General features: G+C 35.3%; 11 protein-coding genes across 25 annotated transcripts; 4 read left to right on the top strand and 7 right to left on the bottom strand.

Annotated features, from left to right (window-relative positions):
• Positions 1 to 989: 989 nt before the first annotated feature.
• LOC123555901 (uncharacterized) lies at positions 990 to 1,988 on the bottom strand. The gene has a single exon (XM_045346488.2). It carries the CDS (start codon positions 1,986 to 1,988, stop codon positions 990 to 992), a length of 999 nt encoding a protein of 332 aa, XP_045202423.2.
• A 7,588-nt stretch (positions 1,989 to 9,576) lies between these two features.
• Positions 9,577 to 10,842, bottom strand: LOC123555902 (uncharacterized). Its single transcript, XM_045346489.2, has one exon. It carries the CDS (start codon positions 10,840 to 10,842, stop codon positions 9,577 to 9,579), a length of 1,266 nt encoding a protein of 421 aa, XP_045202424.2.
• A 21,479-nt stretch (positions 10,843 to 32,321) lies between these two features.
• On the bottom strand, positions 32,322 to 35,506 carry LOC123554332 (uncharacterized). The gene is made up of 4 exons (XM_045344409.2): positions 35,234 to 35,506; positions 34,436 to 34,628; positions 34,100 to 34,230; positions 32,322 to 33,849 (listed from the first exon to the last, which is right to left on the bottom strand). The coding sequence occupies exons 1-4, from the start codon at positions 35,372 to 35,374 to the stop codon at positions 33,328 to 33,330; spliced, it is 987 nt and encodes a 328-aa protein (XP_045200344.2). The 5' UTR covers positions 35,375 to 35,506; the 3' UTR covers positions 32,322 to 33,327.
• A 9,980-nt stretch (positions 35,507 to 45,486) lies between these two features.
• On the bottom strand, positions 45,487 to 53,724 carry LOC123554335 (pantetheinase-like). 5 transcript variants are annotated; one of them, XM_053548168.1, is made up of 5 exons: positions 52,042 to 52,333; positions 50,490 to 51,650; positions 48,119 to 48,269; positions 47,331 to 47,543; positions 45,487 to 47,053 (listed from the first exon to the last, which is right to left on the bottom strand). In XM_053548168.1, the coding sequence occupies exons 4-5, from the start codon at positions 47,541 to 47,543 to the stop codon at positions 45,713 to 45,715; spliced, it is 1,554 nt and encodes a 517-aa protein (XP_053404143.1). In that variant the 5' UTR covers positions 48,119 to 48,269; positions 50,490 to 51,650; positions 52,042 to 52,333; the 3' UTR covers positions 45,487 to 45,712. The 5 variants fall into 5 exon arrangements, with proteins under 5 accessions (XP_053404143.1, XP_053404145.1, XP_053404142.1 ...); XM_053548170.1 differs by having other exon boundaries at positions 51,543 to 51,650; XM_053548167.1 differs by lacking the exons at positions 50,490 to 51,650; positions 52,042 to 52,333 and adding an exon at positions 53,279 to 53,724.
• LOC123554333 (uncharacterized) lies at positions 51,687 to 66,907 on the top strand. Of its 3 annotated transcripts, XM_045344410.2 has the most exons (8): positions 51,687 to 51,825; positions 53,731 to 53,980; positions 58,290 to 58,490; positions 61,689 to 61,740; positions 62,873 to 63,016; positions 63,685 to 63,809; positions 64,523 to 64,628; positions 65,036 to 66,907. In XM_045344410.2, exons 3-8 carry the CDS (start codon positions 58,344 to 58,346, stop codon positions 65,425 to 65,427), a joined length of 966 nt encoding a protein of 321 aa, XP_045200345.2. In that variant the 5' UTR covers positions 51,687 to 51,825; positions 53,731 to 53,980; positions 58,290 to 58,343; the 3' UTR covers positions 65,428 to 66,907. The 3 variants fall into 3 exon arrangements, with proteins under 3 accessions (XP_045200345.2, XP_045200346.2, XP_045200347.2); XM_045344411.2 differs by lacking the exon at positions 53,731 to 53,980 and having other exon boundaries at positions 51,690 to 51,825; XM_045344412.2 differs by lacking the exons at positions 51,687 to 51,825; positions 53,731 to 53,980 and adding an exon at positions 55,976 to 56,128.
• A 26,795-nt stretch (positions 66,908 to 93,702) lies between these two features.
• Positions 93,703 to 103,326, top strand: LOC123555457 (perlucin-like protein). The gene is made up of 5 exons (XM_045346074.2): positions 93,703 to 93,747; positions 94,151 to 94,248; positions 95,260 to 95,353; positions 95,565 to 95,778; positions 103,208 to 103,326. The coding sequence occupies exons 1-5, from the start codon at positions 93,711 to 93,713 to the stop codon at positions 103,236 to 103,238; spliced, it is 474 nt and encodes a 157-aa protein (XP_045202009.1). The 5' UTR covers positions 93,703 to 93,710; the 3' UTR covers positions 103,239 to 103,326.
• Positions 103,327 to 165,524: 62,198 nt separating this feature from the next.
• LOC123554340 (acid sphingomyelinase-like phosphodiesterase 3a) lies at positions 165,525 to 177,389 on the top strand. Its single transcript, XM_045344416.2, has 6 exons — positions 165,525 to 165,682; positions 166,083 to 166,281; positions 167,135 to 167,379; positions 173,682 to 173,845; positions 176,083 to 176,257; positions 176,650 to 177,389. The coding sequence occupies exons 1-6, from the start codon at positions 165,601 to 165,603 to the stop codon at positions 177,144 to 177,146; spliced, it is 1,362 nt and encodes a 453-aa protein (XP_045200351.1). The 5' UTR covers positions 165,525 to 165,600; the 3' UTR covers positions 177,147 to 177,389.
• Positions 177,390 to 227,664: 50,275 nt separating this feature from the next.
• Positions 227,665 to 270,102, top strand: LOC123554339 (uncharacterized). The gene is made up of 6 exons (XM_053547123.1): positions 227,665 to 227,771; positions 230,211 to 230,422; positions 236,782 to 237,329; positions 241,569 to 241,727; positions 252,788 to 252,983; positions 267,997 to 270,102. The coding sequence occupies exons 2-6, from the start codon at positions 230,218 to 230,220 to the stop codon at positions 269,106 to 269,108; spliced, it is 2,220 nt and encodes a 739-aa protein (XP_053403098.1). The 5' UTR covers positions 227,665 to 227,771; positions 230,211 to 230,217; the 3' UTR covers positions 269,109 to 270,102.
• Positions 270,103 to 289,531: 19,429 nt separating this feature from the next.
• LOC123554341 (disks large homolog 2-like) lies at positions 289,532 to 469,528 on the bottom strand. Of its 7 annotated transcripts, XM_053548156.1 has the most exons (28): positions 469,290 to 469,528; positions 456,942 to 457,073; positions 447,167 to 447,300; positions 442,097 to 442,273; positions 402,362 to 402,394; positions 388,777 to 388,824; positions 388,340 to 388,464; positions 356,182 to 356,284; positions 355,560 to 355,626; positions 348,086 to 348,222; positions 342,906 to 343,056; positions 341,659 to 341,794; positions 339,342 to 339,386; positions 334,819 to 334,875; positions 315,914 to 316,070; positions 312,168 to 312,270; positions 308,486 to 308,588; positions 307,409 to 307,585; positions 306,602 to 306,677; positions 305,593 to 305,698; positions 304,019 to 304,123; positions 301,280 to 301,303; positions 296,561 to 296,608; positions 295,787 to 295,888; positions 294,966 to 295,138; positions 292,707 to 292,816; positions 290,800 to 290,891; positions 289,532 to 289,711 (listed from the first exon to the last, which is right to left on the bottom strand). In XM_053548156.1, the coding sequence occupies exons 1-28, from the start codon at positions 469,333 to 469,335 to the stop codon at positions 289,605 to 289,607; spliced, it is 2,874 nt and encodes a 957-aa protein (XP_053404131.1). In that variant the 5' UTR covers positions 469,336 to 469,528; the 3' UTR covers positions 289,532 to 289,604. The 7 variants fall into 7 exon arrangements, with proteins under 7 accessions (XP_053404131.1, XP_053404134.1, XP_053404132.1 ...); XM_053548159.1 differs by lacking the exon at positions 304,019 to 304,123; XM_053548157.1 differs by lacking the exon at positions 334,819 to 334,875.
• An 8,381-nt stretch (positions 469,529 to 477,909) lies between these two features.
• Positions 477,910 to 515,521, bottom strand: LOC123554343 (trichohyalin-like). The gene is made up of 8 exons (XM_045344424.2): positions 515,161 to 515,521; positions 503,937 to 503,995; positions 502,705 to 502,785; positions 498,677 to 498,750; positions 498,057 to 498,140; positions 497,007 to 497,080; positions 488,640 to 488,695; positions 477,910 to 480,486 (listed from the first exon to the last, which is right to left on the bottom strand). Exons 1-8 carry the CDS (start codon positions 515,442 to 515,444, stop codon positions 480,212 to 480,214), a joined length of 987 nt encoding a protein of 328 aa, XP_045200359.1. The 5' UTR covers positions 515,445 to 515,521; the 3' UTR covers positions 477,910 to 480,211.
• A 9,794-nt stretch (positions 515,522 to 525,315) lies between these two features.
• On the bottom strand, positions 525,316 to 569,123 carry LOC128558540 (uncharacterized). Of its 3 annotated transcripts, none has more exons than XM_053548153.1 (13): positions 568,898 to 569,123; positions 559,302 to 560,681; positions 558,742 to 558,993; positions 548,053 to 548,283; positions 545,636 to 545,740; positions 544,968 to 545,204; positions 543,230 to 543,481; positions 541,877 to 542,104; positions 540,021 to 540,641; positions 539,101 to 539,457; positions 538,775 to 538,888; positions 535,472 to 535,554; positions 525,316 to 534,527 (listed from the first exon to the last, which is right to left on the bottom strand). In XM_053548153.1, exons 2-13 carry the CDS (start codon positions 560,644 to 560,646, stop codon positions 534,204 to 534,206), a joined length of 4,149 nt encoding a protein of 1,382 aa, XP_053404128.1. In that variant the 5' UTR covers positions 560,647 to 560,681; positions 568,898 to 569,123; the 3' UTR covers positions 525,316 to 534,203. The 3 variants fall into 3 exon arrangements, with proteins under 3 accessions (XP_053404128.1, XP_053404130.1, XP_053404129.1); XM_053548155.1 differs by having other exon boundaries at positions 543,230 to 543,478; XM_053548154.1 differs by having other exon boundaries at positions 558,742 to 558,990.
• Positions 569,124 to 576,716: the final 7,593 nt, after the last annotated feature.

The following is a 576,716-nucleotide window of genomic DNA, read 5'->3' as shown; positions in this document are numbered from 1 at the left end:
TGCTGATTTCTGTTATAACTTTATATGAAAGCGCGTACATATTTATGTTAGTTCTAGAACTATGTACAACCTTTCAGTGTAAAAATTACGTATAAATAATCATTATGAAAACATGTATTAAATCCCGGTCTATTTTCATTATTACAAACTCCTCAAAAAAAGATGACAGGCCGCGCATCCTATTGTAGTGTGTAATTTTCCGCCGGGGAGCCGGTGCTACTGGGATTTCTTTTGTCATAAATCTTAAATATTGAATCCATCTTTTTCTTAAGATGACTCATCCAATTCTAAACTATAGAAATTTAGAACTATTAGAAAGCAATCAATGCAAAAAAAAAAAAAAAAAAAAAAAAAAAAAATTCCGCTTGAAACTAAGTACTGTCACGTGACGTTTTTCTTGTTTTGATTATTTTTCATATTCAACATCTGGTGCCAACTTTTTAAAGTCTTTTATTTTTTACCAGTAGTTACCATTTGGTATTTTTATATTTTGTCATACCTTCATCTGAAATAAGGGACACACTTGAAGGTTTAATAAATAACAGTGACGACATAAATTTGAATGAGTGCTGTCATATCCTTTATGTCCTTGGTATTTATTCAAAATTGAAAGATAATGCGATATTCTATAATGAACATTCAACTTTTTTTAGCCATAAACATTTTACAATGTCATTCAGTTGGAAAAGAATAACGAAATAACGAGAAAACATTAAACTTGTTGACGAAATAATATTTCGCTTCTAATGACGTTCATTTGGAAAATGCATTGGTTCATAAACATAATAATTTAAAATCCTGAAACAATCCAATTCAATTATTTCAGACCGTCGTTTCATAAAATATTCCCAAATTCATTTATTTTTTTTACTCTAACTTGAAACATTTGCTGTTATTATTTTTTTTCGAATGGGACGTCGAAATAAAACATAAAACCAACAACAAAAAATATGTGAAACTGAATTAATTTGATATAATCAAATCCTTCTCTAATTAGAATTATGATGAAAAACTTCAACAAAAGGAAGACCGACAACACTATATCCCATATCAAGGGCCATTTTAGCCAGTCCCTCTGTTTCAATATGGCGCTTGTAGACCACTTCAGGAAATAGAAGACCACTTCGGAAACAATCGGCTTTTACCATTAGCGCACATCCACCAACGCCATCTAGTTTGACTACACGACCATCACTTTTAAGATATGGTAGTAATATTCTTTCGCTTCCACCGTAACACTTTGAAACAGGCGCATCTGCTGGCATTTTAGACTGATGTTTTAATGAACGTCTAGTTTCTTTCCAAGAATTACAGTCATTAATAACTTTATATTCATGATTCTTCCTTAGACATGAAGCGACAACGACATCTGATTTCGCAAACAACATTTGCTGCACCAAGTCAACTGGAAACTGCTCAACGTCACTGTCAATCCATAAAACGTGATCGAAAACAGAATGCTGAAGAGCATAGCGTACAAGGCGATTTCTGACCGCTGCTAAATGAAAGCGTTTGTATTTTTGATAGTCTACCTTATACCTGAAGTCATCTGACCCATGAATTCTACCCGACAATTTTAAATGTATAACTCTAGAATCCCTAAAACTACCAAATAATTTCAAATCTTGTGATATATTTAGTGCTTTTTCAAATGTTTTGTCATTGCTACCAGATTCTCCGAAAAACGCAGACATCAGATTGTGTGGATAACTCAAATTCATAATCTGGGTTTGAAATATTTCCAAAGACTTTTCAGCATTTCTTATTGGCGTTAAAATCATAACACTCTGAGTGTAGTTTGTTTCAGGTAGCGCTAGGTACTGCTTGTTTATATCATCATTTAAATACGGTACCATATGTGTATCAACATGCGGAATATCTGGTATAAAATTTAACGGGTTATTAATTGACCCCCTGCTATCACTATTTCTTCTTTTCGCGCCTCCATTTGACACAAGTTCTTGAATGTGTTTACGCGGAGAGTCCATTTTTACGTTGTTCGTACCTTTTAGAGCTATTTGTGGTAATAGTAAATCCAAAATTATATCACTGTTTTGCAAACGTTTGACTATTTGTAAACTTAATGTAGTATATATTAAACTTAAACAACAAGTTATAAGCACTATCATCTTGAAGGTAATTCTTCGCCTCATCATTTAAATCCAAAAACGAATACATATAGTACGTTTCAACTAATATATTGTACATAAGTGAGTATATATGAGCCATGCCATGGAAAAACCAACATAGTGGGAATGCGACCAGCATGGATCCAGACCAGCCTGCGTATCCGCGCAGTCTGGTCAGGATCCATGCTGTTCGCTAATAGTTTCTCCAATTCCAATAGGCTTTAAAAGCGAACAGCATGGAGCCTGACCAGACTGCGCGGATGCGCAGGCTGGTCTGGATCCATGCTGGTCGCATACCCACTATGTTGGTTTTCTCATGGCACGGCTCATATAACTTCGTTTTTGAAGTATATGCGTACTAGTATTTGACAAATTGGGTTCAATATTTTGTAGAGATCGATATACTTCTGTGTATATGCAGTGGTAATTATTTCAAAATAGCTTGTTCTCAAATTACCATACTTTTAAAGCTTTGTAGTTAACTTAAATGTTAAAAACTAAATTACTTTTAAAACCGATTTTCTTGTCGGTTAATAACAGTTTTACAGTATACTAGCAATTTATAAAATTTTAGTGTACTACGAAAGACCCGTGGTGACATTTCAACTTCATTATTTCACGATTTCTGCTTCCTGATTTCACGATTTCCACTTCATGAATTCACGATTTCACGATTTCCACTTCATGAATTCACGATTTCACGAAAAAACTTCACGATTTCATGATTTCACGATTTCTTGATTTCACGATTTCCACTTCATGAATTCACGATTTCACGATTTCTGCTTCCTGAATTCACGATTTCCACTTCTTGAATTCACGATTTCACGATTTCCACTTCATGAATTCACGATTTCACGAAAAAACTTCACGATTTCTTGATTTCACGATTTCCACTTCATGAATTCACGATTTCTGCTTCCTGAATTCACGATTTCCACTTCACGAATTCACAGTTTCACGATTTCCGATTCATGAATTCACGATTTCACGATTTCCACTTCACGAATTCACGATTTCACAATTTCAACTTCACGAATTCACGATTTCATCACTGTGAATTCGTGAAGTGGAAATCGTGAAATCGTGAATTCATGAAGTGGAAATTGTGAAATCGAGAATTCGTGAAGTGGAAATCGTGAATTCATGAAGTGGAAATCGTGAAATCGTGAATTCATGAAGTGGAAATAGTGAAATCGTGAATTCATGAAGTGGAAATCGTGAATTCAGGAAGCAGAAATCGTGAATTCGTGAAGTGGAAATCGTGAATTCATGAAGTAGAAATCGTGAAATCGTGAATTCATGAAGTGGAAATCGTGAATTCAGGAAGCAGAAATTGTAAAATCGTGAATTTATGAAGTGGAAATCGTGAATTCAGGAAGCAGAAATCGTGAATTCGTGAAGTGGAAATCGTGAATTCATGAAGTGGAAATCGTGAAATCATGAATTCTAGAAGTGGAAATCGTGAATTCAGGAAGTAGAAATCGTGAAATCGTGAATTCGTGAAGTGGGAATCGTGAATTCAGGAAGTGGAAATCGTGAAATCGTGAATTCATGAAGTGGAAATCGTGAAATCATGGAAGCAGAAATCGTGAAATCGTGAATTCGTGAAGTGGGAATCGTGAATTCAGGAAGTGGAAATCGTGAAATCGTGAATTCATGAAGTGGAAATCGTAAATTCAGGAAGAAGAAATCGTGAATTCGTGAAGTGGAAATTGTGAATTCATGAAGTGGAAATCGGGAAATCGTGAATTCAGGTAGCAGAAATCGTGAATTCATGAAGTGGAAATCGTGAATTCATGAAGTGGAAATCGTGAAATCGTGAAGTGGAAATCGTGAATTCATGAAGTGGAAATCGTGAAATCGTGAATTCATGAAGTGGAAATCGTGAATTCAGGAAGCAGAAATCGTGAAATCGTGAATTCATGAAGTGGAAATCGTGAAATCGTGAAGTGGAAATCGTGAATTCATGAAGTGGAAATAGTGAAATCGTGAATTCATGAAGGGGAAATCGTGAATTCAGGAAGCAGAAATCGTGAAATCGTGAATTCATGAAGTGGAAATCGTGAAATCAAGAAATCGTGAAATCATGAAATCGTGAAGTTTTTTCGTGAAATCGTGAATTCGTGAAATCGTGAATTCATGAAGTGGAAATCGTGAAATCGTGAATTCATGAAGTGGAAATCGTGAAATCAAGAAATCGTGAAATCATGAAATCGTGAAATCAAGAAATCGTGAAGTTTTTTTCGTGAATTCGTAAAATCGTGCATTCATGAAGTGGAAATCGTGAAATCGTGAATTCATGAAGTGGAAATCGTGAAATCAGGAAGCAGAAATCGTGAATTCGTGAATTCATGAAGTGGAAATCGTGAAATCAGGAAGCAGAAATCGTGAAGTAATGAAGTTGAAATGTCACCACGGGTCTTTCGTACCCACCCGATAGCTGTCCCGTTTTATCGGTTTAGAGATGTTACTAAAAATTGGTCATGATAAAGTTTTCTACCAATTTCAATTATTATTTTACAGATGATATATATATTTTTTTTTGGTGAATCATTTTAACTTTTACTGCTTCACCTTCTATTGTAAATACCAGTCCTTCGAAATGAATATTTCATTATTTGGTAATCAATTTAAGATAATAATGGTTAAGGTCTCGGACATCAAATCACTGGCGACTCATCGATGTGGGTTTGAGCCTCACTTGTGGCGAATAATTCTTTAAGTATAAAAGTCACCAATCTGGCTTACGGAAGGTCTGTGGCTCTACCCAGGGACCCACCCGTAGGAGGGGTACCTTGGGTCTTCCTCCACCATGAAAAGCTAGCAAGTCGCCATACGACACGTGACGTTTAACCCATCAAAAATATAAATAATTGAAAGTAAAAGATGTGTGATCCATTTCGTTCGTTAGTTTCTTATTCAATTTACCTATTCAAAAATATTCAGTGAAGAGAAATTGAAGTTTAAACCCAACAGCATTGTTAAAGGACGCTTAGCTTATCTTACATATCAGTTAATTTTGATATTATTTTGACTGAAAAAAATATCTAGATAGTTATCCCTTTTACCAAATGCATCAAGTGTACCATATTTAGAAAGCACAAAATGTACAGTATTGTGAACGAATTCCCCAAGCACAATATTAGAGCTAGCTCTCATATAAATCCTTGTTCAAGTAATATTTATATCGAAAAAATGAAGATATTCATGTGTTATATGTATAGATATTTATAATGTTAAAAGTGGACTAGTTAAAAATGTCAAGCCATATATGATCAGTCTAAAACGGCATACAAGTGAATTCCTTACGTGTACACGATATGGTAACAGATGACACCATATGTTAAAACAGGGAAAATTAAAAAAAGCAACAAAAAGAAATGGCCACGTTCTAAGAACATAATGCCTTCATACCGAAGACTGGGGGTATACAGTATTATACTAAACGGAACATGCATACATGTAGACAAAGTGAAACATGCGGACAAAAAGATAACAAAAATGGTATCACAAACTTTCATCAGCAGATCTGCCTTTAACCCATTCTGCTCTAAATTTCCAAGAAAGTGTAAATAAAAGTAATCTCCTTTCAGATGAATCAATTACACTAGCGTAATATGTAAACAACAATGCTCGGGTAAATTTCTATGAAAATGAACACGAAGCTGGTAGAGACTTACCCGTTTACAGTTGGACACTCTTTGATTGCGTCTGACGGAAGAGGGGGAGGACTCTATGATGAGCAGTTTTTAAATCCTACCAGGACTGAACTGTTTTCATATTTGTCTTCTGGCCTGTTTCGTCGGGCCCTTAAGGGTGTTTCTCTTGTTGCTCTGTCTTCTGAAAAGGCATTGAGTACATACGTTTTTGGTTCTTAAGGTTTGCTTTTTATATATTTATACACGAGCATTTTTGTGTTTTACATGCCATGCCTTTTTGTTTCCATTACGTGTGTTAGAGATTCACCTGGAGGGGATTACTTTTATTTACACTGTCCCGTGTCTTTGGAACATGGTGGGGGTAAGAGTGAGGTTGGGTGCGCACCATAAACCGGTTTAAGCTCCCCAGTGGTGTTTTTGCCACTGACCGTTCCAAGGCGGTGCCCCACTGTGTTCCTTTGTTTGTTCGTTTTGTCCTTGTGTGTTGACTTTGTGTGCGCGCGTGTGTGTATGCTTATTCTCGTCTTGTCCTTATGTGTTAGCTTTGGGTGTGTGTGTGTGTGTGTTGTTCGATTCGTCCTGATGTGTAAGCTTTGAGTGTGTGTGTGGTGCACGCGTTTGCGTGCTGTGGGGTTCGATTTGAGGAGGCTGCGCTTTTGGTGCGTGGCACTCCCTGTTTGATATTTTTCTTTGTTTTTTTTTTTACCATAAACCCTCAAGGGCGATCACCCGGGTAAAACACAAACGTTCCGCTTGCTAGCTAGATGAAAGAATTAGGATTCGAATCAACAGCGATGAGGTGAAAATTTGCGGATACAAGTTACTTTATGTCAATGCAGTTATCAGGTGACGATATATTTGCCTATCCTACAATTTATACGTTTATTTATTACATTAACATTGTCAGCTGGTGGGAATAAAATCGTATTAAATAATTATGAGATAGTGTGCTAGTTTTTGCATTGTTCTTCAAGTTGTTCTACTGATATAATATAACAATTAAATTTTGGGTAATTAGGGCCTTGATAGGTTGAGTCCTTCACAGATTTGTGAAATTTGCTTGTTTCATTGTAAGACTGAAATATCTTTCACGAGTGAACACCAGTTGCAATAATTTCACGAGTGGTACAGCCAGGAGTGAAAATGTTAGAATTGTGTTCATGAGTGAAAGGTATTTTGATATTACACTGAAACAAACAAATTTTCTTTTTATTTCATGCTTTGACTAAAATTACCTATTTCATAGTTTCTTACCAGCGAAAAATATATTCGATATTTTTCACTTTGAAAATACAAGATATCTATATTTCACTCTTACATTTCGTAATTTCACTAAAAACATGTCATAAATCTTGTTCATACAGAGATGAAATAAAGTCTTCAAAGGTATTGAGCTTGATTGAAAATGGATATAAACTGATAGCATCAGAAACAAACATAAGCAATATTTTTTAGTCGGAAGCACGGCATGTGTCATATTTACCATCAATTGCATCTATCCTATACCTACACAGATGTTGAAGGGGCCTCCGTGGCCGAGTGGTTTAAGTCGTTGACTTTGAATCACTTACCTCTCACCAGCGTAGGTTCGATCCTCACTTTGGGCATTGAATTCTTCGTGTGAGCTGGCTTACGAAAGGTTGGTAGTTCTTCCCAGGTGACCGCCCGGGATGAAATAATGCACGTAGGGGTACCTAGGAATTTCCTTCGTCATCGAAGCTGGGCAGTCGCCACATGACCTAAATTGTGTCGTTGCGACGATAAACCCAACAAACAGATGTTTATCTATTTTGTTGGGGTTAGCGTCGTACCAACACAACTATAGGTCGGAGTCATGTGGCGACTTTCCAGCTTTGATGGTGGAGGAAGAACCCGTGTGTCATTCCGTGTATTATTTCACTAAGAGCGGGCACCCGGGTAGAACCATCGATGGATGACTAGATGGCTTCCTCACATGTAAAATTCAACGCCCCGAGTGAGGTTTGAATTCACATCAATGAGGGGCAATTGACTTGAAGCCTGGGACCTTAACCACCCGGCCAAATAGTAGGAGAGATTGGCGCGTTAGATTGGACAAATAGCTACGTTTAAAAAGACGAAAAAATGACGTCATTTTATACGTCGTATTGTACGCTGGGGGTAACACTTTATGTTAAGTTATCAAAATTTCATAAAGATGATTTAAAATTATCCTTAAAATCTCTTTATAATTGATAAGGTTTCGTAAGTATTTAGAAAAAAGAGGTAAGTTTCAGCCTAGGATCGAAATATTTTCAGTCGAGTGAACTTAAGAAGCAAAAGGCATATTTTCACAAATGATGTAGCCATAAAAGTTCATGTAAAATCTGATGTTCAAAAGTGAAAGAGTCCGCCCGCTTAGCTCAGTAGGGAGAGCATTGGTCTACGGATCGCGGGGTCGCGAGTTCGATCCCCGGGCGGGGCAAATGTTCTTCGTGACGATTTGATCAAAGACATTGTGTCTGAAAATATTCGTCCTCCACCTCTGATAATTCATGTGGGGAAGTTGACAGTTACTTGCGGAGAACAAATTTGTACTGATACAGAATCTAGATACACTGGTTAGGTTAACTGCCCGCGGTGACATGACTGAAAAACTGTTGAAAAACGGCGTTAAACTCAAACAGACAAAAAGAATGAAAGACTATTGAATCGTACATGTGATACAAACACATCCTTTCATTTCATGTCTGTCTAATTGTTTTAATTAATTGTATCAATGTCGCATACAAAACCGTCAGTGCAATATTATGATGTCACAATGTTAATGTAAGGAAATGATGATTTCAATTATAAATTTATATGCCAAAAACGCATGCAGTTTTTTGTTAGTCCTGGAACAATGTACGATCTTTTCAGTGTAAAAATGTCGTATAAATATTCACTGTAAACATGACTTGTATTGAATCCTCTATTTTCGTTATTACAGATGACTGGCATCCTGTTCGCTGGAGCCGGTCCTAGCAGGATTTTTGAATAGATTTTATGCATTTCAAATTAGGTTACCGTTATCAGTTGCAGAAAGGCAAGTTACCATAAACCTTAAATATTGAATCCATATTTTTTTGGCCCATCCAATTCTAGAACACAGAAAGTTAGAACCTATACAAATAAATAGCTTGAAACATGAAACTGTACAACAGTCGGTAGAAATTGTAGTACTTATATGATAAGTGTTACGTCACATTTTTCTTGTTTTGATTTCTTTCTATATTCAATATCTGGTGTTGACTTTGTAAAGTATTTTGTTTTGTACCAATAGTTACTAGCTGATATTTTTATGTTTTGTCATACCCTCGTTCCAAATAAAGGACACCTTTGAAGGTTTAATAAATAACAATGACGACATACATTTGAATAATAGTGATATCGTATTCTTTATGTCCTCGGTATTTTTTCAATATTGAAAGATATGTGCTATTCTATAATGAACATTTCATTTCATCCATAGATATTTGATAATGTCATTCCGTTGGAAAAGAATAACGAGAAAACATTAAGCTTGTTGACGAAATCATTTTTCGCTTTTTCTGCAAGAATTTATTAAACGTTCATTTGGAAAAGTGCATTGGTGCATACAACAATTATTCAAAATCCTGAAACAATCCATGATTTTAGGCCGTCTTTTCATAAAATATTCCCAAGTTGATTAATGTTTTTACTCTAACTTTAACCATTTGCTGTTATAATTTGAGTATGTGACATCGAAATGAAATGAAACTGTACGTGGAACTGAATTCATTTGATATAATCAAATCCTTCTCTAATTAGAAATGATGAAAAACTTCAACAAAAGGAAGACCGACAACACTATATCCCATATCAAGGGCCATTTTAGCCAGTCCCTCTGTTTCAATATGGCGCTTGTAGACCACTTCAGGAAATAGAAGACCACTTCGGAAACAGTCAGCTTTTACCATTAGCGCACATCCACCAACGCCGTCTAGTTTCACTACACGACCATCTCTTTTAAGATATGGTAGAAATATTCTTTCGCTTCTACCATAACATTCTAAAACAAGCGCGTCTGCTGGCATATTTGACTGATGTTGTAATGAATGTTCTGTTTCTCTCCAAGAATTACAGTCATACATCCCTTTATACATGCGATCCTTCACAAGACATGACGCGGCAACGACATCTGATTTCGCGAACAACATTTGCTGCACCAAGTCTGTTGGAAATTCTTCAACGTCACTGTCTATCCATAAAACATGATCGAAAGCTGTATTCTGAAGAGCATAGCGTACAAGACGATTTCTAACCGCTGCTAAGTGAGAACGTCTGTACCTTTGGTATTCTACCTTATGTCTGAAATCATTTGACCCGTGAATTCCACCTGACATCTTTAAATTTATAACTCTACAATCCATAAAGTTATTAAATCCTTTCAATTTTTTTGAAACATTTAGTGCTTTTTCAAATGTTTTGTCAGTGCTACCAGATTCCCCGAAAAACACAGATATAAGTTTGTGTGGATAGCTTAAATTTATAATCTGGGTTTGAAATATTTCCAAAGACTTTTCAGCATTTCTTATTGGCGATAAAATCACAACTCTCTGAGTGTAGTTTGTTTCAGGTAGCGTCAAATATTTATTGTTAACATCATCGCTTAAATACGGTACTAAATGTGTTTTCTCGTATCGAACATTTGGTATAAAATTAAAAGGGTTATATATTGACCCTAGACTATCTTTCTTCTTTTTTAATTGAATTGTCTTTGTTTCATTGCTCTTTTTCCCAGTATCCATTGATTTAACATTGTCTAGGTTAGTTATATTCTTTCTTATCACGTCTCCATTTGACGTCTCGAGTTTTTGATTATATTTAAGTAATGATTCTTTCGTTGTGTAATTCCGAAAATTGCCAGCAATTATATTTGTAGCATTCCATGCTGATTGTTGTATTAGTAAGTCCAATGCTCTATTACTGTTTTGAAAACGTGTGGCTACTTGTAAACTTAATATAGTGCACATTAAACTTAAACAACAAGTTATCAATGCCATCATCTTTAAGGTAATTCTTCGTCTCATCATTACAGATACATACGTATATCCAAACGAATACCATTTATCTATGTTCCATTTATCTAGTACGTTTCTGTTGAACCATTTACGATTTATAGTTTAGTGTATATACTAAGTATATATATTGGATAAAACTAGCTCCATATTTTCGGTGACATCAAAGGTGAGATCGATATACTTTTATGTGCATTCAGTGGTATTTATTTAAAAATAGCTTCTTCTCAAATTACAATAATTTAAAGTTGACATAGATTATGAATTGAACGTTCAATTCTTTTTTAAGAACTGAAACTAAAGGGTTGACGGCCGTGCCATTCGTAAATTTTTTTTAATTAACCTAAAACTAAACAATTCAAAACTTTATCACATATGAATGTCTAATTCTATAACGTCCTAAGTGTTCATCACCATATATGAATCTAATTCTACAATGTCCTAAGTGGATATATCACGACGTCCCATATTCCGCTTTCTGCTAGTCACAATTAAGAGTATGAAAATAAATTTGAGAAAGGCACGTGTATTAACATGAAAAGTATTATGTAGTTAGCACAAGCATTTCATTGAAAAAAAAACAAACAAAAAAACAAACACACACACAATGAGCACAATCTTTTCTCGAGTGTGTGTTTCAAAATGATGAATTTAAAGTTAGTATTAAAGCTACTCGCCCACAGTTTGGGTGATTTTTTTTCAACATGTTCATTTCCATGAATTTTAGAATAGAATGTACATATGACACAGAAAAATGATAAAGTAGGTGAAAATAAATGTTAGATATTGATTAAAATGCAAGATGAATGTAAATTTTATGCGATATTTCATACGCGTTGCAACTTTTTACTACCTTCTGCACAATATTTTTGGTCATTTATAAGAATATCTTGCAAACATTTTATGTCATTAAGTTTGTACCACTGGTCACTTTCAGAGTACTCACTTTTTATGCATTTTTGAAACAAATTATTTTTTGCCTAAAACATGTGGGTTAGTCCCTTTAAACCGACATTCAAGTGTTCATATTTATAGTGAAGTCGTGTGTAGAGATTAGCCGTTCATGCTTTTGTTTGTTTTGTTACTAAGATGGTATAACAGCATTAATTGAATAAATACTGATCTGTATAATATTACGTACGTTGAAATGCAATATTGTAATTACACCAGAATGGCGCTTGAATGGACCGTAATAATGTTTTAAAATACATATTTAAGTGGAAATCATTATTATAATCTAGATTTGATTTTAACATAACCGGGACAGTCAAATAACGGTCACGAACAAAGTGTTCAGGGTGAGCTATTGTGATTGCTCGCCATCCGTTCGTCCGTCCACGCTTTCCTCAACAACATCTCCACCTAAACCACCAGGCCAATTTTTCAATGAAACTTAAAGATGGTCTTCTATAATTTTTTCCAAAAGAATTGAATTCCATACAGAACTCTGATTGCCATGGCAACTGAAATAAAAAGAAACTTTAAATATTTTCTTGTCCAAAACCACATGTTCTGGTTTGTTTTTTATATTTAGTGTGTAGCATCATCTAGTGGTCCTCTACCAAGATTGTTCAAATTATCACCCCCAGGGTCAAATATGTCAGTACGATCTAAATTTATAGTAAATAAAGGTCGATGAAATGAGTTTTGTTTGTGGTTATAAAGTCTACAATCATGGCGCGACATTGGCAGAACTGAGGAGATTCATATAGATACATCTCCGCCCCTATCCGGACCAGTCAAACCTCCCGACAGAGAAGCTCTATGAGAACAGGCGTATTTTGACACGAACTGACTGGATGTCTCAGCATAATTTTGTAGAAAGACATATTTGTTGACTTTATTATGTCGTTCTTTAACAGAGAGTGCATATGCACATATCTTCCTCGTGGGATATTGAATGTGCCAGAATCATTACACATGTACACATTTTTATTCTCGCGAGCATTTTCAGTGGACATGTGTCATATCACATTGACATCTGTATTATTTTATAAAAATATAATATAACTGCAAGAGTTATCTAATGAACTGATAATTTGGGGAAATAGACGAAAAGTAATAATTCTGATACAGAACATTTGGATCACTGCAATACATATATTTGGTACATGACGGAGCAGCTTCCATTAAATAAATCATGTAATCCAAAGAAAACCTTACTGTTCAATTTGATAGAATTTTTCATGTATTCAAAGTACAGACATTTAATACGAGCATGCTGCTACTCTGCTAGTGATTTTATCTTACCTGTCTGGAAGGCAGAACTCACTTAGACCCCCACTACCCCGGGGAATCAGCCACTTAAAATTGTTTGTTGCCTAGGGTGGGGCAGACAAAAAGACACTGGAAAATCTGAAAGTCGCTTATTTTTCACTTCCAAAAAAACTACCTACACAGGATATTTATTTGTTTTCGTGTAAGATATAAATTAATTTCATCGAGTGAGCTTCAAAACTGTATTCTCACGAATGGCGGAGCAAAAACACAAAAAAAACAACACAAAAACAAACCAACTTTCTTTTTATTTATGCTTTTCTGCGATAAAAGACAAAATTACAGGCACGTTTCGTTTTTTTCCGATTCCCCGCTGAAAGCCCCAAATACCGACCAAAGACCAAGTGATCAAATACCAACGAATATGTTTCAAAATATATCAAAAACAAATATTTGTTACGTATGCGAGTATTTTCTACCAAAACTCATGATTAAAAGTAAGCTCTTCATTGCTCTTGCTGACAAGGGCATAGCGTTTCTGTTCATACAAGGTGCAAAACGAGGCAGACGATAAAATGGCTTCACTTCACACTTGATTTATGCACTTAAATTACTATAAAATCATTAAATTCGCTGAAATTTCGTTCAAATGGCAAAAGAGACTTTTTTCCTGTGGACTTAATATTAGCCCTACATATTGAGAAAAAAATCAAACTACACAAAATCATAGAAAAAAGTTGTTCTACAAGAAATTGAACAGCATACCAACATTTGGTCTAATGGCATAGTAACATAATTCAGAAAAACTGATATAAAGGGCCCGACTGCGATAGTTCATCGCTTTGAAAACACATCATTTTCACAATACTGTCGCATATCTTTACTTTTGATGCTTTTGCAATAACGTCCTGCTGAAATTTCATCTAACTAGGTGGAACGTAGTTTATAGCAATTGTTTATTTAGATTTTATTTACAAATGGCAATACTTTTTAAAAAGGGAGGGGAGGGAGAGGACAACTTTCTGAGAATATTATTTTGAGGATGAGAAGGTATTTCTAAACCCGTTTTTTATGGGGATGTGGTTTACAAACTTCGTAAGATATTGGGTCATGGTAATTTTCCAAATGTATTTGGTAAAATTATAAAACGTTTTATTAAAAGAGGTTACGACGCAACTGTTTTAAGACATACCGCATGTTTAGTGTTCAACCCGTTTACAGTTGGACACTACGCTTCCCTCTTTGATTGTGTCTGACGGAAGAGGGGGGGGGGGGGTGACTGTATGATAAGCAGTTTATAAATCCTACCAGGACTGAACTGTTTTGATATTTGTCTTCTGGCCTGTTTCGTCGGGCCCTTAAGGGTGTTTCTCTTGTTGTTCTGTCTTCTGAAAAGGCATTGAGTACATACGTTTTTGGTTCTTAAGGTTTGCTTTTTATATATTTATACACGAGCATTTTTGTGTTTTACATGCCATGCCTTTTTGTTTCCGTTACGTGTGTAAGAGATTCACCTGGAGGGGATTACTTTTATTTACACTGTCCCGTGTCTTTGGAACATGGTGGGGGTAAGAGTGAGGTTGGGTGCGCGCCATAAACCGGTTTAAGCTCCCCAGTGGTGTTTTTGCCACTGACCGTTCCAAGGCGGTGCCCCACTGTGTTCCTTTGTTTGTTCGTTTTGTCCTGATGTGTCGGCCTTGTGTGTGTGTGTGTGTGTTCCTTTGTTTGTTCGTTTTGTCCTAATGTGTTGGCTGTGTGTGTGTGTGTATGGTGCACGCGTCTGCGTGCTGTGGGTTTCGTTTTGAGGAGGCTGCGTTTTTGGTGCGTGGCATTCCCTGTTTGATATTTTTCTTTGTTTTTTAGGTATCCAATCGTTCTGGACAGTACGGCTGAACATGAAATGGTCAGGTAGATTGTTTGATAAGATATTGTTCGTTTATCAAATATTTCTACGTTTTGATGACATTCTCCTTTACCTGAAATTTACACAATAAGTCATATTCAATTTTCAGAAAATTGAAAGCGCTGGCACAGCATGTATAATAATTATGTACCAATATATTGTGTACCTGTAAGTTACAGCTGTCCTTTGTATGACCCTTTAGAAATAACAGTATGACAGTTTACTGATAATTGATGTTAATTATAATATTGTTGTTACTTGAACTATGGTTACGAGAAGTGAGAAAAAATATCAAGGATCGACTAAAATGAAAGAGGTCATTGAATTCTCTCCAAAAATGACACTTGTTTAGCACTAAATCAACACTCTCATTTACCAACAATCCCTTAACATCATTTATCTATCTCGTAGCACTTGCAACGGAATGGCAACACTATTACACTAGTGTATCTGAAGGATAAGCAAGGTATATCCAGTTAAAGTACTTACTTTAAGAAGTTTACATATTCAACATTTGTAAAATATTCAGTGCCTATAAACTGTCATATTTTAAGAACTAGTGTAAAACAAACATATGCTCAGACAGGAAAAATGTTTGGATAACTAATTCTGCATACAATGGATACATGATACAATGTAGCGTGATTGAACTTCGCGCATCGTTCCTAACTCGAAATACGCGAAAATTCTTCTACGCGAACAAAAAAATGATTTCACACTATTCTTAGTGATGTTTGAGGTATCCTAGTGGGAAGTTATAAAAAGAGGTCCCAGTACAGTGAAAAATATATCATGAACATATCAAATATATTTTTTATTTATATCTCATAAATTCTTCCAAAGGTATACATAAATAAAGTTCCTCGTATGAACTTGATTCCTAAACTCAATATTTGCTTAAACTTTGTTTTTTTATTGTTATCACTGTCAAGTATTAATATATTTGTTGTTTGGATTTTGGACAAATACTTACACATTTCAATGGATTTTGTAACTATATCGGATGTACGTTTTAACGCCGCTATATCCATTTAGCGGTTTCACAAACATTATACAAAACTTTCACTATAAAACAGATGTTCCAATACGAAAAGCTATTTTGTAATGATATGATTTACGCCAATTTATCACGTTTGAAGTCTGGTGCAGTCAATAGGGATTTACATTTTACGAATTTTTGTTTGTTTTTAAATTTACCTTATTCTAACTTTTAGACGTCAATGAACTTACGTACAGTTGTGATAATCATTAGACATTGCCCACAACTTCCATTAAAATGTTTCAATATTTAACATGGATAACAATGAAAATGTGAAGTTAAACGTAACCAATGCATAAATATAAGTTAACTCAGTTCCATTCCTCCATTTTAGTTTAAAAATTCTAAGAGGTGTATCTTTTTCTGTAATATGTACTGAAACGTAATATTATCATAAATTTTTTAAGGACACGTGTTATTTCTTCGTTTAACGTCATATTTGTAAATCACATCTTACTTGATGGTGATTTTTCAGCTTTTTATGATGGTAGAAGACCAGGTGCCCATCCTTGCACTATTTAGGCACGGGCATGCACCTGTGTAGAACTACCGACAATAAGTAAGTAGGCTTAATGGCTTTCTCTGTATTGGTTTGTAAAAGGAGATAACACCACCAGTACTAAATATTAACGTTTACTGGTTTGCCTTCCATTGTAAATGAAATCTTTCGAAATGATCATTTGTCAGTTGTTTTTTTTAAGTTAGAAATTATTACATGTGTAAACGTTAAGATCCATGCTGTATGGCACTCGAAGCTTTGCTTACAGTCCTCCGAGACAATGAAACTCTTTTCTTGTCAGGATTAACGAATATGTTGCACTTGCTGCTGAAAATCCATTTTTATAACACTTTGCAAAGTCCTATTACTCTCTTGATATAGAATTGAAAGGTAATGTTTTTCCTAGAAGTCTGTACAGTTTCTTTTATTTGGCTTGATATCTGATCTTGGATGAACAAATCTTCTTTTTCTGGTGATAGTCAAGTAGTGAGTTCTCAGTCTTTTATTTTGTGGTGATCAATATTTTTCTGCAATCATATTTATTTTTACATCAGAATTGTTTTTAAAGTTCAAATATCATTTGAACTTTCACAGTTTGGCGAATATGTACTTACATCAGCAAAATGTATCACAATCAATCCAACGTGTGCGTGCGTGCGTGCGTGTGTTTGTGTATTCCTAAATAAGAATCATTACAAACAACAAAAAAAAAAAAAAAAAAAACGAAAGAATAAATCGATTTGGATCAATTTGACACAAAATTTGCTCACATTCACAATTATGTCAATCCTGCGTATGTATAATACTGGAACGTATTTTCAATTGCTGGTACCCTGTATCAGGTGTTTAAATTGTATCTCGTCCCTGTTATTCAGATCAACCCTAGGGTCTATAAACTTTTATTTGCCTATAATTTGACCTTTAATGTGTTTATGCGAATAGCGTTTGCAGACAAACTGGGAAACAATAATAGCAGCTGAAAAATTAAGCCATCTGAAGCGAATGAAAGACATGAAAAATAAGTAAAACGCAAATTTTCAACAAGTACTAGTATGTTAGATTTCAAACAAAATCTAGTTCCTTTTAAAACGGCTGTTATTTAAAGTAAATAGGTCATACTACAGTCGTTTTAGTGTACAGCAAGCTTCTTCTTTTTAGCTAAAGATATATCTTGTAATATTTACGTACTTGTTTGGAACTTTATAAATTTTTATAAATGTGGAGGCTTAAGAGCAATATTAACATTTCAAGACTGAAATTTTAACTATAAGATTCAACATTTTCTTTTTCGTCAGTTGATCATAAATTAGCACAGCTTTGTAGGAATATGAATTCTGTACCTTTAGATAGCTCATCTATATCAATTTGTTGTAAACAATCTTATGGTGCTGCTCGTCAATCTAAGGTTACTATTTGAAGCAATGTTGAATACGCACTCTGTAAAAACATTTTATTCAGCGGTTGATAAACAAGAACCCTCAAGACTGGTATTCTTGCAGAACATATATGAGCCGTGCCATTAAAAACACCAATATAGTGGCGTTGCGACCAGCATGGATCCAGACCAGCCTGTGCATCCGCGCAGTCTGGTCAGGATCCATGCTGTTCGCTTTCAAAGCAATTACAGCAACCGTTAGCGAACAGCATGGATCCTGATCAGCCTGTGCATCCGCGCAGTCTGGTCAGGATCCATGCTGTTCGCTTTCAAAGCAATTAGAGCAACCGTTAGCGAACAGCATGGATCCTGATCAGTCTGTGCGGATGCGCAGGCTGGCCTAGATCCATGCTGGTCGCAAAACCATTATGTTGGTTTTCTCATGGCGCTGCTCATATGTTTGTTTCCATGTAAGAAGGAGAATTATTCCTTACCATGTGAACATCAGTTACAATATTTTCAGGAGAAGCGCTACCGAGGGTGAATATGAAAAAACAGTTATTACATTATTGGATTTTACATATAAAACAAAGACATTTTATTTTTTGGTTGCGGGTTTATCCCGCTACCAACGTTAAAGTGTATTTCTGACAATCATAGCATCTTTATTTGATTCCAAATCACATCCAAAGGATGATCATGTGCTACACTAAATAGTCCCATTCATGAACAATGCGGATGAATTATCAATGAACAAGCAGTTCTTATTCAACCTGTATCCACCCGCATTGACCATTTAGATTATATAAGATCTATCAATTTTATGTATTCCAGCCCATGGTTACATCACAAGATGGGTCAGACAGAGTTCATCTTATCTTAGATATGAGGCACATTAAATTTGTATTTGTTTCTCATTCATGTATATTCCTAGACTGGCATTTAAACAGAAAATAAATTTACCAAAAGTCCGCAACCATCAGACATTTCAAGGCTTTGATTATTTCATGTTATTTCAATTGTTTTAACGTATATATGTCCATTTTTTCTGCTAAGTTGACGCGCTTGTGCAACAGAAAGTACAATGTCGTGGCTGTGTTTGTGGTGCTCTGTGCTTCCTTCTTTTATCTTTTACAATATTCATGCTGGTGAAAGTTAATAGATTTACGACATTTATTTACTTATTGTACGTTTTGATATGGTTATGAATTTATTCTATAAAAACGCTTATATTTGTATTTAAATATATGTGTGTATTTCCTGCTATCTATAACAAGTATTAAATCCTATTCAAATATAGTTCAATATCAGTGAAAATCTGAATTTCTTGCTGTTTTAAACAGTGGACTTATCAAGTAATAACCTACCTTTCAGTTATTTTCTGACGAGAAAGAAAAAGCAATGCGTACTAAAAGGTCAAATGCAGATGGTTTCATTGCCTAAGCTAATAAGCTTTAAAGCCAAATGTTACTCGTTCAAGTTAAAACAATACTATGATCAGAATAAGAAATAGCATTCGGTATTCAATAATGTAGATAGCATTCCGTTGCTTTGAAAAAACCTCAATTTTATGAACAGGCGTTATTATAATATTATATCACACAGTGGATTAGAATTGTTGTCATAATTCTAGTCTTTAGTTCTACATGCCAATCAAAGAAAGCTCCTATAAAATGTAATTTGAAATATGAAGGGATTTCGATAGTGTTTGACAGAAAATAACTGATGCAACCTGAGGTTTGGATTAAACTAAGCTCTAGTGCAAGCAACTTTATTAAATAAGGTATATCGATATAGTATTTATCATCCACACTATGCAAATACGGGTATACCAATGCATGCCTGTATAAAATGTCCTACAGGAGCCGGTAATTGACGTGTTGACACATACCTTGCTCTTGTTTAATACTTTTCGCACCGTGACAGCTTGCAGGAGATACGTCTCTGACAGCTATGCTAGTATAATGTAATCCGACTAACTTTATCAAATTCTTTTTACACACGATTAGGTCACACACAATTCAGATTCTATGTAGGGTATAATACTAACACTTTATCTATCATAAATTCTTTCACTGTCCAGGAGGCATCAATATTAAATCCGAAATTATTAGATTTTGACAATGTGATTGTTATAGACCGCCGGATTTAAACATCTTTCAGGTCACGTTGTAATTTTGTACTATTTAAAATAGATCACCATTCATACGGTGAATAGATTTCATAGATAAGTTCCGTACGGTAGACATTCATATCATCATAGAATATAATACAGCAGTGAACTGACTTAAATGTATATCATTTATGAACAGTCTTAGAATAAACTTACCTTTCTGTAACACGAAAACCATTAGGCACTTAATTTTCAGGAAATTCATGCGCCTTGCACAAATGCACAAAGCTGTTCACACTTTTTTTTCGGGGAAGGGGTGGGGGTGATTATGCTAACATAAAAAATTTAATCGATAACCTCTTAAATTCAAATATCCGGCTTTATTTTCACAAGTAATATGTTTCGTCTATCTGGTCGAGTCCAAGGCACAATTGGGTGGTAACTTAATTGAAAGTAATTACAAATTGAAAACATAATCTTTATTTTCACAAATAAGATATTTTATCTGACGTATTGCTAAGATGTTCCTGCACATTATTCAACCTGGATCACTGAAGTTGACTTTGTGGCCGTCATAGACAGCACTGTTTTACACAAAGAGTTGCGTACGGAAAGCTTGAAAAATATTCTTCTCCAAACCTAAACACTTGAACACATGATTACTTTAAATTAAGAGAATATGCATGGGCTAAAGAATCCTTTCGAAGCAAAGGACGCAACTGACTCTCCTTAAGAGGTAATGCCACACATGATACACCCCCCCATCCCTCACCACACACACACACTTTAACACCTGCTGTAAAGGTGGAACCGACAATAACAAACTTGAAAAAAATTCATGATTCAAAAGGCCCTGTAGAATATCAGCTAATTTGTAGGACCGCCGTCTGTCTCTTCAAAACTGTTGTTTAGTTTATCAATACACTCTGTAAAAAGATCATTTAGAACGCGACTTAGCAAAACAAAATTAGGCCTTGTGTTCACAAAATGTTTTACGGTCTCAGCTAAGTTTGAGTTTGAAATTTTAATATAAATTTTACTAAGTCTTCAAGGGTAAATACCACCTGACACTGACCAGCAATACTAGATAGGAATTTGAAAACAGTAATTAACTTAACATTTAGTTTCAAACATGCTATTTAGATATAAATGACATAGAAAATCAGCTAAGACTGAAAACGTTTTGTGAACACGGGCCAGGCTCAGTTTGAATGAGCCTATTCATGAGAGGTAAACAAAGGTGCAATTCCCTTCCCATATAACGCCCCTAGGACAAAAACATCAAAGCACAGTCTAGTTTGTTCAATATAAATCCCAGGGATCATACCTTGGACAGCCACAGTAGTGACTGTTTCAACTGGAGTTGCATATCGAAAAAGTAAAACAATGCTGCGAAGTATGTTATACATGATGTGTTGCTTACCAGAGCTTATGGAACTTAACTTGGGGCCACCAAGTAGGTGGTTAGTGATCTTATACAAAGTGAGACAAAGACAAAGACAAATGTTCTTCTTCAAAAGTGCAAGAGAGTAATTTCTTTAAGCAGTATCTTTTTATGTACTCTCAATGTTCAACAAACAATTTACCAAGAAGGTGTCCTTATATAACACGGTAAAGCTTTGTGGCCCTTCTGATCCCAGAGGATTGTTAAAATGATTTCTAGATGATAGTTCAATAAACTAAGTTTGAAGTAGATCTATTCTTGTGCGAATTTATATTTTTTTTATTGAAATGGTTCCATATCCAACATGTTAATATCTACAATCAAACACAATGTGATTAGGATATTCGGCAATATATGTCAGTGAAAATAATTGTCCGTCTGTTTTTCCTAATAACCCAAGCTCAATGTTTTGCATATCAAACTAACTGTCTGTTCTATATTAGCCCCACATTTTGAGGAAACGTTTCAAACTACACCAAATCATAGAAAAAGGGTTGTTTTACATGGAAACTGAACAGCATATAAAACATGTATATTACGCTACAAAACAATTGTCAATTTATTTATATATACATTGAATTCAGGAAAAGGACTGTATGAAGGGGCCACACTTGTGGATAGTTCAACGCCTTTGAAAACTCGCCATTTTCACAGAACGGTCACAAATATTTGTTTTGATGCACTTGCAATAATGTACCTGTGCTGAAAATTCATATAAGTATGTGGAACGTAGTTTATAGCAATTGTTTAGTTCTATTATTTACAAATGACATTACTCTCAAATGGGAGAGAGAGAGAGAGAGAGAGAGAGAGAGAGAGAGAGAGAGAGAGAGAGAGAGAGAGAGAGAGAGAGGGGGGGGGGGGGGGGGGGGTGCGGTGTGGGGCTTTTTGAGAATAATATCCAGTTGTTCCGGACAGTACGGCAGAACATGTGATGGCCAGGTAGATTGTTGTAAAAGGTTATTCGTTTATTTCTGTGTTTTTGTGACATAATCCTTAATCTTAAATTCGCACATTTTCAATTTTCAGAAAATTGAAAGCTCTAGCATCGCATGTGTCTTAATCATGTACCAATATATTGTGTACCTGTAAGTTACAGCTGTCATTTGTATGACCCTGTTGAAATAACAGTATTGCTGTTTACTGATACATTTGTAATACTGTTGTTGGTTATAATATTGTTGTTACTTGAACTATGGTAAACGTTACGGAAAGTGTGATAAAATATCACGGATCGATTAAAATGAAAGAGGTCATTGAAGTCTCTTAATAAAAGAAGCATTTTAAAAATAATAACTACTTATGAATTTCGAGTAAATATTGATGTTATCAAATACCCCACTAATTTGCATTAACATTATGAATTCATTTTTGTTTTACGAATCTTCTATGAATGTTTTTAACTTAGTGTTATTGCCCTTAAATTGTTTTAGATTCATAAGTACCCACTAAACAAAGTAACCCACTAATAGATCTTGATGATCACTGGATCCGCCCATATATTAACGGGAGAAAAATCTTGTGCAAACATGGCAATACACGTGCTGTTAATTTTTATTTTTGAAATGCTTTACCAGGGCCGTATATGTATTTCTGCGCAGATTAACATCTGGTATCTGTGTCTTGTTTCTTTCATAAAAACCTCTTCTTGAAGCATAAAAGATGCAATCTAAACCATAGAATGTTTTGCTGTATCAGTAACTAACGTCAATTTCGCTGCCCCCAACAATGTTCGGTACTCGTTTCTTCCCTTGTGTACTCCCCTTTTAGAACTCGGCGTCGATTCAGATTTTGTAGACAACCGTGAATGTTAAAGAATTGTGTATAACCTGTGCGATTCTTTGTTTTTAGGAATCATATTTATGATTTTGGTAAGTATCAGTCGGTATCTAATTATCTAATTTCTCGAAGAATTTAATATAAACAGCTTGGAAGTTTGACACTACGTTCGTACTCATCCGTACTCCAACTGTGTCCGTACTCAATATAACTCGAATGTAAAGTTATAATGCTCGAGTCCACCAAATCGTGAAGTGATATGAACAATAATTGGTAATTTTATGTTTGTAATAACGAGAGATAAAAAAATCGTTAAAAACCATCAGGATGTGCTTTTGACAGTGTTGTTTATTTGCGGGCCCTGGATACGGATATTTAAAACATGTTTACCGTTTCCAAGAACAACAGAATGGTAAATAAAAAATGTACCGGAATCGTCAAGTCATCACATATGAAAGCACTACATGAATTCGTCGTGTAATGTTTTTTTATGCAAGAATAGCGACAATATTCGGTCTCGGTCACAAACAATCCCGCGGGCTTCTGCAAACGTTAATACACACACACTAAAACGTGTATTATCCCTACAACGTTCAGATTTTGAGCTAGCTAAGTGTGTGTGTTCGGGTTTAACGGCTTTTTCGACGATTTTTTTCAGGCATATAAACGACGGTGGGCTAGCTTAGAGTACAGACAATAAGCAAGTTAAATATTGGGATATACCTTGATACTTTAAAAGCCTTGAAAAAGAAACTAGATTTAAACGCGTTTCGATATTTTGACGAACTGTGTAGGTATTTTTTCCCGCTGAGCTAAGCTCTAAATCAGGTGGTGAGACAAAATGTGACATAAAATCATATTTCACACTTTATTATTATGAATAGTAACACAATTGCATAGGATAAAATCCTATTCATTATTTTTATTATTATGATTACTAAGCAAAAAAAAATCTCAGAGAAGGACCCTACATACAGCACGAGCTATAACATATGAGCAGATGGTTTGATAATGTCAAAAGTTTTTCGTGTGAGGTGTGTTTGACAGGAAGTGATGACATGGACTGGATGTGATAATTGTGAAAGGTAGGTGCATTAAGAATGTGTTGGGAGAAAACAATGCTTGTTCAGCATTTGAAAGACCTTAGTGTGCAATACAAGGCTAAATGGTTATGCAACTCTTGTTTGCTGGAAGAGTGAGTTTGGTTGTGTCCTTTTGGTGATGTTTTCTGTTCTTCGTGGTAAAAATACAGTGGACATGTTTATTAATGTATAGTTATGTAATTAGCAGTTAGGTTAATAATCAAATTTGTTTTGATTAAAAATGTTTAAAATATTACATTATAGTCAGAAATAATGCTTGTTTCTGGTATACATTATAATGTGTACTGCATACTATGTCCACTTCCTATTGTAGTACTTTTACTGTATTTAATTTTGTTGAGGATCCTGTTAAAAGGCGTTTTAAGTTGTTTTATTATGTTTTCTGAGAAGTATTGCATATATTTGACACATTCTTTAAAAATTTGTAGGATGTGCGAAACCGGATATGTACAGTGAATAATTCAACTTATCAAATAATACAGTCGACTAATCAAGCAGGCCAAAATGGCTGACGTCATTGCAGGTGAAGTCGTAGTTTTACCTACATCTAAATGTAAGTTTATTTCTCTTACATTTATTTGCAACCTTCTTTATTATACGGAGAAATGTGTGCGAAACCGGGTACACTGACTCTACGCACATTTTTTTTCTTCTTTTCTTCAGTTGTTGAACACTGGATGAGTTGAACGTGCGTGTGTGCGTGTGCGTGCGTGCGTGTGTGTGAGCTTATTAAAAGTCGCCGCCGGTAACTCATATGGGCGGCTCAGCGTGCCAGGTGTAAAGCACCCATACACGGGACTCTTATCTCAAAATTAGTAAGTTTTAGTTGAAGGAGCGGGGGCTCGAACTCACAACCCCTGGTTTTGTAGTCAAACAGTGTTATCACTGGACCACTGCGTCCGTTCTTATGTGTTGTGGTGGAGATTTGTTTGAATGAATATGTTTCCAAGCTCTACAAAAACGTCCAACATCCGTTCGTCAGGCTTGTCGATGGCGGTGAGAAAGAATTACAATGATACAGGTCACAGACTAGATGACTATTACTTACAATGTGATCATGTACATTGGGTTTGTTATTTCCTCTGTTCAATTCAATGAGTTTATTGATGAAATATTTTGCATGAGGTTACCTACATATTCGGTAGTATTTATATTCTGCATTTTTACACAATGAAACACATTTTGTTTTCATAAAAGCGCACGTTTTACTAATAAACTTTGATAATGTGGCAGTTGACCTGAATACAATCGACATTGTTTATTGTTCAGTACAGGTAAATCCAATAATTGCTTTGCAATAGATCTATGACGGATTATCTTTGAACACCCCTGGACTTATTAGACTCAACTGCCACATTATCAAAGTTTATTAGTAGGCCCGGTGTATTGACGCTGTTATGTAAACATTTTGTTAGCAGTAAAGAGGTAGGACAACCGTTTCTACAGGACCGTTTTGCTTCCATCGTTTTTAAGACCTGCTTGTGAAATATTTGAAATAATCTTAAAACATTATTATATTGATATATCAATATTGCATCATTCACATTTCGATATTTTTACTTATTAGAATCAAATTTATTTGTTGTTTGAAATATACCTGGAAAGATAGAATTTAAGATATTTTATCGTTCAATATATTCCATAAAGACATATTGTTTATTTAATTGAAGTCATTTCATGTTTGATTAATGCGTTTTTTCTTCAGTTAAATTATTGCGTGTATTCACTTAATTACTAAAAATTAAATACGTCACTGGTCAAGAAATATTATGGAGTACATTCAATAGATGTTAGATGTTTAATAGAGTTTCATTTAAGCCGGTGCTAAGTGGCGTAAGAGGTGGTGCACATTTCATTACCTCTCATGAACAGACTCGGCGAAACCGAGTTTGCTATTGTTCTGCTTGATTGCGTTCTTTGCTTCCAAATAAAAAAAAAATTCACAAAGATCAAAATTAAATGTAGGAAAATTGTTCCGCTGAGAGACACAGAGTGACACCTTTAGATATGGTGGCTGGTGTCGAAATTCTAGAAATGACCAACTTTCGTGTTCTTTGGAACGTTTGATTGGAATCGGAATGCACAATTTTCCTGTTCGATCTGGAACGTACCAACTGATCAAAAGTATGAACTTTGGCTGTACGTATCAGGTATGGCTTGTTATTAGTTTGAACAGAAAAGAAGGTCGGAATACGGCATGAACATTGACGGATAAACATGAGTCAGAAACATGACACAAAGGATTTTTTTTTTTTTTAGGATCGACCAAATATTTTCATTTCAGCTTGTGAAGTATTCTGTCTGTGTATTATATGTAAAGCATTAAAAGATGTTTTTGGTGAGGGAGGGACTTTGAAGTTGAATAAAAGGTCAAAAAAGCGGACAGCATGTTATTATCTCTTAGTTAATGTTATTCGCTTTAATTGAAATTTGATCAATATATATCTTTTAGTGATAAAGCATTCGATTTTACACATGACATTGAAATCAAAATAAAACAGATGAAAACAGAGAATCAACAGAAAAAGGTGTGCTTGTTGCATGTATGAAATTAACATACTCGAACGATAGACTCGACGCAACACTATGCAGAATTGTAAAGTTTTATCAGTTACGGTCTAAATGGTTTTTGAAAAATCGTTATTATAAATCGACCGATAACAGAATAGTCCTAGTAATACAGTGTGTCGGCAAAGAAAGGTAACAATTTAACATATTCATAACTTTGCTTAATTCATGCAGGGCTATCTTTATCAAATTTATATCAATTTAAAGGTCTTAAATGGAAGTTTTTACTGCTTGTTAAAATGACGTGCCAAACTTTATGACGTTTCGACGCCATGACGTCATTCAAAAATATACATTTTTTCCAAGATGGCGCTATTGACGTCAGATCAACGCATTTTTATCGTCCAGCATTATTTAGAAACAAAATTTGTAACGGACGTTTAGCGAAAGTTTACATGTCATTTTAAGAATACAAATGTAAGCAGGAAACATGTCTACAAGATCGTACATAAATTTGAGCAACATGGACGACCAAGGTCCAGTATGAGCGACGACAACGTGAGTTTGCTTCGGGAAATGCTCTTGAATAGCCCAGAAAAGTCGGCGGGACGTTCTTCCTCAAAGACCGGAATTCCTAAAACTTGTATTCATGACATAATAAGGTTGGACCTTAAACTTTGTCCGTATAAAGTTTAGATTATGCTGAGTTTAAATATTACAGATCAGATTCAAATACTTGATTTTTGTCGCTGGGCAGTTGCCGTTGCCGGCAATTACGCTGACGCATGATGTTTGGTTTACATACTAGTCGCATTTCCTGCAGTCTGGCCATGTATGCAAACAAAACGTGAGATTCTAGCTGGGCAAATGAACAATCTCATTGTTTTACAGAGAGACCATTGCAGAGTGAGAAGTTAACGGTTTGGTGTGCTATGTCGTCGCAAGTAGTGATCGGTACTTAAGTGTTTAAGGACACTGTAAATTCACAACGGTACCTGTCGCTTTTGAAAAACAAGCTTGTTCCCGCGCTTCGAAAGCGAACGAAAAATATGCAAAATGTCTGGTTCATGCAGGATAGTATGACGTCACATACATCTATTATTGTATTAAATTATCTTCATGAAACCTTCATTTCCCGACGATACCCTTAAGTGAAGGATTGTGGACAATTTTGACACGCACACAGTCTTGATTTGAACCCGTGCGATAACTTTCTCTGGGGCTACCTGAAGTCGACTGTTTACAGACCAAAGCCAGTGAACACGGATATCCTGTTGAAAAACATCAAACGGGAAGTGAAGATGATCAACGAAGAAATGTGTGGAAATGTTATTAACAATATCATAGTGCGAGTTAAACAGGAAAAGCTAGTGTTGAGAACGTCATTAATAATTGAAATGACGCATTTGATACAAAAGGTACTTTGTACTAAAAAATATGAAATGGTATTGTTTGACATATTTATTCCACTGTTTAACCTAAAAAGACATACATCTTTGTTTTATATGTGTGCGTATTTTGATGCAAATTCTACGACGTTATATCCATGTTCTGAAAGTATGAAAGTGCTACCTTTCTTTTCGGACACCATGTAGTTTACAACAGAAATAACTACAGAAACTGTCAAACCAAGAAATTCAACAAAATCATATTTGAAACGCTTAAATTTATTCATAATTTACATAAGTTATGTCTACGACGCCTGGAAGAATACATTTTCTGTTAACTTTGTACGATAGATGCGCCTAGCAGAATATATACTTTCTTATGAAATTTCATAACTCCAATTTGTGTACATTGTACACACGGATTTATTTAATAACTATAAAACACCCGCTTTTATGCTTGCACATGGTATCATAAAATATTTTCAATAGAATCTTTTAAAATGGGGAAATATGTACGTATATCAGCTACTTATATCATACATGTGGAGTGTGTTATGTTAGATATAAGCATGGATCAATGATCAAGGGACTCTTTTTAAACTTAAACTATATCTAATAATGTAGAAATATGTTGTATTACGTGCTCTCCCGCAATATTTATATTTATATATATGCACTGTAATGATTGTTTTCTTCGGCCTCGTATATCATTTATAATTGTGTTATTACCTCATGTTGTCATGTTTATTTGCATGATCTGAGTGAAATAAAGAAATTGAAATAAAGCTGACAAATTATATAAAATGAACTTCTGTGGTTCAGAAAGCTCCATGACATTTGATTTTCATTGAGATATGTAAAAATACATACACGTTTTAGTAATGTCGACAAGCGGACTTAACTTGTCATATCTTGTGCGTATTAACAGATGTTCTCTCCCTTTGAGGGATTTGCATTTTTTTCCTTATACCAAAGATCATACTTCTTTGCTTATACTTAATAAAGAAAAGTCAATAACAATACAAACATCAACAAAAATTGATGATTATTTCGTTTTGCTGTCTTTCCCTTAATAACTATCAAATAAATAGTGTGCTTTTAAATCATTACCAAAAGGCGCCAAATAGATTTTGAATGCGGCTGTTTTGCCGGTTTAATCAGTTTAGTTTTATTTTCAAGTAGGACAGAAAATGAAAACAGTGATCTGGAATAGAGTCTCTGTAAAATTATCAGAGGATTGTTTTCAAACAATCAACACTATTTCCCATCAGGCACAAAACAGAACATAAACATGAACTTGCAACTTTATACATTCGTTTGTTAAATCTTCTCAAGATTAACCCTTAGCCTGCTGACGGCAATTGGTTTTGCCTTTGCGACCAGTGTAGACCAAGATCAGCCTGCACATCCGTGCAGGCTGATCATGGTCTGCACTGTTCGCTATTCAGTTAGTAAATTTTCAGTGAACACCCCTTCGAATAATAAATGGTATTGCCCAAACTGAATGATGGAACAGTCCATTTTAGAAATTTAGCAGGCTAAGGGTTAATCAGAAGTAGCTGTTGTTTGTTGCATCGTAATATTTTGAATCGACTAACAGACATTTTTTAAACGAATTTTGTAACTTATCCTTCAAACAAATTGATATTTTCTATAACGTATGTGAATTACACTTTATTGGCCAGAGTTAATGTTGCTCTTAAATACATTTTAAACATATTTAGACTTTTTAAACCTTTTTTTCAAGCAAGTACCATGATAAATATACCCTAAAATGTTAACTTTAAACTAAATAATATTCTGATTGTAATTATAAAATACCCGGGTTTGGTTTACTAAAGAAGAAATAGCCAGAACTTTACTTAACTGCTATTTATATGTGAAATTCTGAAATTATGTTCACTGTTTTATATTTTTTCTTTATATATTTTTTTCAATTATTGTTCGTTATTGAATCAAGTGATCAAATAAGGTTTTTATTTGGATGAAAGATCGGTCTTTTTCCAAAGATTATGTTTTATGGCGCAACAACCCAGAAATGACCGAACGTGAAGGTTCTCCCACTTCAATCTTTTTATATAATTATTTGTTCATAGAAGATAATTCAAAAGGCTTTTCAAATCATGCGTATAATTATTCTCCTTTTCTTGTTAATCAAAGCTAAATGGTACTTTGTTGAGATCTTAAAATTGAAAAAGGTAGAGTTTAGAAAAATATATTTAAAAATAAAAAACGATTATGTAATCGGTATCTAAGCTCTATATTTAAGGTTATAACACACTTTTAGTGATTAAATATATGAGCCGCGCCATGGGAAAACCAACATAGTGGGTTTGCGACCAGCATGGATCCAGACCAGCCTGCGCATCCGCGCAGTCTGGTCAGGATCCATGCTGTTCGCTAATGGTTTCTCTAATTGCAATAGGCTTTGAAAGCGAACAGCATGGATCCTGACCAGTCTGGTCTGTATCCATGCTGGTCGCGAACCCACTATGTTGGTTTTCTCATAGCGCGGCTCATATATTAATTTTTGCTGAAATTCTGATATTTGTCTGTCAGACTTTCAAATTTGCCAACGTTTGTTTGGTTTAAGGTCTCACCGACACAATTATCGATTATAGGTCATACGGACTTGACTGAGACTTTCCAGCTTTGATGGCGGGGGTGAGGGGGGGGGGGGGGGGACCCAGGCGCCCCTCCGTGCATTATTTCATCACGAGCGGGCACCTGGGTAGAACTGTCAATGTGTATCAGTAACAATAAATAACCTATAAAATAAAAAAATGACACTTATAGTCATGAAAACAGCATTAATATCTGTTGGTATACTATTGCTTATCGGAATATAGTATTTACCTCTGTGTCCTACTATGACATAATATTTACGCCGCGCCTAAACGGCAGCTGTCGGGAAATTTAATGTTTTCCAAATAGACACAGCTTGCGGAATATCGAAGTCTGAGTCAAGATTTCAAATTCCAAACAACAATCCTTTGATGTGATTAACATCCACGTTCAATAGCAAAGATGAATAATTCCTAGTAATTTGTAAACAACTAGAACATAAATCATACAAATAAATTGATAATTTAGTCTATCTCCGAGCATTGAATGCTAGACCTGCCCTGTTTCGACAATCGGTTGATTCCGTTCGATTACGTTTTCGCCATCTGTGCTTTCGGCATTATTCGGCTGTTACAGAAACCAGTCTTCTTATGGAATATCTAACGCCGAAATAACATTGGCGAGTGTTATTACGGGTTCTTAAAATGAGCCACGCCATGAGAAAACAAACATAGTGGGTTTGCGACCAGCATGGAACCACGCAGTCTGGTTAGGATCCATGTTGTTTGCTTTCAAAACCTATTGCCAATTAGAGAAACCGTTAGCGAACAGCAGGGATCATGACCAGACTGCGCGGATGCGCAGGCTGGTCTGGATCCATGCTGGTCGCAAAGCCACTATGTTGGTTTTCTCATGGCGTGGCTCAAATGTTGTTTATTCCATACCGTTATTATAAATATTTCCTTGTATACTTCTATAAAATAGTGTGTGCAATGTATACCATTGTAACTCTGACAAAAAGCCCAGATCTTGAGACTGATATGTGACATTGCTTTATTTATGTTTTTGGTGTAACTTTTATTTTGCTAGCAAATATAAAGACACATTCTGAACTGAATATTTGGACTTAGAAGGTGTCAGGTGTTTTACACATCCATCTGTTGTAGATCCTTTCCAAGTTCATGTTAGGAAGGGGGTTTTGCCGAGGAGAGTTGTCCGTCATTATACATAATTAGCAAGAAATAGGAACTGAAATCTTCTATTCATTATTGATTCACAGCAATAGGGCCGTAACCTCAGTGCAACTACGCCACTGGCAGGTGTCAGAACCTCTGTTTCATTTCAGTATGTGGTATAAACTAAAGAGCGCTTACTCAACTTTTCAGGTAGAAACGATGCATCAGTGTATTTTATCTGTAAGAAATAGGGACTGTCTATGAAAAGTTCTTCTGATGACAAATTGTTTGATGACTGTCTGTTTCTCACCAGGAATAAGGTGTTTATTGTTATTGATGGCACAGCAAAAACAGGTTACATAAAGACCAAGGCAAACACGTACTTACATGATTTACAATTTTATTTCCATCAGTTGACAAAACAATAAATTAATGAAATAAATACAAATGACTAGACTTTGGGAGATCAAAATATAATACATATACATGTTTTTATTACCCAACACACGCAAACACCAGTTTCTTCAGGTGATAAGACAATACCCTTTAATTTAAGTGTGTTGTAACAAAATTTGTAATCTTGTGAACAGTACAAAACTTCAAAATTTCCTTCGCATAGTATTTTCCGTAGCTCTTGGTGAAAACACAATTTTCTATATCCTGCAAATAGATTTCTAATTTGGTAAAAGTAGTACAAGATATGTGAGTTTGCAACATGTTTCTCTTGTTTCAGCGATTTACATTGCTGGCCCGGACCGTATGGCCCCGGAGAAGCAGTATACATCGCATATCCTGAGTTACATGTTACAGTGGTATACTCTTTGTTTAGGATAATCTAAACCCTATGCAATCTACAAAGGCAGTATGCGTTCAGAACTAGGTGATATGACATCTTATATAAATCGTCACTTCAGCCAAAAAAGAGTATAAATGCTTTTAAGTTATCCTCCTTTTGCGCTGATGTGACGAAAAGAGTTATTGCACTATTGAACATTTAAACATATTTTAATCTTTAAGTACATCTGATAAATAAATGACACATTTTATGCATATATACTGCGAGAAAAGTCAAATTGTCTTTTTACGTTACAATACCTTTTTCCAACATTGATTCACTATGTATCATTACATAATCATACTGTATTTCATTTATACATCACTTACAACTCGTTAAACAATTCATTTTTATACAGATGTTTGCCATAGAGTGTTATGTACACACAATAATAAATATAGTTACTCATATGATATTGTCATGAACATAAGTTACACTGTTAGCTCATTTCATGATTTAGCACCGTGTCCGCTCAGAAACGTACCTTGGACGGAAATTAGTTAATGTTCTGCTACTTATTGCACATGTTCTTAAAACTTCAGACTACGAAGTCATCACGCTACAATTCTGTGACTTTTTGCGCTGAAGCATCCAAGGAATAAATTGGAAAATCCTAGTTTACTTTTCCTTTGCTTTCTTGTAGGCAGTTCTATTGCATATTTATCCAGAGCGCGTTTAATCAGATCTGAATCAGTGTTTTTTCCGTATTCACCAAGCCTTTCTGTGAAAGTCTTTTCAGGCTGACTGCTACTTTCACTTGAACACACTTCAGTGCCATTGGTAACTTTATTTGGGACGGACAGACTCTTTTTTACGTCTTTATGATGTGTACACACTTTCTTATCCTCTGTTTTCTTTTGCGAAACGCTCTCTGGTACAGCGTTAAAGTGGAAGAAATATTCTTCCGGGCATCGCCAGTTAAGGTCCAACTGCTGAATGCTCAAGAAGTTGTCCAAATGATGAAGGTAAGTGTTGTGGTGAAGCTTTGGCTGAATTAATACCTGTCCAAGATTTGTAAAGAAGACGTCAAACATCCGTTCATCAGGCTCATTCGTTCTTGGAATAGACGGGTTGTACTAAAATAAGAGGAAGAAACAATTAAATGAGAAATAAAAACAACTAAATGAGAGAAAGAAACTATTGTTTAACCGACATATATAAACATGCACTTTTGCGTAATACTTTTAAAATATATTTTTCTAATTGTGTTATTAATTTGGTTAATGTCTAATTAGGGATTCTAGCTTAAGTTATATCACATCTCCACACATTCTATTACAGTTTTACATAGAAACGTACGAGACTATAATAATACAAAGTACTCACATTTAACTCCAAGTCTCCATTCATTGACGTTGTTATGTAAAAGTCCTGATCGCAGTCCAGTGCGAAGACAACAGTTTCCACACGGCCGTTAGGTACTGTCTTTGTTTCCAAGACCTTCTTGCGAAATACACCTGAAAGAATAAATAGTACTCATCTTGAGCATGTGTATTCTATTTCGAATTATTCAACTTATTTGTTGATATAGTATATTTTTAAATACTAACTTTGTTTTGGCTTACTTAATTAATTTTCATTATTTTCATTGTAAAGAAATCTTAAAACTTATTTCAGTATGAAAAGTAAAGTCACTAGATTTGGTTTTTAATGACAACTTACAAGTCAGATCGGCCTTTGACTCTTCACGTAGAGCAATAGTGTAGTAAAATCGTTCCACGGAGAGGCATAGGGCGTCACCAGTAACTATGGTAACCCGTTCTCCTGGATAGTCGGTGAAATTCCGTCGCTGTCCCGTGCTTTCGTTGCTTGGAACTGGGGATGGGAACTGGAATACAAACTTGTCCTCCTCAATCTAGAAAGAACGAATAAACAAATTAAATTTACAAGTTCGTATGAGAGAAATTATAGAAACGAAACAGCTAATAAGCGAAAAGTCATCCAAAATCAACCATCTATGACTTGTTGTTAGAGTGTGTAAGCATAAACATTTTGTTTCTCTATTATCTTTATCTTCTTTAATTATCTTTTCTTGTAGAAGATAAAGCTAGCATTTAAACGTTTGTTGATTTACCTATGTTGTATACTATATCATAACAATAAAGAAGTGTCGTTTGAAAATGGGAAACCTTTTACAAGTCATATCAGTAACATTGAATACGATATGAGTATAATACGGTCGTAAATTGCATGTACCTAGTAACAGGGATTCCAAGTTATTAGACGGCCGTACACATGTAAGTAGACGGAAACCGATTAAATATGGAATTTTAACTGCAGTAGATAATTAACCAATTAGCCTTGAGATCTTTGAATTAACATGCAAAAAAATGTAAACAGAAATAACATTTGTTCCCCAAGTGCGTTTGCCCAATCTTAAACAAGTCAAACTTTGCTGCATTTACATAGTAATTTACGTTATATGTTTAAACACCTACATAAATCTTAATAAACACCTACCTCTTTCTTACACTCTGCACAAGTCACTTCAGATCCCTCCTGAGGGTCATTTATCCATCTCTTTTCTGCTCTCTTCTCTGCTAATTCCTTATTCTTTCCATTCTTCGGCTTCGACACAAGTGCAACTGAGCTCAAAAGCATTGTTATTTTTGCTTAAGATAAATCAATTTACCGTTATATTTACTTATTTTATTATTTATTAGTATTATTATTCCAATACTATAGAAATATTTCCTCTTCGCATGAAAACATCAAACGAGGTATATAATAAACGTGAGGGTTTAAATGGTTATATACTACCAGTCCTTAGTATATGCCCACATTTCTTATGATTGACGTATTGATTCAGTTGTATTTCTTTTGCTAAGCCCCTCCCACATTTGTACAACATTTTACATACCTGTATATGGATTTACCCACACTATTTCCATAACTGTTAAATGGTAGATAGTACTTCATTTTAACATTGTTGAAAGATAGCGAAGATATTTATATATTGACTAAACTGTTGATCTCCTTAAAACGCATATTATGTTATGTAAAACGGTTACAAAAGCAAGCGCTTTTTGTCATTAAGGAGACATATGTTTTTAAATATTATTGTTGGATATTAAACTGCGATAACTTAATCCTTGCTTTTAAAACCTACCTAGTCATGGTGATATCTCATATCAGACGTTTAACGTCAATTTCTACATTAAAATAGACTGTAAACATATTCTTTGAGACAGATAATTAAGCAATATATACTGCACTGAGCTATGCTCTAATCAAGATTTACCATTTCATAATCTACAAATGAGCCGTGGCATGAGAAAACCAACATAGTGGGTATGCGACCAGCATGGGTCCAGACCAGCCTGCGCATCCGCGCAGTCTGGTCAGGATCCATGCTGTTCGCTAATAGTTTCTCCAATTCCAATAGGCTTTAAAAGCGAACAGCATGGAGCCTGACCAGACTGCGCGGATGCGCAGGCTGGTCTGGATCCATGCTGGTCGCACACCCACTATGTTGGTTTTCCCATGGCACGGCTCAAATGAATTCCCGCAATGAACGGTGCTCCCTTCAGACAATTGTTCAACTTTTGTGGTTCCAAAAGGCAGTAAGTCCGCCAGTTTTAATAACAGAAATACATAGGTTTTAACTGCATCTTACGATTGGAATTTACTTAATAAAACAAGCACATATTATATAAACTTGTTATTAAGATTGTATTTATAATGATATGCTGAGCATGAAGAAATTGAACTATTGCACTCGTAGAGACACAAACAGATGAATTTATTAACAAGTTTAGCCAATCTCATCAGTAAAATGGCCAGTTTAGTTAAGTTTAAAACTTTAAATGAGCCGTGCCATGAGAAAACCAACATAGTGGCTTTGCGACCAGCATGGATCCAGACCAGCCTGCGCATCCGCGCAGTCTGGTCAGGATCCATGCTGTTCGCTTTCAAAGCCTATTGCAATTAGAGAAACTGTTAGCGAACAGCATAGATCCTGACCAGACTGCGCGGATGCGCAGGCTGGTCTGGATCCATGCTGGTCGCAAAGCCACTATGTTGGTTTTCCCATGGCACGGCTCAAATGTATCTTTATACAATGGTGAAACGAAGTATGACTACCTTTATCTAAAAAAGTTTTTTTTTTCTGTCCCTTTAATAAAGGTTATTGTATGTGTGTTAAAAACAATCCACTTCTATTCTAACACTGGGGTAATATCTAAGCGTTCCATCTATAATTAGTATCACCGGATTAACCGTTAAAAACACACACTGTTAAAATATTTGGATTGCAATGTCATATTAGACGGATGAACTTTGGCGGTAATTTTCACTGATCCTTCCCCTATGTATTAAAAGCAGGAATGAAATTCCTAGAGAATTAAAATGCCGCCTTTAATGTTAATTCCTTGTTATAAAGCATTTAATCTGCGCAAGAATCACGTACTTTTATCTAATTAAAGAATGTGCCAACGCTGAAGAAGTTGACTTTGGGATCATTGAGTCCATGAAGCTGGTGCCACGGGCTTGGTGCTATCACACATTCCATTACCGCTATTGAACAGGCTTAATCAAACCGAGTTCACACTAGTTCTACCATATTTTATTGCTAATTCAGAATTTGCATACCTGCAATTATACAGATATATGAGCAAAAGGGTCAAGACAGTACGGGATCCTATTAAACTGATGTTGATCGTCCGTCGGGAGCAAGTTCTTACAACATCAGATGACGGCCCTTCCGAACAGCCCGCTATAATTTTGCTTCATTTCGTTCTTAGCATGCATTCAAATGATTTATAGGTAATTTGGATTGTTTTGAGAATATCTAGGCTGCCGCAAAAGTTCACCTTGTACTTGGATTCAGTTTTGTCATAGATTCTCGTCCTTTAGGATCATGAAGTAGTATGACAGAATACCACTTAAGCCTTGAAAGCATCATTCATGACATCTGATTGTTAGACTTAGTCAAAGCTGGCTGGTGTTAAGTTCTAAGCGTCATAGCCACTTTCTTTTAGATTTTATTTATAAAGCACCGGGGACTACTGCGCTGTCTTTATTTGAGCCGCACCATGAGAAAACCAACATAGTGCATTTGCGACTAACATGGATCCAGCACCCGCGCAGTCTGTTCAGGATCCATGCTGTTCGCTTTGGTCTGGATCCGTGCAGGTCGCAAATGCACTTTGTTGGTTTTCTCATGGTGCGGCTTATTTGTAGACTGCTTAGTAGAATTTTTTTAATGAAAATTTATTTTATGTGGTCAGTTAAATTTTCCCGTTATTCTTATCAATATTTTTAATGCCATGAGTTGATTTTAAGCAAATTACAAATATATTGCCCATAAAGTGTGTACCCATTTTCTATAAATTCATTGATATTTTCTGAACAAAGGTCTTCATCTCATGCAGCTACATCTCTTTCAAATAAATAGGAGTGGATTCATGAAACTCACGTTCTTAAATAACACGATCTGAAAATTGCTTTAGTAATTGTCGACTATTTTAAAATATACAATGTGAAAATGTTTAATTTTCAATTTTATAATATACACTTGAATGCTTAACACCTAGGATTTTTAAGTTATTCAAATTTCGCTATTTCATTATGTTATTATACCCCGCAATTGACCTTATAACAAAAAGCACTGGGTGTTAACTGGATTAAAATATTTTTAAGGATAAAAACCTGTCTGTAAAACCGATTAAATGCGCGTGTATGCACGGAATTTAGGTAAGTGTACATGTTAGTATAGTAACATTATAAACAAGACTATTAGCTGAACCGGGTGACATTAGCACTTTCTGTACTGTTGTCCGACACTGCCCCATGGGATGTTACAGAATTATTACGAAACCAGTGGTTTAAGCTCGTTCTCGTGCAACATTATAATATGAGCCGCGCCATGAGAAAACCAACATAGTGGCTTTGCGACCAGCATGGATCCAGACCAGCCTCAGGATCCATGCTGTTCGCTTTCAAAGACTATTGTAATTAGAGAAACCATTAGCGAACAGCATGGATCCTGACCAGACTGCGCGGATGCGCAGGCTGGTCTTGATCCATGCTGGTCGCAAACCCACTATGTTGGTTTTCCCATGGCACGGCTCAGTTATTCTTTTTTTAAGGTTTTGAACCGAAATCCCGTGGCCGTTTTATAGGAGTTTTTTTTATATCATTCTGTTCTTTTTTGTAACTTTTCTAGTTAGTCACATTAACATTTTCAAGTCGTAGTAGAGAGGGCGATCAATTCAAGCTACTTTACACTATAAGCAATACAATTTTTAATTACATGTACATTTGTATATGATTTGAAATCTATTATATCAGACTATTGTAAAGATTGCTGCAGTATTAGCTTTACTCTCTGTTTGTATGTTCTTTCACTATAAATAAAATGAAACGCACTTCAGAATGTTAATAAGGGGATCTGAGTCATGCAACAATTGTACCATTTAAACTGGCATGTAGCACTTTACAAAAAATTTATTCGCTTAAAATCTTTTTGTGTGTCCATCACCTCATTTTTAAATAGTATGTAGGGGCAATTGGAATTGCCCTTGTCAGTCCGTCCGTCCGTCCGTCCGACCAAAAGTATGCAAAAAGGACTTACAAGTTTATGTCGCACGTATCTCAAAAGTATTAAACTGTATTGTTAGGGAAATGTTATACAGTATGTGCGCCTGGTGGTCTGTTTGGACTTTCACTGGACAAGACCAGAGGTTGGTTCTACACTTGGTGAAAAATACACATAAAGTGCTTAAAAATATTGTAAATATCTTAAATACTTCACCTAAAGTCATAAGACAAGAAGTGTAGAACTGGAGAGGCGACACCTGTGTCCTATGGACATAAATTTAGTCCGTTATTCCGACCGCAGGCCGGTATTGATTCCATCTTTACTTCCTGTTTATATCTGAGGTGAAGGCCATTGAATAGCTGGTTAAAACCGTATATTTTGATTGGTGGATGAAAAAAATCGACAGGTTTCCGAATGGAATAGATAATATTTTCTTAAGGGACGTGCAGGTGCTTTGAGCCGTATTTTTAGACAGTTTCCCCTGCGGTAGAGTTCGACTCTGCCACTCTGATACGATTTACACTCAACTCGTTCCTTAGTCAACTCGTCCCCCAGTCAACTCATCCCCATCTTGGTCATTTCGTACCCTGCGACGATTTCAAAAATTGTCATTTCGCCCCCCCCCCCCCTACCCCTAAACTTACACTTTTCTGAAAATGTTTTTTTTTTAATTTCTAAACACTATTATACAACTAAAAACGTCATAGAACTTATGACTATAACAGTTATTAAAACTTCTTTTAGAACTGAAGGAGTTTCGTCTTTTGTTTGGACATTATACCTGTACATTTGTATATGAAATCACGTTGAATCTGTTACAGATCAAGATAGGTGAACTGGTAGGCTTGCTAACAATATTTTTTTTAAATGTAGCTGTTAATTGCTATTCGAAACTGCTAATTTGCTATAAAGGAATTTGCGTATGTGGGAATTAGCCGAAACATGACTCGATAATAGTCTTAGAATAGTTAGAACAAGTTTTAAAAAAAATAAATTCTTAGTACAAAATTTAAGCCTTTTTGAAGCCTCAAAGAACTGTGTGTTCACATGTATATCAATAACTTCAAAACAAGATATCAGTATGTATAAGCTTGAAAATCATTAATATGAAGTCGAAATCCGGACTCGATTCCGTACATATCTATGGTCAAAAGGACTCGGTTCCGTACATATTTTGTGAAACCTATCATTGACGCGGTCAGACCGAGCCTACTATAAGTTTGCTCAGTTTCAGACTATGCTCTAAACAATCTTTCATACAGATTCGATGAACCTTCAAACCTGTCTTAAACTGCTATGCGGCGCACTTAAAAAGTTACGACGTACTGACTGTTGTTTCTTGTCCTTAGGTATCAGGGAGTTCTTACAGCCTCGTTACCGCCTGAACAGTAACCCTGAGACAAACATTTCATTCCACACCTTCAACCAGTAAAAGATTGTTAAACGTACTGCACACTTATCTAATGACATTGTGGGTAGTGGTGGACAAAAAAATGGAATGCGCAAATGATCAAATATGGAAACAAATATTGAATTAATATGCACGTTCTTTGCAATCAGTGCTTAAAGGGTAACATAGAACTATTTTATAAAGGTCATAATGTATTCGTTTTTGCTACAAGAGACCTAATGGATCCTGATATACTGAACAAAGTAAGCTAACCCGCCATATGTTATTTTGACATTATCTTAAAAACATTTCAAAGTATTTTATTGAAATTTAGCATACTTTAAGAACATTTTGTCGCTGGTAACATTTCAAATTTACAGCAAGATCAGACAATGACATATAAATTTATTGTATTTATGACTACATTTCCATTTTAGGAAAGTCACAAAAATACATTATTTTAAAAATTTACAAACATGCGGTAGACGTTATGAGGGAAGAAAATAACACAAAACAAGAGGGTCATGATGACCCTGGATCGCTCACCAGAGTAATATGTTTCAAATGTCAAACTGATGATTTTCAGAAATTTTTTGGAAAATTTTCCAATGTACAATCAAGTAACCCCTGGGGCGGGGCCAATTTTACCCCGGGGGTCATGATTTGAATAAAGTTTGTAGAAGTCGACTAGGCAATATTACACATCGAATATCTAAGATCTAGGCCTTCTGGTTTATTTTAAGCAAATTTATGAAGATTTCCCAATGTACAATAAAGTAAACCCTGGGGCTGGGTCAATTTGACCCTGGGGGGTCAAGATTTGAACAAATTTTGTAGAGGTCCACTAGGCAATGCTACATGTCGAATATCTAAGCTCTAGGCCTTCTGGTTTATTTTTAGAAAATATTGAAGATTTTGTTATGTACAATCAAGTAACCCCATGGGGCGGGGCCAATTTGACCCTGGGGGTCATGATTTGAAGAAATTTTGTAGAGATCCACTAGGCAATGCTACATGTCAAATATCTAAGACCTAGGCCTTTTGGTTTATTTTTAGAAATTTTTTGAAGATTTTCCTATGTAAAATCAAGTGACCCCTGGGGCGGGGTCAATTTTGACCCTGGGGTCATGATTTGAATAAATGTTGTAGAGGTCCACTAGGCAATGCTACATGTGAAATATCTAAGCTCTAGGCCTTCTGGTTTATTTTAAGAAAATTTTTGAAGATTTTCATATGTAAAATCAAGCGACCCCTAGGGCGGGGTCAATTTTGACCCCGGGGGTCATGATTTGAACAACTTTAGTAGAGGTCCACTAGGCAATGCTACATGTCAAATATCTAAGCTCTTGGGCTTCTGCTTTTTGAGAAGAAGATTTTTTAAGGTTTTCCTATGTAAAATCAAGTGACCCTGGGGCGGGGTCAATTTTGACCCCGGGGGTCTGATCTGAACAAATTTTGTAGAGGTCCACTAGGCAATGCTACATGTGAAATATCTAAGACCTAGGCCTTCTGCTTTATTTTTAGAAATTTTTTGAAGATTTTCCTATGTAAAATCAAGTGACCCCTGGGGCGGGGTCAATTTTGACCCCGGGGTCATGATTTGAACAACTTTAGTAGAGGTCCATTAGGCAATGCTACATGTCAAATATCTAAGGTCTAGGGCTTCTGGTTTTCGAGAAGAAGATTTTTTAAGATTTTTCTATGTAAAATCAAGTGACCCCTGGGGCGGAGTCAATTTTGACCCCGGGGTCATGATTTGAACAAACTTGGTAGAGGTCCACTAGGCAATGCTTCACACCAAATATCTAAGCTCTAGGACTTCTGGTTTTTGAGAAGAAGATTTTTAAAGTTTTTTCTTTCGGTTGCCATGGCAACCAGAGTTCTGCATGGAATTCAATTCTTTGAACAATTTTTAGAGAAGACCATCCAAGGAACATCCCTGTGAAGTTTCATCAAAATTGGCCTGTTGGTTTAGGAGGAGATGTTGTTTAAAGGAAAGTGTGGACGGACGGACGGACGACGGACGGACGGACGGACAGACGGACGGACGCCGGACGGTGAGCGATCACAATAGCTCACCCTGAGCACTTTGTGCTCTGGTGAGCTAAAAACAAACTATAACGTTTTTGTCATACACTTTCGACAAAGAGCATCTAATATATGTGTGCTATTTTACCATTTTCTTGTAAAAATCAAAATCTAAGGTTCTGCATTATTATTTGTAAATGGTATTTAACCGTTTTCTAAAAACACACACACACACACACACACTTGATTAGTATTTCTTTTTACTTTAAAAAATGGTGCGTATAAGTGAAATAAATAGTATTATATCTATATTTGGTATTTAGAAATTTTATTAACAATATATGATTTAAATGTACGTTTACTTTCAAAAGGATATGGACAAAAGTGCAAACGGTTGGTTAGCTGTCTTTATGAAAGCAACCGATACGAAAGCCCTGAAATATTACTTGGTTTATACTTTCTCTTAAATTGTATAGTAACCATGTTTCTTCCATAGTTACCAGGAAGCGAGATATTACTTATTTATTGACATATCACCTTTTAATTACTATTAACTGCACTGAAAGTGTTAATGTTCGGACAAAGGTAAGTTGAAATAATAGGTAGGACAAAGTGATAACAGGGGATGGATACCTATTCCATTTCGGACTTTCTTCCCTGCACGTTGACAAAAGTCCAAATGGCATAATGTTTTATAAGAGGTATTCTCTCCAAATAACTACACAATCTTTCCAACACAATTGTTCTACAATGTCTTGCTTCCAGACTTAAAACGTCAAGTAAAACGAACACAGTTACATGATTCAATACATGTGCATAGATTCTTGTTTTGGTTTACCCGGCTGAAAGACGATCTGACATACAGGAGAGCTGATATCATGAAATCTTTCTAATTAAAAAGATCGCCTATTAATTCTCTGGGTGGGATTAACAAGATTACTGAAATAGTTGAATACAATTAAAGCAGGTGGCCCAAATAAATACATTTTATTTCTTAATACCATATGTAAGAACTTAAAAGATGACCCTAGTATCAGCGTATTCAACCCTTGGCAAGTATTTATCAACATTGTTCGTGTAAAGCAATCAGAATTTAGTTTCATCCAATTAAAAGTGACAATAACTAAAATATCTTCGTTAGGATGGGTAATATAATAACTAAAAGTGTATTTCGAGAAAGATAATGACTATAGAGTATTCAAGAACTGAGAAACGTTCATAGCTCTTGTTGTAAAGACGAAACAGTGTTTTTAACGATTCGAGATAGTCTCTGGGCGCATTTTATTTGAGCTATTTAACGCTGTAATTCCACACAACCAGTCGATGATATAGTATCGAAAGAAAGCATACAATTCAAACTCACTGATTGGCAATTAAAGGAGTTTAAAATATTGATATAATAAAGAATGTTATTCTGATGTTTTCAGCGAACATAATTATGTACATGTATTTTACTTTAATATTCAATAAATTACATATACAGTAAATTAGTTCGATCGGACGTGTATTTTTATAACAGCAGCATGCATGTATGCATTCTTTCATCGTGATGTTCTCGTACAACAAACGCTGTCTGCGGGCAAACCGTCTTGTATAGATGTACATAACATTTTTTTAAAAAAATCGCAAAAAATCCACGAAGAATAATACAAATGAAAGGAAATAAAACAATCAGTGATGAACGCAAGTCAGTTGTTTTCATTCGAGTTTGAAAGAAACTGGGTGCGTTAATGTACTGAATATACCCAATGCAATTTATAGTCGTACCAAAACTATCAAAATGTACAAAATTGCTTGTCATTACATAAATGTCGATATCCAATAAACATACTTCTTTATTTGGTTTATGAATTTATATTCATTTTCGAGCTTGTAGCCTTAAACATCCGAATAATTTACAAGAGATTAATTGAACGATCATCTTTCTACATTTTTTAATAAATGGCATTCTCATCAAAATTAAACGGCATTGCGACGATATGATTTAACAGTCGAAATGACAACCATAGATAACGTCGATGATTTTGACATTTGCTCTCCAAATATGTTTGGGGGTGTTTATTTTGTCGCATTCCAACCGAGCTACCAAAATGTTCACTGTGCACGCGAATGCAAGGTTAAATGGTATAAATGTTTGAATAGTTAAAAATATTATTTCAAAACAAGACGTTATGCTTTGAAAGCGTGAAGGTATGCAGACGAGATGATATGATCGGAAATTAAAGGCATTTTATTGTCAATGGCAGTTATTCAATGGGAAGATTTTATAGGAGATGATATCTGATTATGATTGTTTTACCGCAAATCTAGACAATTAAATGATATAAAAGCGCTCTAAAATGCACTATAACATGTCCTTTAGATTTGTTTCCAAATACTTGTATAGGTGACATATTTTCAGGCATATTAGAATATAATTGGCACCGTTCTATAATTGCGAAGATAAAGGGGAGAATTACAAGAATGTTTTTACATTTATATGTCCTTGCTTTTTCTTTGTATACAAATCATGTAAAAATGGATCGAACGAAAGATAAAGAAAGAATGTCAACCGATACTATCTTCCTTTAGTACACGTGCCGTGTATTACTTGGGAAACCTAATGACTGATATGCTATTTCGGAGGGTGCTATCATTATGTTGAATTATGCCAAAACTGGAATTAAATTTTAGACTTGAATGCTATTTTAGGAGGATGTCATGAGTTTAGTTAATACCACACAATATATATAAAAACATAAAAAGACATGTATGTATAAAGCTAATAGTATCGAAACTTTTATGTAAAATTTGTCCGTCTATAATCTGCTAAATGCCAGATTTAGAGAAGGAAGATAAGACGAGGACATACAGACAAATACCAACATATTTCATATCTAGTGTAAATAAAAAAGTGAAAGAGCGAATATTTGACATTTGAATATTTGAACATTCTAAGAGATATATCTCAAACTTATAACACTAAAATCGTACTGTAACCTTAGGGATCGCGTGAATAGTGCCTCGCTATCATAGATACCGAGAGAGGTCCACCATATATCCCAGTGTCTATAATTATCGATCCTTGATACATCCAAACTGTTGTAACCAGCCCTGGTACATCACCCTGGTCGGTAAGTACTTCTGGATACACATAATCCGTGGTAAAATTACCAGAAAATGACATCTTGGATATATAGCTGGACGAAGAAGTTGAAGGCTTTCCACAACTATCCTTTGATTTAGTAGCACATTTGATAAAAACACAAGCTTGAAGGTAATAAGAACCATCAACAGTATGTATGCCGTCAAACGCTCCAATAGCGTAAAGTTCATCTTTGTTAAACATACCTTCATATCCTGCAGAACAACATAGTTTGCCTTGACAAACTGTAGGTTCACCATATGACCCTCTAAGCAACATAGCTGTGTAGTTGTCATTGTTAATTGTTATTTGAACAGTTTCGAACTCTGTGACAGTATCAACGATATCACCGGTAGGACGTTTATTGTTTCCTACTAACAGTCTTCCATTTTCATTCATCAGAAGAATATCACCCTTTTGAAAATTAGAACTTTCTTTAACATATGATCGTACATTTAGTGGAGGAATGACAAAAGGTGTCATGTCTTCCACGACTAAGAAACCTTTACTGTTATTTTCGGCATTATAGTAGTATGAAGCATTCACTGAAGTACCTGTCGGCCAATATAAACCACTACCATGATAGTTATGTTGGGGAATGTGCAAGTTAGCTGCGAGCAAGTTGATTTGCATTCCTTCAGCAAATGCGGAATGAAATTCTATTGCTGCCATTAGAGGTAGTTCGTCTTGCCAAGCAGTTGGATAAGCTATATTTGTGATGTTCATCAATTTTATAAGTTGAACTGCAGGGTCATGGAATAATATGTCTGCCGAGGTAAAGGTTCCAAATCGACCGAATGGTGTGTCAAATGTTGTTATATCAGGTTTGCTCGGCTTGTCGAAATGCTTTTCCATCGAGTAGAGGTTATATTTGAAGTATCTTGCAATGAAGTCGCCATTTGGTCCATAAACAACATTTGCGCTGAACTGGTAATGCATGTCAGGCGGGCAGTTGGGTTCAGAAATTTTACAAGGTTGTCGAGCTCCAATATTAGCGACAATGTAAATTGATACATTCTTTGCCATGCAGCTGAGATTTCGCTGAACTTCAGTATCAGAAATGTTCAGTGGAGTATCACATGGGTTCCATTTTAAATTACTTATGTTTGGAATATATTCAAGGTAGGGTTTGATGCTCTCGCGTGTCCAATGCAGGCCATACAATCCATACTCGGGAAATACAATGATCTTAGCATTCTGCAACGAAATATGTGTATAAATGATATTGTAACAGATATACCTTCAATTTGCACTTTCAGAGCTTGTTCTATATGAAATAAGATATCAAAATTTCAAGATAAATTTCAATTTTACCTTTAGCTGGGAATTCTTTATTCTAGATTACAATGTCCTATGGAAAAAAGGAAACAGGTGGTTTTCTCTTTTCAAATGTATCAACTAAATATTGATACATACATCAGTTACAGTAGGATATTTTAAATTCCATTTTGACAGTAAAGGAAATACAGCATACCATGTTTGCGGCTTTCGTGGTTTGTTCCTTGTATATTTGTAGATTTTTCTCCATGAGACTGAGCGCTTGTTGTCGTGTCGTGACTTTTGACCTGTCGCTAGGATATAAAACATCATGCTCGTATACGGCTGCACGAAATTGGTCTATGGCACTGGCTGGTGATTTCAGAACACATGCCAGCAGAATACACACTAGGGACTGGGAGATATCCATCTTTCGTCATGGAATAGAAACATTAAATCAGAACAGAACAGATACTTTATTAAGACTTGTACATAGTACATCATCTATAATACATATTCTTTACATATATAATATCAACGTGACAATAAACATGACATAATGAATCTTTTATATTTAGTATTTTAGACTTGAATATAATTACATATACAGTAGTAAGTATGTGGAGAATGAACATAAGATATCAACGTTCGACAGTTAGAATTGCACTTCTGATGGTTAGAGCTTCTTTTACATATCTTTTACATATCTAGAATAAGTTCGGTTTTGATGCTGTATGAACTTATACACCGACGGACGAATAAAATATTCTACTTTTAAGTATTTCTAAAGCAAAGTATTCAATACTGCATCCATGTTATATAAAAATGAAATGAATACGTATATGCACTTCTTTTGCTTAAGCTTTCTTTTACTGTTGAGTCAGTGTACTTTATAATCGTGCAGTTACGAATTAATTTGTATGAAGGTATATATTAATTAATTAATCAATCTGTGCCTCTATAAGCCGGATGTAGAAACTAAAAATCAAATTGTATCTATGTTACCAAAGACGTGGTACCAGTAGCTCCCTTTCTTGACGCTCAGCATTAAAAGGCAACTGGCTTTTCTTCGCTCATACCCTCGTGGCGATGGATTCTATCAGGAATGAGTTGTCCAGTGATTAATTTAAGTTGTAGAACTTGCTTCTTAATCGACCTAGAATAAATTATGTATAAACTAACTTGAAACATATTTAAATGCAATACACTTACCTTAATTCATACGGTCCAATGTTGAAAGTATCTACATTTACAGTATCAAAGATAACTGTTGTGATAATGTTTTCTTATTAAATAGTGTTATCAAGGGAGTTGATAGTATTTATAAAATAAAATTAACAGTACAATATTTGTGGTTCTGTAATCGACATGTTTTATCAAAAATACATAAAACTTTTTTTTTTCAAATCTCGTAGAAACTGAGGAGATACCCTTACTCGAATCTTGGTTGCTTTCTCTGCGGTCGAGAATTTTATATGATCTGAAGACAATGAGGAGCCTTCTTAAAGTGTCACATGATGAAATAACACGTGCGATGTTATTTGCGGCTTTTTTGTTTTATCGGTTGGGTGTAGTACAAGAATCGTTGCATATTATTCATGCACTGTTATTGTTTATTCGATATAATTATGCGTGTACAGATCCGCTGTAGTTGAAAGTCCTAGAAAAATAGTTTTTAATTCCACTTATTTTGAAAGCACGGTTGACAGAAGTAAAAAAAATCTTCCGGTTTACAGACGTGTAATTTGTTAACTTGTTTCATTTGCACAAACTATTAAACAGAGATGCTCGTCCTCGTCATTTATTGTGAAAACGTTCTTGTTCTTGGAATGATTTATGAGTTAATGTTTATCCGGGGTGGTGGTATGATAAAAGTAGTTCCTTTTTAACCCTTATCCTGCTAAATGTCTATAATGAACTTGTCCATCTTTCAGTTTGGGCAGTACCATTAACTGTTAAAAGGGGTGCTTACCAAAAAGATACTGACTGAATGGCGAACAGTGCAGACCATGATCAGACTGCACGGATGTTTGCAGACTGATTTTGGTCTGCACTGGTAGCAAAGGCCGAATCACTTGCCGCCAGCAGGCTAAGGGTTAAGGAAAATGTAATTTCTCGTTTTATAAAGATTACATTCAAATATTGTCTTCATGATAATCAACAATATTTATATTTTGGCCGTAACAAGTTTCTGTCTAGCTCTATTAATTACCGCTGAGGAAGCAAACTCATCAGCTTGTCGCGGATAATGTTGGGTATTTTTTAAAACAATCATTGGTGTTTCATTATTATGCATTAAAATGATGAATTTGGGGTTGGTAGGTGCGAGAAGTAACGGGATATCGGTCAAATGAATAAGTGCTATGAAAAGAGCTAGTCTTTCGATAGTCCATGACTTTGAGGTGCCATTTATAATTAGTCGTATCCTGGGATCAAAGCCCACATCGATGGTTGTGGTTCTTTTTCTAAGCTTAAGATTCATTTAACAGGTTCATCCGGGTCGACATTTAAAAAAAATAATATTAGTTTACACTGCTTATTGTTTAGGAATTGTGTACAATGTGTGTTAAATTAATAAACAAAACTTAAACGAAAGTATAGCTAAATGAATAGCTTTCGAGTGTCTTCAGATTTCAATTCTCGTTATTTTTTTTGAAGTTACACTCATCGGTCCAAAATTGTGCGTAGCGTCTGCCCCCGTACTTATTAGCCTCATGTTTTTGGGATCATGGAGCCCATTTTACGACTTAAGCAGGAGCTAGAGACGGTTCAAGTGCTGTTGTACATTTCCTTCTAATGAACAGATTTACTCAAACCAAGATAATTTTGACTGGTAGCATTCTATGCTCCGAAATGATCTGATTATTTTATATTGCAATGTGTATTCATATAGCAATCCAATTTATTTCCATTAACGGTCTATCCTGTATGAATTTCTTTCTGTTTGACGGGATAAAGAAACAATTTATACAGTTGTTGACCATGTCATAAGTATAGTGAGACAACTGCTAGTACATATGAATTAATAGAGAAGAATGTTCTTTGGAATTGTTTGGTCGACTTAAAAATGAGATAATTGATACATATTACAAAAAAAAGAATGTGTCGTCTCCATTGAGCTTACTTTGTTAATGATTTCAGAGAATGACTTAGAATGTTCCATCCCATTTAAAGCCTATTAGGATTCGTTATCTCAGGGCAAATCGACTATATTCTTAGCGGCTATGTGCATACCGGTGTATTCATTCATAATTCCTACCGGTGTGATTAGCCGTTATGGTTTAACATTCAGTAATTCCCACAATTATTTGCTTAACAAATATGTATTATGTAGATTAAGGCAAAGTTAATGGTATCCCCCGCATTCCATTCATACCAATGTCGTCAGGTACTAAAATATAACCAAGGTGTCCTGACTGAGTTTTCTGTAAATGGCCTTGTAATTTATATTAATGTTCAGGTTAAGTGCTGAAACTCGGATTTGCAGCAGTTGCATCCGTAGGGTCGTGTATTGGTGCTGTCGAATAGTGTGGGTTCTTAGCCGCTGCACCCCGGTGCGGCCGCTCCAAGACCATGCTGGGGATCCAGACAATCGCATTATTTCCATCTCTTCCGGCACATGACTGGTCGCTCCGTAGTAGAATAGTCTGTAGAGAATAATGATAACTCTGTGACAGTCCATTTTCTGTCTGTGATAATAATGATCTCAAGCTTAATAGTGCCATTTCATTTTTCCCTTCCATTTAATAAAACAGTATCTGTTGTTGTTTCTTGTGTCAGCTACATTTTGATAAAGGACCACAATGGAAATAAGGGTTAGTTTCCTTTTTTGTGGCATCCTTATATTTTGATGTTGTGACATGTTTAATATTTCTAATTATATACACATATTTTTAATCAAAGCTATTTATTTGAATGATATATTTTTTATTGTAAATCTCTTATTAAAGCAACCCTTTATAAAATCTTATTTACAGAACTTACAGCTTAATACCATTTATCATTTAATGCAGTTTAACTTCCATCTTTTTTCTTCTGTTGCCAAACCTGCTTTATTTTGTTTTATATATGTATATTATGTATCATGTTATAAAATGTTGAAATATGAAATAAATGAATGAATGAATGAAAAAGAACTAGGACTTTGAGAGAAGCATTAAAAAATGAAGCACAGGCCCCGGTTTCACAAAAAAAAAAAAACTTAACCGGGGCCTGGCTTCTAAAATATAATCATATTGAAACATTCATTGTCAGGGCGGCTTGTAGTCTTGCGGTTGAAAAAATATTAACAATTAAGACTAAACTGAAAAGATTAACAAACACTACAAATTGTGCTATGCAAATGTTATTACACAAGGCGTATTAATATTTATATATCATCACGAGGTATTTAATCTATTTTCATTCATGTTCCATATTTAAATTTTACCTGGTTCCCGGCACAGATACTGATGTATGCAGTACAGCTACAGGTAAGACCAAGATAAAACCACGAAAATCTTGTCTTAACTTGTTTCTTCTTTACTGTAAACATCGTCTATAAATAAATCAACGTAATTTGGTCGTTGACTGTGGTGAAATGAATGAATTTATCATGTAATATATGAATGAATTACAATATTAACTAGTGTGAGGTTTCACAAGAGTGTTACATCTGGATTACTATATAGATAGTGATTCATTCCCCAAGCGTTCGGATTTTAATTCTTTTGGTAAGTTTTATGAAATTTATCGTAATAAAACACATGACATGTGTACTTAATGGTGAATCAGGCTTGGTTGGTTAAGCGACCCAGTTTTCTTTTTACAATTTCCTTCTTCAGTAGTCATAGTGACTTTATCTATGTCAAAGGGTTTTAGTCCATGTTTAATATCCGTGAAATTTTTATATATCAATATTAGATAACCATAACTACCAGTATTATTACTTGTTTTATGTTCGAATATTTCTTCTATCACAACTTCACACGTTGATATTAGCAAGTGAATAACCATGCAGGTATAAATCATCCTTTGATTTAACATCTGGAGTATCAAATTTCTCATCGATGACTTGTGTTTTATTGTAATTTGCTAACGGCGGGAAGTCTTTTGTGGAACAAGAAACAATCAATACCAGCATTCATGAGTATGTTATGTCAAGTCATCGTGGGAAATGATGCATGCTGTTTAGTTGTCTTTAGTCATTTCAGGTTCATTTGTATGTTTATCTTTTTTGAAATCATCTGAATCTTCATAATGTGAAAGTAGATCTGTGTATCTTAATCATTTCAAGTCAACTGTTAAGTTATCAGTTTGTTCATAATACATTTTCTACACAATAAGGGTTGCTATGTAATAAAATGGTATACGTGTCCGTTGTTTCATCGTAAATATTAGCTAGATTGATTGATATGGTCATAAGTGTGTCAATTTGTAATTTATTTGTTGCTCATTTATTTTTGGCTTCGTTTATATATTTATTTATCATATTAAAATGTTATCCATCCTCATACACACAAAGTTATGTTAACAGCACATTCACAAACATTTTTACATAATATATTGAAATAGTGTTTATAATCTCACGTGAGACACGATTGTATATTGGTTTGATTTAAATTTAAATGATATATCTGAGCTGTAGAATGTTGTTCATGGTCTTTGTTGTATCTGGCCAAACTATGGACCAGGGTTGGTCTTTGTTGTATCTGGCCAAACTGTGGACCAGGGTAGGGCCCAATCCCTCAAGTATCTGTGAAAAATAAATAACGTAGAGGCAAATGGGAGTTTCTGTTTCGTATATAATTCCACGCTTCAGTTATAATACATGAATGCAACATGTTTGCCTAGTTCGTGACTTTTAAAATAAATAGTCACTGAACGGTTATTGATATACACAAAGGTTGCAACGTAACTCTTTTTATGCAAAAATACACATTTATAATTGAAGTAAAGAAAAACAACACGGACCAGGTTCTAAAATACTTCATGCTTTGAATAGAACAACTAAAGGTTTATCAATGATATATCTTCAAGGGGATGTGATATTATTTGCTTCTTTTTCCAAGTAATTACAATTTTGGAGAGCAAACACAATTGATAATTCATCATACAAGTATGATCATACTAATCTTATGACACTATGATTCTTCTTGGTGGAAATTTTAGAAATTTATTACTCACCATGCGTTGAAACAATGTAAATAATTATAATTAAAACAGTGTTACTTGGCTCGTATACTTATTACAAAGCATTTTTTATTAGAAACTATTTCTTCTGCTGCCAAATGATTTTAACAATAAGCAGAACATAAAAAAATATTGCTGTTAAAAGTTGGACGTCTGACAACTATAAACATGCAAATAGATATATATATATATATAATATTTCATTTCGTTGGTATTAAATATACGAATTTCATCAGTCTTGCCTGATGAAACGGAGAATTTTTCAAGGAAAATGTTGACTTTTCCACAGTGACTCATGGCATATAAATAAACTGCTTTATACTTTTTCGGGAAAAAGTAACCATTGTTTTCGTTTTCTAGATACTTAACATAATACTGTGACAAGAGTATCAGCTGACTGCTAATTAGAATATAAATTAAGTGAGTTGTTAATTGTTTATGTTTAGAACAGCTCGGAAAAACCTGTCACGTCATTTTAAAGCAATTGTCTTCACAGGAAACGAATCAAGTGGCCATTAATTGAGTTTATATATGCGAGTGTGATTGTTTATTCATCTAAATACAAGCGGCAGATGCAACTCAAGTTTCACCAGTTAACGACTATACATATTGAGGTTTTATAGGATTTTCCTTAATTTCGAAAAGGACTACGACAGATAGAAAGCGGAAAATTTAGTTCGAGAGACAAGAAATAATGTAAGCAAGTTTAATATATTTATGTTATAACATCTGTTAGGTACGGTGTATTTTTTTTTCTATTTTGAAGAAGCATTTCTTTCAGCAGTATTTACAGACGTGTGTTTGTTTCATGTTTTCTTGCAAAAGAAATATCTAGCATTTTCAGGTGTTTTTTTTCCGTTTCTGTGGAAACCGTTTTCTGTGGGAGTTTCTGTAATTAGGTAACTTTGATGTTAAAATTTGTATATATACTGTATATAAACACTTATTTGTTCCACGCACTGCCATGCAATATTTAAATTGCTGATAAGAAAAAAACATTTTCATGAAATATAATGTAAAGTGAGATGATGTTGTCATTTATATGACCTGAGTGAAATAAATATAAAGTTGAAAGTTGAAAGAAAGTTGTTAAGCAGAACGATAATGTCTGTATGTTAAGAAAACAGTAGAGCGGTTGTGATATACTAAGAACAATGTTTATAATGGACAGAATGTGTATTTATTTGATAAATGAATTAAGAACAAACAACAACAACAATAAGTCCGTTCCCAACCGGAACTTAATATCACACCCACGCATCAACAGTTTCATATACACTGACTTGATAAATATTAAAAACAGCTGAAAATGATCTTGTTGTCTTTAAAGTAAGTGTGCCTAGTCTTATTATGATAATTTATATAAATAGTAATATTACAGGAAGACATATTATTTTGAATCCCATGCGTACGTAGAAGGCTTATCAGTCAGTATATATGTATGAAACAGTAGTTTTTTTTTTATTAATTTAATGCTGTTTTTTTTAAATTAATGTTACGGTAGTGCAGTAAGCCAATCTAGTCTTCACGAATTAAACTTTATGGAACTTTGAAAAGAATCGTAAAGTCACGAAGTGCTATTTTCACGTTTTATGAAAAAATCTTGAACTTGTGAAATGCGAAATCTTGAAACTTGTGATATAGTGGTTCACAGTTTATAGATTTAAGTTGTGAAGTTGTGAAGGCACCTTCTGTCTTTCGTATAGTTATAATGTATTCCGTACATCAACATACAAGCTGGGGTTATACGGAAAACATGAACTTTAATAACATAGCATGCGTATCATAAAACTCGGGCTTTAAACAATCTTCAACAACTTTCATTAATCATTAACACACTTTGCGTATCCTTTATGAACCTGCGTAAAATATTTATTATTTATATGTGAACATGGTATCAAATGTCTGTATCCTTGAAATTCCACCCTCAAACGGATATAAAAAGATCAAAGATACATTAATATCTAAAGGTGAGTCGGGGTGTGTTTTTTAATGTTAAACTAGTTTGAAAGATACTCGTTTCACGGTGTAAATATTGCTGATTTGAAAAAAAAAACTATACAGGGGGTATTTCAGAAATAAGAAATAGTGCACCGTAAGTCATCTGAAACATAACTGAAATGAAATTTATCATTGGTACAATTTTTATTATCATGCACTGTAAAATTCACGTTTGTACCAAAATTCTTTTTGAAAGTATTACTAGTAACTTGAGAATGCAGTAATAAAATAGTCTTTTATTTTCGAAAACGTGAAAGAGATCAAATACAGTTTCTTATTCCAAAAACATATTGAAATGTTAATGTCTTTCCGGCGGAAATACTAATTAATAATTAACTAATTAATATCTCTAGTATTGAACGGCGTGTAACATAATATATGGCAGTACAATCCCTGTGCCGCATGTGCCATAAAGTTAAATATGCACTGACTTTCCTTGGAATAAATCTTTCTAGATTGATTGGCTAATTAGGAATTTGCATGCTGGAATCGACTGGTTTGGTCTGGTGCAATTAAAGGCACGCTTTAAAACGTGTAGGAGTGGTTTTTCGGATAAGTGAAATAGTTTGCATTTCATAAATTATTTACAGAAGGTTTTAGAGTATTGGTCTGATAACGATCTTTTTTGTGGTTTTTCTAATGCGGTCTACTGTGGGATGAGATAAACTAATATAGTAAAAAAGGTTTACAGTTTGCTTTTTAAAGAGTGTAGAATGTGGTACCAATGTCATTAGTTGGGAGGCAGGAGTTTGAATTCATTTTTTAAAAAAGTGAATGAAACAATTTTCTGTTTGAAATTCAAATACATTGGAGTGAAAGCGTTTGGAATAAACTTCAAAAGAGGTGATGTTAAAAGCTGTTATTAAGGCAATGATATATCTGTGTGTATTTAGTAGAAGATGAAGTAATTTATTTCGGGCTTATTGTATCCGCTGATCCCGTCTTCATTATATGCACGACCTAGGTGGTACCTCTCGTTATAGAACCATTCTCTTATTAAGATTCGCGTTATCCAAATAGCTTCTTTATCATGTAACGTATTATTTACACACAATCTCTTACAATGTGTTGAATTCCTGATCTGTCAACATTTTTCTACAGTAACATCATTGCATGCGAGGAAGCATTTGTATAAATTAAAGCAGGAACTATTCGCTAACAATTGTATTAACGTAACATTTTTTGTGAGTAAAGACTGTAATAATCCGTATCATTAACTAATGCCTTAACCCCCGGTCGGCATTCTTTGATGTTTCATTGCGTAAAAATTTCATTTATTTAAGCACTTGCAATTAATCTAGGATGTTCAGTCATCATCCAAACGTTTTCGCCGCTTCATCATTTGATTTGTTATTTGTGTCTTCATTTCTTAAATAAAACAAACGGTTATGTCTCTAAACAACGAAAATATTTCATCTTGAACTAATCTACGGACATTTTTCAAGCTTTTTTCAACATAGCGGAATCCAAGCGATTGTTTTCTTCTCTATAGTCGTAAGTTAATATGGCGATGTTGTTTGCACAAACTGCCAGGTCATAATACAAATGTATATGCTTTCTATGCTCATATGCGACATAATATTTTATGTAGGTATTAATAAAATCAAGTGTATTTTTCTGTTCCCAACTAACGAATTTATTTTTCATTTGATTCACAAACGTATTGTTGTTGTTGTTTATTATACAGCAAGCTAAAAACTTCAAGGAACCCAGATATATTTGTACAACCTAGATTCTTACTTTGTACTGATTTTAATTACTGTAACAAACAAAAACATTTAAACAACGTAATGAATTTATCATGCGATGCCAACAAAAAATCCCCATATCATTTTCGATACACAGTCTGTATAGTTTATTGACTGCCGGGGTTGATTTTATTTACATCAGCTTAAGAAAACGGAAAAGTGAATCACGACTAATTAAAGATACTTAAACAGTTTCAGATTGTTACCAAATACGGAGATCATGTTAACTGATGAAAGGATAAAGGGGTCATAAGTTTCTTCCGCGTACTCTAATAGTTCGAACATCCAATTCCTGAGTGTTATTTAGTTCATAATAATTTTATCCAAAAAAAAAAAAAAATGCACGAGAGAACGAATAATGTGATTATAGTATGTAATTACAGACTGATGAACCAGTTATCTTTAACAAGTCAAGGTCATATCCTTCAGATATCTGATTGTTATATATTTATATATGACATATCATCATACATTGTATATATTAAGTAAGTGACGTTATGGAATTCCATATCGTTCACATTACAGGATGTAAAAACTTAAGTATATAGATATCATTTACATACAAGGAATTTTGTCATTTTTTTGCCATAATTTATACCCGGATGTTCAGATTTGTATTCTTTTACGTTGTTCATAATGTTTAAATGGTTCATTCAAGGCATGGCCCCTCATCGATGTGGGTTCGAGCCTCACTTGGGGCATTGAATTCTTCATGTGAGGAAGCCATCTAGCTGGTTTACGGAAGGTCGTTGGTTCTACCCAGGTGCCCGCTCGTGATGAAATAATGCACGGAGGGGCACCTGGGGTCTTCCTCCACCATTAAAGCTGGAAAGTCGCCATATGACCTATCATGTGTTGGTGCGACGTTAAATCCAACAAAAAAAAAAAAAAAAATTAAGGCATGCAGATTTCTAAGTGTGCCTCTGGTATAATAAGACGTTTTCCTTATTTATATCATGTCCCGTTGCCCGTGTGAATTGTTTTATGGGAGAGTCGCGTATTACATACCAAATGATACGTTATGTCACCGTTTAAGGCTAATGTTCCACCCAAGTCCATTTGTCTTCCACGTCTATAATTTCCACACCAAAAATTCAACGTGGAAACTTTTTCAGTTTCATAATGCTTTTAAGACATCTACAATTGAAACGGAAGAAGATACACTTAACTAAAGTACAGTACTACTTTTAGCACAACATCATGCTTCGCAGTTTTCATTGAATTTTTATTAATGAGTAAGTTTTTCCTACTTTCAGTGCCTGGAACAATAGAGAGAGCTAAATGAGACACAAGACTAATTAACAAGCAAGATGATTATAAGCACAGTGAACTTTGTGAACAATTACAAATTCAGTGACTTTATTCTTGACAAAATCTCAGAGGAACAGAAGATCTTGGATGAAGAAGTTAAGAAAGCCAACAAAAGACATTCATTATGCTTGACAACATCTCCAAAGGTAAGAAAGTTTGGCCTTACAGGTATAAGGCTGTAGTTGCAAAGTTCTGTCAGTACGGCTGATCTTATGTCTTTAAGGCTTAGAGGAATTTGTTTGAATTCTATTGATGAGGAACTGCTTAAGTTATGTTATGAGTAAACTGCTTAAGTTATGTTATGAGTAAATAAAAAAAATCTGTGAAAATATCCTTTGGAAGCATAGAACGCAACCAAGCAACATAATAGCAGACCCGGTTTGATTGAGTCTGTTCATGGGAGGTAATGAAATGTGCAGCACCCCTGACGCCCCCTAGCGCCGGCTTGAGCGGAATTCTGTTACAGTAAAACTGAATCCAAAAGGACCAGAAAATATAACAACACTGAGTCCAAGTAGGGGCAGACTTTTTACAGCCGCTACACGACACTTAAAGATTGCTGTTGTGATAATGAAAAATTCTGTGAAAAGATCCTTTGCAAGAAAGCAACATAATACTCGCAGACTCGATTTGACTGAGTCTGTTTATAAGTATGGTATTACATATTCACTGAGAACAAACCTGGTCAGGTTACTCAAGTTGGGATTTTGTCATTATTCTCAGCAATGAATTGAGAATTTGGCCCAAAGTCATTCGTCCTTGGCCTTGTCCTGGCATGAAGTCTAGCTTAAATATTTCTGAAAAAAATGGTATAAGTATAAAAACATAACTAGCATGCGGACTACTGGAGGTGACCTATTATTTTATTATTTAGTATCAAAAGTATGATAAAATATATAATATATATATAAATATATTGGCTTCATATAGTAATTTTTCTGTTACATATTTTACCTATATTTCATGGAAGGCAAAAGCATGAAATAACTTTCTTCACCGGTATGAACTGCTGAAATTTCCTTAAATCTAAAGAATATTAAAAATAGACATAGACATTTATCTAAAATATACAGTGTATCCAACACCATCACTCTGTCCTCATCATTATATATAAAACCGAAAGATAACCTAGTAATTTATATATATAGTGATATATAAATACCCATGAATCACTGGCCTGGATTTTCCCATGTTGGACTCGGCTTTAGACACAATATATAGGTCACCAGACTGGTAGTTGCTATGTACAATAATAAACAAATAAACGCAACAATTATCTGGCTCTTTATCGCCTCAAACGATAAATATTTATAAAAGGGAAATTTTAAATAGGTCTAAGGCGTGGTCAATGTAACAGTTGATAGATTGGCTCCATACTTTTCACTATTTGATGTTAAAACGGGTATAGATTAAGGTGCGGTTTTAAGTGAGACGTGTAATTAACCTTATCGGGTGTTCCGAAAGGTTTATAGTTAGATAAAAGTCTTTCAATGGCAGTTGTGTTATATATACAAATACGATATAGATGTTTATATTTGTTTGTTTGTTTAACATGCGTTGGATATGTATTGGTGGCATATTAACCGGCATATTAACCTACTGACCTGTTCTCCCATAATGTTCAGATGCACTGTGTCACTAGGGGGAACATACGCTCGCCCGTGTTCCCGGTTCAGGCTCTTGACATTCCTGAGGTGCGCTTGTGTGTCTCCCACCCATCTGCGTATTGATGTACCGGGCGCGTTCGAGAACCAGGCTGTCTATACGTAAACAGCTAGGCTTGCGGTCTGGCAATGTATAGTCTAGTGCCCTATTGAACTACCGGGGTTGTCATGATATAGACATTTTATTACATGAAAAAATATTTATATGTATAGTAATACAATTGTTAAATATATCCTCGTTCAAAACTATTTCAGGCATTTAAAGTAGTCTGGATTTATATAAAGGGCCTACTTCATTTTGGTCATTATTAGCACCCTCTTCATTCAAAAAATCTCCAAATATTTGCATAAAACATTGAAATCTTTGTATAGTTCCCTAAATATTGCGAAAATGTTGTAATGCAAATATCAAAGTAAATATAAGGAAAAGTCAATTGCCTGTTTCACTGTGAGTTTAAAAATGAAGTAGGTGGTGTAAAAGTGAACGCCCAATTTAATTTAAATACTGTGAGGAAAAGTGCATTTCATCGTATTCAAGTAAGCCATCAATAACGTTAATTAGAATATGAAAGGGTGTGCACATTTTCGTATATTCGCAAATTAGTATAAAATAGGAGAAAATTATTTAAATGTGTCGTAAGCCAACAGTGTTGCTCACCAAGACAGTTGTCTAAATGCATCATTTTCTTTGAAGACATATAAAGTCGGATCGCATCCTTTCGCGGACTTGTCTTGATATTTTTCTAGTAAAGATCTGAAGCCAACTTAGAAAGAGCCAGAGATACATAGTTTAAAGGAGATGAGAAGTAAATAGTCACATATTTTAAAGCCTAAAGTAAAGTTTTAGCGGAGTTGTCTCCTTATGCGCATTTCCCCCAAAATTTTACCCAGGATCGTTTTTTTCGACTCAAGTTACTCTTTTTAGAAAATGATCGAAACATTACTTTTTTCAGATTGTGAACTTTAATGTAGTTAACTTTATATATATTTGAAATAAGAAGTGCTTGGTGTTAGTATTTTTAGCTCCAGCGCCTAGTACAAGTATTTTCTTCCGTGACAACCTACACAAAATAATAACAGAAGGAAAATAAATCACTATTGTTTGTGTTAACCACAAAAACTTAATCCCTCTCGGCATGTTTGATTTAACAGTATAAAACCTTAGATTACCGCATTATTTTATGTGCAAATTTACTTTTTCGCCCTAATCCGCCATGATCCGGAAGTAGCGCCTATATGACCTAGAGCAGACTTACTCAGACGCTTGATGTGCCTTGCCTAAAGTCTACACCGCAACAATGCGATTACAGTATCGTTTTAGGCTCATTATGAAATGTTACGAAGATCTATATCATACGTTTTCAAATGGACTCCCGGAGTTACTATAATTGACAAAATTGACAAAAGAATTGAATAGATAATTGATGTGTACCATCTGTGTCTATCCTAACAAAGCTACTATATCTCGTTTTATGGATTATATACAAAGTATTGTAGAGGATTTTTGTATTTAACAAGGAGTGGCGAACCATTGTTGTGCATCGATTTTACAAAATACATGTTACTTCGGACAAAAATGTTAACCAGTTTGAACGATCTGATCAACATTCTTTTGAAACTGTAAAAAGGCTGTTTATGAATGCGATAAAGATATTTGAAAACGAAATGGTTCTTTTACAGGAAGTGGACTTTGACAGTAGAAAGAGATCGTCGCTGAAGGCAAGGTTCTCAGGTAAGTTCCGTCGTTATTTTTCTGTAGAATAAAAGATAAATAATAGTTTAATAAAATCCTTTGTGGAAAGTAGGCGGTCGAAATGACGGTTAAAACAACAACAGTTAATGAAGTAAATTGATAGAGGTACGTCACTGACCAGGTGAAGAATGTACAATTGATGATAAGGAAGTAATTTCAGATTTTAAGGAAAAAGTGTCATGTCAACTATATTTTACGTACTTCGTCACTTTATCTTATACATGACACGACTAGAAACAAGAATTAATGCGCTGTACAGGATGAAAATAAGTTTGTATACATGGTTTAATTATGCATCATTCTCAAGTCGGCTTTACCAGTGGTAGTTTCCTACGGTTTTGATCCAACCTATAATTGTGTAGGTGCAGCGTTTAACCCAACAAAATAAAATAAATAAATTGGTTCAACCTAACCGTGACCCAACCTGACCTAGCCTGGCTCCCTGGCTGTATGGTTATTTGTTTTAAATACTGCCAACCGTTTTAAAGTAAATTTTAAGCCTCTAAAATAGCACATTTTATCTGAAACTAAACCATTCATACCTATGTTTGGAGCCAGGGGAAATAAAAAATGTTAATACAGAAACAACCTGCTGGAGTAACTTCCACTGTTCATGAAGAAAATTTATATATGAGAAATATGACAGAACAAACATAGGGACCAGAGCCAGTCTAAACCTGACCGAGACCCTTAAATTTTACTGTTGTCCGACGAGATTAGATGAGCTAAAGACATTGAAGCGGTGCTTGAAAAACATTAAATGAGCCGTGCCATGAGAAAACCAACATAGTGGCTTTGTGACCAGCATGGGCAGTCTGATCAGGATCCATGCTGTTCACTAAAGGTTTCTCTAATTGCAGTAAGCTATAAAAGCGAACAGCATGGATCCTGACCAGACTGCGCGGATGCTTGGATCCATGCTGGTCGCAAAGCCACTATGTTGGTTTTCCCATGGCGCAGCTCAAATATGAAGTACATTTACTATTTTAATAAACTTAATTCAAACTAGAAAGAAAAGGAAGTCTTGTATGCAGTTTCGGCACGGTGAAATACATGTAATCTTTTATTACTTTAAATAAAAATCTGAAATATATTTGTAATTTCTAAATAGGAGATATATCGAGAACACCGAAACAAAGTGATGCGAGCCAACATCCAACCATCACCATAGAAACAACGGACGAGTTCCGGCTTGCGGCAGATACAACTAGTCTTCACGTGGCTCTGAAAAAATCAGCAGAGTTAACAGAAAATAGTAAGAACATTCAATATTTCAATTTGTGTGTATCTTAACTTTTGTGGTATCATGGTAGTATAAAACCACTGTATGTGCCTCCGTATATAGTGTAACTTTCCCACTTGGTAAAGGCAATTTTCATACCAGCTATAAACGGTATTGATACTTCGCTGTAAGGATGATTTTAAGTAACATTATACGCTTCCAAGGCTGGGTAAATTGAAAGTGAAAGTAGGTGTTTCCTGTTGTCATCTTACGCAATGTTTACGCAATGTTAGCGTGTTTCATTCACGTGATTATGGATAGACCTTCAGCATAAAGTTAGTCTTGCAAATAATGAAAGAATGGAAATGCTGATAAAATGTTATATATCTATATAAAATAAATGCAGGAGCTTTACATGTAGTGCCATCTAATCTTGAAGTCTACATACATGCTTTTAATAGTTTCAAGGCCCCAAATATGATAAAGAAACATATGGACATTAGAAAGAAAAGGGAATTAAGTTTTGAGTTGTCTATTACACTTATAGATAAGTATCCAAGTATATGATTTTTCTCAGATCAAATTTGCCCTTATATGATTGTGTCTAAATAACATTTTATAGGAATGAGCAAATTAAAAAAAAAAAATACGAAGAAAAAGTGAAGTTTTTATTACTTTACTGTATTATATCTGTTTTCCAGATGTGTTCAGAAGAATAGATTGTGGTCAAGACCCCGAGGGCCACGGACGTTTGAATGTGTTCCAGTTGCATAGCAACCCATCGTATTACCTAGCAACAACAAATTTACGACATTTAGAATTACAGGTACACCTACATAGCTTGCTTATTATTCAACAACATTGACAACAACTCAAAATAGCATGCTTGTTATTAAGTAGGACTGGTCATATTTAATTTATGTTCTCTTAATTAATTAACTACGAATATCTTTAATATCACATTTAAGATGCATCTACAACGCTATCCCTGTATTGGTCAGCGCTGTAAACATGTCCGAGGGAACACCTTAATGTACACAATGTGCTAATATAGGCCCGACAGCACGTGGCAGGGAGGAGACGTGATTTACGTTGAATTTCATACTATTGTTATATAAACCTCGAATCCTTTCGTAACGGTTAAAGTTCAATAAATGGCAAGCAGTTATGTAAAATGTTGATTGAACCGATAATTTTAATATCCTTCGTTTAAAATTGACCATTAATGGCATACATTTGTCACCTTTTGTTACAAAACCATATAAATAACTTTATAGATAAATATCACGTATGTCTCAACCCCTTCCAAAAACTCGTACATGATGCAATGCATTTTTTCCCTTTGGTTCAATCAGAATCAGAGAATCAGAATTAAAGAGTATATAGCCTGATGTCTATGATAAAATCAGAGTAAAAAAGCAACTCGGATTAGTTAAATGTTATTTTTGTATGTTTAATATGCTTACACAAGACAGAAAACAATACTTCGTACACTGTTTCTCTTGAAGCATTTCTCACATAGTATATATTTTTTATTAGAGCTACTGTGATGACACTCTGGATCCTGAATGCCCAGATGAAAGATTTTTCCGCTGTTTTCATTCAATTTATGGAGCAGAACTGGTGCAACCCTACGCACACAAAGGTAAGATTCACTTCTCGCCTTTAATCAGGCATTATCCACTTTTAGCCTCAAAACCAAAACATGGATACCGGTTAGTCTGAATCATATTAGATAAGCCATCATTTGATTTGTAATAGTTCGTACATGTAGGAATATACGTTAGAGTATGTCTTACTTGACGTGTCATCATTTGTTCCTTTATTACAAGAAATCGTTAACTGTAATGTGAACACTGAATGAAGCATGATCCAGTTACAGCAATTTCAGTTTAAAAATGATAAATTATCTTAGTGTAAAGTAAAATACGATCCAGTTCTCAAGGAATCTATTAAAGAATTTCCCTGTCCCGTATTATAAAGAAATCTGTCGACTTTTGTGATGTCTCTATGTTGTGTTTACTTGCCTAATTGTGTCGAATTTTTTTTCAGGGTACTATATTCACCACATAGACAATTTTATCAATGTAAGGAAGTTTGAACTGAACTTCAGGCCGCCAGAGGAGTTCTTTTTCAACTTTGAAATTAGAACTACACAAGAAATCCGCAAAATAGAATCCACCAAAACTGTTCCAATGAATACTTCATCGAATAATTTACTCACAGTTAAAGACGTCACATCCGGTACAAATGGAAGTGACAGCCAATCAAATTCGTTAACGAGAACTGTTGTTCCTGACATTTCCAAGTCAAGCTTGAAGAGAAAAGACTCTAAAAAAGGAAAAAATAAAACCAAAGACAGTCCAATCACTCCAAAGAGCGGAATGTTGAGTTGCTTTGGTCTATCTGGCCTGAAGAAAAAGAAAGATAAAAGCAAGCGGTGACTTATTTCTTATCAAAACCAGTATTTTTGTAAATAGTCTGTGTTTCTTTTGTTTGTTTGTATTTATTTATTTATTTATTTATTTTCAAACTGGACCCCAGATACATTATGATCTGTTTTGGTTTAATCCTCTTTACCTGTTATTACTTATAAAAGTAGAAAAAAATCTAGAATAAACTCTGTTTTTAAATACTTGATTTTATGCTGAAAACTCCTTGAAATGAAAGAATGAGGTTTTTAGCTAAAATGATTGAAAAATTGGAAGCTGCACACTATTTCTGTCCACAATGACAGCTAAACATGAGAAAATAAATGTTTCGAATATTCATCACTTAAAGAAAAAAACTTTAAATTGATATCTTAGTTTTGAATTAAGGTAGCATGTTTCAGAACATTCTGTAGATGACAGTTTATTACAAGGTAGTAAAACAATCTCCATACCTATTCACAGCTTTTCTTAAATTTGTTAGCAACTTTATGACCACTTAGTTCTTCATGACAATTGCTTAAATACGGGTTGGACTATTTTCTCAGTTTTCCCATATAGCTATGTTCCCAATCCCGCTTCTATGGAAAACAAATTAATGAAGTTGAGGAGATTGACATTTTAAATTATCATTCATTCTCTAGGCAGTTTATTTTGTCTCAGGGGTCCTATTTTCACGTGCCATGCACGTTCTGTACCTGCGCATGGTATTACATTTAGTGTTGCCGAAGCAGACGAGATGAATAGTTCAATTCTGTATGATTTTTGATATTGTATAGATGTTGTTGTTACATGACTCATTATATAAATCACCAGTCCATAGTTTGTGCTATTGACCAGTCTATAGTTCGGCACAATTGACATTATTATATGACATCAGTATGTACATACATGCATCGGTTTTATTTTGGAATTTTAACTGAATAATGTTAGCTGCAAAATCATTAACACCTATGTGTACATGTATATATCAATTTTTAACAAAACTATGTATATAAGATGCAAAACAAATAGCTATATCTTACAAGAAAATGTTAAAACATAGGACATATTTCATATTTTCGCGGGAATACATTCTTGCGGAAACACATTAACAAGATAGTAAATTTATTTCCGGGATGATTTTGTTTCCTACTGATGCCTGTATATAAATATTTACTCTTTTTAACATGTTATGTTGTTGAGAACGGGACGTGCGTATTTGAAGAACAACAAATAAATATATCGAGTAAAATTAATAAAATCTTTCATCCCAGGCATTTAAATAATGGTATTTATTTCACGTTTGTATGACATCTAACTTGAAAAAAATCTGAAATTACAAATGCATTTACAGACAACATTCATTATATAAGTCAATGTTTATTTTGGCCAAAAGAAAGAACTTTCTCAAAAGGAAAAATTCACAGCATTGACAATTTTTACAGTTAAGTGCCATATTATTTACAAAAGAATACAAGTGGTGCTAACCGAAAATAAAAAAGTAAAAGATCAACAGAGTTTGTTTTAATATACATGTATACAACCAAATCTGTATGTAACGACCACCGTTGTAATAGTGGTCTATACGCTCGTCAGAGTTTTGAAAAAAATCTGGTATTGTCCCTTGATTTATTGGTGTTGGTAAGTATTTGTGTTAATGTCCACTCTAAAGAACTATACCTTTTAAACTTTGTACACTACTTGTGTACCATCATAAGATGAGTATGTTAAGAACCGTAAATATATCTTGCTCTCTTGCATCTTTTTCATGATTATGTCCCTTTTTATACGCTCGTCTGAAACGTCCGGAGCATTTCTTCTTCATGCAAGGAGGGATTTTGATGTAACTTGGCACAAATGTTCACCATCCTGAGTCGGAGTGCCATGCGTACGGACCAGGTCCCTAGGTCTAAGGTCAGGGTCACATATAGAGGTCAAATAGATATCAGATACAAGAATGACAACTTTGTCCGGATCATTTATTCTTCATGCATAGAGGGATTTTGATGTAACTTGGAACAAATTTTCATCACCATTTGACGGAGTGTCCTGCGCAAGAACCGGGTCCCTAGATCTAAGGTCAAGGTCACAGAGGCCAAATGTCATATAAAAGAATGACTTTGTCCGGAGCATTTCTTCATCATGCATGGAGGGATTTTGTTGTAACTTGGCACAATTGTTCACAACAATGAGACGGAGTGTCATGTACAAGAACCAGGTCCCTAGGTCTAAGGTCAAAGGTCAAATTAAAGAACAACTTTGTCCGGAGCATTCCTTCTTCATGCATGGCGGGATTTTAATGTAGCTGGGCACAAATGTTCATCATCATAAGACGGAATGTCAGGCACAAGAACCAGGTCTCTAAGTCTAAGGTCAAAGTCACACTCAGAGGCCAAAGGTCAAATACAAGAATGAGTTTGTCCGGAGCATTTCTTCTTCATGCATGGAGGGATTTTCATGTAACTTGTCAAAAATGTCTGCCACAAAGAGACGGAGTGTCATGCACAAGAGCCGGGTCCCTAGGTCTAAGGTCAAGGTCACACATAGAGGCCAATTGTCAGACACAAGAATGACACTGTCCGGAGCATTTCTTCTTCATGCATGTTGGGATTTTGATGTAACTTGGTACAAATGTTCACCGCTATTAGACGGAGTGTCTTGCGCAAGAATCAGGTCTCTAGGTCTAAGGACAAGGTCACACTCAGAGGCCAAATGTCAGATACAAGAATGACATTGTCCGGAGGATTTTTTCTTCATGCATGGAGGGATTTTGGTGTAACTTGGTACAAATGTTCAACACTATTAGACGGATAGTCTTGCGCAAGAACCAGGTCTCTAGGTCTAAGGACAAGGTCACACTCAGAGGCCAAATGTCAGATACAAGAATGACATTGTCCGGAGGATTTCTTCTTCATGCATGGAGGGATTTAAATGTAGCTTGGTACAAATGATCACCACCATGAGACAGAGTGTCATGGGCAAGAACCAGGTCCCTAGACCTAAGGTCAAGGTCACACTTAGAGGTCAAATAAATATCAGATACAAGAATGACAACTTTGTCCGGATCATTTCTTCTTCATGCATAAAGGGATTTTGATGTAACCTGGAACAAATGTTTATCACCATTTGACGGAGTGTCCTGCGCAAAAACCGGGTCCCTAGATCTAAGGTCAAGGTCACAGAGGCCAAATGTCAGATAAAAGAATGACTTTGTCTGGAGCATTTCTTCTTCATGCATGGAGGGATTTTGTTGTAACTTGGCACAATTGTTCATCACAATGAGACGGAGTGTCATGTACAAGAACCAGGTCCCTAGGTCTAAGGTCAAGGTTACACTTAGAGGTCAAAGGTCAGATACAAACATGACAACTTTTTCCGAGGCATTTCTTCTTCATGTATAGAGGGATTTTGATGTAGCTTGGCACGGGACGTATTATCGGAACACCCTTGGCGGAAGGGCTGGCAGGCGGGTGGCGTCCAAAACTATGTCCGGAGCATTTCTTCTTTATGCATGGAGGGATTTTGATGTAACTTGGCACAAATGTTTACCATCATGAGACAGAGTGTCATGCGCAAGGACCAGGTCCATAGGCCTAAAGTCAAGGTCACACTTAGAGGTCAAAGGTCAGATACAAGAATGACAACTTTATTCGGAGCATTTCATCTTCATGCATGGAGGGATTCTTAGCTATACATCCACTGACAAATATGCAATTGGGACAGCATCCATCATTTTATAACAATAGCCCTTGTTTTCGTTTTTTCTAGCTACTGTCATGATATTTGAATCATATGTACAGTTCTGTAACAAACTTTTCTTCTAACAAGCTCACGACGGGCGTGTTTTGTGACTATGGCACCCTTGTTTTCTTTGAAAATCAGAACTTCTCGGTGATTTCATTGTTTAAGTCCACTTTTTTTTTAATACTGCTGCCTTTAGGCTACACATTTTTCCTCACCAGTAGGGGAGGAAGAAGGCCAAACACTATAACTATAATGTCCTTGCGTATAGAGTTATTTCAAGTACTTACAGACGAGCATTGTCATACACAGGTGGCGCTCTTGTTAATTTTACAATTGGTCCTTATTCAGATTTTAAAATGAATGCCTATGTTTATATTCCTTTCGCGCAAACAAGGTCTCATTGACCTCCATGATTTGGCTATCAGGACATTTGTTTGTCTTCCTTAGAAGCTGGGCGCATCGCCGGACGTATTTATCATTCAGCTTTGTATGTCATTCACAGATTCACAGATTCGGTACTCGTTGATCTCCCTGATTCAACTATCATGCGTTTTGTACGCCTTGCATGCCACGTTGATCATTAGTATTGTTCAGCGACCGCACTATCCCTATAGTGTTCAGTGCTATGTTTATGTTCCAGGGTGTGCCTTTAATGTCTGTGCTAATATAGATGATTCCCTACAGAGAATGCCATGTTAATCATCGTAATAATTTTATTACCTGCGGCCTCTAGGTATATTGGATGCAAGGGAATGACAGTCTCTAATGTTGTCAGAACTTGTTGTCCGACCCTTTTGCCCTTTGATTATGTATGTTTGAATTGTTATTGAAATAACTTCATATCAAAGAGTAATAAAATATGATTAAATCAAAGGTATATTGGAAAGCAACAAGCAGTGTAGCACATGGGTGTTTTCACGTGATTTCTTACCGATATGCGATTGGTTTATCGCATTTATGGAATGTCGTTTTTGCAATATAGCTGGCATAGATAATTTTCAGGCAACAATTTATTAATGATTGTAAAAAAACTCAGGTTTGGATTTTGTTTTAGATATTGTTTATGAAAAGCAATAAACTATTGTTTTTATTTTAAAAATTAATTTCATTTTCGTCAGTGCCCGTAATTTTCTGGAAAGCAATCCGGAAAACAATCGTGAATATTTTAAATCGCAATACCTAACCATTTCTGGTCTGTTTAACTTCTGAACACAGGAATTCTTTTCATGTAATAAATAGCAGACAGATATGTTTATTGTTGATTGAATTTCATTCGTTTAAAATCGGCATACATTTACTTTCTATTTAAGAATATCCCTATCTAGTGTTATAAAGAAATCTTTCGAGTTTTTTTATATTTCTGTGTTGTGTTTACTTGCCTAATGTGTATATAATTTAAATGTCGAATTTAATTTTCATGGAACTATATTTACCACAAAGACAATTTTATCAATGTAAGGCTGTAGGCCGCCAGAGGAGATCGTTTTCAACTTTGAAATTAGAACTACACAAGAAATCTGCACATCAGAATCAACCAAAACTGTTCCAATGAAAACTTCGTCGAATAACTTACTCACAACTGATGACGTCACATTCGGCGCAATCGGAAGTGACAGCAATCAAATTCGTTAACGAGAACTGTTGTTCCTGACATTTCAAACTTGAAGGGAAAAGACTCTTTAAACACAGGCTGCTTTTTTGACAGATATCTCCTGAATTCTGCTAGAGAAGGTAAAAGTACAGCCTATTAGCACATCAGCCTAATATCTCATTGTTATAAGGACTTGACCACTAGTTCCTTCGTAGTTTGTTATTTCTGATGTTAGTCCAGATGTTGGCTATAGATTATTAAGGAAGATTAAACATTTGTAACTTGAAATAAGAATTTTAAATCAAATCAGGAAAATGAAAACAAGAAAAAGTTTTTTTAGGTAAATATTAAATATAAAAAAGTCATATAATAAGACACATAATAATATTTGATAAATAAAGCTTAGGGAAGAAAATTGTCTATTATGCTTATGTTTATAAAAAACAATAGTACAATTTAGAAAACAAAATACATTTGTACTCTTATTTTCTTATTATAAAAATGCCTATTGACATATAAATAAAACACTAGGAATTTAATGCACAGTCAAACCTGTGGTAAAATCCATCTGCAAACAGAGACCACTATTTCAAAACCTGTCTGCAAAGACCATGATTTATCTCCCATCAGACCATTTTCAAAGATATTTGTCTTTTTGCTGTTCCTATGGATAGTCTTTTAAGAAACATTTGACTGTAAATTCCCAATTTTTTCAATGAAAAAGTACTACAAAGAGTCCAGTTTACAGAAATTTGCTATTATTTTTTTTTACACCCAGAAAAAGTTTGTAATGACCGTTTTAGATTTGATTTAATAAGCTTTTCTCTTTGCAATAAAACACTGTACGAGGGATGTTCAAATATGAATGCAATTAGGCCAATTTCCAAAAGTGCTTAACAAACAATGCCAAAATAATTATCTCAATCTTTCAAAATACTCACCACCATGTGATATCCAAAGTTTCAGTCTTTAATCCTATCTTTAAAGGCGTTTTCATAATCTTTTCGAGATATACTGTTCAAACACCGAAAATAGCCGAACCGAGAGTTTTGCTCGTTTGATATTTTCTTCCAGCAAGGTGGTTTTTTTAGTCTCGCAAATTGGAAAAAGTCACAAGGGGCAAGATCTGGCAAATAAGGAGGGTGGGGAAGCTCGACAACCTTTTCCTGTTTCAGATATTCGCGTACAATGGCCGCTTTGTGTGACGAAGCGTTGTCATGCAACAACCTGACACCACGGAGACCAGTTGCTTGCTGGTCGACGGTTTGCGAAATGTTTCTTTAATTTATGAAGGACCTCGCCTTTGTAAAACTTGACATTTACAGATTTACCCTTTCGTACGGCAATTTGAATAGCAGGACTTTGATTTGTAAAAAAAAAATACATACATTACTTTTTTAACGCTCATGGTGCGTTTTGCTATTCAATGCTTTTGGCTTCATTTGGTTGCCCATATTTTATTCTGTATCTTTCGCTTGGACTCATAAAAGTGAACCCACGTCTCATCCCCAGTGATGATATTTGTGAAAGATCGATTGTTGTATTTAGGCAACTGTTTCAACAATTGTTTGGCGATTCTTACCCGAGCAAGTTTTTGTTCTTTTGTAAGGAGATGGCGTATCCATCTGGCACTTATCCTTCTAATTTTTAAATCACGTCTGAGAATTGTATGAGCGGCTCCTACTGAGATACCAACGCATTTAGCTATATGCCTAGTTGTAAATCTTGCATCGGTGGCAATCAAATCTTCTTCTTTTTCAACTATTTTTAGCAAAGTTGCAATTTTCGGACGGCGTGCATGAGGCGCATCTTTTACTGAATCTACGCAACTTTTAAATTTCTTACACCACCCTGTGACAGATGAAAACGAAAGTTCACTGTTCCCATAAACACGACATATTTCATTAAATATGTCTTTCGCCTGTATACCAAGAATACAGCGGTTCTTGATATAGGACCGTATTTTGTCAGTGAAAGGAGACCTTTTCCCAACCATTTTAGCTTTAGTGTACACGAGTAGGTAGTGTTAATCGAGCTATTGTCAAAGCTAGACAGAACGGATTAAACATGTATTGTATCAATGGAGAGCTTACACAACCCTCTATGCGATGCATGTACCTGTTTCGTGCAAGTCGTGGCTAAAAGCGAGATATTGGCCTAGTTGCATTCATATTTGAACACCCCTCGTACACATCTTCTATAAAACGCTTAGTTTTTATCTGTACTGTCTTCTTTGAAGATTTTAAATAATTTTGTAAACTTACTCCAATATTGAAATCAGTCTGAAATAAAATGTGTTGTGTTTTAATAGTGTATATGTGGCATTTCTGTAGAAAAATATCATAGTTGCACTGTATATTGTTTTCAAATCTGTTCATTCACTATTTCTTGTCTATTTCTTAAGAATTTTGCATGTTCCACTGGGGTAGCTTTATCGCAGCTTTGATATCGCAATCAGATAGTGGACTGGCTAAAGAGTACCAAATAAGGCAAAATAACATTTTAGGACCTTGTGACATGATTGAAAGATAAACTGATCCACATTTTCATTTTTGCTTAAAATTCCATAATTGTGTGTCTGTGATAACCATTTGCAACAAGTTATACATAAAGCTTTGTCCACTTAATATCTATAAAAACAGAGTGTAGGAAAACAAACATATAGTAGAAATTTTCAAAATTATAGTTTGCAACATTTTTAAGGCGCCACTTAATTCAGCAAAATAATTAAATGAATAATTTTGCCGCACCATCAGAAAACCATCATACTGCATTTGCGACTAGTCTGGATCCAGATCAGCCTGCGCATTCCATACTATTCGCTTTCAAACCTTATTCGAGTAAGAGAAACAGTTAGCGAAACGAATGGATCTTGATCAACTGCATGCATGTTGTTCGTTCCATGCTGGTCGCAAATGCAGTATGTTTTATCTGAGGGTGCGGTGTTTGTGAAAATAAGGCTGTTATTATTGTTATTGTCCTTATTAATGTTGTTGTTGTTATTATTATTATTATGTACGACGCCATTGAAATATCATTGTATAAAAATAGGCGTTTAATCAAATTATTCAGTTTTAGTTTTTTTCTAAATAGTTTATTCTATTATGCTGAATTTAAGCAAACATATTGAAAAGTAGAGCTTTCACACAGTTTCTGACAGCTTACTATGAGAAAATGAATATTTTGAACAATTTTCACATAAACAAGTTTTAAATGAATATCTAAGTTTTAAATCAAGGTAGCATGTAACAAAACATTGTGTATGAGACAGTTTATCACAAAGTAGTGAAACAATCTCCACGCCTTTAACAGCTTTTCTTAAATTTGTTAGCAGTTTTATGACAACTTAATTGTTTATGACAATATCTTAATTACGGATTAGGCTATTTTCTCAGTTTTAGAGGATTAAATTCCAATTTTGGCATATGTTCATGTTCTCAATCTCGTTTCCATGGCTACAATTAATATAGCTGAGGAGAGGGACATTAAAAATTATCAGTCATTTTTAGATCACCTGAGCAATGCTTAGGTGAGTTTTTGTGATCACTCGATGTCCGGCGTCTGTCGTCTGTTTGTCAACATTTAGCTTGTGTATGCGATAGAGGCTGTATTTTTCAACTGATTTTCGTGAAATTTTGTCAGAATGATCATCTTGATGAATTCTAGGCCGAGTTCAAAAATGGGTCATCTGGGATCAGAAACTAGGACACTAGGTCAAATCAAAGAAAAACCTTTTGTACGCGATAGAAGCTGTGTTTTTCAATTAATCTTCATGAATATTGGTCAGAATGATTACCTTTATAGAATCTAGGCCAAGTTCGAAAATGGGTCATCTCGAGTCAAAAACTAGGTCACTAGGTCAAATCAAAGAAAAACCTTGTGTATGCGGTAGAAGCTGTATTTTTCAATTGATCTTCATGAATATTGGTCAGAATGATTGCCTTGATAAAATCTAGGCCGAGTTCGAAAATGGGTCATCTCGGGTCAAAAAGTAGGTCAATAGGTCAAATCAAATAAAAAAATTTGTGTATGCGATAGAGGCTATATTTTTCAATTGATCTTCATGAAATTAAGTCAGAATGATTGTCAATGATTGTCTTAATAAAAAAATCTAGGTCAAGTTCGAATATGTTTATCTTGGGTCAAAAAGTTGGTCACTAGGTCAAATCAAAGGAAAACCTTTTGTATGTGATAGAGGCTGTATTTTTCAATTGATCTTCATGCAATTTGGTCAGAATGATTGTCTTTATGAAATCTAGGTTGAGTTTGATTATGTTTTATCTGGGGTCAAAAAGTAGGTTACTAGGTTAAATCAAAGAAAAACCTCGTGTATGTGATAGAGGCTGTATTTTTCAACTGATCTTCATGAAATTTTGTCAGAATGATTGCCTTGATAAAATCTAGGTCAAGTTCGAGTATTGGTCATCTGGATTCAAAAACTAGGTCACTAGGTAAAACCAAGGCAAAGCCTTGTGTATGCAATAGGGGCTGCATTTTACACTGGATTTTCATGAAATTTAGTCAGAATGGTTGCCTTGATGAAATCTAGGTCAAGTTTGAATATGGGTTGTCTAGGGTCAAAAACTAGGTCACTAGGTCAAATAAAAAACAACCTTGTGTATGCGATAGAGGCTGTATTTTTCAATTGATCTTAATGAAATTTGTTCAGAATGATAGCCTTGATGAAATATAGGTCAAGTTCGAATATTATTATCTTAGGTCAAAAACTAGGTCACTAGGTCAAATCAAAGAAAATACGTGTTTATACTCAAGGTTTATGCTCCAATTTTAATGATAATTGGTCAGAATATTTTTTTCCATGAAATCACTAGGTCAAACGTGTTTTCACTGTTATGGTGTGTTATGGTGTGGTTTTCAGGTGAGCGACCTAGGGCCATCTTGGCCCTCTTGTTATGTTTGTTATGTATGTTTTGTATCAGGGGTCATATTGTCACGCACAGCTTCTCAACGTGGGCATGGTATTGCCTTTAGTGATATCGGTACAGAAGACATTTTTATGTCTACGTGTTTTGTATATTTAGTATTTTTGTTCTATACAAACGAAATATCGACGCTTTTACCTCGTGTGGCTATTTTTGATATTCTCCGAAAACTATTTGAAATATGGTAATTCGAAATATTAGATTTATGCTTTTGTGATGCACGTGGCTGTGAGATATTTGATATAGAAAAGATGTTGTAATTCTTTTCAAATTGCCAGTCTTTAGTTTGTTCTATTAGCCGGCCTATAATTTTGACACTGAATTTTGTTGAGTTTAAGTTCAAACTTAAGGGAAACAATATGAAAATTGATTTCTTATGTCATACAATAAAACACTTATTGAACGGCTTGCCGGTGAATACGTGTATACTATATGATTTTGTTATGTTTTTGTAGCCTGATAAATCGTACTGAGAGACATGTAAAACTTCTATATCACTGTAAGCGCTGAAAATTATGAACTGTGGTTGGTATTTTGCTGAAATACTAATAATGTACAAGTCATAGTTCAAACATGTTTTTTTTTCAAATATGGCATTATCATATGACATCATTTTGTAAATGCATGTACTGTTTCTTGTTATTTAGACTGAATTGCGTTAAATGTAAAATGATTATCATTAATTTGTACAAAAATACTTACATTCTGAACAAAATTATATATATAAGAAGTAAAGAAATAGCTTTATCATACAAATAATTAGAAAGTCTCAAAACAGAGGACATGATTTTTATTTTCATAGAAATACGTTAGAGTATAAATACATTAACATCTTAGAAAGTTTATTTCCGGGACTTCCGGGATTATATGTCCGGTTGATGTCCGTATTCAAAAGTTTACTCCTGTTTACTTGCTACCTTGATGAAAACGTACACGCGTATGTGAAAAACAACAATAAACAAAGCGAAAAGATCTCAAGCATTTAAATACTGACATTTTAAGTTTACATGATATCTGAACTTAAAAAATCATGAATTTAAAAATATAGTATTGAATCTTGGTTTACTTGTTTATTTTCATCAGATTATTAAGTAGGTCAAGAGTCATAAATCTGGTGAATCTGCTATAAATATGTCCCTTTTAATCTTTGGAAATCAGTACTTCTTGGTTATATCTTTGTTTACATCCACTTTTCTTAAATACTACTGCCTTTAAACTACACATTTTTCCATCACTAGTAGGGGTGTAAGAAGGCCAAGCATTATAACTCTGGTATTGCGTATAGACATATTTCAAGTACTTACATACGAGCGTTGACATACACAGGCGGCGCACTTGTTAATTTTACAAGTGGTCTTTGCTTAGAGTTTGAAATGGATAGCAAATGTCTCTGTTCACATTCATTTTGCACAAACAAGAGCTCGTTGACCTGCATGAAACAGTTCAGGACTTTGGCATGTCATGCGTAGAAGCGTCTGTCATTCAGCTATCCGAATCGTTACATATGCCTTGCTTTGTATGTCATTCACAGATTCGGTACTCGTTGATCTCCGTGATTTAGCTGTCATAAGGTTTGTACGTCTTGCATATCACATTCATCCGATGCTCGTTGACTTCCGTTTGACAGTATCCGATGTAGTGTATTTCTTGCTTAGAACCAGGGCTCGTTGTTCCGTTTACCTCTTTGATTTTGGTATCCAATGCTTTGTATATCTTGCGCAGAACCGGTTTCGTTGCCCTCGGTAATCCAACTATCTGGAGTATTTCGCTTGCAGACATCCGGGACTAGTTGATCTCCATTGTTTTCTATCCGAAAAAAGTCTTTTACAGATCCTAGGCCCGTTGGCCTCGTGATTCAGCTTTCTGGCGTTTTGTATGATTTGCGTGCTCGTAGACTTCCATTATAGAGATAATCTCATGTTTTGTAGGTCATGCACAGAACAAGGCTCTGAAACATTTTTGCCTGCACATATCCGGGATTGATTGATCTTCATTAATCACCTGTATGAAACATGTCTTACTCAGAACCGGGGCTCGTTGTCCTCCGTGATTCAGCTATATAATGCTTTGTGTGTATTTTGCAGAACCGTAGCTTGTTGTCCTTCGCGAATCAGCTATTCGACGCTTTATATGTCCCACGTCCATCTAGTGCTCGTTGACCTCCGTTATAGAACTATTCGTTGCCTTTTCTTTCTTGCACAGAGCCAGGGCTCTTTTCCCATTCTACTATTTAGCTATCTGAATCTTTCTGTGTCTTGTGCAGTTGGCCGTGATTCATCTATTCGAGGCATTTTCGCTTGCGCTTATTCCGGGTTCATTGACCTCCATGATTGAGCTATCTGAAACATTTTATGTCTTTTGCAGACGCGGAACCCGTTGACCTGCGTGATTCTCTCTTGTTTATCTCCATGATTTTGAAGTACAATTTAAAGGCATATGCTAGAATTCCACCATTTTTTTCCCAATAACAGATTTTGTTCATATTTCATATATTGTTAGTTCATTCTATAAGTAACTTAAAAATAAAAAGAAATATGGGGGTCACCGACTTCGTTTTCATTTTATTTCAGATTATAATGCATGACCATGGTACAAGTGTATGTTGAAATCTAGAGCGTGTCTGCCATAACATATAAGATCAAGGAATCAAATAAATGATTCATGAAGTATAACTGCTAGTTAAATCTCATAAGACATGATTATTTCCCTTCAAAACAAAAAGAAATTTTAATGAAATTCAAGAAATAGTTGCATGGCACTTGTGTGTTGTTGTTGTTTTCTAAGTCAAAAAAGCATCGTAATTATGAAATATTGTATATTTCATTAGCAGTTAATATTTCCAAATCTACATAAAGGAATTTGATTAAACTTGCAAGAATAGCAGAATATAATGTTTACTTTTGAAATATAAAAAGAAAAAGGGTGGTCACCGAATTAGATTTTTCACATTTTCATTTTCAATTATTGCCCCTTTATGATACTGGTTTGTGATCTTCATGCAGAGAAATAAAAAAAAAACATTATAAACCCAAAGTAGTCATAAATACTGGTCAGACTACAAACGATTACAAATAAATATTCATAAAGAAACGTCAAATGGGTCAAATGTAACTCATAATTTTAAATTAGAGACTAAAATCTTTGGAAATATGTGAAAAAGTGCGAGGAGATATCCACCTCGACACCGGTTTCAGCCGATGACACTGAAATGACAGAAACAAAAACACAAAACTTACGTTCAAAAGTATCAGCGAGACAATTGTATGCTTTAATGTCAACATTAATTCATTATCAGACCTGTTATCTTTACAAATACATTCATATGTACATGTACCAGAAAACGTTCCCAACAAACTTAAACTCGGACGTGACGGGACTGTGACAGTCAAACGTTATTACGCTGTCCCGAAACATACATCCTATTATTTGGTTTTGTTTTAATCACGCATTAGAAATAAACATAGCGATTGACCGAATATCCAAAACCATGCAACTTTACCGGAAACGGTGAGCCATACGATTTCTGCCTCGTGAAAATTTTATCTTGCGTACGTTTTGATTGCGGATTTCCTTACAGAAATACTCAGAATAAGCATGGACGTAACGGGACAGTGATAGTCAAAAGTTATCATGCCATCCTGAAACGTACATACTATCATTTCGACTAGTTTTGACCAAGCGTTGAAAATAAACTTTACCGGAAACGGTGTCGTAATCGGTGCGTCATGCGATTTCTGTCTCGTGAAAATTTTATCTAGCATACGCCTTTAAAAAAATTAGTATAAGTAAAACGATTATATCACTAACATCGATTTGACTACTATTACTAATTAAAGTTAAATAAAATTTTAAGATCAACGAAGTAATTTCCACTAGCAATCATATCCATTTACATAGATTTTGAGTGTATGTTATGTTCTCCATTCTACAGTACAAACTTAGTTACACGCAGAATCATCATCTTTTTTTCTTCTTCTTCTTTTCGTTCGCGATCATCTTTTTATCGGGTCAAGTGGTTTTATGCCATATCACCGTCTGAATTGCGGACCTTTACACTGGATATTCCCAAAGCCGATGTCACAAATTATTAAAGATAAGGATTTTCACCATGTTTTATTAATTCTATTATGTTACTACCGTTCGTAAAAGAAAATAGACACTTATGTTCAGTCGTCTGTAATAATCAATGTATAGTAACGGTCTGTCTGTCCAATATGGCCAAATAAAGAAGTTATATATTATTACACCACATTTATATAGCGCCCTTTTCATGATAAACACGTTCAAAGGCGCTTTACATATACTGCAGCCACACAGGGCGCGAAATCATCCTCTACTAGTACAGACACAGAGCGATCAGACCAGAGGGACAGAGTGAGATACAGGCCCCAGAACAGACAGAGAGAACTTTTCAGATACAGACGTGTCCAGCTAACTTAGCCTAGCTCTTTTCGTATAGACAGTCTGGTTCTTTAACGTGCCCGGTGTATAGCACCGATACACGCGAAGCCGTCTTTTCTGGAAAGAACCAGTACAGGCCTCTAGTTAGGTTGGAGACACTAAAGAGCATCTCAGAAATTTCCAGTGCCCGGACCGGAATTCGAACCCCGGACCTCTGGATTGACAGTCAAGCGTGTTACCACTAGAGCACCTGCCCATTTCTTCAAAGTTTAATAGAAAAAAAATGATTATGACAGGCATCACGAGAGGGTGATGCATTTGCACCTGAAAATATTTTTAGAAAAAGTTTTCTTATTTTAACCGTAAACTACCTTAACTGATACATAATTATACAGTGGAACTACTGAAAGAATATTGGTGATCTTCTGCAAGTAACATGCAACAGCTCAAAAGAAATGGATGATGCACATCGGACAATAGTTGTCGGAGGACCAACCAATAACATTATCTCGGTGTCTTATTAGTTAAATTAGTGCTATAATGTGTACTAGAGCTGCGGATCAGCACTGGACGAAGAAGGAACAGGAATGTGTTTAAAAGTATACTCAAAAAGTGTGTAAATTATGTAAAAACGCTCTAAAATGCTTATGTCGCGCATTCCAGCTATACTTCACAGCTGCTTCTTAAATATTTTATTTGAAAAATATTTAAGTTTGAATTTATTTAGGAATGGTAATTTAGAGAAAATATACCAGAAATGTTACAACGTATTGATAAGTATCCCAGTATATGTTTTTGCTAAGATCAAAATTTACCCTTATTTGATTGTGCCTAAATAATTTTACATTTTAAAGCAATGAGCAAACAGTTAATTTTTCATTAATTAACTGTACTATTTCTGTTTTCCAGATAGATTTTGATTAAGACCCCGAGGGTCACAGACGTTGCTGCATAGCCGCACATCGTATCACCTAGCAAGAATAAACGTACGACATTTAGAATCACAGGTAAACCTATATAGCCACTTGCTCGTTACGTCAAAAGACATTAAGGATTGTTATGAAGCGCATTCAGTTACTTTCATCATGGAGTTGATTTAGAAGCCATTCGCAAGGATATACTATTAAAGGGACATGCCTTTAGATTTTTTGTTTATAGAAAAATGAGAAGATATATATTCAATAGTTGAAAAAAATGAAAAATAAAACCAAAGCACATGGATAGGCTGTAGTTACGACTTTGTTATAAAAATAAGTAAAATATCTAGAGAATGACGCCCTAACAAATGCCATATTCACGCATTTACATGTAGTTAACTAATATACCCTACATCATACTCTAAAAATAATGACTTCCAAAATATTTACAAATTTCTTTATTATATTTCTCCTTTGATGTTTTAAGCAAGCGTGTCATACATATACTGACATATTGTAGTGTCAACAAATTTACTTATAGAGAGACGGGACTGTCTAAGTCTAAGGAATTTCTTGATCTGGTAAGATTCTCCAAATAGTGTGCTAGTTATTGGGTAGGGCTGGTTATATACTGTAAATAATCAATAATCATTAATATATTCAATATTAAATTAAAGATGGGAATACAAAACTATCCCTATATTGTTCAGTTCTATGTACATGTTCGAGGGTACACCTTAGTGTCCACAATGTGATAATATAGGCCCTACGACATGTGACACGTAAACGTGATTTACGTTTAATTTCACACTATTATTTTATTTACCTCGAATAAACTAAACATGATACCATCCGAATTCATTTGAAACGAATAAAGTTTAATAAATGGCAGGCAGTTTTATAAAATATTGATTGCACTGATAATTTTACTATCATTTGTTTGAAATCGACAACTAAAGGCATACATTTTTCTCCTTTTGTAACAAAATCATATAAATAAATCCCGCATGTTGTTAATCTATTGTCTTGATTTACTCCTTTCAAAAACTCGTACATGATGCAATGCATTTTTTCCTTTTGGTCTAATAGTCAGTTTAATGTATTCAGCCTAATATCTATGAAAAAAATCGAGGTTAAAAAACAACTCGGGTTGTTACAAGTTATTTTGTAAGTTTTACATGCTTACACAAGACAGAAAAAGTCTCGGAATATGTCCTGGACGAGTATGTGCTGGCATGGAATAGAATCGTACTTCTAACTAACTAACTAACACAATACTAACGTCTCTCCTGATTCATATCTCGCTTAACTGTATAGTTTTAAGAAAAGCTACTGTGATGACACTCTGGATCCTGAATGCCCGGGTGAAAGAATTTTCCGCTGTTTTTATTCAGATTATGGGGCAGAACTGGTGCAACCCTATGCACGCAAAGGTAAGATTCAGTTCTCGCCTTTGAACAGGCATCATCCGAACCAAAGCAACCGACCGGTTACTTTGAACCATATTAAATAGGACATCATTTGACTTGTAACGTTGGCAAATCCTTTGAATACTTAAATCAAAGCACTGAAGTACTGAAGTGGCGATTTTCTTGTCGGTTCAAACCCCGCTACCAACCGGACTATTAATGATTATGGTCTAGTCCTGTTCCTTCCCTAATACGATGGTTAGGAAAACTGACGGACCCGCAGTAGTGTACCTCCTTTTTTGAAGACTATTCAATTCCTTCCATAAATCTACCTTAACTAAGTTTTCAGGAGGACGTAGGTTCAAGCCCCACTAGGACCGAACGTTTTTTTTTTATCATTATTTCGTTTATCTAGTAAGATAAACTGTTTTTTCAAGACTTATTATTGATTTCTTGTACAAAAGCGGAAATTTTTCATTTGATTAGTCATTTCCTGCTGTTTAAAGTGAATTTAACCCCTAGTACAAAATGGTGACATCTTTGAAAATACCGAGTTACATGTGGTAAATGTTCTTTATTTTGCATTTATTCTTTAGTTTACATACTGTGAAAGAAATGTAGGTAGGTTTTACTTCTGTCCTATGGTTATTTTTGATATATTTGTATCCCGTTTCCATTTAAACAACATAATCATTATCTAATGAAGTGTTTCGATAAAATTTTAATTCGATGTGTTGTATTTTTTTGTTAAATAAGTCTTACATTTGCATGATTTATTAGCTTAATCTCTGCATATTACACAGTGTGTGTATTATGTCATTGAGTTTAACTTACCAAAGACGAACAAGTTCCATTCATACGGATATTTCATTCATAGGGGGCGAATTAATTTACCTTCATTATGTAATATTTTCTAATGTTATCTGAAGGGATAACAGAGAGCTGCATGACATAATCATTTACAGAATCACGTAGAAATTATAGTATTCTATGTACTTTGGACAGCTATACGTATTTATATGCCATACATGTTATTACTGTTCTGCGGAAATTTTAGTACTATTTCGGGGGCGATTGTTTACTGGTTGCTTGTAGGCATATGGTATTAAGAGAATCTGAACCGTATTGTTCACTCTGGGGCTCTAAAATCGCCCTAAAATGATCGATTATTTAAGTGTAAAGTAAATACGATCAAATTCTCTGCGACTCTATTTAAGAATTATGTCCCTGTCCGTATTACAAAGAAATCTTTCGACTTTTGTAATATTTCTGTGTTGTGTTTACTTGCCTAATTGTGTACATGTTTTACATGTCGAATTTATTTTTCAGGGTAGTATATTCACCACATGCACAATTCTATCAATGTAAGGAAGTTTGAAATGAACTTCAGGCCGCAAGAAGTGTTCTTTTTCAACTTTGAAATTAGAACTACAAAAGAAATCTGCAAATTAGAATCCACCAAAACTGTTCCAATGAATACTTCGTCGAATGATTTTCTCACATCTGATGACGTTACGTCTGGTGCAATTGTAAGTGACAGCCAATCAAATTCGTTAAAGAGAACTGTCGTTCCTGACATTTCTAAGTCAAGCTTGACTCTTAAAAATGAAAAAAATAAAACCAGACAGTCCAGTTACTTCAAAAAATGTTATGTTGCTTTGGTCTATCTGACCTGAAGAAAAAGATTAAAAGCAATCGGTGACTGTACTAATTCTTATCAAAAACAGTATTTTTGTAAATAGTCTGTGTTTTTTTGTTTTTTATTTATGTATTTTTTGTTTATTTATTTGTATTTAAAGTGGATCCCAGATACATTACGATCTTTTTGGTTTAATCTTCTTTACCTACTATAAATTTTGAAAGCAAAAATATATACAACAAACTCTGTTTCTAAATAGTTTATGTTATTATGCTGAAAACGCCTGGAAATAAATTGATTAAGCAATAATATTGAAAAAGTGGAGCTTTCGCACAGTTTCTGACAGCTTACTATGAGAAAATGAATATTTTGAACATTTTTCACCTAAAAAAGTTTTAAATAAATATCTAAGTTTTAAATTAAGGTAGCATGTTACAAAACATTGTGTAGGAGACAGTTTACCACAAAGTAGTGAAACAATCTCCACACACCTTTCACAGTTTTTCTTAAATGTGAACAACTGCATGACAACTTAATTGTCATAGCAATTTCCTAATCACAGGTTTGGCTATTTTCTCAGTTTCAGAAGATTACATTTTAATTTTGGCACATATTCATTTTCACAATATTGTTTCCATGGCAACAATTAATATAAAATCTTAACCGATCCTACAATCAAGTGACGTCAATATCTCATAGATATTTTTATCCAATAATCAGACGAGCCGATACTAACCCTTTTTACAACGATGGTCATTAGATATAGGTGTTTTGTATATTTGCGTATTAAAACAACTCTGCTGATCTTTTACTAAGCACCACTTTTTTTACAATAATAAAATCTGTAAGAAGATCCTGTGGAAGCATAGAATGCAACCAAGCAAAATTATAGCAGACTCGGTTTGATTGGGTTTGTTCATGAGATGTACACCCCTCACGCCACCTAGCACCAGCTCAACACATGTATTGAATAGACTCCATGATCCCAAAGGACCAGAAAATATAACAACACTAAAGACACGATGAGGGTCAGATTAAAAAACGAAAAATGTAAACAAATGAGGAATAACCGAAAGGCCTTGGTAAATCGAGCTGCAGAATTAAAAATTATCATGGATTCAATAGAAATAGCTAGGAAATATTTATCTTGGAGCTGCATAGCATAACAAATTATGTCGCGAAATTGGGATGGAACACAACTGACAACTGGCTGAGACTACTTCGTCGAAAATGCTGGCATATTACGTAAGTTTGAGTTGATGTCTTGCCATAATTAACTAAGACAACCACCAACTAAATGTGCTGCCGCCAGTGTAAACAACCAAACGATAGTAAACAGATGAAAAGTGGAGGAAGCACACATGAATGGCAAGTTCAAACAACCAAGTTAACATTTCTAGAGCATTACTATTATTTCTTTTGAAAATTTAATATAGCTAGCTTGTTCTAAACAGGATTGTCTAGGTGTACATGACTCGTGTATGGCTTGAAAATTAGGACAACCATTAGGAAATACCAGGACTTCTAAGGCAGCAAAGGAAGGTAATTAAAGAATATAATTCAAGGGAGAATTCTTTTCTGAAAACGTAATTATAAATAATAATAATTTTCAGTATTTTACCAGGTAGCATAAAATAAACACCAAAATTTATCTTTATACTTTGCCCGATATATTTGTTGTTGTTTTTCTTAGACTTAATCATACAGCTTATTAGAAAATGTCAAAACATAGGACATACATGTAATTCATATATTTATAGAAATATGTTGTAGTGCAAATACATTAACATCTTAATAAGTTTATTTCCGGGATTTTGCTTCCGGTTGATGCCCGTATATAAATGTTTACTTGCTACCTTGTTGAAAACGGACATGCGTGTTTTGCTTGTTTTATAAATAATTCTGTTTGCTTAGAAGTTATATTTATTTGTACAAACAAACAATAATCATTTTTCATTGTCATATGATAATGCCATATTTGAAAAAAAAACATGTTTGATATACGACGTGTGCATTATTAGTATTTCAGCAAAATAATGATGTCATATGATGATGCCATATCTGAAAAACATGTTTGAATATATGGCTTGTACATTATTAGTATTTCAGCAAAATATCAACAACGGTTCAAAATTGTCAGCGCTTACAGTGATATAGAAGTTTTACATGTCTCTCAGTACAATCAATAAGGCTACAAAAAGCACATGTGCTTTCTAGTGTACATTGAATGCATATAAACGTTATACCATAATGTCTTGCTTCGGATGTACATCACAAAATCATATAGTATACACTCATTCACCGGCCGTTCAATAAGTGTTTTATTATATGACATAAGAAATAATTTTGTCCTCTTATTCTCGAAACCCAGTGAAGTTGTAGCGTTGAAATTTGGAACACTTTGCACACTTGTTTATTGTCAATATATGAGTTAATGGGTAAAGAACCATAACTCTCACATGCATTTTTGTACATATGTTTATTTGATTTGGGTTTAACGCCGTTTTTCAACAGTATTTCAGTCATATAACGGCGGACAGTTAACCTAACCAGTGTTCCTGGATTCATTACCAGTACAAACCCGTTCTCCGCAAGTAACTGCCAACCTCCCCACATGAATCAGAGGTGGAGGACTAATGATTTCAGACACAATGTCGTTTATCAGATAGTCACGGAGAACATACGCCCCCAAGGATTGAACTCGCGACCCCGCGATCCGTAGACCAACGCTCTACCTACTGAGCTAAGCGGGCGGGCTTCATTTTGTTATGCAGTTACGGTCCTTTTTGTAATTAAAAATTCGAATTTCTTGGTTGAAACAATTGTTTTTAGCTTCACTTTCCTGATATACGTTAAGAGCTATAGCTTTGAAACTTTGCACAGATGTTTATCATCATTAATTAAGTACGTTGACTAAAAGACACAGCTTTAATATGAAGTTTGTCAGATGTATGGTCCTTGTAGTACACAGAACAGTGGATTTTTTTTCATAACGCTTTTGTATATGTCCACTTTACTTGAATACTCTTTGAGTTTATGATAGCCTCAAACCTTTTCTTATCATGACAAGGCGTGTACGTACGTACAGAAGCATAACTCTGACATGCATTTCCTCAGAATTATGACCCTTTTTGTACTTAGAAAATTAGAATTTCGTGGTTAGTTTTAGTTTAAGTCTAATTTTTTAAAATAAAATTGTCACAGTACGTACTTGGTCACGTTAGAGGAGAATCGTGTCAGGTAGTTGGTAGAGGACTTGCCCGGTAACCAAGGGGTCCCAGATTGACTGCACATTTTTCTCACTTTGTAACATTTTGAAACTAAATCTATTTTTTCATCATCTATAGGTGAGTAAGAAGACCAAGAACTATAACTATTTTTTACATATTGACTTACGTAAAGCACTGAAAACAAACTTTACACGGTGTAATTTTACATAAGCATTGTACATATTGCTACATCAATAAAATGTTAAGACATTAAACACATTGTCTTGGCCTTACATTTGTCACTGTCACTTTGTAACTAGATACTTATATTTCTCATTTTTATGCAAATCATGTATAATTACCATCATGGAAACACAAAAAATACAATTATTTAGTGGTGGGTCTTTAATAATGTTATCTTGTGGAAAATAAAGTCAGTGCTGAAAAGTATTAAAGACTTGCTTTTTCATTTACGCAAGTTTGTTTTATAAACTTATAATATTAAAAATAAAATGTCAGCGTTGGCACACTGTGATATAGTTAAAATGCTCTCCTAACGTATTCCATGTACTTGTATGGAGCAAAATAATGACGGCATTGTCGCTGTTGTAAGGTGCAAATTAGCTCGTATGCTTTTAGCATTTAAACCAGACTCCTCGACAAAAAAAATCATTTTGTACATGATAGAGCACAAAGGTCGCGACGAGGTGAAAGTTTTTCTTGAAGATTTGACAGAGGGTATACGCACACGGAGTTATTTGACACCTATCCTGATTTCTCACTTTCTTGATTAAAGGCGCAACTGACAGTTTTATTGTAGTAGACAGTTCTGCTCCTTTGACGAATGAAAGAAAATAACCATTAAAGTAAGGGTTACGGCGTTCATTTTGCATGTTGTAATTTTTCAAATACAAACTACCAACATTTGCAAAAATGTCCAATCTTTTTCCATCTTAAAATTTATTCTTAACTTTCTATATCTTAGTAAATGAATTGGTCTCATAACTAAATCAGATTTGACAAGAGTTAGAAATGTTAAGTGGTAAAAAAATCTGCAGAAATCTGAAAGTTAATTTCAGAGGAAGCCATCCAGCTGGCTTACGAAAGGTCGGTGGTTCTACCCAGGTGCCCGCTCGTGATAAAATAATGCACGGATGGGCACCTGGGTCTTCCTCCACCATTAAAGCTGGAAAGTCGCCATATGACCTATCATGTGTCGGTGCGACGTTAAATCCAAACAAAAACAAAATTTTCAATATCAAGAACAGTGCAATCTTGTTTAAAAAAAAACAACTAGAAAAGTGATTAATTTAGAAACAAAAGAAAAATAATGGTTTTCGTCCTTCGAAATTTAACAAATTAAAACCACTTTAAAATGCCGTTTTAATATAAACCATAAATTTTATCGGATATACGAAACATCTTGTGAAAACATCAAAAAGTAACGGGTGAGAACTGTCTTCCATGAACCACCTTTGTTAGCCTTGAGAAGAGATAAAAACATTGGTGATGTACCGGTACATGGCAAAACTAACAGAGCTTTTATATCTTCTCCTGATATTTGTTCCTGCCACATTTGCCCACTGATATTTAAAGTGGAGGTATAAGACGCACATACAAGACAGTAAAACATACTAGTTGTAGTGATACCAATCTGGTGTATGGATTACTATGCAAACCATGCAACAAAACAGTATATGTTAGGGAAACCGAGATGAGTCTGAAAGAAAGAATAAATGAATATTTATGTGACTGGCAAGCCTATCAATTGCCATTTTGTAGGTCATACAGAAAGGAACTTGCAGGTGGTAGTACTGCAAAAGTTATATCATGTAGAGATAGACCCTAAAATTTTCAATGATAGTATTACATTAAATAAAGTCTAGAAATTGATTTACAAGTCCTTGAAATAACCATTAATGATTTCACAAATGTGAAGTTTATGATAGTTTTGTTAATATCAATAACAGAAGTTTTAATTTTTAATTTAAAGTTGTGATCCACAAAGAATGACAACTCTTGCCTTGGGCTAGTACTTACAAGTAAAGATCTATTAGTTTACTTCCCTTGCAATTATACAATTGAGTGGAAAATGAAAACTGTTTTAAACACAATATCATACTTTTTTGCACAACAAAATCATTTAGGATTTATTCATTTGTGTTTGATTTACCCCTCAAGACATGGTTCCTATGATTCTGTCAACTTACATATGGTAAAAAATCAACTTTTAACAAGCCAATAATAAAATGAAGTACCAGTAGGTAAATAATAGTGCAGATAATACAGTTTTGCTTGCATCAAAATGTCACAATAGAACCACTTTTGTAATACAGAACACCTGGTAGGATTAGTAAAGGTGCAATTATATTGATCTCTATTTCCTATGCCTATATCATGAAGGCCGTCTTTACAGACAGATAGTAGAGGGGAAATGGATAATGAAGCTTGCAACAAAATTTCCACATGGCTGCAATGTTAAATATAACACATAAATTGACTGTCATAAACATGTGAAATAATACGGGAAGTGACTTCGTTTGACGTCGTGTTTACAGAAATGACGTCACGTCATTAAGACAATGACTTTTCATAATTTGATATATACCAGATGGCCGAAAATTCAATAAAGAGTGACAAGTATTATCATATCTACTTCCCTGTGGAAGATGTTTGAACGAATATATAAACCATAAGGTTTAAAATACAATAGCAATTTAAAATAGAAAAAGTGGAAACTCCACAGGTCGCTCAACACTCGGTTTGATTGAGCCTGTTCATGGACGGTAGTGGAAATGCATGCTACCGTCCAGGCCCTCTAGCCCCGGAATGAGCAGAACTCAACATTTGCACATGTTAAAAGTACAAAAAAAAAACAAAAAAAACAATTTAGATGTGTTCATACGGCGGTGCACATGCAACCTTCAATGCTACACTAGTGTGTAATTCCATGAAAAGCGGTGTACGGTCCCTAGTTAAAATAATGGGTTTGCCCTAAACGAGACAACAATGGGCATAACTAAACAAACTGGAGTTTAGAAAGGGGATCTGGGGTTATGGACACTTCTGCGAGAAGGTATATCAAAAACCTGTTTTTTTATGGGGATGTGGTTAACAAACTTTGTAAGATTTTGGGTCATGGCAATTAGTAAAGTCATTACTTTTATTAAAAGAGGTTATGACCCAACTGTTTTGAGATACACCGCATGCTTGGTGTTCAGCCCTTTTACAGTTGGACGCTACGCTTTCCTCTTTGATGTGTCTGGCGGAACAGATGGAGGACTCTATGATGGGTAGTTCTTAAATCCCACTAGGACTGAGCTATTTTGATTTCCGTCTTCTGGCCTGTTTCATCGGGCCCTTAAGGCAGTTTCCCTTGTTGCTCTGCTCTCTGCAAAAGCATTGCGTACATGCGTTTTAGGTTCTTAAGGATTGCATTTATATACATATATACAAGAGCATTTTTGTGTTTTATATTACATGCCTTTTGTTGCCTTTGCGTATGTTAGGGTTTCATCTGGCGGGGATAACTTTTATTTACACTGTCCTGTGACTTTGAAACATGGCGGGGGTAAAAGTGAGGTTAGGTGCACCATAAACCGGTTTAAGCTCCCCAGTGGTGGTTTTGCCACTGATCGTTCCAAGGCGGTGCCCCACTGTGTTCCTTTATTTGTTTGTCTTGTCCTTGTGTGTTTTCTTTGTTTGTGTGTGTGCGTGTGTTGGTCGTGTGCGCGTCCGCGTGCTGGGTTTACGTTTGGGAAGGCTGCGTTTTTTAGAACGTGGCTTTCTCTATTGGATATAATTCATACTTGTTTTTTTATCCATTGTAAAGCATTTCATCAAATATTTTAATCAATCAATCAATCAATCGATTGATTCAGTTAACAACAAACTGACCAAACACTTAACAACGAGCAAAACATAAGCGGATATATGTTGAATTTAACAAACATTGATTAAACTTAATTTGTTTTATCATAATAATATTAACAATATGAAATCTATGTTATTGTCTTAACAAATCTGTAACACTTTGCTTAAATATATAATATGCACATTTCCAAAAGATAACAAAGATGATGCCAACCATACAGATGGTTAGTGACTGTTATTACTAGAAGGACAAGATAATGCACTGACAATATGGTATATGTACGATGGTGGCATTTCTGCCAAGAGATAGCTTGATAGCTACCAAGTTACTTAAATGAATTATTTTGAAAAGCGAGGTTTTTTGTAAAGATTATTTTAGTAGTCGAAAGCTTCTAGGAAATATTATTGCGATAAACTATAGTTTATCTCGTCACCTTTCTTAAACTGGCTGCCGTCCGTTTGTTTGTTTGTTCTGACATTAACAATGGAAGTAACTACAGCAAGTTGTTTCTATATTGCCACTTTTATTGCCCCTGGCTTTAAACACACGGTTTAGCCATAAGATAAAAATGTGCTGTTTTAGAGGCTTAACAATTTCTTATAAAAGGTTTGCAGTATTTGAAAATAGATAGTCATGCAGTCAAAGAGCCAAGCTACAGTTTTCTCGTTAGTACGGAATCCTCAAATTCCTTCAGTTTCGGGAAGCGAGAATTTCAACGTGACATACCCATTATAAGTAAGGCCTTTCGCCTTAACTTTCTATACTTGTGAAATCATTTTCTGGAAGCCTATGACCATTTAAGGCTTACAGACACGACACCTATTCTCGCATTCATAGACTAATCACTATCAAATCAAATGTAAGCCTACGCTGGTCTATCATAAGTAGGCCAAATATAAATAGTCATTATCTTTCGTCGTTTCCCCATGCCCTTTCTCAATTGCATCATATAGTATTTTACTCTGCAGCGTTTCAGTTTATTTTGTTGCGTTCTTTCGAAATTGGCATGTTCCTATCGCATGCTAAATAATGAAGGTAGCGTAATAACTCTATGTTTTGAAAAGCGACATTAACAGCAACGAAAAGGAGTTTATTCAGAGAATATAATTCAATGAAATGTAGCTTTCATATATATCCTTTCCGCTCGCCTGTAACGTAATAAAACGTATTAGCATCTGATTGCCCTTTCACGCTTCCGTAGAATCAACATTTAGTAAAAGAAATTCATTTTGAAACTATTTCTGAAATGTCTAGGTCTGCAGCTCTCAAATACAGAAATATCTAACATCCGAGGCAATGTACTGACACTTTTAGACAACATCAAAAAAGACCTTTTGAAAAATTTGACGAAGTTCCAAAAATCTCCATATACCCTTGCTTCGTTACGGACCCCTGTGGGATTTGTGTTCATTTTGAGTTCAAATACTCTTTTGTAGATGAAAAACTGACATGTCGTGCTTAAAGCCCAGGTATTTTCAAATCGTTAGAAAATACTGAAAATTGACTCCCCATTGGCAAAAAGAAAAAGAAGTCCACGCGCATACATTTAGACGATGTGACCCCTGCGCTTGACCCCTGACTAAAGAACAATGCAAATGTGACTTTCGTTTTCAAGTTTAGCCTGTTTACTTTCATTTCCTTTACTTCCGGTAAAAGCTAAAGCTCATTTGACATCACTTATTGTGTTATCAAAAACATACGTATGCCTGGCGAGATTGTAGAAAAATGTGCCCGGTGTACTAAGGATATAAAAGTTAATGTTCTTTTTTACTTTCCTTTTCTTCTATAGTAGCGATATAATTCTTTACGGGAATAAAAGTCTCTTAGAATCTGATATTCTAGAAAATGTAAACAACGTTATTAAGTACGTTGATTTTGTATGAAACAGAGAACAGCCGGTCTTAGTGGTGTTCAACCTTGAACTCATAATGCGTTTTATGTCACATTCTGAAGAGTACAAAATGAAAGAAAAACCTGACTGAGCCCCAGTTAACTCTATAACCTGATACACCCGTCTATACCTACAATCACTGAAATATTTTGATTTTCGGTTGAATGCTCTCAACGCATAAATTAATATAAATGTTCTAAATAGAGTGACAATGTTAAGAGAGAATGTTTTCACATTTATGTTATTTTTTCCGAAATTTAAAAAACAGTTTCTTTTGTAACTGAAAAGTATTTGTAAAACAACAAAGATGCAATGTTGAGTTCTAGTCAGTAAATATGAAACTATACTCAAAACAATGTCATTAACTAGGATCATTCTTATTTGTAATAAATGCAGTAAGTTCCTTTCAAGTTTATTTATAAATGCATCTCTTATCTTAGGCGACCTAAATATATAAAAGAGCCGCGCCATGAGAAAATCAACATAGTGGGTTTGCGACCAGCATGGATCCAGACCAGCCTGCGCATTCGCGCAGTCTGGTCAGGATCCATGCTGTTCGCTTTTAAAGCCTATTGGAATTGGAGAAACTGTTAGCGAACAGCATGGATCCTGACCAGACTGCGCGGATGCGCAGGCTGGTCTGGATCCATGCTGGTCGCATACCCACTATGTTGGTTTTCTCATGACGCGGCTCAAAGATGGATGTCTTTGTATTTGTTCTGTTTCAACTAATCGGTAAGTAACTATTTCATCACTAAATTCAACAGCAAAACAATGCCAAAGTGAAATGCAGGCTTTTGTTGATGCTCAGAAAATAGCTGAAAAACTATGTATAGAAATTAATATTGTAATTACGATGAACATTTCCACGAAAACGCTTTAATCACAACCCTATTTTTCATTATGTCAAATAACGTGCGAATAACTGATGTAATATTTTGCTAACAAAATACATTTAAGCTAAAGTAAATCTGAATTCATTCCTGTTGAAGTACCATCTATTAACGCTTAATTGTTACATGTACCTGCAATGGTACTGTGACATACAATGGGCAGGTCAGAAACCATTTCACAATACTGAGGGGTCTCTCACAGAAATGTCTTAAGTAAACATCTTACGTCCTAAAAACTTTTTCAGGTTTTGCGTTTTGCACAGACTGCCCGGATGGCTGGCTAGCGTTTGAAGGATCTTGTTATTTACTCGAGTTTGATAGTGTCCACTTTACAGAAGCTGAGGTACATAATGTATAATAGTCAACAGTCGTGTCCATCATGATTGATACATATCAACAATGTTATTTTGTAATCAGTCCGCTTATAGCTGTACAGAAGATCTGCAAAATCGATAAATTATTGCTTAGCCCTTAAGGTAATGGGCCCGAAATAGAGTACCTCCTTCTTGAAGAGTATTCAATTCCTATCATAAACCTACCTTAACTGCAATTTCCAGGAGGCCGTAGGTTCAAGCCCCACTGGGACCGAAAATATTTTTCTCCATATTTTCCTTTTTCCTAGTAAGTTTTTACTTCTTTTAAAACTAATTATGGATGTATTGTATAAAAGTGGAAAATTTTCATTTTATAAGCGATTTTTTGCTGTTTAAAGTGAAAGTACTTCTGAATCAGGAGAGGTAGAGTTAGACATCTTTAAAAATACTGAGTTACTTGCGGTAAAAGTTCTCTATTTTGCCTTCATTCTTTAGATTATATATTGTGGAAGAAATGCAGGTAGGTTTTACTTCTGTCCCAAGGTTATTTTAGAATGAAGTGAGCAAAATTCGAAACAGACCCACAGGATTCGACCTTAATTTTTCAATGTTGGAGTTAGAATTCTGTCTCATTAAATCTGTTTACTTGAGGCACCCTAGAAAAAATGATATTTACAGTTATATTTTGTGTTTTATTATTGTTCAACAATAGTTTGATGTTTCTTTTATCAAAATTAATGCTGTAATGAATTCTCTGCAAACGTTTTACATAGTGGCCATCACATTGAAATTTGTTTCTACTTTAGCTTGAGGAAATACCATAAATTATACAAAATTTACAAAAAACGGCACGGTAAAAGTTGTTTAAAATTTGCAACACAGTGCGAAACATGATCAACTTTAAGAATATACCGAGCAAATGCCATTTTTTAAACATTACTATTAGGGGTCCAATACCTTAAATTTATTTCTACACACGTTTTGCTACTACAATGTATATACTTTTATAATTTGTACATCGAATCTCCATATTGTTTCAGGAATATTGTAAACAACATGGTGCAAATTTAGTTCACGTTGAAACAAACGAAGAAAACATGTTTCTTAAGGGATTCATTCAAAGCTACCTTAAAGGTATTATACACCACTTTATAGTTCTTGGCAAATTAACGTTGTCGAATATGCAACGTATCATAAGTAAACGCTTGGCATCTATACTGGTTCCTTTTATTTGGTTTGTTTCGTCAAACTATCTTTGAGTAAAATGGGTTTCTTTTAACCCGAATTACGTTGCAGTCAATGTCAATAGTCACGTCTGTACTTTTACACTACTTTTTACATACAGAAGCTGATTACTGGATAGGAATGACTGATGAGATCATTGAAGGAGTTTGGAAATGGTATGGTAGCAATACACCCATAGAGTTTTCGGACTGGGGACCAACAGAACCCCAGGACGCTAACATGGCCGAAGATTGTGCTGTATTCCATCATTCGTTGAAATACCAATGGGCTGATGTCGGTTGTGCTACAAACAGGAAAGCCCTTTGCGAGAAAAGGTCCACATCATTAAAATTTTATATAACTAGTCCATTTTAGCACAAACTGGTTAACTGTCTAAACACAAGCTATGTCAAAGAAATGTTACCTGTCACCGATTACAACAATGCTAAAAGTTTCAATTTAATGCTCAAGACAGTTTGACCCTTATCGGAGTCTTATATTTAAACGAGTCACAGTTTAAGTATATATTAGAATTCCACTTAAGCCGGTGCTATGGGGCGTGAGGGATGTTGCACATTTCGGAACGGAATCTGCTATTATATTGCCTGGTTGCATTCTATGCTTCAAAAGATCTTTTCACAGATTCTATAAAAATGCCCACTGTTCTAGGTGCTTCAGTTCTGTTTAATGTAGGGATTGACAGCTTTTCTTAGACTACAACCAATCGCAACATTTTGTTAGTTATGGGCCCAGTTGTTCAAAACTTTCGTTAAATATTTAACAATGATATTTTCGTTAAATAGCTGAAGGCTCGTTAATTATTTCGTTAAATTTTGCTGTTAAACTGTTCGGTTGTTCAGAATTTTTAACAATAAAAATTTTGTTAAATGAGCGCAGCTTCGTTAAATATTTCGTTAAATTTTTTCGTTAAAAAAATCTGTTGTTGGTGAAACGTTAGTACAATTATTCTGTTAAACTATGCAGTTTAACGATAAATTTAACGCAAATTTTAATTCACCTCAGGAGGTACTTTAAAATGTTCGTTAAGACTTAACGAAGAAATTCAAGATGGCTACCATGTCAAGATATTTCCCAGTTATTTTCAAAACTTGTGTATTTCACAACATTTCTTTGAAACACAGGCCTAAAACTTGTTTTGAGAGATTTTATCAACAGTTCTGATGATTTCATGTCATTTCATTTAGTTTTGAAGGACTGACAACACCAGACTCTTCAAGCATGCTATGTATAGCTAGTACAGTATAATAGGACTGTGTAAATTAAAACTGATATAATATAAGAGAAATTTTACTACGGGTATAGCATTTATAAAACAATATTCAATAAATATTTCATCGTTATACTTCCTGACCTCGCTGAATATGGTTGAAATGCCAGATATTGTTTATTGGAAAAGCCAAAAATGCAGTATAAGAGAAAAGCAGGAGATACCCCTTCTCATTAGTTCAGAAATACATGTTGATCTCCACTTCCTTTGCATTTATTTGCAATCGTAAACACAACCTCAAAAAATAACAACGAATTTTGAAGTTGCTTACAACAATGAGAATATGACAAAGGAAAATCGATAGGTAAATACACAGTGCCTAACAATCAACTGTCCTAAATTTTTTTATAGAAATCTCTACTAAAATTCAAGTTCATACTTTTCTTTATTTACTAAATTATTTCGATTTCTTCTGCTTACAACATATCAAAATGAAAAAAAGTGAATGAGGCCCTGACAAGAGTAACGAAAAACACTTGATCCTGTGCAATTTTCCACCATCTAAAATTTCTTTATTCTGTATAAAACTACTATGTACCTTTATTTCTCTTGCATAAGCTGTTAATACTAATGAAAAACATATATCTAAGTAAGAAACATGCTGTATTTAAAAAAGGGAGGTAATAAAAATTGTTAGTTATTTCAATTAAATACCAACATTTAGAAGTATTAAAATATTTAAAGTGCCAATAAGTTTGGTAAAGTTTGGTAAAGGATATATTTTGAACATGTACCTATAGTATTTATTTAGATTTGTATTAAAAACTCTATGAATTGCCAAAATAGATACAGTATATTAAAAAAAATTGGAGAGGTACAATATATGATTGACATTTATGATACTATGCAAAATAAATAAATTTATAATTATTAGAAGTAGCATGATTATGATAAACTATAACATGAGTATGACCAAAAGCTTATAAAATCATCTGAAATATTTTAATTTAAACCCCTCAAGTTAAATGTTGAGTGTCAAGCAACGGAGTTACCAGTACTTTCCCAACATCTTTGGTATAACACAACAGAGACACACAAAACCATGGTGTTCCATTAGGGCCAGCGCCTACTCCCAATGAGCATGAAGCGAGAAGGTATGACGGAAAGATAGCCAAGCGTGACAGTACAATGGCAATGCGCAACTGTACAATTGTGATAACACGACAGTATGAAGGCGAAGCGCAAACAGTATGCTGGCAAAGTACGATGGTGACAGCCCGTCATATTTTTGTGCTTTGCCATCGTACTATCACACTTCATCATCAGTGTCATGCTTCGCCATCGCACTGTCGCACTTCACCATTGCAGTATCACCATTGTACTGTCGCGCTTCACCATCGTACTGTTGCACTTCACCATTGTACTGTCATGCATAGCCATTGTATTGCCGTGCTTCACCATCGTAATACTGCACTTTGCCATTGTACTGTCACACTTATCAATCGTACTGTTACGCTTCACCATCATACTGTCATACTTCGCCATCGTACAATTTTGTCTTAAAGTGCACTCACAGGGAGCAGGCGCTTGCCCTAATGGAACACCTTACATAACCATTGAGCCATTGAGGCAGTATATCTGTGACTGTTTATTTAATATTCTTTATTTTGATGCCAATTTGGAAGTATTAAGTGGTTGTTTAAAGCAGGTGACTGCTTCAGACAAGTTGAAATAAGAATGTGAAGTCAGTTTGGGAAGTTAGCTGATTGGCTGCTTAAGAAAAGTGGCTGCTTAAAAGGTGGCAATTTAGGCCGGTTCAACTGTAGTCACTTTCAAAATAAATGTTTAGTATCTGTACCTACTTGGTGGTAAGTGTTATGAAGAGGGTTAGAGGTTATAACACACTAAATAGTTTTTGTTCTTTATTCTATATAAAATTGACCTATTTCCAATGTCCGCAGCACACATCAGGACCCATTTTAAATGTCTGTAAACTATATTTTCTTGAAGAATATTGTCAGTGCTAAATAAAAATCAAAAGAAAAGTGGGGGTCATGTTTGATGCAAGAAAAATATTTACAAACTGCAAAATCAGCTAAAGAATAACACCCCAAATTGGTGGTGTATGATCTAAGTTTCCATGAAATATTTTGTCATGTTGTTATTTCATTATGAAAATGCTAACTACATGTCCAGCATAGATCTGTCATGTGATTTTAGCAAAAACAATTGCAAAGAAAATCAGGAAAATGGCTTTACAGAGCAAAAGAACTGAGGACTATTTGAATCTGCTATTATGAGACTACCATTTTTCCCCCGAATTTTTTCTATTTAGTGTCTATATGCCTAGAGGTAGGCTAGCCACTAGACTGATAGTAAAGAATTTGCTGAATTTTTGTGATTTTCGTTTTGTTTTCCATAATAGTGACAAAATTAGTGCAAGTCTATTTTACAGAATCTGATATTGTCTCAGAGAAGTGATGGTAATGTTGGACCTAGGATAATATAGACTTGCTATATTCACAACTTCAAAAACAAAAATTAAATGAAAAATATCATAGTCAGGAGCTAGTAAATGTTAGATGTTGCAGGAAATTTTAAGAGAGGACCATGGATATGCATGACCTTAAGATGTTAATAATATGGTTACTTTATTCATTCAGAATATTTATTAACTCAAAATGCTGCCTCCAGAAATACTGCATAAGCATCATCATAATAATTATGGTTATTATTACATTTTAAACACCAACTCCCCACAACTGCAAATCAAAGCTTGTGTTCATGATGTGAAATTAAAATTGCTGTTATATGTCTGCTTAAAGATATATATAAAATAGTACTTTTTAATGAATGCCATGTAAATTAAATTATAGTATCACACCTAATATCTCAGATAATCATTCTAACAAATGGTTACTTTTTTCAGTCTAAATGTCTGATGATTTAGATTTACCCAGACATCTATGTTACAGCTATAAGTTGAACTTGGAAATGAATTTAGGCTGCTAATATACATGCATTCTAACAACATATTTTTGAATATACAGAATTTAAGTAGTTTGATAATACAGAATTTAAGTAGATTGTTAAACACATTTTATTAAATACATTGTGTTAAACACATTTTAAGTAGTTTGTCAAACACATTTTATGCAGTCAAGGGCCTTTTACATATATATTATTGTTATTTTATAAATCATAAATAGAAAAGCTATGAAATCTTACACTCACACAGATCATGACATGCAAAATAATGGGGGACAGAATAGTTGAAAAGGAGAAAGCAGATAAAGGATTTCTACAGCTAGAAATTAGTTAGTTAGTGGAGTTTAAAAGTTGTTTAAATTTAACTATAAAATATAGAGAAGTCTTTAACTTTGTTTAATCACAGCTGCTGTTTCCTGGACATGTCACTGCAGGCTAGTCCACTGGCAAAGTATCTAGTACCTGCCTGGATTTGAAGTTAAATTCCACAAACATTACAGTGACTGTTGATATTAATTTAACCTTAAGTAACTTCATCATAGTTTGAGAAATCTAAATACATCAAAAACTAAATGTCATAGTCACTGAAAACATACAGTTTTACTGCATTTGGGAATTGAAGTTCCTATTTTCATGTTATTGAGGCACTTAAATTGTTTTTTAATGTAGCTGAAGTTTTGGGTAATGTTAAAAATATATTTTGCTGGAAATACTAGTTAAAACAAGATACTAGATACCATCTAATAAATTGGAAAATACTCATATTAAGTTTTGGATTATGTGAATGGTGGTAATGTTTTGTTGTGGCATATATAGCAGCAAAAGGTCAAATTCTTATTAATGGAATAAATACAAAATAACACATTTTGAGTCATTTCTGTCTACAAAAGGGTACTTGATGTAGCTTAATCTGCAACATTTTTTCTTTTAAAAAAAGTGTAAAAATTATACTTTTTATTGTTGGGATAAGAATTCAATCTTATAATCTGGCTTCAGAGTATTTAGATATGTCTGTAATTTAAATGTTTGACATAATCATACTGGTCACTTACATACTGAGGCAAAGTACATTTATTTTTTTTCTTTGTAGACTATACATTTGTATTTTTATCAAATTTCCAAAATAGCTGTTTAATGTAGTATGGAACAAGCTTTATTACTTTTTGGTATAAATGTATAGCCTCAAACCTCTGGTAACACTTAGGGGGTCAAGTCTCACGTAAGATCTAAAGTGTTCTGATGCAGGACAAATTTGATATGAATATTTCTAAGCATTCTTATTTTTATTTAGCATAAAACTCTGCCTGAAAATGAGACAGAGTTTCACATGTAAATCCCAGGCACCTATCTTAAGGGTCAGTGCTACACTTTTGGACCATGCACATTTAATCAATTGTACCAAGAGCTTTAAATAGATATACATTGTACTTCTTTGATTGTATCTAATGACATTTTTCACTTTTAATATATTCTGTTCAAAGACCTTTAAATTATTAATTTAGGGAAGTAATTCTGGTTTAAATTGCTAGACTAAAGTATATCTTCTAAAGTGAGTGATTATTAAAGATGACAATAATTCAAACACTAAAATGTACACAATTAGAAATAAAAAAAAGCCAAATTTCTATGTACAAATTGTAAAATGCATGTTTTATTTATTTTTACATCTTTTTGTGATTATTGTCTCTGTTTAAAACTTGGTTTTAAAGCTGTATATTTCTACTAATTTCAATGAAAGTCTTTTTAAAACAGTCTTTATCAATCATTTCATGATCAACAAAAGGGAGATAGTTATATGGGCCGCACCATGATAAAACCAACATAGTGCGTTTGCATCCAGCATTGATCCAGACATAGTCCAAATAATTGTACTCGAGAGTTGAATATCGTTATATTTTTTTGACTGGTCGATATCCGCCTCTAGGTAGACAACGTAAAATATCAAAATGTAAAATCGGTCTACCCGAGGTCTCATTATTTAGACTAATCCAGACCAGACTGCGCGGATGCTGCTCGCTTTCAAAGCCTATTGCATTAGAGAAAATGTTAGCGAACAGCAAAAACTCTAAGTCGCCATATTACCTAAAATTGTGTCAGTGCAACGTTAAACCCAACCAAAAAATAAAAAAATGTTGGTTTTCACATGGCGTGGCTCATATATTTAGGAACATAAACTGCTGCTTTACTTTTAATTTTAAAAGCAAATCTGTGTCATTCTTAAAAATAATTGTTTCTATATTCTTAAATAATATTTGAGAAGTACAAGTGGTCAGAGATAACAGCTTCCACACGACACAAATCAAATTGACTGTCTAAATAAAAGAAAATAACAAAAGATATATCCCGAGGTGGGGCCTCAAAATCGAAGGTTGTTAATCCAGTCAGTACTTCCTTTGACATTTCTTGGAAGATGTAATATAGTTTTACATGAAATTGGAAGAATAACAAAAGTGCTTGGAAAATAAACTTGATATAACTTGCAGAATTATACCTGAATGTGGATGTATTGCAAATAACTAGGAAATATTGGGATATGAAGTGGATAAACTTTGGAGAATTATAACAAAAGAGAAGGTAGCGAAAACGTGTGACAAAATATGAAAGATTACTGGCACTTTACATGGTGTTGACTTGTTGTTTTGTATTTTGAACTAGAACAACAATCAACTAAATGTGCTGTCGTCAGTAAAGTCTACAAAAACAAGTGTCAGTGACATAACTAGTTAAAAGAAAGAGGGACTGCATACAAATTATATGCAAGAAAAAAACAGGAATATGGACAACATGAAAAGCTATTAGCTACACAAAAGGTAACACAACTTTTGGTATTGAAGCATTTTTTCAATGTTATAAGAGGAAGTGTAAAAAGTGGTGTATTATGGGATATGATGTCCTTGTTAAATTTTTAATGATTCGTTAAAATTTTTAACGTTTCGTTAAATGATTTAACGCTTCGTTAGCTAACAAAAATTTTAACAGCACTTTCAACAACTGAAAATTTAACATTTCGTTAGCTAACGTAATAATCAAAATTTAACGACCGTTAACTTAACGATTCGTTAAATTTAACGAAAGTTTTGAACAACTGGGTCAATGTCTTCTGTTTACATAACTGAGATATAATTCCCCGAAAATCCTCCAATGGGAAATTCTTGTAATCTAACAATATTATGTCTTTTCGACCTTATTGCTCTACCGAGATTGGGATTACTGTACATACAATTATGTTTTTAATCCATGTACGAGCACATGGTACTGTAAATGACGTTACGTCATGGCAGTGAAAAGGGTATATTATATATAGGTAACATACCTTTACACTTTATAAGGACACGATGTCGAAAATTCGACTAGCAAAGGTATTATTTATTGTAAATAAAGATAAATTTGATATTTTGACTTCTTATGAATCCAGTGCTAAATTTGATGCTCAGATCGTTTGTGATTAAGGGCTCCATATTAAGATATTGATATTAAATTAGTGAAACTATCTTGTAATAGAAAAACAAAAATTTGTTAAGTAATTTTACTTTTTATATTCTTTTCAGGATTGATGATCAGACAAGCATAGTTGGATAACATATGGAACCATCTTTCTGTTCTAGTCTCAACATGCTTGAACATTCTTGTACCCTAGATTAGTGAAACAAAATGAAACTTTCTTGTCTATATGTATTCATAAAATTCATGCATTCAACGCCATTCAATATATTCTTCATAGGTACAATAGTACTAAATAGGTAACCAAACAGCACTTCCGGGCTAATGGCGGAAAGAAAAAATCCCCAATGTTTTCCCAGTTAAAGTGGCGTTTTCATGTTTTATGTAAGCCATTTCCTATTTTTATTTCATTGTGGATCAATACTTGACATTTTGGTAGCATTTTCAAGGAGATATTTAGCTTTGATAGAAATTTAAACAAACCTTAGTACTCATGTGTTCCAAAAAAAAAAAAAAAAACAAAGACAAATATCAAACAGGGAATGCCACGTACCAAAATCGCAGCCTCCCCAAAACGAAACCTACAGCACGCAGACGTGCACACCACAAACACACATACATACACGTGCACACACACAAAGCCACCACACGAGGACAAAACGAACAAAGGAACACACAAACATACACGCGCACACATACAAAGCCTACACACGAGGACAAAACGAACAAACAAAGGAACACAGTGGGGCACCGCCTTGGAACGGTCAGTGGCAAAAACACCACTGGGGAGCTTAAACCGGTTTATGGTGCGCACCCAACCTCACTCTTACCCCCACCATGTTCCAAAGACACGGGACAGTGTAAATAAAAACAGATAAACCCACATTTTAGCTGTCAGTTTGGAAGATATTCTTTAGTGTTGACCTGTCAAACAAAAAATCTCTCTCAGAAAATACATGACCTCTACTTTTCCTGGTGTTTTTTTGGTGGTTTATATGTCATTTAAGACTAGTAATTAATTTTTTGAAATGGGCCTCGCTATGTATTACAGCTCTCAGAAGATTGTTAATTTTTTATATAACATATAGCAAATTTATTTACTAATGTATACCCTCATATTGATAGTATGTATAATCATATTTAAAGAAGTAAATCAGATTGGTGTTCAAAACTTTAACATCTGAATATTTACACTTATTTGTGTTTACTTGGCATTCGATACAAGTTATATTTTCACTGGGTGTATTTTCAAAATTTGGTACATTACGGAGTAATTTTTAATATTCCATGAACCGCTGTCGCTGAAGAATGTATTGTTTTCTTCAATACCAAAGTTCGCATGTAATCAAGCACTTTATATACAATTTCATTCTTTTCGGGTACCGTTCATAGATATAACTTTCGAATATGATTCTTTCAGACATATGATTAAGTCTACTATCTGAAAAAAAGTAATTACATTTTCTAAAAAAAAAAAAACATTCGAGTCGAAAAAAAAAATGGATAAAATATTTTGGGAAAATTGAGACAAAATATTTTTGATAATTCACAAGGACAGAACTTCCTTACCATATTCCGTAGCTGGAAGATGGCGTCTGATAAAGTTGTCTCTTCGGTACTAGACATGATATTTAAAAACTAAAGTACATTTATGAAAGATATCTAGAAATGATATATCCTGGGTATTAACTCATGTAATATTTTAGTGACTCCTATCAACTGAAAAGCTGCCATATAGTGGCTCTTACTTGGATTCGGTGTCATTGTTCTCTCTGGTCGCTTTGGAACTTGGAGTTCATTCTGCATAATTTTATAACAGAGTTCTCCTTAAGCTTTGCTAGCGGACGTGATGGCTTTTCGTGATGTAAACAAACCAATTCTACTGTTTTGCTAGGTACTTGCTTCCAAATGATTACAAATCATTTTTTATATATTGATGTGACATGATGTTTTTTAAAGGTACATGTATATTTCTGGTAAGTATTATAAAACTTCTTATGTGGATATATTTATGTAACTTTTATTTAAGAGACGAAAGTAATTTGACCGTCCGTTAACTCATTACATTGTGGAGTGGTTGTAAAAGCTGTGTTGATATTTATTATGCCTGCTTTGCATAAAAGCTGCAAATGGTCTGCATATAATTACAAAAATGTCAGAGAGGTTGTTAAAAAGTAAGAAATAACTATTCGATCTGCGCAAAAAAATCTTATGAAATGTTTTTTTTTTTCATTTTTGTAATCAAAACCTCATTCAAAGTAAATGAAGAAAACCCAACTTGAAGAGATAAAGTTTCAACCGTTTGACTCAATTCAAAATAAGATTTGTAACAGGTAAGACATTTACCAATTACAGAAAGAATAAGGGCTTCGTACCAGTCTTATAGAATCAGTACAAATAGTCTATATTTCAAAATACTCCGGCACAATTAGTGCTACATGTTTAGTAAATACAAGAAATATCAAATCAGTTTATTCATTCAACAGGAGCTGAATGAAATACTTTCATGCAACTTCATGGTGAAATAATATTTCAGCGAGTTCATCTACTACATTAAACAACAGACTCGACACCATCAAACATTGGAACATACTTCATTATGTCCTTTGTCCGGTTAGAAGATACATGACCCCTACTTTTCTTGGTGGTTTGTGGTTTATAGGTCATTTAAAGGCGCTGGTGGTAGTTTTTTCGGACGGGTCGATATTTACCCCAACACCATGCCAATATTTGGTTGCTCCTAATCCCCGTACCGTACCCGTACCGTACATCCGTATTCGTGAACTATCGGTTTTGTTCGGAGAATGGCGGAAACCTACATCTGTGACATCAAAATACTTCAGAAACACGTAAAAAAATCCGCTTATTAAGAAGTCTGCCATTTGATGATTTGATTTATCTCTAGGTCATATGTTGAAATCATTGACGTCTAAACACCGCAAAGAGTTTCCGTAGAATTTGTTGAGAAACCTCTAACCCGCACCCTTCAAACTTAGTGGGGTGATTGGCCAAATGGAGTAGATAACCCCTATTGCCTTTAAGAACAATATGTTAAAGGGTAAGGATGCAGCAGCCGGAATGCTTCCTCTCTGTTTCTTCCTTTAAAAATACAATAAAAAACAACAGATTTTTCAGTCACACTTTCAGTGAGTTTATTCCAGATGTTACTCAGGCGAGCGACCAAGGGCCATTTGATCATCTTGTTAACTATCTTTGCCTTAAGCTGTGGACAAAAACAGAATACTGTCAAAAAATTTGGCTGAATATATGCCCTTGTTTGAAATAAAAATTGATTACGTATTTCGTACCAACCTGCGTTCTATAAATGCCCGCCACACCCACCTCGTTGTAATTTAATTTAAGCCAAATCTAATATCGTGACCTACAAATTTTCTGTTTGTTTTAGATTAGGTAGACATAAGCAAATACATGTGCAGGGTTTGATTTAGTTCTATTATGTGAAACTCGATAAAATAGCAAAAATACCAACTTAAGATTGACAAAAATATAAAAAAACAAAACAAAAAGAAACAACAACAACAAAAAAAACAAACGACAAAACATCGGTTTGCTAAACAACTTTTGTTCTGTTTTTACGAAATCAATTTCTTTTGATTTCTCTGAGCTTGTCTCCGCTAGAAATATTGTTTTCTGTTATAAAAATGCTTAGATTTCAAATTTATGCTAGTTATTGTACTTTACTGAAATACATGGTAGGAGTATGGAAATTAAAAAAAAAAGATGTTCAAAATAGCATCATAGCTGAGGACAAATAAAACTGAAACAGTGCTGGTGACATAATATTTTTATTTTATTGTTCAATACATCATTACATGATCTTGTAATACAGAACATATCATCAAAATCTATTATTGCGAAAAAAAATGAAACTGCCGCGAGCGTCTTTAAGAACATAAGGCTAGTAATTCTTTTTTTTATTTAAATCGGCCTTGCTAAGTGTTACAGCTCTCAGAGGATTGTTGATTTTATATAGAACATGTAGCAAATTTATTTACTACTGTGCACCCTCTTACAGTATTTATTATTATATTTAAGTTAGTTGAACAGATTGGTGTTCAAAACTTTAACATCTCAATATTTACACTTATTTGTGTTCGCTTAGCAGTTGATGCAAATTACATCTTCACTGGATGTTTTTTTTTGTTTTTAAATTTGATACGTTACGGGGTATTCTTTAATATGTAACAGACTGACCAAGGTATCAACTTGAACAGGATTTAATTGGACGGACAGACGGACGAAGAGTGGTCACAATTCCTGATTTAAATTAACCCAGGTTCATTATTGTATTAAATCTATTTTGTTTGGCAACTACAAGAAAAACCAGTTCAGAGTACACAAATACTTTATTTTACTTATAAGGTTTTACTGCATTTTATCAATGTTAATTATCTAAAATACACTCGAAAATAAAATCTGAGTTATAAATTTAGTGAGAGGAAAGAAGGATAAAGAACCAGCCTGGCGACAATATGTAAACGTTACCTTGAGCGTCTGTAGATCTGGCAAAAGTACATGCAGAAAATTCAGTATATATAGCAAAATATTCCCGCCAAAATTAGAAAAATCATACTTTGCATGAAATACAACCTACTGATAAAATTATCTGAAAAAGGGATGATACAAATATATCTTTATACTGTATAAAATGAAATAAGTTTCAAAATGCCAAAGAATAAAATAGCTGCTTGAGAGCTTATTGAACTGCCCTTCTTGTATTTACTAATTCAAATAAAATGAAGAAAATGATAAAAGCATGAAATGCATGCGCTTTTCACTGTAAAGATACAAATTAGGTAGAAAAGTCTCAGTTGACCGAACAAGAATTAGGCCAGACTTAAAATATCTATGTTTTAGGCCTTAAAACTGCCTAATATGATTGTTTAATAAATGGTAACAATAAATAGTAAGTAATTGTTTCTAAGAGAGGGGCGAGGCGTTATCTTACTGAAACCAAATAATATTTTCGTAGAGGGTCATTAACAAACCCTACATTTGATTTGTTTGATCGACCACTTATATATAGCCTTGATCAACATGAAAATCTGCTGACATTCCATTAAATATAGGGGTAACAAAATTTTATATCACAAGGAAATGGGTTGCTCAATAAAATTATAAATGTCCGTTGTAATGTGGTGCGATACCACTTAAAAACACACTAGTCCATATGTGAATTAGATAAAGTATCATATTGTGAAGTTTCGCTTATTTTAAATCTTAATTAGATATTTTAGAAGACCTATTACGGCGGATTTTGGTCATTTTAGCGCCCTACGTTGCGACGTTCGTGACGTCATCACTGATAAATTTTTGTTGCCAAGACGACTGAAAAATAAAAAAGGAACCATAGCGCTATAGTCGGACCAAGTTTCATCAAAATCGGAAGGAATGTCATATTTGACGAATAAGGTATCGACCCACCTTAAGAGATATGAAATAAAAGTTCTGAACAGAGAGGGTGAAAACCTTATTGACATAGGAATTTGCAAGCTATCCTGATAAGTTTCTAAAACATATATTTAGAAGGGAGGAGCCATTGTAACGCTTAAGATTTTTCTTGTTTTCTTCACCGATACCTTAAACATTTCTACCCAAGTTATCATTTTTCAGACTCATATATAAACTCTATGCCAAACCACTGGTGCACATGAAAATTTCAACCCCAACTGTGGGCAAGTAGTTTTAACTTTTGTTTGTTTTGGTACTTATAACGGCGAGCTGTTCACCTAAATAATGTTCCTGGATTCTGTACCAGTAATTACCAATTTCCACAAGTAGCTGTCAACTTCGACACATGAGTCAGAGGTAGAAGACGAACTGACTTCTGACACAATGTCCTTTATCAAATCGTCACGGAGAACATACGCCACGCCCGGGGTTCGGACTCAAGACCCGGCGTTCCGCAGATCTGTGCTGTCCCTCCTGAGCTAAGTGGGTGGGCTAATTAGCATTAAAAGAAGTTCTACTGTACTAGAAATGGTTGGTGGTAGGCAAATAGGTATTCAATTTGATAATAATAATCACAAGTGGTTCTTTATTAGTGTTTTAGTACAATTTATACAATTACCTGTTTTTCATAAGTACGTCTGTGCTGATTTTGAAATAAAATGTAAAAGAAGTACCAGCAAAATGTATAAAGGAGCTGATCTGTCAAGTACGTATGCATTTTCTATCATTAAGCAAAATAGTTCACAAATTCATAACAAAAACTGTTTTATTAGATAAGACTGAACACATCTGGGTGGGCAACCTACGTTACTTTATTGTATCAAACAAATGTAAAAATCACTCGATTCAGATAACATTTTTGCATGATAATTTCTTTAGTATTTTACAGGGTTTTTTTTATAAATTAAAGCGCATCGAAGACAGGAAATGGGTGCTTTCCTCGCCACAAAGCGTCTGTCAGAAATTCTTCATTCTTTTCAAAACACTTCACCCAAATGTGTATATAGCGTACACGCTGGAATTTGGGCGAAGTGTTTAGAGACAGTATTGATTAAGAGTGTTCGGTGCTTTTATTTTTAAAATCCATTAATTAAGTTACAAGGAAATTACAAACGAAAACGTTACATAAATCGAGCAATTTCTCACAAAAGTCATGTGCATTGGCCACTCTGATATCGTAAAAGCTAAACGCTCCCTCTTAGGTGCAAATTTGATGTGTTCTAAGTCAGGTGTAAATTATAGCGCTAAATTTCTATGGTATTAACGCACGTAGTGGTTATTAACTTAAGGTTGATGACTCTCTAAAACTTTATGTCCGTTCCTTATAAAATTATATGAAAGGTCATTTAGTGCTGACAGTACAAAAGCATTATGTATTAACTTGTATTAAGATAAAATTGTTAAATACTAAACCTAGTGCACTCAACAATGTTTTACTCCACAGCTGGATCTTGTCTTTATCTTTGCAAAATTGATCAGTTTTGAATTGAAATTGGATACTACTTTTAATGACTATTTTATATGAATAAAACATAACAACGGTTACGATCGTACATAAATTTAAATAGTCGTACCGGCAAAGCAAAATAGCAGCTCATGCTCCGTTTCGTGGAGTCTGTTCACTTGAGAGGCAATGGAAAGTGCAACACCCCTTCCGCCCCTTAGCAAAGCACACTTGCAGAAAAGTATCCAGTGTCAGGATAAAAGCATCTTCTAGGCCCTGAAAAGTGTAAGTTTTTGCCGCAGAATTGCTTTATGCCGCAGATGGGTCTACTTGTCGCATGATGTCAAGCACCAACTTCGACTCACTTTGTGACTTGTTATTTTTAATAATCTTATTGCAACTGGCACGGTAGACTAGCTCCTAGACTATGATATATCTTTTTACATTTTTATGATTAAATGTAGTGAACTGAGCCAGTCTATATTCTACAATGTATGTCCAATATCATAATTTCAACACCATTCCCCTGTGAAAATCTCTAAAATAGACTGGCTTTTGTCTCTTATGAAATTGAAATCGTTAAAAAAAGGGAAAAATGTAGAAATATATTTATTATCAGTCTAGTGGCTAGTCTTCTGGAAACGCTCAATGAATTTATGTCCAAGTAATAACGTTGTCATGTTTTATACAACTTAACTGATCATTTAAATGTGTATCCAATATTCATTGAAATATATCAGTATTTGACAGAGTTACCAACAGAAAAGAAAGTATGGAGTTTGCATATGTTAATATGATACTATTTTATTGCACATCTATGCAATATTCACGAGTACGGACATGGAAGAGATTATTACAGAAACTGTTACAATAGATTTAAACCCATCCACGAAACAACTGACAGAGTAAACCACCAAACTTTAGATTACACCGTGATGGGGGAGAAGGGGGCACTATGTCTGTTTCGACATACCTGTGTGTTGGAGGTTTTTAACAAAGTGATCAACAAATAATACCAACGATAAGAATAGACCTGCGCTTATATCATGAAACTTTCAAATGATCATATATGATCGTATGGTCGATAAGTTGAAAACAAACCTGTTTATATGAAACACAGTCAATCCTAAGAACTAAAGAATAGCCGACCACACGGTCAAAGTCTCCATCTTTCGGTTAAAAGGCACAAACCTGTTGATACTAATAATAAAGATGACCACTTTAGCGCGAGGTTGCTACAAGAAGGCCATCCTAGAAAAAAATGATCATTTTAGATACTGCCGTATCATCGTTAAGTCTTTCAAAAACATATCAAATAAGTTGTGGATCATCATAAAACAATTTCTCACAAAACAATGTATATACCAAACCAATAAGACAAAATAAGACTTTCAGCACTATGCTTTGGACAAGGCCTATAACTAAATTATCATGAAATAAAAGTCACGCCAACAAAATTATCCACTATACTATTAATAAATTGACTTTATCACTTAGACGATACATGTATTTCCAAAGTTGAAAACACAATATTAAATTGACGCACACAAGTCCCTTCGTATATTTAACATTCTGTATTGAACAGTTTATATCAAGCATATGTAGTTCATTGTCACTTAATATTCTGAATTGAACAGTTTATATCCAGTCCATATCTCCAGCCGATATAGTTCTTCATGATCTAATTTTCTATCCTTAACAGTTTATTTTCATCATCAATTTTGTATAACGTAGATTTTCAAGGCTGCGTGAGATGTTGTTGCTTCAGTAAATTTGGAAGCAGCATATGCTTATTCAAGGATCCAGCGGCATGGTGTAACATTGTGTAGCTGAACTATATTACACTTAACGACAGAAATATGTTAAAACAACATAGTTACAATAATATGATTCAGGGTATGGTGGGAAACCCCGCGGGATTAAAACTTGTCAAACTAGTATTAGTATTAATATATACTAGTATACATATGCTAGTAAGTAGGAAGACGTAGTCACAGTAGGTAGGACAAACACCCAGTTAAAAGTTAAAGTTAAATGAATTTGAGCCACACCATGAGAAAAACAACAAAGTGCATTTTCGAACAGCATGGATCCAGACCAGCTTGCGCATCTGCTGGTCTGGATCCATGCTGGTCGCAAATATGCACTAAATTTGATTTCTCATGGTGCGGCTCATTTATTTTTCAACAGAGCATAATGTAGTGTGATGTGAGAAATCACTAACTATTGATCAGTCGTTAGTAATGTAGTCAATTTTACAATCTAAACAGAACTAAATTTACTGCTGCAATAACATATCAAACTCCTTTACTATATTTGCTAATTTTTAGGATATTACGAACAAGGCAGTTTCTGAAAACAATGTGCCCATTCTCTGTGTTCAGTTTGGCATTATAACTATTGCGACGACATTTCTCGAACATGTTGATTATATATAATATTTAGTGGTTAAAGTTTATTTACTTCCAAAATGTCATGTCAGTTGTGGAAATTAGTTACCTTTCGCTTTTTGATATACCTGATATCATTTCAGTTATTTGCTTGTAGTATTTAGAATACTGTTGGAAGACATAATTGAGAAAACCATGAGAAAACCAACATAGTGCATTTGCGATCAGCATGGATCCAGACGAGCCTGCGCGTCCGCGCAGTCTCGTCAGGATCCATGTTGTTCGCTAACGGTTTCTCTAATTGCAATAGGCTTTGAAAGCGAACAGCATGGATCCTGACCAGACTGCGCGGGTGCGCAGGCTCGTCTGGATCCATGCTGGTCGCAAATGCACTGTGTTGGTTTTCTGATGGTTCGGCTCATATACCACTTTGATTCAGACATTGTAAAATGTCGAGCATAGAATGTCTGCTGAACACGACTGTTGGCGAAAGAATTATTCTCGACTGCTTATATACGGTATTTAAATAACACTAATGAATTCATGAGCAAATTTTAGTATTTAAATGATACAACATTTCTGCTGGCACTATTTTCAATATTGTTAGCAGGCATATCGTATTATTATCCAGACATTGTAAAAATTGAAAATTGCATCAGATGGTTGTGCACCTCATGAATGCTGGCTATAGATTTATTCTTGACTGCTTAAATACAGAATTTCAGTGATACCGTTTTAATGAATTAATCAGCTAAAATAAGTATTTTTCTTGTCAACAGAAAAGCAGCCTCGTAGTGACTTTGTAAAATCGCCCGCTTAATTAGATTCAGTGTCAGAAATATTGCAAAAGACACTTGCTATAAATACCCGCTTCCTCCGCTCTGATAAACTTTTAGCCAATATCCTTTAGCATTTTAACACGATTGGTAAGGGAACATGTTTTGTTACAATTTCTGCATGTTTTAAAATGCATATTTCACCATCTGCACTCTTTACAAGGCGAGAGAAAAATTGACATTTGGAAATTATTTTTGATTTAACTTTTAAAATTAGCACATATCTATTAATCCCCGGCATCAGTCGATTGGTATTTAATCATTTCGTCAAATGACACCGGTCCTGGCAACTGGCATTCTGGTTTCGACGAGAAGTCAATTACTTTCATAAATCAATCAATGTTTCATCTGTTGAATACTGATTGTATCTGCTTTATATATACCACCCAGGCTGGCGTAGCTGCGTATCAAAATTGATATGCTTTCAACTTCATTGAACACGAGATCTGTGAATGCGCGATACAGAGCAAATATCCAGGGCAAAGAAGTGTTTGTCTGTCTAGTAATAAAAGGAGCATTGAATTTTAAACGATGCTGAAAGTTTAATACAATATGTTCTAAGATCGCCACCTATGCTCAGTTCTTATTAAAATACTAAAAGATATTGACTAACAGTTGGCAGTAGAAGGAAGGGGAGAAAAGATCCTGAGCACCATAGTCTGTAATTATTGTTGGGCCATGGGAAAAATAAAGTTCAATCAATTTATTCTATAACAATGTTCAGCGTATCCCGGTGATAGGGATATGGTGGGTGTTGCACGTTTACCCCTTACCCTGCTAAATTTCTAAAATGAACTAGTCCATCATTCAATTTGGGCAATACCATGTATTATTCAAAGGGGTGTTTACTGAAAAATTACTGACTGAATAGTGAACAGTGCAGACCTGCAGGCTGATCTTGGTCTGTACTGGTCGCAAAGGCAGAATCACTTGCCGCCAGCAGGCTAAAGGTTAAATACCTCTCATTCAAAGTTTGAATAAACCGAATTTGCTATTATGTTGCTCGGCTGTGTTTAGACTTAGACTGTGTTCTGTCTTGCTTCTCTCGAAATGTAATTATCTTGCTATGTGTCATTACTTTGTTGGCATGTCATGCGGTGTAGCATCTTTGCAAAAAAGTGTTAATATTAATCCTCATATTTCAATTTGCTGTAAAGGGTGCAAATAGTCAGCATGTAATAACTTAATCATAGGAGAGGTTGTGTTAATATATAACTACGTTGTGCTTTCTTTTCTCTTTTTTTGTCCTTAACCTTTAACCTGCTGGCGGCAAGTGCTTCTGCCTTTGCGGCCGACAGGTGCAGTCCAAGATCACTGTTCGCTATTCAGTCAGTAAATTTTCAGTGAACGTCCCTTTGAATAAGAAGTGGTGCTGCCTAAATTGAATGATGGACCAGTATATTTAAAAACCATTTCAATGTGAAGAAACATCAGACCTGAACAGGTATAATACAATATCTTCATTCTTGGTGCTATGTTTTAATAATAATAACGACACATAATGGTGCCATTGCGATTGAGGACTCTGACACTGTATGTACATGTAGTGTCCTGTAATGATCTAAAATAGTGAAGAAACATGTACATGATGTATATCTATATACTTGTATTAAGATTATTAAGTTCAACACCAAACCAAATAAGCTCTGAAACGTGTCTACTTCCACAAAACTGGATTGTTTTATTTGCCAAATTTTACAGATTTTGATTAAAATTGGATTCAATGTTTACTGACTATTTTATTTAAATAGAAATATTATTAAAAGAATAACGATAACAATCGTACGCAAATTTAGATAGCCGGGACGCTAAGAGTAAGGAAATCTTAAATAAAAAGAAAGTAAACAGAAATGAGCCGTGCCATGAGAAAACCAACATAGTGGGTATGCGACCAGCATGGATCCAGACCAGCCTGCGCATCCGCGCAGTCTGGTCAGGATCCATGCTGTTCGCTAACAGTTTCTCCAATTCCAATAGGCTTTAAAAGCGAACAGCATGGAGCCTGACCAGACTGCGCGGATGCGCAGGCTGGTCTGGATCCATGCTGGTCGCAAACCCACTATGTTGGTTTTCTCATGGCACAGCTCAAATATATGCAGTGAACCCCAAATGACTGCGCATTAATTTCAACGTATCGAATTGATAAAACAGTTACGCTCTTATTCACCAACTACATTTTTTTGAAATGGAACATCCGTCAATGTTTCCATAACAACGGTCGGATGAGTAACGTCGCCAATGACACATCAATGGATGACATGGTGTCAATAAGTGTACTAAATTGTATAATTTTCAATTTGACCAAGCCAACAAATTTTGTATGATTTTATAAGTACAGAGGAATATGCAGCAAAAACATTAATTTCTTTGCATCAAAAAATTTGCCGCCTCGCACCCTCTTTTTCACGAATTAATATAGAGCTGTTGACATCTTGCAAAATCTCCATCTACTAAAGTACATTAATCTTGCATTCCCGATAATAGCGTCTTCTAGACCCTGAGAAGCGAAAGGTTGGCCGAAAAATTATTTATTCCCGCAGATGGCGACATTACTTGCCACATAGCGCAAACACCAAGTTGTACTCATTTTGTGACTTTTTTTCTGAGTAATCTTATTGCATCTGTCACGGGTAAATGAATTTAAGTATCAAACTCAGTTGAGCAAATACGAGAAAATCGGGGCCATTAACAGGAAACAGATTCAAAAGGGGATACAAGACATTTTTCACTGACCTTCTTATCTGTCTTCGGGCAGTCGTATTGGATCTTGGGTTACGGTCTTGTTCTAAAACCACCAATTTTGGACAAATCACAAAGCCAATATGAAACATTCCAGTATTGATAAATGCTTTAGTTGAATTCAAAATGATCTTTCAGAATCTCTTAAGATGATTTTAAGTGCAAACATTAGTACTGAAAGGTACTGGATATGTATGAACATTGTATACTGAAAGGTACTGGATATGTACGAACATTGTGTACTGAAAGGTACTGGATATGTACGAACATTGTGTACTGGAAGGTACTGGATATGTACGAACATTGTGTACTGGAAGGTACTGGATATGTACGAACATTGTGTACTGGAAGGTACTGGATATGTACGAACATTGTGTACTGGAAGGTACTGGATATGTACGAACATTGTATACTGGAAGGTACTGGATATGTACGAACATTGTATACTGAAAGGTACTGGATATGTACGAACATTGTATACTGAAAGGTACTGGATATGTATGAACATTGTATACTGCAAGGTCAGTGACAAATGGGATATATACGAAACATAGGTGAGGAGTAATCATATTATGTTAACGGAAATACAATGTGTACCGAAGGTTAGGATATGTACAACATGTTGGAAGGTATGGACAGTACTGAAACATTGTAATACTCGAAGGTACTGGATTTACAACATTGATACTGTAAGGTATGGATATTACGAACAATGTATACGAAGGTAGGGATTGTAAACAATGTATACTGCAAGGTGCAGTGGATGCACAATAAGGTGGTGGGGATATATAAAGAATGTATACTATAAGGTGAAGGAGTGAATCAATATATTATGTTAAGGGATAGATAACACATGTATACCGTAAGGTTAAGGATATGTACAACAAGTTGGAGCATATGTACAGTAACATGGAGGGGATTTACAAGTAATACATACTTCAAGGTGGACGGGGTTTACAAACACTGCATACTGTAAGGTGAAGTGGATATACAAACAATGTATACCGTAGGGTTGAGGGGTTGTAAAACCAATGTATACTGTAATGTTAAGTTCCAGAATTGTATACTTTAGAGAATACAAAAATGTATGTACAAACAATGCATACTATAGAGTGAAGAGCTTGTACAGTGTACAGTGTATAATGTAGCGTTAAGGGGACATACAGGTAATGTATACTTTAAAGTGTAGTGGATGTAAAAACAATGTATATTGTAAGATGAAGGGTAATTACAAAAGATAAACGGTAAGGGTAGATTTCTCGGAAGTACAAACAATTTGTACTATAAGGTGAAAGGATGTTCAAACAATGTCTACTGTAAACTGAATGGAATGCAAAACAAGATGGAGATATACAGAAAATATACAGAAACATTGTGGAATTTACAAACAATATATTCTGTAGGCTGAAGGTGATGTACAACAAGGTGTAGAGTGCTCAAACAATTTGCATTTTAAGGTATAAGTGATGTGTAAACAATGCACATTGTAATGTAAAAGAGATATCCAAAATATATAATGTAACGAAACCGACAATCTTTTCACAATATGTTTGGACTTGCAATTCTAATATACCCAATTTTTCAAAGATATTGCCCCGCAAACAATTTTCCATAACATTTTTAAAGTTCCGATGACAATTATTTTGAGTGACAGTTATAAACGTGCTTGAAAAATGACACGTTTGCCATTATCTTGGTATAGTTTCTTAGAATTTCGATTATCAAACGTGCATAATTTCCGTTCCATGTTGAGATATGTCAAGACTTATGCAGACAAGATACACTTATGTTATTTATTGCGGCACGTCCTACCGCATAGGCCATTATTGCTAGAAGGTCTCCCAAAAGGACCGCCGTTCTCTTGATTATGTGCATTGTTTGACCCAAAAGCGTACAATAACTAGGTCTAACACTGTAGCATTTTACTGACGAAACTATTTGTTGCACATTATGTAATACAAATCTTATCTATTTAAAACAGCTTGCAAAAGAAAATTGTAAACATTCTGTATTCTTTATACATTCAAAAATATCAATTTTTGAAGGAGTTGTGTCATTGTTCTTCACAGAAGCTATAACTTTTTTATAGAAAGCAAAGTATATGAAGACAGCGGAGGAATATATATACACAAATAGTAATGGAAAAATCTAAAACATACCAAAATATCCTGAACTGTTATCAAATGAAAACACTTTGTCAGTGATAAACATGTCCCACCTATGTATTAAATCTTTTGAGATGGTTAAAAACTATGTAACACTTTTCTAATACTACTTACCTAGATTGTTACACGATTATTGTAGTCTCCTACCTAATATGTGTCCGATATATTGAATGCGACAGAACTGCGTCCTATGATGATTATTGTTTATAATGTCAAATTTAATATTGAGTTTATGTGTGTAAAGATATTTTATAGACTATTCAAATATTGCACGATTGTGCACTGTGTTAACAAATGAGTTTGTAACCTTGTGTTTATAAAATATCTTTCTTTCATGTATAAGTGTAATTATACTTTTAATGTATATCGTCGTTATAAATACATAATATACGGTGATACGAACGTATGAAAATAGAAATGGGTCTATGTTTATATCTATGACATAATTGTTGTTTTTTCTTCTGATATATTATTATTCCCTTAACCCACCCGCCTAGCTCAATAGGGAGAGCGCAGATCTACGGATGGCGGGGTCGTGAGTTCGATCCCCGGGCGGGCCGTATGTTCTCCATGACGATTTGACAAAAGACATTTTGTCTGAAATCCTGCATCCTCCACCTCTGATTCATGTGGAGAAGTTGGCAGTTACTTGCGGAAAATAGGCCTGTACTGGTACAGAATCCAGGAACACTGGTTAGGTTAACTGTCCGCCGTTACATAACTGAAAATATTGTTTAAAATCCGCGTTAAACCAAAAACAAACAAAATTATTCCCTAAATGGAGACCGCATTACTGCATACCAGTTCTAATATCTCTAAATGTAATTATATCTACAGTGAAGATGAATAACCATGAATTGCCATAGCATACAATTTCAATTTCATGGACCAAAACACCAGACCATATAACAGTAAAGTATGTTCTGAGTTTTGTATTTTATGCTGGTTAACTTATGGTTGTCTCGCGGATGTCCATTGATTCAATACGAATTGACATGCTGCAGGTGTTTTGACATCAAAATATATGTTGATTGTCTTTAATTCTAATATTGGCCCGGTTGTCTACCTGTGCGACAAAAATAATGTCCGCTTCTTTCCAGTATAGTGCGACAATGTCAGAAGTCGAATAAATATTGTGTTCGCTCAACATCTCTAGTTTCCTTAAATATTTTTTAGATTTTTGGATATATTTGAACCTGGAGTCAAATAGGTCAAAAGTAAAGGTTACTCTGTGATTTTACGGTTGTCGTTACAACTTCTTCTATTTTAACAATCTGAAGGTTATGAAGAAGTCCAGTAGTCAGATGAATTGCATAGGCAAAATTTCGTGAAAGAGTTTTTGTAGGAATAATAATATCATAGCTCTTATATTTACAGGAAAACTTTATCGGTCAAATACAAATAAATTTCATGATTTGTTGTTTTCATAAATTCAATCAGCGTTTGATAAATTTCTTTGGATACAGCAATTCTTATCTACATTTCAGAAAAAAAGTTCATATCCAAATAAACTCGTTATAATAAAGAATATGGCTATGCGTCACTTTACCAGATGGTGTTAACTAATTTGTAACAAGTCAGAATGTGCGAACCTAAAAGCAGGTTTGCGAACCTAAAAGCAGGTTAATACGTTTGAAACTATGACTCATTGATGTTTCTGCGGATATATTAAAATTTCATACTGTCTTATTACACAGGATAAGATAACTAAATGTAGCCAACAGATGAAACAGGTAAGTTATTTGATGGAGCGGACAAAAATATCACTTTTTCGAGTAAGCATTCAATCAAACATGTGCTCGATTTGTTCTTACGGGAACTAGTCAATATTCAACAGAGAATATATAAGGGCAGAATGGGCCCATCTCTGGTCTCTCGTCCGATATTTTTCGGCGACGCCGTCTTAATTCGTTCTCGTTACCTATGCCACGTGACTTCAGTTTGCAAATCAAACTAATTGATAATTTATGAAAATGGAAGATTTATGCAACACTCTGCCTGATTGGACGAGAGTGTCAGTTCCTTTCACTCTGTTGATTGGGCTACGCTGAGTGAAATGTAGACAAAGCGTTTATCCTAAACGACGCTGTTCACAGTCTTAAAGCTAACTTTGGCTCAGTATATTTAGCAAGAATATTGATATATCTCAAAATGAAAAGTAAGTTTAATAAATATGATAAAAACCTGTTCAAATACCAACATATATCAAATTAAAGAAAGAGCTGAATACGGTCTGCGTATCACATGAATAAGGGTGTGATAAGAGTCTTTTATGTAGAGAAGTGCTTTTTAAAAGATTTTCCTTGTTACAATTGTCGTCTGTATATGAAAAGGTGTCTTGCTTTTGTGACTTATTCAGACTGCATATTAAAATGGGTACTTGTTTGCTTTGATATATTTGTTATAAATTATTTAACTGATTTATTATATATGAATATTTTTCTTTAGTATGGTATGCAAATATTGAACTCATTTGAAATCTGTTTCATTATATATATGCTATATAATGACTGAATCTCATTACATTGAAATGTAGGTACGCTGCAAACAGTTTATCAATGTGATATGACTACGGTCAAGCTTTGCTTTTGAAACAGAAATATTGAAATAATTACAATTGTATGATTTGCTTGACCTTCACTTTTTTATAGGTGTGACGTCATTGTCCAAAGATTCATGAATAGCGAATATGCATTTGTTAAATCGGGATCAGTTGGCCCATTTTAGAAATAAATAAAAATAATAAATAAAACAATCCTTTAATTGATTTTTTCTCATGTATTCTAATCAAACTTGATTTGTAGCATCTTTATTAGGCCCGCAGCCAACTTTGTTCAGCTGGGACATTTGACCCCTTTTAGGGGCTGCTAGAGCTAAAACTAGAAATGCCTTTATACAGCGTCTCATGAACAGCTTGGTGGATATTTGTCATACTTGGTCTGGAGCATCATTATAAGGTCCTCTTCCAAATTTATTTATATAAGAACTTGGGTCCTATTAGGGACCACTATAGCTAAAGTAGATATGCCTTTCTTCGCATTAACCACTAAAATGTAATGGATTTTTATCAAACTCGATGTGTAACAATATCGTAAGGTCTCCTGCTATTTTGTTATAAATGGGGATAGGGACCAATTTAGCTAAAAATATAAACACGTTTAATGACCTCTTCTCATGAACCGCTTCATGAATCTTCATCAAACTACTGCTGTAATTATTCGTCTAAGGATAAACGAAACAAAATTGCAACCCTACGAAACCTTTGCGAAAAATTAAAAGAGAACCATTTAAATTGTTAAAGTGCGGTGTTTAGTTTTGCAATTTGAAAAATGTTAGATGAAAGATGAATGTTAGATGAAAAATTCATAAACTTCTTTCCTTATTACAATTCGCCGACCATCATTTTTAAAGATATTTCTTGTTTGTATTAAATTTATTCCCTAACAAATTCAGACTTCGACAATAAAATCAACATAAATTAACTGTAATATGTGTTTAGCTCCCCATGTAAGAAACTAAAAAGGATATATTTTTTTACAAACAATGCAATCTGTATTGATACAGACAATGAAATCTTTATTTATTACTGTTGTAATCATTTTCCTCTCATTTATTATTATTTTATTTTGCAATAAATCATATTAGGATTTATATTTTTAATGTCAAACTTCGTAAAGACTAAAATGACTATCAATCAACGAAGGAATCATATGTACTTCACATAACATTTAAAATGTCTGTACTCATGCTCTTAAACTAGAGCACTATATGTAACGAACTCTAGAGATACCTTTGGTAAGGTGTGAATAAAATCACACAAAGTTATACCTCACAAATTATGTTAGTAGCCGGTTAAATTAATTTTCTGCTAACAGAAAGCAGTGGTGTGGTTGCCGTAAAAGCCACCTCTTACTTTGGAACAGTGTCATTACTACATGTAGGTATCCTTTGGGAAAATTCAATCAATTCAGTGTTATTCTACACAAGGGTTAGCGCGTCTGACTACTAAACAGGAGATCTCCTGTCCCCAGCCCCAGTCTCGGCCGATCCTGATATGACTTTTCGGGTTAAAAGGAACGTTTAACCAAGTTCACTCACTCCATAACATGTTAGGCATCATGGGGATTGCATGCCTCATAACATCTCACGAACAGTTTTAACAAACCGATTCTCTACTGTTTACTTAGTTGCCTTTAGATTAGGTAGAGATCTCTGCTTGTTGCCAGTCAGTTACAAATCATCGTTTGGAATAAATATGTCTGGGTCATGTCTTTCTTAGACAAAACCAAGTTGACAGTCAAGTAATTCATTACATTTTGGAGTAGATCTGGTACTTGAAAGATGTGTGTTGATATTAAAAGCTGGAAAAGGTCAGCGAGTACTAACTAAATGACAAGATAGGTTGTTAATATGTGGGCCGTTTGGACTAATTATACCACTATATTCATTATATTGCGGAGTGGCATCTTTGAAAAGGTATTGATATTAATTCACATATTTCAGTTTGCCTGATTTACGTAAAAGCCGCAATTAGTCAGCAGTTAATAACTAAATCGCAGGAAAGATTGTGATAATATTGCTCTATGTCTTTTTTTTTTCTTGGAAAAAACCATGTTGAAATTAATGTATTCAGTATATTACGGAGTGGCATTTTTAAAAAGGTGTTGATATTAATTCACATATTTCAGTTGCCTGATTTACATAAAAGCCGCACTTAGTCAGCAAACAAAAACTAAATCGCAGAGATTGTGATAATATGCAACAAAATTATTTGATCTACGTTAAGTTTTCCATGAAAGGTCTTTTCCTGTATTGTCATCAAAAACTCTTTCAGTGTGAAAAAGCATAAAATTGGAACAGGCATAATACCTTAACCTTACTAAAACATTTAATATCTTCATTCATTACTTAATCTGTTTAATTGATTTCTTAATTAGGTAGAACATTTGATATCAGTTTTAAGAAAGCACGGAAAGCACAGTTGTTTCATTCTCTGAGGTATCAGTAGAATCGGTTAATATTTCAACACACTGGAAAAATTTGAGATAGGGAAAATCAAACGAGTGTATTCATTTAAGAGTTGAATAAAACAATATCGTGCAACCCTTTGGTGAGAATAGTATTTCAACGAGTTCAGTAATTACATTACAATCTCGACTCAGCGTACATATTTCATTAAACCCAGATTTGACAAAAATATAAACATTATCGCTATTTGTTTTAAATTATTTTTAGAATATGTAATGATACATGTATAAAAAAAATGCCCAAACATTTGTTACAGTTTTTAATGCACTGGCACTGCATGTTTTCACTAGAATTTGTTTGGTTATTGTGCCCGTTTCTTGAATAAGGAAAATCCTAGCACTTTAGTTAACATAAACATTGTATCCTCTCGGGAACAAGGGAAGAGTACACTTTGTTTTATTGCTATTCGGTTCTGAGTCTGCTCTTTGTGGTAGTTTTAACAGACGCTATGTTGTACCAGTACATCTATACATATATCGAATTGATAATAACTGCCGGAAGTAGTTTTATCAGTTTTATTTATTATTTAGTATAACTTTAATGCGATCATGCCGCGAATAGTTATCATTTTCATCACTTATTTAGACGTATAGCTTTAATGCGAGCAATTTGTGCAAGTGTCCCATTTTCAATTGTGGATCAGTCTTAACTAAGGGAAACATGTAGAAATCTTCATAATGAGGTCAGTTAACAATCTAGACGTCACCCGTTTTGAATATAATGGTCAATGATTGCCTTAATTAAGTATTAAGATTGTGCTTCTAAAATTTCGCGAACTCTCCATCTACTTAAGCACAATAATCTAGCATAATAGGTTTTGGAGTCAGTTGTCCGAAACTTTAACAGTTGATTAAGCTAACAGTTGATTAACATTTAGAGTAATATTTTGACATTTTAGAAAACTTAGAAAAACAAATGTATGGCTTAAGGATTAAGAACACTGAAGCGTCTTTACAGTAAAATTAAAACATCATACTAGTGTTTCCCACCAAGACTAGTATTTTGAATCAAAATTTAACAGGCGATTCGTTTAACAGTCTGTTACAGTTTCGAACAACTGGGGCCAGATGTCCTAACAAGAACGTTTTCTAGATCGTATGGCCGTAAAATTGTTACATTCTGCACTTGGCGGCCCAACTTGCCGCAAAGTGCACTCATTTTGTGATTTTTCATTAATCTTATTGCAACTTTCACAGCTGAGTGAATTTAAGTAGCATCGTTGTTATGTAGGAAAGGTTGGTGAATATAGTGCTGTACATTTTTAATTATTCAATTATGCCATATTGGACATGATATATATTGTGCATATCATGAGGAAAACACTTATCTTATACAAAATTCAATTGAGCAAATATGAGAAAAATCAGAGCAACTATGAAGAGAAACAAAGCCAGTAGGAGTAAACAGAATCAGTAGGGATTCAAAACATTTTCTAAGTGGCCATATTATTTGTCTTCTGGCAGTCGTATTGGACATTGGTCTTTTGCTTAAACAACTCAGTTTGGACAAATTACAAGACCGATATCAAAGTGTTGATAACAAATAACAACATGTACTGTAAGGTGAAAGGTAATTACAAACAATGTATACTGTAAGGTGAAAGGTAATTACAAACAATCTGTATTGTAAGCTGGAAGGATGTACAAACAACGTGTTCTGTGACGTAGAGGGGATGTACAAAAATGTATGCTATGCATAGGAAGCAATTGTATTATATTGTACAAGCAATGGCTACTGTAAAATACAGGGGATGTAAAATACAAGAGAGATGTACAATAACGTTGGAGTATTTACAAGTAATGCATTCTGTAGGGTGAATGTGATGTGCCAATAAGGTGGCGGATGTCCAAACAATATGTATTATAAGGTATAAGTGATGTATAATTATGCTGTAAGGTAGAGGGGATGTTCAAAATGTATAATGTAACAGTAACAGATGCGTGTGGACCTGCGATACTTATATACTCTTTTGTCCAATTATATTGCTCCACAATTCATTTGCCATAACAATTTTTCTTAGAGTTCCGATGACATTTATTTAAAATGATTGTTGTACAATTTAAAACTAACCTGAAAAATAATGTGTCTGTGTACCGGATTTGTTCATTTTTTCAATGCTTCTACTTATTCTTTTAATTATTCACAGATTAAAATAAAAATGTAGTCAGGTTATCATATTTTAGTCAGTGTAATTCTAAACTAGGAATACACGTTAACATAAAAATGATGTTCACTGTTTAACTATCGCTATACTTACTGGTGATACAATGAGGTCCAGTTTTATTTATATAATAAATCATTGAGGTGTATCTATTTTTTGTATAATATATATGTAGAGGTACACTGGTTCCAACGGTTCAGTACGCTATTATTATGTACTTGTAGCATTTAAGTCATGACTCCTCGAATGATCTTAGCTCTGCATAAAAATAAAGCAGTGCTTTTAATTTGGTAATGTCCGTGATTCCTAACATATTTGCTATTATTATTGTACAGCTTCTTACTCACACCAAAGGCGGGAATGCTGTAAATACCAAAAGTTGAATTTCTAGTATCAAACATACATAACATCCGTTCCATGTTTAGAAATGTCCTAAATTACACTGAAAGGATAAAATAATGCTATTGATGGGGGCAAGTTCGCCCGTAAGGCCATTATTAATAGCAAGTCTGCCAAAAAAGTCCATTATTCTCTTATGAAAATTTCTCTTTGAAAATTGTAACCATTCTGTATTATTTAAAAATTCAGAAATATCAAAAATTCAAAAAGAGCTGTGTCATATTGGTCTCCAGAAGTGTGTTTTACATTTTTTTTTCATGGGAAAAAGTATGCGAATTCAACGCATCGTCATTACAGCGATATTTTTTATTTTCCACACATCTTGTATGATAATAATAGATTTGGGAGGCGTTCTATATTAACGAATTATCAGAAACATGTGATTTATGTAAAGCATTTTTTGTGGTAAAATACTGTTACAGAACATTGTATAAAAGTATATTCTGTTATATATTGCCTATTAACATAGCATTCATTATTCAATGATTCTATGTATAATATGTGCTCTCTTAAGATCAAAGGTCAAGTGTTATGTTTGTTAATTATAATATAGCTAGTACTACAGTCTAAGAAGACGTAGTTCACAGTTACGAAACCTTCTGCTATATTAACAAATATTCCGGAAATTACGAGTAATTCTTTTGCCAACAGTCACATTCACAGCAATATTCAAAATACTACTGGCCAAAATTATATCAGACAATTCATAGCACCGAAGGTAACTGATTTTATCAACAGACATTGAAATTCATGTGAATAGTTCTACCTTTTCCTTCTTACAATCAGTATTCTTTTAGAAACTCTTCTTTTACACACTGTTCTATAAGAGTATTTTTCTATAAAAATAAAAACATTACATATTTTACATGTTTCTGTTGTTTCATTGCAAGAACAGAAATTCTCTCAAATCTTCAACGTTGCACCTTGTGAATAATCTTTACCATTACTATTCCAAAAGTCTAATGAATAATGACTGGTGAAGGAATGAAGTCACTAGTGTGGCAACAAAGTGAAATACACATTTTCGTTGATGAATGGTACAATTCTAGCATATCTACCTTATTAATAAACTTGACTGAGATTTGACGTGTATAAACACAATAATCCATAGAACAATGATTATATTAATCTTTAAAGTAAAGATTAACTTCTTGTTAAGATTCTGTTATGAGGAACGTTTACTACATAATATGCCTCACTGTGGCATGGTGTTCAAGCCTGTTACAAATTATCTGCAATAATTTACAACTTCTAGCACCACTGTTGAACTGTACTTAGTTATTGTAAGAATTTCATGTGTTCATTAGAATCAAGCTTTTGAATCATAGACATTTATTGTATGCAATGTCTATTTGAAAGTAGGTTTTGTTTAGATCCTGGTTACTCAAGTATCAAATTCTTTAGTCTTTACCATTATCAAGAGAATAATTCTTCCCACAATCATGTCTGGCAAAATCAACGTGTATGAAATGAAACTTTAAGTGTGCTCAGCTACAAACAAAGAATTAGAGATAATTTGATGCAACACTGGAATGTATCTTTTGAAACGGCATCTTCTTGTTAATTGTGTTCAGTAACTTTTTGTCCTATTAAGACTTTTTTAATATAACATAACAGCAGAGTGAAGCATGTACATAAATATTACTGTAAAAATTCAAATATACCAAAATATCTGGAACTGTTATCAAATGAAAACTCTTTGACATTGAAAAAAATCTTTCCACCTAATAGTATGTATAACAGCTCTTGAGCTATTTAGACCTATGTAACATTATTCTCCTCGTATTTATCTAGATTGTTACACGATTATTGTAGTGTCCTACCAAATATGTATTTAATATATTAAATGCGACAGAACTGCGTCTTATGATGATAATTTTCACACTTTAAGTTTGACTTTATGTGTAAATGTATTTTACAGCGCCATTGACTGCATTCTTCAAATATTGCACGATTGTGCACTAAGTTAATAAATGGGTTTGTACCTTTTGTTTGTAAAATATCTTTCTTTCTATGTTTAAGTGTAACTCTATTTTGATTGCATATCGAGATAATAAATACGTGATATATGGTGATATACATTACAACGTATGAAAACCTACCTATGACATACTTGTTGCAAATAGGTAATCAGACATGGCGATTTTTTTTGATATACTAGAATTCCCTTAATAGAGGCCGTATTTCTGCCTATCAGTTCTGATACCTGTAATTACTTCTTCGAGGAAAATGGATTTCCCTGAATTGCCATATTAAACATACAGTTTTAGTTTCATAGACCAAAGCACTTGCCCATATAACAGTAAAGTATATTTAGATTTTTTTTCTGTATTTTATGATGGTTAACTGACGGTTGTCTTGTGGTCATTGATTCAATACGGATTTTAAACGAATCTGTTTAGAAAACGAGATAGGCTAACTACCGAATTATAACACTAGAAAACATATGGGAAGTTTGCAACTCTATAATACCTTATCTAAAACAGTTTGCTGGAAAACAAATATATTGGTTTAGCGGTGTATGTATGCTACAGTTATTTTAACATCGAAATGTATGTTGATTGAATTCTAATATTTGATCCGGTTACCTGCTGTCCGACAAAAATGATGTCTGCCTTTCCAGTATAGTGTGAAAAGGTCAATTTTGAACAAATATTGTGTTCGCTCAATATCTCCAGATACCTAAAATATTTTTGAAATATTTTGGATAAATTTGCAGTTGGAGTCAAATGGGTCAAAGGTAAAGGTCTCTCGGTGGTTTAAAAGGTTATCGTTACAACTTCTTCTGTTTTAATAACTTGAGTGTAGTGCAATAGTTAGATGAATTGCATAGGTAAAGTTTTGTGACATTGTATTTGTGACAACCCTTATTTTTACAGGAAAACATTATCTGCCAAATACAAATAAATTTCAAAATTATTTTTTTCGTTAATTAAAACAGCAGGGCTCGACAAATCCTTAATACGAAAAAAAATCGGCTTCAAAACTTTGGTAATTGCTGCAGTATTTGTCATGCAGGACGAGTACGAGTTTTAACAAAAACTATTATAAATCAAAATGAAGCAGAGTCGTGCAGAAAGAGCTAAAACAGCAGTTGAATCGTAAATCGCAACTCTTAAATCCGTATTACGACCGCATTAACTAGGTCCTTAATATTTTAGAATAAGACTACGGCATGTACTATTTCTAACGTACTTTAAAAAGATCCTGTCTGTAAAAATAGTTTCTTCTTTGTGAATTGCAGAACGGACAAACATTGGTGCAGGACGAGTGGACATTCTAGGCAGCTCGTACGACAGGGTGAGTTGCTTTCAAAGAATTAGTGCATCAGAGTTTGATTTATTGCTTTGGATACAGTGATTCCTGTCTACATTTCAGTATAACGTGCTGTTCATATTGTAATAAGGAATATGGTTTTGTGTCACTTTAGCAAATTAATTTGTAACAAGTCAGAATGTTCGAACGGATGAACAGGTAAATAAATTTGAAACTATGACTCATTGATGTTTCTGTGGATATATTAAAATTTCATACTGTCTTATTACACAGGATAAGATAACCAAATGTAGCCAACAGATGGAACAGGTAAGTTTTTTGATGGAGCGGACAAAATATCACGTTTTCGACTAAGCATTCAATCAAACATGTGCTCGATTTGTTCTTACGGGAACTAGCCAATATTCAACAGAGAATATATATGGGCAGAATGGGTCCATCTCTGGTCTCTTCTCCGATATTTTTTTGTGTTAAATTTATTCCCTAACAAATTCAGATTTTGACAATAAAATCAACATAAATTTACTGTAATATGTGCCTAGCTCCCCATGTAAGAAGCTAAAATGGATATATTTTTACAAACAATTTAATCTGTATTGATACAGACAATGCAATCTGTATTGATTACTATTGTAATCATTTTCCTCTCAATTTAGGGATTTATTATTTTTATTTTGCAATAAATTATATTAGGATTTATATTTTTAATGTCAAACTTCGTAAAGACTAAAACGACTATCAATCAATGAAGGAATCATATGTACTTCACATAACATTTAAAATGTCTGTACTCCTGCTCTTAAACTAGAGCACTATATATAACGAACTCTAGAGATACCTTTGGTAAGGCGTGAATAAAGTCACACGAAGTTACACCTCACAAATTATGTTAGTAGCCGGTTAGATTAATTTTCTGCTAACAGAAAGCAGTGGTGTGGTTGCCGTAAAAGCCACCTCTTACTTTGGAACAGTGTCATTACTACATGTATAGCATATCCTTTGGGAAAACTCAATCAATACAGAGCTATTCCATACCAGGGTTAGCGCGTCTGACTACTAAACAGGAGATCGCCTGTCCCCAGCCCCAGTCTCGGCCGATCCTGATATGACCTTTTGGGTTAAAAGGGACGTTTAACCAAGTTCACTCACTCCACGAAATATTAGGCATCATGGGGGTTGCATGTTTCATAACATCTCACGAACAGTTTTAACAAACCGATTCTCTACTTTTTACTTAGTTGCCTTTAGATTAGGTGGAGATCTCTGCTTGTTGCCAGCCAGTTACAAATCATCGTTTGGATTAAATATGTCTGGGTCATGTCTTTCTTAGACAAAACCAAGTTGACAGTCAAGTAATTCATTACATTTTGGAGTAGATCTGGTACTTGAAAGATGTGTGTTGATATTAAAAGCTGGAAAAAGGTCAGCGAGTACTAACTAAATGACAAGATAGGTTGTTAATATGTGGGCCGTTTGGACTAATTATTCCACTATATTCATTATATTGCGGAGTGTCATCTGTGAAAAGGTATTGATATTAATTCACATATTTCAGTTTGCCTGATTTACGTAAAAGCCGCAATTAGTCAGCAGTTAATAACTAAATCGCAGGAAAGATTGTGATAATATTGCTGTATGTCTTTTTATTTTCTTGGAAAAAAACCATGTTGAAATTAATGTATTCAGTATATTACGGAGTGGCATTTTTAAAAAGGTGTTGATATTAATTCACATATTTCAGTTACCTGATTTACATAAAAGCCGCACTTAGTCAGCAAACAAAAACTAAATCGCAGAGATTGTGATAATATGCAACAAAATTATTTGATCTACGTTAAGTTTTACATGAAAGGTCTTTTCCTGTATTGTCATTAAAAACTCTTTCAGTGTGAAAAAGCATAAAACTGGAACAGGCATAATACCTTAACCTTACTTAAACATTTAATATCTTCATTCAGTACTTAATCTGGTTAATTGATTTCTTAATTAGGTCGAACATTTGATATCAGTTTTAAGAAAGCACGGAAAGCACAGTTGTTTCATTCTCTGAGGTATCAGTAGAATCGGTTAATATTTCAACACACTGGAAAAATTTGAGATAGGGAAAATCAAACGAGTGTATTCATTTAAGAGTTGAATAAAACAATATCATGCAACCCTTTGGTGAGAATAGTATTTCAACGAGTTCAGTAATTACATTACAATCTCGACTCAGCATACATATTTCATTAAATCCTTTGCCCAGATTTGACAAAAATATAAACATTATCGCTATTTGTTTTTAATTATTTTTAGAATATGTAATAATACATGTATAAAAAAATGCCCAAACATTTGTTACAGTTTTTAATACACTGGCACTGCATGTTTTCACTAGAATTTGTTTTGGTTATTGTGCCCGTTTCTTGAATAAGGAAAAGTCCTAGCACTTTAGTTAACATGAACATTGTATCCCGTCAGGAACAAGGGAAGGGTACACTTTGTTTTATTGCTATTCGGTTCTGAGTCTGCTCTTTGTGGTAGTTTTAACAGACGCTATGTTGTACCAGTACATCTATATATATATCGAATTTGATAATAACTACCGGAAGTAGTTTTATCAGTTTTATTTATTATTTAGTATAACTTTAATGCGATCATGCCGCGAATAGTTATCATTTTCATCACTTATTTAGACGTATAGCTTTAATGCGAGAAATTTGTGCAAGTGTCCCATTTTCAATTGTGGATCAGTCTTAAGTAAGAGAAACGTGTAAAAATCTTTATAATGAGGTCAGTTAACAATCTAGACGAAACCCATTTTGAATATATTGGTCAATGATTGCCTTAATTAAGTATTAAGATTGTGCTTCTAAAATTTCGCAAACTCTCCATCTACTTAAGCACAATAATCTAGCATAATAGGTTCTGGAGTCAGTTGTCCGAAACTTTAACAGTTGATTAAGCTAACAGTTGATTAACATTTAGAGTAATATTTTGACATTTTAGAAAACTTGGAAAAACAAATGTATGGCTTAAGGATTAAGAACATTAAAACGTCTTTACAGTAAAATTAAAACATCATACTAGTGTTTCCCACCAAGACTAGTATTTTGAATCGAAATTTAACAGGCGATTCGTTTAACAGTTTGTTAAAGTTTCTAACAACTCGGTCCAGATGTCCTAACAAGAACGTTTTCTAGACCGTATGGCCGTAAATTGTTAAATTCTGCACTAATTGTCGCATAGTGCACTCATTTTGTGATTTTTTTTATTAATCTTATAGCAACTTTCACGGCTGAGTGAATTTAAGTAGCATCGTTGTGATGTTTTATTAAACTTAACTGATGAAATATTACTAACAGAAAACAAAGCAATGAGTAGGAAAGGTTGGTGAATATAGTGCTGTACATTTTTTATTATTCAATTATGCCATATTGGACATGATATATATTGTGCATATCATGAGGAAAACACTTATCTTATACAAAATTCAGTTGAGCAAATATGAGAAAAATCAGAGCAACTATGAAGAGAAACAAAGCCAGTAGGAGTAAACAGAATCAGTAGGGATTCAAAACATTTTCTAAGTGGCCATATTATTTGTCTTCTGGCAGTCGTATTGGACATTGGTCTTTTGCTTAAACAATTCACTTTGGACAAATTACAAGACCGATATCAAAGTGTTGATAACAAATAACAACATGTAATGTATGTTGAAGTGTAATTACATATAATGTTTACTGTAAGGTGAACGGTAATTACAAACCATCTGTACTGTAAGCTGGAAGGGTGTACAAACAACGTGTTCTGTGACGTAGAGGGGATGTACAAGAATGTATACTATGCATAGGAAGCGATTGTATTATATTGTACAAGCAATGGTGAATGTGATGTACAGTAAGGTGGCGGATGTCCAAACAATATATATTATAAGGTATAAATAATGTACTATGCATGCTGTAAGGTAGAGGGGATGTTCAAACTGTATAATGCAACAGTAACAGATGCGTGTGGACCTGCAATACTTATATACCCATTTTTCCAAATATATTGTTCCACAATTCATTTGCCATAACAGTTTTTCTTAGAGTTCCGATGACATTTATTTAAAATGATTGTTGTACAATTTAAAACTGACCTGAAAAATAAGTATATAGAAGGTGTCTATGTACCGGATCTGTTCAATTCTGCAATGGTTGTACTTATTCTTTTAATTATTGACAGATTAAAATAAAAATATAGTCAAGTTATCATACTTTAGTCAGTGTAATTGTTAACTAGGAATACACGTTCACACAAAAATGATGTTCGTTGTTTAACTATCAGGTCCAGTTTTATTTACATAATAAATCATTGAGGTATATCTATTTTTTTTTATAAAATATATGTAGAGGTACACTGGTTTCAAAGGTTCAGTATTCTATTTCCATATACTTGTAGCATTTAAGTCATGACGCCTCGAATGATCTTAGCTTTGCATAAAATAAAGCAGTGTTTTAATTTGGTAATGTCCATGATTTCTAACATATTTGCTATGATTATTGTACAGTTTCTTGCTCACACCAAAGGCGGGGATGCTGTAAATACCAAAAGTAGAATTTCGAGAATCAAACGTACATGTTTAGAAATGTCCTAAATTACACTGAAAAGATAAAATAATGCTATTGATTGGGGGAAAGTTCGCCCGTAAGGCCATTATTAATAGCAAGTCTGCCAAAAAAGTCCATTATTCTCTTATGAAAATTTCTCTTTGAAAATTGTAACCATTCTGTATTATTTAAAATTTCAGAAATATCAAAAATTCAAAAAGAGCTGTGACATATTGGTCTCCAGAAGTGTGTTTTACATATTTTTTTCATGGGAAAAAGTATGCGAATTCAACGCATTGTCATTACAGCGATATTTTTGATTTTCCACACATCTTGTATGATAATAGTAGATTTGGGAGGCGTTCTATATTAACGAATTATCAGAAACATGTGATTTATGTAAAGCATTTTTATGGTACAAACCTTTGTATAAAAGTATATCCTCTTATATATAGCCGAGTAGCATCCCCAGAAAGCGGACTAACATGTATTTTTAAATCTTTAAGGGAGAACGTAAGGAAAGTTAGACTTGTTATATTTTTGTTAACATGTCTCACATGTTGTTCGTAGTTCAGTGTGGGGGAAACATCACTAATATATCAAAAATATAATATGAATACATGTAAAATTACTGCACATAGATTCTAAAACACTGTATAATAATCTTTTTCTTATGTTTATCTTGTTAACATAAGAAATTATTTATCTTAAATATATGTAGAGCATAACTGTTAGCTTAGTATCTGATGGATCGAATGGTATAAAGTAAAAACTGCTTTATGCACTTTTTGACGATATCAAATTACATTTCCCAATGGAAAGTTACGCGGCTAGTCTGATCCCCTATTCACGAACTTTAAGGTCAAAGTCCACAAGTCACACCTTGGAAATAATCTTTACCATTATTATTCCAAAAGTCTAATGAATAATGACTGGTGAAAGAATGAAGGAACTAATGTGGCAACAAAGTGTAATACACATTCTAGAATCTTTAGCATATCTACCTCATTAATAAACTTGACTGAGATGTGACTGGTATAAACAAAAATTGCATAGAACAATGATGATTATTGATATCTTTAAAGTAAAGTTTGACTTCTGGTTAAGATTTTGTTATGAGGAACGTTTACTATATAAAATGCCTCAACGTGGCTCACAACATTTTAAGACGAAATGACATGGTTGACAAGCCTCTTACAAATTATCTGCAATTATTTACAACCCTCTAGCACAACTACTGTACTTAGTTATTGTAAACATTTCATGTGTTCAATATAATTAAACTTTTGAACCAAAACTATATTGTTATTCCAACTCTTAAATCCGCATTATTATAAATTACCGCATTAGCTAGACCCTCGATAGTTTAGAATAAGACTACGGTATGTACTGTTTATAACGGACTTTAAAAAGACACTGTCTGTAAAAATAGTTTCTTCTTTGTGAATTGCAGAACGAACAAACATTGTAGCAGAACGAGTAAACATTCAAGGAAGCTCGTCCAACAGGATGAGTTGCTTTCAAAGAATTTGTGGAGCCCTGATCAGAGTTTGATAAGTTGCTTTGGATACAGTTATTCCTGTCTACATTTCAGAATAATGTGTTGTTCATATTCAAATGAACTCATTGTAATAAGGAATATGGTAATGTGTCACTTTAGCAGATTGTGCAAATCAATTTGTAACAAGTCAGAATGTGAGAACGAAAGAACAGGTAAATAAGTTTGAAACTATGACTCATTGATGTTTCTGCGGGAATATATATTCATTTGTCGTATTACACAGGATGCAGCCAACGGATTGAACATGTTAGTTAATTGATGGATTGCATAAAAAATATCACTTGCCTACTTTTTCGAGTAAACATTTTATCAAACATGTGTACGAAGTTTTTCTTATCTCTTATGAGAACTAGCCAATCTTCGACAGATAATATTTCAGGGCAGAATAGATCCATCTCTTATCTGTTCTTCCGATGTTTGTCTTTGTATTACTTTTATGTCCGCACAAATTCAGATTTTGACATTAAAGTCAACAGAAAATTTAATGTAGAATGAGTTAAGCTCCCCATTTAAGAATATAATAAGGACTTCGACCAGACCACGTCGACCCAGGGCAAAACACCATAGTCGAAGTCGACTGAAGGATGCCAATCAAAATGCATGCTGTCATCATCAAAGGGGATACTTGTTTTTGTCAGTCATTTCATTGTCTGTCTGTCTGTCAGCTTTTTACTGTTGTTGTAACGAATGTGTAAGACATAACACATATATCCTACTAGAGCTCAAGTTTTTACAAAGTGTTGATGTAACCAATATCGTTGTTGTTCATTTAACTCATTTAAGTCGCCAAATAGTTGGTCGTTTGGAATCATGATTCCACTCAATATACTTATAATAGTGTTCCGCTTTAGCTTGGTGGCATGAAAAGCGTTTCACTTTCTTTAATCCTTATAAAAGACTCGATCAAACTGCTTGGGTTTGTTTTATGCTTGCAAATAACCGTGTTATCGAGTTATTTAAATATCACAGAATCAGTATTAAATTGCCGTGTTACTGTTGTTAAAAAGATGTCCAGTATTTTGATTTTGTGTTATTTCTTGATCTTTGGAAATCTTAATTCTGTTCATTAAAGTTATACAAACAAGTTCTGCTAAAGTCAGTCAGTACTAGAAAAGGGCATGCATGTGGGGTGTTGTGGTGGTGGTGGGGTGTGTGTGTGTGGGGGGGGGGGGAGATGAGGGGGACATGGAAGTGTAGACTTTCCATTACCACGAATAGACTCAGTCAAACCAAGTCTGCTAATATTGTTTATGTATGTCTCAAAACGATCTTCTTACAGCTTAATTTAACCAGGCTTTTTCTTGATATATTCACAGATACCACATCAGCGGCGTACATACAGTAATGAGAATTTAGCATTTTAGGAAAGCGGAAAATTTTCGTCATTTGTCATAGAGAAAATTAAGAAAAGAATTTTCTGACAGTATTTGTTTTGTAGTCAACAGAATTTCAACATAATGGTAAGTCTATAAATGGAACTGACCAAAATGTCACTATTTGGATTACTATTCTACGCTAGTTTGATTGACACTACATTCACCAAAATTGATAACATAGGTTGTAAGTGGCAATTTTGGATTTCATGAATCAATCTTTTTTTCTAATATGATATGAGGCTCTCAAAAATGCAAACCGTCGGGCGGGATAAAATGTGATAATATCTAAGAAGCTTCCAGAAAGTAAAAAAGGCAAAGATATCGTGAAGATTAAAAAGTGGAGCACTTAGATATAATTAATTTTATCAAAAGTCATGCAAATATATCACAGACAAGAATAACCTTGCTTTTATCATTATGTTTTCAGAGTAACATAATAATTATCATGTTATTAGTGACGCTTATGTTTTCTTTTTACTTACAGGTTGCATTGCATTAAATACTCGTTATGTTATTCAAATTAAATGTGATTTGGGGCAGCATATATCTAGCAAATACATATATTATTGCACTGTTGTAGATACTGAAAATATTACGTCGAATTAGTTTTTCCTTCTGAAACATTTTTGTTTTGAACAATATAAACAGTGTTAACAAAGCATTTAATGATAGCCATCTTCAGACGATCTGAAGTGCTGGCAACAGTTTTCTCTAAAACTACTCTGTTGTTTAACTTTATCTCAGCATCAACTGCATGAGAAAAGTTTCAGGACGTTCTTGACACATAATCATCCAGCTTACAATAGACTTCTAAAGGGAAAACACATAATAAGTTACGAAATAGATGAGTTAGAGGAAATTGTAGATAGTAAATGGTAACATGTTTCATCATGTCCGGCGAAAATATATTTCAATCAGTCATTTATATATATATTGCTACCGAATAAGTTTTCTTTTTGTAAAAGCAATAATTTCTCTTTATCAATCTTGGCTCTCATTATCCAATGTTTTGAAAAGAAAAGGGAAATAATTATTCAAAATTTGAATAGCCTTAGGAGTTATCTTCTGTGAACAAAACGTAGGGTCTGAACACAGACTACTGTTTTTTATGTAATTGATATGTTTTTCGGCGAACGCCGTCTAAATTCGTTTTCGTTACCTATGCCACGTGACTTCAGTTTGCAAATCAAACTAGTTGATAACGCATTATAGATAATTTATCAAAATGGAAGATTTATGCAACACTCTGCCTGATTGGACGAGTGTCAATTTCTTTCACTCTGTTGATTGTGCTACGCTGAGTTAAATGTAGACAAAGCGTTTATCCTAAACGGCGCTGTTCACAGTTTTAAAGCTAACTTTGGCTCAGTATATTTAGCAAGAATATTGATATATCTCAAAATGAAAAGTAAGTTTAATAAATATGATAAAAACCTGTTCAAATACCAACATATATCAAATTAAAGAAAGAGCTGAATACGGTCTGCGTATCACATGAATAAGGGTGTAATAAGAGTCTTTTATGTAGAGAAGTGCTTTTTAAAAGATTTTCCTTGTTACAATTGTCGTCTGTATATGAAAAGGTTTCTTGCTTTTGTGACTTATTCAGATTGCATATTAAAATGAGTACTTGTTTGCTTTGATATATTTGTTATAAATTATTTAACTGATTTATTATATATGAATATTTTTCTTTAGTATGGTATGCAAATATTGAACTCAGTTGAAATCTGTTTTATTATATATATGCTATATAATGACTGAATCTCATTACACTGAAATGAAGGTACGCTGCATACAGTTTATCTATGTGATATGACTACGGTCAAACTTTGCTTATGAAACAGAAATATTGAAATAATTACAATTGTATGTTTTGCTTGACTTTCACTTTTTTTATAGGTGTGACGTCATTGTCCAAAAATTCATGAATAGCGAATATGCTATTTGTTAAAGCGGGATCAATTAGCCTATTTTAGAAATAAATAAAAATAATAAATAAAAAATCCTTTAATTGATTTTTTCTCATGTATTCTAATCAAACTTGATTTGTAGCATCTTTATTAGGCCCGCAGCCAACTTTGTTCAGCTGGGACATTTGACCCCTTTTAGGGGCTGCTAGAGCTAAAACTAGAAATGCCTTTATACAGCGTCTCATGAACAGCTTGGTGGATCTTTGTCATACTTGGTTTGGAGCATCATTATAAGGTCCTCTTCCAAATTTATTTATATAGAAACTTGGGCCCTATTAGGGACCACTATAGCTAAAAGTAGATATGCCTTTCTTTCCATTAACCACTAAAATGTAATGGATTTTTATCAAACTCGATGTGTAACAATATCGTAAGGTCTCCTGCTATTTTGTTACAAATGGGGATAGGGACCAATTTAGCTAAAAATATAAACACGTTTAATGACCTCTTCTCATGAACCGCTTCATGAATCTTCATCAAACCACTGCTGTAATTATTCGTCTAAGGATAAACGAAACAAAATTGCAACCCTACGAAACCTTTGTGAAAAATTAAAAGAGAACCATTTAAATTGTTAAAGTGCGGTGTTTAGTTTTGCAATTTGAAAAATGTTAGATGAAAGATGAATGTTAGATGAAAAATTCATAAAGTTCTTTCCTTATTACAATTCGCCGACCATCATTTTTAAAGATATTTCTTGTTTCAGTCAGAGACTGAGAAAACATAGGTTTTGTGTAATGTACAGCAATCAGTGAAGTTAAACAGACGAATTTTCTTGGTGTAATATGATTAACACTGATATGTTATTTATTTATTTATTCATTTATTTATTTATTATCAAAAGATAGCCAAGCAGGATTGGTAGAACAAAGAATGAATGAAATATTTGTTGATTACCAAAATCACTTCCATTTAACATGATATCACATGATATCAAAATAGCGGATGTACCAAAAAAAAGTAGATAGTACTCAATTTGTTAACTCATTAGCAAAGTTTATCTGACCTCTATGACCTTGAGCAACATGCTCACTGCAAGTGTTCTAGAAGATAAACAAACTTTACTAATGTTTAAACTTAACATTATGCTCTACATTATCACATTATTTCCCTTCTAATTGTAAGTATATTAAAATTTCGTGCTTTAAACACTTCAAAAGATACACATTGGATACCTGCTGAGCTGTGGATTTTAAATATGAACATCATTAGAATATTCTCACTTTGAATTGGTAACTATTGTTACTGCACAAATTTTGTCCTGGTCTATGAGCAAAATTTCATATTTTCTGTTATCTGGTTAGTGTATATGTGAACAATTTGTCATCAGACCATATAATATATGGAGGAAATTCCCTTGTCTTGAGCTAGCCAGACGACATGTACCGTTCATAACTTGTAAATGGGTAGGCGGGATTGGATCGAGTTTGTGTACATGTAAAAAAGGTGTGTTGTGTTAAGCAATGTTTAAAAACCTTGAACGATTAATTTCACTTTCAACTCAATTATACAGTAACAGTAAATAACATTTTCAGTACGGTAACAATTCCATTGCTTTGAATCTAGAAAACATATATTTGTGCTTTACGTGCTGAGTTTAAGGTAGTTCTGCACGTTTGGATCGAAAATTTTTCTACAATGTAGAATTTGATTAAACACTGATTTTTCAAAACTTCAGAATATACCTAGAAAATTCAGCAAATAAAAAAGATAGGGTCGTGTGCTTGATTTTTTGCTAGACTGATTTGAAAAATTTGGACCTCACGCAATATTTCATAATGGGAGTCTATGGGAAAATCATAACTTTCATAGCATTTTCGCAAATAGAAATTTTTCTACAATGTAGATTTTAATGAAACTTCTTACAGTTGTAAATAAACATATGGCCTATAATTTGGTGAAATAAAATGTGTAGGTCCGTGTGCTTATTTTTGAGATATTTGACCAAGATTAAAGTAAACCGGACATTTCACGCTAATTTTAAGAATTTTTATGAATTTTTTAACGTGTCATATGTTTAAATATCATATTTTGACTTAAGAAATATAGCAATAGTGCCATTGTAATAAATTTACTCACAGGTTTCGATTAAATCATAAAATTATTTTCATTTCCGTACGCCGAATCCAGGCTTTATTCTATGTTTTCCGGATAAATGACGTTACGCCATCACTTCCGGTTTATCAAACGTGCAGAACTACCTTAAAAAGTATTTTTTTCATAACCGCCGCATGATATGTACATGGCAAAATAACTCATCTTAGTAAAATTAGCAAATTGTTTGCATGAATTCGAGTTCTCGTGAATATATTTTTTCTTATCATTTTTTATATTTTCCCTATCTGTTTTCCTTTTTGTTCCCATTCTCGTCTGTCTTTCTTTATTGATGTGTGTTGACATATTTGTCATTTTTTTTAAAAATATACTTTCATTACCCTCTTCCTATTCATATATCTATACGTACATTTATCTTATATCATATTTCATTTGATACTTCAGCAGCCATATCGACATTAGAAATTTCTCAGTCATTGTGTTGAACACATAAGTGGGTGTTCAATAAGATGGAGGGGATATTCAATAAGATAGGGGCAATTTACTTAAGAGGTAAATGCCATTTTTGTGCGTTAATCTTACAAGAAATTCAAATGCGTTTTACAACCGTATAAATGCACAGATAATAGCATTTAATTCTTATATTTACAATATTACGGCTTTCCATTAGTATTAGAAAATCAAAACAATTGTCAGAGTATCGATCTTTTCAAAAGCTGAATAGAACAGCCCAAAAAGACCCGTCCACATTCAATTGTAATTCGCCTTTTCATATAAAAACAGTTCCTGGCTTTAATTTGAAATATCGTTAAATCCAGTGAAAAAGTCATACAGTGGTGTCATTTCAATTTTGATGTTTACCGTCAGAAAAATAAGTTGAAGCAATTATTTAATGTTTTTTTTGTTGAAATTTTGGCGTCAAGTTGTGAAAGAATTTTTCCGACGACGAAATGTTGTTTTTATGTTTTTGTGAATGATGTTAGACTGCGCATGCAAACTCACGGAAAGGGCCGTCCTTAATATTATTTAGGCATGTTGTTTATACGAAAACAAACCTTCTTTTTTCTTTCCATACAAAATGTATATCGGATGTAAATATAATAAGATGGAGGCAATTTACAGTATGAGGGAGGGGGTGCATAATGCATTATGGCGTTATGTAAAGGACATACAATATTGTAAGGTTGACAAACGCTATGTACAATAAAGCGGCTGGGATGTACAAACATATTCATCTGTACTGTAAAATAGAGATATGTACAAGCAATGCATTCTTTTAGGAGGAAGGATGTACAAATATTGTATATTGTAAGGAGGAGAGGATGTACATACGTATACCGTAAGGTAGAGTGGACATATAACTATTATATGATGTACGGCAGAAGGGATGTACAGTAAGATTAAGGAGATGTACAGTAAGATTAAGAAGATGTGCAGTATGGGGGTGTGTTAAAGTAATTATTACTGTACAGAAGAAGGAGTGTGCAAACAATGTATAATGTAAAATGAAAGAGATATTTAAAAGTTGTATGCTGTAACAATAACTGATAATCCTTTTATTATTTGTACGGACCAGCAATACCAATACACCCCCCTTTTTCAATTATAGTAGTCTACAATCTTGCTTTACTCAACAGTTACGTTAAGTGACAGTTGAAAACACGCATGAAGAAAGCATGTAAATAGTAGGTGTTTTTCTTCTATACCATTTTATGGTTCCAATGATTTGTTTTATTATTAACATTATGAAAGTGAAATAGAAAATACAATATACTCATATATCCTTAAATTAGTTAGCGCAAAAGATTTAGCGTTAATTAAACGTTAGTTTAACGGATAGTTTAACGATAAACGTTAATTAACACATTGATGTTCGCTGTTTTACTAATTCAATCTGTTGGAGATATATCACGTAACTATATTTGATAATAATGATAATTATAAGTAGTGGTGCAGTGGTTACAAAAGTTCACTAAGTTCCCACCATCAACTTTTGTCATTTTAGTGGTGACATATTGAAATGTTATATCTATGATTTAAAATAAAGCAGTGCCAATGTTCTGGTCTGTCCGATTGCGGAACCATCGTAGTATAAGTATCTTTCACTGGATGAACGGTTGAATTTAATATCTGGCTCGAGGATAATGTTAAGGTAGTTCTGCACGTTTGGATCGAAATTTTTTCTACAATGTAGAATTTGATTAAACTCTAATTTTTCAAAACTTCAGAGTATACATAGAAAATACATAGAACTTTCATAACATTTTCTCGAATAGAATTTTTTCTACAATGTAGATTTTAATAAAACTTCTCACAGTTGTAAATAATGACATGACCTATAATTTGGTGAAATAAAATTTATAGGTCCATGTGCTTATTTTTGAGATATTTGACCATGATTAAAAGGAACCGGACATTTTACGTTAATTTTAAGACATCATTTTGAATTTGTTAACGTCCAATATGTTTTAATATCATATTTTGACTTTAGAAATGTAGAAACATTGCCATTGTAATAAATTTACTCACAGGTTTCAATTAATTTATAAAATGATTTTCATTTCCGTACGCCGAATCCAGGCTTTATTCAACGTTTTCCGGATAAATGACGTTACGCCATCACTTCCGGTTTTTCAAACGTGCAGAACTACCTTAAGCAACATTTAATTCAAGTACAGTTATTTGAGGCTTGTCTTCAAATAGATGACTTTATCAGGAGTCTTAGATGGGAGACAACTCTTCGGTGCATATTGGTTTGGCCAGCCACGCTACTTTGACATCATCAGCTATACGTCATCAATGATAGCACGCGATAACTTTCTTTTTGAATTGGATTTCAGCGAAACAGGTCACGTTTTGTTATAGCTTTTACAAAACTTTTAAAAGACAAAAGATTTTAAGGATTGATTTGCGCATTTTATTTATTCAGTTATAATTTAAATGAGTTATGCTGTTTAGAATATTTTTTAATTAGCTGAGATACGAAATAAAGGTAGATCTAGAACTATTTCGTATTTTAGAACCTACTAGAATCATGGTCTTTGTCTAATTTTCAGTTTTTCATTTTAAATTTAAATCTTTTGCTATTATAACTTATGTGACTTTGGAATTTGCTCTGCTCTAGATTATATTGTTTTCAATTTATTTCCTGATAGAAATTCCACGTCAGAAGACTCGAGTAAGGAATGCAAATGCCTATACTGCCATTACTGGTGGGAGTGCTACGTCAAATCGACGCAGGCGGAGTGACAGGCGCCAACAAGTTGCCAGCAATCTGGCTACCTTATCACAAGACAGTAACGTTAATGCTACGACAAACAATGCATTAAACATTTCAAATGTCAGTTTGGACCCATTCAATCAGAGTTCTGGATCTAGACTAGATCTGCCATGCTCCGGCGAACACCAACCGGTGAGAGATAGAACGGTCAGTGATAACAGACAAAATGAATTCTATCAGCCTTGTGTACAAACCTCGAATGGACAAAGTGCTAATTGCCAAATCCAAGCAGCGTACTCGAATATGCAAGTCATAGATGGACAAAATCTAGCAGCTCCTTATTGGAATAATCCAGTAGTTACGCAATATTCGGACAATGGAGATAATTCCAGTTATGGCAATACATTCCAGCCGTACCCTACGCAAACTTCTACGCAACAATCTGTGTATCAACAAACTCCTATGCAACAATCGGTGTATCAACAAATTCCTACGCAACTCTCTGTGCACCAGCGAATTCCTACGCAACAATGTGTACACCAGCAAATTCCTACGCAACACTCTGTGCACCAGCAAATTCCTACGCAGCAATCTGTGCATCAGCAAATTCCTACGCAACAATCTGTGCACCAGCAAATTTCTACGCAACAATCTGTGCATCAACAAATTCCAATGGTTCCTAACAGTTATGGCAATGAATTCCAGCCGTACAGTATCGGTACTGGTTCAACCGATGGTAACATACCTGTCAACATAGCCCATAGCGGAACCCAACAGACAGTTCAGGCAACCACAGGCACGAACATTAGTAACGAGCCTCAACTGTCAGGTAATATTTTTATGACTTCTGTTTGTACAGATTTTTCACTACATGTTAGTCAAGGTTTGAGAGAAAAAATTTTGAAAGGGGAATTTATAGAATTAGCTTCATTACTTGATAAACAAGACTCAGATTCTCACTGTATCAAAATTGTTAACGGTCAATTACAAATAACTTCATCTGAGATGAAAAAACGAGAAATATTAACCATTGAAAAATGGACCGATGCTTTTATGATTTATATGAATACACTTGTAGAAAAATCACCGTTGCTGAGAACTGTTACAGTATTGTAATACAATTCGTTCCGCTTCAAAGCAGAACTCGACGGGCTGGGTAAAATACGATAGGCTTTTCCGTCAAAAATTGTCAAAATATTCATGTATGAGATAGTCAATGGTTGACTCCGAGTTGTGGCTTCGAACTATGACTAGCAATCATACTACACCATCACTCGATAAGCAATGTTATGAATTTAATAACAATGGTTATTGTTCAAAATATGGATGCCAGTACTTGCATAAGTGTAAAAACTGTTACGGTCCACATTCTTCTATTGTTTGCAGAAATGGGCACGCAAACGAACCATATAAGCCAAGAGGCGTTCCAACAAATATCACAAGGTTTCCTAGACCCCAACATCGACCTGACTTTACATGCCCAATTAGGGGACCTCGGCAATACGCCAATAGACATATCGCGTTTAGAAACATGGCTCCAAGATTACGACCATAGTGATAAGATATATTTGTTGAAGGGTTTCAGAGAGGGGTTTCGGCTCGAATACAGTGGTCCACGATCACTAATTGATTCAAAAAATCTCAAATCAGAAATACTCAATCCAGACATACTCTTAGCAAAACTAGATAAGGACGTAGAGCTTGGTCGGATGATAGGTCCATTTAAAGACAAACCGTATTCGAACCTTCGTATTAACGCGGTTGGTTTAATACCGAAGAGCTCTGGGGGTCTGCGCCTAATAACACATCTATCGTATCCCTATGGTAACAGTGTAAATGATTACATTGACGAACGCTTGTCGTCTGTTCAGTACTCAAAATTCGAGAATGTGATTCAAATCATTCAGCGATTAGGCCCAGGTGCATTAATGGGCAAACGTGATGTAAAGTCTGCTTTTAATTTGTGTCCAGTTCACCCGGATGATTTTAATATTTTAGGAATCAGTCATAACGACAAGTACTGGATACAGAAAATGCTTCCTCAAGGCTGCTCAATCAGTCCAGCAATTTTTGAAAAATTTTCAACATTTTTACAGTTTACCGTAGAAAATCACGCAAAATCAAATAATATTGATCATTATCTGGATGATTTTTTCTTCGCCGGTTTAGCTGGCACAAACGATTGTGCAGACTTGATGACATCATTTGAATCTATCTGCAATGACATTAAAGTTCCAATAAATCATGAAAAATCAGAATGTCCGACAACAATTTTAATATATTTAGGTTTAGAGATAGACACAATTCGCATGGAAATCCGTGTTCCAGAGGAAAACATTTTTAAAGCAAAAGCGCAAATTTCAGAGGCTCTTTTAAAAAAGAAAATTACTTTAAGTGCATTACAGTCTATACTCGGAAGCCTGAATTTCTTTATTAAAGCTATCCCTACTGGTACAACATTCAGTTGCAGATTATATTAAGCCCAGTCCCAAGCAAAGTTGCCCTATCACTTTATCCGTCTTACATACGAATTAAAAGAAGATTTAAAAACGTGGCTAATGTTTTTAAATTCTTTCAATGGAACTTCCATAATGCCTGAAGGAAATTGGGTATCCGACCGACTTCTCAATATGTACACAGACGCGGCCGGAGGTAGACGTTTAGGTTGTGGTGCATATCTAAATGGGGAGTGGTTTGTTTCTAAATGGCCTGTCTGCTGGCCTGAAGAAATATATAGAGACATCACATTGCTAGAAATGGTTCCAATCATGCTCGCGTTTTTAATGTAGGGTGTCAAATTAAAGGGGAAGAAAATAGTTTTGCACTGTGACAATATGGCTTTAGTTCACATTATCAATAAGAAATCGTCAAAAAATAAGAGAGCTCTGATTTTATTAAGGCACTTGGTGTTAGTTCTGCTGCATAATAATATTCAGCTTAAGGCTGTTCACATTATTTAAAAAAATAACGGCATTTGTGATGCAATAAGCCGTTTACAATTTCATAGAGTGCAGACATTATTACCAAATTTTGCATGTAAAACCCCTCTCATGATTCCTCTTGAATTTCAGCATCTTCTCAACACGAAATTAGCCGGCTAATACACGGTTCTCTAGCTGATAGTACATATAAGACTTACAATTCAGAATTACGTTCTTTCGAAAATTTTAGAGACAATATGAATTATGTTAAGCAATGGCCTCCAACGGTGCAACAGTTACAAGAGTATATTGCGTGTTTGTCCCAAAGAGGATACGCACATAGAACAGTAGGTTGTCACATTGCCGCTATCGCATTTACATGTAATATTAACGGGTTACTCGACACAACCCAACATTTTAAAATAAGAAAAATGTTAGAAGGGATGAAACGATTGCAAAATTGATCAGACGCTCTAAAACCGATCAGTTTCCAATTATTACTAGATCTTTTAAACAGTTTGCGTTTTATTTGTACTTCCTTTTATGAAACTTTACTTTTCAAAACAGCATTTCAGATAGCATTTTTTGGCTTGTTGAGAGTAAGTGAATTGAGATTCACAAATAAGGAAATTATCATACACCCAAACTATGTTCAACTCTATTTAGCCTCCTCAAAAACCGATCAATTTAGAAATGGCACAACCATAAAAATATATTATTCAACAGAATCCGCAATGCTAAAAGCGAATCTTTTACAATATGCAGCTATTAGACCAAACATAGAAGGGCAATATTTATGTCATTCTAATGGCAGTCCTTTGACACAGTACCAATTCAGACAAATTCTGCGTAAAGCATTGGCGTCTCTCGGACATTCGAATGATTACGTTCAAACACATTCCTTTCGGATAGGCGGTGCAACTCATTTATACCGTGCAGGTGTCCCCGAACACGCAATTCAAACTTTTGGACGTTGGAGGTCAAGTGTTTATAAAAATTACATCAGATTATGAGTTTGTTAAATACTTTCAGATAATATTCAAGTATGGATAGTTGGGTCTTCGATTGTCCGGGACGCCTTCTAATGTGTTCACAGTGGGAATTTGCAACTGCCGGGTGTAGACATCTTTTGGGATTTTCAGCCCGGTATGCAAATGCATCATTTAAGTAGTAAAATTTATGAATTGTTAGCTTTATATAAACCACCTCAATATTTAGTCGTTCATTGTGGAGGAAATGATATAGGTCAAAGTCCATTAAACGAAACAGAACTGTTAGCCATCAACACGTTACAAGAAATCCAGTCTGCGACTAATACTAGAATAATTTGGTCTCAGATACTGCCCAGATTAGTATATCGCAACGAGATTAATCATTTTAAATTGAATAAGTGTCGGCGTCGTTTCAATACCACACTGGCAAAACATTGTATACAACGTGGTGGTGCATACATCAGATATCCTCAGATTACTTAGAAAGCATATTTGTTCAGAGACAATGTTCATCTCTCAGAAATAGGGAACGATATTTTTATTAATAATCTTAGGCACGGACTGTACTCGGTCTTATACAATAATGCAACATGTTTTCCTGAAGAGAGAGAGTGTAAAACTCCGTGTTTCACATATAAGTTCATGTGAGTCATAGTACTAAAGATCGTTGAATATTAACATTTAGATAATTATCTATTTGCCAATCACTTTTATTATGTATCTGAAAATCCTTTACTTAGATATTTAAGAATTCTGTACATCAGTATCGATTTTTGCGAAATTACTATAGGATAATAATAAAATTGAATTGAAGTATAATGTGCGGTCTTTCCATTTAACCATCTAAGCAACTTACAGAAGTCCGATATCCGGCCCAGCTCCCGAAATCCGGAGTTACTCTATCCTTTCGAAATCCGAAGTCTTATTTTTTATCTAGTGCTAGTTATCAAATCATTGAATATGAGGCTACAGGTCGGTCGTCTCAATAAATTACAGAGTCCGATATCCGGCCCCGCTCCCGACATCCGGAGTTGCTCAATCCTTTCGAAATCCGGAGTATTTTTTATCTAATTCTAATAAATAAATGATTGAGGATGAGCCTATTGGTTAGCCATCTAAGTGATTTACGGGGTCCGATATCCGGTCCAGCTTTCGAAATCCGGAGTTACGCAGTCTTTCGAAATCCGAAGTTCTTTAAATTTATTTAGTGATATATATGAATGATTGAAGATGAGCCATAACCTGTTGGTCCGCCATCTTAGCGAACCACGGAGTCCGATATCCGGCCCAGCTCCCGAAGTCCGGAGTTAGCTAGCTTTCTGATTTCCAGAGGCTAGGCTTTCTGATATCCAGAGGAAAACTTCCGTTATCCGGAGGCTTAAATATGTTGCATATTCTTTTCTCCACAAGACTTTTGGGAGGGCCCCTTTATGTTTGGGCGCCATCATATACAAAATGTTTAGTAAATTATCGAAAATAAAATTAAAATAAATAAATAAATAAATAAATAAATAAATAAATACACATTAATTAGGGTTGTTTTTGGGGTATTTGATAAAATAGCCCTAGTCCTTTTGGCAGGGCTCGATCCGCGGTGTCTTTCGAACCTCTGCCCGAGCTATGGCATTCTAGTGCTGATTTTATCAAATTGTTTTACATTATATTAACGAATTACGCTATTGTATATAGATATTTGTCATAGTTATAGATATGTCAGTAATTTGCATTTAAAGCATACATCGTATATCTCATATATTCAATTAACAGTCAGTCATGGCCAAACCAAATGCCATCCAAATATAATTAAAACAACATAAATAAATAAAAAGTTTTTATTAATGTGTGATTTTGTTATTAAGGTCTACGGATAATGTTCCACTGTTTGAATTTTCTCTTAGAGGTTTATTTAAGGAAAAAACGACCAAACACACATACAATTTTCTATGAAAAAATATACGACTTTTCATTTGTATTGTAAAAAATAGAGGAATGTACAGGCAAGCAATGCATTGTTTTAGGAGGAGGGATGTATAAATATTGTATATTGTAAGGTGGAAAGGATGTACATACGTTTACCGTAAGGTGTAGTGGACATTTAAATATTATATGATGTACGGCAGAAGGGATGTACAGTAAGATTAAGGAGATGTGCAATATGGGGGTGAGTTAAAGTAATTATAATAATTACTGTATTCAGACAATGTATAATGTTAAATGAATGGGATTTTTAAAATATGTATGCTGTAACAATAACTGATAAGCCTGTTATTACTGTGTACGGACCAGCAATACCAATATAATCCCCTTTACAATTATACTAGTCTACGATCTTGCTTTACTCTCAGAGTTACGCTAAGTGATATGTGTAACAATTGAAAACACGACTGAAGAAAGAATGTATATAGTAGGTGTTTTCTCCTTCTATACCATTTTGTGGTTTCAATGATTCGTTTTATCATTAACATTATGATAGTGAAATAGAAAATAAATATAATGTACTCATATAACCTTACTCTAGGTAGCGCATTGATAATCCCTTTTTACTGGTGTTAAAATAACAGATTCAATCTGCGGGGGATATATCACCTGCTATATTTGTTCTGATGATAATTATAAGCAGAGGTGCAGTGGTAACAAAGGTTAACATGGGCCCAGCCATCAATTTTTGTCATTTCGAAAAGTTATATCTATTATCTGTCCAATAGCGGAACCATCGTAGTGTATACCCGCCCGCTTAGCTCAGTAGGTAGAGCGTCGGTCTACGGATCGAGGGGTCGCGAGTTCAATCCTCGGGCGGGGCGTATGTTCCCCGTGACTATTTGATAAACGACATTGTGTCTGAAATCATTAGTCCTCCACCTCTGATTCATGTGGGGAAGTTGGCAGTTACTTGCGGAGAACAGGTTTGTACTGGTACAGAATCCAGGAACACTGGTTAGGTTAACTACCCGCGGTTACATGACTGAAATACTGTTGAAAAATGGTGTAAAAAACCCCCCAAAACAAACAAATCCATCGTAGTATAAGTATCTTTCACTGGCTGAATGGTTGAATTGAATATCAGGTTCGAGGGTAACGTTTAAGCAACATTTTATGACATTTTCTACTTTTTTGAAGATACTCTTAGAGATTTATTTAAAGAACAAAACGACCAAAAACAAAGTGAAACTTTCGATTAGAAATGTAAACTTTATTACCGCCCCACCCCGACCCCCATCAGCACTCACAAGCCCTCTTTGATATGGAAATCTTTTTATAAAAGGAGAATTTCAGTAGAAAGGCGAGAATAACGTTGTTTTATTACTATGTTTTAGAGTAAGCTATCATGTGGTTAGTGATGCTTATGGTTTCTTTTTTTTTAAAGATTGCATGCATTGAATACTCTGTCTTTATATTATTAAAATTAAATACGATTTGCTGGCATGGGACAGCATATATCTAGCAAACACGTGTTTTAGGATACTGAAAATATTACGCCGAGTAATTTTTATTTTTAACAATATAAAATTTAACTCAGCATCAACTGCATGAGAAAGGTTCCAGGATGCTTTTGACGCTTAATCATGAAGGTAAAACATATGATATGTTACGAAATAGATGATTTAGAGGAAATTGTACATAGTAAATGGTAACACGTTTCATCATGTCCGGCGAAAATTAATTTCAATCAAGGTCTTATATATGAAAAAAATGTAAAAAAAAACTCATGTGCCATTGGATCAGCATATACACAAGAGCCTCTGTTAAAAGACATTTCGGATAAACAAATATAACATGCCGCCCTACCAAGGACTGAACTGTCCTTAGTAAATCAGTCCATAATGACTTCTGTATAACTTTTACATTTTTGTATACCAAAGTTGTGTTCCTGTTACTGGGTTTCAGTGTTGTTTTATTTTCTAGTCCTTTGGGATCATGGAATCTGTTCAACATATGTATAATAGAGATCCGCCTAATCCGGTGCTAAAGGGCGTGAGAGGTGTTGCCCATTTCATTACCTCTCATGAACAGATTCAATCTAACCGAGTCTGCTATTATTCTTCTTGGTTGCATTTTTTGCATCCAAAGGATCTTTTTACTGATTTTTTTTTACTGTTTGTTTAGTCTGGCTACCTACTAGATAATCTTTTTTTAAAGCAATAATTTCTCTTCGTCAGTCTTGACTCTCATTATCCAATGTTTTGAAAAGCAAAGGGACAAAATTATTCAAAATTGAAATAGCCTTAGGAGTGAACAAAAGGGTCTGAACTGTTTTTTGATGTAATTGATACGGTATGTTTCTGTCACAGATAAAGAAAACATAGGTTTTGCTCAATGTAAAACAATCAGTGAAGTTAAACAGACGAATTTTCGTGTTGTAATATGATAAAAGCTTATATGTTATTTATATATTTATTTATTTATTTATTTATTTATTTATTAAAGGTTAACGAACGCAGGATTGGTAGAACGATGCATGAATGAAATATTTGTTAAAATTAAATTACCAAAATCACTTCTATTTAACATGATATCAAAATAGCGGATGGACCAAAGAAGTAAATAGTGCTCAATTTGATGACTCACTAGCAAAGTTTATCTGACGTCTGTGACCTTGAACAACATGCTCACTGCAAGTGTCTTAGTAGATAAACAAACTTTACTAATGTTTATATTAACATTATGCTCTACATTATCAAATTAATTCATTTCTAATTGTAAGTACATTTTTTTGCATATTAAAGTTTCGTGCTTTAAACATTTTAAAAGATACCAGTTGGGTACCTGCTGAGCTGTGGATTTTTATTTTGAACATCTTTAGAATATTCTCACTTTTAATTGTTAACTGTTGTTACTGTAAATATTTTGTTCTGGTTTGTAAGTAAATTAGCATATTTGCTGTTGCCCGCCTGCTTAGCTCAGCAGGGAGAGCGTTGGGGTCGCGAGTTCGATCCTCGGGCGGGGCGTATGTTCTCCGTGACGATTTGATAAAAGACATTGTGTCTGAAATTATTCGTCCTCCACCTCTGATAATTCATGTGGGGAAGTTGGCAGTTACTTGCGGAGAACAGGTTTGTACTGGTAAAGAATCCAGGAACACTGGTAAGGTTAACTGCCCGCCGTTACATAATTGAAATACGGTTGAAAAACGGCGTTAAACCAAAAACAAAGAAAAGAATATTTGCTGTTATCTGGTTAGTGTATATGTGAACAATTTGTCATCAGACCATATAATATATGGAGGAAATTCCATTGTCTTGAGCTAGCCAGACGACATGCACCGTTCATAACTTATAAATGGGTAGGCGGGATTGGATCCAGTTTGTGTACATGTAAGAAGTGTGTGTTGTGTTAAGCAATTAAAAAAAAAAACCCTCGAACAATTAATTTGGTTTTCAACTCGGTTTTACAGTAACTATAACTGGCTCGAAATAATCGTGCATCCAATAATTCAATAACATTTTCAATACTGTAACACCTCCATTGCTTTACTCTAGAATAAATATTAATTGCCTAGTTTAAGAAATAAGTATATGTTTCATATCCGCCGCATTATAGGCACAGGGCAAAATTACTCACTTTAGTGAAATGCAGATACAAGAAGCAAATTGGTTGCATGAATTCGAGTTCTCGTAAATATTTTATTAGATTTTTAGATCTTTTATGGCTTCCCTATCTATTTTTCATTTTGTTCCCATTCTTCTCTAGATCTGTCTCTTTTTAATGATGAACGTTTACCTATATGTCTTTACTTTATATATTTCCATTACTCACTTCCTATTTATATATCTATATATACATTTATCTTATATCATATTTCATTTGATACTTAACATTCTTCAGCTGCCATATCTCTAACATAAAGGGGTGTTCAATAAGATGGGAGGGATATTCAATAAGATAGGGGCGAATTTCTAAATCATAACATGCCTTTTTTCGCGCTAGTGAAATCCCAGATTTGCAGGAAGTTTCAATGTGTTTTACACTCGTATAAATGCACAGAAAATAGCATTTAATTCATATATTTATAATAGGTAGTTTGTTACCAAAGATAAATGGTTTGCTTTTCATGAGTATTAGAAAATAAAAACAAATGTCAGGATATCGATCTTTTCAACAACTAAATAGAAGAGCCAGATCAGACGGGCCCACATTCAATTGTAATTCGCCTCTTGATAAAATAGTTCCTGGCTTTTATCTGGAATATCGTTATTTCCAGTGAAAAAGTCATACAATGATGTCATTTCAGTTTTGATCTTTGCCGTCAGAAAAATAAGTTGAAGCAGTAAGTTAAGGCTTAGAATTACGCAATGAGAAACAAAAATCAAACAACATCAAATCATAGAAAGAAAGAGTTGTTTAACATGAAAATTAAACAGCATGTAAAACATGTATATTACTTTACGAAACAAGTGTCGATATACTGATATAAACATTGAATTCCGCAAAAGGACTGCCTAAAGGGGCCCCACTTTCGGACAGTCAAACGCCTTTAAAAACTCACCATTTTCAAAGAACTGTTACACATGTTCGTTTTGATGTATTTGCAATAGCGTGCGAGTGGTGAAATTCCATATTACAAGGTGGAACACAGTTTTCAGCAATTGTTTATATTTATTTTTTTACAAATGGCATTTATTTTCAAAGGAAGACAACTTTTTCTCAACGGACACTTAAAATATTCGGAAAACGTTGTCTCCCTTTGAAAAAGAAGCACAGTCAATAAAAATATACAGAAAATTATAAGATTGCAACAACGTCCATGTAGGCTCATATTAGGATCAAATTACTCAGACCTCAATCAAGCTCTCAATTTCCTCAATATACAACGGTTTGATCAGCGTCTGTTTTACGAGAAAGGATGTTTTATGTTCAAAATCGCAAAGTCTTTTACCAAACTGCATTGTACCTATGTGAAATGTACAAACAAAAAGAAAGGACAAATGATACATCTTTAACATTACGGTCAAAGACGAAACAAAAATTTTATATAGCTAAAACACAATCAGAATTTTTAAAAAATAGCTTACTTTATTCAGGTCCAATTGTTTGGAAAATTTTATCTATCGATGTAAAATCGTCTAGCTCACTACAGTGTTTTAAATCAAATTGTAGTAACTGGATGATTATGTCATAAAATAAACATGTTAAAGTGATTTCAAAATTAAGATGATTTGTATTTTTGATGTCCGTTTAACTTAATACTTTATTTCATGTCGTATTTATAGTGATATTTGTTGTTGTTTTTCGTTTGAACTATATTTGTATATATCTGTGTTATAAGAGGGCCTCATTGAAGATTAGCGTCAGCTAAATGAGTTACCCTCTATAAATAATGAATTTCCTTACTTTGCTTGCTTACCTTACTTTACCTTACCTTACCTTATCTTACCTTACTTTTATTAGTAACATTATGATAGTGAAAATATAATGTACTCATCATATAACCTTAAACGATAACATTGATATTCGCTGATTTGCTATCCTGTTTTACTGGTATGACAATAACAGATTCAATCTGTGGGAGATATATCACGTAGCTGTATTTGATAATAATGATAATTATAAGTGGAGGTGCAGTGATGGCAAAAGTTCACTAAGTTCCCACTATCAACTTTTGTCATTTTAGTCATGACATATTGAAATGGCATCTCTATGATTAAAAATAAAGCAATATGCCATTGTTATGGTCTGTCCGATTGTGAAACCATCGTAGCATAAGTATCTTTCATTGAAGCCCTCTTTGATATGAATTTTTTTAATAAAAGGCGTATTTCTAGATATGCAAAGGGAAATAATGATTTTTCCGAGTTTATTTCTAATAAATTTAGGCGCATCTTTAACAAATATATAAGAAATAGTTTTTATATTCGTATTATACGCTAGACTAGTCCTTTGGGATTACGGAGTCCATACAAAATCTATGTAATAGGATTCCGCTGAAGCCGGTGCTATGGGGTGTGCTTCTCATGAAAATACTCAATCAAACCGAGTATGCTATTGTTTTGCTTGGTTGCTTGGTGACGTTCTATGCTCCCAAAGGATCTTCTTATAGATTTTATTAATTCAAGATAGGGCACCAAGCAATCCCCTAACACAAGGAAATATACATAAGCACTAGAAACAGATTTTTTTCATTAATGTTTACTCCAAAAGCAGTCACAGTCATAGAAAATCAATAACAGGATCGCGCAAAGCATTGGAAAAAACTAGGCGATATCTTTGTGCTGAAACAAACAGAGCAATATTCACAGGAAACTACAATCCTCGGTTAAATGATTAAAAAACTTTTTTGTTTTAGAAATACCATTGGAAACCATGTAGACAAGTAAGCTGAAACTTTTAGATATTTAGATATACAGGCAAAGAAAGTTATCTATTCGCTCCTTGTCAACTTTTTTTTCACTTCATTGTTTGAAAAGTAAACAAGTCTTAAATTCATTATAAATATCAACATTAGTCCGTCCTTAAAAATTGACAACATTTCAGTCAAACCGATGCCAGACAAAATGCCTGCCTCTTCTTTTGTTATTCTCCTAAATTGCTGATTTGTTTGATTGTTCAAGGACTTGAGTGTTACCAAAGTATCAACAGAAATGATAGTCATGTACTGCTGTCTTCATCATATACCTTTGCAAAATCCCCTAACGCAGCATGATTTGCCAATATCTATAAATGCAACTTTATTTTAAAAGCATTTTATCAAAATTATAGAAAAATCGAGTAATGCCTTCACATAGTTTATCTATATTAATACTTCGAGCCATTTTGTACAAGTAGAGAAATAGGAATTAATTAACGAACTTTGTTTGTTTGTTTTCGGTTTAACGCCGTTTGTAAACAGTATTTCAGTCATGTAACTGCGGGCAGTTAACCTAACCAGTGTTCCTGGATTCTGTACCAGTACAAACCTGTTCTCCACAAGTAACTGCCAACTTCCCCACAAGAATTATCAGAGGTGAAAGGCGAATGATTTCAGACACAATGTATTTTATCAAATCGTCACGGAGAACATACGCCCCGCCCAAGGATCGAACTCGCCAGCCCGCGATCCGTAGACCAGCGCTCTTCCTACTGAGCTAAGCGGGCGGGCTAATTAACGAAATGGAAATATATGGTAACTTCGCGTTAACTAGAACATATGTTTCAAACTGCATTCCAATATGATCTTTCGTAATTTACCACCGTTAAGACCCAATTATTTCGAGATGGATATTTCATCCAAAGACACTTTAAAATGAATATTGTATGTTTGACTTGTATATATTCATACGGGATTTAGCTTCTTTTATGTTTATAAATGTCAGAGTTACTTCATGGACGAAATCTCTAACCGATATAACGGAAATACATGCATATGGTCTGAGATTTTGTGTTTTCCACTGATTAACTTAATTATGGGTGTGATAAATCAGGAGGTTACGTTTTAAGCATTGTTTTTACTAGAGACTTGTCTTAGCCACTGAATAGATACAACACCTGAAAAAAAAATTGTTTGGATGTTTTTACAAAACTTATTTGAAAGGATTACCGCAGTACAAAGGTATTGATGTACTGCTGTGCCGAAAGACAGGTACATTTCTTTTCATTTTATATTGTTAATGTATGTCTGATTAGCACAGAGAAAATCACGTAAAATATATTTTACAGAGCGTTTTCATAAAGAGATATTGCATAGATTTTACTTTTCACATTGTTCTTATATTTTATCATATAATAGTTCTTGCTATTTTTGAGATACTGGACTCCAGTACTTATTAGTCTTTTTCAACGCCTGTTAAAAGTCAGTGATGAGATGTGCAGTATTTTAATTTGACGGCTCTTTGCAACTTACAGTCAATTTTTTTTTTGGTTGGATTTAACGTCGCACCGACACATGATAGGTCATATGGCGACTTTCCAGCTTTAATGGTGGAGGAAGACCCCAGGTGCACCTCCGTGCATTATTTCATCACTACAGTCAATTTTAATATACAATATGTAATGCGGCTTATCTAAACCTTTTGTTTCAGTGTTTCATAAAATATAATACAGCTATTTAACATGAATTATAAAGATTGATTAGGGTACTCATATTGTCTTTGGTCTGACCGTCTGTCTGTTTTTACCACACAAATTATTATCTCCTTTGTGAGTGTTATTTTACATTGTTGAAAGGTCAATATCGTGAGGCAAGATCAAAACGTCGGACAGGAAAATTTCCTCCGCATATCTGTTGACTTTTTTTCTTTGAATAACTGCGCACATATTTCCAACAATATGAGCCAAATGTGTCGAATGTAAAGTGGCTGTGTGATTTCAAAGATTTTCGTTTTCACTTCTGCCAGCTTTAAATGAGATGTTATAGGCAGTGTACAGTGGTTTGACGTATTGCATAGGTAGAATTTTGTAGGGAAAAAAACCTCTTAACACCCTTATACTTACAAGAAAACCTTAACACCCTTATACTAATACCGTGTTCACACTAGCAGGTCGGTTTTATTTTTATCAGGCGCTAATTGGCTATAATTGGTATTTGACATTTAAAAACCCGTCAAAATATAATCTAGTTTGCTTCCACACTAGGCAAAGAAATGTGGTTTAAATATATACCTGCAATGTTACAAGTAAACAAATATTTTGCAATAAGCAAAAAAAGGTTACAAAGAAGGAGGCTGACAGAAACAAGAAGGAGTCATCAATGTTAAAACTTCTGTCTTCATCTAAGAATTTCTGTCCATCCATCTTTAGTCCATTTTGAGCATCAGCATGACTCCATATCGCAATTTAATGTTTTTGTTTCATCAACACTCCAATTACTTTTGCCAGCCATAGCATCAATTGTTTGATACAAAAGAGAAACACATGGTATTCTTCCGCCAAAAGGTAAAATCTGGGAATTTAGGATTGTAAAACCAGTGATAACTCCTATTTGCGTTCACACTTGTAAAATAATGACGTATTACTTTTTAGTATAGTATTAAAACCACCTCCCGAGGTAGTTTAAATGCTATATTACAGAAACCACTTGACCTTTACATAATTCATATTTTACACCACATATAGTGTGGATGCAAACAAGTTTAAAAAATAAACCCAAGTTAATATAGGATTAAAAACGTAGTCTGAACGTGGTATTACAAGAAAACTTTATGTGTTGAATATTGATACCTTACATGATTAACTGCTAAATAAATTCAATTTATTACTGAGTATTCATCTTTTTATACATTTATCTAGAATTTTAGTTTTATACGGTACATAAATCAAAGTTCAGATAAAAACTGGAGTCAGTATTTCTGGTCAACATTTCAGTACCATGTATTGTTCATATTTAAATTAATGAGGAAATTAATGGTTATACGTCACTTGAACAGATGGTGTAAATTGACAACTCCCAAGTGTAAGAACAAGTAAATAGGTTTTAACTTTGACGCAGAATTGTAGCTTGATGTAAGTTTCTGTGGGTACATTAAGATTTTACACTGTTTTATTAAAATGGTTGAAATGTAACTAAACGTGGCCAACAGATGGAAAAATCATACTGACTTATGCTAATTAGTTGACGTACAGTATACATTTCCTAGATAAAAAGAAAGTGCACAAAAATATTGCCTATTGTTTCAAGTAAACAATGAATCAAACATTAATTACGCACGCAATTTGCCATACGTTTCTTATCGATACGAGCTGTTCATAGACCCAGGAATAATGGGCAAAATAATTAAATTGTAAAATTGGTTCGTCTCAAATCTCCTCTTCAAACGTTTTTGTGTATTAAACTTTTGTTTGAATAAATTTAAATTGTGACACTAAATTTAACGGCTTTGAAACTGCCATATGCTTTTTGCTATTATACGTACAATATAAGTCCTACCATTTTGATAGCAGTCCACAGTAAATAGTTTTCGTTGTGAAAGATACTAGTGTAGCGCCGGTTTGTTTTCGTTTTCCGTTCAAAATAACGTTAATGAATTAGTGCTATCAGATCATTAATATTGATTCGTGTAACACTAACACCTATGCATAACTGGTCCCCCTGTTCTGCGTTGCTGGTATCTGTGCATGTCAGCCGGGCGCCACAGACATTCCAACGGAAAGTTGATGTGGCCAGCGCAAAACCACTGGCATGAGATGAAAATAACTAAAAGATTAAATTGTGCTGATATTAGTCCATGACAGGTAATAATATATACGAGGGGCGTTCAATATGTAATGTTACTCCGTATGTAGTTCCGGAACCGCTTATCATTTTTAGATGCATTTTTCGGCACATTATAGAGCAATTTATTGGCAACACAATGCTATATAAATTATAAAAATCGGTAGATTGAAAGTAAAAATATAATCATTTGAGTGAGGTGTACTCGGGTATACTGGACAATTTTATGTCCAAAATATTGAGATTGTAATATGCAATTCCTTGACTCTACTGTTCAACAGCTAGAACTATAGTTCAATTTTCAGTTCAAACAGATAAAACAAACCATGATCTTCACAAAAACGTATGAAAACTAAACTAAAAAGTTTATAACAGTTTTAAATTGAGTGTGTATATTTTTACTCGAAAAATGATAAGGTGAGTACAATAAGCCTCTGCAATTTTGTCAGGCGCGGTAATCATCGTTTAAAACGTTCTTGTATTTTAAGTTGATACTAGTATCTTAATTCTCGATTGCGAAACTAGTTCTTACAACTTTGATTAATCGCTCTCAACACCCATTCCAGATGGAATTAACCTCGAGTTTAGATTTTTTAGTTGTGTTGTAAAATTAAAAATGTATTAAATAGTTTAAAACAAACGCAAACTCATCACAGATTGCTGTACCTCTTAGAAAAATGATAGAATTTTGTGATTTTACAAGTTATTCTATTTTTCTGAGACTCTGGATGCCCAGGACAAACCTAAATTATAATTATGGTCCAGTGTACCTGAGTACACCTCACTAAAATGATTACATTTTTACTTTGAACCTACCGATTTTTATCATTTATATAACATTGTGTTCCCAATAAATTGCTCTATAATGTGCCGAAAATCGCATCTGAAAATAACCAGCGGTTACGGAACTACATACGGAGTAACATTACATATTGAACGCCCCTCGTATATGGATGAAATTTTTAAGGGTTGAATCGATGGATACAATCGATGGACACCAATAGCATATGTATTTGTGTCATATTAAGTTAAATAGAATTGCCCGGAACAAGGTCACTGTATTATTGTAAACAATGAGGAGAATTTTTGAATCTGGAATATATTTAGGCATGATAGTATATGAGGGTATTTTTAAAATGCCACCAGATACTTGGGAAACTTGTTCATGTTCGTCAGATATGTCTGTGTGATGGTAATATGCAGAATATTGCTTACCAGTACTAATATAAGCTTATCAAAGCCCCAAGTGTGTGTGATAGAAACAATCCGTTTATATGTGTTTTCATACATGGGAGTTGGCATTACTTTGACCGGTAAATACGAGTAACTTGACGGAATGGATAGACAAGGGGCGTGGGACCTTGACCGCAACTGATCTTAGTGCAGTCCTTGACAATGTAGACCTTGAATACTTCTTGATGCACTTCAAAGCCAATGTGGTATCTGTGACTTAAGACCAAGCAGCTATCGAATGAGCGTTCTCATTGCCACGTTTGCTAGGCCATACCAAATTGATTTGTCGTTCGTCGGAACTACCGCATCAATGATTTCATTCCCGAGAAAAAGAAAAAACAAGAGGGCCAAGATGGCCCTAGGTCGCTCACCTAAGAAACACACCATAACAGTGTAAAACATGTTTGACCTAGTGATTTCATGGAAACAAATATTCTGACCAATTTTCATTAAGATTGGACCAAAAAATTGGTCTCTTGCGATAAAAAACAAGCATTTTCTTAGATATGACCTAGTTTTTAACCCTAGATGACCCATGTTCAAACTCGACCTAGATTTTATCAAGGCAATCATTCTGACCAAAATTCATAAAGATCAATTGAAAAATACAGCCTCTATCACATACACAAGTTTTTTCTTTGATTTGACCAAGTGACCTAGTTTTTGACCTCAGATGACCCATATTCAAATTCGACCTAGATTTCATTAAGGCAATCATCCTGACCAAATTTCATAAAAAATCAATTGAAAAAAACAGTCTCTATCGCATAAACAAGATTTTTCTTTAATTTGACCTAGTGACCTAGTTTTTGACCTCAGATAACCCATATTCAAATTCGACCTAGATTTCATCAAGGCAATCACTCTGACCAAATTTCATGAAGATCAATTGAAAACTACATCCTCTATTGCATACACAATGTTTTTCTTCGATTTGACCTAGTGACCTAGTTTTTGACCAAGATGACCATTTTCGAACTCGGCCTAGATTTTATCAAGGTAATCATTCTGGCTAAATTTCATGAAGATCAGTTGAAAAATACAGCCTCTATCGCATACACAAGGTTTTTCCTTGATTTGACCTAGTGACCTAGTTTTTGACCCGAGATGACCCATTTTCGAACTCGGCCTAGATTTCATCAAGGTTATCATTCTGACCAAAATTCATGAAGATCAATTGAAAAATACCGCCTCTATCGCATACACAAGGTTTTTCTTTGATTTGACCTAGTGACCTAGTTTTTGACCCGAGATGACCCATTTTCGAACTCGGCCTAGATTTCATCAAGGCAATCATTCTGACCAATATTCATGAAGATCAATTGAAAAGTACAGCCTCTATCGCATACACAAGGTTTTTCTTTGATTTGACCTAGTGACCTAGTTTTTGACCCGAGATGACCCATTTTCGAACTCGGCCTAGATTTCATCAAGATTATCATTCTGACCAATATTCATGAAGAATAATTGAAAAATACAGCCTCTATCGCATACACAAGGTTTTTCTTTGATTTGACCTAGTGACCTAGTTTTTGACCCAAGATGACCCATTTTCGAACTCGGCCTAGATTTCATCAAGGCAATCATTCTGACCAATATTCATGAAGATCAGTTGAAAAATACAGCCTCTATCGCATACACAAGGTTTTTCTTTGATTTGACCTAGTGACCTAGTTTTTGACCCGAGATGACCCATTTTCGAACTCGGCCTAGATTTCATCAAGGTTATCATTCTGACCAAAATTCATGAAGATCAATTGAAAAATACAGCCTCTATCGCATACACAAGGTTTTTCTTTGATTTGACCTAGTGACCTAGTTTTTGACCCGAGATGACCCATTTTCGAACTCGGCCTAGATTTCATCAAGGTTATCATTCTGACCAATATTCATGAAGATTAATTGAAAAATATAGCCTCTATCGCATACACAAGCTAAATGTTGACAGACAGACGACAGACAGACGACAGACGACAGACAGACGACAGACGCCGGACATCGAGCGATCAGAAAAACTCACCTGAGCATTGCTCAGGTGAGCTAAAAATTCACCCGCCCGCACGTACGTAAAAATCTCCGATTTTTTTTTCTGATTACGCGGTCCGGAATGATAACGGCAAAACAGGTTTTATCGCTGTTTTAATGCGTCAAAGTGATATTGATTGGAATTTATGCGTTCGTAATACATGTAGCTGATGACTCAAACTCAAGAAGTCAGGAATTATGATGTTGTTCATCATTTGTTTTAAATCTGGAGTATCTGTGCTAATGCCACACTTGGCCTTCGATGTGCCGGTAGGTGATGAAGTAGGCACGTTCTACGATTGTTCAATACAGAATACAGTGAAAAGAACAGAGCCCGACTTGTAAGACGTGCACGGGGTTTCAGTTAAAACTATTTGGATTAAACAGAGAAATATTGTTCAGATAAAGTTTTCAAACTATTTGTTATCAGTTGTTTAGTTCAATATGTTAGATCTAGAGCCAAAGCAAAGTGCTTTCTTAAAAAAAAAAAGTTTGTTCACAGATCCCGACTGATCCATCACATTAAATTTAATTGTCTCGGGGCCCAAATCATTTTGAACGTAACTTCTTTAGTACGACAGTCAGATATTCTATCAAAATGCATAAATCAATTTAAATTTTTTTTTTTAGCTTTTCAAATAAGTAGAAAGATAATTTCTGTTGTATTGTAACCCCAATTTTCCCTGTTTGTATATTAATTGGCTGTGAATTGATTGAAAGAAAAAAAATGAAAAAACAGACCTTTCCAACTCAAAATTTCTTGGTCAATCAAAGCACAACAAATAAAACTTTTAAGAGTGGCCATATTGGGATCATTTTTTGTCCCGTCTGTTATCATTTTTGACTGAAATGAACCTCTACCACAAAAACTTAAGCTAGCCTGATCTGTTAAGAAATTATTCCAATGGATTCGAGCAATGTCGAAGCATTTGTGTGCACAACTCCGTTTGGTCTCATTGGTCAAGTGATTTATTACTTTCCCCTCACCTCTACCGTTTGGAGTTTCACTAGGGGCACAAAGTTGCTCATGTGTCGAAGCCATCTAACTGGGTTTCAGAAGATATGTTATTCCACTTGGGTGCCCGTTTTGTCTTAAATATTTCTCATCCTCTGCCATTAAATGGGCACGCCTTCAGATTAATGTAGAACAAACAAAATTAAAAATAAGACACTCATCCCTTAGTAATTATAAATACAAAATTAAAACAAACTGATTCAGTGAGTTTTGGCAAGAATTTATTTGCAGAACCATTCAATCATTAAAACATATACAAACGATATCTACTGTGTTAGTCAAACTGTAAATGTTTGGTTTCTGTGTTATTCTTAAAGAAATGTTAACTTCATGTATAATCATAACTGGTTATGCCTCCTTTTAGGGTCCAAGCAGAAAAAAAAATACCCGCTCGCTCCATGTAAAATCTACCCGCCTCTGAAAAAATCAAAATTGAGAAAAACAAAAATTTCGCTCGCTCGCTCCAATTTTTTTTGAAAATTTTCCGAAGAACTATTAATCAATTTGGTATGGCCCTATATACAATGCAGCTGGTTTGGTCCTTGGCTCTATCGTACTTATGAAGGAACATTATTTGATATTAATCCGTTATGCATCCCTGTCTATAACATCGCGGATGACCATATTGCGACCGATATCAGTCAACAGCGAATTACATGAAATTGAAGAACTTGAACACTCTGCTGTGAAGATTAACAGCTGGATGAATGAGAACAAAATTGAAAATGTAGACTTCAAAAACTGAGTTTATTATGCGTGGCGAGACGTTTCTAAGAAGAATCTGAAAACATTCCACTTAGAGATTTTTATGCATTGTTTTGGTACACAATAGTTAAGTTCTGTGGTTTGCGGAGCTAAAAAAAACAAAGACAAATATCAAACAGGGAATGCCACGTACCAAAATCGCAACCTCCCCAAAACGAAACCTACAGCACACAGACGTGCACACCACAAACACACACACACATACACGTGCACACACACAAAGCCAACACACGAGGACAAAACGAACAAAGGAACACACAAACATACACGCGCACACATACAAAGCCTACACAAGAGGACAAAACGAACAAACAAAGGAACACAGTGGGGCACCGCCTTGGAACGGTCAGTGGCAAAAACACCACTGGGGAGCTTAAACCGGTTTATGGTGCGCACCCAACCTCACTCTTACCCCCACCATGTTCCAAAGACACGGGACAGTGTAAATAAAAGTAATCCCCTCCAGGTCAACTATATTTGTGTTCCTTTCCTTTAATGTTAATTTGAATTCATGTACAAAATGTACCCATTTTACATAAAATGCATTTTTTTTGTATATTACGTATTTATGGCATATATTTCTGGAACCAAATGGTTAAATTGTGTTTGCCTTATTCATTTTAGTATCTGTTATGTACCGCTACACACATATTTGGCCGACATAATTCTGTTGCTATAAGTATATGTCTTCATTAAGTTAAATCTCTTGATAAGACAATGATAATTTAAAATTAAATTTGAAAAAGGACATTTAAGCAAGCTATGCATTTATTAGGAATGGAAGGACAATTATTTTCTATTTGTGCTTTACTATTTCTTACGAATTGTGTTACAGGTGATATTGGTAAGCTGAAATTAAAATGATAAAAAAATATTATGATATTACATTTATTAACCTGAGGAATAAAGAATGCTTTAATTTCAAATATGTTTGATCTCATTGCTTTAAAATATAATAAAGACAAAACGCATATTGATTTGTAACTCGTTTACTTGATCATGTTGAAATATATAACTCATCGAAAATATGATCACTTCAACGTACAACTCAAATAAATAAGATTGTTATTTTGTCTTAACATTCAAAGTAACATCATTTTTAAGATACCTGATCCTTTTAATACATATATAATAATATTTATTATAGTTTTATTTACTTTTCTAAAAAGTGACATTATTTATCTACTTTAACTGGAAAACATTATTGTTCATGTTACGATATTTCATTCTCATAACAATTCCAGGCTATTTTTGGCATGTAACAGACTTTCACTATGATCCAACATACAATAGGACATCCTTGTCTTGTCAAGAATCAAATGGTGGGAATCAAATGGGCCGTTTCGGGAACATGTGGTGTGACTCTCCCTGGGTTCTTATAGAAAGTAGCGTTAAAGCTATGTATTCAATAAAAACGGACATAGATTTTCTGTTGTGGACAGGGTATGTTAGCAATTTAAATATTTATGCATTGCTGTAGAATAACATACGTATGTCTTTATTTTTAATAGGATTATCGTTGTTATTTTGCTAGCATTTTAACCTTTAGCCTGCTAAATTTCTAAAATGGACTGGACCATCATTCAATTTTGGCAGCACCATTTATTATTCAAAGGGGTGTTCGATGAAAATTTACTGACTGAATACGAACAGGATGTTCAAGCTGCCCTTTTTCTGCACTGGTCGCAAAGGCAAAATTACTGGCCGTCAGCAGGCTAAAGGTTCATATAGTTATTTTACATATGTGGGGAACCATGACATAAATGCATGTATCGCTTTTTGTGCACGTGACAAGGGCAGGAAGCGTTACTTTTGTGAATTAACGAATGGGGCTCGATTTATTTAACTAAACTTTTACCATGATATGACGACATATTTTCTGCCAATATTTGTGTACACAGCTTTGTCAAACATGTCACATATCCAGTTATTTTTTGGCAAGTGGAAAAGTTTCGTGTTATCCAGATTAATATCTTAAAAGGACAAAACTGTCCGTTACACGACGCAGTAGTGGGCACAAACAGTTAAGATAATCCTGTGGATAACACGAAACGTTTCTACTTGCCGGATAATAACTAAATAAGGGACAATTTAAAGAAAAATAATCGAGATATGTAAGTGGATATGTGCTTGAAAGAAATACCATACCATACCATGTTTAACAAGACCTCTGTCGTGTTAATTCCAAAATGCATTGCCTGTGTTGAAAGTTTCGGTATCAGATGATTTTATCCCAGATAACACAAAGTATTTGTTTGGAGTTTTTTAAAAGAAATTATAATTTCTTTTTTTAAAGGGATACAGTTCTGCATGCATCTGTAAAAGATCTTAACCACCAGTTCAATTCAGTCATTTTGGACAATGTGACAGATCTTTTGAAGACTACATTTCCTAAGAAACCAGTATATGCATCATTCGGAAACCACGATTCATATCCCAGTGACCAGTTTAAACCAAAGAACACAGTCCTGTATAACGAATCACTTGCAAGATGGCGCAGCTGGATAAATGATAGTTCGCAAGATGCTAACTTCAGGAAAGGTAAAAACTTAAGGAAAGGTAAATACATGTGCAATCTATAACCATATACACTTTGAGGTTGGTACCTAGCTTTTGCTTAAATTCATGCAGGAATATACACTTTATTTGCTCTTGTTAGCTTGATTAAAGATTAGTAGTTATTGACCCTTTTAGGCTGATTCCAGTCTTATGTGACTTAAATAAACTCGATCTCAAGATATAGGGGAACTTCACGATATGCATTAGCCAAAATAAGGTAAGATAAGGGAAGATAATATAGGAAATTCATTTATTATTATATAGTGATATGAAAAAAATCATAACGTGTGTAAAATTATCTATAATTATCAGGCCCCTTCGATTTATGTCACTTCCAAGAAAAAAGTACATATACCGCCAATATAACTTACAAACGAATTCAAGTTTTAGAAATAGCGAACTTTTAGCCTCGCAAAAATGTATAATTTTTCAGTTTTATTAACTACATTTAGACGCCCATGGAATGAGCAAAGTTACCGCAATCAGATTTACATCGCGCAAGACCGGTCTACTATAGTTTGATATTGCAAAGGAGAAATAAAACAAATCAACAATGATTTGAAAAAAATGAATAAATGCTTTAAAACGACTAACCCACACATTGTGAATTGTAATTTTTGAAATAAATGCCGCCACTGTTTCATATATTTACATGAAACATAATGGTTGCCCAGTTTATACATGTAGTTTCCAGAATTACGGGAACAACCGATTTTTTGCAGTTTTTCTCATGAACTTTTATAAACCGTTACAACGCTTTATTTTGTAAACATTGATAAATATAAAACGAAACGCGACAGTACTTTTAGACGCTATCATCACGTGGGCAGCAAACCAAAAGTGCGCATGTAGTTTGATGGGTCAATTTATATACTCGTCTACCGATTAGGGAAGTCAGCATGATTTACTTTGCCTTATTTAGGTAAGAAAACCGTACCGAATAACACTACCTAAATAACGGACCGTTCCATTATTAAAAGTACACCGCAAAACCGAACTATAGGTAGCGCACAGTATTATGACGTTTAATAGTGAAAACAAAACAGTAACATAAAATTAAGTCAATACACTAAGTTTACGATTTAGTCAGTCGAGCGGTTATGGTATTTGTATTATACCTTTTCGTCGGGAGTTCGATCCCCATTTTTTTTTCATTTTGCATTACATACTTTGTGTAAGTTTGTTTTTCTCTGGTTTCTAATTCATTGTTTTGTTTCTTATTTTCGTATAAAATTGGTAGTATCTATAAATCAATCAATCCTTAAATTATGGCCGGGCAATGCTTATTAAAGTGAAATGTAAGATTGTTATAAAACTTATAAATCTAAAACCCGTACAGGTTTAAAGATATCACAGGAAAACTTATAAAACATTAGATCATATTAAAGGTGGAGTGTATTAGACATAATTACGTGCCAACTGTAACATATAATTTTAGTGAACATGTTTGAACTGGATTTACTAACTCGTTTTGTCTTCATTCAATTGTAGTGAAGAAAAAATTAAAGACAAAATTTAACGGGTCTGGGAATAGAACTCACAACGAAAAAGTATAATACGAATACCGTAACGAGAAATCACTGATTGCATAAAACATACTAAGTGTACTGACTTCATTTTATGTTATTGTTTTGTTTGTTTTTATTTCAAAACGTCATAATAGTGTGCGATACCTATACGTGTGGACTCTATTGCTAATCACGCGATCTTAATTTATTAGGAAATCAACGATTTTCAACAGAATTTGATGAAAAATACATTGTAAGAACATCGAATATGCAACATAAAAGATAAAAGGTAAGGGTAGATTTATAAATATAGACAGAGGTGGAGGAAGGAGGGTAAGGGCAAGAAAGAGGGGTGGGGGGAGGAGGTTGAAGGGGAAAGTAGAACAAGGATGAATATACAAAGGGAATACTACGTTCCTTAATCACAGTTACATTACAACGTAAACCACAATAGCGCAGACATTCATGTACCAAAGATATACACACACAGCCACACCCAACTAACTAACTAACATAGATAAACAGACAAGTAAGATACAACAACATACAAGCACACCTATAAGCAGGAAAAAACAATCGTGTACCGCCATAGGATTCCGGCAGCCAAAATAAAGGGGGACACGAAAACTTACTCATAGTAAAGGGGGAGGGGATGCCAAAACAAGGGAGCGTAATTGCAAGGGGAAAGGATGGGGGCGATAGTGGGAGTGAGGAGAGAAGGAGGAAAAAACGCTAACAACAATCAAGACAACATACGCAACACAAAATATAAGACAGACAGAAGACCAGTTGAAAATAGGGGCACCGCCTTGGAACGGTCAGTAACCTATATAAAGGTGAATATAGCAAAAGTTGGATTTTTTTAATCTGACACCACGATGTGTGGGTTAGTCGCTTTAAGATATCTATGAAAGATCTTAGGGCCTTATTTTTTCTTCATACGCTTTACGAATGGCAGCCATTTTGAATTATTCTGCTGCCAGTTTTATTTTTTCCGAACTTAGTGTATGATACGTTTTTCTCACTTTCGACCTAGATTTGGCCTTCCAACAAGACTGCATTATAGGCCGAGGTGGTCTTGGTAGATCTACCCGGATAATAGCTATAAACCTGAATAAACGGCAATCGTAAAGCAAAATAGAATCGTTTGCAACTTAAAAAATAATATACCCAAACAGTGATTTGCCATTCATTCTAACACGATCCGCAGCAGCTGCTATATAAACATATAGCGAAATCGCCTATACATGAATCTACGATAAAATATAGCTCTTCCATTCCGCCCTACGATTGTACTTCCATTATATACAGTATAATATTAATACGTACTAAATAGGCTATTCGACTTTTTCAGTGCTAGTAGTAATAAAAAGTACATCAAATTTTCTGAAACAAACTATTTCTAACTGATGAATTTATTTGTTTATATTTTTACCGTAAGAAAATGTTTCAGCCCGGTAAGTTTCAACTTCAACACCAGTGCATCTATGTCTGGTCGTGTGTGTAGTTTACAATTTCTGCGTTGTAGGCACTACAGATGTCAACTAGATTCTACTTTGACAGTAAATAAATCATAATTCATGTTCCAATCTTCAAGACTCAAGTGTTTACGTGTTTATATGCCGCCGCAATGTCCTAGCATGTATGTTTCAGTGCCATCATGTAGGTGACGTGTACTATTTTTAGAAACAGCATATATAAACTCTGAATTAAGTATTTACCTCTGATTTCTATATCCGACCTTAGATGTTATTAAAAATAACATTTTCTCGGCAATAACTACTTAATAATTTAATTAAAACTTATTGAATATCGGAAAATTCAGTTTGATGCACGCTTTCCATTCGTGGGGAGGTTTTTATAATAGCATATGGCCAGCCGAATGACATATCGCGCATAAATGTAGTGCTGTAAAATGCGAAGAATTTGCGTGGTTAGAATCGAAATAATAAATATGTTCCAATAATTTTATCAGTTAATAAAATATGGGCAGTCGTTCGGATGCTACGCACTCGTGATTTAATTATTACGCATCCGAACTCCTGCCCATATTTTATTAACTGATAAAATATAGGCACATATTTATTATTTCTTAAATAAAATCATTGGTTTAGATGCAAAGTAATTATGTCTTGAGGGCGCAGCCCGAGTGACATACTAATACGCATCTAAACAACAATGATTTTATTCAAAAAGGAAATCACTGTTTAAGGTTCTAACACAGTATCTAGGATTATTATATACATCCTTGACGACATCTACCAAATATTTGCCTATTTTCTGTTGGTTTCTTTTTCAGCAAGCCCCAATTATTATTATTATTACATTATTATACCAGATTTATATAGCGCCCTTCAAATACGCTTTACATAGCGCAAACGCAGCCACACAGGGCGAGAAAATCATTCTCTTCTAGTAAGACAGAGAGCGATCTGACCAGAGGGACGTAGAGAGATAAAGCCCCAAGAACGAAGAGAGAGAAATCCTTTTTAGACACAGGCCTGTCCGGCTAACTTAGCCTAGCTCTTTGCAAATAGACGTCACAGGCACCGATACACGCAAAGTCGTCTTTCGCGGAAAGAACCAGTAGAGGCCTCCTAGTTTCTAATCAAGGAAGTTGCTTGTATCTGTTCATGCCTTGGTTTGGTTGCTTTATTTTCTATAAAGATAAAAAACAGTATCTTATATGTGTGCTTTATAATTCTCCTGGAAAAATTCGAGGTAGCATATAGTCAGCGCTTTGTCCGTCCATCTGTCTGTGTCTACAGTCTTGTTAGGATTATTTAACATAAACCATTGGCCGGAATTCAACTAAACTTCACGGGAAACTTCAAAGACAAAAAGAGATGCAAATTTCATCGGCCCTTTCTGGTCGTATTTTTTTTTAAAGAATTATTACCTGATAGTTGTAATTTACGAACAAAATTTGTATGAATTAATACTTTTATTCGACTGGTGAGACTTAATTGAAACTTTATATGAGTGGTCGGTGCGAAGCTTTGTTGCACATATACTGTGGACTTTACGGCAGAACAGCCCTTTGGATTTTAGACATAGAGATCTCGAGTCCGAGCTTTCTAAAAGCTGGAATTCAGCGGGACATCACCGAAAGCTTCACTACCAGTAAGGAATGAGCATATTGTCAGCATATTTATTGCGGAGATATAGCAATCGAAATATTTTTCATTGAGTTATGGCCTTTTGATTTTTAAGAATAAAGTACACATGATTTTTGTACGGACTTTACCTCCAAACTGCCTGTGTGGTTTCAACACATCTTCATGGGAAGCGTCATTACCTGTAAGTGATGAGGATATTACCAGAATGTTCTGGTTTGATGGTTTTTCATGGGGTTACGGCTCTATCATTTTGCTACACATTGTATACTGTAACACCATTCTAGTTTTCCTTGTCCAAAGTAAAACTCCAAGAGTACTGAATGGATTATAATTAAGGCACTGACATCCAGAATTAGACTACTAATGACTTTTCTTAAAATTGAAGTTTGGTCGTATTATGAACATTAGAACATGAGTTTTCGTTTTGGAAATATCTTTAAAATGCCAAATCAAGACAAAAAACATGCTCGAGTCGGGAATCGACCCCAAGCCGTCACGGCATTAAACTGTCTTTCATCAAGGAAGAATTGTAAAAAATGAAGATTTGTAATTAAAGCAGTTTACCTCCGGTAGCCAGTTACAATTCTGAATGGAAAAATTAGTAAAAAATGTCTAATTCACGTGTAATTATATAAGATTTAATCTGTCAGTAACTAAGTTTCAAAGCCGTCTTAAGAAATACAGCAACAATTTCCCGATACCTAAAAATTATATTTTGTTGTTGTCGTACAATCTGGAGGTCAGTGCCTTTAAAACTTGAAATCAATATAAACCGTAAGAAGTGCAGAGCCAAAGGACTATGTTTTTATCATGAGCAGGATAAAATCCCAAATTGGGGCATTGTAAAAAAAAACCTACAGTCACACTCACGCATATGAAACAAATGGGGATGTATCGATCGATTCCACCATTCTCCATGTTTCTATAAAAGATTTAAGAATTGCGCATCCAGAGACAAAAACTGTGAACCGGGCCGTCTACGAATAGGTATAGTAATAGAAAGGTAAGACAGATGGCGTGCTTCATAAAACCTGTAGTTTTATTTCATTCATTTCATCACTTTTCATTGTCAACGTTGTGGCAGGAAACAAATAAGTATCTGCTCCATAAGTATGAATGTCTTCATTAAAATCTCTGATAATTTGTTATTCTACAGGTGGAGTGGCATAAATACCCCTACCGTTATTTATGATAGGAGGTTGCTGCCAATGACCCTACGTGACAGATGACAAACTTTCATGCTAAACAATAGGGGATTATCAAAAATTAACTATAAACAACATGGACATTGACCCTTGTCTGCTGTCATTTTCATCTCACTTGTTAATTTTAAACTGTACTGATTGGAAATTAGGCAGAGAACACCTTGTATTCAATTAGTAAAATACATTAAGAATTGATTTGGAATTCACCTAGTCGTATGTTTTTTCTTTCTGATTCTTAATTAAATGGTTGCTTTTTGATACAGCTGCTTTTAAGCATTGTACATACAATATTATAATATTATATCGTATTTATTGTATATACAATAACTGATTCCACTACTTTTCTAATGTTGTTTAAGTTAATATTACACACTGAATGCTTCTCATAACATATGTGTATATTGACTGTTCTCTGCTAACGTCTCATTACATTCTAGTATTATGTTGTACAGGTGGGTTTTATTCAGTGAAGACTCCCCAGAACATCAGAATAGTGGCTCTTAACACAGTTCTCTACTACATACCAAACAAAGCGGTACAGTCTGATGGTGACCCGGCTGGACAATTTGCCTGGCTAACTCAAATACTTGAGGCTGCTCGAAAACAGAAAGAAAGGGTAAGTTTGATAAAGAAATGAATGAATGTCTACACAAAAGAATTACACCATATGATAATTTTATGTTATAAATGCAGTTGTTCGTTACTATATACGTAATAACGCAATCATTATTATTTCAGTTTGTATAGCTCCTTTTGATAAAAAAGTTTTGTTTCTCCAGAAATTGATAAGCTACAAAACGTTTTAATATGTGCTTTCTAAAACATAAACGAATAATATATTTATATCTGCTTATATAAACTACATAAGAATAACTGTGTTCCTGCCTGTGTCAAAGGCAATTGCTTTTTAGAGTAGGATTCAAACTACGCATCAGTTATGATGCAGATATGTTCGGATATTATGGAACGCCGCAGCTGTCTTATGTCGGGACATTTGATGCTATCATGTCATAGCGTGATGTTAACTTGTCAAAACAGTGTCTTATTATGTTTAAAAGCTATGTTATTATGTCAAGATGTGGTGTTAACTTGTCAAAACAGTGTCTTATTATGTTAAAACACTATGTTATCTTGTTAAAGGTTCGTGTGATTTTGTCTACTGAGCTTGCTATTATGTTAAATTGCTATGTTATCTTGTCAAATTGTGGTGTTAAATTGTCTAAACAGTGTCTTATTATGTTAAAACGCTATGTTATCTTGTTACAGTGTCGTGTTATCTTGTCTACTGAGCGTGCTATTATGTTTAAAAGCTATGTTATTATGTCAAAGTGTGGTGTTAACTTGTCAAAACAGTGTCTTATTATGTCAAAAAGCTATGTTAATATGTCAAAGTGTGGTGTTAACTTGTCGAAACAGTGTCTTATTATGTCAAAAAGCTATGTTATTATGTCAAAGTGTGGTGTTAACTTGTCCAGAAAGTGTCTTATTATGTCAAACAGCTATGTTAATATGTCAAAGTACAGTGCGATCTTGTCTATAGAGCGTATTATTATGTTAAAAAAGCTAGACAAGATTAAATGATACTTTAAGAAGATAACATAGCTTTGTGGCATAATACGACACTGTTTTGACAAGTTAACACCACATTTTGACATAATAACATGACTAATAACATAATACGATACTATTTGGACAAGTTAACATCACTCTTTGACATGATAACATAGCATATTAACATAATAAGACACAGTTTTGACAAGTTTACACAACACTTTGACAAGATAACATGACTAGTTAACATGATAAGATACTATCTGGACAAGTTAACATCACTCTTCGACATGAGAACATAGCATATTAACATAATAAGACACAGTTTTGACAAGTTAACACAACACTTTGGCAAGATAACATAGCTTTTTAACATAATAGCACGCTGGTTAGACAAGATCACATGGTATTTTGACATAATAACATAGCATTTAACATAATAAGACACTGTTTTGACAAGTTAACATCACACTTTGATAAATTAATATAACGTATTAACATAATAAAACACTGTTTTGACAAGTTAACACCACACTTGGACAAGATAACATAGCTTTTTAATATAATAGCACGCTCGGTAGACAAGATCGCACGGTACTTTGACATGATATCATAACGTTTTAACATATTAACACGCTCTGTAGACAAGATCACATGGTACTTTGACATAATAACATAGCACTTAACATAATAAGACACCATTTCGACAAGTTAACACCACATTTTGACATGATAACATCGCACTTTGACATGATAACATAACATTTTAACATAATAAGACACTGTTTTGACAAGTTAACACAACACTTTGACAAGAAAGCATAGCTTTTTTACATAATAGCGAGCTCGGTAAACAAAATCAAACGATACTATAACAAGATATCATAGCTTTTTAACATAGTAACACACTCTGCAAACAAGATCATACTTTGACATGTTAACATAGCTTTTCAACATAATAAGACACTGTTTTGACAGGTTAACACCTCACTTCGACATAATAACATAGCTTTTTGACATAATAAGACACTGTTTCGACAAGTTAACACCGCACCTCGACATAATAACATAGCTTTTTGGCATAATAAGACACTGTTTCGACAAGTTAACACCAAACTTTGACATAATAACATAGCTTTTCGACATAATAAGACACTTTTTCGACAAGTTAAGACCACACTTTGACATGATAACATGAAATGTCCCGACATAAGACAGCTGCGGCGTTCCATAGGATATTGTGCAAATTTATTTTTATTTTTCTATCAAAGTCAAGCTAATGTGGTTCTTTCTGTTTTCTAGGTCATCATTACAGCTCACATTGCGCCTGGTGTTACACCGACTGGGAAGTCTGAATTATACAAACATCAAAACGACAGGCTGGTAGAAATAATGAAAGAGTATTGTGACGTCATCATCGCCATGCATTTCGGACACGAACATGCTGACGCATTTAAAGTGCTGAAAAATAAAGCAGGTAAACTATATTTTAACGCCCACTGTTTGTAATACGCAGTTGGTCGATGATTTCAAACTTACGCCAAACAGCATTGCGACCCTATTGATTCGAGATTGAAAGTCATTTATTTATACGACAAACTCATATGTTTCCGGAAGTAGTGATTGTCCTGATTTTCAAATGTGCATACAATGTCTTTAATGTATTCCTAAAAGCAAGAGGTGTATTCCAGCATAATTCAGGTAAATTTAATTTTGAGCAGCTTCTCATACATTAAAGATAAGAAAATTTTCACAATAGGGTAAACTTTTGTTTAATTTTAGTGTATGATTCATAGATCTTTTTATTTCAGGTTTACATATTGAAATGCAGATGATTTAGTTAATCTGTTTCATAAATACTTTTTAAAGGTGTTCCCGTGTCACCGGTATTTCTGGCTCCTTCGGTGACTCCGATAAGATTTGGTCCTGTGCACAATCCAGGGATTAGGTTGGTCAAGTACGACCGATCCACAGGACAGCATCTTGGCATCTCACAATACTATCTTGACTTATCGAAAGCGAATAATGCGGGAAGGGCTGACTGGAAGCTTGAGTACACAACAGCCAGTACATATGGTTTACAAGATTTATCTGCAGGAAAACTTAGCTCATTAACTGACAAAATGAGGGATCCGGACAGCCTGGAATTCAAGACTTACTGGAAATATTATGTGGTCAGTCCATCAGAAGAGTTAACTGATGCATGTAACTCGACTTGTCATGCATCAGTTGTATGCGGGCTCACTGAATTTATTAAAGCGGACTTTGATAAGTGCGTGGCAGAAATGTTAACATCGTCTGCAATGCAGTTGTCTTACTGGGTACCATTATTTGGTATTTCTGTTATGTTATTGGTGTTTTGCTAAAATCTGGGTTATTTCTAATTTTAATTCAATTTCAAAATTATACATGAAAATTATATATGTATCTTTTCAAGGGAAATTTAAGTTGACCGTGCATACTTTTATCTTTGGACGGATCTATATAAACTGAAACGGTTCGACGATACACCAGCGCTTTCGGTGCTATTATTTCTAGTGAAACAATGAAGACATAATGGTATTTAATGATAAACGTGTCCCAAGTAAAATTCAAGTTGTGTAATTCTGTGTAGCGTTGTGTTATAGATACCGGTACTACCCTGTTGTTCAAGAGTGTTATTTTTAAGGTGAAAATTGCCATATTCGTCGTATTTTAATAGTGTAAGTTGCTTCTTATCTAAAGGCTGCAAAACACCAAGAAGTTAAATATGTATAAGCTAATACCTGAAATGGGTATTTTCTTTTGTCAGGGATTGGCAAATACCGAACCGTTCTCAACCATTAATGTCATTAGTGCTAATAACTGCACATTCTACAGGTGTGGTAAAAAGTCCCCTACCGCTGTTTACGATATATTTGTAAAGCATGTAGGCGTTCGTATAGATCACTATTTAGTGTGGTTAAAATAGATGACAAAATGATGGGTTCATGCCCTAAGTAACCTTACCTTATTTCTGATTTACATAAGCTTATGCTACCTCATCGCTTGTTCATTGGTGTAAAGTGGACTCATTTCATATTAATTTGTAAAAAAACATGCTTTGGAAAATAGAAGGTTGATGTACAGTCATCTTCATTTTTGTATAATTCGTCTTTGTAATTTTAAAAGTTAAAACAGCGACTTACTGTTGATTCTTATATTCTTTTCTTAATTCTATTTTTATGTTTAACTATCATTCAGAGTGTAATATATTCTTATAAATGACAAGAGAAATGTACTTCTATTTTACTTCGATCAGTTAAAAATAGTGAAAGCTGTTTCTCTTTTTGTAAAAAAGGATGATAAATTCATACCATAGTCGGATTTTAAGACAATGTTTTCATATGGTCAGCATTAATTCTCCCGCACTGAGTGTACGCATGCATTGAATGTACACTTTTAAACCTATGTTAAACCTAACCCTAACCTTTGGTCAGTATATTGCCCACTCAATACGTGGGGCGATTTAATGTTGGCGGTTTTGGTCAGAAGAACATTAAAATGCCAGCATTGCTTACACAGAAAAAAGTAAAAAAAATAGTATCCATGGGATTCGAAGGCTTCGGTCATTTTCGTTGTTTTTAAGGAAAAATCCTATCGTAATATCGGCGCCTCGAGACGGGTCGAAATAAAAATGAAGAATAAAATCTACAACAGTGCATATACATCAATTGTCAAGGTAAGATATTACCTCTCATGAAAAGACTCGATCAAAGCGAGTCAGCTATTATTTTGCCTTGTTACGTTCTATGCTTCCGTTGAATCTTCCTATAGAGTTTAACTATGTCAAAAGCAATCTTGAGGGTCACAATGCCTTTGTATCATATAAATGTGGTTTACAAACAAAATGCATAACTTTTCTGTTAAATCCAACATTTCTCATGCATTTGTGATATGTTTGTATATTTGATTGTAAGAGGTATTTCTAATTTCACTATTATCTCCCTTTATGGCTCTCACTTTTTAAGTTCATGTGTTGTGTAAAAAGTTTTGCCTTTCCACCATTTAATTTAATAATTATACATATTATGTAGTTGCATAGCTTTATCTGTTTTAAACATAAACTTAAAATCCTAATGCAACTTTAAGTGCCCTATAGCGGCTGCAAAAGACTTCATGTACTTGGATTCAGTGTTGTTATATTTTCTGGTTCTTTGAGACACGGAGTCCATTCAATTATACTATAATATAAATCCACTGAAGCCTATGTTAGGGGCGTCAGTTCATAACCTCTCATTAACAGACACCGACTCCGCTATTATTCTACTCAATTACGTTCTATGCTTCCAAAGGATCTTAATAGTTCTTATACATTCTGTTGGTATAACATTTTTGTGAAGGTGGTGTTTTAAGATTCGTAGACTACGACGTTATCCCCGTAAAACCGAGATATTTGAAAAAAACAATCGGAATAGCCATTTAATGATGAATTCGACATTTATCGCAGCGCAAATATTTCTAATACATAGAGTTACTATTAATATCATGTGATGATGTAAATTCACAAACCAACATAGTCTTGTCAAAACACATTTCGCTTTAATTAGCTTCTCCAGTTCTATTAATATCACGTGTAACAGGCATAAGCACATCAGCTGTGATGTTGTTGCAAAAATATTAAATGATCTGTATGTTTAACATCAATTAAAGAAAGTTATATTCATATACAGTATATTTGCTACCGAAAGTTTAGCCCAAATCATTTATAATTTCAGAATGTACATTCAGTTCACCAGCACTAAAACGCGATTAACTTTATGCTTTCATAGACACCTGTTAATCAGGCCCCGTGTTCACAAAATATTTTTGGTCTCAGCTGAGTTTGAGTTTGAAATTTTGATATCAATTTTACTAAAAAATGCAAGGTTAAATTCCACCTGAGACTGACCGTCAATACTGAGTATTCACTTGGAAATAGTTATTAACTTCAAATTTAGTTTTAAACATGCTATTAAGATACAAATAACAAATAAAGTTTCATTATCAAGCTCAGATAAGACTGAAAATGTTTTGTGAACACGGGACCAGATTCCTCACAATTAATATCGAGCTCTTAGTTGCTTTGGTCTTGTTAAGGATATCTACTCGGTCTATATAAAACTATCTTTAAGAGATTTGTTGTTATAAATTATATCAAGAATTTATCAGATTTTTATTTTCATTTCAATACAAATTCTTGAGAAATAAGCATGGTTCTTCTTGTGTGGTATACACATCTGCTTTTAATTTCTCCTCACATTTTACTATACATTGCTTGATTTTAATAAGAACCTGTCATTGTTTTCAACTTTCAATGCATGTCCTTGCCAGGAGAATGCTCCAGATACAAACATATGTATAAAATCACTGAACTAAGGGTTTGGTTTTAATCAATATTTTGTAGGACTTCTTCTCTTCCAATTAGTTTAATCATATTTTATTGGATATATTATTATCACATACATACATCGCGAATACATAATTACACCAATGCAAATATACAAACGGGTTGGGCCAGAAGTTATAACAACATTATCATTATCGGTGGACCCTCCTCTGGTCTCTTGCAGTTCATTAGTTAGACCCCTACCGCTGTTTACCTTTGACTATGCACAGGCAGGTATATCAGTTCAAATGTACTAACGACTTGGTTTCTCAGAAAATGCAATCACTCTTCTTAAAAAAAATAAATGAAATTGTGTTTATCTACTTCCTCATCAATGATGGACTACTTATGTGGTATTAACCAAACACGCCCTTTTACAATACAACATGTCTTTAGCTTAAATTAAACGCTAGCAGAAAAATAATATTCGAGTCTTGAAAGGTAGTGCAAAATGAATTTCAGTACTATTATAAATTGAATAAGTATGCCCAACTGTGTTTTTTTTCTTTCGCGAATATTTTGCTATCGATTCACGAGCGAACGATAGCACTGAGAGTAGACAACAATATGTTTTTGTTGATGTTTGTTGGGAGGTTTAACGTCGCACCGACACAATTATAGGTCATATGATGACTTTCCAGCATTGATGGTGGAGGAAGGCCCCAGGTGCCCCTCAGTGCATTATTTCATTACGGGCGGGCACCTCGGTAAAATAACCGACCTTCCGTATGCCAGCTGGATGGCTTCCTCACATGAAGAATTCAATGCCCCGCGTGAGGCTCGAACTCACATCGATGAGGGGCAAGTGATTCGAAGTCAGCGACCTTAACCACTCGCTCAAGGAGGCCCCAACAATATGTATAACGAATCAATAACACCGTAAAGCAATAATATCATATCTTCATATAAAGAAATTTTCTACTAGTAAATAGGTTTATTCTATTAACTGATAACTCATTACTAATACACGAGGACAGAACAAACAAATAAAGGAACACAATGGAACACTGTCGTGACACGGTCAGTGGCAAAATACCAAAGTTTTTCTCTAATCAATAAAATGTCTCGAAATATTTTATTCCAAATTCTGTACAAATCTCGCAACGATAACAGAAAATATGTCACAGTATTTTACATACCGTGTTGCAAATAATCAACTTCCTGGCAGTCATTTAAAATGGAAGAAACTATATCTATGTTCTTTCATTCCTCTTCGTCGCTGGATGACGTTTATGTAATAAACTACAAAATATGTTTTCGTCGTTCACATGTTGAAATTTAAATACAAAGGTGCTATTTAGCTGAGATTTACTTTTTTAATGTGCATAACGCATTTCTATGTTTACATTTTCCATTGTTGTGCGGGTAGAGCACCTGAAACAAACACAAATTAAGGATGTTGTACTTTGAGGTTTGTTTCACAACTACTTTATTGTAATTTGATATTTCGATTTATTTCATATTCAGCGTTGAATACTAAGTCGGTTGACAACTGATAGATTCAGCAAATGTTTCACTGTTGGTATTCATGTTGCAATCATAATATTTATAGTCATGACAGTGGTGGAAATATATTTTTGGTATCACAAAACAGCTAGTGCTTGAGTAAAAACAGCGATTTCAGATAAAGAAGAAATTTTTAAAAAAGAAACTTTCTTAAATCTGTTCTAACTGGTAAACTTATCAAGGTTTATTTCAGTTGACAATCTATGTACATACTGGTCGGATCCCCTCAGAGAAAGGGGATAGGCAACGACACTAAATGTGCAAGCTACATATTATGTCATCGTGACTTGTTTGAAGCAATGCTAATCATTATTGATTCTGAAAGCACGAAATTTAGACCCCTACCGTTGTTTACGATAAGCTTTCATTTTTGAATATGACTCAGTGTGTGTGAGGTTGAAAATGACTCAGTGTGTGTGAGGCTGAAATAGAAGATTTACCCCTAAATTAAATTTACTCTGCTAAATTTCTAATATGGAATGGTACATCATTCAATTTGAGCAGTAGATGTACCACTTGTTTATCAATGGGTTGCTCATTGAAAAATTACAGATTGAAAAGCGAATTTGTCTGCACTGGTCGCAAAGGCAAAATCATTTGTCGCCAGCAGGCTAAATGTCAAAGGTTAAACAAAAAGAATTTAACCTGACCTTGCTTCAGATACACTATAACATGAAAATAGTGACCGTTGCTTTAAGTAAGTGTATATTACCAACAGAATCACTGAACCTGATGTAGTTGGTCATTATTTCTGAAAAGGAGGATAAATAACTTCTGATGTTCTTCTTTGTTAGTACTTGACAGTCATGCCCAATATTCACTTTACGGAAATTAGGAATACTGTAGGGGCTGTCATTTTCTTAATTTTATAATTAGGTCACTGTAAATTAAAAGGTAAAATAAGTTTCATTTAAAAGAAAGGATTTAAGCAATTCTTGGTAATTTATAAAATTCCGCTTGTCGTTGAAAATTAAAATTTAGAGAAGAAACAACAAAATATTTCGTGTAAAGAGTGCAAACCTATGAAGGCTTTTCGTTAAGAAAAAAGTTTGAATTATCATATTCATTGACAGTTTTTTAATTAAAGTTACTTTTTTTAAATGTTCATTTAACGAAAGTAAAACATTATTGAAGACTATTTATCTAGCGTATTCAATATGAAACCCCTGTATGTAGTCTTTATGCTTATTTACAATAAAACTGATGCCGTTAAGTCACACTGTATATAAAACAATCAACTATGTATTATCATTAACGAGAACAAAGGTTAATACCGCCGTCTCTTCTGACAATTACTTGTGATATTATTTATTTTGTATTTGGGCAATTAAGCCGTTACTGGCTGCTGTTGTAGTTGTTGTTATTGTTGGTTATGGGAATATCAGGCTCGAAGATAACTGTAAAGGTAGCGAGTACACTTCGAATTTTGGCCCCCGTCAATATTTGTAATAATTAGAACTAAGGTGACTATGTCTTAGACAAGCTGACAAACGATGTAGGATGTCCTTTGTTAAAACGTAGAGCTGGTGAGACCAAATATCTCATATATAGAATTTTCCTCTGGCTACCTTGCCTAGATGATTCGTATATCAATGATTCGTAAATGATTTTAATTATGAGCTAGACAATTTCAGGGATCAGGCAAATCACTAAACGTTTCAAACTAACAATTTTCAATTAGCTCAAACTCCTATAGGCTAGAGACTCTATGCTTGACTGGTCTTTTTGTTGAAGTTCCCGTCAGACAATGTCTTTGAATCAACAACATACGAGTCCTATCGCATAGATGCTCGGCTTCTGTCCTCTCAAACTCTATATGATTGCCTTGACTCCTGGATGCTCAGCGCCTATATGCTATCATATGTAGCATTCAGCTACCATATAAGTATATCCCCGATGCCTTGGCTGTACTTCGCATATAATGCTGAACCGTCTATAAGCTGGAACTCTCCTACTATCTTAGTAGATTACCAAACTCTGGGTCTCTGTCTCAGCTTTACGATGCTCAGCCTATATTTGCTATCATCTATAGCATTCAACTACCCTTAAGGTAAAACTCCTATGCGCTGGCTCTATAGCTCGAAACCTTGTTGAAATTCTGCAACTCTTCTTTAGTCTATGCACTTCCAAAGTCTTCTTTTTAATAATTTATCCGCCCTGACAGGGTGACTGCAATAGTCTCCTTATCAAGGTACTGGGATAAATTATTAGTTGAATCATTGATGTGTCTTCTTCGACCGCTGGATACCGAATGCCTTTTCCGTCATTCATCTACCTATTTATACCCCAGCAGACGTGCTTTTATTAGAACTTGTTTCTGATTGGTCCAAATTTAAACATAACGTTTTACAACAAGTACTTGCTCTATCAAATATATGGTTCCCTTTAACTTTTCTGTATGACATAATGTGTGATGCTGGGATCCAGCTATTCACATAATGAACCCAAATAAGCCAGCAACAAATGAGCCTAATTCTATTATTTACAGCAATTCAACAATAATAATAGCAATGATTACATGAAAAGGGAGTCTAGCACTATCTGTGTTTATGTGTCACGTTATCAATATATCAAATATACAAATTATTCTGACAAGGAACATTTTTACTATTCTGTGAAAAAAACGAGATGGATGGGCCCCAATTCTATTAATATCCTGTAGTTCAGTAAGGACTATTAAATTGAGAAATACAATAAAATTGGACATTGTTCCTGCAACGGGATCACTGCAGGCTGTTCAAAAAGTGCAAAACTGATGATTTTGGCATGCTATTTTTAATGGATGGTGAAAACTTTCGTTTTGATAACTTTCTGTATTCTTGTATGAGAGTCCTGATCTTGTCATTAATTAAAATCACAAAACATGCACACAATTTATAAAATGGCCATCCTGATTCTGTTCATTAGGGAAGTGCAATATTACGACTCGCTACATGTAAGCCTGGCCGTGCCCAAAATTTTCTGTATTCTTGTATGAGAGTCCTGATCTTGTCATTAATTAAAATCACAAAACATGCACACAATTTATAAAATGGCCATCCTGATTCTGTTCATTAGGGAAGTGCAATATTACGACTCGCTACATGTAAGCCTGGCCGTGCCCAAAATTTTCGAATCTAAGTGTACCCTGCTACCTTAACATGTACCTGATAGTCGGATATAGCTTTTCGCACAAACAGTCTGTAACTGATTTTTTGTTTTCTTACATGTCCCACAAACAGTCTGTAATTGAATTGTTTTTTTTGTTTTTTGTTTGTTTTTTTTTTTTGCATGTCGCACTCTACAAATAATTAAGAAATAATATATTGACGGACTATGTTTTAACATATCGAGACAATACGATGAGGATAACGTTTACGGAGTTACTTCACGCGGGCGTAGCACGAGCGAATTATGCACACGGCGTATAACCGATTCGTTTTGTTGAGATATGTTAAAACATGGTTCTGTTGTACATTATTTCTTTTCTAATATGTATCCAAGTAAATAAGTAGATGAAACAGGGAAGCACTATTTCATGGCCCGTGTATGCCGTCAAATATAGTAGGTCCACGTGACGTCAACGCGTAACACTGTTTTAAAAGTGTTAAAATACGGGAGATTAACACGTCCTGTGGAATAACTTAGGAGTGCGAGTTATTCTATCTCACAACAGATACAGTGTGTGTGAGTGAAGTGTAACACCGGTCTGTTACATCATTTGGATGCTGATTATATATATCATTTCCTACACCCCGGTGGCCGTATATTTAGCTTCGTCCAATATGGCCGCTCAAAAGAAACAACAAAGGAATATCATTTAAGTTGTTGAAGATATTTCCTTTGTCTTTTCAGGTTGGGTTTCCAATCTCTGTCCGTTCACTTAGGCCAATGTCTAAAGAAGTAATCGTCACATTAACATGGCATGGCGATCTGAATTGGCATTTAACAGATATATATATACAGTATCATCTTAACTCATAGAAATGGTTAAATTTGATTTCAGATGAACCAAAATTCGTTAGTAAAATTTTTTTCCCAACTAATTTAAAGTAATTTTACCTGATATAAGCAGTATAAAGTGTGATTTGCTTAAAGCACTTAAACATTCAAAAGGACACGAAAATGGTGTAGTAGAAACAGGAAAGTAAGCGATGTCGGACTGTTTGTTTCTTCTACCTTGTTTGTATGTTATAGTCTGTCTTTGTATTTTGTCTATAGTGTAATAATATACACATCAATGCATACAGTACTTTAAGGTTTCGGTTTGAAGGCAGCATTCATAGGACGTAGATCTTTGCCCATTTTATGATTTTCTTAACTAAAGCTTAACTGTCTCTGCAAGTGAGTGAAATCTTTCTATCTAAACAACAGTAGGAGATCGACCGGCAAAATCAATGGTGAACACCATTTATCGTAGGAATTTAAACACGCAAGCCTAGTAATCAAATATACGTTAGGGTGCAGTTTATTATGCACAGCAGTAAGTTTACCTAAGTAGAGACCATTAAAGTCTTTGTTTTGCAGTCGCCCGATCCTACATTTTAAAACTGGGTAGGTTGCATTGGTAGATAGATGTTTTATAAATAAGTATTTCTTGCTTGTTTAATAATGTGTTGATTTATGTTCCAAATTAGAAACAATTAGAGTTGATTCACAATTGTTTACACTTTAACGTAGAAAATCTGTTTGCTTTTTGGGTTTAACGCCGTTTTTCAACAGTATTTCAGTTATGTAACGGCGGGCAGTTAACCTAACTATTGTTCCTGGATTCTGTACCGGTAGAAACCTGTTCTCCGCAAGTAACTGACAAATTCCCCACATGAATCAGAGGTTTAGGACGAATGGTCTCAGACACAATGTCTTTTATCAACTCGTCACGGAGAACATACGCCCCGCCCGGGGATCGAACTCACCACCCTTCGATCCGTAGATCTGCGCTCTCCCTACAGAACTGAGCTAAGTGGGTGGGCGTCACGTAGAAAAGGAGCAAATAGCAAATTTAAAGATGGTACATGCTGTCAGGTATTTTAAATGAACAAGCGGTGTTGGAGGGCAGAAGAGTTCGAATATTTAAGTGCCTTGCCGCTAAAGAAAGCTAAGTAGACAATAACATAAACAAGTTCTACAGGAAAAACACTTTCGCTTAAACGTAAGTAAGTGTCATAAATCTTTACTCTCTTATGGTGCCAAATGAGATATCTGCTTACCGTTTCCTTATTTCCTGATTTGTGTATTCTGTTTCTCTGACCACCGACATCCACAATATCAGTCATTAGTTTATACTGATCTTTCCTCCCATTCATGAGTTCTAAGACATTTTAAGTTTCGTGAAAAAATCATTCTTATCTTCACATAAAAATATATATCCATTATTTTCTATTGTTTCTTATTAATAATTATTGTAAGAATGTGACGGCCTCACACCATTTACATTTACACTGGTACGAGCCTGATATATCTGAGTTCCAGGGTTTACAAGTGGACTATTCAATATACTCGTTAAGTCTTTTATTGGTACTTCAAACAATATCGTACATCAACAACGGTTATCTAAAATTAACAACAACAATAAAAAGTGAAAAGTTTAAGAAACAATGAGAAAGTGAAAACCGGTTCTAAATTCTAACAAAGTTCTGAACTTGTCAAAAGTAAAAATGTTGTTTGCTCATTGCCGTATTTCTATAAATTATGGAAAAAATCATTCTAAAACTATAAGAAATCAAAAGTTAAACAAAATTCAAACTTACTGAACAATGCCACGTATTTCCCTCGTAAACTCAGAAAAACAAAATCTATTTTAACAGATTTTTTTGTACATGCGCGATGGCCATTGTTTTCAAAAATATATATTTGCCTAATAATTAACCAATGAAAACTTGAAAAATACCGCTTGGGTACGAACCTAAGAATAGTTTTCCCCAAATATGGACAGTGCTTAGTTAACATTTTTGTCATATTCAAAACAACAATGAAAATAGTTTAGTAATTACAACTGCCAGATACAATATATACTAGACATATATTCACCCAACACTATCAACAACTTCTCTCGTAAAAGATAGAGAGAGTCAACAGGTCTCCCTACAATTGTACTTAGTGCAATGCATTCGTTTCATTCTTTTCTTACATATTTAGTTGTGTATAATTCATATGAAAATTCTTTGATAACATTTTTTCCTACTTTCTTGTTTATTTTTTCTTTCTTTCTTTCTGCCTTATTCATTTTTTCTCTCTTCATGTCTTATCACAAATTGTTATAGACTTGCAGCATTCACATTTTATATGATGTGTTTTTGAGTTTTTTTAGTCTATTTCTGTTATAACTTGTGTTTAGCTTCATGCAGACAAAATGATTTTTAAATGTTATCCAACTCTTTCCGTACTTTTCTCACATATGAGTTTTTAGGGATTTAGTGCGCGGATTACAAAAACATTTATAATTTAACCACTTGTACATATTTTATCTTCTGATATTGCCTAGATTTTAAACTGTTTTCATTGTACTACATATTGTTTATACCACTAAGGTCTTGATTAATTTGTTCAAAATACGTTATTTCAATTTACATCTTTCACTTCACTGTCTATGTTACATACTTAGGATGATTTTTACATTATTCTCTTAGAGACCTATATGTTAGACTGGCTATAGCCAACTATAGCGAATATGTTCTTTAAAAAAGTAATTATCATTATTATCACTATTTATCACTTACTTACTTACTTACTTACTTACTTACAAAACCTTAACCAAAAAGTCAAAAGTCAAAATACGGGCCCTACCATTTGAATAAATAAAACACAGTAATGAAACCGGACCATCACAGTGGACATGTATGTGCTTTTTTAATCCATTTTTAGTAGTAGCTACTAAGAAACATGCCTACATATAAAAAGGGACATTACTATGTTGCAAAAACTCTGAGTTATGAAAACTCTAAATCACATTGCAGTGAGTTTCAATTCATTTCATCCAGTAGTTATGGTGAGATGTGTGTAAATATTAAAACGGAACAAAAGATTGATAAGTCCAAAATGGGACATAACTTAGCGAAAAAGCAAGAACAGAGGTCGGCAAATACCGAACAATTCTTCTCCATAAATGTCATTATTGATAATTCGACATAGCAGCATACACTAAACAATATCTCAGTGAAAATTTATGACAGAAAAATCAAAATGTCAATGTTCGGTTGAATCATTTCACGGAATGGTTAGACTCTGGTTCATCAGGTAAACTATAGGTTTCCAGCGTCATCTCTACCACGCATCGGACGTCATCTCTACCACGCATTTAGGTTGCGTACGTGCTGTACTCTCAGTCAGCATTAAAAATGCGAAAATATATCAGAAAGGGTAATTGAGTATGTGTTATATTTAGAATATATATTATCTAAAACCTGACAAAAAGTTTTGATCACTGACGTAAAGACGTTGATTTTATTTGTATCTTAATTAACACTATGTGGTAATGACATCATTTCTGTAGTGAGCGGAGATGAATATTTGTACAATTTTTATGATAATACCTTGTAGAAAGTCAATTCATTACAAAGAGTTTAACAACGACGACATTCCTTGTAGGAGGACAATGACATTTACACGACATAAACCTTGTTAAAAGTTAATATGGTACCAAAATCAGCAGGATTCAATGTATCTTACCAGGCACAACATGCAATATATCCCTTTCGGAATGACGATTATGATATTGCTATTTATATTCCTCCTGAAACACTTAAATTGTGTCACACTCAAAATATATATGGATAGTTAAAATGATCATTCTGCGTATGAGTAAAGATTTAATGACATTCCCGGCAGTTTTTACTGCGCAACATATGGGCCGCAGTCTGTCCGTTAAAAAACGTTTTTACTGTAAATTTTGGAATACATTATAAATTATTGTCTGTTAATTACGTAATATTCTACGTACCGAAGTGAATATATAAGAAAATTAAACCAATTATACATGAAATTTATTCACGAAGCTTCAGTTTTTTTTGTTCTCATATTTAGATACCAATTTCAAATCGGTTTGTTTTCATGTTCATAACACAGAAACGGGCATAGTGGCATACCCATATAATCGCTGGAAATGGAAGCAGATTTATGTTAAGAATTTGAAAATCTGTCCATAGAAAAATATAAGAAATGCCCTTAAATTGGCAGTGAGATATGTGATATTTAAACAATTGGTATATTGTTTGCAAAACTCAGTCATATAAAGTTTGATTCGCAATGACCATTAAGACAAAAGTCCATGATTTGCCCGCGGCGCCGACAGCGTCGCATTACGGTTAAACGTGTGAAAAACAAAATGAATAAAACTGTGTAAAGAATTACTATCGAGTTGAAAATTCGTGGTACTTTTTTGGAATCGGTGTTGTTCGGGTTTCTTCCAGCACACAATGCTCATAGTAATTAATCAGTAAGACGTCAGTAGACGCTTGCTGTTTACGGTTGACAAAAGCGTTTCGCTTACTGCTTTGAACGTTGAATAAAAATGTAAATGAGCGTTTGATAATCAGAATTTAGTGCTAAATACATTTTCTACGAAGAAAAAACAGATAAAATATAATATTTTCAATGCGAAACGATTTTCATCACGCTTCCATAACTGAAATTTATTATATATACTTATATTTGAGTTGATGACGTCATACTTCCACATTGGTGCAGTGGTTAGCGAGTTTCTCTGTGAAAACCAAAGGTCGGGAGTTCGATCCTCAGCAGATGCATTTTTTTTATTTCAGGTTTTATTTTTTATTATGAGTTTTTAAAGCATTGTAAAATATAAAGTCATTCATGGGAAATTTAACAAGTGTTTTGTTAGTGATGTCAGGTTCCAAAGTACTGTCTGTAGATAAAACTTACTTTTAAAAACGTTTTGGGATCAAAATATACAGGCATTGAACTGTGAAAAGCACATAATGCTCTTCTCCCCGTTCACATATATTTCATCCACAAGCTTAAAAATCACTGACCAGAGTTTATTACTAGGAAAAAAACCTATTGCCTATGAATTATCAAACATCAAAAAGGCTCCTACTACCATTCCTATTCTATACCAGTAGTGCTAAAAGATTAACCATAAAAGTGTCATAGACTGTTCACTTAGCAGTTCAGTAAATAAAACAGAAGTTTTCGAGAATTTCGGCAAACAGTGATTTTCTCTGGGTAAAATTCTCATCACTAACTTTTAAAGATGGCTAGTCTTTTGGATTTTAAACAAGCTTTGTACATGTAAATGATGTTCATTCTCCCATACCAGACGTCTATCATAGCAGTATTTTTGCCTTAATTAAAGTTGGACACATTCTTCCTTCTAAAAAGAACCGTAACTTTCTTTAGTTCGTATATAGCATATTTGTAGAGCTTTTGCATGTCAAGATTCAATCTTAATGCATTCTAAGACATTCATTCAGAAATCATGAATTATCATCAATTCTTAAAATTTTAATAGAATCTAGATCTTAATGAACATAAACTTCCTAAAACAGATTCCAGATAATTCCAGCAGCACTCCTTTAATTTTCAAGGGGCACTGGTGACTTTTTCAAGGGAGCTCTGCCTTCTAGGTAGCACCTAAGTTCATATTATTATCTTAATATTGAGCTATAATTCTATAATCTATAATAAGTGGCATGCACTATTTTTCAATAGATTTGCTTGCACAACCTATACCGAACAGGAATTATGCGCCAGATATAAAAATATAAAATACGAGACCGAATTACGGATTTTCAAAATCGGCTCTATAAATAAGTAAACCGCGATAGTTTTTCCCAGAAAAAGTACAATATTTCGAAATTCAAATGATTTCCTTTCCGTTCAATAAAGTGTTCAATACTGTTGTAACAATGTTAAACCATAACTGGGATTGCATTGTTTCATTGCTATCATCACGTATGCTTTCGTATATACCTTGCTGAAGTTTCGGTTATGCGGCATTATTTGAAAGTAAATTGTGTAGCTGATTTATTCGGGTCTATTTGACTTGCACTATTAACGTGTCTGAATGAATAATATCTAAATCTAATTATTGCAATGGATATACATAAAGATTTCACCAAATAAACACATTATGTACGTATAGGTCAGTCGCTTAAGCCTGTGCTAGGGAGCATGAGGGATGTTGCACATTACATTACCTTACCTACATTGTATTATGAACAGACTCCGTCAAAACGTGTCTGCTATTACATTGATTTGTTGCATCCTATGTTTCCAAAAGATCTTCTTATAGATTTTATCAATGGTGCTAACAATGAGTAAATCGATTTAATTTTTCAAACACATTTTGGCGCATGCGAATTATAATATATAAAATTGCTGACACTCACTATTGTCAATCAGTACACTAAACAAAGACAACGAAGATATATAAAAGATAAATATGAATTAACACAATTTAGCAATATCTTGTGACCGTCAGTCGAAAAACACCGTCGGGAATTGAAACCTGTAATTGTCCACAAACCCTTACTATAAACCCCCGTAATATTCCAACCTCAGAGGCCCGTGTAATTAAAAGGCTATGCCCGCTAGACAAATGTCAAATACACATGTACATGTAATGATAATAAACTGCACGCGCAAATGCTAGTGTATATAAAAAGACAACCTAACGGATCATATACGCTCGTCAATAATGCTTTTGCAAAGGGCACATTAACAAGAGAAACAACATTAAGGGCCAAAACAAGACAATACAGAAGACAACTCTCAAAGCAGCTCAATCAAAGTGTGCTTTGAGAACTGTCTATCTTGAAGTATACCACTTGTTTTGTCATACTCAGTCAAAAAACACCAACCGAACAGGGTTAAGCTTGATAAAGTCAATTTTCAATGTTTTATGGCATTGTTATTAACGCGTTGTTCGGCATGAATATTCGTCAAACTTAAATTGTAGCTGTCGCGGCATAACTTTTAACTAGTTCTCCTAGCTTGAGCTTATTTTTGCCCTATTCAATCAACACTTCTAAATATACAAAATCTTAATATCTAGTGTGAAACATGTTATAAATATGCATTTCAAGAAATAGATTATGAACAAAAGAAACAACGGAAGCCTCAATAATGTACCTTGGGGCACATCAGACGTTACCTCATGTCCTCGGAAACTACCTTCTTTTGACACTCTCTTAGTTAGTTAGTAAGTACTTTTTTAGTTAAACGCACATTTCAACAGTATTTTAGTTATTATAAAAGGTAATGACATGCAGTTAACCTAACCAGTGTTTCTGCGTTCTGTGCCAGTTCTCCGAAAGTAACTGCAAACTTGAATCAGAGGTGGAGAAAAGACCACTTTTATCGTGATCTTTTAGGTTTTGATATCTGTCTTCTGACCTGTTTCGTCGGGCCCTTAAGGGTATTTCTCTTGTTGCTCTGTCTTCTGAAAAGGCATTGAGTACATACGTTTTTGGTTCTAAAGGTTTGTTTTTTATATATTTATACACGAGCATTTTTGTGTTTTACATGCCATGCCTTTTTGTTTCCATTACGTGTGTTAGAGATTCACCTTGAGGGGATTACTTTTATTTACATTGTCCCGTGTCTTTGGAACATGGCGGGGGTAAGAGTGAGGTTGGGTGCGCACCATAAACCGGTTTAAGCTCCCTGTGGTGTTTTTGCCACTTACCGTTCAAAGGCGGTGCCCCACTGTGTTCCTTTGTTTGTTCGTTTTGCCCTAATGTGTTGGCTTTTTGTGTGTGTATGTGTGTTTGTGTGCGCGCGCGCGCGTGTGTGTGTGTGCGTGCGTGCGTGTGTGTGTGTGTGTGTTTGTGGTGTGCGCGTCTGCGTGCTGTGGGTTTCGTTTTGGGGAGGCTGCGTTTTTGGTACGTGGCATTCCCTGTTTGATATTTGTCTTTGTTTTTTAAGCTTTATTCATTGAGAAAATGTCTACATTCTCGTAATTGCTAAACGACCGACTTCACGGGAGCATTTTGCTGACGACCAGAATATTTTTCTTATATGTAACATAACATCTCAATGTTTTTATTTTTATTTTTGGTAAGAAGACATGATATACTAAAAAGCTATATATGGTTTTCATATCATTGAATGCTCTAAAGTACTGAAAATGAGGTCTCAAAATTTAATTGTTGGGTAAAAATTGTTTAGATGAGGCTATAAATGGGCTAGTTTGGTCAGATTATGATAGAAAATGACAATTCAAGTATAATTTTGAAGATAAAGTATAAATAAAGTTTTAAAAGTTCAATTTCACTGTTCAGGGTGTGTGTCAGCATTAAGGGGATAGTGTTAGGACTGGTCAGCCCGGTGTCAGTATAATGTGACTGGGTGGGGTATCATGCCACATGTCTACGGCGTGATATTCCAGTGAGGCAGCACTATAACGTTGGACATTGTGCTCACTGCTACAAGTAAGTAAGTAAGTAGACACCGTCGTTTATATGACTGAAAAATTGTTGAAAAAGACGTTAAACCTGAACACACACACACACACACACACACACACACACACACACACAAACAGGGTGTGTGTTATCTTTTTATGCATATTTACGGAATAATATTGCTATTTTCTATGTGTCAGGGGTGAGATTGTGTATATTTAACAATAAAAGGGTATGATTTGTGTGCAGTTTAGAGTAAAACATGATAAAACATGGCAACAATAAGCCCAAGCCAAGAAAAGTTGTATAATTTATGTCGCCACAGCTATTTTTGAGGAAAGTTGATATCTATCTATCTATCTGCCGTTGACGTCAAACCCCTTGCGGGAACGTAGACGTTTTGCGCGTCAAAATCAAGAAGAGAAAGAATATAGTGATAAAAAATTTAGAGTTGAAGAAACTGAAGATAAATTTGGTGATATAAAAAGATTAAGAACTTGAGTTAGCAGGATAACTAGGGCGAGACATGTTCTAGGCTGCAAACTGCAGCACTGAACTGCTCTAGGGTAGGGAGGTGGGCGACACTGGAGGGAAGTTGGTTCCAATGGTACACTGTTCTCGGAAAGTAAGAAAACTTGTAAACGTCAGTGGTTGCAGTAATTAACCTAAAACTTAGGTAATGGCCATAGCGAACATAGCGGGTCATTGGGGTCAGGTAATCTACAATTGGGATAGCAACCAGATCATGATGAATCTTATAGAAGAGTGATAACCTAAAATCAATACGCCTTAAATCCAGTCGACGAAGGTTTAGAGAGTGTAGCATATCTGTAACCCTGGAAGTACGGCCGTAGTTGGTCTTGATCCAACGGGCGGCTGTCCTTTGGACGCTTTCATTTTGAGTTTGGGTGTGGGGTGACCATACCTCGGAGGCATAATCGAGCTGGGGTCGGACTAGAGTCTGGTAAGCAATGGTCTTAATAGGTTAGGATTTGACCTTAATGTTTCTTCGTAGAAACCTTAGGGTTTGGTTTGCTTTCTTGGTTGACCTGTTTATGTGATTGACCCATGATAGATCATTTGAGATATCCACGCCAAGATATTTAGCTGAGCTGACCGATTCAAGTTGGACTCCGTGTAAATAATACTGGGTAGGGATGGGATGTTTCCTTCTAGTGGCGTGGATCACTTAACACTTGGAGGGGTTGAAGTCCATATTCCACTCCAACTCCCACTTTTCTGGAAGTTTGAGGTCATTTTAGAGAGTGAAAGATTGGTCTGCAGATGTCAGAGCTAGATACATTGCCCTGTCATCTGCAAACAGACGGACATGCTAACATATGTTAATGAAAAAGCCGTAAAAAAATTGAAAACTGATTTTATCAAGATGAAATTGGTATGTTTTGCATGCATTTAGGTTACTGGTACACTTTAAGTGGAAATAATATTTTCAAAGTATAGAAAATTTTCCTGATGTAACGGATGGATATGGTTTAAATTACTTGCAATAAATCACCATCATCATCATCATTGTAATCAAGATGTTTGTCATAATCTAATATATCAGGTAAATCTGATGACCCTAAAATCATGTCGCCGTACCCAAAAGTTTTACCTAATTTATTCTTTTTTCTGCGCCCTTTTCAATTCCTTCAAAAAATCTAAATCCCTATCGTTTAAGACTTTGGAATCCTGTGGCGAAATGTATATATTACATAAAATCCAATTCAATTCAATTTCAAGTTATAGCATAAAGCGTGTAAATTCAATGTCTATAACAAGTACAAACATAATATGATATGGAACACATAAAGTACATTATTATTTACAGAAGAGACAATAAACTAATAAGTCAATAAACGACAATATTTTACAGTGTTGTTAAAAGTCGGTAAGAAATATTCTCAAAACTTATGTAATAGTAATTTCACTCTAAGGCGAATATTTACATGTGTTCTATGTATTTATACTTTACAATTAAACCTGTATACAGGGTATCTATACTGTAAATCAAATATGTTACGAATTTCTCATTTACGTTGCCAGATAAATGAATTTTGCTAAATCATTCAAGACTTCCAAATTTGCTAGTGTTTGACCAATGACAAAAATATGTTTTTTTCTTAGTTCACAATAACATGGACAGACAAGTAGGAAATGGTATTCACTTTTGACTTTACTCATATTACAAAAGGTGCATATTCTATGGTCTCCTTCATACCTTCCTGTTTCAATACAGAGTTTATTTGATGAAGTTCGAAATTTGCACAGTGCGTATCTATATTTACCTTCAGGAACGTCCCGTAAATATTTCTCTAATTCAATGTCTTGTTTAAAGAGTGCATACGACCGCATTCTACCCGAGTTATTTATTTCAGAATACCAGTTTTGTTTATAAGTATCAAACACTCTTTGCTTAATTATTTCACATGGGATATCTACAGAATCTTGATAAATCCACACTTGAGAGAATCCATGAGAATCTAAGAACTGTTAAAGTTAATGTGTTCAATTATTGTTACTAAAATTTCTGTTTAAATCCGCATCAAGTCTAAGTGAAACAAAATAGCTGTTTTACTAGCGAAGTGTTATTTTGGCTTAATATTTTCATCCAATATCTCAACATTATCATCTTTCTTTGTATTTCAAATTGAAATCTATCCGTTTCACCATACAGTTCCGACAAATTGGTTGACTTCTTAACGCCATGTATACTTCTGATAAATTTTGTGTGTATAAATTCTATATCTTTTGCAATATGAAAACCCCATATTACAGCTCCAAAATTTAAAATAGTTGCAACTATATAGGGTGTCAAATAGCTTAAATTTCTGTGGCACAGGCAATTCTATATTTTGGATTACTTTCAATTAGTTATAGAACGCAAATGATGCATGCTGAGCAATACTTTTTGCGGGTTCAAGACCAGTAACCATTTTTAACCAGGGTAATCCCAGGTATCTCTTTTTTGTATTATATATCGAGGGCTTGGCGCAAAACTATTGTATCTTGTTCTTTATTTATATACACTTACAATAGTTTTGCACCAATCCCTCGATATGTAGATGTCAAATGTTTTCTCCAATATCATTGCTTTACTTTGCGTTGTATTTATATTTAGACCACAAACATTACAAAAAATTACAACATCTGTAAGCATGAGTTGTAACGTTTCTGGTGAAATGCGTTTCTGATGACTTCTCAAAAAGTGCTTTGTCATCAGCATATAGCAAAAGAAAAAACTTTATTTCGTTATAAGTGAATATATCATCTAGATCAGAATTAATCTTATCAGAGATATCGTTCACGAAGCGAAGAGCATGAATGAAGAGTAAAGTAGAACTCAGATCTCCCTGCTTCAAGTCTATTTCGGACGCGAAGAATTCGGAAGATTCTGAAATATGCCGCACAGAGAGGATTTAACTATGGCATACATTGATTTAATTGCTTGAACTAGTTTGCCGCTAATACTTTCATTTATGAGCTTCTGCCAAAGAAAAGCTGTACCAACTCTTACCAAAACATTGCTGGTAGTCAATAAATATGCAGTATAACTTTTGATAAGAGGCGAGCACTTTTGAAATAACAGGATGAAGAATAGAAATACAATCGACAATAGATTTACCCTTTTGGAAACCAAACTGGTCATTAGATATTTTTTTCATATTCAGGTGACCATTTCGTTAATTTGTTTAATAAAAGTTGCGAATACATTTTGGCAAGAAAATTGATTAATGTGACTCCTCTGTAGTTACTTGTATGGTTTGGATCTCCCTTTTTGAAGATCGGTGATATGGTACCTTCATCCCATGAACGAGGATAATTTCCAGTTGAAAATATACGATTGTATGAATTCAGTAATATTGGGCATATAATTTCAAAAGAACTTTTAATCATTTTTGCTGAGATGTCATCAATACCTGAACTTGAATTGTTTTTTTCTGTAAAAACACTGCGGCTCTAACCTCTTGTTCTAAAGAAATCCTCGTCTAAATATATGTTTGTAATATTTGGCGTATCCTCATATGCATGAGTGTCCCATCATTTTGCGACTCCCCAGATAAAGTTTTAAAATGCTGCAATAGAACACATTTATTAAGAGTGAATCAGGTCTACTACCTGTTTTTTAAATTATTTTTCAATATTTTTTCCATTTGATGCCGCCATTCCATTAAGACGTTTCCCTTCTTCCCTTTTACATTTTCTTTTCGCATTTCTCTTCATTCTGTTCTAATGTGTACGAGATGAAATAATGTTTTGTCGCGAAATTTCGTCCTTATTTCTATTATAACTATTAACGCGCGTTTAGATTGGCGTTTAGCTAAATAGCAGTTTCGTCAAATCATTTTTTTTATTCTGCCTTTTATGTCCGCCGCTTTGGCTATTTTTACTATAACTGGTTTTACCAAAAATCTCAGTAGCAACCAAATACAATAGCTTCGAAAATCCGTTAACCACGTGATCAATCGGTTCGTTGACTCTATCGGTAGTCAACTGTTGTAGTTGCTCATTATAGAGTAAGATATGTCAGAATGAGAAATATTCCCTTTTCTTGCCAAACTAAACAATATTGGGACATGGTCTGAAAATACATTAAACTCTAAAATCTCGAAATTACTAAGTACTTCTAAAAGTTCATAGTTACCAATCAAGTAATCTAATGTTCTCTGACCTCTTGCAGAACAGTATGTAAAATCACCTATTTCGCGGCCACGTGAAACGCGTCCATTGGCTATAGCCAACCCAGCAGCTATACGTGTAACCAATAGGCGAGGCCCATTATTGTCGACCACGTGGTCTTTGTTTACACGATCTGGAATTTGAACTTGATGGTTTTGATCAACATATTTGTGAAGTTATCTGTTAAATCAAGTTAAAGCATAGCAAAAGTTCCTTCTAGGGCACATATATATAAATATATAATGATCATCTTGTAAAATTTTGGTTGCAATGTCTGTTTTAAATAATTGTCATCAGTGTGTGGAACCCCAGGATCGGACACAAGGACAAGACCATTCTACCCTATTGACATTCCGTATCCCCACTTTTAAGCGCCCCCGTGGACGTTACATTTTGCACCAAGGGTGCCTTCATTTCTGTAACAAATACAAAAAAAACCATAAAATTTTGAAAAAGAACTGTGTTGTTTTCTACTACCGAAAATGTCAAGTCTGCTATTTCCAAAGTATTTACGCTAACATACATGTAAGTTGTTATATCCTACAACAAAGTAAATCCGTTACCACTTTCAGTTGAGTAAATACGGCAATTAAGAGTAAATACGGCAGTTAAGAAACACTGGCTATAAACATTGATCCGGTCAGTCCACATGTAGAGTACCGTTCGATGCGTGAATTTGTTGCGCACAATTAGACGGTCGCAATCACTGGCGCCAGATCAGAAAGAAAATGCCTCTGTACATGTTATACCCTACCCCTAGGTATTCTATAAGAACCATGGTCGTGAACGGGAAAATAAACTAACCCATTTCAATCGCGTATTTCATACCTAAAACACGCAGTTCAGTAAATGTGTACTACTGATATTAAACAAGCGATAATTTATCTTTCATCGTGCACCAGTCACATTGTCTCAATATTCCATATTGCAGATATGCTCCATATATTTTATGCTTTAGTCAACGTTACAGAAAAAACTTGCGTGAACTCCCCTAATGAACATCCGGTCTAGAGGTCACGGCAGTGTGCACATGTTAAACGAAATGTAAACAAACAAAAACAGAATGCAATATATTCACAGTTTTACGATAAGACTCGAAATGATGAATGAAATTCATCTTGTATATGATTTTGAATTTGAAATCATACATTGGTATACATCTATTCTGTTTATTTAATTCATTTTGCACATTTATGCTGCATATAAACATTTTAGCATACACGTGTAGTAAAACGACGACTGACATACATTTTCACGTCAGCCAATCAGAGTGTGTCTCTAATCTAGACCGGAACTTCACCAGGGAAGTTCAAGCAAGTTTTTTGTGTACCTATGAAAAAACTATTAACTACACTAGTAATTTTAACGTTAGAGGTTATTTCTAAGGCCACGGAGTTTGATTGGCCAGCTTGTAATTACAACAGCTTTCTAGGTCAGTTGCTCAGTCAAGTGTGACTTACCAATTCAAAGTGTTCTTTCTCAAGAGAAGGAACAATTAGACGTGCAGCTATTTAAAGTCACCAGTTACATACACCTTACCCAAATCATTGTATTTAATAATATCAAGCTCTAGGTAATAAAACAAATCCTGAGTTTGCAATACATTTAAATTGTAAGCAGGTATATATATGTGACAGATATAATCGTCTTCATCAAAAAAGAATAACTGCTGATCAGATTTTACCTAAATGATACAAAACTGGTTTGTCTGTACAATTTGTAAGTATTGTTTAATTTTTTTTTTGTAATAAAATGAATTTCAACCGCTAGTTCTACCTTTAACGGTGTTCACTGATTTATTACCTAGAATTTGGACACATATGTAATTCTCAATTATATCAAATTCATGTCAAATGTTCATTTCTTCATATTCCCTTTTCATTAAAGAAAATAAGACCGAATTCAGATATATACTGTAAAATGTCAAAATTAACAATGTTTCGTTTTAATCAAAAATACACGTTTTCATTAAATTCAAATACATCATGATTGGTTTTTAACCACATGCTAGATATTTAACTCCGGAATTTGTTACAAAAATAAACTGAAATTCCTCCACTGTAGCGACCTCCCTTTGTTCCAAACATATGAAAACCTTTGTTACCTTCAATTTCTAGATTTGTCCTATGTTTTTTACATATCCAAGTTTAATTCAAAACCACTATTAGATCTATATATGATATAATATTAAACAAATTTATGTACAGTATTCATTACAAGGCATTAACGGCATAATAAATTGTGCGATATTTGTCACATGCCAATTGTTGGTACTTACAAATATACTACTTCAATTAAAAATCGAGTTGATATTTTTTATAATTAATTTTCTTTTTGCTTGCTAAATAAATACGACGAAATAATTAAATAATTTTCAATAATAAACATATGACAGAACCTTTCCGATTAAGTTAGGCCCTTTCCGATAAGCGCGCTTATGCATTCGTACGTATTTTGCCTATAGTTAATTTAAAAGCAAAAATTGATATTTTCTTCATAATTTACTTTCTTTTTCAAATGCAAAATGAAATATGAAAAAATAATTAAATAAATTCTAGCAGGCCCAAGCTCTTATCTGTTATCTTAGCTGTTATCTAGTCATACCGAGGCGGAAGCGGAAGTGGAAGATCTGGGAAAACCGAAAGAAAACGAAACCGAAAATAGTGATTTTGGGTTAAATAGGTAATAAGGTACAGTTACCTGCCCTTCGTTACCCTACTAAAGGAAGTGTATCCGAGAGAAAAGAGGTCCCTCATTTCATGATGGATTTGATTGAAAATAGATATCCTGAGCTTCTGAAAGTGGTCAAATTTAATAGATCTGATGTAAATGAAGAGAAAGTGGTAAAACATTGCTGGAAAATCATGTTTTTTTGGCAAATGACTGTCTGCGGATTTGTACAAAAAGTAGGCTGAACCGCTTCACTTTGTAAAAATGCAATACACTATTCATTCTGACAGATGTGGGGAGAAAAGTAGCAGGTCAACAGGTCACTTAAAAGTGATTTTTGTGTTTCTCTCGGATAGATTTCTAAAGAGAAGGTATTTGCATTTGTCTTCAGAACATTGTGTCAAAGCCTTGCATTGATATATTTGTATGTAACCCTATGGGAAATTAATTGTACTTTTGGGCCTGATATCAAATAATCTTGTCTGTCGTTAAAGGACCATAAGGTAATATGAAATACGAATACTGCGCAGCCTATCCGATGGCAAAAAACACTCATATATGATAAAGTTGGTTATTTCATCATAATTTAAATTTTACCTAATTTTAGATAGGCAGTGGCTACGATAATTTTACGGTACCGTAATCCTAGCATCCGGTTCTAGGATTACGGAAGTTCCGTATTCCTAGACAACCCTACGAGGATAGGATAGGATTACGGAAATAAGTAAGGACATGCATAAATGATGTTTTAAACTTACATATTTCACTGAAAATAGCGATTTTTTCATGCCTACCATGTTACGTGTATTTCGTGTTATCGATCCGCCATTTTGGGTTAGTATAAACTTAAACGATATATTAATGGCGGCGCGGAAATATTATAGAAATATGAGGGTTAATGTTAAATTAAACAGTCAGGGGTGTAACTGTTTTAAGTTATGTAACCTATTTCAGTTACTTTTTCAAGCATTTTATAACCTGTATCAGTTATGAAATATAGTTAACCCAGGTAAGTTATTCAAAAAACGTTTTTTTGCTGTTCTCACAAAGTGACCTTTAAAGTGAAATTAGTAACAAACTGTGGTTAATCAAATTCTCTTTTAGTCTCAGCATGACTTGAAAAGCCTAATGGGATATTGAGAGTTTTATAGCTTTAGAATGCTTGCGTAAAACTTTCACTGCGGGGAATCGCATGATCAAAATAATCTCTAAACCAAAATAAAAATATGAATAATATGGGATAATATTGAAGAATCTTTTGCTGTTAATTTAAAATATAGCCTATCATATGCCAACATACATGTACCCTAAAACTACATAGATTTCAATCAAAATCACCTTTTGATTATCTGGAACACTTCAAGAAACTGATACTTATTATTTTCCTTAGTGTTTGTAATTGCAGGATATCTATCATTATTGTCAACTACATGATAATTTAACAATTTTTATTAGTCACATGATAGGCTATGCTTAAATTTCATATCTTATCATGACAGGAAATTTACTCATGTTCTTCAAAATATAACTTTAGTTTAGAGATTATTTTGATCATGTGATTCCCCACAGTGACTTTATCAGCCTTGCGGAAAAAAAATTACTGCATAGCTGGAAAGATAAAAGGTCAAGGATTCAGGAAATAATTGAATTAGTTTCATTCATAATGAGGAATTGGCACAGGAGGGCTTTGTAATCATTTTACGATAACTGAAACAAGTTATGAAAGTTCAAGCAATAACTCAAATGGGTTATAAACTGAGATAACTTGAAACAGTTACACCCCTGACTGTTAAAAAAAAAAATTCTATACTTAAAATTTTATGAGATTAGTTTGTTTGTCACTCGATTTTTCCTCGAAAAAAAGGCGAAATCAACACCCGCATTTATAAGTTTTTCTTTCCAAAACCATACTAAATGTTTTTCCTTCTTTTTTTTTTTTTTAATTGACAGACAAACGTGGATTATATTCTTAATGATAGCTCAAAAGGATTTCAAAAAAATATTTCATACTTTAAATTTTATGATTTGATTTTGCCTGTCACTTTAGATTTCCGTGCAAATATAACCGGGCGAAATCAACACCCGTATGTACGTCAGGCATGAAAAATCGCTGTTTTATAAAAGTGAAATAAGTAAGATTACAACATCATTTATGCATGTTCTAACATATACTTGATGTCTATTACATACTTCGTAATCCTAGCCTAACCTCATAGGATTGTCTAGGAATACGGAACTTCCGTAATCCTAGAATCGGAGGGTAGGATTACGGTACCGTAATCGTAGCCACTGCCTTTTAGATATTCCGTGGTTTCTCGTTCATTCCGTGGCTCTCAAAATTATGCTTGTGCAGCTACCGCGCATGTCCTAAGTTCATGCAAGTTCCTCAGAAAAGTAAACAAAGATTTGTGAGCATCCAAAATTGCACAAAAACAGGTTAGTATAGCTTATTTACTTAAAAATATGGAAATGTTGAAAAAAAAACTTTTCAGTGCTAAGGAAAAAGATGGTGGCATACAAAAACTTTTATTAAAATACAAACATGCAAACCGATTGTGACAAAATTGTAGCAACACATTAAGCAGCCCCCTAACTAAATTCTAAGCAGTGTAATTTGTCAAGGTACCCTTCACCATAGCGACCATCAATTAGCCAATCAGAGCCACGGATTCAACGAGAAGCTGCCAGCTGATCCAGACCAATGTAGGTCAACATACATTAGGTGAGATTTTTCATTTTTTTCGTATCTTGTTGATTTTTTGACATAGCATGGTTATATTGAAAGGTTGCAGCTACTTTTGGTTAAAAAACATGTGAATACCTAACATCAAATGCGCATGTGCAGTTTTGGCAATTAAGAGCCACGGAATTACGAGAACACAGCATACAGTGAACTCGCCAATAGAGAATCACTGCCAATAGCGGGTCACTTGAAAATAAAATGTGAATCTCTCTTAAACATATTAGAGTATACAATGTTTAAGTATCCATTTATATAAACTTATCCTTTAGCAATTATTAGACAAAAGAAGATGGATCTAATCTACTGAGTTTGAGTTCCATGAGTAGATAACTCTTGCAACCATGTTTCCTGACTTGGATTTTATAGCACTCTTGAATTTTTCAAAGTAGAATATTTTTGAACATACCTCACAATTTCTTAGATAAAATCACACAAATTTGGTACCATTTTGAAGAGTGAAACGCACACTTTCATAGGAATAATATGATTATGAATTTTAGATTGACTTCGATAAAAAAAAGTGCCATCAAGCAGGGGCGGCCATTCAGCCAATAGAGAATCACCCTTTTACAGGGATAATCAAAAGGTTGTTTATTTTGCTTAAAAATACAAATCAAAGGTTGATTTGATGTTGTACTGGTTTGAACTGGCAAATTTAGATAAATGTATAAGGTTCTGTGAATCAATATTTTGATTTTAGTTTTAGATATAGATGGTGCTAATTATGCGTAGAAATACAAATGTGAAAATTAGTGCTATATTCTTTGACTTAATATCTCCTGTTTGAAATGTAAACATGCTGTCTCTCATTATATTCTGTGTGGAAATGTTTATTTCTAATAACACAGTCATGCTTTGTCAGAAAAAGACAAATTTTAAATGGATAAAAAAAATGATAAACTAGGTGACCCCCTATTGGCAAAAGTGACCCCCCTATTGGTAAATCAGACAGGTATTTCATCATAACTTCAGACATTAAAGAATGATTCAAATTAATCAAATATTGATATGAATGTGAGCAACAGTTTTAAGTGTTAGTAAGTTTAGATATCATGAAAGTCTAAACACTCTTCACTATATGCTAAAAGTTTAGATAGTGTCCCGCTATTGGCGAGTTATCTGTACTTTCCTACCTGACATTTTTGCTCTTGCAATGATTATTCAAAATTAAAATTAAAGGCAAATCTTTCAAAATGTATCATTTACCTTGCCTTGACTTACCTTGATGTTGATAGCCGTCTTCTGAGTTGAAACTCGTGTTGGCCCAATTTAAATCATACATTCACAATAAAAGTTTATGTTACACATGTACGCACACATTAAGGCTGGTGAAATATTTTCATAGTCTACTGAAGGGTGAATTTATTATCTTTATTTTTCCATTCTGTGTTTAGTGCACTCTTAAAGGCATTCACGTTTTCTGCTACTACTGTCTGTTGGGACATATTGTTCCAATTATTTACGACTCTTTTGGAAAACCTTGTATGCTGACTCACTAGACTGTTTACGTGATTTTTAGATAGTTTGTAACAGTGACCTCTTGTAGACGTAGATATTGAAAACTTTATGTTAGGAATATAGGCTTTGTCATATCCATGCATTATCTTAAAAAGTTGTATAATATCAGCTCGTTCACGTCGATAATACAAAGTGGGCAGGCCTAATTTCTAAAGTCTCTCTTCATATGTAAAATCCTTCATTCCGCTCACAAGCTTTGTAGCACGCCTCTGGACATTTTCAATTGAAATAATGTCTTTTTTAAATGTTGGGGTCCACACTACACTTGCGTATTCAAGATGAGGTCTGACAAAACTCTTGTACTGAGGAAGAAAAATATCAGCATCCAATGAAGTAAAGGTGTTACGGATCATCCCCAAAGACTGGTTGGCTTTTTTCACTTTTTGTGCAATATGTTCATTAAAACTGAGTTCGTCATCGAAGATTACTCCTAAATTCTTTTCTTTTTTGATATTTTCAATAGGGGTATTTCCAGAGCTATCAGACATATAATACTGTGCGCCACCACACCGGCCATAGCTTTCGCAGAAGCGGTGGTTCCAACGCCGCGGCGGTGGAGGATTCGTCGCAGAAGCGGTGGAGAAATATGGCCGACTGACTACATTTATGCTGTCATCAGTACGTTTTCTAATGACCTTTTCACATTTGACTGAAAACAACCAGTGAAACAGGAGCCCACATGTGTACTCTTCCAACCAGAAACACTTGTTCAGTGCAATTCTTTGTCATTAATGTAAACACTTCTGTACAGTTTGACGAGGGACTGCCGTTTTTGTAGAATTCCCATTAAAAATGGTAAAATCTTGTACAAAACGACCCCTGAGCACGTTTGCAGCAAATCGTAAGTACGGCCCTGTCAAGCAATAACTATTTCTCCGTAATAGGTGAACTTTCATTACAGGCATGTGAAAAAATCGACCAAAAATGATTCCAACGCAGTATGCGGTGGATACAGTTGCAACGCATTACGGTGGATCTTATTTCTTTAATGTTCGTTATGGACTTTTCACTTAAGTAAACAGCATTTTCCTGGGATTTTGAGTGGGGTAGGTCCATGAAATCACTTTGACATCAGACAGCAACAGAAACTTAATGTTTAGTAATAATATACTATTGATTTGCACTTCCGTTCTGTTGAATGCACACACGAAAAGCTTTGTTTTAAACCATAATTATTTTACTAAATCTACTGTCAAATAATAACGCCATGTTCTTTCGTACTAAATACATTCCAATTATGATTACTGATATTAAAGCATAAAGGTTTTCTTCATTTTCCTTTTCCCTTATTACATACAAAATATCAGCTGACAATATCGATTGTTTGATTAAGGATGATTACCCGTAACATGCCTCAATTTCACCAAAAGCGTACATACAACTTGATAATGTAAGCTTTGAAAATGTCAAACGATAGAAATAAGGTGCATATTAACAAGTTATATTATAGTGACAGGAGTTCTCACAAATTTCCTATAGATTACCTCATCCGATTTTTTTTTCATGAGTTATCTCCCCTGAAAACTAGAAAAAAAATTCTCCTTTTCCATATGGGTAATATTAGATGTCTTTTTGATGTTTGTATCAGAATCATATAAAGCAGCTTTCTACCGCAAAATTTTCTCGAAACTCCAGCTCAGATTCTCATAATCAAAGAAATTATATATTCCCATAGGCATCAATGTTAACTTCAATACCGGTTATCTCCCCAAAACATGATAGATTTCAAAAAATCTCTCGGTGAAACGTTTTTAATTTTGAATGTCTTTAAAGTGAAAAAATTTCATTTAAATATTACCATCAAGTTACAAGATATGAAATATGGCTATACACCATGTTATCCTTAAATGGTTACCACATGCGACTTTTACATCATAGAACAGACCAACTTATCTAATATGCAAACTGACAGGGTTTCAGCTTTCCCCCTTTTTTTATGGCCATATAATATCGTGTCGGGTTCGCATTAGGGTGGGGGCGGGGGAGTATTCTCCAACACACGTTTTCATGTTTTAGCATATTTAAGTATGTTCCAAGCTGTAATTTCTCTTCAGTTGTTATAATAAGAATAACTGAAATGAATTGATTCCTTGTCGTCCTCTTGGCACTAGAACAAGGAGTTAAAGGTCTCTTAATATGTTTGATTGGCGCTGTGACAGTTTTCAGAGGGGAATGAAGTTTTTTTCTTTCATTTATTGTAACACTTCTTTCTGCTTGTCTGTTGTTAGTTGTTTGTACTCTGTTTCTCCGTTTATCTTTCAATGTTAAACTTAGCCTTAAAATCACCTAGGTAAACATTACTGAAGATAATTTTTTTGGTTGGATTTAACGTCGCACCGACACATGATGGGTCATATGGCGACTTTCTAGCTTTGATGGTGGAGGAAAACCCCAGGTGCCCCTCCGTGCATTATTTCATCAAGAGCGGGCGCCTGGGTAGAACCACCGACCTTCCGTAAGCCAGCTGGATGGCTTCCTCACATGAAGAATTCAACGCCCCGAGTGAGGCTCGAACCCACATCGATGAGGGGCAAGCGATTTAAAGTCAGCGACCTTAACCACTCGGCCACTGAAGATAAGGCCATGAATGTGGCGTATGATGTTAACAGGCTTTTATTCTGATTTGACCTGGTGGCCTAGTTTTTGACCCTACATGACAAAGTTCCGAATTTGACCTATATAGAGATAATGAAGATAAAAATTCCATGCACAGTGTGTCTAATCACGTGATCGAGCTACGTCATTTTGAGCTCAAAAGTGAAAGTAGAAAGGTAAACAAAAATTGAAAATCAGGGCATAAGGTTTTTAATCTATATATTGTGTTTATATCATGCATATGATTCGAAACCTATTTGAAAGTGCTATCCCTGCGATTTCCCCACCAAAAGCTTTTCGTTTTAATGCTATTCCTGTTGAATTGACTTGCACATTGAGCGCATACTGTCGAAAGTGGTTGAACAGGAATAGCGTTAAAACGAGAAGGTTTTGGCGGGACAATTGTAGTACCGGTGGTAGCACTTATAAATAGGTTTCGAATGATGTACATGATATTAACACAATATATTGAATAATAAACTTACGCCCTGATTTATAATTTTTCTTTACGTTTCCACTATCACCCTCGGGCTCAAAATGACTAGCGCGATCATGTGATTGGGCACACATATGCAAGTTTGTATCAAATCCAAGCATAAATGAAACCTTATATGGCTGAGAGGGCCAGAATAGAAAAATTTCAGGGGTAGTATCTCTTGAACATATGATGGAATCTAGCTGGTTTTCAATAGGAACCGAGATCTTATTGTGACTTAATTTGTGTGTAAGTGTGGTTAAAGTCGAAAGTAAAATGTCACTGCTATCATGTTCATAAGGTGAACATTTTGGCTCCTTCAGGGATTAAAATCTGTTGAAAAATGAGGTCTCTATCGTGTTCAAAAGAAATTGTAAACGGACGAGGGACAAACAGACGACTGTCGGACGACGGACGAAGGGCAATCAAATAATCTCAAATTGTCACTAAGAAAAAATCTAAACTTTTTCCTTGACACTTTGAGATTCTGTGGTAATTAAACGTCTAAAAATAAAAGGATATTTTTGAAGAAGAGGTAAATTAGCCTACATGTAAAAAAGTCTTAACTCCAGTAACACAACTGCTCAATGGCATTTTGTTAATTAAGGTATGCTACATATTAGTAATTGTGTCACAGGGTGAGAAAAATGTGCAGCCAGACCGGGACTCGAACCCGGGGCCTCGGAATACCGTTCCGATGCTCTACCGACTAAGCTACCCGGCCACCTACACAGTTTCTCCCCGTTTTAATATTCAAGTCCTGTACCGTGACATACTTCACCGCTAAATGAAATTCGTCCTCGAATTTCTAATGGGATAGAGAACAAGGTAAACATGATCTCGGAGTATATTCTGTCACGGTCCCTTGTTGGGCGCCAAATGTCACAGGGTGAGAAAAATGTGCAGCCAGACCGGGACTCGGACCCGGGGCCTCGGAATACCGTTCCGATGCTCTACCGACTGAGCTACCCGGCCACCTACATATTTTCTTCCCGTTTTAATATTCAAGTCCTGTACCGTGACAATTGTATTGTACTTAAGTCAAGTTAGTTTATCATACGATACAGACGTCGCATGTGATCAAATCAGAAAATTAATATTGTCACTTGATATTATGTATTTACAGATGTGCAGATCAATGTCATATTTATTCTTAACTTTCAGTTTCTGTTGCTATCTAATGTCAAAGTGATTTCATGGCCCTACCCAATCAAAATTCTGGGAAAATGCTGTTTACTCCAATATATCAATAGCGAACATTAATGAAACAAGATCCTACGTAATGCGTTGCAAATAAACCCACCGCACACTGCGTTGGAATGATTTCTGGTTGATCATTTTGTTTGTTTGCAATGAAAAATCGCCGATTACGGAGAAAAAGTTTTTGCTTGACAGTCTTAGACTTACATTTTGATGCAAACGTGCTCAAGGGTCGTTTTGTACAAGATTTTACCATTTCTGATAGAAATTCTACAAAAACGGCAGTCCCTCGTCAAACTGTACAGAAGTGTTTACATTAATGACAAAGAATTGCACTGATTAAGTGATTGTGGCTGGAAGAATACACATGTGGGCTCTTGTCTCACTGGTTGTTTTCAGTCAAACGTGAAACACTCGTTAGAAAAAGTACCGATTAGAGCGTAAATATAGTCAGTCGGCCATATTTCTCCACCGCTTCTGTGACGAATCCTCCACCGCCGCGGCGTTGGAACCAACGCTTCTGCGAAAGCTATGGCCAGTGTGGCCACTGTTGTTCTTCCCTAGATGCATACACTTGCATTCCCGACATTAAATTTTAGTTGCCATTTATCTGACCAAGTTGATAAAGCTGATAAATCCGACTGTATACTCTGTCTATCCATGTCAGTTGATATTTCACGATACAACTTAGTGTCGTCAGCAAATAATTTTACAATATTTTCAACAACCTCAGGCAAATCATTAATGTAAATCAGAAATAATGTTGGGCCTAAAACACTGCCCTGAGGGATACCACTTTTATCTGCAGCCCTGTTAGAGTGCATATTACCGACGTGGACTTGCTGTTGACGATTGTTTAAAAAAATTTCAATCCACCTTAACACATTACATTTTTTTTAGGCTGTTGAGAACACATGATGCCAGGATAGTGTATGTTACTAACGACCCATTGTGGTAAGTTTTAGAAATATCTACTGGAGAAAAAGGTCGTATCTGCCACTTACAACCATTTTAGATTGCATATTATTTTATTTTGGATCCAACAATTACATGGTAAATAGTTCGTAAGTAGCAGATACGACCTTTCATTACAGGGGACTGTAAAACGGCGTATACAACTTTTTAAATATTTTTTTTCTCGATAAATACATGACCATTGATGCTGTAAGAATTTAAAAGCTCTAGCTTTGAGGTTGAAAAACAAATATGAATAATTTTGGTGAGAGAAATCTATAAAACTAAATATTTAGTTTTTTTAAGTTTTCTCAAAAGTATCGTTTTTCACTTACAACATTTATTTCTGGGGCGTCGATTTTTGAATCCAGGCCCGCAAAGTTTTTTTTTTTCATTTCATGTTTTTTTCAGTGGTTTTAACAAAAAATTACACCTTAAATTCATGCCATCAGCGCCGCACAGCCACAAGACGTGGCATTGTTAATTCATAATAGCAGACTTGGAATTTTCTTTGAAAACAAAAATCTTTTTTAAAGAGAATATGAAATATGGAAGTTATAATATGTCTTGCGGAATAGTTCCATGAGGGCGCAGATGATGGCGCATTATACCACAGCTTATAATCAACTCTGTGTGTGTGTGTGTGTGTGCGTGCGTGCGTGCGTGCGTGCGTGTGTGTGTGTGTCGTTTGTGAATTATTTAAGACAGTTATGCTATATTTCGTTTTAAACATGTTTTAAGTCAAATATTTGATCAAATTTAAAAGTGCTATTTCTCGCTGTGTACATGTCCCTAAATATCACGTTGAGGTAACATTTCGTGTTGATTTAAGCGCTGTCAGTCATATTAGGATGTTGGTTTAAACATACTTTATTGTATTTACTTATTTTACCAGTGTTCACAAGAGTCCGTACATACGCTGACTAATTTCCGAGGTAACCTCTTCAGTATTATGTTTCATTTATGGAACAAATGTATATTTTCTACAGAATCAAATAATACACTTCTTTGGAAAATTTATATGGTACACCGTACAGAAAACCTGCTAGAAAGAAATAAAAGATCCAACTTTTTATGTGGAGCAAAATTTCTGGGACTTATTGACAAAGTCATAACCAGACCATTGTGGAATTTTAACGTACTTGGCATGCATTTACACGGTTACAATTGGTATGTTAATGTTACAAAATATTTTCAAAGATCTTGAAGTTTTTTTTCAAAATTTCTTGCAGATGAGATACAATTAAGGAGGTAAAAAAATTTCTTTTAAGTAAAACAATTGTCTCAGACTCTGCCCTTAAACATAACAAGAAGCAGTGTTTCTTAGAGCAACTTAATCAAAACATGAGACAGAACCTTAGTGCAACATTACTCCCACAAATAAGATATGTTATCTCGAAATAAAAAAAAATGTAAGTTGGCTAACTGGAAAGGTCATCGTCATAGTTGAATTTAAATTGCAAGGAAAAAAGGAAGAAAAATCCAACTGGTATTCTGAAAAAGAAAGCAAGAAATTCTTAAAGAGAAAAACATTCTTAAAAAAAGGAAGGATAGCATAGAGGAAACATGAAAGAATGAAAAAAACAAACAACGTAACAGGGGTCACACTGGGAATTTTTTTCTCTGAGCCACTGCTTTTTCCGAAGATAAAATTATGAGGCCAACAACGGCGAAGCGCATAGCATTGACGTTCTTGTAGGACTATATTATATGTACTAAAGTACTCATACTACTCAAGAAATTAATGTAGTTATTACATATTTCTTAGTAACCCTTTAAAAAGCTATTTCGAAAATCAATTTGTGTTAATTTCTAAAATTATAATTTTTATAAACATCTGCCGTTTAATAAAAAAAATTCTGAAAATCACATTTAAAATAAAGATGTCAAAAAAACAAATGTTTAAAAAAAACAGTGTCTTATTTTGCACGTTGCCTATAAGTGGGTGGGGTTCGATGCCTTCGCGTGTTTTATTCTCGAAAAATACTTCAAAATAAGAGCTCCTTTTGCAACAGTTGTCATAATTTTCTTAAATGTAGACTTTTTATTGGCTTTTTAGTAAGTTTGCACTAAAAAATCTCGTCAGAAATGACAGAAATATCCGAAAATCACGGTCGCGAAAACGGGTGACAAATTCGGAAACTGACGTAAGTTGATATTTGATAAAATACCTATGTTTTATTGCTTTTCTATCATCATAGCTATTCAATACTTACAATTTCTGCTTGTCTAAAGCATTATTATTTGTTTTTGCCCAAACTAACCCTCGGCAATACTAGAAAAATTGTCTAACGGCCGACTGCTCATAAAATCGTATCAAGTGCACAAAATGACGTTTGCATAATGGATATTAGGATGATCAGGATTTAGCTTACAGATTTGGAACAAGTGCTGCAAACGTTTCTCAGATAATTCTGACTTGGATTCAGTTTTTACACAAGCAGATGTTACCGTTAAAACAGTTCACGTTTGCGGATCGTGGAAGAATCAGGGAATTAATTTTTTTCTCAGAGACCAAGAAATTTCCAACGACAAGGAAACCTTTTCTCATCTTACAAATCTCATACAACGTACAAAGTACTCGTTGCCATTGCGCCTAATGGTTCTATAATGTATATAAGTGATGTTTATGAGGGATCCATATTAGACAGGGAAATTGTTGCGAAGTCAAGGTTTTTAGATTTTTTGCACCCTGGTGATACAGTTATGGCTGACCGGGGGTTTAACATTAAAGACCAGCTGAATGATCGGAAAGTAGACTTAATAATACCTCCATTTTTAATGGGTAGGAAACACTTAACACCACAAGAGGAGGCACTGACTAAAGATATTGCGAAGCATAGAATTCATGCCGAAAGGTCTATTGAAAGAGTGAAGAAATTTAAGTTATTACAGAAAACATTACCATTGGCTCTAGGGCCAGTTTTAACACAAATTGTATTTATTGTAGCTTGTCTAGTCAATTTTCAGGAACCTCTTGTCAGATAATGTGAATACATTTATTAGGTGCAGTTACTAAGAACTGTAACTCTGATTTCAGTGATAAATGAAACAGAATGTATGGAATTTGTAAAATAATCTCGATTACAGTTGGAAAGGAAATACAATGTAAATTTAAAGGCAAAGAAAATCTCCTATATAAGTGACCCCCCCCCCCCCCCCCCCCCAAATACCAGACTTTTTAATCCCCAGTATACAAGATCCTGTCTGGTCCAATCTGATAAGGGTCCATAAAACCCCTGTAGACTTGACATGTAGCCTAATTAGTGTTAGAGAATCATAAATTTTATTGCCTACAGATAAATTGGTTATTTCCTGTGTTTTGCATTTTATTGATTGAAATGCTGTTTTTTTTTTTTTTTTTTTTGTTTTTTTTTTTTAGAATGTACACAAAATTATTTTAATTGATGTTGAGTAATGACCAAGCCAATTAAATAATAACTCTTATAGCACAAAGCAATTCTCACTCTTTAACCATTAAAGAATTACTTAAAACTTAATAAAAGAAATTAAAAGTTTGTTTATTCAATGATTATGATCTTTTTATCAAAAGTAACAAAATAAAACCAGAAAAAATGATAATTGCTGGATTTTATTAGAAATTAAAGAAGTGTTCAGTTGCATTTTTAGTAGATAAAATGAAATATGGACAGAAGGATTTTATATATTAAAAATGCATAATTCCCCTTGTGTTGTCTAAATAACGATTTTTTTATGTATAATAAAATCCAGCAATAAAGAGATATCATTGTTCAAAATACACATAATTTATTATTTATGTGCCTGAATGCATTTTTTATATTTTTGATTAAAAAAAAAAAAAAAAAGAAAAAAGAAAAAAAAAACAGCAATGATGAAATTTAATTATTAAAAAACTTGATTATTGAAAATATGAAAAAAAAATCACTGTTGTATCTTATCACTTTGTTTATTTAGCCCTAATTCAATCAAGCTTTCTAAACTCCTTATAAAGGTGAGAACTGATTTGCTATAAAGGTGAGAAATATCACCTGTAATTTATGTACTGCACAGTAGCTATACAGTAGCTTATTATGATAAACAGAAGCATGTCTATCAATGGTCCAGTCTTGTGTATTAGCCCTTACCGCCAATACGCAGACCTATGGGAATGATAAGGTCTGCGTATTGGCGGTAAGGTGCTGTTTCATAATCATGAACATATTTCCCACGCAGAACACTAGAGCATTTGATTTCAAGTAACCCGTCCTTTTCAGTTTTGGATGGGTCATGTACAAGGCCATCTGGGCTCGCGCCTAATTCTGGACATTCTGACTGACCCAGAAACCAGTTTTTCTTACAATGTAACCATCAGCGGACATAACTGTCTCGTAGTTCATGAAAGCTTTGTCCTCCATTTCTTTACCGTACTGCATACACTTTGTCGTTGCTGATTCACACCAAAGTTTAGTTTTTAGAATATTATACACACCTTGTGGTGTTTTTGAAGTTGACACAGATTTGCTCTCGGAAGCAGTAACTCTAACTCGTCTTTCTGAAAACCAGTTTGCTGTGTTCTGCTCGGGTACCTTTTCACATGCACTTTGTCCTTGAATACAAAGGTTTTCCCTTAACATTGTTATGTTGTCATGGAGCAAATTTAATCCATCTTCCCCTAATTCATAATTCTCGTAATGCCTTACTAACAGTGTCTCCCACATGGACTTACTTTCGCCACTTTCAACACAATTTAGAAAGTCGTTTAATGTCTCTGCTTCTGTGCGACTTGAAAATGAAGGGGTAGGGTCATATGTTTTGATGTCATCTGCGCGTTTCTTTTTTGCACTTGGATATGATGCATCTGCTATATTTTGAGGATTTCTCTTTCTTTTGCGTCCAGTATTCCACTCACATAGTTTCGAAGTACATGTAGCTGGTTCCGGTCCGTACTTAGTTAAATAGTCCTCTAATGCATATAACAGACCAGTTACATGTGAACATCTGTTCAATGCACTTGCCTTGCAGTCACACGAGGCGTCCTTCATGAAACCACTCTCTCTACTGATCTGGGCCATAACATATACGTTGTGTCGACAGTGTAAGAGGCCATCACTTTTGCTTTAATAAAATATGATCCAAGATGTGGCCACTTGTAAAATAATCCATGCCCCTTAGCAATGGCTTAGCTGTACGGGGATCGTTTATATGAGCTTGGCTGTCACTGTCACTGTCACTGTCACTGTCACAACATTCTGACTGTCCTGTTAATTGCACAGACTCAATAATATAATGATGAATATGGCCGCGATTAAAGTGTTTTGGTAATGTCACTGAAGGGAAATGGGCCCATCCGGTTATAGGTGCCAGTGCTGCCTTGGGAATGTCAGCTGTTTGTTTTCTCTCCTGCACGAGCTTGATGTCGTACCATTTGCCATTGTCAATAGAGACTGGAATGTGCTTATCATTGCCCGATTCTATGCAACTTCTCACTCTGAAGAATATAAAAGAAAAGCGTATAAATTAAAGCACACACACTTGTTTTAATTTTTATGATTATTTCATAAAATATTTAGACAACAGATAAGATCTAGAAATTCATCATAGATAACGAGTTCCTGGTCAAACATCCTTAATTAAGAGTAGCCTAAAACAAATGTGTAACTTTGTGTAAAGCACTGGGTCGTGGTCGTGGTAGCACTACGGGGGTCAAATATTGTATATATCCAACATTAAAACAATATTTTTTTGGCGTTTTTATCCCTTTTTATTCTATATTTAAATGACTCTGACGACAAATGTTTACATGCCCTTGATGTATCAAACTGGCACTTACACAAATATAAACTTCTTCGCGAACTTGTTATAATCATGGAGGTAATATATAGAGACTCTATATTACCTCCATGTTATAACTATAGTTTATAATGTTGTTTAAATTCATTACTGAAATAATTCGATCATTGAAAATACGGTACATGCATTTCGTGAACTTTTATGAATGTTATTTCCGCATTTGTTACATTTCTTTTAGTTCTTTTTCGTAACGTTTGCTCAGTTGTCTAAAATTTGAAAACAAACAAGACGATGCCGATTGCTTACCTTTCTACTAGTTCCTTCTTGTTTCCACCGGTTTTTAATCCACGACAATACAACCACCTTTTCAACTGTGTGTTTGAATGTTTTTCTATTAAAGAATACTGAAGCTTAGCTCCAGGAACATCATTTTGATTTAATGCGACGTATAAGAATTCACTGTTCGACGCCATTGTTTATAATGAATGGTGGTCAAATGTTTGTCCGCAAATCTGCACCGGTGCTATTTTAAGATCACAGACTCTTATCGCTGACGTAGCAGATTCTTATCGGCAAACAAGCGCTATTGATAATTATACTGGTACTGATGATAAACCCGGACAGATGATAAAGTCGACCACCTTGGAAATATTTGATTGCAAGCAGTTATTTATAAAATTGAACACACCATCGTATAGTCTCCATTTACAACACCAACTGGTGTAAATAAAAACAAAATTGGTAAATATTCTGTATAAATAAATGACTTAAATTTATCTGTATAAAAAATATTTACCCAAAATTACTGGGGAAGAGGATGTTTTTTGCGCATGCTCACTGTCGCCACATGGAAGAAAAATTTTGTAAATGACAAAGTGTTCGAATTTATCATCAGTCAACCTACTTACAGCCCCCATTTTACTAACCCCTTTCAGGGCCTCACTTCGTGTGAGTTTGCTAACTAAATATAAATTTGAATTATGTAAAGTTTTCAGCAAATGTTAAGCTTTATTTTGATACCAACCATTGATTACAAATTGCTGAAATAAAAAAGTTACAGGTAAAAAACCTCATTTTCTGTTCGGGTTTATCATCAGTACCAGTAATTATCCAGTTTGTTATTCAATAATCTAATTATCGCCAATTAACTGCCTGATCAAATAAAAAATTTGCAAATTGGCTCCCTCCCTTTCAATAACGGATGTTGTGTCTAGACAAATCATCGATTTTTCACACCTTTTGGTTCGTAAAACTGGCAATATTCGTAGTTTTGCAGACAGACAATAGCTTTGGGCCATTTTCGCCAATTAGAAAATTTCGGAGCCACATTTAATTTTTTGTCGCAAATGGCTCAAGTGGCCATCGACAACGTGACCCCTGACGTAAGATATCATTCGTTACGGTTTACGGCAGTCTACTGCAGAAATTACAAAACAACTTTCATTGTACAATTCAGAAACTGCATAAAAGAGATTTTCAACTTACTTTGACGCGGACTGCGGACAGCGGACTGCGTACTTACAGTAGGGGTTTTCTCAAAATATTTAAAGGTTCGCAAAAAAGAAACTATACTTAGAGTATATATGATTTTTTTACCTATATGTGTAGTAACTTTTGCCTTCACTGTACAAATTAGTGTATTGTGATATAATTATCTACTATTATGTAATACCTACGTTTGAAAATATATGGACAGTGAACAGGCTACATTTAAAACACGTAATCGCAATATTCAGATGTCATCTAAATACTCTGTCGCATTTTTACTTGCGTTAAGCAGGATCTTCAATTATCTGTATGCTTTAACATTTCGTTTCTGGCGTTACTTAACCTCCGAGCGAATCAAACGACATGACATGCGAAGTTTCGAACCCACTTTACTATAATACCTTACGTTAATTAATATGTTCATGCATTAAAAATATAACTTGAAACATGGATTTGAAGATAACGGCGATTCCTGGTTTTAATATGTGTCCGTCAATACAATTCCGAGACTAGTTTTTCCTAACAACAATATAAGAAAAAATGCGGTACAAAATATTGTAAAAAAAACAAACATTCTGAATGAAATGAAAGTCCATTGAATTTTTGTTGCACAGTATAAATACCGTGTTCTCGTAGACTTCTGTACGAAAAAGTTAATTGTTTTTCATTAATTTTGATAATTGTATCTACTGTTCGATAAAATAGAAGTTTTATTGAAATATCTTGAATGATTTAGTTCAACACTTTGTCTAAACATACAGGAAGTTCTCGCATGTTTGGAAATAAACAAAGGAAATAGCCTCTTTCTGTTTACATAATCTGATATCAGAATTGCATGTTAAAAGCTGTTTTAAATTTACTATCTTAAAGTGACTACCCAGTATGGATTATCAGTTTCAACAGCAATTTAATCTTTAAGTACTATTAAAACTGGCTGTCAAAATGTCGATCTAAAAACCCAGCGGAGACTGAAAATTATTTTGTGAACATTAGGCATGGGACGTGTCCAAGGTCAAATTCAGATCATATTCAAAAACTGTTTTATGGCCAGTGCATGCATAGAATTATGAACGAAATTATATTTTTGACACCATTTGAGCAATTCTTTGTGGTCCAACCACTTAGTAGTCGAGACTAGCCTTTATCATTATTGACAAAGCCTTTTTAGTCGGGTACCTTTTCGAACACATGCATACATATGGTATGTGTAGATACTCGGCTTTGGGGAACTTGGACAAAGATTTAAACTTATGGAAACTCACGGTATATATTGGTTTAAAAAAATACAATGTAGCCATCTTTTATATCCTGATAACGTGACCGGGAAAACTCAATTAATTCAGTGCCGTATTGGAATGAATTTGTAGGGTTTAAAATAGTTCAGAATATACATGTATAATACCAAATAAGACACTTTTCACCGCGGTGCATTAAACTGTCACGCTTTGTATCGTGCATATTCAAAATTGCGCGCTGTACAATAGCATTTCAGCGACCCGAGTGCAATAATACGAAACTATGTTTCCAAAATCACTATATACATTCTTTGATACCAAATATTCAACTAACTTGTAATATATGTTGTTTTGATTCCCTGATTTATAACAGGCGAACCTCTTGCGGCACAAGGGAAGAGAGTCTGTCTCCTTACCAGGTAGTCATTGGTTTAAATCCTTGAATAAAAGGTATGTTGATCGTTGAATAATCAGCCGTTTTCATTGCTAGCGAATACTGGCTAGAACCTCACGAAATTGACTATAAAAGATAAAAGGATATTTTTTTTTAAATGCGCCCACGCTGTTAAGAATGCTTGTAAAACAAAATACATGTAAATCGGTAATTCAAATATACATTACAAAGGATATTAATAAATCTTATAACTGTCTTTCTCGGATAGTATGACATGCTAAATATGCCGCTGTTCAGTTTTGCATAAAAAATGTATATACAGTTTGAGAAAACCCCTATAGTAAGTTCGCAGTCCGTGGTCCGCAGTCCGCGTCGAAGTAAACTGAAAATCTCTAAAAGGATGTTATAAAACCACGGCTTGAGGTTCAGGATGAATGTTTTGGGACATTAGAGTGGAATTATGCGCATTTTTCAAGTAAAACTCCGGCTGAAATAGATGTGTGTGTAAAAAGAGGGGGTGGGGGTGGGGGGGGGGGGGGGAAATTACAGCTTATAACCCAATATACCAAACTTTTTCTGTTACCAGTACGAAATAAAAACTTTCCAAATGGGGCAGTCTTTTTAAGAAAAGTCAAACTGCATACAGGAGTTGCTTCCCTTCAACTTCAGAAATCTCTACCTATAGGTAAGGGAGATCATTGCGTAAAGGATTGAAGAAAAAGAAACTATTAATTTATTAGCCCAATTTCTTTATCTCTAAAGCATTAACTTTATATACTTATGTGGTATTATCGTTAATTTAAGGGATTTAAATGCACACCAACCGAAAAGTGTTCACCAAAAACACACTAAGTGCTGCAAGATGCGCATAATGCCACTTCAAGTAAGCTAGTAAAAGAAGCCAGTGAAACAAAATTAGTATTCAATAAGATATTCCAACAGAAATAATAGAAAACTATTAATCACAAGTTTGAAAAAGACAAGAAACTGGTCACCTACAGAGGAAAGTATCTTGCTTCATATCATGGTTCAATATTGAATATGAAAAGTAACCATTTGTTGTTCGCATGGAGGACTTTAGGTATAGAATAGATATTATCTGACAGTGAAAAGAAAATGGATATTTAGTAGCTTATCTGATTTTGGAGAAAGGTCTATGAGGTATTATCATTTGATCGTTGGCGTTGGTTAAAATTATGTCTTATCCTGCTACCCCCTCCTCCTAGCGGAAGACGTATTGTTTTGCCCTGTCCATCCATCCGCACACTTCAATTTCTATCAATCTGGAGAACCGTTTGACCTAGAACCTTCAAACTTAAAAGGATGGTAGGGCTTATGGAGTAGATGACCCCCACTGTTTTTGGGGTCACTCCATCAAAGGTCAAGGTCACAGGGGCATGAACATGGAAAACCATTTCCGAACAATAACTTGAGAACCACTTCACCAAGAATGTTGAAACTTCATAGGATGATTGGACATGTAGCATAGATGATTCCTATTGATTTTGGGGCCACTCTCTTCAAGGTCAAAGTCACAGGGGCCTAAACATGGAATACAATTTCCGATCAATAACTTGAGAACCACTAGAGCCAGAATGTTGAAACTTCACTGGATGATTGTGCATACAGAATAGATGACCCTTACAGTTTTTTTTTTTTTTTTTTTTTGGTTTTCACTCAAGCAAAGGTCAAAGGGGCATCTGACTGTCACACTTCATTTTTCGTGAAATAAAAGGAGAACCATTTGGCCTAGAACCTTCAAATTTCATAGGGTGATAGAGTTTACAGGGTAAATGACTCCTATCAGTTTCGGGGGTTACTCAATTAAAGGTCAAGGTCACAGGGACTTTAACATGGAAAACTGTTTCCGATCAACAACTTGAGTACCGCTTAACCCAGTATGTTGAAACTTCATGGAATGATTGGACATGCAGAGGAAATGACCCCTATTTATTTTTGGATCAAAGGTCAAGGTCACAGTGACCAGAACATGGAAAACGGTTTCTGATCAATAACTTGAGAACCATTTGATTCAGAACCTTCAAACATTGGTTGATAGTACTTACAGAGTAGATGACTCCTTTAGTGTCTTGGGTCACTCATGCAAAGGTCAAGGTCAAAGGGACATCTGACCTTCACACTTCATTTTCGACCAATAAGCGGACAATCATTTGACCTAGAACCTTCAAATATCATATGGTGATAGAGTTTACAGAGTCAATGACCCTTATTGTTTTCGGTGTTTCCGAATCAAAGGTCAAGGTCACAGGGGCCTGAACATGGAAAACTGTTTCCGATTAATAATTGAGTACCACTTGACCCAGTATGTCGAAACTTCATAGGATGATTGGACATGCAGAGTAAATGACCCTTATTTATTTTGGAGTCATTCGATCAAAGGTCAAGGTCACAGTAGCCAGAACATGGAAAACGGTTTCTGATCAATAATTTGAGAACCATTTGTCCCAGAACCTTCAAACTAAATAGGGTGGTAAGACTTACAGATTAGATGAGTCTTAATGTCTTTTGGGCTTACTCGAGCAAAGCTCAAGGTCACAGGGGCCTGACCATGGCAAACATTTCTGATCAATAACTTGAGAACCACTTGACCCAGAATGTTGAAACTTCATATGATGATTGACATTGAGGAGTAGATGACCCCTATTTATTTTGGGGTCATTCAATCAATGGGCACAGGGCCATTAACATTGAATACCATTAAATTTCCAATCTGTAACTTGAGAACCACTTGGCCCAGAATGTTGTAACTTAATGGGATGATTGGACTTGCTTAGTAGATGATCCCTATTGCAGTCAACCATCAATGTCTCTTTGACTTTCGCTCCTATTCCCTATTACTATGCTATGTGGGAGGCATGCGCTTTTCTATAAAAGTATCTTCTACTTTTTGTTTAAGTCCACATTTTCTCAAAACCATAAGAGCTACAGCTTTGGAACTTCGCACACGTATTTGTCATCATTAGATAATTTGGTATACGAAGAACCATAACTCTGATGCGCATTTTGTGAAAATTATGGCCCTTTTAGTACTTAGAAAATTTGAGTTTCTTGGTTAAATTTTTTGTTTAGGTCCACCTTTTCTCAAAACCTATTAGAGCTACAGCTTTGAAACTTTGCACACTTGTAAATCCTTATTAGGTGACTATGTAGGCCAAGAATAATTTCTCTAACCTGTATTCTGTTAGACAAATGGCCCTTTTTGTACTCAGGAATTCTGAACACTTTCCTTACATACTCAGTACTGACCAGCAATTGCAGATGAAAGATGGCACCCGTAGGCAGTGCTCTTGTTTTCTAATTTGCTATACTCAAACAAAAATAAATATTTTTTCCACGTATCAAGTAATTCAGAAACAAATAACAACAACAGTGATAATAGGAATTGGCAATTGCATTGCTATTTGACAATTTTTGTACATTTCATTTCATTATTTGTAACACTTTCAGCGTGTTTTAAAATTGCATTTTTACCCTCAATGCTCTTAAAATAAGAAGACATGCAACTGTGAAACTGACACTGGGAACACTTGCTTGCGCATGAACCCCGGCTTTGTACAGTGCGTATCATAAACCGGGTAATACGCTTAAGACTATATTATACAGGGGCCACTATCTCGAAAACTTATCCGTATCGTAAGTTAATGTATAGTTTACAATAAACCTAAGGTAAGAATAAGGTAACATTATATCTCCAAACACCTCTTAACACCCTCATAAAGCCCTCGTAACTTAAGGTATTGTTAGTTAGTTACGATATCGTAAGTCATGGATAATCCATTTAATGACGTCATTTTCGAACAACTGCGCGTGTACCTAATAGCCCACTAGCTGTTTATTGCTTAACAACATGGAAAAATATATTCACATTAAGTGAATTTTTACGGTGGTATGTTAAGGACATGCATTTCTTTTTTTTTTAAAGATTAAATTATCTCGAGCACATGACATATTATCTCGTGAACTGGACATCTTATCGCGTGCTAACGACATTTTGTCTCGTGCGAACGACATCTTATTTCGTATGCACGAAATGTTATCTCGTGTGCACGACATCTTATTTCGTGTGATCGACATCTTATCTCAAGCCTACGACATCTTTTTTTTTAATTGATCTTTTTTTCTATGATATACACAATATACATTTACATACCTCATGAATACAAAACTTGAATTATAATACATGAATATGACATTTATCTTCAGGAAATAATACAAATAATACCAAGTTATGAAAAAAAAAATAAAAAAAGTGCAATTAATATTTGTTTATTTATTTGTTGTCGTTGTGCGTGTGTGCATGCGTGCATTTGTATGTGGATTTATTGGTCATGGTTGTGTGTACTGTGTGTTTGTGTGTGCGTACGTGGGTGCGTGCTTGCACAATGTCATGCGTGCTTGCGTATGTGCGCGTGCATATGCGTGTTGTTTGTGTGTTTACAATTATTGTTAATGGCTGTGGTGCTGAGGTCGAAGTGAGACTACCAGTTATAGAATGTTGATGTTTTGAAAAAAATGTCTTCAAATTAGGAACTGACCACATTTTCCATTGTGAACAATTACTTTATTTTTCGTTATAGTAATAAATATTAAATTGATAAAAAAAATGCAGCGAAAATTCAGCGATGACAAAAAGAAATAGATTTAAGCCCCTGACAAAATAAAGATTAAGTATGTAGGCTTCGCCCATATATCAAGAATTTCTCTGTTTCCCCATTATTCATGCATCCAATTTTATAACTTTTCTGACAATGTGCGAATCAGTCAAACTGCATTTTGTTGCTATTCTAACATGCAGTAAGCACAATTATGTTTTAATTCTGACGATAGGATGACCAATTATGTGCACTGCTCCCCCAACTGATGTGATAAACTTGTACTTGAGTTCAAGTTTATACTAATTTGTTTTAGCTCGATTGTAATGAAAGCTTCAAGCATATTGGAACCACTCTCGAGTCCGCTTCCTGGAAAACCCAGTACTGGTGTCATACAAGAAGTCATGGTCGTGACACTAGTGGGGCTAGAACCCACGATCCCTGGATTGAGCAGCCGACACCTTATCCACTAGACCACCGCTCCCCTTGTATTTGAGGAAAGTTTAGATAAAATCTGAATAGGCGGAACACTATAATTATCTACTCATCCATTTTTTTCACTCAGATGACCTGAATACATAAAAGGTCTTAATAAAATATAGATAAGATGTTGTGTGAACAAGATAAAGATGTCATGCACTCGAAATAAGATGTCATGCGTTCGAGATAATATGCATTAGTATTCCTGGATTCCTTACAGATACTCCCCACATAATGCAGAGGTGGAAAATGAATGAACTTAGATGTATTGTCTTTAGCAAATCATCACGGAAACCATGAACGCCTCACTCGGTATTCGAACCTACTTTGAGGTCTTGTGTATTCTACCTATTAAGCCAGTATAGCCGGGGATGAGCGTGTAGCGTTCAGTATGAAAATCAGTATATAGTCTTGTACAATGCAATTCCTTTCGTTGTTAGAATTCTACTGCTGGCAGTCCGAAACATTATTCAGTCTCACAAGTTATTACAGTCCACAGGTAAATGTCCATGATACAATAATTCCGTTATAGGATATTTCAACCATATTTGTGATATACGTACCTCAAAGGATACAAAATATGTATGTAACATGTATCGTACCACACTAAAGTTTTCAATGTTAATTTAAGAAAATTGACTGTAACGTTTGTGTTTTTTCCAACACCATTTGACGAATAGCATCCGCCAATAAATATATACCGCAGTAACTGTCACAGTGGTAAAAGTCAACATTTAGTTGTACATTTTAAACTCTTATCTTATCAAAATACCACCGGTGCCAATTCCCAAAGATTATTGTTACAGATTGATTCCAATGTGGCCGTTTGATCAAAAGCACAGTCCTAACAATTCAAATGCCATGCAAATCTGACAAACCGTTAAAACGATAGCCGGGATGAACAAATGGATAAACGTTAATGTATTTCCTTCTCTTTGAAATAAAAAAAACCCTGTGCGTTCTATCTATACAAACGGACTAAAAGCACTAAATTTATTAATCTATATGAAATATATTCATGTTTGTTGACACAAACGAATGGAATGACAACTTAAATAAATATTTTCACGACAGTTTCAGCGTGGTCCAATAAGAAAGAAACATATTCACCTTCAGACAGGCAGACATACAAATGTACATAAGTTTATATACACTATGAGAACGCTAAGGGATGGATTTTTTAGCCTTAACTTACGAGTACATTTACGAAGTGTCATAAATTACGACGCTTTCGAGATAGAGGAAATATCCGCTACGAATACCTTACGTACCCTTTACGAACATCTTAGGACATAAGGTACGTTCGAGATAGTGGCCCCTGAATCCTAACTTCCTATGATAAAAATCCAATTTTAGTACCTGCCTACGATATGCGCAGAACAAAGTAGGGATCAATTCACAGGGAAGTGTTCCATACAAGTAAGATTGATAAATGATTTGATATTTATTGATTTCTTGTCGAAACCCGAATGTCAGTTGTCAGGACTGGTGTCATTTGACAGAATGGTTACAGAATTATCGTAAAAGCTAAATCGCTATTGTTTTCTAGTGTCAGTTTTACAGAGGTACTTCTTTTTTAAGAGCATTGATGGTAAAAATGCATAAATTAAAGCACGCTGATCTTCACCTATGCTCATTACATGTTAAAATGCTGAAAAATATTCGCTAAACTTAGGCAGAAACAGAGGAGTGTGGATTGGGTGGGGGTCTTGGCCCCATGTGTCTGTGGACTGAAGTATGGAATGCCTGAATTACCTAAATTTTGGATAAATATATGGAACTTCACACATACTAATAGAAAGGTGGAGTTAAATAATGAAAAATGCAAAAGCACAACATGAAAAACCCAACACTAAAAGATGTTCAAAATGGCAGTTAACTTGTCATGATAAATGTTTATATTGCATTTTTCTAAACATCACAACAATTCTGCATTGTCAGTTATTTTGCAATAACAGAGAGACTTGTCATGATAGTTTAACATTTTTGTTCATTTTTAACAAGCACAAATCGGTATCATTTGGTACACATTCTTTATTACTATCTACAAAGGGAAGCTTATCTTACATACAATAATATAACAACTGATCTCATATGGTAACACTGTTTACCTCCCTTGATCATTTGTATTTTCAGTTCATTTGTTGGCATTAGGGGAATCAAAGACTTTTATCCGTAAACAATATTGTACAGATAAAGTAACTTTAATCTTTTATTTTTTCAAAAGCTACTTGTAAGTATAATTTTAAATTATCATAAATATTTTTTTGAAATAGCTACTGAAATACTAGAATCTGTCTACGGATTGTCCTTTATCAATTCCAGAGAGCAAAAAAAAGAATCTATCTATTAGACTTCAGAAGTCTATCTTTAAAATAAAATCATTAGTGGGCACCAATTTAGAATGAAGCGGCACCAACAATGCGTATGGTCCCAAGTGGGTGTAGACTTTGGCGAGGGCCCTTAGTAACACTTTTGTTAGTGGGGTCAGGGGGTCTCCCCTGGAAATGTTTGAAATACAGATATTAAAATGGTGGCCTTTGATGCATTTTTTTTTTGTCTAAATTTTAAGGTATGGGATGGGTGCCCCCTCATTTTAAGGGGTCAGAGGGATTCCCTTGTAAAAGTTTGAAATAGGTATAAAATGGTTGCCTCTGGTGCAATTATGAGTCTAAATTTTGCATCAATTGTTAACAACATCAAGGTGACATGCAGAGCATACAACCCAGGTAAGAAGGACCAATGTCCGGGTCACACTTGCAGGTCAAAAGTCAAATTCTTTTTCTACTGACAACTGTTGTTATAAATTATTTGAATACAACAGAATCCACAATAATTGAGTTTTTAATTTCAGTAAACAAAGCTGCCATGATGAATCTATTCATTCAGAGCATTTTACAGTGACATCATACAGAAATCAAGATTTGGATTTCACATCTACTTTTAAAAAGTAAAAAAGGTAAAGGCTTTCAATGCTTGATTTTACTTAGAAAGATGGATAAATATCGTTTCTGAAGATCTATGGACATTATAATAATGGCCATTTTGTAAAAAAAGGAGGTAATATGGAATGGCATTGTCAATCTGTCTGTTCGTCCATCAACATTTTTCGTTTCTGGACTCGAATAGGATTCCTATTGGTATTGGGGTCAATAGGTCAAAGGTGAAGGTCACAGTTACCTGGAAACAGAAAATGGCTAATTTCTGGTGTGGGTGTTATTTGTGACCTTTTATTCACCAAGTGATTTAGATACAGCTTTCAGTAATTACTCAATGACTAAATACCAGTTGTGGAAGGTCCCTGTTTACTTTGAGGTGAGAGGCTCAAATGTCAAAATCACCTGGATTCCCGCACTCCTACTGTGCCAACTCTAAAGAATTTAACTCAGGGTGAACTATTGTGATCACTTACCATCTGGCGTCCGTCTGGCATCCATCTGTCCGTTGTATAAAATATGACATGTTATTTCTTGTTTTTACATAATCAGAATTGTTCTGCTTTGGTTCAGCAGCAAAATAAACCAGAAAATATTGTGCTATGTTCATTCTGTGAGACAAAAAATTTATAAAAATTATTGAGGGGAATTTATTGAATTTTCATGATCCATTTTTGTGGTGTTCATAGGTCATTATTGCAAATTTCAATGAAAGGGAAGTAATAATTAATATGATACAATAATTACTGCTGTTTGCAGATCAAATTGCCCCTTCAACGTTTTTTCAAATCGATAGAGTTGCATGTTTGCGTCACAAAAACTGTGAAGCTGAAGCTATTTTTGGAATACTCCTGACAGGTTAACCCCGCCTCATCCACAATATATTATTCATTCGCATTGTCGTGAAACTTTTTCTTTATCTTGACGTCACATAAAGCGCGCGCTCTGACTCTATCTTTGAAGTATCGATCGCCGTACTTGCATACATTGTAAAGTGCAATATGGTGATAATCATTGAATATGTTTTAAAAGTAGAATAGAATATTTCAACTATGTTCAAATGAAAACAGCGTTTTTTGTTTGTTATGACAATTATTATCGACGAAATTTCCAATCACGCAAGGTACACAAGGTTTTATAGAAAGGTATCATTGAACCTTCAAGCTACGTAACACTTGTAGATGTAATTGTGATATCCATAAAAACTGTCACTCTAAAAGGACGGATAAATAACAGTACACCGTCATTTCAAGTTAGCTTGCATATTATGTGTAACATTAATCGTGTTAAGGGGAATTATGATAACTTACATAAATTAATGAGGAATTGAATCCCCCTATTGATTAGTCTAAATAATGAGGCCTCGGGAAGACCGATTTTACATTTTGATATTTTACGTTGTCTACGTAAAGGGGATATCGATTAGTAAAAAAATAAACGATATTAAACTATTGAGTACAATTATTTGGACTTCATTTTGATACATATAAGTTTTATTTGAATTTATCTTATATTCGCAACCAAATCAGCATTTAAAGCCAATTTCTTTCGAGTGGAGAAAATAACTTGTAACTGTTTCCTAGGATCGCGTAAAATTAGACTAAGACTCACATATTTCGTAAGAAATTGCCGACTTTCTTCAACAAAAGAGGCATGGTCGGTTCCGGGATTCGAACTTATGCCCTTCAATCAATGATGAGCCAGTCAGGCACGTTTTATAATTATAGTGAAAACTTAATACGAGATACATTATTTAAAAGAAAACTCTGCAGCAAAAGGTACTGAAATTTAGGCAGAAAAAGGCCTGTAATGTATTAGAGGGTGTCCTTTTTTCACATCCACGCTACCTAAATGTAGTGTGCATTGTGGCAAGACTCATTTAAATTCTAAATGAAGATTAGATCTGATACATCTGTTACAATCCAGTTAAACGCCCGCTCCAACAGTATTTATGAGTATTATTTAAATCATCATTTCTCGGTGATACAGCCGATGTAAACAAGTTCATTCAATATTTTTACTTGTATCGGAAAGGCGGAGTTACCTGTATAGACGAGATCCAAAAATAGCTTCAGCATCGCTGCTTTTGTGACGTAAAGGTACAAGTCTGTCGATTTAAGAAAAGACGAAAGGGCAATTTGATCTGCAAACAGTAGTATCAGTCAACTGCACCATACTAAAAGCAAGACTTTCTATTGCCTTTGTTGGAAAACTGGAATGATCCTTACCATGTTGTTCATTGCATTGGCTAGTAAAACTTTTTGAAAGGTGAATAACATGTAGAAGATCAAATAAATGTAAAATGAGTATGATCTGACCAAGATGTATAGAATTTTAAGATTGAAAATAGATAACAATCTTATAAATCTGATGGCTTTGTATTAATTATTGTGTGTTAGATACTTTGCTAGTTTTCAGTTGGTAATTTTTAATCTTAAAACAGTTTTTCATATGCATTATAGGTCTACCATGGGGGTTGATATAGAAACTTATCGAGGAAGAATTGGCACTTTCAAGTTTGCTTCTGGAGTAGACGTCATTATTCTGCAATGTACACTGAACTTCAGTGGGTGCTTGAAAGCGGTCGGAAGTCTTGTATTTATTGGCATTCTCCTATTTATGGCAGGAATAGAACAGAATCCTGGACCTACTGAACAAGGTAACAGTTCTGCTGGTAATTATACAGGGAGCTATATGAGTAGCAACTGCTTTGTCTGATCCAATCTCTTTCGATTTGTTTTTCTTGAATATCTCAGGAACTGATACAGGTATTATTTTGAAACTTACATCTGGCTTTTCGGATCATAAGACAAGTTACCGTAGTATACAGTGTCCCAAAACTCTGACTTGACTAAATTATTTCCCTTTTTACAGTTGGAAAAATGTCCAGTTCCGAATAGATTTCCTTGAGTATCTCTAGAAGTCTTATAGATAAAATGTCCCAAAATGACATTTTCCTGCATATTTTTGAAACCAGGTAGAATGCATTAGATTGACATTTTACACAAACCTTTTTGGATGAGAAAGCATCAGGAACTGCTGGATGCATCTTCATCAGACTAAGTCTGTAACATTCTTACACTGTCCTGTATAACTTTGTTCAAATAGCCACTTGGCCCTTTTAAGGGGCCACTAGAGCAAAAATTAGAAAGGTATTTAAATAACTTTTCTCCCTTTAAATGATATTAGCTAATCTTCATTTAACTTGTCCATAGCTTCTCTCAAATTTGTTCAAATGGAGGCACTTGACCTGTTTTATGTTTTTAGCTTACCTAAGCAATGCTCTAGTGAGTTATTGTGATCGCTTGATGTCTGGTGTCCGTCTTCTGTCTGTCTGTCATCTGTCAACATTTCGCTTGTGGATGCGATAGAGGCTGTATTTTTCAACTGATCTTCGTGAAATTTTGTCAGAATGATAACCTTGATGAAATCTAGGCCGAGTTTGAAAATGGTCATCTTGGATTAAAAACTAGGTCACTTAGTCAAATCAAAGAAAAACCATGTGTATGCTATAGAGGCTGTTTTTTTCAATTGATCTTCATGAAATTAAGTTAGAATGTTTGCCTTGATGAAATCTAGGCAGAGTTTGAATATCGGTCATCTTGGGTCAAAAAGTAGGTCACTAGGTCAAATCAAAGAAAAACATTGTGTATGTGATAGAGGCTGTATTTTTCAATTGTCTTCATGAAATTTGGTCAGAATGATTACCTTGATGAAATCTAGGTCGCGTTCGAAATGGTTTATCTGGGGTCAAAAAAGGGTCACTAGGTCAAATCAAAGGAAAACCTTATGTATGCTGTAAAGGCTGTATTTTTAAATTGATTTTCATGAAATTTAGAAAATATGTTTGCCTCAAGGAAATCTAGGTTGAGTTTGAATATGGGTAATCTGGGGTCAGAAAATATGTCACTAGGTCAAATATAAGAAAAACCTTGTGTATGCAATAGATGCTGTATTTTTCAATGGATCTTCATGAAATTTAGTCAGAATGATTGCTTTGATGTAATTTAGGTTAAGTTTGAATATGGGTTATCTGGAGTTAAAAAGTAGGTCACTAGGTCAAATCAAAGAAAAACATTGTGTATGCGATAGAGGCTGTTTTTTTCATTTGATCTTCATGAAATTTGGTCAGATTGATTGCCTTGAAGAAATCCTGGTAAAGTTTGAATATGTTTCATCTGGGATCAAAAAGTAGATCACTAGGTCAAATCAATGAAAAACATTGTGTATGCGATAGAGGCAGTATTTTTCATTTGATCTTCATGAAATTTTGTCAGATTGATTGCCTTGAAAAAATCCTGGTCGAGTTCAAATATGGGTGATCTGGGATCTAGGTCAAATCAAGGAAAAACCTTGTGGATGCGAAAGAGGCTGTATTTTTCAACTGATCTTTATGAAATTAAGTCAGAATGATTGCCTTCACGAAATCTAGGTCGAATTTGAATGTGGGTCATCTGGGATCTTAAAGTAGGTCACTAGGTCAAATCAAAGAAAAACCTTGTGTAGATCTATGCGATAGAAGCTGTAAATTTCAATTGATCTTCATGAAATTTGGCCAGAATGATTGCCTTGAAGAAATCCAGGTCGAATTGGAATATGGGTCATCTGGGGTTAAAAATAGGTCACTAGGTCATATCAAAGAAAATACTTGTTTAAACTCGAAAGACCACATTTTGGTCCAATCCTAATGAAAATTGGCCAAAATATTTGTTTCCATTAAATCACTAGGTCAAACATGTTTAAAATGTTATGGTGTGTTTCTCAGGTGAGCGACCTAGGGCCATCTTGGCCCTTTTGTTTATACTAAACACAAGTTTTATCATTCCTGATTTAGTGTGTCATAGAAATATTCAGAGCAATTGAAAGTTTTAATATCCATTAATACTTTCTCAGAAGATAGTTTATTTACGTAACACCATGCTACTAACCTGTATTGTTTATTGATAATATTACAAAACGTTTTAACAGTTCTTATTTTATCTATCTGACTAGGCAGTTTGTGGGGGTATAAATGACTTGTAGCGATAGCGCTAGGTTTCTTTTCCAAATAGCTTTCTACATTTGCACCATGTGACTGTACATCTGTAATAGATATAACATACTCCTATATTGGATGTTGCAACTTTGCTACTAGTTCTCGTGTTAACAAAACAACAAAACTCTGGACAAATAAAAGTATACTCAGCGTCACTGAAAAGTTACCACCTAATATATACCTCTTTACTATTTTATACAATATCAACATCACTTTTTCATAGCCTGTGCGCGGTCTATTACTCATAGACCCTGTCTGATCATGTCTCCTAACCCATTTCATGACTGTCAGGTGAGAACAGCACATACGACGTGCAGTTTCGCGACATGAAAGTTCGGCGTCAACCATGCCAATGGCCTGATGGCGTTGATCGTGCCTTAAACGTGGCATTCTTAGCAAGGATATTCTGGGTTTTTTAATGTATTCCTTTTAGTCTGTTGACTAACTTTCAAGTGCGATGAATGATTTGCAATAGAAAATTCGTACATGTCGACATTGCTGGAAAAGTCATTTTGCACGTGCAGCCCGTGCCTCAAATGGAGTTAATTGAATTTGACAAATCTTTACACCAGTGACGTCTCAGCTGTGTCAAAAATGTAGTCGTGTTATGCTTTTAACACATTTCAATGCGATTTTTAAAATATAAGGGCCATTAGGCTGGTAACTTTTCAGTGACGCTGAGTATATCAGCAGGAAATTCAACATCAACAAAACTGCTTGACATAATTATTATTGTAAATCTTTCTGTTTTCTATGACATTTTTAACTCACTCAGGTGAGTTATTGTGATCGCTCGATGTCAGTCGTCTGTCTGTCGTCTGTCTGTCAACATTTGGATGTGTATGGGTGTCACAAATTGACATACGGGCCTTATTTTATATGTATTGTAAATGCAGGTATTGCATCATCTGTTTGTAAATTTTTGAGTTATTGAGGTAAATGTCAGATTTCACGCATGAAATACCTCTCATGTTTTTCTGTATTTCATAACTTAAATTTCCATGTAAATTTCATTAAATTCTGTTCAGTAATAAGAAAGTTGATATTTTATAAACTTCAGTAATTTATGTTTTTATCCCCAAAACCACTATAATGGGCCTCAAATTGTCAATTTAAATTCGCGCCAAAGTAGTTAGATTTCCCGGCTATATCGTGAATCCCGTGAAAATGACAATAGTCATAGCTCACGGCTTAGCCGTGAATCCCATGAAATTTAGTATTTGGCGGGACATTATCCTTTAAATAGACTGGACTAGATATGCCTTGCGCACACCACCTTCCGACATTATAGACGAATCTATGTCTGAATTATTTTCTTGCTAGAAATTTATGCTCGATCGAGGTAAGAAATTTATTTGTTAGATTTTTGTAGGATTTTTGCATTACGATTTTTATTTGGTAAATTTTTGTTCATTCTACAGAATTCTGTAACATTTACTTTTCGGCATATGATTTTAGCTAGTTTCGGTATGTCAGGATAATTTATTAAATTTTTCAGACTTTTGTAAATTATTTCGAAAGAGGAATCTAAAATGTTTCATTTATATAAGATGTAAAATTTGTACTGAAATTTGTAACATGATATTTATAAAGTACTTTGTTTCAAAAACTTATGTCAAACATTTCGTTATTATGGAACGCCATTACTGCATTGTATTGTTATGTATAAATTTATATGGCAAGTCTAGTACCATGTATATATTATTGTAATATGAAATTGTGTGACAGTCTATTGCATACACATACAATGTCCGTTTTAGTGTATGGCATTAGATATTATATGGATGCCAACTCTCATATAACGTTTGATTTACATTGAATTTTGTTAATTTGTAGTTGTAAATAATGGCTGCAGTTTATCATTTCCATTACTATAATGTTTCATCATATACTTTTCATATCTTTTTCATACTTTAACTTTAGTCTTTTAAGTAAGGAATCTTTGTAATAATGGAAGTAATTAGTGACGTATTTTTAATCATGTGACGTCTGAACTTAGTAGCACATATGTTTTGTATAAGTAGCACGTATTATTTATGGGAGCCTACGGAGGTATGGTGTACCCAAAGGAGCAGTTTTATGCCCTGACTTATTTGTTTTGCTATGGTGCTTACCATATGTTATATATTTTAGCTTCTTCCGCCAGACGATTTTCCTGGTGATGTCATAACCCGGAAGTACAATGCCCGAGGTTCACTTGTCTTCACTCGCCTGGATGTGATATTCCCAGCGCAGAGCTTTCGTCCCATGGTTGTGCCGTAAACCGCAAAGACGATGATTTTTGTTATCCTCTGAAGTCAGCTCAGGGATGCAATCACCTACCACCATAGGGAGCCAACACGGAATCAACGTATTCACGGTTTAAAGGGACTGTATTTTGAATTTAGAAGCTACGTTTTGTTTGTGCTACTTAAAATTCACAATTGAATTAAAGAACTGTGTCACGTCCGATTAGAATGGAATTTAAGAACTTTTGTATCTAGAGATACTGAACTTTCTTTTTTTTTTCTTTCTTATAATCAGTTTTTTTTTCTTTTCATATCTATTCATTGTTAATAATCATCTTTTGTAAATAAATTTGTAAATATTGTAAAGGGTGTTGATTTGTTCTGATGGTTACTGTCGCCGGTACGGCCTTTCCTGTCACAATGGGATAGGGGCTGTATTTTTCAATTGATCTTCATGAAATTTTGTCAGAATGATTACCATGATTAAATCTAGGCCAAGTTTGAAAATGGGTCATTTGGGGTCAAAAACTAGGTCACTAGGTCAAATCAAAAAAAACATTGTCTATGCGATAGAGGCTGTTTTTTTCAATTGACCATCATGAATTTTAATCAGAATGATTATCTTGATGAAATCTAGGCCAAGTTTGGAAATGGGTTATCTAGAGTTAAAAACTAGGTCACTGGGTTAAATCAAACAAAAACATTGTGTATGTGTTAGGGGCTGTATTTTCCAACTGATCTGCATGGAATTTTGTCAGAATGATAACCTGGATAAAATCTAGGCCAAGTTCAAAAATGGGTCATCTGGAGTCAAAAACTAGGTCACTGGGTCAAATCAAAGAAATACTTTGTGTATGCGATAGAGGCTGTATTTTTCAATGATCTTCATGATTTTGGGTCAGAATGATTGCCTTAATAAAATCTAGATCAAGTTTCAATATGGGTTATCTGGGGTAAAAAACTATGTCACTTGGTCAAATCAAAGAAAAACCTTATGTATGCAATAGGGGCTGCATTTTACACCGGATCTTCTTGTAACTATCTGGATAGGTCGATTTTGAATATGGGTCATCTAGGATTAAAAACTAGATCACCCGGTCAAATTAAAGAAAGATCTTGTGTACACAATAGGGGCTGCATTTTACACTGGATGTTTATAAAATTTAGTTAGAATAATTGCCTTGATGAAATCTAGGTCAAGTTAGAATATGGGTCATCTTGGGTCAAAAACTAGGTCGCTAGGACATCAAAGAAAAACGTTTTGTATGCGGTAGAGACTGTATTTTTCAATTGAGGTTCATAAAATTTGGTTAGAATGATTGCCTTGATCAATTGTAAGTCAAGTTCGAATGTAGGTCATCTCGGCTCAAAAACTAGGGTCACTTTCTCAAATTGAAGAAAATATTTGTTTACACTTAAGACACTACATGTTTTGTCCAATCTTAATGAAAATTGGTCAGAATATTTGTTTCCATGAAATCACTAATTTCTGGAGTATTCTGTCTGTAAGTCCATATTTATTTATTTTTTACAGAAATCAAAAAGCATAGAATAAAAATATTATTAGTCATTGTACTGCACAATATGATATTGTGGTATATTTTTGAACAAAATAATGTTACCTAATGATATATATTTTGTTACCATAATCATTTGTACTGTACAATGTGCAACTTAATAACTATCTTCGTTATTTTGAGAGAATTTGTACATTGTTCATCAATTAACAAGTGTTATGTCTTTGTTAATAAATATTAATGCTTATTCTAGAAAATAACAGCATGGTTAGCTACAGTAGAAAAGATTTGAATCAACCGCCATACAAGAATTGGGTACGAGCTGCAACAGGATTTAGATATTTGAAATCAGGTCTTCAGACATTTATCAGTAGGCAACTTCAAGAGCAACACAGCAATATTTTAAGGAAAATTGGACCTGCAGCTGTCAGGTGTACATCTTGTACGACTGACAACTTACTGCCAGACCATCCTTCACGTACATGTAGATGTCTTCAGAAATTCAGAAATAAGTGTTTTTGCAAAGATCACCATTCACGCAGAAAGTGTCCTAATAACTTCTGCAGCAAGTTTTATGATGAAATTATATTCAGTCATGCAGAAGCCAACCCGCTTTGGTTTAATGTTGACACAACAAGGTGGTATGACAACTTCTTTGAGTTTGCAAAATGCTTTGTGAGTACAACTGGGTATAGAGAACAGCATTCGGTGACAGAAATGGATGCTTTAGGCCTACTTTCTATTGCTATCAATGACCTGCATATACATGATGCAATAGACAAGTTGGATCTCTTCGAAACGGTAGGTTTTAAACCGGAACTGGAATGAGAGATTTATAATTACTGTTTGATCCAGCTTTTTTTTTTTGTGAATTGCAACTTAAGTTTTCAAGATCCAGATATAAATTATATGTCAGTGTAAAGGTCTCAAATAGTGGAAGTAGGATCTTTTAAGACAAAACTCTAAATTTTGCCTGGTAATGTTTGTTTGTGTTACGCAAAGTAAGATACCCTTTAAGTTTTTTTATATGCCCGTTTTTGAGAGACGGGATGTATTATGAAACAGCTCTGTAGGTCAAAGGTCAAGGTTACAGACTTGGCTAAAAGGTCAAAATTGTCCTTCATATTTTGTGACTGGAGCATAACTAAATAACCATTCAAGGTTCAAATTTTAGATGCAGGTAGGTGGTGATGAGGCGATTTGCAAAGTGCATGAACAAGGGTGATAAGTGAAAGGTGAAGGTTAGATCTGCCCATCATATTTCCTGTTCAGAGCATAACTTAAAAACAAATGTATGGACTTGAAACATGGAAAACACATTTTCAGCGCACCTGAGCTTTTGTGACCGGTTATTGCCTGGCGTCCGTGGCTGTCCGTTGTGGGTCTACAGTCGTTCGTCAACATTTCCCTTGTAAACACTCTAGAGGCCGCAGTTGTGACCCAATTTTTATGAATAGCCCGCCTGCTTAGCTCAGTAGGTAAGAGCGTTGGTCTACGGATCGCGGGGTCATGAGTTCGATCCTCGGGCTGGGTGTATGTTCTCCGTGACTATTTAATAAACGACATTGTGTCTGAAATCATTAGTCCTCCACCTCTGATTCATGTGGGGAAGTTGGCAGTTACTTGCGGAGAATAGGTTTGTACTGGTACAGAATCCAGGAACACTGGTTAGGTTAACTGCCCGCAGTTACATGACTGAAATACTGTTGAAAAATGGCTTTAAACCCAAAACAAACAAACAAACAATTCTTATGAAACTTGGTCAGAATGTTTGTCTTAATGATTTTAAGGTCATGTTTGAAATTTGGTCATGTGGGATTAAAAACTAGATCAGTAGGCCAGATCAAAAGAAAATCTTGTTAACATATGCTAGAGTCCACATTTAAGTTTGAAATTCATGAGAATTGGTCAAAATGTTTGTCTTGATGAATTCTAGGTCAAGTTTGAATCTGGGTTATGTGGTGTCAATATCTAGGTCACCCACTCAAATCAAAGGGAAAGAGGCTACTTTTATGAACCTATCTTTATGAAACTTGGTCAGAATGTTTGTCTTAGGAAAATCTAGGTAGAGTTAGATTTCATCTGGGGTCAGAAACTAGATCACCCGGTCAAATCAAAGAAAATGCTTGTTTACACACCAGGGGACATATTTTTGATTCAATCTCCATAAAACGTGTGTTATCATAAAATCTTGGATGATTTTAAATCTTGATCACGTGAGGTCAAAAGCTAAGTCAAATCAAAAGAAAAGCTTGTCTACACTCTAGAGGCAACTTTTTTCCTCCAATCTTCACAAAACTTTGCTAGAATGTTTGTTTTTGTTAACCCTTATACGAGTTTTGATCTGGGTCATGTGGGGTCAAAAACTACCGGTAGGTCACTAGGTCAAATAAAAAAATATGCTTGTTTACACTCGACTTTTCTTGCCCAATCTCAGAATATTTGTCTCCATGAAATCTGGGACTGATTAAAAATTGGTTCAGGTTAGGTCAAGAACTAGGTTAGGCCAAATTTGAAACTGGGTTATGTGGTAACTAAAACTCGGTCACTAGGTCACACAAGTTTACACTGTTATGATATGTTACTCAGGTGAGTGGTCTAGGGCCAACTTGACCCTCTTGTTACATTATTTAGTTACTTGCCTTTCAGTATCCTGTCATCACCACTACACGCACATCCTGCTTCCACCCCCGATGTCTCCCATAAAAAAAATCAAGAAATTTTGCTTTCATCCTCAGATATAACCCACCGGCTGTATATTGTCCCACTTGTTGGAGCTCTTGTTTAAATATCTGTTTCTAAACAAAGTCAAAATAGAACTTAAACACAAATGGTTTCAAAACTAATCAAGATATTTTGAACATTTAAAAAGTGCCTATTACTACCCTCACACTTCTTTAGAATGATGTATAGTATTAATTGTATGGTCTTATATTTAAAAAGAAATCATAGGATATTGTTCTTACAGAAATGGTGGATCGAACAGTAAATGTTTCATTAGTTCACCTGAGCCAAAGGCTCAAGGTGAGCTTGTGCGACCACTCAATGTCTGTCGTGTGTCGTGTTTCTGTCAACAATTTCTAAAAACATCTTCTTCTTCAAAACCGCTGGGCAGAGTTACACCAAACTTCACAGGAATGATCCTTGGGTGGCCACCTTTGAATTGAATTCCAAGCAGAACTGTGGTTGTCATGGCAATCGAAAGGAAAATCTCAAAAAATCTTCCTGTCCAAATCCAAAGTTCATAGGGCTTTTATATTTGATATGTAGCATCATTTTGTGGTCCGCTACCAAGATTGTTTAAATAATCCTCCTGGGGTCAAATATAGCCCCACCCTGGGGGTCACATGGTTTACATAGACTTATATAGGGAAAAACATTGAAATCTCCAGGTCAAAAACCACAGGGCCTAGGGCTTTTATATTTGTTATGTGACATCATCTACTGGTCCTCTACCAAGGTTGTTCAAATTATGCCCCTGGGGTGAAAAGAGGTCCCGCCTAGGGGCTCCCAAGTTTTACATAGACTTGTTTAGGAGAAAACTTTAAAAATATTCTTTTCAAAACCACAGGTCCTAGGGCTTTGATATTTTATTGTGTAGCATTCCTAGTGGTCCTTTACTAAGATTGTTCAAATTATCCCCCTAGGGTCAAATGTGACCTTGCCCTGGGGATCACATGGTTTACATAGACTTATATAGGGAAAAACTTTGAAAATCTTCAGGTCAAAAACCACAGGGCCTAGGGCTTTGATATTTGGTATGCTTCATTGCCTTGTGGTCCTCTACCAAAATTGTTCAAATTATGCCCCTGGTTTGAAAAGAGGCCCCGCCTAGGGGGTCCCAAGTTTTACATAGACTTGTATAGGAGAAAACTTTAAAAATCTTCTTGTCTTAAACCACAAGACCTAGGCCTTTGATATTTGGTATGTAGCATTGCCTTGTTGTCCTCTACCAAGATTGAATCGCCTCAGTAGCCTAGCGGTAGAGCGTCCGCTTTGAGTGCGGGAGGTCGTGGGTTCGAACCCCAGCCGCGTCATACCAAAGACGTAAAAAATGGTACTAGCAGCTTCCTCGCTTGGCACTCAGCATTAAGGGGATAGTGCTAGGACTGGCCAGCCTGGTGTCAGTATAATGTGACTGGGGGGGGGGGGGGGGAGGGTATCATGCCATGTGTCTACAGCGTGATATTCCAGTGAGGCAGCACTATAAAGTTGGGCATTGTGCTCACTGCTACAAGTAGACACCGTCGTTTATATGACTGAAAAATTGTTGAAAAAGACGTTAAACCTGAACACAAACACACACACACTCTACCAAGATTGTTCAAATTATAACTCTGGGGTGAAAAGTGGCCCCACCCCCTGGGTTCCAAGTTTTACATAGACCATTTAGGAAATTTTTTTGGAAAAATCTTCTTGTCTGAAAGTTCACGGCCTAGGCCTTTGATACTTGGTATTTAGCATTGCCTAGTGGTTCTCTAACAAGATTCTTCAAATTTTGCCCCAGGGGTGAAAAGAGGCCCTGCCCTAGGGGTCACTTGTTATATGAGTTATATAGGAAAAAATACTTTAAAAAGTTTCTGATCTTATTTCCTAGACTGTTTTATTATAATAACCTGACGACCCCAAGTAATTAGGGGTCACTTGACTTTGACCTTGACCTACTGACCTACTTTCTTGTTTTTTAAGATAGGGCTTTGAGATTTGGATGACAAGTACAGTATTGCACACCGACCCTAAAACTGACTTTCATTGACCATGAATGTGACCTACTGACCTTCTTTCTTAATATTTTAGCATCAGTTTGACATTCAACATATGTAGCTCATATTACTCAAGTGAGCGATCCAGGGTCATCATGACCCTCTTGTTTTATTCATACATGATTAGAAATTTTAGTTTACTTCACCTTTAGAATGTTGATGCTGAAAAAGAAATCACTTTTTTTTCCGGAGGTGTTAATAGTTCTGTTTTATTGATTAGACATAACATAAAAAGTTGTTACGATACATTTAGTACCATGTGCTTGTTTATTTATAGGCACGTGAATCACGGCATGAAATATTTCACACTAAAAGCTATGAAGTTACAGATGACCAACTGAACACATACATTGAGGAGATGATAGATGTGCTTCAAGACACAAAATGTCTAGCAAGTTATCCAGATGCACAACAAGCTGTAGAGGAACTTAAAAGGGTACTGACTATTACCGTATCATTGCTTTAAACTAAAATTGTAATTGAGAGATTTATGCATTTTAGTGTAAAAAGAGTGAATATGGTAGCATGTTTGCCTCAGTGAATATGTGATTGTGCATTGTTTTTACTATTTTTAATTCTATGGCATGGAAAAATGGAACATGAATGTGATATCCCTGTTTTTAGCTCACCTGAGCCAAAGGCTCATGGTGAGCTTTTGTGACCACTCAATGTCCGTCGTGTGTCGTCAGTCCGTCAACATTTTCCAAAAAATCTTCTTCTTGAAAACCACGGGGCAGAATTACACCAAACTTAACAGGAATGGTCCTTTGGTGGCCCCCTTTCAAAATTGTTGAAAAAATTGAATTCAATGCAGAACTCTGGTTGCCATGGCAACCGAAAGGAATATCTTCTTGTCCAAAACTGCAAGATGTAGAGCCATGATATTTAGCATGTGACATCATCTAATGGTCCTCTATGAAGATTGTTCAAAGTGTGCCCAAGGGGTGAAAAGAGGCCCCGTCCCGGGGGACACAAGTTTTACATATTTTCTTGCCTGAAAGTTCAAGGCCTAGGCCTTTCATATTTGGTATGTAGCATTGCCTAGTGGATCTCTAACAAGATTTTCAAATTACATCCCTGGAGTGAAAAGAGGCCCCGCCCAGGGGGTCACTTATTATATGAGTTATATAGGAATATGTAGTTAAAAAATTATCAGATCATATTTCCTATACTGTTTAATTATAATTACCTGATGACCCCAAGTGATTAGGGGTCACTTGACTGTGACCTTGACCTACTGACCTACTTTTTTATTTTTAGCTCACCTGAGCATGAAGTGCTCAAAGGTGAGCTTTAGTGATCGTCCTGCGTCCGTCATCTACAATTTGACTGTTAACACTCTATAGAGGTCACAATATTGGCCCAAACTTAATGAAACTTGGTCAGAATGTTACCCTCAATAAAATCTTGGACGAGTTTAATATTGGGTCATCTGGAATCAAAATCTAGGTCACCAGGTCAAATCGAAAGAAAGGCTTGTTAACACTCTAGAGGTCACATTTTGGCCCAATCTTAATGAAACTTGGTCAGAATGTTACCTTTAATAAAATCTTGGACGAGTTTGATATTGGGTTATCTGGGGTCAAAAACCAGGTCAACAGGTCAAATCAAAGGGAAAGCTTGTTAACACACTAGAAGTCACAATTTGGGCCCAATCTTATTGAAACTTGGTCAGAATGTTACTCTCAATAAAGTCTTGGACGAGTTCAATATTGGGTCATCTGGGGTCAAAAACAAGGTCACCAGGTCAAATCAAAGGAAAAGATTTTTAACACTGTAGAGGCCAGATTAATGACTGTATCTTAATGAAACTCGGCCAGAATGGTAATCTTGATGATTTCAAGGTCCAGTTTGAATCTGGGTCATGTAGATTCAAAAACAAGGTCACCAGGTCAAATCAAAGGAAATGCTAGTTTACACTGTAGAGGCCACATTTATGACCATATCTTAATGAAACTTAGTCAGAATGTTAATCCTGATGGTCTATAAGTCAGGTTCAAATCTGGGTCAGGTGGGGTCAAAAACTAGGTCACTAGGTCAAATCAAATGAAAAGCTCGTTAACACTCTAGAGGCCACATTTATGACTGTATCTTCACGAAACTGAGTCAGAATGTTAATCTTGGTGATCTTTAGGTCAAATTCGAATCTGGGTCATGTCTGGTCAAAAACTAGGTCACTGGGTAAAATCGAAGGAAAAGCTATTTACCACTTTAGAGGCCACATTTATGACCATATCTTAATGAAACTTGGTCAGAATGTTAATCTTGATGATCCTTAGGTCAATAGGTCAGGTAAGCGATACAGGGCCTTCATGGCCCTCTTGTTTTCAAGTTTTTGAAGCTTTAGCAAAGAAATTTGTTCAAGCAAGCAATTAAACTCAGGTGAACGGTATAGGGCCATCATGGCCCTCATGTTTAAGATACAGCCTTGAAATTTGGATGGCATGTACAGTTTTGCACACGGATCTTTAAAACTAACTTTCAGTGACCATGAATATGACCTACTGACCTACTTTCTATTATTTTAGCATCAGTTTCCCATTTTAAACATGTGGCTCATATTACTCAGGTGAGCAATTCAGGGTCATCATGAACCTCTTGTAATAGTAATGCGCTTGTCAACAAACAAACACTAGCAAACAAACTTTATTTTACATTTTATCAAACCAAGTCTTAAGTCTCCTTGCATCAACATTGCAGCATTTATTATCCCCTGACGAAAGTCGGAGGGATATAGTTTTGGCGTTGTCCGTCCGTCTTTCCGTCCGTCCTTCCGTCTTTCCGTCCGTCCGGAGCCATATTTAGGAAATGGTTAGGAATATTTATTTAAAACTTCATATACATGTTCACCACTATGAGTTCTTGCGGCCCGTCAAGTTTAAGTCAGATTGCCCAAATAACACCAGAGTTATGGCCCTTAGAAGTTTCTAGTGTTAACTATATAGGGTACTATAAATATGTCAATTTCTGCATCATAACTTTTGATATATTTGACCTAGAACTATGAAACTTAAACAGAATTTAGAGCACTATAATGTGGTTGTGCACAAACAATTTTGTATAGATTTCTTTTGTAACTTCAGAGTTATTGCCCTTTAATTGTCTAAAAATCCACATATTTGTACATAACAAACTTACCATTTGGCAGAATTTCATTAAATTTCTTCCATTCTTTTCTGTGAACATTTATTATAAACATGTGAAGTTGCACACCCACACCTGGTCACCCACTTGCCTTGGTCACACCCCCTCCCCCTCCCAACCCCCCCTCCCCCCAAAAAGAAATTATTTTTTTTTTTTCATTTCTTATTTTAGATTTTGTTCAGACCTTCCAAGTTGTACCATTCCCCCACCTCACTTCTCCACCCAGTCATGCCCACCACTGATCATGCATCCTCTGCCCCCCCCCCCCAACTTCACCCTTTTACCTTTTTTCTTTTTTTTTTCATTTTTAATTTTCAATCAATATTTATAATCAACATGTGAAATTTTGTTTCCTCTCCCGTTCCCCTGCATCCCCACCCCCTAAAAAATAAATATATACATATATCTATATATATAGATATATATATTTCCATTCCTTTTTTTTTTTTTTTTAAATGTTCAGACCTTCAACTTGTTAAGTTTTGACTGCACAAACCTTGCCCTCAGCCATGTTCAAGATATCTTACCTGTGTTCTCTTAAGGACATCTGTTCTTTTATGTACAAATGTACATGTTAAACAGCAACACCTGGTGCCAAACCACTCAAAGACAATATTTCGTTCCAGTTAAACTTCAAGCTCACATTTCAATTAACTGCATTTAATTTTAAAAGCTAAGCTTATTACAGTAAGCATATCCCATTCAAAATAAATTCTTTAGTCAGGATCAAAGTATCATACATTTATTATGTACTCTTTAATTAAACATTAGTTTTGTTTTCTGTTAAATTGATTTTGACTAATGAAATTATTTGCTTCTTATTAACATCCTTAACTTTTTGCCGGATATGTCTTTTTGCCATTCCTCACCACAAACCCTTTCGGCGGGGGATACCAATTCATCGAATTTGCTTGTTATAAATGGTTCTGTTTAATCTAATAATTACATATTGCAACATTAACTTCATAGAATATGTTTTTGCCCAGTGGTTTCATGTAATTGCATGAAGGTCATGCAATACTCTAAAGCAAAGAAAACTGGATAGAGTTTGGCCTATAATTTTTGAGCATTTTCATTATATCTGTACACTTGTTTTTGAGAATTTTCATTATATCTGTACACTTTTTATACGCCCATTTGAAAAACGGGACGTATTATGGGAACGCCCTTTGCGGGCGGGTGGGCGGCGTCCACAGACCTTGTCCGGAGCATATCTTCTACATGCATGGAGGGATTTTGATGAAACTTGGCACAGTTGTTCACCATCATGAGACGGAGTGTCATGTGCAAGAACCAGGTCCCTAGGTCTAAGGTCAAGGTCACACTTAGAGGTTAAAGGTCAAATTCAAGAATGACTTAGTCCGGAGCATATCTTCTTCATTCATGGAGGGATTTTGGTGAAAGTTGGCACAATTGTTCATCATCATGAGACGGAGTGTCATGCGCAAAAACCAGGTCCCTAGGTCTAAGGTCAAGGTCACACTTAGAGGTCAAAGGATACAAGAATGAAAAATTCAAGAATGACTTTGTCCGGAGCATATTTTCTTCTTGCATGGAAGGATTTTGATGTAGCTTGGCACAGTTGTTCACCATAATGAGAGGGAGTGTCATGGGAAAGAACCAGGTCCCTAGGTCTAAGGTCAAGGTCACACTTAGAGGTCAAAGGATACAAGAATGAAAACTTTGTCCTGAGCATATCTTCTTCATGCATGAAAGGACTTTGATGTAGCTTGGCACAATTGTTCACCATCATGAGATGGAGTGTCGTGCACAAGAACCAGATCCCTAGGGGTTAGGTCAAGGTCACATAGGTCAAAGGATACAAGAATGAAAACTTTGTCGGAGCATTTCTTCTTCATGCATTGAGGGATTTTGATACAACTTGGCACAAATGTTCACAAGCACCAGACGGAGTGTCATGCGCAAGAACCAGGTCCCTAGATCTAAGGTCAAGGTCACACTTAGAGGCCAAAGGTCAGATACAAGAATGACATTGTCCGGAGCATTTCTTCTTCATGCATGGAGGGATTTTGATGTCGCTTGGCACAATTGTACACCATCATGAGACGGAGTGGCATGCACTGGTCCCTTCTTTTGAATTACTTCCCTTTGCTGTTACTATAAATAGCTTATATTGTAACTTTTTCATTACAAGTCGTAGGGAAAAAACGAGACCACTTTTCTGTAGTACAACATGCATGTTACATCCAATTCTGAGGTGTATTTTGAGCTATCTCTACCTGGTAAGGATTTTTGTATGGACTTGTAACTTTTTTCTTTTTTTCTCTCTCTCTCTTTAAAGATTAACTTCCCTTAGTTGTTACTATAAATAACTTACATTGTAACTTTTTTATAATTGACCCTAGGGAAAAACCAAGACCACTTTTCTGTGGTACAACATTGATGCTACTTTCAAATTTTGGGTGTATTTTAAGGTATCTCTACCTGGTAAGGATTTTTTTTTGTGGACTTAGAAAAATAAAAGAATTACAATAATTTCTAAAAAAATACATTGTAAACAACTAGAAAATTAAAATCCCATTTGCAAATACAGGTGCTAGTGTAAAGAAATTTGCTGTGACGGGCATATATTGTGACATTCTGGCACTCTTGTTATTACAATGCATTTTTAGCTCACCTGAGCTTGAAGTGCTCAAAGGTGAGCTTTAGTGATCGCCCTGTGTCCGTCGTCCGTCCGTCGTCAACAATTTGACTGTTAACACTCTATAGGTCACATTTTTGGCCCAATCTTAATGAAACTTGGTCAGAATGTTACCCTCAATAAAATCTTGGACGAGTTCGATATTGGGTGTTCTGGGATTAAAAACTAGGTCACCAGGTCAAATCAGAGGAAAAGCTTGTTAACACTCTAGAGGTCACAATTTTGGCCCAATCTATATGAAACTTGATCAGAGTGTTATCCTCAATAAAGTCTTGGACTAGTTTAATATTGGGTCATCTGGGGTCAAAAACTAGGTCACCAGGTCAAATCAAAGGAAAAGCTTTTTAACACTGTAGAGGCCGCATTTATGACTTTATCTTCATGAAACTTGGTCAGAATGTTAATATTGATGATCTTAACATCCAGTTTGAATCTGGGTCATGTAGGATCAAAAACTAAGTCACCAGGTCAAATCAAAGGAAATGCTAGTTTACACTGTAGAGGCCACATTTAAGACCATATCTTAATGAAACTTGGTCAGAATGTTAATCTTGATGATCTTTAGGTCATATTTAAATCTGGGTCAGGTGGGGTCAAAAACTAGGTCACTAGGTCAAATCAAAGGAAAAGCTTGTTAACACTCTAGAGGCCATATTTATGACTGTATCTTCATGAAACTTAGTCAGAATGTTAAACTTGGTGATCTTTAGGACAAGTTCGAATCTGGGTCATGTTGGTTCAAAAACTAGGTCACTAGGTCAAATCAAAGGAAAAGCTTGTTAACACTCTAGAGGTCATATTTATGGCTGTATCTTCATGAAACTTGGTCAGAATGTTAATCTTAATGATCTTTAGGTCAAGATTAAATCTGGGTCAAGTGGGGTCAAAAACTAGGTCACTAGGTCATATCAAAGGAAAACCTTGTTAACACTCTAGAAGCCACATTTAAGACTGTATCTTCACGAAACTTAGTCAGAATGTTAAACCTGATGATCTTTAGGTCAAGTTCTTATCTGGGTCATGTCGGGTCAAAAACTAGGTCACGGGGTCAAATCAAAGGAATAGCTAGTTAACACTTTAGAGGCCACATTTATGACCATATCTTACTGAAACTTGGTCTGAATGTTAGTCTTAATGATCTTTAGGTCAGTAGGTCAGGTGAGCGATACAGGGCCTTCATGGCCCTCTTGTTTGCTCGACTTATGAGGGAATTGATTGAAACTTCACACACTTATTTACTGTGATAATCTGATTTGCATTGCACAGGTTCCATAACTCTATTTTACTTTTTTACAAAGTTATGCCCCGTTTTCGACTTAGCAGTTTTTATATCTCCCGAGGTTGGCATATTTAAATCGCACTGTCAGTGCATCCATGTAAATTCTTGTCAAGGCTGTAACTCTGCATTAGCTAACTTGTAATAATGCATATTATTTTTTAGCTCACCTGAGCACGAAGTGCTCAAGGTGAGCTTTTGTGATCGCCCTGTGTCCGTCCATCGGCGTCCGGCATCGTCAACAATTTGACTGTTAACACTCTAGAGGTCACAATTTTGGCCCAATCTTAATTGAACTTGGTCAGAATGTTACCCTCAATAAAATCTTGGACGAGTTTGATATTGGGTCATCTGGGGTCAAAAACTAGGTCACCAGGTCAGATCAGAGGAAAACTTGTTAACACTCTGGAGGTCACATTTATGGCCCAATCTTAAAGAAACTTTGTCAGAATGTTACCCTTAATAAAATCTTGGATGAGTTCGATATTGGGTCATCTGGGTTCAAAAACTAGGTCACCAGTTCAAATCAAAGGAAAAGCTTGTTAACAGTGTAGAGGCCATATTTTTGACTGTATCTTCATGAAACTTGGTCAGAATGTTAATCTTGATGATCTTTAAGTTCAGCTTGAATCTGGGTAATGTAGGGTCAAAAACTAGGTCACTAGGTCAAATCAAAGGAAAAGCTAGTTAACACTCTAGAGGTCACATTTATGACCATATCTTAATAAAACTTGGTCAGAATGTTAATCTTGATGACCTTTAGGTCAAGATCAAATCTGGGTCAGGTGGGGTCAAAAACTAGGTCACTTGGTCAAATCAAAGGAAAAGATTGTTAACACTCTAGAGGCCACATTTATGACTTTATTTTCATGAAACTTAGTCAGAATGTTGATCTTGATGTTCTTTAGGAGAAGTTCAAATCTGGGTCATGTGGGGTCAAAAACTAGGTCACCGGGTCAAATCAAAGGAAAAGTTAGTTAGCACTTTAGAGGCCACATTTATGACCATATCTTAATGAAACTTGGTCAGAATGTTAACCTTGATAATCTTTAGTCAAGTTCGAATCTGGGTCATGTGGGGTCAAAAACTAGGTCACTAGGTCAAATCAAAGGAAAAGCTAGTTAACACTCTAGAGGCCACATTTATGACCATATCTTAATGAAACTTGGTCAGAATGTTAATCTTGATGATCTTTAGGCCCGTAGGTCAGGTGAGCGATACAGGGCCTTCATGGCCCTCTTGTTAGCTCACCTGTCACTAAGTGACAAGGTGAGCTATTGTGACCGCTTGATGTCTGTCGTGCGTCAACAATTTGTAAAAAAATCTTCTTCTTGAAAACCACTCGGCAGAATTTCACCAAACTTAATAGGAATGATCCTTGGATGGCCCCCTTTCAAAATTGTTCAAAGAATTGAATTCCATGCAGAACTCTGGTTGCCATGGCAACCGAAAGGAAAACTTAAAAAATCTTCTCCTTAAGAACCAGAAGCCCTAGAGCTTAGATATTTGGTGTGAAGCATTGCCTAGTGGACTCCTACCAAATTTGTTCAAATCATGACCCCGGGGTCAAAATTAACCTCGCCCCAGGGGTCACTTGATTTTACATAGGAAAATCTTAAAAAATCTTCTTCTCAAAAACCAGAAGCCCTAGAGCTTAGATATTCGGTGTTAAGCATTGCCTAGTAGACCTCTACCAAATTTGTTCAAATCATGACCCCGGGGTCAAAATTGACCCCGCCCCAGGGGTCACTTGATTTTACATAGGAAAATCTTCAAAAAATTTCTAAAAATAAACCAGAAGGCCTAGAGCTTAGATATATCACAAGTAGCATTTCCTAGTGGACCTCTACAAAATTTGTTCAAATCATGACCCCCGGTTCAAAATTGACCCCGCCCCAGGGGTCACTTGATTTTACATAGGGAAATCTTAAAAAATCTTCTCCTCAAAAACCAGAAGCCCTAGAGCTTAGATATTTGACAAGTAGCATTGCCTAGCGGACCTCTACTAAAGTTGTTCAAATCATGACCTGGGGATCAAAATTGACCCCGCCCTAGGGGTCACTTGATTTTACATAGGAAAGTCTTCAAAAAATTTCTCAAAATAAACCAGAAGGCCTAGAGCTTAGATATTTCACATGTAGCATTGCCTAGTAGACCTCTACAACATTTATTCAAATCATGACCCCTGGGTCAAAATTGACCCTGCCCCAGGGGTCACTTGATTTTACATAGGAAAATCTTCAAAAATTTTCTAAAAATAAACCTGAAGGCCTAGAGCTTAGATATTTCACTTGTAGCATTGCATAGTGGACCTCTACAAAATTTATTCAAATCATGTCCCCTGGGGTTAAAATTGACACTGCCCCAGGGGGTCACTTGATTTTACATAGGAAAATCTTAAAAAAAGAGCTTATATATAGTGACGGCTCTTGTTTAAGTATAGTTTATTAAAGGTCCATTTTCTTGTTAAATCCAAAAGAAACATTTTAGCTCACCTGTCAGAAAGTGACAAGGTGAGCTATTGTGACCGCTTGATGTCCGTCGTGCATCAACAATTTCTAAAAAAATCTTCTTCTTGAAAACCACTGGGCAGAATTACACCAAACTTCTCAGAATGATCCTCGGGTGGCCCCCTTTCAAAATTGTTCAAAGAATTTCATTCCATGCAGAACTCTGGTTGCCATGGCAACCGAAAGGAAAAACTTCTTGTCCAAAACTACAGGGCCTAGGGCTTTGATATCTAGTGTATAGCATCATCTAGTGGTCCTCTACCAAATTTGTTCAAATTATCCCCCAGGGTCAAATATGGCCCCTCCCCGGGGGTCACATGGTTTATATAGACTTATATAGGGAAAACTTTGAAAATCTTCTTGTACGAAACCACATGGCCTAGGGCTTTGATATTTGGTATGTAGCATCATCTAGCTGTCCTCTACCAAGATTGTTCAAATTATCCCCCTAGGGTCAAATATGGCCCCACCCCGGGGGTCCCAAGTTTTACATAGACTTATATAGGAAAAAAAGTTTAAAAATCTTCTTGTCTGAAACCATACGGCCTAGGCTTTTGATATTTAGTATGATGCATTGCCTAGTAGTCCTCTACCAAAACCGTTCAAATTATGCCCCTGGGGTTAAAAGAGGCCCCTCCCTGGGGTCACTTAGTTATTATGTGAGTTATATAGGGAAAATACTTAAAAAATCATCTGATCCTATTTCCAAGACTGTTTAATTATAATTACCTGATGACCCCAAGTAATATGATGTCACTTGACTGTGACCTTGATCTACTGATCTACTTTCTTGTTTTTAGCTCACCTGAGCACAAAGTGCTCGGGTGAGCTATTGTGATAGCTCACCGTCCGGCGTCCGTCCGTCCATCGTCCGTCCGTCCGTCCGTCCACACTTTCCTTTAAACAACATCTCATAAACCACTAAGCCAATTTCATCCAAACTTCACAGGAATGTTCCTTGGGTGAAGCTCTACAAAAATTGTTCAAAGAATTGAATTCCATGCAGAACTCTGGTTGCCATGGCAACCGAAAGGAAAAACTTTAAAAATCTTCTTCTCAAAAACCAGAAGCCTAGAGCTTAGATATTTGGTGTGAAGCATTGCCTAGTGGACCTCTACCAAGTCTGTTCAAATCATGACCCCGAGGTCAAAATTGACCCCGCCCCAGGGGTCACTTGATTTTACATAGGAAAATCTTAAAAAATCTTCTTCTCAAAAACCAGAAGCCCTAGAGCTTAGATATTTCACATGTAGCATTGCCAAATGGACCTCTACTAAAGTTGTTCAAATCATGACCCTGGGGTCAAAATTGACCCCGCCCCAGGGGTCAGTTGATTTTACATAGGAAAATCTTCAAAAATTTTCTAAAAATAATCCAGGCGTCGAGCTTAGATATTTCACATGTAGCATTGCCTAGTGGACCTCTACAAAATTTGTTCAAATCATGACCCCCGGGGTAAAAATTGACCCCGCCCCAGGGGTCACTTGATTGTACATCGGAAAATCTTCTAAAAAAATTCTAAAAATCATCAGTTTGACATTTGAAACATGTAGCTCATATTACTCTGGTGAGCGATCCAGGGTCATCATGACCCTCTTGTTTAAGATACAGCCTTGAAATTTTGATGACATACACAGATTTGCACACAAATCGTAAAACTGAATTTCATTGACCATGAATGTGACCTACTGACTCTCTTAATATTTTATCATCAGTTTGACATTTGAAACATGTAGCTCATATTACTCAGGTGAGCGATCCAGGGTCATCATGACCCTCTTGTTTTCATTGAGAAACTCTTCTTCTAGTCGTTAGTTTGATTTTAAACGAATGACAAGCTGACTAATATAGAAAATATGGTAAACTTTTAATCTTGTGTAATGAGTTGCTTCTTTTTGTTATAGCTTAAGGCAAACCAGATATATATAAGTGAAGAAGATGCGAGTGCAGTCATGGATATAGCACTAGAAGCAATAAGAGAAAGCAAACATGAGGCCATTAGTGATATAGAAAATGCAAGAGCTTCAGCCATCCATGACATTGATTCCAGGCAAGACGGAAAACAAATTGATGATGAAACAAGGTTAACCAAGAGACAAGGTATCAGTCTATTTTAGCTTATCTGAAACATATGCTCAGGGTGTGCTGTTGGTATAATGGATGATCCTGAAGCCATTGCCCTCATCCACAAATTTACTGTTAACTCTCTAGAGGTCATCATTTTGGCCAAATCTTAATTTACATTTAGTAAGAATGTTTGACTATGTAAAATCTGGGTGGACTTATGTACTGGGTCATCTTGGGTCAAAGTTTAGGTAACTTTGTTAAGTCATAGCAAAACCATGGTTTCGGGTGAACTGTAAATATCTATATAGGTAGATGGTCTGAATTCTGTTGTCCATTGCCCACATTTTTAGCTCACCTGAGCAGTGCTTAGTTTTTAGCTCACCTGAGCACAAAGTGCTCAGGGTGAGGTATTGTGATCGCTCACCGTCCGGCGTCCGTCCGTCCGGCATCCGTCCGTTGTACGTCCGTCGTCCGTCCACACTTTCCTGTAAACAACATCTCCTCCTAAACCAACAGGCCAATTTTGATGAAACTTCACAGGGATGTTCCTTGGATGGTCTTCTTTAAAAATTATTCGAAGAATTGAATTCCATGCAGAACTCTGGTTGCCATGGCAACCGAAAGGAAAATCTTTAAAAATCTTCTTCTCAAAAACCAGGAGCCCTAGAGCTTAGATATTTGGTGTGAAGCATTGCCTAGTGGACCTCTACCAAATTTGTTCAAATCATGACCCCGGGATCAAAATTGACCTGCCCCAGGGGTCACTTGATTTTACACAGAAAAATCTTAAAAAATCTTCTTCTCGAAAACCAGAAGCCCTAGACCTTAGATATTTGACATGTAGCATTGCCTAGTAGACCTCTACTAAAGTTGTTCAAATCATGACCCCGGTGTCAAAATTGACCCCGCCTCAGTGGTCACTTGATTTTACATAGGAAAATCTTCAAAAAAATTCTAAAAATTAACCAGAAGGCCTAGAGCTTAGATATTTCACATGTAGCATTGCCTAGTGGACCTCTACAAAATTTGTTCAAATCATGACCCCGCCCCAGGGGTCACTTGATTTTACATAGGAAAATCTTAAAAAATCTCCTTCTCAAAAAGCAGAAGCCCTAGAGCTTAGATATTTGACATGTAGCATTGCCTAGTGGATTTCTACTTAAGTTGTTCAAATCATGACCCCGGGGTCAAAATTGACCCTGCCCTGGGGGTCACTTGATTTTACATATGAAAATCTTCAAAAAAAATTTCTTAAAATAAACCAGAAGGCCTTGAGCTTAGATATTTCACATGTAGCATTGCCTAGTGGACCTCTACAACATTAGTTCAAATCATGACCCCCAGGGTCAAAATTGACCCCGCCCCAGAGGTCACTTGATTTTACATAGGAAAATCTTCAAAAAATATCTAAAAATGAACCAAAAGGCCTAGATCTTAGATATTTGACATGTAGCATTGCCTAGTGGACTTCTACAAAATTTCTTCAAATCATGACCCCCGGGGTTACTTGATTGTACATAGAAAAATCTTCAAAATTTTCTTAAAATAAACCAGAAGGCCTAGAGCTTAGATATTTGACTTGTAGCTTTGGGTCAAATTGACCCAGCCTCAGGGATTACTTGATTGTACATAGGGAAATCATCATAAATTTGCTTAAAATAAACCAGAAGGCCTAGATCTTAGATATTCGATCTGTAACGTTGCCTATTAGACTTCTACAAACTTTGTTCAAATCATGACCCCCTGTATAAAATTGGCCCCGCCCCAGGGGTTACTTGATTGTACATCGAAACATTTTCCAAAAAAATTCTAAAAATCATCAGTTTGACATTTGAAACATGTAGCTCATATTACTCTGGTGAGCAATCCAGGGTCATCATGAACCTCTTGTTTAGTTTTTCTGACCGCTCAATGTCCGGCGTCTGTTTGTAGTCCGTCAACATTTAGCTTGTGTATGCGATAGAGACTGTATTTATACCCCCACAAAACGAAGTTTGGGGGTATATAGGAGTGAGCTTGCCGGTCTGTCGGTCCGTTGGTTTTCATGGTTTCCGGACGATAACTCATGAAAGGCTAGACCAATTTAAATAATTTTTGGTACACAGGTGTAACATCAGAAAATACAGGTCAAGTTCCACTTTGGGATAAGTAGGTCAAAGGTCAAGGTCACAGTGACTCGGAGCCCGCCCGCTTAGCTCAGTAGGTAAGAGCGTTGGTCTACGGATCGCGGGGTCGCGAGTTCGATCCTCGGGCGGGGCGTATGTTCTCCGTGACTATTTGATAAACGACATTGTGTCTGAAATCATTAGTCCTCCACCTCTGATTCATGTGGGGAAGTTGGCAGTTACTTGCGGAGAACAGGTTTGTACTGGTACAGAATCCAGGAACACTGGTTAGGTTAACTGCCCGCCGTTACATGACTGAAATACTGTTGAAAAACGGCGTTAAACCCAAAACAAACAAACAAAACAAAAACAAACACAGTGACTCGGAACAGTTAAACAGTTTCCGGATGATAACTTGAGAATGCTTGGGTCTAGGATCATAATTTTTTGTACAAAGATGTAACATTTAAAATACAGGTCAATTTCGACTTTGAGGTCAGTAGGTCAAAGGTCAAGGTCACAGTGACTCGGAAGAGTTATACGGTTTCTGGTTGATAATTTGAAGTTAGTAGGTCAAAGGTAAAGGTCACAATGACACGAAACAGTTAAACAGTTTCCGGATGATAACTTGAGAACGCTTGGGCCTAGGATCATGAAAATTGATAGGGAGTTTGGTTTTGACCAGCAAATAACCCCTTAGGATTTTGAGGTCAGTAAGTTACAGATCAAGGTCACAGTGACCTGGAACGTTTAAAATGGTTTTTGGACAATAACTTCAGAATACTTTGGACTAGGATCACGAAACTTCATAGTGAGATTGGTCATGACCAGCAGATGACCCCTATTAATTTTGAGTTCCAAAGGTCAAAGGTTAGAGTGACCCAGAACATTTAAACCTTTTCCGGACAATAACTTGAGAACGCTTGGGCCGAGGAACATGAAACTTAATAGGGAGGTTGATCATGACCAGCAGATGACCTGTATTGATATTGAGGTCAGTTGGCCAAGGTCAAGCAAGTTCGGCTTTAACATTGGCTTAGTTCTGTGACATGGCTATATTGTGGGGGTATAATTCGTCACTCCTGTGACAACTCTAGTTTTCAACTGATCTTCATGAAATTTTGTCAGAATGATTACCTTGATGAAATCTAGGCCGAGTTCGAAAATGGGACATCTGGGATCAAAAACTAGGCCACTAGGTCAAATCAAGGAAAAACCTTGTGTATGCGATAGAGGCTGTATTTTTCAATTGATCTTCATGAAATTTTGTCAGAATGATTACCTTGATGAAATCTAGGCCAAGTTTGAAAATGGGTCATCCGGGGTCAAAAACTAGGTCACTAGGTCAAATCAAGGAAAAACCTTGTGTATGCGATAGAGGCTGTATTTTTAGCCCACCATTATCAGATGGTGGGCTATTCAAATCACTCTGCGTCCGTGGTCCGTCCATCCGTCAGTCAGTCCGTCCGTTAACAATTTCTCATTATCGCATCTCCTCAGAAACTACTGGGGGGATTTTGACCAAACTTTGTCAGAATGATGTATTGGTACCCTAGTTTTGTCCCCCTGAAAATCAGACTGGTTCAGCTATTTTTAGTGAGTTATGGCCCTTTGTTTATTTCTATATTTTACATAGATTTATATAGGGAAAAACTTTGAAAATCTTCTTGTCCAAAACCACAGAGCCTAGGGCTTTGATATTTAGTATGAAGCATCATCTAGTGGTCCTCTACCAAGATGATTCAAATTATTTCCCTGGGGTCTAATATGGCTCCGCCTCGGGGGTCACATGGTTTATATAGACTTATATAGGGAAAAACTTGGAAAAACCTCTTGTCCAAAACCACAGGGCCTAGGGCTTTGATATTTTGTATAGGACATCATCTAATGGTCTTCTACTAAGATTGTTCAAATTATTCCCCTAGGGTCAAATATGGCCCTGCCCCGGGGGTCACATGGGGTGGTCTCAAGTTTTACGTAGGCTTATATAAGGAAAAGCGTTAAAAATCTTCTTGCCTGAAACTGCAAGGCTTAGGCTTTTGATATTTGGTATGCTTCATTGCCTTGTGGTCCTCTACCAAAATTGTTCAAATTATGCCCCTCGGGGGGAAAAGAGGCCCTGCCCTGGGGTGTCCCAATTTAACATAGACTTATATAGGGAAAAAATCTTCTTGGTAACTTGGTAACTCAAGAACACTTGGGCCTAGGATCATGAAAGTTGGTAGGATTTTGGTCATAACCTGCAGATGACCCCTATTGATTTTGAGATTAGAAGGTCGAAGGTCAGGTCACAGTGACCCAGAGCAATTAAACGGTTTCCGGATGATAACACAAGAATGCTTTGGCCTAGTATCTTGAAAGTTGATAGGGAGGTTGGTCATGAGCAGCAGATGACCCCTATTGATTTTGAGGTCATTATGTCTAAGGTCAAAGTCACAGTGTCCCGGAACAGTTAAACCATTTACAGACGACTTGATATGGAAGTTGATCATGATCAACAGATGACTGTTGATTTTGAGGTCAGTAGGCCAAAGGTCAAGGTCTCAGTTACCCCAGAACAGTTAAACTATTTCCGGACGATAACTTGAGAATGCTAGGGCCTAAGGTCACGAAACTTAATAGGGAATATGATCATGGTCAGCAGACGACCCCTATTGATTTTCAGGTCAATAGGTCTCAGGTCAAGGTCACATAAACGGTTTCCGGATGATAACTCAAGAAGGCTTGGGCCAAGGATAAGGAGATTGGTCATGACCAGCATAATTATGACCGCTATTGTCAGTAGGCCAAAGGATGGTAACTTGAGAATGCTTGAGCCTAGGATCAGGGAAATTTATAGGGAACTTGATCATGATCAGCAGACGACCCCTTTTGATTTTGAGGTCAGTAGGTCAAAGTTCAAGGTTACATTGACCCAGAACAGTAGAACTTTTGTGTACAGTGACCAAATAATTTCTGTTGTTCCTTTTGCAATTACTGAATGCATCAAGGGGGGCATTTCGTGTTCTTCGAGCTCTTGTCTACAGTAAACCTCGCTTATAAGGAACAGCTTGGGACCTCTAAAAATTGTTCCTTATAACCAAAGTTCCTTATATCCGTATAGCGTACTAGTTCCTTGTAACCGAGGTTTGTATAACGAACACAATTTGTATAGCGAACACTATTTCACTGACGTTTGAAAAGGGCTATGTGTTAACACTCCGGGCCGAACATGAATCAATGTTGCGAGTCTAGTACCGGTCCTTTCCTGGAGAGATGATAAGGTAAACTGCCTGCATGTTTATGACTGAAATAGTGTTGAAACACGGCGTTAAACCTAAACTAAGCCAAAATGTACGTCGGTAAGAATGACCGTAATTTGTGTTTATTTTTTGTCGTTTATTTTTCTATCTTCTTTTTTTTCCTTGCTCGACTGCATGTTATGAGAATAGGCATTAATACTAATACAAAAATGTTCAAATTTTAATTACAAAAATCAAAAATGTTAAATTAGACAACCCATTAAAATCTAAAAGTAGGGTGCTTATGACATATAGTGCATTACGACTAGACAACAGCGCCATACATACGGATTAAAGTGTAAATTTTACCTGTAGTTCTGCAATTGTCCATTTTAGCACCTGCTATACTTTTTACAATTGGAAATTTGATAAACTGGACTGTTTGCCATTGTTAATGACGCGTAATTAGCACATTTATTTAGGACAGTATGACCGTGACCGTTACTGACTTTCGGTAACTATTGTCAACATGAAATACCTAACACATATAGATCTTAGCTCTCGAACGTAATCTTGAGTAAATATAAGTCTACTATCGTCTTGTATTTGGTAAATGTTAATGATATTATATATTTTCTTTTTATCGTATCCGTGAATATCATAGAAATGTGTTTATTCATGTGCATTAAAGCGCCTGAAAATGCCGACGTTACTCTGACGTCATCAGCGATTCTCCTGTTTATTTTTGGTTTTCAATAATTTTTATTCTTTATGTCTGTTCGCTATAACCGAGGGGTTTCCATTGAATTTCGTACTTTGGGACTAGAAAAAGTGTTCCTTATAACCGAGTGTTCCTTATAACCGAGTTCCCTATAACCGAGGATTTTTACATTGAATAAAGAAGGAAATAGATCGGGGAATTGAACACTGTTCCTTATAACCGAGTGTTCCTTATATCCGAGTTCCTTATAAGCGAGGTTTACTGTACTTTGTAAATGGAACTTGGTCTCATAAATTCTAGGCCAACTTTGAAACATAGCTATCTGGGATTGAGAATTAGGTTACCTTGACAAATGATAGAGTAAGCTTGTTATAGTATGATCTAGTCACTTAGATTTTGACCCCAGATGTCCTAGAATCACACTTTATCTAGATTTCAAAAAGACAAATGTTCTGTAGAAAATGTGACCTCTGATTGTTAACACTCGAAAAGCCACATTTTTAGCTCACCAGAGCCAAAGGCTCAGGGTGAGCTATTCTGATCAGTCACTGTCCGGTAAACTTTTACTTTAAATGACATCTCCTCATAAACCGCTAGGCCAATTTCATCCAAACTTCACAGGAATGTTCCTTGGGTGAAGCTCTACAAAATTTATTCAAAGAATTGAATTCCATGCAGAACTCTGGTTGCCATGGCAACAGAAAGGAAAAATTTTAAAAATCTTCTTCTCAAAAACCAGAAGCCCTAGAGCTTAGATATTTGATGTGAAGCATTGCCTAGTGGACCTCTACCAAATTTTTAAAAATCATGACCCCGGGGTCAAAATTGACCCCGCCCCAGGGGTCACTTGATTTTACATAGGAAAATCTTAAAAAATCTTCTCAAAAACCAGAAGCCCTAGAGCTTAGATATTGGACATGTAGCTTTGCCTCGTGGACCTCTACAAAATTTGTTCAAATCATGACCCCCGGGGTCAAAATTGACCCCGCCCCAGGGGTCACTTGATTTTACATAGGAAATTCTTCAAAAAAATTCTAAAAATAAACTAGAAGGCCTAGAGCTTAGATATTTCACATGTAGCATTGCCTAGTGGACCTCTACAAAATTTGTTCAAATCATGACCCCCGGGGTCAAAATTGACCCCGCCCCAGGGGTCACTTGATTTTACATAGGAAAATCTTCAAAATTTTTCTAAAAATAAACCAGAAGGCCTAGGTCTTAGATATTTGACATGTGGCATTGCCTTGTAGACTTCTACAAAATTTATTCAAATCATGAACCCCAGGATCAAATTGACCCCACCCCATGTGCTTACTTGATTGTACATAGAAAAATCTTCAAAATTTTCTAAAAATAAACCAGAAGGCCTAGAGCTTAGATATTTCACAAGTAGCATTGCCTAGTGGACCTCTACAAAATTTGTTCAAATCATGACCCCCGGGGTCAAAATTTACCCCGCCCCAGGGGTCACTTGATTTTACATAGGAAAATCTTCAAAAGTTTTCAAAAAATAAATCAGAAGGCCTAGATCTTAGATATTTGACATGTGGCATTGCTTAGTAGACTTCTACAAAATTTATTCAAATCATGACCCCCAGGGTCAAATTGACCCCGCCCCATGGGGTTACTTGAATTTACATAGAAAAATCTTCAAACTTTTAGAAAAAAAACCCAGAAGGCCTAGAGCTTAGATATTTGACATGTAGCATTGCCTAGTGGACCTCTACAAAAGTTGTTCAAATCTTGACCTCCCAGGGTCAAATTGACCCAGCCCCATGGGTTATTTGATTGTACATAGGGAAATCTTCATAAATTTGCTAAAAATAAATCAGAAGCCCTATATCTTAGATATTTGATATGTAACATTGCCTAGTAGACTTTTACAAACTTTATTCAAATCATGACCCCCGGGGTAAATTGGCCCCGCCCCAGCGATTACTTGATTGTACATTGGAAATCTTCCAAAAAATTTCTAAAAATCATCAGTTTGACATTTGAAACATGTAGCTCATATTACTCTGGTGAGCGATCCAGGGTCATCATGACCCTCTTGTTAGCTTACCTTGTTACATAGTGACAGGGTGATATGTGACAGGGTGAGCTTTTGTGATCGCCCTTCGTCCGTCATCTGTCCGTTCACAATTTCTTGTGAACACGAAAAAGACCACATTTTGCAAACAATTTTGATCAAACTTGTACAAAACTTGTAATGGCATGATATCTCGGATCCTTTTGAAAACTGGCCGGATCCCATCAGGGATCTAGAACTATTGCCCCTTAAAGGGCCATAATTTGTGTGTGTGTGTGTGTGTGTGTTTGTGTGTGTGTGTCAACAATTTCTTGTCTGCATGATAGTGGTTTCATTTATGATTTTATTTTAACCAAACTTGCACAAAACTTGTATCACCATAAGATCTTGGTCTTTTTATTGAACTGGCCAGATCCTGTTAAGGGTTCCAGAGTTATGGCCCCTGAAAGGGCCAAAATTAGCTCTTTTGACCTTGTCTGTACAAGAGCAGCTTCATTTATGACTTTACTTTTACCAAACTTGCACACACTTTGTATCACCATAAGATCTCCATTCCTTTCTTGAACTGGCCAGATCCCGATATGGGTTCCAGAGTTATGGCCCCTGAAAGGGCCAAAATTAGCTATTTTGACCTTGTCTGTACAATAGCAGCTTTATTTATGATTTGACTTTTACCAAACTTGCACACAACTTGTATCACCATAAGATCTTGGTTACTTTCTTGAACTGGCCAGATTCCATGGGTTCCAGAGTTATGGCCCCTGAAAGGGCCAGAATTAGCTATTTTAACCTTGTCTGCACAATAGCACCTTGATTTATGATTTTATTTTAATCAAACTTGCATACAACTTGTATCACTGTAATATTTTGGTTCCTTTCTTGAACTGGCCAGATTCCATTATGGGTTCCAGAGTGATGGCCCCTGAAAGGGCCAGAATTAGCTATTTTGACCTTGTCTGCACAATAGCAGCTTCTATTATGATTAGAATTTAATCAAACTTGCACAAAACTTGTTTCACCATAAGGTCTTGGTTCATTTCTTAAACCGGCCAGATCCCATAATGGGTTCCAGAGTTATGGTCCCTGAAAGGGCCAAAATTAGCTGTTTTGACCTTGTCTGCACAATAGCAGCTTCATTAATGTTTTGATTTTAACCAAACTTGCACACAACTTGTATTACCACAAGATCTTGGTTCCTTTATTGAACTGGCTAGATTTCTTTATGGGTTTTAGAGTTATGGCCCCTGATATGGTCAGAATTAGCTATTTTGACCTTGTCTGCACAATAGCAGCTTCTATTATGATTAGAATTTAATCAGACTTGCACAAATCTTGTGTCACCATAAGATCTTGGTTCCTTTCTTGAACTGGCCAGATCCCTTAATGGGTTTCAGAGTTATGGCCCCTGAAAATTCCAAAATTATCTATTTTTACCTTGTCTGCACAATAGCAGCTTCAGTTACGATTTGGTTTTAACCATAACCAAACTTGCACACAACTTATATCACCATAAGATCTTGATTATTTTTATACGCCCGAAGGGTCATATTATGTTAATGCCTCGGTATCCGTCTGTCTGTTGGCTAGCAATTTCCCTTCTGCTCTGTAACTCTTGAACCCCTTGAAGGATTTCAAAGAAACCTTACACAAATGTTCACCTCATCGAAACGACCTGCAGGGCGCATGTTTCGGATGGTTCTATTCAAGGTCAAGGTCACACTTAGGGGTCAAAGGCCATATGACTTTGTTTTGTGTGTATATTGCTCTGCATTTGCGTTGCATTGCAGTGCTCTTGTTTTTATTTGGCAGATTTTTCTTTTGTTCACTTACAATAATTTTTATGCCCTCGGCATGTACTGAAGTGGGAGGCATATAGTGATTGTCCTGTCTGTCCGTTCGTTCATCCGTCCGTCCGTACGAGGTTAACCAAATGGGACCGTTTCGTCTAGCATCAATACCCCTAACTAGAATGACTTGATACTAATGCAGATGTAACCTGTGACCATTCCTCGTCTTCAGACATCACCTGACCTCAGTTTGACTTTGACCTTGAACTTGACCTCGTTTTGGACTTAGGTTGCTTTGTATCGACAAGGATGCCACCGTGGGCATCAAGTGTTTATTGAACGCAGCTCCTTGTTTTTAATTACCTTTTATGTTACTATAAATAGCTTATTTAGTAACTTCTTATTATTGGCCGCAGGGAAAAACAGAGACCACTTTTCTGTGGTTCAACATGGATGGTACCTCCAATTTTTAGGTGTATTTTGACATCTGTACATAGTAAGATTTTTTTCTTTTTGGTTAAAAACTTCTTGTATGAAACTACTGGCCTGATTTGAAAATAGTTTTATTTAAAGTAACTTTAAGAAAATTTCAACTATATTTTCTCATAATTCTTTTGATTGATCTTGATTATGATTTTTTGACCTTCTTGCCCTTAAGTGCAGTTATAACAGGTGAGTGATATAGGGCCATTATGGCCCTCTTGTTAGGACGTTTACATCAACTGGTCAGTATGTTTTTCTTGATGAAAGCTAAGCTAAGTTTGAACCTTGGTCATCTGGGATTATAAGTTGTTTGGTCAGATCATAGAAAACTCTGACACTGAACTGAAGGCAACATTTGCTACTTTAAATGCATAAAGCCTACTGGTAGTCAGAATATTAGTCTTAGTATGAAACTAGGTCATCTGTGATCAAATGTAGGTCACAAGGTCAATTCTGAATAAAAATGTGTTTACACTCTACACTTTTTCTATCATATGAGCATGAATGGTTGACATGTTTATCTTTATATAACCCAAGCTAAGTTTTAAAATGGGTCATTTTAGAGCAAAAAAAGACCTAGTTCACTAGTTTAATCCTGGAAAAAGAACATGATACATCTCATTTGAGTAATGAAATGATCATCATGGTTGTTGTGCTAAACATCACTCTGGCACAATTATTGCTCAAGCCTTTGACAGCAGAAGAAGACCCCAGATGTCCCTGTCAGCATGATTTTAGACATAACATTTACTGGGTAGAACTACAGTCCTTCTGTAAGTCAGCTGGATGGCTTCCTTGAATAAAAGATTTCTACACCCTAAGTGAGGGTTTGAACCAGAAGCAATGATTCACTTTTCTTGTGTCCCGATTATTTTTGTGGGAGTGGGTGTGCACTTACATTTACCTTTGTTCATACATCTGTTTGTACGTTCAAATGTTTTGCATTTGACATAGTCATCAGAAGTTATTGGATTGTTGCTCAGCATTTGAAATTGTGCACTTTGGGTTTTATTTTATCCCCTCAAACTAAGTTTGGAGGAAGTATATAGGAATGAGCTAATGTTCGTCGGTTCGTTGGTTTTAATGGTTTCCGGACAATAACTCATGAAAGGCTTGACAGATTTAGATAATTTTTAGTATACAGGTGTATCATCATAAAATACAGGTCAAGTTTGACTTTGAGGTCTGTAGGTCAAAGGTCAAGGTCAAAATGACCAAGAATAATTAAACCATTTCCGGATGATAACTTGAGAATGCTTGGGCCTAGGATCGCACATTTTGGTACACAGGTGTAACATCATAAAATACAGGCCAAGTTTGACTTTGAGGACAGTATGTCTAAAGTCAAGATCACAATGATCCGGAACAGTTAAACAGTTTCCAGATGATAACTTCAGAATGCTTGGGCCTGGGATCATAAGTTTAAGTACACAGATGTAACACCATCAAATACAGGTCAAGCTCAACTTTGAGGTCAGTGGGTTAATGGTCAAGGTCAAAATGACCCAGAATAGTTAAACCATTTCTGGATGATAACTTGAGAATACTTGGGCCTAGTGTCATATATTTTGGTACACAGGTGTAACATTATAAAATACAGGTCAAGTTTGACTTTTAGGTCAGTATGTCCAAGGTCAAGATCACAATGACCCGGAACAGTTAAACGGTTTTCGGATGATAACTTCAGAATGCTTGGGCCTGGGATCATAAGTTTTGGTACACAGATGTAACATCATCAAATACAGGACAAGTTCGACTTTGAGGTCAGTAGGTCAAAGATCAAGGTCACAAGGACCTGGAACAGTTCAATGGTTTCCGGATGATAACTTGAGAATGCTTGGGTCTAGGATGATGAAAGTTGATAGGGAGGTTGGTCATGACCAGCAGATGACCCTAAATGAATTTGAGATCAGTAGGTTAAAGGTCAAGGTCACAGTGACCTGTAACAGTTAAACCATTTCCAGATGATAATACAAGAACGCTTGGGCATACTAGCCATAGGATCATGAAAGTTGATAGGAAGGTTGGTCATGACCAGCAGATGACCACTATTGATTTTGAGATCAGTAGGTTAAAGGTCAAGATCACAGTGACCTGGAACAGTTGAACCATTTCCGGACGATAACTTTAGAACGTTTGGGCCTAGGATCACAAAACTTATTAGAAGGTTGATCATGACCAGCAGATGACCCCTATTGATTTTGAGGTCAGTAGGTCAAAGATCAGGGTCACATTGACCCAGAACAGTAGAACTTTTTGCAGGGTTAACAAGATTTAAATCATTTTTAATAAACAGGTGTAACATCATCAAATATAAGACAAGTTCGACTTCGACATTGGCTTACTTCTGTGACAAGGCCGTATTGTGGGGGTATAAATTGTCACTCCTGTGACAGATCTAGTTTTGGACTTCACATGGCCAGACAACAGTTATGTCCTTTAATTAGTATAACATGTGCTTAAAAGGGCCTAAAAGACAATGTTGCATGTATCTCAAAAATATTTGACCTAGGGTATAAATTATTATAGAAGGGTTATCTAGCATGTGAAGTTGCTCACTTGGGGTTTTGTTTGGGATTTCAGCTCCCAGAGTTATGACCTTTGACAAAGGTACAAAATATGCTTAAAAAGACTAAAAGTTTTTGTTGTACATGTAGGTATCTTAAAAGTATTTGACCTTAGAATTTACATGATTATTATTCAGCATGTGAAGTAATGACATTGTGTTTTTGTCGGGCCACAGTTACAAATATGTATGTAAAGGGGAATAAATGTTTGTGTCGCATGTTTCTCAAAAAGTATTTGACCAAGAGTCATGACACCATATAGGTATATTGTTTAGCTTTTGAAGATGTGCGCCTAGGGTAATACTTGAATTTCACTTAGCCAAACCAGAGTTATAGCCCTTGACTTAGTCAAAAATATGCATAAAAGGGCCTAAAAGTTTTTGTCACATGTAACTGGAAACGTTTTTGACCTAGTGTCATGAAACTTTATAGGGATATTGTTCAGCATATGAAGTTGTGCACCTGGGATTGTATTTGGATTTTACCTCTACCCCCACTCCATTGCCCCTCCTACCATTCCCCCTAAAAACTCACTTTCTTTTATCTTGTATTTCTTGATAATGTTATGAAGTGTCCATACCCTCCCAGAACCATGGACTAATATACACCGAACCCATGGTAATATAAAAGTTTATTATGCCCCCCTTCGAAGAAGGAGGGGTATATTGTTTTGCAGATGTCGGTCGGTCTGTCTGTCGGTCGGTCTGTATGTAGACCAGTCCGTTTCCGGATGATAACTCAAGAAGGCTTGGGCCTAGGATCATGAAAGTTGATAGGAAGGTTGGTCATCACCTGCAGATGACCCCTATTGATTTTGAGATCTGTATGTCAAAGGTCAAGATCACAGTGAACCTGAACAGTTGAACGGTTTTCGGATGATAACTCAATAACGTTTAGGCCTAGGATCTTGAAAATTGATAGGGACGTTGTTCATGACCAGCAGATGATCCCTATTGATTTTGAGGTCAGTATGTTAAAGGTCAAGGTCACAGTGACCCTGAACAGTTAAACGTTTTCCGGATGATAACTCAAGATTGCTTGGGCCTAGGATCGTGAAAGTTGATAGGGAAGTTGGTCATGACCAGCAGATGACCCCTATTGATTTTGAGGTCAGTAGGTCAAAGGTCAAGGTCACAGTGACCAGGAACAGTAAAACGGTTTCCCGGCGATAACTCAGAACGCTTGGGCCTAGGATCAGGAAAATTGATAGGGAGATTGATCATGACCAGCAGATGACCCCTATTGATTTTGAGGTCATTTGGTCAAAGTTCAAGGTCAGATTGGCCAGGAACAGTTAAACGGTTTCTGGACGATAACTTCAGAACAGTTGGGCCAAAGGTCATGAAAGATGAAAGAGATGTTCATCATGACCAGCAGATGACCCCTATTGATTTTAAGGTCAGTAGATCAAAGGTCAAGGTTACAATGACCCGGAACATTTAAACCGTTCCAGACAATAACTTGAGAACGCTTGGGCCTAGGATCATGAAACTTGATAGGGAGGTTGGTCATGACCTGTAGATGGCCCCTATAGATTTTGAGGTCTGTAGGCTACAGGTCAAGGTCACATTGACCCGGAACAGTTAAACCCTTTCTGGACGATACCTTGAGAACGCTTGGGCCTAGGATCACTAAACTTAATAGGGAGATTGATCATGACCAGCAGATGACCCCTGTTGATTTTGAGGTCAATAGGTCTAAGGTCAATGTCACATTGAACCAGGACAGTAGAATTTTTGTTTACAGTGAGCAAATAATTTCTGTTTCTTGTGCAATTACTGAATGCATCAAGGGGGGCATTTCGTGTTGGACGAGCTCTTGTTTAGTCTGGCATTGCCAACAAATACCATATAGTGAGTGATGGCACCAGTATCCAATTGGCACACATCTAGTTTAAGATATGGAATGCTTGCTCAAGAAGTTGAACTGAGCTAAAATTTTGAAATGGTTCACAATTCAGCATGCCATTTAAAGGTCTTGACATTGTAATAAAATTAAATGGTTCATTAAAGGTTCTTTTAATTTGATCAGCACATTTGGCTACATAGCCGTTTGACAAGCTATTGATATGGGTTTTTTTTTTTTGCTCTTTCAAATGTTGTGGCTAAGCAAATGTTTGGTTTTTATTTACAGAACTGCAAGCACACATAATTGAACACTATGGGCGATATTACTCTACGATTGATGTTTCTCCTCTCGTTCGAAGTAAAGAAATTGCTATAGACGAACTGTATACACCCCTTGTCATCCTTAATGAAAACCAGAAGAGGCATTTCAAAGAAATTGAACATCTTTATATGCGAAGCACTTTTTTCTTAGAAGAAGATAAGTATGTTGACCGTTTTATTAGAGGTATAAGCGGATACCAATGCGAGGCATTTTTCAATAACGGCAATATGTTGCGTAATGTGTTCCTGACTGGTGAAGCAGGATTTGGGAAAACTACATTGTGCAAAAAGCTTCTATCTGTGTGGTGCAACATGCACAAAAGTGAAGAACCCAGTAAACCTGCCCAGATATCAATAGGACAAAATTGGAATCTGGACTTTTTTCAGTTTGTATTTTACATCTGTTTAAGGGACACAAATAAAGAGAGCTCTCTAGAAGAAATGGTTAAGAGACAATTACTGCATCCTAAATATCATGACACTTTTGAAGAAATACTTAAACATGAGCCTGAGAAATGTCTGTTTATATGTGATGGTCTTGATGAATGGAATCCTCCAGAGGATATGCCAAAAGATCCAACAACGTCACTTCGATTGCCTTTAAGAAACAGCAAGTCTAATTATGTGACATTGTTTACTGCACGTTCTTGGAAATTGGACAATATAAGACCTAAATCAGGTGAAGTTGATGCCATGTTAGATATCAAACGAATTGTCAGTTGCAGAGAGCTGATAGCAAAGCTTTTGCGATTGTTAAATAAAACATCAAACAAACAGGTCACTATTGATGCATTCTTGGATGATGTGAGAAAAAGGGAAAAGTTGCAGTCGTTGATGAAGACCCCATTGGTCTTAAAATTGATAGTGTGTCTATGGTATGAGAAGCAGATGCTGAACGAATCATTAATCTGTGTATACAGTGACATAATTGAATTATTTCTACATCATGCAACTGTAAGAAACAATCGAGACCATGATTTCAAGAATGATGCACGTCATACATATACATGCAAAGCAGATATTTGCCCTTTTATTGCAAAAGATAGGCCATATATTAGAGAAAATTCTTACTTATGATTAAAGTTGTCAAAATTCGCATTTGAAACATTATTTTCTAAGGATAAACAAACTAGGCTCATCTTTAAAACAAGTGATCTATCCAGTTATGGAATTACTGACTCTGAATTGAATATTTTACTGAAAATTGGAGTTCTGTCACTTCACATGGTGGCTGGCACTTCGGTGCTGGAAGAAGAAAAAGAAGTGGCATTCATTCATTCAACATTTCAGGAGTATTTCGCTGCCTGTTATATAACTAGTAGGGATGATATCGGAATTGAAACAGTATTAAGAAATAGGTGCATTTGCCTGCACGATATTAAGAATTTGGAAACATTTTTAGTTTTTGTAAGTTGCATGAACCTATCAAGTATGCATAGAATTTCCATTTTTATGGCTGGTTTTGTGAATGATGATACTCATAGGTGGCACAGGCAATTTGTTCTACCTCTTTTCTCTGATTCAGCAGCTGAAATCTCAGATGTTTTATTTACTTGTTTAAGAGAGGCAAAATGTGTTCATGATACAGCTGTCAGAATTATAGTGAGTGACATTCTTTACCCCATTAAAGAAAGTGAACTGTTAAGGAATGTCGATTGCAAAGAGACTAAATCATTGGTCATTAAAACCCAAGTTATAGACACAAGTATCTTATCTTATATTAAGCAGTTAGAAACACTTAAAGACTTTTCTGTAGAACTACCAATTCAGGAAACGTTACAGATTATGGAGTCATCACAAGAATCTCTAAAGTATATGTTTCTTAGAAAAGGGTTACAAACATTGAATAATCAGTACCTTGCAGAATTTCATACCTTAATTCAAAATATGCCCAAGCTGCAATATATAGCTTTAGAAAATGTTATGTATTTTAAATCAATGATGGCCATTGATCATTTTCTTAAAGCCTGTAGGGAATATAAACACTATCTGCATCGTGGTTGCTTCCGTGGGATTTACTGCTCACCACATTCAACAAAATTGGAGGAAGATGAATATTGTAGTATAGTAATAAAAGTTGATGAATATTATGACCAGTTTACAATGGAAGGATCACATAAAAGTATATTCAGACCTGAAGACTCTACACATGTCATGAGCCTGAAATATGAAATACCCATTCAATGGCTTACAGATTTTGTTAGCTGTCTGAATATATTAGCATTAGTTGATGTGAAAATGTCATTTTTGTCTTTGAAATCACTTTTTGAGGAAGTTAGATTCCCAAACAATTGCAAAGACATGGGACATGAACTGCCTTCTTGTGATAATATTTACAAAAGCACTGCCCTGTGTACTATTCAACTCACTCTGACTGTTCAAGGAAAGATAATACATCAATTAAAGGTATCTGATTTGGAGCAACAAGATGACCCAGAACATCTTTTATCATTTTTAATCTCCGACTATGAAATAGGAAACTTCGAGTGTTCAAGTCACTTTAGTCATCTGAATGTGTCTAGAAATGCAGTAGTGTATCCTACAATATGTACTGTTGATTGTGTAAATATGAAGTTGCCTTCATTGATTTCAGTTTTATCATGGATTATGAAACTTCCAAATACTGATATAAGGATGACATCAGAACATGTATGCTTTCAGAAATTTAGGAGAAGTACACATGGTGTTTCTCCTACCATTTCTGTAAAATTCTCTAATACTTCTCATTCATTAATCAGAGAGATAAAATCCTATCTTTCACTGGATTGTTACATCCCAGAGTTTCATTTTGAACATGTTTTTCTTGACAGTATCTTTGCCTTTGATCCAAGTAAAGTAACTAGTTTAATTTTAGACACAGTGACACTCACATTTGAAACGTTAACTGGCATATTGGACAGACTTAATGGTTGGATCTATAATCCATCTATCATTGTGTGTTTTTCGGAAATTATTGTTGTTGGAAAAGGAGATGTTGGCCCAGAGATAAGTGTTGAGTATTGTAAAATATTTCCAGGACAAATTTCTGTCAGACGGAGGATAATTGTCTTCAAAAATATATTAAATGAAGATATTTCTAAAGTGAGACAAACCCTTCAGTTACTTAATGATTTTAAAGAAATGCTTCGTAGATCATTTTCTATCATAGCTATGAAAAATTTACAGATAGCACACAAAAATTTGAAAGATCTTATTTCTGGTCTGAACATACTTTGTAATGACCCAGTGATAGAATTGAGCAAAGTTGCATTACTTGACACAAATGGAGAAGGGTCTGAAAATGTTATAGAAACATGCTCTCAAAACTGGTTGCCACAGATACATGTTATTGATGAAAATGGAATGTTGTCTGTGTTCAAAGAAGCCTGTATGTTTCGTACTTTAGTATGTACAACTACAGAAAATGACAATAACAGTCACCTGACACGGTTACTACCTACATGTCGGTGTTTGGAAGAACTACGATTATTAGATATAAACATTAATAACATGACCTTTGACTTCAGTTCAGAAATGAAATCTCTTCAAAGAATATACCTTTCTCGTGTTAAAGCAACAAGTGCATCGTTGCAGACGCTGTTGGAGAGAATACCTATGTCTGGCCAGTTAGTAACAGTTTATCTGAATAACGTGTTTCTGCTGGATAAATCACCACAAATGTTTCTGGATACTGTTCTGAAAATGAAACGAGTCCATGTAGAGACATTTAGTAAAGTGAAACGGGTGTTTCCAGATCACTTTTTTTTCTTTGATGATACTGAAGATGACTCACAGATTTTCCGGATGACTGTGAGAAAATAGCTTGTCCAAGTGTCAGCAAGAAAACAATCTTTACTGAGCCAAAACTGTAAAATCATTTGATTTGTTTGACACAAACCTTCGTGGTTTGGGTCAAACGGCAATTTTGAATTTGTGGATTTAAATTTTCAACATACAATTTAGGGGAATTTTACTTGTTAATTGTTGATTTCGACTCAACAGCAGAATCCATAATAATAAGTCACCCACAAATATTTTGATTTCACAATAAGCTATTGCTTACCTGTGGGTGCAAAAGTGGTTGACGTATGGCAGAATTATGGTTCTTGGCATTCATGCTGGCCTGTTGATGATGAAAAAAATGTAAATCATCAATGCTATAGTATTAAAGAAAAATGAAACTACACAAAAAAGGTGACCAGGAAATACTAATTTTCGAAGATAAACTGGACAATAATTCTTACAAAATGCAAAATGAATTATGGTTCTTGACGTACTTACTCACCAAATGATGATGAACAAGCATTAGAAGTTTCAAAGCTATAGCTGTTACAGTTTTTGTGAAAAGGTAGACATAGTCTTAACCAAAGCCAATGCTGATGACGATGATCCAGAGAAGACAGTACCTTTTACATTTGTTTTCTCAAAAAACAGATGAAGCAATAAAACTATAATTAGAGGCGTAAGACAATTTCGTACTAACAGGCAATTCATCAGTTTGGAACATACCTGTATTTTGATAAAAAAAATGTTGAAGCAACATGTGTTTTATGGTCCTAAGTTTGCATTTGGTTCAATTTACTAAATCAGTTACTGGTACAGTAATTATTTAATAATAAGTAAAGAGTTTAGAGGAATATGTTCATGAACAGCTACATAGTTATAAAAAGATTGAGTTAAAGCACACGTTATATATAACATGCAGTTTAGTCTGCACAAAGCAGATCCATAACATGCTTACTATTTGCAGTAAGGGACAGAACGACTTTATTATGACTTCACCAAATGTGAGATTAGTCAAAACTTGTTGACGTGCTGCCTGTTAAGTAACAAACACATTTTCCAGTAGACACTGTTCAGATCTTGTGCAGTGGCCCTAATGCGTAGATCCGACCTGTCGATCAAACCAATAATATTGACCAATAAGATAATGTGTTATCTGTCGATCCATTATTTTTGTTGCTAAGGTGCAATTGTGTCTTACAAGCTTACCGTAAGTACCAGCAGACTGCAATGTGTCTTCACGGCCTTCTGAGAAAAAAGTGTTGCTTTACATACAAAATGTAAATCTGACATAGAGAAATAAGAAAAAAGTGATAGCAAGTAATAAATAATTGAGAAAACAAATGTAAAATGTTCCCTATGATGAGATAATGTGTTAACACATGACCTATGTTTGTCGGTCAAAGGTACCTGTTTAAGGTGAAGTAAAAAATTGTTTCTGCCCCATAACTTTTAATTGCTTTGAAGGATCTTTTATTACTTCACAGAAATGTTCTCTAGCTTAGAATTGGGCTATGTTTTGTGCACTAGACCCATGGTTTTGGTCAAAGGTCAGTGTCACTTTTGAAAGTCAAGTAAAATTGTTTCCGTTCCGTAACTTGTATGTGCATTGATGGGTTATCTTATCTTATTACTGCACACAAATATTCCCCATGGTGAGACAATGTGTCACATACATGATCTGTGCTTGTAGGTCAAGGTCACTATTGAAATTTAAGTAAAAATAGACTTTTTCTTAGCTCCGAAATGCGTTGAATCATGTTTAGTCTTGACACTGTTGCCAACAACCACAAGGGACAAACACTGTTTTAAGTTTTACACTGTTATGGGACTTTTGTATTACCACTGCAATACTTTAGTCACTTGTTTTGTATTATTTATGCCTCCCACCAAACAGTGGTGTGAGAGACATATTGATTTACTCCTGTCTGTCTGTCTGTCTGTCACAAAGCTTGTCGGCACTCTTAAGTCGAACATTTCTCATCCGCTCTTCATCAAACTTGAACAAAATATGTTTGCCAATAAGTCCTCGGCCAAGGTTGATAACTAGCCAAATCAGCCCAGGCACTTTGGAATCATGGCCTTTGAAACTTGTTTTTGATAACCAAAGCACTAAGGCAGTTGAGGTCTTGGTGCATGGTTGACTCATATACTAATATTCAGATGATTAGGCAGTTATGGGAGACATGCGCTTTTCTCAAAAGCATCTCTAGTTTTTCAGTGTTTTAGAACAATGTAGTAAATATTCCTATTGTGGTTTAGTAATTAATTTATGAGGTGTGTACTATTTGTATAATGTACACTGAAATTTTTTTCTTCATGTTTACATTTAAAATGTAAATCTGACATAGAGACACGTATGTAGTAACTGCTTTTTTGTCAAATATGAAATTAGGGCTTAACATGTCTACCAATCATTGATAAGTATAATCAATGTACAACAATCATTAATTAGTGTGTTAAATTACTAAAAGATGGCAAGCTGTCAAATCGCATTTATACATGTATATTTATACATTTTTCATAGAGTACCAATATGTATCAGAATAGCAGAATATAATGTTTTTGAAGCGTCACTCTAATATTTAGAAGACAAATGTTGATATGCCTGGAGAAGTCTGATATATTCTAGTAATTTAACAGTCATGTCTTGTATATTTATAAATTGTAGGATTTTGACTTTTAAAAAATACGAACCCAAGGTGTATGTGATATTACTTTCTCGCCAAATGAATTGAACTGATGTGTTACCAAATTGAATACTCGGTGGAACAATTGTTTACAAGTTTTGTTTTTGAAAGTGGGTGGGGGCATATAGATTTGGTCTTATCCGTCCGTCCGAAGTGTTCGTGATGCGCCTAGCTTGAAAAGTATTTGATATAAATTGATGAAACCTTGCATGAGTCTTTATCATGTTATGAAGTTGCGCACCTCCTATTCTTCGTCTGGCTCCGCCCCCTATTTTCAGATTCATGGCCCCTGAAATAGTCAAAAATGTATATTTTCACCTTGTCACACGCCTAGCTCAAAAAGTATTTGATATAGATTCATGAAACCTTGCATGAGTCTTAATCATGATATGAACTTGCGCACCTCCTATTTTTTATTTGGGTCCGCCGCCATTTTTTAGAGTTATGGCCCCTGAAATAGTAAAAAATGTACATTTTCACCTTGTGACGCACCTAGCTCAAAAAGTATTTAATATAAATGGTTGAAAACATGCATAAGTCTTTATCATGATATAAACTTGCACACCTCTAATTTTTTGGCTGACTCCACCCCCAGTTTTTAAAGTTATGACCCCTGAAATAGTAAAAATATGCACTTTTTCACCTAATTATGTGCCTAGCTCAAAAAGTATTAGATGTAAATTCAGGAAACCTTGCTGGAGTCTTTTTTATCTTGATGTGACCTTGCTAAATTGGCATTCATCTTGAGAATCTTAGTGCTTATTACAGAGTTTTGGCCCTTAAAATAGCCAAAATAGTGGATTTTTTGTTTGTGATGCTCATAGCTCAAAACGTATAGGGCCTAGAATAATGAATCTTTTTCATAAAATGTTTGTTGAGGCTATACCCCATTAAGACTGCAATCATTTGAATTATTGCCCCTTATTTGTGACAAATTTACCAGTGGGGGGCACACCCTGTGTCCTACAGACACATTCTAGTTTTGACACTTTCCATGAAAAATACTTCAATTACAATCTTTATATGTCCATATTGGAAAAACGGACATTTTATGCGATTATGTGTGTGTATGTGTCCTTAAGTCCGTCCTTCCGTCTGTCATATTTTATGTCCAGAGCATAACTTCATCATAACCATTCGAGGAATAAACTTAAAATTTCGCATATAGGTAATGTGGCAATGAGGGAATATGCAAAGAGCATGCATCAGTGTTTTGATGAATTATTTACTAAAATGTAGTATATTAAACTAAGGGTGTAACAATACGCTAGTCTCACGGTGCAATATATATTGGGATACAGAAACTGATGCAACGACAGGGTACATATCGCGATACAAATTGAGTACCATAAGGAAGCATTCATGTGACAAATGAAAAAAATCCATGTTCTATATACTTGGAAAGTACCTGTAATTTTGCTTTAAAGTTAAAGAAACTGTTAGAAATGATACATTTGTTTAGTTACCATCTTCAACATTGATTTATTAAAGTTAATGTTTCTACTTTTAACTGCAACGTGAGTCTGCCTGTTTAGCTCAGTAGGGAGAGCCTTGGTCTATGGATCACGGGGTCGCGAGTTCAATCCCTGGGCGGGTCGTATGTTCTCCTTGACAATTTGATAAAAGACATTGTGTCTGAAATCATTCGTCCTCCACCTGTGATAATTCATGTGGGGAAGTTAGCAGTTACTTGCAGAGAACAGGTTTCTACTGGTACAGAATCCAGGAACACTGGTTAGGTTAACTGCCCATCGTTACATGACTGAAATACTGTTGAAAAACGGCGTTAAACCAAAAACAAACAAATAACTGTATCGTGAAACAGGCTTTTGATACGATACACGTATCGCCAGACTAGTTTATCATGATACAGTGAATTTCGATATATTGTTACACCCTTATATTAAACAAAGTGATATTATCCTTTCACAGAATTGTTTTATTATACGCCCAAAGGGACGTATTATGTTATACCTCCGGTGTCCATCCGTCTGTCCATCCGTCCTTTAGCAATTTCGTGTCCGCTCTGTAACTCTTGAACCCCTTGAAGGATTTCAAAGAAACTTGACACAAACGTTCACCACACCGAGACGACATGCAGAGCGCATGTTTTGGATGTCTCGCCCTTGAATATGCGGTGAATGATAAAAAACAAAGAATATTCAGTTCTTTCCAAAAATTCATATCAGTGTTTCGTGTCCCTCTGTAACTCTTGAACTGTTTGAAGGATTTCAAATGAACTTGGCACTTGAACACTCGGTTCACCACACCGAGGCAATGTGCAGAGCACATGTTTCAGATGACTTGCTTCAAGGTTAAGGTCACACTTAGGGGCCAAAGGTCATATATGACTTTGCTTTTTGTATAATGCTCCGCATTGCAGTGCTCTAGTTTTTATTTGGCAGATCCCTTTTTCATTCACTTACAATATATTTTTTTTTCAATTACTTTCCTTTTATGTTACTATAAATAGCTTATTTTGAAATTTTTTTACTTTTGGCCGTAGCGAAAAACTGAGGCCTCTTATCTGTGGTACAACATGGATGGTACCTTCAATTTTTAGGTGTATTTTGACATAACTGTACCTGGTAAGGATTTTTTTTGTAGAATTAGAATATTTTTTTGTGGACTTAGAATTTTTTTTGAAATTTCTTCCCTTTGTTGTTCCTGTCCTTTGGGCTTCAACAGTCAGGTTCTTTAAATTTTGCTCCCATCATCTGATGTAACCCTTTGGGCCTATATTGCTCCGCTTGTTGAAGCTGTTGTTATCAATTGTGCCAGCCAGTGATAAAACTCGTGGTAATTAGTATAACTGGGATACGGGTATTCCAGTATTTATTAGATGTATGGGCAATAAGACGATCAGTGCTTTAAGGTGATGTCACGTTTTGAATATCCGGTAAATGATAAAAAAACAAAGAATATTCAGTTCTTTCCAAAAATCGTTATGTTATGATTCAACCAAATGGTTTCCTTTGTACACAAGAAAGGAACAATTCTTATATCTTAATATTGAGGTTTGGTACCTTTATTACAGACAATAAACTAAAACAATAGAAATTCTTACGTGACTTCAGTGAACTCAACAAAGCAATGTCAAGCACAAATATTAATGTGGAACGTAAAGTAAGTTACACACTCTAATGTCCTACCAAGATACTTATAAAAACAATACATATGCAAAATGGAGATAAAAATAATTTTGATAGCTTGTGAAAACCGACAAATTTTGACAGGTGTATGATGACTCATGACCTTATTAAAAAATTAATGTTATTTCTACCTTCCAGTTTGATTTTCTTCCGATGGATCTTCTATATTGTAGCTTACAACTCATAAATTAAAACAATAAAAACATAATTATATTTTTACCTTACCGTCTATTCAAATCACGTAAGAGTTCCTTTTGTTTCAGTCATTTGTCACTACCGGTAATTAGAGCAACTCACAGTGTTGCAATCATACAAAACACATCCCTTATTTTCACATAGATATTGAGGAGTTATCTAATGAGCATATGTATTGGAAACACAATTTTGATACTGATTGTGTATTGCAATAATGCTAAAATATCTCTGCCGTGACATGTCCTTAATGAATTATTTGTAAGATGTGTGGGGTGGGTCTGTGTGTGTGAGTGTGAAAATGCTAACATTATCACAATATTGTGTTCGATTGATTTCATGTAATACGTTGAAAAACCTGTCACAGAATCTTGATATCTGATATGTTTGTTAGGATTTTAGATGACTAAGTAACAGACCTTTTTCACTTATATATCATTTGTTTAAAGATTTCTTACACTACTTGTTTCTAACTATACTTTGCTTTAATGTATTCAGGATATTAAGCAGATTGCAATCATAATTTTTTTGATGGCTCTTGTACATTTAGGGTTGTTTTATTGTTATATTTATGCTTCCCTTCAAAGAAGGTGGGGTATATTGTTTTGCAGATGTAGGTCGTTATGTCGGTCGCTCCGCAAACCAATTGGTTTCTGGATGATAACTCAAGAACACTTGGGCCTAGGATCATGAAAGTTGATAGGGAGGTAGGTCATGACTAGCAGATGACCCATATTGATTTGGAGTTCAGTTGCTCAAAGGTCACGGTCACAGTGACCCGGAACAGTTAAATGGTTTCTGGATGATAACTCAAGAATGCTTAGGCCTAGGATGATTAAAGTTGATAGGGAGATTGGTCATGACCAGTAGATGCCCCTATTGAGGTCAGTAGGTAAAAGGTCAAGGTTCCAGAACTGTTAAATGGTTTCCAGATGGTAACTCAAGAACCGTTGGGCCTAGGATCATGAAAGTAGATAGGAACTTCGATTGATCATGATCAGCAGATGACCCCAATTGATTTTAAGGTCAGTTGCTCAAAGGTCAATGTCACAGTGACCTGGAACTGTTAAACGGTTTCTGGATGATAACTCAAGAATGCTTTGGCCTAGGATTATGAAAGTTGATAGGGAGGTTGGCCATGATAAGCAGATGACCCCTATTGATTTTGAGGTTAGTAGGTGATATGTCAAGGTCACGGTGACCCAGAACAGTTAAATTGTTTCCAGATGATAACTGAAAAACGCTTGGATAGAGGATCATGAAAGTTTATAGGGAGGATGGTCAAGAGGTCAGTATATCAAATGTAAAGGACACAGTGACGCAGAACAATTTAACAGTTTCCGGGCGATAACTTGAGAATGCTTGGGCCCAGGATCGCGAAACAATAGGGATGTTGATCATGACGAGCAGATGACATGACTCTATTGATTTTGAGGTCAGTAGATCAATGGTCAAGGTCACATTGACCCAGAACAGTAGAACTACTTTTGCCAAATAACTGGAGAAAGCTTTGGTCTTAGAGATCCCATTTGATTTAGAGTTTACTTATTATTGATAAATAACCTATAATTATTGATTTTAGGCCAGTATGTCAAACATCCAGTGCACAGTGACAAAATAATTTCTGTTCCTTGTGCATTACTGAATGTATCAAGGGGGCATTTCGTGTTCTACCAGCTCTTGTTTATCTTGTTTTGACACAATATAAAAATATAGCATTGATGTCTTATTTCATTTTGAAAATTAAATGATCATCTTTAATTTAAGCTGTTTGTTTTGTCTTTAACTGTTCCTTTTAAACTTTCATTAAAGAAAGTTGGCCAAGAAGCCCCAAGCATGTGAATGTTAAGGTTCCTTAATACCAACTACAAATAGGTAACTGGGTATGGAATATACTGCATGTCTGCCTGTGTAAAACAGTTTATCTTGTCTGAAGTTTAATAAGCAAATGAGATACAGAACTTGTGTGAGGTCTTTAAATATAACTAGATGCAACATGGGTACAGTTTTTCAGCTAAGGCTTTCAAGTGTAAAATCAGACCTGAAAATGGATACAAATGCTGTCTTCAAATTCAATGTTTAAACAATCACCTATTAAATTTAAAGCGCAAGTGACAATTTGACACTTTCAAGATCAAACTTGCAATGCATCATAAAAATTAGGACCATAGTGGGGCATGAGTCAACTTTATTTTGAAATGTAGGAAAACATTTCTCTCCTCTTAAAATCTTATTCTAAAAATAGCTTAAAAGTTTGTTTATTAGTGAAACTACTGCTGGTTACTGCACCTTCAAAACAAGTAATCTACTTTCCATGCCCAGGAATAGGGACCTATGAAAGAGGGCTACACTTTCAGACATTTGGGCCTCTTGTTCTGATAATTCTGGAGATGATGTTTATTTTTCTGTTAAAATGTGTCTCTAATCCTTAACATATAATATCAAGTAAGATATCAGAAAAAAATAGTACTTGTAACCAAATCAGGACAGTAACTCTAGTCATACCAGGTTGATTTTCACAACACTAAATGGAAAGCAGCTCTGATTGAACATAAATATTCAAACCAATATTATTAAATCTATGTGACTATTCATTACGTAGATACGACTGCAGAAAGATTGATGAATTGACAGGCAGTGCATTTAAAGCTAGTATCGCTACATCTATTTGCAAGGGATAATTATCACTTGTCAACAGATATGAAGTTCCATAGTATAAATACTTACTATGAATGGTTGTGAAAAGTAATTTGATTGCCCAATCTACTCAGTCCCCTAAACCAGTCTTAGTTAATACTGTAAAGTTCTTTGTTACTTGCAAGGATCCTCAAGCTCCTGTTACTAAAGGGAAACATGGTGGCGACAAATTGCTACAATCTTCTTTTTTACTTGATGGCCTTAACCCTTATACCCCAGTCACACACATGGCGCGGATAGCTACGTCTAGCCACGGATAGAAACGTAGTAATCCGTACCTGAGCCATACCTTAAAGTAGTAATCCGTATCAATCCGTACGGCTCAGGTATGGAATGATACGGATTACTACGTTTCTATCCGTGGCTAGACGTAGCTATCTGCGCCGTATGTGTGACTGTGTTATAACCCTGCTAAATTTCTATAATGTTCTTGCCCATCTTTAAATTTACACTGGTCGCAAAGGCAGAATCAATCGTGTCCAGCATGATAAAGGTTAATTCCTGCAGAACCTGACCTTGTTCTTTCTGTGCCATGTAACGATATGGGTTTATGGAATCTTACTAAAGTAAAAACAAAACAAACTCCTGTGTATAGTTATTAAAAAAGATTTGCTTTTTTATTTCTAATCAAGTTCTACATTTCATCATTGATATAAAGGATTAAATTAACAAATGTATTATGGAAGTAATGCTAACATTTTATCATGAAATATTCACAGATGCAGAACACTTCATCCCACCCGACTTTACACATATAACTGAAGACAGGAAACCAGACTAAATGTTCATTTACAACCAAGCCAAAGTATTTGACTAAATAAAAATAAAAAACGCCTTAAATACTGTCATTGTCGGCAATTATTTTAGTATCAATGCTGCAAAAGCATCTAATACACTCCTTTAAGCTTCAACACATTATTATGTAACATTTAACATACGCAAATAAATTTCTAATGTAACTATGTTGAATTACTGATAACACTCTTAGGTATATGCATCTATTTCTGGTTTTAATTATTTTTTTGTTCAGTTTAACGTCACACCTAGACAACTATACTTTAGAGCTTTTGATGAAAGAGGAAGACCCTAGGTATCCATCCTGGCATTATTTCAGGCACACTAGGGCACCTGAGTAAAGAACCACCGATCATACATAAGCCAGCTCGATGGATTCCTCATACGAATAAAGTAGACAAAAAAAACCAGTTTCTATCCCACAGCAGTAAGAGGCAAGCGACTCAAAGTCAAAGACCTTAACTAGATAATCAAGGTTTTAATCAAACAATCAAAATAATCAATATTTTAGTTATAAATGTTCTGAAATGTTAACAATAATTCTCCTTTCTTCAGATTTGTGTAAAAAGATGTGAAATCGACTGAATAAAGCAAAATGCAGGCAGAAAACTGGCAAATTAAAATAATGTGATAAAATTGTATAATTTTATAACATGATCTTTCTAAATGTCAGACAAAATGAGTGTGTTAATACATACTAATGCAGTGAGTATTTCATGTCTGTTATAAACGTTCAGGTCCAAATATGCTTAAATGGGACAAATGAATTTTTATGATGTATTATCTGGGTGATGTTTATACAAAGGACTTTTTCCTTTACAACCATTTACTATAGATCTGAAAATCAAAATACTGATAAGAGGTTTTATTTTGTTTATTTTTCTATGACACTTAGAAAAAATATGCATTTTATGATGTACTGGCATAACTGATAAAAGCTGATGGATGGCTGGAGTAAATACAACAAAATGTAAGCATTTAAAAATTCCAAATGAAGTAAATGAGTTCAATACTGTCAATGTTTCCTTAGCTAAGACCACACTTTCAACAGAACCCAATTTAATATCTATGAGATGTGATTAAATCCATAAGATCAGTGCAATAACTTAATCAAAGATCATCTATACCAGAGGCTAACAATGGCAAGAATTCTACATTGCAAACTATTTTCTGTAAAGGGTAATCAGTAAACTTATTGTAATATTGGATACTTTAAATTTCGAAGAAACTTGACATCTTTTTATAAGCAAGATTCAATTTGTATACAATCCACATGAGCAATAAAAATTGATGTAGACATATTCTTAAGTAACTTTTCCTTCAGTATTACAAAAACAACAAGTTCTTCTTGCTTATATGTATACATTTTATTTTCAAGGAATTTAAGACCTAGACATTTCTTTATTCATGAATTGGTTCTCAGTAAACCTTTAATTTTTTTTAAGCACTGCATTCCAAGAGTCAAGGTTGAAAAGTTGGCTTTGGAGACATGCGTCCGACTGGTTGATTCCGAGCAGAGATTTGAAATCGACCAATGACATGGCTGCATTTGGAGACTGGGCCCAGTTATTCAAAACTTCAACTGCTGTTAAAATTTTGATTTAAAATATGTCTTGGTGGGAAACATTTGTTCGATGTTTTGGTTTTAGATTTTTAGTGCTCTTTTTAGTGTTCATAATCCTTAACTTGTACATTTGTTTTACAGTTTTATAACACTGGACACTGGGGTTTTTACGGGTAAATGACTCCTGACCACTATAGACTACCAGCAACAGAATGGATGTCAAAAACATGAGATTAAAATGTGCCCAAACATCTTCCGTCTTTAAAAGATCGCTGTCAAAGGATGTGTTCTTTCGCTTTAAGACTAAAGCTATTATAAATGCTTTGAGGAATACATCTGGATGCAATTGAAAAGGTTCACTTTGAAATTTGTGCAGCTTATATACAAAATATTTTAAAAACAGCTTGATTGATATAATTAATGAAAAAATACAGCATTCACTGTTAAAATACACAACCTTTTTCAAAACATTAAACATGAGTATGGTAGCAGGAGATAAAATGCAGGTTTTTATCAACAAACATTGAGAAAAAAATCTGTTAAATACACTTAAGGCATACAGCAAATTTAATCTAAGATAAAGGGAGACAAATATGAATTATTCAGGTGTTACCATGCAGTACAGAGTTACTTAACATGTCTCCGGAATGCTACTATAATCTTATATGGAAACAAAATATCTTATACTTAAATACATGCCTCTATTACCATAACAGAGAAAAATATATTTCTTCAATCAGGCTAATATATGCTAATATATACATATAAAACAAAAAAATACAACTATATTACATTGTACAGATAAAACTGCCTATAAATAAAGACAATGAAGGTAGATTTGTTAGAAAAACTGAGCCATTTTAAAGCAAGAAGAAATACTTCATATATGATACATAAAAAAGGCTTGTGTTATATAAATAAGCTATATTTAATTACACGTAAGCAAGTTATGAAAACAAGAGGACCATGATGGTCCTGAATCGCTCACCTATCCCCACATGACCTAGTGTTGAACTGAGTACGACGTCATTATTTCTATTATCTGACATAGTGACCTAGTTTTTGAGCATATGTGACCTAGATATCATCAAGATAAAAAATTCTGACCAATTTTCATGAAGATCCATTGAAAAATATGACCTCTAGAGAGGTCACAAGGTTTTTCTATTATTTGACCCAATGACCTAGTTTTTGAAGGCACGTGACCCACTTCTGAATCTGACCTAGATATCATCAAGGTGAACATTCTCACCAATTTTCATGAAGATCTCATGAAAAATATGGCCTCTAGAGAGGTCACAAGGTTTTTCTATTTTTCGACCTACTGACCTAGTTTTTGACCGCACGTGACCCAGTTTCGAACCTGACCTAGATATCATCAAGAGGAACATTCTGATCAATTTTCATGAAGATCCATTGAGAAACATGGCCTCTAGAGACGTCACAAGGTTTTTCTATTTTTAGACCTACTGACCTAGTTTTTGACCGCACGTAACCCAGTTTCAAACCTGACCTAGATATCATCTAGGTGAACATTCTCACCATTTTTCATAAAGATCCATTGAGAAATATGGCCTCTAGAGAGGTCACAAGGTTTTTTTATTTTTAGACCTACTGACCTAGTTTTTGACCGCACGTGACCCAGTTTCGAACTTGACTTAGATATCATCAAGGTGAACATTCTGACCAATTTTCATGAAGATCCATTGAGAAATATGGCCTCTAAAGAGATCACAAGGTTTTTCTATTTTTAGACCTACTGACCTAGTTTTTGACCCCACATGACCCAGTTTCGAACCTGACCTAGATATCATCAAGGTGAACATTCTGACCAATTTTCATGAAGATCCATTGAGAAATATGGCCTCTAGAGAGGTCACAAGGTTTTTCTATTTTTAGACCTACTGACCTAGTTTTTGACCCCACGTGACCCAGTTTCGAACTTGACCCAGATTTCATCAAGGTGAACATTCTGACCAATTTTCATGAAGATCTCATGAAAAATATGGCCTCTAAAGAGGTCACAAGGTTTTTCTATTTTTAGACCTACTGACCTAGTTTTTGACCGCACGTGACCCAGTTTCGAACTTGACCTAGATATCATCAAGATGAACATTCTGACCAACTTTCATAAAGATCCCATGAAAAATGTGACCTCTAGAGTGGTCACAAGCAAAAGTTTACGCACGCACGGACGGACAGACGACGGACGACACGCGATCACAAAAGCTCACCTTGTCACTTTGTGACAGGTGAGCTAAAAATTCTAGTGTGAGGAAAATGCATTGTTCACTATTCTAAACCTATGCTTAACAAAAATATTTTGCTGAAAGCTGAAAACGTAAAAAAACAATTATTTCCTTATGTTTCTTTTTCCTTTCTTCACAACTTCAAAATTTGCAGAATGTAGCAGCAGAAGAAAGTTTAAAGCCAAGTTGACACAAAACAAATAAACTTGCAGGCATAAAAACTTGTAGCTATTGTAATTCCATATTTCAAGGATACTGGACTTTAAACAAGCCTACAGAAAAGTTTGTGTCAGAAAGTACTTGACTTGAATCAGAAAGTATTTTCAGCCCATACAATTTGGATCAGTTTACGGCAGCTACAATATGGCACCATAAGGACAGAAACTTACTGCAAACAGCATTTTAAAGTTGTGTTTTAGTAGCAAAGATAACTACACACTGCACCAAAGCAGAAACTTTGAGTCCCTCTATAAGCATGAACTAATTTATCACATGTTTTAGCTCTCCAAGTTTTAGCAAAAAAAAAAGTTTTAAGTAATCTCCAAGGACCTGGATAAAAAAATTGTGCAATGGGTTAATCCGTCATATAAATGAATTTAGATTAATCATAAAGAACTGTTAATTTCTAGCTTCAATGGCAAGAAAGAGATACAAATCTGAGATTCAGAAACAGTTTACACCCTGTGATAATAGATGGTTAAATTTTCAAGTGACTCTTACGTCCTAAACAATGTTATTACTTATTTAGAATATCTTTTGTAACTCCTAGATTATTAAATTTCTTGTCTACATAAATTTCCTTAAACCACATAATCATTTTACTTATATTCTCCTTGGAAGAAATAACCAAGAAATCCAAATTTAAATTTCTTTATTATTCAAACAAGTATTTTTTAAAGATTAAGTGTCAAATGATTTGCTTTTATACTCTCAATATACCGTCATTTTATTAATTTCAGATAGTTTAAAATGTAAACTTAATCTCCAACAGATACATACATTGAGGTAGTGCATCCATTATCAGAATTGGCAATTTCTGTTTCAAATTGATTAAATATTCTCCATATTATATTTTAGCATTCCCTTCGTGGAAAAGCCACATGAGTGAAAGCCACATGATGAAAAATATGCAATTAGCAGACAATATAATAAACACATGGAAACGCAACTGTCAATGACTGAAAATTAATAACACATCTACAATAGTTAAATGAGATATTCTAACAAGTCAATTCATTCAGCAACCTCATTTAACAAATAACTGTAAAATAGCTTTCATATAAGTATGAAATAAGAACACAAAAACTCATCTAACAGTTTAAAATGGTGATAAGAACTCAGGCTACGTTCTATATGGATTTCCTTAAACAGATATATGAAAATCATTGCATATATCTCTTGTAACATGAGAATTGTTATAAATACCATAAAAATTGATTATAATTACATTACATGTACCAGTATATATACACTTTGATATGATCAAATAACTGTACATTAGATATTCAAATTGTTAAACCGACCTGTTCTATTTCAAAGTACTCACATAGGTCAGCGAAAAGTGTAAAAATGTTGACATTTACCCTTAAGTGAATCTTTACGACGTCAATCCAAACCATAAGTTTTACTTCTCTAACAAATAATACTTATCTAACAAATAAACTTATTAACCGAATAACTTACTTATCTTACCAGAAAAACATCTTTACGTAACCAATAAACTTACTTATTACCAAAATAAACTAAACTTATCTCACAAAATATTTATACTAACAATATAACTTAACCAAATACTTTACTTTATCTGCACCAAATAACTTTTCGTCAAGTACAATAAACATTGGTAAGTTTACTGATTCAGTTAATGTTATTGTTAGGAAAAAGTGAATATACTAATCATTTGAATAATCCTAGGCATTACATGAAAATTACATATAAATCTGAATCTGAGCTGCCAGATTCAACAATAAAAATATCCCTAATTACAATAAACATACACTTTTCTTTGTACATAATAAATCCACTGTTATAATGAACAAAGATTTTGCAACAAAATACGAGTATGGATGCAATAACAAAACTGACAAAATGTGTTGTCCTCAACACAGTTCACACAGCACAATTCACTTGCACAAGTTAAATTAATTAAGTCCATGGGTGTCATAAATCGTTTATAAACAATAATGCTCCATTTATTGTGAAGCTTGATAGTCTAAATCTTAAAAGGACTGCAAACAAGGGCCAGATGCCCTTCGCTCACTAAGAACCTCAATAACTGTAAAACATGTATTGACCTGGATTTCATGAACAAAATCTGACCATTTTCTTAAATTGACAAAAAATGGTCTTGGATAAAACAGCATTTCTAATACCTAGTTTTGACTAAGACCCAGTTCAAACTCGACCTAGATTTCAGCAATCATTCTGCCAAATTCATAAGATCAATGAAATACACCCTATCACATACAAAGTTTTTTCTGATTGACCAGTACTAGTTTTTCACCTCAGATACCTATATCAATGCGACCTAATCATTCAGCAATCAACCTGCCAATTTCAAAATCACTGAAAAACATCTCATCGCATACACAAGATTTCTTATTTGACCTGTGACAGTTTGACCATAACCCAATTCAAATCGACCTGATTTCACAGCACACTCTGACCAAATCATGAGACAATTGAAAAATACATCTCATTCATACACAAAGTTTTCTCGATTGACCTATACCTATTTTGACCCAGACCCATTCGAACTCGCCTGATTATCAGTAATCATTTGCTAAATCATGAACATTGAAAAAACAGCCCTATGCATACACAAGTTTCTTGATTGACCTATGACTAGTTTGACCTATGACCATTCGATGTCTAAATTCTCAAGGAATCTTCGACCAAATTCATAAAAATTGAAAAATCAGCCTCTATCGCATACCAATGTATTTTACGATACTAGACCTATTTGACCAATGACCATTTTCGAACTCGCCTAGATTCTCAAAGTATCATTCTGACCAATCGAGATCATTAAATACCGCCTCATCGCATACACAAGGTTTCTTTGATGACCTATGACCTATTTTACCCAGTTGTACCCATTTTCGTAACCAGCCTAATTTCTATCAAGGCAATCAACGACAAAATTCATGAACAAGAATGAAACATACAGCCTCTATCGCTATACACAGAATTTTCTTTGATTTGACCTAGGACCAATTTGACCCTAGAGACCCTTTTCAACTCCCAAATTCATCAAGTTACTTATCTGACCAATAATTCATGAAATTAATTGAAAAATAACCGCCTCAAGTCGCATAACACAAGTTTTTCTTTGATTTGACTAGTTAGCCTAGTTATTTTGACAAAGGATTGACCATCATTTCGAACTCAGGCCTATGAATTTTCAATCAAAGTTACATTCTGACCAATTTTCATGAAGATTAATTGAAAAATACACCTCATAACATACATACACCAAGTTTTCTTTTGTTACCTAGTGACTAGTTATTTGACCACGTATAACCATTTCGAACTCGGCTAGATTTTCATCAAGTATCAGTTGACCAATACTCAAAAGATAATTGAAAAATACAGTCCTCTACGCATACACAAGCAAAATGTTACTGACAAGTGAACGATCAGATGACAGACTAGGACGAGTCATAACCGGTCATCAGCACAAAAAATCCCTGAAGCTAATATGCTCAGTAAGCTAAAAAACAGAGAAATGTTGCTGGCAGGGAACAATAAAATGTAAAATTTCAAGTCATTCTTTTTTGTCACCTTTATACATGATTCCTTTGTTTAGAAACATCTCAAATCCATTTTTTAAGAAGCAAACTTCACAAAATATTACCATTTAAATCAATGAAATGGCATGCTACAATGTATTCATGTATTCAACGAAAGCACTTGATGTCTTAACAGATGTCCATTACTACCCGTCCATGCACTGAAAACAACTCAAATCTGGAAGAAACTAATCTCCTTTCATAAAATATAAACCTGTTTTTCCTCCTCCAGACTGAAGAGCTATAGCCCCAATTAAAAGGGGCATAATTTGTTCAAATCTTCCAACTATTAGTTTTTGAATTTATTCTCAGCACAGCCTTATGCACTGTTATTTCTTAGTAACCTGAAAATGTTTAAAGACAGTTCTCTATTCTAATCAGTTTTCCCTATATATATTAAACTTTTTCTGTTTCTTCTGTAAGAAAGGGTTTCATCAATTCCAATTCAAAACCTCTCTGCATTAAATGCTGTCATCCAACTCTGAATTCCGGCCAATACTGAATATCTAAAATATTCATAGTTTAATATACTCCTCTATTTTCAGGTATACAGCAAGTTCAGACTCCTAACAAAGTCACATATATAACTTTTTCACTAAAACCACAGGTTTGTTGCTGTAATCACTGGTAAAACAGGGCCACATAAGAACTGAACACACAGAGGATCGCAGTGTCAGAAGTTTACAATTTATCCTTGGCTGGTACCCAGATCACCGGCCCTGACTGGTCCCGAATCACTTCCTTCACCTTTGCATAGATTTCATTTGCTGTATCACCCTGTACAACCGCTGTAATAGAAGAAACATACCTATCACTTTGTGAAACATATTTTGCCATATCACTGTGTACAACCACTGTAATAAAGAAAATAATGTATAACTGTATGAAACACATTTTGCCCTATCACCCTATACAACCACTGTAACAGTGGAAACAAAGTACCACATGTGAAACGAGTTTCGCTTTATCACTCTTTACAACTGCTATAGTAGAAGAAATAACAGGTTACTGTGTGAAAAGCATTTTGCCGTATCACCCTGTACAACCACTATATAAGTGGCAACAATGTATCATATGTGAAACATATTCTGCCTTACCAATAACATATAACTGTGTAAAACACATTTTGCCATATCACCCTGTATAACTGTCAGCATAATACAGTTTGAAACACATCTTGCCAAATCACCCTGTATAACTGACAGCATAATACAGTGTGAAACACATTTTGCAACTGCTATAATAGACACTGTGCAAAACACATTTTACTCGTAGACCTTTACCACCACTACAATAAATGAAACAATGTGTTAATGTGCGAAACCCATTAAAATAGTATTAAACTGAAATGTTTTCTTTTTTTAAAGCTTTATTCCTTTTTATGTCACCTCTAACAATTTTTTTTATCTGAATCCTGCTCTATTTTAACACATATAACTTCAGGACAATTAACACAGCAGTTCTCAGTTTGGTCCTTTTGTTAAGTTATGGTAAGTTCATCATCAACTTATCTGTGCCTATCCTACAATATTATTTCATGTTATGAAGTTTAATATAATTAGTAACTAAATTAGAAATGATAAATGGTGTCTAAAACTGATCAATCTATCAGGAGTAAGATAAAACCATACACCTGCAACTAATGCACCACGCAAAACAGCTTTAGTTTGAATGTAATAAAACATTACAAACACCAATACAGACTAAGCAATGCCACTGGCAACTGAATACAATTAGCCCTCTTCAAGAATCTTAACTGCATGTCTACCATCAAATTTCTACGATCACAGAATGGAAACACACCAACAGCTAGCCCAAATAGAGCAAATATTAATCTAAATATCACAAACAAATATAGGATTATGGTCTTGCGTACCTGTGAAATATTCTCCAAATTCCTGTTCCAATTTGACCGTTCTGTCATATGACAACCTTGCTTGTTCCTCTGTTATTCTTTTATTCATCTCCCTATCAAAACAATTATTTCAACATTAAAATTCAAACATTTTTACAGTTCTGTTTTGTTTCACTGGGTTGTAAGTCACAACAATTATGGTGATATGGTTATTTTCTAGCATTTTAATGGTCAAGGAAGACCAAAGGTTCTTTTGTTTGTTTTGGGTTTAACGCTGTTTTTCAACAGTATTTCAGTAACAGCAGGCAGTTAACCTAACCAGTGTTCCTGTACCAGTACAAACCTGTTCTCTGCAAGTAACTGCCAACTTCCCCACTTCAATCAGAGGTGGTGGAAGAATGATATCAGTCACAATGTCTTTTATCAAATCACCACAGAGAACATTATGCTCCGCCCAGGGATCAAACTCACAATCAGTAGATCTGCCCTCTCCCTATTGACCTAAGTGATCGGGCATACATTTAAAACATACAAAACTAAGATATAGCCAGTGCTGTTATGCTGAACATAAACAGATCAGTCTGGTGGTGTAAGTATCCATCACTCAACCTTGAGCTTATCTAAATGTGTCATAACAACTAAAGTAGAGGAAAAAATGTGTTATAACGACATTTCTGTCATAAATATGTTACACTACAAAAGAGAATGACTTGGAAGCTCATTCTTATGTTTTAAATGGTAAGGTTTAAATACTAATAACTGTGTACAAACAGATTTGGTTGGAACATATAACAAAAGCACCGCTTTGCCAGTGCAGACGCTCATCTGATTTTTTGTCTCTGTATAATATTTTCTACGTCCAAAAGGGGCCATAATTCTTGCAAAAAGCAGGATGGAGTTATGTTTCTTGCTGTACAAAATCAGCTTTTAATGGTGAACAAGTGTTGCAAGTTTTAAAGCAATAGCTTTGATAATTTACGATAAAAGCTGATCTAAACACAAAACTTAACCAAGAAATCTGACTTTTTGATGTCCAAAAGGGGTCATAATACTTGCAAAAAGTAATGTAGAGTTGCGGTACTTGCTGCGCAGAGTCAGCTTTAAATGGCAAATAACTACTCCAAGTTTTAAAGTAATCGCTTTGACCATTAAAAAAAAAGTTGACCTTAATGCAAAACTTAAAGAAATCTGATATTTTCTAAGCCCAAAACAGGCCATAATTCTCGAAGAAGCAGGATGGAGGTATGTTTCTTGCTGTAGACTCAGCTATTGTTACATACTAAATATCAAAGCCCTAGGCCTTATGGCTTTGGACAAGAAGATTTTCAAGTCTTTCCCTAAATGTCTATATAAACCATGTGACCCCCCAGGTGGGGCCATATTTGACCCTAGGTGGATAATTTGAACAATCTTGGTAGAGGCCCACTAGATGATGCTACATACCAAATATCAAAGCCCTATGCCTTGTGGTTTTGGACAAGAAGATACTTGAAGTTTTACCTTTGGGTTGCCATGGCAACCAGAGTTCTGTATGGAATTCAATTCTTTGAACAATTTGAAAAGAAGACCATCCAAGGATCATCCCTGTGAAGTTTCATCAAAACTGGCTTGGTGGTTTAGGAGGAGATGTTGTTTAAGGAATGTGGACGGACGGACGCCGGACGGTGAGCGATCACAATAGCTTACCCTGAGCCTTTGGCTCAGAGTTAAAAATCAGATGCGTTATAAAGAAGTACTGGCAGGAATTTGGAGGTAGTACTATTCTTTGTAGAGATGGGAAATGGGGCTGATTTTCAGCTCAAAATACTTTGTACAGGCTTTGTTATAACCACCACTAGAATTCCCAGAAAGCCATATGGAGAAAGATCCATTTTAAGTCTAAAATTCAAACTTTAATATGCATATATACAATAAACTGAAACACTTACATAATTGAGTCTACAGATTTAGGCTTGACAAGTATGGCTATGGGGTACAGGTTGGCCACCTGTAACCTCTTTATAGCATTCCCACTCACATCCAGTATACAGTGCTTTCCCTGAAAATAGAAAGTGCAGTACAATGCATTCACTCGAAAACACAAATACAAAGTATTTAATACCGTAATTTCAGTGTTGTAAAAGTAATTATGTTTGCTTTTTATTCGTAATATCAGTAAATCTGTTTGTTTGTTTTGGGTGTAACGCCATTTTTCAAGAGTATTTCAGTTGTGTTATGACAGGCAGGTAACCTAACCAGTGTTCCTGGATTCTGTACCAGTACAAATCTGTTCTCTGCTAGTAACTGCCAACTTCCCCACATGAATCAGAGGTGGAAGACAAATGATATCAGACACAATGTCATTTATCAAATCCGCCAATGAACATATGCTCCGCTTGGGGATCAAACTCACAACCCCAAGAACCGTAGATCTGTGCTCTCACTACTGAGCTAAACGGGCGGGCTAATATCAGTAAAAGCACTCATGTTTGCTTTTCATTCTTGAGCTTATCTATAGTGCGTATTGTTATATGGGAAAGTGAGGTATACCTACCAGATGATAAAATGGTTAATACGGGAAAATCTACCAAAGAAAATGAATGATAAATTCTTTGCAGGCCTCTCCACTATCATCAGCTATTGTACAAACGCTGCCAGACCTTAAATCTGATTGTTGTACAGAAACTGTTGCTGTGGAGAGATAATTTCCTAAACATTCCATATAATGGGAAAGATACCTGCCTGTGTAGAGAGGAGTTTGCTCTATGCAGGCACTGTAAGTAGAGGTTTTACTGTAGTTGGAGAATATGTACAGCTGTGGAAATTATTCTAAGATAAACACTTTCCCTGCAAAGTATCAGCAATTGTCTCATATTTTTTAGCTTTGTCATCATGTAATATGGTACTTCGTGGATTCTGGTACTCGGTATGAATCTTGGACATTTTTGTTTACAGGAAATATTTGTCAAAGTGCAGCTACATTTGCAGCATGTGCCTTAAAAATATACTTTGCACCATCCAGTAACCTTATATGTCTCTGGCTTTCAACTTTATATATTTATAAAGTTGAAATAGAGTCAAAAGCTTGTGCCTAGATTTTCAATTCCATCTTATGATTTTAATTTTTTTTTTTTACCATTGGAAAAATCATCAAAACTCAGGAGATTAAATTACACGTGAAGTTTCTTCATAAATCAACAGGCTCTTATAAATTAAATGATGTGTTTCCACCTTTAGATCAATTAAAGGAAAACATCATTAAACTGTGTATTTCTTCTGCAAAGAGTCTGATGCAATCTGCCAAAATTTCTGTAACTGGAAGTATTTGTTTCGATTAAAATGTCATTTGAAGACGGAACTGTTGTAAAGAATGATAACCACTGTCTGCTGTTATTTGCAATGTGCTCCAAATCTGATAAAAAACATTCCAATCAATAGTCAAATATCAACCTACATACTTCATTCCCATAGGTACCAGTTTCTTTAAATATCACTACATGCAAAGCAAATACTGGAATCTTGAAGTAAAAGTTCACTATGACCTCTATGCGAATTGCTGACCTTGGTTACAAAAGGGTGTGTTTTGCCGCATAGGTCAGTTAGAGCCAAGCCCAATATGTAACTCTCAAGTTTTTACAGCAATTTTGTCCATTATCAAATCTGACTTAAAGTTTGTGGTGTCATGTATTTTGTGTTTGTTTCATGCTAATTTTTTTTAGGTCTCCAATGTGTTAAAAGCAGAACTTCTGACCAATAACATAAATCGGATGCATGACAGGTAATACCAATTGCTCAGCCTTGAGCACTTTATGCTTAGGTAAACTAAAACACTTTTAATACAGTGGTAAAACCATACACCATCTAACTGGAGGTCGTGGGTTCGATCCCCGGCCACGTCATACCAAAGACGTAAAAAATGGTACTAGCAGCTTCCTCGCTTGACGCTCAGCATTAAGGGGATAGTGCTAGGACTGGTCAGCCCGGTGTCAGTATAATGTGACTGGGTGGGGTATCATGCCACGTGTCTACGGCGTGATATTCCAGTGAGGCAGCACTATAAAGTTGGGCATTGTGCTCACTGCTGCAAGTAGACACTGTTGTTTATATGACTAAAAATTGTTGAAAAAGACGTTAAACCCGAACACACACACACACACACACACATACACAGAAATAAACACTACAAAGATAATTTAAGAAATTCATACCTTTTCAGCCACTTCTTTCACTGAGGCCACACTAGTACCATACAAGTTTTCATTGTACTGTCCTGCCTCGATAAACAAATGGTTCTGAATGTCACGCTCCATCTGTTCTCTTGAGGCTACAAAATGATAATCCCGACCATCTAGCTCATGGTCACGAGGCTCACGTGTTGTATCTGTAAAAGATTTATTAACCATTAACCTACTAAATATCTAAAATGCTGGTCCTTTATTCAGTTTGGGCAATACCATTCATTATTCAAATGGGTGAATTCTGAAAATTTACAGACTGAATAGCGAATAGTGCATACCATGATCAGCCTGCACCTCTGTATTTATCAAATACTGCAGTCAGTTAACTTTGATTCCTTTTCAGTATCTACCTTATATGGAAAATGAGGTGAAAGACAAATGAGCACACACATTCTGTCTCCAGTATATCATCAATAAGAACATGCTGTCACCTCAGCGCAGAAGGGGGTAAGTGCATCATTATGTCAATGCAGTTATACCAACTCGAGCCTGTGTTAATCTAGCAGGTGATTTTTTAAAGTGGCATAGCCACTTAGTAACTATACATACTTGCACATCATTTTTAAGACAAATGACAAATAATTCCAGGGAGACATCACAATTCAAATGTAAACAAAATGGTACCAAAGTTATAGAACTGTGTCAGACTGCATGTCAAGTGTACTCACACACAGCCATTCTGAGACTAGTCTTAAAACACAGCTATAAAGCCTCAAACAACTGTCACATTACCTATTTAATGTCATATCTGAAAACCCTATCACATGGGCAGCTTTTATTTAAATACTTACGAGGCACACAGCTACCAAATTTCTCTGGAAACTCTGCAATTAGGTCATCATTTATACGATCTTTGAGCGGACCAAGAATGATGACTGGACGTGTGTACTTCACTGAAAAAGCAAATTTTCCTTATGACCCATTTGTGTTACTGAAATATGATTTAAAAACTTCATTAAACTACTTTTTTTACATGTACTTGGTCTACGGCAAAGTGTAAGCGTTTTTTGGCTCTTTTAACACTTAGAAAGGAAATGAAAATCTACCGCCAAATATTCATTTAATTTTTTCATGAATTTTATGCTAGAACAGTATTTGTTGTTTCGTTGGGTTTTTGAGTCACCAATACAAATCAAGTCGTATAACAACTTTCCCAGCTTTTGATGGTGGAGGAAGACACCAGGTGCCAATCCAGGTATTGTTTCAGGGATGGCCAGACACTTGAATAGAACCACCGACCTTCCAAAAGCCAGCTGGCTAGCTTTCTCACATGGAGAATGCTACACCCCAGGCAATGTTTTGAGCCCCCAGCATTGAGGGAGAAGTGATTTTGATGACCTTGGAGTTCCCTAACAACTGTTTTTATCTTGCTATGGCATCTGCAGAATCCCTCAGGCTATGTTGGTTTTCAAGCCCGATTATCCCCTATTAACAACACTTTTGGAAGAACAATGCACTTCCCTACAACAGCAGACCAACACCCACTGCATCAATACAAATTTTCAATCTTTCAAAGTTGCTCTTCAACATCATTTTATTACTTAATAAAGATGAGCTGTACTTACACTCTTGTTGCACAACTGCTTCATAAGATAAAATGGGTTCATCTCCTCCTGGAATAAATACCGTAAATTTTGTTTAATCACAAACCTAATCCTGGATGAAATCATAGAGAATCAGTTTTACAATCAAATTTTGGACCTTAACAAAATGTGTTTGCAAATGATGTATTTTAAGCAAAAACTAAGTCTAAGCGCATTTGAAGCCCATTTAGTGGAAAATTATCAAATATCAGATCAATACTAATTGCTAAATCCCAGTTTCAATTTAATCTTACAAAAAACTGTATGAGACTATTATCCAGAAACAAGAGGGCCATGATGGCCCTATCGATCACCTGTTATCATTGCACTCGAGGACAAGAAGGTCCTCAGAAAAAATATCTAAGTCCAAAGGACAGGAACAACTAAGGGAAGAAATTAAACCAAAAAGAAAAAAAAATTCTTACAAGGTACAGATATGTCAAAATACACCTAAAAATTGGAGGTACCATCCATGTCGTATCACAGAAAAGTGTCTCGGTTTTTCCCTACAGCCAATAATAAAAAAGTTACTAAAAACAAGCTATTTATAGTAACGTAAAAGGGACTTAATTAAAAAAACGACTGTAAGTTAACAAAAGAAGGATCTGCCAAATAAATCTGTTGACATAAATGAAATTTCAGATCAGTATCTTCATTAGTTACGGAGATATACCCATTTTAATTTGAAATAAAGGGAGGTAATTTCACATAAAATCAGTCCATAGTTATCTACCCTCATTGGCTCAGTCCAACTAATGACAATAATGAAATTTCAAATAAGTCCTATAAGTACTTACTGATATAAATCCAGTTTGATTACAATCAGGGGAGGTAATCAGATATAAAATAACTCTGGAACCTACGAATGGATCTGATTTGTCATGGAATCCAAGATTTATTGTTGTTGAAGATATTTTTGAAGTTTGTATCAAATAAAACCATAAATGAAGTCTATATATGGCTGCAAAAGCCAAAATAGCCAATTTTGGACTTTTAAGGGGCTATAACTCTGGAACCCATGAAGGAATCAGGCCAGTTCAAGAAAAGAACCAAGATCTTGTAGTGATACAAGTTTTGTGCAAGTTTGGTTAAAATCAAATCATAAATGAAGCTGCTATTGTGCAGACAAGGTCAAATAGCTAATTTTGGCCCTTTCAGGGGCCATAACTCTGGAATCCATTATGGGATCTGGCTGGTTCAAGAAAGGAACCGAGATCTTATGGTGACACAAGTTTTGTGAAAGTTTGATTAAATTCAAATCATAAATGAAGCTGCTATTGTGCAGACAAGGTCAAAATAGCTAATTCTGGCCCTTTCAGGGGCCATCACTCTGGATCCCATAATGGAATCTGGCCAGTTCAAGAAAGGAACCAAGATCATATGGTGATACAAGTTGTGTGCAAGTTTGGTTAAAATAAAATTATAAATAAAGCTGCTATTGTGCAGACAAGGTCGAAATAGCTAATTTTGGCCCGTTCAGGGGCCATAACTCTGGAACCTGTAATGGGATCTGGACAGTTCAAGAAAAGAACCGAGCTCTTATGGTGATACAAGTTGTGTGCAAGTTTGGTTAAAATAAAATCATAAATGAAACCACTATCGTGCAGACAAGAAATTGTTAACGCACAGACGCACGAGGCGTACAGACGGACTGACGACAGACGAAGGGTGATCACAAAAGCTCACCTTGTCACTATGTGACAGGTGAGCTAATAAAGGTCATCACAGCTGAAAACATTTGCCCCACACTCCCATTCAATGAAGGATCAGGTGGAGGAACAATTACATTTGTAATTAAACCTACAGTTTTCAGAATGAAAATGATTATTATAATAAAACAATCATGCAGGGGGAAGGGAACATGGTATAACAGCATGCTTGGCTCTGGTTCACTGAATGTCTATCAATTATTTGGCAGCATCACAAAAATTCAAGACAAGTCTCTGTTTTAAATGCACTTCTCCTACCTTATGCAGACTAGTGCCAATACTGGCTGCCAAACTGTGTCTTAATACATTCTCCTACACAAACTGCACTATTTTTGTTTTGACAGATTTAGTTAATCATGGTCATGACATTCTGTGAAACAAATTAAAGCCACTACTGTGGAATTTTTCAATCTCTCCATTCTGTGATACAAAAATGTTACACCTCTGTGAAACAAAATGGAGCTATTAATAAGAAATTCTACAATCTCACACACTGTGATACAAAATAGAGCCATTAATGTGAAATTCTCCAATCTCACACCTCTATGATACACAATGGAGCCACTACTGTGAGATCCTACACTCTCACACCTCTTTGATACAAAATGGAGCCATTACTGCGAAATCCTACAATCCCACATCTCTGTGATACAAAATGAAGCCATTACTGTAAAATCCTCCAATGTCACACTTCTATGTTATACAATGGAGCCATAACTACAAAATCCTTCAATCACACATCTCTTAGATACAAAATGGAGCCATTACTGCAAAATCCTCCAATCTCACACCTCTATGATACAAAATGGAGTCAGTACTGTGAGATTCTACATCTTACACCTCTGTGATACAAAATGGAGCCATTACTGTGAAATCCTACAGTCCTCATTCCTGTGAAAAAGAACGGAGCTACTGTGAAATCCTCCAATCTCACACCTCTGTGCTACAAAATGGAGCCACTACTCAGTACTGGGAAATCTTACAATCCTCGTTTCTGTGAAACAAAATGGAGCTACTGCAAAATCCTCCAATCTCAAACCTCTGTGCAACAAAATGGAGCCATTACTGGGAAATCCTACAATCTCACACCTCTGTGATAAACAAGAGCGCCGCCTTGTGGGTGTTGACACTCATCTGATTTTTTTGTATAATAGAAATGTTGTCCTACCCATGATTTTCTAAGTCTAAAAAGGGCCATCATTCTTGCAAAAAGCAGGAGTTATGTTTCTTGATGTACAACGTCCGCTTACGATGGTGAAAAACTGTTGCAAGTTTTAAAGCAATAGCTTTGATAGTTTATGAGAAAAGCTGACTTAAACACAATACTCAACCAAGAAAACTGATTTTCTAAGTCCAAAAGGGGCAATAATTATTGCAAAAAGCAGGATGGAGTTATGTTTCTTGCTGTACAGGGTCAGCTTATGATGGTGAACAAGTGTTGCAAGTTTCAAAGCAATAGCTTTGATAGTTTAAGAGAAAAGGTTGACCTAAACATAAAACTTAACCAAGAAATCTGATATTTTCTAAGTCCAAAAGGGGCCATAAATCTTGCAAAAAGCATGATGGAGTTATGTTTCTTGTTGTAAAGGGTCAGCTTATGATGGTGAACAAGTGTTACAAGTCTTAAAGCAATAGCTTTGATAGTTTAGGAGAAAAGCTGACCTAAACATAAAACTTAACCAAGAAAACCAATTTTCTAAACCGATTTTCTAAGTCAAAAAGGGGCAATAATTCTTGCAAAAAGCAGGATGGAGCTATGTTTCTTGATGTACAGGGTCAGCTTATGATAGTGAACAAGTGTTGTAAGTTTCAAAGCAATAGCTTTGATAGTTTAGGAAAAAAAGTTGACCTAAACATAAAACTTAACCAAGAAATCTGATATTTTCTAAGTACAAAAGGGGCCATAAATCTTGCAAAAAGCAGGATGGAGTTATGTTTCTTGCTGTACAGGGTCAACTTGTGATGGTGAACAAGTGTTCCAAGTTTCAAAGCAATAGCTTTGATAGTTTAGGAGAAAAACTGACCTAAACATAAAACTTAACCAGGCAACGTCGCCGCCGATCAAGTGATGACAATAACTCATTTTTTTTCAAAAAATCAGATGAGCTAAAACTGGAACCACTGCTGCAAAATCCTATAATCCTCGTTTCTGTGAAACAAAATGGAGCTAAATCCTACACTCTCACACCTCTGTGATACTACTACTGCTTTCATAACCTCTGGTTTGTTTGATTATCTCAGCTTTGTCTACTTTTATTTTCTTGTAAATGACAGACTGTAAGTCAATAGTGCTCTTTGTCTTTCTGTTATCAAAATAGTCTTTCAAAGTAAGAAATCAAGCCAATCGTATGTTTTGATTTCTTTGAGAGAAAAACAAGATCAGCTTTAAAGTTCCCGAAAGTAAGTGTAAAAATCGTTAAAAAGTTCATTAGAAGCTTACACAGTATTATTTCTTAGTGTCAAAACTAAGCTATGCCAACCTTTTTACATGTTAAATGTTCATAGGAAATCAAATCTCTGCAATGATTCTTATATGAACGAGAAATAAAAAGCAAGAACTAACTTTTAATGAAAAGAAAAAGAAAAACTTCCAAAATGATTCCCACAGAAAATAACTGGTCTACAGTTTTTGTTGGGTGTAAAGTCATAGAAACACAAAGTAATGTGGCCAATTTTCCAGCTTTTGATGGTCGAGGAAGACCCCAGTTGCCTCTCTTGGAATTATTTCATCATGGGCAGGCATCTGGGTAGAACCACCGATCTTCCGTAAGCCAGCTGGATGGCTTCCTCACATGAAGAATTCTGCTCTGAAAGCAAAGTTTAGAACCCAACATCTGTGAGGGGCATCTGACTGGAGGCCACTAGTCTTAACCACCTGGCCATAGCGGTCCCTCAGATCCCACAGACAGGGTCTCCGAAAATCAAGTATGACACAAAACACAAACAAATTTGGCTTGTCCTTACTGTAAACAGAAAAGGGGCGACTACTTACTGAAACTAGACTCGCTATCAGCACCTAAAAATTAAAGAAAAAACATAAAATTAATCATCACACAAATGAAAACAAAATTAGAAATAAAACTCTTCAAGCTGTTTAAACATCTAACTGAATGTTATTTTAATAAAATGAATCAAGTTTTGTTACTTTAAAACATGCAATATCTCATGCGGAACTACAATTTTTATTCCACTTTACACTAATTTAAAATCACACACATTTTCAATACAAAATTCACATTTCAAAAATTAATGAATAATTTAACTTTAATCTAAAAACAAGTTTATGAAAGCATGCATTAAAACTTAGTGTAATACCCCAGTCACACATACAGTATGGATAGAAACGTAATTATTTGCATCATTTCGTACCTGAGCTGTACCTTAAAGTAGTAATCCATATCAATCTGTACTGCTCAGGTACGGATTGATACGGATTATTACGTTTCTATCCGTGTCCAGATGTAGCTATCCGCGCCATATGTGTGACTGGGGTATTACCTCATCTGCTTAAAATGATATGGCAAGAAAATACTTCATTAAATTTAACACTGTTTTTCAACCATAATGGTGGTCAGTTAATATAACCTGCATTGGATGTGGTGACTTACTGAACGTAGCTGAAAACTTCTCCATGTGAATCAAAGATAATTGACTTCAACACGAGAGATCATATAACACAGCCGAAGGTTTAACAAATGACCTCTCGATTAATAGTCTAGAGCTTTACATACAGAGCTAACCAGCCATAATTTATTTAGACATAAGTCAGGCTTCAAACTGGCATCTAAATAGAGATCACCAAATGTAATTGTATTTTCTTGCCATGGTATGCAATGGAATTCCTTTTGCATCTGTCTATAGTTAAGAAACTTGTCTATAACAATCAAGCAAGCATAACAATGTTATCAGAAAGCTGCAGAATATGAATCAGACCAGCCAGAGATATAATAATATATTGAAATAATAATATTCTTCATTTTAGATTACACTGACACAGATCAGATCATCATTAATAGCAACTTTTCAGTTTTGAATGGTGGATGAAGATACAATTTTTACATCCAGACACTGTTTAAACCATGGGCTGGCAACTGGTTAGAAACACAGATTTTCTGCATGCCAGCAAGATGGTTGCCTCTCATGAAAACCTGTACCAGCTTTGGACCCAGGGGAGAACAGCAAGTGACTTAACTTGATCCATGAAGTCCTCATGGGAAATAATAGAAGAATTCTTTTCCATTTTTCCCCCCAATAATTTGTGACTAAATAATGTGCTTTTTCATCTTTTATATTTCTTTTATATTTCATTAAAATGAAAGCTCTGATCAATAGTTTCATCAACTGCTGATATTTCAGTATTTTCCTCATATTAAAGTTTCAACGCAATTCTCTTGTCTTTTCTTCTCAGCAGACAATCAATTCTGCATCGATATTACAGTCCATAAATGATTGAAAACTGTTAGCCATAGAACCGTATAAAGCTCACTGCGCAACTTAAATAGCTAACATTTATTGACTTTATGAATTTTCAATATCCTTTGAACTGATAATAAACTTAGGTAGCAATATGTGCATTAGGCTTGCATACAGCAATCACTATGGCAATCAGATAACTGGCTTTAATATTTTTATCTGAAATACCTCAATGTCAAAATTAATGTACGTTGGACTAAGTTCACAGAACTTCTGTGGTTTCGACTTGTATTTTTGGAAGAAGAAAAAAAATCTGTGAATTTCCTTTACTGATGTGATGACAGGATTAGCATGCTGAACGAAATTTCAAATGTCTGAGAATTGCTTTCTATCTACAAATAAACATTTCCACAACAAGAGGTGTCTAGCTTTTTGGCCAAGACGTTCTAACCCCATTGTCTTTGTTACTGTATCTATATTTTATATGTTCACAAAAAGCATTAACATTATCTTTCTGCTGATGACATCTCTTTTGACATCCTGTATAGTATAATGTCATTTTATTTCTGTACAGCTTTAGGCAAAATGTGGCTTATTTTCTGGTTCTTTGGGATCATGGAGTACACTCACTATCTCTGTAACAGAATTCCACTTAAGCTGGTGCTATGGGAAGTGACGGTTGCTGCACTTTCCATTACCTTTCATGAACAGACTCAATCAAACTGAGCATGCTACTATTTTGTTTGGTTGCATTTTATGCTTCTAAAATATCTTCTTACAAAATTTGTTATATTTAAGCTAATTTCTTCATCTTCCATAATTTACATGCTTGTATCGGTTGGATGTTTCCACTACACATTACAGACAGAAACGATCTACTGACTGACCACCTTCCTGGCAAAATTAAAGAAAGACATAAACCAATGATAAAGAGTTAGGGCAGAAATGTTATAATCTATACTGAGAGAAGCATTAGATACTAAAGTGGTGCTATACAATACAACATGAATAAGCTGTGCATATAGAATACCCGTCAACCATAGAAATAGATAAATAGAAAGTTACCTTCCGCTAAAATGCAACAAGTGAATAAAAAGAAATATATCAATTTATACTTCATGAATGCTTAGTTGTCATGCAAATACATCTCAACATTTTCTCGGAAAAGTTTATGCAAGAAATCCATAACAATAAAGGGTTTTCTTGCTCCCAATATGCACAAAGGTTGAAGCAAGTTCATTTGTTCATACAGAAGGAATGTAGTTTTTGTTCATAACAGAAATATCATATCTGGTACTGCGTTTGTAATGTTTATTACATGCAATATCTCTTATTATATGATTGTTGATCCTTGTTGAATATCGTAATATACTGCGACTGTGTCTCTGAAACCCACCATTTCGCTCCACCCACCTTCTAGTACCTATTTATTAAAGCATAAAATTAATCGCAGCTCACGCACAACTAAAGAATACCCTGCTATCTTTTCTTAATAAAATAATCACACAAACAAATATTTCCTCCAATACGTTGTTTTCCTCCATAAAAAAATGCAAGTGATTTAGTAAACATAGAGAAGTTTTTATGTCATGACTGACAGTGATCTTGAAACAAGCAAAAAACCTTCTTTCTGTTTTAGAAGATTAAATCTATTTTCTACTGCTATTAGATTTCAGATTCAAGGAAATTTAGGCTGAAATTCATGGATGTTTTTCGAAAACAAACGTAATTAAAAACCAACTTTTCTTAGAACTAGGAAATTCAATGTTTTTATAAAAAAAATCACTGACATCCCGCGTGACTTTAAAAAAACAATTTGAAGCTTGTACAAGTCCTTTTCACAATCAGTCAAAAACTCAAGTCATTCTTACAGCCAGTCAAAAGGCAAGTCCCTCACACAACCAGTCAAAACTCAAGTCATTCTTACAGCCAGTCAAAAGGCAAGTCCCTCACACAACCAGTCAAAACTCAAGTCATTCTTACAGCCAGTCAAAAGGCAAGTCCCTCACACAACCAGTCAAAACTCAAGTCATTCTTACAGCCAGTCAAAAGGCAAGTCCCTCACATAATCAGTCAAAAGGTAAGTTCTTACAACCAGTAAAAACACATGCCTTCTCACAACCAGTCAAAACACTGTAAGATGACAACTAATGCCACAAATTAAACAGAAATCAAGAACTTTAAACTTAAGCAAAGTTTTCTTGTATCAAAGCATTATCTTAATGGACAATTAACCCCAGTGCTGAGTCGGAATGTGTTTAAAATTACTGGAGCTTACCATAATGGCATTAACTTAAGGTAGTTCAGCACATTTGAATCAAAATATCTCCAACAATGTAGGTATTATTTCAGGTAAAGATAGGCATTGTAGATCAAGAGCTGCCCTTGACCAGCTGGATATAGCTCCCTTGAATGAAAGAACTTTTATGCCAAAAGCAACATTTCTAACTTACAGCAGTGAGAGGCAAGTGATTAAAAGTCAGTGACCTTACCCATTCAGCCAAAGGGGTCCCTCCTCTACCATATGGTCAAATAAAATAAATGATTAAAAGACACCCACAAACTTCAAGCTAATTCTGTGATATAATTTTGAATTTTCTATGTATTAAAATTTTTGGTATGATTTTCTTTTGTTTTAGAAATATATTAAATTTGCAGCTTCCATTTATTCAAGGCAAGATTAACTAGTTCGTATCCCAGGATTCCACCATGATTTGAGACTAATCATAATATGTCACATCAAACATGTAGAACTACCTTAAGCAAACATTGCATACAAAGTTTAACATGACAAATCATAAAGCGTCTTCGTTTAAATCCAATTTTCATTTATTCCTGTTGTTTACTAACCACTCCATCAATCATTCAATCATTCATCGTATAAATACTTACGTTCTTCACAACTAATGTCTTCACTTCCACTTTGGTCCTTGCTTTTCATAAAGGGGAACCGCCGAGAAAATGAGAAATTCTTCTTCTTTCTGTCATTTAATGTAACCTACAAAACAAAAATTCATACCCTATCAACAAATGTAACAAAATATATAAGATCCACCTTCTAAACTGCATACGTGAATTACAACTGGCTGGTTATCAAACTTTTCTTATTTTTTGTAGAGGTATATATTCTGCATAAGTATGATTGAAAATATAAAGTTCTAGTTTTTGAGCAAAATGTCAATTTCACAATTTTGACAAATGCATGGGCAGTATGTATTATACTATATATTTATAGCTCCCTTTTCAAGGTGAACACATTCAAAGGTGCTTTACATTCATATATGCATATACACATATAATGGCAGCCATTTGAGGTTGACAATTCATTCTCTGTCTGTTTGTTTATTTTGGGTTTAACGCCGTTTTTCAACAGTATTTCAGTCATGCAATGGCGGGAAGTTAACCTAACCAGTGTTCCTGGATTCTGTACCAGTACAAACCTGTTCTTCGTAAGTAACTGCCAACTTCCCCACATGAATTACCAGAGGCGGAGGACTGATGTTTTCTTTTATCACATCGTCACGGAGAACATACGCCCAACCCAGGGATTGAACTTGCGACCCCACGATCCGTAGACCAACGCTCTCCCTACTGAGCTAAGTGGGCGGGTCATTCTCTGTCAGACACTGAGCAATCTGACCACTGGGATAGAATGAGACAGAGTCACCAGAACAGAGAAATTTTACACATATACATGTACAGTTTACTTAGCCCAGCTCTTTGTGAATGGACAGTCTGGTTCTTCAACATGCCAAGTGCGCAGCACTGTATCGAATGGGCAGTAAGGGTGAACCCCATTACATACCGTCAAAACAACTTGTATATAAATTTTACTTAATATATCTTTTCAATAAAGTAAAGATCATGTTTACTAACATGGAACTAATTTTCCATTACTTACATTATTCTTTTCTGTATTGGTACTCTTCCCTGTAAATTTGACAGCTTTCGTTCTGGCTCTCTCCTTCCTTTCAACCCTATAAATACAAAGAGCAAGACATTACTGTAAAGACAAACAACTTTCATTTAAAGAACAATCTGTCCTGAAAATTTTATAATTGAAAGTTCTTTTTTAAATTATTGTTGCCAATTTTGAAAATAGTTTATTTGTGAATAACTTTGAATCCTGCCAGCAACCGTAAGTACCACTGCACCAATGTTAATTGTAAGAGATTACTTTTTTTCACTTTCTATACAAAAAAATTATACAAGTCCTTGTAAATATAAAATAATGCTATTATCAGCTTTTTCTAAAAACATATTTTCAGTTCAACAACAGTTTCATTGGTTTGTTATTTGTGAGCAAAACCTATAAACACTGCAAACAGCACAGGTGACAAAATATTTCATTTGATAATTTCTGCTCTTGCTATGTGCAATGTTTTATAACTGCTTAAGTCCATGGCACCATTGAAATTTGAAAAGCATTTTAATTAAGTTTTTCAATTAAAAGTTAGTGTGTATAATAGTGTAATTATTACTGGGTGAGAAAGCCTTTAAGACACAGGAAAGAGCAAAGTAAAATCTATACTTTGTTTCAGCTGGGATGATAATAGGGAGTTTGGGTACTGGCACCCAAGTAAGACACTGGCCATCTACAGAGCAGCTATAGAACTTCCTCATTATTCTACATCCTCAGTGCAGCTTTGATCCAACAGTGAGAGAAAAGTGATCACAAAGGCATCAACATATCTAATAAGGGACATACCGTTTTTTGCTAGGTATAATTCCTATTCCCTCTTCCTCGCCGTTAGGTAGGATTCTCTTTGCCTGCCACCATTCATCATCACTAGCATTCGTTACATGGAGAATATCTCCATACAAAAATGCTAAACCTTTACTCGGAAGACCGCTGTCTTTGGAAGGATCGTAGTCAAACAAGGCTCTGAAAAAAATTAGATTCAAAATATTTGTAGTCTTAACCTATGTGGTAAATATTGACCATTATGAAGTATAAACTTCAGCTTAAAAATCCATGTTATATCAGCTTCATACACAATAGTACCTTTTTTTTTCCTGTTAAATAACGTGACATAATGCTATGACTTTTACTCCTATTAAAATTGCTTGCATTATGCAGTTATTCAAATAAATCAATAAATATGCCCTTAATTGTTCCTAGATTTCAATATACGACTAAAATTCTCTCTGCGAGGAACAGAAAATTTCCTTGCTTGACAATCGTTAAAGGGAAATTAACTTATTAAGAAAAGACAGTTTTGTCAAAAAAAAACAATGACCCACCAAAAAATAGAAATGCCGAACATGCATATAGTAAGTTCAGTTTCTTGCATCATCTTGAAAATATAGCAGTGATTGCTTCTTCTGTAAAACTGAACTTAAGTAACTGTATCATCAACAATTTGATTCTTTACTAACAAATGGAAACAACAATTGCATCAAGCTGTCTTTTCATGTTCATTTTTACAGTAACAGCTGTACAACACGTACTCAGAAGGTCATATGAGCCATGCCATGAGAAAACCAACATAGTGGCTTTGCGACCAACAGGGATCCAGACCAGCCTGCGCATCCGCGCAGTCTGGTCAGGATCCATGCTGTTTGCTAACAGTTTCTCTAATTCCAATAGGCTTTGAAAGCGAACAGCATGGATCCTGACCAGACTGCACGGATGCGCAGGCTGGTCTGGATCCATGCCGGTTGCAAAGCCACTATGTTGGTTTTCTCATGGCAAGGCCCAATAGTAATGGTAAATTTAAATCACATCTGCCATATTTAGACGTGCAGTGATTTCTGGAATAAAAATATCAAAAGTGAACCATACCTTACAAAAAGTGTTCGTTTCCGAGTTGTTTGTAAGCTACCAGTGCTTGTGTTCATCATCTGTTCTCTAAGATCCTGAATTTTGGCTTCAAACCTGTTGTACTCTGGAATTAGAGAATTTCCAAATATATATGCATTTAAATTCTTAATATTAGTGAAGTCACTTTAACATAAATATGGCCATATGGTAACTTTCCAGTGTTAAAGGAGGAGGAAGACCCCAGCTGCCCTTCCGTACATCATTTTCTTTTCAATTCAACAAAATAAAATAAACAGATGGAAACAAAATTTCTAGAAAATAATGAAAACTAATCAGAATTACACAGAAATATAAACTATTTCAATAGACTATAATTCATTTCTAATGCACTATTAGGAATACACTCATTTTCCAATCTTATTTCTGGTAATGAAATGCATAATGAAATACAACTCTGCCTTAAATTAATAACACTATTACAATCCAATCAGATTTATGGTAAAATTTTACAACATTTAAACAATTTATTTTAATCCCTAGAGATCATTAGGAATACATTAAAACTGTGCACACATTCTATGACAGCCGCTAACCTTGCACAAAATGCTCAAACCTGTAATAATATGTACCTTACAAAACAAAAACGAGTTTTCTCAAATTGAACTTACACTTAAGGGTAATGATCATTTATAAAATGCCAGACATCTATATTGAACTAGAAAACTCCAATACAAAATACCTATATATGGTAGCAGAAAATTAACTTAGTTTTACACCATGTCACCAACTGCACAGTCTTAATGTTGCAAATGGCAAACTGCCGAACTTCTTTCAGGAGAATATTGCTATTTATGTATGCTGCCTGTCAAGTTCAAAATGTTAATAAATATTACCATTATACTTGCATTAATTTATATTAACAGTTGTCTAAATGCTATTAGAGACATCAGATTTTTACACTGGTTTACAACCTTGTACAGAGACCATTAATGGTAAGCAGTCCCATACAGGATCATAACAGAGTGGAAAATGTATAAATTGGAGTGGAAGTAATCTCATACAGACTGATGATACAGAGATCATAACAAGAGTAGAAAATGTATAAAGCGGAGTGGCAAGTAATCTCATACAGGCTGATGATACAGAGATCATAACAAGAGTGGAAAATGTATAAAGTGGAGTGGCAAGTAATATCAAACAGGCTGATGATACAGAGATCATAACAGAGTGGAAAGGGTATAAAATGGAGTGGCAAGTAATCTCATACAGGCTGATGATACAGAGATTATAACAGAGTGGAAAGGGTATAAAATGGAGTGGCAAGTATTCTCATACAGGCTGATGATACAGAGATCATAACACAAAGTGGGGTGGCAAGTAATCTCATAAAGACTGATGATACAGAGATTATAACAAGAGTGGAAAGGGTATAAAATGGGGTGGTAAGTAATCTGATACTGTCTGATGATACAGGGATCATAACAGAGTGGATGTCGTCTTACTGTGGTACACATTTATGCCAAGTTATTTGAAAATCCATTCATCGATGAAAAAGATATGGACCGGACACGCCCATCAATGCACTATCCTTTAACATCTAAGTGTGACCTTGACCTTTGAGCTACGGACCTGGGTCTTGCGCATTGCACGTCATCTTACTGTGGTACACATTCATGCCAAGTTATTTGAAAATCCATCCATAGGCGACAAAGATATGGAACGGACACGCCCATCAATGCACTATCCTTTAACGTCTAAGTGTGACCTTGACCTTTGAGCTACGGACCTGGGTCTTGCGCACTGCATGTTGTCTTACTGTGGTACACATTCATGCCAAGTTATTTGAAAATCCATCCATCAATGACAAAGATATGGACCGGACACGCCCATCAATGCACTATCCTTTAACGTCTAAGTGTGACCTTGACCTTTGAGCTACGGACCTGGGTCTTGCGCACTGCACGTCGTCTTACTGTGGTACACATTCATGTCAAGTTATTTGAAAATCCATCCATCGATGACAAAGATATGGACCGGACACGAAAATTGCGGACAGACTGACAGACGGTTCAAAAACTATATGCCTCCCTTCGGGGGCATAAAAAGGCATTACATGGAGTGGTAAACAATCTGATGCAGACTGATGATACAAAGGCATTACATGGAGTGGTAAACAATCTTACACAGAGACTGGTGATACAAAGGCATTACATGGAGTGGTAAACAATCTGATGCAGACTGATGATAAAAAGGCATTACATGGAGTGGTCAACAATCTGATGCAGACTGATGATACAAAGGCATTACATGGAGTGGTAAACAATCTGATGCAGACTGATGATAGATCATAAGTGAGAAGATTTAAATCCTACACAGAATGGCAATGGAAGTGGGTAACACTGATTCATACAGAATGATAATGTGCAGACTGCAGGTGAAAATGGTATGTCTTACACAAGCAAATGGTTTGGAACCATTATCAAACAGTGTTTAGTTTCCATTTTTCAACTGACAGAAAAAACTTAGAAATAATCCATAAAGATGCCAACCTGTGGTAAATTCTGTGACTGCTGGAAAAAAAGGAAATGAAAATTGCAATTTGAATGTAAACCAGACAATTTTATGTATCAATTGCCTTTACAACTGACATTTGTCTGATCTATCTGTGTAGATCAACATAAATGGTTTCGCACAAATTAGGATTACCCTGTATGTCTCTTCATCTTCTGCAGTAATATCATGGCTTTTGTTTATTTTCACTAGGTTTAACAGTATATCATTAGGACACAGCAGTCACTTAACCTCAGTGCTCCTACATTGTGAGTCAAAACTGAAAGTTAACGTTCTCTACAAGTAGCTGACAACTTCTCTACATGAACTAGAGGTGAAGGATGAATGACCATATGAGCTGTGCCATGAGAAAACCAACATAATGGCTTTGCGACCAGCATAGAGCCAGACCAGCCTGCGCTACCGCGCAGTCTGGTCAGGATCCGTGCTGTTCGCTTTCAAAGTCTATTGCAACTGAGAAACTGTTAGCGAACAGCATGGATCCTGACCAGACTGCACTGATGCGCAGGCTGGTAAGGATCCTTGCTGGTTGCAAACCCACTATGTTGGTTTTCTCATGGCATGGCTCATATACAAGGTCTGTGAAATTGTCTAGGAGAACACAAACTAATGTTGCACCCAGGGATTAAACCTGTGACCATCTTGTGTGTTACCTACTGAACTAAACCCGGGGACTAAAAGTGGTATCATGGGAAATTACTTCTAAAGTAGCAAGAAGTAGATCACTCCATTGACTTATATCAATTTAGACTAAGACCAGAATTCAGAACAGTGATAAAATCACTATCATTCTACATTTTAAAACACAAATTTATTTTCAGATTAAAAGGAAAGAAAGAAATTGGGCTACTTAATCTGGGTTTGCTCAATGCAAGATAGAAAACAGGGTCCAGCTAAAGCCTGGTATAAGATATCAAGACCTCTATTCCAATGGAGAAAATTGTTCAACAATGAAAAGGTACATTTCCTTGAGTCTATTTCCAAATTCTGGAAAAAAAGTGTTGCAATGGGAATATTTTCAGTCTTACGTCTCTCTTTTCTCAATATGTCTAGAAGTTTATTTACACATTCAGGATTCCTCCTCACAGTTTTGACAAAAATCCCTTTAACATATACTGTTATCTTAACTTACCTTCCGGCCTGTATTGGCACACAATTTCCACTGTGTCGCCCGCACCCTTCAAACAGGCAGCTGCTTCTTCATGTGTAGCTCTCCGTAAATCTGTCTCATTCACCTGAAATGGAATATTAACCGAATTACATTGCCAGACTCTACTTAGCTCATTAGTTCTTATATTTAAAACAAGAGGGCCATGATGGCCCTATATCGCTCACCTGTTATCATTGCACTTAAGGACAAGTCTTCAAGGTCAAAAGATCATAATAGAAATCAATCAAAAGAATTATGAGAAAATATAGTTGAAATTTTCTTTAAGTAACTTTAAAAACAAGATTTGAAAACTTTTTGTAGAGGTCCACTAGGCAATGCTACATGTCAAATATCTAAGCTCTTCTGGTTTATTTTTAGAAAATTTTGAAGATTTTTCTATGTACAATCAAGTAACCCCATGGGGCAGGGTCAATTTGACCCCAGGGGTCATGATTTGAATAAACTTTGTAAAAGTCTAATAGGCAATGCTACATGTCAAATATCTAAGATCTAGGCCTTCTGGTTTATTTTTAGAATTTTTTTTTAAGATTTTCCTATGTAAAATCAAGTGACCCCTAGGGCGGAGTCAATTTTGACCCCGGGGGACAAGGTTTGAACAAATTTTGTAGAGGTCCACTAGGCAATGCTACATGTCAAATATCTAGTCTCTACGCCTTCTAGTTTATTTTTAGAAAATTTTTGAAGATTTCCTATGTAAAATCAAGTGACCTCTGGGCGGGGTCAATTTTGACCCAGGGGGTCATGATATGAACAAATTTTGTAGAGGTCCCCCTAGGTAATGCTACATGTGAAATATCTAAGCTCTAGGCCTTCTGGTTTGTTTTTAGAAAACTTTTGAAGATTTTCCGTTGTAAAGTCAAGTGACCCTAGGGCGGGGTCAATTTTGACCCCCGGGTCATAATTTGAACAACTTTAGTAGAGGTCAACTAGCAATGCTACATGTCAAATATCTAAGCTCTAGGGCTTCTGGTTTTTGAGAAGAAGATTTTTTAAATATTTTCTTATGTAAAATCAAGTGACCCCTGGGGCGGGGTCAATTTTGACCCCGGGGGCCATGATTTGAACAAATTTTGTAGAGGTCCACTAGGCAATGCTACATGTGAAATATCTAAGCTTTAGGCCTTCTGGTTTATTTTTAGAAATTTTTTGAAGATTTTCCTATGTAAAATCAAGTGCGCCCTGGGGCAGAGTCAATTTTGACCCCGGGGTCATGATTTGAACAATTTTAGTAGAGGTCCACTAGGCAATGCTACATGTCAAATATCTAAGCTCTAAGGCTTCTGGTTTTTGAGAAGAAGATTTTTTAAGATTTTCTTATGTAAAATCAAGTGACCCCTGGGGCGGGGTCAATTTTGACCCCGGGGTCATGATTTGAACAAACTTGGTAGAGGTCCACTAGGCAATGCTTCACACCAAATATCTAAGCTCTAGGTCTTCTGGTTTTTGAGAAGAAGATTTTTAAAGTTTTTCCTTTCGGTTGCCATGGCAACCAGTGTTCTGCATAGAATTCAATTCTTTGAACAATTTTGAAAGGGGGCCATCCAAGGAACATCCCTGTGAAGTTTCATCAAAATTGGCCTGTTGGTTTAGGAGGAGATGTTGTTTAAAGGAAAGTGTGGACGGACGACGGACGGACGGACAGACGGACGGACGGACGGACGCCGGACGGTGAGCGATCACAATACCTCACCCTGAGCACTTTGTGCTCAGGTGAGCTAACAAGAGTGCCAGAATGTCACAATATACGCCCGTCACAGCAAATTTCTTTACTCTAGCACCTGTATTTGCAGATGTAATTTTAATTTTGTGGTTGTTTAGTAATCATTGTAATTCTTTTGTTTTTCTAAGTCCACAAAAAAACTCCTTACTAGGTAGAGATACCTTAAAATACACCTAAAATTAGAAAGTAACAACTATGTTGTACCACAGAAAAGTGGTCTTGGTTTTTCCCTATGGTCAATTATAAAAAAGTTACAATATAAGTTATTTATAGTAACAACTAAGGGAAGTTAATCTTTAAAAAAAAGAAAAAAAAATTCCAAAAAAAAAATTGTAAGTCCACACAAAAATCCTTACCAGGTAGAGATTGGTCAAAATACACCTCAAAATTGGATGTAACATGCATGTTGTTCTACAGAAAAGTGGTCTCGATTTTTCCCTATGTCTAGTAATGAAAAAGTTACAATATAAGCTATTTATAGTAACAACAAAGGGAAGTAATTCTAAAGAAGGGAACTGCGCATGACACTTCATCTCATGATGGTGTATAATTGTGCCAAGTTACATCAAAATCCCTCTATGCATGAAGAAGAAATGCTTCGGACAGTCATTCTTGTATCTGACCTTTGGCCTCTAAGTGTGACCTTGACCTTAGACCTAGGGACCTGGTTCTTGCGCATGACACTCTGTCTTGTGGTGGTGAACATTTGTGCCAAGTTATATCAAAATCCCTCCATGCATGAAGAAGAAATGCTCCGGACAAAGTTTTCATTCTTGTATCCTTTGACCTCTAAGTGTGACCTTGACCTTAGAACCTGGTTCTTGCACAAGACACTCTGTCTCATAATGATGCACAATTGTGCCAACTTTCATCAAAATCCCTCTATGCATGAAGAAGATATGCTCCGGACAAAGTTTTCATTCTTGTATCCTTTGACCTCTAAGTGTGACCTTGACCTTAGACCTAGGGACCTGGTTCTTGGGCATGACACTCCGTCTCAAGATGATAAACAATTGTGCCAACTTTCATCAAAATCCGTCCATGCATGAAGAAGATATGCTCCAGACAAAGTCCTACTTGAATTTGACCTTTGACCTCTAAGTGTGACCTTGACCTTAGACCTAGGGACCTGGTTCTTGCGCATGACACTCCGTCTCATGATGGTGAACAACTGTGCCAAGTTTCATCAAAATCCCTTCATGCATGTAGAAGATATGCTCCAGACAAGGTCTGTGGACGCCGCCCACCCGCCCGCCCATCCGCCCGCCAGGGGCGTTCCCATAATACGTCCCGTTTTTCAAACGGGCGTATAATAAGTAGCTACATGTATTTAGTTTCTTAGAACTGGAGATTCCTACTTCTAAGGTTACTAACACCATTTCAACTCTTATTTCAAGCCATTCTTTTCCTCTGGTGGCCATGTTTTTTGATGAATCGGAATACTTTGAACAATCTTGGTAGAAGGTCACACAAGAGCCATTGTTTGAAATATTTTAAAATCAGGTCATCAGTTACATCAAGAAGATTTTTATATACATATAGGGAAAAGTGACCACGCCCTCTGGCAACCATGTTTTTTGACAAATATGAATATCTTGAACACTGTTGTTAGGGGGTCATACCAGGACCACTTGTATGAAATTATTTCAAAACTGGCCAACAGTTTCATACAAGATTTTTATACATAATATAGTGAAAAGTCACCATGACGGCTATGCTTTTTTTTTTTTGACAAATCGAAATAATTTGAACAATTTGTGTGAAATTATTTCAAAATCAGACTAGCAATTCAGGGGATGTCCTTTGAAGGTTTTTCTATTTTTAGCTCTGGCTGCCCATATGTGCATCCAAGCTAAATGGTTTGAATATCTCTGGAAGAAGACCTCCCAAGGAACATCAAGGCAAAGTTTCATCAACTTCCACTAAAGTGCGGACAGACAGACAATGTAAATTATCTCCAGTACACATTTTGCTGAATGATACCCACCGACAATATTTGATCTCCCCTCCTGATCTCTCCACTGAGGTCTGCTGGTCCGCCCGCCAAGATGAACGAGACAAAGATTCCCTCGCCATCTTCCCCGCCAACAATGTTGAACCCGAGCCCTGTTGAGCCTTTCTTTAATACAACCTTTCGCGGCTCTCTGAAAATACAGGAAACACAAACTTTAATAAACAAACTAACCCAGAATGTTTGACACACTGACAGATCTGATCATAAAATGTTTCATATAGGACTCTTCCTCAAACCCACCCTAGCCAATTTGCCAAAGGTGAACAAAATCCCTCCTTTTTATTTTTTAAAAATTAAATCTAAATTTTCACTTTATTCCGTTTTGAATCAATGATTATCATCATATTTTTTTCCGTTCCCACTCATTATTTAGTATTTAAGTTTTTAATCCCCAAAATCAAACGCGAGATTTTGTCTACCTTGGTCATATTGAGAAGCGGGGATTCTGTCTGCGAGGGATTTTGTCATGTATTTGTTTCAGACAATGGTCTCTTGATGAATTTCATTGGTAGCATTTATAAGCATACACATTAAATGCAGATGATTGTGAATGACAAACAATACTTATCTACATAATTTAATACTTAGTACAGTACTACAAAAAAAAAAAAAAATCATGATTAGATTTGTATATATGATATTCTACGATTAATGTTTCATCCCTAAACCAGACAAGACTGGTATTAATTTCAGGTTACTACAACAATGCTATATCATATATCGACAAAAATAATCATAAAAGTGATAAATAATTCATACCCATTTCCAGTTAGATCAATTAGTTATTTATGCTTGTACAACACTTTGTGCAAAGTCAATGCAAGCTGTCAAGTTAGTTATTAGTGCACAGTAACAGCAGCTGTTATTAGTCATGTTACAGTAAAGGCAATGAAAGGTTATTACAGTAAAACACAGAAGATTCTCCTGTTAAAAACTGTCCCAATATTAATCATGTAACTTGCTACACATAATGTGCAAGTCAGGCATGTGCTTCATGAACATGTTCCATCTAAACTTGCATATCAGAGATTGTACTATAAGACATTTATACCGTGTTCACACTAGCAGAACGGTTTTATTTTTATTAGGCACTAATTGGCTATAATTGGTATTTGACATTCAAAACCCATCAAAATATAATCTAGTTTACGTCCACACTAGGCAAAGAAATGTGGTTTAAATATATACATGCAATGTTGGAAGCTAACAAATATCTTGCAATAAGCAAACAAGGTTACAAAGAATTGAGGCTTACAGAAACAAGAAGGGGTCATCAATATTTAAACTTATGTGTTCATCTAAGAATTTCTGTTCATTTCATTTATTGTCCATTTTGAGCATCAGCACGACTCCATATCGCAATTTAATGTCTTTGTTTCAACAACAGTCCAATTACTTTTGCTAGCCATAGCATCAATTGTTTGATACAGAAGAGAAACACATGGTATTCTTCCTCCAAAAGGTAAGATCTGTGGATTTGGGATTGTAAAACCAGTTATAACCCACATTTGCGTTCACATTTGTAAAATAATATAGCATTACTTTTTAATGTAGTATTAAAACCACCTCCCGAGGTAGTTTTAATGCTACATTACAGAAACCACTTGACCTTTACAAAATTCACGTTTTACACCACATATAGTGTGGACGCAAACTAGTTTAAAAAATAAACCCAAGTTAATGTAGGATTAAAAACGTAGTCTGAACACGGTATTAGTCTTATATTTGCTAGATTAACTGAAAAAAGTTCAACACAACAATTTAATGTAAATGTTACATCAGAAAACATCAATAAGAACTAAAATTCTGAAGCCATGAAACTTTGTTTTTACAATTTCAACTGTGTTTTTTGCTGTCTGAGAAACTATAATCTCTCTAAAAATGTCAAAGGAACTCATTTGTTCAGAATCCCTAATGGCATCTCACTTCTCATTAAAATATTTTATTGCCATACACAACATTTTCTTTATTGGTTTTTATGGGTTTCTGACTTCCATTTGTTTAGCTTCTAGGAATTATTTCTATAAATGAACTCACTAAAATTGTTCCAGTCTGAACCTAGTCGTGTGTGTCCAAAGAACACTTGTGCCCCAACTTTCTGTTAATGTATGGTCATACAATGCAAGCCTAGCTGAACTTTCATATTAATTAGTAAACTATTAAACATCATCAAGGCCAGTAGGAAAACAAAGCTGAAATAGTGCAGAAAATAATCCAGGTACACAACTTCATGCTAAACAAATTATTCTTATAAAGTTTCAGGACTCCAGATCAAATACTTTTAGGCCCTTTACACATATATTTGACAAGGTCAAGGGCCTTAATTCTGTAGTCTTGTTGGGTGCTATCCCAAACATAACCCCAGATGCACAACTTCATATTCCTACAAGGTTTAATGAATTTAAGTCAATATACTTTTTGAAATACATGCTCAGTCTCACTCATGGTACAAAGTTATAAGCCTTTTATGCATATTTATAAGCAAGCCATGGGCCATAGCTCTGATCTAAAATCACAAACAAAACCCCATATTAACAACCTCACACACAGAATAACATTTCTGTAACACTTAATGACTCTGGGTCAAAGGCAATTTTAAAGTGGGTATTAAACAAAAATTTAGGCCCTTCATGCATATTTCTGACAATTTAGAGCCTTAGCTTTGGTCTTACTGAGTGACATCCCAAACATAACCCCAAATGTGTACAATTTCATGCTGATTAGGCCTTTTATTTTTTATTTTTCGGTTTACGGAACCGCCGCTCGAAAAAATGAGTTTTCAGAAAAAAAAAATAAAATTGAAAAAAAATGTAATTTTTTTATTTCCTCCGCTATGACATAACAGCTTGCAAAAGAAAAAATGCATCGCGTATTCCAAAAAGAAGAAAAAAAAGTCTCGTTCTTCGAATATCCGTCCGGCGAACTAGTCAAATCAACATTAGGAATTCCTATAATTCTATTTTTAACCTTAATATCTTATGCGTGACGTATACGTCCGATTAAAATTTCCAATATATACTGCGCCCAATCAGCATGCTTGTTACGCAATTTACGAAACGTTTAAAAATGGCTGCGCCCAGGCTGTATTATTTCCAAAGTTTTGAAGTTATTTTAATGAAAATGCATCAACATTCAAAGTTGCGACGTAGTGCTTTCCTGGAAAAATGGCCAATTGTCGGTGATATGCAGTCTGTGTTCAGTATACGACTATGTTTATGGTAACTGTCGTCCCAATAGCGCATTGCTTATAATTTACGGTGATTCTTGGCACCGCTTATTATGAGGACTTAAAAGCAATTTTTCCCGAAATTTATATACACAATGATGAAAGTACTTTTGTTTGATGAAATAAACTGGCACAGGGGACATCAAAACGGTGTAATTGTAAGGCCCGGTAACATACGTTTAGCCTGTCCACTTGGGCTTTTTGGCGTCTGGTAACCTGTTTGTTTATAAATTATGAATTACGTATTTTTTAATGAAATTATTGTACGTTACAGATTAACATCAGATTAATGTTGATTATAGATGCAATTACTGTCTTTTTCAATGTTGTTGTCCAGTAGATGTGCCAAGACAAATATTGATTGACAGAATTTTCAAAGATCATGGCAAAGATGAACTGTTGCATTACATTAGGCCTATTCATAAAATAAATCAACAAATGCCAAGAAAACCATAAGAGGAAAGGCAAGGCTTCCAGTTAACAGACCGGCAAAACATAGGCTAGGTGTCTGTTTACCAGATTGCTAAAAACCTCCTATTCCTAACACTTAAAAAGATAATTGCATGCTTATTAGGCACAGTGTTGTTGGGTCCATAATCAGACAAGATGCTTGATAGCTGCTGAGTGTAAAATCATATCCATTGGTGTAAGATCTGACAAACAGTGTTCTTCAAATGTGGGGAATAAGATTCTTCCCAGCTGTTGTTTTAACACAAGGTATTAATTTCAGTGTTTAACATATGACTGCTATGTCTCCACTCATTTAGTATGTGAGAATAGTTTTTATGTATAGTATAGTCCTTTCAAGAAAAATGTTACAGCTAAATGCCCAGCTTAATGTAATTTTACAAAAATACAAAGACAAATTTTTTTCTCAAGCAGCTATGACAAGCCCAAAGGCTCATTTTTAATCAAATATAACCAAGGTCACAGATTATTTTGAATGAAAAAGCAGCAAATATGGGAAAGAAGATTATAACATGCAGCCTGTGTGATGTTACGTAGAATTTACCCATATTCCTTTCAAAGGTCTGTTTCCTACGGAGAAAAAAAATCTGATTCTGTATTTTTATTTTATTTTATTTTCCTCCCCCTACGACCATGTGTCATCCTGGCGGTTCGTAAACCAAACAATAAAAAAAAAGGCCTTAACAAACCTATGATGTCCGATAACACTAGGCCAAATACTTTTTGGATGGACAAGAGTAACTCTAAGTGCCATCCCAAGAAACAACACAAATGTGCGGGGCCACAAAAATCTTTCCTATCTTTTCATCAATTATTACATCAATTATTACTCAATATATGCACCAATACCAACAGAATTCAGATCACACAGGGACCTGTTTTAGACAAACAATGAAATAATCAAGTCCCACAGGGAACTGCAGCAACTGTGTTGCATTAAGATCTTTTTAATCTATTTTGTCCTCTCCTCAATTCTACTTACAAATAGAAAATGTCACCCATCAGCATAATTTTACATGAACTTCATTCTCCATCTTGCAGGAATTATTACACAAGACAAATAAAGAGATGAAATTGGAGAATACTAGGTAAACATTCTGCAACCAAATAGAGCTACTTTTAGACACCAATTAGAAATCCAATTAGTGTATGTTTTGTTGTGTAAAACCAAGCAATCTGACATAATTTGTATAGCTAAGCTTTGTGAAATGGAAAACCAGAAATATCTAGACAAGAAGTTTTGTTTATCCTAATTGAATAGTTCTAGACAAGAAGTTTTGTTTATCCTAATTTAATAGTTTTCTCCCAGATATTCCATTTCTAGTTGAATGCACACTTATACTGAATATATCTAAAGACCTCTCATCTATAAGCATTCATAAATGAAAAGTCATTATTAAATGCCTATGTTTAAAAATGTTGCAGCCATTTTTTTTTTTTTAAATACAAACATATAAAATATATCAGTTTCGAGTTAAATCCTACTTCTGATACTTGTTTTCTCATATACTTGTCTTGAGTTTAAAAGTAGATTATCCCTTAAGGTAGTTCTGCACGTTACGATCGAAAATTTTTCTACAATGTAGAATTTGATTAAACTCTGATTTTTCAAAACTTCAGAATATACTAAGAAAATTCAGCAAAAAAAAAAGATAGGGCCGTGTGCTTGATTTTTTGCTAGACTGATTTGAAAAATTTCGACCTCATGCAAGTTTTCGTAATGGAAGTCTATGGGGAAATCGCAACTTTCATAACATTTTCGCGAATAGAAATTTTTCTACAATGTAGATTTTAATGAAACTTCTCACAGTTGTAAATAAATATATGGCCTATAATATGATGAAATAAAATATATAGGTCCGTGTGCTTATTTTTGAGATATTTGGCTATGATTAAAGTGAACCGCCTATTTTAAGCTAATTTTAAGACATTATTTTGAGTTATTTAAGTGTCAGATGTTTTAATATCATATTTTAACTTTATAAAGATAGTAACAGTGCCATTTTAATAAATTTACTCACTGGTTGCCATTAATTTATAAAATGATTTTCGTTTCCGTACGCCGAATCCAGGCATTATTCTACGTTTTCCGGATAAATGACGTTACGCCATTACTTCCGGTTTATCAAACGTGCAGAACTACCTTAATGGCTCTTACTGTATATGGTCATATGTCATACTGATCCAAAGCCTACATTTCTAATTAAATATTCAATTATAAATATTCTCAATTTGGACAGCTGCGTCACCTGCTTTTAATATAAAGTTAAAAACATTATGGAACTTTCAGTCTTTTATACTAGGCTACTAACATGAAAGTTCAATAGCTAAAACTATGTAAAACACATACAAGGAGTTACTATTTACCCATAACCCTTTCCTAAGCACCAATACTGACTATTTTATTTACCCATTACTTCATTATTTCCTCATAACCTTGCTAAGATTCTGCCCACTCCTTTGTTTTTAAATTCCTCAAAAGATGTCAGAATAAATTTATTTTAGAACTGCCTTTTAAGAAAGTAAATGAGCCGTGCCATGAGAAAACCAACATAGTGGGTTTGCGACCAGCATGGATCCAGACCAGCCTGCGCATCCGCGCAGTCTGGTCAGGTTCCATGCTGTTCGCTTTTAAAGCCTATTGGAATTGGAGAAACTCTTAGCGAACAGCATGGATCCTGACCAGACTGCGCGGATGCGCAGGCTGGTCTGGATCCATGCTGGTCGCAAACCCACTATGTTGGTTTTCCCATGGCACGGCTCAAATTAAGTTCTGATTAATATGACTGAAAGATGACAAAAGAATAAAGATAATGAAGCAATTATTTTGGAAAATGCAGAGCCGAGAGCAGCAATTTTCATTTGTTCCCTCCTCTAGCCCTCTCCACACAAGCAGAGTGGAACATGCCACACCTAGGAATTGGGAAATGTCTAGACTGTCACTTTTACATGGAATACTGAGAAGGCTTCAATTCCTTGACATGACCATGTGCACTCATTGTTACCTCACTTATTCAATCAAAGTTCTCCATACCTACATGACTGCTTTATTAACACATGATGCACTCCCAACCCCTCAAAATCTGACCTTTTTTTTTAATTTAGTGGAATCTGCTAAGGCAGTTTTTCCAAACAGGCCTACAAAGATGTGCAAACCAAAAACTCATTAACAACATCCATAAGAATCACATATGCAAACTGATCTCAATATTAATAAAAACTACTCCAAAATTAAAGGGAAGTAATTCCTGCTTTTTACTGCATTTTGATTTCTAAGTTACCACGCTGCCATTTTTGAAAACTGAGTCCCCATCCCCTCTAACTACAAGAAACTGAAAAGTCCAGTAATTTCAATATAAATTCATACTTCTTCATATGAAACTATTCTACACTAGTACTTTGTTTTAGGCGAAAAAATACAACATATACTGATTCAACTTGCACTCTGTACAAAACCACTTAAGAGTTATTCCCCCTGTCGCTTACAATTATCGCCTTCCAGCTTTTTTCTTCTTCCTGCAGACATTTGATATTGACAGCTGAGAAAAATGTCAGGTCTTGCTATTCTTGCCAAAGGGTTATTTCCAAGATTAGATCATTTTCTCAGTTTCTGATTCCATTAGAAGTGAGAACTGAAGCAAGAGCTAAATGAGCCATGCCATGGGAAAACCAACATAGTGGCTTTGCGACCAGCATGGATCCAGACCAGCCTGCGCATCCGCACAGTCTGGTCAGGCTCCATGCTGTTCGCTTTTAAAGCCTATTGGAATTGGAGAAACTGTTAGCGAACAGCATGGATCCTGACCAGACTGCGCGGATGCGCAGGCTGGTCTGGATCCATGCTGGTCGCAAACCCACTATGTTGGTTTTGTCATGGCACGGCTCAAATATTGATAGACAAACTCGTTTTATTGATTCGGAATTACCTAACAACAGCTTGACATGCTGATACAGTTGTCTCATTTTAACACTATGCTTGCATCACCTTAGAAAATTTGCATTATTAACATAGTCCAATAATGGTTGCATTATTTCTTTATTTCCACTTCCAATACTAACATTTAGAGGGTTGCACTATAAATTTTTAAGAAAAAGAAACTTTTACTTTTACATACAACAATGAAGGTTGTTCTCTTGCTCTCACAATTCATCATTTTTTATCTTTTTTTCCTATGGACCTATTCATGTGGGCTTTCACCAATTTTGCAGCTAAGACTAGCACCCTGCTGAAGATTATTTTTTCCCTCAGACCTTATTTAAAATCACTGATTACAAAAATGTGTATAGATAATAGAAAGTCACAATAATAAGCCCTTATTAGATTCTATGTAAGTGTTAAAGAGGATTTTAATATAAGAGTGAAAACAAACATATTATCTTAAGCTGTCAAGACCTAGAGACATTGCAATGTGTACATACAGTACTTAAACTGGCTTAATTCAATTACACCTTACCCTCCCTCAACCTTCGAGTTTAAAGAATGTACATGAAACTTACATTTTCTGTATTAAGTAACATTGTTTCATAAAGCAAATTTTACAAACCAACTGAAGGCCTTAAAGGCTTTAGAAACAGATGTAGCACTAGCAATTACATTTTACATCAAACCCATCTTTTTTTTTTTTTTAATTAAGGGAAATTGCACAACAATTTTTTTATTTGTGCCTTTGATTCTCTAGACCTTAATAATGCATTTAATGGAAGATTTTCTGTACAGCTGTCTTTCAGATTGTTTTGTACAAACTGAAACTTGTTTAAGTAAATTTAACAGCAATTTATTATTTACCAATTTTTCAAATGATTATTGATCATTGATGAATATTTCATCAATATATCTGTATAAATAGAACCTGTGTACGTCCCCTGAGGTTAGTAGGACAGTAGAAATATTTTGGTCTAGTACTATATACTGCACTGATAGTATCACTGAAGTCATAAGGTCACATCAACAGGTGTCAAATAGATTTACCACAACAATAACAATATTGTGACTTTTACAATTGAACAAATACTCATTGTGGACCCGAAACTGATCTAATCTACAAAAATTGAGACAAACATTCTTTTATTTTTCCCAGTTTCCGAAACAGTTGTGTAGGCCAAAAATGAAACAATGCTCTAATTTCTTTAATGGGATATATATTGCAGGTGAAATAGTGGGTGAAAAGTTAAAATTCTTTGAAATATTGTATTAAAATTTTTCATGTACAGATGAAAAAAAAGACATATTATTCCACTGCTTGATGACTTAGGTAAACAATTTTCAGGAATTTGCTGACGTCACATAAATTAGGTTTGGACAGTACTGTACATGAAAAATGCTATCAAATGTCATACGTTACTCACTTTTACCACAAATAAGGGTAAGATAATTAGTTTGTCATGACTGGACAATTTGTCACATGTTTTCATGACGGTAAACAGTCATTTATATAGAAAAATTAATTAAGTTAAAGAACATTCTCTTTCTGTGACCCTTCCCTTTAAGAGACTGGGTAAAAAGCTAAAATAAACCATCTGTCAATCTATTTCTTGCAAAATATCTCTCTAAATAGTTAACATACAGCTACGTGTTTGAAGCAAGTATGATAAAATATCTTTTATTTTTTATGCAAATCAAAAATGTGTGTAAAATACTTCTTTTTTTCAAAATTTGGTATATAAAATACTACGAAAACGATTACTTTTCGAATTCCGTCTCTTTACATTTTGCAAGGAACAGAAAGCGGAAATAGTTTTTTAAACACCATTTCAAGTTACACATATAAGGTCCCACACACATTAATAATTCATGGCTGTCTCATTTCATTCATAGAAATGTTAATGAATCTAATTATACGGACTGTTACCTGAAATTTAGTATGTTACTGTGATATTGTTAACTGGAGCAGTGAAGATGATGTGTAATGCATGAATCATGCAACTGCATAAATTACTGACAAATAAACAGTTTATAATTGTATACTATTAAGACAAGTAAACATTTTCTCAAGATATTACTAGTCTCTTCATATTGTAATTTTACAACATTTTTTTTTTTTTTTGCAGAAAATGACAAAATTTCAAAAAGAAAATGTAACTAGTGTCAAAAAATTACTTGGTATTATATTTCTTTTCAATATTATTAATCAGACATTACACTACCAAGGAAAAATTGTACACTTTTAGTAGCATTACCAACAATGTTTCAATCAAGAGAGCTGCTGTATTTACTGATCAGCACAAAGTCAGTTGAATAACTTTAGCCATAAAAACCAGTAGAGATAAAATCTGTTTTACAAGAACATCAAATTCAAGACCTCTGAATGACTTTTGTTACTAAGCACTGATCAAGTTATCATGAATAACATTTTGCTTTATAAGAAGATCAAACTCTTGACCTACTAAGTTCTGTCCTGAACCTCCATCTGTTCATCTCGCTTGCTTGTCTTCACACTATACATTAAAATTGAAAGGTAATGTTTGAAATTGTCTTTAGGTGAAGAAATTGGATGCAGCATATTGGAACACCATCTATGCCTTTTCAGACCAAAGCATCCAGACAACACTCTACCCAATTCTATATACTCCGATATTACATAATGTCTCTTTTATGACACAATTACATCAAAATATGCCAGACAAGCTACAACCAATTATTCAATTATGTATGATCCCCAGATATAGCAATGCTTAAGATTCCAAAAGTTCTGGTGACTGGTGTTCAATGTTTTTCGTATGGGAGCCTGGAAATACGCTTGTATGAAATTCTTCAACAAATGTTACAATGAATGTCTGGACATCTACAATGTTGCATTGCTTGGCAAACAGCTATATTAAAGAACTGTTACTCCACACATTAATTTAAAGCATTTTCCTGACAAATGCTAGAATGTTTGTCAAAGTACAATTATGCAATCTCCCAAACATTTGCTAAAATGTCTGTAAATACAATGCATATTATTGACAAATACTAGAATGTATGTCACTTTGATACATATTATTGGATTACTATTGTTGGTAAAATATTAGAATCTCTGTCAATTGATGCGTATTACTGACAAATACTAGAATGTCTGTCATTTTGATGCATACTGTTGGTAAACTACTAGAATGTCTGTCAATTGATGCATATTGTTGGTAAAATACTAGAATGTCAATTTGATGCATATTGTTGGTAAAATACTAGAATGTCTGTCAATTTAATGCATATTACTGACAAATACTAGAATGTCTGTCACTTTGATACATATTATTGGGTAGGTACTATTGGTAAAATACTAGAATCTTCTCAGGTGAGGTATATTTCTGTGATACAAGCTATCACACCCAAGGATATGATATAGCATTCTTGCTAAATACAATCAAAACTTCATACATTTTGAAATGTTTCCTTAACAAATATAATTATTTCAGACTTTCTTGACAGGTTCTTGGCGAAAAAAGTCATCATTTCAGACACTTATTTCGGTCAATATCACATACTAAGAGCAGCCAATTAAGACTAGGACAACTCCAATTATTTCTATCTGAGAAACAACAAATACAGCGGACATAGGAAAGGCATTGTTTCGTAACCACTGATCAAGCTATACTTGCCAAGAGCTTGTCCAAATGCCAAATAAAACAGAATCCATCAAATTAGCCAGTTTCATTTTATGTTTCTTTAAGGTCAACGTGCAATTGTTTACTAGACATAAAAGCAGTGCAAAAATTGCTATTACTCTCCAACAGACCGGAATGGAACCTATTTATGGAATACCAGATTTACAAGAGATATTATTTCTAACGTTGACATTTACAATGGCCAAGTATTGACTTTTATCAATTACTGGGAAAATGTATCACTCCCGCAAGGAAGAACGTTTTTTTCCATCCTTAATGCAGCCAATAGCTTTATATGTCTGAGAAAAGATGTAATAGAATCAAGAGGAAAATCAACATGACATCAATGTAAACACTCAACACAGACAACTTCCTACGCAAGTCCTCCGCACTGGCAAGTCTATTAAATGTTTTTAACATTTATTTTACATTTACTCCAAGTTGTACTCTTATGTTCTGACAGCCAATTTAGATGTTAGAAATAACACTATACTTGATGACAGCTTCCAGGTTTTATGGCAAAATACATGCACCTAATTTAAGTAAAGGACTTTAGAGACCGTGGTCAAATGTCACGTTTTGCTCTAACTAGGATTCCAGTATGTGACCCTCACACCTAAAATGCCACCAACAAGGTCTATTAATTTTACTTATGAATTTCTAGCTCCTGGTCTAGGTAACAATGACCTATATTATGCTGCTGGTTTAAATATGGTCAAACAAAATGTATTTCTATGTACTAGCTGAGATGTCTCCTACCTGACATACTATGTTGGAAATTTCAAAATCATCAATAATCCTTGTTATCAGTGTACTTGTCGGTCAAAAGTGGATATATCTCAGACAGATTAGATAATATTTATCAAGTTTTTAGTAAATTTCAAATACTAAACTTGTCTGAGTACTTAATGAAGCTAATTCAATTTTGTATAAATTTTAGAAAGGTCACATGCATACAAGTTTTCTTTTATATATTATGTTGATTATCAATTAATCACCAGCTCTTTGTAAAATTATAACATTTATTTTCGAGATGTAATAGTTTAGTTAATAACTGTCAAATCATGAAATTGTGTAGTTTTGTCCAAAACAGCTATTTAATCCTCCATGAATATTAACGACTTCACTGTACCCATTTATGCATAAAATACACATTAGGTGAAATTACAATATGAAAGGTAATATAAATATGTTATTACCTGCATATTTTATCATAATAATTATGTCAAACATGCATAATATTATACTTCTATGTTGCAAATGACCTTGAAGTAATACAGGTAAAAATAAAACTATGAACACATCAATAAGTTGGGATTACATGGGATATGACTTAGGTAGAATGCTTAAAATGCCAATCAAACTAGCTACAATTCTTGCTTTTAAGGACAATTTTTTTTCATAACAGCCTTACCTGGTGACTCTGGGGTCATAGAAATAGGGCTCTTTCTTGGCAGTGAACCCTTGTTTATATCCATACATGCTTCGTTATAAGGGAAATCTCATGAATTTCATCTCCTCCTAAATCCACCCACTTATATCACAGAAACAGCTATAAATAAAGGCACTTTAACACTTCCTTTCCCTACATTTTTCTATGTATTGCTTTTTTCCACGAGAAAAAAAGATCATTGATCAATTAATTATCACTATACTGTCATGTTTTATCCTGCCAATATGGTTATATTTTATTGATTATCAATTGATAAAACACAGTCACACTTCTATACACAATTCTATTTTAACACAGCCTTAAAATGTATTCAAAAGTGTCAATTTTGTATATAAAATCGCTATTTAAGCTTTTAAAATCCTGGTGGCACACACAATTTACAATTTCTACCTTTAACTAAGACCTTATGTTTACCGTATACTGTCTCTTAAAATAAATACTGTCCACTGTACAATTACTCCATGATAATAGCCTTCTATATGTGTCAACTATAAACAAAAGAAAAACAAATATTTGCTATTCGACCTAGTGCACTGCCATATTAAAACCATTAAACCCTATCCTCATGAAATATAAAGCTTTAAGCTATATTTGTACAAAGCAGTACACGTTTATCGTAACTTCTCGTGTAGTGCTGTAATTTCTATACACGGTGTGTGTAGTCGTAGAAAATTCATTCAACCATTATTGATTTGAGCGGCAAGAGGTTTATCACTGTGCGTTAACAGGCCTATTTTCTTGTCAATGACAGTAATACAAGTCCAAATGAGGCAATCGTATAAATACGCACTGTTTCCTTTTTTTTCCTATAAATGTACGAAAACGAAATACAAAGATATAATACTACCTTTTGTAAATATTGGACATGGTTTAAAAATAATTGGGCGTGAAATGACCCTAGGTAAAATTACAATGTTGGTCCTTGTGGTTAACAATAGATAATTTTTATTTACGGAAAGGTTAATGACCTGTAAATCATATCCCTTTTCAATGACATATGTCATTAAAATATTTAAACACATTGTTCAATTACAAATATTTAGCAGACACCTTAATTTAAGGTGACAAATATCTTTTACTTAATCAATTAGCAGAAGGTAGGTACTGGGTATTTTTATCCAACCTTTGTAATAATCTAGGTACGCAGAGAAGAGGGCTTTTAGGAGCATGATATGGTAGGTGCAAAGATCTCTTTAAGTGTTAAGTGTCATAATAAAGTAAGTCCTTGAAAGGGTTGAAGTGTGGGATCACTGGGATGTCACATATATAAAGCAAACATTACAAAGACAAGACTGAACTTATTTTGATGCACTTGTCAATTTATTTCCCATATAAACTACAATACAACTCAAAGAGAAGTAGTAGAATTAGTATGTTTGACAGTTTCATAGCATGGGTTGCTCAAATTAAAGCTAGCCACACAAAACTAAAACTTCATCAGCATTATATACTGTTATTACACAAGGACTTTTAACATTGTTTAGTTTGTACTTATTTCAGACTGGTTCTAAGGTTACAAAACTGATGGAAGACCATTTTCAAAATGTGACTCTGCCATTGGCAAAATGATTGTGCACATAAAACCGGCTGTTTCAGTTTTGAGACAGAACTGGTGTGCACTATTTTTTTTTTACGTCCGACCTGGTGACATCATTCTGCGGTGCACATCAAGTTAACTGACATTTGGTTTAGCAGCAGACGCTTGCAGGAATCACTTGCACAATGCTGGAAGTACCTAGACTTCCTTTCTGGTTCTTGGCAAACTTAGAAATGGTAAAGACTTCCATAACTTTGTTACATAATTGTGTAAATTAAATGCTATTATTTTATTTGAACACAGTATTACTCCTTGTCATGTACAACCTAGGACTTAATTAATAAGTACACAACATGTGCTTCTGTCACAGTCAATGCTGAAAACCAAGACATATTTCTTTATGACTCTTTTGGGTAAAATCCTATAAGTCACAGAGTTTTCTTGATTGACAGGCCTTGTCAGGAATATTTTTCATGACTATTTCGGGAATAACGCCCAATATTTCTGTTGGCAATCACTCTATTGCTGTGTTAAGACTGGAGGTGTATGAATAAAAGACGGATTCAATTGTGGACCACTATCCATGAAGAAAACTTGATTATTATCCAAGATATCAATTACTCAGTACATTTTCAGAATATATTCTTATATTGACCTTGTGATGAAGGATTAAGCAATACACATTCTGTAATGAAGAATTCATACTACAATAGCAGCGCTGAATCTCCTAAAACTCTTAGCAAGATATGACTAAATAACTATTCCCCTAACATTTCTTTTACAAAACTGCAGTACAATGCCACTTGACAAAAATTCTGCCCAACTTTGGTAAAAATCTTCGGTAAAATGCACACTGACTAATTTATGTGATCATTTCTAAACCCCATTGCTTTTTTGTGTTCTTTAGGGAAATAAAAATGTTGTCTAAAATATTTATAAACTTGTATAGCAGTTAGTTTTACTCAGAAAAACCTAACATGAATACCGCCGAGAATTTCACTAGGAAAATGTAGAAGAGATAAACATATCCTGTAGTAGAGATAAATACATCCCAAGGTGGGCTTGTTTTACATTAATTGAGTATTTTTACATTAGTATCCATCAAGATATCAATGTAGAATCAGCCGCTTGTCCTAGTAATTAAATCTCAGCGGCTAAGTAATGGCAATTATTGAATCGATCGGCAAAACCATCATTAGCTAATCATCAGCTGGTATCAAGTAACACAACTAATGTCATTTACAATCCCTGCGCAGGACAAATAATTAAATTATGATGATTCTAGGTTTTCACCATGTTATGAGCATGCTGGCTAGTGTTACAGGCATTGCACGTATACTGTATCAACTGCAACACCATTTCAAGAATGTCCTCACATTAATGATTTTAACCAATACACTGGTACAAAACTAATTTGTTTGTTTTGTTTTTTGGGTTTAATACCATTTTTCAACATTATTTCAGTTAAATAAAGGTGGGCAGTTAACCTAACCAGTGTTCCTGGATTCTGTACCAGTACAAACCTGTTCTCTGCAAGTAACTGCCAACTTCCCTGCATGAATCAGAGGTGGAAGACGATTGATTTCAGACACAATGTCTTTCATCAAATCATCACGGAGGACATATGCCCCGCCTGAGGATCGATCTCACGATCCTGTGATCCATAGATCGGCGCTCTCTCTATTGAGCTAAGCGGGCAGGTTTGAACTAATCTGATCCCTAAATATCTGTGTCAGCACTAAACAGACATACCGGGATGTATTTTCATGCCTTTAGCTCGAGGCTATAAAACCGAATTTGAAGACCATTCTCAAAACCGTATCTGATTTGTTGTTGCCAGTGTGTTTCCAAAATTTGTACCCTTTGACCCAGAAGCTAAAGAAGTATCATGAACTCAAATCAAATCTAACTGAAAAACTGATATTCAAATTTTGACAATCATAAAGCACTTCTTTTGCCACTTGGATGGTACCCTGGGGATGAGGGGAGGGGAAGCTCATCACTCCTTGGATACAAAATAAACCTATTCTCCTCTTTACTGTTACCCAGCTCACTAATCCTCCATGTATCTGAGACAGGCAGAATAATAGATAAATCCATGTAGGGGCAGAAAACTCAATTTATAAATGCACTAAATACATCATAATATACCAACTGAAAACCATTCATGCCCTGAAGAAGTTCTAACAAGAATTCAAGCTTTCTTAAAGACAGAGAACATTCTCTGCTTGGAAACCATAGACAGAAAACTATCAATATTATAATGACATTTCCCTCTTCAAATAATTTGCAAAATCCATTAAATGACTACAGACTTTTACCCTGGAAGCCATACAATTCTCATGTCAAGTGTATTCAAGTATGTAACGATTTTCCTTTTTTCCTGTCCAGAAATTCTATATAGACAAATGAGATGAAAAATCTATCACACAGCTTCACAGTAGGGATAGGGAATTTTACCTTGCATTACTCAAATTAAATGTTGTTTCTATGGAATTTTAATTCACACCAACATAATGATTCCTCACTTCAGCCCAAAAAGTTGGTAAGTGTGAACTAATCCAGTTTCTGCGCCAAGGTGTCATACGGTGGCGCTCCAGTTTCTATTGTGGCAGAACAGCCTTCTCTACCTTCAAGAATAATCTGAGGTATTGGTGATTACCTAGGTAAAGTTTCCCAACATTCTGCAAGCCATTAACTTCCTTAAAAGAAGACTCAAGAGTGGGCTTATGAAGGGCATGTTCAAATAAGTTTTTTGCTAAAGAAAACTATTTTGCGTGCCAAGGCACTTTTAGTATTTAAATATGTTCAGATTCATGAATATTTACATTAAATATGTGTCTTGCAGTACTTCTGTTAGTATGAAAAATTAGTAACGACTACATACTGTGAAGCAATATTTTGGGTATCATATAAATTGAAAGTGTTAAGCATTCACTAGGATTTGTGATATTAAGTACATGTATATTGCCGTATTAGTGAAAGTTTACATGAGTTATGAAAATGTGATTCTTGACTACTATGAATACTGGACCCTATTACTGTGAAACAAGACTTACAAAACTGTCATTTTTGACAATAATGAATCAAGTTCCAGACCTTATTACTGTGAAAGATGACTTACAGAGACATAATTCTTGGCTACAATCAATCGACTTCTGGACCCTATATCTAAGAAACATGACTGAGATAGATGTAATCGTTGACTTAGATGGAACCCGATTTAGATAGATGCAATTTCTGGCTTTAATGAAACATAACTTAGACATATACAATTTTTACTATTATAATGAAACATGACTTAGAAATGAATGCATTTCTTGGCTATAACAAAACATGACTTAGACATATACAATTTTGACTATAATGAAACATGACTTAGAAATGCATTTCTTGGCTATAACGCAACATGACTTAGACATATACAATTTTGACTATAACAAAACATGACTTGGCTATAACAAAACATGACTTAGACATATACAATTTTGACTATAATGAAACATGACTTAGAAATGCATTTCTTGGCTATAAGCAACATGACTTAGTCTATACAATTTTGACTAACAACATGACTAGAATGCATTTGGCTATAAGAACTACATAGACATATAAATTGGCTATAATAAACATGACTTAGATTTATGCAATTTGGCACCATATAATGAAACATGACTAGTAAGAATTTTGCATAATGAAATGACTTAGATTTATAAATGACTAAAATGAAACATGACTTAGATAAATGCAATTCTTGGCTAAAATGTATCATGTACTGGACCTATGACTTCATATTAAATATGTCATATAGTGAAACATGATTTATGAAAAGAATATTTGCAAACATGTGGGTAAGCATTATAAAGCTTCAGAAGATGTAGCAAACAGAAACATATTCTAAAAGCATCTACTTCTATGTATATATTTAAGCAATAACAGAAGAAATACAGTTTAACTCTTCTAAACCATAACACCTGAAAATTGCAAACCCTTAAAAAAGAACAATCATCTTAGTCGTTGTAAGGTCCTTCTTATGTTAAAAAAACAACTGGACACTGAACCTTGCTTTTGGTCCTTTAGTGTTCAGCTTGGAGGAGTTTTTACAACTGAAATGTTTTTGGGACTCTACTTGGGACAAAACAAATACTGAAACTTGTGTATATTTATTCTTAATGAAATTAGTTTTCTTTCACAGGTGAAGCAATACCAAAGACTTACATCAAGAAATTTTTTAGTTTTACAGTTATTACACTAGACTTTTACTCTAGGTAGGTTTATCATCTTTCCTCACTTTAATTATGAAGAGATGTAATAAGTAACTGAAAGTGATGAATGCCCCTGAAGAGGAGTTGAGTGCCCTTGCCCTTGACCCTGGAGGTACAGAACTGATTCTTTATTTTATTGATACATTTAACATACTGCTGCTGTGTACCTTACTCCAAACAAACTCTATATAAAAGTGAATGCTTGTAAAAGAAATATACAAATTCTGCAATAAGTTGCACACTAGAAAGAAAGTGTACATAGTTAGCACACTAAAAAGCCACAAAAAAAACACTACAAAGCATGAGTGATACACTGCTCTACGTAGTGTAATTTATATATCATACTTGGGCATATCTTGAAGAATCTCGTCTTCGGTAAGCGGCATTTCATGTGCCGGCAGTCTGTAATACAACAGCATACATAGAAAACACTATACAATGTATACTACTATACAACAGTTTATCATGCAAAACAATATTTCATCTAGAGAGAATCTATACAAGTAAAGTAGAAATCAATACCATACTCAGTTGAAAATTGAAAAAAAAAATCAAGTTTATAAGAGAATTAACAGTTAAAACAATATACCAGAGAAAGGTTGATAAGATAAAAATACCTTATTAACAAGAGCTGTCTCCATAGGATGACATATGCCCCCGATGGCACTTTGAATGAGTAGTTATGGCCGATGTTAGAGTTTAGGACCTTTGACCTACGGAGCTGGGTCTTGCGCGCGACATGTCGTCTTACTGTGCCACACATTCATGCGTAGTTATTTTAAAATCCATGCATGAATGACAAAGATATGGACCGGACACGCCCATCAATGCACTATCATGAAAAATGACCTTTAACGTCTAAGTGTGACCTTGACCTTTGAGCTACTGACCTGGGTCTTGCGCGCGACACGTTGTCTTACTGTGGTACACATTCATGCCAAGTTATTTGAAAATCCATCCATGGTTGACAAAGATATGGACCGGACACGCCCATCAATGCACTATCCTTTAATGTCTAAGTGTGACCTTGACCTTTGAGCTACGGACCTGGGTCTTGCGCGCGACACGTCGTCTTACTGTGGTACACATTCATGCCAAGTTATTTGAAAATCCATCCATCGATGACAAAGATATGGACCGGACACGCCCATCAATGCACTATCCTTTAATGTCTAAGTGTGACCTTGACCTTTGAGCTACGGACCTGGGTCTTGCGCGCGACACGTCGTCTTACTGTGGTACACATTCATGCCAAGTTATTTGAAAATCCATCCATCGATGACAAAGATATGGACCGGACACGAAAATTGCGGACAGACTGACAGACTGACAGACCGACAGACCGACAGACGGTTCAAAAACTATATGCCTCCCTTTGGGGGCATAAAAATTGAATTCTTACATATATGTGGCTATTAATGAAAATATTTCCAAAATACAGGTAACTGTGCACAGAAAAGCAGAAAATCAGCATAAAATCTGTCTGTACTGAGGACAGAATCACCAAAGCAATAAGACAAAGACAGAAGCAAAGAAAGACTGTACCGGTTTCTGGACACAGTCACAATAACAGCTTTCAAGTGTTATTTATCAAAATTAAAATATCAGAATTCTATAAAGTCTTTTGACCCAATATTTTTCGATTGCTGCTATTAAATGACAAGAGCATACACATTGCGTGCAGACGAGGGTATACAGTCAAGACTTTAATTAACTACTTCCTAACATGCTTGATCCCAAAATAGCAACATGGAATCAGACGATACAGAACTGCGTAAATTTCAAATGTCTGTCTGATAGCCAGATTTATTGAACCAGAATTGTTTCATTTAACAGTATTGATTGCAAGCATATGTAAGAACTAAATTTACCAATAACAATTTGCAGTGTATTACATAACAGGAAGTCCTTCAGCTTCATAATGGCAGTCAGTTTATCTAAACATGTTTAGGTATACAGACACTAAAAAGGAAAATAGCGCAAAATAAAATATAGCCACATAATGGCGGATTCAAATATTTTTTTGCCCTGTACAGCTATTTTCCTTATTTTCTTTGCAATTTTTTGCTGACAGACATGTGCTTGACAGTTAGGAAGCATTTTCATAATGAAATGATACCTTGACAGACTTTGGCATGAAATCTTAGGTCATACACCACCACCACAATTTGTGGTCTCATTTTAGCTGATCTTGCAGTTTTGGTGTTTGACTTTAAATATTTTTCTTTTCATCAAACATAAATCCCATTTTTTACTGACAAAGGTATAAGTTACAGATATTTATAATTTGTCCTGATGTGTGCAGTATTCATTGGAAATTTGACAAATTTATATAGAATAGAGAAGGCCAGCTATTTAGTGTGTTCGTGCCTTTACAGGTATTTTTAATAATTCTGAATATATCATCCCCGGGGCTTCAGATCCCTCGAATCTCACCTGTGAGTAATTGTTCAGAAGTATTTTAGTTTATTTTTTGGTTGCGTTTTTTCCAGAAAAAAAGAAAACTTCATAATCCTTATTAATGTTATATGACTGGTGTCATGAGAAGTTAAAATAAACTTTGATGTATCTCATTCCTCAAACACTTTCTAACTTAATACAACTTACTGCACAAAAAGTAAATATTGTTACCGGTAATACACAAAGTAATATAACTGAATACAAAACACTATTCCTGCTAATGATAATTAATTATTCAAATTATATAAAAAACAAGAGCACCGCCTTGCGGGTGCTGACGCTCATCTGATTTTTTTTGTATAATAGAAATATTGTCCTACCCATGATTTTCTAAGTCTAAAAAGGGCCATCATTCTTGCAAAAAGCAGGATAGAGTTATGTTTCTTGATGTACAGTGTCCACTTATGATGGTGAAAAACTGTTGCAAGTTTTAAAGCAATAGCTTTGATAGTTTATGAGAAAAGTTGACTTAAACATAATACTCAACCAAGAAAATGATTTTCTAAGTCCAAAAGGGGCAATAATTATTGCAAAAAGCAGGATGGAGTTATGTTGCTTGCTGTACAGGGTCAGCTTATGATGGTGAACAAGTGTTGCAAGTTTCAACGCAATAGCTTTGATAGTTTAAGAGAAAAAGTTGACCTAAACATAAAACTTAACCAAGAAATCTGATATTTTCTAAGAACAAAAGGGGCCATAAATCTTGCAAAAAGCAGGATGGAGTTATGTTTCTTGCTGTACAGGGTCAGCTTATGATGGTGAACAAGTGTTGCAAGTTTTAAAAGCAATAGCTTTGATAGTTTAGGATAAAAGCTGACCTAAACATAAAACTTAACCAAGAAAACTGATTTTCTAAGTCCAAAAGGGGCAATAATTCTTGCAAAAAGCAAGATGGAGTTATGTTTCTTGATGTACAGGGTCTGATTATGATGGTGAACAAGTATTCCAAGTTTCAAAGCAATAGCTTTGATAGTTTAGGAGAAAAGTTGACCTAAACATAAAACTTAACCAAGAAATCTGATATTTTCTAAGTACAAAAGGGGCCATAAATCTTGCAAAAAGCAAGATGGAGTTATGTTTCTTGCTATACAGGGTCAGCTTATGATGGTGAACAAGTATTCCAAGTTTCAAAGCAATAGCTTTGATAGTTTAGGAGAAAAGCTGACCTAAACATAAAACTTAACCAGGCAACGCCGACGCCGACGCCGACGCCGACGCCGACAACCGCTCATGTGATGACAATAACTCATCATTTTTTTTCAAAAAATCAGATGAGCTAAAAATTGTTAGACTGCAAATGAAAACAAAATGGATACATGACATATCAATGTGACCGCTGGAATGCCAACCACAATACCAGGTTTCATCAGGTCACACCACAAGCTGTATAACAGGTGTATAGAATTAGGATGTTTTGAGACAATGTTCACCTCATACATATCCTGTGCTACCAAAAATCATATAACTGACAAATGCAAATAAAAAGAATCTGAATCCCAAGATAAGATACTTTTCAGACTAATCTTAATTCTTTACATATATAGAATTTAAGAGGCAATATTCCAGTGATTATAATCCCAGTTATATCAGCAAAAAAGAATATTTATCAAGACAATTGACTGAAAGCCTAGCCCTGTTGACAACATGAAGGTAATTTCATATTTATCTGATAGGCATTTTCTGGCCATTTAAATTCAGTATTCATTAAAATCAGTCTGCTCATTATCAGCAGTCTTGTCACAGACTAATTCGAATGCTAAACTGCGAACTGTTGTAATTCACCATCACTAAATTTGAAGAACAGCTTACACAAGTTTTCTGTTCAGCCTTTGATGTGTTTTTAGTTATGTTTTTTTTTTTTTTTTATCTAACAATATTTCAGTTAAGTACCTGCAATAATTTTAACTTAAAGCCTTAGAGCTATCACATAGGTTCTGAACTATGTTACTTGTAATATTAGGAAGAAATTCAGCCAATACAGGTGGCCTTTTCCTGGTCAAATGTCTTTATTAGCGGAATGTTAATTAAGGAGTGCTGAAGATGCTGAATGAGAGAATGAAAGAGAGAACAAGTATTAAGTCAGCAACATTTGAGCCGCACCATGAGAAAACCAACATAGTGTGTTTGCGACCAGCATGGATGCAGACCAGCCTGCACATCCCCGCAGTCTGGTCAGGATCCATGCTGTTTGCTTTCAAAGCCTATTGCAATTAGAGAAACCATTAGCGGGAGCGTAGGCTGGTCTGGACTCATGCTGGTCACAAATGCACTATGTTGGTTTTCTCATGGTGTGGCTCATTTTTTTCTCATGTGAAGAAAGGAAACAACTGCGTGCAGTAAAAGACTGACTAGCCTATGTTAGTCTAAAAGCACACTAGAACGAACAGGATTGGGTGTAAATGACCTACTTTGGCATGTCCCGCCTAATTTCTTCAGGTCTCAACAGATCTTGTCTGAAAAGGCAAAATTTCCAATGATGATAATAGTAATGAGCTCATTTGAGCTAAAACTGTTACTAGTATTGAGCTCAAAATACAATACGCAATATCCTGTACAAAAGATAACATAAAAGCTCAAGAATTTACAATAGTTAAGTCTGTAATAATATACATTTATTGAATATTCTGACAGCAAAAGCTCCAAAGCTTAGACTGTTTACAGCCTTTTAAAGCTTTAATTGCCTAATCAATACCTGCATAAACAACCGTGCTAAAACATGCAAGATATACAAAAATACAATGACAAATTTAATGATCCACTGCATGATTTCATGCACTGTGAGGTTACAAGTATTTTTTTTCAGTTGAAGGGAGATAACTATTTCAGCAAACATTTTTGTGCCGTATATGATTATCTTTCTTTTACAGATATAATAACCATGCTTAAATAAGTAAATTGCAATGATGACAATGACGTTGATGATTATTATAGCTATAATGTCTGATATTTCTAATATCTAGTGGAGTACATCATGTTGTTAAGATATAAGTTCAATAATAATAATAACTGTAACTAGAAACCATTTTTAATGCGAGACAGTTTCGTTCATTTACATTTATAATTTATGGTTATACAAAAACTAACCTTTGTCTGAGCTGATGTCTACATGAAAAAATAAAATTAAATTTACTATTAAGCTCAGGTGGCATTTCTACCGTATTAACAGAATACAAAAATTGCTCCGTATGTTTAACTGTCTGGTAGGTATTAATTGCCACTTGATTTCACCTTCTGGCAGGTATAATGACAGAAAAATAAAATTGATATTGCTCTGTTTTTTCACATCAAGATTTATGATTCGATCAAAAATCAAGTTTATTATTTCTTGCAGGAAAAGGAGTTCCAAGTTAGTTTTCTTTTGTGTCATAAGTTGTTGACAAAACTAATTAAAAAAAAACAAGCAAATTCGATGAATTGGAATCCCCCACCAAAAGGGTCAGAGTTGAGGAACGGCAAAAAAATATATCCAGCAAAAAGTTAAGAATGTTACCAAGAAGCAAATAATTTCATTAGTCAAAATCAAATTAAAAGAAAATGAATGGTTTGTTTGGGTGGGGCTGGAGGGGGGTGAGGATACAACAGTTTACATGTTGATTATAAATATTGATAGAAAATGAAAAATGAAAAAAAAAAAATGGGGGTGGGGGGGGGGGGGACCAAGGTAAGGTGGTGACCAGGTGTAGGTACACAACATCACATGTTTATAATAAATGTTCATGGAAAAGAATGAAAGAAGTTTAATGAAATTCTTCCAATGGTTGGTTTGTTATGTACAGATCTGTGGATTTTTAAACAATTAAAGGGCAATAACTATATGGAAAATTGACCAATGGAAAAAAAAACTTGAAGGGCATCGTCGCAGTATCTTGGTTCATGTCGTTTCAAGTTTGATGAAATTCTACTGCTAGTTACTGAGAAATGGCTGCAGACGGACATTTTTCATTAAATCAAGGGCAATAACTCTGACGGATATTGACCTATCAAAAAAAAAACTTGACCGGCATCAGCACAGTATCTTGGTTCAGGTCTATTTCAAATTTGATGAAATTCTACCTGTTAGTTACTGAGAAATGGCTGCAGACGGACATTTTTTATTAAATCAAGGGCAATAACTCTGAGAGAAATTGACCAATCAAAAAAAAAACTTGACGGGCATCATCGCAGTATGTTGGTTCATGTTTATTTCAAGTTTCATGAAATTCTACCAAGTAGTTACTGAGAAATGGCTGCGGACGGACGGGTGGACGGACGGACTGACTGACAACGCCATTTCAATACCCCCCTCCTGATTTCATCGGCGGGGAATAAAAAGTTCTTATATAAGTCTAGTGTCATGTCATCTAATATTTCTTGGACTTATAACCACTGTAGCCTGCAACTACTAATTTCTCATCTAACAAGAGCTGTCTCATGACAGCGTGCTCAACTTTTCTCAGTGCTTGACTCTCAATTAGATCTTTGCCAGTAAAAACTTTATAAAACTTGAGCCAAAAAATTCTGTTAAAAAGGGGCATAACTCTGTCAAAATTCAATCGAGTTATGGGGGTTGTTTCTCCTGGTGTACACTTTGATAGTAAATAACTAATCTAAGTTTCAAGTCAAAAGCTTTGATAGTAACCGAGATATCTGACTTTATCAAAAGCTTTAACCCAAACTTCCATGTTTAAAAGTCACTCATTTCTTTCCATATTTCAAGAAAAATTAATAAAAGCTTTCACAATTTACCTGGTTTCTTCTTCGTGATGTTGAGGTTGCCTTGGTGATGGTGATTGATGAACAGGTGGGACCTGGATAGGGGTGTAGGAAGGCTTCACGGGGATCTCAGGTTTTGCAGCTATCGGAGGTTTGTACACTGGTTCATCTACAAAAAATTTTAAAAAGAAAGAAATATTTTATCTAGCAGGGAAATGAAAATTACATCTATCTGTTCCTTTTGTTAGGTGTTATGCCTCTTTCAACAACATTCAAGTTTATATACAGTGGATATGAAAGGAACTATGTATATATAATGTATCTAATCAAACTAATTATAACACTTTTCGTAGATTTGTTGGGTTTATCGTCACACCGACACAATTTAAATATAGGTCATATGGCGATTTTCCAGCTTTGATGGTGGAATAAAACCCCAGCTGCTGCTCTATACATTATTTCATCACAGGCGGGTACCTTGGTGGAACCAATGTCCTTCTGTAAGCCAGCTGGATGGCTTCCTCACGAAGATTTCAATGCCCCGAGTGAGGCTCAAACCCACATTGATGAGGGGCAAGAGATTTGAAGTCAGCGACCTTAACCACTTGGCCAAAGAGGCCCATTTTTGATGGTAATCATGGGCCGGCACCTTGGTAGAACTGCCAACCTTCCATAAACCAGCTAGATGGACTCCTCACATAAACAAGACTTCATCCCCTTAGAGAGGGTCAGACCCAAATCAAAGACAGGCAAGTGATTTGAAGTCGGTGACATTCTTGTTAAAGGGTCCCTACTAAAATGGAACTGAACCGTGATCAGATCAGCAATTTCTGCAAAGAACATTCAAAGTTTATGTACATATATAGAGAAAAAATGCTCAATGTGTTTCAACAAAGCGGAATATGAAGGAGTTTGGTAGAGATTCACAGAAATGAAAGCTTCACACCCTAAAGTAAAAGAACATCATACTGAGCCGCGCCATGAGAAAACCAACAGTGGGTTTGCGACCAGCGTGGATCCAGACCAGCCTGCGCATCCGCGCAGTCTGGTCAGGATCCATGCTGTTCGCTAACAGTTTCTCCAATTCCAATAGACTTTATAAGCGAACAGCATGGATCCTGACCAGACTGCGCGGATGCGCAGGCTGGTCTGGATCCATGCTGGTCGCAAACCCACTATGTTGGTTTTCTCATGGCACGGCTCAATTATCTGTTTCAAACATCGCCATATTCAAGTGCAAAATGAAACCAAAATTCAAGTACAGTTTCAACTTCACTTACTGGGTGGTGTAGATGGTTCATCATATCTGGATGGAAGAGGTTCAGGTATAAATGAAGGTTTTGCCACAGTCAGTGTCACATGTTCTGAGGTCGCTTTCAATGCAGCTACAGCCTCGTCATGTGTTACGTTCTCCAAATTGTCATCATTTACCTGTAATGTATGAGATTGTTCTGTTAAAAGGATACATTTGCTTCATTTCATTTTGCTATGCGTTTAGTGCCATTTTTTTCAGTATTTTAGTTATGTTACAGCAGGCAGTTTACCTAACCGGTTTCCCTCAATTCCGTACTAGTACTGACCTGTTCTCCACAAGTAACTGCCAACTTCCCCACATGAATCAAAGGTGGAGGACGAATGATTTCAGACACAATGTCTTTTGTCAATGATCACAGATAACATAAGCCTCATCCGGGGATCAAACTCATGGCTCAGTACAAATTTAGATTCTACGGATGATAATTGGCTACAACTGTCAGGGCCGGTGTTCTCTTGTTTAAGGTATTGGACCCGTAATAGAGTATCTCCTTTTTGAAGAGTATTCAATTCCTTCCATAAACCTACTTTGACTGCAATTTTCAGGGGGGCGTAGGTTCGAGCCACACTGGGACCAAAGTTTTTTTTCCCATATTTTCCTTTTTTTCTAGTGAGTTTTTACTTCTTTCAAGACTTATTATGGATGTATTGTACTAAAGTGGAAAATTTTCATTTTATAAGCAATTTCTTGCTGTTAAAAGTGAATTTACCTCTAAGGAGGAGTAGTGTTAGACATCTTTAAAAATACTGAGTTACATGTGGTAAAAGTTCCCTATTTTGCCTTCATTCTTTAGATTACATATTGTGGAAGAAATGCAGGAAGGTTTTACTTCTGACCAAGGTTATTTTTGAATGAAGTGAGCAAATTTCAAAACAGACCCACAAGATTCAACCTTGATTTTTCAATGTTGGAGTTAGAATTATGTCATTAAATCTGTTTACTTGAGGCACCCTAGAAAAAATTATATTTACAGTTTTATTTTGTGTTTTATAATTGTTTAACAATAGTTTGATGTTTCTTTTATCAAAATTAATGCTGTAATGAATTCTCTGCAAATGTTTTAGCTAGTGGCCATCACATTGAAATTTGTCTCTACTTGAGCTTGAGGAAATACCCAAAATTTACAAAAAACAGCACGGTAAAAGTTGTTTAAAATTTGAAACACAGTGCGAAACATGGTCAACTTTAAGAATATACCAAGCAAATGCTATTTTTTAAAATTAGATTTTTATTAAAGTTTTCCAAATCAGAAAATTTATTCATTATTTATTGTAAACAAATAGTAAAATTTACCGAGTTTAAAGCCATAAGACAGCATATAAGGACATTAATTTGGCAATACTTAAGTAACCGAGTTATTTTATTACAATTTATTACAACTTGAATCAATTTCAACAAAGATTTCTCTAACTTGCTATGACTTGCTTATGTATGATTGTTGAATGAGAGAAATAACTTATACTAAGATATATAATAGCTGCATGAAAAACTTCCATCAAATTTTCTGACTCAATTAAAGGCCATTATCTGTATAAAATTCAGCAAGAGTTCTATAACTATAAGTTGAATGACTGGGAACCATTATGTGTGAAGTTTCAGCACAATACAAACAGTTGTTACTGCGTTAGTTACAGGCATTAAAAAATTTTAACCAAATTTTCTTAAGTGGAAAAGGGGCAACAATCTGAATTACATTCAACCCAACCTTTTTAAGCAGGAAAAGGGCCATAAATTTAATTAAGTTAAACCAAATGCTAATTCAGTAGGTCTGATGAGTGGGAAGAATTGTGTGAAATTTCAATCCAACACATACAGTTGTTACTGAGATACAGCCTGATAACTACATGTAAAATTTGAACTGAAGTTTTTTTTAAGTCAAAAAAGGGCCATAAATTTGAATTCCCCTACTATGAAACAGCCTTAAAATCTGTCACAAAGATTATAGGCAACAACTTTTACCACACAGAGCAAATATCATCAGCAATCAGAATTAATCACAAATAAAACCAACAAAGATTATATTACCACAAATATATTCCATTTTCTACTCTTGTTTTTTTCTCTGATAATGGAAATAGCTTGTAGGAATGATCCAAAACAAAGAGATTACCATATTCTACTTCATTCCCTGAAGAGTTTTGTTTAATCTGATTTCTGTCACAACTATTGCCATTTTCTAAATACACTACTTGAGAAGTTTGTTCAGATTAAGTAATTCTAATACATGCAGAATCAAACCTCACAATTACAAAAACAATTTGTTTTTAGCATTAACTTTCTCCTAAGTGTTTTTTTATTCAAGTTTTATACACAAGCTTCTTCTTTTTGTTGAACTAAAACAAATGTCAGACCTAAGGATCATGCTTTATAGGAGAGACCACTGTGGCATCCCGCATTAATACCTGTTTATATGGTGGGCAAAACACGTTTGTACCTCGTTTGTGTATGGGATCGGAATTTTCAATTTTTAATTACTTTTTCGCTCATTAATGGATTTTCAAATTCAAAATGTTTTGGAATACTTCCAATTTTCGTATTATCGTATTCAAACATCTTTTATAAATGAATAACCGTTTTAAATGACATATGATTTTAATAGCGGCGTAGTGATGTTCAAAGCTTTTAGAAAAACACTGTAAGTTAAGCATTCATAATTAATCAATTTTATTTCAAAATAACAATTAAAAGTAATTAATAAATTGCTTGTTTTATAACCTTTCCTTTGATCAAAAAATTATTGATATAATTTGTTTTTTAAGAAAGTTTAGGTCATTAGAAAAACATCTCTGTTTACAAAAAACATAGACGTTCGGCTTCTGCCTACCCGATCATTGTCTTATCAGTTCTAACAAGAGGACCATCATGGTCCTGAATCGTTCATCTGTACCCACATGACCCAGTTTTGAACTGAGTATGACGTCGTTTTTTCTATTATTTGACATAGTGACCTAGTTTTTGAGCTCATGTGACCCAGTTTTGAACTTGACCTAGATATCATCAAGATAAAAATTCTGACCAATTTTCATGAAGATCCATTGAAAAACATGGCCTAGAGAGGTCTCAACGTTTTTCTATTATCTGACCTAATGACCTAGTTTTTGAAGGCACGTGACCAAGTTTTGAGCTTGACCTAGATATCATCAAGGTTAACATTCTCACCAGTTTTCAAGAAGATCTCATGAAAAATATGGCCTCTGGAGAGGTCACAAGGTTTTTCTACTTTTAGACCTACTGACCTAGTTTTTGAACGCATGTGACCCAGTTTCAAACTTGACCTAGATATCATCAAGGTGAACATTCTCACCAATTTTCATAAAGATCCATTGAAAAATATGGCCTCTAGAGAGGTCAAAAGGTTTTTCTATTTTTAGACCTACTGACCTAGTTTTTGACCGCAGTTGACCCAGTTTCGAATTTGAAATAGATATTATCAAGATGAACAATCAGACCAATTTTCATACAGATCCCATGAAAAATATGGCCTCTACAGACGTCACAAGGTTTTTCTATTTTTAGACCTACTGACCTAGATTTTGATCGCAAGTGACCCAGTTTCGAACTCGACCTAGATATCATCAGGGTGAACATTCTGACCAATTTTCATGAAGATCCATTGAAAAATATGGCCTCTAGGGAGGTCACAAGGTTTTTCTTTTTTTAGACTTACTGACCTAGTTTTTGACCGCATGTGACCCAGTTTCGAACTTGACCTAGATATCATCAAGGTGAACATTCTGACCAATTTTCATAAAGATCCCATGAAAAATGTGACCTCTAGAGTGGTCACAAGCAAAAGTTTACGCATGGACAACGCGCGATCACAAAAGCTCACCTTGTCACTTTGTAACAGGTGAGCTAAAAATAGAAAATACAATATATTTGTATACAAACAGGATCTCTCCTATACTTATGACCATCTGTAACTGAGAGCTGACCTCGTTAAAACTGCAAAAGTCTTACACAAATTTTTCACCAAAAACTTAGTTAGCTGTCTTGCCAAGCAGTGTCACTTTCAATCACATTGGTTACAAGCATCTCATCATCCCCTCTCATAAATACCAGGCTATAATTTTGATAAATATGTACTTTAAAATTTTCCATCTTGCTCAGCAGCACCACCTCAAATCATCTTGGTTACAAATATCCCATCATCCCTTTCTAATAAAAACCTGTCACCAACAGCTAGGCAGCCATCTTGCCAAGCAGCACCATCTCAAGTCGTCTTGATTTCAAATATCCCATCATCCCTTTCTAATAAATAAACTTTCACCAACAGCTAGGCAACTATCTTCCTCAGCAGCACCACCTCAAATCACCTTGGTTACAAATATCCCATCAGCCCTTTCTAATAAATACTTACAGCCACAAATCTGTCACCAACAGCTAGGCAGCCATCTTGCTCAGAGCTCCACCTCAAATCATCTTGGTTACAAATATCCCACCATCCCTTTCTAATAAATACTTAAGCTAGAAATCTGTCACTAACAGCTAGGCAGCCATCTTGCTCAGCAGCTCCACCTCAAATCACCCTGGTTACAAATATCCCATCACCCCTTTCTAATAAATACTTATAGCCACAAATTTGTCACCAATAGCTAGGCAGCCATCTTGCTCAGCAGCTCCCCCTCAAATCACCCTGATTACAAATATTCCATCATCCCTTTCTAATAAATAACCTTTCACCAACAGCTAGGCAGCCATCTTCCTCAGCAGCACCACCTCAAATCATCTTGGTTACAAATATCCCATCATCCCTTTCTAATAAATACTTGCAGCCACAAATTTGTCACCAACAGTTAGGCAGCCATCTTGCTCAGCAGCTCCACCTCAAATCACCTTGGTTACAAATATCCCATCATCCCTTTCTAATAAATACTTACAACCACAAATCTGTCACCAACAGCTAGGCAGCCATCTTGCTCAGCAGCTCCACCTCAAATCATCTTGGTTACAAATATCCCATCATCATCTTGCTCAGAGCTCCACTTCAAACCATCTTGGTTACAAATATCCAATCATCCCCTTCTAATAAATACTTAAGCCACTAATCTGTCACCAACAGCTAGGTGGCCATCTTGCTCAGCAGCTCCACCTCAAATCACCTTGGTTACAAATATCCCATCATCCCTTTCTAAAAATACTTACAGCCACTAATCTGTCACCAACAGCTAGGCGGCCATCTTGCTCAGCAGCGCCACCTTCGATCACCTTGGTTACAAATATCCCATCATCCCCTGGAATGTGTTGATTACCTATTCCTCCAGCAATGCTGAACCCTAACCCTGAAAGTAACCGGTATTCATTTGTTATAAATGATAAGGATTATCTTACATGAGGACACAATAGGAGAACTTTGGTTAAAAATATGCTTCTGTAATGCAATTATAAAATGTCCCTAATCATAAGATCCTTTTTTTTAAAATTTTTTCAGCCCATGTGCACTTAACCAAGGGACCAAGATCACAATAGTTCACTAACTTGTAAAATGAGATCTACATCAAACAAGACATTTTTACGCATCTATTCAAATACTCTTCTGCAAACAGAATTTTGAACTAGATCAACATGTTGGGCAACCGACTCCAGTTGACATGCATTTCACTGCACGATCTTCAATCCAATGTTTCCTTTCAAGTTTCTAAATAAAATGTATACAGGTCAAAATTTGTCTATGCCTGGGTGAAAAATCTAGACTGTACACAAGTATATCGTCCAGAAATAATTAGACTTTACCTAAAACAAAGCACAATCCTTTATTGGTATATACCCAGAAGTGCTACTTCGTTAAACTATCAACATTAAAACTTCAATCTGAAATGGTCTTTACAAAACTGAGGGATTAGGTAACAAGATATATTTTCAATAACAGGACACTCTTAGAACCAATATTATTTTTGCAGACCTTCAGAAGGAAAAACAACAACATTGTTCTCCAAGTTTCCCACATTTTCTTGCAAATATGACATGTACTGTTGAAGACAATAAACCTGAACAATCAAGGAGTATCAAATACAAAATTACATTCTCAAGTGATCTGAGTTTGACAGATTAAAACACTTCTGTCTGTTTTTGAGGTGTAATATTCCCTCAAACAAATCAAAACCTACAGTGAGGCATGGAAAAAGCACCAAGGTTCCAATGGTTACTCGAACTTTTTATGAAACAAAAGCTTTTTGGTGTATAATTAAGTTTTAAAATGTCAAAACAAAACAAATGAGTAAACAATATAATTATATCTTTGTAACATGTTTGATGTATGTCAGGAAAGTACCACCATGAGGTATTTCTGGAATTACACTTGTGTCAAAACATTTTGGAACTGACATTGCTTTAAGTGTAGGAGACATTGGTCAAATTGTCTTTGTCTATAATAAGTAAAGAAAAATGAAATTTTACTATTTCAGATAAAAGTGTAAAACATGATAACACGAATCCTATTATCTGTGTCTTTCCACATTGAATTTATTATTTGTTGAACAGGAATGATAAAATGCTTGGCAATGTCTCACACATTATTATTTTATTTAACTCATTAAATAAAGACATTCAAGTAATTTCCTCTATTTTCTCCCTGCATGTAATGCCATCTCATATTCTTTCTTTTTCCTTAATCTTCTTAACTTTTACATAGCTAAACGACTGAGAACATCTGAGACCAAGTATAAGTTTTGCATTTTCAGTCATAAACAACTGGATTATTTTCAGGAAACATAGAGAAAGCAATAAGAAAGTTTAAGGAAGTATAAAGAAAAACTAGAAAAGCCGACAGCCAGTAAAAACAAATGTCACAGAAATTAAAACATTTTATAAATGGGTATGTTAAAAGCATAGTATTAACATAAAGAAATGTTTTATGGGCCTGGCATAGATCTGAGACAAAACTCAAACGAAATAATTATGTGACAGCCTCTTTGTATCATCCTGACATTTTTATACTACCTTTTCAACAGTAGTCAATTAACTGCACATAAAGCCAAATCAAACTTTTCTAAAAAAATCTGTATTCTCCACAACAGAATGCCAACATCTCTACAGTAAGTCAAGATAGAGGACAAATGAACCTTGCTTTGGCTGTTACAAAGATCTACAAACTGACCTTGACCTCAGGATTGGAGACTGATTACAAAGGAAACTTTAAAATTATGACCAAGAATAGTGCATAACTGTTAACTGGAATAAATCAGTTATAACTCATCAGGGCATTTGCATGCACTTTAAGACAAGATTAGAATAATAATTGGTGCTGAATAAAACATGATTTCAAAACAAATATAAATCATTTAATACTGACAAGATCGTGCTGAAAAATCATTGTCCTGAAAAAATATCACTTTTAAGTAATTATAGTTCTTCAATTTTTCATCTGAAGGCAACACTGAAAACTCACATAGCATAATTTGATAAAATAGATGATAAAGACTCAATCATTATTATCATGTAGCAATGTTCTATGTATGAATATTCAAAATATATAATTAGCTTGCTAAAAGTAGTTGAATGTTTGAAAACTGAAGTGATGATCTGTAAAAAAACCCCAAAGAATACTGCCAAGATCAGGCATATAGAAACATAAGGCAAACTGCAAATAAATGCCTTAGTGTTAATTAATAAAACCTGCAATGTTTCTGTCTTTCTAAAGATCAAATATATGAACAAATTCTTGAAAATTCCAAATTGTTTCATAAAATCAACTTGAAATTTACGGGCCTCTTTCACAGATAAAGATCTAAAAAAATAACAAGAGTTCATAGACAAATTGCCCCCTTGATGCATTCAGTAATTGCACAAGGAACAGATATTATTTTGTCACTGTACACAAAAGTTCTACTGTTCTGGGTCAATGTGACCTTGACCTTTGACCTATTGACCTCAAAACCAATAGGGGTCATCTGCTGGTCATGATCGTCCTCCCTTGTAAGTTTCGTAATCCTTGGCCCAAGCGTTCTCAAGTTATCGTCTGGAATGGGTTTAACTGTTCCGAGTCAATGTGACCTTGACCTTTGACCTACTAACCTCAAAATCACTAGGAGTCATCTGCTGGTGATGACCAATCTCCCTATCAATTTTCATGATCCTAGGCCCAAGCATTCCTGAGTTATCATCAGGAAACCGTTTTACTGTTCCGGGTCATTGGAACCAATCTCAAAATCAATAGGTGTCATCTGCTGATCATGATCAACCTCCCTATCAAGTTTCGTGATCCTAGGCCCAAGCGTTCTCAAGTCATTGTCTGGAAACGGTTTAACTGTTCCAAGTCACTGTAACCTTGGCCTTTGACCTACTGACCTCAAAATTAATAGGGGTCATTTGCTGGTCATGATTAACCTCCCTTTAAACTTTCATGATTCTTGGCCCAAGCTTTCTCAAGTTATCGTCCAGAAACCGTTTAACTGTCCCTGGCCACTGTGACCTTGACCTTTGACCTCAAAATCAATAGGGGTCTATCAATTCTCCTGATCCTAGGCCCAAGCATTCTTGAGTTACTGTCCAGAAACCATTTAATTGTTCCTGGTCACTGTGACCTTGACCTTTGACCTACTAAACTCAAAATCAATAGGGTCATCTGCTGGTCATGACCAACCTCCCTATTAACTTTCATGATCCTAGGCCCAAGCATTCTTGAGTTATCATCCAGAAACGGATTGGTCTACATGCAGACCAACCATCTAACATCTGCAAAACAATATACCCTCCTTCGAAGGGGGGCATAATAAATTACATTTTGAATATTTATATATCTAGGAATTTCAATACATTTGTGGTAACACTGTTACTGAAACACAGAATCATCTGTCCAATTTCATGATGGAATCAACATAAAATTCATAAGTCTTAGGAGTGCAAAATACATCATATCTGTTCTTCAAACACTTTGAAACGCCAGTTTAAAAAAAATTATTCCTGCATTTCAATGGCTAACTTCATTTCATCTTCTGAGAAAGTAGCAATGTTGAAAACCTAATAAGAAAGTTGGTAGTTTTCAAACTAACCAGATAGCTGGTAGTTTTTATCTTTGAAAATTGCACATACTCTATGAGAAAGAAATAACTTATGTGTTTCAAAATAATTACAACTGTGATGTCTGTTTGTCATTAGCTATCACTAAAAGTTATTAATTTAACATAAAACACATGTATAAACAATCTGGTTGGATTTTTACTTATTTGTTTTTCCAGTATACACTGCAGAGTTTACAATGATGTTATGAGGCACAGTGCATGAAAATGACAAAAATACTCAAGAGAAAATCATGTAACTTCTTCTTTTGAGAGGCAGTGATTGTCTATTAATTTTATTTAGTTTACTTTGTCTGGTGACAAACCAAGACAGCAACAACCTATCATTTCTAAAGAATCAACATCTATAGGAAATGAGTTACGACTTGCAAGTGTTTACTTATTATCCAATTTTAAATGGCTATTTCTGACTGTTTTGAACATACATTTTTTTGTTCCCTGTATAAATTTAAAAGGCACTTTTATACAGATACCATCATACAATTTGTCTTAATGAATGTGGACATAGTCAATTTTTATTAGTTAGGCAGAATGTAGCTGGATATTTCCATAGTTACATAGCATAAATATTTTTCCGTGAGGCCAAAACTGATTATGCATTTTCACTTAACTTTATTTTATTGCCAAAACTGATACAGCACTTTCACTATAATTATATATTCTATAACCAAAACTGATACTGCATTTTCATTTCATTCTACTAAAGTATTTTCACTTAACTATACTTTATCAGTGAAACAGAAAATAAACAACACACAGTTCATTTATTCACTATCCACATTTTATAATGATCTGTTTTGTCTGCAACGCAGTTCTTTTATGTAAATGAGTTTTGTTAAGTAATTGCGATCACAAAGTTGCAAAATAATCATTTTTCATATGGATCAAAATTGATGTAAACAATTACAGAATATTATTTTCTTGTCATAAATCAATTAGACATTGAACTATAGCATGTGACACCCCTGATAAAAGCATGTCTGACACAGGCAGTTTCGACAGCACAGACATCGTGCCAATATCTGCACAAAATTTGCACCGACAGGGTTTTCGAAATGTCCGTAACAATAAAATATTCATAAAGTTGATAACAATCGAAGTGTGAACATCAACATTACTTTGTGGTATTGTGTGTGAACATAACCATCATGTCCTGTGAACTCTTTGTTTTATATGCACACGATTTTCCACAAAATTCCTAATAAGTTTAGAACATTTCCGCACATGCATAATTTACAAGACCAACAGATAAAATGTTACCCAAGAATCAAATGACTCTAATATAATGGACATTTAGTTGTCATCAGAAATGTTAACACACTCCCCGTGGGATCCAGATCAAAGATATTTGCCTTTTAGGAGTATATAATAGCTCCATACAGCTTGGAATATTATCACAGCATTTTCATGCTATTGTCAAACCATTAATGTTACCAACGCCCAGGATTTAAGAGAGAAAAATATCGAAAATGATGAAATGCACTTTCCAATACTAGAAATGTAGAGATTATTATGTATAAACCAGGATATTCTTTCCCTCTTTAGGTTTTTATTATTCTCTTCTGACATTTCATGCCAAACAAATTCTGAACCTTATTTCTTATATTGCTTAACATTTGAGAGTACAGCTACTAAAATTTTATTGTAGCAAAGAACAACCTTGAAACTCTCTTAAATCACTCTTGTTTGTTTGGCATGTTTTTTCTCCAACAGAATTTCAGTTATGGTTCAGTTAACCCAACCAGTGGTCCGGGATTCTATACCAGTGCTGACTTGTTCTCCAAAGGGGCTCAGAGCTAGAGGAGGATTGTCTTCTGTGAACAAATGCCTGGCTAACTGCTGTCTGAGGAGATAGTGTGTGCAACTATTTCCATGCTTGATGGTGAAATATGTCTTATTTGAGGAAACTAGACCTATTACTGGAGTGACTAATGTGGGTAATGATAATGGAAAAAGTAATAACAGTGATAGAGTCAAAGTGCATTAACACTTTAACTTGAAATTCTAAATAAAAACACAGTGTTTTTTCTGACTGATTTGGAAATGGGGCCGGGGCCTTTACAATTTCAGGGAATACATAGTAAAACGTCTAAATTGGGAATTGTAGAAACTGAAATCTCACATTTAAGAAACAATGGTCATAAATGCATTAAGAAAGCAAACTGGCTTATGTTTCAAAAGTTCAAGGTTTCATACATACAGTCTTGTTTGAAATAAAAATGAAAATTTTAACTTTGGGAATTTTGGGAAAAAACATATTATTTGCCATTGGGATTGGGGCCCTATTTTGGCCCCAAATTGGCCACACAAAAAAAACCACTGAAACGGGGCATAATTTATAAATATTTTTGCAAGAGCTAGATACCTTAAATGGTATGATGTGGGTGGCGGAGTGGAACAATAATTATTTTACCTTTGAAGGGGGCATAATTCAAACTGGTGCAAGAGCTACAGACCTTATGTCACATGATGTGGGTGATCCAAGAAATCCATCAAGTAACCATAGAGGTAAAAGGAAAATGCATCAAAACTTTCACCAAGGTGTGGACAAGATGCTGACAACATCAGAGCAAGCAGGAAAGCCCTCTATACACTACGCATAGTGGAGCTACATTCCTAGCAATGATCAGTTAAATCAGGATGTTTTTCTTTCTAGAATATTGAATAAGCACTAAATTTAATGAACTTGATTAACGAAAGGGAAATTATTCTATTTCATTTGTTGATAAATTCAGTACTGAAATTATATTCAATTGATATCCTTTATGTTCATGTAGATATTGAGTTCCCACTATTTTACCTTTAATTCTTGGTAAAATACTTGAAATTGATGGAAATAATTTAAAATCTAACCAATGTTACATCATGTATCTATGCTATATACACATGTCAGCCATGGGATGATCAATTTTCTCTATGGACTTCTTTCAGTATTTCAAACTTCCTAAAGTAAACTTAGATACAATAAATCTAATCAATTTCTGAACATTCTCCACCCAGTGTAATTCTGTAGGGACTTGAATGCCATCATTGAAATGCATCAAGTTTCAAAAGATTTGGAGAACAAGTTTTTAAACTTCTATAAAAGCATTACAGAACAAAGTCTATCTAACAACAAAACAACAGCCTATTGAGAGGGCCATATCAAAATAATTTCGGTATAATTACTGAATTAACACAACAAAAATTCGTACAAAATAGCAAATAAAATACAAACCCAAGAACAGATGTTATTGTGCAATGTTTCAAAGCAGTCACATGTAACTTCATTAAAATACTGATAATTATGTCATATTTTATCATACATATATAGTTAGAATTTTTTGCTTTTTATTTGAAGCCACACTGATGAGCTTTAGGTAATTTGGTGACATTTCTGCTTCAATATTTGGAGGCAGAACCTAGGAACAGACATTTTGATGGGCCAAACCATCAAACTTTCACGTGACTGGAAAGCGGAAGACTTGCAGTAAGTCAACATCCCTGGAAGTTTTTCAAACTCCCAAGTGTGAAAGATAAGTGTTCTGAGCACAGACATGAAGACATAACTTATTAAAAGCTTTTAAAATGTTTCTGGAGACCAAATTTATCTTGATACATACCTTTATTTCCCTTTGACAATTCTATAGTGATAATGTTTTCAACTGGAGCTTTTAAACGCTTCACATACTGCAAATACAAAGGAATGATCACATACAAACATATACATGTCACTAGTTTCACTGAAAGATATGTGTCTGTCTCACACAATCCAACATCATTCCCTCCACTTTCTCCACTGCCTCCCTCTTCTTGAACTTTCCTAACATATCTACATAATACAAAATGCATGATTACCCCCTCAGACTAATTAAACTCTTGAACCACACCTATGGTTACCTAATATATTATAGAGTAGATTACACTCTTTTCGGCCTAACATAACAATGTATATTTTCATTGCAATACTACCATGATCAAAGATTTTTCTCTTGCAAGCACAATTAATATTAACATAATATCACAACGAAAACAAATCTACAGGTCACAGATTTCTAAAACTACGAATTACTCAAATAAAATTTCATGGACTGGGCTTGAATACAACATCACCTGATGAACCAGATACATCGTTTTAGAAAATGATGTCTTTGATGAAATGGTCACTGAGATGTTTTCCTTCATCTAGATTGGTAGTCAGTAAATTTCTAAGCTGACCCATATACAATGTACACGTATACATACCAATACAACCCTGGTCCCAGCTCTCTTCAAAGCATCAACAGCATCAGCATGTGTTACATTTACCACATTATCATCATTCACTTTTACTATCACATCATTCATCCTGAAACAAACAAAACAACATTTACTTTACGTATACATCATTTACCTGAAAAATGGTGAACAAAACAACATTTACTTTTACCATTACATCATTTACTTTTACTATCACATCATTCATCCTGAAACAAACAAAACAACATTTACTTTACATTCACATCATTTACCTGAAAAATGGTGAACAAAACAACATTTACTTTTACCATGACATCATTTACTTTTACTATCACATCATTCATCCTGAAACAAACAAAACAACATTTATTTTTACTATCACATTCTTCTCCTGAAAAAAACATATTTAATTACATTGTTATTGCTTATAAAATGTTAAAAGCCCTTGCTATAATGACTAGAAATGTAAGTCACACCAACATGGTGGCTTCCCTGCTTTTAATCATGGAGGAAGACACCAGGACCTACTACTAATTCCATTCCTAGCACTTTTTTCTGCAAGCCTGGTACAGTGTCTGGGTTTGAGCTTATACCTGTAATGCATTGTGTTTTATCAATATAAACCCATGCACAGACACATACACGTGCCTGTATCCACAGAACTAATCCAATCTCCCACTAACAGACATCCATAATCCACAAGATAAATACTCTAATACTTAACCAGCTAATGACCCTCAGCTATAGAACTTTGCTAAGTTAGCAAACATATTGTATGGACATAGAAAGAAGAAAAGCTCAGATTTAAAAGAATCCATTCTATTCTGTTCACTACAACTTCTTGCAATAATTACACTAAGAATATTCATTCCCTAAAGAGTTTCTCACAGATTTGCAAGATTTTGAACAGTAGTGTAATGAACAATATTTACAGTGAATGTCAGCTGAATTGCATTGCATCACACTGACATAATTAAGGTCAAATTAATTAGTTAATTTGAAACTTTCCAGCTCTGAAGGACTGGATGAAGATCCCAGGTGCCCTTCAATTATTTAAGGAACAAGCAATCAAATGGGTTCCAAAGGCTAGGTGGATTCTATGCTTTCTTATATGAAAGAATTTTTCACGTAACAATTTCTTTGTGCATAACCTAGCAACTGATTTTTTATATAATTTATTTCAGTCTTTTGGCTATCACATTAAATGTTATATTGCTTCACTGTTTATTCTACAAATAAAACATACACATTTTGCCATTAAAGAAGCATATTGCCAAGAGGAGTGGGTTTTACAATATCATATTGTCTGTAAAATGTTTGATTCCTCTCCTGATTTGAGCCGCGCCATGGGAAAACAAACATAGTGGGTTTGCGACCAGCATGGATCCAGACCAGCCTGCGCATCCTCGCAGTCTGGTCTGGATCCATGATGTTCGCTTTTAAAGCCTACTGCAATTAGAGAAACCATTAGCAAACAGCATGAATCCTGACCAGACTACGCGGATGAGCAGGCTGGTCTGGATCCATGCTGGTCGCAAAGCCACTATGTTGGTTTTCTCATGGCATGGCTCATTTACTCATATTACATTGTAAATTCAGTCAAAATATGGATATGTCACTTTTAAACAAAATTCTCATGTTTATTATTTCTTTAAGCAACAAAAACAGACTTTATCCAGGAAGACACAATAAAATGGCAAATGTTAGAAAACTGTAGTATCAATATTATGGATAGGTCCATTTTCTTCTCAAATAAACCATTCAGATTGCCTTATCTTACTTCTGCCACAACAACCACTGATATTTGTAAAATAACAAAATCACAAATTTAGCTGATACCTAATGCCTGTCTACGACTTGATTTTCATCTGGGCTATTCCTAATTTCAACCTAACTGACTTAATTACCAGCTGTATGCGCTTGTTACATCACAATGACATCTTTTATTTTTGTGTTTAAGCATCTACTTTACCTACTATTTACAAGATCTCAAACACTGTTTTACCATGCATACAACATTTTATTATAGGAAAAGCCACTTCCATGAGCTACAGCTTTTGGCTCTGTTGTTGTTTTTTTTTTATTTCATACATGTATCTTTGTACAGTGTAATGTTAATTATATCATATTGAAATTAATTATGTTTATAAAACTAGACTTGATTTATAAAATTTAACAAAATTGCCAAACCCACTGATTACTTTGCAACATCTCTTAAATGTATCTGTAAGACAATTTACAAATATCAAGTTAACACGCAAAATTAATGTCAAGGTTAAACTAAATAATACATAGTAATTCTACATTTACCAAACCCATCATAATGAAAAGCAGTGTTTTTTTACAGAGAATTTAGCTTAACAAAGGTCAAGAACAAAGGCATGTGTAAAAAGCCTTGAAATTCAACCAATACTAGTGGCTTACTAGGAACTTATTACTTTAATCAAATTCCCAATCTGCAAGTTTTATCCACAGTCCAAGCAATGTCTAAAGATCTACATTGTTGACCCTTAAATATGCCAGTTTATCATATTCTGGAACTACCCTTCTCATCTCACAATAAGCTTTTCTAAAGTTTCCCAGGCATAATCATATTGCTAAGCTTTTAAATGTCAATCCTTGTAGTCACTGTCACACATAAAAAAAACAATTATATGTCTGTCCCTATGGAAAGCCTAACAAACATTGATATCTATAGCCAATCAGCTGTTCTATGTGAATATATGAAATGGACTGAGAATTCTCAAATGACAAAGGGGACCATATATCATATCTGGCAGGGAACAGTAATCTGATGGCTGATTTAGCTAACAATATCATTAATTTGATAAACATTATGATAAATGCATAATATAAACAGAAAGACATACTAAACATGAATTCAAAATAAAGAAATTATGACTATTCAGTGTATACTGTCAACAATCTGGTGAGCAGTCAGTGATCTGGTAAAAATGTAATACATTCAGTGAAGAAAGACAACTGCATAATATTCTGCATTCAAGGTAGAGATATGTATTCAGTGTACATTGTCAACAATCTGGTGAGCAGTCAGTGATCTGGTAAAAATGTAATACATTCAGTGAAGAAAGACAATTGCATAATATTCTGCATTCAAGGTAGAGATATGTATTCAGTGTACATATTGCCAACAATCTGGTGAGCAAAGTCAGTGATCTGGTAAAAATGTAATACATTCAGTGAAGAAAGACAACTGTACCTATGCATTCAGTGAGGAGAAATGCATTCAGGAAGGAGAAATGCATTCAGTGAATGATGTCATAAATCTTGAGAACAATGATAATGGGCCTGAATAAATGTCAAACATGATCATAAACAAAGTCATGTGTTTATGCATTCACTGAATAATGTCAACAATTCGGTGAACATTTATTAATGACTTTGATCATTAGAAAGTTGCATATTTAAGCATATTAAGTGAAAAGAAATGACTTTAGTGAATAAGGTCAACAATTATTAACTGTGAAATAAGCCATACATTCAGCGAATAATTCAATTATTCATGTTAATGATCTGATGAAGCAACAATGTGACCAGTATCAAGTATTTATAGAACAACTGAACCAGGGATGGATCCAGGATTTTCTTTCTTGTAGGGGGGATATATTAAAAGAGACTTTAAATTTTTTGCTCTGTTCACGCCCTGTAGTATAAATAATACTAAACAAAGACAAGGAAACTTTCATTTGCACATGAATATGCATTCACCCTAAATGTGCCCCCACCTAACACTTCCCTGAATCCACTAGGTTGAACATTGTCTAGAATCTGGCCAACTATGTTATTAATCAGCCCGCAGTAAAATTAAATATTAATACTGGCATTAGAACTAAACAGTAGATAAAAACTTCTCACAATAGTCTAATAGGTGTATAACATATATAAAATGTAGCTGCTAAAAAGACTTTGTGTTAATTTTTTATCAAAAATGATATGCTTCAAGAAATGGTTAATATGTCGGTAAGTCCTTGCATGCGCTTAAAAGTTTATTTGTAGCGACAAGTTTTCACAAACCTCATGTGAAACTCAATCCTATGGAATAAATTTAACTCCCCTTTTATTTAACATTTAAAATTTGAATTCCAGATTAAAATCATGTCAAAATGAAAGTGTTTCAGAAACCAAAATATTTCATGACCCTGGAATTAAATGACTAAATAATTTAAGACAATGATAAAACCTTTTTTTTTCATTAAAACGATCAGTAAAATGCCCCTCAGGCTGATTATCTAAATTCTTCTTCCACCAGCTGCTTCTGCTGCTGCTTCTTACAACAGTAAAGGGAGATAACTCCTGTAAACTACAGCATATGAAATTATTTCATCCATCAAAACAAGAGATATTATTATTAGCATGTGATGCGAAAACTGAAAACAAGTTATTTTTATTTTTTTTAATATATATATTTTATAATCATAATTGAAAAAAATATAATAGATAAATAAATAAAAATAATTTACCTGTACATTTGTATTTCATAGAAGACCGACATCCTAGATTTTGCCATATGCATGATTTCTCAATACAGAGTATAAACTTTTATGCAGTCCATTTCTTTCTTTTACCAAGAGCAACAAATTAACTTTCCAATACAATATATTATTATATCAGAATTGTTCTTCAGTCAAAAGTCTTAACACTTGATCAAATATTCCATTAGAAAACAATTACATTTCCAAACTGTTGACAAGCAGTCACAGCACATTTCAATAACGAAGCTGTGACACAGCAACTTTAGACGGCAAGGAGTTCCCACCACAGTGTCCACCGTATTCACAGAATTGCTATATAAATGTCAATATCAGACAAATCACTGCCAAACATGTCAATGATATTGTATGCACTAAACTGTCAGTTTCCACAAATCACTCAATGCATGTTCTCCACAATTCTATTTTCTTTTATTTCTTGATTTCCAAGAAATAATGATGCAAAAAAAAATGATGCTGCAGACATCAAGGAAAAATGGCAAGCAAAAACTCTATTAAACGAAGAACCATGTTCATTTTATTTCTAATATGATATCTATTTGATAACCATTACAGTTATATCTGCAGTATTCAAAATACTGTTTTGTGGTATTTCAAGTTTTACTGGTAAAAAATATACTCTTTTCCTGTCACAAAATAAAAATAGATAATTCTTTCTACTAACTTAATCATTCATTCCTTTCAAAATGATTATTTATGTTTACAAATTTTAAGACAAAGCATCTAAGTCAAGGAATAATCCTAGTTCTGCCATTAGAACAGTTAGAACAATATGTCACCACAATGCCAGTTGTATATTCCCTATTTCCCATGACTACAGGAACACAAGTATACATTTACAAATACTAACCAAGTTTTTCTATTAATTTAGTATCAGCTTAAATAATGACTAAATTTACATATTCCTTCATCTGTCACATTTCAGGTCATACTGGACTTAACATGCTCACCTTTTATGGCTGCAAAATGTATAGTTCATGACTTAATGAACTGTTCAATTAGGTAAAGGAACAAACAAACAGGATGTTAAGACCAGTAAGTTCTTGGCACAGAAAACGGGAGTGGTACATTGTCACCTACATGTCCACCCTTTCCAGGCAGAAGTTAATTAGCTTGATACAATGTGTCTCAGGATTTAATCATGAAATATCCTCATATATCAAATCACTTAAAAGCCATCTGTCTTTTTTTTATCCTTGCAATACTGTGTAAACAGCTGCTCCCCTGAAAAAAGTCTCATTAAGCCATAATGTTTCAATATCTTACTTCTGCCGACAAGCATTTTTTTCTGGAATTGAATGTACATCCCAGAATAAGAACCCCAGAAGCTTTAGCAATTTCTTAAAAGAAGGGTGGGGCACTTATTTAAAAGTAAAGATGCAAAAATGATTTAAAATGAGCAACTTTTATAACACACCCCCCTCGTCCCATGGTGGCCTTCAGCATGCTACTGGAACTGAAGTTTTCAGTCTCTATCATGCTGTGACCTAAGTCTATGACTATAGATAATTAGTGTTTCATAATAACATAAGATAAGGGATTTCTAAGGCCCATTACTCAAAAATCTTCCAACCAAAACAAAACCCAGTATTCTTATCAGGTTTAATTGAAATCTCATCAGCAGAATACAAAAAGTCTACACAAATCTTACTTGAACAATTCTCTTCAAGCTACTGAAATCAAGTTTCAGGTTTGTATGACCTTGACCTTTGACTTACTGGCCCCTGAAACAAACAGGGTCATATACTGATCATAAGCAATTATCCTATGACTGACAGTCCAAGGTAAAAGCATTCATCTGTTATTTACCAAAAACTGTTTTACTATCTAAAGGGTGTTACCTTCCCTGTACAGCATACTGACACAAAACTAAACAAAAGTCTCTGAAGAACATACTGACATAACCGCAACACATCAAACCAAAGTTCCTACAGATCTTACTGGCCTGAAACAAAACTGAAGTCACTGCTGCACTTGCTGATAAGACACCAGCCAGAAGTCCCTTAATGACATCCTGACAGGACAACAAACACTATATCAAAGACATAACACCACAGGAAAGTCCAAGTAGAACATACTGGCATGACAAAAACACAGTTTATCAATGACATAACAGCAGAAAACATTGGCATGGCTTCAAACAAAACAAACCATAATCCTTGCAGAACATCTGAACAGGACACCAAACAAAAGGCCCTACATAACATACTAATATGATACCATACCAAAGTCCCTAAAGAATATATTGAAATTACACCAAACAAACTTCCTGGCAGAACACACTAACATTGCATCAGATCAAAGTATTGCAGAACATAAAATAACACTGCACCAAATCAAACTCATTGCAGAACACACTAACACTGCACCAAATCAAACTCATTGCAGAACACACTAACACTGCACCAAATCAAACTCATTGCAGAACACACTAACACTGCACCAAATCAAACTCTTTGCAGAACACACTAACATTGTATCAGATCAAAGTATTGCAGAACATAAAAAAACACTGCACCAAATCAAACTCTTTGCAGAACACCCTAACACTGCACCAAATCAAACTCTTTGCAGAACACACTAACACTGTACCAAATCAAACTCTTTGCAGAACACTAACACTGCACCAAATCAAACTCACTGCAGACCACACTAACATTGCACCAAATCAAACTCTTTGCAGAACACACTAACACTGCACCAAATCAAACACAATATAATGGTACAAAATTAAAGTCTTTGCAGAACACACTACAATAATGGTAGAACACACTACAATGGTACCAAATCAAAGTCTTCACAGAACACACTACAATGGTACAAAATCAAAGTCTTTGTAGAACACACTACAATGGTACCAAATCAAACTCTTCACAGAACACACTACAATGGTACAAAATCAACACTTTGTAGAGCACACTACATTGGCACCAAATCAAAGTCTTCACAGAACACACTACAATGGCACCAAATCCAAGTCTTCACAGAACATACTACAATGTATCAAATCAAGTCTTCGCAGAACACACTACAATGGTACCAAATCAAACTCTTCACAGAACACACTACAATGGTACAAAATCAAGACTTTGTAGAGCACACTACACTGGCACCAAATCCAAGTCTTCGCAGAACATACTACAATGGTACCAAATCAGTCTTTGCAGAACACACTACAATGGCACCAAATCAAGGAGTTCGCACAACACACCAAAATGGTACAAAATCAAAGTCTTCACAGAACACACTACAATGGCACCAAATCAAAGTCTTGACATAACACACTACAATGGTACCAAATCAGTCTTTGCAGAACACACTACAATGACACCAAATCAAAGTCTTCACAGAACACACTACAATGGTACAAAATCAATTAAAGTCTTCACAGAACACACTACAATGGCACCAAATCAAAGTCTTCACAGAACACACTACAATGGCACCAAATCAAAGTCTTCACAGAACACACTACAATGGCACCAAATCAAAGTCTTTGCAGAACACACTACAATGGCACCAAATCAAAGTCTTCACAGAACACACTACAATGGCACCAAATCAAAGTCTTCACAGAACACACTATAGTGTTACCAAATCAAAGTCTTTACAGAACAATTACTTCAATGGCACCAAATCAAAGTCTTCACAGAACAGACTACAATGGCACCAAATCAAAGTCTTTGCAGAACACACTATAATGTTACCAAATCAAAGTCTCTGCAGAACATACTACAATTGCACCAAATCAAAGTCTTCGCAGAAAACACTCCAATGTTACAAAGTCAAGTCTTTGCAGAACACACTACAATGGCACCAAATCAAAGTCTTCACAGAACACACTACAATGGCACCAAATCCAAGTCTTCGCAGAACATACTACAATGTATCAAATCAAGTCTTCGCAGAACACACTACAATGGCACCAAATCAATGTCTCCACAGAACACACTACAATGGTAGAAAATCAAAGTCTTCTCAGAGCACACTTTAATGCTACAAAATCAAAGTCTTTGCAGAACACACTTTAATGCTACAAAATCAAAGTCTTTGCAGAACGCACTACAATGGTACAAAATCAAAGTCTTCGCAGAACACACTTTAATGCTACAAAATCAAAGTCTTCGCAGAACACACTTTAATGCTACAAAATCAAAGTCTTCTCAGAACAAACTTCAATGCTACAAAATCAAAGTCTTCACAGAACACACTTTAATGCTACAAAATCAAAGTCTTCGCAGAACATACTAACATGAGATTGAAGACCCAGTAGAACAAACTGGCACTTTACAATGTCTGCAGACGTCAAATCCTGGAGAGAAACTGAATTACACTGCATTTTGGAGGCTTCTCAAGGCCTCAGTTGTCCAAGAATTACTTTCCACAATCTCATTCCAACATAATCCCACCAAACTCATCCCCCTTCAAAGATTAAACCCAGTCATCTGGTACTAAAAGCAGCTTAAAGATATTTATATCAAATATACATAATCTTAGAATAACAAGAGCAGCTATCACGGTAGTAAACCTGATGTAACTATTTCCTTGACCCAGAAAAAATAAATATTTTAGAATCTATTTTGGCAAATAAGAGGCAGGGTGCCTTTACTAGCAAGGCGGGGGGTGGGGACTATACTGGGGAATGGTAGAGCATATATATCCTAAAAAGAAATTCAAGAAGTGTGATTATTAGGGAAGGCAAGAGAGCATTTTTACAACAGCATACGGAGTACACGTATTTCTTGACAATATACATAATTCCATTTAATTACACACAATGCATTTCTGCTTGTTTGAGCTAGGTTCCATGAAACTAAGAACAAAGCTTTGTAACAATCAGTAAGTGAAGTTTCACTGAAATCTGGACAAAAGTTTGGGAGATGAAGTGTGGACAATAATCTCTACATACACTTTATATTCAGTAATCAAAGGGCCATAACTCAGTGAAAAATCATTCAAGAATGAACCCTGCATCATATGCCCAGCTAGACTTGGTACTGGGCATTCCTGTAAAGTTTCTATCAAATCTCATCAACTGTACAGGAGAAGTAGTCCGTACAAATTATCTTTATCATTATTATTATTACAGAAATTGGATCTGTTGGTGTCCAAAGTTTTTTCAATTTTTAACAGCACTTTAGATCTCAGCAAGTATTTTTCTATCAATCAAACTAATCTGAAATTACAACTGTCAGTTTATAAACTTCGATTCTAATCTCCACCGGGATTATTCTTCCTTACTGTAATTACTGCAGTCTCTTTAATTTTTGTTACAATCGTATTAAAAATCAAGAACATTTTACAACTCTCGAAGCCACATAATTCTGTATTTTCACCAAATATAGTTAGAAGAGCGAAAAATGACACGAATCTCGTTTCCATCAATGTGCTAATGGATTTCAGAATTAATTTATTTCCACTGAAGGATTATCTAATTTGTAAGAATAATTTCACTGTCTTATACTGTTAACCAATTTTGCACATTGCACGAATTAAAGTTTAAAACTTTGCTTCCAGTATGGTATGGTATGGTATGGTATATGGACGCTATCCTCTTGCAGCCATGTTTTTGGCTTTCAGCTGATTTTAAGGCAGTGGACCTAAACCACAACTGACAATTTCAGTGCCATTACATATCCTTCATATGCGATTTCTGCAACCTTCGGCCAAAACAGAATTATTTTATGTAACAACCTGAGAATGCCAAAATTGCATATGAAGAGTATGTAGCCGATTACCATCATGGGTCCATTACCATTACCATAAGTCGGTAACCATAACAACCAGATTTCTGAAATTAAGCTATTTCATTAAAGAGTCAAAACAATGATCACTCCTATTAATTTTGAATGGTACGTACTGCCCAGGGGCTTCAGACAAGAGTTGCTGATGAATATTTGGAACAAACAGAAAGACAGATGACGGAAAAAGACCAGTCACATATCATAGCTCTATACATTGTATATATACATTGTATAACCTTTAGCCTGCTAAATTTCTAAAATGGATTGGTCCATCATTAATTTGGGCAATACCATTTATTATTCGTTGGGGTGTTTAATGAAAATTTACTGACCAAAAAGCGAACAGTGCAGACCATGAGCAGACTGCACAGCTGTGCAGACTGATCATGATCTACACTGGTCGCAAAGGCAGAATCAATCGTGTCCAGCATGATAAGGGTTAAGGCTTCTGACAAGGTGAGCTACAAAATATTAAAGACTAAGCAAACTCTCCCATAATTGTAATTCCATATGACTCTTACAGTATCTATCAAATGAAAAAAGATCTCACTTTTTTGAATAATTATTTAGTCAAGCGCATTTTGCATTAATTTTGTTGGTGGAAGAAAAGGCAACAATGAATCAGAGGTGAGTCCATTGATTTGATGAATTACATACAATGTAATACAATGATCTGACTTTGTCTATGTTATTGCTTCAAACACTTTTTAATCATTTAATAATTTCCCCATAGAGTTTCTGCAAATTACAATATTTTCCTCTTTATGCAACTACTGATTACTGTGAAATTACTCCTAGAAACTATATTGCAGATTGACATTTAAACAAATATCAATTAACATATATTTCTACTGGCAACAAATGCTTTAAATGAACTGTTGTTCTTATCAGTCTGAATATCTCAGAAGTACCACAATATTCATCATAAATAACTTTAAACTTCAGACAGCTTTGGGTGCAATGCTTGAAGTGGAATTGCTCAGAAAATATTCCAATCTTGATGTTGGCTTATAAATGAAAGTGATTGTAATTCAACAAGAGTTGTTTGTAAAACATACATTCCCCCCACTATGACCTGCTGGAGGCAACTTAGTATGTAACTGTAAGACCTTGACCTTTGACTTACTGACAAACAAAATGATATTATTGAGGTGTGACTGGCAATCAGACTATAAAGTTTGATAGCAATTACTGCAATGTCTAAGTGTTCTCCAGTTATCAATCATCAAAGTGTCTAACCAAATGACAGTAAGTATAAAGTTTGCAATGACCTTGACCTTTGACCTACTGACTTCCAAAATGATATGATTAATCTACTGACCACTGGCAATCAACCTATAAAGTTTCATAACAATTATAAGGTTTAAAACTAAAGTGTTCTCCAGTTATCGGCCAAAGAGCCTCACAGACTGACAGACAGACAGACATGGACAAAACATTGGTTCCTTTTTTTGGTGTAAAGCTGTCTTGCTTATATCATATACAGCCCCGGAAATAATACCATCTTTTAACACAGTAAGCTTTCATCTATTTCACTATTTTCTATTTTAAGTTAATCCGTCGCACTGAATATATACAGCAATCAAACACAGGGAATATAACCGTCCTCGGCCTTCCGAGCCAGTTCAAAGATTTTCCCCAGCATCACCATTTACCAGGAATATAAATTTCCTTCTTTCTGTTTTTAAGATTTTTTTCTTTTCAACTGAAACTGAGACTAATCAACAGATTATCTTTTTTCAAATTTAGCAACTTTTTTTTTCCATTTTCAAAATGATGCTCGTCAGTTAAAGTTAATACCCATTCACAATAAATCCAGAAAAATACCAGAAATGCTGGTCCAAACTTATTTTCTAGTAACCGTGAACACACAAGAAAGTGTGGACTTTAAACAAGAAATACAAACAACTTTCAATTCATTTGACAAATTGCCTACTAGGAAGGAAGACGGAAAGAAGGCACAATAAATGAACGTGCAATCTTTCCACACAAATAAACCAATTATTCCTGTCCAATTCAATCCAATTATTTGTTGCGTTCCTTCTGTCATTTTGATTTTATTTCGCTTTGTACTTACAGATTGATATTCAATCAGCCACCGGCATACAAAATATTGACGATAATTTACAGGTTTCCATGGCGAATATAAAGTTCCATGTCAAAAATGCAAAATATGATTTCCTCTATTCAATAACCCCTGTAATTTTCTATGGCCAACCTAACTGCAAAATTACTACCCCCAAAAGAACTGTTACTGGAACAATATAATGCTCTAATTGACCATTAAGAGACCATTCTTCCTCCAATGTTTTAAAAAAGCTCAAGTTAGATCTATAAAAGCTGCAATTTCATCTATTATTATCAATTTTTAGAAGCCAAAAGTAGCTTAATGATCCCTGATTTAATAGCATGATTACTAGAACCACATTTTGTCCTTTTTCCTATGACTATAAGGTCCGAAATCTTCAATGAACTATAATGAATTATAAACTGACTACAAGTATTTTAATACAATATGGTGTATGAATTACTAACAAAGTACCTACAGTTTATGAGTTATAATAAACCATAATACAAATGGAAACATAATTATATATAGCCACGTACAGCAGAAACAGATGACATGCAAAATTGGACTTTTAGTACAACAAGAGACCTCTACTTTAAAAGAAAGCCTTCAAAAAAAAACTTGACATGAAAATAATTCCAAGTTTAACAACTTTGTGACCTTGACCTTGGGTAAAATGGGCCCAGCACCTGCACATACTTTGTTTGTATGCTGCATGGGCAATGTTTATGTGAAGTTACAGTAAGATATGAGCAATCAGTCCCTTCGTAATAGTAGTAAGAAAAATTTAGCGATGTAGCCAAGACAAGATTTTCATAATACCATTAGGGATTTCAAAGGCCAATAACTCAATAGACATCCAACCAAAACAAATCCAAATATTCTTATAAGGTTTGACTGAAATCCCATTGGTAGAATAGGAAATGTAGAATTTTTACTTAAAACTTTACCTTTAAGGGGCTACAATATCACAATTTAAACCATTCAGCCAGGAAATGCCCATTTAATAATATACATGTCTTTAAACTGAACCTTCCTTAACAAAGTTATCATGAAATCCAACAAGCAGTTTTTTACAGAAAGACAGACAGACAGACAAACACAAAATCAATATAATAATTATCTTAACCCATACACAAATATCAACAATGGCTTTTTACAAAAATAAAAGCATTTTCACAGAAACAAAAACAGAACCTTTTCAACACAGAAAAAAACACCTCTTTAAGTTTCAACTAAGATATTTTATGGTTGTAATTATTGTAAATCATAATGTCCAATTAAATCCAAATGAAACAGAAATAATGATAACAGCTATGATCCAATCATTCAATTGATCAAGAATCTTTCAAACAGACTATGAACAATAGTTTCCAATGCTCAATGAAATTACAGCTCGCTACCAAATTCTTCATCCTAAATTTTCTGCATTTAAATTCGTTCTTCGAGCGAAACTGCCATCTCCAACAATATTTATGCTTTAAAGGCCAATTAATTTTCTCACAATCGTAACTTTTTTGCAGGAAAAAACTGTGAAATGAACTGTTCGAGATCTGTTATTTCATTCAAAACTTTTTTCAGCAATATTTTCAGTGGAATGCCTGCATGAGAAACAGAGAAATAATCATAAAATTCTGTCACATTATGCAGATTGTACTGTATAAAGTCAGAAAGGAACAGATTTATCTCCCCCCCCCCCCCCCCCCCTCCAACTATAATGATCACCCTTAGCTTTATTATATCCCCAATTCCTTAAACTATGTAAATCCCTCTAAACTATATCCCATTAAATTGTTAATACTCGAGTTTTAGCAGCTTTAAAGGTATAAGAAAACTAAAAATTCTGTTGCAAAATCACATGAAATCGTCTTCAAATCGGCCATTATCATACAGGTTTGGAGCTGTAATCTCATGAAATATTTATTAAAAACTAATATGCCTCCCTTCGGGGGCATAAAAATAATAATCATAATTTTAATATGTACTAGTGTTTATCACTAAATAAACAAACATTTTTTAATACAGTTTCTGCTAAATTCAGAAACAAAGTTAAAAGTATTTTTATGAAATTACGATAATCTTTTCACCATAATATCTACCACATTGTCCAGTTACCAATAATGAAATTAAAATAAACTTTGCGAGTCAGTCACAAGAAAATTACGTCTCGAACCAAAGTGTCAAACAATGTTTAGCCTCCAAGAGAGACGCATCTCCTGCTAAATGTTGCAAAGTAAACAATTCCTGCCAAGACAACAACAGACATATTGAAAATGAGAATAAATTGACATGTCGTTGTTGCAATGAAAATGAAGATGTATAGATAGAAAAGCAATATGTTGATGCAATAAACATCGCAATGTCTATAAATAAATAATAACCATGCTTAATGGACAATTTGGCATTATGACCGGAGTGCAAATAATAAAGGATGTGACATTTGCGTCGAAATGACAACAACCAACAATATCAGAACAATACCAAATGATAATAATGGGAGTATGTCGATACATCAAGAAAGTATGATGGCGCTATTATACACTCAACATAAGTGCACTGGTGTAAAACTTCATTTGTTATAGTCCAGATTTATATTGCACCCTTTTAATGTCAAATATCCTTAATGGTGCTTGTTATATATAACGGCAGCCACTGAGGGTGCCGCATTCATCTTCTGCCAGATATGACACAAAACAATCTGACCAGAGGGACAGAATGAGAAAAAGTCCCAAAAACTGAGCATTAAATTTTTCTGATAAAGGCATGCCTAGCTATTTGTTAATAGATAGCCTGGTTAGGAAGCAGCAGTACTGGCCTCTGAATTGGGTAGGATCAAGACATTCAAACAAGAGGGCCATGAAGGCCCTGTATCGCTCACCTGACATTTTGACCTAAAGATCATCAAGATTAACATTCTGACCAAGTTTCATAAAGATTTGCTCATAAATGTGATCTCTAAAGTGTCAACTAGCTTTTCCTTTGATTTGACTGTGCCCTAGTTTTTGACCCCATATGACCCAGATTCGAACTTGACCTAAAGATCATCAAAATTAACATTCTGACCAAGTTTCATGAAGATACAGTCATAAATGTGGCCTCTAGAGTGTTAACAAGCTTTTCCTTTAATTTGACCTTGTGACCTAGTTTTTGATCCCACCTGACCCAGATTTGAACTTGACCTATAGACCATCAAGATCAACATTCTGACCAAGTTTCATTAAGATATGGTCATAAATGTGGCCTCTACAGTGTTAACTAGCTTTTCCTTTGATTTGAACTGGTGACCTAGTTTTTGATCCTACATGACCCAGATTCAACCTGGACCTTAAGACCATCAATATTAACATTCTGACCAAAATTCATGAAGATACAGTCATAAATGTGGCCTCTACAGTGTTAAAAAGCTTTTCCTTTGATTTGACCAGATGATCTAGTTTTTGACCCCAGATGACCCAATATTAAACTCGTCCAAGATTTTATTGAGAGTAATATTCTGACCAAGTTTCATTAAGATTGGGCCAAAATTATGACCTCTAGGGTGTTAACAAGCCTTTCCTTTGATTTGACCTGATGACCTAGTTTTTGATCCTACATGACCCAATATCAAATTCGTCCAAGATTTTATTGAGAGTAACATTCTGACCAACTTTCATTAAGATTGGGCCAAACTTGTGACCTCTAGAGTGTTAGCAAGCGTTTCCTTTGATTTGACCTGGTGACCTAGTTTTTTGACCCCAGATGACCCTATATCCGAATCGTTCAAGATTTTATTGAGAGTAATATTCTGGCCAAGTTTCATTAAGATTGGGCCAAAATTGTGACCTCTATAGTGTTAACAAGCTTTTCCTTTGATTTGACCTTGTGACCTAGTTTTTGACCCCAGATGACCCAATATCGAACTCGTCCAAGATTTTATTTAGAGTAATATTCTGACCAAGCTTCATTAAGATTGGGCCTAAACTGTGACCTCTAGAGTGTTAACAAGATTTTCCTATGATTTGACCTGGAGACCTAGTTTTTGACCCCAGATGACCCAATATCAAACTCGTCCAAGATTTTATTGAGAGTAACATTCTGACCAAGTTTCATTAAGATTGGGCCAAAACTGTGACCTCTAGAGTGTTAACAAGCTTTTCCTTTGATTTGACCTGGTGACCTAGTTTTTGACCCCAGATGACCCAATATCAAACTCATCCAAGATTTTATTGAGGGTAACATTCTGACCAAGTTTCATTAAGATTGGGCCAAAATTGTGACCTCTAGAGTGTTAACAGTCAAATTGTTGACGACGGACGGACGAACGTACGGCGGACGGACGACGGACACAGGGCAATCACAAAAGCTCACCTTTGAGCACTTCGTGCTCAGGTGAGCTAAAAACATCTCAGAAATTTCAAGTGCCTGAATCAGGATTCATACAGGTTTCGATAACTTTTACTACATCAAACATCATGAGCATTGTATGTCCTGGTCTCTACAGGACTACTTCAAGATCAAGTTGCTTACAGTCTTCATTTACTATGTAGAGATATGAATAATTTACAATGGACTGTGAATACTTCTATAATTCAAATGATAAACTCATAATTTAACTGTTACAATATACAGTAAACCTCACTTATAAGGAACTCGGATATAAGGAACACTCGGTTATAAGGAACAGTTTTCAATTCCCCGATCTAATTCCTTCTTTATTCAATGTAAAAATCCTCGGTTATAGGGAACTCAGTTATAAGGAACACTCGGTTAAAGGGAACACTTTTTCCAGTCCCAAAGTACGAAACTCAATGGAAAACACCTCGGTTATAGCGAACAATAATCAAAAAGAATAAATATTATTGAAAACCGGAAATGAACGAGAGAATCGCTGATGACGTCAGAGTAACGTCGGCACTTTTATGCGCTTTCATGCACATGAATAAACATTTCATTTCTATGATATTGACTGATACAATAAAAAGACAAGAGATCACAGAGTGATCTTGGCGCCCACCAATGTGCCATTTTTGAGTGTTCCAAATTTCAAGACTTACTGACTAGCTCAAGGTCAAATTTCATTTCCGTACACAACACTTTGCATGTGGTCCAAATTGAAAGCTGTAGCTTGAGAAATGTGAAAGTAGGTCACTAGATCAATTTCAAGGACGAAATGTGAAAGTAGGTCACTAGGTCAAAATCAAGGTCAAATTACACTTCAGAACACAAATTTATGCATGTGGTCCAAATTTAAAGCCTGTACCTTCAAAAATGTGAAAGTAGGTCACTAGGTCAATGTCAAGGTCAAAGTTTGTTTCAGTACACAATCCTATGCATGTGGTCTAAATTTGAAGCCTGTAGCTACAGAAATGTGAAAGTAGGTCACTAGGTCAATCTTAAGGTCAAAGTTCATTTCGGTACACAAAACTATGCAAGTGGTCCAAATTTGAAGGCTGTAGCTCGAGAAATGTGAAAGTAGGTCACTAGGTCAAAATCAAGGTCAAATTTTATTTCAGAACACAGAACTATGCATGTGTTCCAAATTTGAAGCCTGTACCATCAAAAATGTGAAAGTAGGTCACTAGGTCAATGTAAAGGTCAAAGTTTGTTTCGGTACACAAAACTATGCATGTGGTCCAAATTTGAAGGCTGTAGCTTGAGAAATGTGAAAGTAGGTCAGTAGGTCAAAATAAGGTCAAATTCCAATTCGGAACACAAAACTATGCATGCGGTCCAAATTTGAAGCCTGTACCTTCAAAAATGTGAAAGTAGGTCACTAGGTCAAAGTCAAGGTCAAAGTTTTTTTCAGTGCACAAAACTATGCACGTGGTCCAAATTTGAAGGCTGTAGCTACAGAAATGTGAAAGTAGGTCACTAGGTCAAAATAAAGGTCAACTCATGTCAAGGTTCATCTTGCCACTCAAAACCATACATGTGGTCCAAATTTGAATGTTGTAGGTTATTGACAAGAAGATTTTAAAATCTTTTCCCTATATAAGTCTATATGAACCATGTGACCCCCCCAGGGCGGGGCCATATTTGACCCTAGGGGGATAATTTGAACAAACTTGGTAGAGAACCACTAGATGATGCTACATTACAAATGCCAAAGCCCTAGGCTTTGTGGTTTGGACAAGAAGAATTTCAACGTTTTTCCCTATGTAAGTCTATGTAAACCATGTGACCCCCGGGGCGGGCCATATTTGACCCTAGGGGATAATTTGAACAATCTTAGTAGAAGACCACTAGATGATGTCATATACAAAATATCAAAGCCCTAGGCCCTGTGGTTTTGAACAAGAGGTTTTTCAAAGTTTTTCCCTATATAAGTGTATATAAACCATGTGACCCCCGGGGCGGGGCCATATCAGACCCCAAGGAAATATTTTGAATCATCTTGGTAGAAGACCACTAGATGATGCTTCATACCAAATATCAAAGCCCTAGGCTCTGTGGTTTTGGACAAGAAGATTTTCAAAGTTTTTCCCTATATAAATCTATGTAAATTATAGAAATAAACAAAGGGCCATAACTTACTAAAAAATTGTTGAACCAGTCTGATTTTCAGGGGGACACAACTAGGGTACCAATACATCATTCTGAGAAAGTTTGGTCAAAATCCCCCAGGTAGTTTATGAGGAGATGCGATAACGAGAAATTGTTAACGGACGGAAGGACGGACGGACGGACGGAAGGACGACGGACCACGGACGCAGAGTGATTTGAATAGCCCACCATCTGATGATGGTGGGCTAAAAATATATAATATCATCATAACATTAACATTTACCAAATACTAGACGATAGTAGACTTATATTTACTCAAAATTATGTTCGAGAGCTACATGTATTAGGTATTTCATGTTAATAATAGTGAACGAAAATCAGTCACGGTAACAGTCATACTATCCTAAATAAATGAGCTAATTACGTGTGATAAACAATGGCAAACAGTCCAGTTTACCAAATTTCCAATTATAAAAATTATGGCAGGTGCTAAAATGGACAATAGCAAAATTATAGGTATAATTGTATGTATGGTGCCGTTGTCTAGTCGTAATACACACCCTACTTTTAAATTTTAATGGGTAGTTCAATTTAACATTTTTGTAATAAAAATTTGAACATTTATTTTATATAAGTATTCATGCCTATTCACGTAACATTCAGTCGAGCAAGGTAAGGGGAGTCACTGCAACACATCTGATAGTCACAATGAAGCGCTCTCTAAAAAAAGATAGAAATAACCGACAAAAAAAACCCCACAAACTATGGTCATTCTTACCGACGTACACTTTGGCTTAGTTTAGGTTTAACGCCGTGTTTCAACACTATTTCTGCCATATACATGCAGGCAGTTCACCTTACCATCTCTCCAGGAGAGGACCTGTAATAGACTCGCAACTTTCTCGGTCGGCCCGGAGTGTGAACACATAGCCCTTTTCAAACGTCAGTCAAGTAATGTTCGCTATACAAATCGTGGTCGTTATACAAACCTCTGATACAAGGAACTAGTTCGCTATACGGATATAAGGAAGCTCGGTTATAAGGAACAATTTTAAGAGGTCCCAAGCTGTTCCTTATAAGCGAGGTTTACTGTATTATGTAAACTTAATTCTAGACAAAAGCAATACATACATATCATCATATACCTTCCTAAATGTATGACAAAAATATCTCCATTCGAACTGTAGGTGTAAGAGCTTTATCATCATTTAAATCACACAACCAATCCTGATTTTAGGTCTTCACTTTACATCTATATATTGTGAAATCATTAATATTCATGGGGGACTAATTTTCGTTGGATTTCGTGGTTGAGTCAATCCCAACGAACAAGTAAAATTCCCATTAATTTTATGTTCAAAAGTTGAAATCCACAAATTCATATCCCCAAGAAATTGCCATTTTGACCAAAACAACGAAATTTCATGCCCACAAAATTAAATGATTTTACAGTACACAAAATGTTTCAGTATATGTGAAACAAGAGGACCATGATGGTCCTGAATCACCTGTCCCCCCTCCCCACATGACCCAGTTTTGAACTGAGTATGACGTCATATTTTCTATTATCTGACATAGTGACTTAGTTCTTGAGCTCACGTGACCCAGTTTTAAACTTGACCTAGATTTCATCATGGTAAAAATTCTGACCAATTTTCATGAAGATCCATTGAAAAATATGGCCTCTAGAGAGGTCACAAGGTTTTTCGATTATTTGACCTGATGACCTAGTTTTTGAAGGCACCTGATCCAGTTTTGAACTTGACCTAGATATCATCAAGGTGAACATTCTCACCAATTTTCATGAAGATCTCATGAAAAATATGGCCTCTAGAGAGGTCACAAGGTTTTTCTATTTTTAGACCTACTGACCTAGTTTTTGACTGCACGTGACCCAGTTTCGAACTTGACTTAGATATCATCAAGGTGAACATTCTCTCCAATTTTCATGAAGATCCATTGAAAAATATGGCCTCTAGAGGTCACAAGGTTTTTCTATTTTTAGACCTACATACCTAGTTTTTGACCGCAGTTGACCCAGTTTCGAACTTGACCTAGATATCATCAAGATGAACATTCAGACCAACTTTCATACAGATCCATTGAAAAATATGGGCTCTAAGGGAGGTCACAAGGTTTTTCCATTTTTAGACCTAATAACCTAGTTTTTGACCGCACGTGACGCAGTTTCAAACTTGACCTAGATATCATCAAGGTGAACATTCTCACCAATTTTCATGAAGATGCATTGAAAAATATGGCCTCCTGAGAGGTCACAAGGTTTTTCTATTTTTAGACCTACTGACTTAGTTTTTGACCGCAGTTGACCCAGTTTTGAACTTGACCTAGATATCATCCAGATGAACATTCTGACCAATTTTCATGAAGATCCATTGAGAAATTTGGCCTCTAGAGAGGTCACAAGGTTTTTCTATTTTTAGACCTGCTGACCTAGTTTTTGACCGCAGATGACCCAGTTTCGAACTTGACCTAGATATCATCAAGATGAACATTCTGACCAATTTTCATGAAGATCCATTGAGAAATTTGGCCTCTAGAGAGGTCACAAGGTTTTTCTATTTTTAGACCTACTGACCTAGTTTTTGATCGCACGTGACCCAGTTTTGAACTTGACCTAGATATCATCAAGGTGAACATTCTGACCAATTTTCATAAAGGTCCCATGAAAAATGTGACCTCTAGAGTGGTCACAAGCAAAAGTTTACGCACACGCACATACGCACACTGTGCGATCAAAAAAGCTCACCTTGTCACTTTGTGACAGGTGAGCTAAAAAGTGCAAAATTATGCAAAAACAAAATTAAATGTAAGGGCCATAACTCCTCTAAAATTTCCTCAATACAGATTCTCTGTGAATATGATGAAAACATTCTGACAACTATACTATAAACTGCTCAGACCATTAAATCATCAAACCATCTTAATAAACCTCTGATAAACATAGCCTCTGATCAATGATATTCCTACAGCCTTAAGCTCTTTCAAAACAACATCCCTATTATTACAGTAAAACCTATATTCCACAAATTAGTACAATAAGACAGACTTTCCAATTACAACCAGGCTAATATCCTCAAATTAGAACTACCATACAATTTTTCAACAGAATGCATCTAAACAGCAGGATTTCTAGAATGTATTTTCCATACAAATGGACTTTCTGCAATCGAAACCTTGTTAACTTAATTGTAAGAAAATCTCCTCACAAATATTGGTTACGGTAAGTAAACGACTGAACAGTAAATGGTTTATGCCTTATTTCTTGCATCTGAATGATGCTCTTGTTCCTGATTTCTTGATTTGAGTATTACATAGCATGCAAGGAAAAGAATTTCATTTCCATATACAGTATAACCTCTTTCAACGACATCTCCAAAGAAAAATAAAACACCTCTCTCCACTTAGGCAGGTATTTTCTTCACCAGTTGAGGTAATTCCTAGTAAATGAACCTATCTAGAGCAAATGCCCCTGTACAACATTGATGTTCACTCAAGAAAGTTCCACTTTACTGACTACATAAAAAAAGATATTCTGTTGTATCTAAAAATTCATTCAGATTAAAAAAAAACAGTTACATTTGAAATGGCCTCATTATTCATGCAAAGTTGGTTGAATGACATCCATGGTTTTTGCTCAGACAGGCAATGAAGACACACTTCTGATATACATCTCAAAGCATCATTTCAATGAGACAGTCAGCAATGAACCACTTCAAAGATGTCGCTATTAACATCATTAAAATTTTTTCAATAAACAGGCAGTGAAGAACCATTTACCTGTCTCTTATATAACAACATTTCAGTCAGATAGGCAGTGAAAATCCACTTCACAGATGTCTTTCAAGCAACATTTCAATCAGACAGGCAGGAAAGAACCACTTCATATGAGTCTCTTAAAACATTCTAGCAAAAAGACAGGCAGTGAAGAACTACTACTTCCTGATGTCTCTAAAAGCATTGTTTCAACCACTGACAGTGCAAAACCACTTCCCATATGCCTCTATAAAAAATTTCAACCAGACAGGCAGTGAAGAACACATAAAAATCCTCCCAATGAATCGATCAGGCAAGTAATACAGAACCACTTCCGGTTTGCCTGCCAAGGTATCATTTTAATCAAACAAGCAATGTAGACCCACTTCCCATATGCCTCCTAAGGTATCATTTTAATCAGACAAGCAGTGTAGACCCACTTCCCATATGCCTCCCAAGGCATTATTTCTATCAGACAAGCAGTGCAGAACCACTTCCCACATGCCTCCCAAGGCATCATTTCAATCAGACAAGCAGTGCCGAACCACTTCCAACATGCCTCTCAAGGCATCATTTCTATCAGACAAGCAGTGCAGAACCACTTCCTACATGCCTCTTAAGGCATCATTTCAATCAGACAAGCAGTGCAGAACCACTTCCCATATGCCTCCCAAGGCATCATTTCAATCAGACAAGCAGTGCAGAACCACTTCCCACATGCCTCTCAAGGCGTCATTTCAATCAGACAAGCAGTGCAGAACCACTTCCCACATGCCTCTCAAGGCGTCATTTCAATCAGACAAGCAGTGCAGAACCACTTCCCACATGCCTCTCAAGGCGTCATTTCAATCAGACAAGCAGTGCAGAACCACTTCCCATATGCCTCCCAAGGCATCATTTCAATCAGACAAGCAGTGCAGAACCACTTCCAACATGCCTCTCAAGGCATCATTTCTATCAGACGTGCAGTGTTGAACACTTCCTACATGCCTCTCAAGACATCATTTCAATCAGACAAGCAGTGTAGAACCACTTCCAACATGCCTCCCAAGGCATCATTTCTATCAGACATGCAGTGCAGAACCACTTCACACATGCCTCTCAAGGCATCATTTCTATCAGACGGCAGTGCAGAACCACTTCCCATATGCCTCCCAAGGCATCATTTCTATCAGACAAGCAGTGTAGAACCACTTCCCACATGCCTCTCAAGGCATCATTTCAATCAGACAAGAACCGCTTTAAACATGCCTCTCAAGGCATCATTTCTATCAGACGGCAGTGCAGAACCACTTCCCACATGCCTCTCTAGGCATCATTTCTATCAGACAAGCAGTGTAGAACCACTTCCAACATGCCTCTCAAGACATCATTTCAATCAGACAAGAACCACTTTAAACATGCCTCTCAAGGAATCATTTCAATCTGACAAGAACCACTTTAAACATGCCTCTCAAGGCATCATTTCTATCAGAAGGCAGTGTAGAACCACTTCTCACATGCCTCTCTAGTCATCGTTTCTATCAGACAAGCAGTGTAGAACCACTTCCAACATGCCTCTCAAGGCATCATTTCTATCAGACATGCAGTGTAAAACCACTTCCCACATGCCTACCAAGGCATCATTTCAATTAGACGGCAGTGTAGAACCACTTCTCACATGCCTCTCTAGTCATCGTTTCTATCAGACAAGCAGTGTAGAACCACTTCCAACATGCCTCCCAAGGCATCATTTCTATCAGACATGCAGTGAAGAACCACTTCCCACATGCCCCTCAAGGCATCATTTTTATCAGACGTGCAGTGCAGAACATTTCCCACATGCCTCTCAAGGCATCATTTCTATCAGTCGTGCAGTGCAGAATCACTTCCCACATGCCTCCCAAGGCATCATTTCAATGAGACAAGCAGTGTAGAACCACTTCCCATATGCCTCCAAAGGCATCATTTCTATCAGACGTGCAGTGCAGAACCACTTCCCACATGCCTCTGAAGGCATCATTTCTATCAGAAATGCAGTGCAGAACCACTTTCCATATGCCTCCCAAGGCATCATTTCAATCAGACTAGCAGTGCAGAACCACTTCCCACATGCCACTCCAGGCATTATTTCTATCAGACAAGCAGTGCAGAACCACTTCCCATATGCATCCCAAGGCATCATTTCTATCAGACAAGCAGTGCAGAACCACCTCCCACATGCCTCTCAAGGCATCATTTCTATCAGACATGCAGTGCAAAACCACTTCCCATATGCCTCCCAAGGCATCTTTTCAATCGGACAAGCAGTGCAGAACCACTTCCCACATGCCTCTCTAGGCATCATTTCTATCAGACAAGCAGTGTAGAACCACTTCCCACATGCCTCTCAAGGCATCATTACTATCAGACAAGCAGTGTAGAACCACTTCCCACATGCCTCTCAAGGCATCATTTCTATCAGACAAGCAGTGTAGAACCACTTCCAACATGCCTCCCAATATTTATTTATTTATTTGTTGGGTTTAACATCGCACCAACACAATTATTTGTCATATGGCGACTTTCCAGCTTTGATGGTGGAGGAAGAACCCAGGTGCCCCTCCCTGCATTATTTCGTCACAAGCGGGCACTTGGGTAAAACCTTCGACCTTCCGTAAGCCAGCTGGATGGCCTCCCAATAAATCAATTCTATCAGACAGGCAGTGGAGAAGACCTACCAAAGGCATCAATTCTATCAGACAGGCAGTGCAGAAGACCTACCAAAGGCATCAATTCTATCAGACAGGCAGTGCAGAAGACCTACCAAAGGCATCAATTCTATCAGACAGGCAGTGCAGAAGACCTATCAAAGGCATCAATTCTATCAGACAGGCAATGGAGAAGACCTACCAAAGGCATCAATTCTATCAGACAGGCAGTGGAGAAGACCTACCAAAGGCATCATTTCTATCAGACAGGCAGTGGAGAAGACCTACCAAAGGCATCATTTCTATCAGACAGGCAGTGGAGAAGACCTACCAAAGGCATCATTTCTATCAGACAGGCAGTGGAGAAGACCTACCAAAGGCATCATTTCTATCAGACAGGCAGAGGAGAAGACCTACCAAAGGCACCAATTCTATCAGACAGGCACTGCAGAAGACCTACCAAAGGCATCATTTCTATCAGACAGGCACTGCAGAAGACCTACCAAAGTCATCAATTCTATCTGACAGGCAGTGGATACCAAAGGCATCATTTCTAACAGACAGGCAGTGGAGAAGACCTACCAAAGGCATCATTTCTATCAGACAGGCAGTGGAGAAGACCTGCCAAAGGCATCAATTCTATCAGACAGGCAGTGGAGAAGACCTACCAAAGGCATCAATTCTATCAGACAGGCAGTGCAGAAGACCTGCCAAAGGCATCAATTCTATCAGACAGGCAGTGCAGAAGACCTGCCAAAGGCATCAATTCTATGAGACAGGCAGTGGAGAAGACCTGCCAAAGGCATCAATTCTATGAGACAGGCAGTGGAGAAGACCTGCCAAAGGCATCAATTCTATCAGACAGGCAGTGGAGAAGACCTGCCAAAGGCATCAATTCTATGAGACAGGCAGTGCAGAAGACCTGCCAAAGGCATCAATTCTATAAGACAGGCGGTGCAGAAGACCTACCAAAGGCATCAATTCTATCAGACAGGCGGTGGAGAAGACCTACCAAAGGCATCATTTCTATCAGACAGGCAGAGGAGAAGACCTACCAAAGGCATCAATTCTATCAGACAGGCAGTGCAGAAGCACTGATATACTATTAACTAGCAGTGTGCTTTATCATTTAAATGGACATATTTGTGCAGACTGCATAGGGCCAGCTTGACCTTTGAGACCCTTCACCCATAAACAAGAGGGCCATGATGGCTCTGTATCGCTCACCTGACCTACTGACCTAAAGATCATCAAGATTAACATTCTGACCAGGTTTCATAAAGATATGGTCATAAATGTGATCTCTAAAGTGTTAACTAGCTTTTCCTTTGATTTGACCCGGTGCCCTAGTTTCTGACCCCACATGACCCAGATTCGAACTTGACCTAAAGATCATCAAAATTAACATTCTGACCAAGTTTCATGAAGATACAGTCATAAATGTAGCCTCTGGAGTGTAAACAAGCTTTTACTTTGATTTGATCTTGTAACCTAGTTTTTGACCCCACCTGACCCAGATTTGAACTTGACCTATAGATCACCAAGATCAACATTCTGACCAAGTTTCATTAAAATATGGTCATAAATGTGGCCTCTACAGTGTTAACTAGCTTTTCCTTTGATTTGACCTGTTGACCTAGTTTTTAACCCTACATGACCTAGATTCAGCCTGGAGCTTGAGACCATCAAGATTAACATTCTGACCAAATTTCATGAAGATACAGTCATAAATGTGGCCTCTACAGTGTTAACAAGCTTTTCCTTTGATTTGACCAGGTGACCTAGTTTTTGACCCAAGATGACTTAATATTGAACTCTCCCAAGATTTTATTGAGAGTAATATTCTGACCAAGTTTCATTAAGTTTGGGCCGAAATTATGACCTCTAGTGTTAACAAGCTTTTCCTTTGATTTGACCTGGTGACCTAGTTTTTGACCCCAGATGACCCAACATCGAACTCATCCAAGATTTTACTGAGGGTAACATTCTGACCAAGTTTCATTAAGATTGGACCAAAATTGTGACCTCTAGAGTGTTAACAAGATTTCCCTATGATTTGACCTGGTGACCTAGTTTTTGACCCCAGATGACCCAATATCGAACTCGTCCAAGATTTTATTGAGAGCAACATTCTGACCAAGTTTCATTAAGATTGGGCCAAAATTGTGACATCTAGAGTGTTAACAAGCTTTTCCTTTGATTTGACCTGGTGACCTAGTTTTTGACCCCAGATGACCCAATATCGAACTCGTCCAAGATTTTATTGAGGGTAACATTCTGACCAAGTTTCATTAAGATTGGACCAAAATTGTGACCTCTAGAGTGTTAACAAGCTTTTCCTTTGATTTGACCTGGTGACCTAGTTTTTGACCCCAGATGACCCAATATCCAACTCGTCCTTGGACCAAAATTGTGGCCTCTAGAGTGTTAACAGTCAAACTGTTGATGATGGACGGCCCGACGACGGACACAGGGCGATCACAAAAGCTCACCTTGCTAAAAACAAGAAAATATCTGTAAAAGCGATAGATGATCCCAGAAATATGATTATTACATATTAAAAGAAAAAAACGGAATTCACTGACTGGGCACATATAGTTTACTATGCTGAATAATCCAAGGGCAATATCTCATTGAAAAATCATTTGATCTAAACAGAAAAATCATTTGATCTGAACACAAGGAAAATTTGCATACTTCCTCTTGTGAATGAAGCATCCTATTAAGTTTTGCTTAATTCCAGACACTGGTTGCTGAGAAATACTCCTGACTATGAAGGCCCTACTGGTTACTAATGTTGAATAACTAAAGGGCAATTACTCTGTGAAAATCATCCGACTGACACATGAATATAATGAATGTTTCTAATTGCAGAGTTGGTGCAGCCGTTCGGCGCATGCGCGGAATTATTATCAAATGGAACGCACGGCAAAAATACTCATTTTTTTGCATGTCCGCATGCATTTAGTGTATAATGTGCATAATATATTGACTAAAGGTTAGGGTTAGAATCACCATGGTTACAAAATGTATACATTTAAGGTATTTTTGTTCAAATTTAGTTATTCCGGTATATACCGGAGTCTGTAATATATCACGGGCGCACCAACTCTGTATTTAGTCACAGCCGAATATAATAGTGCATCTTCTTTTGGGAGTGAAGTTTCCTATAAAAGTTTCAATGAATTCCAACCAGTGGTTGCTGAGAAATACTCCAGACAAGAATTGTACTATAGTATACTACTGTTGAACAATCAAAGGGCAACAACTGTGAAAAATCATTTGACCAAAACACATAGACATTATGGGCATCTCCTCTTGACAGTGAAGCTTCCCAAGAAGTTTCGCTAAATTCCAATCTGTAGATACTGAGAAATACTCCGTACAAGAACTGCGGGACAGATGGACGGATGAACAAACAGATGAGGCTGTCACTGTAGGCTTCTCCTACTGGGAGCATAAAACAAGAGCTGTCAGTGGACAGCGCGCTCGACTATTCTCAGTGCTTGATAGTATAATATTAGTTATGAGTAAAAAGTCGAAAAGGGGCCATAATTCAGTCAAAATGCTTGATAGAGTTGCCTCCTCCTTTTTACAGACTGGGGTCATGATGGTAAACAAGTATGCAAAATATGAAAGCAATACCTCAATGGACTTTGAAAATATTTGGGGTGGTACACAAACTTTAACATTTGTGTGACGCTCACGCTAACGCTAACACTCACACCGACGCCGGGGTGAGTAGGATAGCTCCCCTATTCTTTGAATAGTCGAGCTAAAAACAGTACACAACTTCAAAATTATCATATTATAGTAGGATCTGATTCTAATAAAATGAACTGGTCTATTAACTCCAACTGCAACAGCTTTTCCATTCTGCATTTCTTCCAAGTTTGAATGAGTTTTCAATCTTTAAGATCCTTAAGAATTTAAATCTGCTCCATGCAAATAAATGACACCATAATTTGTCTATATATTCATTTTATCTTCCAAATATAAGCTACTTACCTCAGATATACTGCCCAGAATGACCTAGCAGCTGGCGCAAACCTCGACGTCACAAACATATTCTCCCACAATTCATTTGCGATAAAAAAATTATGCGTAATTCATTTTTCTCCCTTATTAAAATCCAACCTTATGAATCTCCGTCAACCAAGCACTCGGGAATGTGCATAAAACAACAGATCAGATTTGTTCTACTGCACCAAACTGGGCACACACAATCAATCATATCCATAATGAAGTGTAATTTGTATACAGACCTCATTACTCACACAATTTTCCCATGCATAATTAAAAGTTCCTTAATTTCGCAAATTTGCTTCCTTTGGAGAAACTGTTGAGGTTATTTCGGACTTAGTCTAAATATTTCCCTAAACCTTCATTGATTTTCATACAGGTTAACATTCTTTATAAAAAAAACTCCGCAACATTTGTATTATGATCTACCAGTCTATGAAACCCATATCCTTATTTCATAGTGTAAATGGTTTCAAAACGTCACAAACCATGTCCACATTATATCCTTCCCTACTCATCCTCTATAACCGAAAAATGACCAGACTAAATACAACCAAAAAACTACTGAATTGCATGTCACTAGCAACATATATATTACATGATTACATACAGTTCTTCCCTACAAAATAGAGAACATGAGAAAGACCGCCTAATGACTTTTTCTGGCGGTCCCTCCAGACCAAGTCCGGAATGTGTAATAACTTAACATTCATATGAGAAAACATAAGAGAAAATAATGCAGAATAGCCAAGTTTTTTCCCTCCTAAAGCAATAAAATTATACAGCTATTCCTACAAACCCTAGGCAATGACTATCTAAATGTGACTTCCATTAGCATAGGTTATGCCATGGTATAACAGAAGTTATGCTGTTATGAAATGTTATTCCAAATGTACTTTTTATCGGCCATTCAGATGGGATAAGAAAGCGTTCATTTAACAGCACATTTTTTATTCTAGAAATCAGGATTTCCATAGTAATGCAGAGCTTAGAAAAAGGTTATGCAACATAGAGATCAGGAAAAAGCATCAAATATTTAACCTAAAGGTTCACAGGTCCAACTCAATATATCACGGCTGTAAAAAGTATGACATACTCGCTCTAAAAGCTGCCAAATTCTTGTCAAACAAAGCATCATAGAAATACTTTACTAAAAACAGAAAATAGAACAATTTATGACCATTGGAAAAAACTTCTGGAGAGTTATTCAAAATACTGTTCACAAGTATTATTCAATACTGATGTCTCAATAGACCTATCAGGACCTATCTATTTCTATTGTCTTCTTAATGGGTAAATAATTAGCTATTATAACCCTATATTTGCCTTTACAGTTTGGGAAAAATCAGCACGCAGGATTTTCTTTGAAGTTCCATTAAGTAAGGAAAACCTTTCTCACACGCAGCAGCCATGAAGTTTTGAAAGCCACTATTATTATTTTAATGTTACCCATGACGATGCTAATTTGTATAAACTCTAAAATCAATAGGTTGTTCCCTTTGGCTTCAGCTGTTATAAAAAATATATCAAATAAAGCATCAAACATAAAATGGCAGTAAACTTCCATTTGTATCATGTTTTCTCCAATTCATATGCTGAAGGCATTTCCAAGAAAGTGATTAATAGATCCATGGATTGATCATTTGATCTAATGTCATTTTAACATTATTTCATTTCCTGGAACACTTTTAGTCTCGAGATTTAGACTTGCCTTAACTTCCTTTGTAATAGATCAATGCATCTGAAACTTTGCATCATGTTTTGTTGCATCAGATGCCATATTTGTGCCAAGTTTCATTACATTCAGTAAAAGATTTACATAGCAAATTATACTGGGCAAAAAGAAAATTAAGCAAATTTAAAGTCTTAAGTTTCAGGCTTTAAATGTTGATGAATATGGGCCATTGATCCGAGACCTCTATAAAACAAAGTTTGAGAACTGACTTTTTGAAACTGACCCACTGCTTCTATGACAGGACCGTGAACTCAGTTTTGCACTGTGAATTATCGAAGTCAGCAGTAGGTAACAAAGTGTTTTTCAATTACTGAGCAGAAACCATTTTCAATTTCAAGGGCACTGACCTTGACTTTTGACCTAATGACCCCAAAACAATTAAGGTTATCTACTGACCACAGGCAATCATCCTATGAAGTTTGAGAACAGGAGACCAAGGCATTCTTTACTTATTGGGCAAAAACCATTTTCAGTCCATGGTCTTTAACCTACTGACCCCCGATATAATAGAGGCCAACTACTGACCACAGGAAATAATCCCAGGAAGTTAAAAGGCAGTAAGCCTAATAGTTCTTCAGTAACTGAGTAAAAATACATTTCACTCTTTAGGTCACTGTGACCTTGATCTTTGACCTTCTGAATACCAAAACACTAGGTGTCTTCTACTGACCACAGGCTCTCATCATAATTATGAAGTCTTACAACTAAAGGCCAAGGCATTCTTGAGTTACCCTGCAGAAAATGTTTTCACTGTTGTCTTGACCTTGCTTTGACTTATTGACCACAAAGTTTTAGGGGATATCTATTGACCACAGGCATTCATCCTAAGTTTGACCATTGTGAGACAAAGCGTTATCTAGTTATTGATTAGAAACTAATTGTCTACTGATATACCAACAGCCCAACAATGAGCAAAACAATACACATGCCCTTTCTTCAAAGTGAGGTGGGGGGGGGGTGCATAATATGGGTCATCTACTGACCACAAGTAATCATCCTGTGAAGTTTGATAGTTTTCGGCTGAAGTTTTCACTAGTTTATGATCAGAAAACAAGTTAACTTGCTACTGACAAGATAGACAGACCAACATCAGCAAAATTATATACCCCTCTCCTCCAAAACACAACTTCCTCACAGCAAACCAATATAATATTTACCGTAATCTGCCGTCAGCAGCAGCAGCGCCCCCTGGTATTATTTTTGTAATGAATATGCTTGGATCGTCGTCTATGTGAGGGTTATCACTACCACCAGCTATACTGAATCCAAGACCTGTTGTACCCTGTAAAAACATACCGGTACACATCATTTTGCCTAAATTAAAATGATTTTCAAAACTACGATTCAAATACTTACAAAGCAAGTTCTAATGGTTACTAAAATGAAAGGAAAAGAACTAAATTGTGTAGCATTATTATGGACAAAATTTTTTGACACATTATATTACCTGATTTTTAAGTTATTTAAGTTATCCTTCTGTTAACAATTTCTTACAGCTACTTTTATATATAACTCCACCTTACCCTTTCTTCAGCAATTTCTAAAAACAATACCATACCCTTTCTAAAGCAATTTCTATAAAACAATACCATACCCTTTCTAAAGCAATTTCTTCATATTCCCATTCTCCTTCACCATTCATCTGCAAAGATAAAAAAAAAAAGATCAATTTTTCAGGCAGAAAATGTTAAAATTAGCTGCTTACAAACATTTACTATTCATTTTCCAGAGGTATTGAAGCTTAACAAGATTTCCTCTGAAAGACAAACATTTTAAATAGTATCCTAATCAAATCTCTGGCAAGAAGTTCCTCCTCCTGTACATCTACAAGTCTGAAGACCGTCTAAAAATAAAATTTGTGGAGAAAATCTGACACCTTGCATAGAATATGCACTAAGACAACTGAGTTCTACGTCCTAAAATATTAAGTGAATCCAATTCGCAAGTTATGTAATAAGAGTGTTTTTTTGTTGTTTATTTAAATAAATTTCTCTTTCCATCAACAGTCAAAATGCCTATTGTTATTTGCCACTACATATGACATACAATTCTGACAAGTCCAAGTGAAATATGCTATGTAAAGAAAGATTTGTAATGGATTTTCTTTGCAAAAACAAACCAGTCTTCCTGTAATAGTTTAATGTTTACAGACATTTATTTGTGCTGCATGATGATGCCTTTAGAGATTACTGCCTGAAATCTTTCATGAAATCTCGCATGATAATTATGATGGTATGAGCATGTTCTTATCATCACATTTCAGCAACGCTATTCAAACAAAAGCTGGGAAAAATTGTCCCCCTTAGTCTAAACTGTACGAATGTGTATAGTATTCCAAACAAAATATCACATTAAACATGTTAAAAAGATTTGTAGAAAAAATACCGAAAGTGATAACTGTTTTAACTCTTGAAACTGACAACTGAAGTGTGAAAAAAAATGCACTATTCTAGCAAGAATACTTTTTTTCCCGAGCAATGCCAATACTTTTATTTATTTGTTTATGCTTGATTTAATTTTTTTCTTTCTAGTTAAGTTCTGAAAAGAACAGAAACTGGAAAATAATTCTAGAATTTTCATCTAGAGGAACTGAACACAATTCATAGAGCTGTCATATTTTGTTCAAAACAGTAATCTGTATTTCAAGTATTTGCAAACAATCAAATATTCTGTAATATAACAGAAACAATGTGATGCAAAAACCTTGAGACAAAAAAATAGGAAATACTTCCTTTTGGAGAAACTCCAAGGACAGATAATCCTGCAAATTTCCAAGAATAATCCCAAATAATCCTCTCTGCTAACAACTGGAGATCAGTGCAGCTTAATTATGCTGGAAACACATCTTATCTTTTGTATCATAATCCAGAAACTTTTCAAAATAAATGGAGAGGAAGATATTTATGCTCAAAATTGAAATATATATATGACAGAATATCACTGCTGAATAAGTAATTAAGTAAGAACAAGACATTCCAGCCAAAACAAAAGTCACAAGATATAGACCATTAACCTTTAACACAGACGTGAAAGGTGTAATTTCTAGAATTCATATTATTACATTTAGAGGCATTTTTGACAGTTATTACTGCGCAACAGTACTGAACATTGCATGGCATCTGCATTGTACAGAGGGTGTTGTTCCTGAGATGTTCAGACTTACAAACAAGAGCTGTCACAGGAGACAGCGCGTTCGACTATTTCGATGCTGGATAGTGAAACTGGGCACATCTGAGGAAACTAGAGCTGTCACTGGAGTGTTTAATGACTCCAATTGTGGATAAAGATATTGCACAATAGCCTGAGTCTATGTCAAAAATATCAACTTAAAGTAATAAGAGAGGTAAAGATAAAATGTATCAAACGCTATATAAGTATATCCTAAGCAAAAAGGGGCATAATTCATTAAATGTTGGTGCAAGAGTTATGCACCTTGTGTCATATGGTGTGGGTGATGATGTTGAACAACTATTTTAAGTTTGAATCAAATCCATTCAGTAATAACAGACAGAGTGAAAGTGCATCAGAACTTTAACCTAAAATTCTAAGTAAAAAGGGGGAATAATTAATGAAAAATTGGTGCCAGAGTTATGCACCTTGCATCATATGGTGTGGGTGATGATGTTGAACAACCATTTTAAGTTTGAATCAAATCCATTCAATAATAACAGAGGTAGAATGAAAGTGCATCAAAACTTTAACCTAAAATTCTAAGTAAAAAGGGGAAATAATTCATGAAAAATTGGTCCCAGAGTTATGCACCTTGTGTCATATGATAAGGGTAATGATGTTGAACAATTGTTTAAGTTTGAATCAGATCCATTCAGTAATAACAGAGATAGAGTGAAAGTGCATAAAACTTTAACCTGAAATTCTAAGTAAAAAGGGGAATAATTCATGAAAAATTGTGCCAGAGTTATGCATCTTTTGTCATATGATGTGGGGGATGATGCTGAACAACTATTTTAAGTTTGAATCAAATCCATTCAGTAATACAGAGGTAGAGTGAAAGTGCACCAAAATTTTAACCTGAAATTCTAAGTAAAAAGGGGGAATAATTCATGAAAAAATGGTGCCAGAGTTATGCACCTTGTGTCATATGATGTGGGTGATGATGCTGAACAACTATTTTAAGTTTGAATCAAATCCATTCAGTAATAACAGAGATAGAGTGAAAGTGCATCAAAACTTTAACCTGAAAATCTATGTGATAAGGGGGGATAATTCATGAAATATTGGTACCAGAGTTATGACCCTTATGTCAGATGATTTGGATGATGATGAGGAATAAGTATTTCAAGTTTGAATCAAATCCATCAAGTAATTACAGAGATAAGTTGAAAAAAAGAGAAAGTGCACCAAAACTTTAACCAAGGTGGGAACGCGGAAAGACGCAGACGCCGACGCCAGGGCGAGTTGGATAGCTCTCCTTATACTTCATATAGTCAAGCTAAAAATTTAATTGCAATTACAACCTTGCCCTCTACAGAAAGGTTATTGCTCTCACAAACTGCCATAACAACCTTGTCATCTACACGAAGGTTATTGTTCTCACCAATTTAACTGCCATAACAACCTTGTCATCTACACGAAGGTTATTGTTCTCACCAATTTAACTGCCATAACAACCTTGCCATCTACATTAAGGTTATTGTTCTCACCAATTTAACTGCCATAACAATCCTGTCTTCTATTGGAAGATTATTGCTATCACAGTTTAAGTGCAATTACAAGCTTGTCCTCTATTGGAAAGTTACTGCTCTCCATCACTGTTTAACTGACATTAAAACCTTGCCCTCTACAGGAAGTTTATTGCTCTCACCATTTAACTGCCATAACAACCTTGTCATCTACAGGAAGGTTATTGCTCTTACAGTTTACAATCCAGTCCTCTATTGGAAGAATACTGCTCTCACAGTTTAACTGCCATTACAACCTTCCCCTCTACAGGAAGGTTATTGTTCTCACAGTTTTAACTGCCAAATTACAATCCTGTCCTCTATTGGAAGAATATTGCTCTCACTGTTTAACTGCCATTACATGCTTGTTCTCTACAGGAAGGTTTTTGTTTTCAAAGTTATAACTGCCAAATTACAATCCTGTCCTCTATTGGTAGAATATTGCTCTCACAGTTTAACTGCCATTACAAACTTGTCCTCAACAGGAAGGTTATTGCTCTCACAGTTTAACTGCCATTACAACCTTGCCCTCAACAGTAAGGTTATTGCTCTCACAGTTAATGCCATTACAAGCCTGTCCCCTACAGGAAGGTTATTGCTCTCACAGTTTAAATGCTATTACAACCTTGTCCTCAACAGGAAGGTTACTGCTCTCACAGTTTAACTGCCATTACAACCTTGCCCTCAACAGGAAGGTTATTTCTCTCACAGTTTAATGTCATTACAATCCTGTCTTCTATTGGAAGAACACTGCTCTCACAGTTTAACTGCCATTACAACCTTGCCCTCTACATGAAGGTTATTTCTATCACTGTTTAACTGCCATTACAACATTACAAGAATGTCCTCTATTGGAAGGTTATTGCTCTCACTGTTTAACTGCCATTATAACCTTGCCCTCTACAGGAATGTTATTGCTCTTACTGTTTAACTGCCATTACAACCCTGCTCTCTACAGGGATGTTATTGCTCTCACAAATTGCCATTAAAATCTTGCTCTCTACAGGAAGGTTATTGCTCTCACAGTTTAACTGCCATTACAAACCTCAATTAAAATCTCATCCTGCAGGTTATATTACACTGACAATTTAACTGCCATTACATTTCAAGGGCCATAACTCAAGAGCAACAAAGACTACCTGGTTACCAAATAGTTTCATTCAATATTAGATAAGAACTGCTAAAGTTGTTAAGTGGACAATGTCAATTTTCACAATTTAAAGTAATTCAAGGGCCAAAACTCAAAAATGGTTGCGAATACCGTATAGCGGGTTATTTCTGCGGGGGTAATATTTCTGCGTTTCTGCGGTCTCTCGGTAGAATCGCAAAAATATTTCCAGTAGAATATTCATCCAGCAAAAATTTAAAACGCAAAAAAATCTGCATTTTTTTTCACCAACGTTGTTTCACGCTATGTTACCCAAGGTAATCTGAAGTTCACAATGACCTGGACTAATTATTGAAAATTACCGTTGCCATCTAACAATTACCGATAATGGTATAATCATCATAATTAGGTCTGATGGTCAAACAAAGTCCTAACTGTTAATCCCTCAGAAAACGTTTTTCTTTTGTGAATGAAATAAACTGAGTAAATTTCACTTGTGTTGTTTATATTAATCCCTTGTGGCAATCTTCCGAACTAGGTATACTTTAGTAACCTTTATATAAGTGTAACCGTTACATTTATACCGTAGTTTGCAGTTGTTATGCAATAATTTATCATTGATGGATTTACATTTTCTCATTTCGCAATTATTATATCCTACAATGTATTCATTAAATGCAAAGTTACCAGTAATTTAGTTTATTGATTTCATACGCTATCATTCTCACAACGTCCGACCTTGCGAGGAATTACCTCCTCCTTGGCAGAAACGCAGAAATTTCTCTTCCGTTTAAGTGAAAACGTGGAAATTAAACATGCAGAAATTTGTTTCACATTTTTTGGGACCAAAACGCAGAATATTTTGACCGCAGAAATAACCCGCTATACGGTATCTGGTTCATTATCAAACTTTTCCAAGATATGTCCGTAAACACTGTAACCAAGAATGATACCAAGAATGGTGAACGTTGGGTACGGACTACTAAAGCAAGAGATACTTAATTTTTGCAATTTTCAGTGATTCAATGGCCATAACTCTATTGATAATGTTAATGATAATCTAGCATGATATCGAACTTGGCTGAAACAGCCTTAAAACTGAAATTATTAAAGATACCTTAAAAAATCAAAAAGATCCCACTAACTTGGAGACTCTTTACTATGATGTATCAGGATTTGACAAAATAAAGCCACAACTTACAGGAGAAAAAACTGTTTTTGATAAGGTGGATTAAACAGCAGATTCAAGTAGGCCATTCCTGAACCCAAACTGTTCAATCCTGTTAAATATCTGCTGTTCATCTTGATATAAGTAATTATTGCCTACTTGAATAGCCTCTATAGAATATACCAGCATGACTCACTACAGTATGTAGGGTACTTCAGTGAGATAGAGTGATATTTTCTCATTCATGATTGTTTCCACAAGACTTGTGTTTTATTACTTTTGCAGTTCTCAAACAAGGCAACACCCATCCCTGATGCCAAGTTAGATGAAAAACCGTCTTGTTAAATGTCTCTGTATACAAACTTTCTAAAACTGTCAGACAATGTTGGTTTGTGAAAGGGGAATGGAAAGAGATTACCATCAGATCAGCATGAACATGCAAAAAAAGTAACAGCATGAATTCAAATTTAATTCATATCCCAGGAGAACCAAAACAATCTGCATCAACATCTAAATCATCTGCATCAATATCATACTCATCAGCTCTCAACATAAACATCGTATTCATCAGTATTAATATCATAATCATCTGTATCAACATGATATTCATCAGCATCAACATCATATCATCAGTTTCATCATCAAACCAATCAGCATCAATATCATAATCATCAGCATCAACATCATACTAATCAGCAACAACATCATATTCATCAGCATCAACATCATAATCATCAGCATTGACATCATACTAATCAGCAACAACATCATTTTCATCAGCATCAACATAAAAAATCATCAGCTTCAACATCATACTGATCAGCATCAACATCATACTAATCAAAAACATCAGTATTAACATAAAGATCATCAGCATCAACACCGTATTTATCAGCATCATCATCATCAGCCACAGCAGCAATGTTGGCAACAATTTGATTCATGGTGTAAAAATAGTCTATGTGGAAGCAGCCTTTATGTATTTTTTTCACATAAACTACATCTGTATAGGACCAGACATCCCAATTCCAGTATTGTTTACACTACACTTGATTAAAGCAATTAAATAAATGAAGATACTAACAAATGAATAAACATTAATAACAAACCTTACATAATCCTTCCCTATATCAATTTTCTGCTTTTCCCATTAAATCTGGAGCATTTTCAGCAATACAAATAACAAATTCAAGACACTAGAGTACTTTTCCAGAAGTAGAGAACTTGCATACATGTGTAAAACATCTGTGCATTATAAACATACTATAATTTAAAACTTATGAACAATATTTTCTGTACAACATCTTATCAGCCCAAAATCAGCATTATAAAAACTGTATTTGTGAGTTTTTACTCCCAAGCAGCCAGCATACTAGACAAATTCTAAGCATTTGTGTTCTGTAATAAACATAGATAAGACCGAGTTCAAAACTAAATAAAGGTAATTACTTCTCCCCAAAGTCTAAACTGGCCTATAATCACTTGAAGCTGAAGTATGCCATATGTTTTATTTTATTTTTGTTTATATTGATGTTGCTATATTATTAATGTAAAAAAATGTGTGGTGTTCTATTTTTAGATTCATCAACATTTTTCCAATGGTACTGGCCTGGTACCGGCTGCTAGCCTACAAGGGTTAAAAACCCATGAATGCTGCAATGCATAGCAGGTAAATGATCTTGTAAGAATTAATACAAAATATTTCTAATTTACTTCTCTGATGTATATTGGCTTCACATTAAATTGTAAATATATTGATTCTGAAAATGTTTGATCCTTGCATACAATTGGTTCAGATTGTCTAAATACAGTCAAACCTGTATAAAGCAGCTAGCCAAGGGAGAGACACAATAAGACTGTGTAAGACAAGCTGAAACTAGATTGGGAAGTTAACTGACTGGCTGCTTAAGACAAGTGGTTACTTAATACAGGTTACAGCTAAAGCAGGTTCAGCTGTACTCCAATTGTCAAGCAGGACAATTAGGCTGACATCAAGAGAACACAGGTTTTTTAATATTCTGACTTATTAGGGTGGTAATTACATACAAACATTAATAAAAGACAAATAAGGATCTTGCTCTGTGTATTCCATATTTTTTATTCCTAGAAATATCCCTTAAAGAATATAATACTTAAAATGCTAAAACATGTTTGTTAAAACATACTGACACAATTTTAGGTTAAATTTCTGTTGTTTTTTTTTTTACAGTAAAGTCAGATCCATTGTGATTCAATGTCAGTGACCAAACCACATGATCATGGAGGCTCTGTTGACTCCTTTTTTTATAGTTCCCTATTAACATTCCCTTATACATGTAACTCTATATCAGCCTTCTTAAATACATACATAGTTCTACAACTTTTATACTATAAGAGAAGCAGCATTCAGCACTGCAGACATGAGACTCATCAATAATATAACTATATCCCAGAGCTATGATTATATAAACTTTATGAATTCCTCCTTACACAATATCTATCAATTTGAGTTCATTTACCCAGATAGATCAATTTCAACTGATCATGACAGATGTTTCTGCACTGGTAATGTCAAAATTATAGTGTTAATATGACTGGTAACCAGACTGGACTCTACTAAATATCCATCTGAGAGACAATGAGATAAAGAAGTAGGAGAAGCAGTCTATTACTCAACTACAAACACACCTGATAACACAAAAGGTAGCTTATTCTCATTACTGTTGTCACAGATTCTGCTACCGATGATGATGATGTTAAGTAATGCTTGTACTATATTTCAGATACTCCAAATTGAAAGATAGACAGTACCATTAACTGTTAAAAGGGGTACTTAGTTTTAATAGTTTTAAACCAAAAACTGATACTGACAGAATGGCGAACAGTGGAGATCATGATCAGACTGCAAAAATGTGCAGGCTGATCATGATCTACACTGGTCGCAAAGGCATAATCAATCGTGCCCAGCATGATAAGGGTTAAAATTTCCATCATAATCATATGTGTACTGCAAATAGTCAGTAAGCTTTTAGAATCATATAATCTGGTTTTATCAAACATTCAAATTCTTTCAATTACTCCCTTAAATATAACTATGTAATTTTTTTCAAAAAAAAAAACCCCTCTGCTAAGTAACTCAGAACTTCTTTAAATTAACTTCTTGAAATTACTAAATACTTCAAACCTATTAATTATCTCCCTTAACTAAGTACTTCTTTCAATAGCTTACCTAAAATAATTCATTTATTTAATTACCTCCCTTAAGTAACCCAGAATTACAATTGCAATTACCTCCCTTAAGAAACTCAGAACCTTGTACTATAACCAAGAAATCCCTTAAATAACTAACAACTTCTTTTAACTATCTCCCTTCAATAACTACTTCTTTAAAAAGAAGACAGATTATTTAGGAAAAAATCTTAAAATGGTTTTAATATTTATCTCTTAATTTTGGAACATAGATTCAGAGGTACCTATAGGAACTATAAACAAAAGGTTATCCACCAGTAAATTATCCATGAGTAAATTATGAGTTAAAACAATATCATATACAGTAAATTTAGTTTTTTACATACCAGATCTAAAACTACAAAAAAAGTAAGTTTTATTCCTCTGTCTTAAAAGATATCCTGTTCACAAAATATTGCAGAAATTTTACCAGGAAGGAGAAAACTCTTTTATAATGCAGATTTTGTAATTTGAAAAGTTATTTAGAAGCACATCATAATACGCACAAAAACACAATGAACAGCTGTGTAAGAGGCCTATAAACTTTTACTGTAAACACAGGAATGTAAGTTCCAAACAGATTTCGCTATCTCTCTTAACTGCTGTAGTTAATTGAAAATGTAAGTTAATAATAATGTTACAAAATTTTCACAAGAGGAATGTTCCAATGTTTCAGGTAACATAAACATTCGGCTGTTATTCTATCCCCTGGATCCACATCATGCCTAAGGGACTAGAAAACATTATGATTACAATCTCACAATTAAACTACTTCATTCCTGTTTTTTTCTGTTTTCAGCAAATTCTTTTTTTAAAAGGTGATAAATCAAATGTGTTCGAAACTTTTGACATCAGTCTGGTCAGTGACACTAGGTCCAAGTTAGATTTTTTTATTTTTTTCTATCTTGGTTGCATAATAGAAATATAGCCTTGCCTAAAAGGAATGATATAAATATCAAAGCTATTGTATTATACTTAAGACTTGCATTAGAAATGCAAGTTTAAGAAATTATTGTTACCTCCATTTGCCTAACTTGGTTGCAAAACCAAGATAGCTTAAAAATAAATGAAACAAGAGGGCCATGAAGGCTCTAAATTGCTCACTTGGCCTAGTTCTTAACCCATGTATCCTAGTATCTAATTTGGCCTATAGATCTCGAGACAAACATTTTGACCTTGTTTTATGTAAATCAGGTAGATCAATAACCAAGTTTTTCAATGATAGTAACTGACCTCAGGTACCTTACTTTCAACTTGACCTAGATTCCATACAGACAGATATTCTTACAAAGGTTTTTGATAGTGACCTCTAAAGTTATATAGTTTGAGCTATGGCCTAGGTTGTTTCTAAATGACCCAGTAACCAACTTATAATCATAGATATTTGTTTTTTGTTTGTTTTGGGTTTAATGCCGTTTTTCAACAGTATTTCAGTCATGTAACGGCGGGCAGTTAACCTAACCAGTGTTCCTGGATTCTGTACCAGTACAAACCTGTTCTCCGCAAGTAACTGCCAACTTCCCCACATGAATCAGAGGTGGAGGACTAATGATATCAGACACAATGTCGTTTATCAAATAGTCACGGAGAACATACGCCCCGCCCGAGGATCGAACTCGCCACCCCGAGATCCGTAGACCAACGCTCTTACCTATTGAGCTAAGTGGGCGGGCTTATAATCATAGATATAAAACAAACAGTCCTACCAAGTCTCATGAAGATCAGGTAGAAAATTATGTAGCCTTTTGAGAATTAACAATGTCTTTTTTTACTTTGACCTAGTGACCTCATTTTTGACAGATAATCAAGCATCTAACTGTACTAGATCTCATAGAGACAAACATTCTGACAAAGTTTTATGAAAATCAACTAGAAAATGTGGCCTCTTATTAGGTTTTTCTATAATTCAACCTTATGACCTAGGTAGTTAAAGACCTCAAATAACCCAGTTTTGAAAGTGACTTACGTTCTGCCAGCTGTCTATAGATCAAGTAGTAAATGTGGCCTCTAGTATTTGAATGATTTTTTATATGACCTAGTGGCCTAGTTTAAGACCTTGGGTAACCAAGTTTTGTACTTGACCTTGATTTCATAGAGACACACATTCTGACTAAGATTTATGATGATCAAGTTGAAAATGTGGCCTCTAGAGTGTTAAGGTCTTTCCATCTTAAGTAACCTAGTTTTGAACTTGATCTAGACTTCATAGAGACAAACATTATGGCAAAGACTTAAGGAGATCAAACAAAAAATTTGGCCACTAGAGTGTAAACAAGTTTTTTCTATGCTTTGACCTACTGACCTAGTTTTTGACTTCATGTATTCTAGTTTTAAACTTCATTGATATTTTCTAGCAACAAACATTCCTACAAAGTTTCAAGAAAATCAAACAGAAACTGTGGCCTCTAAAGAGTTAACAAGATTTTATATGATTAACCTTAGTGTCCTTGTTTTTGATCTCTGGAAAGCCAGTTCTAAAACTGACCTAAATTTCATATATTGTGATGTACAGAATAAGCAATTTTAATTCATGAGTGGCTACTAGACTGTGATAACAAGGCTTTTCTATCATCATTTGACCTTAGCTGATTACCTGGTTTTTAACTTCTAGATTTCATAGAGACAAACATTTCAACAAAGTTTCATATGAAAATGTAGAAAATGCTAGAAATTTCCTATTAATTGACCTAGTGACCCTGTTTTTGACTCCAGATGACCCTAGCTGTCACAAACTAGTCCGAGATTTTATTATGGGAAATATTCTGAACATGTTTCGTTACGATTGGGCTAAAAATGTGACTTGTCCAACTGTTAACGACTTATGACATTGACGCACAAGGACGGATGACAAACACAGGGTGATCACAATAGCTCCCCTTGAGGGCTTTGTGTTCAGGTGAGCTAATGAGAAGCTAGAAACTATTCAAAACTTGCCTTTTGGTTAAGGTTTTTTATCTCTTTCAACATCTATCAAATGCAAACCCTAGGTATGTTAACACTGGCAGTACTGTCTGTTATTCCCTTTGTTATATTACTTATGTGTGTCTTTTGTTTTTGTTTCAGTCATTTGTCTCCAGTATTTATTTCTTCCTTTTGTACAGCAGAGAGAGATTTATTTAGAAACTATCATGACATACCATGCTGTATCAAGGAAGGAAAAAAACATACTTCCTACTCTGATAGGAAGTAATTACATGGTAACATAGGTATATAATGATTATATATCACATTGCCAGTTCCTGTGATCAACCCATACGGAAGTTTCCCCTCATATCCTACAGACAACTGAAAAACCTAAATATACTTGGAGGTTACAACTCCATCTATGGCTGACAGGCATTATGTGACAGAGTGATGTACCATTACTGTGAAATTATCTATTTCCTCAAAATGGCTATTTCATTAACCCTTATCATGCTGAATACGTTTGATTCTGCCTTTGCGACCAGTGTGGATCATGATCAGCCTGCACAGCCGTGCAGTCTGATCATGATCTGCACTGTTTGCCATTCAGTCAGTATATTTTTTGTATGCATCCGATTTAACAGTTAATGGTACTGTCTATATTGAAAGATGGACAAGTTCATTATAGAAATTTAGCAGGGTAAGGGTTAAGATATGAATTCTGGGATTTCCACTTAAATCTTTACCCTATTAAATTTCTAAAATGGACTGGTCCATCATCCAATCTGGGCAGTACGACTTATTATTCAAAGGGGTGTTCACTGAAAATTTACTGACTGAATAGCAAACAGTGCAGACCATGATCAGACTGCAAGAATGTGCAGGCTGATCTTGGTCTGCACTAGTCACAAATGCAGAATCAGGTTAATGAGTTCACAACTGCACACAAATACACACACAATTCTGGTTCCAAACAGTTCAATACACCTTAAAGACACTGCAAAATTTAAGTAGACATCATCATTTTCCAGTCAGATAAAGTCTGTAAGATAAGAAAGTTTGATTTTCAACATCAAAGTTGCAACCCATCTTATAACCAATCTGCCTTTTTGTCTAATAAAAATATCTACCATTAACAATTCCAGAACCACATCATTGTCTGATATCATATTTTATGCATATATCATATTAAAAGGGTTTCTAACCTCTGTCAATGTGATACAACATTGTTTAGGATAGTTCAGTTTCTCTTTGCCATACTGCCTGGAAACTGTTCTGTAGCAGCTAGTGAAATTTGCTCTTAAGAAGTATCCAAGAATAACTGTCTACGTTAATCATTATTTAATAAATGTTTACATTGAAATTTTCAAGAACAAGTACGTAATTATTTATAGCCTACTGGTATACAGCAAGTAGTGTAAACACTGTAAAATATGACAAATCAAGGGCTAAAACTCTCCTGAACACCACTGAACTAGAACATGCCGATCATATGCACTGATCACTCCTGTAAGGCTTGGGGGAAACCCGCCCTTTTAGATGAGAGGTGGCCAAAACATCACAAAATTTGATGAATCAAGGGCCGTAACTCAACTGAAAATCACCAAACTGAAACATTTTGAAAATATAATATTATGTACGCACAACTTGGCTTGACAATGATCACTTTTGTGGAATTTGGTGTAAGACATATGAAGAGCCATAACTCCACTGACAACTAGTGAACCAGGACAAGCAAGAAATATGCACAATGAGGCTTAGTACTGATAACATCTGTAAGGTTTGGTGGAAATCTGTCCAAAGATATTATAGGGTAAGGGCAAAAACATCATAAAATTTGATAAATCATGAGCCATACCTCAGCTGAAAATCACAAAAACGGGAAAATGCTGACTATATGCAAAACTGAACTTGGTAATGTTCACTTCTGGGAAGTTTGGCTGAAATCCACCCAATGGTGTCAAACAATTTGCGTTGAAAAACTTTGAGACAGACAGACGGACAGCACTAAATCAATGTCTCCTCCACTACATGTGGGAGACATAATTAACTCTGCATTTTATTAAAGAGTTTAGAATTACTTTTTCACAATAATATCATTTTTATTACTTACATATTCTTCATCATCTACATCTGAACCTTGTGGCTGAAAATAGAAAGAACAATCAAAATTTTAATATATTGAACAAATCTTTTTAAGAAATATGTACAGCTCAAAGACAATTCTAGCAAATGAAAGAGTTGCAGTATTATTAAAACAGATACAATCATATTATTATTGAAAAGATATTTATGTAAACTATAACTGATGGACAACAGATGATATGATGTCAGAGACCACTAATCAAAACTTTGACAACTCACAAGCCTTGAACCTTCTGGTCAGACCAGTTGAAGATACACCAAAAAATGCAATGGTCAGACATGCCATAAAGATCAAACCAACTTGGTCAATCAAACAAAAAGCAACATTAATCCACATCTTAAATGGAATGACTCAAGTGAATACAATTATCATGTAGTTACCTACAGTTGAAAATGGATGTATCCGATTTTGACCAAACATGGCACCCATTCCAGTTTACAAAAAACAAAAAGAAAAGTTTGAGCCAATCAGCTCCACAAACATAGGAATTTACCAAATCTACCAATAAAATACAAAACTGCATAGAACGAACATTACCATTTCCCAGCTAATTTTTTCATTTTTTTTTTGGACCGCATATATCTAATGTGATATACACCAACACACATGAAGAAATTTTAGGCTTCACTGTCTCTTTAGCTCTAGAAGCTTTTAGGAATATTTTAATAATTCAGAAGACAATAAAAGTGTCTGTAACGAAATCATATGCAATAGTACCATTATGTCTACATCCTAGGTAATAAATAAAACTTTCCTTCTCAAAACTGGTGTGCAATTTTCAGTTTCTTTTCACAAGCAAACACATACCAAAAGAGTCTGTATATTTTCATTAAATAATTTTACCACCTATTTCGTTCTGAAGTCTGACAATTAGATACATTTAAGAATTATTAAATGATGTGCTACACACATCAGTTTGTGACAGTCAGTATTAACATATTCATCAAATAAAATCAATTTAAGGAGGGGGAAAAATGGTCTGATGATGTGGGAAAAGAATTCTCACCATCAGTACCTGGTTTAACGTGCGGCTTTCAACTTCCTAAGTAAAGAAATACCTACAATTTGTCAAGATCTTTCTCCACTTCCACCTCCACAAATCATGACAACCTTAAACCTCACTGTCACTCTGAGCCACTGACCTTTCACCTTATAATGCCATTAATAAAAGATGCTGACTTATTACTGACCACTGCCAACTAACCTATTTAATAGAACTGCTGTAAACTCAAGTTTTCTTCCATTATTGGTCAGAAAGTATCTGAAAATCTTATGGTCACCTTGACCTTGACCTTTGGCTTACTGACCACTAAAAAGGGGGCATCTACATATTCTACTTACCGCAGGAAGTCATCTTAGGAGGTCTAACAACCAAAGGTTTATGCATGATCATTCTTTAGTTATTGATAGGAAACCATTTTCAGGCTCAAGGTCAGAGTGACTTTGACCCTTTGATTATAAACGAATCGCCAAAATTAAGAAATATGAAATTCAACAAAACAGGTCAGACTGCTGCAGGCCAAAGCATTCTCTAGTTATTTATCAAAAACCATTCTGACATTCCAGGTCTATTTACCTACTGGCCCTAAGAACTTAAATAGTCATCAACTGACCATTAAAATCAATGTATTAAGTTTGATGACAGGTTTTTTTTTTTAACCCTTAGCCTGCTGCAGGCGAATTTAACAGCCTTTGCAAACAGCTTGGAACCAGATCAGACGCCGATTAAATCGGCGTCTGATCAGGTTCCAAGCTGTTTGCTACTCTGACAATATTTCTTCCAATTTTGGAGCAAATTGAATGAACTTTACAATTTTAGCAGACGACATTTCCAGCAGACGACAATTTATCTAGCATGCTAAAGGTTAAAGATTCATTTAAGGCATGTTTCAAAATCCAATTCAAATAAGATGGCTGATCAAGTTAAGAAATTTAGACAATACAGCACTAAAGAGCTGATAGTAAAATAAAAGAAATCTTACAATGAAACTGGTGAAAAAAAGGCAGTTCAAAAAAATTATTTACCAATTATAATGTGTCAGTATGTCGTGGCACATGTCATAAAATATGGAGGCACAAGTCTCTGTGAGTGTGAAAGCTTTTTGCTCCCATAAATATTTGATAGTTTGAGAATGTCTCTCACTACTTCAACAACCTAAGAAGAGTAACTCCAGCAGGAAGGCTTTCACTAGTATTTCAAGAGTTGTCTTTCAATAGACCAGATATTGTAGTATTGTAAAATTAAGCACCTTGTTAATAAAATTACAACTTTTTTTTCTTTTTATTATTATTATTATTATTATTGAGAGGTGAGCTACTTATAGATTTTTACTAATACACATAATTGTGAAACTGTTATAACTTTCTACTGCCTCCGAGAGCATCAAAAAAACCTCCCACACAAAATGTGGCTCTTGATTACCAGCAGGGATGTGACATTAACACTAAAAGACATTACAATGACAGAAAAGGAAAACCAACTTTCACATTAAGAACATTTACCCTACTGAGACTTCACACAGTGGCTGTCTTGAAATCACACATATTTTCTGCAAAGTGTAATTCAATGGAGCCTTAATTTCTTCTAGAGATATGACCAGTATATATAACCTTATAGAACCATAAGGAACAACATTTTGAACTGAATGTATTTTTTTCCATTTACAACAAATTATGTTAAATTTTAATTTGTATCATTTAAAACACATTCTAATATACTTGTCTCTGTTAAAACACGCTTATGCTAGAATGACGTCACGTTAACATGCGGTGACATCAATGTTTTTGTTGCAAACAAGGAAGAACGCTACTATATTTTATCTACGTTTTAAATTAAGGCCATATTAGAGTTGAAATAATTTATAGCAAAACTCTGTTTTAACACTATTTATACACTCGGGCGGTAATACGTCGTACAAATAATTTCAATCGTGCTGCGCCCTCGTGAAATTATTATGCCCGACGTATAACCGCCCATCATGCATAAATAGTGTTAAAACACTCTTTTGCTATAAATTATTTCTTAAATAATCATATTAAGTCAATTCAATTAAAAGGTGTTTTCAAAAAAATTCCAATCTTACTCCAAATGGAAACACCAGTTAGTTTTATTCATCTTGGCAGTAGAAACTACTGTGTAATATTATCCTCGATCCTTAACATAGTCTAAAGTCATGGCTACAAAATACGGTCATTCTAACTTTTTTTACTTTGACCAAATGACCTATTTTTCAATGTATTGACCTAATTTGAGGCTTACCCCAAACCAGAAGAGATTACTGTGCAATTTAATCATTAAACAAAAATAATGAAACTTAAAAACAAAACAATTGACTTAATCTAAAGTTGGATTTGAAAAAAAAAAAAAACTTCTAATATTTCAACTAAAACTAAATGACAAAAAATCACCTGCCAAAACGCATCTGGTTGATTTCCCATGATAAATCCCAACAAAATGATCTAGATGTCTGTGATTGAAACTAACTTTCTTCTTACATAAGACATGATATAATTTCAATCATAATAAAATCATATATCACAAATTTATCACCTTATACTAGCAAAAGATAATTAATTTTGTTTGTTGGTTTAGTTCCCAACAAATTCAATGAAGACATAGGTCCACTACATATATTTCTTCACACTATGCTGTCTTTAAAGCAGAATTTAAATTAATTTAAGTATCTGAAATTCACAACTTCAAAATGAAAAAAATTGATGCTGTCATACCGAAGAAGCTGGGTTTTTTTTTCAAACAAAGCTACCTCTCATTCTAAGAAGAATTATGTTTGCTTCTAGGCCACTTAGGCCACTGTAAATGTTCTTTTAAGCACCCTGTTGTTGTTTTTTTTAATCAGAGATCTGCTTTAGCATAAGCAGTTTATCAGTCTCTGCTATTCATTATACTTTTAAACACACCAAAATACCAGGGGAATATTGTCGAAAAGTAGGGGTCCTGATGGCCATATATCAGGTAAGCTAGATAACAAGAGCTGTCACTATTAGTTACAAATGCCCCCAAAGCGTGCCCAAGAATGCTACAGCTGTCTGTGCAAAATAAATGAAAATTTAAATAATGACCTTGACCTTGACCCAAGAGACCTGGATCATGCACATAGCATATTCTTAGTCTGAAATAGTTATTTGCACAAAATGACTTCTAAATCCATATATAAACAACAAAAACCAAAATAATGGCTGCATGCAGAAAACCACTATGTCAAATTGTGGCCTTGACCCAAGAGATCTGGGCATTGACAAAACACACCCTTATGATCAGATGAACATTTGTGCTAACTTATTTCAAAATTCATCCATGTGCCAAAAAGATATGGAACGGACACGAAAAAAAATCACACATCATTTTGTGACCTTGACTTTGACCTGAGAGACCAAGTCAAAAGCAAGACACACCTTCTCAATATGGTTTACATTTGTGTCAAATTATATTCAAATCCCCCTATGAATGTTGAAGTTACAGCCTGGACAAGAAATTACATGGAAGCACATGCACACACATACACACATACAGACAGTGCGATTTTAATATGCCCACCTTCGAGGGGTACATAAAAAGAGGCAGACTTGAAGACATGTACTCTGCCTACTGGGTTAACCAGGCAGGAATGTCACTGGCTTCGCTTGATTTAACAGTGCTCCATGTATCTATGTAACAAGTTAGCTTTTTTCTGCTTTAATTAAACGGTTCTGTAACAATCTGAATGTATGTAAGTTAAATGTGGCATTTAAAAGAGACTTTACAGTAACTTGCTATTTCACAGCTATATTCTGACCATAGCTAGAGATATTGTTGAGCTTATTGTATTTAAAATCCCACTTAATGGAACAGTTAATTTAGTTTCCTTTGCACTCATTTGAACCAATTAACAAAGAATATAGGTTCTTTATTTTCCTTCTGAAGACAACATAGCATATCTATCCATACACCACTTATGACCTTTTCAGACTTCCAGATAAAATGGTATGTTATTTATGCAATAACTGCAACTATATAGTATATTTTATCTATCCAAACACCATCATATGGTAGGTTATTTATGCAATAACTGCAACTGTATAGTATATTTTAACTGTTAAACAACAGCTGTGTCTGTCTGAGTTTCTAAGAAAACAAGAGCTCATCGAACACGAAATGCCCCCCTTGATGAATTCAGTAACTGCACAAGGACCAGAAATTATTTGGTGTGCACAAGAGTTCTACTGTTCTTGGGCAAAGTGACTTTGACCTTGGACCTATTGACCTCAAAATCAATAGGGATCATCTACTGGTCATGATAAACCTCCCTTTTAAGTTTCGTGATCCTACGCCCAATCATTCTCAAGTTATCTTCCGGACACATTTTTACTGTTCCAGGCCACTATGACCTTGACCATTGACCTACTGACCTCAAAATCAATGAGGGTCAACTGCTGGTCATGGTCAACCTCCCTACTAAGTTTCGTGATCGCCCAAGCATTCTAAAGTTATCATCTGAATACAATTTTACTGTTCCAGGTCCATGTGTCCTTGACCTTTGGCCTACTGACCTAAAAATCGACAGGGTCATCTGCTGGTCATGATCAACCTCCCTATCCACTTTCATGATCCTAGGCTTAAGCTTTCTTGAGTTATCATCCAGAAACTGTTAAACTATTCCTGGTCACTGTGACCTTGACCTTTGACCTACTGATCTCAAAATCAATAGGGGTCATCTGCTGGTCATGATCAACCATCTTATTAATTTTCATGATCTACATACTGACTGACAGACCGACATCTGCAAAACAATATACCCCTCTTTCTTCGAAGGGGGCATAAATATGCACCTTACCACTCCATGGCAGCCAAAGAAATCCAGCAGTACGTAGCTACCTGTCAAAACATACTTTGCCTAAGGAATAAATTGATTAAAGAACTATTGCATTCTTTCTATCAAAGACATAATCTTTACCTGAAATTCATTAAAATGCAAATTTGTGTAATTATCATTACCTCCCTTTTTCTATCATGGTTGTGATGTGCAACCAAGATAGACTGGTAATTTAAAAATTAATTCACAGCTACACAGTTTTTAAACTTGTTGTAAGCTGTCAAATGCAAATGCATATATGAAGCTAAAAGTAATAGTCCTTCTTTACTTTCATATATAAAAGTGGGGGAGGGGGTTGTAATTACAAAATTTTACAAAACACTTGTTTCTAATTGGGATCTTACTGTACTTAAATAAATGGGTCTATTTGTTCCTTAAACCCCCAACTGCCATATAAAAGCCAGAAGATGGCGCTGGGGCAGGTTTTTATATAAATTATGCATGTTTCACATCAGAGAGCCCTTTTTCAAAATTTTAAATAAAATACTGAATAAAAAGTTATGAAAAATTGCATAAATACACATTGAAATATTCTTTATCAATTGGTGTTTTTATTTTTTAAAACAAAAAATTGTGAAGTACAGTTTCAAAAAATCATTTAAACCTAACTGCCAAAAATTTGAATTTGTCGGGAGGAGCTAATGAGGTCATGAACCCTAGAGAAACAGAGAATGTAAACAATTCCCACGTGGTTAATTTTATCAACAAACTTGATCAGCAGAAGGTTTGATGTATCAATGGAATTAACACCTAGAGTGCATTGTAAAACTTTTCCAGAAAAGTAATTTTGAATTTTTAAACTGAATAGAATATCATATTCAATCATTTCTGCAGTTATATTTTTATGTCTTATTTAAAAAATGTTTCAAAGATATAGGGAACTAAATAACAGACATACAGTGAAAATTATTTCAAATAGCTTATCATTTTTATTAGACCTTATCACAGCAACACTTGCTAATTTATGTGCATTGTGCTACATCTCAGACTTAAATAGTTTATCATTTCTGCATTTATTGCTACATTATCTCAATTAATAGACCTGCCAGCAATGACAGAAAAGTTAAGAATGTTTGATTTGGAGTTTCACTGTTCAATTTACATTAATAAGAAGTTTAAAAATCAGGAATGCCAGTCTCAACTCAATTTTTCATAACAATGATATTGATATGGATGCACAAAATATTATAATAATAATTTGTAATCATCAAAACATGCAAGTTCATATTTCTTCTTCAACTGACCATTGTTTACATTTGCTTGTGAATCATTGAAATTGAGCTATTTTTAGCTGACAGACAGCCTGGAGTAGCCTTGTTATTTGATAGGCTCCTCCTACAAAACTTACTGCCAGGGTAGTAAAAGTTGGGGCTTAAGCTAGAAGATGCTTTTGTAGAAAAGCGCATGTCAACCCAATGCATAGTCGTATAGGCAAGAAGTCAATAGGGGACAGGAAAGTCAAAGAGACACGGATGGTTGGCTGCAATAGGGATCATATACTTGGCATTGTCCAATCATCCAACTTATGCCTCGGTCACAAATCACCCGGCCCCTGGCCAATGCGTCCGATATCTAGGCATCGGACGGACTTAACACGTCGAAGCCAGTCGCCGTCCGATGAGTGGCACTGTAGTTTGCACAAAAGGGCGCCGGCCGGGCATCTGCCGATGATCGGCCGGCAATCAGACAGTTCGGGAAAACTTTTGGGTGGAGCATCGGGTTATCAATCGGACGGCAGCCGGCCGATTATCGGCCGGCTATCGCCCGGGTATCGTCCGAGCGCCGCAAGGATGCCGGAAAATTTAAATGAATCGTACGTTGTCCGGACGGCAATCTGGCGGGCATCGGTCGGGTATATAATGGTATATAAATAATATATAAATCCCACAGTCTTTCATTCGCAGACCGAAACTTACCGGTGATCGATTCATGAACCGGCAGCAGATAATAGCGAGGCTGAGGGAGAGGCTAGCAATAGCTAGACACCGCCTCAACATTGCGATAGCTGCTTTGGTAGCAGAAGAGGAAATTGAAGCCCGACAGCGACGTCAAAGGCGATGGTGGGTTAAGCCTTGGATTCAGCGACGGCCCCTCTATGGGCAGTACGAGACGCTGATGCAGGAGCTGCGTCTGGAGCACCATGGCGATTTCAAGGCTTATTTGCGTATGGAGCCAGACATGTTTCAAGAGCTATGTGCAAGAGTCGGGCCTCGCATTCAAATGAGTCAAGATGCATGGCGGAACCTACCTACCCACGTGATCCGCAAAGCGCTGATCGGAGTCCTTCGGTCTCACGGCGGACACCTGACGGGCACCGTCCAGCGTCCGTCGGTCATCGGGCGGAGGCCGTCCGGCAATCGGACGGTCGCCGGCCGATTTAAATGTCGCGTAGCCATACCTTGATTTTTCCCGGCGCATGTACAATGACTCCAATGTCGGGCGATCACCGGGCGATCTCCGTGCGATGATCGTCCGATCTTCATCCGATCTCAACTCGATTCCTTCCCGGACCCGACGTCGGGTAAAATTTTAAGTGAGACTTAAAATTTGTCCGGCCGCCGCCCGATGCTCCAAAATGCCCCGATGTCCGTGCGATCATCGGCCGGCCGCTGGTCCGATGAGCGAAAAAATACGTCGGCCGATCATCGGGCGGCGGTCGGATTGGATTTGTGACCGAGGTATTAGTTTCAATATTCTGGGCCTAGTGGTTCTCAAGTTATGTATTGGAAACGGTTTTCTATGATCAGCCTCCTGTGACCTTGATCTTTGATCAAGTGACCCCAAAATCAGTAGGGATCATCTACTCTACATATCCAATCATCCTATTAAGTTTCAACATTCTGGGTCAAGTGGTTCTCAAGTTTTTATGTTCAGCCCCCTGCGTCCTTGACCTTTGATGGAGTGATCCCAAAAGCAATTGGGGTCATCTACTCTGTAAATCCTATCAGCCTGTGAAGTTTGAAGGTTCTAGGTCAAATGGTTCTCAGGTTATTGACCGAAAATGGACTTCAATTTTCTATCCGCTGCGACCTTGACCTTTAACAGAATGACCCCAAAATCAATAGGAGTGATCTACTCTGCATGTCCAATCATCCTTTGAAGTTTCAACATTCTGTGTAAAGTGGTTCTCAAGTAACTGTCCGGAATAGTTTTCCATGTTCAGGCCCCTGTGACCTTAACCTTAAATAGAGTGACCCCAAAATCAATAGGGGTCATCTACTCTGAATGTCCAATCATCCTATGAAGTTTCAACATTCTGGATCAAGTGGTTCTCAAATTATTGATTGGAAATGGTTTCTCCATCTTCAGTCTCCTGTGACCTTGACCTTTAATGGAGTGACCCCAAAATCAATAGGGGTCATCTTCTCTGCATAACCAATCACACTATAAAGTTTAAACATTCTGGATCAAGTGATTTTCAACTTATTGATCGGAAATGGTTTTCCATGTTCAGGCCCCTATGACCTTTAATAGAGTGACCCCAAAATTAATAATGGTCATCTACCCTACATGAACAATCATCCTATGAAGTTTCTACATTCTGGGTCAAGTGGTTCTCAAATTATTGATCCGAAATTGTTTTTCATATTTAGGCCCCTGTGACCTTGACCTTTAACAGAGTGACCCCAAAATTATCAGGGGTCGACCATCATCCTATGAAGTTTCAACATTCTGGGTCAAGTGATTCTCAAGTTACCGACAGGAAATGGTTTCCATGTTCAGTCCCCTGTGACCTTGACCTTTGATGGAGTAACCCCAAAAACAATACGGGTCGTCTACTCCATAAGCCCTGCCACACTATGAAGTTTGAAGGTTCTAGGTCAAATGGTTCTCCACTTATTCAAGCTATTGATTGGAAATGAAGTGTGACGGATGGACTAAGGGATGGACAGACAGGGCAAAAACAATATGTCTCCCCCAGTGGGGGACATAATAAATCTCTAACTTAATTTACCACATAAAATGTTGTGACTGACCACCTTTAACTGATTAGGTTATTTTCACTACAACCTTTATCTTTCAGCTATGACACCAAACAAGAGGGTAATGATGAGCCTGTATCACTCACCTAACCTAGTTTTTACACTAGGTAACCTAGTTTCTAATCTGACCTACATGCCATCACCACAAGCTTTCTGACCATGCTTTACTCAAACAGAACACTGACAAAGTTTTTCAATTATTTGACCTAGTGACCTAGTTCCTGACTTTTAAATTTCACCTAGATTTTATAAGAACATACTGGCAAACTTTCATACAGAACAGAGCACAAAATGTTTTACTGAATCGACAAAGTGATCTAGTTTTTGACCTAAGGTAAACCAGTTTCAAACTTATCCTAGATTTCATTGAAACAAAAATATGAAGCTCTGGCGAAATATGTGGCCAAAGCAATGTTAAAAAGGTATTTCCATGAATTGAACTAATGACCTAGTTTTTGAACTCTGGTTACCCATTTCTGAACTTGATCCAGAGTTCATAGTATTACACAAAACATTCTAATAATCTTAAATGAAGATCAAACTGAAATTGAGGTCTACTGAGTATTTTTCTATGATTTTACCTAGTGACCTAGTTTTTGGCTATATTAACCAACTCAATCTGACTAAAGTACTTGATCTTCTAAACGAAGATCGAGGATGACCCATTCACATTCATCTTTCTTTATATTTGGATTTCCGATACTGCTATTTTTATTTTCGCAAATCTATTTCTATTTGAACCAATCAGACGACTCGTTTCAACAAGCATTTGGCTAAACCATCAAAATAGCATCAAATGTCACAGGGTGAGAAAAATGTGCAATCAGTCCAGGGCTCGAACCCAGGACCCCTTGCAAACAGGGCGAGTGCTCTACCGACTGAGCTCACCAGCTGCCTGACACATATACTTCCCTTACAGGACCAAGTCCTTACTATGACATATGATACCTCTCAACACACGAGGGCGCAGTCATGATGTGGTCATCATAAGAATTATAAACATGAAAAACCAAGGCTAAATATAGATTTTTTAAACTTCTACTTTCACTCTCAAAATGTTGAAAGCAATGCTCTGATTGGCTAGCGGAAGGGTTGTCAGAACAAGTTTATCAACAGCACGTCTTCCGATCCAAAGCGTAGCGTTAATTGGAGATGTACTTTAGTCAGATTGGTAACCAACTATACTTCATAGAGACAAAAATGCTAGTAAAGTTTAAAGAAGATCAAGTAGAAAATGTATCTTCACCAAGTTTTCATTTGATTCGACCTAGTGAACTAGGTTTTGGCCTCAAATAACCCAGTTTCGAACTCCATCTTTATTTCATTGAGACAAATATTTTATCATGAATACATAAAAAATGGAACCTACAGAAAGTTGACAAGGTTTTTTTATGACTTGACATACTAACCACAAATAAGTTTAAATCAATGTTTATCAAAACAAGAGCTGTTCGTAAGACAGCACGCTCCACTATTCAGCGATTTGACAGTAAAATGAATTTATGTCTCAATAAGAGACTTCTACTTTAAAAGGAAGATACACCAAGATATAAAAAGACCCTATTACACATGCAGATGATGATGACAAAGATACATTTTAAGTTTCAAGTCATTATCTTATATTGTACTAAAGTTATATCCAGAAAGTGAAGATTGCCAAAAAACTAAATATGAGAGGGGCATAATTCTGTCAAAAATACAAGTAGATTTATGGGGATTGTAACCACACATGAAGACAACGATTATAAAGAATATATCATTTTCAATTTCAAGTCATTATCTTTTAAACTACCAAAGATATGTCTATAAACGAAGCCGAAAAACTTAAATCAAGGAAGTTCACACCTATGTCGATGCCAACACAGGGGCAAAAATGACACAAAACATGTGGTCATTTTTAAATGTATTTAACCATATTGTAGTTAAATAAAAGTGAATTTGCTTTTGGTTACAAAATAACTATTAAATTGTAAAGTGTTTGAGCACACAATATAATATGTTGGTTTATCTGCACCGTACCAATATTATAATACGAGGCTTCACAGAAATCATTGTTCCCACAACCACAACCTTTAATTTCAAGACATAACTTAGGTAATGTCATTTCCTCTCTGTGATGCCATAACTTTCCCACCATAAGATGTCCAGCATGAAAACAGCAGCAGAAAAAAAAACTAATGATATGCCCAGCTAAACTGGCCAGGACTATTGAATTATCTATATACAATTACATCCGCTGATAGAACCTAACTGATGTCCTCTCAGAAGCTATATATAATCAAGTTTGGAAGCTGACCTTCCATAATTATATGCTGTGATTCAATTTGTTGGCACTGATATTAGTTCTTGTAAAAATCTGTGAAAGCTAGAATGGGACTCTAGGGAAATGCAATAATAATTGGGATTTTTTTGGGGTGACATTGGTTGCTACAATAAAATAACAATAATCAGTTTCTGTAACTACATAGTTTTTGTACACTGACAGGAAATGACTACAAGAAAAAAGTGTCAACAGATTCACTACATCAACCTGCAGCAATGCTATCAACATTTTTTATTTAGAAATGAACAATGCAACAGCCCAAAGCGAGTCCTCTTTTCTATAATAATGTTTTAATCATTATTTTAAGGTCCAAACACCTTCGCTTATATTGATTTTGGGGTAAATGGGTCAAAGTTTTAGGACCCTCCCATCCCCCATGACCATAAGAGTTGTAACAGTTTACAATCAGTTACTTGAGGTGTGGGCTGCCACTCTATCTATAGATCAACTGAGCCATGCCATGAGAAAACCAACATAGTGGGTTTGCGACCAGCATGGATCCAGACCAGCCTGCGCATCCGTGCAGTCTGGTCAGGATCCATGCTGTTCGCTAATGGTTTCTCTAATTGCAGTAGGCTTTGAAAGCGAACAGCATGGATCCTGACCAGACTGCATGGATGTGCAGGCTGGTCTGGATCCATGCTGGTCGCAAACCCACTATGTTGGTTTTCCCATGGCGTGGCTCAACTTCCTTTTGGGAATTATTTTGCCTATTACAGGGCCTCTAACAGGAGATGAAAATATAGATTCATCAATCAGCACATTTTATATTTCTCAAAAATAAAATGAGAATGACAAACTGGATGACAATGTTTGTTTTGTACAAAGACAACTTTGTGTCTGCATGAACACTGTTGCACTAAGGCTACCTCATTTGTGTAAAATTCCCAGAACACCGCAATTACAATCATTCATATTTCTCTATTACTATCTAATTCAGAGAAAACTTATAGTCTGCCTCTTTGGTCTGTAATGCTTTTTAGAACAGACTGAACCAGACTAAACAATTTTCCAAGCAATATTGATACCTCTTTAGGTGAAACCCATCCGCCAGTATAGCTATTCATTATACATTTTTCTGTAAATTATTCAAATGAAAAAGAGGGAAACATATCTGATATTTTCAAAGTGAAAAATATCAGATATAATTATTTCAATGGACCTTAACTATAGAATGGGTTAAATTCAACAAGGCAGTCTGAAAGACAGCTAAATCCCCCGCCACTGTCATGGATAGTTAAAGGGTAAACCTTTGACCTTTAGCTGTGACCTTGACCTTGAACTGACATGGCTGACTCATGAATTCTGCACAATGCCTTGGTGAGGTGATCATTTGACCAAAGTTTCATGAAAATCCTTCAAGGGGTTTAGGAGATACAGCGCTCAGACCTTTGACCTTGAGTTGTGACCTTGACCTTGAGTTGACATGGCTGACTCATGAGTTCTTGATGAGGCGATCAGATATGGAGCGGACACGAAATGAAAGGCTAAAACCTTTGACCTTGAGTTGTGACCTTAACCTTAAGCCAGCATTGCTGACTCATGAGTTCTGCACATTGCCTTGATAGGTGATCATTTGACCCAAGTTTCATATATGAATCCTTCAAGAGGATTAGGAGATATAGAGCAGACACAAAATGGAAGGCTCAAAATTTTTACCCTCAGTTGTGACCTTGACCTTAAGCCGGCATGGCTGTCTCATAAGTTCTGCACATTGTCTTGATGAGGTGATCATTTGACCTAAGTTTGATGAAGATCCTTCAAGGGGTTTAGGAGATATAGAGCAGACACAAAATGGAAGGCTCAAACCTTTCACCCTAAACTGTGACCTTGACCTTGAGTCGGCATGGCCGACTCATCAGTTCTGCACATCGTCTTGATGAGGTGATCATTTGACCCAAGTTTTATAAAATTCCTTCAACGGGTTTAGGAGATATAGAGCGGACACAAAATGGAAGGCTCAAACCTTTGACCTTGAGCCGACAAGGCTGACTAATGAGTTCTGCACATCGTCTTGATGAGGTGATCATTTGACCCCAGTTTCATGAAAATTCTTCAAGGGGTTTAGGAGATATGGACTGGACATGAAAGTGCTATGGACAGACAGACGGACGGATGGACGGTCAGAAGGACGGACGAAGACCATTCCTATAACCTCCCACCACTTGTGGCGGGGGATTAATAAAACAAGAGCGCCGCCAAGCGGGGCAATATACGCCAGAAGTGTTACATCAGAGGATGGGAGTAAAATTTCAAGAACTGGACTGTCGAAGCCCAAAGGACAGGAACAACAAAAAGAAAAAATTCCAAAAATAAAAATTCTAAGTCCAAACAAGAGGACCATAATGGTCCTGAATCGCTCACCTCTTCCCACATGACCCAGTTTTGAGTATGACGTTGTTTTTTCTATTATTTGACATAGTGACATAGTTTTTGAGCTCATGTGACCCAGTTTTGAACTTGACCTAGATATTATCAAGATAAAAATTCTGACCAACTTTCATGAAGATCCATTGAAAAATATGGTCTCTAGAGAGGTCACAAGGTTTTTCTATTATTTGACCTATTGACCTAGTTTTCGAAGGTACGTGACCCTGTTTTGAACTTTATGTAGATATCATCAAGGTGAACATTCTCATTAATTTTAATGAAGATCTCATGAAAAATATGGCCTCTAGGGAGGTCACAAGGTTTTTCTATTTTTATATCTACTGGCCTAGTTTTTGACCGCACGTGACCCAGTTTCGAAACTGACCTAGATATCTTCAAGGTGAACATTCAGATCAATTTTCATGAAGATCCATTGAAAAATATGGCCTCTAGAGGTCAAAAGATTTTAATAATTTTAGACCTACTGACCTAGTTTTTGACCGCAGTTGACCCAGTTTCAAACTTGACCTAGATATCATCAAGATGAACATTCTGACCAACTTTCATAAAGATCCCACAAAAAATTTGACCTCTAGAGTGGTCACAAGCAAAGACCATAACATAATACGTCCCTTCGGGCATATAAAAAATCAAATAAATACATGTATATGTGTTTCAAATGTAAAATCAAGTACTTTTTATTTAAAAACCATGGAACAGATTTTCTAATATTTGACCAAGCTAGCTTTTGACCCCGTATGACCCAATTCTGATCTAGATCTATTAACATGGTTTTACTATAATTTGACCTAGTGACCCAGTTTTAACCCCAGATAACAAAGTTTCAACCTTGGCCAAGATTTCATGAGGTCAAACATTCTGACAAAATTTCAAAATTGACCATGGACAGCAACTGAGGCCGGAAAAAGAAATAACATCGGCTCTTAGTTCATTTTCTAGGCGTAGCAAGAACCTGAATATTGACAACTCAATTTATACACAACACAGAAGTTTAAGATAGTAATATTTCAATATTATGAGTGACAGCCATCTGCTATTTGCAGGAACATGAAAGTGATTTCTGACAAACATAAATTCTACTACACTCTCCTTTCTTCTGCATCAGGTATAATTATTTCTTAAGACAGCACAGCAGTTTCATATTAGAAAATGACTGCTGACATGTTTATTTTAGACTGTAAAACAACTTTTTCAGAAACATTTTAACTTATGAAACCAGTCAAAGAAATAGCAAAACAAGTCATTAGGACATCAGAGGCTTGTATGAACCAATCAGAAATAGCAGAAGCCAGTCAAACCACTTCAGGAACCAGCCACTGAGAAATAGCTGAAGCCAAACAACTTCAGGAACCAGTCAAAAAAAATAGTGGAAGCCAGTCCTGGGTTTCACTTATTAGTCTCAGATCATACTTTGCAGTTTGGAAAAATCCATCACTTTTGACTGACTGACTGACGTACAATGGCCAAACAACATGGAGAAAACATGAAGATTTTTGAAGCTTTTCTTCTAAATCAATGTAAAACAAGTGACATCTAGACTGGCCAGTTTTAATCCCAGAGGCCTTGGTTCCAGGGCTTGTAGTTGTAGACAAGAAGATTTTTGAAGTTTTTCTTATATAAACAAGACTATTGCCAAGCAACAGATGTCCCCTACTACAAAGGGCATTTGTTATATTTGCTGCCATAGGGACCACACTTTTTATACTGAAGCTTAACTGGAGAATCTCCATATTCTCCAAATAACCTAAATCTATAAGTCAAGTTTCATGGAAAAAAATTTATACTTTGAAAGATAGCAGCAGTTCTATCTTTTGTGACTGATGATTGAACAGACAAACAAACAGAATAAATATATGTGTACAGTAAAACTTAACTTGCTCGAACAAGACAGGACAGGCAAAATTAGTTCCGAAGTTATCAGTAGTTCGAACGTAGTTACCATATGCATTATATAGGAAGTTTGCCAAGACCTGACGATAAATCTGAGCAGAGGGTGGTGTTCCAATTATCCGAGTTTGAGGGAACAAAATTCAACTGTGACAAAATAAAATGATCTGTAAATTCTACATACTGCTTTCTATTTATGCCCCAGGTTTCATTAAACAAGAGGGCTATGATGGCCCTATATTGCTCACCAGAGTTTATCTGGCCTACTGACCTAGGTTTTGGCTCAACATGAACCTTTCAAACTTGACCTAGAGATCATCAAGACAAACAATCTGATCAAGTTTCATAAAGATTGGGTCACAACTGTGGCCTCTAAGAGTGTTAACAAGTTTTTCCTTTCATTTGACCTGGTGAACTAGTTTTTGACCCCACATGACCCAGATTCAAATTTGACCTAGAAATCATCAAGAACAAGAGCTGTCACTAATGGTGACAAATGCCAGCACCTTGACCTTTGACCTGGTGACCCCAAAGTCAATAGAGGTTGTGTACTCAATAAGTACTATTAGCATGTGAAGTTTGAAGGTCCTGGGTGCAGTGGTTCGCGAGTAAAGTGCCTTCATGCAAAAAGATAACGTTGTGACGAACGAACTAACGGACGGACAGTTGAAAACTAATATGCCCAAAGGGAGGCATAAAAACATTCTGACAAAGTTTCATAAAGATTGGGTCAAAACTATGGTATCTAAGAGTGTTAAGAAGGTTTACCTTTCATTTGACCTGGTGACCTAATTTTTGACCCCACATGACCCAGATTCAAAGCTGACTTAGAGGTCATCAAGACAAACATGCTGACCAATTCTCATGACTTTCAAACTCAAACCCTAGAGTCTATAGAATGTTAACAAGATTTTCCTTTGATCTGGCCTACTGACCTAGGTTTTTACCCTACATGAACCAGTTTCAACCTTGACCTAGAGATCATCTATACAATCATTCTGACTTAAGTGTCATAAAGATTGGGTTACAATTGTGGCCTCTAGAGTGTTAACAAGCTTTTCATTCGATTTGACCGGATTACCTGCTTGACCTAGAGATCATCTATACAATCATTCTGACTTAAGTGTCATAAAGATTGGGTTACAATTGTGGCCTCTAGAGTGTTAACAAGCTTTTCATTTGATTTGACCGGATTACCTACTTTTTGACCCCACATTACCCAGATTCAAATTTACCTAGAGGTCAACAGAAAGACAAACATTCTGGCCAATTCTCATGAATTTCAAACTTTAACTGGTGACTAGAGTGTTAACAAGATTTTCTTTTGATCTGGACTACTGACATAGTTTTTGACCCCAAATGACCCAGTTTCAAACTTGATCTAGAGATCATCTACACAAATATTCTGACTAAGTTTCATAAAGATTGGGTTACAACTGTGACCTAGAGGTCATCAAGAAGAACATTCTGACCCATTCTCATGAATTTCAAACTTTTACTGTGGACTCTAAGAGTGTTAACAAGATTTTCCTTTGATCTGGACTACTGACCTAGTCTTTCACCTTACATGACCCATTTTTGAACTTGACCAAGAAATCCTCAAGAAAAACATTCTGACCAAATTTCATAAAGATTGGGTCACAAATATTTAATGTGGCCTCTAAGAGTGTTAATAAGGCAAATGTTGATGGACGACACATGACGAGGAACACCAGACAATGACCGATCACAGTAGCTCATCTTGAGCACTTCGTGCTCTGATGGAGTAAATATCTCATGTACTTTTAAGGTTATGTCAGAATCAACTATTTGTGACTTACAGGAGGCCAGACAGATTGACGAAAGGATGGAAAAAATAAGGTAAACAAAATAATATGCATGTTCCCGAAATTATCTTTTACTTTCAAAATTTCATGAAAGAATCTCTTGTACTGTTTAACTTATAACAAAATTAGGCTTTTTTGTCACATTTTTTACTATTTGTTGCCATAGCAACAGACTAAAATCAAACTATTCTCCATATTACCATCTGTCCTTGTATCAAGTTTCATAAAAAATATCTTGTAAGTTATTCAAGTAATTGCAGGATCCAACTATGCCACTCTTTTATCAAATTTATTACTATTTGCTACCATAGCAATCACATCTTTTTCCAAAACAACAAAATAAAAGAATGTACTTATTCTCCATATCATCATCTAACCAATTACAAAGTTTCATGAAAAAATATCTTATAAGTTTAAAGTTATCACAGGATCCCACTTTGTGTGGCTGACTGACAGATGGACGGACATATGGGGGCAAACTGTAAGTACCATCCAATGAAACACCTCTTGGGGCTAATTAAATAGCAGACATGTTTTCTACGTTGTTGTTATTTATGTAGCAAGCTTCAATCTATTTAACTATCACAGAAATCCCTTCTTGTTATATTTTGGGGTATTTGTTGCCATAGCAACCACATGTTTTGCCAAAGCTATAAAAATTGAAGTATGATATCTACAGGCTGTCTAGCATACCCTGACAAAAAATTAGGGCTAATTTTAGGGCAATTTGTACAAAAAAAATAGGGCTAAAATTAGGAATTTGGTACAATTTTAAGGAAATTTTAGGGCTAAATTTAGGAATTTTCAAATTAAAATATGGACTTTAAAGACCATGTAATGTGCTAACCTTTATGTGATTGACATAAAAGTAACTCACAAATAGTGCTTTATTTACAGAAAAGACGTCTACCACTGGTAAACTGCTCTGAACTGTGCTAAACTGCTTTTTTCTGAATTAAAAGAACTTTTAAACAACATTTAAAACATTTTCTCTTTTTGATCATTGCAAAAAAGTTAAAAAATTAGGAATTTTTGTGGAAAAATAGGGCCTTTTTAGGAATTTCCTTTGATTTTTTTAAAAAAATAGGAATTTTAGCCAAATTGAAAAAAAATAGGAAAAAGTAGGAATTTTAGGGACGCTAGACAGCTATCCATGTACTAAATTTCATGCAAACAATATCTTGTACTTATAAAGCTATTACAGGATCCCGGCACTTTGTGTGACAGACTGACAAACAAAAACTGGCTGTCAGAGGCAGGGAGAATTTCTCATAAATAGAGCATATAACTTGAATCAGCAAACTGGTAACTAATATTATTTCACAACACATTTTTTTGTTGATCACGTAAGTACCAAACCAATTTTATCAATAAGTAGGTGTACATTTTGCTCTTAAGGACATAAACAAGAGCTGTCACCCACAGCACCTTGACCTTTGACCTGGTGACCCCAAAGTCAGTAGGGGTGGTGTACTCAATAAGTACTATCAGCATGTGAAGTTTGAAGGTCCTGGGTGCAGTGGTTCGCGAGTAAAGTGCCTTCATGCAAAAAGTTAACGTTGGCCCCTGTGACCTTGACCTTTAACCTGGTGACCCCAAAGTCAGTAGGGGTGGTGTACTCAATAAGTACTATCAGCAGGTGAAGTTTGAAGGTCCTGGGTGCAGTGGTTTGCGAGAAGTGCCTTCATAAAAAAAGTTAACATTGGCCAGTGTGACCTTTGACCTGGTGACCCCAAAGTCAGTAGGAGTGGTGTACTCAATAAGTACTATCAGCATGTGAAGTTTGAAGGTCCTGGGTGCAGTGGTTCGCGAGTAAAGTGCCTTCATGCAAAAAGTTAACGTTGGCCCCTGTGACCTTGACCTTTGACCTGGTGACCCCAAAGTCATTTGCGGTGGTGTACTCAATAAGTACTATCAGCACGTGAAGTTTGAAGGTCCTGGGTGCAGTGGTTGATAGTAAAGTGCCTTCATGCAAAAAGTTAACGTTGGCCCCTGTGACCTTGACCTTTGACCTGGTGACCCCAAAGTCAGTAGGAGTAGTGCACTCAATAAGTACTATCAGCATGTGAAGTTTGAAGGTCCTGGGTGCAGTGGTTCGCGAGTAAAGTGCCTTCATGCAAAAAGTTAACGTTGCCCCCTGTGACCTTGACCTTTGACCTGGTGACCCCAAAGTCAGTAGGGGTGGTGTACTCAATAAGTACTATCAGCATGTGAAGTTTGAAGGTCCTGGGTGCAGTGGTTTGCGAGTAAAGTGCCTTCATGCAAAAAGTTAACGTTGTGACTAACGAACGAACTAATGGACGGACAGTTGAAAACTAATATGCCTCCCTTCTGGGGCATAAAAACCTTTACCCTATCCTTACTTTTCCTATGTCTCCTAAAATGCCTCTAGTACTGTGGAAAATATATACATGACCTTTCAAAAGGAAAAGAGAAGCCAAAATTATAAGGCATATTGCATAACGAGTAGAGAGGAGTTGTAAAGTCTATATTCAGCTAAAATCAATGTCTCCTCATTAGTCTGGTTCATATTTCTCAACAAAAATAGTTGGATACTTTTTAAACGTCAGGGTAACATTAAACAAAACAAGATCAGGGACCATATTCATCATTGTTTTAATCCTGAACTAAATTATATTCAATTTTGCTGTAGCATATTAACTGTACCGATCCATTTATTTCTGAATTTTGTAGTTGCCAATTGCACATTCATGCAAAGTTTCATCAAAGTTTGTGAAAATCTGACAACATCAGATTACCCTTGCCTGTAACCTTGACCTTGAAGTTTCAGGTCCGTCTCTTGCAGACAGACTACAGATTAACAAACAATGCAATTACTATAGACCTCCCTTCAAGAGCAAACAAGAGCACCACAATGCATAATTCAGAAAATTAGTGCCAGAGTTATGGACCTTGTGTCATATGATGTGGGTGAAGATGTGGAACAACTATTTCAAATATGAATCAAATCAATTTTGTAATAACTGAGATAGTGAAAGTGCAACAAAACTTTAACCAGATATAATCAGTAAAATTCTAAGTAAAAAGGGGGGATAATAAATGAAATATTGATGCGAAAGTTATGGCCCTTATGCCAAATGATATGGGTGAGGATGAGGAATAACTATTTTAAGTTTGAAGCAAATCCATCAAGTAATAACAGAGATAAGGAGAAAAAAGAGAGAGTGCATCAAAACTTTAACCAAAGCGTGAATGCGGAAAGACGGCGACGCCGGGGCGAGTAAGACAGCTCTCCATATACTTCGTATAGTCGAGCTAACAAATATCAACATGACAGATTAGCCTATATCTGAACTTGTTACTGTCACTGGTACAAACATACAAAGTCAGTCAACTAGATGAGCTGAAAATCTATAATGAAGAAACAAAATCCTTTATTCTATCTTAAGCAAGCTGAAAATCTACAAAGGAAATTTAAGTCCTATTTGATCATGTTCTTTAATATGTTATTCTTCAAGTTTAATACTGAAGTGAACGAAACATGCTCCATCACATCCTCATAAAACACATCAGAAACTTTTTCAACAATCTAAAACAAACAAAAAAATCAATATTTATATGGCAATCTATACCTACCATGAAAATATATGGAAAAGAAATCTTTAAACCTATGCTTAAAAGTAAACAAACCCCAAGACCTAAACTTACCTTTGATTCAGACAGTTCAAGGTCGTATGTTACCAAGTCAACATATTTCTTAAAACTGACACTTCTTTTCCGTCTGTGCTTGGTGCGGTAGGTCCACCAAGAGAACATAACTTTCACACATACAAGAATTCTAAGTCGTAAAACCATTGCTTCTAAAGTGAAAATAATCCACTGCTAATGGAGCTATTCACAAAATATTTCTCCAATTTTAACACAAATCGGGTCATGGTAATGCATGACTATATTCATTTGCGTTCATTATTCATAATCAGAAAATAACTTCTTTCAGCAGAAAAGGTCACAACCACAACAACAAAGTCCCATAATTCATCCATTATTGAACTAACGGGTTTCCCAGAGAATAAGAGCTACAATCAGCCGCAATTTCTTTGTAGTCTGTATTGAGAAATCACAAATCAGTGCTGACATAATCACCTTCATAAAACGCTCACTAGTCCACTACAGAGAATGCTTGAAAACTTCTAACCAATTTGCCGCAGATCTCATGGTCTAAATTATTCCAACATTCTCAGTTAACCAAGGTCTTAAAATGAAGAAAACACCCTTTCACTTGGGGGTAAAAAAAAAAGACATTCCATGTTTCAAATCTCCTCTATAAAGACAAAGACGAAATGTGAATTCTAAAACCAGAAATCAGCAGCAATTTTGCCCAAGGTCTGATGTTGAAATTTAACTCTTTTTGTTGCTTGGAAAATGTGACACTTCTTGCTTCAGATTCCCATTATAAGGACATGAAAGTCAGTAAATTACGTTTTACTGTAAAATGATCTTGGGCTTCTGTGCAGAATTAGCTCCTATGGGGCAAGTCAATTTTTAAGCTTCGGATCACTCAATTTCAGCTGCTTAACACTTTTAGTTTTATTAACGAAGCAAATGTCTTTTGTGATAAAAGTAAATATGTGAAATTTGTGTTTCTGTAGCACATCTTCAGAACTGTATCTTCATATTTTGTCAATGAAATTCAAATTGCAAAGACTTTCCTAAAGATTTTAAAAGGGGCCTACATGGCCAAGTCTACAGATTTTAAACGGGGCCTCAGAGGCCAAGTAGTTATAGTAGCCTACTCTGAATCACTTGCCCCTCACCAATGCAGGTTCAAAACCTCCCTTTGGATATAGAAGTCTTCATTAGTCATCCATTTAACTAACAGAAGGCTGATGGTTCTACCCAGGTGCCCACCCTTGGTGGGATAATGCCCAAAGGGGCACCTAGGGTCTTCCTCAACCATCAACACTGGAAAACTTGCAATGATGACCTAAATTGTGTGTTTCTATACCAAACCATTACAAAACAAGAGCACCCCAATGCGGAGCAATATATGCCCGAGGGTATGACCTTTGACCCCTAAGTGTGACCTTGACCTTGAAGCGAGCCATCCAAAACATGTATTCTGCACGTCATCTCGATGTGGGGAACATTTGTGCCAAGTTTCTTTAAAATCCTCCGAGCACTTCAAGTTACAGAGCGGACACGAAACAAAGTCATATGACTTTTGAACCCCCTAAGTGTGACCTTGACCTTGAAGTGAGCCATCCAAAACATGCGCTCTGAACGTCGTCTCGATGTGGTGAACATTTGTATCAAGTTTCTTCAAAATCCTTCAAGGGGTTCAAGAGTTACAGAGCTGACCTTTGTCCCCTTAGTGTGACCTTGGACTTGAAGAGAGTCATCAGAAACATGCGCTCTGCACATCAACTCAATGTGGTGAACATCTGTGCCAAGTTTCTTTAAAATCCTTCAAGCAGTTACAGAGCGGACATGAAACAAAGTCATATGACCTTTGACCCCTAAGTATGACCTTGACCTTGAAGCGCGCCATCCAAAACATGCACTCTGCATGTTGTCTCAATGTGATGAACATTTGTGTCAAATTTCTTCAAAAATCTTCAAGGGTTTCAAGAGTTCAGAGCGGACACGAAATTGCTATCGGACAACAGACACTGGCGTCATAACATAATACGTTCCTTCAGGCGTGATTAGGAAACCCAAGACCTATTTCAGATTATGCCACCAAACAAAGTGCATAAGCATCCTGTACAGTTAAAGAAATAAATACAACATTATAGATTTAGTGTTTCAGACCAGATTCAGCATCAAAATACATCCTCAAACAAAATAAAACAAGGAAACGCTACAATCTGAAATTAATCTATACACAATTGTTACAAGCAGATCAACTTAGATCTTTAGATGTCAATTCTTTAGCCATCCATTGTTTCTGTTTAAATTCGGACAAATCCCATTTGTTACATTATCCTACACCATTGAACATAACTTCCCCTCTAGATATTGTCAATTTCTCTAAAAAATCCATTTCCAGCACAAAAAAACTTGTCAATCCAGTATATTCCCCAATTGACATGTCTCCCATTAATTGTCTATATCGTTCCATTTATATTCACTTAAATTCTTCGATTCCGACTCGTCACAGGATCAGAGCCATTAATCTGGAAACCTAAATTGCTGATTGTGTTTTCAGACGTTCATAAATCCTCGCAAAAGTATACTGAAAATAGCGCCTACACCTGAATACCCAATGATTAACAGAATCAAAATAGATGGCAGTTGCACAGGTCTCGAAAATAAATAGACGTTTAACAACGTTTTGTAAAGTAAATCAATACCATTTCCATTAACTCTACACTGATCATTCATTTTCATATTTTCTAATCAAAATAATGAAGAAATTAGGTGAGATACAGACTTTTTATGACAAAAGAAATTTTTCCTTTCTTTCTTAGTCTTAATGCCAATCATTATTAAGTAACAGCACTCTTAACAGTCTGGATGTCATTGACAGTTAAAAATTTTGGATTACATTCTCATTTTTAGAAATTTATTTTTCTCCTTAAAAGGCAGTCAGAACCAGCTTATATGTTCTTAGCAATGCTTTCCTGTATTTAATCACATTTTGGGGTGGCAAGGCTCAAACAATTCTTAAAATTCTGTTAAAACAAGTGCGCCGCCAAGCGGGGCAATATATGCCCAAAGGGTTACATCAGAGGATGGGAGTAAAATTTAAAGAACTTGACTGTTGAAGCCCAAAGGACAGGAACAACAAAAAGAAGAAATTATATATAAAAAAAATTCTAAGTCCACCAAAAAAATCTTACCAGGTAAAGTTATGTCAAAATACATCCAAAAATTGGATGTACCATCCATGTTGTACCACAGAAAAGTGGTCTCAGTTTTTCCCTACTGCCAATAACTAGAGCTATCACTAAAGGTGATGAATGTACCCCCCGCATGCACTGACACAGTACATTGCAATTTGACGCACACAAGATTGCATAATTATGTGGACTGTATGTATATAGACTGTATGTATACAGTATAGTAACAAAAAACAAAGTCCCATAACTATGCAGAATATTTATCTAAAAGAAAGTAACATGCACCATGCACAACTAGGGTTGGTAGACTGATCACTTGTGTGATGTTTCATTAAATTGTTTGCAAGGGTTTGGTAGATTAGGCACGCACAAGATTGCATATGCAGACTGTAGGTACATAGTATGTTAACAAGAAACAAAGTCCCATAACTCTGCAATTTTTGTCGCTGAAAGAACCTAACTTGCCCCATGCACAACTACTGTTGTTACTGATCACTTGTGTGAAGTTTCATTAAATTGTGTGAAGGGCATGAGGAGAGATGGTGCGCACAAGATTGTGTCTATGTATATAGTATAGTAACAAAAAAACAAAGTCCCATAACTCTGCAATTTTTTTTTCTGAAAGAACCTTACATGCCCCATGCACAACTACTGTTGATACTGATCACTTGTGTGAAGTTTCATTAAATTGTGTCAAGGGGATGAGGAGAGATGGTGCGTACAAGATTGTGTCTATGTATATAGTATAGTAACAAAAAAACAAAGTCCCATAACTCTGCAATTTTTTTTTCTAAAAGAACCTAACATGCCCCATGCACAACTACTGTTGGTACTGATCACTTGTGTGAAGTCTCATTAAATTGTGTCAAGGGGATGAGGAGAGATGGTGTGCACAAGATTGTGTCTATGTATATAGTATAGTAACAAAAAAACAAAGTCCCATAACTCTGCAATTTTTTTTTCTAAAAGAACCTAACATGCCCCATGCACAACTACTGTTGGTACTGATCACTTGTGTGAAGTTTCATTAAATTCTGTCAAGGGGATAAGGAGAGATGGTGCGCACAAGATTGCGTCTACGGACAGACAGACAGACAGACAACCTGAAACCAGTATACCCCCCCACCCTTACAACTTTGTTGACGGGGGGTACAATAAAAAAGTTTCAAAATAAGCTATTTATAGTAACAAAAAAGGGAAGTAATTCAAAATAAAATTATTGTAAGAGAACAAAAAGGGATCTGCCAAATAAAAGCAAGAGAACTGTAATGCATAGCAATATACACAAAGCAAAGTCATATATGACCTTTGACCCCTAAGTGTGACCTTGACCTTGAAGCGAGTCATCCAAAACATGCCCTCTGCACGTTGCCTCAGTGTGGTGAACATTTGTGCCAAGTTTCTTTGAAATCCTTCAAGCAGTTCAAGAGTTACAGAGCGGACACAGCAAAGTCATGTATGACCTTTCACTCCTAAGTGTGACCATGACCTTGAAGCTAGTCATCCGGAACAAGCGCTCTGCATGTCGTCTCAGTGTGGTGAACATTTGTGCCAAGTTTCTTTGACAATCTGACTAAAGTACATATCCTATAACGCTACGCATAGGATCTGAGAACGACCTATTCATTGCCTCGTTCTGACGACACTTTCGCTAACCAATCAGAGCCTAACTTACAACATCTCGCAAATCTACCTGTAGCCTTGACTTTTGATATTTACAATTTTTATATCATCATGTATCAGATAGCCGGTTAGCTCAGTTGGTAGGCCACTTGCTTTGTAAGCGAGGGGTCCCGGGTTCGAGCCCTGGAATGATTGCACATTTTTCTTACTCTTTGACATTCGAACAAGTCGTTTGATTGGATAAAATAAAAATAGCAATACTGGAAATCCAAAATATACAGAAGACGAATGTGAATGGGTCGTTTTCAGATCTTCGTTTAGAAGATCAAGTACTTAAGTCAGATTGGTTTCTTTGAAATCCTTCAAGCAGTACAAGAGTTACAGAGCGGACACGAAACACACTCATATGACCTTTGACACCTAAGTGTGACCTTGACCTTGAAATGAGACATCCAAAACATGCGCTCTGCACGACGTCTCAGTGTGGTGAACATTTGTGCCAAGTTTCTTTGAAATCCTTCAAGCAGTTCAAGAGTTACAGAGCGGACATGTAACACACTCATATGATCTTTGACCCCTAAGTGTGACCTTGACCTTGAAATGAGGCATCCAAAACATGCGCTCTGCACGTCGTCACAGTGTGGTGAACATTTGTGTCAAGTTCTTTGAAATCCTTCAAGTGGTTCAAGAGTTACAGAGCGGACACGAAATTGCTAACGGAGGACGGACGGACGCACGGACGGATGCATGGACAGACAGACGGACACCGGGACCATAACATAATACGTCCCTTCAGGCGTATAAAAAGTCATCCTAAAGGATCAGATTCCTACAGTTTTCACAAGTTCTGCTGCAATTTGTTCTTGTCCTGCAATTCACTTTATCCACATAGTCCTATCTTAAAATCCAGTGAAGCGTTACTCAAGTATCCAGCACCTAGCTATTGCAATCGTACTGAGGTACCAAATGGAACGGTTCGATTTTGACCGTTTAAATATCAGACTTCTGCATGTCTCCATTTTCATTGGATTTAGTATAACTTTTTTTTGTTAAAAATCTAAGTAACACTTGTCCTGGACAAGTACCACAGCAAGTTTCACTCACCCAGACCTGATTTCTACAAGTATTTATGAGCGGACAAGTGTAACTGTCAAGCCCTGAAAGACTACTACTGTGACATCGGTATTAATGAAATACCCAGTTTTTGTAATATTTATGATGATTAAAAAAAATAAACATGAAAAGCCGTGACTTTAAATACAAAATGGGTAATGATCCCCGCTACCATAACCTAAGATTTCCCTCGGAAATGTCTCTTCTCTCAGCTTTAACGAAAAAATGGTGAAACTGCAATATTAATATAATTCATAAATGTCTAATATTGCTTTCCTTTCCGCAGAATCTGATGAAGCCTTTTTATGATGTCATTTTGTGGAAACAGTCCATCAAATTAATTCTGAAAGTGCATGCAGTAAATGAAAGCATTTTACATCAAACTATCTGCAATTCAAGGGAAATCTGCATGTTCAAAGAAATTTGTACGAAAATTACAAGAAATTGAAACATCTGTAAGATTTCTGATCCAACAAAGAGACAAGATAACAAGCTCAAGAATAAATTCAATGGAAACTTCAAATTTCTCTTACTGTCTGACTTTCTTTTTGAAGTGTATACTTGCAAAATCAAATTTTACTGGCAACTTAATAAAAGCTAACCAGAGAGAAGACCATTATACTGATGCTACACTTTGGTGAAAAGTCATCAACTGGTTCATAAAATGAAGTCATTCATTAATTTTTTTCAATTTTTTTTTTGCTTTGGCAGCCCCAAAATGGGGCCAAGTGAAACAATCTGAACAAATCTGAGAAAAGCCCATACACTGAATCTATACTCAAGTTTCATGAAGATCCATCAACTGGTTCATAAGAAGAGGTTGATTATTTTTAGCTCAGATGGCCCTTTTCAAAGCACTAAGTAGCATAATTGATCAAGCAGTTCATGAGAAGTTAAGTCAAAGTGGTTTTTTTTTAAATTCTTTTTTCAGCTCTAGTTGACACTTAAAGGAGCCAAGCAGAACATATCATATGTCTAAATTTGAGGAAAGACTTTAAAAGGATGCTACAGACCAAGTTTGATGAATATCCATCAATTGCTTCAAGAAAAGAAGTTATTTACAGTTTTATTTTCTATTTTTAACTCTGGCAGCCCCAGAGACGGATCAAGTGGAAACATTTGAATTTACCTTGTGGAGGACTACACAAAGACACTACAGACTGTGTCTGGTGAACATCTACCAACTGTTTTGTGAGAAAAGCTGTTTTTTAAAGGTCTGTCTATTTTTAGCTCTGGTAGCCTCTAAAAAGGCCCAAACATAACCATATGAATAATCCTGAGAGGACTATACAAGGATACTTATTATACCTAGTCAGGTAAAGACCAATACACTGGTTGATTATAAACAAGAGGACCATGATGGTCCTGAATCGCTCACCTATCCCCACATGACCCAGTGTTGAACTGAGTATGACGTCATTATTTCTATTATTTGACACAGTGACCTAGTTTTTGAGCACATGTGACCTAGATATCATCAAGATAAAAAATTCTGACCAATTTTCATGAAGATCCATTGAAAAATATGGCCTCTAGAGAGGTCACAAGGTTTTTCTATTATTTGACCTAATGGCCTAGTTTTTGAAGGCACGTGACCCACTTTTAAACTTGACCTAGATATCATCAAGGTGAACATTCTCACCAATTTTCATGAAGATCTCGTGAAAAATATGGCCTCTAGAGAGGTCACAAGGTTTTCCTATTTTTCGACCTACTGACCTAGTTTTTGACCGCACATGACCCAGTTACAAACCTGATCTAGATATCATCAAGCTGAACATTCTCACAAATTTTCATGAAGATCCATTGAGAAATATGGCCTCTAGAGAGGTCACAAGGTTTTTTCTATTTTTAGACCTACTGACCTAGTTTTTAACCCCACGTGACCCAGTTTCGAACTTGACTTAGATATCATCAAGGTGAACATTCTGACCAATAATCATGAAGATCTCATGAAAAATATGGCCTCTAGAGAGGTCACAAGGTTTTTCTATTTTTAGATCTACTGACCTAGTTTTTAACCCCACGTGACCCAGTTTCGAACTTGACCTAGATATCTTCAAGGTAAACACTCTGACCAATTTTCATGAAGATCCATTGAAAAATATTGCCTCTAGAGAGGTCACAAGGTTTTCCTATTTTTAGACCTACTGACCTAGTTTTTGACCGCACGTGACCCAGTTTCGAACTTGACCTAGATATCATCAAGGTGAACATTCTGACCAATTTTCATGAAGATCCATTGAGAAATATGGCCTCTAGAGAGGTCACAAGGTTTTTCTATTTTTAGATCTACTGACCTAGTTTTTGACCCCACATGAACCAGTTTCGAACTTGACCTAGATATCATCAAGGTGAACATTCTGACCAATTTTCATGAAGATCTCATGAAAAATATGGCCTCTAGAGAGGTCACAAGGTTTTTCTATTTTTAGATCTACTGACCTAGTTTTTAACCCCACGTGACCCAGTTTCAAACTTGACCTAGATATCATCAAGGTGAACATTCTGACCAATTTTCATGAAGATCCATTGAGAAATATGGCCTCTAGAGAGGTCACAAGGTTTTTCTATTTTTAGACCTAATGACCTAGTTTTTGACCCTACGTGACCCAGTTTCGAACTTGACCTAGATATCATCAAGGTAAACATCCTGACCAATATTCATAAGATATCATGATAAATTTGGCCTCTAGAGAGGTCACAAGGTTTTTCTATTTTTAGACCTACTGACCTAGTTTTTGAACCCACGTGACCCAGTTTCGAACTTGACCTAGATATCATCAAGGTGAACATTCTGACCAATTTTCATGAAGATCCATTGAGAAATATGGCCTCTAGAGAGGTCACAAGGTTTTTCTATTTTTAGACCTAATGACCTAGTTTTTGACCCTACGTGACCCAGTTTCGAACTTGACCTAGATATCATCAAGGTAAACATTCTGACCAATATTCATAAAGATATCATGAAAAATATGGCCTCTAGAGAGGTCACAAGGTTTTTCTATTTTTAGACCTACTGACCTAGTTTTTGAACCCACGTGACCCAGTTTCGAACTTGACCTAGATATCATCAAGGTGAACATTCTGACCAATTTTCATGAAGATCTTATGAAATATATGGCCTCTAGAGAGGTCACAAGGTTTTTCTATTTTTAGACCTACTGACCTAGTTTTTGCTGGCACATGACCCAGTTTCGAACTTGACCTAGATATCATCAAGATGAACATTCTGACCAACTTTCATAAAGATCCCATGAAAAATGTGACCTCTAGAGTGGTCACAAGCAAAAGTTTACGGACGCACGGACGCACGTACGCACGGACGGACGACGGACACCGCGCGATCACAAAAGCTCACCTTGTCACTTTGTGACAGGTGAGCTAAAAATCTGTTTAGAAGATTTTTCGATATTTATAAAAGGGTCCTACAGACAAGTTTTGTAAAGATCTATCAACTGGTTGTTTAACTTTTTTTTCTATTTTTTACTCTTAAATCCCCTATATTGGGCCAGTTTTTATAATATTCTGTAAAGCAGTTTATGAAAAGAAGTACTGTAAAATCATTTAATTTCGTGGGCATGAAACTTCATGGATTTGGTCAAAACGGCAATTTCATGGGGATATGAATTTGTGGATTGACTCAACCATGTCATCCATGAAAATTAATCCCCCACGAATATTAATGATTTAACAGTAGCTAAAATGTTTTTGTTTTTTTTTTCTATTTTTAGCTCTGGTTGGCCTTAAAAGGGGCCAAGAAGAACCATTTAAATGTCGGTATCAGGAATGATGCTACAGACTAAGTTTGGTGAAGATCCATCATGTCGATCATGAGAAAAAGTCATTAGTTTTTTATTTCTATTTTTAACTCTGGTGGCTCATAAAAGGGTCAACTGCAACCATTTGAACCAATTTGAGAGAGCACCCAAGCACCTTATAAAGATGCTAGAGACCAAGTTTGGTGAAGATCCATCAACTGGTTCACAAGTAAGTCATTTAAAGTATTTCTATTTTTAGCACTGCAACTCTTAAAAGCAGCCAAACAGTACCATTTGAACTGATTTAAGAGAGGACTTTACAAAGATCCTACACATCAAGTTTGGTGAAGATCCATCAAGTAGCTCATGGGAAGAGTATCTTGTTTAAAGGTACTCAATCAAATCTGAGCAACATTTTATAACATTTTTTAACTTTTTCAGTATATTCTGCTCTAGATATATTAAGGAACAAAAGGACTTACTTCAAAGAGCTAGAAATATATGTTTATTATTTTTCATGAAATTTTGTAATTACTCCCCTTAAATACGAAAGTATCAAAAAAGTGGAGAACTGCTTTTGCTAAATAAATTCAAGAAAGCTTCAGCAATGATTTCTCTTTCCATTCTTCACAATATTCTTTTCAATATCACTTTCAATCAGATTTCCAAACAGGCATACTTCAATGAATATTTCAATCTTGACATTCCACAATATCAGAAAATCTACAGAACTGACTTGAAGGTCTTGTTTGTTTATAAGAGAAACATGACTTCTGGCATTATTCAACTTAATTTGAATATACTCGAAATATAGTTGTGTGCTGCACATTTGCATTTGACACGCATGCTTTTGTCTTAAATACACCATACACGCAAAATAGATATGAGCCGTGCCATGGGAAAACCAACATAGTGGGTATGCGACCAGCATGGATCCAGACCAGCCTGCGCATCCGCGCAGTCTGGTCAGGATCCATGCTGTTCGCTAATAGTTTCTCCAATTCCAATAGGCTTTAAAAGCGACCAGCATGGAGCCTGACCAGACTGCGCGGATGCGCAGGCTGGTCTGGATCCATGCTGGTCGCATACCCACTATGTTGGTTTTCTCATGGCACGGCTCAATTATTTTGTCCCAGCTTTAAATTCAATATGTACCATAAATAAATAGATATTAAAATAGATAAGGTGCCTCCCTCCATCTCACAGGGAAGAAAACATGGTCTTCAATATGCTAAGCAAGTAAAACAAGAGGGTCATGATGGCCCTAGATCACTCACCTGAACTAGAGGAATTTGGTAGAAGGTCACGGTCCCAAGGACCAGTTATTTCTGAGATCATTTTTAAAGTTTTCCATAGAGTAATACAGAAAAAACTATCCTCTCCTGCTGGTAGCCATGTTTTTAACAAATCAATATAGCCTAATTACAGACCTAACATTACTAAATGAATCAGTGTGGAAGCAATCTGTTTAACACATAATAGCGACACAAACTTTTCACTTGGAATGGCCATAGAGGTACGTATATATATTAAGGCATTCCATTGTGGATGTCTTTTGACTGTTGTATTTGGTGAGTTAACAAATGTGTGTGTGTGTTCGGGTTTAACGTCTTTCTCAACAATTTTTCAGTCATATGAACGACGGTGTCTACTTGTAGCAGTGAGCACAATGCTCAACTTTATAGTGCTGCCTCACTGGAATATCACGCCGTAGACACATGACATGATACCCCACCCAGTCACATTATACTGACACAGGGCTGACCAGTCCTAGTACTATCCTCTAAATGCTGAGCGCCAAGCGAGGAAGCTACTAGTACCATTTTTTACATCTTTGGAATGACGCGGCCAGGGATCGAACCCACGACCTCCCGCACTCGAAGCGGACGCTCTACCACTAGGCTACCGAGGCGGTTTATGAATTAACAAATGACACATATAAAATGAATACAGGATAAAACCATTTGAAAGGATTTACAAAATGACATACATTCATGCAACTTTATGCATCATTATGAGGTCCTAGTGCAAAATGGTTATAACTCACTATAAATCAAGAAAGATATCTAACTGTTTCAAACAAAGCTTTAACCAAGATGTGATCCTGATGATAACACTGCTGCCCAGGTGACTAGAGCAGCTCTAACTATTCTTGAAATAGTCAAGCTAATAGTAAATGCAAAACTTTGTTCATGTAAGCAAAATATGTATAGAGATCTAAATTGATCAGATAAAGTACCTGGCGGCCCTAAGATACAGCCAGCTTGGAGTGAGACAAAATATAACAGTAGTTCATTTATGTAACAGTACAAAGTTTTAAAGCTAGCCAGTGTTCCTGGAAAATGAACAAATATCACATCGTTCTCCACAAGCAGTTAACAACTTGCCCACATTCATCAAACGACTGACAAATACGTTGTTGTCTGTCAAATACCCACATCGAACATAAACAGGATTCGGTGATCAAACACACAACCTTTTGATTCAAGTCTTGTTCCCTACCTATTAAACAAACAGCGCAGGCAAAACTAGGCTAAATGTGTTATCCAAAAAAAAAATTGTATCAGTGAAATTTCACAAGGAAACAACCAAGACAGACAAATATGGCCCATGTCTAAGGAATTATCCATTATCTTGATATCAATTATTAATGCTTGAGATTTTCCCAATGCCTATAATTTACCCACGATTTAGACAGGAAAAATATGGAAAGTAAAGTGGCTTTCACCAGGCTCTTGTCTTGATTTACGATCACAGTCTCTGATACGGAAAACCAATAAGACAGAAATTCCGGAGGACCAATGTTTCTTTGAATGTGCTAATATCCATAGACGGAAGATCAATTTCATACCATATGAACCAAATGGGGATATTCTGTTACTTTACTGAAAAAATCAAAGACAAACAAGAATGATGTCAACATTGTATGACACATGACCCCAAATAATGCTTCACTGAATAATATATAAATTCAAAGCGGAGCTAACTCCAGGAAAAAACAATCAAATATAAGACTCCCAAGAGCATGACTGCATATGTCCACTTGACATTGATGACATATACCAAGTTTCATTTGAGCTAGAAGGAAACTGTTAAAAGAGCCAAGTACAGAAGGTACAGATGTAGTGCAATACTGTATCAAAAATAGGGTCATAACTCAAACTAGAAATGCGTCCATAGGACAAAGATGCCCATGCTGTTTGATGTTAGGACAGGTAAGTATGAATCCTGTGAGTAATAGCACTTCCAAAATAAAACATGCACACCGATATTATGGACTGGGAAAAGAGATATGGCCAGATATATTTATTTCACCTTTCTATCATTAGATATTATAATTATTGTCTTGTTATGATGAAAGTTCTTACTAAGTTATTTCAAAAATCAGTCTATATATATGAGCCTCGCCATGAGAAAACCAACATAGTGGTTTTGCGACCAGCTTGGATCCATACCAGCCTGGGCATCCGCGCAGTCTGGTCAGGATCCATGCTGTTCGCTTTCAAAGCCTATTACAATTAGAGAAACTGTTAGTGAACAGCATGGATCCTGACCAGACAGCGCGGATGCACAGGCTGGTCTGGATTCATGCTGGTCGCAAAGCCACTATGTTGGTTTTCTCATGGCGCGGCTCATACAAGTTATAAGCAAGACAAGAAAAAGGTCATAAAATCTTTGACTTCTAAATGTGTTCTTGACCTTTGACACTAAGGGGTCTATGTCTTGCATTTAACATGTTGTTTTCTGCGCTAAGTTATTTGAATCTGTGCATATTTGGATGTTGTTCGCCTCATGTGGTTATTTCGAAATCTGACACTGCACAAAAAAGTTAGTTATTGGCTGGAGAAGACTACGTGCACACATATTCTGGATATACAAACACACAAGTGTAATAGTATATGCTTCAATTTTTAATTGCTGAGAAAAAATATATAATATTCGAACATAAAAGTCCTGACAATATGAACATGTCAACTTCATATTGATGATATGAACCAAGCTTCATTTGAAGTTTCATCATGAAAACTGTAGCAGGTGTTAAGCATATAAGAAAGTATGACAGATGGACTGACAGTTCATTGTTTGCCTCTAGATTTTTCAACGTTGGTGCATAAATATGGAGGTCTTCTTGTGCGGACTTACCACACTAAATCTCTGATATAGAGGCCCAAGTAATATATTATCTAAATACAGTACATATGTCAAATATCCACCATAAATTTATTACAAACACAAAACCTGATCATTTTATTCAGACAGGACCTCCATACAATTATTTTCCAAGTAATAACTTTGTCAAAATACAGACGTTTTCATCAGCTGTTTCAACTACATTTCATTTGAGAACTGCTAAACAGCTCGGACAATATGCTGGTTATTTTCCCTTATCTGTTGTTTTTTCTCTTTGATGACCTACCTAATCTAACTTTTTCCCTCATGAAACAATTCTGAATATCGGCTGGGCGCTCTGTGCTAACGTCAAACAAGCTGACTACTTTTTCTTTTTCTGATAGCCTGCTTTATATTATATATTTTTTCACAGAAAACTTACTCTGCAGCTTCTCCGCCATGCTGGACCAGCATGTTTGAACAGAATCCCACAAAAACTCACATATGCAAGCCAAAATTCTCCATTTATACAAGCTTCTTTGGACTAATCACAGTGGCAGCAATTTATGACCCTACTTTATTACTATATTTCTATCTCTATAATTGCCAGGTCCTTAAAATTATGTTTATTTGTTAAAATTAAATTTTCAAGAAACCCAGTGTGTCACTCACTAAAATATTAGACCTTTCGGCAACACTTAGTTTTGCTAATATCCTTGCTGTATGTCTTGATGTAAGAAAAACAAGAGAGTAAAATCAAACAAGAGCTGTTTGCAAAACAGATATGCCTCCCTTTATGGTCTGCTGGAGGTAACAGGGCGCAAATTATTAAAGTCTGATGATAGACATCTGAGACTTTCTCAAGTTATTGACAAGAAACCATAGATCTTGATTTTAAAGATCACTGTGACCGAAGTACGATGCCAACACCAATGCCCGTAGCATATAGCTCTCACTATTCTTTGAACAGGTAAGCTAGTAACAATGCTGATTTTTAGATTTGGAAACCTTTTTCTTTATTAGCATCCTTATTTTAAGTATTGTTCAAAACATTCATCAAATGGCAGATACCTTTACAAAAATTATTCCATAAAAGTAAATAAAAACAAGAGCTATCCGTAAGACAGCGCGCTCGACTTTTCTCAGTGCTTGACTCTGAATTAGAGCTTTGTCAGTAAAAAAAAAATCCAAGTTAAAAAGGGACATAACTCTGTCAAAATTCAATCAGAGTTATGGGAATTGTGTCTCCTGGTGTAGACTTTGATAGTAAATAACTATTTTGAGTTTCAAGTCAAAAGCTCTAATAGTAACAAAGATATTTGACTTTATCAAGAAATTTTACCAAAAAAAATCTAAGTTAAAAAGGGACATAACTCTGTCAAAATTCAAATCAGGGTTATGGGGATTGTTTCTCCTGGTGTAGACTTTGATGGTAAACAAGTATTTAAAGTTTCAAGTCAATAGCTTTGATAGTAACAGAGATATTTGACTTTATCAAAAACTTTAACCAAATATTCAAAGTTAAAAAGGGGCATAATTCTATCAAAATTCAAATCAGAGTTATATGAATTGAGTCTCCTGGTGTAGATTTTGATAGTAAATAACTATTTTGAGTTTCAAGTCAAAAGCTTTAATAGTAACAGAGATATTTGACTTTATTAAAAATTTTAAGAAAAATTCTAAGTTAAAAAGGGGCATAATTCAGTCAAAATCAAATCAGAGTTATGTGGATTGTTTTTCCCAGTGTAGACTTTGATGGTAAATAAGAAATTTAAGTTTCAAGTCAATAGCTTCGATAGTAACAGAGATATTTGACTTTTTCAAAAACTTTAACCAAAAATTCTAAGTTAAAAAAGGGGCATAATTCTGTCAAAATTCAAATCAGAGTTATGTGGATTGTTTTTCCCAGTGTAGACTTTGATGGTAAATAAGTAATTTAAGTTTCAAGTCAATAGCTTTGATAGTAACAGAGATATTTGACTTTTTCAAAAACTTTAACCAAAAATTCTAAGTTAAAAAGGGGCATAATTCTGTCAAAATTCAAAACAGAGTTATGGGGATTGTTTCTCCTGGTGTAGACTTTGATAGTAAATAACTATTTTAAGTTTCAAGTCAATAGCTTTGACAGTAACAGAGATATTTGACTTTATCAAAAACTTTAACCAACGGTGACGGCGACGCCGATGCCGGGGGCAAGTACAGTAGCTCTACTTTTTCTTTGGAAAGTCCAGCTAATTATCATTTCTAAATGGCTTTTTATACAGTATAATGTACTTTGATACTGCAAGAACATTACTATGCAGTTGTGTCTGCAAATGTTTGCTCGTAATTTTATCCTTTCTGAAAGAGCAAGGGTCCAAAGAAAAAAATACCCAGTGTGATCCCTGAGGTAGTGCCTAATTTCAGATCAACAAAAGAGCTGTCACTAATGGTGACAAATGACCTTTGACCTGGTGACCCCAAAGTCAGTAGGGGTGGTGTACTCAGTAAGTACGATCAGCATGTGAAGTTTGAAGGTCCTGGGTGAAGTAGTTCGCGAGTAAAGAGCCTTCATGCAAAAAGTTAACGTTGGCCCCTGTGACCTTGATCTTTGACCTGGTGACCCCAAAGTCAGTAGGAGTGGTGTACTCAATATGTACTATCAGCGAGTGAAGTTTGAAGGTCCTGGGTGCAGTGGTTTGGGAGTAAAGTGCCTTCATGCAAAAAGTTAACGTTGGCCCCTGTGACCTTGACCTTTGACCTGGTGACCCCAAAGTCAGTAGGGGTGGTGTACTCAGTAAGTACTACCAGCATGTGAAGTTTGAAGGTCCTGGGAGCAGTGGTTCGCGAGTAAAGTGCCTTCATGCAAAAAGTTAACGTTGGTCCCTGTGACCTTGACGTTTGACCTGGTGACCCCAAAGTCAGTAGGGGTGGTGTACTCAATAAGTACTATCAGCACGTGAAGTTTGAAGGTCATGGGTAAAGTGGTTCGCGAGTAAAAGGCCTTCATGCAAAACGTTAACGTTGGCCCCTGTGACCTTGACCTTTGACCTGGTGACCCAAAAGTCAGTAGGGGTGGTATACTCAATAAGTACTATAAGCAAGTGTAGTTTGAAAGTCCTGGGTGCAGTGGTTCGCGAGTAAAGTGCCTTCATGCAAAAAGTTAACGTTGTGACGAACGAACTAACAAACGAACGAACGAACGGACGGACAGTTGAAAACTAATATGCCTCCCTTCGGGGGCATAATATGAAGTAAGGAAGAAAATTTCTATGGCCAGGGAGATTCTTCATCCAAATGTGTAACAACAACACCTACGCATACAAACACATCAAAATAAGTCCTACCATTAATGTATAGGCTGTCACAGAAGCTAGACTAGAATCAGAAGGCTGCAAATTAACAGGTACCTGAAAAAGTCCATTTTGTCTACAGTAACTGACACACTTACACATGAAATGGTCAAGCCCTGAATATTCCAACATCTGATACCTTCTTAAATGTGTTTAAGGAGAGAAAGAGGAGAGCTTAAGGCAATATTTTGCAGCTTACAGATTTCATTATGTTTCTTCAATTTTCATAAAAATCGCGAATGCTGGACATCCAATACATCAAATCAACACGAGCAGGCATCTTGAATGTACAGTATTACTCTCATGGGAGACAACTGCTGGAGTAAAATACCAATATGGAGGTTTCTTCCCTCCCACACATTTGTTTACAGGGTGAGACAAAAGTTTTGTGTATCACCAATTGTAGGAATATGAGTAATGTTTATTGTAAGCAATGTCTCAGTTTTTACCACACAACACAATGCATAGCAGATGAATCCAAAAGAGAATAAATCATTTCCTTTGATCATCAGTTTCTTTCAGACACATCTGACATAAAATCTATTGCTAAACAGCAGGTCTTTCCAGTTAAAATGGTAGAAGAGCTCAAGTACACCAGGCACTACCTTACTTAGACAAAAGAACTCAACCTCTGGGGAGGCTAGGTCCAAGAGTAGTGCAGACTGACATGTATTACTTACCGGAGGCGGCAATGCTTGGTCTTCCACATCCTGGTATGGAACTTGTGGTGGGGGAACCTCTCGCGGTGCCACATTGTTTGGCCTGTTGAATGAAGCAGTCTGTTTTTCAACAACAACGTCCTGTGTGAGCTCAGGGGGTGGGGGAGGCAAATCATCATCATTTATAGTATTCTGTTTCTGAAAGTATGAAAAAGATTAATCAAAACAAGAACATGGATGCCCATACTATGTAATATTAGGACACAGAACAACAAGTTCAGTGCTTACTGGCACTATCTAGACTAAACCCTATGTAAAGCATTTACTTTTGAGCTGGAGGCCTGGGTCTTGCACAAAACACGTTGTCTTGCAGATGTTTGTATGAACTATTTTTGCATAAACTAGAATTGTCAAAGGAGTACCCCCACCATACGGTCTTGTCACAGAAGAATGGCAACCATAAGTAATCTTAAAAATACTTACAATAATATAAAAATGTCAAAAAAGCTTAATACTTAACAAGAGCACCGCCTTGCGGGTGCTGACGCTCATCTGATTTTTTTTGTATAATAGAAATATTGTCCTACCCATGATTTTCTAAGTCTAAAAAGGGCCATCATTCTTGCAAAAAGCAGGAGTTATGTTTCTTGATGTACAGTGTCCACTTATGATGGTGAAAAACTGTTGCAAGTTTTAAAGCAATAGCTTTGATAGTTTATGAGAAAAGTATACTTAAACATAATACTCAACCAAGAAAATGATTTTCTAAGTCCAAAAGGGGCAATAATTATTGCAAAAAGCAGGATGGAGTTATGTTGCTTGCTGTACAGGGTCAGCTTATGATGGTGAACAAGTGTTGCAAGTTTCAAAGCAATAGCTTTGATAGTTTAAGAGAAAAAGTTCACCTAAACATAAAACTTAACCAAGAAATCTGATATTTTCTAAGTCCTAAAGGGGCCATAAATCTTGCAAAAAGCAGGATGGAGTTATTTTTCTTGATGTACAGGGTCAGCTTATGATGGTGAACAAGTGTTGCAAGTTTTAAAGCAAAAGCTTTGATAGTTTAGGATAAAAGCTGACCTAAACATAAAACTTAACCAAGAAAACTGATTTTCTAAGTCCAAAAGGGGCAATAATTCTTGCAAAAAGCAAGATGGAGTTATGTTTCTTGATGTACATGGTCTGCTTAAGATGGTTAACAAGTATTCCAAGTTTCAAAGCAATAGCTTTGATAGTTTAGGAGAAAAGTTGACCTAAACATAAAACTTAACCAAGAAATCTGATATTTTCTAAGTACAAAAGGGGCCATAAATCTTGCAAAAAGCAAGATGGAGTTATGTTTCTTCCTATACAGGGTCAGCTTATGATGGTGAACAAGTATTCCAAGTTTCAAAGCAATAGCTTTGATAGTTTAGGAGAAAAGCTGACCTAAACATAAAACTTAACCAGGCAACGCCGACGCCGACGCCGACGCCGACAACGACGCCGACGCCGACAACCGCTCAAGTGATGACAATAACTCATCATTTTTTTTCAAAAAATCAGATGAGCTAAAAAGAAGTTTACTTGTCTTTGGAGTACTTCATCCTGGGCTTCCACATATAAGTAATACTAGTATAATTATGTGCCCTGGATGAGGGATGAGGTAAATATAAACAAGAGGGCCAAGATGGCCCTAGGTCGCTCACCTAAGAAACACTCCATAACAGTGTAAAACATGTTTGACCTAGTGATTTCATGGAAACAAATATTCTGACCAATTTTCATTAAGATTGGACCAAAAAATTGGTCTCTTGCGATAAAACTAGCATTTTCTTAGATATGACCTAGTTTTTGACCCTAGATGACCCATGTTCAAACTCGACCTATTTTATCAAGGCAATCATTCTGACCAAAATTCATGAAGATCAACTGAAAAATACAGCCTCTATCACATACAGAAGTTTTTTCTTTGATTTGACCTAGTGACCTAGTTTTTGACCTCAGATAACCCATATTCAAAATGGACCTAGATTTTATCAAGGCAATCACTCTGACCACTTTACTCCACAGGTGCCAGACACATAACCAAATATTTTACTTAATAGACCTATATATGTATATAATAGACTTAAGGTCCCCAACGGAACAAAAACATCATGCTGAACAAACAAGAACACTGCTGCAAGAATCGATCAGATCATGGTTTTCTCTTTGTGGTCGCCACTTGAAGGCATCAATCCAAGCGTAAACACTTTTTATTTCATTAAAATCCCTCAAATAGCAAAGAAATGATGAAAAGTTTCACTAAATACCGCGATTGTCAATCCATGTCGTTTTCGACGTCCATTCTATACATGTATACAAACACGATTTCTGATCGATTCCTACGAAATAAACGAGAAACGGCTAAAACTTCCACATACTTTCAATAAATGAACTCTTTTTCTGTCAATCTGCGAAGTCTTATCTGAACAAAAGCCCTCTAAAAACATAATTCATCTAAAGAGTACGAAGTTATTTAATTTGTGACAGTTATTTTATCCCCATGTATACTGTTCTGCATTTAATATTATGCTAGGACTTGATTGGTTAAAACCATTGTCATTATTTACTTGTTTCATTATTGACCAATCGTATAACACTATTACTTCGCATCATTTTCCTGTCACTTCAGAATCAAAATGGCGAGCATTACTTGAGCTTTGCTTCCACGGGTGATATTTTCAGATGAATAATGTCTGTAGAGGGCTTTTGTTCAGTTAATACTTCGCAGATTGACAGAAAAAGAGTTCATTTATTGGAAGTATGTGGAAGTTTTAGCCGTTTCTCGTTTATTTCGTAGGAATCGATCAGAAATCGTGTTTGTATACATGTATAGAATGGACGTCGAAAACGACATGGATTGACAATCGCGGTATTTAGTGAAACTTTTCATCATTTCTTTGCTATTTGAGGGATTTTAATGAAATAAAAAGTGTTAACGCTTGGATTGATGCCTTCAAGTGGCGACCACAAAGAGAAAACCATGATCTGATCGATTCTTGCAGCAGTGTTCTTGTTTGTTCAGCATGATGTTTTTGTTCCGTTGGGGACCTTAAGTCTATTATATACATATATAGGTCTATTAAGTAAAATATTTGGTTATGTGTCTGGCACCTGTGCTTTACTCTGAGTAAAGTGCATTCATGCAAAAAGTTAACGATGTGGCGAACAAACGAACTAACGGACGGACAGTTGAAAACTAATATGCCTCCCTTTGGGGGCATAAAAAGTAAAGTCACCCGTTATCTTTGTGTAGGTAGATTCTAAAGCAGACTACTCCTATAAAAGAGTCTGAAACACTTCATTGTGTTTTCATCATGTTCTAGCATTACCAGCCTAGTTTTTCTCAGACTGGTTCACTAATTGACTGTCTGCTGGCTATTATAAGACATTAATACCAGTTTTCATGTTTATTTAAACAGACTATCATATTAATTACAAAGAACCTCTTTTCTCCCTATTACAGCAAATAACTGTTTGTCTGGCTGAAAAAAAGTGTCTCATAAGCAAGATGAAATTTTCTGTGTTTTTTGGGCCATTCCTTTACCAAAAAACATGTCCTCCGCCTACTTTTGACATGAACTTCACTGAAAATGCCTTGCTTTAATTTTCTAAATAAAACTCTTAACATGACTGTATGTACATTATATTTTTTGTAAACCATACCATTTAAAAGACACAACAATGAGCTTTAAAGTAATTTTCTTTTGAACAGGGGACCGAAATTCCACACGGCTACACCTATCGACAGGTGGATGGACCCCCCCACCCCCGAGTATGAGTAGACTTTTTTGTTAGATTGTCCTGCTGACCAAGTGCTGTTTTTCAGGTAGATATGAGTAATGCAATGAATGTACAAATTAATCGGACCATCCTGGCTGAAATCATCATGCAACACTGTATAATGGCTGTTTATTAAAAATTTCACATGTATCACAATCCAAAATGAATCAGTGAGTTGGTACTTTTAGGTGCCCCTGTGCTTCTATGACCAAAAACAGCATGTGCATCAGTTTCATCAAGGTTTATTTTCAGTATCTGATACACTATACATGTATGTGTCTTCTGCAAAAAATGTTGGATATCCAAAAACTGCAGGACAAGTGAACTATGTTGCAGTACCAGTAACACATGTCCTGCAGTGTGAGTTCTGAAGAAAGTTTAGTCCCCTACTAGAGTTTAACATAATTATGTAAGGAAAATAGTACTTTTCTTTTGGTTTTATTTACCCCATATTTCAATATAATAAAACTATCCCCCCTGTATGGGTATTGTCCCCAAAAACTTGGCAAAAATGACTGACTCTTCTTGTACCAATTATTGTTCTTGTAGACAATTATATGGCAAAACACATTTTTATTCATCCTTTCATTTTGATGAAAAAGCAAAATCATTTTTATTTTCTTTTAAAAATGTTTAGTAATATTTTTCTTTACAGTTTTATTGCAAAATAATTGCAGAAAATGGTTTTCTCCCAAAATAAAATGCTCCAATTTTGTGCCAACAGATGTCTTTGACTGCTAAGGAAAAAGTTATGATTTACACAATGTTCATTTTCGTATGAAATAAGATCTTTGTTATGCATGTTAAGGTAAAATAGTCTAAATATAACAATGAAAATTGTTGAGGTTTCTACAATATTAATTATGTTTAGGTGCGAAAGTGATCATATGTGTATCTTTTTCACACTTTTTAGCCATATGCGTCTTTTAGGACTGTTGCGGCTGTTTTGGGTAAAAAAATTCCAATAATAGAATTTGTTCAAACTTTGTATATGAACACAAGGTCATGTTAGAAACAGAATTATGAAAAAAATCCAAGGTCACCATGTTTGTTCAGGAGTTATCTGCCCTTGAATTTGCAAATTTAAAGAAAAATCCAGTTTTAAGAACAGATAACTCCTAAACAAGCATGGTGACATATGATTGTTTTTGCTACATGAACCTGTGTTAATATACACTGTTTGAACAAATTCTATTATTGGGACGTTTTTGTCCCATCTCTCATACAAGAAACTGCAGCAAGTGTCTTTACCACGAGTGTCCCAATTCACTGTACAATTCCTACCTCTGTTTTGAGTGTAGATGTGATAATAGGTGGTTCCTTCTCCCATTTGTTGACCATCTGAAGGGTCTCCAAAGTTTTCTGACTTACATCTTTTGTCTCATCTAACAGTGTACACTCATAGAACTCCTGTATATCTGAAAGTGAAAAAAACAGTATTGTTATCACTCTTGTTTTATGTTGCACTCCCGCTTGGCTTTTTCAGTATTTTAGGTGACAGAGGATCACATGGCCCAGGGAGTAATTGTTGGCATGGACAGACCCAGCATATATTTTTTGCAGTCAAGTTATGCAAAATAACACCTCAGTAGCTTAGTGGTAGAGCACAAACCTTGAGTGTGAGAGGTTGTAGGTACACTCCCTGGCAGTGTCATATGAAAGATGTGAAAAAATAGTACGAGTACCTTCCCCGATTGGTACTCAGTACTAAGTGGATAGTTCTAGAATTGGTCAGCCCTGTGTCAATATAATGTGACTTGGTGGGGTATCATGTCCAGTGTCTACAGCGTGATATTCAACTAAGGCAGCACAGTAGTGCTCACTGCTACATATAGCCACCGTCGTTTATATGACTGAAAAATTGTTAAAAAGACGCTAAACCCGAACACACACATATATACATACATACATACATCTGCAAACTAATTGGAGGGCTTTCTTGTACTTCGAACTTAGAGGCAAGTGAATCTTAACCACTCTGTCACAGAGCACAACGTTTTATCTTTCTACAGAAATGTCTTCGTTCCTTTATAATACTGATTCTTTCATCCAAAAACAGGAATTTTAATGTTTTCATAGCTAAGACTCTGAGCAGAACACAAAACACTTTTTTCATGGCCTAAATATTAGCCTTTTTACTGGACACACTCTACGAATGTTTTCCTCTTTAATTTTCTAACACAGATGGCATCCATTTTGGCAAGATCACCAACCTGACATAATTCTAGAGAAAATGGTACTGTCTTAGCTAATAAAATTGGCAATTTTGACAGGGAAACAAACAGGCCTAAGATGCACTAATGCACAGATAGTCCCAACGGAGTGATGGAAGTGTCTTAGACAACTCCTTGATACTCTTATTCCCATAAAAGCATTATTTAAAGGCAAAAATGGCAGAACAAATTTTCAAGAGACTTACCATATTTTAATTACGTAACTTATGGTAGTCTTTGCGCAGAAGAACATCTTTTGTCCTTTTATTAACTTGTTTATAACAATATAGAGTACTCTAAGTTACAAACAATGACATATTTGCCAAATTTTCAAGAGAAAAATGAAGATTCCATGTCAAATGCTGTTTCTTCCTAAATATTGTTTCTTAGGCATAAAACTTCAAACCAAAACAAACATTCTCTCAAAAAGAAGACCTGTATTTCTCTAACAATGACCTTGACCTTTTGCATTTGCTTCTGACCAACTATGGTGCATATATATCAAGGGGTTCTGAAAAAAGAAATTTTAAAGGTGTTTTTACGTACTTTTAGTTCCAGCAGCCCCACAGTACAATCAAGAAGAACCATTTGAACAAATTTGAAGTATAAAATGTCTATTCAAGGATTTTAATGTGAACATCCATGAGCATCTTCATGAGAAGATGTTGTTCAAAGGTTTTCTCTATTTTTAGCTCTGGCAGACACTCAATGTGTGGTGAATATTTGAACAATTTTGAAAAGGACGCTACTCTCTTATTTCATCAAGGAGTTCACGAAAATAAATTATATAGAGGATAATTGTTGGTTTCGGTGTAATATCACGTTATAATTTCACTGAGTGGGCACCAAAAGTGATATTTTCACGAGTGGCGCAGCCACGAGTGAAAATAACAACTTTTGGTGTTCACGAGTGAAATTACCGTGATATTACATCGATACCAACAATTTTTCTGTTTATTTTATGTCTAAAACTCTACTTTTGTTGTGTTTATTTCAATAAAATGTCGAAATTTGCGGGAAATTTTATCAGGAAGCATCGCAAAGATGACGTCATTTTAACGACGTCATCGTCATATTGTTTCCGGCTTTCAGTACGCTCGGTAAACTTTTTGACGTTAATCCGGGTATCAGATTTGATAATTTTCACTGAGTGGCCAGTGAGTTTATCAGGATATAATTCACCGTTATATTTCGATAAACCACCGAAAAACATAAAATAAAAGTTATTCTATGGTTACCTCTGGTTTCCCCTAAATGCAATCAAGAAGAACCATTTGAGCCGCGCCATGAGAAAACCAACATAGTGGCTTTGCAACCAGCATGGATCCAGACAAGCCTGCACATCTGCGCAGTCTGGTCAGGATCCATGGTGTTCGCTGTCAAAGCCTATTGCAATTAGAGCAACCGTTAGCGAACAGCATGGGTCCTGACCAGACTGCGCGGATGCGCAGACTGGTCTGGATCCATGCTGGTTGCAAAGCCACTATGTTGTTTTCTCATGGCGTGGCGCATTTGATCAAAACTGAGAAAGAGCTGTGCAAGGATGCTTCTGACATCCATGAATGTTTGCAAAACAAGGAGTTTTTATGTTTCAAGTAAAAAGCTAAGGGTGGACACCAGACCAAGCAGGATCCATGACTGCTCCTAAATGTGAGCCTTTGGCTCTGATGAGTTATTAAGTGTACGGAAGCAAAACCATAAACTGTTCATTCTTCATTTCCAGAATCATTTTCTTTGCTCGAAATTTTTCTGAAAAATGACTAAAGAAAAGACCGCCTGTAATAGTCTGGCCAAGTACAACAGAACTATCACTGATCAAACAGCATTATTATACAACATATTCCAGTTACCCTGCAAATACAATGGTCATGTGACTGGTTAACAATAGTCTACCTCTATCATAAAGACAATTTTACAAATCAGACAATATCTCCTACAGTTGTGCTGGAAAAAAACAGTATTTACAATTGCATGTTATTTAAACAGGCTGATTCAGTTTCAACCAGAATCCATTTAAATGTATAATAACATGCGAGGTTCAATCGATGAACAAAACAGAAAACAAGTTACATTTGTAAAAGTCGTTTAATGCAATTATTTCATTTCAAATGATTACCTGCAAGTAACTGCTTAAGATCAAAATCCATATTCTTCCAAAACAAGAAATTTTAAACAAATACACACATGCTATTCTTTTTTTTTTTTCCAAATTACAATGTACATGTACTATAATAATGAATAAGGAACTGAGTAAATTACAATAGGACACTGCCAATGGGACATATCTAATTTATTTGTCATCATAAGTAGCATGTACATGACATAATTTCTGCACGATCTTTAATTTTGTGACTGCTATACAGACAATCACAAAGACTCAACTAATTATTTGTCGATATAATTAAATACTTTACTCATTCGGTCAATATTTTTAACAGCTGAAGAAAGAAAAGTAACATTAATTAATTGATTTCTGACCAGTCCTGAGTATCCAATTAAAAGAACAAACAAAAGTGACTGATTTTATGATAAGTTTAACCAAGCCCAGTTCGTAATGGTCGTCCTGGGAGCACGTGGATACTCTACTATGCAAGAATTAATTACATTTACCGGCATAGTTTCTGCATATTATGACAGCATATGACAGCTTGGGAATAGTGAGCTCAATTTTCAAATCTGTCACAACTGGATGATCAATATTCTCACCCTGATGCTTGCTTATCACTCACCAAAAACAGTATCACTATCCAAAACAGTATCCCTAACCGAAATTGTAATTACACACTTCAAATACTGTAAAAATCATTTAATTTTGTTTACACGGAATTTGCGTTAGGGCCAAAATGCCTTTTGCACAGGCATGTGCAATGGGATTCGTGGACAGACATAACATTGAAATCCGTGAAAATTAGCCACCCACTGCGAGTATTAAGATTTCACAGTATGTTAACTTTGAGCCTACTAACTTTCTAAAATGGACTGGTCCATCGTCAAATTCTGGCAGAACCACTTATGATTCAAAGGGTGTTCACTACACATTTACTGACTGTATAGCGAACAACACAGACCATGATCAGCTGGCACTGGTCGCAAAAGCAAAAGCACTTGCCACTAGCAGGCTTAAGGTTAAGTTATCGAATAATTATATGTTATTCATGTATAACAGGGATATAAATTAACACTCGCCCAGTGCGACCCGATTTAACGCTGGTCGAGTCAATTTTCCAAGATAGTCGCCCAGCCGGCGAATGGCTTTGGATTTTCCCAATGTCAATATTCTGGGTTTTCCAAGACTGTCTTATTAATATGCACGACGTCACTTAAATCGACCAATTAAAATTACCGATATATACTACGACAAATCGGCATACGCCGATAATTTACTCCATCTCTAACAATGGCTGCGTCCATAGAAATACAACACTAGAAAGCAGAGGTTTATTGAAGGTTGTTAAAGAGCTTATAACGGCCGGTCGTGGTGACAAACAGAAATATTATCAGGATTATGAAAAGTCCTAAAGGCCAAAGAGGACTTTTAATGAAAAATGGGCTGTTAACAGACCATGGCTGCTTAGAATACTGACTGCAATATGGTTTGTACTTTTTGTACAAGTAATATTTTTGTGACAGGTTGCAACTCGTTGTAACTCGACAATGTAAAAAAATACTGGAATTCGAATGTCCATAAGCGTGCAGCCTCTATCAAAAATGCCCATAAGCAACCAAAATCCTCTAGTTCTGCAAAGATCAATCAAACTTAAAATTAAATGCGTCCGTGTTTGAGAGGCTGTGTCCTATGTTTAGAACATCTCATGCACTGGTGGAAACTTTCTATTTCAGTGTGAGTTTGATGAGTGTTCTGTATTTAAGAAATTGATGTATTTTGGAAGGAAGCAAATTAAAAGACTTATTATTAATACATGTATGTAGATCTAAACCACTGTCAGTATATTTTTCTGCTAATAATAGCTGGGCCCCTAACTTTTAGGCTGGGCCCCTAGAATTTGCCTGTAAGGAGCCCAGATGGCTAATTGGGTCTGAGTGTTAATCTATATCCCTGTATAATTATTGTTCCTGTTGGCTATCAAAACACAGATATTTCCATCCAGAGCAAGTAGGAAATTTTTTGGTCTTTTCTCAATTAATGTACATTTATAGTGAAACACTAATATACCAGTAACAATTAAATGTCTTTAGTTTTGGGTTATTTAGTGTAGCTTTACAAAAGTATTTCAATTAAGTGACAGTGGGCAATTAAGCTTTAGAACTAGTTTTCCTGCATTCTGTGCTAATACTAACCTTTTCTTCGCAAGAAACTGACAACTTATCCACATGAATCAGAGGTGGAGGACACAATGTCTGTTATCAAATTATTATGAAGAACATATGCCTCACTTAGGAATCTAATTAACAAACCCACAACCCATGGATCTGTTTTTGCCCCATTTGACTTTCTTTGAAGTTTCGAAAATACTTTACTGATTCAATAATATAACATAGAATTATTATCGACACGCAATGTAATCCTTATTATTTTCTGAACAAGCGTGCTTTGCTTAGACAATAATTTACCGCCATCTGTGGTGAACATTTTTTATATCTATAAAACCTCAAATAAAAGTGATAACAAAAGAATTCCAAGGCAAAGAACTATCCTTAGCTAAATTCTGCTCCTACAGAAATAATAATACTTTTTACAATCGATTTTGTTCAAATTAACTTTTAGTGTACCATATGCAGCATTTTATCATCAATGAATTCATCATTCTACCAGGTGCAGTTTCACCTGTATATAACACTTAACGTTTTCTAAAAACATTAATTTATCTTCTTGATATTAACTATAAGGTTAACTAATTAAAAACACATTTAGAAACTACCTGTACTTCATTTAATAGCTAGATGTTTGTCTTGTATTCTAAGCTGCTGATATACTATTCTAAAGCAGTACCTGAACACCCATCAGTAACTCAGGCTTTTTTAAATCTTAAGAAAAAAACAAAAAACATAATATAATAAAATTATCCTAAATATTTCTTTACATAACATATAAAACTAATACTCAAAATTCAATTTGATCTAAAGTACAGCTTGTTTGCAACACTTTAGATCATTGAAGGAATTAAGACTGGAAGTAGAACAGTTCTATGAATTCATTTTCAAGATAAAAAAAGATCCATTAATTTTGTAGGTTAGGTTTCGAGACACTCCAACAAAATTTTGGGCTGTGGATAATAAGCCAGAGACCTGTGCACTACGGACATCATTTCAGGAAACAGCAGTAAGCTGGATGGAACATTAACTTTTGAACCATGTGCCGTCATTAACTCTACATTCAAAGCAGGGTTTGAAACCCACACCAATTGCAAAGTTAGACAGCCAAGTGGTTCAAAGTATTTACCACTCAACTACGCAGACCCCTTGTAACAGACCTGTGCTGTGTGCAGGCTGACCACTAGACTACTAGAGACCATGATATTTTGATTTTTTGTAAAACAGCAAAAGGGTCATGCTTCTGTGAGTTATATCCATTTCAATAGTAGATAAGCCATGTGCTCCAGATGCTTGAAAATGGACTGTATGGTGTTCTCTTTCAAGAACCTATTTTTTTAAGGAAATCAGAGAAATTTTGTTGTTATGCAACATGCAGTCTTCACGAAAAACTTTTTAAAGTACTAGCCAGCCGGACTACCAACAAAGCAGAATTTACTAGCCCGAAAGGAATTTTGGTAGTTCTAACAGTAAATTATTAAAGGTGTGTGATTTAGCAAGGGCATGAGCTGTCCTAAACTTTATAATTAATTTTTGATACTCATTTTGCTTGAGTTTTAACAGGCAATTTGCTGCCTCACTCGTTTTGGAGTGGGTGGGGGCAGATTTTGCATGATGTTCACCAGCAGCCTTTTGGTGTCCACGGCTTTCCTGGTGAGCGTTTAGTGTTTCCACTTCGAAATTAGAACACCCGGTGGTAAAAACACGCTGGTTTGATGTTTTAATACAAAAGGTGCAAAACATCTTGCCAGATTCAGAATTGAAAGTAAGCCACGGAAAACTTTTTTCCCAGGAAGGCTGGAAGCTCCGCGTTCTTTTTGATTCATACTTTTTTTTGCATATATTTTTTCCTCTTAAGATAAATGCCGCTTATTGGCCTTTCCCGGGATGGCCCCGGGTGTATATTTTAGTTGAAACATTTGTTTACTTTTCTATTTTCGTAAAGGTCACGCTAGGTTAAACAGACTGGTTTTCCTTTTGCTTCTCGCGATGGATAATTCAGGCAAGGAACGCTTAACCAGTCTATTTCCGCTGGTGCGCATAATATCTACACTCGTCAAATACGGTGCGCTAGTTGAAAACTCACGCTGTGGATTTTTTTGGTAATTTTATACGTATTCTCTTGATTTTTTTTACTAGCCTCTTGGACTAGTCACCTAGAGACAAATACTAGTCCGATCTAGGTTTTTCCTAGCCTCGGGCTTCGGACTAGTGGCCAAATTCGAAGACTGAACATGTAACAGAAGTGGAAGAATAATTCAGGACAAAATGTCTCTGATGCATCCCCATGAAATAAAGTATTACTTCCCAAACTACGGATAAAACTCTAGGCATACGGTTAACCTTTAGTCTGCTGGCGGCAAGCGATTTTGCCTTTGCTACCAGTGCAGTCCATTTTAGAAATTTAGCAGGGTAAGGGTTAAGCAAACCAAGTTCTCTTGACTAAGCAAGTGTGGCAAAATTTTCACTTATCTTTCAAAAAAAGGCCAATTCTTTGTAAGTGAGATCGCATTTTCAAATGACAAAAATAAAGCTCATGGGAATTCCCAAGTCAATCTTCCATATTTCAATGATCAGAAGAACCTGTTTTGATTCTCGCCTTATGTCAAACAGGATGAAAGAGTTTTCAAATTCTACCCTCGATTTACTGTCATAACAAAGCGCTCACTAATCAATTGTTTCTGACAAAGGGAATATACTGGGATCATTGTGGTAATGGCATTCGCCAAATATTATGCACTTTATTACCAGAAAATAACAGATAATCCCAATGTTTTATGCTTCCTTAACCAAATATTATTGTTGTATAGGGGATGAAAATCAGTCGCTAAGTATTTGTTTTCAGAATAGCAAGGAAGAATGATCCATTTTTTTTTTTCAGAAGGAAATGTCATGGAAATCTAAACAATATGGGACACACATTCCACAGCAAAATATTTGGGTCAGTTCGGATAATATCCATTAAGTGATCACATTCATAGGGAATGATGTTGCCCTGTATGAATCAAAAAGAGTTATAGAATTTTCTTGGTTTATGTTTATGAATACTTGAATAGACAACATCTCTGGGAATTAATCAAGGCTTAGAGAAGTTTCCAGTGGCAAATCTTTATGGGACATTCTGATTTATTTATATATCTTTATTACAGTTTACATGTATAGAGTTTACATGTATAGTACTTGAAGACATAATTGTACGATACTTTGAAATCCATGTTTTATACTTTGAAATCCTTGTTTTTAAGTTTCCTATCAGCATTACCTTTAATAAGCAGTTTGGAATCAATATTAAGAATCTGTTTACACTAATTCACTGAAAATTTCAAATGAACTGCAAGGTGTATGAGTCAATGAACACAGACCAAATATCAATTCACTGTCATCTACAGTTAGCAAGACACCTAGCAAGATACTGCTGCAGAAGTCCTGACCGACAGATGTATGGATAGGCACAAACTGTGTGCATGATTGTGTGTGTTTGGTTTAACGTCAACAATTTTTCAGTCATATAAACAACAGTGTCATGTAGCAGTGAGCACAATGCCCAACTTTATAGTGCTGCCTTGTTGGAATATCACACTGTAGGCATGTGACATGATACCCCACCCAGTCACATTATACTGACACCGGGCTGACCAGTCCTAGCATAAAGCAAGAAAGTTACTACATTTTTTAAGGTATGACACGGCCAGGGATCAAACCCATGACCTCCTGCACTCAAAACAAGCACTCTACTACTAAGCTACTGAGGCGGTTAAGGACACGAACTATATCCCTACTTTTGCAGGTGATAAGAAGTTACATGCAAGAATGTTTAATTCTTAAACTCAGCCAGGAAGGACTTTCCAGCAGAATTTTTCCACCAAGGGCCAATACAGACCATTTCTAAAGGTTTCTCTTGGTATAGCATTTTTTCAATTTTACAGGTCAATTTTTCAAGGTGCACATTAAGAATTTTTAATGCGCTTCACTTAGTGATCCCCTATAAACAACATTATTACTTTTCTTACAAAAATCAAAAACTTAGATGAGCCATGCCATGGGAAAACCAACATAGTGGGTATGCGACCAGCATGGATCCAGACCAGCCTGCGCATCCGCGCAGTCTGGTCAGGATCCATGCTGTTCGCTAACAGTTTCTCTAATTCCAATAGGCTTTAAAAGCGAACAGCATGGAGCCTGACCAGACTGCGCAGATGTGCAGGCTGGTCTGGATCCATGCTGGTCGCAAACCCACTATGTTGGTTTTCTCATGGCATGGCTCAGATGTTATCAGACTGAGTCCTTCACCTGATTTACAAACTGAACAGCTACTTGAATAGTTAGCGAGCCTAAAATAAAAACACTTCATTCATACAAAACATTATCTTATATAGTTTTAAATCATACTTCATAAAACAACTGGTAAAATTTGGGTATCACTTAGTCTTCCCCCTTCATACTAACACGTAGCTTACAAATATGTAGCTTTTCTACTGCTTTGTTTCAAAAGAAGTGGGTCATCTATATATCGAAGTAAATGCTAAATGTCTCTTTATAAGGAAAATATTGCTATAAAAAAAGAAAATACTCACCTAACAGTGCTTGAAACAGTCTACTCTTGAATATTCTGATGACTCTTTCAATAGCATTCTTCAGGGGTTTGTCCTGGGGCTTGTTTAACCGTGTGTGGTAGTCTTCCAACAGCTCAAGAGCCCTGTGGGCATCTGAAATTATAACACGTATTGATAATATACTGTGAAATGTTCTAATTTTGTGGGTATAAAATTTTGTAGTTTTGCCCAACTTGGCTGTTTCATTGGGATAAAAAAAAATAGAAATTTTGCTTACTCATCATGATTTCATTTCGTGGATTGACACAAGCAAGAAATCTACAAATATCAGTCTGCCAGAAATATTAATGATTTCAGGTTATCAAACAATAACAGTACTTTGATTGTGTTAACCCTATAGAGTAAACACTGATGGGAAAAAAATTATCTGTTTGTTTAAGAAATCTTTTAGCCAAAAAATATCTGTGATGTCTTCTTTATTAACACGGATCATTAAAAGGTTCAATACTCAAGACATGAGAAATGGAGTCCTGTCAACTAGACAACTCTTCAAGAACTTGATGAAAAAATATATGAGTGTAATTTATTGATATAAGTAGAGCGGTCATTCACTTTAAGTATTGATATATAGATACACTGTACACTAGTACAATAAACGAGTCATTGACTCTTATTGACTAAAACAATAGTAATGTCAGATTCCAAGCTGAACACGCTTAGAAAACTTGTCTTTTACTGGCAGGACCATTATACCACACTACATGTGAAACAAGAGGGCCATGATGGCCCTATATCGCACGCCTGTTATCATTGCACTTGAGGACAAAAAGGTCCTCAGAAAAGATATCTCAGTCCAAAGGACAGGAACAACAAAGGGAAGAAATTTAACCAAAAAGAAAAAAAAATTCTTACAAGGTATAGATATGTCAAAATACACCTAAAAATTGGAGGTATCATCCATGTTGTACCACAGAAAAGTGGTCTCGGTTTTTCCCTACGGCCAATAATAAAAAAGTTACTAAAAATAAGCCATTTATAGTAACGTAAAAGGGAAGTAATAAAAAAAAAATATATTGTAAGTGAACAAAAGAAGGATCTGCCAAATAAATCTGCTGACATAAATGAAATTTCAGATCAGTATCTTCATTAGTTATGGAGATATACCCATTTTAATTTGAAATAAAGGGAGGTAATTTGACATAAAATCAGTCCATAGTTATCTACCCTGATTGTCTCAGTCCAACTCATAACAATAATGAAATTTCAAATAAGTCCTATAAGTACTTACTGATATAAATCCATTTTGATTACAATCAGGGGAGGTAATCAGATATAAAATAACTCTGGAACCTACGACTGGATCTGATTTGTCATGGAATCCAAGATTTATTGTTGTTTAAGATATTTTGGAAGTTTGTATCAAATAAAACCATAAATGAAGTCTCTATATGGCTGCAAAAGCCAAAATAGCCAATTTTGGACCTTTAAGGGGCCATAACTCTGGAACCCATGATGGAATCTGGCCAGTTCAAGAAAGGAAGCAAGATCTTGTGGTGATACAAGTTGTGTGCAAGTTTGGTTAAAATCAAATTATAAATGAAGCTGCTATTGTGCAGACAAGGTCAAAATAGCTAATTTTGGCCCTTTCAGGGGCCATAACTCTGGAACCCATTAAGGGATCTGGCCGGTTCAAGAAAAGAACCAAGATCTTATGGTGACACAAGTTTTGTGCAAGTTTGATTAAATTCAAATCATAAATGAAGCTGCTATTGTGCAGACAATGTCAAAATAGCTAATTCTGGCCCTTTCAGGGGCCATAACTCTGGAACCCATAATGGAATCTGGCCAGTTCAAGAATGGAACCAAGATCTTATGGTGATACAAGTTGTGTGCAAGTTTGGTTAAAATAAAATCATAAATGAAGCTGCTATTGTGCAGACAAGGTCAAAATAGCTAATTTTGGCCCTTTCAGGGGCCATAACTCTGGAACCCATAATGAGATATGGCCAGTTCAAGAAAGGAACCAAGATCTTATGGTGATACAAGTTGTGTGCCAGTTTGGTAAAAATCAAATCATAAATAAAGCTTCTATTGTGCAGACAAGGTCAAAATAGCTAATTTTGGCCCTTTCAGGGGCCATAACTCTAGAACCCATAATGGGATCTGGCCAGTTCAAGAAAGGAACCGTGATCTTATGGTGATACAAGTTGTGTGCAAGTTTGGTTAAAATAAAATCATAAATGAAACCACCATCGTGCAGACAAGAAATTGTTGACGCACGGACGCACGGACTGACGACGGACGACGGACGCCGGACGAAGGGTGATCACAAAAGCTCACCTTGTCACTATGTGACAGGTGAGCTTACAAAAACCAATTCATATGTTTGCATATCAACAGTATTATAACTTGATATCAAACATGGAAAGTGCTGGAAAATTTCCCTTTTTCTTTTTGGATTTTAATTTGAACTGTTTCAGAGAACATTCCTTATCTTTTTTGAAAATTCATATCAGTACACTGATTTAAATATAAAACATTGAGAAAGGGGAGTGTAAAACTAACAGTAATTCTTATGTATTTGTTCATTAAAACTGATGGTTATGTATACATGTTTGCAAAGTTTGTATCATAGCATCAAATCCCTCTTTCAAAGGCTCAATGTGGAGTTGTTTACAAACATGCTTAAAATTAACATTTTTTCTGTGAAAATGCCAGTTAATTTACCCTCCATAGAATGCTGCATCAGTTCCTCAAAAGTGGAGGTTTGACCCTTGTACATTCTTCTGAGTGTGATAATACAGACGATCACTACTGGATCACTACTGAACATATAAATCCTTATTTCCTATGTACTGGCTGGGAACCAATAGCTGACAGTGTTGTTATTTTTTTTTTTTCAGACCGATTTTTGAGGTTGACATTTGGCCTCAATCCCAATGGCAAATAGTATATTATTTCAAAATTCCAAAAGTACTGGCTTGGAACCAATAGCTGACAGTGTTTTTTTCTTCAGACCAATTTGAGGTCGACATTTGGCCTCAATCCCAATGGCAAATAGATTTAGTATGTTTTTATTCGCAATAATTTATTTCAAAAGTAAAATTCAAAAAAAAATTTTTTTTTTTTCAACCAAGAATCTACATGTATATCAAACCATAAACATTTGAAACACAAGACAGTATGCAAACTTAAATGTAATTTATGACCATTTTATCATACATATAACATTTCAGTAAAACAAAAGCTGTCGGAGAACAGCAAGGCTCTACTACTCAATGGCCTTGTCTATTAAAATAATACAAAAGTTGAAAAAGGGACATAATTTTGTAAAATTGCAAAACTGAGTTATGGAACCTGTACAATGCATATCAGCTCATGACAATGGACAAGTGTGTGAAGTTTTAATCCATTTCAATTACTAGGTACTGAGATATCAGCCTTACACACAAAAACTTAACCAACAAGAGCGCCGCCAAGCGGGGCAATATACGCCCGAAGGCTTACATCATAGGATGGGAGCAAAATTTTAAGAACTTGACTGTTGTAGCCCCAAAGGACTGGAACAACAAAAGGAAAACTTCAAAAAACAAATCTAAGTCAACAAAAAAAATATTCAAAGTCTACAAAAAAATCCTTATCAGGTACAGGTATGTAAAAATACACCTTAAAATTGGAGGTAACATCCATGTTGTACCACAGAAAAGTGGTCTCAGTTTTTCCCTATGGCCAATAATAAAAAAGTTTCAAAATAAGCTATTTATAGTAACATAAAAGGGAAGTAATTCAAAAAAATAATTATTGTAAGTACAAAAAAGAGATCTGCCAAATAAAAACAAGAGCACTGCAATGCAGAGCAATAAACACAAAGCAAAGTCATATATGACCTTTGACCCTTAAGTGTGACCTTGACCTTGAAGCGAGTCATCCGGAACATGCGCTCTGCACATTGTTACAATGTGGTGAACATTTCTGCCAAGTTTCTTTGAAATCCTTCCAGCAGTTCAAGAGTTACAGAGCAGACACGAAACAAACTGACATGACTTTTGACCCCTAAGTGTGACATTGACCTTGAAGCAAGTCATCCGGAACATGAGCTCTGCACGTAGTCTTGGTGTGGTGAACATTTGTGTCAAGTTTCTTTGAAATCTTTCAAGGGGTTCAAGAGTTACAGAGCGGACACGAAACAAAGTGATATGACCTTTGACTCCTAAGTGTGACCTTGACCTTGAAGCGAGACATCCAAAACATGCGCTCTGCACATCGTCTCGGTGTGGTGAACATTTGTGTAAAGTTTCCTTGAAATCCTTCAAGGGGTCCAAGAGTTACAGAGCGGACACGAAATTGCTAACAGACAGACAGACGGACGGACAGACGGACACCAGCGTCATAACATAATACGTCCCTTCGGGCGTATAAAAACTGCCAAGTCAAAAAAGGGGCATAATTTTGTGTGCACTGCATATCATATCATGACTGTGAACAAGGTGTGAAGTTTTAATCCATTCACATTAGTGGATCCAGAGATACCAGCTTACATACAAAAGCTTAACCAAAAACTTCTAAGTTGAAAAAGGGGAATAATTTCATAAAAAAAGCAAAATAGAGTTTTGGAACTTGTGCAATGTAAGTCATTTTATCACAGTAAATAAGTGTGTGAAGTTTTAATTCATTCCCATAAGTGGTTACTGAGACACCAGCTTACATACAAAAACTTGTTTAAAACCAAATTGTGACGCCTATGCAGACACAGACGCCAACACAATGAGTAAGTCCAATAGCGCTACCTATTCTTTGAACAGTTGAGCTAAAAACGCCCCAGTCAGGAATCATACCCAGTTAGCTCTAGCAATATTCAACTTCTTAACGTCACCGAGGAATACATACTCACCAGTCCAAATATAAAACTTTATAATTTTAGATGTAATATTTGGTAAAAATAACTAATTCTAATGTGTTTCCATATTAAACTTATAAGGCCTAAAAAAAAAATATGTTTGTTTCCTGTAACCCGACCGACCGTAAGTTTTTACCGCCGACCGCAATTTTTTTATGGGCTGAAATTCGAGATTCTGATCATATCTTTATTGATTATAGGGATTATTTAGTTGCACCAGACCTCGTCGCGCATAGTCACGAACATTCCTGGTTCTGTCGACATGAAACAACATGGCGAAAAGCCTGTTTGTCAGTAGACTCGAGGTTCCGGGTTTTCACCCGCGAAAATCGAGGATTTCTTTGATGCATATCGAGTTCAAAAGTTCTGCCCTAGTCAATCAAAATCTCGGTGAATTTCAATACTGTTCGCCGCCACAAGGGAAGTATGGCAGTGGGCGGAGCGTCATATACTAATTAGCTACTGACAGATGTCAATCACGCCACGCGCCGACTGACACGTGGTTATCTCGCGGTTTGTATTTAGTACTTCATTATGAAAGGTGTTTATTGATCAAGGTGTAAACGTTAATTGATAAACAATTCGTAGAAGAGCAGTCTATTATCATGTTTGTACCACTTGTTCAGGGGTCACGCTGTCGGTTGCACTTGAGCCATTTGCGACAAAAGATTAATTGTGGCCCCGAAAATCTCTAATTGGCAAAAACGGCCCGAAGCTATGTCTGTCTGCAAAACTATGAACTTTGCCTGTTACACAATGTTTACTGAACATAAGGAATCACTGTAGAAAAAAAACTTGTATGAACAACATCTGTTATTGAAAGGCGGGAGCAAATTTTCAACAATTTTATTTGATTAGTAATTTAATTTATACAGGCCTCGACCTTAGCGGTGGACCGTTGGACCGACGCCACCAAAATCGGCAGGTCCACTATCAAAAGTTGGGTAGACCGACTGTCAACCAATTTTCAGTCACGGTCTGCAAATAAAATAAATAGATACAGGAAATCAAATATACATCTACTAAACCTAGTCTGACGGGGCTCATCAGTCACTCTCTGAAACACACGTCTTAGTAACTAATATTTACATTTCACAACCCTAGATATCGGTTATTTTTTCTTCTTCAATAATTCATACTGAAAAAATATAACAATTTAATGTCATGAAGAACCCATCATTACGGAAACATTTATTTTATAAAAGATATGAGCCGCGCCATGAGAAAACCAACATAGTACGTTTGCTGTCTGGTCAGGATCTATGCTGAGAATAGAGGAACTATTAGCGAACCGCATGGATCATGACCTGACTGCGCCGATGCGCAGGCTGGTCTGGATCCATGCTGGTGGCAAATTCATCAGTCAATCCAAAAAAAAAAAAAACACACGTCCTAGTAACAAATATTTACAAGCCTAGATATCTGAAAATTCATACTGAAAAATATAAATATTTCCCTCCGACTTAATGTGTCATTAAAAAAACAATATTCACCAAATCTCATTCGAAAACATTTATTTCACAAATGATATATATGTAATGATTGGAATTTACGTGGAATGGCTTTCGGAAACACCAACAGTTAAAGGCACGAGTATTATTCAGTTGTAATAAAATCTCAATACAGCAGGAAAAAAACTCATGTATTTTAAGTATAAATTTTATTCTACTAACATGACTAATAATACTAATATTAATACGTTATATAAAACAAATAGACGGACGGACAAACATTCAGACAGGCAATAAAACGACAATTCCGACTTGGCAAATAGATCTGCAAAATAACGATTAACACTTTTGCATACCTTTGATGTTATTGTCATATATACCGTTATAATCCTATAAATATATTGTGTACAATGAAACCAATACTTGAGTTACCCTTCCGAAAGTTAAGATTGAGTGGGATTTATGAATATGACATTCGACTTCCACTCACACTCCCGCAAGGTCTACTCGAGGCCTACTTGAGTGATACTTACCCAAGTTTGAGTCAAGTGTGAGTTTGAGTGGCGACTATGAATATGGCCCAAAGTCAGGATAGCACGAATGAACTACTCCACCGATCGGGTGAGTGGTTTTTACGTGGTAACTTTACCAATTGAGTAATTACATCAGGCAAAAATTACCTGGATGACTGGAATTTACCCGCGAATCGTAAAAATATCAAAACGTCATGCTGGTAATTTTCCATTCCACAAGCACGTGCGCCCTGCGTAATACTTAATTTACATCGCAGTTACTTTTGACACAAAAAACGCGCGTAGTGCATTCATTTTTTAATATATTCGCTTCAGATATTCAACACCGCTTGAGAACTAATACAGTTTGAATTCTATAACAATTTTAATAAGATATCGACAGGAATGTAGGCAAAATTCTTTTAAACGATCAAATTTTCATATAATGTTTTGTAAAATTTCAAACAGCGCGATCTTGATTATTTATTTCCTTTTTAAAGTAAATAAACGGTACATACTATGGTAATAAAATTCAGACTTTTGACCAGAAAGTACAAAAAACACAATTAAAAATCTTAAATAATGAAAAAGCGGCAGCAATTTAAATACATGGAGTTAAAACGATTTTTTTGGCAAACAGATTTCTGTTAGCACGGCAGAATAGGTTACGTGACCTCATGAACGTAAATAGAAATGTGGTTTTAAAATGAGGCAGTATGATGTCGTTGCGATTTTTAATAAGTTTTAAATGAGTCTTCGTACATATATTTTTTGACGCAACACTTTGTTAGATATTCTTCTCAAACAATAATGTAAATTTCTTAAGGCAAATAGGTCAGTATCGTTCACGATCTGACACATTTACACGTCAGTTTATTCGGGATATTGCACATTCGCTTTTAAAACAAGAGGACCATGATGGTCCTGAATCGCTCACCTCTTCCTACATGACCTAGTTTTGAGTATGACATCGTTTTTTCTACTATTTGACATAGTGACCTAGTTATTGAGCTCAAGTGACCCAGTTTTCAACTTGACCTAGATATTATCAAGATAAAAATTCTGTCCAATTTTCATGAAGATCCATTGAAAAATATGGTCTCTAGAGAGGTCACAAGGTTTTTCTATTATCTGACCTATTGACCTAGTTTTCGAAGGTATGTGACCCTGTTTTGAATTTTATCTAGATATCATCAAGGTGAACATTCTCACTAATTTTCAAGAAGATCTCATGAAAAATATGGCCTCTAGAGAGGTCACAAGGTTTTTCTACTTTTATATCTACTGGCCTAGTTTTTGACCGCACGTGACCCAGTTTCGAAACTGACCTAGATATCATCAAGGTGAACATTCAGAGCAATTTTCATGAAGATCCATTGAAAAATATGGCCTCTAGAGAGGTCACAAGGTTTTTCTATTATTTGACCTACTGACCTAGTTTTTAATGGCACGTGACCCATTTTCGAACTTGACCTAGATATCATCAAGGTGAACATTCTAACCAATTTTGATGAAGATCTCATGAAATATATGGCCTTTAGGGAGGTCACAAGGTTTTTCTATTTTTAGACCTACTGACCTAGTTTTTGACCCCACGTGACCCAGTTTCGAACTTGACCTAGATATCATCAAGATGAACATTCAGACCAACTTTCATACAGATCCCATGAAAAATATGGCCTTTAGAGAGGTCACAAGGTTTTTCTATTATCTGACCTACTGACCTAGTTTTTGATGGCACATGACCCAGTTTCGAACTTGACCTAGATATCATCAAGGTGAACGTTCTGACCAATTTTCATGAAGATCTTGTGAAATATATGGCCTCTAGAGAGGTCACAAGGTTTTTCTATTTTTAGACCTACTGACCTAGTTTTTGACAGCACGTGACCCAATTTCGAACTTGACCTAGATATCATCAAGGTGAACATTCTGACCAATTTCCATGAAGATCTTGTGAAATATATGGCCTCTAGAGAGGTCACAAGGTTTTTCTATTTTTAGACCTACTGACCTAGTTTTTGATGGCACGTGACCCAGTTTCGAACTTGACCTAGATATCATCAAGATGAACATTCTGACCAACTTTCATAAAGATCCCACAAAAAATGTGACCTCTAGAGTGGTCACAAGCAAAAGTTTACGGACGGACGCACGCACGCACGGACGACGGACACCGCGCGATCACAAAAGCTCACCTTGTCACTTTGTGACAGGTGAGCTAAAAATTAAAGAAAAAACTTTTTTACTGATTTCTTCTCAACAATTAAAGGAATCGAGAAAGTACGATCAGACAGTGATGTGTCACATGGCGCGAAAACATGACGTATTGCAATGACAATCTCGTGGAAACTATACCGCTTTGATCTCCACTGCAGATGCCACAATAACCGACACACTTCTTTTAGCTCTTTGAGGGGGTGTTAATTGATGATGAAAACGAGGTCAATTACTTAGTTTATCATCAGAATGATTACCGATAATTGTTGATGTTTTTTTTTCACTTTCAACACTGGTGCTGACTGTGTCCATATTTTGGGACACTTTTCAAAATAATTATTTTTCGGGATAACAGATTGCTACAGTCTTCCATTTTTAATTATTTAGAAATAAGTCCTGTTTCTTTGAGTCATATGAAGTTATGACGTCTACAGCATCACAATTTATGAGATAGAATTGGAGGTCCACTAAAGTCTGAGCAGGTCTACTAGATTTTAGCAGTTGGTGAACCTGCTGGCAACTGCTGAAGAAAGTTAAGGTTGAGACCTGATTAGGCAGTTAATTGGCGATAATAAGGTTACTAAACACTGAAATGTTCTGACACCTACTAAAAAAAAAATTAAAAAAAAAAAAAAAATACCCTACCTACCGACCCCCATTTTTTTCAGCATGTTACAGGAAACAAACATATTTTTTTTTTATGCCTAATCTGTCTGTAACGAAGTTTCAAGGCCTTCGTAACAAATATAGCAATAACTTTCAGTTATCTAAAAAAAACATTCTTTATTGTCGTACAATCTGGAGGTCAGTGCCTTTAAAAGTAACTCCTGATGTCATCAGCATAAATAAAATATACAGTTAAATTCTTTCTCCCCCACTTGGTACCTCAACACGTTAAAAATATTGTACATGCATAATGCTATATAAAAGTGCATTAACCCCTGTGCATCACGTTGTTTTCAAATTCTACAAAAGATGTCAGAATTAATATATTTCAATTTTTAGCCTCACTCATTTAATAATGCTATTATAATAATAACCTATTTCCAAGGTTCTAAACTGCATTTCAATTAAGTAAAAATTCTATATATATAGAAGTTTTGATTATGACTAAATGTTGACAAAACATTATGAACACACATAACAATAAGATAAAGAAAAAATTTCAAAGCAACTGTTTTGAATAATGCAGAGCTGATGATCGCTGTTTTAGCTCAGGGCCTCCGCTGGGCCTTATAAAGTTGTAGCCTCTTTTTGAAAGAAAGTGCCAAAATGAATTTGAATTGATGAAATTTGGCCACATTTCAATAAAATTATTGTAGCCACTTTAAAAAATCTGTAGCCAGTTCATTGAATTTGTAGCATAAAATCTGGCTACATTGGCAAATGGCAGAGGGGGCCCTGTAGCTGAAATGGACACTAATTTCATATTTTTTTGTAGATGTTTTTTTTCACACAGAATGAATAGTGCCACAAAATAAAACATACATAAAATTTACAGTCTAATAAATGTGACATGTCTCCCTTAAAAGGCCTGATTTACAATAGCTTAATTCATAGGAAAGATATGAAAATGTCATCAAGTGTTACCACCATGTCATCAAGTTTTACCAATACTTGATTACTTCACAAAGGGGTTGTTTTGTAAACACAGGGCAGCATCATCACAAAAAATGTAAATACAGTCCTGTGAAACAGTGATTTTCATCCACACAAAAACAAATCCAAATGATCCAGATGAAACCATTGAATGAATAATGACTAAATAAAGCAGTTATTGCTTTGTCCAGAAACTGGTCCTGTCCGGATACTAGTTCGTAAACATTTTTTTGCGTGTATAAAGGTGTTTATTTATTTACCTTATATGTGTGTCATTGTTATTTATTTGTGATTCATATATATGTAAGTTGGGATCAAAAGCTCACTAGAACTTGTGTTTCTTATTTACTTGATTTGACATGATAAGCTGCTATATTGAATACAATTGATAGTGCAATATTTACAAGTAACTGGGTCCTTGATTTTTATGTTTTTGTTGGTATTAACGTTGCACCGAGTCACTGACACAATTCATAAGGTAACTTTCCAGCTTTGATGGTGGAGGAAGACCCCAGGTGACCCTCCGTTCAGAATTTCATCATGAGCTGCATGAGTGGGCACATGGATAGAACCATCGAAAGCCTACTGGATGCCCCTTGGTCCTAGTCTAAATAATGAGACCTTGAGTAGATCGATTTTATATTTTGATATTTTATGTTGTCTACCTAGAGGAGGCGGACATCGACAAATCAAAAATATATAACGATATTCAATTCTCGAGTACAATTATTTGGACTACATTGGTCCTTTATAGACAACGCTCGGTCACCCCATAACACTGTTGGTTAGTCTACATTTGTCTATATTGTTCACAGGGGCATTTAAAGCCACAATCTGCAGGGCAGTTAACCCACAATCTGTTAATAAATGTGATAATGTGTAAGAAAATGATGCACAAATTATTGACCATATTGACATTAAGGATAAATCCCATTTTCCGGTATTACCGTAAATAGGGTCAGGGGGGTTGGCGAGATTAACCGATATAAAGACCGTGTACAATATCAGCGATTATTTTTGCCAAAAGGTAAGGATTTAGGAAATGGAAATACTATTCTACTATTTTTGAGTAAAAATAATTTTTTACTTTGAAAAATGCGAATAATTTCACACCTTCGGTATCGAGCCACGGAAGTGGCTGTGTAGAATAAAAGATAAAATTTCAAAATAAAGTAAACTTTGAGGATATTTTTGCTACATCTTAATTACAACAATGTTTAACGATAATCTGCAATACTTTTTTATTCATTTTCTTTGTTTAAAACTTGAAAAAATGATAATCTAAACACTACCGCCATGTAGCGTAATGGCTGATACCCCCCTCACCGTAAAACCAGGAACGGACGTTTATCCATAATGTCGATATCGAGAATACCATAGGAAGCAGACTGTCCCTTGACAACTCTTGAGTACCTTTATAAGTTTTAAATCATTAAAGCATAGTTCTATTCTTCCCATCAATATGAACTCAAAGTTACTATTAAACACAGAGGAAAATAAAGTTTAAAATAAAATTATGAGTCATTTTTAGTGGGTACGAAGTGTCACGGGACGAACCGATTTCTCCCGTAAGTTTTACCTCTAATCTTACAATTTTGGCTATACCTACATATTTGACATCAAATATCATTTTATCATTATAAATATATATGCTTCAGGTTACGAAACGTGTATATGTGCGGCGACATACCTTGTTTTCTCACTGGCATTCTTGAAATTTCCGAGATAATTTGCATGCGAAAGTTCACACCCACTTTTTTAGTTCAGCTGCACAGATAACTTTAAAGTTGTCGTGCAGAAAACTAAACGTATTTCTTCAACAAAATGTCTTCTCACACAAATGCAAAGTAAATAAATTTAAAATGTTCAGCATAATATTTTAAAACTTAGCCAGAAAAGTAGGCCATCCGAAATTTCATTTCAATATGGCGAACGGCAAAATAGATTAGGTCACGTGACTAGGGACAAGCTATTTAAAATGTTTGAAAAACAAATTTCAAACAATATTACTGTCACAAGATTAAAATAGTATGATATAGATAACCAAATACTAAAATTATATTGATTATATATAAAATTGAAACATGGTTGCTTTCTGTGCACTGGTATTTAAATTCATTCTAAATATAAACCGCTCCCTTTATACAGGTGTGCCTCAAAACTATTGACACCTGGCGGTAAATTTTGAATTAAGAGGCACTGTACAATCAAAATCCCCTTGATCAAAATCCCCTACACTGAAAAATGACAGGGTGTTACAAAATCCCCTTCATACTTTTGCAGGGGGTATCATAATCCCCTCTGTGATTTTTACTTATTTCATCAAGTTCAAATACAACTATATACATCTTAAAAGTCTATTGCATAAAGCACGTAAATACAATGCCTTTAGCAAACATAATATAATTTGGAGAACTGATATCTATATATCTATAATGTTAACCACAGAGGGGATAATGATACCTCCTGCAAATGTGCGAAGGGGATTTTGTAACACCCAGTCATTTTTCAGTGGAGGGGATTTTGATCAAGGGGATTTTGATATACATTCATTTATTTCTACAAGAAAATGAAAAAAAAAGTGTTTTATTATCTATAGAAAATATGCTATACATAGACCTGTGTTATATATGTGGATGATAAGATGGCATTATTATCATATTGTAACAATATTTATTTGATAATAATTAGCGAGGATGTAAATTTCGGCCACTTTCACCCAGTGGCGTTGTACAGGCGTAGAAACGTGGCTGATATTAGGCATTTCGGCTTGGTTTAAAAACTTTATCTAAAACAGTTTGCTTAAAGTCAGTTCATTCTAATATATTGACACAAAGAGCTAAAAAAACAAATAGCTATAAAAATAAATTATACTCCTTTGATTGACAGAATAGATATTTCGAAATTGCCATGAAACACCGAGTAGATTACGATTTGCAATGCAAATATTTTCGATTTTTCGTCTCGTCATCATAAGAAATTTCGATTATGCTTTCGTTCCGTTAACGTTCCTTTTTCACAGATCAAATCGTAATGCGACGTCGGCATCGAGAGTTTTAGAATCCTAATCTAAATCCAGGTCATGACACTCGATATTCGAACACACTCTGACGCTGAAATATACATGTTAAAGGATATACGGATATTATAGTCTCGCCAGCACCGTCCGATCAGGTGAAGATTTTATTGCCAGACTGTTGCCGTTTCTATGAATTCTCTATCACCGAAATGTCAGATTTCAGACATCGGGACCGACCAGTACCGAAGACTAGTGTTGTTGGAAAAAGAAAAAAGAAAAAGAGAATTTATACAAGTAGTGATTGTCTGTCACTGCGCATGTCTTATTCAGTTTCCTATTTTGTTCCTGCAAATGATTAACGTTAGCCCTTAACAACTACAATTGTTCTTGCCATCGCTTGCTTTTATCTAAGTATATTAACATCTGCAAACATGGACAGTGATTTACAAAATCTCTTGAACTTGAAGATAAAACCAGAATTAACTAGATATGCTTTTGAGAAAAGTGAATGTCTCCCACAACTGCCTCTATGAAAAACGTCTAGTTTCTCTAGATGGTTTAGACGAGTGGATCCAATTAGATGGTCTGGATGAGTGGATCCAATCAGTAATTCAAGGGCCATAAATCAAAAGTGCCTTGACGGATTTGGCTAGTTATCGAACTTGGCTAAGGTCTTATGGCCAAACACATTTTCTTCAAGTTTGGTGAAGATCGGATGGGAAATGTTCGACTATAAGAGCGGATAAAAGTAAAATGTCGGATTTTTCGGTAATTCAAGGGCCGTAGCTCCAAAACGCCTGGACCGATTTGGCTAGTTATCGAACTTGGCCGAGGTCTCATGGTCAAACACATTTTGTTCAAGTATGGTGAAGATCGGATGAGAAATGTTCGACTTAGAGTGCGGACAAGAGTAAAAAGGCTGATTTTTCGATAATTCAAGGGCCGTAACTCTAAAATGCCTGGACCGATTTGGCTAGTTATCGAACTTGGTCGAGGTCTTATAGTCAAACACATTTTGTTCAAGTTTGGTGAAGATTGGATAGGAAATGTTCGACTTAGAGTGCGGACAAGAGTAAAAAGGCTGATTTTTGGTAATTCAAGGGCCATAACTCCAAAATGCCTGGACCGATTTGGCTAGTTATCGAACTTGGCCGAGGTCTTATAGTCAAACACATTTTGTTCAAGTTTGGTGAAGATTGGATGAGAAATGTTCGACTTAGAGTGCGGACAAGAGTAAAAAGGCTGATTTTTGGTAATTCAAGGGCCATAACTCCAAAATGCCTGGACCGATTTGGCTAGTTATCGAACTTGGCCGAGGTCTTATAGTCAAACACATTTTGTTCAAGTTTGGTGAAGATTGGATGAGAAATGTTCGACTTAGAGTGCGGAAAAGAGTAAAAAGGCCGATTTTTGGTAATTCAAGGGCCATAACTCCAAGACGCCTGGACCGATTTGGCTAGTTATCGAACTTGGCCGAGGTCTTATGGTCAAACACATTTTGTTTAAGTTTGGTGAAAATCGGATGAGAAATGTTCGACTTAGAGTGCGGACAAGCTTTGTGACAGACACAGACACAGACACACACGCACACGCACACGCACACGCACACGCACACGCACACACAGACTGGAGTAAATCAATATGTTTCCCACACCACTGTGTGGTGGGAGACATAATAAAGTACAAAATTTTAAATCATGTCAACATACACACTGCTATATTTGTATCAGTGTGAGAGGGATTGTGTTCTTTGAACTTGGCTATTTCTTTTAAATATTTATTCTTGTTTCTTACACAGTCAGTAATATCCGGTCAAGGCCTTATATTATTAGAAGGCTTCTTATTGTATTTCATCGAAATGAACAACATCTAATTAATACTGCCACACTGCCATCACGACAGTGTTCCAGGATAAGGACGAACCACATCTCGGCGAATAGGCACCTGCCTTACGATGCCGAGCTGTTTCTAGTAGCGATAGAACTGTATTCTCATAACTTGTTCATCTGAACTGCCACTGACTTCCAGAAAGCTCTAGATGACGACCAAGAACGCTTGGTGACGTTGGAAAGACAACTGATATCTAGGAAGACAAGATAAATGGTTGGGTTGCACTGGCAACCAGTCCGTATAATTTCTATAAGGAGACAACCAAGAGACTGCTACGATAACAAAGGAACGTCAACGTCAATACCCAAGGGACTTCCGAGATGGTGTTGTGGTAGGCTGCTGATCCCAACAGGACATATAACATGGAACGTACAGAGTTCTGCAGAAGGTTATGCAGCAAATATTTGTCGCTGATTCATCGGGCATAGAGTGACTCTCGGCTGCGTTATCATTAGAGACAACGCGCAGCTGTACTAGGAGGAAGACAACCAGACTGATTTCTAACAACAGTTCTTTTCAAAAACAGTACTTTCTTTTACATGGAGACAGTGTTTATTTTAGCAGCACAGAAGCAGTCTCGAGGTGTATTACACTGACTGATGTGGTGAGCAAAATATTACGAATCGCCCTAGCTATGCCTATCATCGACCAAGAAGACGAAGAAAGCAAAGTAACGCACTAACTTTGAAGCGGAGGTCAGACGTTCAGTCTTCGGAAGGATCAGCAATATTTCCAAGGCCGTTCTTGGAGTAGGATTCATGAAATAAAGATTATCCAATCCTATCCACTGAGATTAGAGGTGGGAAAGGAAGCCCAGTTCGAATTGAGTAGGACGTCTCCCTGGTATTTTCTGACTCGTGTACAATACAGTCTCAAGGTAGTAGGCTAGAAAGGTGCAAGGGGCAAGGAAATCAAATGAGGAGACAGAAATTGTTGCTAGTCCAAAACAAACGATTTCCTGGAAATATGTTTGACTTGGACGTGGACAGTTTCTGTACACATCCCTTCTAGTAGGAGAAGAACCTTCATTAAGGATAATTGTACATGTATATGCATTCAAGAACAAAACTACCAGGAAGACAGGAAAGTCTCAAGTACAAGCTTGCACCTGGTTGAAATTGAAAACATACCAGCTTAAATATGATCTCTAGCAATACAAACAGCTAGCTAGACTGAAAGGATAGGATTAGCGCAGCTATGTGACCGATTAAATTTGAAGATAAACAAGTGAATGAAATTCATCCTTAACTACTACATGTTAAACAAGTCTTTTTTTTTTTTCAGACGAAAAGAAGTTATGACGTCTGGAGCGCAGTCAGAAAGAAGTTGAATACTTCAGCAGCAAAGTTCGTGCAGAGCCAAACAGATTGACGTATATGTTATTGAGGGACTATCGAAATAGAAGTTTCCCTGGGTCTTCATAGATGAAAAATTTGGAAAGACTAATACGGAAGTTAATGAAAATAATGTGCTGCTAGTCATAGAATCTACGTATAACGCTACAATTGTAATACCAAACATTTGTGCCTTGTAATCATATGTTCTAAAAATACGAGAAAAGACACCGCTAAAACCCTGCTGTTTGTGGTCTGCAGTTCGTATAGAAGGAAAACTTGATGGAAAAATTACATTGGACATAAATGCAAGCATTTTGCCAAACGATGGTAGTTAAATGTCAAAATTTTTGGAGAATAAAAGAAGCAAGGTTATCGGGTGACAGTAGTCAGTTGGAAGGGGTAATAGTTGTAGTATCTCATGTTGCTGTTTCAAACAATATGCTACCTACAATGTAATAAGACCCAAAATCATCATAATAACCTTACGGTCCCTTTGTTCTGAACAACTGAAAAAGATCATGTAACAAAGTGTTGCAGTGGCAGTTTATGGAGAATTAAACTGCATATCCCGTATAACTACATTTATGTTGAAAGGAGCATTTTGACGGTTAAATGCAAAAAATTTTAAAAGGAATAGTACTGACACTGTCATCCGAAGGCAACAGCTGCATTTCTCGTTTTTACAAATGAACACCTGCAACAATGTTACATTAATAATCTCTATAGAGCGAACGTGAGTTTCCACTTTTTACTTTGATAGAAACATCAAAAGTTACACACAGAAAGGGCCATTAAGTAAGATTTTTTAATGGACTATAGTAAGAAAAAAAGGTAGTATCTGGCTCAACAATGTTATTTCAAACTCATTAACAGCCTAACAATTTCTATGTTGGAGCTACTGGAAATTCATGTGTGAAACGTTACACGAAGCTAAATCAAGTAAAGTTTTTTGATTATGAAAACAGTCGCCAATGTTACAACATAACTAATATGGTATGAGGAAGTTAGAATTCAGTGTGAACGTCAACTTCGACGTGAGTATAACAAACAAATGTATTGGAGGTCTGCAACATCGAAAAGGCAAGAACTACATCAAAAGGCATATGACGGGCTTTATACAGCATCGATTAGTCAGATATGTTAGGAAAGTTCAAGGCGTGTGAAGACTCACTTTCTGAAAAGTAACAAACAGCCTGGTAGAGATGCTATGCACACTGTGTTCCTTAGATGTTCATAATAGTGTATTTGTTTTACTTTGTGTAGATGTCATTCATTTACATATGCATACATAAACCATTTTGGAGAAGCTGCGTCCTTGGAACGTGACTTACTTGCTGGGGGTGTGTCTTTGTTATCAACAAATATTTGCAGAGATGAATAAAATTGCCATAGTCCTTCACTAGCATCTGACTGTATGACAAGACAACAAAGTTACAAATGCATTTATCTGTTTTATTGAAGAGTAAAAGGTAACTTCTTAAAACTAGAGTTATGTCACACACAGTTAGCAAAGTTGGTTTTGAGATCAAAACAGGAAGGAAGTGGTCCACGGAACAGGCTGCTGAACATGCTGAAAGTAGTCTGATTCACTGACATATTCTTTGAAAAACGGCAAACTGGCCCGAAAAGGCATATGCCATTTGAATAAAGTGATCGTCAATGGTACAAGGGGAGATAAAAATAACAGAAGATGTGAATGTACAAAGTTCGAGCAGATGTCTCTCTAAAAAGATGTCCGAAGTTGAAACTACCAGAAAGAAAATTGCATTGGCAAGAGTTATGAAACCATTTCAGTTGAACCTTGATCTATACACCCACACCAGGAAAGATAAGTTTTAACTTGTTAAGAGTATCAAAACTATCCGATATGTTGAAGGGAAGGGTCCATCTCACATTTCATGTTATTTTGCTTTTAAACAGCCCCAGTGCAAGATCGTTACAGAAGCCTTGACCAGGTGCTTTGAAACTGAAGTGATAGTTGGCGAATAATTTTCTTCCCCGGGAAAGAAAATACAAAACTACATCTGCCAGTAGTACCAGCTTGCTCCAAGAAGCTAGTAGCTGGAAAATGCGGGTCGATCTAGAGAGGAAATTGGCGTGCCCGATGTTGTCCAACTAAATTTGCGAGCAGGTATAGGTTTATGGTGAAGGATGATATAAGTCGAGTTGACTGCCTCTTTAGAAGAAAGAACAGAGCAAAAGATGGTTATGCATCAGGAACTGGCAGAAGAGTACATAAACCGTGGATAGAAAACCGGGATGTTTTCGGTAAACGTAGAAAGAATAGAGTTTACTGCATTGACAATCTGAAGAGTATTTGAAGAATCGGGCATTATAGAATATCAAGAAATTCTGAGAGAGCGTCCATTTGGCCTTGACAACGATGAAATGAATCGCAAAGGCCATCACAGAGGAGCAGAGTCTAATATGTCCGGCCATCCAGATTGTTCCGGGATAAAACATGAGCGGGCGTCGGATCGGCATGTGGCTGGTATCTTAACATGTTTAAGTACATCTAGATTTCATTTGCAAATCAACACTTATAGCACTTCCCTTTTACCCCTTTATATCTCACAGTGCGTAGCATCGCATTAATCTAAAAGATATAATAAATTGTGAAAGATTCTTTTTTTTCGGAGGTTTTGAAGTTAAGTATATTTACTATATTATTATACCGTGGATGGTTCTGCTCGTCTCGGATTGGCATCATTCAATCCCTTCAGCAGCTAGTTTTTGACTAGCGACGTTATGTGATGTGGCCGCTTGCTTCTGAAAATATGAAGAAACATAGAAACTGGTAATGTTCTGATTATCAAAAAATGAAGGATAGAATTCCGAATAATGACATAAGCAGACTTCGACTGTACCCAACTGGGGTTTTCCTCCACCATTGAAATATGACCTCTAGTGGACAAGAAGAGGTTTATTAAGATCCAACCAAAGATGTGATTTCTAGTGTTATGACCTAGTTTTCACACCAAGATGACTAAGACTCGAACTTGAACAAGATTTCGTAAACCAGCTTTTAAGTAATTCAGTAAAACCATGTGGCCTCCATTCAGAGATTAAAAAATTCTTCCTATGAATTCCGCCACTGGACATAAATTTCATACAGAAAAAGCGTCTTGCCTTGTTTCCTGTAGACCCATTCAAAACCGGACCTCTGTTGTTAACCATGCGACGTACTTTACCCATACGGACCAATATCAATATGTGCCCTATATTTTCAAGATATAATGTAGATCAGACATAAATGTGGCATCAAGTGTTAACAATGTTTTTTCCTGTTATTTCAACTTATTTGATCTAATGACCTTTTGTTTGACACCGGATGACACAGTTTAAAGTTGACCTAGATTTCATAACCTAGTTTCTGAACCAACACGACCCAGTTTTGAACTCGGCCTAGATTTAATAACAACAAACATTTAGACAAACTTTCAGGTAGAAATTTTCCTATAATTGCGACCTAGGGACCTAGTTTTTGACCAAAACTGACCTAATTTCATTCTTAGCCTAGGTTTTGTAATGAATATCATTCTTGCCCTAGTTCTAGTGAAAGGTGTGGCCTGCATAGTGGTAACAATTAGCTTTTATGATTGGTCCCAAATGACATATTTGCTAACTTGATGCTATATATATACTATATTCTGACCAGGTTTCATGTCTAGCAGATAGAAGGGTGGCTTTTGGGCTGTAATGACATATAGTGACCTAATTTTTTATCCCAGATTACCAGGTTTCGATCCAGAACTTACTAAGTTATTGTCCAAGATTTCATGACTATTTTCTTGCCACCCAGTCAAAAATGTGTTATAAATAGTGCTAATAAGGTTTTCATATTATCTGAACAAGTGGCCTATTTTTTACCAAAGATGACCAAGTTCCAATTTTATAAAGCCAATCATTAATATTCTGCCAAAGTGCGAATGGGCTAAAACTGATACTATAACAATGTTAACACTAAAATGTTTGATGGCGGACACAAAGACAAACACCTCAAATATTCAAAGTGCAGGCCTTCAATACTTACTACGACACATATCAAAATACCAACACTGACATGAAATATTTTATAGTTTATTGTCAGATTTTTATGGGAACATAGATTAACAGTATATTATAGTACATAACAAAGTGTAAACTTAAAATAAATCATTATGTCAATTTAACTCAAAAACTTAATAATAGCCTCACTATTACTACAGCCATCTTTAACATGCAATAACCTCTTTCATGTTATACACCATGCAACCTCTTTAGAGCAACACTGTTGTGAACACTAGAACGTGTTTCTTCTGAAGATGATGTTTCTGTGGAGAAGTTAATTAACTAAGAAATGTTTCTATGCAAGGAAATACCATCTATAATGTGCTGTAAATATGTATGTAACAAATATCTGAACAAAGCAATTATATGACAAACAAGGCATTACATAGTAAAATATAAAGATGCCTCTTTATAAATAATACTTCAAAGTAACTAATGAACACTCGATTCATAACAGAATGCCATAGGATCATTAGAAAAGGTGAAACACCACCCAAACCCCTACACCCCTCCTCTTCAATTATTTATCCTACCATTCGGCACAGAGGTAAACAGTCAAAAAACAGCTTTCACCAACACACAAAAGTAAAACTCCTTTCTTCATAATCTTGTATTTTCTTTTATTATGGCTAAAGTAAAGAAAAGGAAAAACAAATTTGGAAAAACAGAAAGTCAAGTAAAACACTTGACATGACATTCTGATTCCAATTAAATAGTTTTTTTAAAGTGTAAACAAGGACAACCCAAGTTCAAATGTGTTATTTTGAATTACAAAATGTACATATTCAATTCTTTATATACGCTAATTTCATGAACATATAAACATATGGGAATATGTTGCAAAATACAACATTGGCATGTTATATCACTACACATTTCACATTATTATACAAATGGAGAGGTTCCTTGCAATATCAGAAATACAAGCATTCACCCGACCTTGAATGTTTGACCTTGATTATATAATTGAGTTGCACCATGAGAAAACCAACATAGTGCATTTGCGACCAGCTTGGATCCAGACCAGCCTGCGCATCCGCGCAGTCTGGTCACGATCCATGCTGTTCGCTAACGGTTTCTCTAATTGCAATAGGCTTTGAAAGAGAACAGTATGGATTCTGACCATACTGTGCGGATGCACAGGCTGGTCTGGATCCATGCTGGTCACAAACGCACTATGTTGGTTTCTCATGGCATGGCTCATACAATGACAAAATGTAGCATAAAAGGTAACAATCCTGTTAAGTATGAAAATCCTTAAAATATGATAGAAATGACCCACTCATGAAAAACAGATATATAAGCCACAAGGCATTTACCTTGAAAACATGCTCTTAACAACTGTGTCAAGGTACAGGATGACAATTAAATGCAGCCAAAATATCTTAACTTTCCAAATAATGTTTTGTCTACAGATTTCTTTAAAGACATTTTGAAATATGGTATATAATAGTAAATCCCCAACAAAGATATAAAAATATGATTCTTTTTTTATAATAATGTATATGCCAATGCAGTGACTTGTATCTAGCCACCTGCTACCAGTGGCAACCTGTCCTTTTTGCCTGATGATATAGTAGTTTTCATAGATTGTTCAGAAGCTTCAATGCCAACTACAAGTCAAGAGATAGAGTTTTTCTTTCATAAAATTTGCCAGAAATATTGTCATTTCTTTTTTATTTCAATTCTTGATAAATTTTACGTTAAAAGAAAAAGCTGTTTATAAGAAAAAGTCTTTCAAAATATATTCCTAAACTTAAAATAGTGCTCTTTCAATTTTAAGTTTCAATACCCCCATGCCTCAAAATTATCTATAAATTTGGAATTAACTGTTTCTTTTCTTCTGAACCTTCAGTCTGCATATCAAATAAAAGGAGTTCAGTATTCAATTCAATAAAGTTCATAAAATATCCAAAATCATTACTAAATCACATGAGAAATTATGCCCTATTTAGAATATGGGAATGTTATGAAAAATTCATGAAATACAAACTATTTCAATATCCCACATAAACGTTTGTACTAAATATCATCTATGAACAGAAACTACCATGCTTTAAGAGACTAAAAGTTACATTTAAAACTTAAACATTGTGCTGTGTACGTTAACAGTGACTAAAGAACACATGGAAATTAAGACAATGTTTTGAATCTACCAAGAATGGTCTTATACTCAGATTTGAATAATATCAAATGTTGTAATGCTATGAAAAATTCAGAAAATACATAATTTCAATGTAAATCATGCAAACTGATGTTGACAAATTAACCTTCACTAGTCAACATTCATATCACAGTAAAAACAATCCCATTACATCAGTCCTGTAGAATGGCTACAGCTGAATCCAATGAGAAGTCAACCTGTTTTAGTATTTCCAAAAGTTCTGTTTCAGGATACTGTGGAAAAATAGCAGCTAGCTGACTGACTCTTCGTGTTTCCATTGAACTAAGTTCTTCATCTGTGTCTGAATAGTGATGAGTGTCCATGGCAACTGGAAATGAACTTCCCACAGCACCTTCTGGCTGCAATCTCTCATACGACTCTGATGAAGATGTATTCGGTGTTGGCTGAGTACTTGAAGATGGTTTCGCTGAAATATATAAAGGTTCACTAATTCTGTTTGGAATTAAATATGTGCATAATAGTAAGAACAAGAACAACGTCAACATTATATGACACATACCCATTGCATGGCTTGACAGAATAAAATATAGAGTGAAAAAGGGCCAACTCAAAAGGAAAAAATCTGACGTGAAAGTCCTAAAAAATATGTTCGTGTCTACTTCATGTTCTGACCAAGTCTGGTGAACACCCTTTACAAAGTTCATCAAAAATAAAGTTCTTTCAAGGTTTTTCCTATATTTTGCTGTGATGGCCAAAAAATTCATTATCATTATAACAAGCCTCAAAATATGAAGTTATTTAACCTCTTTTATAACTCTAGCTCTAGTGTCCCTAGAAGGGACCAAGCAGAACCATCTGAACAAATTTGAAAGAAGACCTTACCATGATGTTACAAACCCAGTTCAAGTGGTTTATGAGAAGATGTTTTTAATTTTTAGTTCCAGTGGCCCCTAATAGGGGCTAAGTGACCCTATTTGAACAAGTTTAGAGAAGACCTTACAATGATGCCACAGACCAAGTTTGATGAAGATCCATCAAGCAATTCAGGAAAAGCAGTTGTTTAAAAGTATTTTATTCTAAGCTCTAGCAGTCCCTATAAAGGGCCAAGCGGCCTTAATTGAACAAAATTGATTGATGACCTTATAATAGTATTACAAATCAAATTTGATGAAGATCCATCCAGCGGTTAATTAAACACATGTTTATTTTTATGTCAAGAAGCAAATACAATTGGCCAAGTGCCCTTAATCAATAAAATGTTGTTTAGGACCTTAAAATGATGTTACAAATCAAGTTTGATGAAGATATATCAAGCAATTATGAAAAGGAGTCATTTGGGCATTCATATTTTTAGCTCTAGCCGTTCCTAACAGAGGCCAAGTGCCTCCACTTGAACAAATTTGAGAGAGAGTCATATAATGATGCTACAGACCAACTTTGATAAAGATTCATTCATCAGTTCATGAGAAGAAGTCGTTTAAAGTAGGGATGGCAACGAATATTCGAATATTCGTTCATGACACGAATATTCGAATACTGTTTCACTATTCGAATATTCGGAAAAAATATAAAATCATAAGAAATAAATAAAAACCAAATGCAAGAACCAGTATGTTCGTTTATCTAATTTACCAAAATTCGCTTTTATAGTAAATACGCGCGAAAATGGCTTCCATCGCTGTCAGACGTGTCACTTTGTATATTAGCGTGCCAAGATTGTACATCGCTATGGTGATGACATCGTTCTCTGTAGTAAATACCGCTAATGCTTACCTTTAGAAATTTTGTTGGTCCCCAATTGATGTAAATCCGTTACAGACCGCCTTGTTTTCGGTAGGTGCGAACCGCATATAATTAAAAATTATCAGAAAGCACTTGAACTAATGACTCGGATTTCAATCAAAGTCGATTTAAGATGTATTTCAGTAAAGAAAAATGCCGAAAAGTGTTGTAAACAAGTCAAATGTGATGAATATTATTTTTATGTAAAACGGATTCGTCTTTGTAATAAATGCATTTCGTATGGAAAAAATAGTAGAATCTACTCAATATTCAGACAGAGGGTAAAGTTACGCAAAATATATCTTTTATAAGACTCCCCCACCCCCACAGTTTTAATTTTACACCCCGTTTAATCGAAAATATTGTTCATGCTATTAAGTGATTCTGCTGTCAAAATGCAAGCAATGCCGCCTGTCTTTTTAAAGTATCATCCGGTAAGAAGTCGGCTACGTGTAATATGTGTGGAGAGAACCTTACTTACGGGAGGGCTACATCCCTGTAAAAACATGTTAAAATAAGTAAAACCTATTTAGATTATATGTAAATGAAGGCAAATAACAAATACTTTATATTCAAAAAGATGAACAAGCGATGAGAACGATAAGTCAGTCTGAATTCGTCAATGTCTAAATTACTTCCGGTGTAAACGAAAGTAGAATTAATGCAGATCGCTGCTAAAGTGGCAGGGGCCAGTTTCGCATTTGGCCCGGGTACGTTTTTTAAATAAAATAGACATATGTACTTTACAGGCATATATATTCAACTGGTTATTTATGATGTTTATAGAACTAAGGATTCCTGCGTGCGAGTGATTATTGTGTAAAATAAATATGTGCATGTATCGATTTTCCTAGCTCCATATAGACGGCCGGGTCTAAAACTTTACCTGAGGTAACGGAAGTCAGACGAATTGGAAACGGTCCTCCATCCATCCAGCTTCAGCTCAAATTTGCGGAAAAAGTAAACGGTTATGAGATACTTTTCTTCCCACCATTATTTTCGTCTGGCCACATGCTTTAAAAATATGCATGTGTTTTAGGTCAGTCATTTGCAGATAATATGGTACAGGTCGCGCAAGGAGTGCATTTTGGGCCATTTTTGTCTAAAAATTTAGGTCCTGAAACCTGCGTTTTACTCGTTTTTATCACAGAAGCAACAGAATCGGCAGACTGAAAATGTTACATAATGAAGTGCTATGTCTATGCGAGACATTCGCTCAACAATTGCCTTGAATTTGTCGAAATTGGATTTTTTATGATTTTTTTCGCACTGGTATCAGCGCAGAGTTGTGGAGTTTTCAAATTTACTGTCCCTTGCCCCCTAAGGGTACGATAAATTCATAAGATTTTGAGTTGATTTGTTGATCATTTGATGACCGAATATTCGTTCGGAAGGCTGACCGAATATTCGAATACCAAAATTGCTATTCGTTGCCATCCCTAGTTTAAAGGTATTTCTATTTCTGACTCTAGTGACCCTTAAAATGTGCTGATCTTACCCATTTGAACACTGTCATGACAAGACCTTATAATTATGCTACAGACCAAGTTTGATAAAGTTTCATCCATTGTTTCATGAGAAGGGTCAATTAAAAGTATTTTCATTTTTCGTGCTAGTGGCCCCTACAAGGGGGCGACTGCCACCATTTAAATAAAATTGGGACATGATCTTGAAGTTAAATGCCACAGTTGCCTATATGTATATAGGGCAAAAATTTTCCTACAAGCAGAATTTCTTTAAACTTTTTGTAGTGACTGAGAATCAAGTTTAAAACGGAACTATGTTTTAAAAATCATAGGTACCCAGGCTTGATCTTGAATTATCTGCGCTTGAAAATCAGGGAATACTAAAAAAAATCTAATTTTCAAGGGCAGATAATTCAAGATCAAGGCAAGAGAACTGTGCATTTTAATTTTTATTTCTGTTTCAGACTTCATTTGCAGTCTGTATACAAAGTTGAAAGAAATTCAGTCCATGGGAAGGACCAGGACTTTGCAGTATCATTATGTCATGTTCATAGTTAAGGACACTTGCAACAGTCTATATTGACATGGGGCAAACATTTTCTAACAGAAAGAATTTCTTCTTTAAACTTTTTAACTGACAGAGAATCAAATCAAAAACAGAAATATGAAATAAAACAAGAGGGCCATTGACCCTAAAGCACTCACCTATGTATAAGGCTTCACACACTTTTGAACCTAGGGCAATAATTGAACAATTACAATAGATATTACAAATTGATATCACACGCCAAATATCAAGGCTCTAGCTATTATTGATTCAGAGAAGAAGATTTTCAAAGTTTCTAATATAAAAGCCTACAGTAAGTACATGTCAGACACAGGGGTGTGGCCATTTTTTTTACCTTAGGGCAATAATTTGGACAAGTATGGTATACATAAAGGGAAAAGTGACCACGCCACCTGGCAGCCATGTTTTTTGACAAATCGGAATAATCTGAACAATCTTGGTAGACGGTCACACAAGAACCATTAACGTAAAATTATTTTTTAATCTGGCTTGCACTTTCACACAAAAAGATTTTTAAAGTTTCCACTTTATACATATAGGAGAGATTGCCATGACGTCATGCATTAACACCTGTTTATCTGGTGGTGGGCAAAACAAATGTTTCTACATCGATTGTGTAAGGGATCGGAATTTTTAATTTTTAATAACTTTTTCACTCATTTATGGATTTTAAAAATTCAAAAAGTTTTGAAATGCCTATGATTTTCATATTTTCTCATTTAAATATCTTTTTAAAAAGAATAATCATTTTAAATGACATATGATTTTAATAGTGGCGTAGCGATGCTCCAAACGGGCCAGCAGTTTCACACAAGAAGATTTTGAAAGTTTCCACTATATACAAATAGGGAAAAGTGACCACGCCCTCTGGCGGCCATGTCTTGAAGAATCAGAATAATTTGAACAATAATGGTAGAGGGTCATACAAGGATCATTTTTTTGTGAAATTATTCTAAAATCGGGCCAGCAGTTTCACACAAGAAGAATTTTAAAGTTTCCACTATATACATATAGGGAAAAGTGACCATGCCCTCTGTCGGCCATGTTTTTTGACGAATCAACATAATCTGAACAATCTTAGTAGTGGGTGACATAAGGACCATTTGTGTGAAATTATTTCAAAATTGGACCATCGGTTTAGGAGGAAATGTCATTTGAAGATTTTTCTATTTTCAGCTCTGGCGGCCCCTATGTGCAACCAAGTGGAACTGTTTGAGCAACTTTGGTAGAGGACCATCCATGCCAAGTTTCATCAAAATCCATTCAGTGGTTATGAGAGATGTCTTTAAAACACAATTGCTGACGACGGATGGATGCATGATGGACACAGAGTGATAACAATAGCTCACCATGAGCAAAAAAAATCTACTTTCAAGGGCAGATAATTAAAGATCAAGCCTGGGTCCCTATGATTTTTTATACATATTTCCGTTCTAAACTTGATTCTCATTCGGTACACAAAGTTTAAAGAAATTCTGCCGTAGGAAAAATTTTGCCTTATATACATATAGGCATATGTGGCATTTACCCTTAAAACAGCATGCCTCCAGATTTGGCTAAAAAATAATCTTTCCTTCAAATTGAAGTTTGGTCATATTATGAACATTAGAATATGAATTTTTGTTTCTAAAATATTTTAAGTTCCAAATCAAGAAAAAAATATGACCGAGCCGGGAATCGAACTCCGGGCCGCGGCGGCAATAAAGACATTTTCCCGTTGACGTAACCAATAGCGCTATAGCTGGAGTAGTGAATAATGACCTCAAAATATTGATATTTATAATCAAGACAGTTTACCTGGAGTAAAAGCATGACAAACGCTTTTCGATTTTCATTGTAAAAAGTAGTAAAAACAGCAAATTCTCATGTGTTTCCGTAACATAAAGTTTGTCAGTAATTAAGTTTTAAAGCCTACTTAAGAAATCTAGCATTTATTTCAAGATATCTAAAAAAAATTTATTTCTGTTGTTGTCGAATGATCTGGAGGCATGCTGCTTTAAAATTATGCTAATGACCAAGTTTGATGATGATGCATCCAGTGGTTCATGAGAAGAAGTCGTTTAAAGGTATTTATATTTTTAGCTCTAGTGGCCCCACTTTGAACAAACTTGGGAGAGGACCTTACAAATATAACTGATGTTTGAATTCAATTTGTGACCTTGACCTAAAGATCTAATCCATATGCTCTGGACATTGTCATATCACTATTTACCAACATACCAAGTTTAAAGTCAATACCTTGAATGGTTATTAAGTTATGCTACGGACACGAAATATAATGGATGGACTGATGAACAGACAGACAGACTGATGCATGCACCATCACATATATCCACCATATTAAAAGGGACATAACTCAAAAAATAATAATCTGACATGAATGTCCTGACAATAGGTGCATGTCCACTTGATGTTTATTATGATTCGAGCTTATCAAATATATGTGAACTTGATGAAAACTGTAGGAGATGAGAACAAGAGAAAGTGTGACTGACCGATGGACAATTCAACATTATATGCCTCCAGGGTCTTACACACATGGGGCATAAAAATACTTTTTCTAATATAATTATTTTTTTATTGATTACCAGACAAACTAATTACATTTAAAAAAACAACAACAACAACAGAGTTTGACATTAAAAAATAAAGCTGTTGGTAACAAAAATATATGGAAAGTATTCACACAACAAAGGATATAATCCAACAGAAAAATTTCACAAACAAATTATTAAGCATGGGATACAACAGATCTGGAATGTTCAAATTAAATGAAACCCATTCTGCTATTAATTGTTTGACAGGCTGTCGCTAAAAGTAGGTGAACATCAATGTCACCAAATATTAATACAAGAGGACCATGATGGTCCTGAATCGCTCACCTCTTCCCACATGACCCAGTTTTGGGTATGACATCGTTTTTTTTATTATTTGACATAGTGACCTAGTTTTTGAGCTCATGTGACCCAGTTTTGAACTTGACCTAGATATTATCAAGATAAAAATTCTGACCAATTTTCATGAAGATCCATCGAAAAATATAGTCTATAGAGAGGTCACAAGGTTTTTCTATTATTTGACCTATTGACCTAGTTTTCGAAGGTACGTGACCCTGTTTTCAACTTTACTTAGATATCATCAAGGTGAACACTCGCACTAATTTTTATGAAGATCTCATGAAAAATATGGCCTCTAGCGAGGTCACAAGGTTTTTCTGTTTTTATACCTACTGGCCTAGTTTTTGACCGCACGTGACCCAGTTTTGAAACTGACCTAGATATCATCAAGTTGAACATTCAGATCAATTTTCATGAAGATCCATTGAAAAATATGGCCTCTAGAGAGGTCAAAACATTTTAATAATTTTAGACCTACTGACCTAGTTTTTGACCGCAGTTGACCCAATTTCAAACTTGACCTAGATATCATCAAGATGAACATTCAGACCAACTTTCATACAGATCCCATGAAAAGTATGGCCTCTAGAGAGGTCACAAGGTTTTTGTATTATTTGACCTACTGACCTAGTTTTTGACGGCATGTGACCCAGTTTCAAACTTGACCTAGATATCATCAAGGTGAACATTCTGACCAATTTTTATGAAAATCCATTGAAAAATATGGCCTCCAGAGAGGTCACAAGGTTTTTCTATTTTTAGACCTACTGACCTAGTTTTTGACCGCACATGACCCTGTTTCGAACCTGACCTAGATATCATCAAGATGAACATTCAGACCAATTTTCATACAGATCCCATGAAAAATATGACCTTTAGAGAGGTCACAAGGTTTTTCTTTTATTTGACCTACTGACCTAGTTTTTGATGGCACATGACCCACTTTCGAACTTGACCTAGATATCATCAAGATGAACATTCAGACCAACTCTCATATAGATCCCATGAAATATATGGCCTCTAGAGAGGTCACAAAGTTTTTCTATTTTTAGACCTACTGACCTAGTTTTTGACCGCACGTGACCCAGTTTTAAAAATGACCTAGATATCATCAAGATGAACATTCAGACCAACTTTCATACAGATCCCATGAAAAATATGGCCTTTAGAGAGGTCACAAGGTTTTTCTATTATTTGACCTACTGACCTAGTTTTTGATGGCACGTGACCCAGTTTCGAACTTGACCTAGATATCATCAAGTTGAACATTCTGACCAATTTTCATGAAGATCCCATGAAAAATATGGCCTCTAGAGAGGTCACAAGGTTTTTCTATTTTTAGACCTACTGACCTAGTTTTTGAAGGCACGTGACCCAGTTTCGAACTTGACCTAGATATCATCAAGATGAACATTCTGACCAACTTTCATAAAGATCCCTTGAAAAATGTGACCTCTAGAGTGGTCACAAGCAAAAGTTTACGGACGGACGGACGGACGGACGGACGCACGGACGGACGACGGACGACGGACACCGCGCGATCACAAAAGCTCACCTTGTCACTTTATGACAGGTGAGCTAAAAACAAATTAAACATGAACTTGCATAACAAAATTGTTGCACTTTTTTCATGCTGATAATTGATGCCCTGACCTTTTAATTTTGTTTCTCTAGACTTGTATCATTTGAAAGAAAAATACATTACAACAAAGGAAAACCTGTGGGGGGGGGGAGGGGGGGGGGGCTACCACTTACTTCTTATGTTTGTAAAAACCTCCATCATATATCAGTTACAAAGAAATACTAATTTAAGAATTAGGTGGCTGTTGGAATCTAGTCCTTAATGGCAGTCTGCTTTAGCATACAAGTCATATAATAGAAAAGGGTTTAAAATTGTAAAAAGTACCTCCTGCAAGTCTTTTACTTTTATTCTCAAATCTCCTTAGGAAGGCTTCATTTGCCCTGGAAAATATAATGAACAAATACAATATAAAAACATTAACAATAAATGCATTTAATCTCGATTACGGTATAAATATTGTCATTTTCTTATAATAAATCACCTTAAAGGACCATCATTTCCCATCCTCGTCTGAGGAAAACACTTTCTTATAAAAAGTTAATTTGTATATGAATAGTGAATGTATATCTGATTATATATACACTTTATTTTGGCTAATACATAAAATACTGAGCTTACAAAGAATTATGGTTCTAAAATTACTAACACTTTTCAGCCAGTGCCTAATTATCTTTGTATTACTATAGATTATTTGAAAACCAGCATAGTGCATTTGCGACCAGCATGGATCATCTGTGCAGTCTGGTCAGGATCCATGCTGTTCGATAACAGTTTCTCTAATTGCATTAGGGTTTGAAAGCAAACAGCATGGATCTTGACCAGACTGCGCGCATGCGCAGGCTGGTCTTGATCCATGCTGGTCACAAACGCATTATGTTGGTTTTCTCATGGTGTGGCTCATTTATGTTTTCTGCAGCTGTTACACCTGTGTACAGTAAAACACCATTCACTATGGCATCAAAGACTCCAGCACTTGGAATTAGTTACTCCCCGGCCGTCTTCTGGCCATTTACCTTAAATTTCTCTTTTTGGATTGCTTGAAATTCTCTTTTACTTAAGAAATAACCAATGGAACGTATAGATATTTGTTTCTTTTTTATCAGAATTTTGAGAAGTATTTATGAATTAGTAATCTAACAGCTTGCAAACTAATTATGAAGAGAATCATCAAATTAGGCGAGTTGACCCTGTGTTACGAGTTACGAGCTTAACTTTATATGACGTCACATCGTTATGACGTCATACTTCATGTCATACACTTATGACGTCACTGCTGAATCATAATTAAGCTAATTGAATTTGCTCGTTGAGATCAAAACATGTTTAAAACGGTCCTACACATAGGTCAGTATGACTTTTTATCATATTTATGTTTCTGAAATGCTGTTTTCAACCGTTTGGCCCTGAAATAATTCGTATGTAATGGACCTGAAGTAGAATCTCTTCTGCCACAATCATATGGGGATGAAATGTAACAGCCAACCATATTTTATCGTAGATTCATGTATAGGCGATTTCACTATATGTTTATATAGCAATTGCTGCAGATCGTGTTAGAATCCAGCATTTTGCTTATCCCCTTGTGATTTCATGTTATAATTGATTTACTGTACTATAATTTAATTATACTTTTCTCTAGTTGTCCCATCTTTGTTGTCATTATACCATATTTATACAGCACTCTTTCCATGTTCAAGGTTTGGGTTATTTTCACATTTCTCTAGTAGTTACTTTTGTGTTCAACAGTGTTTGTTCACATACACTTTTCCCTGGTTGTCTAATTTGCCTTTTTACACTTTCTCTGGTTGTCAGATTTGTGTTTAACAGTTTATTTACATTATTTTCTGGTTGTCTCATCTGTGCTTAGCAATATGGTTACTTACATTTTTTCTGCAATTGTCCCCTCAATATTTGGAAGTATGCCTAACTACACTTTTTTTTTGGTTGTCCCATCTGTGATCAGTAATATGGTTACATTCACTTTTCTCTTGTTGTCCCATCTGTGTACAGCAAATATGATTACTTACAGTGTTGTCTAATCTAGCTGTTTTAAGCTTACACCTTTCTCTGGTTGTACTATCTGTGTTCAGGAATTTGGTTTCTGTCATTTTCCCCTGGTTGTCTTATGTTTAGCAGTATGATTATTTACATTTTACTCTGGTGGTCCCATCTGTGTTCAGAAATATGGTTCCTCCATTTAGCGTAGCTGAATTCAGAAATATGGTTCCTCCATTTAGCGTAGCTGAATTCAGAAATATGGTTACTCCATTTAGCGTAGCTGAATTCAGCGATATGGTTCCTTACACATTTCCCTTGTTGTCTAGTCTAGCTATGTTTAGAAATATGATTATAGTCTGTCCCACCTAATTTTGGACCTCCGATAATTTAGTTAATACTGTATATAAAACTGTCAAAAATGACATCGTTAATACCAGACGGTTAATATCTCTAGGCACCTTTTTCATTTTTTTGAAAAAATGTAAAATGAAGTTAAAAATCAAGATTTTATGTTTTTCCCCATAGACTTGCATTGTAAAAAAACGCGACGTCCATTTCAAGATGGCAGCATCCATACAAACGTCATTTGGGGGTTTGCTCACAGTTAGCGACGTTAGATATTTTTATTGTTGAATAACTGACATGGACAATTAAAACAAACTTTGTCCTATAGGTTAGAGACCACCAATTGTTTTCCCATAGACTTACATTGTAACATTATGGCGTGTATGGCCTTCCATACATCGAAACGTATATCAAATTACAAGTTTTTCAAGAACTATCTTAGTTCTACCAAAATATCGGACGAAAAACATATGAATAGTGATACTTTATTTAAGTAATTTTCGTGTGAATGAGATGACCCCCTGTTTACATCATTGACGTGGCGGGAGAAATTCGTTTGATAAAACTTTTTTTCAATACACATAAAATGTAGCAAATTTTGTCAAAATGTATAATAAAATACAATAAAAGCAGTGAAAACATATCAATTTTGAAAAAATAACCACTTCCTGGGTTTGTTTACATGACTGACCAATCAGAACGCACAGACGTAACCTAAATTATTCCCAGGTGTACGCTTACCTCATTCCCAGTAAGTTCCCTGTACTTTTTTGAATTGGTGGTCTCTGACCAAAACTTGTAATATTTTCTTGTACAGAAGACACTGAATTTTATTTCAAATTAAACAGTTATTCCCGTTTCGGGTTTTCAGCTTTTTTTCTGAAAATGTGTTTGTACTTACTCGTCAGCATTGACGTAAAATAAATACATGTCTCAAGCCAAGTGCGTATCATTGTTTCAGCCGTAGATATCGTAATAGAGGTGGGGACAGCGGAGATGCGCGCAACCCATTTAACTCATTTTCATTATGGTTACTGTTGTTTATAATCGTATCAAAGGTTTGGATTATAAACGTCTGTTAAAAGGTTGTTTTTAAATAGCATGAATACATGTTTGTGTACTGACTGGTGCTCACTATTTTTTGTGACTGTTCGATCAAGGTAAAACAGTATTCCTCAATGCAATTAATGATTTAAAATATACATATTTCAATTTGAGACAACCGCCTATGTAAGGGACTACGTTAAACAAATTAATATTTGCCTTTATTCTTTATAATAACATAATACCAGTTTTTCAATTCCATACTCGCGTCTTTATTTCTCATGCTCCGGCCGTTCAGTGAAATCCAAAGTGGCATGTTAAAACATTTTTGCGCTATTGATAAGCATGGTAGACCTATAGACAAAATAAAAATATGAGCCGCGCCATGAGAAATCCAACATAGTGCATTTGTGATCAGCATCCACGCAATCTGGTCAACTGCCTACTGCAATTAGAGAAACCGTTAGCGAACAGCATGGATCCTGACTAGATTACACAGATGCTGGTCGCAAATGCATCATGTTGGTTTTCTCATGGCGTGGCTCATAATTATGACCTTTTGAAGCTAGATAAAAGAAGCATGTTCAAGTGCGTCAGTTACTTTCATTTTCGATGAAATAAAACACTTGTTTTTTGTGAGTTTTTTTTCACCGAGACGTACGTATACGAAACATTTACTTCTATTACAAACGGGGCAGTACATAGCTATATTGAAAATACAACCAAAAACACGTTAAACGCAAACAACAACAACAACAACAACAAAACCCCCCCAAAAAAACCAGTTATTCCTTAAAAAATGATTTGTAGCAATTCAAACTTAATATAGATATTCAGTCGAAAAATTTGTACTTGCATGAACTTTAGCGTACTGTGTATAACTAGCTTATTAAATACATCTACCCATCAATTTTTAAGTCCATTACAAAAATATACTCTGGCAAAAATGACGGTATCAGTTGCCACAACTTGTAACTAACGCAACATAGTCTACACGGAATATCACTGCGGTCATGTATAAGCCGTGATATAGTCAAATGCCAAATGAATTTTATTTTAGTTAAGTTGTTATCAATATATAAATTTGTGAAGTTGTGTACTATACCATTATTCGAAAATTTACTTGCTGATAATTCTCTGTTACAATTACTAATTAATACGCCTATCCAGTAATTCAATGGCCAGATTCATTTTGTTGACTTTTTCATAGGAATTTACATTATCTAGGATGGTTTTTAATCTGAATACATTATGAGCCTGTTCGCACACATACCCCCTTAACATATTTATTTCTGTTTTGTTCAGGTGTATGAAATGGTGTCCTCTGGTGCATTTATTCGTGGGTGTACTCCCCTCATTTTAGTTTGATATACAGGTATTAAATGGTGACCTCTGATGCGTCTCTGTGTCTAAATTTTGAGAAATAATTATTCCTTTGCCAAAATACTAGGGCGAATCTTTGATGAGTATAGGTCACTTCTTAGCCAACTAGGGGGAGGGGGGCACAGGCCCCATTGGCCCAGCCCTGGATCCAGGCCTGCGCACCTTCCGTAACCGGTAACGTCAAGGTTGTTTGTTTTTGTCGGTGATAGAAAATCACTTTTTACATGTTTTCTTTAAAAGTAGCTGTATCGATATGTTATAAAGGAAACAAATTAACTATTTATCTAAGATTTAGGTCCGGGCTCAAACTTAAATGAAACTGAATCATTCCCGCCTTTGATTTAAATTTTATCCACGTAGTCTGACTGCCACAGTCGACAGCTAATTTGCTTTATCATCTTTAAATTTGGGACTCAGTTAGCTTCAATATTTACTCAATTAATTATTGTTGGGGTAGCTATGAGTAAGAGAGCCAACATGTGCTGCCTATGCACTTGATCGCTCGAGATATTTAGTGACGTCATATATTGTATGACATAATTGGAATTTAGCGTTTGAAAAGTTATTGTGTCATGGCGAGCTTGTTAAATGTGTAGAAGGCTATATTCTAAGGAGGCTGAAGCAGTTGACGTCTTTGTATTGTACAGGTTCTTCCTGGATTATGCATTTGGAAAATACTGTGATTAAAGATATTGTTTCAAATGCATAGTTCAGTTATTTGCCTGAAATTCTTCGAAAGACTGCCGCAGACTGACTGGATCAATTTTCGGATGATCATGGATTTTCAGTGTAAAACTTTGAAAATTGTGCATTGAACTGGACATCGTTTGGAAGGATTTAAAAATTAAGGATAAATGGAATAATGATTACCGGTAAAGGAATTTATAACTAAATACATTACATGATGGCCGGATTCTTTCGTGCAAAGTAAGTTCTTTTTCTATTTTTCATTTTTACATCATGACATTTTTTATTTTTTCAAAATTTCGTTTGTATACTACCAGTAGATCTTAATTGTAAATTCTATTTCAAACCCATTCTGTTTCTTACGGGAAGAAAAATAGCTAAGTGTAAAAAATAAGTGTGAAACGTCCCCACGGAATAACACGTGAAATTTCCCAAAAATCTGCAAAATAGAGAATATTTGGCAATGGCGACCAGAAATAAACAACAGCAAATTCCCATAGAGAAACTGAAATTTAGTCGTACGGGAAAACCAGACGATTGTTTAAAAAATCCTTGAAATTCTCGAGGGTGACTTTTTTTTATTCACAAAAACATGTTTTATGTTCCTTGATCCCGTTTCATTTCTTCATATCAGCCCAAAGTTGAGGTCCAAAATTAGGTGGGACAGACTATAGTTACTTCTTTCTCTGGTTGTCCTTTCTGTGTTCAGTACTAAGGTCATTTACATTTTACTCTGGCTGTCAAATCTATGTTCAATAACATGATTACTTACACTTTTCTCTGGTTGTTTCATTTGTGTTTGTGTTCAGTATTATGGTTACTTACACTTTTCTCTTGTTGTTCAATCCATGATTAGCAGGTTTTTTTTTACTTAATATACTGTTCTCTGGTTGTTCCATCTATGTTTAGCAGTATGGTTACTTATATTTTTCTCCAGCTGTCCAATCTGTGCAGCATATAGTTACTTACACTTTCCTCTGACTGTCCAATCTGTGTTCAGCAATACAGTCACTTACGCTTTCCTCTGACAGTTCAAGCTGTGTTCAGCAATACAGTTACTTACACTTTCCTCTGGCTGTCCAATCTGTGTTCAGCAATACAGTCACTTACACTTTCCTCTGGCTGTCCAATCTGTGTTCAGCAATGCAGTTAATTACACTTTCCTCTGACTGTCCAATCTGTGTTCAGCAATGCAGTTAATTACACTTTCCTCTGACAGTTCAATCTGTGTTCAGCAATACAGTCACTTTCACCTTCCTCTGGCTGTCCAACCTGTGTTCAGCAATACAGTCACTTACACTTCCTCTGACTGTCCAATCTGTGTTCAGCAATGCAGTTAATTACACTTTCCTCTGACAATTCAATCTGTGTTCAGCAATACAGTCACTTACACTTTCCTCTGGCTGTCCAATCTGTGTTCAGCAATACAGTCACTTACATTTCCTCTGACTGTCCAATCTGTGTTCAGCAATGCAGTTAATTACACTTTCCTCTGACTGTCCAATCTGTGTTCAGCAATACAGTCACTTACACTTTCCTCTGGTTGTCCAATCTGTGTTCAGCAATGTAGTTACTTACACTTTCCTCTGGCTGTCCAATCTGTGTTCAGCAACACAGCCACTTACACCTTCCCCCGACTGTCCAATCTGTGTTCAGTAATGCAGTTAATTGCACTTTCCTCTGACTGTCCAATCTGTGTTCAGCAATACAGCTACTTACACTTTCCTCTGACTGTCCTATCTGTGTTCTGCAATACAGTCACTTACACCCTCCTCTGGCTGTCCATTCTTTGATCAGCAATACAGTTACTTACACTTTCCTCTGACTGTCCAATCTGTGTTCAGCAATACAGTCACTTACACCTTCCTTTCACTGTCCAATCTGTGTTCAGCAATACAGTTACTTACACTTTCTTTGACTGTCCAACTGGTGTTCAGCAATACAGTCACTTACACCTCCCTCTGGCTGTCCATTCTTTGATCAGCAATGCAGTTAATTACACTTTCCTCTGACTGTCCAATCTGTGTTCAGCAATACAGCTACATACACTTTCATCTGACCGTCCAATCTGTGTTATGCAATACAGTCACTTACACCCTCCTCTGGCTGTCCATTCTTTGATCAGCAATACAGTTACTTACACTTTCCTCTGACTGTCCAGTCTGTGTTCAGCAATACATTCACATACACCTTCCTTTCACTGTCCAATCTGTGTTCAGCAGTACAGTTACTTACACTTTCCTCTGACTGTCCAATCGGTGTTCAGCAATACAGTTACTTACATTTTCCTCTGACTGTCCAATTTGTGATCAGCAATACAGCTACTTACACTTTCCTCTGACTGTCCAATCTGTGTTCAGCAATACAGCTACTTACACTTTCCTCTGACTGTCCAATCTGTGTTCAGCAATACAGTCACTTACATCTTCCTCTGGCTGTCCATTCTTTGATCAGCAATGCAGTTAATTACACTTTCCTCTGACTGCCCAATCTGTGTTCAGCAATACAGCTACTTACACTTTCCTCTGACTGTCCAATCTGTGTTCAGCAATACAGCTACTTACACTTACCTCTGACTGTCCAATCTGTGTTCAGCAATACAGTCACTCACACCTTACTCTGGCTATCCATTCTTTGATCAGCAATACAGTCACTTACACCTTCCTCTGGCTGTCCATTCTTTGATCACCAATGCAGTTAATTACACTTTCCTTTGACTGTCCAATTTTTTTGTTTGTTTTGGGTTTATCGCCGTTTTTCATCAGTATTTCAGTCATATAACGGCGGGCAGTTAACCTAACCAGTGTTCCTGGATTCTGCACCAGTACAAACCTGTTCTCCGCAAGTAACTGCCAACTTCCCCACATGAATCAGAGGTGGAGGACTAATGATTTCAGACACAATGTCGTTTATCAAATAGTCACATTTGTGTTCAGCAATATAGCTACTTACACTTTCCTCTGACTGTCCAATCTGTGTTCAGCAATACAGCTACTTACACTTACCTCTGACTGTCCAATCTGTGTTCAGCAGTACAGTCACTTACACCTTCCTCTGGCTGTCCATTCTTTGATCAGCAATACAGCTACTTACACTTTCCTCTGACTGTCCAATCTGTGTTAATCAATACAGCTACTTACATGATCCTCTGACAGTCCATTCTTTGATCAGCAATACAGTTACTTACACTTTCCTCTGACTGTCCAATCTGTGTTCAGCAATATGGTTACTTACACTTTTCTCTGGTTGTCCCATCTGTGTTCAGCAGCTTTCGCTTCCTCTTTCTTTCTCTTCTCATTTTGTTCTGCCTAATGAACATCAAATGCATCAATACATGCTACCGAGCTAATTTAATTATCATAAATCTCAACAAGACTGCCCACCAGGACTACTACTCATGAATTTTTCCAACATTTCTTTATTTTGTTTTAAACTTGGTTTACACACTCAAAATCACACTGCATGAAGTAGAAATCAAATGACTACAATAGTAATAAATTAGTGAAAACTTATGCTAAACAACCTAATAGGTCTGAAGTACTCATCAGTACAAAAACAGTGATAACTACAGTTTATGGAAGATATTCAGTGCAATTATCTTTTCCTCTTCCTAACTGTTTTTGATAAAGGCTTTAACATTACTGTGATCAGCATGTCAAAAAAACATGTAGCAGTATTCATGCTTTTAAATCTTTTGGCCTCAATGGCAATTAGGTGACAAAACAAAACTGAAAACCAGTGAAAAGCAATGTTGGATGTAGTACAATACAAACAAAATAATTACAGAAAATGCCAACTGTAAATCCCTGAAACTATTAACTGTAATGAAATAATATTTCACTAATACATTGAAAGCATTAATATTTGTGCAGAACTAACTTTCATGGATATCATGGTTGAGTCAAAATATAATAATTGATCCCAACAAACCATTCATTTTATCACTCTTTGTGATGTTTCGGCCAAGGGCCTTTATCAAATCACATGGACAAGTCTTAGATTACATATTCTGCAATTATTTTGACTTTCGTGATCCCATACAGCCTAACTTATCTTATGTATCTTTTAGCCAGAATAATTGCAAGGAGTGATAATACATGTAGAAACTATTAAAAACAATCCATACGGATATTAATTAAATATATTTGCATTCATTTTATGTTCAAAGGTCAAAATCCATGAACTTGTATCCGCTTAAAATAGCTATTTTGGTAAAAACCTCAAAATTTTATGCCCACAAAGTGAAATTGTTTTGCAAGTTAAATGTACAAGCTGTAAATAAACCTTTCTCCTCTGTTCTTCTTTCTTCTTCTGTATTTCTTCTTCTTCCTTCTGTTTGAAATAGGATTTTTTCTCCTCTTTCTTCAGCTACAATTTAAGAACTGTAACTTACAGATAGTAGTAGATAACAAGTAGTTTCTCAAAAATAAATGTATGCACTTTTTAAACTGTATATTAGAAATGAAGTTATTCGGATCTATCTCACCATTATGTTTCAATAATTAAAAGCACTTAATATCGCATATACTTACTGCTTCAATGCTCAATGACTGTTCTCTTGGCCACACTTCAACTGGATATTACACTGTAAGTTGGCTCTTGGTGAGAACTTTGGGGGAAGGGGGTTAACCCAAAGAAGTAATGATAAAAATATGAGCTATTACTGGCTGCTTTCTGGTGAAATCAAGATGTTTCCCAGATCAAAAACATACAAAAACAAGATTCATATGTTCTTGCAAAAGTTTCAGATCCATTTTATTTCAAAGATCTTTGATTAAGCATATGCCATCATACGTAACACTTTTTGGGAATATCAATCAGAAAAAAAATTATACATAATTTAAACATATCCATTTCTGCCCTCCTCTGTTAGATATATTAAAGTAATGTTGAAAGAATGTTACCAGCTTTTGTGTTTTAGAAGGACTTTCCTGAATCAGTTTTCTTCTTGCTTCAGCTTGTGTCAACTGCCCTCCACCTAATTAAAAATGCATTAATTTATTTGTGTTGATATTGCAAATTTTAATTCATTTCTTATCTCTTCATGCCTAGGTAAAAAGACTGCAATTTCTGTTAATATAATGTCAGTGCATTATCAATTTATATTTAACAATGACTACAGGACAAAGGAAACTTTTATCAAACAAACACTGCCACTCAGAATCATTTGGATACTAGCACAAAATATTTGAGACAACATAAATCCATTTCAGTAAAGCATGAAAAAAAAGATTTACAGGCATAATTATACTGTATAAGTGGATATATGCACAGGTCAAAAAGTTCGAAACTGGCTGATACCAGACGTTTCGCAAGCGGAAATATTCACAATCCACTGAAAACTGAAGTTCCAAAGATAAGTTTAGCTGGGCTGTTATTTTTACAAATTCCATGAATTTGTGAAATTCGCAAACATTTCTACATCGCAAACTTTTCCACTTATACAGTAATTCTGAAGCCATTGGAAACTAGAGAATGCACTTGGGAAAAGCATGTCTTCCCATACTGCATCATTTAAATGGGAGGATGAGCTTATATGAAATATCTGACCATAGCACAAAGAGATGTTGGCATTGAACTACCATGACTAAAAATTACATTCTACAAGTCATTTCTTTTCATTTGAAAACATGATGTGAAAATTATTTGAAAATGCTTTTATGGCAAACATACGAGGATTGTCCAAATATGAATGCATCTAAGCACATAAAAATGCATCCTTGATAGATTTCAATGAAAATTTTATTTGGTCTCCTCTAAGTATTCACCTCCAACAGATATGCAAAGTTTCAGTCTTCTAATCCAATCCTTGAAGGCATTTTCATAGTCTTTTCTAGGTATACTATGAAGACGCTGGAATATTGCAGAACCGAGGTGTTTGCGCTGTATAAATTTTCGAACAGAAAGGTATTTTTTGAGCCTTGGGAACAAAAAGAAGTCACACGGGGCAAGGTCAGGCGAATAAGGAGGGCGAGGGAGCACAACAACCTTTTCCTGCTTCAGAAAGTCTTGTACAATAGACGCCTTGTGCGATGACATATTGTCATGTAGCAATCTGACAGTGGCCAAACCAGTTGCGGGTCTTCGATTTTTGAAATATTTCTTCAGTTTTCGAAGAACTTTAGTCTTGTAAAACTTCACATTTATGGATTTGCCTTTAGGTACAGATAACTCGCCAATAGCGGGTCACTATCAACACTTTTAGCATGTGGTGAAGAATGTTTAGACTTTCATGACATCTAAACTTACTAACAATTAAAACTATTGCTCACATTCATTTAAATGTTTGATTTATTTGAATCTATCTTTTATGTCTGAAGTTATGATGAAATATTTAAACCTGTTCGATTCACCAATAGGGGGTCACTTTTGCCAATAGAGGGTCACCTAGTTTAACATATTTTCTATCCATTTAAAACAGTCTTTTTTCTGACAAAACAGGACTGTGGTATTGGAAATAAACATTTCAAGGCAGAATATAATGAGAATCAGTATGTTTACATTTCAAACGGGAGATACTAGGTAAAAGGAATATAGCGCTAGTTTTCACAGTTGTATTTCTAAGCATAATTAGCACCAACTATATCTAAAACAAAAATCAAGTATTGATGCACAGAACCTTATTCATTTATCTAAATTTGCCAGTTCAAACCATTATTACATCAAATCAACCATTGATTTGTATTTTTAAGCAGAATAAACAATCTTTTGATTATCCCTGATATGGGTGACCCTTTATTGGCTAAATGGCCGCCTCTGCTTGATGGCACTTTTTTTCATCAAAGTCAATCTAAAATTCATAATCATATTACTCCTATGAAAGTGTATGTTTCACTCTTCAAAATGGTACCAAATTTGTGTGGTTTTATCTAAGAAACTGTGAGGTATGCTCAAAAATATTCTACTTCGAAGAATTCAAGAGTGCTAAAATCCAAGTCAGGAAACTGGTTGCATGAGTTATCTATTCCTGGAACTCAAACTCATTAGATTAGATCCATCTTCTTTTGTGTAATAATTGCTAAGTGATAAGTTTATATTACTGGATACTTAAACATTGTATACTCTAATATGTATAAGAGAGATTCACATTTTATTTTCAAGTGACCCTCTATTGGCAGTGATTCTCTACTGGCGAGTTGACTGTACAGCAACCTGAATGGCAGGACCCTGAGTTGTGAAGAATATGACATACGTTACCTTCTTGACACTCATGGTCCGCTTTGCAATGCATGGCCTTTTGCCAGACTTTGTTGCCCATATTTTCTTCTGAATCTTTCCTTTGGGCTCAAAAAAGTGAATCCATGTCTCGTCACCAGTGACGACATTTGCAAAAGACCGTGCATTGTAATTTGGAAACTGTTTAAGCAACAATTTTGCACATTGCCCGCGTGCCTTTTTCTGCTCATCTTGCAACAGATGGGGAATCCATCTAGCAAAGATCTTTCTCATTTTCAAATTACGTTTCAGAATTGTATGAGCTGCTCCTAATGAGATGCCAACTATACTAGCTAATTGCCTAGTGGTGTATCTTGCATCAGTAGTAACTATTTCTTTCACTCTAGCAACCATCTTGGCAGATGTTGCTGTTTTCAGCCGACAGCCATGTGGTGCATCTTCTGTTGAAATAACCCACATTTGAATTTCTTAAACCAACGAATAACTGTCAAAAAAGACATTTCATTATGCCCATAAACAGAACATATTTCATCAAAAATGTCTTTACACCCTATGCCAAGAATACAACGATTCTTAATATAAGACCGTATTTCAACGGCGTACGCTGACCTTCTTCCAACCATTTTTGTATTAGTATACATGAGTAGGCAATGTTTAGCGAGCGATAGACACAGCTAAAGTGAACGGATTTTAATGGGTGTGGTATCAATGTAAAGCTAACATGTTTATCTACCAATAATCTTAATTTCCTTGTGATTTTGACGCATTATTGAGCGAGATAACGTTCTAGATGCATTCATATTTGAACAATCCTCGTAAATGAAATTGTTTACGCTGCAAAAATACACAGAGCGGACATGAAATTCTGCTTATAAGAGACATATGAGATCTTTGATCTTGCCATACAACTGTAACCATTAAAGTCAACACAAATGAATATTTATAAAGAAGTAAACAGACACAGAGTGTACACACATTTTAACCTTATCTCAGTAGATTCTTCACCTTGAATGGACTGGAATAAAAGTTTCCTTCAGCATTTTGATTCATTATACCAATCAAAAGCAGAAAAAACAGAGAGCAAATACTAGAATGCTAACAATGTTGAGCTTCTATCAATATGAAGAGAAGTTGTATTCTACAGTCATGTTAACTTATTACGGCAAACATATGTGCCCAGTCAAAATCCTTCAATATCATAAAAAAAGTGGACATATATATTGTGAGGGACAGACTTAAAGATATACTGTAGATCTGGATAAATTTTGTGCAGGCCTTTTTTTACTGATTTCGTGGTTTGCGGTATAATGTCAGTGTTAATGTTTAAGGACATGACACAGATTAATATCCATGTATATTTTTAACTAGTGAGTTGCAGTATATGCAAATATGAACAAAAATAGCACCATCTTGGATATTAGAGTGTGTGAGTTGGGTTTTACGGCGAATCGGCACAAAATGGTCATATATCGCCGAGGTCTTGGATATAACCCAGTGTACAGTAAAATGACTTAACCCCTACCCTGCTAAATTACTATATAGTTGTCCATCTTTCAATTCGGACAGTACCATTAACTGTTAAAAGGGATACTTACCAAAAAGATACTGACTGAATGGCAAACAGTGTAGATCATGATCAGACTGCTTGGATGTGCAGGCTGATCATGATCTACACTGGTCGCATAGCAGAATCAATCGTGTCCAGCATGATAAGGGTTAAAGTATGACATAAAAGAGTTGGGGTAATCAAAGTTACCTGCAGTTCCTACATAGTTGAAAGAGCCAGGGGTGTTCTGTTGTTTATGTTCCTGATATGCTTGTGTTTCTCTCTGAGCAACTGAAACAAAATACAAGCAGACATCAATTTCAACTTTAATCTTTTTAGAAGCAGGTCATTGAAAGACTGTACATTGAATGGAAGAGCGCAGTAAAATTTTAGATGCTCTAACAAAGTTAATTATCATCTCTAATTTCCATTCTGAAGTATTGTATCAACGAATTTAAAGTAATTACACACAGTCACCAGTTGTTGTTTTGACCCCCAAAAAAACTTTTGAATTGCATACAAAGTTCTTCCTACAGACTAACAGTGTCCTTATTTAAATTTGATGGCCTGTTTGGAAATGAATTTTTTCTATTCTATATGTAACAGAGAAAAAGAGGATATCAAATGAGTGAATACATGTGTATTTAATGCTGAATTTATTAAATAAGTTGAACCAAAATTAAACTAGAGCTGCTTTTGAGAAAAGTGCATGTCTCCCACAACTGCCTAAGGCCTAAAAAAAAATTCTTTCCGGTAACATGCTCAAAAAAATTAGGGTAGGTAGGTTGGAAAATTTTTTTTTTTGAATTTTTTTTATATTAAGGGGGACTTTTTGGAAAATTTTTTTGTGTCAAATGTTTTTTTACGCCTAATCATCTGAATAGTAAAAAAAGTACACTTCAGGAGTAAGTTTTAGGATGAATGGTTCAGTGTTTAGTGAGTGTAGGTGGACTAGGATGAATGGTTCTGTAATTATTGGAGCAAGTTCTAGGATGAATGGTTCTGTAATTATTGGAGCAAGTTCTAGCATGAATGGTTCAGTATTTTTATGAGTTTAGGTAATTAGGATGAATGGTTTTTGCAGCAAGTTTTAGAATGAATAGTTCAGCATTTTTGTGAGTCCAGGTGATTAGGATCAATGGTTCTGTAATTATGGTCAAGTGCAATAATTCCGAAGAGCCTGGGCCGATTTGGCTAGTTATTGAACTTGGCTGAGGACTTATTGGCAAACACATTTTGTTCAAGTTTGGTGAAGATCGGATGAGAAATGTTCGACTTAGAGTGCGGACAAGCTTTTAGACAGACACACGCACACACACAAACAGGAGTAAATCAATATGTCTCCCACACGGCCACACCACTGTGTGGTGGGAGACATAATTATGAGCTTGTTCAATAAAGACCGTACTGAAACAGTTGATATAATTAATGATAATTGCTACCTTGGTTAATCTGCTCCCTCCGTCGCTGGTCTGGGGCAATCATGCTGTATCCACCTTGACTGCAATAGAAAAAAACATAAATAAAAACAGTTCTTTTTTAAAATAAAAAATCTACGAGTTGCCTATGAAGTTTAAAGTTTAAAACAGTAATCTAAGCACATGGTTTAAAATATAATTATGTGAAACTGATATACCCAGTCACACATACAGTGCGGATAGCTACGTCTAGCCACGGATAAAAACGTAGTAATCCGTATCAATCCGTACCCGAGTTGTACAGATTGGTACGGACTGATACGGATTACTACTTTAAAGTACGGCTCAGGCAATAATTGATACAGATTACTATGTTCCTATCCATGGCTAGACGTAGCTATCCGCGCCTTATGTGTGACTGTGGTATTAGAAAGGTTAACATTACTTATACATACAGGTAAAAATATATGTTGTCACCATAAAATTTGGCAATTTACCAACAGCTTCAATAAAGTTGTTTATTTTCTTACCCTGCATTTACTGATTTTGTTTCAAGCAACTTCTCAGGTACATGTTAAACAACAAAAGAATGTTCTACCTTGTTTTGCATATCGGTAGTTTTGAGTCTACTGTCTACAGCTAGTTAGTTCAATACAGTAGTCTCCCTTGCATGCCTACTCTCAAGACAGTACCATAGAAAAAAAAGCTATATGTTCTATATAAGATAAGCAATCTTCTCAGAGTCACACATAGCTAGGCTCATTGTAAAAACAAATTATTAACCTTATCAGTCCTTATGTTCATAAATGACCTATAAAACACAAAAAAAACCCCAAAAAATACCATGAAAAGTATGGGTCATCAGGGACATAATAGATATTATTCCTGGGGTCATCTATCTTCCAAGAGAATTTTTTTTTTGTCTGACAGGTCAACAATATGGAACATCTTCCAAAATTTGAGCACTTTCTATTAAATTTCAGAATATTTTTAGATATTAAAAAACAATAAAAGAAATGTTTAACCAGTGGCACATTATATTTTGAGAAAAGCTTAAGAATCTTTTCCACAGTCAGAGCTTAAAGTTAGGTACTATTAATATAGTCCAAATGATAAAACGGTTATAGAAAGGGTGATAACTTTTGACTGTTACTATCTCACCAATATAAACTATCAAATAATAATATAAGCCATCCTGATAAGCCAAATGAGTAAGGCTACTACTAGTATTTAACAAGTCATTAAAGTGGCATTATCATTTTTTTCTATTCCTGTTAAAGAAATCAACTAAATTGTCCCAGTCATCATCAAACACTATATTGGTAAATTAGTATGGTGACCGTGACTATAGCCAGATAGCAATGAAATTGGTAATTCCTGTGATTTTGGCAAAGTAATAGCTTTAATACTGATTTATTTTTTGCTGTAATTTTACCAGTTGTGTGATGTCTTTGCTCTTTCCATTGTTTATATCGTAAAGCAACAATCATATATGTGAAAAAATATTTGTAAAATATGGGAAGACACTGCATGACCATCTGCCTCATTTTCTTATGAAAAAAAAAACAAAACAACCTGCAGTATATGAGTTAATAGTTATCTAGACCATTGTTTAAAGAGCTATTAGAATGGCAGTCTTCAAATCCTTTTTCTGTTCTCTAGCCATCTTGCCTTACAGAAAATAAGACTGCATTACCGCTGCCACAATAGCCTTATTCATTTGGCTTATCGGGATGACTTATTTTATGGTTTGATATTTTATAGTTGTCATCCCTCTATGCCTTACTTGTATCTGCATTCAACTATTAGGAAAATGAAGACATTAAAAAGTGTCATAAAAAAATTCTCAGACCAAAGAACTATTAAAAAAAAAAAAAAAGATCGGCAACTTGAAAGGCATACAGAGCAAATATTGTCAACACCAAGCAGGAACTGAATGTATCTCGTTTTACCGGTGTATGAAACAGACAGCTGAAGGATAAACAAGAGCTATCATAGGAGACAGCGCACTCGACTATTTTGATGCTGGGTACATCTGAGGAAGCTGGAGCTGTCACTGAAGTATTTAATGACTCCAATAGTGGATGAAGATATTGCACAACAGCTTGAGTCTGTGTCAAAAATATTATGTAATAAGAGAGATAGAGATAAAGAGTATCAAAACTCTAAATAAGTATAGTTCTAAGCAAAAGGGGAAATAATTCATAAAATATTGGTGCAAGAGTTATGCACCTTGTGTCATATGATGTGGGCGATGATGTGGAACAACTACTTCAAGTTTAAATCAAATCCATTTAGTAACAAGAGATCACAGAGTGATCTTGGCGCCCACCAATGTGCCATTTTTTAGAATTCTAAAATTTTAAGACTTATTGACTAGCTCAAGGTCAAATTTCATTACCGTACAAAACACTGTGCATGTGGTTAAAATTCAAAACCTGTAGCTTGAGAAATGTGAAAGTAGGTCACTATATCAATTTGAAGGACAAAGTTCTTTGTACACAAAACTATGCATGTGCATCAAGTTTGAAGGCTGTAATTTGATAAATTTGAAAGTAGGTCACTAGGTCAATCTTAAGGTCAAAGTTTATTTTGGTACATAAAACTATGCAAGTGGTCCAATTTGAAGGCTGTAGCTTTAGAAATGTGAAAGAGGTCACTAGGTCAAAATCAAGGTCAAATTACACTTCAGAATACAAATCTATACATGTGGTCAGGCCCGTGTGCAGGATTTGTTTGCTGGGGGGGCCAACCTGGGGTGGGTTCGGGAGGGGTATCCCCTCCCGATTGCGAAATTTTTTTAATATGGCACATGAATAGATGCATTTTCCTGCTACCTGAAACACCTTTAAGGATGCATGAATGTATCATATATTTAAGGAAAAGTCTACTTTTTAATCATTTCATCAAGCCTTTTTCAATGTATGTATGATTGTACAGTCACAGTGTATGGACTTATTTTTCTGTATGATACCCAGTTGAAAAATAAATGTTGAAGTTTTAAGATGATTATTAAGAAGACTAGCTACTAGACTATGATAATTTTTTCACATTTTTATGATTTCATGTAGTGAACTGAGCCAGTCTATATACTATGTCCAATATTACAATTTTAACATCAGTCCTCTTAGAAAATTATTCGGCCATTTTGCAAATAGGATACCCTTGATAATTAGACTAGCCACTAGACTGATAATTACGATATTTCTATGATTTTGCTTTCTTTTTTATGTTCATAGAGACAAAAGCCACTCTATTCTATATTTAGATTTCCAACAAAACAAACGAAGCATTATGACAATTACTATTTACATCATAGATTTCAAATGACAATGAACTCTTAACTGTACCAAAGATCTATAAAAATAAATAGATGTGTATTTTATACTTCTTTGACTGTACAAACTATAACATCACAGAACATATTAAAGGATATTTTTATGTATAAAACCCGTCATAAGTAACGAGTTTTAGATGCGTTTTGTGAGATTTACTGAGAAACTACTTTTAAAACTATGGGAGTTTTTAGGTAAGGTTATTGGACCCAAAAGAGTAAAACTGATAGAGTAGTTTCAAATTCATAATTGTTGTAAAATAAAAAGATAGGATAAATATCTATCAATTTAATAAATTTGGGGAATGTGCCTTAATGTAGAAACAAAATACAACCATCATAATGTTTCAATTTTCAGATTCATTTTAAGATTTACTTAACAAAACCAACAATGTTCTGATCATTTTATAACACTTCCAAAGAGTAAAAAACATAATAATTTCTCCACTACCCAATCAAGTACCGATCAATGAAGCATGAACAGATAAAATTTTACCTGTGACATGCCTGGGGCTAATTTCCACTACCGGACACGGTTTTATGGCTCTTTAGCCTGTGTATTGCTGTCACATCAAGCCAGTTGCGCTGGTGTATAAATTTGTTAATTGAGGGGCCCATAGTAATAAAAATCGTAACTAGGCAGCCAGCTGGGGGGGCCCGGGCCCCCTGGCCCCCCACCTGGACACGTGCTTGGTGGTCCAAATTTAAAGCCTGTATATTCAAAAATGTGAAAGTAGGTCACTAGGTCAATGTCAAGGTCAAAGTTTGCTCCGGTACACAATCCTATGCATGTACGTCTAAATTTGAAGCCTGAACCTACAGACATGTGAAAGTAGGTCACTAGGTCAATCTTAAGGTCAAAGTTCATTTCGGTACACAAAACTCTGCAAGAGGTCCAAATTTGATGGCTGTAGCTCGAGAAATGTGAAAGTAGGTAACTAGGTCAAAATCAAGGTCAAATTTTAGTTTGGAACACAGAACTATGCATGCGGTCCAAATTTGAGGCCTGTATCTTCAATAATGTGAAAGTAGGTCACTAGGTCAATGTAAAGGTCAAAGTTTGTTTCGGTACACAAAATTGTGCATGTGGTCCAAATCTGAAGGCTGTAGCTTGAGAAATGTGAAAGTAGGTCACTAGGTCAAAATGAAGGTCAAATTTCATTTCAGAACACAAAACTATGCATGTGGTCCAAATTTGAAGGCTGTAGCTCGAGAAATGTGAAAGTAGGTCACTAGGTCAAAATCAAGGTCAACGTTTTTTTCAGTGCACAAAACTATGCATGTGGTCCAAATTTGAAACCTGTACCTTCAAAAATGTGAAAGTAGGTCACTAGGTCAATATCAAGGTCAAAGTTTTTTTCAGTGCACAAAACTATGCATGTGGTCCAAATTTGAAGGCTGTAGCTACAGAAATGTGAAAGTAGGTCATTAGGTCAAAATCAAGGTCAACTCATGTCAAGGTTCATATTGCCACTCAAAACCATACAGGTGGTCCAAACTTGAATGTTGTAGGTTATTGACAAGAAGATTTTAAAAGCTTTTCCCTATATAAGTCTATATGAACCATGTGACCCCCAGGGCGGGGCCATAATTGACCCTAGGGGATGATTTGAACAAACTTGGTAGAGAACCACTAGATGATACTACATTACAAATGCCAAAGCCCTAGGCTTTGTGGTTAGGACAGGAAGATTTTCAAAGTTTTTCCCTATATAAGACTATGTAAACAATGTGACCCCCAGGGCAGGGCCATATTTGATCCTAGGGGAATAATTTGAACAATCTTAGTAGAAGACCACTAGATAATGTCACATACAAAATATCAAAGCCCTAGGCCCTGTGTTTTTGAATAAGAGGTTTTTCCCTATATAAGTCTATATAAACCATGTGACCCCCGGGGCGGGGCCATATTAGACCCCAGGGAAATAATTTGAAACGTTTTGGTAGAGGACCACTAGATGATGCTTCATACCAAATATCAAAGCTCTAGGCTCTGTGGTTTTGGACAAGAAGATTTTCAAGTTTTTCCCTATATAAATCTATGTAAATTATAGAAATAAACAAAGGGCCATAACTCACTAAAGAATTGTTGAACCAGTCTGATTTTCAGAGGGACACAACTAGGGTACCAATACATCATTCTGACAAAGTTTGGTCAAAATCCCCCTGGTAGTTTCTGAGGAGATGCGATAACGAGAAATTGTTAACGGAAGGACGGAAGGATGGAAGGACGGACGTCGGACCACGGACGCAGAGTGATTTGAATAGCCCACCATCTGATGATGGTGGGCTAATAACTGAGATATAGTGGAAATGCATCAAAATTAACCTTAAATTCTAAGTAAAAGGGGGCACAATTCATAAAAAATTGGAGCCAGAGTTATGCAACTTGTGTCATATGATGTGGGTGATAAGGTGGAACAACTATTCTAAGTTTGAATCAAATTCATTTAGTAAAAATTGAGACAGACTGAAAGTGCATAAAAACTTTAACCTGAAATTGTAAGTCAATAGGGGGAATAATTCATAAAAAATGGTGCAAGAGTTATGGCCCTTGTGTCATAAGATGTGAGTGATGATGTCGAACAATTGTTTTAAGATTGAATCAAATCCATTTAGTAATAACAAAGATAGAGTGAAAATGCACCAAAACCTTAACCTGAAATTCTATGTAAAAAGGCGGAAAATTCATGAAAAATTTAGGCCAAAGTTATGAACCTTGTGTCATATGATGTGGGTGATGATGTGGAACAATTATTTTAAGTTTGAATCAAATTCATTTAGTTATAACTGAGATAGAGTGAAAGTGCACCAAAATTTTAACCTGAGATTTCAAGTTAAAAGGGGGCATAATTCATGAAAAATTTGTGTCATATGTATGGGCCGCAGTAACCGCCAATTATTGAGTAAATATACAATCAATTCATAAAACAAGCCAGTCAGTGCTGTGCATTTCAACGAGATCTAGTCTAAAACTTCATCCCGTCCAATATTTGCATTCAACGCATATTGTATTTGGAAACCATTCAAACAATGGAACGATGCATTGAAAAACTTGTTGCGATGCACCGGAATATGAAATCATCTATCAAAACATGATACCATGCAGCTCAATGTGAAGCCATTTAACACAACATGAGTACGAGCAGTGTAAAATGAAATGATTTACTACAACTTCATGCCGTCTCATGCATATTGAAACTGCTTTGTGTAATTAAGTGCAGTTTATAACAACTTGATGCCATGCAGTCCAATGTAAAGACATTTAACGCAACATGAGTTTATACAGAGTAAAATTAAACGATTCATTAAAGCTTGGCATCGTCTAATACAAACTGAAACCATGTTGTGTGATTTGAAGCGGCATATCAAAATCTGGTGCCATTCAGCCAAAGGTGAAGCCGTTTAACGAAACACGAGTATGTGCATTGTAAACAGTTAATAAGTCTATCGCAGTTCATAAGTTTGACCTGTTACAAATATAGATTCTGCATCCGTTTTATATAAAAATATCTTAAAATCTGTCCTAAAACCGACCTTGTGCTGAAATTCTAACATTTAATTTTAAACAATTCCTGTAATTTATCCGTATATTAAAAGGGACTTTATTCTCATGAAACATTTTCTTTTCTAAGTAAGCAGACTCAGTAATAGAAATAACAGGCAAATTCGATGAATTGGTATCCCCCGCCAAAAGGGTTTGTGGTCAGGAATGGCAAAAAATATATCCGGCAAAAAGTTAAGGATGTTACTAAGAAGCAAAAGAAGCAAATAATTACATTTGTCAAAGTCAATTTAACAGAAAATGAATGCTATTTTTTGGTTGGGGGAGGGGGCGCTGCGGGAGTGACTGGGTGAGGGTACAAAACATCGATTATTGTCATTGATCATCGATGTTGATTATAAATATTGAAATATGGATGGAAAATTAAAAAAAAAAAAAGTGTGTGTGGGGGGGGAGGGGGGGGGGGTGATGACTGGGTGGAGGAGTGAGGTGGGGGAACAGTACAACTTTGCATGCTGATAAAATTCATGGAAGGTTTGAAAAAAATAATAATAAAAAGGAAATAATTTTTTTTTTGTGGGGGGGGGGGGGGGGGGAGGGGGTGTGACAAAGGCAAGGTGGTGACCAGGTGTGGGTACACAACTTCACATGTTTATAATAAATGTTCATGGAAATGAAAGAAGTTTTATGAAATTCTACCAATTGGTTGGTTTGTTATGTACAAATCTGTAGATTTTCAAACAATTAAAGGGCAATAATTCTAAGGAAAATTGACCAATTGAAAAAAAAAATGACAGACATCACCGAAGTATGTTGATTCATATTTATTTTAAGTTTCATGAAATTCTACCAGCTTGTTACTGAGAAATGGCTGCAGACGTGGATTTTTCATTAAATCAAGGGCAATAACTCTAAGGGAAATTGACCAATCCCAAAAAAAACTTGACGGGCATCATCGCAGTATGTTGGTTCATGTTTTTTTCAAGTTTCATGAAATTCTACTTGCTAGTTACTGAGAAATGGCTGCGGACGGACAGACGGACGCACGCACGTGACGGACAACGCCATTTCAATACCCCCCTCCCGATTTCATCGGCGGGGGATAATAATGACAAAATTAACAAACACTAAAAATCTCCCGAGTCAATTATTTATCATATAAAATAAATGTTAACATGTTTATGTTTTAGACAATATGTCAAAATTGCATGTACTTCATTGTACAATACAAGTTTTGTTTGTTTGTTTTTCGGAGGGGTGGGGGAGGGGGCATAAGATCTTATGCCTTTTAAAACAGTATTTCATTTAAGTTGGACAGTCAGTTTCATGGATTTCATACATTAGTATTAACTTTATCTCCACAAGTATCTGCTACACTTGCTCAGTTCACAAATAAATCCCCTCACAAGTAGTATGATATCCAGAAAAATGGACTGTCCAACTTAAATGAAATACTGTTCAAAAACGGCATAAGATATTCCGCACACTTTCCCCCCACCACCTCTCAAATCTTAGGAAATATGATGTGAACAAGTTCGAGGAGATATCTACGCAGACACTGGTTTCAATTAATACTGGGTATACCAATTACCAAGACCAAGATTCAGTGGACTCTATTTATAACAAAATGATTGTTTGAAAGGATAAATTTTATTATGTTTAATTAATTTATATTTTAGCTTAAGACTTTTGGCAAAAAATCGTCAAAACCCCAGGAAAATGTTCCACTACTCTCATTCAGAGAACAGAGGTGGGGAATTTTAGCATTTTCATGCATATACCTATTACCGTGAATTTCAATCTAAAGAAGTTGTTAATATGATCTAAGTCAAAGAAAGCATTTCTATTTTACAATAGGCCAAACTAAATATGAAACAAATATGGCAAAAATAAGTAAGTTTAATGAAAAGACATGTGCGGAGAAAAATTGCAAAGATTAACCATAATGACCAGTCACTTAGCTTAATTCCTTAATTTCTTGGATCAATGTGAAATAAAAAGAAAGACACTCCAATTTTCAAAAATAGTTTTCTTAACAAGAGGGCCATGAAGGCCCTGTATCGCTCACCTGACCTATTGACCTAAAGATCATCAAGATTAACATTCTGACCAAGTTTCATTAAGATGTGGTCATAAATATGTGTTAACTAACTTTTCCTTTGCTTTGACCCCGTGACCTAGTTTTTGACCCAACATGACCCAGATTCGAACTTGACCTAAAGATCATCAAGTTTAACAGTCTGACTAAGTTTCATAAAGATACAGTCATAAATGTGGCCTCTAGAGAGTTAACAAGCTTTTCCTTTGATCTGACCCCGTGACCTAGTTTTTGACCCAACATGACCCAGATTCGAAATTGACCTAAAGAGCATCAAGTTTAACATTCTGACTAAGTTTCATTAAGATTCAGTCATAAATGTGGCCTCTAGAATGATAACAAGCTTTTCTTTTGATTTGACCCCGTGACCTAGTTTTTGACCCAACATGACCCAGATTCGAACTTGACCTAAAGATCATCAAGTTTAACATTCTGACTAAGCTTCACGAAGATACAGTCAAAAATGTGACCTCTAGAGAGTTAACAAGCTTTTCATTTGATTTGACCCCGTGACCTAGTTTTTGACCCAACATGACCCAGATTCGAACTTGACCTAAAGATCATCAAGTTTAACATTCTGACTAAGTTTCATGAAGATACAGTCATAAATGTGGCCTCTAGAGTGTTAACAAACTTTTCCTTTGATTTGACCTAGTGACCTAGTTTCTGACCCCAGCTTACCCAGATTTAAACTCGACCTAAAGATCACCAAGATAAACATTCTGACCAAGTTTCATTAAGATATGGTCATAAATGTGGCCTCTACAGTGTTAATTAGCTTTTCCTTTGATTTGACCGGGTGACCTAGTTTTTGATCCAACATGACCCAGATTCGAACTTGACCTAAAGATCATCAAGTTTAACATTCTGACTAAGTTTCATGAAGATGCAGTCATAAATGTGGCCTCAGAGAGTTAACAAGCTTTTCCTTTGATTTGAACTAGTGACCTAGGTTTTGACCCCAGCTGACCCAGATTTAAACTTGACCTAAAGATCACCAAGATAAACATTCTGACTAAGTTTCATTAAGATATGGTCATAAATGTGGCCTCTACAGTGTTAATTAGCTTTTCCTTTGATTTGACCGGGTGACCTAGTTTTTGATCCTACATGACCCAGATTCAAACTTGACCTTAGGATCACCAATATTAACATTCTGACCAAGTTTCATGAAGATATAGTCATAAATGCGGCCTCTACAGTGTTAACAAGCTTTTCCTTTGATTTGACCTGGTGACCTAGTTTTTGATCCCAGATGACCCAATATCAAACTCGTCCAAGACTTTATTAAGGATAACACTCTGACCAAGTTTCATTAAGATTAGGCCAAAATTGTGACCTCTAGAGTGTTAACAAGCTTTTCCTTTGATTTGACCTGGTGACCTAGATTTTGACCCTAGATGACCCAATATCAAACTCGTCCAAGATTTTATTGAGGGTAACATTCTGACCAAGTTTCATTAAGATTGGACCAAAACTGTGACCTCTAGAGTGTTAACAAGCTTTTCCTTTGATTTGACCTGGTGACCTAGTTTTTGACCCCAGATGACCCAATATCGAACTCATCCAAGATTTTATCGAGGGTAACATTCTGACTAAGTTTCATTAAGATTGGGCCAAAAATGTGACCTCTAGAGTGTTAACAGTCAAATTGTTGACGACAGACGGACGGACGGACGGACGGACGGACGGACGCCGGACGCCGGACACAGGGTGATCACTAAAGCTCACCTTTGAGCACTTCGTGCTCAGGTGAGCTAAAAATCTGAGCACATTGAGCATGAATAATGAGAGAAAAATTGTAAACCAATTTTCATGTTAAGTGTCAAAACAGGATATTCACGGTAATATGTATATCCCGGTAATTGGTATACCCAGTAAAATTGCAGAAACAAAACACAAATTATACATTAAAAAATGTCAGCAAGACAATTTCATGCTTTAATGTCAACATAAATTCATTATCAGAGACGTTATCATTACGAATACAATGTACATGTACCAGAAAACATTACCAACAAATTTCAATGGTGATTTCCTAACAGAAATATGCAGAATAAGTTTGGACATGATGGGACAGCAACAGTCAAATGTTATCACGCTGTCCTGAAACATCCTATTATTTGGACAATACTTACACAAGAGAAAGTGGCATGGGGAAAATACCATTTTCAGTATTCATATTGATTACTAGAGGTCTATACTGCACAGTACCAGTTGTCTAACTGACCCTATAGAAAAAGAGAAAGTAAACTATCGAATATCTGTACAGGGAAATCAGTTGAAACTTGTAATCAATGAATGAACATACTATGTCATCCTTCTTTCTGCACCAGAACCTTGGTTTTCATCTCCGGTCGGTAAATCTGTCTGTTCTTGTCCTGCCATCCTAGATCGTCCAAATGGTGGAGGCTGCACCTGTGCCTGTGGCCGTGGTTGTGCCACCCGTGGTCTTGCTCCAGCTCTTGCCTCTGTTCCTCGATTCGTTTGTTCTAATCTGTTGGCATTAACTGCTTCTACTTGTCTTGTCTGGCTGCCCCTACCTCTGCCTCGAGAATTAGTCAATCCAGGTCTAGATGTGAATGTTTTGCTCATTACTGAACTTAATTTGGTTTTCCTTTTCCGAAAATTCCTACTTTCAGTTTCGAAGGTAAACAAAACGGTGTTTCGTAATTATTACCAATATTGTAACGTCCGGTCAAGGTCAGAGAGAACTAACTGAATGGGTTATGGTTATCACACTAAATAGTTGTTGTTCTTTATTTTATATAAAATTGACCTAATTCCATTGACCGCAGCACACATCAGGACCCATTTAAAATGTCTGTTACCTACATTTTCTTGAAGAATACTGTCAGTACTAGCTAAAAATCAAAAGAAAAGTTTGATGCAAGAAAAATAATTTCAGTCAAACACACAAACTGCAAAATCAGCTAAAAATGAGACCCCAAATTAAACTGGTGGTCCTCTGTTTAACTGCGGCTCTAAAAAGGGACAACTTCTACATACTCGATTGCGTCTTGGGTGCAGTTCTCTGAATTATGACATCCAAAGAAGATCTTTAACTGAATCCGCTCTTTCAGGGTGCATGTACCACGTAACTTTTTCGCTAATCTGGGGTGCCAAAAACATGGCGGACTGCTCGATAAAGGTAACATTTTCTTAAATATCTTTTCAGCAACCTGCTCAAATAAAAGGAAACATAGATGAGTGCCGTCTCATATGAAAATCCAACACTCGGCTACAAGTTTTCTGTCTCAAAGTCCGTTCGTTTTCTCTAAAAGTGCAACCGCGCAACTGAAGTGAACAAATTTCTTGATATTAAGACGGGGGACATTTTCGCAAATTCAATAAATAAACCCTTTAAGTGACCGTAAAAGACTATTTTGCGACACGGATATTTGTACGAGTATTGTCTTGACATATACACTTTAAGAAATTACAAATTAAGAGCCTACAAAAGCTTCCTAGGCCGGATTTATCAAATTGCTAAGCGGGGGTCCGTTTTTCTTAATGCTAAGACGGGGGCTTGATTTAAAGATTTGTTATTAAAAGTCTATCTACTTCATTTAAGTTTTCCCCATGTTTATACTGCTTACTGTAAGAAAAATTTCGTTATATGTGTAGTAAAATTCAAATGGTTATGACATATGAAAGCTTTTCGCCGAGAGTAAAATGTGAAATTTTACCTAAGGTGAACTACTTAGTACTTAATTTGACTGATTTTATTGAAAATGCACCAACTTTCCATTAATGTACTACATTTCTAGGTCGACTAAAATGGCATGTGTAACCTTTGTAACAAATACTGTTAAGTTTGTTCATATTTAATTCTATTTCAGTCGCGTTAACTTTGAATTCTTTTTTTCGGCTGAATGAAATACATTTGCGCATCTGACATGAGCGTTAGTAACAGTTGTCAAAAGAAATCGGAAATTGTACTGGTTTCGTTGGCCATAAAATGTATATGTTATTTCCAGATCTCTTATTTTACGACATTTTGTTCGGAATGTCCTTTTTGGTTTAAAAAAATATGAAATATTATTATCAATGTTGTAGTAAAGTGCATAAATTTACATTTCAGACATTTGTGTGCCAGGAATGTGGAAAGACATATAAGTCCAGAAAAAAGCCTTCTGCGTGGCTTTATTTCCAGAAAGAGGCGACAGAAATCACGGATCTTATAACTGCGGCAATCGGTCTTTCCCGGTGAGACTAATAATATTATTACTAGTACAATGTATATTATAATATTATTACTAGTATCTTACGACCTTACATTAGCATTGCTCATTTTGTCCATCTCCTTTTTACTTCTAGAATTTGTTTTGACTATAATGTGGATTACTTTACATCTTTCACAGCTGATATGCCATGGTTTGCAGGAGACCGTAAATGGTGGATATTTTGGTCCTGTGTTTCAATGACCCTTAATCATTCCCATACAGTATGCTTTGGGGTCCAACTTCCCATTTTGTTGTATCGAATACGACGATTAGCCTATACTCATCTTTTTTTGCAGATCGACATGAAGGCTTTAATTCTTTTTCTGTGTCATTAATAAATAATACTTTTTGCAACAACGTACTGAGAAACTTGACAGTGTTTACGTTTTTGCATGCATTCATAAATAATTTTACCTTACTCACAACTTATTTGTCTTTATTTACTTTCCATTTTATGAAATTTAACGCCAGTTGTATTGTGATCAGTTTATCGAACCATTGTTCCTGGGAAGAACCTGCACCATATTCAGATCTTCTTAAAAGAAATGTCCACTTTCTTTCATAAGAGACATAGTCGGTTTCGGGCTTCGAATCATGGTCGTCTGTGAAAGAGATCTTACAACTCGACAATTGAGGCGGTCGACCTCTTTATAGTATAATTAAGTATCAAAATGATCACTGCGTCTATCAAACCATTTTATGTTTTATGATAAATATTGGCTCTGAATTATGTTTTCTTTTGTTGTAATTCAATGGCTTAAAAAAAAAAAGTTCTTTAAACTTTAACCTTCGAACATTTACTATGATTTCACAACACATGTGAAGAAATTTCTGGCACAAGACTGATAATTCAATACATGTATCTAAATAACATTCGAAAGTATGATAATTTATTTCAAACTGAAGTTCAGATATGTATTCCAACAAAAGCGATAAAAACAGCAAAGCAAAAGCAAAAGTAAGAACTTTAGAGACCTGTTTCAGCTAGCATGGCCAACATTCCAATACATTGACCAGTAGTTTCGGCAAAAGTAGTCTCCCTTGAATATACACGGATCGCGGACCCGATAACCTTTATCAATTAACAGTTTTACTATAGATTTGTTTAGAAAAATAATTTCAAACATTAGAAACGTATTTTTATCGTTATTTAACAAAATTTTATAACCTCGTGAAGTAATCTTTATTTTTTGCCCTTTATTTCAATATATCTTTTATCGCTGTGATACAAAAACTTATTGCTTCCATTTTTGTTTGAAGTTGGTTATGTCAGGTTATCGAAAGTTAAACCAAAAGAAGCAAACTAACTTAAACAATAAAGACAAAACCAGTGCGATAAAAAACAGACTTACTATTTTTCCAAAGCCTACCTGGAAATGTAATAAAACTATTAAGATAGGGTGTCACCCAGGTATTGAAGTACTTCCAGGTCGTTGTATCCTAGGAAGCAGTTAATTCTTTGAAATGTGAAGTTTCCGATTTGAAGCCATCTCTGCTTTGACTTGTTAAACATTTTGTGTCATTTCCTATGTCTTTAACAGTTGTTTTTTCCGTGTATTTTCCAGGACAACATTTCTGCGCGGAAGGATTAAAAACTATTCCAGACTGGCGGCCATGACAGATGTGGGTTGGAAATCATAAAGAGTGACTGAATACTTTGATATGTAGCAAAGACGTTCGTTGTTGATGACAGTGTTTCTTTATGATTTATTGACATTATTCATCTTCAGAAATACAGAACTCTCAATGCTGTAAATTTGTTGTGAAATTCGCCGCTGAATCCATGTCCAGAAGTGCTTGTTTTACTATACAGCAAAGGAGAAATTGTACCGGGCCGACACCATAGAGTGAAAGTTGGTGAATTTTTCATTAAATCAGTCAAATTAAGTATTTCACCTTAGGTAAAATTTCACAGTTCACAGTCGGTAAGAAGCTTTCATTTGTCATGACCATTTGAATTTTAACATACATACAACCGGATTTTTCTTATAGTAAGCAGTATAAACATAGAAAAACTTAAATGAAGCGGGTTAATGAAATACAAAAGACTTCCATTACCAAATCATTGAATCACGCCCCCGTCTTAGCATCAAGAAAAACGGACCCCTGCTTAGCAATTTGATAAATCCGGCCTAGGGAGCTATTGAAGGCTCTTAATTTGTAATTTCTTAAATTGTATATGTCAAGACAATACTCGTACAAATATCCGTGTCGCAAAAAAGTCTTTTACGGCCTTTTAAAGGATTTATCAATTGAATTTGCGAAAATGTCCCCTTCTTAACATCATCAAATTTGTTCACTTCAGTTGCGCGGTTGCACTTTTAGAGAAAACGAATGGACTTAGAAACAAAAAACTTGTAGCCGAGTGTCAGATTTTCATATGAGACGGCACTCATCTATGTTTCCTTTTATTTGAACAGGCTGCCGAAAAGATATTTAAGAAAATGTCACTTTTACCGAGGTATCCGCCATGTTTTTGGCACCCCAGATTAGCGAAAAAGTCACGTGGTACATGCACCTTGTCTTTGCACCTGTGGAAACACTGAGACTGTCGATCACTACCTGCTTCGTTGTCGTAAATATCAAACAATTCGTGAAAGGTTTTTCTTAAATACTCCATGTCCATTGTCAGTAAATAATCTTCTCAATGGTAACGATAGGCTTTCTTTCGAGCAGAATAAATCTCTAATCGTTGATGTTCAGCGTTACATTCTCGCAACAAAAAGGTTTACTACCTAATTCGGCCCTGCTCTGTCGATTTGCACCCCGGTACCGTGGGTATATACTTGGTTCAAGCAACACTCCTTTTTATTTTACAAAATTCAGTAGAAACAGATAGCATTACAACTATGTTATATAATTCTTATTTGTTATATAAAATTAGTTATCACTAGCCATTATTCCTGATAATGTGGTATTTGATGATTTGTAGTTATTTCTTATATGGAGAGGAATTTATATAAGTTTTAAATAACTTGTTTTCCGATCCATTAATTTCATGTATTTATTGTTGTATACCATGTATGTCAAACTTGCTGAAATAAAGTTTAAACTAAACTGGTGGTGTATGATATAAGTTTCCATGAAAATTTTTGTAATGTTGTTATTTCATTATGAAAATGCTACCTACATGTCAAGCATAGATCTGTCATGTGATTTTAGCAAAACAATTGCAAAGAAAATAAGGAAAATAGTTCTACAGAGCAAAAAAACTGAGGACTATTTGTATCCACCATTTTTTTTTCGCGCCATTTTTCTTTTTAGTGTCTGTATGCTTTATGGAGTATTCCTACTTATTGTTGTTCTAACATTTAAAAGCATTCGATTCCACCTACTCAAGATGAAAGAACTATCCAAGACACTGTCATATAAGTGTAAGGAATATCACAGGGCGAGACAAATGTACACTCAGTCCGAGGCTCGAACCTGCGGGACCCCGTTTATTATGCTAATATTCAATATAATTTTGTTCTAAGACTGAAATAACTGTGAAGTTCACAGAATGGTATACCACCAACCATTTACGCAAAAGGCAAAGTTTATATATTGCAACAACTGATTCTCACCTTGCTAATGTATTTGCAATTAGGGCTGGGACGATTTCAAAATTTTGAAACCGGTTAATCATTTGTATGAAATCGGGCCGAACCGGTTAATCGGCTGCCATATTGAATATGCTGTTTTCTTTCCTGGCAACCTAATCAAGATACTTTCAGTAGCTGACTTCATTAGGAACTTACGGACTTTATCGTTTGCAAGCAGTTTATAATTAATAAGTCATATTTTGGTGTTTTTTTTTAAAAAAAAAACATAACACGACAGGCAAATCCGAGACTACTGGCTATTTTCAATGCGTTTTTTTTGCGGAAATATACTGCGGGTCTATGTGCTGGTCAAAGAAATGCATAAAGATGAAGTACGATTCGTTATGTTTATTGTTTGAGAGCGATTATCGGTTTTGCAAAACAGAAACCGGTTTCACCTAGTAATCGAATCGGATCCGATTAACCGAGTAATCGTCCCAGTCCTATTTGCAATTGCTCGTACAGAAAGCAAGGTAGAAAACCTCGCTTTGGTAATTTCGTTGTTTTTTAAAACAAAAATACGATTGTAGATCTAATATATACCGACGCGCTGAGACTGGCCGTATCAAGGAAAAATATTTTTGAACTTGACAAACATGAAATATTTTACGTTCTTCTTGGATTTACTGTATTAAAACAACTTCAGTGAATGTTCCAGTTAAACCAGGCTGTTCCTAGCAAAACGTTTTTCTGTAATTTACGAGGGTCATCCAATAAGTTCTGATAATGGTCCCATATCGTTTTTATCTTATATCGTAAAGTAATAAAACATGGCAGGCATGGCCATTAACTATTACGCTATTAACTGACGCCGAATACGTACATGTGCGTTATATGACGTCATCACGCTGTGATGTCATTTAGACGTCGATTTAGCGTCATGGCCGCGGTCAGTCAAGCTGAACAGCGTGCGTACATAAAAAATGAGTTTTTGAGTGGGAAAACAGGAAAGGAAATCCATGAAAAATTATTAGAAGCTTGTGGTGGATCTGCAGTGTAATTTAATACAGTTTATAGGTGGATAAGACGTTTTGCCGAAGGAAATTTTGACATTTCCGATGACCCCCGCAGCGGACGACCGATGGAGGCTACAGACAAGTTTCATGTTGAAAAAGTAACGAAACCTTTGGATGAAGATAGACGTTATACATGTGAGGAGTTAGCTGAGGGTGTTGGAATTGTTCATGGATCAGTTCATACTATATTAACGAGGCATTTGAAAATGCGGCGGGTTTCCGCGAGTTGGATCCCTCATCACTTGAATCGGGACCAAATGACGAACAGGGTAGTAGTTGCAGAAAAACACTTAAAACGGTATGAAGATGAAGGTGATAGGGTCCTAAATCGTATTGTTGCAATAGATGAGACGTCGTTACGAAGCTATGAACCTGAATCAAAATCGCAATCTTCCGAATAGCACACTCCTGGGTCACCAAGGCCTGCAAAATTCAGACGAAAACAGGGAAATCTGAAACAGCTGGCAATTATGGCATATGATAATGTAAGTCGACTATCATTCTCAATGTCGCATAAGGAAAGATTCGAATGTGTGTTTTTATTTAGTTTCGCTGGCTGTGTTCGTCTTGCCTTAGTTTGTCTTTCTTATTGATGTTTTTCTCGTTGTTCTGCTTTCTACAATGTGTATATGATTCGTAAGGATTTCGTTAATGAATTATTTACCCATGTAATTTTGTCGTTTTGTTTTAGGAATATGTCTTTCAGCAATTACTCTTTTATTTACACTGTCATTTGGGACGAGTAGGGAATAAAAGGTGAATATTACTGCACAATTTTTAACCGGTTTGAACTCCTCGGTGACTTATTTGTCAATGACCATTCTTCTACATTCTTTTTTGTTTATTATGCCCACATTGTCTATATGTTTACCTTGTCTCTATTTTGTGTATGTGGTAGTTATTTATACATATAGACACACATACATTGATATATGGTTTAAGCGATGAAAGAGACTGCGTTTTGGGGAGGTGGCTTTTCTTACTGTCTATCTATTTTTTGTTCTACAATGAGTTTAAGGAAGTCAGACTATCGGATAGAACTGCCAGAAAGATACGTCAGACCAACGTTAATTGCAAATCGTCTTCCGATAAAAACTACAGTTTCCGACTTATTTAACAATGAATTCATGAAAATTCACTTATTTTAGATTTTTTATGTCAGAAAAAATGTTTAAGCTGACTACGAGGATTGTTCAAATATGAATGCATCTAAGCACATAAAAATGTATCCTTGATAGATTTCAATGATTTTTTTTATTTGGTCCCCTCGAAGTATTCACCTCCAACAGATATGCAAAGTTTCAGTCTTCTAATCCAATCCTTGTAGGCATTTTCATAGTCTTTTCTAGTTATACTATAAAGACACTTGAATATTGCAGAACCGAGGTGTTTGCGCTGCACAAATTTTCGACCAGAAAGGTATTTTTTGAGCCTTAAGAACAAAAAGAAGTCACACGGGGCAAGGTCAGGCGGATAAGGAGGGTGCGGAAGCACAACAACCTTTACCTGCTTCAGAAAGTCTTGTACAATAGACGCCATGTGCTATGACGCATTGTCATGTAGCAATTTGACATTGGCCAAGCCAGTTGCGGGTCTTCGACTTTTGAAATATTTCTTCAGTTTTCGAAGAACTTTAGTCGTGTAAAACTTCGCATTTACGGATTTGCCTTTAGGTACATCAACCTGAATGGCAGGACCCAGAGTTGTGAAGAATACGGCATACATTACCTTCTTGACACTCATGGTTCGCTTTGCAATGCATGGTCTTTTGCCAGACTTTGCTGCCCATATTTTGTTCTGAATCTTTCATTTGGGCTCAAAAAGGTGGGCCTATGTCTCGTCACCAGTGACGACATTTGCGAAAGACCGTGCATTGTAATTTGGAACCTGTTTAAGCAACAATTTTGCGCATTGCACGCGTGCCTTTTTTGCTCATCTGTCAATAGATGGGGAATCCATCTAGCACAGATCTTTCTCATTTTCAAATTACGTTTCAGAATTGTATGAGCTGCTCCTAATGAGATGCCAACCATACTAGCTATTTGCCTAGCGGTGTATCTTGCATCAGTAGCAATTATTTCTTTCACTCTAGCAACCATCTTGGCAGACGCTGCTGTTTTCGGCCAACGGCCATGTTGTGCATCTTCTGTTGAAACTAACAAACATTTTAATTTCTTAAACCAACGAATAACTGTCGAAAAAGACATTTCATTATGCCTATAAACAGAACATATTTCATCAAAAATGTCTTTACACCCTATGCCAAGAATACAACGATTCTTAATATAGGACCGTATTTCAACGGCGTACGCTGACCTTCTTCTAATCATTTTTGTATTAGTATACACGTTTAGGCAATGTTTAGCGAGCGATAGACACAGCTAAAGTGAACGGATTTTAATGGGTGTGGTATCAATGTAAATCTAACATGTTTATCTACCCAATAATTTTAATTTCCTTGTGATTTTTGCCTTATTGAGCGAGATAACGTTCTAGATGCATTCATATTTGAACAATCCTCATAAATGTTCTTTTTGAAACTTATTTTGCCTATTTTGAATGATGTTTTTTCGAACGATGCCATTTTTATGTACCATCTTAGCCAGAGAGTCACACCTGCAATATTATTCGCCTATGTTAGTACGACATGAATGGAATTTATTCTATATTGGGAGGGAGATGTCGTTATACACCGTAACAATTCGGATAAAAGAAATGGTTTGGGTATTGGAAGATTCAGTTGTTGCTACATGCGAAGTGTAAGGAATGTTACTTGGAAAAACAGGCTGTACTGATATCTTATACAGTAAGTCTTTGGTAACTGAATCAGAATTAATAAACGACTGTTCAATGATATGAACAACTGCAAAAAGTATTGCTTGTCAACTTAACGAGACTCAGTCATCTACATGTATACTCTTATGAACTTTAGGTCCAGCCTAAATATAGTTACTAGTATTCAAATTTTGTTCTAGGCCCTTTGGTTGAATAGAATAGAACAAGAATTTAAACAGAATGGGCCCATGTTTTTACATAAAGTATATGCTTAATAATGTAAAAATATGTGTAAACTGTACTTTGCTGGTGAAAATGTTTAAAGTAACTATTTTTACATCATTTCCGTTTTAACATATTGAACAAGCCCTGGACAACACAGCCTTTGATTTAAACATATCCGTTTGAAAGTGGTGCAATACACACATAACTTGAGCAAATCTGAGATTATTGTAAAGTTTACATGTCTTTCACTCAGCCGAAGTGGACGCTGGATAAGGAGGTGTTTACATTTTCAAAGTCAAAGCGGACTTTGATGCACACAATTTCTTTCCTAAGCACGAGATATTCAGAAAGCTGTCGTTAGGTTGCCGCAGTGTTAAAAAAACTTCTTTACGATCGATGTAATTTAAAGTTAAAATAAGAAACCTTCATCTGATCATTAGGTAGAAGCATGTATATCATGCAATTGAGAATTACATTATGCAAACTACAAAGTTTTGTCCAGAGTCAGACAAAAACTACTCAGGCACTGATTAATTGATTGAAAAAATACTACAGGACTGACATTCTGTGTCATTACTAACTGCAAGTTACTAGTAATTATAACAAAATAATATAGAGAAAATAAAACTAGGACTTACAGTCCACAGCAAAGTTTTATTATCCGAATATAAGCAAAAGCTACAAATTTGAGATGTCTGACCGGGGTCCAACTCAAATATTCTTTATCATTCAGTTTTGAAATATTTCAAATATTTATTCCAGAAAAATAAACATTTGATATTACACAGTCTTGACAACAGAAAATTCATACCATATGATAAATACGCATGAGAATGTAGATCTATTGTGCTTGTAACAATTTTAATATATATATTTTTTTTTAATTTCAGTAGGTGTAATCTTTATATTTTCTGGGTTCGAACCAAAAGTTATAATAAATATATATCATTAAAACCCTATTTGAAACTAAATGCAAGTACTTAATTAAGGCAAAAACAGACGTCATGTATATTTTGTACGCAAAATATCTTTGCACATATATCTGTCTGTCTGACCAACACTTGTCAGTTTCGGTGTTTACCATACAGAAGTCAACTTCGTTTTTTATAAAAGAACTAATCTTGTGTTTCTAAAACAAAATATGTATGTTACATTTAATGATGGCTTTATACCACTGAACCCTTTGTAAATTTACATTGCTCAAACCATGTAACAACATAATTTGTTCAAGAAAAGGAAAAACAGGATGTGACTGTGCTCTTCTTCACTTAAATGTTATACCAAATAGGTGATAATACAATACATCGCTTTGTTTATCGTCTGCTTTACCCAGGCTCAGAGATGTGAAAGCATTGAGACACGAGAGCTTTAGTTCGAATAGTTAAATATCTCACCATCTGGAAGTTGAATTGTGATAAATCAGACAAAAACCATTACAAGTTTCTAACAATCCCAATAATGATAATAATAAATAACCGCTTCATCAATCCATTAACCTGACGTCATATGGATAATTGACGTCATAATTAGTGGAGGAGCGGGAGCGTAACCTCACGATCCCTGGTTTCGTAGTCAGACAGTATTACCACTAGACCACTGCGTCCGCTTTTACGGGCATATCATCATTTGTGTTGCTTTTTGACCTTTTCGGCCAGAATGGAAATGTACACGACTACGTAAATGTATACGTATTTCGATCAATTTCAATTATCATTAAGGTGTTTTCTAAAATACACTGGACAGAACATATTTTGAATAACAATAATTTTAACGAATAATTCAGCCAGCTTCCATACAAAATCAAAACAGGAACGTACGTAATAAGAAAGTCTGACACAAACTAACCGATCAATAAGCAAGATCAGTTCTTCCTTTGGCGGTCTAACGCAATTGTGCAATGACTATGACACTTGGTATTAATATTAACTAATACTGAATGTGTTACTCATCTTTGTCTGGAGACCCGTGAGGCATACGATATTCGTCGTCCGTCCGTCCATCCATTCGTCGCAAAAAACTTTCGTTTTCACTCCTTTTAAGTTCTCTAACTTCATGCCCACTTGATGTTGGTGACTTATATAAAGTTTAATTTGAATTGAATGAGAACGTTGAATGTTGTGGACGGGTGGACGAAGGATATCATATGGCTCACGTGTCTTCGACACCCAGGAAATAAAAACTCTGGTGGAGGTAGTTTTGTTCAGATTCAACAATTAGCGGAGCTTGCAGAGTTTGCTAAGGCTTGATTCTTCTTTATTTATATACATAGAAATCTTGGTCCAAATTATCAATTTACATAGAATTAATTTTACAATCATAATTTTACTCTTTCTGTACACAGGATCAAATACAAATAAACAAGTATAAATGAATGAAAGGTATATTGTATATGAAACGACAAGTTGTACACAATAAGAACTTATTACTGTGTAAATCGTTAGGCACAGAGGTATAATTTTGATATTCCGTTTTAAAATACATGTGTATAGTTTTAATGGTAAATATATGGTATAATTACTGCACGGGAAGTACTACATATGTTGGTTCTAGGATATCTTTGCTGGCATTAAAGCCAATTGTAACAATATTGTTTTAATACTGAATATGAACGTGAAGGCTATCGAACGGAAGAGAATACTTGTAGTTATAACGAGAGAAGCGGACGTATATTTTGTTAAATATTCTAGGATATCCTTTATCCGTAGTCGTATATATAAACATTTACGCCGAAAAGGTCTTTTATAACACATCCGATCGCCAATATTTCAAGATAGAGGAATGTTTGCTTGGAACCCAGTCAGTTGACTAAATACAAAAATACGTTTAACATAAATTAATAAAAGTATTTAAAAACAATACATAGTTACGCTAGCGCTCTAAATATAAAGAAAATATTATTCTTGGTTTACCATCACCCCTTCCACTTTAGAAATAATTGATATCTAAATATAATTTAATTGATTTTAAAAGTGGTAAAAGTGCTTAACCATGAAAAAACGCTAAAGAAACACTTACACAACAACAAAAACAAAAACAACAACAACAAACACACACACACATACACAAAACCAACAACAACCATAAAAAAGCAAAAAACAAAAAAAAGAAAATAAGAAACAAGCAACCAAAAAAAAAATAAGAAATAAAAGAGGGCCAAGATGGCCCTAGGTCGCTCACCTGATAAACACACCATAACAGTGTAAACATGTTTGACATAGTGATTTCATGGAAACAAATATTCTGACCAATTTTCATTAAGATTGGATCAAAAATGTGGTCTCTTAAGTGTAAACAAGCATTTTCTTCAATTTGACCTAGTGACCTAGTTTTTAAGCTAAGATGACCTACATTCGAATTTGACCTAGATTTGATCAAGGCAATCATACTGACTAAATTTCATCAACCTCGATTGAAAAATACAGCTTTTATCGCATACAAAACGTTTTTCTTTGATATATCCTAGCGACCTAGTTTTTGACCCCCAGATGACCCATATTCAAACATAACCTTTATTTTATCAAGGCTAGCATTCTGACCAAATTTCATGAAGATCAATTGAAAAATACAGTCTCTATTGCATATACAAAGGTTTTTCTTTGATTTGACCTAGTGACCTAGTTTTTGATCACAGATGAGATATATTCTAATTGGACCTAGATTTCATCAAGGCAATCATTCTGACTAAATTTTATGAGAATCTAGTGTAAAATGCAGCCCCTTTTGAAAATTAAAAGACCTTATAATGTTGCTTCAGTTGATTGAATAGCTATCAAACGGTTCATGATAAAAAGTCAATTAACAATATTTCTATATTTGGTGCTAACAGCCTGTATTGTCTTAAACGGACAAACTGTATCCATTTCAACAGATATAAGAGAGGACATTATAAAATGAATGGTGCTGTAGACCAAAAAGTCGTTTAATGCTATTTCATTTTCAGCTGTTGCAAACCCTAAAAGGGGCTAAGTGACCCTTTGTACCTGTCCACATATGAATGAAATTGGGACTCGAACTTATAACTACAGACCAAGGTTGATGACGATTAATCGAAAATTTATTTAAATTTACTTTTATTTCTAGCTGCAGCTGACCCTAAAAGAGGCCAAGTGCCACCATTTGAATAAATTTGAAGACGACCTTTGTAATGACGATTCAGACTGTTTCATCAAGATCCACCAGGCAGTTCAGGCGAAGGAACTGTTCAGAGTTTTCATTATTTTTAGCTCCTGTGGCGCCTAAAAAGGGTCAACTGTCCTCATTCGAATAAATATGAAAGGGCTGCATGCCAAGTTTGATGAAGATCCATCAAGCGGTTCACGAGAAGATGCCTTTTAAAATATTTTCTATTTTTAGCACTACCGTCCCTAAAAGGGTCAAGTGCCTCAGTAGAAGAATTTACACTGATGCTACAGACTAAGATGATAAGATCTATCAACTGGTTCATGTCATGAAATCGCTTATTTTTTGTTTAATTTGAGCTGTAGCAGCGCTTAAGAGACCAAGTGCCATCATTTGAACAAATACTGGAGAGGACCTTACAAAAATGTTACAGACCAAAACTGATGGAGGTCCAATAAGCTGTTCATGAGAAGACATTTTTCAAACGTATTTGAATTGTTTAGAGCTAGCGCCCCTCAAAGAGACCAAATTTGAACAGATTTGAGAGAGGACGTTACGATGATGCTACAAACCAAGTTCAATGAAGACCTATCAAGCGGTTAATGAGAAAAGATTTTTCAGTTTTTATTCTTAGGGCCCTTGAAAGGGGTTAAACATTTCCATTTGAACCATTTTTGGAGAGAAAAGTTTAAATGTTTTCTCCTTTTATATCTTGCGGCCCCTAAAGGGTCCGAGTGCCCAAATTCTTGAAAACATAACTGGAAGAGGGCTTTAAAATAACCGATTTGATCAAGATCTATCACGCGGTTCATAAGAAGAAGTGGTTTAAATGTTTTTCTACTTTGGGTTCTAGTCTCCTCTAATAGGGGTCAGGCGAATCCATTTAGATAAATGTGAAAAAGGACCTTGCCCGGAGGCTATACACTAGGTTTGATGTAATTCTGATCAGTATTTCCATATAAAGATACTTATGAAAATTGTTGACGACAGACATTGAGCGACGGACGACGACGGACGTAGGACAATCTACATATACTTGCAGCTCACCCTGAACCTTCTGTGCAGGTGAGCTAAAAAGTAATATGATTTTGAATAAAATTGTTAATTTGATTTTCTACGTCATACTTTAAGGAAACTGCTCTCTTTTCAGCAGTAGTAAACACGTATTCGTATTACTACCTAGAATAAAAATATGATGTTCACTCGTTTAGCATAACATAGTAAATATCATATACACATATTTATATATATACACACACAATGTTTGTAAAACATAATTGGCACTAGTCATTTGCCAGTTGTCTTGCTGATTACATTGTTTTTCTGGATAAAAATGTATTCTTACTTTGTTCACTTTATATTATGGGTATTTCAGTCAATAGCACACTATTAGTACTTGTCCATGATTATAAAGTTTTAAATTGGTAGCATCACATAATAAAACTGTAACTCTTAGCTTATATTTTACATTAATTCCAGAAATTGTGACATAGGTCATGTATGTAATTAAACAGCTTTGCATCAATTCAAACTTTAAATATACATATATTCGGCATAATGAGCCAGCATTCAGCTTTTTAAACCGTTTCTATATGTAGACAGAGTATCCGTGATAAATTTCATCAAATGCTTTAAGTATTACGTTCACAAACATGACCTAGGGATATTTCTATATCACCGCTAAATCACAGTTAATATCCGTGCTTTCCATAGCTATACTACGTATTTACACCTAATTGCAATTCAGCCTCTACTATTCAACAAATACCAGATACACCAAACGAGACAATATATATATATCACATCTCAAATAAAAAAGGTTGTAAAGATATATAATTATTACTTATCACAAACATACTGGAAACTTGCTTGCAGTATAGAGCTTTATGTATATGAACAATACATTATTTACAAAATACAATTACATATCATTAAGTTGTTATTATCATAACACATTTATAAGTCATTCTTTTCATGTTTATGTACACGTTCAAAAGTGTTTAAATAATACATTCTAAAGAGTAAAACGATTATGAAGTCAAAAGAAACAAAAAAACAAAACTGCCAAACATGAATATAAAAAATGATATAAACAGAAAACACAAAGATATACACATATCAAATGACATTAAGATAAAATATAGTTCTACGCTTTGATATGAAAAATATAAAATTTAGCAGCCATCGTATCAGTTTCATTAATCTTTCCAAAGCTTGGGAGCGGTGCGAAAAGCTCCGATTGTCAGACTTCACTGTACAACTAATGACACAGTGCCTTGTGATTTTAGGTTACGCTCTCGCAGACCCTCAAACTGGCCAAGTGACCCAATGTACTTGGCCATTTGTGTACGAAATTGGGAATGGACCTTTTAATGATGGTACAGACAAAGGTTTATGACGATTCAACTAGCGGTTCATCGTAAAATCTTTTAAATTTATTTTTTATTTCTAGCTTCAGCTGACCCTAAAAGAGGCTAAATGCCACCCATTTATGACCTTTGTAATGACTATTCAGACTGTCCATCAGGCAGTTTAGGCGAAGAAACTGTTTAAAGTTTTAATTATTCTTAGCTCCTGCGGCGCCTAAAAGGGCGAAGTGTCCTCATTCGAATACATGTGAGAGAACCTCACATTGACGCTGCATACCTAGTTTGATGAAGATCCGTCAAGCGGTTCACGAGAAGAAGTCTTTTAGAATATTTTCTATTTTCAGCACTATTGGTACCTAAAATGGGACAAGTGTCTCTATTTGAACTACTACTACTACAGACTAAGTTGACGAAAATCCATCAAGTAGTTCATGACATGAAATCGCTTAAAGATTTTTTTCTACTTTGAGCTGTAGCAGCCCTTCATCATTTACACAAATATACAAATATTGGAGAGGGCATTACAAAAATATTACAGGCCACATTTTATGGAAGCCCAATGAGCTGTCCATGAGAAGAATTTGTTCAAACATATTTCAATTCTTTAGCGCTAGTGCCCTTCAAATGGTACCCCTACTTAAACAAATGTGAGAGAGGACCTTACAAAAGTGCTACAAACCAAGTTTAATGAAGATTTATCAAGCGACCTAGATTGATTGTTATATCGCCTCCATATCACAGTTAATATTCGTGCTTTCCATTGCTATACTACGTATCTACAATTAACTGCAAATCAGCCTCTTCTGTTCAACAAATACCAGATACACCAAACGAGACAATATTCTATATCACACTTCAAATAAAAAGGTTGTAAAGATATGTAATTATTACTTATCACAAACTTACTGGAATCATGGAAGCAGTATAGCTATGTATATGAACAATACATTATTTTCGACAAGAGCTCTGCTAAGCGGGGCAATATACGCCCGGAGGGTTATATCAGAGGAGGATGGGAGCAAAATTTAAAGGACTGTTTAAGCCCAGAGGACAGGAACAACGAAGGGAAGAAATTCCAAAAAAGTGAACAAAAATGGATCTGCAAAATAAAACCAATAGCACCGCAATGCAGAGCAATATACACATGAATCAAAGTGATGACCTTTGACCCAATAAATTTGATCTTGACCTTAAAGTGAGCCATCCAAAACATGAGCTCTGCACATCGTCTCGATGTGGTGGACATTTGTGCCAAGTTTCTTTAAAATCCTTCAAGTAGTTCAAGTGTAATAGAGCGGGCACAAAACAAAGTGATATGACCTTTGACCTCTATATTTGACCTTTACCTTGAAGCGAGCAATCCGAAACATGCATTCTGCACGTCGTCTTGTTGTGGTGAACATTTGTGTCAAATGTCTTCAAAATCTTTCAAGGGGTTCAAGAGTTACAGAGCAGACACGAAATGAATTGCTAACTGACGGTCGGACAGACAGACGGACACCGGGGGTATAACATAATACTCCCTTCAGGCGTATGAAAATGTAATTATATATCATAAAGATGTTGTTATTATACCGCATTTACATGTCATTCTTTTATTCTCATGTACACGTTCAGAAGTGATTTACATAATACATTTTAAAAATAAAACGATTAAGAAGTAAAAAAAAATGCCTAACATGAATATATAATAAAGATATACACATATCAAATGACTTTAGGATAAAATACTGTTCTATGCTTTGATACGAAAATTGTATCATTTAGCAGCCAGCGTATCAGTTTCCCTAATCTTTCCAAAGCTTGGGAGTGGTACGAAAAGCTCCTATTGTCATACATCAGGGATCAACTAATGACACAGTGTCTTGTGACTGCTCTATACACTTATACCATATCCCCAATATACTCAGGGAACTTATCATGAAGAGCCTTAAATGTGTGGGTCGGAGTCTTCTATTCTGCCTTATATTTCGCTATGGAAAGCACATAAGACCCTAAATATGCGTAATTGTTACCCAGACAAATTCCAACTATTGTCAATCTACCCTCGAGTCTTATTATTTTCGAAAATAAGCAATTTAAATAGAATACAATACATGCTTGATGTCTCTTTCTTAAATATATCAATCATACATAGACACATATTTTTACGTATTAGATCATATCTAATAAAACTCAATCTAAATGTTGTAGAACACACAAAAACCTTGTTTTTTCTTCATCCAATTATTTTACCGAAATTTTTCGTCAAAATATAAATGATATCTAACGGCATTATCACTATAACATAACTTTATATATTTGATTACAATTATAATGGAAACCATGTATAAGCTATGTGCAACAAAGTTCGTAGTTCACAAAGAATCAGATTTCAAATAAGTCGTCCGTGGTTCCAAGGTAAACATGTTCATTAACCTTATCAATTTGTACATATGCTCCGCTTGGGTATTGTGAGAACACTTGAGTATACAAGCATATGTGAGTGTCTAGAGGCATATGTGTATTTATGCGTGCGTGAGTTTAGTAGTGTTCTGTATGAAAATTTCTTCGTGAACATATTTGTATTATGAGCATAGAAAATAAAGCTAATATAAAGAATAAATCATGTTAAACAGTGGCATTTGTTAAATATTTAAATACTGTGCTGTGCATGATATATAGAATAATCTAGAACAGTTGCATAGATATTGTGTAAACGCTTTTTCTTACATTTTCAAAAAACATCTTTTACAGCTTATGTGAATTAATTATAACGTGTCATCAGATGACAGACCTTATCCCAGCAAACACCTGACGTCGACACAAAGTTGAAACAACGTTGGATTCTGGTCGCGATGTCGGCGACCTAAATACAACGTGTGTTCAACGTCATATTCACGACGTGTAGTAGACGTTACATTTCGATGTCTATACAACGTAGGATTCTGGTCGGATTAAAAGAGAATGCAGTACTGTTCTTTGTTAAACAACTATTTGGTGAAGAATAGTTATTATAGTGTTAAAATAATTACTTGTTCTCACAAGGCTTCGAAACGCATTAGTCACTTGTGTCCGTAAACTCCAACGTATGTGCTTCAGAAATCGCTTTACGAATTTGTGTTAAAGCAAATTTCTTCCTCCTAGGATCTTTGATCTTGTTAAATTGTTCTCGTGCTAAATTAAACGAAACATCAACGGCTATATCACTACTTTCACTAGAGCCTTCCCTTAAAGCTGGTGCCGTCTTACTTGTACTAGTTTTCTTTTGTTGACACAATTGGGCGTTGATTTTTTCTGTAATACTGCACTGTTCACTTTCATCTCCAAATGATTCTTCACTTTCATCACCTAATGATTCTTGTGATTTTGAACATAGCTCTTCCTAGTATTATACAAAAATATGCGCTGTTACTGTTTACGCAGGTTTGCGACTTTTTTATATTTTGTTTAGAAAATATGTAAACGGACATTTTTTTTTAGAAAAGTGTCAGGTTAGTATAGGGATATTATGTATATGTTTAGTGACGGGTACAGTTATTCATTACATTTTAACCATTTGAATATAAGAATCGATTTCATTATATGACTCGTTATTGAAACATATATAAAATGGCTATTTTATGTATATGTACACTTCAAAATATTAGGAAAATTCAAAAGTTAATGACAGCATGTAAAATGACGTGGTTTTATTTCATTTAAAACTCATCTAATACACAATGTCACATAAAACAATGTTAGTCAAAGATAAACATTATGTTTCCGAATTATCACGGGTAAAGACATTTTCTCCACATTGTGTACAAAACACCAAGGAATTGGACTTTTATCTTCATCAATTAGTTTTATGGGAACCCTCCTTCACACAATATTTTACCGTCAGTCATACATTGAGTATTAATAATTTATTTGAAGTGAAGGACATTATATGACAGAGTGCTCCTTCCAAAAGAACTTTGGAGATGCCAGTCCGGCTTTCTTCCATACAAAATGGCAAATGTCTTTTCCTATGGTAATTAAGAATTTGACCAAAATTTTCTTTCTTTCTTTAAGTGACTTTTTATTAGATAAGACATCAACGTTATAAAAATGCAGAACATTTTCCATGTTGTGGTTTAGACCTCCGTTCTTTGTCTTAAGTTTTGAGTCATATAAGGAAGGCCTATGTTTAACTGATACATTGTAAGGCCGAAATGTAAGAAGACAATACTTTACTGTATTTATCTATAATATAATAATGTTGATTAATAGTTGTGTAATTTGAAAATGTACAGACTCTTCATATTGTGGTTTTCTGTAATTGATATAACAATTTATATAGTATACCTTCTGAAGTACTTTCCTAGAAAAAAATCCAATTTTGCGCATGTCATGAGCAATATCATTGTCATCTGCTTTGGTGTTGCCGTCTGCAAAAAAATGGAATGGAAATAACAACATTGACAGGACACTCATTTAAACAAAAGGGACCAATATACGCACAGAAAGTAGAAAAATTAAATGTTAAAATTATGAACAATAACATGGTACAAACCGCATTTCATTTCTGAAGATTGTTTAAAATGCCGTATAAAGTAATAAGAATTCTTTTTGTTCACAGATTTGTATATTCTAAAATAATTAGAAAGTATACAAAGCTATACATTTCGGAAAAGTCTTCAGATAAAAACAGTGCTGATCATACAGCTTATGATTTCAAAAAGGTATTTGACACTCACTGGAATAGAATGATCTTACATGACTGCCTGTGTAAGACATGGTTTTCATGAACCCAAAAGACAGCATGGAATGGAAACCGAGCGCTCAGTGGAATGAAATGTCATATCCATCATCATTTTAGAAAGATGCTTACAGCTAGGGCTTACCCATATACCAAAATGTTTTATTGCAGTGTATTAAAAAATGCTGAAACCCTCAGGTTGCCAACACGACAAAATTGAAAATGTTGGCTGGGACAGGCTATGTTTGTTTGAGCCTGTTCATAGGCAGTAATGAAAATGTAAGCACACCCTCTAGACCAGAGTTGAGCAGAATTAATCATTTACACATATTACAAGTACCAAGATACAATTTAGAGACATCCTCAGATAAGTCGGAGTACAGGGAGCGTTTAATCATATGTCTGCATGAAAACCAGTTAAAAGAACGAAATTGTTCTAAACGAGAAAGCAATTGGCGGAACTAAAATAACTGGAATTATATAGGGGCCTGAGGCTATGGAGCCTGTATATCACGGAAGCTGCCAAAAAGACAACATAAAAAAATAAGCACCATATATATGTGGTGATTAAACAATACCTAATCCTATGAAACCGTGTTACTTATTTCTGAAAAAAAGATTGACATTTTACGCCGACTGCCCAAGAGCGGCTATGTCACTTGGTTGTCATATGGACTTTGAAACGATTACAGGGAAATGCGTAGGAAGATTGGTAAATTACCGAATTACACTCAAAGTGCAGAAATTTGTGTTAAAATGACCATAACATATTGCCTAGGTATATGATGTATAACAAATATAAAGTTATTTTATTTTGCTAGCCACTAAAGCTATATACATTTACAAATATGTAAACCCTAGTAATCGTAATTAGATTTAAAAAAACAAAGTTATATGGTCACTCGTAAGCGTTTGTCTTAAACCGAAGTATATACAATATATCTTATATAATTTAAGCTATACTTTAATAACGTGATGGCAACTGTATTGTACAAATATCTAACTTTTATTTTTACCCACTTTCTCATTTTTAGTGTCATATATATACATTTTATGCAAAACTTGGTAAAAATGTACATCTGGAAAAATTTCACCCAATCTGTTGGAGGTTGTTTCAAAAGGACAATATACAATTTGAAAATAGATTTTAGGGAATAAAAGTTCATTAACCATTATACGACAATTTAAAAACTAAGTGCATTTTGCCTAACATTTATCCATTTTAATGTAATAATTTAAACATTGCAACTCAATACAATCTGCTAAAACCTTTTTGTAATGTATCCCAGTATTGATGCAGAATAAGATCCTTCTGGTTACTTGTTCATGTAGTTGAAAGAAAGAGCAATACTTTCTTACAAATACATTTTCTTTTGAACAAATCCCAAAACTACCACAAACTATTGGCAACATAAGCAAAATCTAAATAAACAAATAATACAACAAAAAGAAATATATAATAATTTCAAGTACAGCATAAATCAGCAGACATTTAAAACCGGTTTGTAAAGAAGACGTTCACAGATGCACATTCTTCTTATATTATATCGCTTGAAATAAGGGGAAAATTATGAAAATGTATCATATCAATACTTTTTTGAGTTTTGCCAAAAATCAGTGTAAGAACGAAATAAACATACATCTGTCACTTATAATTACTATTATTTAATTTTGTCACGTTTTCCGATCTGAAATAAATTCAATTAGATATTTCTTGTCAGTAAGATGAAAATTATCCACTTATCTATCTCGATTTTTTTCGTAATTTAAAATGTCACTTCTTCACTTATTATCTGGCAAGTGACGAAGCTGCGTGTTATCCACATAAGTATCTTAACAGGACAAAACTGCCTGTTGGTGCCCATTCCTGTCATCCACATATTCACTTACCTTAACTAAGTATCTTGTTTTTTTGTCAGTTAGTCAGTTGTGATTGGCAATCGTCCCCTATCATTACGGAATGAATGAAAATGAAGGGGCATAATAAATATGCAAATTTATTATTCCTTTTGAATGTTATAAATCCTATCTATAAGTTGCACAAACCATTGGTGGGTAGTGGCAGAGGACGAGGTAGATATACACTCATTCATTCCGTATAGGGAAAGAAAAGTCTAACGTTAAACGCCAATCTGGGTACGAATGTTAACTGGATATCAAGAAAACTTTCAGAATAACCACTTATGTGAATATGTGGATTGCAGAAGTGGGCACTAACAGGCAGTTTTGTCTGGTTAACATAATTATCTGGATAACACGCAATTTTGCCGCTTGCCAGATAACAACTGGATACATTTTTAGAGAAAACTGTCTACATAAATTATTGTCGACCTTTTGTATCAAAATGAAAATGGGGTGTGATTTTACGACACTAACAGAAATTTCGCAATACAACAGTCTGAACGGCTGATTTAGATACGTATTCTGAAATCTAACGCGAATGCTCATCTTATTCCGGAAAAATATTCTTTATTTTAGACTTGGTCTGGAACCTGAGAAAGGAATAACCTTAAGGAGAGTTCTTTGGTTTAAATCAGAATCTCAAAAGCATGAGTATAAACCGTTTTTATTTTAAAAAGTCGATGAGCTTTAAAGAATTTGATGATAAATATATACAATGTATTTGCTGAATTGATCAACATATCTTGCGAAATTTCTTATTTAAAATATTTTTGTGGTGTTTTCATTCTTGTCTTGTAAAGCATATAGTTATTCGGACAGGCATTTCGTCATTATTGATTTTTTGTCAAGTATGACTTGCATATCATGCAATATTTCTGGAAAATTTGAATCAAAAGTAAAATAAGATATTTCGAGAAACGTGAGTATTGCGTTTTCAAAGCGGCTCAGTAGATATTGCACGTTGCCTATAGTTAACTATTTATGCAAATTAAATACAAACAGCTTACCTGGATAATAGCATCTTTTCCCAAAATATTGGATTGGTATGGCAAAAGGCTTATCTCTGATGCGGTACCTCTGTTTCAGATCTACTAGTATATCTTCATTACTATATTCTGCAACTGTAAGAGATGAAAACCAAAACTTGTTAATTCAAGTGATATGTTATGTTCAAGATTAAGGATCGGGGAAGAACTTTACAGTTTACTGTGTATAATACGGAGAAACAGACAGACTATTTGCTTTTCAGTAAAACAGAATTTTATATTGTATACGCTTTACTTAAATATCTAATTTTCTGCGATAGTTTCTAACGTAGTATGGGATATCCTACCTCTAAATCTTTTGTTTCGCAATAAAATGGTGTAGCTCCTATCGGTTTCTGCTTTCCAATTTGCAGGCGATACATCTTGAAATGGAGTAGCTGACATATTACGTCTTTTATTGAGAGTCGAATCTGCACTAACATGTCGGCATCTATGAAGAGAAATTCCAGAGGTTTGTCCCGTTTTCAAATTTAAAAACTTGGAATCAGAACACGGCCGAGGAAGGGAATGTTTTTCTTTTAGTTGTTTGTCAACGTGATCAGATGGATGTAATATTGCAGCTTGTGACTCGTTTGAAAAATCTTCTTTGACAACAGTCCCAATCCTCTGCTTACCTTCTTCCGAAATATTACGATTCGTTAGACCTTTAACAGAAATTAGAATATATAAACATAGTAAATAGAAGCTCGACAGTAAGGAAAAAGAGTTCTTCTTTCAACTGAGTACGGCATACATCACAGTTATACGTTTCTAATGTCAAAACATTATCTTCAGTGTATCATGAATGTATGTCAACAATAGTTGTAAAGTTGCACAGCAAACGACGGCTTTCATAAATCTTTTTTAAGGTTCGAACAAAATTTAATTTAAATTCTTTGTTGACATAGGAAGCTGTTTTTTCCTATATTTCCAAAGCAACTGCCTCCTACTTACTGTAAAACGATGTAAAACTATCTGATTTAGGTCTGTGAGATGTTTTAATAAATATTTAATAAAACGCTGTTGTCTTACGCAAATAGCAGGAAAAAAATATTGATCTGACAACATCCTATAGAATAGTTCAAAATTAAAAATATTTGCTTGTACAGAATTCATCTTATTATGTTAAGGAATACATAAATTTTGTGACCATAGAGAAAAACAAAATGTCTTTGAATGTGTAATTCCGGAAACAATTTATTTTTTATATATTAGATATTGTTCTCACCTTTTTGTTCTCTATTTTCTGTCAAGGAACGTTCGTCCTGAGGCATGTTCTTCTCCATGTTTTTAAAGTGAGTATTGAATCCAGAAGTGTCCTGATCTTTTTCTCGAATGTCAGGAATGTTAAATACTGGACAGAATGGTACAGTGAATATCTTTTTACCTTCTGGTATATCTGCGTTCATAGGGAGTGTTTCATGATCGTCATTATCTTGCCAAGTAAAAGCAGGACCATACATATATTTAGTTCCTGTTTCAGGCAAATGTTGAGTTGAATCTGGATCATTTGGTAAATCTTCCCTGGTGTTTTGATGACCTGTCTGTTTGTCAAATGAATGAGTTCCTATTTGATTTTTCTTTTCTAGACATGGTAATGAAGTGCGAAACTTTATGGCTGTTTGTTCTTTATTGTGTGTTGCTACATGGCCTCCATTTAAGTCAATATCGGCATTACAATTTACGCGTTTTTCATTATGTTCTATTCTTTTGTTAGTGGAGAAACCTTCATCACCAGCCGTTGTGCGCGCCACATTCATATTAGAAATTGTTCTATTGTCAATGGTACAAGTATCTCTTTTCACTTTTTGGCGTTTCTTATCGCTTGCATCTGTCATTCTTTTTTGTTCTGAAATGAGTTTTAGTGTTGAATTGAAATATCTTTGATTAAATGAATACAAGATACAATGTTTGGTGTAGAAAATGTAACATATGGTACTCATAAGGCAAAGGTATTTTGACCATGTAAAACATTTAGAGGTCGTTTTATGTAATGTTATAACTAATCCGCCCGAACTTGGATTGTTCGAATATCTCCCTTCGCGCGAACTCATTGTCCGGTCCCGGTAAAATCTCAATATAATACATATTGTTCTATCTCGGATCGCTCGAACACTGATGGCCGTATCTCCGATCCCGACCACTACATTATAATGTGAATCACACCTTTTTGCTTGAACACAAAAGGCTCGTGTCGAATTTCACTTTCGGCATATTTGTCATTATCAGCGGTGTGTTTTTAACACTTCACGAGAGTCTTTTATTAACATACAAACAACATTTTTAATACAGTTAGAAAATTATGAAATGGGTAAACAATAACCACACATTTCATAGACTCTATGTATATAGTATTGTAACAAAAAACAAAACAAAAAAAAAACAAACAAAGTCCCATAACTACACAGATTATTTATCTAAAAGAACGTAACATCCACATTGCACAGCTAGGGTTGGTACTGATCACTTGAGTGAAATTTCAAAAAATTGTGGCAAGTGTTCGGGAGATTAGGCACGCACAAAACTGCATAATTAAGCAGACTGTATGTATATAGTATATTAGCAAAAAACAAAGTCCCATAACTGTGCAGAACTTTTTTATGAAAGAACCTAGCATGCACCATGCACAACAAGGGTTACTGCTAATCACTTGTATTAAGTTTCATTTAATTATGTGTATGGGTTCAGGTGCGCATAAGACATAGTATAGTAACAAAAATGTCCCGGAGCCTAACATGCACCATGCATTACTGATCACTTGTTCGAAGTTTTTATTGAATTGTGTCAAGGGGATGAAGAGAGTTGGTACGCACAAGATTTTGTCAACGGACAGATAGACAGACGGACAGACAGACAACCTGAAACTAGTATACATATACATATAATGAACATGTACAATTGCACATATATTTCATTGTAACTTAATAATAGAGAAATCGAGAGTTCCTTGCTTCGTTTTATGAAACACAATCTTGCATTTGCATTCGGAGGGAGTTTTTACAAAAAAATTGTAAAATGCATGTGTGCCAAGTTTTAATAAAATCCATAATACATTGAAAATATTAAAAAAGACATTATTCTAACCTGTCCTAGCCGTCATGTCCGAAAATAATGTTATTACGTCAGCTGCATCTTTCTTTAGCTCTTGAGCCTCGCTCGAGATAGTTGCCGTAAGAGGTATAGGCAATACTTTGAACTGAGCATTGTTGGAATCTCTTCCCTCTGATACCACTGTTTTAGGTGTTGCTGTCCCAAATATTTCCACTTCTTGAGGGCTCGGAAAGTAAACCTTTGGAATCTCTCCTCTTTCCGCTGTTGACAAATATCGACGCATTAAAAACATTAACACAGCATTCATTAAGCGACAAAGGCCATATTCAAACGGTAATGAAATGTTACACTAAAAATTTATCTTTTAAATAAGGACCTAAAAATGTATCAATTATTGAAACAACAATTTTTAAAAAGCCGTATGGCGGCCGTAAGAAGTTTTCTCGTACTTTGACTCACTTTTTTACCTCTTCTGACCCTTTGAAATAATGGAGTCCATTCATATTATGTAACTCGTATAAAAGAATTCCGCCATATACCGGTACTAGACTAGAGGCATGTGAGAGTTGTTGAACATTGCATTACTCGTATGAACGATCTGCTATCTATTTTGGATGCGTTCTATGTTTCCATGGGATCTATTTTATTTGCAGTTAATACAAACTAGAGTAAATGCCGTTACACTAAAAATTTATCTTTTAAATAAGGACCTTAAAAATGTATCAATTATTGAAACAACAATTTTTAAAAAGCCGTATGGCGGCCGTAAGAAGTTTTCTCGTACTTTGACTCACTTTTTTACCTCTTCTGACCCTTTGGAATAATGGAGTCCATTCATATATATGTACTCGTATAAAAGAATTCCGCCAATACCGGTACTAGACTAGAGGCATGTGAGAGTTGTTGCACATTGCATTACCTCGTATGAACCGAGTCTGCTATTATTTTGGATGCGTTCTATGTTTCCATGGGATCTATTTTATTTGCAGTTAATACAAACTAGAGTAAATGCCATAATTATTATACCGGTCACCGTGGCCCAGTGGTTAAGGCGTCCGCCTCGGGATCGGGAGGTCGAAGGTTCGAGCCCCATGGGGAGCATTCGTCCGGGGGATTTTTGTCATGAGACTCGTTCCGAAAAGGCCGGTTCGTAAGCTAGTTAAATGAATGGCTACCGACTTCTACCCGCCTGGCGCCTGGCATAGTGGTAGGAGTTGGGAGGTAATTGGTACGCACAATAAAGGTGTCTCATAAGCCAAGTTGGCTGGCCTTTTCAATAGGGGTGACACTATAACAAACAAGACCTTTACCTTTACCTTTTATAATAAGAAACTGATTATTTTCTTTAACTTCAAATTTATAGTAGGATACTTTGCAATTACTGACCTAAATTACTAAAAACACATTGAGTTGATTCAGCATTGCCCTTTTTTGTTGAGTCTCCAGGAGAATCTAATGCTTTCCAACGTGTATCCTCTGGTATTGCAGCTATAATTGCTTCACCTTTTTTATTAGCCGACGCCCTAACAGATACATTGTCAGATGTCCGCTGTGACCTGCCGTTGATGGCTGGTTCACAGATAGTTTTCGATGGTGTTTGTTCTGTTTCGCTACTATATCCCTTCTCTCTCCCCTCTACTGAATCATATAAAATATTTGATATTGGTAGTGTCATAAATTTCCTTATAAGTATAAAGGATTATTTTCTGTTTATGTTTTTGTTCAGATACGTTACTAAAAATTACTTTGAAAGTATCTTTATTCTAAGTATTATAGAAAAGTGAAAATTAATGTGAATAAAAGTTGCAATTTGATGACTTTTATCCAGATTATGCATTAATGTAAGGGAAGCAATTCCTTCGAAAGTATCAAAAAATTGTCATTAGGATTTATAACCTTGTTGAGCTGAAACAAAATGTACCAGAAAGAAAATTATAAAATCCCACATACGTCATTATTTCCATAACACCTAGGTTTATGTAAATGGATTTTTGATATGCATATTTATGCCAGGACTCTCTCAAAATGTCTCGCGCTTCATTATGTTCAGCCCTTAACTTTACATTCTACGTTCATTTGAAATTTGTTGATTGTACATAAAACCATTTGTTTGGGATAGAATGACACGTACTCATTTCTTGCCTTTAATCATATTCAGTTCATATTTTTATATTAAACATACATTTATAGGTGTAAATTAATTTCAAACCTGTTGTTACGGATTCGTCCCATTGAATAAAAACTAGAAAGTTCGTTTGTATAATAATTGTGGTAAAAACTAGATTGGTATAAAAGAACTTAATATATCTCTGTAATATTACGAAATAAATTGGACAGCACTGCTATTCAATTTTCTAAGAGTAATAACTTCATAACGACCACAAGATTTTTCCACAGAGTGGGGCATACACCACACGCGTAGAAGGAGGAAGCAAAATTTAAAGTAAAAATTTTGGTGGGGGTTGTTGGGTTTCTGTGGCTGTAGTTATGTATTACTAAGGCACAAGGAACTAAACGTGATATTTTTTCGGGAGGAGGGGATGAGTGGATGACGGTGGGATGGAATGAGGGGGTAAATTTAGCGCGCGCGCGCGCGTGTGTGTGTGTTGGGGTGGGGTGTGTGTGTGGTGGGGGATGGGGATGTTACAGATAATTGCACTCCTGAAACTGTCTCATAACCACCCACCTATATTTCAAGTTAATGGTGGATCGAATACATAAGTGCAAGATTATAAAAGTTGTTTTTTTTTGTTTGTTTTTTTTTTGGGGGGGGGGGTGTTGGGGGTGTTGGAGGGGTGGAGCGAGTAATGTGATCGTTGTTCCCCTCATCACACACTTATATTCAAGGTTTTAAATCAATACATTGAATATTTTGAAAGTTCTGCGACAGACACGAACTACTTAAATCAAGTTTAAATGATATTGATGAAAGTGTTAAGAAAGTTATGGCCCGTAAAAAGAAAATGAACTAGTTTATGTCCTTTTGATATCCCTTGACTTTGAAAAAATGATGATTATGTATCGCAATCAACAATATTCTGACATTTATGAGTGTCAAATTTTGATAAAATTGGAATATGAAATCAATAAACCACTGAAAAACATGAAATAATATCATTCTAACCTGCCTTAGCCTTTATGTCTGTAGATGATGTCGTGACGTCAGTTGCATCTTTCGTTGGATCATGGGCTCCACTCAAGATAAGTGCCGTGAGAGGTTCATTATTATGTCTAGGCAATACTTTGAACTGAGAATTGTTGGAATCTTTTCCGTCAGATACCACTGTATTAGGTTTTAATGTCTCACCAGTTTCCGCTTCTTGAGGGCTCGGGAAGTAAAACTCGAATTCACCTCCTTCCGCTGTTGACATATATTGACGCATTAAAAATATTTAACACAAAAGTTCATCGAGCGGCAAATAGCCATCTAAAGTATATTAAAAAGTAATGACATGTTACACTAAGTTTACATTGTTTTAAATAATATTGTATCAAATATCACAACAGCAGCCTTTTCAGTGTCGTGTGGCGGTTGTTTCTTCATACTTGGACTCAGTTTTGTTTATCATTTGGTCCTTTGGGATTTAACCAATATTTTGTAACAGAATGCCGCTTAAACCAATTATAGTGGCTTTAGAAATGTTGCACATACCACTAACTCTCATGAATCGAATCTGTTATAATTTTGCTCGGATGCATAATGTAAAAGCAAAATTTCATGATTATATTAAGAAAAGTCTATTGTTCTTTAAATAAAAATTGGTTGTAAAATACTTTGTAATCATTGCTGACCTGTTGAATTAGAAAAAACACGCTGAGCCGATTCACCATTGCCATTTTCTGTTGATTCTTCAGGAGAACACAATGCTTTCCGACATGTATCCTCTGGTGTTGCAGCTATTCAAAATGTGTATTAAAATTTAATTTACAATTTGATTACTTTTATCCATATTATGCATTAGTGCAAGGGAAACAAATTCTTTGAAAGTATTAAAAAAATGTCACTTGGATTACTAGTAATAACCTTGTTGAGCTGAAACAAAATGTACCAGAAAGAAAATTATAAAATCCCACATACGTCATTATTTTTGTAACACCTAGGTATATGTAAATGGATTCTTGATATGCATATTTATGCCAGGATACTCTGATAATGTCTCGTGCTTCATTATGTTCAGCCCTTAACTTTACATTCTATGTTCATTTACAATTTGTTGATTGTACAAAAACCATTTGTTTGTGACAGAATGACACGAACTCATTTCTTGCCTTTAATTATACTGATTACATATTTTTATATTAAACATACATTTATAGGTGTAAATTAATTTCAAACCTTTTGTTACGGATTCGTCCCATTGAATAAAAACTAGAAAGCTCGTTTGTGTATCATAATTGTGGAAAAAACTAGATTGATGTCAAAGAACTTAATATATCCCTGTATTAAATATTACGAAATAAATTCAATTTTCTAGGGGTAATAATTTCCTAACGATAACAAGATTTCCACAGAGCGGAGCAATACACGCCAGACGAGTTTTAGAGGAGGAGGTAATACAATTTAAAGAAAAATATTTGGTGGGGTTTGAGGGGTTTCTGTGGCGGTAGTGACGGAATACTAAGGCACAAAACACTAAACGTGAATGTTTTTTTTCGGCGGATGGGATGAATACATTAAGACGGGATGAGGGGGTTAATTGCGTGGGGGGAGGGGAATGTGGATAATTGCACTCCTGAAACTGCCTCATCACCCCCAGTTATATTTAAATTTATGGTGGTCAATACCTTGAATGTATTACTGTTGTGCTCTGGACACAAAACGCAAAGGGCAGATTTAACATTTGAACTCATTTGAGACAGTGATATTTGACCTACCAACAAGGTTCATGCAATCTACATATTGTCTCATCGTCAACGACGTATATGCCAAGTCTGAAGTCAATAACTCGAATGGCTTTTAGATTATGCTCTGGAGACAAATTGTGACAGAATGAGGAGAAAAAATTAAATTAGTTATTCGACCTTACATACAAACAAGCAAATATCATATATATAATCAAATTACATTGACCCATGTAAATACCTTCTCAAAGTGGGTACTTGATGGTAAATTTAAAATAAAAAAAATTAGCCCATGTGAAATACTGCAATATGTCAATGAAATAAATTTGACATTCACTGTTTAAAAACATTTATTATTTACTTGTACGGACCCACATATGAATGCAAAAGAATATGAATTATAAAATATCGTCAAATCTTTTCAGTTAATATATATATGTAAATAAATAAAAATACAAACATAATTATAAACGCCACATCGTAGTAAAATGTAACTTCATGTAACTATTTAATATAGATATTGTGAGGTCGTGAAACTTTGAAGTCATGACGTGAACGCGTGCAAAATGGATATAATCTGGTTAAAACCTTAAAAATGCCTAAAATAAAAAGAAAATATGTTTGTTTCATTGAAAACGTTAAATCGTTGTACCTTATGTAATAATTTTAAAAGCGTAACAAACATCAAAGGATACACCCTAATAGCTAATACTCAAGAGTTGTCGATAATACTTACTTTGTAAATATAAAACACTGCATGCAATTAACACATCACATATTTGGGGTAATTGGAGTTGACTGAGTTTCTGATATTTTCCGAACTTTAAACTTTTCCGACTGGATACTCAAAAGTTAGTCAACTTATCATTGTACCTTGCGCTTATTGCAATAGTACTATCATCGTCAAAGTTATCAAAGGATATGGCATGTATCAGACAGTCCTATCAAGACTGAAACTATAAGTATTACTTTATGAAAAAAATCGACGCATTAGGTATTTTAAACAGTACATCTTATCGCTGTGATAAATACATTTGCCGATTATGAATATATTACAGAAGTCGTAAATATCGATGCCACAGATATGAAAGTAGTCTCTACGACTTTTTGAGCCCTATTTGAACTTGACTTCGAGAATAGGATCAACATTTATTGCGATGCTCTTATAACTGCTTAAATCAAGTTTAATTAATATTAACGAAAAGAAAATTAATTAAATAATGTTCTTTTGCTATCCTTTGACTTTGAACATTTGATGATTATGTATCGAAATCGACAATATTGTGAAATTTGTGTGTCAAATTTTAATAAAATTGGAATATGAAATTAATAACCCACTGAAAAACATGAAATAATATGATTCTAACCTGCCTTGGCCTTTATTTCTGTAGATGATGTTGTGACGTCAGCTGCATCTTTCGTTTGATCATGGGTTCCACTCGAGATAGTTGCCGTAAAAGGTTTATTATTATGTCTAGGCAAGGCTTTGAACTGAGATTTGTCGGAATCTTTTCCGTCTGATATTACTGTGTCAGATGTTGATGTCTCAGAAGTTTCTGCTTCTTGATGGCTCGAACAGTAAATCTCTCTACGTTCCACTGACGCATTAAAAATATTTAACACAAAAGTTCATCAAACGGCAAATGACCATCTAAAGTGTATTCAAAAGGAATGAAATGTTACACTAAAATTATTATCATGACAGCAGCCTTTTATGTGCCGTATGGCGGCTGTAACAAGTTTCCTCGTACTTCGACACAGTTTCGTTACCGTATAGCGCGTTAATTCTGCGCGTTTTATTTCTGCTAAATCTGCGGGTCGAGGCTGTCACGCAGAAATACATTCCGCTAATTTAAACTATCAACAGAACATTTTGACGCAGAAATAAAAGTAGCAAGAGTTTCTAAGATTTTAACATGTTCAGGCTGACCAGAATCAGCCAGAGTAGCCAGAGTAACCAGGATTTCATTTGCTCTGGTTACTCTGGCTGGCCAGAATAACCACAGTTTCTAGGATTTTGAAATGTTCTGGCTACTCTGGTCAGCCAGAGTAGCCAGTGACCAGAACTTTGGTTACTCTGGCTGGCCAGAGTAGCCAGAGATTTTAACTAGCCGGAGTAACCAGGATTTCATTTTCTCTGGCTACTCTGGCTAGCCAGAACAGCCAGAATTTCCGAGATGCCATTGGTTCTAGCTACCCTGGCTAGCCAGAATAGCAAGAGAAAATACAGCAAAACCTGTTGCGAAATGACTCTTTTTGGTTTTCTCGGGGTTAATTTTTTGTGTTTTATGTATTAAGGGATTCACCAAACGGACTTCAAAGTATTGTCTTATTTTTCAGACAGCAGTCAGAGTAGCCAGAGTAAAAGGATTTCATTTGCCCTGGTTACTCTGGTCAGCCGGAGTAGCCAGAGTTTTTAGGATTTTAACATCTTCTGACTACTCTGGTCAGCCAGAGTAGCCAGAGTAGCCAGAGTAACCAGGATTACATTTGCTCTGACTTCTCTGGCTAGCCAGTACAACCAGAATTTCTGAGTTGCCTATTGGTTCTAGCTACCCTGGCTAGCCAGAGAAAATACGACAAAACCTGTTGCGAAATGACTCTTTTGGTACCCTCAGTGTTGATTTTTTTTGTGTTTTATGTAACAAGTGATTCATCAAATGAACTTCAAAGAATTGTCTTATTTTTCAGACAGCGTTTCTAGGATCTTAACATGTTCTGGCTACTCTGGTCAGAGTAACAAGGATTTCATTTTCTAGTTACTCTTGTCAGCCAGAGAAGCCAGTGTTTCTAGGATTTTTACATGTTCTTGCTACTCTGGTCAGTCAGAGTAGCCAGAGTAGCCAGAATAAACAGGATTTCATTTGCTCTGGTTATATTGGTCAGCCAGAGTAGCCAGTGTTTCTAGGAATTTAACATGTTTCGGCTACTCTGGTCAGTCAGAATAGCCAGAGTTACCAAAATTTAATTTGCTTTGGCTACTCTAGCTAGCCAGAAAAGCCAGAATTTCCGAGATGCCTATTTGTTCTAGCTACCTGGCTAGTCAGAATAACCAGAGAAAATACAGTGAAACCTGTTGCCAGAGTTGCCAGAGTAGTCAGAACTCTGGTTAACCTAGCTGACCAGAGCAGCCAGTTCCATAATTTTCACATAGTCTGGCTACTCTGGCTGGCCAGAGTAACTAGAAATAGCTGAACTGCGCACGGGTTCTGATTACTCAAGCTGGCCAGATCAGCCAGAGAAAATACAGTCAAACATGTAAACTAGAGCCGTTTTTTAAATGTATGACCCTTTGTCATAAGAATCATATTATACATACTTAGGTTGCACTAGCTGTTGTATAAAATTATTATGTAAATAAAAATTTGGACCTGTTGTGTGTCGTATGTGTGTTATATGAAGGTTGAAATCCCATAGATTAAAGCGGACAGGTCTATATTTTTCTGGAAGATGGAAACTGTAAGACCGCATCATTTTCGGACATAGTTAAAAGTAACTCTTGTCGGAAAATGACACTTTAAAAACAAGAGATCACAGAGTGATCTTGGCGCCCACCAATGTGCCATTTTTGAGTGTTCCAAATTTCAAGACTTATTGACTAGCTCAAGGTCAAATTTTATGTCCGGACACAACGCTGTGCATGTGGTCCAAATTCAAAAGCTGTAGCTTGAGAAATGTGAAAGTAGGTCACTAGATAAATTTCAAGGACAAAGTTCTTTGTACACAAAATTATGCATGTGCATCAAGTTTGAAGGCTGTAGTTTGAGAAATTTGAAAGTAGGTCACTAGGTCAATCTTAAGGTCAAAGTTTATTTCAGTACACAAAACTATGCAAGTGGTCCAAATTTGAAGGCTCTAGCTTGAGAAATGTAAAAGTAGGTCACTAGGTCAAAATCAAGGTCAAATTACACTTCAGAACACAAATCTTTGCATGTTGTCCAAATTTAAAGCCTGTACTTTAAAAAATGTGAAAGTAGGTCACTAGGTCAATGTCAAGGTCAAAGTTTGATTCGGTACACAATCCTATGCATGTTGTCTAAATTTGAAGCCTGTAGCTACATAAATGTGAAAGTAGGTCACTATGTCAATCTTAAGGTCAAAGTTCATTTCGGTACACAAAACTATGCAAGTGGTCCAAATTTGAAGGCTTTAGCTCGAGAAATGTGAAAGAAGGTCACTGGGTCAAAATCAAGGTCAAATTTTATTTCGGAACACGGAACTATACATGTGGTCCAAATTTGAAGCCTGTACCTTCAAAAATGTGAAATAGGTCACTAGGTCAATGTTAAGGTCAAAGTTTGTTTCGGTACACAAAACTATGCAAGTGGTCCAAATTTGAAGGCTGTAGCTTGAGAAATGTGAAAGTAGGTCACTAGGTCAAAATCAAGGTCAAATTTCATTTCGGAACACGAAACTATGCATGTGGTCCAAATTTGAAGCCTGTACCTTCAAAAATATGGAAGTAGGTCACTAGGTCAATGTCAAGGTCAAAGTTGTTTTCAGTCACAAAACTATGCATGTGGTCCAAATTTGAAGGCTGTAGCTACAGAAATGTGAAAGTAGGTCACTATATCAAATTCAAGGTTAATTCAAGTCAAGGTTCATCTTGCCGCTCAAAACCATACATGTGGTACTAATTTGAATGTTGCAGGTTATTGACAAGAAGATTTTAAAAGCTTTCCCCTATATAAGTCTATATGAACCATGTGACCCCCAGGGCGGGGCCATATTTGACCCTAGGGGGATAATTTGAACAAACTTGGTAGAGAACCACTAGATGATGCTACATTACAAATGCCAAAGCCCTAGGCTTTGTGGTTTGGACAAGAAGATTTTCAAAGTTTCTCCCTATATAAGTCTATGTAAACCATGTGACCCCCATATTTGACCCTAGGGGGATAATTTGAACAATCTTAGTAGAAGACCACTAGATGATGTCACATACAAAATATCATAGCCCTAGGCCCTGTGGTTTTGAACAAGAGGTTTTTCAAAGCTTTTCCCGATATAAGTCTATAATAAACCATGTGACCCCAGGGGCGGGACCATATTAGACCCCAGGGAAATAATTTGAATCATCTTGGTAGAGGACAACTAGATGATGCTTTATACCAAATATCAAAGCCCTAGGCTCTGTGGTTTTGGACAAGAAGATTTTCAAAGTTTTTCCCAATATAAATCTATGTAAATTATAGAAATAAACAAAGGGCGATAACGAGGAACTGTTATAAGGAGGAAGGAAGGACGGACGGACGGACGGAAGGACGACGGACCATGGACGCAGAGTGATTTGAATAGCCTACCATCTGATGATGGAGGGCTAAAAAGTTACAGGGTATATGCAGTAAAACTGTTTCTTTATGTACATTGTAAGTAATGCTTAGGTTTGTTTAATTTCATATAAATTATAATTATACAAACTAGCCTACAAGGTCTGTGGCAGTATACATCAGCATTGATATTTGAACCCACATCTAATCCATTTTAAACTGGTAGGCGTCCAGGATCTTGAACGATTTCGATCCACTCCTTTTGAAAATATTTTGACAAAATATTGAATTGACTACTTAGATACATATGTAATCTACCAATATGCCAAACAGAATTTTGAAATTCCTTCAGATTTCTTCAAAAATGACTTTAGCTTTAACGTGCCCCAAATCAGGTTGTACAGTTTTCTATATGCTTATACACTTCATTTTCGACTTTAAATGTAAAAATAAAAAGTCGTAAAAACATTGGGAATCAGGGTATTCAAGGCTATATTATACACACATACTAGTCATATGCCTGTACCATGTAGAAAGGTATGTTTCAAGACGAGTTCTTTTAAACTCTATCAGTTTTTTACGGTGGCATAGAGGGGACATAAGAAATATTTTATTTATCACGTGCGCACGTGTTAGCTTAGATGTGCGAACGTGTTAATTAACACGTGCGCACGTGATAACTTTCACGTTCGCACGTGTTAGCTATCACGTTCCTTGAAGAGAGGCATATTAAATTTGCACTGTTACACATCCGTCTTTTCATTCATCAGACTATTGTCCGTTTGTTCGCCACACTTTGGAGCCTTTTTTCACTAATCAGTGACTAATGTCACAGGTCTTGTTAATTCATTGGGGGTACGTAAAAACTAAAGTCATTTTTTAAGAAACTTTAAGGAATTTCAAAATTCTGTTTGGCTTATTGGTAGATTACATATGTACCTAAGTAGTCAATTTAATATTTTGTGAAAATGTTTTCAAAAGTAGTGGATCGAAATCGTCCAAATCCTGGACGCCTACCAGTTCAAAATAAATTAAATGTGGGCTTTAATATCAAATATCAATGCTGATATATACTGCCACAGACCTTGTAGGCTAGTTTGTATAATTAAAATTTATATGAAAATAAAACACGCCAAAGCATTACTTACAATGTACATAAACAGACAGCTTTTTCTGCATATACCTTGTAACGTTTTTAAAAGTGTCATTTTCCGACACGTATTACCTTGTCCGAAAATGATGCCGTCTAACAGGTTTTTGGGTTTTTTTTTTTTTGGGGGGGGGGGGGGGGGGGGCTTGTTTAAAAGGTTTTCAATCTACCAGAAAGATATAGGCCTGTCCCCTTTAATCTATGTGAATTTCAACCTTCATATAACACACATGCGACACACAACAACAGGTTTAACTTTTTATTTACATTATAATTTTATACAACAGTTAGTGCAACCTAATTATGTATTATATGATTATTATGACAAAGGGTCATACATTTAAAAAACGGCTCTAGATAACATGTGTGACTGTTTCTTCTCTGACTGTTTTGGCCAGCTAGAGTAACCAGAACCTGTGCACATTTCAGCTATTCCTTGTTACTCTGGCCAACCAGAGTAGCCAGACTATGTGAAAATTATGGACCTGGCTGCTCTGGTCAGCCAGGATAACCAGAGTTTTGACTGCTCCGGCTATTCTGGCAACAGGTCCCACTGTATTTTCTCTGGTTATTCTGGCTAGGCAGAACCAAAAGGCATCTCGGAAATTCTTGCTGTTCTGGCTAGCCAGAGTAGCCAGAGCTAATGAAATCCTGGTAACTCTGGCTACTCTGACTGACCAGAGTAGCAAGAACATGTTAAAATCCTAGAAACTCTGGCTACTCTGGCTGACCAGAGTAACCAGAGCAAATGAAATCCTGGTTACTCTGACTACTCTGGTAACTCTGGCTGACCTGAGTAGCAAGAACATGTTAAAATCCTAGAAACTCTGGCTACTCTGGCTGACAAGAGTAACCAGAGCAAAAGAAATCATTTTTACTTTTGCTACTCTGGCTGACCAGTGTAGCCAGAACATATTAAAATCCTAGAAACGCTGGCTACTCTGGCTGCTGTCTGAGAAATAAGACTACTCTTTAAGTACGTTTGATGAATCACTTGATTCATAAAACACAAAATAATCAACCCTGAGAGTACCAAATGAGTCATTCCGCAACAGGTTTTACTGTATTTTCTCTGGCTATTCTGGCTAGCCAGGGTAGCTAGAATCAATGGGCATCTCAGAAATTCTGGCTACTCTGGCTAGCCAAAGTAGCCAGACCAAATGAAATCCTGGTTACTCTGGCTACTCTGGCTGACCAGAGTAGCCAGAACATGTTAAAATCCTAGAAACTGGCTACTCTGGCTGCTGTCTGAAAAATAAGACCGTTTGATGAATCACTTGATACATAAAACACAAAATAATAAACCCTGAGAGTACCAAAAAAGTCATTCCGCAACAGCTGGCTAGCCATGGTAGCTAGAACCAATGGGCAACTGGGAAATTCTGGCTCTTCTGGCTAGCCAAAGTAGCCAGACCAAATGAAATCCTGGTTACTCTGGCTGCTCTGGCTGACCAGAGTAGTCAGAACATGTTAAAATCCTAGAAACTCTGGCTACTCTGGCTGCTGTCTGAAAAATAAGACAATTCTTCGAAGTCCGTTTGATGAATCACTTGATACATAAAACACAACCCTGAAAGTAGCAAAAGAGTCATTTCGCAACAGGTTTTACTGTATTTTATCTGGCTATTCTGGCTAGCAAGGGTAGCTAGAACCAATGACATCTCGGAAATTCTAGCTGTTCTGGCTAGCCAGAGTAGCCAGAGCAAATGAAATCCTGGTTACTCTGGCTAGTCTGGCTACATGTTAAAATCCTAGAAACTCTGGCTACTCTGGCAAAGCCAGAACAACCAGAGCAAATAAGACAATTCTTTGAAGTCCATTTGATGAATCACTTCATACATAAAACACAAAATATTCAACCCCGAGGGTATCAAATGAGTCATTCCGCAACAAGTTTTACTGTATTTTCTCTGGCTATTCTGGCTAGCCATAGCAGCAAGTCAGAGTAACCAGAGCAAATGAAATCCTGGTTACTCTGGCTACTCTTGCTGACCAGGCCAGCCAGAACATGTTAAAATCCTAGAAACTCTTGCTACTCTGGCCAGCAAGAGTAAGAGCAAGAGTAACCAGCGTTCTTGTCACTCTGGTCAGCCAGAGTAGCCAGAACATGTTTAAATCCTAGAAACTCTGGCTACTCTGGCTGCTCTGGATAAGTTCACGCACATAATATAATGACATAAACATTGTCATAATAATCATAAAATGACATTATGTAAGTTAGTGAACAAGTAAGGACTAGATTAACAGACTCGTGTTGTTTTCGTTGAATCGTATTGAAAACGATAGGGCAAAATGGCCTTAGGCCGCTCATCTGAGAAACAAATGATAACAGTGTAAATATGTTTGACCTTGTGATTTCATGGAAACAAATATTCTGGCCAATTTGCAAAAATGTGGTCTCTTGAGTTTAAAGAAGTATTTTCTTTGATATTACCTAGTGACCCAGTTTTTAACCCATTCAACATCGGCGTAGACTTCATCAAGGCAATCATTCTGACCAAATTTCATGAAGATTAATTGAAAAATACAGCATCTATCGCATACACAAGGTTTTCTTTTGATTTGACCTAGTGACCTACATTTTAACCCCAGATGACCAATATTTTAACTCGACCTAGATTTCATCAAGGCAATCATTTGACTAAATTTTATGAAGATCAACTGAAAAATACATTTTCTACTGCATACACAATGTTTTTCTTTGATTTGACCTTGTGATCCAGTTTTTGACCCCAAGTTACCCATATTTCAACGTAACCTAGATTTTAACAAGGTAATTATTCTGACATAATTTCATAATGATCAATTGAAAAATACAGCCTCTATCACATACAAAATGTTTTTATTTTGATTTGATCGAGTGACCTATTTTTTGACCCCAGATAACTCATATTCCACCTCGACCTAGATTTTATCAAGGCAATTATTCTGACCAAATTTCATGAAGATAATTGAAAAATACAACCTCTATCCCATACCCAAGATTTTTCTTTGATTTGACATAGTGACCTAGTTTTCGACTCCAGACAATCCATATTCAAACTAGATCTACAAGTCATCAAAACAATCATTCTGACCAAATTTCATGAAGATCAATTGAAAAATACAGCCTCTATCGCATACACAAGGTTTTTCTTTGATTCGATGTTGTGACCTAGTTTTTTACTCCAGATGACCCCTATTCAAACTCGACCTAGATTCTATCAACGCAATCATTCTGAACCAGATTTTATGAAAACCAATTGAAAAATACAGCTTCTATTGCATACACAATGTTTTTCTTTGATTTGACCTAGTGACCTAGTTTTTGATCCAAGATAACCCATATTCAAATTCAGCCTAGATTTCATCAAGGCAACTATTCTGACCAAATTTCATGAAGATCAAGTGAAAAATACAACCTCTAATGCATACACAATGTTTTTCTTTGATTTAACTAGTGACCTAGTTTTTTGACCCCAGATAACCCATTTTAAAACCTGGCCTAGATTTTATCAAGGTTATCATTTTGACAAAATTTAATGACGATCAGTTGAAAAATACAGCCTCTATCACATACACAAGGTTTTTCTTTGATTTGATCTAGTGACCTAGTTTTTGACCCCCAGATGACCTATTTTCAAATTTGGCCTAGATTTCATCAAGGTAATCATTCTGATGAAAATTCATGAAGATCAAAAGAAAAATAAAGCCTCTATCGCATACACAATGTTTTTCTTTGAATAGATCTAGTGACCTAGTTTTTGACCCTATGATGATCGATTATCAAATTTGGCCTAGACTTCATCAAGGTTATCATTTTGACAAAATTTCATGAAGATCAATTGAAAAATACAGCCTCTATCGCATACACAATCTAAATATTGACAGACAGACAAACAGACAGACAGACACCGGACATCGAGCGATCATAAAAACTCACCTGAGCAAGCTCAAGTGAGCTAAAAAAAATAATAGTTTTCAAAATACTTTTTTACGGGTCCGGGAATCGAAAAAGTATAAGACGTATACCAATACCACTCGACCAACGACGAGTATTTACTATTTGCAGCGTAAACGTTGTGTATTGACTTTAATTTAAGCTACTGTTTTGTTTCTTTACATTTCAAGGCGCCTTATTACTGTGCTATAACTATACTGTTGTAACTAAATGGACTGTGAACGGACTGTGTACTAGATTTTGCATCTGTATATATTTGTAAAAATACAACCTCTAATGCATACACAAGGTTTTTCTTTGATTTAAACTACTGACCTAGTTTTTGACCCAGATAACCCATTTTTAAACATGGCCTAGATTTTATCAAGCTTATCATTTTGACAAAATTTAATGTCAGTCAGTTGAAAAATACAGCACCTATCACATACACAAGGTTTTTCTTTGATTTGATCTTGTGACCTTCTGATCCCCAGCTGACCCATTTTCAAATTTGGCCTAGATTTCATCAAGGTAATCATTCTGACGAAAATTCATGAAGATCAAATGAAAAATAAAGCCTCTATCGCATACACAATGTTTTTCATTGAATTGACCTAGTGACCTAGTTTTTGACCCCAGATGACCGAATTTCAAACTTGGCCTAAATTTTATTAAGATTATCATTCTGACAAAATTTCATGAAGATCAATTGAAAAATACAGCCTCTATCGCATACATAATCTAAATATGGACAGACAGACAAACAGACAGACAGACAGACGCCGGACATCGAGCGATCACAAAGGCTCACATGAGCATGCTCAGGAGAGCTAAAAAAAATAAACAGTTTTCAAAATACTTTTTACGGGTCCGGGAATCGGAAACGTATAAGACGGATACCAATATCACTCGGCCAACAAGGATTTACTATTTGCAGCGTAAACGTTGTGTATTGACTTTAATTTAAGCTATTGTTTTGTTTGTTTACATTTTAAGGCGCCTTATTACTGTGCTATACCTATACTGTTGTAACTAAATGGACTGTGAACGGACTGTGTACTAGATTTTGCATTTGTATATATTTGTAAATAAATCGTAAATATTTCTACCAGCGGTGTTACATTTTATGAAAATGTCTTTCATAATGAATAACAGGTATTAGACTACAGTATTTATTTTAACTCTGATTTTGATCATGCACGGTAATGAAAAAGAAATTCAGATTTAAGCATAAATCAGCTGCGCCAGCTTCACTGTCCTAGATTCCGACCTAGATAATGTCACAAGAGACAAAACTGACGAGAACGATATGCATTTGAGTCGTTGATTATGACGTAGTAAATGCGGTATCTATATGCACGGCATTTACTTCCGGTTTATGCAAACCGCAAAAAATAATTTCCTGCTTTTCTCGAAGGCCGCAGAAATAAAAAAAAAATACGCAGAAATAAACTAGGCCCATTTTAGGACGAAACCGCAGACTTTTTTGCCCGCAGAATTAAACCGCTACACGGTATATCACCTGGTCCTTTGGGTTTTAATAAATATATATATATCTTGTAACATAATTCCGCTTGAACCGATTATAGTGACTTTAGAAATGTTGCACATATCACTACCTCTCATGTATCGAATCAGTCATAAATTTGATTGTATTGTGAAACGTCGAATGATCTTTAAGTAAAAATTGATTGTAAAATACTATGTAATTACTGACCTGTTGAATTAATGAATACACACTGAGCTGATTTATTATTGCCCTTTTCTGTTGATTCTTCAGGAGAACATGCTTTCCGACATGTATCCTCTGGTGTTGCAGCTTTATTTGCTTTTCCTTTGTTATTACCAGACGTAAGTACTGATACATTGTCAGATGTCGGCTGCGACCTGTCGCTGATGACTGGTTCACAAATAGTTTTCAACTGCGTTTGTTCTGTTTCACTACTGTATCCCTTTTCTCTCCCCTCTACTGGATCATGTGAAATATATTATATTGGTTTGTCATAAATTCCCAAAACACAAAAGTCTCAGTTTTGTTTATCATTTGGTCCTTTGGGATTTAATAAATAAATAAATATATATATATATTTACAGAATTCCGCTTGAACCGATTATAGTGGCTTTAGAAATGTTGCACATACCACTAACTCTCATGAATCGAACCAGTTATAATTTTGCTTGGATGCATAACGTAAAAGCAAAATTTCATGATTATATAAAGAAACGTCGAATTTTTTTAGGTGAAAATTGATTGTAAAATACTTTGTAATAACTGACCTGTTGAAATACTAAAAACACGCTGAGCTGATTCACCATTGTCCTTTCCCGTTGAGACTTCATGAGACTCTAAAGCTTTCCGACATGTTTCCTCTGGTGCTTCAACTATAGTTGCTTCGGATTTGTTATTACCCGACCCCAAGACTGATACATTGTCAGATGTCTGCTCTGAATGTTCGCTGATGACTGAATGGTTGACATTCATTTCTGGTTCACAAAGAGTTTTTAATTGTGTCTGATCTGTTTCGCTACTGTATGCTATCTCTTCTTTCTCTATGGAATCATATGAAATATTTTGGTCTTGGTTTAACTCAGTTGTCATAAGCCCTCTTAATAAAGGTATACAGTTGTCTCTCCTACTGCAATCACCTGTTTGTTCAGATACATGACTAAAACATCTCTCCACACTATGAACTCCATAAAGGTCAGAATTGTCCTCTTGTAATAAGCGACCTTCAGTTTGTACTTCAGATTCCTCTGCTGTGTACAAATCATGTACTGAATGCAAAGATGTACTGGAATGAACGCCTTCTAATGTTACACTTCTATTAGACCTTCTGCTTAGGCCTAAACTGATGGCTTGATAATGCTCATTCTGTCTGACTGGACGAGAATGCAATGTAACGCCTGATTCAGATTCCGTCAAGCTGTGTAAGAAGTCTCTTCTCAGATTAATTTCTAAATCACTTAATGTAACAGAAATTTCATTCACAACAAAATTTAAGTTTTCGACTAATTGTCTTCCCTGGCGCAAATCTACCACTGGTTGAGCGTTAATGTAATCTCTATCAGAAAAGACTATTCTTCTGTTGATTTCTGGATATGTTCCTCCCAAAAGCCGTAAAATGTGTTGCTGAATTTCATCTGCGGGAATAACTGGCATAGGCCCAGGAGAAATTCGTTCGTTTACAGTTATTGTTTCTGTTAAGCGTCTAAGTCCACCTTCATCAATACGGAAAAAGGGTATGTTGACACCACGATTTTGAAAAAAGTCGCAGACAGGTGAATATCTTTGATGAATTTCATGTGGATCATCTCCTTCTGTCCAGTTCCTTTTACAAAACCCACAACGGTAGCATACAACATAGTCCCTTTCTCGAGTATAATAAAAACCAGCAGTTGCAAAAGCGCGCAAATCTAATCTTGTATTTCGAGGAAAATATAAAATAAATGTTAAAAGTCTTAAGAGTTCATAACGCATGTTACGCCGCGTAATGATAAAGATGTGTCTGTGTAATATCGCCATAATATTGCATGTCTGCATAAAAAATTCAGAGTCCAAATAAATGTCCGGAAGCTCGCTAATTGGCCAAAAGTCATAATCTCTGCCAGCGTCTGGGTCCATTTCTATAACAGCTGTATGTTTCCAATATTCTGTAACTAATAAAAAACACTTATGATACAAGTTTTGCTAAAACGCTTATGTTTTCAGATTGCAATAATGAAATTACATGTGTCTTTACCATAATACGTAAAATAAGATTTAACTGCTTCTTTACAATGTCCATGTTTCTTATTGTCCGGACAATAACTGTATTATGCTTATGAAATCAACATAGAATTAGGAGTAAATGGCACATATAACTCAAGTTAAAAGAAGCGGTTCCGTCATCAATAAAAGATAAATACAAAGCCTGAATGATACAAATTTAGTTTGTTTTATTAACGTAAACTTAACTTCCAGTGTATTGCTGCCCGTTGCAAAATATTTTTGTAAACTGTGTATTTCTATTCTCTTTTTTATACCACTTTCAGGTTACTCCGTTTATTATTTAGTTTCGACATGTAAATAATACACTTTATATGAAATCCAATATTGTTCAAACTAGAATAAATAATAGGTGTGTGTGTGTGTGTGTGTGTGTGTGTGTAAAAAAGGGAAAAGAAAAAGAAGAGAAAAGACTGTTCCTTAAACTGTCAAAATTCTAGATAAGAATAAGGTTCCAACTGTATCCGGTAATATTACTGCAGCAATATTTAAGACAAAACAATATACATGTATACTCATATGTGTAAACTGATATCAGTTTAGATACATCTGTCAATTTTGCAAACAGTTATTCATACATTGTATATAAATACATACACGGCAGTGTAGTCGCATTTGTAAACATTAAATTCTTAGTCTTGGCCTTAGATCGATAAATAGACATTTTCAAGCTAATAATTAGTAAAGTATTTAGAAGAAATCCGCTACACATGCAAAGTTCAGTTAGAATACGTGCTAAATTAACAATGACAGGAAAAAGAACAAAATGCATTTCAGTAATACGTTTTATTAATACGCGCATTGGCGTATTATGGTGGCATGTTTCTGCCGACCACATATGCATTTATTTATCTCCAAATGTTTCGTAAAAATGTCACTTATTCAGTTATTATCTGGCAAGTGACAAAACAGCGTGTTATCCACGTAAGTATCTTAACAGGACAAAACTTCCTGTTAGTGCCCACTACTGCCATCCACATATTCACTTAGGTTAACTAGGTATCTAGATTTTTGTCAGTTAGTCAGTTATGATTGGCAATATCCCGTAATTGTCCCCTATCATTACAGAATGAATGAAAATATATAAAGGGGCATAATAAATATGCAAATTTATCATTCCTTCTGAATGTTATAAATCATAACAGTATCTATAAGTTGCACAAACCATTAGGGGTAGTGGCTGGGGACGAGGTGGATATACACTCATTCATTCTACAATGATTTGAACAATAGCAGTAGACATTACAAAACTAATATCACACTCAAAATATCAAGGCTCTTCCTATTATTGAGTCAGAGAAGAAGATTTTCTAATATAAAAGCCTATAGTAAGTAGATGTGAGACACAGATGCGTGGCAATCTTTTGACCTTAGGGCAATAATTTGGACAAGTATGGTATACATAAAGGGGAAAGTAACCTCTCCCCCATGGCAGCCATGTTTTTGACGAATCGAAATTATTTGAACATTCTTAGTAAAGGGTCACACAAGAACCATTCGTGTAAAATTATTTTTCAAGATCGGGCAAGCAGTTTCACACAGGAAGATTTTTAATGTTTCCACTATATACATATAGGGAAAAGTGACCATGCCCTCTGGCAGCCATGGTTTTTGACAAATCAAAATAATTTGAATAATCTTGGTAGAAGGTCACACAAGCACTATTTGTGTAAAATTATTCTAGGCCCTATATCGTTTAAGTTAAGTTGAGTTAAGTTACTTGCCTGAACTTTCTTTGCTAAAGCTTAAAAAAAAGAAAGTATGTCAGTAGGTCATATTCATTGTCACTGAAAGTAAGTTTTAAGATTGGTGTGCAAAACTGTACTTATCATCCAAATTTCAAGTCTGTATCTTAAAAAACAAGAAAGTAGGTCAGTAGGTCAATGTCACAGTCGGGCGACCCCTTATCACTTGGAGTCATCCGGTAAATATAGTTAAACAGTCTAGGAAATATGATCCGATAATTTTTGAAGTATTTTTCCTATATAACTCATATATCAAGGAACCCCTGGGGCGGGGCCTCTTTCCATCCCAGAGGAATAATTCGAACAATCTTGTTAGAGATCAACTAGGCAATGATACATACACAATATCAAAGGCTTAAGCCTTGAACATCCAGACAAGAAGATTTTTAAAGTTTTTCCCATATAAGTCTATGTAAAACTTGTGATCCTCAGGGCAGGGCCTCTTTCATTCCCATGGGCATAATTTGAATAATCTTGGTAGTAGACCTCTAGGCAATGCAACATATCAAATATCAAAAGCATATGCCTAGCAGTTTCAGACAAGAAGATTTTCAAAATTTTTCCTATGTAAGTCTATGTAAAACTTGGGACCCCCTGGGTGGGGCCTCTTTTCAACTCGGGGGTGCATAATTTGAATAATCTTAGTAAAGGACCACTAGGCAATGCAACATACCAAATATCAAAAGTCAATGCCTTGCAATTTCAGACCAGAAGATTTTTAAAGATTTTTCCTATATATACGTCTATGTAAAACTAGGGTCCCCCGTGGCAGGGCCTCTTTTCACCAAAGGGTAATAATTTGAACAATCTTGGCAGAGAACCAAATGGCATTCTACATACAAAATATCAAAAGCCTAAGTCTTGTGCTTTCAGAAAAGATGATTATATAGTCCATTATATAAACCATGTAACCCCTCTGGGTAGGGCTATATTTCACGCTAGGGGGATAATTTGAACAATCTTTGTTGAGGCCCACTATATGATGCTACATACCAAATATCAAAGCCCTAGGCCCTTTTGTTTTTGACAAGAATTTCAAAGTTTTCCCTATATAAGTCTATGGAAACAATGTGATCCCAAGGGCAGGGTCATATTATATCCTAGGGGATAATTTGAACAAGTTTGGTAGAGACCCACTAGATAATGCTACATACTAAATATCAAAGCCCTAGGCCTTATGGTTTTGGACAAGAAGATTGTCAAAGCTTTTCCCGATATAAGTCTATATAATCCATGTGACCCACGCGGTGGGACCATATTTGACCCTAGGGGGATAGTTTGAACAATCTTGGTAGAGATTATTCTACATACCAAATATCAAAGCCCTAGGCCTTGTGGTTTTGGACAAGAAGAGTTTTGAAGTTTTTTTTTCTGGTGCCATGGCAAACAGAGTTTTGTATGGAATTCAATTCTTTGAACATTTTTTTAAAAACACCATCCAAGGATCAGCCCTGTGAAGTTTCATCAAAATTGGCTTGGTGGTTTAGGAGAATATGTTGTTTAAAGGAATGTGTGGACGGACGACGGACGGACGCCGGACGCCGGTAGGTGAGTGACCACAATAGCTGAACCTGATTGGGCTAGCAGTTTCACGCAAGAAGATTTTTAAAGTTTCCACTATATATATATAAAGGGAAAAGTTACCACGCCCTTAGGCGGTTATGTTTTTTGGCAAATAAAAAAAATCAAACAATCTTTGAAGCGGTTCACACAAGGACCGTTTGTGTAAAATTATTCTAAGACCGGACTAGTAGTTTCACACAAGAATATTCTTAAAGTTTCCACTATATACATATAGGAAAAAGTGACCACGCCCTCTGGCAGTCATGTGTTTTGACGAATCAAAATAATCTGAACAATCTTGGTAGAGGGTCACTCAAGAACCAATTGTGTAAAATTATTCTAAAATCGGGCCAGCAGTTTCACACAAGAAGATTTTTAAAGTTTCCGCTATATACATATAGGGAAAAGTGACTAGGCTTCCTGGCGGTCATGTTTTATTTTTGACGAAACAATATAACTTGAACAAACTAGATGACATAAGAACAATTTGTGTGAAATTATTTTAAAATTGGACTATCGGTTTAGGAGGAGATGCCGTTTGACGATTCTTCTATATTTAGCTCTGGCAGCCCCTAAGTGCAATCAAACGGAACCGTTTGAACAATCTCGGTAGAGGACCATTCAAGGAACATCCATGCCAAAATTCATCAAAATCCATTCAGTGGTTATGGAGGAGATATCTTTTAAACACAATTGTTGAGGACGCACAGACGGACGCACAACGGGCGATGAACACAGGGTGATCACAATAGCTCACCATGAGCATTGCTCAAACAAACACACGAACTTATCTTTTTTATTTGCCCTATTTTCTAAGTATATTCTAAAGTTTCGAAAAAGCCGGGTTTAATCAAATTCTACATTGTTACTGCGTTTATCCGATTAAACCAGCTTATCCGTAGTTATCTTTGTAAATGTGCTATAATGATGAACTAAACTTTTTTTCAAAATGTTAGCTTAAACTGTGGATCTGAATTTATTTTATTATACTTTAAAACATCTTTCCAAGTCATATAAATACTTGATAACTACTTCACAGCCATGTAAGATTTTCTTGCAATAATTCAATTACAATCGGAGATGGGTCTCACTTTTTGAATTGTCTAAAAGGTAAGACTGTCTACACTCTAGAGGCAAAACATGGAAATTATCTTAGAAATATCAGACAATTTTAAATAACATGCTAAATTAAAAATGAGCAAATCATGATTTACAGTTATAAAGTGTCTTTAATGATATATATCACTCACCGCCCTTATTTAATTATTATATTTCATGATTTAGAATAACCTCATCTGAACTCCTAATTTTTTAAGTGATACCTAAACATTTTGTAATTGGATATCACCAACTGCATGTGCATTTTTTTTATTTTATACATTCTAATTACTGTAATATCAGAACCTTTTAAACAATTACAGTCTCGGTGAATACACTGGTGCTGTATTTCAATATGCTAATTGAGTGACGATAGGTTTCATTTGCTATGAACTGTAAACAGGTACGTTTACTTGTTACCCGTGGTAAGGTATCAATGCGTTAGAAGTGGTTAATCAGATATTGGTCAACAACTGGATTTTGTTTAAAACTTTACCAACTGATCATTTACACTCATTTATGTATATCTATGAGTTTTTCATACATATCAGATTCTCACTTCAAGTATCTTTAAGTTTGATTTTCCTATCCTGGTTGCCTAACCAAGGTAGCATTATTTTAGCATAAGTATAAATTCAATAAACACATTTTGTATCGACAAGTGCGTATTTTGCCAACATCTATTAAAATACAAGTTTATAAAATAAATATTACCTCCCTGTCTATCTCGGTTGCGTAGATAGATTGAAAATAGATTATTTCTGAAGCTACACTCAGTTTTAAAACTTGTTTTAAAATATTTCTGTATTTATCAAATGCAAATGTAAAATTGGAATTTATATTTATATGAAACGAATAACTCAACGTTTTAAGTATTTTCATATTTTATAAAGGAAGGTAATAGCAAAATTTCATAAAAAGTAATAAAATATACATTTCAAATAGGGATCTTGGTCTATGTAATGTCTCTTACTTTTCTCAAATAAATCTCTAACAGAATAATGTCATAAAATGTTGCTCAGATGTGATTGACCACCTTTAAATTTCTATCTGCTTACGTGTACATGCCCTATATACCAATAACGTATCTTCAAGCAAGGAGACACTATTTCGGTTATTGAACAAAAATACAAAGATATAGCGTTATACATTAACGTGGATAACAATTAGTCTTTGTACTTTTATGCCTGTCCTGATTTGATTACAGTCCTTGTACACTTAAGCGACTTTACACAAATATTGGGTGAAATGAAATCCTGCTATTTATAAATTTTATTGCTTTGGAAGCCTAAACATCTTTGCAGTCCACGATGTAAAGAACAGTGGATTACAGTGGGTTAAGCATATCACCTACTAAAATGTACAAGGCATTTTAAAAGGATCTAAATAAAAGTATCCCAATGCGCAATTAAATGTATGTCACTCACCTGAGGATAACCTTAACATTATTATATTGCTCCAGATCATGTTTGTTGAACATCCATTAAGAAGCCCATTAAAAAATAAAACAAGTGGAAACCCATAGGTCGCCCAACACGACAAAAATGAAAATGTTGCAGGCTCGGTCTGATTGTTGAAACATAACAGCTCTGACTGAAAATACGGAGAGATTTTTAGAGATTTTTAAGCTTTTTCTATTTATTTTTTTTGCGGTGACGTCCAAAACCATGCGTACATTAATTTTTGACTTTGACGATCCCTACAAGCGGCCATGTAGAACAATTTCAAGAAACTTGAAAGAGGTCAAGGATACAAGCCAGACCCATCTAGCAGATCATGAGAATAAGTTCATAAAATGTTTATATTTTTAGCTCTGGTGATTCTATAAAGACGGCAAATGAAACCATTTGAACAACCTTGAAAAGGCTGATGGTAAGACCATTGGTAAAGACTGATCAAATGGTTCATGAGAGGAAGTCATTTAAAGGTGTTTTCCCATTTTAAGATCAGATGGCCCTTAAAAGGAGCCAATCACCACCATTTGAATACATTTGAGTGATGATACAGACCAACTTTATGGGCGATCCATCATACAGTTCAAGGTAAGAAGTTGTTTAAATGTTTTCAAATGTTTAGCTCTGGCTGTCTCTTAAAGCGCCCATGTGAGACCATTTAAACAAACATAAGAGAGGTCCATGCCAGGATGCTATAGACCAAGTTGGTGTAATTCTGATCGGTGGTTTGTTTAAGTAAAACTGTTGACGCAGGGCGGTGGACGCCTGAACATCTACCTGTGCTTTTGCTCAACCTGAAGAAAGACCAGGTGACTAAAATGCACATAACAACTTGTAAAAATATGTTTCTTATCGTTATATATTGCCGTGATAACTACGATAGTTAAATAGTTATTAAATCATATTAACTTTGTGTGAAGCCTTTAAACGTATAATATTGATTTGTATTTGAAAACTTAATACAAACAAGAAATGTCTTTAAAAAGACAAACGGCGTAGATGTAATAATGTTTGGCGCTTGGGAAAATCAGAGTTAAACACGATTTACAGACAGAAAAGATTTGGATATGCATCTAGGAACACGTGATTAATTTGCAAATAGTTCAACTAAGCAGCAAATTTAAATGATCAGTATGCATGCTTTCAGTGATAGAAGGTCAAAATGATTTGACATCCTGTGCTGATTCTGAAATAATTTCGTATTGAGTCAATATCCCCCATAAGTAACCAACTAGCACAATATCTCGACCTGCATACAATTTGTTGGACTAGAGTCGGTGTACCCGGTTTCGCACACATTTCCTAAATATACATTCCTATTTAGCTAAAATATTGAAATTTGAACTTATCTCTGCATGTTTTTTTTATTTATTTATATAAACACAAATATTTCGTTTTAAATCACGTTAATCTTGGTCTGCTTGACTCGGATAACCATGACCTCAGTGTATCTAGTTTCGCAGACCCTACAATTTGTAGAATTCAATGATAATGATAATGCAGTTAACCAACAGAAAAATAATGATTAAGTTTTTGACCATTTATTTAATTTTAATACTTGATTAAAAAAATAGTTGAAGTCAGGATAGGAGAACAGTAACTGTTGACATCTTTTTTATTTCCTATGGATAAATACTTACATATATAACTGAATAGTGAATTTTCAATTTGCATAGTCATAACTTTCATGAAATTTTAGATTTTTCAGCTGACATACTGGCCTCTATTGGTGTTGTTATTGTTTACGTCTGCACTTATCAGAGCGAGACTACAGTGGGCAACGATCCTTGAAATAAAATAACAAAGAATTGTTTTAACTTTTTTGCTTAAATTTCACAAAGAACATGAATTTACCGGGTGTGTGAAACTGCATACAGTGAGAAACTGGGTACACTGACTACAGTAACGACCATCCACCACTCATTCATCTATAAGCGAGGGTGGGGATGGGGTTACTTTCGATTTCTCTTCCGATAATAAAGAGCTAAATACTTTAGAATTAGAATAAATAATTTTAGCTTTGGGTATCGAAACTACTAAATATCTTCTGCTTGATATGTGCCTTCTGATATTTAATGTCACTTAAGACTTAGTAATAAATGGTTTATCTTTTAAGCGCACACCCTTTGCGAGCCCCAATTGCTTTAGAATGTAGGTCTCAGCTATGCTGAAAAAAAGTTTACATAACGCTTACACCATATGACTCTTCTGTAAATATGCTTGATAAGAGCGAGTATTAAGCATTACCTGGTGTGAGCTAAGTCCAGTTATATTCCTTTAGATTTAGTAAGAACACTGCTATAATTTTATCAAACCACCAGACCGTGTTCATCGAGTTGTTGGCTCAGTGAACCATAAACAAACTTGGGGTCCTCTCAAGATATAGTTGTATTTTGTTTGCTGCATGGAACATAACCCACACCTAGTTCAGAAAAGTAATGAAATGCCGATGATCGTATACAAATGTAGTTTTAATGTTCGAATGCTAATTGAGCGCTTCTTATCACTAAGCCTGGGTGTTAGTCTACATAAACTTCCATTAATTACGCTTTCCTATTTCAGTAGATACATATTGCTTCTGTCTTCGTCATCTGTCCGTCTGTCCGTCTATCTTTCCTTCTGCCGCTTCTCAAAATCCTCGAAACTTCACAAACTGACATGTACGAAGTCTTGAAAGAAAATATATCTTGTAGTCTTAAAAGTAACTGTCACTTTTCTTTGGCATTGAACAAATTAATTGCCCGTCTGCTTTTCTCAGTAGGGACAATGCATATTTAAAGATCGTTAATTCACTGAATTCGTGAGTTCGATCACTCGGTAAGGTGTATGTTTTTCATGACAATGTGATAGGAAACATCGCATCTGCAATAATTCGTCTAGCACCTAATATTCATTTGAGAGTTTTAGTACAGGTATACAATCCAGGAACACTGCATACGACAACTGCCCACAGTTATAGTGGACGCAACTTGACCGCGATGGTTGACCTTAGGCCGATTATTCATATCGATTATTTCATTATAGAAATCAAGGGTGCTTAGGTTAGCCGTGTATATTTATATGGAATTAGTTTGTATACAGTGCAGTATCAAAGTATATATACTTACATCTGATCAGTTACAACCTTCAAATACACTAATTTAGATTTACACAAATTTATATTTCCTTTTTCTCGTGCAGCTCGTTTTTACGTACACTCCTTTTCAACAACAGGTTGTGCCCCATTATGTATTATAATACAAAGGTCAACCATCGGGGTCAAGTTGCGTCCACTATACATAAATGAAATACCGTTAAAAACGACGAACAAATAAACAGTAAAATGAATAACTGTAGTTTGAAACGTCCCCTAGATAGTCAAACAGGAAGTAAATTAGGTCGAATAAATGTAGTCACATGTTACGAGGTCAAAATAATACAACAACTTACTGTGCGTTTCATACACTTTCTTCCAACATATAATTTACTATTTTCCATCAACTGTTTTTATAAACTGATTACAGATATTCTCCGAAAACGACAGAAGGAGAGTTTTGAACCTTATGTACACTTTATACAATGAAATATCATTTAAGGAATTTAATGGAAAAAAACAACATAAATTGCAATTTTGGCCGGTCGGCAGTTCATCTCTGATTTTCACATGTATAATATGTAAATGTTTGTATGCCATCGTGTTTTATCTTTGATATATAAAGCGTACATGATTGTTTTCTTTTTCTGGTCGATGCGTCAGCAAAACTTTTTATTTTATGCGATTTGTGAATGTTCAGTTGGCAGATTTCCAAACTTAAATGTTTTTTATGACAGTGACACTATAATATGTCTCTTGACTACATATTGGAAAAATTCTCTCGCCAACAGTGAATTATTCATCCATCGAATTTTAAGAACTGATGTTCATTTATGGACTAATCACTAGAACGAAGGGGAACACCTTGTTGGTACCATATGGGAACTTCACGCACTGCTTTGACTACTCCCAGTTAAATACATATTCCAAGCCAATACAGCGATTCATATTGAAGTTACCTCGCCGATATCGTGTCGTGGAAGCATTGAAACATTTTGAAGCTTAATGCAGATAAAAGAGAATTAATAACGTACACATTAAAGCTTTGACGTATCAGTAACGGTCGGCGGCTATATGAGGTAATCAACAAACTGAATTTTGACTTCCGAAGAAAAAATGTCAAATTTCAAATGCCCCTATTACTACTGAGCCTCGGGATAAATGTTCAGCTTCGTCAAAGAAACGTAGGTAAATATAGAATTCGTGGGGAATGTCATTTTGAACGTGACAATAACAACAACTGTGAGATATCACATGGCTTCTTGGTAGAAGTAAGTGTATAAACCTGAAAAGCGTACGGATGTATGTCATCAACCAAATACCAAACCGACTAGGAGGTAAGTTCTAAGTTCGTGCGTTGCAAGCGGCTTGTATACTGTATATGTATACATCATCAAAATTGTTTCTTTCCTGCATGTTAACAAATAAAGTGTTGGAACTTCACTACTCTTATTGTAGGTCCAATGTGCGCGATTCTTTTTGATATGTAAGCCAGCAAGCTTGGCTCGTAAAATAAAGCTAAAGGCTTTGCTGTGAGAGATCGCGGCTTTGACTTACGGGCGCGTGACGATTTGACAGAAGTCAATGTGTCTAAAACTTCACTCATTCTACACCTCAGGGTCATATGAAATTTGTTAGTTACTTGTAGAGAATAAATCGAGACTGATTCAGAATCCAGAAGCACAGGTTAGATTAACTGACTGCCATTCACATTTGTTGAAAAAAGACTTTAAACCCAATCAAATAAAGAGTATTGTTATCAATCGTTGTTATGTAAATACTGATAGGTTCCGACACCATTTTTCACAAGTATTTCATTATCAAATTGTCTTTATTTCTAATTGACTGAAGAACGGTTGAGAGCATGGCGTATTGTTTTCAGTCTGTTACGCCAAGCGCATATGTCGTGGGAATTACAATGTAGGTAATTATTAGAATACAGCAATGAAATCTGTAAAAAGATCCCTCGGAAGCATAGAACATAATATCAGACTAGGTTTGATTCAGTCTGTACATAAAAAAAATAAATGTGCTCAATGCTCCCAGAGGACCAGAAAATATAACAACACCGAGTCCAAGTACGGGACAAGACAAAGATTGCCAGGTTTATAAAATTCGATTTTAAATTTCTTTTGCTTATTAAATAAAACATTTCATACGCTGAAATGAAAACGCCCCCAGCATATAGCAAAAAGTAGGAATTCAAGAAAAATTAGTGTCAAGAGTTATGCACCTTGTGTCACATGATGTGGGTGATGAGGTGGAACATCTATTTTAAGTCTGGATCAAATCCATTCAGTAGTAACTGAGATATAGTGAAAATACATCAAAATTAACCTTAAATTCTAAGAAAAAGGGGCAAAATTCATGAAAACTTGGTGTCAGAGTTATGCACCTTGTGTCACATGATGTGGGTGATAAGGTGGAACATCTATTTTAAGTTTGAATCAAATCCATTTTGTAATAATTGAGATATAGTGAAAATACATCAAAATCAACCTTAAATTTAAAGTAAAAGGGGACATAATTCATAAAAAATTTATGTCAGAGTTAAGCACCTTATGTCACATCATCTGGGTGATGAGGTGGAACAACTATTTTAAGTTTGAATCAAATCCATTTAATAATAACTGAGATATAGTGAAAATACAACAAAATTAACCTTAAATTCTAAGTAAAAGGGGACATAATTCATGAAAACTGTGCAAGTTTGTGTGTCCAAGAGTATTATTGCAACCTTGTTAGTTGTCCCACCCCACATGATGTGGTGATAAGGTGGAACATGTATTTTAAGTTTGAATCAAATCCATTTGGTAATAACTGAGATAATAGATTTCGGGACGGGACGGGGCGCGACTGGACGCGACAAAACTGCCTCCTATATATCCCCCTCAAACAAGTTTGGTGGGGGTATAATAAGACAATCATGCATATTGGATGTATTATAATTAAATCGATGATTTTTAAAATGACAAAAACACTAAATGACAACAAAATAAGCAGTCTGGTAAAAGGAAATTTAGAACTTTTTTCTTGCACAGAACATACAACATTATGGAACTGAATAAATGCGAATCGATCAATAAAATTCTAAAAGTCAAGCCAATTATGCCATAAGTAACCAAGGTGAAAAGATAGCATATCTTTGTTTCTGCACAAATTTCATACTCTAGAAATTACAAAGGCATAGAAAAATTTCAAAATATTAATTAAATGCTTGAATATTTAGTTTACTTCATTTTTAACAGATGTGTTAAATGTTTATTTACATTACAGGTCAGAGTACTGAGATTCCCTATATGTTGAAAAACTGAATTATTTTTGTAACTATTTACTTTAAATGTTTGATTTCTTTTTGTAACACCTTGATTGAAAAATTAATGATGACATCTTCCAGTACTGTGTTGCTTAGATGTCCTCTGTAATGAATTTACTTGTAGAAAATGTAAATATTGTTACGCACTAGGGTGGTTATTCTGTCTGGATGTAGCCTTCGGTTAGGAGCTAAATACTTTCAGGAGGACTTGGCCGATGGACATGAGAAAACTTTTTCTAATGTATTAGGTCAATGAACTAAATGTTCATGAAGTTTAATTTGTGTATTGTCTTATAAGTTACACAAATAATTCAAAGTCAAAGTATCAAGGAATAAAATGTTACACGAATCACATTAAATTTCAAAGGAACTCGGCAATTTGCAAGATACCACACGGTGTTTATAATGTAACACAGTATAAATGTAGAAGACAGTGTTAGCTTTCCATAACTTAATTAGATGCACTATTAACTTGAACATTAAACTCTATTCATCACTTAATATATCTCAAAAGGCCTAAATAATTCACCATTCAGCAGTGAGGACTTGTAAAACATCAGTACAAATATTCATCATTAAGACTGCATGGGCTTTTCATAACTTCTAAAGATGAGTGCATGTGTCCTTAGTAACATTCATTTCAATAAGACAGGCGAATGCATTAAATTCACTTGAAATGTTGATATAAAAATATGTTTTTTCCTTCAAATCTTCTAAATGAATATCAAAATTACTTCAACTTTATGTTAAAATGTGCTTACATCAATATAATTCATGCTCAGGACTAGTAAAAAGTGCCCTTAAGCTTATTGTTCAGAACTTGAGTGACCAAGATGGTCACAAATCTGGCCCTTTTATAGTAGGCAGGAAAATTGACCAAGAAAAATTGGTCAAAATTTGTCACACGGTAAATTTACCAAATAAAAATGGTCAGTGACAAAAATAATTGGTCACAGTGACAAAGTGACCAAAAATAATTGGTCACAGTGACCAAGTGACCGAAAATAATCGGTCACAAACCCAAAATACTGGAGAATTCTGCCAAATGCTTCGAAATGGATACTTTATACAATAAAACAGTCATTTACAGTAAAATTATGTACTAGGTGTTAAATCTAAGGCTTTTATCAGCTTTAAACATCTTCAAGGATGACAACGATATTTAATGTTGCTTAGTAACGGTAAATAGTCCAACAATGCAATACGAATAAGGATGCATATCCTGTCAGGAAATGTGACAAATTCAGCAAGTTATCATGAAAATATTGTGATTTACACAAAACTTGGATTGAATAAGAGGATGACACTTGTCTTAAACAAACAATTACATACTTCAGATTTATTTTGCTACAGCTATAGTGATTCGCATCGTGGAAAATGATTCCAAATCAGGATTATATGTGAGCCAGTCAAAACAGATGTCCTTCCAAAAAGTAAACAAAGTTCGGATAAGATCTAAACGAACATGGGAGTGTATAATGTGTGATTGGTCGGTCATATTATGTAGATCAACACATATGTGTACAATTCTGTGTTTCGTTACTTTCATCTTACAAGTCATTTAATTTAAATCACAGCCAACATTGACTAGGATCAAGAAAACAAGAAAATCGTAAGTCCCCATTGTTCAACTTCAAGGTGTTACAATATATCATATATGTAGCAAGTTTTAGATGGCAAACAAGTCACAAGTATGAAGATATATGTTATTAACATTAAGATGTTTACATGGAAGACAATATGGAGAGACATTTTTCTGAAAAATTTAACAATTTAACAATTTTACATAGAAAGCAGAAATATATTCTTATTTCTTTTGTCCAACGTCTAACTAGGTTGAAGACAGTCATGGACAATATAAGTTTGGAGATAAATAAATGTGTGCTGGAGCATCAGAATAACAGATTTGGAATAAATATTTGCATAATATTCATTTACTGAAAAGTGATTAAAGTTTCTTCAGAAGCGGATATGATTCCATTAAAACAAGAGGGCCAAAATGGCCCTAGGTCGCTCACCTAAGAAACACACCATAACAGTGTAAAACATGTTTGACCTAGTGATTTCATGGAAACAAATATTCTGACCAATTTTCATTAAGATTGGACCAAAAAATTGGTCTCTTGCGATAAAACAAGCATTTTCTTAGATATGACCTAGTTTTTGACCCTAGATGACCCATGTTCAAACTCGACCTAGATTTTATCAAGGCAATATTTCTGACCAAAATTCATGAAGATCAATTGAAAAATACAGCCTCTATCACATACACAAGTTTTTTCTTTGATTTGACCAAGTGACCTAGTTCTTGACCTTAGATGACCCATATTCAAATTCGACCTAGATTTCATTAAGGCAATCATCCTGACCAAATTTCATAAAAATCAATTGAAAACAACAGTCTCTATCGCATACACAAGATTTTTCTTTAATTTGACCTAGTGACCTACTTTTTGCCCTCAGATAACCCATATTCAAACTCGACCTAGATTTCATCAAGGCAATCACTCTGACCAAATATCATGAAGATCAATTGAAAACTACATCCTCTATTGCATACACAATGTTTTTCTTCGATTTGACCTAGTGACCTAGTTTTTGACCCCAGATGACCCATTTTCGAATTCGGCCTAGATTTTATCAAGGTAATCATTCTGGCTAAATTTCATGAAGATCAGTTGAAAAATACAGCCTCTATCGCATACACAAGGTTTTTCCTTAATTTGATCTAGTGACCTAGTTTTTGACCCCAGATGACCCATTTTCGAACTCAGCCTAGATTTCATCAAGGTAATCATTCTGACCAAAATTCATTAAGATCAATTGAAAAATACCGCCTCTATCGCATACACAAGGTTTTTCTTTGATTTGACCTAGTGACCTAGTTTTTGACCCGAGATGATCGATTATCAAACTCGGCCTAGATTTTATCAAGGCAATCATTCTGACCAATATTCATGAAGATCAATTGAAAAATACAGCCTCTATCGCATACACAAGGTTTTTCTTTGATTTGACCTAGTGACCTAGTTTTTGACCCGAGATGACCCATTTTTGAACTCAGCCTAGATTTTATCAAGGCAATCATTCTGACCAACATTCATGAAGATCAATTGAAAAATACAGCCTCTATCGCATACACAAGGTTTTTCTTTGATTTGACCTAGTGACCTAGTTTTTAATCCGAGATAATCCATTTTCGAACTCGGCCTAGATTTCATCAAGGTTATCATTCTGACCAATATTCATGAAGATTAATTGAAAAATACAGCTTCTATCTCATACATAAGGTTTTTCTTTGATTTGACCTAGTGACCTAGTTTTTGACCCGAGATGACCCATTTTCGAACTCGCCCTAGATTTCATCAAGGCAATCATTCTGACCAATATTCATGAAGATTAATTGAAAAATACAGCCTCTATCGCATACACAAGCTAAATGTTGACAGACGACGGACGACGGACGCCGGACATCGAGCGATCAGAAAAACTCACCTGAGCATGCATACCACCATGTAATAGTGTCAAATATATTAACAAGAAACAAAAAATAAAATAATCCATAATAACTGCCGCTTGTTTTACAAAATAGAAACGGTCAGCTAAGGTATAAATGGTAGGAGAGAATGATAATCTCGCATTTTATACATCATAGCCTTATTGAACTGTTGTACATC

The sequence above is a fragment of the Mercenaria mercenaria genome, chromosome 7 (genome assembly GCF_021730395.1).
Source record: "Mercenaria mercenaria strain notata chromosome 7, MADL_Memer_1, whole genome shotgun sequence".
NCBI lineage: Eukaryota > Metazoa > Mollusca > Bivalvia > Venerida > Veneridae > Mercenaria > Mercenaria mercenaria.
The sequence above is the reverse complement of the archived record's forward strand: the minus strand, read 5'-3'. Positions and strand labels throughout refer to the sequence as shown.

Excerpts from the sequence above, each read along its gene's own strand:
- LOC123555457 (XM_045346074.2), top strand. The coding sequence starts at position 93,711 with ATGGATGTCTTTGTATTTGTTCTGTTTCAACTAATCG. Across the intron at positions 93,748-94,150 it reads TGTTCTGTTTCAACTAATCG|GTTTTGCGTTTTGCACAGAC; the intron begins GTAAGTAACTAT and ends AAACTTTTTCAG. Across the intron at positions 95,354-95,564 it reads CATTCAAAGCTACCTTAAAG|AAGCTGATTACTGGATAGGA; the intron begins GTATTATACACC and ends TTTTACATACAG.
- LOC123554340 (XM_045344416.2), top strand. The coding sequence starts at position 165,601 with ATGCATTTATTAGGAATGGAAGGACAATTATTTTCTATTTGTGCTTTA. Across the intron at positions 165,683-166,082 it reads TTGTGTTACAGGTGATATTG|GCTATTTTTGGCATGTAACA; the intron begins GTAAGCTGAAAT and ends TAACAATTCCAG. Across the intron at positions 167,380-173,681 it reads AGATGCTAACTTCAGGAAAG|GTGGGTTTTATTCAGTGAAG; the intron begins GTAAAAACTTAA and ends TATGTTGTACAG.
- LOC123554332 (XM_045344409.2), bottom strand. The coding sequence starts at position 35,374 with ATGCTTTTGAGCTCAGTTGCACTTGTGTCGAAGCCGAAGAATGGAAAG. Across the intron at positions 34,231-34,435 it reads GTCAAAGGCCGATCTGACTT|GTGTATTTCGCAAGAAGGTC; the intron begins GTAAGTTGTCAT and ends TTATTCTTTCAG. Across the intron at positions 33,850-34,099 it reads ATGGAGACTTGGAGTTAAAT|TACAACCCGTCTATTCCAAG; the intron begins GTGAGTACTTTG and ends CTCTTATTTTAG.
- LOC123554339 (XM_053547123.1), top strand. The coding sequence starts at position 230,218 with ATGGGGGTTGATATAGAAACTTATCGAGGAAGAATTGGCACTTTCAAG. Across the intron at positions 237,330-241,568 it reads AGTTGGATCTCTTCGAAACG|GCACGTGAATCACGGCATGA; the intron begins GTAGGTTTTAAA and ends GTTTATTTATAG. Across the intron at positions 241,728-252,787 it reads CTGTAGAGGAACTTAAAAGG|CTTAAGGCAAACCAGATATA; the intron begins GTACTGACTATT and ends TTTTTGTTATAG.
- LOC123554343 (XM_045344424.2), bottom strand. The coding sequence starts at position 515,444 with ATGAGCAAAACATTCACATCTAGACCTGGATTGACTAATTCTCGAGGC. Across the intron at positions 498,141-498,676 it reads CTTCTAAAACACAAAAGCTG|CTGAAGAAAGAGGAGAAAAA; the intron begins GTAACATTCTTT and ends CTTAAATTGTAG. Across the intron at positions 480,487-488,639 it reads AAGTAAAAGACTTGCAGGAG|CGAAACCATCTTCAAGTACT; the intron begins GTACTTTTTACA and ends TATATATTTCAG.
- LOC128558540 (XM_053548153.1), bottom strand. The coding sequence starts at position 560,646 with ATGGACCCAGACGCTGGCAGAGATTATGACTTTTGGCCAATTAGCGAG. Across the intron at positions 545,205-545,635 it reads TGTTTTTTCTAATTCAACAG|CGGAAGGAGGTGAATTCGAG; the intron begins GTCAGCAATGAT and ends ATATGTCAACAG. Across the intron at positions 538,889-539,100 it reads GCGAAACAAAAGATTTAGAG|TTGCAGAATATAGTAATGAA; the intron begins GTAGGATATCCC and ends CATCTCTTACAG.
- LOC123555901 (XM_045346488.2), bottom strand. The coding sequence starts at position 1,988 with ATGGACTCTCCGCGTAAACACATTCAAGAACTTGTGTCAAATGGAGGC.
- LOC123554333 (XM_045344410.2), top strand. The coding sequence starts at position 58,344 with ATGATTATAAGCACAGTGAACTTTGTGAACAATTACAAATTCAGTGAC. Across the intron at positions 58,491-61,688 it reads GCTTGACAACATCTCCAAAG|GAAGTGGACTTTGACAGTAG; the intron begins GTAAGAAAGTTT and ends GTTCTTTTACAG. Across the intron at positions 61,741-62,872 it reads GCTGAAGGCAAGGTTCTCAG|GAGATATATCGAGAACACCG; the intron begins GTAAGTTCCGTC and ends ATTTCTAAATAG.
- LOC123554335 (XM_053548167.1), bottom strand. The coding sequence starts at position 47,543 with ATGGATATCTCCCAGTCCCTAGTGTGTATTCTGCTGGCATGTGTTCTG. Across the intron at positions 47,054-47,330 it reads CCACGAAAGCCGCAAACATG|AATGCTAAGATCATTGTATT; the intron begins GTATGCTGTATT and ends ATTTCGTTGCAG.
- LOC123554341 (XM_053548156.1), bottom strand. The coding sequence starts at position 469,335 with ATGCAAATTATCTCGGAAATTTCAAGAATGCCAGTGAGAAAACAAG. Across the intron at positions 312,271-315,913 it reads GGGGAGATCAAATATTGTCG|GTGAATGAGACAGATTTACG; the intron begins GTGGGTATCATT and ends ATTCCATTTCAG. Across the intron at positions 304,124-305,592 it reads AGACATTAGTTGTGAAGAAC|GTACTAGAAGGTGGGTGGAG; the intron begins GTAAGTATTTAT and ends TTTAATAAATAG.
- LOC123555902 (XM_045346489.2), bottom strand. The coding sequence starts at position 10,842 with ATGAGACGAAGAATTACCTTAAAGATGATGGCATTGATAACTTGTTGT.